At 40.0% G+C, this 576,716-nt stretch overlaps 1 protein-coding gene and 2 pseudogenes across 6 annotated transcripts; 1 reads left to right on the top strand and 2 right to left on the bottom strand.

The window, feature by feature from the left end:
* Positions 1-215,014: 215,014 nt before the first annotated feature.
* LOC102136649 (arrestin domain-containing protein 3-like) lies at positions 215,015-216,820 on the bottom strand (annotated as a pseudogene).
* A 72,182-nt stretch (positions 216,821-289,002) lies between these two features.
* Positions 289,003-524,755, bottom strand: LOC102147301 (contactin-associated protein-like 3). Of its 6 annotated transcripts, none has more exons than XM_065530846.2 (24): positions 524,221-524,755; positions 497,686-497,796; positions 464,367-464,560; positions 403,703-403,850; positions 388,160-388,363; positions 387,297-387,481; positions 385,970-386,113; positions 381,673-381,934; positions 376,166-376,309; positions 360,135-360,306; positions 354,797-354,903; positions 351,053-351,172; positions 343,543-343,746; positions 330,323-330,479; positions 321,396-321,523; positions 315,522-315,692; positions 314,255-314,473; positions 311,563-311,802; positions 299,717-299,941; positions 298,022-298,155; positions 297,026-297,113; positions 294,092-294,322; positions 293,789-293,860; positions 289,003-290,062 (listed from the first exon to the last, which is right to left on the bottom strand). In XM_065530846.2, the coding sequence occupies exons 1-24, from the start codon at positions 524,303-524,305 to the stop codon at positions 289,941-289,943; spliced, it is 3,867 nt and encodes a 1,288-aa protein (XP_065386918.1). In that variant the 5' UTR covers positions 524,306-524,755; the 3' UTR covers positions 289,003-289,940. The 6 variants fall into 6 exon arrangements, with proteins under 6 accessions (XP_065386918.1, XP_045228840.2, XP_073871887.1 ...); XM_045372905.3 differs by having other exon boundaries at positions 343,543-343,743; XM_074015786.1 differs by having other exon boundaries at positions 385,970-386,108.
* Positions 364,042-365,675, top strand: LOC102146924 (splicing factor 45-like; annotated as a pseudogene).
* Positions 524,756-576,716: the final 51,961 nt, after the last annotated feature.

The following is a 576,716-nucleotide window of genomic DNA, read 5'->3' as shown; positions in this document are numbered from 1 at the left end:
CTCATGCCTGTAATCCCAGCACTTTGGGAGGCCAAGGGGAGGCGGATCACTTGAGGTGAGGAGTTCAAGACCAGCCTGGTCAATATGGTGAAACCCTGACTCTACTAAAAATACAAAAATTAGCCGGGCGTGGTGGCCAGTACCTGTAATCCAAGCCTGTAATCTCCTGCCTCGGGAGGCTGAGGCAGGAGAATCGCTTAAACTCAGGAGGAAGAAGTTGCAGCGAGCCGATACCATGCCACTGTGCTCCAGCCTGGGTGACAGAGTGAGACTGTCTCAAAAATAACTAACTAAATAAATAATATTTATTTTTAGAGACAGAGTCTCACTCTGTTGCCCAGACTGGTGTGCAGTGGCACAATCAGAGCTCACTGCAGCCTCAACCTACTTGGCTCAAATGATTCTTTCACCTCAGCCTCCCAAGTAGCTAGGACTACAGGGGCATACCACCACGGCAGGCTAATTTTTTTAAACTAGTTTTTTTTGTAGAGATGAGGTCTTGATACATTGCCCAGCCTGGTCTCTGACTCCTAGCCTCAAGCAATCCTCCCCGCTCAGCCTCCCAAAGTGCTGGAATTACAGGTGTGAGCCACCACACCCCACCTGGCTGACACCATGTTCTTGTTTGTTTAGTAACTAGCTTGGGCTAATCTCTGGCGTCTTTCTTTTTTATGGTGTGTGACTGCTAATGCCTAGGCTCAGTTTTTAATTTTCATTCTTGCTTTTATTTTTAAGCCTGGCTTTCTAGGGGTTGCCCTTCTGTCTGCTTAGCTTAGTGGGCAACCAACGATAGGTCACGGTTTGTGCTCAAACATCTTGAGCCAGTAAGTCTTCCGCTGTTTGTTGATGGAACGTTGTGTGGTTGAAGAATGCATTCAAAATTTAAGCAGTCCACAAATGTTATCTGGATTTTGATTTTTGCCACATTCCTCACGTCTCTTTTGGGTATCCACATGGCCTCAGCGTGAGCCATGGATAAGTGCACAGCTAGTATTCTTTCTGGTTTCCTGCTCAGGGAGCCAGCTATGTACATGCCTCCAGACCGTCATAGACTGTCTGAGCTCGCCAAAGTCCCCTGTGGCTGGCGCGTTCCTGGATCTCACTGTTAATTTCTTCCTAGTCTGCCATTCTTCTGTTTTGAATTTTCTGAGCTCCACTTGAAATCAAAGGAGTGCCCTCTGGCAGCAAAGTTGCCAGTTTCCACCAAACGCTCTGCCCGGGTAGAGCTGAAGATCACAGACTCCCACTGTTCTCTCCTTCAATTTAGTGGTTTTTCTTGAATAAATGCTTCTCAATTTGATCGATGTTGTTGGCTGATTTTCAGGCTCCTCAAATGATACTTTTTTGACAATTTTGTCAAATTTCATTATTGTTTTTTGGGGAGAGGATTTGATGAGCTCCTGACTCCACTGTTTGGGCAGTCCCCACTTTACTATTTTTTTTTAAAGACACCCAAGGTGATTCCAGTGTGTAGCCTTGACAGAGAACAACCATATTTTAAAGAGAGAGCAACTGCAATCACTTGGCCATCCACGGTGGGCAGCTCTGAGAAAGAACAGTTCACATTCAGGACCCGTCTGCCCCTGGGAAGGTCAAATAACCTTACCTTAAGTTAGTCCTGATAATATTTCTATGAATAGAAATATCCTTATTAAACTTATCCCTGAAGAAATGACTCATGTTCCTAAGTAGAAATTGTAATTATTTGTCAAGCCTTTACTGAACACTTCCTATAAGATGGGTACTGAGCTCAGCAATGCACAGGCATTATTTAATGTCACCCTCACAATGACCCTAGGATCTGCGTGCCACCATTTCCATTTCTTTCCTCTTCATAGTTGAGAATATTGATGCTTACCTCACAGAGCCTCATTCCTTAGATCTGACCCCAATGCCGTTAACACAGCTGCTTGACTGTAGATGAAACAAGGACTCAGTCCTGGCTACACAGAATACTTGGGGAGCTTTTAAAATTCACATTCCTGTTTCCCATCCCCAGACAAATTGAATGATCATCTCTAGGAGAAAGGGGTCCAGGAAAAGAAAGATTTTAAAAGCTTCCCTGATGTTTCTAAAGGGCATCCCCTGATGAGACCCACTGCCCAGTAACAATTTGGGCTAAACTAAGCAATGCAAAAAAGTCATAATTTCAATTAACTAAACCTCTACACACAAGGTCCTGAGTGAGAAGGAAGCTAGTGGCTGGGTGTATGTAAGTCATGACTCATGGTAAGAACTGGGGAAGGATGGTCACCACACACTCAGAAACACACTCCACCATCCTCACCATCCCTTCAGTGGGGTCATTGGGCTGACGGGCACAGAAGCAAGATGGCCCTTTAAAAAAAATTATGGAATACTATGCAGCCATAAAAAACGATGAGTTCATGTCCTTTGCAGGAACATGGATGAAGCTGGAAACCGTCATTCTCAGCAAACTATCACAAGAATAGAAAACCAAACACCTCATGTTCTCACTCATAAGTGGGAGTTGAATAATGAGAACACATGGACACAGGGAGGGGAACATCACACAGTGGGGGCTGTCACGGGGTGGGGACTAGGGGAGGGATAGCATTAGGAGAAATACCTAATGTAGATGACGGGTTGATGGGTGCAGCAAACCACCATGGCATGTGTATACCTATGTAACAAACCTGCATGTTCTGTACATGTATCCCAGAACTTAAAGTATAATAAAAAAGAATTAAAAAAAATTTTTGACTGGGTGTGGTGGCTCACGCCTGTAATCCCAGCACTTTGGGAGGCCAAGGCAGGAGGATCACAAGGTCAGGAGATGAAGACCATCCTGGCTAACAGGATGAAACCCTGTCTCTACTAAAAATACAAAAAAATTATCCAGGCGTGGTGGCAGGCGCCTGTAGTCCCAGCTACTCAGGAGGCTGAGGCAGGAGGATGACACGAACCGGGGAAACGGAGTTTGCAGTGAGCCGAGATCGTGGGGCTGCACTCCAGCTTGGGCGATAGAGTGAGACTCCATCTCAAAAAAAAAAATTAAAGTATTATTATTTTTAAATTTTTCCATAAGTTATTAGGATACTGGTGGTATCTGGTCACATGAGTAAGTTATTTAGTGATGATTTGTGAGATTTTGCTGCACATATCACCTGAGCAGTATACACTGCACCCTATTTGTAGTCTTTTATCCCTCGACCCCCTCCTACTCTTCCCCTGGAGTCCCCAGAGTCCATTGTATCATTCTTATGCCTTTGAGAAGCGCGATAGCGCTTGATAGGCACTTGAAACTGCTTGTGAAAGATTGTGCTGATTTATACCCTCTGCACCCAGCCAGCGAAGCAGAGGCAGATTGCTTTGAGACGGGGCCTGACGCCCTGGGGTCTGGAGCAGCTGTTAGCAGGGTTGCTGACTTCAGGTCTTTTGGGGCCCATCGATCCCAGCCCTGGATCTTGCTGAGGGGTGGAAGCCTTGGGGTTTGTTCACACATTTCTTAGTGCAAAACCTTGATCTCTGCTATGCCGGAACTCTGACTGCTTCTTGCTGTGGGGGAAAAACGGGCTACAGAGAATGCCTTCTCCGCTGTGCGGAGCTTTGTTGTGCTCCGACTTTACTGTATTTGAGGGCAATACAGCTTCAGGAGCTAGGGAATCAGAGGTTCAGCCGGCTGCAACCCCATGGACCATCCCAGTAGGAGAAGCTTTGGGTAATGTCTGGAAGAGCAGGGGAGGGAGTGTTTTCCAACATGCTCTATTTAAAGATCCCGCCTTCTCTCCCCAGGGCCAGCACTACTGGTCCTACCCAGGACGAAAGGGCGGTGGGCAGGAACGCTCCTGCTGACCAGCCGCCTGGTGGAAAGGCCTCATCCCAGCCAGGGAGCTGCCTGGCAGTTCTCAGCTCTTACCGAAGCCGGCATGGGGAAGTCCCAACCTTGCTTCTCATGCTGTGCATCTGGTGCTCCTCTCTGGCTGGCTTACTCAGCACTGTGAGGGGTCTGGCTTCTCCAGCGCTGCCTCACAGAGGGAAGGAATTAATGAACGTCTATCACGGGTGCATTGGCCAAGGCTGATCCTCGTGTTTTGAATCCTCATGAATTCTACGCTGGCTCTTCACATTTGGGGTTTGTGCCTGACGTGTGACTCCTTTCCCCTAGCTTCACGAAAGACGGTACCAAATGATCCTCTGCGGTCACCCTGGCCTGAAGTGTCCAAGATACCCTGCACTGGACCATAGAAGCTGAATGTGTAGCCCGAGCTTCTCTCTAACCACAGCCCTGCGGGAGGACTCTATCCACGAAACCAGAGGGAAACCTGTGGGCTTCCCTGAGCAGCACCTTCTCTCTGGTTTACAGACAGGAAATGGAGGTAACGTGGGTGTGGAGGAAACAGCCGCTGTCTGTGGAGGCTTGGCCCTGCCTAGGAGGGGAGCGTGAGCTCCTGGTCCTTTTGACTTAACAGTGACTGACACACAAGCGCCTCCTCAGGTGTAGAATTTACACCAGAGGCCCGGCGCGGTGGCTCAGGCCTGTAATCCCAGCACTTTCGGAGGCCAAGGTGGGCGGATCACCAGGTCAGGAGATCGAGACCATCCTGGCTAACACGGTGAAACCCCATCTCTACTAAAAAATACAAAAAACTAGCCGGGCGAGGTGGCGGGCGCCTGTAGTCCCAGCTACTCGGGAGGCTGAGGCAGGAGAATGGCGTAAACCCGGGAGGCGGAGCTTGCAGTGAGCTGAGATCCGGCCACTGCACTCCAGCCTGGGCGACAGAGCGAGACTCCGTCTCAAAAAAAAAAAAAAAAAAAAAAAGAGAAAGAATTTACACCAGCATTCTCAGGTTAGGGAGTGTCAGTAATAATCATGATGGTAATAACTTCAAAACTAAAACGAATGCATTCAGTAGTGAAGGCTCCACGTGGGCAAGGACTTTATTAACTACTTAGCAGGTGCTCTGTAAATGTGTGTTAAATGGGCAAATAATAAAATAATGGCCATGGCATGAGTTTGTCAGATAATGATAGACAATCCCAGGGAGGTCCTTGGAGCACAGGTGCTATGCAGCCAGCCTGGAAATGGTGCAGAGACCTACACACACCTCCAGAGTTGCCATCCCTGTGGCTTCAGGCTCCATGCACACAGACCCCACAGCTCCTGAGGACACTGGCATTAGTTCTGGGACCAACACATCTCCATGTCGTACTCCAGAAAGGCCCACGACCTCCCTCTCTCATCTCCCCGACATACGGTGCTCATGGTCCTGGCTGGTGATGTGGGCTGGGCAGACTACAAACTGCCCAAGGACACAGGGCCCGCTCCTGCTGGCACCTTCGAGGACCCAGTCAGTGATGCTGTGACCAAGAATAGCCATGCCCATCCCCTTGCTGCCTCCTGTCCATCAGCTCTAAATTGCCATGAGATCTTAGAGGCTACAATCTTATGGTCTTGGAGCCTGATAGTGTTAATAGTATTGCTCAGTTAAATCTCATTTGTTTATTTAGAGATTAAAAGATAAACTACCAGGGAAACCAGCTGGTCACAATGTGAGCCTTAATAAACCCTGTAGGAAGAATTTTAAAGCTTACAGTCAGAGACCTCCCTTCCTCCCTCCCTCCCTTCCTTCCTTCCTCCCTTCCTTCCTTACTTCCTTACTTCCTTCTTTCTTCCCATCCTCCCTCCCTTCCTTCTTTACTTCCTTCTGTGTGATTTCAACTCCAAAAATTGTGGTTTAACAAAATGTTTAATGCAAGTGTTTTTTTTCGTTTTGTTTTATTTTTTTGAGATGGAGTCTCGCTCTGTCACCCAGGCTGGAGTGCAGTGGCCGGATCTCAGCTCACTGCAAGCTCCGCCTCCCGGGTTCACGCCATTCTCCTGCCTCAGCCTCCCGAGTAGCTGGGACTACAGGCGCCCGCCACCTTGCCCGGCTAAGTTTTTGTATTTTTAGTAGAGACAGGGTTTCACTGTGTTACCCAGGATGGTCTCGATCTCCTGACCTCGTGATCCGCCCGTCTCGGCCTCCCAAAGTGCTGGGATTACAGGCTTGAGCCACCGCGCCCGGTCCTTACTTCCTTCTTTCTTCCCATCCTCCCTCCCTTCCTTCTTTACTTCCTTCTGTGTGATTTCAACTCCAAAAATTGTGGTTTAACAAAATGTTTAATGCAAGTGTTTTTTTTCGTTTTGTTTTATTTTTTTGAGACGGAGTCTCGCTCTGTCGCCCAGGCTGGAGTGCAGTGGCACGATCTCGGCTCACTGCAAGCTCCGCCTCCCGGGTTCATGCCATTCTCCTGCCTCAGCCTCCTGAGTAGCTGGGACTACAGGCGCCCACCACCACGCCCGGATAACTTTTTGTATTTTTAGTAGAGATGGGGTTTCACCATGTTGGCCAGGATGGTCTTGATCTCTTGACATTGTGATCTGCCCGCCTCGGCCTCCCAAAGTGCTGAGATTACAGGCATGAACCACTGAGCCCGGCCTAATGCAAATGTTTTAAAGGGGTAGTTTCATCAGGAAAAAGAGCATTGCTGGGGACTGTGATGTGTAACAGATGCCAAGAAAGTATCTCTCATTTGAAAGTGTGTTACAACCAAACAGGAATCTGCTATTATGATTGTTTTGCCGGGTTTTTTTGGTTTTGTTTTGTTTTGTTTTGTTTGTTTTGTTTTGGTTTGGTTTTTTTGAGAGAGTCTCGCTCTGTCACCCAGGCTGGAGTGCAGTGGCACGATCTTGGCTCACTGCAAGCTCTACCTCCCGGGTTCACACCATTCTCCTGCCTCAACCTCTCGAGTAACTGGGACTACAGGCACCTGCCACCACGCCCGGCTAATTTTTGTATTTTTAGTAGAGACGGGGTTTCACTGTGTTAGGATGGTCTCGATCTCCTGACCTTGTGATCCGCCCGCCTCGGCCTTCCAAAGTACTGGGATTACAGGCGTGAGCCACTGCGCTCGGCCGTTTTGCGTGTTTTTTAAAAAAATTACAATTTAATCACAATATTAGCCTGACCCACAGGAAAAAAACCCATTTGGGAACAAATAAAATGTTTCTCCCATGAAATAAAAACTCCTCTTTTTCCCCTAAATGCTTTTAGGCAATATTCTCTTCTTTATAGTTTATATCCATTTGAAAATAATGACAAAATATTGTCTATTCATTTTCTCATTTTTTTTTTTAAAACCCATAAACCTTTCAGTTCCTGAGCTTGGACGAGACTGACTGTCTTTCATGGGACAACTTCCCCAGGCTGCACTGGGACCCTCTGCACACAAGGGACAGTGTCCAGCCCCCAGGTCTCGGAAGAGGGCGACTTTCTAGCCCCAGCTCCCATTCATATCAGTGACCCAGATAGGGGGTTTCTGCTGGAGCTTTTGGGCCATAGTATTGCTGATTTTTCCTTCATCATCTTTGCCTTTCTTTTCTTGTTGGCTTTAAAAAAATTATTGAGCCTGAAAATGATTGAGGACCACAATATTTTAAGAATATGTAATACCACCACAAAAATCTAAATAAAATATCTCTTACAGTTTCCCAGTGGGTCTTCTATAATGGTAAATTCATCATAAACAGAAGCCTGGAAAATAAAAATTTTTATTATTTTTTTATGACTGAAGTTCACAACCTAAAATAAATATATTAGCAGCAGTTCACATAGACATAAAACTTATCTTCAAAAAATGTTAAAACTAATGGATGAGCATACTCCACTCATCACTTGTCAGTTCTATTTAACATTGAAAGTGTTAGAAATATTTATCAATGAGATAGAAAAAAATTACACATTTTCTTTAGTTCAGAGGAACACTGATGAGTGTGTTGCAATCCAGTCTTACAATTGCACGTGGCCCCCACTAGCTGCATGATCTCTGTTCTTCAGCTGACATGGCGGCTCCAGGACATGTTACCACAGCCACTGCAGTATGAGATATATTTTTTTCCTTTCATCAGTGCATTTGAGGAAAGATTTCCAAGACAGTTGCATCCAAACATTTCTTGTATCTGAAGGTCTCTTTGCCCTACACTCTGGGGTCAAGGCATCAAGACCCAGACACAAGCTGCTGTCTGCCTGTACTGTGGGATGCAGCTGAGCACCACCATCCACAGACCTGGGCCCAGGCCTGCTCTGCACCCAAACACCTCGTTTGTAATTTGTAATAGGATTATAGGATGTCAACATAATAAGGAAGGATTTTGTGAAGGTCATGATTTATTTCCTTTAATCTTTCTATTCCTAAAATAGAAGAAATTTAATAAAAGCCACCCAATAGTTTTTCCTCTCCAGGCAACCACTTTCTCCCCACACAAACACAGCCTTTGCTTGGCTTGCAATCTGTAGCTCAGGTTATTCCTAGTCACTGGATACTGGATGTCATCAGTTAGCTGGAGTTAACTGGAAGTAAGTGAGTGTCGGGAGCGAGGCAGGGACAGATGACACAGGAGCCCTGAGCTGTGTCAGCAGTCACAGGAGCTATGACTGCTCAGCTGTGTCTGAAAGCTTCTGGGCACTGCCGTCCCCACTGCTTACATCACCTTAGGCTCCTCTGGAGCTGAGGTTGTCTTGGTTTCAGAAATACAGATTCCTTAAAGAACAGTTCTGGTAGAAGATGTGAGGGAGCCAGAGGAAAAGGTGGAACCCACAGTTATTGGGGTGTATGCAGGAAGCTGGAATATGAGGAAGGGTGGAGCAATCTGAAGGGAGTCATGGGAAGACAGGAACCTTTTGAAGTCTTTTTCATCTAAAATGCAGTCTTTGGCAATCAGGTGTTTCTCTTGTCTTGAAATCTGCAACTGAAGTGGATGTGCATTGGCTCTTACCTGCCTTGGTGGAAATCAGCAGTTTAAAAATAATACTTTGACCCATGTTCATAGCGGCACTATTCACCATAGCTGAAAGGTGGAAGCCAATCCAGTCTCCAACTCCATATGGGTGAATGGATAAACAAAATGTGGTGTCTACATACAGTGTATCCCTCGAGAGCTCACAGCTCTTAGTCATGTAGTGGGGGAAAAACCCATTAGAATGAATTTATAAGAATTAAACATTGGCGTTAAAAACCAAAGGAAAGTAAATTGCATTGTATGAAAGGAAAATGGAAATCTAATACAGAACATATCAAATTAGATATGTTATTTTTTCAGAAATTTTCACCAGAAGGTAGGAAACAGGGAACACATTGCAGAGAACCTGCCATTCAGATGACTGGGACTGCAGTTGATCTGCTGTGTTCCTAATTCGTGGTATGACCTTGTAAGTTTCTGCAGTGTTTTGGGGGCATTCTGGTTCCTCTCATCTAAAACCAGAGGTTTGAAGAGGAAGCAATCCAAGGTGCACAGTCTGCAGGAGCTTGGTGGCCCCATGTGATCCTCAAGCATCAAAGAGTTGGGAGTGAAACCAAAGGCGTGGAAATTCCAGATTGAATCTCCTCAGTCATACTGTCCAGGGGTCTGAAATACATGGAGGGATAATGAAAAAGACTTAGAATTTATTGTGATGCCTGTTAACACCTGCAACACTGACCAGCCAAAGCCTCGTGACGTTAATCAATAATCAAAAGATCAGAATTTTTGGTGTCTAAAAATATTCTATCAAATTTGTGAATCAAGATTAGAGGAGAGGTAGAAAGTAGGCTCTTAGGAATCCTTAGGCATGATTTGAAGCTTTTAATGCGTTTTTTATTTAATTGCCAGATTTTTCTTCTTGAAATATTTCTTGGCTGGGTGCCATGGCTCACGCCTGTAATCCCAGCACTTTGGGAGGTTGAGGTGGGTGGGTCTGTTGGGCCCAGGAGTTCGAGACCAGCCTGAGCAACATGGTGAGACTCCAGCTCTACCAAAAAAAAAAAAAAAAAGTATACAAAAATTAGTGAGGTACAATGGCATGCACCTGTAGTCCCAGCCGCTTGAGAAGCTGAAGTGGGAGGATCACCTGAGAAACTGGGAGGTTGAGGCTGCAGTGAGCTGTGGTCACACCACTGCACTCCAGCTTCCGCAACAGAGTGAGATCCTATCTCAAAAAAAGAGGAAATATTTATTCTATCCTATTTTTTAAAAAAAGGGATGTGGAACATCAGTACTGAGCTCTTGGGATACTATGTTGAGCTAAAAGATGGGATCTTTGCCCTCATGGAGTTTATGTTTTAGTGGGAAAGACAGACAGACAGATACACAAATTGAAGTAACATTTAGTGTGTCAAGTGATACGATGAGACCTTTTTGCAAGAGGGGGACTAGCATGTGGGTATGTGGGAGAGTGATGCTTAATCGTGGGAGGCCTTCTGGAGGAGTTGAAGTCTAAAACTAAGACATGAAAGTGAAGGACTAGGGCAGGAAGGAGGGTCCCTGCCTGGCAGTTTTCACTCTCCAAGGAGAGATGAGAACATGCAGCCCTGGAAGCTCTGAGGGAAGATGGGTGTGGTGAGCAGCTGAAATTGAGTCCAGTAGAGAAGCTGTCAAGGGAGCTGGCCCTCCCTAAAGGGTCCAGTTGGTCAGGTTAGAGCTGTGGGTCTTGCATCCTAGGCATGGAAAGGAGTGACTGACAGGTTGTCAGGCAACTGGCAGGGGCGCAGGTCTCCTGGAAAGGACAGTCAACTCTGTACTTGCCACAGGTCTGTTGTTACAAAGAATGGATTCATACACTCAAGATCTTTACAATGCAAAAGGGAAGCTATGCACAAACAGGTAATTTCAGGGCTGAGTTAGAAACAAAGTCATCTGGGATTGTGAAAGAGACAGATAAGGCTTCCCCTTGTGTGTGTGCATGAGCCACAGCTAGTATGCACAAGCCTTCTCCCTGCACCTGCTCTGTAGTGATGGTGGTGATGGCAGTGATGATGATGATGATGATGAATGTGATAATAAGGAGGAAGAAGAGGGAGTGAGAGAGGAGGAAGGCTTTATGAGCCTATTCTGGGGAAGTAACACCCAGTAGGAATTTCTCTAACTCGGTGGTTCTCAAAATGTGCTCCCTGGAACCACAGCATCTGTATCAGCCGGGTACTTATTGGAAATTTAAATTTCTGGGTCCCATCCTAAATGTACTGAATAAGACATTCTAGGGATGGGGCCCAGCAATCCATGTTTTCACAAGCGCTCTGGGTGATTTGATGCATGCTACACTTGAGGGACATTGCTCTGCTTGGTATTTATGTGTACCCTCCTAGTTGCCATTCTTTTAACCGACTACTTAATATTTCATTCAACAGATACATCATATTTATTCTACTAGGTCCATATTAGCCAACATCTGAGTTATGTGCACCTATTGAAGTATACTTTTTTTTTTTGAGACACAGTCTCGCTCTGTCACCAGGCTGGAGTGTAGTGGCGTGATATCGGCTCACTGCGACCTCCACTTCCCGGGTTCAAGCCATTCTCCTGCCTCAGCCTTCCGAGTAGCTGGGACTGTGGGTGTGTGCCACCATGCCCAGCTAATTTTTCTATTTTTAGTAGGGACGGAGTTTCACCATGTTGGCCAGGATGGTCTCAATCCCCTGACCTTGTGGTCTGCCCACCTTGGCCTCCCAAAGTGCTGGGATTACAGGCGTGAGTCACTGTGCCCCGCCTGAAGTTTACTTTATAAGCAGTGAAATGCACACATCTTATGTATACAGTTTGACGAGTCTGACAAACACATATACCCATGTAACCCACACTCTTGTTAATCCATTACCACAGAAAGACAACGAATGCCAGAAACACAAAATTACCATATGATTCTTGACAACAGTTTGCCTAATGTATACCCTGACTGCCAGTGTATAGGAGGGTTCATTTCTCATATCCATGCGAACTCTGGTTATCACTAAAGACTTTCATTTTTGTTAATATCATATTTGAAATAAATATTATCTTGTTGATACTTTGATTGACATTTGTCAGTATAATTAGTTGTTTTCCCCATATGTTTATTCTTTCTTTGAATTTCTCTTTTAATGACTTGGCCAGATGATCTGGTGAACTTCAATATAGAATTAACTTTCACTCTGCCCAGATGCCATTTCCTTGAGGAATCCCCTTCCTGATACTTCTTTCACTCTCCTCTCTCCCATGGACTAAGAGAGCTTATCTGCACTTCTTTTTGCCCCTTTTCACTGTACTTTTCAACTAGATTACAAAGCATTTCCTCGTGCTCATTGCTTTTCTCCTCCTCTGTCCCCTGGAAAACTCCAGCCTTCTAAATCTCCAGCAGTTTGTGGCACTTTTTGGCTTCCTTTTGCCTAAGTATAAATTCACCTGTAGTATTTGGGAGAAATTGAAAAAAAAATAATGTATCAGAACTAATAATAATATACCAATGTATCAATGCTTTCAGTACTACATAGTCAATGAGAAGAGTATGGGATCTGAAAAAACCTCCGAGAGCCAAAAGAACCAACAAAATCCCTTTGCCCTTCCTCTCTGCTGAGCTCAGCCCACTCACCGAGGAAATAAAGGCAAAGTCCCACCAAAATATTCAAAGCTACTGTTGATATTTTGGAAGTTGATTGATTTTTTTAAGCAGCTATCATATACAAGTGATGTGCATTGACACATTTTCTAATCATCATTCCTGCTGCTGATCCTAGTCTCTGGCTGGGCTCTTTGGCCTGTTTGAAGAAGCAGAGCCCTGTCAGTTGGGGAAAGTCTGATTTTTTACTTATAGGCGTGGTGACAATTTAGAACTCTTTCTCATCCAGATACATTCTTTCCTTTTAAATTCAACAAATATTTGCTAATTAGTTACTAGATGCTAAACACAGAGGAGACCATAAAGATCTCTAAGGCTGTCCTGTCCTCTGTGATAGGTCAAAAACAAAATAGCTCATGGTAAAGCGAGCAGGTAAAATTGGCGATTCAGTTCAGCTTTTAACAGGACCTGTGGAATATTATTGGTGGGGAGGCAGGAGAGCTTCCTGGTTAAATGCATGGGCCCAAGAGCCATATTACTTGGGTTGGAATCTTAAATTATGTTCTTAGGCAAATTAATTGATCTCTCCATCCCTCAGTTTCCTCACCTGTGAAATGAGAATAATAGTTTGTACAGCATGTTGTGAGGGGTTAGTAAGATAATATTTATAAAGTGTTCGAAACACTGCCTGATATATAGCAGCTGTATAATAGAGGTTTTTTTTTGTTGTTGTTTTTGTTTTTTTTTAATTGTCATCACTTTTGGCAGAGGAGTAGCAGCTCTGAAGTTGAGTCCACCCTGGTCTCAGGTGGGCACTGGCCAGTGAATTATGTGGCCTGAATGTCTGTCCTCAGCATTCCCACTGCAATCATAAAGCAAATCACTTGTAACGGTGGTCCTTAGCCTTGGCTGCAGACTAGATTCATCCGAGAGTTTTAAAAAATTCTAACGTCCAGACTGCTTCCCAGGCCAACTAAACTGGAATCTGAGGAGGCAGAACTCAGACATCAGTGGTGTTTTTAAAAGCTTCCTTGTAATTCCAACACATGGCCAAGATGGTGAATCATTGCCTGAATTTCTTTGTTCCTTCGGGAAAATGGGGAATTGAGCTTAACGCATGGTTGTATATAACTGCACTCTCATCAACAGCATTGACACTAACGATGAAGCTGTAGCTTCGCAGGCCCGGTCCCAGATCTACTGCAGATTCCGCAGTTTAACAAATGCCCAGGTGATTTGTATGCATATTAAAGTTTGGGAATTCTAGGAAGTTCTTTGGTATTCATGGGTTCTCTCAGGTTAAACAGAAAAAATGCAGGTCCTTTCCTTCTACTGCAGAAGTAGTAGTTATTAACATCCTGTGCAATGGAAATGTTTTAGTGGTGTGTTACGTTTTTGAAGTTAATAAGATATGTAAGCTGCAGGAGGTAAAAAGGCCACTGAATGTAGAGTTAGGACACTCAACCTGAGGTCTCAAAACCGTCTGAAGCAGCTCAGTGATACTGGGCAAGCCACTTAACCTTTCTGAGCCTCTGCTTCTCCAAACATCTGTTAATACCTGCTAGAGACTAGAACCTGCGCTAGGCGCTGTGTACAAAACAAACAAAAACTACACACACACCCAAGCCACAGCAAATAAGGCTGTTAAGGATGTTACAACAGTTATAAATGATTGTTATACGTGATAGAAAGACAAAGTAAAAGGACTTTAGAAGCCAAAAGGAGAGAGATGACTTCTGCCTGGGCTTCACAAAGGATGTGAACTTGGATTCTATATTAATGAGGAGATGGTTTTTGGAAACAGTGAAAATTACATGAGCAAGGGCCGGGCACAGTGGCTCACGCCTATAATCCCAGCACTTTGGGAGGCCAAGGCGGGCAGATCATAAGGTCAGGAGATCGAGACCATCCTGGTGATCATGCTGAAACCCCATCTCTACTAAAAAATACAAAAGTTAGCCAGGTGTGGTGGCGGGCACCTGTAGACCCAGCTACTTGGGAGACTGAGGCAGGAGAATGGCTTGAACCTGGGAGGCAGAGGTTGCAGTGAGCTGAGATCGCGCCACTGCACTCCAGCTGACAGAGTGAGACTCCCACTCAAAAAAAAAAAAAAAAAAAATGACATGAGCAGAGGCAAGAGTGTAAACAGGTTGAGGGCATGTTTGAGGCAGTGGAGTAATAGATTTTAACTGGAAATTAGGATGTTGGGAATAAAAAGGGTGACAAAGTCATTCACTCCATATTCTTATTATTGAATATCAGCTCTGTATCAGATCTTTTTCCAGGTGCTCTCCTGTAGCTGTGAAAACACAAACCAACATTCTAGTCAGGAAAGGCAGATTGTAAACAGCATAAATAAGTAAATATTATAGTATAAGAGAAGCAGAATCGAATTGAAGAGCATCTCTGGCAGAAAGAACAGCAAAATGCAGACCCTTGGGGCAGGAGCAGGCTGTTCTGTTCACAGAAAGAAGGTGGTCAACGGCTAGAATGAAGTTCAAGCACCGGAGAACTTCCACTGAGCTCATCAGAGAGGCTCAGTTGTGTTGAGCCTTAAAGACCATTATGGGTTTTGGCTTTTATTCTGAATGAGAAGAGGAGCTGTTGGAGGGTTGTTGAGCAGAAGAGTGGCGTGATCTGACTTAAGTATAAATGGATCATTCTGGCTGCTGTGTTAAGAAAAGATTTTAAGGAGGCCACCTGGACATAGAGAAACTGCTCAGGAGGCTGGTGGAATAATCCAGGTAATGAATACTGGTGAATTGGAAGGGGTCAAATTTTGTGTATATTCTGAAGGACTGATCAGGATTTGTTCCATGTAAGAAAAGGAGTAATCTAAAGTTGAATCGAAGAGTTTTAGTGTGGGCCTTGGGAAGAAGGGAGCTATCATCTGCAGAGGTGGGAAACACGACACGTGGGCTGGAAGACTGGTTCAGTTTTGGAAATGTTATGTTCAAGTATCTATTGGGGATCCAAGTGGATGTCGAGTGGGAATCATGTCTGAAGATATAAATTCTGGGAGTCTTCAGTGTTTAGAATGTATTTAAAGACTTAAAGGTAGATGTATAGGTAGAGAAAAGAAGACTGAGGACTGAGCCCTGGGGGTTCCAATGCTAAGAGGTCAGGAGGATGAGCAACCGACAAAAAAGACTGAAGACGTGTCCAGTGAGGACGCCAGCAAACCAGGAGCTCTGGTGTCCAGGAAGCCAAATGAACAAAATGCTTTGGGAAGAATCATCTAAGTCACATGCTGCTGACTGGCCAGCTAAGATGAGGCCCGAGATTGGACCACTGGATTCAGCAACATGGCGGCCGTTGTTACCTCAATATGAACCATTTCATTGGGACCTGAGCGGGAAAGCCTGGTTGCTGTGGGTTTAAGAGAGGGTGGGAAGACAGGAATTGTAGGCACCAACAACAGACCATACTTTTGAGGAATTTTGTTGTAAAGGAGAGAGGGAAATTGGAACTGTATGTGGAGAGGGAACTGGGATTCTATCCCTGTCTGGGCTCATTTGGGATGTTCAGGGCACATGGGCAGGGGAGTGGGAAGTTGGAGTAGGGAAGCAGCATTCTTTATAAGGAGGATTTACCACACCAGCTCTCATTTTCGGTGATGGTGCTCAATCCTACAGGGAAGCTTTGGGAATAGAACACCCCCAACGCCTGCCATGTTGTCCCAGCAGAGGGAAATTGGAGATGTGGTGTTTGTCTACCAACGCCTGTCAGCTGTTGGTTGGCGGGTGTTCCAGGGAATGTGAATTGACTGGCACTTTTGGCCTGCTGTGGGTGGGTTGGGGCAAAATTGAGGCAAAGAAAGAAAGCCTTTGGCTGAAGAATAGTTGCTGACAGGTGGAAGTGGGGTCCATGTGTGCTGAAGAGGTAAGGGCAGAGGGCAAACATCATCTGTTCCAATCCCAGTGAAACTTTTCAAAAAATAATCGGAAAAACGAAAGGCATCTTTGTTGATGGCAATGATTGTGTGTGTGTGTGTGTCTGTGTATGTGTATGTGTGTGTCTGTGTTTGTGGTTAGGGGATAAGGAGGAGAGAGAGGCAGAAATTTCTAGAATAATATATAGTCATGCATCACTTAACAACAGAGACATATTCTGAGAAATGCATTGTTAGGCGATTTCTTCATTGTGGGAACATCACAGAGTAGACTTACACAAACCTGGATGACATTGCCTACTACACTTCTAGGCTGTATGGTACAGCCTATTGCTCCTAGGTTATAAATCTGTCTAGCATATTGAATATTATAGGCAATTATAACACAGTAGTAAGTACTTGTGCATCTAAACATAGAAAAGATACAATAAATATAAAGGATAATGATCTTATGGGACCATTGTCATATATGAAGTCCATTTTTGACTGAAATGTTGTTATGCAGTGGATGACTATACTGGAGTAGGCAAGAAAAAAATGGGAACTAGGGCACAGGGGCAGGGCTGGCTTTAGACTGCAGCAGGGGGACTCCACCTGCAGTGACTAGCAGGAAGGCAGCACATGTGGGTGCAGATGGGAAGTGGGGAATGTGTGCACATCCTCTTCTGATTACTTCAGTGTGCTGAGTGATTAGGACGTAAGGCCCTGAGCTGAATGTGAGAATGGGTAGGAGGAGTTGGAGGATTGCAGAGAGAGGAGAGATGATAAAATGCCCGTCTAGCAGAGGGGCCAGTGAGTGCACTCGGGTCAGGTAGTGTGATTCCTGGGCAGTTGGAAGAGACCACCTTCTAGGAATATCACCTGTGACCAGGTTGCAGAGGCCCCTGGGTAGCTAATGACAAGGTAACGTGCTGTTTTCTGTGCTAGGAGCCACCAAATGCTGTAGTGGAACAGGGAAGTGAGTGATCGGAGTCAGGGACCTGAGTCTGGTGTTAGGGATAGTGGGAACTAGCCGGATGTGAAGGTAGAAATCAAAGCTGCTTTCCTGTTAGCCTGACAAGAGATGATGAACTTTTGGACTGGAAATTAGTAAAGAGCAGATGGATGGGAAATTGGGCTTGGCACAGTCTCAGGGCTGCAAGGGCAGGGAAACATTACTGCTTCGTCTTCTCGTTAGTTGCTTGTGCTTGCCTTACGAGAGTTATCTTCAATCCTCAGTTTCTTTTCAACCATCTCTTTAAGCTTACTTGTTCACGTTCATATTTAGTTAAACTAAATAATAAGATGCATTAATCCACTTAATTGGGCACAGGCCAACTATGTTAAAATGCTGAGTGAACAACTGGTGGAATTCCATTCTTCAGAAAACCAGAGTCCTTCCAACATATAGAGCCAGTGTCAATCCTAATATATTAAATATTAGTAAAGTAAAATTAACATCTCATTTTTTGATAAAAACAAATTCAACTAGAAGTTCTAATATGTTGTTCCTAGAATGCATTGGATTGAAAACCTCGTGCTGCTGGAGGGTCCCTGGTTTAGATCAGTTGTCCTCAAACTGGGATGTGCCTCCCCTGGGGATATGCAGAGGCTTTTCATGGGAGACACAGGAACAGATCATTTGCAGGAAATTAACTTCCTTGTCCTCAATTTCTGCAGGTGGTAAAATTGGTACCTTTTAATAGTCACCTGCAAAAGAAGGTACTTCTGGTTGAAGGTTCTCCTTTCCTACTCCACTTTCCTAATCCCCGTGAGCTCATCCAGAGTCTTCCTGTGTAACATTGCCCCAGCCTACAAAATCTTCCTGGCAACCAAAGGAAATTTAGTGCAGTCACCATGCACTTCATTGAGATGTGTTCCCAATAAATACTTACTTTTTATGTTTAAAGATTGCTAATTGCAATGTAGATTGTGTTTATGTTGTTCAGACCAGTTGATTATGGTCTAATCATACATGTAATATTAATGTAATCCAGAAGGAAAGTTCTTAACACTTAGAGCCCGTGGTCATAGAAAATAAAATCAATACACTTCAACTTGTGTCTACTTTATATATTTGTTGCAGAAGAGTATGATAGGGCTATAAATAAAAGACTTTCAAGCATAAAAGTAAATTACATTAATGTTAAATGCCATGTAGGAAATGGAACAAAAACACAATTTCAGATCAATAGGGTGACTAGAGTTAATATTAACCAATCGTACATTTCAAAATAGCTACAATAGAATAATCTAAATGTCCCTATCATAAAGAAAAGACAAATATTTAATGATGGATATCCAAATTACTTTGATTTGATTAGAGGAATGTATTAAATTATCACAGAAAATTCATAGAGCTATTATGTATCAGTAAAAAAGAACTGGTATTTTAATTGTTGGAGGGCTTGTTCATACCTTTTTTAAAAATAGATGAAGGTAAACGTGAACTCCATATGGTATTTATGTTTAATTGGATACATTTAAAAGAGTGATATATAGTTTATTTATTAACGTCAATATGACCAGGAGAAATTATATTCCTCGTAACTATTTTAATTTGTAATGGAACTTTTCAGACATTAACTTAAAACCATGTGAAAGAGATTATAGCTGTTGGAAATTCTCTCAGAGAATACCCAAACCTCTGAACTAGACTACGCTTCCAGAAAGTTTCTAGGTAGGTGACAGAAGATAAACCCAAAAGGAATTCCAGGGTGCAGAGAGACTTTTTATTTTTGGCCTAGGTTTAGATATGTATAAATACGTCTATATATGTATAGGCTTGAGAATGCTTCCATACTCAGGGAAGAGAACAGATGTCCTCGTATTTATACTTGACTTTTTCAGATCACAAGTCCCAAATTTAGGCCGAGAAAAATCTTACTTCATCTCATTCCACAGATCTGAAGCCACCTCCATGAATAATGGAATTCACTCTGTCCACCAAGCATCAGTGCCATCCAACAAGATACCTTTATTTTAGTTTGGAAAATGCTGAACACAGTTGGCTGTCGTGGGAACTTTAAAACTCTATTAATTACTGTGTTTCACCTGAATTCAGAGGATTCCTCACCCATCTGCTCCTTCCCATTTCACAGTTAAAGCTTTCTTCATGTTGTGTCAGCTAGATGGAGGGGAGAGGGTGGGAGGAGAACGGAGAAATCTCTGCTCTCTTGTCTTGAAGAACATTATTGTGCAGACGTGTTACCAAAGAAAGTTACACAATTAGGCTTCTCCAGACTTAAATCTGCAAGGAGACTGCAAGTGCACATTTAGAAGTAGTTTCAACTAGGATTAAAAAAGTGAGTTTTTGGCTGGGCTTGGTGGCTCACACCTGTAATCCCAGCACTTTGGGAGGCCGAGGTGGGCGGATCACTAGGTCAGGAGATCGAGACCATCCTGGCTAACAGGGTAAAACCCCGTCTCTACTAAAAATACAAAAAAAATTAGCCGGGCGTGGTGGCGGCGCCTGTAGTCCCAGCTCCTCAGGAGGCTGAGGCAGGAGAAAGGCGGGAACCCGGAAGGCGGAGCTTGCAGTGAGCCGAGATCGCGCCACTGCACTCCAGCCTGGAAGACAGCACGACTCCGTCTCCAAAAAAAAAAAAAAAAAAAAAAAGAAAAGTGAGTTTTCTGGCGCTATCTCAGGTCCGAAGAAATCATAATACCCACTTATATGAGCTTCTGGCTTGTTGAGTTTTCAGCTCTGTTGTAAGAGGTTGCTCTTATTAACGAGACTCTATTCTTTTTTTTTTTTTTGAGACGGAGTCTCCCTCTGCCGCCCAGGCTGGAGTGCGGTGGCGCGAACTCGGCTCACTGCAAGCTCCACCTCCGGGTTCCCGCCATTCTCCTGCCTCAGCCTCCCGAGTAGCTGGGACTACAGGCGCCGCCATTGCGCCCGGCTAATTTTTTGTATTTTTAGTAGAGACGGGGTTTCACCGTGTTAGCCAGGATGGTCTCGATCTCCTGACCTCGTGATCCGCCCACCTCGGCCTCCCAAAGTGCTGGGATTACAGGGGTGAGCCACCGCTCCCGGCCAACGAGACTCTATTCTATTCAAGGATTAGTTTTTGGTTAAAATTTAGATCACTTCAGCAAATGCTACGGGAGACGGCCACATAGCCTTGAGGAATTTACAATTTGAGGAAAAAATAGGTGCATAGACAAATCATTTCCTAAGTCATAAATATTTTATTTTTGTGATATATCTGTACTTATTGAGGATCTGATCTGTTTCAGACACTTCGGCATAGCACAGAAGATCTAAGATAAATAAAATGCCATCCTGATTTAACACATGAGATTCCCACCTGGCCTCCACTTCCATGGCTCACCAGGTAATTTGAGGTTCTCCTTCCCTCCATTAGGGAGCCCGCGTGTAATATGGACACCCTGGCATGCAGAATGTTAGGATCATGCGTATCATCTCCCACCAGATAATTCCTGAATAAAAGTCATAATTATTACAATGAGAACATTAGTTTCTGTGGGTTTGTTTCCTATGTTAATGTATTGGAAACTGATGGACACCTGGACAATGGGTTGAAAGGGGTTTGTTGAAATAAATCAAAACCTTAAGCTTGCTCTGATCCTCCTTTCATTTTGAAATAATTTTATGTTCCTTCAGTTGTGTATAGTCTTAACTTGTTCTGCTCAGAATTGATCTGTGAAATAGATATCAACGTTAAAAATTATAATTGGTGATAAGGAATGTAAATTCAACTGAATTAAATAAGATTATTTAAGAGGGAGAAATTAGAGAAGTGACTGAACATTGACTAAAAATGAGGGTCTCCCATCAAATGGAAAGTCTGGTCTAGTTATCACCAGGGCACTATGACTGCACATTTGTTCCCTAAGGCGAGGCATTTTATTTGTACCAGGAGTGATTTAATCAACACAACTCTAACGGCACTATTTCACATGTTGCGTTTCCTAATGCAATTTTATTAAATTGGATACAAGGGAAAATTTCATATTTAGTTATTATGATGATGAACTATAAAGAGAAGAAAATATATCTGTTTTAATGAATTCCCATGAATAAAAACAAACAAATCAATCTATATTCTTTCTTAACTTTTAAAATTTGAGATTTCAGTGTTAATAAAGGAAAGACATAATTTGTATCTCCCTGGGATATTTGTTAATAGGAGAGGGTGGGTGGAGGGAAGTGTGACCCAAAACAGTATAAATCTATCTTAGTTACTCTTTGTAAAATTGCCATTTTTCTCCATATGATTCCCGCTGTTGGAAATGACTCATGGCTTCACAGTGTTTACATGATACCGCATGGACTTCTCGGTCTGGCATCTGAGACTCATCTTCCCGTCTTGTCTCCAGGACTTGGAGACAGGCTCCGGCTCACTGACGTCTTTCATTTTCTGATGTTCCTACCCCGTGTTTCCTACCCTGGATGCACAGTCTGGTCATGCCATGCGCCTGAGATGCTGTGGTGGAAGTGCTGATTGCGTGGGCGGGGGCTGAGTCAGATCACACTTGGAGGAACATCATGCAGGTGCTGCCCGCTAGATGGAGCAGGGGGCCCTGGCTGGTGGGAACGGAGGTTGCCAGCGCCAGGAAAGAACTTCCCTGAATCTGAGGAATGAGGAAACACCCATGTAATAATAAACAGCTGCTTAGCATGTGACTTGCAGGAAATAGTGTCCAGAGAAACTCTTATTTTTTGTTTGGCTTTCAAGCCCAAGCCTGAGATGTCCTATAAGCAGCATTCCCAGCCTCAGTGTCATTGATATTTTAGGTTGGATAATTGTGCTGGGAGGTCCTGTGCGTTGTAGGATGTTTGTCCTATAAGCAGCATCCCCCAGCCTCAGTGTCATCAATATTTTAGGTTGGATAATTATGCTGGGGGTTCCTGTGTGTTGTAGGATGTTTTGCAGCACCCCTCACCTCTGCTCATATGCTAGGAGCGACACTCCTTCCTTTGACATGTGACAACCCAAACATTGCTCCATGTTCCCAAGGAGGCAACATCACCCCTGCTCGGGAACCTCTGCTCTACACTAATTTTCTTCAAGTCACATAAGCATAGGTAATTCGAGAATTATGTTTTCTTTCTTTGATGTTTTCTAACAAACAATTGCATCTTGTTCTTCATCACACCGAGCCATAACTGGACCTTGACGTGTCCAGACCTTCCCTACTCCTTGGAACTGACAACCTCATGGAACTCACTAGACTTAGAGGCCCAATGCCGTTGGCCTGGGGAAGAGTGTCCAGCTCTTCCCCTTCCTCCTGTAGGAAAGGGAAGAAGATAAATGAGCTGGGTGTGGAAGCCAACAGATTTACACTATTTCTGGGAGAGGGACTCTGTATTAATTCATTGGAAAAATGAGTTAGTGCCTTTTGTGCAAGGAGCGATGGCAAGGCCCATGCTTAGAACACATCACAGCCTTACTGTGACACAATGGGTAAGACACAATACATTTTGCCCCCATATCAATGACTTTGTCATCCTTATGAAATATGCCTGTCAATGGTACTTAACTGGATGGCCATGAGATGTTGTTTCCCAAGATATCTGTAGAATGTACTGACTTACGTGGGCATTAAATTGCTCTGCCAGGATTCTCATATGACTACATGACACGCTTTTACGAAGTTTGTCATCAAAGCACTGGGCCATTCTGTTGTTATTCATCCAACTTCGGTTTCCTTCTCATTATTCTTTTATGAGATTTCACAATTGATTGATGCTTATTGGAATACATTTTGGCTGAATTTCTCTTCCATATGTTTCACTTACTCATTGAGGGGAAACATCATATATTGTTTTTATAGCCTATAATGCACCATTTATATTTAATATTTTTGTAATTAAAATATTCATTGAAACATTTAAAATTCTGACTTAGTCATCATGTTTTTAAATAGTGTAAATGTAGTAATATCTGTAGTTCAGTATAGACACCATATATTTCTCATTGGTCTGTTGGATCCACGCTGATTTATCAAAGGGAGGGTTTCTTTTTCTTTTCAAAAGAAATATGGTTTGGTGCTAAATTGTTGTAAATGTCTTTCTTTTGTGAAGCTCAAATCTGCCTTCTGGAATTATTCTCTGGTCCATTCTGTTATTCTCTTTTAATGCAGTGACACACAGATATGCCTTCTTCCTCCATTTGAACATCTCACAATTACTCAAAGCCAGCTCTTAAGTCGCCGCTCAATTTGAGGTCTTCACTCGTATCTAATCCCTCTAGTTTCTTTGACTATTCTTTAGGTTAAATGATATTCAGATGCCCAACTCTGCCTGCTGAAATCACACCAATTCTCCCAGATGCAGTGAAAATGCTGTTTATCTCCCTCCATGGGCTCCTCCTTGGTCCCCACAGCAGAAATTCCTCTCTTTTTCTTTGTGTTCCCACAGGGACTTGTACTTGGTTATAATCTTGTCTGCGTTCTCCCTGTGTGCTCTGTGTACCTGTCCGCTCTCCCCTCCCAGTCATGCCCTGTGGCTCCATCGTGCAAGGGGACCTTTGTTTCCAGAGTGACATCAATACAGTTGACTTATTCTCTGGAAATAGCAAATTCATGAGTCAATGAGAGGACAGAAGTAGAGCAGGATAAGCATGTACTATGTGCTGAATAGATTTTTCTAAATAAGCTTTTAGCTTGTAGAATAGTTTTAGGTTTACAGAAAAGTTGTAAAGATAGTACAGAGAGTATGCATCTACCTTGTACCCATTTTCCTCTTTTATTATCTGGTGTTGACATGGTACATTTGCCATAATTAATGATCCAACATTGAAACGTCATTGAAGTCTATACTTTATTCAGATTTCCTTAGTTTTTACCTAATGTCCTTTTTCTGCTCCAAGATCTTTTCCAGGATACTTCTTCACATTTAAGACTCTTCTTGGCTGTGTTTCTCAGACATTCCTTGGTTTTGATGACTGTCATGGTTTTGCGGAGTACTGGTCAGGAATTTTGTAGGGCGTACCTCTATTGGAATTTGTCTGAGGTTTTTCTTATTATTAAATGAGGGTTATGGATTTTGGGGAGGAAGACCTCAGAGTAAAGCACCATTCTCATCCCATCCTGTTTACACCCTGTCAACAGGACTTCAGCACTATGGATGGTAACCTTAGTGACGTTAACCTGGCTGACGTGGCATTGGCAGATTTCTCCCCTATAACGTTACTATTTTTTCCCCTCTCCTTACTGTGCTTTCAGAAGGATGCTATTTTGAAGAACTCACCCTTAAGGAATGGGAATTATGCTTGTCCTTTTTGAGGGTACACATCTATACAAACCATTTGGAATTCTTCTGAATGGAACACTTGCCTGTTCTTCCCCATTTATTTATTTACTCAATCATTTATGGGTATGGACTTACAGCTATTTATCTTATACTTTGTCTTATCAAATAGATTTTTGTTAAGTTGAATTGTTGAGTTGGTTTTCCTATTCAACATCCTCTCTAGGTTTGTGAGGAGTTTACCCAAATCTCCACAACTGCTTCAAACTCATAGGAAAAAAAATTATGCTGATGTTTCATCAGTTCAAAAGAGGGAGATATATAGATATACACACACACACACATACACACACATATATGTATATATGTCTTTATGAAGACACACATGTCTGTGTGTGTGGTGTATGTGTCTTCATAAAGTTTGTAAGGTATGCCAGGCATTACAGAATTATTGATAGTCCCTGACACTCCCTCTGTTCTCCCCTGCTCCTCCCCTTCTCAGTGAGTCAGAACTCCCAAATTTAGCTCCCCTGGGCAAAGATTCTGGATTTCTTATTCCTAAATATTGACATTAAATTGTGTCCTAGATGGCCGGGCGTGGTGGCTCACGCCTGTAATCCCAGCACTTTGAGAAGTCGAGGCGGGTGGATCACGAGGTCAGGAGATCAAGACCATCCTGGCTAACATGGTGAAACCCCGTATTTACTAAAAATACAAAAAAAAAAAATTAGCAGGGCGTGGTGGCAGGTGCCTGTAGTCCCAGCTACTTGGGAGGCTGAGGCAGAAGAATAGCTGGGAGGTGGAGGTTGCAGTGAGCCAGATCACGCTACTGCACTCCAGCCTGGGTGACAGAGTGAGACTCCATCTCAAAAAAAATAAAATAAATAAAAAATAATTGTGTCCTAGATGTGTTGTTAAGTATATAAACCAACAAACTTTTGATTCAGTGAAAAATTCAGACTACAAAGCATTTTACTAGGATTTTTTTTTAAACTTGCATTACAGCTCTAAATCCTTAGATATCTTCAGGTGCTGTTTGGTAAAACGTTGAGAAAAAACAGTCGTTGAGCTCCAGGTCTTCTGCAGTGCTTCTGGGCAGCTTAATCCCTCTACTCTCTGCTCTTGCTCTCTCTCCTTGATTGCAGTGACTCTCCTATTTGGCTGCTTGTTGTAGGGTTTGCAGATAAAATGCTGTAATCCTATGTAAATTAAATTTCAGATAAACAATAAATAATATTTTTAGTATAAATATGTCCCAAATAGTGCAAGGGATATACTTCTGTGGTCTTCCTTCCCAAAGCATATAACCATAGTGTAATCATGAGAAAAACATCTAAATCCAGGAAAAACTGACATAGTGCACAGGATATACTTGTACAAAAAATTACTTGTTTTGTTCATCTGAAATTCAAATCTAGCTTGGCATTCTGTTTTCTTCTTTACTAAATATGGCAATCCTACATGTATTATTTGGGAAGATGAAAAAAATGTACTGGTGTCTGGATCCCTCCACCAGAGATTCTGATTTAATTGGTGCAGTCTGGGATCAGAATGTTTAAAGAGCTCCCCAGGTGTTTCCAATGTGCAGCCAAGGTTGAGAATCATTGCTGGACCAGCAGTATCTAATTAGACAGGCATTTGTGATTAATGTAAGCCAAGAACTAGGGCTGAAAGCCCAGCAGGTGAAAAAGATATGCAGGCTTGGAAGCCAATAAAACTATGACCAGGTGAGCATTAATGGCCAGATGAACGTGGCCCGCTGAGTCCTGAGCACCAACAACGCCAGAATGGATGCTGAGGCAAAGGACTGCGCCGCCGTTCTCCCCTGGATGTGCCATCGCTGAACTTCTGAAACAGGTGAATGCTCTCTGCGGACCTCATGTCGGGTGCCTGGGGCTTCCTGCACTGTGCTCCTACTGCCTGGATTCTCAAAAATAGGCCTGGCATGGTGGCTCACGCCTGTAATCCCAGCACTTTGGGAGGCCGAGGTGGGCGGATCACCAGGTCAGGAGATCCAGACCATCCTGGCTAACACAGTGAAACCCGGTCTCTGCTAAAAATACAAAAAATTAGCCGGGCGTGATGGCGGGTGCCTGTAGTTCCAGCTACTCAGGAGGCTGAGGCAGGAGAATGGTGTGAACCTGGGAGGTGAAGGTTGCAGTGAGCCGAGATCACGCCACTGCACTCCAGCCTGGGCAACAGAGTGAGACTCCGTCTCAAAAAATAAACAAACAAACAAAATAAATAAATAAATAAAAAAGGCCAGTCACCATGACCAGCTCCCAGATTCCCACTGCACAGGTTCCTGTCACGTCACTCCAGACTCCTTAGACTCCTCCCAGAATCCCTGAGCATTGGTGTGTAACCTGAGTACCTGCCCAGGTTGTTTCAGTCAATGGCTGGAACTTCCACGCTCAGTCTGACCCTACCGTGGTTTCTCTAGCGTTTTGTACTGCCCTGGTTCCTGCAGGGACCCCGTTTGTCACCTGTGCGGGTTGGTTTTATATTGCCTCCTGGTTGGCTGCAGGTACATAGTTCTGGAGTTGGGATTATGTGGGTCTGGAAGGGCTGCATCAGCTCTGTGGGGGATAACTACCTTTTGTCCCAATATGCAGATTGAGTACCTGGGAGCCTAGACAAGGACTGCTAGGAATTTTGTTTTTGCACCACACATAACATGGACGGACTAAAGGCTTCAAGAATAAATTAATCAGTAAGTGAATAGACAGGTGCACTAGAGGCGGGGCACTGTCCTGACAGCTGCGGGGGCCTTGCAGTGAAGCTGTGGTCCATTGCCTTCAAGTGCTCATGAGCTAGATGAGCAGCTGAGCCCTAAATGGGAAAAGCTAAATAACAACATGTCAGATAAACAGTGATAAGATTCTAAAGAGTGATGCTGTAGTGAGGAGCAATCAGCCCTCTACCAGCTGAATTTAACTTCGGATTTATGAATAACTGGCTTATTTGTAGGAGTGAACGTTCACAATGTGTGGCTGATGAATGACAGGGCGGGTTGGTGTGTTTATAGTGCCAGTTTTCTCAGTGTGGAAGTCCCTGATTTATTAGCATTTTGTATAAAATCTGGAACACATTTCCCCAGTGAAAGGATGTAATAAATAGTTGTTAAGCATCAGAAACCTGCTTAATCCAAAATATATCTGAAATATAGTAAATTTTCTACTTTATTGCCAGGAATTGAGGATGGTGAATCACAAATCACTTAGCGGCAGTCTTAGTTCCTGGAACAGAATACTTCCTCTGTCATATTCCCTGTCTTCGAGCCACCTTCTCTCTTTCCCACCGAAAGAGAGATGTTCTTTTCTCTTGTCTCCTATATGTAGGCAGAGACAAGGTGTCTTTCTTCTTGATTTTTCCCCACTAGCGAATGTTTAAGCAGGAGTTTCTGCTCTTCTCCCCTGCCTGATGTGCCAAAGGGTCCATTGGACAGGTGGGGGAAAGGCCAGCACTTGGAATGGGGATTTTTTTTTCTTTTTTTTTTTGAGACGGAGTCTCGCTCTGTCGCCCAGGCTGGAGTGCGGTGGCGGCATCTCAGCTCACTGCAAGCTCTGCCTCCTGGGTTCATGCCATTCTCCTGCCTCAGCCTCCCGAGTAGCTGGGACTACAGGCGCCCACCACCTTGCCCGGCTAGTTTTTGTATTTTTTAGTAGAGATGGGGTTTCACCAGGTTAGCCAGGATGGTCTCGATCTCCTGACCTCGTGATCCGCCCGTCTCAGCCTCCCAAAGTGCTGGGATTACAGGCTTGAGCCACCGCGCCTGGCCGGAATGGGGATTTTTGAGGGAGCTCGTGGGAAGGTTGGGAGTGGAGGAATGGGGCTCACTTCAACATGGTAGGGTCAAAAAGATTGAAGGTGAAGAAGAAGAAAACGGGTGTATGATGATGAGGAGGCAGCCTCACAGGGCCCAAATTGAGATGAAAATAACCCAAAGAGATGTGAACTGGAGTGATCTACATCCATTCAGCTACATTTCTGCAGGGATCCGCACAAGCACAGACACTGCACTACTGCAAGAGGGCTAACGCCAGGGCGGCAACTCCAAGTCATTCTCATTTGCATCAGAAATGACGTCATGGGACAGTAGAATCCAAGCTCAGTTTTCTCTCTGTTTCTTTGGATTTACAGCCACAATTTTCCCTGGGGTCAAATAGTCTTCTGAACGCCTCTCTGGAATCTGACTGTCCAGCAGTGTCCATCCTTGTGTGTAGCTTGGAGCTCCCAAACACACACAAAACCATAAATGTAGCCGACAGAGGGAGTTATCCTGCTCCCCACCCACCCCTGCCCCCACGTGTATCTTAGCTTTTGGTGGTAGTGTTTAAAAGTTAGCTATTTTCTCTGACTTGATATAAACCATATTTTATATCAAACTGGACAAACTTATTTGCCAGGGTGTGTATCACCTTCTCCCTCCCACCCCCAGTTTTCATCTGGGTTGCTTTGTACTTCACTACCTTTAGAAATGTTCACTTTTCTTACAACCCGGCTCCTTTCCTAACATTTATTAACCACCTCAATGTATTTTTTCCTGTGTCAGTGAGTCTGATAGGATCTAGGGCAAGGACACTCAATTTTGTCAATGATCTCTCCTGATCTCCAGGGAAATGTGAGCTGAGATGTTATCCTCAGGGAGAGCTTAGCTCAAGCTGGTGCTGTGCATGTGGTGAAAGATGACCCTGCTCCCAAGAGGTGCAGACTAAGAGGGTGTGAGGCAGAGGCCAGCAGAAACAGTGGTTCTCTTGTACCAGGGGGACTTTCCACTTAGCCTAACAGCTACCTCCTTCCAAAGCATCAAGCAATCCAGATTTTGCCTGCCCTTCTTCCCTCCCTCCATTCAAACAAACATGTATTGAGTAACAGAAGCAAAACAGAATTGAAAAAATACGTACAGCATTTTATTGGAAAATAAAACACCAATTTTCTCCTTGAAGTGTCAGGTAATCAAGAACTGTCTATAGATTAAACATTAATATAGCCAGTTCTTAAGAAAGGAAAAACCTGGGAATATGTTGAAAGTATTTTTCATGGAGGAGTTTGTCAATTTCCCAAGCAGATTGGCCAAAGATTACAGAAAATACAGAGAGATGGCAGTGAAAGTAATATGTGGGGAAAATCTCCACTGGTAAACTGTCATTAGACATGGAATCATGAACGACTTTATATTTCTGAGGCATAGATGGGACACTTCATCTTGGCAAAAGTCGTCCTGCCCCTCAGTATTTCTAATAACAGTAGATAAAATGAAGTCTTTCCAGGGCACATTGACACTTCTGCACGGCTGGCGTGATTGAACTGCAGAATCCATTTGTCACCTACGTGCTAACCATTTAGCTTCTCTTTTTATGGGAACTCAACTCAGTATCTGCCCATGTTCCCAGCCCTTATTGATCGCTCTGGTTCAAAGAACGGGTTTTAAATGGAAGATTCTATAGGAAAAAAATAGATAGTGAAACTCCACCTGACAGACCATCAATAAATCTTCCTTTAGATTAAGCTGGAAGCCAGCTGAAATAAGCCCTTTTCAAAATCTTGCATTTTAAAAATAAGACCTTGGATTTTATATTTGATGATCATAGTAATGGTAAGAGAAATGAAAAGTGAATGAATAAAAGAAGGAAAAGGAAGCAAGTTAAAGAGCAATTTTGAACAGTGAAGATTTTTTTCCGCAATTATTTTGTATAGGAAACTGTGAAGCACATATCAAAATCCACAGGAAGTTGGAAAGATTTTTTATTACTAGCCTTGAGGCAATTCACATGCTTTTTTGCAAAGCTGTTATAAACTGACAAATATACAAGATGGATGATATTGTAACACACACCTAGAGTGAAAATGGAGTACAGAACAAAATGATCTGCATCAGAAGGGAAAGAAGTTAGTCAGAGAGGCTGAACATCTGCAAGACTTTTGAACAGCATCAGCTCTGATAAGAAATCAAGCCCTGACTTTTACATTAATTTTCCTGAGGGTGATAGAATCTTTTCCCTATTACCTATCTGTTATGATTCTATCCTTCATGTCAGCACTGCTGAGTGATATTTAAGGCGAGCAGTATATATCCTATGGCTTCAGTGATGAACATTTAAATGAATCTTCCTTAAATTTAACAAAATGCTAAATTATATTATTTGTTCTTTCATTTAACATGAGATAAATGATCAAGAAATAGAAACAAACTTAAATGTCCATCTACAGATTAATGGACAAAGAAAATGTAGTATATATATACATTACATTTAATGATATTAAACTGACAGATTCATATTTCCTTAGAATTCAAAAGAGTTTCCAGGAATTCCTTCTGACCAGTACAGTTCCATTTTGTTCATGTCAGAACTCAAATTGTTATTATGATTATTACTATTATTTATGCATCCAGAATTCACACTAGAAACACCCAAATTATTGTAAGGCAACATTTTTTTCTAAAAGCCTCCCTGCACCTTTTCAGTTTAGCATACATGGTGGGAGTGAGCTTTGGGCCTGTCCTTGGGAGTATCCTCCCTCAATCCCCTCTGCCGGTGAATTCCTACCCACTGATCCCATGGATTTGTCGAGGGTCTTGAAGGCAGAGTGCATGTCATAAGCTGGGCAGAGGCCATAGAGAGAGCAGTGAGCCACAGAGGTGGACGGAGCCAGCTCTGCTCCATGCTGGATGAGGGGCTTTGGCAAGTTACATCACTTGTTTGAGTTTAGTTCCTTCATGTTTAAAATGGCAATAATGAAACTAAGTTTGCATAGTAGTTGTAAGAGAGAAATTACGTATTAGCATCTCATTACGTTATAGCTCCAATAAGGGCGGTTTAGTTATGAGGGTAAGAGTCAGCTGTGCTCAAGGTGAATGCTTCATCCAATTGAAGTGGGAACTTCATCAAGCTCCCGAGGGGGCTGAGTCACATCTGGGATAACCTCTGTCTGCAGAGGGAAGGGGTTAGCAGTGGCCACAGCTGGATCTTAAGTTTCAGACCTCACTTTAGCCAGTAATTGTAAAATCATGCCATGTATTTAACTGTCTTAAGTCTCAGTTTCTGCCTGTTTCAAATGGTGCTGATCATGGCTGCCTTCTCTATTTTAAGGCACTGTTATGAGGGAACAATGATCAGAAGTAGGTACTTTAATAAGTTGAAAACCTTACTATGCGTACAATGTTATTACTATCAGTGCTCATAAATCATTTTGCAAATACTCAGTGTTAGAGAAATGGATTGCTCTGTGTATCCTTTCCCTTACATTCCATCTAGTTGGAATGAACTCTTCTGTGCTCCTAGCCTACCGGCTGTTTCCATTCATCATGTCTGGTCTTGTGTTTTCATTACTTGAGGATGATATGCCCAATAGAGTGTAAGCTCTGTGAGGGCAGGCAGCATACCTTGTTTGTTCAACATCATTCCATTCCTTCAGTGCTCAGAACAATAACTCATTCACAGTGAGTCTGGATTGAATGAGTGAGAGTAATTTTTCTAATAATAGTTATTATTTCTGAACAACTCATATACATGTCAATTACATTTATCAAAATGATGTGGGCTGGGCACAGTGGCTCAAGCCTGTAATCCCAGCACTTCGGGAGGCCGAGACGGGCGGATCACGAGGTCAGGAGATCGAGACCATCCTGGCTAACCCGGTGAAACCCGATCTCTACTAAAAAAATACAAAAAACTAGCTGGGCGAGGTGGCGGGCACCTGTAGTCCCTGCTACTCTGGAGGCTGAAGCAGGAGAATGGCATGAACCCAGGAGGCGGAGCTTGCAGTGAGCCGAGATTGTGCCACTGCACTCCAGCCTGGGTGACAGAGCAAGACTCCTTCTCAAAAAAAAAAAAAAAAAAAAAAAAATAGGGTGTTTGGGATAGTGGAGACCTTGCATATCATCGCATTTTTCACCACCATTGCATAGGTGAAGTGCAAAGAGCCAGTGAGAAGAAATGGATCTCTGAGTGTCACATGGCTGGGAGATGATAAAGTAGGAGTTGAATTCAGATTACCTCACTATATTTCCAGTGTCATTTTCTCACCAAGAGCTCACAAAAATGCTTATGATTTTGCTGAGATAATGTTAGATATTAATCAAGTACTTCTAAAAGTGAGAGCAAAATGTGAAAACTGTAGCAAAAATTCTTACATCTAACAAGGGAAAGGCTGTAATTTTAAAAAGTATGTCATCGATATAATAAAACGACTATCATGGCCATGGGTATTTACGAATTGTCTGGATTGACTCAAGTTTAGTGATATCATGAATCTCTGAAATGTTTAAAGATTGAGCTAATCATTTTGAAACTGATGGCGGCTGCAGATCTGTGGCTTCTTTATTAACTGTTGGCTGGGCGCCGTGGCTCACATATGTAATCCCAGCACTTTGGGAGGCCGAGGCTGGCAGATCGCCTGAGGTCAGGAGTTCAAGACCAGCCTGGCCAACATGGTGAAATCCCATCTCTACTAAACATACAAAAAATAGCCGGGCGTGGTGGTGGGCGCCTGTGGTCCCAAGTACTCTGGAAGCTGAGGCAGGAGAATCGCTTGAACCCAGAAAGCAGCACCACTGTACTCTAGCCTGAGTGACAGAGCGAGACTCTGTCTTAAAAGCAAAAAACAGTGTCTTTCACAGAGCAGAAATTTTTAATTTTAAGTAAGTCCAACTTACCCATTTTTAAATTCATGGACTATGCTTTTGGTATTGTTTCTAAGAACTCATAGTTAACCCCAAGGGCACTCAGATATTCTCCAATTTTTTTTCTAGTTTCATAGTTTTGTGTTTTACTTTAAGGTACATAATCCATTTTGAGTTAATTTTTGTGAAATTTTCCTTCCTGTTTATTTATTTGATTTTGATAAAATATCAAAATCAGCAGGGTAATGCTGACCTCATAGAATGAGTTAGAAAGTATTCCCTCTGCTTCTATTTTCTGGAAGAGATTGTAGAGAATTGGTATACATTCTTCCTTAAATGTTTTGTAGAATTCACCAGTGGCAAAATCTAGTCCTAGTTCTTTCTCTTTTAGGAAGCCATTGTTAGTTATTAATTCAATTTCTTAACATATATAGACCTATTCAGAGTATCTATTTCTAGTGTGTGAGTCTTGGTAGTTTGTATTTTTAAGGAATTCAGCCATTTTACCTAAGTTAACACATTTGTGGGTATTGAGTTTTTGATAATATATATATTTAATATTTGATCAGAAGTGATAAGTCTTTTGTTTCTGATGTTAGTAATTCATATCTTCTTTTTTCTTTGCTATCTTAGTGAGAGGTTTATCAATTTTCTTTTTCTTTTCAAAGAACTAACATTTGGTTTCACTGATCTTTATTATTATTATTGTTTTTATTACTATTTTTGAGACAGAGTCTCACTCTGTTGCCCAAGCTGGAGTGCAGTGGCACAATCTAGGCTCACTGAAACCTCCACCTCCTGGGTTCAAGTGATTCTCCTGCCTCAGCCTCCCGAGTAGCTGGGATTACAGGCACACACCACCATGCCAGGCTAATTTTTGTATTTTTAGTAGAGACAGGATTTCACTATGTTGGCCAGGCTGGTCTTGAACTCCTGACCTCGTGATCCGCCCGCCTTGGCCTCCCAAAGTGCTGGGATTACAGGTGTAAGCCACCACACCCAGCCTGATCTTTATTTTTCTGTTTTTAATTTTATTGATTTCTGCTCTAATTTTTATAATTTTCAATTTCCTGGTTGCTTCAGGCTTAAATCACTCTTCTTTCTCTAGTCCCTATAGTAGATGCTTCGATTAAAAAAATTTTTTTGGATCTTTCTTCTTTTCTGAACTACGCATTCAATGTATAATTTTTTTCTGTAAAAACTGCTTTTACTGGCTCTCACAAATTGGGACAAGTAGTATATTTTCATTTATTCAAAATATTTTTTTTATTTCTCTTGAGATTTCTTCTTTGACCTTTGTGTTATTTAGAAGTGTGCTGTTTAATCTCTAAATATTTGAGGATTCCAGCTCTTTTTCTGTTATTGATTTCTAGTTTAATTTCATCATGGCCTGAGAAAATACTTTGATTTCTATCCTCTTAAATTTGTTGAGGTCTGTTTTATAGACAATGGTCTTGGTGAATGTTCATGTAAACTTGAAAAGATTGTGTATTTTGCTGTTATTGAAGAGATTATTTTATAAATGTAAATTAGGTCAAATTTATTGATAATACTATGCATGTCAACTATATTCTTATTGATTTTCTGTCTGCTGAATCTATCAATTCCTGAATGGGGGTGTTGAAGCCTCTAACTCTAATAGTGGACTTGTCTGTTTCTTCTTGCAGTTCTATCATGTTTTGACTCATGTATTTTGTACTTTGTTGTGAAGTGCATACATATTAAGCATTGTTATGCCTTCTTAGAGAATTTAATCATTTATCATTTTTTAATGTTCATCTTAAAACCTGGTAATTTTCCTTTCTCTAAAGACTGCTTTGTCTGAAATTAATATAGCTACTCCAGTTGTCTTTTGATTAGTGTTATCATGATACATCTTTCTCCATCTCTTTATTTTTACTTTATCTGGGTCTTTATATTTAACGTGAGTTTCTTGTAGACAACATATGACCAGGTCTTTTTTTTAATGCACTCTGACAATCTGTATCTTTTAATTGGTATATTTTTTACCATTCACATTTAAAGTGATTATGTTTGTAACTGTTTTCTATTCATCAAAGTTGTTCCCCATTTTTTCCCTCTTTTTCTACTTCCTTTGGTTTTAATTAAGCATTTGTATTTTTCCATTTTCTGTCCTCTCTTAACGTATCAGTGTTACTTCTTATCAGTTTTTTTTAGTGATTGTTCTAGAATTTGCAATATATATTTACAAGACAAACTCTACTTTCAAGTAACACTTTACTATTTCATAGGCAGTACCTTATAATCTACCTTATGTATAGTATACCTTATGACAGAGTATTCCTAATTACTCTCTCCCTGACTTTATTTTATTCAGATGCTATAGTTACTTAATAACACTGTTAGTATTACTACTTTGAATAAATAGTTATCTATTATATAAAGAATAAGGAAAAAAGGTTTTATTTTATCTTCATTTATACATTCTAACACTCTTTCTTTCTCTATGCTAACTCAAGTTTCTGACTTATATTATTTTCCTATTCTCTGAAGATTTTTAAAAAACATTTCTTGTGGGCCAAGTCTACTGGCAACAAATATTCTGTTTGAAGAAATGTTTTATTTCTCCTTCACTAATAAAAGATAATTTTACTGGATACACAATTATAGGTGGGTAGTTTTTTCTTTCCTTTCAACATTTAAATATTTCACTCCTGCTCTTCTCTTACTCCCACGTTTCCCATCAGAAGTTCACTGTAATTGTTATCCTTGTACTTCTATTAGTCAGATGTTTTTCCTCTGGCATCTTTCAATATTTTCTCTTTGTTTTGCTTTTCTGTAGTTTGAACATGATATACCTAAGCATAAGTTTTTGTTTTCTTAAAAAAATCCTGCTTGCTGTTCTCTGAGTTTCCCAGATCTGTGATTTGGTGTCTGTCATTAATTTTGGAAAATGTTCCCTCTTTTTTCTCTATTATTTTAATTATGCTAGGTTATACCATTTGGAATCTTCCCATGGTTTGTGTTTTTTCATTCTTTTTTTCTCTTCATTTTAGTTTGGGAAGTTTTTATTGACATGTCTTCAAGATTTCTGATTCTATCCTTGGTCACATCCAGTCTATTGATGGACCCATCAAAGGCAGTTTCACTTCTATTAGTGGTTATTTTATTTCTATAATTTCCTTTTGATTGTTTCTTAGATTTTCCATCTCTATGATTACATTACCCACCTTTTCTTGCACGTTGTCTACTTTTATCATCAGAGCCTGTTATTTTAAATTCCCTGACTAATAATTCCAAAACCTGTGTCATATCTGAGTCTGCTTCTGATGCTTGCTTTGTCTCTTCAGACTGCACTTTTTCTTAACTTCTAGTAGCCCTATAATTTTTGGTTGAAAGCCACATTTGATGTATTGGACAAAAGGAACCAAAGGAAAGAGGGCTGTAGTGTGAGGTATTCTGTTAATCTGGCTGATAGCTGGCTGAGTTTAGCACTTGCTGTAGCTGTAGCTGAGACTTCAGATTTCTCTGGTGTCCTTCTTTGTCTAAATAGTCTTTAGTTTTTCCTAAGAATTGAGCTTTGTGGTCTTTTCAGCTGTTATCCACTATTATTGTAATGGAGCCCTGTTGATGAATGATAAGGTATGGGGGAGGGAAAGTGACGGAAAGTGCTACGTAATCTGAGGATAAAATTTTAATTTTATGAAAGCTCCTGACCCTGAATGTGACCTTCACAAGTGTTTTGTGTCCCCCCGTCCAACCCCTCACCCTGGATGAGACAGGAAAGCTAAAGGGGGCTCAAGTGGGGGAAACGCCCTTCCCCCTAGGTGAGATAAGGCTCTGGTGACATCTTTTCTCCTGGAGACTAGGCCTTTGTTATGGAAAATGCTCTGGGCATATTTCAAAACCACTACTTTTTCCCTCCCACTGACAGAGGCAGGAAGTGATATTTCTTTGCTTTTTACTGTGAGAACCTGGTGGGGTTTCTGGAGGTAACGCCCACAGAAGCAGTGAGGTCCTCTCAATGTTGTAACCTTCAGGGTTTTCTTCCCCACACTCTGATCCACAATCAGCCAACAGCAATTCATCACAATTACCATTTTAGTATTCCTGCTAGTTTATGGCTCCAGTAGCCTCTGCTCCTGGGAAGCTGATCTCAGCTGTGATTTTGTCTGTTTCTCCAGATTCCGGGGTTATGGTCACTCTCTGTGACCTCAATTCTCTGATGAGTCCAAGAAAAGTAATTAATTTCTATTTTTTCAGCTTTTTTTCTGATTGTAAGGGCAGTAGTGACATCTTTTAAATTCCTTACATGTTGCAACTAAAACCAGAAGTCTCACTTTAAAAAAGGCTATATTGCTGGCAATTAATTGTGATACTTTCCAAAAAAACAAATGTGCCATTTTATTTGGCCATGGACCCACTGCCACTAAAAACCAACATATTAGGTAAGTAACTGGTTCTGACTGACATAATTTAATCCCCTTTTAGGAGGGTGCAGATTCTTTGCAGACACAGACCCATCTGAGAGATTCAATTCAATTTGCACATCTATTAGGCTGTTTCAAGCAACGAGAATTCTGAAGCTGCCAAAACCCCAATTTCAATCTCCCCACTGGACCTGCTTGGCATCTTTTCGTGGTGAGCCGCACACTGATGTGCTGTTTGGCAGACAATGTGCAAACAGCTGCCCTGCTGTCTCCAGAGAGGGGCTGGGCAGGGCTGGGGCCTTCATTCCAACATGCTTCAGCCACAGAGCTGTTGGCCGTCTTGCCTAACGAAATAGTAACTAGCCCTTGCCCTGTCTCGGAATCTAACATTATCTGCTTCTAATATAGAAAGATGTGATCTTTTAAAATTGTTGTTGCTGTTTTTGGTCTATTTTATTTTTGAAAATACTGTTTCCATATACGAAGCCCTTGTCAAGTTCACTTCAACTAATCGTCATTTTGACATACGAAATTTGAAGACTTTCTGTCATTGTGAGACAGAGCAGGGATCCCTCTTAGGGGTCTGCTGGGCCCCCCAAGCATGGAAATGAAGGCAAATCTTGAGTTCCTTCAAGGGAAAGTTGAGGCACCCAGCTAGTCCTAAGGAGGAGAAGAGCAACTTGGTAAGCAAGAAAGTAATGGTAGCTTCAAATAATACCCGAGGAAGTTACAGCCACAAAATGCTCGGTCCCTGATAGAAACTAAAGACAGCATCTTAATCTGTGTCCCTGAGTTGTTTTTCAGAAACCTGGACCCCTATCAAATGAAAAATGCCATCCATGGCCTTCAACCTCAGATAGGAGGGAACTGGGGACTGAATTCTGACTCATCTTTATAAAAATTTTTTCCTAAGGGGCCTGGTGGAAGTCATGCCCACAGGCCAGAGCTAACATTCTTTTCTATTGACCCCAGCGTTTTAGACAAAGCCTCACCTATTAACCATCCACCGATCAGAACATCTTTGGATCCACTTATGACCTGTGGCCCTCCCACTCCCTGCTTGAAGATGTCTTGGCTTTTGGGGTCCAAACCAATGTAGAGACTCCATGTATTGATTTACGACTTCATCTGTAACTTCTGCCTCCCCATCTTTAAAAGCCCTTATTTTAGGCTATTGGGCAGTTGAGGTCTTAAACATGACCTGCCCAATTGTCCTTGCTTGGCACCCTGCAATAAATGCCTCATTTTCAATTGATTTTTTTTTTTGAGATGGAGTCTCGCTCTGTCACCAGGCTGCAGTGGTGTGATCTCGGCTCACTGCAACCTCTGCCTCCCAGGTTCAAGTGATTCTCCTGCCTCAGCCTCCCGAGGATTATAGGCACCTGGCTAATTTTTGTATTTTTTGTGGAGATGGGGTTTCGCCATGTTGGCCAGGCTGGTCTCAAACTCCTGACCTTGTGATCTGCCCGCCTCAGCTTCCCAAAGTGCTGGGATTATAGGTGTGAGCCACTGTGCCCAGCCTAGCATACTTTATACACTAGTCCCCAGACATTTCTAAATTACTTGTAGTTACTTGAACAACAGGTCCAGATTCTGCACATACAGATCTTGTCTGAATCTGAGGTTCCTCATTTGTAAAAGGAAGACCCAGAGTAGGTGATTTTTCAGACATTTGCCAAAATGAAAATTTTCTAGTTAAAGTTTTGTTTCATCACCATGTGTGTGGAGAGGTAGGAGGTGTACCGAGAGGGGACAAAAACCAGTCAGCTAAGAGTCGTTGAAAACCATACTGGGTTCCCAGTGAAATATGGTTTGTTTCTGTGTCCCACCCAAATCTCATGCCAAATTGCAATCCCCATGTGTCAGAGGAGGGGCCTGGTGGGAGGTGATTGGATCATGGGGGCAGATTTCCCCCTTGCTGTTCTTGTGACAGTGAGTTAGTTCTCATGAGATCTGATGGTTTAAAAGTGAGGCACTTCCCTGCCCTTGCTCTCTCTCCCTCTCCTGCCACCATGTGATGAAGGTCCTTGTTTCCCGTTCACCTTCCACCATGATTGTAAGTTTCCTGAGGCCTCCCTGCCACTCTTCCTGTTAAGCCCATGGAACTGTGTGAGTCAATTCAACCTCTTTTCTTCAATTATCCAGTCTCAGGTAGTTCTTTATAGCAGTGTGGAAATGGACTAATACACAGTGGGTTGGAGGCCTTGTATGCTGCCAGACCCCTGTTGGTGTCCACCTGGGAGTAATCTAGGAGTGAGTGCAGGGGAGGCCATGCCCCCTGGGGGAAGCTTTAGCCTTCGAGGGACAAACTGCTGGATGTGTTCTCTTTCTTTCCATCTCCTCACTCACTTCCAAGACTGGGCTTTTTGGCATCTCAGGAAAAGGCCCCACACTGTCAAGCAATCGTTGGTTGCACTTTGGTATGGGCAGCTCAGTATCGCCTCCTCCTTATGTGAATCTCCCTTCCTTCCACCTCGTTGCCCTTGTCCCTGGGTTTTGCAGCCTGGGATTGCACATGGTTATAAAAGAGTAGCAATAAGCCTTTTCTTTAAGCTCTGCTTTCTGAGAAACCCTGATTAAGACACTCCTTGAAACATTTTTTCTTATTGGATTCATAGTATATAAACAGAGAAATGTTCTTAGAATCGTTTTTGGAAATGCTGCTTCCTATAATGCTTTGAGCAGTTGATCTTCAGCACTCCTTGGGCACCATTGGAGTTATTAGCTTAGAATGTTTGGAATATATCTTCATCCTTTCCTAATACAAAATTCCTATGGGCAGCTAGAATGAATAGTTCCAAATGCATTCTAATCTGTTTCTCCCCCTCTCATTTCACACTACGTTAATTCAGGTCAGGACCCTCTCCTGGAGGAGAAGATATAAACTTTGACAGACTCTAAATAAAAGGGGGAGGAAGCTTAGCTACGGAGGCTATCTGCTAGTAGGGCAAGAATGATAAACACAGGAGTAGCCGGAGGGTTTTAGCTATTTTTGGTTTCACAGCTAAATTTTCACAAAGTGGTTCAGGTTATATTTTTTCAACTTTGCCTCGCAGCTGTAAAACAGTCAAAGTGCAGAGTGGAGGAGTGGTGATGAAAATTATAGAAATTGACAGCCAGCCAGCCAGGTGCAGTGGCTCATGCCTGTAATCCCAGCACTTTGGGAGGCCGAGGCGGGAGGATCACGAGGTCAGGAGATGGAGACCATCCTGGCTAACACGGTGAAACCCCGTCTCTACTAAAAATACAAAAAATTATCCGGGCAAGGTGGCGGTGCCTGTAGTCCCAGCTACTTGGGAGACTGAGGCAGGAGAATGGCGTGAACCCGGGAGGCAGAGCTTGCAGTGGGCCGAGATTGCGCCACTGCACTCTAGCCTCGGTGACAGAGTGAGACTCCATCTCAAAAAAAAAAAAAAAAAAAAAGAAAAAAAAAAAAGAAAAAGAAATTGACAGACAGCCTGCCCTTTTTCTCATTGTGAGGAAAATGAGATAAGATTTTGTATTATGCAGAATAGAAAAGCGGTGGTGAGTACCTCTACTTCCTTTGGTCAGTCATTACTATTTTCATGCCATTCACATAAAACAGAGTATTACTAAAAGATTTAAAAATAAAAATTAAGCCGGGTGCAGTGGCTCATGCCTGTAATCCCAGCACTTTGGGAGGCCGAGGCGGGCGGATCACGAGGTCAGGAGATCGAGACCATCCTGGCTAACACGGTGAAACCCCGTCTCTACTAAAAATACAAAAAATTAGTGGGGTGTGGTGGTGGGCACCTGTAGTCCCAGCTACTCGGGAGGCTGAGGCAGGAGAATGGCGTGAACCCAGGAGGCGGAGCTTGCAGTGAGCCAAGATTGTGCTGCTGCACTCCAGCCCAGGCGACAGAGCAAGACTTTGTCTCCAAAAAATAAATAAATAATAAAATAAAAATTAATCCTGCATTTTTAAAGCACAATTAATCCTTGAGCTGTCCCTATGCCTGTGGAAATAAAAAGCCAGTGGACGATTGGTCGGGCATGATCGGAGTGCACCTAATCCACTGGGAATTAGTTTGCAGACCCTGGAGGAGGAAGTAATAAGATGGTAGTTTTTGTTTGAGTTGGAAAAGATCTTGGTGCATTCAAAGAAGGAATACACTTGTTACTGAAACATATGTAAGATGAAATCATGAGACCTAATAGATATTGTTTTAGTTTCTCTCATATTTCCGATGAAACATGCAGTTTTATAACTCAGGTGTCACATACTGCAAAACTCTGTCTAAAACCTCAGACTCATGAGCCTTGAAGAAATTGCTGCTTATTTAGAAAGATGAAAGGGAAATTGTCATGTTAAAGATATTAGAGTTTATTATTCAATGAACAGGTATTTAGGCATTCACATTATGTCTGATGTTGGTGTAGAGGGAGGGTTTCTCTGCCACAGGAATATTCACACTTTGGGCTGCATGGTACTGTGTTGTGGGGGCTGTCCTGCTCCTAGGAGTTCTGCAGCATCGTTGGCCTCAACTAACTAGGGGCCAGTAGCAACCTCCACCTCCAGGTGGGCAACAAAAAAAGTCTCCAGACATTGCCAAATGCTCCCTGGGGGAAAATGTCCCTGGTTGAAAACCACTGGGCTAGGTGCAGTGCAGGATGCAGGATAATAATAACACTTGGAGGCCGGGTGCGGTGGCTCACACCTGTAATCCCAGCACTTTGGGAGGCCGAAGCTGGCGGATCACGAGGTCAGGAGATCGAGACCATCCTGGCTACACAATGAAACTCCATCTCTACTAAAAATATAGAAAATTAGCCTGGTGTGGTGGCAGGCGCCTGTAGTCCCAGCTACTCGGGAGGCCGAGGCAGGAGAATGGTATGAAGCCGGGAGGCAGAGCTTGCAGTGAACCGAGATCGCGCCGCTGCACTCCAGCCTGGGTGATAGAGCAAGACTCTGTCTCAAAACACAAAGCAACAGTAACAAAAAACACTTTTGGAGGCTGCCCTCCAGGCCAGTCTCATTGAGCAGAGACGATTAAGGGAAAGAAACACAAAGACAAAGGCAAATCATCTAGCATAGTATATAAACTGCAAAACGTGCACAGGTCAACTTGTCAACATCTTGTGGGTATGATGCTGTGACTTAGAGTTCCTTTTCTGCTCTTATTCACTCAGCAAACATTTATCCAGTGCCTCCCATGTGACAGGTGCTGTTTTAGGTTTTGGTGATACCTCAGAGAACCAGACAAAGTCCCTGTCCTCATGGAGCTCATATTCTCTTTGGGGAGCTAAACAATTAAGACAAGTTAGGACAATCAGTAGATGTAGATACATAGTATAATGCCAGACCGTGGTAGGTGCTGTGAGGGAAGCTGAAGCTGGTAGTGAGATGGAGAGTATCTGTTGAGGATGGATGTCAGAGAAGATCTCTCAGAAGGACTGGTATTTTTTGGTGAAGAATAGTTATCCTCCTCTTCTCTCTGAGAGAAACCCATGCACTCCCATGTGAACCTCTTCAAATGGGCTCTCGTGTTGCTCTGGCACAGCCCTCTTGCGCTTTCAGTGCTCCCTTGATTCCTGATATAACAAAGTAACTATTCACCGACTGCTTCTATTGCCCAGACCTGGAATTAACCATTTCCTCAAGGATTGGCATTATTATTATTAGTGCGGTATAACTTACACAGAGTATAAGAAAGTACACTAATCTTATGTGTACAATTCAACGAACTTTTACATACTTGTACAGCATGCAACCACATCTCAGATAAAGATGTAGAACATTTCCAGCACCTAGAAAGTTTCCCAGGAGTCCATTGCATGTATTACCTCCTCCCCCATGCTGTATACAGTGGTATTTACAATACTCTCCAGATCTGTGTTATTTTTTCTCAACGTTATGCCTGTGAGAGTCATTCACATTGTTGTGAATGGCAGTGATCCATTATTTTTCATTGCTATATAGTATTCCATTCAAGTTTTGATTTGGGTTGTTTGCAGTTTGGGGCTCTTGTGAATAAAACTACTCTAACAATTTTTAAACTGAGTATACCGTCATAATGATGACATTAAGCTAATTGGGGTTTCCCTACTGGAATTAACTAATAACTCATAATTATTTCCTTAATTTTGTAGCTAAATATTTCCTTAGCTTTGTAGCTAAATGTCTGATTTTCTCCATGTTTCTCACTTTCTCCTAGGCTGGACAAACTGCATACATTTTGCCTACATAGAAAAAGATTACTTCTCTTCCAGATAACCTTGCTCAACCTACAAGAGCTTGCTGTTTTATTCATCAGTGAGAGGCAGTTAGTCAAGATTCTAACTGCCATGTGTAACTCATCCACACCTGTGAAGGGAGTAGGTAAGTGACAGTACAATATAAATAAATTCAGACATCAAGGAAGGCAAATGGTGATTATTCCTCTAATAGAAAGTGACTCAAGGGTGCGTAGGAACATCTGGGACATTGATGTTCATTTCATGTGACTGTTAGAAAAGTGCTTCTATTCTAAGAATGTGACCCTGGTGTGGTGAAGTTTTCTGTGGAGTCTTTTGAAATTTACAGTCAGTGACATGGAAGGTCCATCCAGGAGGATTCTGACAAATGCTGTGCCAGTCGAGGTTCAGCACCGTGGGCGTAGCCCAGGCGGAATATGGTGCTGGAGCTTTGAGCACAAGCTGAAATATTGTACACCACCTCCTCTTCCTGCCATTCAGAACACTCTTCACAAAACTAAAAACCTGTCAGAAAACAAAGAAAAATATAAATGCAAACATAAGAAAATAAAAGGAATATTTCCCAGCTTCTGGAAAGAAAGCCAATGATCTCTCTTATAGGTGACATGGGATAGAGGATTCCCCCAGCTGCTCCATGAGCACAGTCTCCGGTTTCCCATCATCTCAGAGCTCTGGGGCCTTAAGGCCTCCCCCTTGCCTCTCCTCTGAGTTCCTGTGGAGTCCACACTCCAGAGGTGGCCACCCCACAGCCTGGGGCCTCCCCAGGGAGCTCTCATTTGGGACTGCCCCTGCTCTGATGTGTCAGGAGAGGCATTCGCCTTTAACCACCTGTTCATTTGGGGGCCTTTTCCTCTAGGCTCCCTGTGTTCTCAGTTCTGCATTCAAATCATTCTGGGTAGTTTGGTCCTTGTGATAAAACATGAAACAGCAGAAATAAATGTTTAACTATTAAAACAAAGAGACCAATTCATTATTGTTGTGGAAGTACATGATGCTATAACATAATAAAAACTGTTTTGGAAATATAACTTATTTTACCTTCATTCCTACACTTACCTGTTCACTGGTCCACTGTCTTCCACAGGCCTCCACAAATGTCCCCTCCAGGAATATTCCATGGACCAGAGGCCCGTTTGGGGTGAACCGTGGCCAAACTCCTCCAACACTCCAAGGGCCTTTTTTTTTTTTTTTTTTTTGAGATGGATTCTGGCTGTCACCCAAGATGGAGTGCAGTGGCACGATCTCTGCTCACTGCAAGCTCCACCTCCCGGGTTCACACCATTCTCCTGCCTCAGCCTCCCGAGTAGCTGGGACTACAGGCACCTGCCGCCACGCCTGGTTAATTTTTTGTATTTTTAGTAGAGATGGGGTTTCACCGTGTTAGCCAGGATGGTCTTGATCTCCTGACCTCATGATCCGCCTGCCTCGGCCTCCCAAAGTGCTGGGATTACAGGCGTGAGCCACCGCGCCTGGCCCCCAGGGCCCTTTTATTCTGGAGGGCAGAGGCAGGCCTGGCAGGACAAAGCAGGATGGTGAAGATTCCAGGATTTTTGTGTAGGTAATTTAAGTTTTTTCGAATAATATAACTTTAAAGGTCAGAAATCCAAGAGAATTAGCTAATGAAAAGCTCTATCGAGCAATAAGTTTGGTAAAGTGACTAGAAACAAGTTTTCACAAAAAACAAGAATTTGGGGGGCCAGGTGCAGTGGCTCACGCCTGTAATCCCAGCAATTTGGGAGGCCAAGGCAGGTGGATCACGAGGTCGGGAGATCAAGGCCATCCTGGCTAACACGGTGAAACCTAGTCTCTACTAAAAATACAAAAAACTAGCCGGGTGTGGTGGTGGGCGCCTGTAGTCCCAGCTGCTTGGGAGGCTGAGGCAGGAGAATAGTGTGAACCCAGGAGGCGGAGCTTGCAGTGAGCAGAGATCGCGCCACTGTACTCCAGCCTGGGTGACAGAGCAAGACTCCATCTCAAAACAAATAAAAATAAAGAAAAAATAATAATAAAAAAGAACTTGCATATCTGTGTCAATAAAATCTTTTTTTTTTTTTTTTTTCTTTTTTTGAGACAGAGTTTCACTCTGTTCCCCAGGCTGGAGTGCAGTGGCCCGATCTCAGCTCACTGCACCCTCCACCTCCCAGGTTCAAGCTATTCTCCCTGCCTCAGCCTCCTGAGTAGCTGGGATTACAGGCGTGCGCCACCACACCCAGCTAATTTTTGTATTTTTAGCAGAGACAGGGTTTCGCCATGTTGGCCAGGCTGGTCTCAAACTACTGACCTCAGGTGATTCGCCTGCCTTGGCCTCCCAAAGTGCTGGGATTACAGGTGTAAGCCACCATGCCCAGGCAATAAAATCTTAATTATAAGATATAATAGAAACATAGATAACATAAATAATATTGCCAAAAAATATAAACGTAGGATTGGTAATCATGAAGACTATCTTAGACTAACATCAGAGAATGAAAAATAAATGAAGCTTTGAATAATACAGTAGTCATTGTGTATCTTTGATGGAAAAACTAAACATGGCAAAGATTGATTTTTTTTTTTTTTCTTTTGAGACCGGAGTCTTGCTCTGTTACCCAGGCTGGATTGCAGTGGCATGATCTCTGCTCACTGCAACCTCTGCCTACTGGGCTCACACAATTTTCCTACCTCAAACTCCCAAGTAGCTGGGATTAAAGGCATGTGCCACCATGCCTGGCTAATTTTTGTATTTTTAGTAGAGCTGTGGTTTCACCATGTTGGGCAGGCTGGTCTTGAACTTCTGACCTCAAGTGATCTGCCTGCTTCAGCCTCCCAAAGTGCTAGTATTGCAGGCATGAGCCACCATGCCCGGCCATATTGAATTTCTTTAAAAAATAATGTGTAATTTAATTCTGATTCCAATAATAATTTCAACTGGACTTTGTTTTTTTTTTTACTACTTGAAAAAATTGACTTGAAAATATAACACCAGGTAAACAGCAAGCATAAATTGCACAGATAAATTTGGAGGAAAAGATTCCTGTGATTAAAATATTATTGTTTAAATAGTATGATAAGGAACAAGGATAGATAGATAATTTATTAAAACATGATGGAGAGTTTTAAAACAGACTAGGATATTTGATAAAGGAAGCTTCATGTATCAATGAGGGGAGAAATGTATTATTCAGAGCAGCATTTCAGATATTGGCCTTTGAAAAAAAAATCAATAAAATTTCTCACTGAGTCAGGCATGTCAATAATATTCAATATTCTCATCTTCAAAATGAAAAGGTTAAGTTAAGAGATCTTCAAGGATTTCTTATTCTGTTAGTGTCTGAACTAAAAATTGTAAGAAGTAAAAGTTATGAATAGAGTAGGAAGAGAAAAATCAGTCAAAAGAGAGAAAAAAGCCGAAGTTCCAGCACATGTACACATACGTGCACACACACACAGAAACCCTGCAGGTGGAAGTGGACTTATCCATGCACCAAGGGAAGGAAAAAGCCAAATGAAATGGGCTTTCGATGTGCTTTTGCCAAATACCAAATTAGGGTAACATGTGGTTTATAAACAGTAAACTCGAGCATTCAGCTTCCTTTTCTTTTCTTCTTGGTCCAATCTCTTTTTGTTCTTTAAAGTCTCACTTTATGTTGCTACCTTGGTATAGAAAATAAGGGGTGGAGGAGAAAGATTGGATATAATTCAGATACTTTCAGTATGTTTTTGGTGGGTATAAATTTCAAATTCTTATTTTGTAGCATATCAAGCTGCTATTTAAGACTTAAGGACAAAAAAAGTCAAAATACTGAAACGAAGAAATGGCATTAAATTTCCTTGGAGTCGGGGGCTCAGGCATTTCAACTTTGAGAATCTAGTGATTCACTCTGAATGAAAAAATGTTGATGCAGTTGAAATCACTTTATGCAGTGAAATGCAAATTATGAGTGAACAAATTATAGCCTGCTGCTTTTGTCTGGTTTTGGACTATACCTAGCATCATGCATAATTTGTAGAAAAGTGTCTGTATAGAGAAACCAGTGAAAACCATTTAGTCACGTGCAAATCGGTTTACCCAGAGGAAAGCAATGAAAAGAACACTGTTATCTCCTCACTAGCTTAATGCTGTTCCTGATGAAAATCGCCTGAGGTCACATAAGAAACGTGGTGTAGTAATTATGGGCACTCAAATAGCTTCCCATTGGAAAGAAATAATCCACATTGGTAACTGAATCAAGCAAAACAGGCATAAAAATAAGCAGATTCACTTTATTTCAACTGTAAATTTCAGCAATGGGGGAAGAAAGTGGATACTAGAATAAGTCAGATGCAGCAGTTGGTGGTTCTGAAGCATCAGGTAATTGGACTCAAGGTGACTATTCTCTCCATTTTTTAATTTTTAATTTTTATGGGTAAATAGTAAGTCCATATATTTATGTGGTACATGTGATATTTTGATATAGGCCTACAATTTGTAATAATCATATTGAGGTAATTGGGGTAATTGTCTCAAACATTAATCATTTTTTTTTTTGTGGTAGGAATATTCCATTTTGACACTTTCAGTTATTTAAAAATACACAGTAGCAGCGGGGCGCGGTGGCTCAGGCCTGTAATCCCAGCACTTTGGGAGGCTGAGGTGGGCAGATCACGAGGTAAGGAGATCCAGACCATCCTGTCTAACACAGTGAAACCTTGTCTTTACTAAAAATACAAAAAATTAGCCGAGCGTGGTGGGGGCACCTGTAGTCCCAGCTACTGGGGAGGCTGAGGCAGGAGAATGGCGTGAACCTGGGAGGCGGAGCTTGCAGTGAGCCGAGATCGCGCCACCGCACTCCAGCCTGGGAGACAGAGCCAGACTCTGTCTCAAAAAAAAAAAAAAAAAAAGAAAAAGAAAACACTAAATTATTGTTAACTATAGTCACCCTATTGTGCTATCACATACTAGATATTTTTTATTCTATCTAATTATGTTTTCCTATCCATTAACCAGCCCTACTTTTCCCTCTACTCCCTGTTACCCTTCTCAGCCTCTGGTAACCATCATTCTACTGTATGTGTCCATGAGTTCAATTGCTTTAATTTTTAGCACCCACATATGGGTGAGACATTGCAAAATTTGTCTTTCTGTGCCTAGCTTATTTCACTTAACATAGTGTCCTCCAGTTCCATCCATACTGTTGCAAATGACAGGATTTCATGATTTTATGGATGAATAATATTCCCTTCTGTATATACACCACATCTTAAAAAATTCATTTATCTGTAGTTAGACACATAGGTTGATTCCCAATCTCAGCTATTGTGAATAGTGCTGCAATAAACGTGGGAGTGCAGATATCTCTCCAATATACTGATCCTTTTCTTTGGGGTATATATCTAACAGTGGGATCATATAGTAGTTCTATTTGTAGTTTTTCGAGGAAATTCCATACTTTTCTCCATAGTGGCTGTAGGAATTTACATTCCCACCAACAGTATATGAGGTGTCCTCTTTCTCCACATCCTCACGAGCACTTTTTATTGTCTATCTGTTGGCTAAGAGCCATTTTAACTGGGGTTAGATGATATCTCACAGTTTTTATTTGCATTTTTCTGATGATTTATAATGTTGAGGCCAGGCGCAGTGGCTCACACCTGTAATCCCAGCACTTTGGGAGGCCAAGGTGGGTGGATCACAAGGTCAGGAGATCGAGACCATCCTGGCTAACACGGTAAAACCCCATCTCTACTAAAAAATACAAAAAAATTAGCCGGATATGGTGGTGGGTGCCTGTAGTCCCAGCTACTAGCGAGGCTGAGGCAGGAGAATGGTGTGAACCCAGGAGTCTGTAAAATAATAATAATAATAATAATAATAATAATAATGTTGAACATTTTTTATATACCTGTTGGCCATTCGTATGTTGTATTTTGAGAAATGTCTCTTCAGATCTTTGGCCTATTTTAAAATTGGATTATTAGGGCCAGGCGCGGTGGCTCACACCTGTAATCCCAGCACTTTGGCAGGCCGAGGCAGGTGGATCCCTTGAGGTCAGGAGATCGAGACTATCCCGGTTAACACGGTGAAACCCCATCTTTACTAAAAATACAAAAAATTAGCCAAGTGTGGTGGTGGGTGCCTGTAGTCCCAGCTACTCAGGAGGCTGAGGCAGGAGAATGGCGTGAACCCGGGAGGCGGAGTTCGCAGTGAGCCGAGATCGTGCCACTGCACTCCAGCCTGGGTGACAGAGCGAGACTCCGTCTCAAAAACAAAAACAAACCAAAAAAAGGATTCTTAGATTTTTTTTCTTATTGACTTATTTGAGCTCCTTATATATTCTGGTTATTAAGCTCTTGTCAGATGGATAGTTTGCAAATATCTTTTCCCACTCTGTGGATTGTCTCTTCACTTTGCTATTTCCTTTGCTGTGCAGAACCCTTTTAACTTGATATAATCCAATTTGTTCATTTTTGCATTGGTTGCCTGTGCTTTTGAGATATTATCAAGAATTCTTTGCCCAGACCAATGTTCTGGAGAGTTTCCCCAATTTTCTTAGTAGTTTCATAGTTTCAGGTCTCACATGGAAGTTTTTAATTCATTTTGATTTGATTTTTCTATATGGTGAGAGATAGGGGTCTAGTTCCATTCTTCTGCATACGGATATCCAGTTTTCCAAGCACCATTTATTAAAGGAACTATTTTTCCAATGTATGTTCTTGGCAACATTGTAAAAAATGAGTTCATTGTAGAAGTATGGATTAATTTCTGCTTCTCTATTCTGTTCCATTGGTCTATATGTCTTTCTTTTAGGCCAGTATTATGCTGTTTTGGTTACTATAGCTCTGTAGTGTAATCTGAAGTCAGGTAATTTGATTCCTCCAGTTTTCTTCTTTTTGGTCAGGATGGCTTTGGCTATTCTGGGTCTTTTGTGGTTCCATGCAAATATTATGATCATTTTTTTCTATGTCTGTGAAGAATGTCATTGGTATTTTGATAGGAATTACATTGAATCTGTAGATTGCTTTGGGTAGTATGGATGTAACTATATTGATTCTTCCAATCCATAAACATGAAATATCTTTCCATTTCTTTGTGTACTCCTCAATTTCCTTCATTAGTATTTTACAGTTTTATTATAGATATCTTTTAGTTCTTTGGTTAAGTTTATTTCTATGTATTTTATTTTATTTGTAGCAGTTATAAATGGGATTACATTCTTGATTTCTTTTTCAGATTGTTTGCTTTTGGCATGTAGAAATGCTACTGATTTTTGTATGCTGATTTTGGATCCTGCAGCTTTACTGAATTTGTTAATCAGCTCTAATAATTTTTTGGTGGAGTCTTTAGGTTTTTCTAAATTATAAGATTAGATCATCTGCGAACAAGAATAATTTGACTTTTTCTGTCCCAATCTCGCTGCCGTTTATTTCTTTCTCTTGTCTAATTGTTCCATCTAGGACTTCCAGTACTATGTTGAATAATAGTAGTGAAAGTGGACATCCTTGTCTTCTTCCAGATCTTAGAGGAAAGGCTTTCAGTTTTTTCCCATTCAGTATGTTACTAGCTATAAGACTGTTGTATATAGCTTTATTGTGTTTACATATATTCCTTTACCCATCTTTTTGAGAGGTTTTTTTTTTATCATGAAGGGATGTAGATTTTGATTGAATTTTTTTAGAAGTATTTGAAATTATGTGTTTTTTGTTGATATGATGTATCATTCTGTTGATATGTTGTATCACACTGATTGATTTGCATATGGTGAACCATCCTTACATTCCTAGAATAAATTTCACTTGGTCATACATAATAAATGACTTTTTAAAATTTGTTGTTGAATTTGATTTGCTGGTATTTTGTTGAGGATTTTTTCATCAATGTTAATCAGAGATATTGGCCTGTGGTTTTCTTTTTCTGTTATGTGTATGTCTGGCTTTGGCGTAAATGTAACACTGGCCTTGTAGAATGAGTTTGGAAGTATTCCCTCTTCAATTTTTTGGAATAGTTTGAGTAGGATTGGTATTAGTTCTTCTTTAAATGTTTGGTAAAATTCAGCAGTAAAACTATCATCAGGTTCCAGGCTTTTCTTTTTTCATTTTAATCCATTTGCTGCTGCCAGAGAATTTAATTTCATTTTTAGTTAGTAGGCCACTGACTAGTTTAGTGCATAGACTTTGTTTCCATGGTTCTTTAGTTTGTTTAATTGACTCAAAACGGTAACCAATACAAGTTTCCACATTTAAAACCTTTCATTTGTAAATGGATTTCTATGAAACTTGTAAGAACAAAATCTCAGAAAGATACAATTAAATTATTCTACATGATATCTACATGTCACAGAATCATGATCAGAAGTTTTCATTCCCACTCCCAAATAAAATGTTGGCCTGATAGATATTTTCAAGTAAAATACTTGGCTGTTCTTGAATCTGTAAGAGTATGAGTGTTTTAAATTACAACTTCTGCACAAAAAATTGAGAGAAAAAGAAATAAATGGGCCCTTGACTATGTCCTGTCAGAATCCACTTCGGAGATAAAAGGGACTTAATGTGGAGTCACAGATAACATTGTACTATTAATTTCCTAGGCTACTTGCCTAACTGATTTGTCTCATCCAAGAAATGACTGAGAAGGGCAAGTGTATAGTATTATCTAGTCTTTTGTTTAACTTTTACCTGTTTCTTCACAGTATTAAATGATAAAGGAGAAACAAAAATAGGTTCTTAAATTAAGCATCAAGACTAAAGACAGATATTTAAGAGACATTTTAATGATTAATTGTGAAATCACCCTTCAAAAGATGGAAAAGAAATTTTGAAACAATTTTTGGCTTGGTCAGGAGGACAATAGTGTCTTTAGTTAAAACTATGATAATAGTGTTGTCACCAAAATGGTGGAATAGGAAGCCCTAGACCTTGTTCCTCCGTAGAGACACTGATTTAACAACAATATATGGACCAAATTACCTTTTTGAGAACTCCAGAAACAACTTATGTCGCAGCACCCCAGGTAAATACAAAGCCAAGAAGAGCTATATTGAAGTGGATAAGAAAGTGTATTATATTTAATTGTGATAGTCCCTTCACCTAGTGTGCACAGCATAGCATGCTCAAGAGAGAATTTGGAATATCAGAAACATAAAGTGGAGAGGCAAGACATAAAGAAGTAGAGTTTTTGTATGTCATTGAAGTTGTTACCAATTTAAAATGTATTGTTAAATCTTTAAGATGTTTTATGTGATCCCCATGTTAACCACAAAGAAAATAACTTATTAATGTACATAAAAGAAAATGTGATCCTTATGGCAACCACAAAGAAAGTAGCTAATGAAAATACACAAAAGTAAAGGAGAAAGAAATCAAGGCACATACTATGAAAAAGAAAATCAATGAAACAGAAAGGAAGGATGCCAGAGAGAAAGAGGTACAAAATAGCTACAAGGCATACAAAAACACAATGAATAAAATGTCAATAGCAGTTCTTCCATATTAGTAATACCTTTCATGTAAATAGACTAGATTCCCCAATAAAAAGACAGGTTGGCTGAATGGATTAAAAAATTCAAAAAAAAAAATTTAAAAAAAAATTCAAAAAATAAAATAAATAAATAAATAAATAAATAAATAAAATAAAAAATTCAACTATATGCTGTCTACAAGAAACTCAGTTAACTCTAAGGACACATATAAGGCGAAAGTAAAAAAATGGAAAAGATACTCCCTGCAAATTGTAACAAAAAGAGAGTACAGGTAGCTATATTTATACCAGAAAAAAATAAACATTAAGTAAAAAATATCACAAGGTACAAAGAACAATATAAAATAACCTGGTCCATTTACCAGGAAAATATAGTAATTATAAATATATATGCACCTAACATCAGTGTTCTCAAATATGTGAAGCAGACATTGACAGGATTCAAGGGAGAAATAAACAGCATACAATAATAGTAGGATTCAATGCTCCACTTTCAATAATGGTTAGAACAACCAGCAGAAGATCAATAATGAGAGGACATGAATAACATCATAGACCAAATGGACCAAACACACATCCATACAACATTTCACCCAACATTGGCAGAATACGCATTCCTCTCAAGCACAGTTGGAACATTCTGCAAGAAAGACCACATATTAGACCATAAAACAAGTCTTAACAGCTTTAAGCAGATTGAAATAATACCAAGTGTTTTTCCCAGTACAATAGAATGAAACTAGAAATAAATGCCAGAAGAAAAACTGGAAAATTCATGAATATGCAGAATTTAATCAACACACTATCTTAAACAACGAATGAATCAAAGAAGAAATCACAAGGAAAATTACAAAATAATTTGAAAAAAAGAAACAAAAATACAACACACTAAAACTTACAGATGCAGCAAAAGCAATAGAGAGAATTTTATAGTGGAATATGCCATTAAAAAAAGAAGAAAGGTCTCAAATCAATAAGATAATTTTATACACAAAGGAACTAGAAAAAGAAGAACAAACTAAATCCAAAGTTAGCAGAAGGAAGAACATAAAGGTTAGAGCAGCAATAAATGGAATGAAGAATAGAAAAACAGTAGAAAAATTTTACGAAACTAAAAGTTAGATTTTAAAAATATCAACAAAATTGAAAATCCTTTAGTGATATTAATTAAGAAAAAGAATACTCAAATAACTAAAATCAGAAATGAATGAGGAGATATTATAACTGATACTACAAAAACAAGGATTATAAGACACTACTAAGAACAATTATAAGCCAACAAATGAGGCAAACTAGAAGAAATGGGTGAATTCCTGGAAAGATACAACCTACCAAGATGGAATCTTGAGGAAATAAAAAAACTGAACAGACATATAACCAGTAAGGAGAATAAATCAGTATTCAAAAACCTCGCAACAAAAAATGGACCAGACCCAAATGACTTCACTGGAAAATCTACCAAACATTTAAAGAAAAATTGACAATAATTATCCTTAACCCCTTCTAAAAAAATTGCAGAGAGAAAACACTTCCAAACTTATTTTATAAGGGCAACATTACCCTGATACCAAACCTAGACAAAGGTACAAGACAACTATAGATTATTATACCTGATGAATATTAATGCAAAATCCTCAACAAAGTATTTGCAAACTGAATTTAACAGTACATTGAAATATATATATATATATATATATTTTTTTTTTTTTTTTTTTTTTTTTTGAGACGGAGTCTTGCTTGCTCTGTCACCCAGGCTGGAGTGCAGTGGCACGATCTCGGCCCACTGTAAACTCTGCCTCCCCGGTTCACGACATTCTCCTTCCTCAGCCTCCTGAGTAGCTGGGACTACAGACGCCCGCCACCATGCCCAGCTAATTTTTTTTGTATTTTTTAGTACAGATGGGGTTTCACTGTGTTAGCCAGGATGGTCTCGATCTCCTGACCTTGTGATCCTCCCACCTCAGCCTCCCAAAGTGCTGGGATTACAGGTGTGAGCCACCGCACCTGGCCTGAGCAATGATTTGACTACATTCATAATTTGGGTATATCATGTGTTTATTTTCATTTGGCTCAAAGTATTTTCTAATATCCCTTGTAATTTTTTATTTGACCTATAGGTTGCTTAAGGTTGTGTTAATTTCTACATATTTGTAAATTTTCCAGCTTTTCTTCTGTTTTTGATTTTTAGTTTCTTTCTGTATTTGTCAGAGAAGATAGTTTACATAACTATCTTTTTACATTTATTGAAATTGTTTTATGACCTACCCTGACACAATTCACATGGTTTGTGTATTTTGCAATTGTTGGGTGGAGTACTCTCTATATGTCTGTTAGGTCTTATTGATTTACAGTGTTTTTCAAGTCCTCTGTTTCTTTATTGATCTTCTGTCTAGATGTTCTATCTGTTATTGAAAGTGGGTGTTTAAGTCCACTTAGCGTTGCTGTAACAGACTGCCTGTGACTGGGTAATTTATAAAGACAGGAGGTTTACTTGGGTCATGATTCTGGTGACTTGAAGGTTCAAGATTGAGCAGCTGAATCTAGTGAGGGCCTCCCTCATGCTGCTTCCACTCATGGCAGAAAGTGGATGGGGTGTGGGCATGTGCAAAGAGATCACGCGGTGAGAAAGAAAGCAAGAGAGAGAGATCCACCTGCTGACCGAAACACCTCCCAGTGGGCTCCTCCTCTAGCACTGCTACATGGAGGGTCAAGTTTCAACATGAGCTTTGGCAAGGCCAAACCACATTCAAGTGATATGGATCATATAATTTGCCAAATGCAGTGGGGTGTTGAAGTCTCCAACAATTATCATAGTACTATCTACTTCTTTCTTCAATTCTATCAAATGTTTGTTTCATGTATTTTGGAGTTCTGATTTTTGGTGTCTATATGGTTGTAAGTATTTTATATTCTTGATAAATTTATAAGTTATCAATATATAATGACCTTAATTCATTTCTTGTAACAATTTTTGACTTTGTTTATTTTTGCTTTGTGTATCTACTATAAGTTTTTGTTTTGTAGTTACCATTAGGCTTACGTAAAACATCTTATACCAGACTATTTGTATTTGGTAACAACTTAACTTTTATCACATAGAAAAAAGTATCCACTTTTACTCCATCCCCTTGCCCCCATTTTATGTTTTGATGTCATAATTTATATTTTTAATTGTATATTCCTTAGCAAATTATTATAGTTATTATTTTTAATACTTAATCTTCATACTAAAGACACAGATGATTTACATACCATCACTGCAGTATTAAAATATTCTGAATTTGACTGTGTACTTACTTTTAGCAGTGAGTTTTATACTTTCTCATGTTTCCATGATACCAGTGAGCATTCTTTTGTTTCTTTCAGCCTGAAGAGCTTCCTTTAGGATTTCTTATGAGACAAGTCAGCTTGTATTTGTCTGGAAAAGTCTTTATCTCACTTTTATTTGTGAAGAACAGCTTTGGCAGGTACAGTATTCTTAGTTGGTAGATTTTTTTTCTTTGATTTGAATATATCATCTTGCTCTCTCCTACCATGTAAGGTTTTTGCTAAGAAATATGCTGCTAGCCTTATTGGAACTCTTATATATGTGCTTTCTTTCTATTCTCTTGCTGCTTTTAGGATTCTCTCTTTGTCTTTGATTTTTGATGGTTTGATTATAATACGTTTTGTTATAGTCTTGTTTGGATAGAATCTGATTAGAGACATTTGATCCTTATACCTTGATATCATTTCCCAGGTTTAATAATTTTTTTGTGATTATTTCTTTAAACAATGTTGTCCTAGGGGCTGGGTGTGTGGGTGTTGGCCTGGAGGCTAGGACCATTAGGGTTGACCTTTGTCTGGGGGCTCCAGGTGCTGGCCTAAAAGCAGAGTCTACAGGGATCATCTTGGAGCCTAGGTCCATGGGGGCTAATCCAGTGCTGGCATCTACCAGGAAGGGACTGGGCCATGGGTCTGCTGTAATGTTTGGCTGCAGGGGACAATCTGAAGAGTGGGTTTGTGGGTGCCTGTTTGAAGATGAGAGCTGTAGGGTTTGGCCTGGTTCTTGGGTAGGTCTGAATCCTGGGGCCAGGGGGACCAACCTGGTACTGCAAGCAGTCCAGAGCCTTTGGCTGCCTGGCCCTGGGGTGGGTATGTGGAGCCTGAGTCTGTGGGGGATAGCCTGGAGTTGGGGTTTGTCCAAAGCCTGGGGCTACTGATCAGCTACAGTCAGGCTACTACCCCAACTGTCCTTCCTATCTCTTTAGTGCATCCTTTCTGTAATCTCCTACCTGGTTTCCTTAGTTCTCGTGAAGGTGGTTTTATGCATGGATAGTTGTTCCAATTGATGTTTCTGCAGGGGAGCAAGAGCTAGAAAGTCCTATTCACCATCTTGCTTACAGCCTTCTGTCCCAAGGCTGCAGTACTCTTTAATCACATGTTTTATGTTACCTCTTTCTTTTCTCCAGGCATTTGGAAATAATTTCCAAGAGCTACCTTTTTTGGCCAGGTATGCACTTTTTGTGAACCAACGCTGTTCTGATTCTAACTCAAGAGGCCAGAAAAGCCCAGATGCCCCTAAGTGGATCCATGGTTGTACTGTGCTTTATTTCCAGGACTTGTGCAAATTTTAATACTATTACTCATCAGTTTTATTTTTATTTTACCTCTTATTTTTCTCATTCTTTGCATGAATTTATGAAGGCACTTTCCTGACTTTTTCGTTGTGGGCTGTGTTGTAGTCGTCTTGGGTCGATCTCTGGCCCTTTGGTCATTGTGTGCTTTGAGTCTACATGGTGAGTCCCAGTTTTATTTCATGTATAAGCTTCACTGACAGAAAATCATTATACTTTATTTCCTTGCTTCATGCTTGGAAGACATGGATTTGGCCTTCATATCTCTGACTGGATGCTTTAAATGAGTCAGATGCATCTGCTTTAAATAGGTATTGACTAAGGAAAAGTAAGGGAATAATCTGTAAAACTCAACCCAAATTGAAGTCTTTCTTCTTGCTAGAGGCATGTTATTTATTTGGATAGATTGAGATTTTCCTGTACATGTTTATGTTTAAGAAGTTAATCTCAATTTGGATGTTATTAGTAATAAGAATTTCAAATCTATATTTCACTTGAATTCCTGGCAGTGTAATTATGTTTGTTGTTTGTTTGGGACTACTAAAATAATCATTTTATTGTAGTGTATTTAATACTTTTACCATATTTCTTCTTACTTAAACCAATACATATAAATAACAGCCATGAGAATCTCAAGCATATTTGAAATATTTTTAATATCATTATGAATGTAGAAAGATAAAATTAGAGTGCTCAAGAAATATTTAAAAATTCTAGTCCAATATCCTCATTTAGAGAAAGAAACTCAGGCCCAGAAATGTAAAAGCAAGCAAATAAAATTAGTGGTATGGCCAGAGTTAGGTACTTTGTTCATGAAAATATTTAGTCATTTTGAGGTGAGTTAGGACTGGCGGGGCATGGAGGGACACTTGTCATAAAATTATGACAGATCTACCATGGAAAAAATACTTCTGGGGGTCTCTGCTTATTGAGTTCTAAAAAAATGCCCATGCTATATTTGGTTGGCTAATAACATATAAATGGATTGTAATTGGTAAGTGTTTTGGGCATTTCTTTTTCTCTGTTCTTTCTTGTCCTTCTCTACACATCTATCCCAAGGCACAGGCATTTTATTTTGCATTTTGGACCTGCTGTCTGACAGTGTCCTCTTTTGGTTTATTTATTATTGTTGTTTGTAAAGAAGAGGGAAATTTTGAAGCATGAACTTGCTGTGTTATCTTGATTTGGAGGTCTCTTGGCCCAGTGTGGAAGAAGTTAAAATCATCTGGCATATGTTTATATATATTTAAGTGTCTCAGTTGGCTTCATTTGTGCAATGAGGTCCCAAGATCCACTCAAACTCCTACATACATACAGGAAAGAAAAACATCTGCTGCTGTGACTAAAAGTTCCTCCTGGCCTTCCCTGTGAAACTCAGGTGAAACCTCCAGCCAGCAGAATTGTAACAGAGTCATTCTGTTACACCGAGAAGCCCGTGAGATCACAGGGGGAGGAAATACTGTAGCAGGATATGCATTTGGGAGGATCTTCCTGTCCACGAGAAAATTAAAAAAAAAAAAAGTGGAATTAATCATCTTCATCTTTTCACAGAATTTGCTAAGAAATTAAATTCAAATTAACACACTCATAGTTTTTGCCTACCATTTTCAAAACACAATACTGGTGCTTATGAGAGACGTGGTCTTTTAGAGGGCACAGTTACCATAAGGCAGCCACACCAGCAGACTGAGTACTTACATTAATGATAAACCTATTATGCTCCTTCCCCATGAAAACAGATCTGGACCCTCACCTCCTCACCTACTGCTGTCATAGTCTCCTGGAATTTCCGTCTCTCACCCCCACCCTTCACCACTTTTGTGAATGTTCCTCAATCTGACTCCATCTTCCATCAGTCTTCTCCTCTTCAAACCCTTTCTCTGTGCTCTCTGGAATTCCTGATCAGTGTAGTTTCCATATAGACATCCTTTACTTAAACCTTGTCTCCCATTTCTTGCCTTAATTGAAAATTGGCCTCTCTCTAGTCATCATCCCCCTTCCAATTCCATAGGTCTCATTACGACTTCCACATCATTTCTTCTTTTTCTACCTTTGAAAAGCCTAGGGCCTCTGATGTTTGTACCACTTACCAGTGGCACAATATTACCATATTACCCTCATTGTGTTAGAACTTCCCAGAGAAACAGAGCCAGTAGGACACATGCATGCGCATACACACACACACACACACACACACAAATGTATTTATAATTAAATAAGAAAGATATAGATATGACAAAGTCCTCATTTCTGTAATTTGTCTTGCGGTTGTAGTTAGTGCTTATAATTTGCTTCTTCCTTTACCAGTTTGGTATTTCCGTTTCCTCCAGTAAGCCCTCCAGCACTACATGGCTCTTTGCTTCATGTGGTGGCCCCAACCTTCATTCCTGAAGGGTTCAGGCCATGAGTGTTCCTGCCTGGATTGGTTTGTTGTAGTTTTCCATTAACCTTAACCACCAGGCATGATAATATTGAAAGGTGCCTCGAGGGACCTCATGTGTTCCAGAGATACTCTTCTTTATCTCCATTGTGGAATAGTAGTCCAGTCTTCTCTTGGTAGTCAGGATTAATCACCCCAACCAGCACAATAACTCCCTTCTTTGCCTGTTGATTCAGAGGCAAAGTGGCCAGGTGACATTCTTAACGTTCAGTTCAGGAGAGTCATTGTGCGTCTCCTGGTGGGAGCATTTATCCTTCTGTTACTATAACCTCTAGGTAATTACTATACCCTCTATCATAGAGCATAAGATTGTGAAAACAGGAAGTCAACATTTACTACTGAGTTGCTAGGGGTAATGGTGAGTGGCTTTCCAACACAATGAAGTCTCAGGCAGTATACCATTCCGAAATCACTTGATCAGAGATTTCCAGCACTCACTGGGGGAAGTTCTGAAATTATGGAGGCTGAGAATCTTCTGTCTTGTGTCTGTAAGACAGAGACCCAGGAAAGCTGGTGGTATAGTTCCAGTCTGAGTCCGAAAGCCTGAGAATCAGGAGCACTGAATGTGTAACTCCTAGCTCAAGGACAGAAGCCAAGACTGTCTCCAAAAAAGAAAATTACATAGGGGCTCACCTCTGCAGATAGGGCTCAATACTGCTCGAACTGTTTGAGGAACTACATGAAATGCATCCTCTTGATGGCTACTATCCTCCAACAGAAGCAGTTTGTTTCTTTGGAGTTAATGCCTGTCTACTCCCTGAAGGCTGTGTCCTGAGAAATTTCAGTAAAGCTCATTGCAGAAAGCATTCAGGGCAGTGAGGCCATGGCTGAAGTCAAAGGGGATTGAGAGGACCTGAGATGGGACACACGTTGGGGGAAAGGCAGTTATCTAGAGCTGGGAAGGGGACTTGGTAATGTGACTCCTGGCAATGTCCTTTACACAGTCCTTTCTCTCAGGTGTACCTAATGTCATCAATTCCTGAACTTTGGGAGTGGGACCATTTTGGTATAATTTGAACTTCTTCTACACGTGATATAAACTGCTAAGTCAACGGCACATATCCATCTATTTTTCCAGATCCCTTCATCCTTATGGGTTTATTATGTTTTTTGCAAAGACAACCCCTTATTGTTTTTGTCAAGCTAATAATTGAATTTTAACCAAACAAAACCAGCCAGCTTGCTATAGAATTATTTTAATATGGCATACACTGTATGCTTTTTGTTTCTGCACAGTTTTACACTTGCAGATATTATACATGGAATTTTATATTCTTCCTGTTCAGTTAACATTCTGTGTTGTATCTTCTCTTTTCTGCATGATTAAAAAAATGTTATTCAGCTGGGCGCGGTAGTTTAGGCCTGGAATCCTAGCACTTTGGGAGGCCGAGGCAGGCGAATCACGAGGTCAGGAGATGGAGACTATCCTGGCTAACCCCCGTCTCCACTAAAAATGCAAAAAATTAGCCGGGCGTGGTGACCAGTGCCTGTAGTCCCAGCTACTCGGGAGGCTGAGGCAGGAGAATGGTGTGAACCCGGGAGGCGGAGCTTGCAGTGAGCTGAGATGGCACCACTGTACTTCAGCCTGGGGACAGAATGAGACTCTGTCTCAAAAAACAAACAAACAAACAAAAATTATACACCCCTCTTCTATTCTATTTCCTGTTTTTACATCAGCTCTCCCCTCCCACTTCTGAGTCTCCAGTGTCTTTTATACCACGCTATGCCTTTGCCTACCCATATTAGCTTATAAGTGATAATACATGGTTTTGGTTTTCTATTCTGAGTTACTTCACATTTCAAATGGAATTGTTTTCTTTATTTCATTCACCTAATGCTCACTGAGAGTGTACAGAATACAATTAATTGTTTAATATTGATTTTTATCCCTCAAACTTGCTGAACTTATTTATTAGGTCTAATCGTTTTCTGGGGTATTCTTTTGGATTATACATATACAAAGCTTGGGTATCTGTAAGTAACTGATGTTACAATCTGTTGTGCTCATTCAATACCTTTCCCTAAGCCCAATCACACATTAAACAAACACAGAGTTTCTTTTAGTTCCTCCCTAAGCACTGAGTTTTTATAATGAAAGGTTGGAAGATGCGTTCTATAAGAAAAGGTTTTTTTAAAAAACAGTTTTATTGAGATATAATTTTACATTCGATAATATTCACCCAATTAAAGTATGTAATTTAATATTTTTTTACTATATTCACAGTTTTGTAAAAACATCATTATTCAACTTTAGAATATGTTTATCTCCCTTATAAGAAACCCCATGCTCATTAGCAGTCACTTGCTATTCTCCTCTCTTTCACCAACCCCTCACCTCTCAGCCCGAAGTAACCACTAATCTACCTGCTTATTCTGGGCCTTTAATATAATTGGAACCATGCAATATATGGTCTTTTGTGACTGGCTTCTTTTACTTAGTATAATGCTTTCAAGATTCATCTATGTTGTAGCCTATATCAATACTTCATTTCTTTTTAAGACAGAATAATCTTTCATTGTATTTATGTACCACATTGTATTTATCCATTCATCAGGATAAATGGACATTTTGGACATTTGGGTTGTTTCCACTTCCGGCTATTAGGAATAATGCTGCTGTGAACTTTCATGTGCACTTTTTTTTTTTTTTTTTTGAGACTCTGTCACCCAGACTGGAGTGCAGTGGCGTGATCTTATTCACTGCAACCTTGGCCTCCTGGGTTCAAGTGATTCTTCTGCCTCAGCCTCCCGAACAGCTGGGACTACAGGCACGTGCCACCATGCCTGGCTAATTTTTGTATTTTTAGTAGAGATGGGGTTTCACCATATTGGCCAGGCTGGTCTCAAACTCCTGACCTCGTGATCCACCCACCTCGGCCTCCCAAAATGCTGGGATTACAGGTGTGAGCCACCGTGCCCAGCCCATGTACACTTTGTGTGTGTGTGTGTGTGAATGTTTCAGTTCTCTTGAGTATACCCCTACTGGCGGAATTATTGGATCATATTGTAATTCTATGTTTAAATTTTTGAGGAATTGTCAGTTTTCCACAATGGCTGCATCATTTCGCATATTTATCAACAGTGTATGAGAGTTTAAATGTCTTCAAATCCTTGCCAAAAGTTTTTACTGTCTGCCTTTTTTATTATAGCTGTCTTTGTAGATGTGATTTTGTATGCATTTCCATAATGAATAATGAATTTGAGCCAATTTTCAAATGTTTGTGGATATTTGTACATCATCTTTGGAGAAATGCCTATTTAAATCCTTTGCCTATATTCTATTTGGATTATTTGCCTTGCTACTATTGAATGGTATGATTCCTTTATATTCTGGATATAAGACCCTTATCAGATATATGGCATGCAAATATTTTATTCATTTCTGCAAGTTTTGTCTTTTTTTGATGGTATCGTTTGTAGCACAAAAGTTTTAAATTTTGGTGAAGTCGAATGTATTTGTTCTTTCATTGCTCATGCTTTTGTTGTTGTACCTTAAAAATCTTTGCCTAAACCCAAGGTCAGAAAATTTCACTTCTCCATTTTCTTCTAAAAGTTTTATAGATTTTTATGCTTAAACTTAGGTATTTAATCGTTTTGAATACACTTTTTGTGTATGGTGTGAGGTAGGGCATTCAGTTATCTAGCAACATTTGTTGAAAAGGCTCTTCTTTCTCCAATCACTTTTATTAGAACCCTTCTCAAAAATTCATTGGCTATAAATATAATAATTTATTTTTAGATTCTCAATTCTGTTCTATTGATCTCTGTGTCTATTCTTATGGCCATACTACACTGTTTTTATTATTATAGCTTGTGTTATGTTTTAAAGTCATTAAACATGAATCCTTTAAATTTATTATTTTTCAAAATTGTTTTGGGGATTCTTGGTCCCTGAATTTTCAGAACTTTTAAGATCAGTTTGTCAGTTTCTGCAAAAGAGATAGCTAAGATTTTGATAGCGATTGTGTTGAATCTGTAGATCAGCTTACACAAAGTATGGTTATTTAACAATTAAGTCTTTGGGAGGCTAAGGCAGGAGAATCTCTTGAACCTGGGAAGCAGCAGAGGTTTCAGTGAGCTGAGATTGTGTCATTGCGCTCCAGCATGGACCACAAGAGCGAAACTCTGCCTCAAAAACAAAACAAACAAACAAACAACAACAACAAAACAGTATTAAGTCTAGGTAACATCTTTCTGTTTATTTAGATCTTTATTTTAAAACTGGTTTGTAGTTTTTAATATACAAATCTTGCAATTCTTTTGTTAAATTATAGCTTAGTATTTTATTCTTTTTGATGTCATTTCAAATGGAATTGTATGTATATATATTTTTTTACTTCTGTAGCTTTAGGGATAGAAATGGTTTTTGGTTACATGGATGAATTCTGCAGTGGTAAAGTCTGAGATTTAAGTGCATCCACCACCTGAGGAGTGTACATTGTACTCAATAAGTAGTTTTTTTGTTTCTTTGTTTGTTTGTTTTTGAGACATGGTCTCGCTCTGTTGCCCAGGCTGTAGTGCACCAATAAGTAGGTTTTTATCCCTTCCCCTTCTGAGTCTCCAATGTTCATTATACCATTCTGTGTGCTTTTGCGTACCCATAGCTTAGCTTATAAGTGAGAACATATGGTATTTGGTTTTCCATTCCTGAATTATTTCACATGTCAAATGAAATTGTTTGCCACCCCGAAACTGGGTAATTTATGAAGAAAAGAGGTTTAATTGACTCATAGTTCTGCATGCTTAACAGGAAGCATGACTGGGAGGCCTCAGGAAACTTACAATCATGGTGGAAGGTGAAGGGGAAGCAGGGACTTTCTTCACATGGTGGTAGGAGAGAAAGAGAGAGTGAAGGGAGAAGTGCCACATGTTTTCAAACAACTAGATCTTGTGAGAACTCACTCATTAGCATGAGAATAGCAAGAGGGAAGTCCACCCCCATGATTCAATCACCTCCCACCAGGCTGCTCCCCTGACATGTGAAGATTACAATTCAACATGAGATTTGGGTGGTGACACAGAACCAAACCATATCAACTATTAAGAGTTCTTCATATTGTCTGGATATTAATACTTTATGAGAAGGTCTGAGACATTCTGATCTGAGAGTTCTTCATATAGTCTGGATATTAATCCTTTATCAGAATGTCTGAGATCAGAAGCAAAAATTAGCAATCAGAGAATAGATCTCTGATATTTGGAGGACAGGGTGCTATTTGGCCACCCTGGCTTCTGCAAGCTGAATGGAAACTGCTATTGGAATGTATGCACAGCTACCTGCCATGTGAGTGGAGGTGGGGGATGGATAGTTGCTACTGTGCTAAGAGCTGAAATTGACAAAATTAATGCAATTTACCATCCAACATTTCCCTGGAAGTTGCAAACCTTTAATAGACTCTAGAGTTCCAAAAGAGTTACATTAGACATATTCTATCAATGCAATTGTGTCTATTTGGGGGTCACGGTTTCCTGGTGCTTCCTAATTTGCCATTCCAGAATTCTCTCTTTGTTATATCTGTTAAAATTTTTATTTGTTAATCACTTTTGATTTCTTCTTTCTAGTCAGTTTAGATAACTTGTGTGTTTTAAGAAATTTGTGCGTTTATTTTAGGTTATCTAATTTGTTGGCACACAATTGCTCACATTACCCTCTTAATTCTTTATTTCTATAACATCACTAGTACTGTCCCCATTCTCATGTCTGATATTTGTCATTTTGCATGTTTTCCCTTTTCTTCTTAGTCTGTCTAGGTAAGTTTGTCAATTTTGTTGATCTTTACAAAAAAACAACTTTTGGTTTTATTGATTTTCTCCATTGTTTTTCTGTTCTCCATTTTGTTTTTCTCTGCTCTAATCTTTATTATTTATTTCCTTCTAGATTTGAGTTTAATTTGCTCTTTATTTCCTCATTCTTTAAGGTGGAAAGTTAAGTTACTGATTTGGAATGTCCTTTTCAATATAGTTATTTATAGCTATACATTTCCCTATGAGTACAGCTTTCACTGCATCCCACAAGTTTTGGTATGTTGTGTTTTCATTTTCATTAATCTCTAAGTGTTTTCTAATTTCAGTTGCAATTTCTTTTTAGATCCATTGGTTGTTTAAGAATGTGTTGCTTAATTTCCACAAATTTTTGAATTTTCTAGTTTTCCTTGTTTAAAAATATTTTTAATAGTATACTCTATTTAGCCTAATATATTTGCCATATTATCATATCATTCCAATACATCATCAATGAAAGAAATTAGTATTGAGATATCTTAGATTCTTTCTTTTGTACTAATGACATAGGAGGTGGGCAGGGCAGTGCTGGGTAGAGAAGGGGAGGGTCCCTGGCCAGGGCTCCACCCTCGGGCCTGTGCCCATGGACCTACGTGAGGATAGACATTTCTGCCTTCGTGCCCATATGTTGCATTTTCCAAGACCACCCTGGCCTGCCACGCCCCCATCCTGTGCCTATAAAACCCTGAGACCTTAGCGGGCAGAGACATAGAAGCTGGAACCAAGAGGAACATACACGGGTGGAAGAACCCTCAAGTGGCTGGACCTTGAGAGGAACACACAGGCAGAAGAACACTTTGGCAGACACCAGCGGAATGACAAAACACTGAGGGGAATTCGGTCAGAGAGTCCGGCTGCTGAGCGGCTCCACTCCAGGGGAAAACCACCTTCCCACTCCACCCCCCTTCTGGCTCCCCTCCATCTACTGAGAGCTGCTTCCACTCAATAAAACCTTGCACTTATTCTGCAAACCCATGTGTCATCTAATTTTTTTGGTACACCAAGGCAAGAACCCAGGATACAGAAAGCCCTCTGTCCTTGCGATAAGGCACAGCGTCTAATTGAGCTAATTGACACAAGCCACCTGCAGATGGCAAAACTGAAAGAGTTAACTGTAATATATGCCCACTGGGGCTTCAAGAGTTGTAAACACTCAACCCTAGAGGCTGCCATGGTGCCAGGGCTCCCCACGACCTGCCTGTCTGCATGGTTCCCCTATGGGTATGAGTACCTGGGGAGAAGTGAGCCACACCCCCATCACACGCCCTGCTGGGACATAAGGAAACCTTTCCCATTACACTAGGTTTTTGAAATGCAGTGTCCATTTCATGAAATAGCACATCTCCATTTTTTGTTGTTGTTGTTGTTTGCTTTCTGTTATTGAAATCTAACTTCATCCTGCTGTGGTCTGAGAAGATACCATTTGTATGGCAACTATCTTTTAAAATCTATTGAGACTTAATTTGTGATGTAACATATGCTCTGTCTTGGAGAATGTCTCATGTGCCTTTAAGAATTTGTTTGCAGCCGAGCGCGGTGGCTCACGCCTGTAATCCCAGCACTTCGGGAGGCCGAGGTGGGTGGATCAGGAGGTCAGGAGATGGAGACCATCCTGGCTAACACGGTGAAACCCCGTCTCTACTAAAAATACGAAAAATTAGCAGGGCGTGGTGCTGGGCGCCTGTAGTCCCAGCTACTTGGGAGGCTGAGGCAGGAGAATGGCATGAACCCGGGAGGCAGAGGTTGCAGTGAGCCCAGATCGCGCCACTGCACTCCAGCCTGAGTGACAGAGCCAGACTCCATCTCAAAAAAAAAAAAAATTTGTTTGCCGCTGTTGTTGGGTAGAGTATTCTGTGTATGCCTCTTAGATTCACTTGGTTTATAGTATTGTTCAAGTCCTCCCTTTTCTTACATATCTTCTGTTAGTTATGTATTTCTTATTGAATGTGGGGTGTTGAAGGCTCCAATTATTATTGTAGAATTGCATATTTATCTTTTCAGTTCTGTTAACTTTTCTTTCATCTATTTTGAGGATCTGTTACTAGGTGTGTAAAATGCTATTGCTTTTCAATTGCCAACGTTTGATTAGATTAACTCCTGTATTTATCAGTCTCAGTGCTTTAATTATTCTTGCATTATCAGTCTCAGTGCATTAATTATTCTTGCATTCTGGAACATCCATCTGTTGTCACTTCCCTTCTTTTTATAAGAAATTTCTTTAGTGATGTAGAATAATAAGATCATGGCAAAATTTTCCTCGTTTTCTTTATCTGAGAATATATTTGCCATTCTTGTATTGAATCATTGATATTTTTATCTCTGTTTCTTTGTAACAGTCTTTTAAACTTTTACTTGGAAATAATTATAGGTTTGTGGAAAGTTTCACAGATAATACAGTTTCTTCATACCCGTCACTCAATTGCCCTAATAGATGTATCTTACATCATTGTTGCACGATGTCAAAGTTTGGATTTTGACAATGGCATAGTATGAGTTGTATAGTTTTGTCATTTTATCATGTGTAGATTTGTGTAACCACCACAGCAATTAAAATACAAAAATACTCCATCATCACAGAGATGTCCCACACCACAGAGATCTCCCTCACCACAGAAATCTCCCTAATGCAACTCCTTATTGTCACCTTCCTACCCTCATGATTCCTATCCCTGGAAAGCCCAAATTTCTTCTCCAGTCGTATACTCTTTGTGTGTGTGTGTGTGTGTGTGTGTGTGTGTGTTTTGAGAATCTTCTAAATTAAACTATTTACACTTAATGTAATTATTGATATTTTAGAGTTTGTCTTTTTTTCTTTTGTGTCTATTCTTTGTTTCTTACGTCTATGTTTTTCTTTATCCTACTTCATATTTTTTTTGAATTCCATTTTTTTGTTTTCTCTAGTGTTATTGGGTATACCTCTCTGTATAGCTTTTTGGGAGTCCTTTAGGTATTAAATTGTACATACATAACAGCATATTCTGCTGGTATCAATATTTTACCAGTTCGATTAAAGTATAGAAATTATATCCCCTTTTGTGTCTCTTTCCCTCCTCCATTTATAATATAATAGTCTTGGCTGGGTGCGTTGGCTCACGCCTGTAATCCCAACGCTTTGGGAGGCTGAGACAGGTGGATCACCAGGTCAGCAGATCAAGACTATCCTGGCTAACATGGTGAAACCCCGTCTCTACTAAAAAATACAAAAAATTAGCCGAGCATGGTGGCAGGCACCTGTAGTCCCAGCTACTCGGGAGGCTGAGGCAGGAGAATGGCGTGAACCCGGGTGGCAGAGCTTGCAGTGAGCCAAGATCCCACCACTGCACTCCAGCCTGGGTGACAGAGGGGGACTCTGTTTTAAAATAAAATAATAATAATAATAATATAATGGTCTTAAATTTTTTTTCTATATGCTTCGATAATCACATCAGACATTCTTATAATTTTTACTTCAATTGTCAAACATAATTTGAAAATTCAAGAGTAGAAGGAAAACCTGTATTTACCCAAAGCTTTGCTCTTTTTATTTTTTCTTTCTTCCTGATGTTCCACTTTATTCCTGAAGAATATTTTTGCTGGATATAGAATTCTAGACTGATAGTTATTTTCTTTCAGCACTCCAGAAATGAGATGAACCCTTACACTGGCTATGTAGCCATTTTGGGTTTTTAGCCTGTGGAAGGAAGTTTCTTTCTTGGAACTTTTCACCTTGGGCAGGTCTAGTACTACTACATTTTCCTCATAATAGCATCCCTAATTTCACAAAATAACTTATTTCTTAGTTTGTTTTCCATTTTTTGGTTAATCAAAGGAGCATTGAAGGATAGAGATTTTTATCTGTGCCAACTTTAGTTGTTTCTCATTTTGTATTACATAGTGTGAATCAGTTCAAGATGAATTTAAAGAAACTTATGAAAAATATATTCTTAATAGTTTTTAAAAAGTTAGGTTATATACAAATTTATGCAGAATAAACTTATAGTAAATAATCTTATAAAAGGTACTTTGCAACTACTTTCAAAGCATATTTTAGTGGACTGATTAGTAGAAAGCTCTCTTTTAAGTTTATAATGCCCTGGAAATTCTTCTGCATGAGAAATAAAAACTCAACTAAGTTTTACAGATCTTCATTGATACTTGACATCTCTCAAAAAGGAAATGGTATAATAAAATGGAATGGGTTTATTTTGTACCAGCCATCTTAAAATGAGAAAGTAGTTAATTGTGAAACTGAAAAATTGGCAAAACAGAAGAGTTTCCATATTTGATGATTTGCTCTGTTGGCACATACTATCTAAGAGCGGCTACATCCCAACAGTGGGAAATGCTAAGTAAAAACAATCGTAAGAATGATCTAGTGATCTCACTTGAAAAAAAGTGTAGTGGTCTCATCCTAAAAAGTTGTGGGTTTTTTTTGTTTTTTGTTTTTAGATGGAGCCTCGCTCTGTCACTCAGGCTGGAGTGCGGTGGCGCGATCTTGGCTCACTGCAAGCTCCGCCTCCCGGGTTCACGCCATTCTCCTGCCTCAGCCTCCCAAGTAGCTGGGACTACAGGCGCCGCCCCCACGCCCGGCTAATTTTTTGTATTTTTAGTAGAGACGGGGTTTCACCGTGTTAGCCAGGATGGTCTCGATCTCCTGACCTCGTGATCTGCCCGCCTCGGCCTCCCAAAGTGCTGGGATTACAGGCGCAAGCCACCACGCCTGACCCTAAAAAGTGTTTTTAAAACATCCTACTTTTCATTTCTGGGGGGGGGGAAAAAAGCAGTTGACTTTAAACTCTAAAAAACCGAAGAATCTGGGTATTTGTTTCTATTATTTGATATAAGGCAGAATATTTTAGAAAGATTTAAATACTTTATTAAAGTCAGGAACAAACAGGTAGGGAAAAACACAACAGTATTTTTGGAGGATTAGATTTTATTTCATCCACAAAATGAAGATACTGCTGTGGAAAACTGGCTGATCAATATGATCTCCACTGAACTTTTGTTTTTGTTAACAATGTACCTCAGTAAGCATTTATTTAATATCCAACACATGCCTTTGAATCTATTTATCCGAATGTCCAGTAACAGAGAACTCAGAAGACGGCTATATGACACAGAAGAGAATAACCAAATTTAGCTGTGATGAGTATATCTGAAGAATGTTAAATTCTGTGTTATAATTTTAAATGTTATCAGTGAGAATAGCGTAAATAAACTTCATAGGAAAGTGAATAAATACATGAAAAACATTTGTATCTTATATAACAATAAATTGCCATTTACAACTCCTACAAGTCAGTACTAAAATCACAAATATTCATGTAGAAAAATGTTCAAATGACACGAACATGAAAAAAATCAGAAAATGTCAGATAAAAGTTTTTCTTTTTTATTTTATAAACTTGTTTTTATTTTCTTTCCTTTATTTCTTTTGTATTTTCATCCAACTTCTTGGGTTGAATGCTCAGTTTATTTTTGATTTCTCTAGTTACATAATAAATGCACTTAAGACTATGTATGAATAATTATCATAACACAAAGTTGACTAGCAGCATTTATCTTAATTGCAAAGGTTAGAATAATCTAAGTGCAGGACAGTTCTCTGCGTGGCCTTGGACCAACCCGGTTCTCTCCCCTTTGTCTTTTGTAGTTCTCAAGAATCACCGTAGAATGTACTGGGAATGCAACATCCTGAGAGAGGGAAGGACTGGCTAGAACAGCCCAGGCCCGGTTCCAGTTTCCTTGGAAATAGAAGGTATTTGAATGCTTTGTCCAGGGGGTAGCTTCACCTTGGAGTATAAAACCCGGGGGAGGCTGCTTTTGCGAGTCCCTAGCTGAGGTACAAGGGTGGCATACACAGACAGGACTACACCTTCCTCGAGCAGCTTTCCCTAGCCTTGGAGGACTAGCTTGCCATGAATCCCAGGTGCTGTTCGCCCTTGCTGCCTATCTGTAAGTAATAAATCCATGTATGTGACTTGTGTGTGTGTGTGTTCCGCCTCAGCAGACTCAGCCAAGTTGGTAACCAGTGTCATACTAAGTATGTAACTGTATATATAAATGCACAGATATTTTGATGTTTAACATTGCAGGATCTTTCTTTTAAATGAGCTCTTAATTGTGTATCCCAGATCCAAGCTCTTTTCCTGGGAAGCCTCTGGCATAGCAGTGAGGTTCACTCTGTAAGAGGTGGAAGCCTCAGCTGGACACTTGGGTAACAGCTGTACCCAAGCTTGTTAGGTATCCACTGTTCCAGCAGTGTTGAGAAAGAAAAGACCCCAAGCCCTCAAGGAGGTCTTTTCATAACATAGCACAGTCTACTTTTCGCGTACTCAAACCATTTCTTAACTTACCAATTGACAGAAAATCACTACCAATACCATTCTATTCAACTTACATATTCCACCAAACCAGACATGGTTGAACATCAACAGGGAGCCACCCAGAGTGCTTTGAGAAAAAAACCAAAACCAAATCCGAAAGATCTTTACGCTATTTAATTGTAACTGTGCTGAGTTAAATTATTAGAATAAGAAATGTTATAAGCTTATTTTAAAATTTTTATTTATTTATTTTTTGAGATGGAGTTTCGCTCTTGTTGCCCAGGCTAGAGTGCAATGGTGCGATCTTGACTCACTGCAACCTCTGCCTCCTGGGTTCAAGCGATTCTCCTGCCTCAGCTTCCCAAGTAGCTTGGATTACAGGCATGTGCCACCATGCCCGGCTAATTTTTGCATTTTTAGTAGAGACGGGGTTTCGCCATGTTGACCAGGTTGGTCTTGAACTCCTGACCTTAGGTGATCCATCCAAATCGGCTTTCTGAAGTGCTGGGATTACAGGTGTAAGCCATCGTGCCCGGCCAACAGTTTATTTGAATCATGAGAATCTGTATTGGTTTTTATAAACTAGTTTCTTTCATCTCAGATTCCCTGAAGTATAATGGGGTGTATAAATAACACCTAAAAATAATAGTAATAACAGTTACTTCGCTAGGCTGCCAGCAGCAAGACACCTGAAATAAGCTCCTTTTTTTAAATATATATCATTTTTGAAAACGTCACAGGAAGAAAAGTTAAAATGATCCTATCATTAAAAAGTAGTTTAATTTTTCTTTGTAAATCTAGTGTGAGGAGAGTCCACTCAGGTATTAAGGTGTTGACATCCTGATTGTCCTTAACCTCCGCTTCCCTCTCCCCATTCTTAAGTGGGACAAAGGATTTAAAGAAAAAATTAGGCCACTGAGAAGAAATAAGCTTGGCACCCCAGAGGGGCCAGTGTCTATGTAACATTTGTCTATGAACCCCAGGGGATTCAGGTCTATGTAACATTTCTCCAGGTTTCTTCAGATGACAAGGAGAAAGGGCTTTGCAGAGAGAGGTGGCCCCAGGATCTGTGCTCCGTGCAGTATTAGACAGGCTTTGCCAGGGGCAGCCCGGAGAGGCTGGACGCTATGCTGGGAACAGAGTTGGGAGTGTGTGGTCACTGAGGTGGTTCTGGCCCATCTCCTCGCAGAGTGCTCAGCTGCCCGGAGTGGAGCACCGGAGGGAGACCAGTCAGCAATAGTGACCGTCCCCCCAGTGGTTGGCGCACCTGCCTCCTCTTGTCAGGCTGGGGAATGAGTGCTCAGGATGCCCCGTCACGCTTGGAAGTCTGCGGTGCTCGGCAGGGCACGGTGGCTCACACCTGTAATCCCAGCACTGTGGGAGACCGAGGCGGGGAGATCACGAGGTCAGGAGATCGAGACCATCCTGGCTAACATGGTGAAACCCCGTCTCTACTAAAAATACAAAAAACTAGCCGGGCGTGGTGGCAGCGCCTGTAGTCCCAGCTACTCGGGAGGCTGAGGCAGGAGAATGGCGTGAACCCGGGAGGCGGAGCTTGTAGTGAGGAGATCGTGCCACTCACTCCAGCCTGGGTGACAGAGCGAGACTGTCAAAAAAAAAAAAAAAGTCTGTAGTTCAAAGTGGGTTTATTCTCATTTAGAAAATAAAGAAACATGGGGCTTGTTACCCCTGGCAGCTGCTGAATTGGAATGGAGGCAGCAGGCACTGAGCATCTACCCTGTTTCATCTTGGAGTAGATAGAAATGGCCTCTTACTCTGATGCTTTTCCTATAAATTCGTGGTAACACAAGACTTTTGTTAAAAACGAAACAACTGACTTAGTTCCTCCAACCCTGAATCATGGCAGTTGATTTCATTTTTCTATACTTAGAAAATGTTTTCTGGCCAGGTGCAGTGTTCCACACCTGTAATCCCAGCACTTTGAGAGGCCGAGGCCAGCGGATCATCTGAGGTCAGGCGTTCCTCAGACCAGCCTGGCCAACGTGGTGAAACCCTGTCTCTACGAAAAAAAAAAAATACATATATAAAAATTAGCCAGGCATGGTGGCAGGTGCCTGGAATCCCAGCTACTGGGGAGGCTGAGGGAGGAGAATTGCTTGACCCCAGGAGGCGGAGGTTGCATTGATCCAAGATTACACCTCTGCACTCCAGCCTGAGCGACAGGACAAGACTCCATCTCAAAAAAAAAAAAAAAATTTCTTTAAAACATGAATGTAAATGAGTCAGACTCCAGTAAGAACCACAAAGTGGCTTCCAAGATAGAATAAGAGAAACAAACAACTGCAAGTCATTTCTCAGTGACGGGGACTGGTAGCTGCTGCCTGAGGAACTGTGAATGACTGTGGCATTTGGGGTCCTGCCCTGGTGTCTCCCTGCTGCTTCCTCCAGGCTGAAGTGGCGCTTCTTACTAGAAAGGTGGCTGCAGCTTTGATAAAGCATTGCACCTTGGCCCAGATCGGTGTGAGGACCAAACAACCTAGCGTTGACAGTTTAAGCCAAAGCAAGCCCCATTCTTTGCTGAGTTTGTCTAGCAATTGCCTAAGTGATGGTTGGAAAGAACTTATTGGGAATGTAGCTACAGACACTCTCCCTTCTGGCCTCCCTTGATCTCCTTTCATCCTTTTATGGTAACTCCTAAGGAAAAAATACAACTTCCATCTAATACAAGATGGAAAAAAAATAGACATGCATAGATTCTTTTTAACTGAAGGAAATCATTCAGTGAATTATATATATTTTTCTCTATATATATTCATACACACACATATATAACCTATTATCTATCATTAATCTTTCTATCATTTATCCTATATATGCAAATTTCAGTTTAAAAATTGAGTTAAGTGATACAATCAACTGTATGCAAGACATATAAAATCTTAAGATTATATACATAGGTATAGTGTTTATTTCTTCTTTTTTTTTTTCTGAGACGGAATCTTGCTCTGTTGCCCAGGCTGGAGTGCAGTGGCGCGATCTCAGCTCACTGCAAGCTCCGCCTCCCGGGTTCACACCATTCTCCTGCCTCAGCCTGCCGAGTAACTGGGACTACAGGCACCTGCCACCAAGCCAGGCTAAATTTTTTGTATTTTTTAGTAGAGACGGGATTTCACGGTGTTAGCCAGGATGGTCTCGATCTCCTGACCTCGTGATCCACCCGCCTCAGCCTCCCAAGGTGCTGGGATTATAGGCATGAGCCACTGTGCCCAGCCCATGTGTGACTATTAGTCAGAAGACGCCACAGGCAGGGAAGAGGGGCACCCTTCACCAGGCAGTGTGGCCCAAAGACAGAAATATTTTGCAAATGGAACTGAAGCTGTACAATGTCATATTTGGCCTCTAATTTGTTGGCTGAGGCTTCACAGTATAATAAGCCTCCTTTGGATGAGAGTGGGCTAAGCCTGGAAGACTCCGATCCTAGTTTCTACAAATGTGTGCAGAAAATACCTTCATTTGCTCTCAGCACAGAGCTGGTGTTGTGAGGGTGGAGGATGTGCTGTGGGGAAATGCAAGGAAAGCCCACTCCTTTGTGGTCCTGGGGTGAGGAGGGTGGCCCTTGCCCATTCATGTTTCAGCATCAGGGAAAGGCTGGCCTCCTGAGCAGCCCCCACACCAACCGAGGCTCAGCCAAGGCCCTTAGGTGGTGTAGCATGGCCAACAAGTGAGAGGCCCTGAGGTGCAGGTCCTGAGCTTCTCTTGGTTCCTGGACACATAGGGGATCAAGAGGGATCACCTCGCAGAGATGAGGAGGCTGAAGAGTAGCCCACCTGGGCCGGATCCAAACTGGAGGTGCAGCCAGGTATCAGATGTAGGGCCAGGGTGTACCTGGGTAGGGCTGCACCAGCCAGGAAGGCTGCTGAGTTTTTGGGCGAGAGTGAAATAAATCATGAGCAACACCCAGTCTTGACCTAGCTAAGAACATCAGCAAGGCAAGAAGCAATGAGATGGGGAGGTCCTTTGTCCCAGACGTGGCAACCCAGGATCCTGACTCTCCCCCTTGGCTTGAAGGTCCCATGAGCCCCACTGCTTTCCATGAAGACTGTCTGTGGAAAACCCAGGGTGGGGGGACGCCCTCACACCTCAGGGCCTTTGCACCTATCATGTCTTCTGCCCTGTAGGAATGTATTCCCCACATAGCCCAGACAGCCAGCTGGCTGAGTCCCTTACTGCATTCACACCTCTGCTCCCAGTCACCACCACCTCAGTGTGGCTTCCCTGACCCCCTCTTCTAAAATGATTCTCCCTGCACTACTTTCACTATAGCCCCTTATCCTATGTTCCTTTTTAACACCTGCCTATCACCATATAACACATGCATTTATTTATTTCTTCAAGTCCCTACTAAAATATGAGCTGCCTGAGAACAAAGAATTTGGCATTTTGCTCCCCATAGTGTCCCTAGTGCCTAGGAACACAGTGGATACACCCACCCCTACCCCCACCCACACACACCCACACCCCCACACCCACCCACCCACACCCACCCAGACACACCCACACCCACACACTCACACCCACACAACCACACCCACACCCACACCCACCCACACCCACACCCACACACCCACCCACACACCCACACCCACACACATACCCACACACACCCACACACACACAACCACACCCATACCCACCCACACCCACACACACCTACCCACACCCACACACCCACACCCACACACACCTACCCAGACACACCCACACACCTACACCCACACCCACACCCACCCATATCCACCCATATCCACACGCACACCCCACACACACTTGCTATTGGTGAGCTCTGGTACCTTTCTGATGCCCTCTTGACTGAAGCACAGGGAGGCGGGGTAACCTAGAACATTGGCAGACTGGATTTTTTCCTACAGCATAGTGAGCATTTACTGAGAAATCTGTTTAAATTATGAGTTTAATGTTTTAAATCTTAATAGATACTGTTCCCTTATAATCGGCAGAGGGCAGCTCTGCAAAAAAATAAAAATAAAAACAAAAAGTCAGTGTAGTTAATAGACAGTGGCGCTCTGTTATCTGCACACCAGAGCTGCTGTGTGCAAGATTCTGCCTCAGGTGACCGCTGAGTTCCTTCTCCTTTGGAGAGACCCTCCCGGCCCGCAGTAAGTGCCAGCGCACTCTCACATCTTTGAGTTTCATGATTTGTGCTGGGGCTCGCTGGCCACATCATTGGTCTAAAGTTCTCCAAGAACCCAGGGCGAGCATGCCACAGGGAGAAAACATTATGCTCGCTGGAAGAATGTATTTAAAATGATTGCTAATGATTCAATATTTGCAATATATGTGTGGGCAGTTATGAAACTTTCTTTAACACCTAGGCAGATCTAAATGCCTTATCAATTTGGAGGCGCTGTTTCCTTGGTGGTTAACAGTTTAAGGTGTTTTACTGTGGTTTCTGACTTGAATGTTCCTTTATTGTAGGACATCGTTCCACTAACGTACAACTCCTTTGGAGGCTAGGCTAATCAGTCTTCAGTCTACGAGCTTTTCTTGACTACTGCTAATTAAGGATTTTTGCTTGATGAATAAATAATTCTAAACAAATATGATTTCCTGATAAAAACTACATATGCCTGAAATAAAACTCCAAAGTCCAGTTACACAGGCTTATCAAACAACTCTCTGAGCACAGAAATACAGAGTAAAAGTTACAACACGTCTCTATAAAATGATAGACACTGCATATCAACAAATCAAACTTGGCTTATTGAACTTGCTTTTCAAAAATTCAGATAAAATGCATTTATACGAATCAAATTCCAATTTCTGCACTCCATAGGTTACTTCTGTAATAATTCTGTAAGAACCCTTACAATATAGATCTTTTTTCTTTAATAAAAAATCAGCTTTGGGATTATTCTATAAAAGCAGAAGGAGAATTTGGAAAAATTAAGCCTCCTAAGACCTCCCAGATGAACTCTAGCCAGATCCCCAGGAGGACTTAGTGATGCCTTCTCACGCTTGGGGGCTGGAGGAAGAGTGGGACTCAGTTCCCCTTGAGCTCCTATGGAATCTTCAGTCTGTTCTGCTAGACTAATAGATCAAGCTTCTCAGACCCAGATTGAAGAGGATAATGATCTAGGACCTCGGAGTATAGACACACGGCCCTTCTCTCCAGGTTTACTGACAGCAGTTCCAGGGCCTCAAGTTCAGGCTCTCCTGCTTTTCTGCCCCTAAATATGAACTCAAAGAGACTGAAAAAGCGGAAGACCATGAGAAATTCCGCAAGGTTTCTGGTACCTTAGCGACTCACGAAGGAAGCCATTGGGCCTTTCCGAAACTGTCATTTTTTGAGAAGACAAGTATGAGACGTCCTCTACGACAGGGGAGGAAACTGGGCAGGGACAGACACGGGTAACTGGGAAAGTTTGATAAATTTGTAATTTTCTGTCTTGTAGGCATAAGATCCTTTTGGGGGTTTACTCACCATATGATACCTGTCACTAGGAAGTTTGTAGATTGCACCTCTGTTGAAAATGTGTGTGTGTGTGTGTGTGTGTGTGTGTGTGTGTGTGTGTAGCTGTATATGCAGAGAGCCATACATCTTAGAATCTGGCCCTCCAGCCTCCTCTTCCCACCACAGAGCAACGTCTGTGGTGCCAATGAGCCCATCAGGCCATGTCTCTGCTTGGCACGACTGCCCTCCATGGGAGTCTGCCTCTTCCTTTAGGTATTTTTTTTTTCTTATAGATACATGTTCTTTTCAGTATTCGAGATGAAATTGTGTAAACAGATTAGCATTATGCATGTTTTTCAGATGACATTTATATAGTGAAAATATTCCCCATGACATAAAGATTACTTGAAATAGCATTTGCACAGCTCTAATATTTCATAACATGGATTCACCATTATTTATTTCATCCCTTACCTGTGCTTGAAGCCTTAATTGGTCTTTAACATTGCTCCATTTTCTTTGGATTTTTAAACAATGCCTTTTCCTGGGTGGTGATAGCCATTGCAAAAGCTGGTTTCATAATTGTCGGATGTTTTTCATTCTTGGATCCTGGATATCAAATAAAATATTTAGAGATAATATCTGAGCCTGCTATGGTTTACTGTCTTTTAAAACTTTACCCTCATTTGGTGATTAAATAATGCGTGTGTTCTATCACAGACACCGATTCTGAAATCGTCTATCAGTAAGATGGATTGCATTGCCATTTCCTTCTCCATAGAGTATTGAATTTAATTGGGTTATAATTCCTGCTATCTAGTAGCTCACCAACAGTGGAGCTGCCAGCGCTTACTCATATACTCCATGGGAAGTTTATGTGTCTGAGGCAAATGCTGGCAGGTGAAACAGGCACCCCATGAAACCAGGCCTGGGTGGAAACAGGCAATCCTGTGTGCAGTCTGGTGCCGCTGGGCCCACACACCTGGGAGCACCCCCCGGCTGCCCACACCCTGTTCCTTTCAGGAATTTGGGTTGTGTTTTCTTCTTTCTTGACAATTAGTATGAGGGTGGTAGCTAAGAGTTTGGATTTTTTTTTTTTTTTTTTTTTTTTTTTTTTTTTTTGACGGAGTTTTGCTCTTGTTGCCCAGGCTGGATAGAGCATGATCTTGGCTCACTGCAAGCTCCACCTCCTGGGTTCAAGCGATCCTCCTGCCTCAGCCTCCCGAGTAGCTGGGATAACAGACATGTGCCACCACACCTGGCTAATTTTGTATTTTTAGTGGAGATGAGGTTTCACCATGTTGGCCAGGCTGGTCTTGAACTCCTGACCTCAGGTGATCTGCCCACTTCAGCCTCCCAAAGTGCTGGAATTACAGGCGTGAGTCGCCACACCCAGCCAAAATTTTAAATTTTGATGTAGTCATGACTTTGCCACTTAATTTGAGTCTCCAGGTAGGTCACGTCCCACAATTTCTCATCTGCAGGCTGGGAATAATGACAGGCTATATTCCAATAAGTTTTCATTGGAAGTTTAAATAATATGACAGAGATCTGGAACATGTAAATGCTCAGTAAGTGGCGGCCATTTTTGTTTTTATTGCTTTAGTTATTCATTGAGTTTCAGATACTGAAGTTAACAATGCGTATTATCCACCTGCTCCTCTGCTGCTTGGATTCCAGACCAAATTTGCCTCTTGGTAACTTCTAAGATTCACTTTGTACTCTTCTGTTTTGTTTTTATTTATTCAATAAGTATTGATTGTGAATCTACTATGTGCTAGTCACCACTTTAATAATACTCTGCTCCCATCTCTTTGTCTAGTGTGCATCTATAAGGAATTCTATGAAACTATAACCATACTGACAGATTTCTTGTGTAGCCGCAGATAATGATCACACCATTTTAAAAGTATACTTCAAAATGCTCAGAGTAAGCTTCAGATGTCTCAATGCAGAAAGTAATAAGTGACATTATGAGTATGTAACTTAGCTTGATGTAACATTCCACATCATGTACATGTATCAAAACTTCACATTCTACCCCAATAAATGTGTACAATGATGATTTTTCAATTAAAAATAGTATTAATTAAAAAGTGGCATGATAGTGGAAAAATGTTTTGAAGGATAGAGGTTTGCTTATGATCACGTGATTCTGAGCAAAGTAATCTGAAGCTGTTTTTTTTTCACAATAAAACTTTATTATGTAGAGTTGTTATAGAAATTAAACAACCTGGCCGGGCACGGTGGCTCAAGCCTGTAATCCCAGCACTTTGGGAGGCCGAGACAGGCGGATCACGAGGTCAGGAGATCGAGACTATCCTGGCTAATACAGTGAAACCCCGTCTCTACTAAAAAAAATACGAAAAACTAGCTGGGCGTGGTGGCAGGCGCCGGTAGTCCCAGCTACTCGGGAGGCTGAGGCAGGAGAATGGCGTGAACCTGGGAGGCGGAGCTTGCAGTGAGCTGAGATCCAGCCACTGCACTACAGCCTTGGTGACAGAGCAAGACTCCGTCTCAAAAAAAAAAAAAAAAAAAAAAAGAAATTAAACAACCTAGAAGTCAAAAAAATTTTGTTAGTTCTCTTCTTGTACTCCTCAGATCAGTATGGTTAGGGTGTTCGCAAACTCTGTGTACACTGTGCTATGAGTTAGCCACTTTAGAAACAGAGGGAGACAGTGAGGCCGGTGGAGCTTGGGAGAGCTAAATATAGTCTCTGAGATAGAGAGATTGCATACACCGGTGTGTATTTGAAATAAAATATAGTGAAAATTAACACGCTTGAAATTAGCTAGCATAGGCTGTTAAACAAAACATTTTAATAAATAAAACTAAGTCATTTAGGTTCCCAGAGAATAGTAACTGTCACTAATAAAATTAATGTTTATTTAGGAAAAACTTGTATCAGTTTCTGCAATTGAGTCAATCAACATCCAATGAGGAAACAGAAACCACATAGTAATTTGGAAAGGAAAATCAATATAAATAATAGGAAATGTTATATGGGGTTAACAATAAAGGGATATTGAAGAAGATATTTGGGCTCTGGGAGAGTCTGCAAGGAAGAAACAAACTTGAAAAGGGGCCCCACTCCCCAAGCCTGGGCCTCTGACCTCATTGGAGGTGTGGCTGCAGCTCACCAGCTTGAGAGGAGGTTCTCTGGGTTGCCCCGGGCAGAAGCTGGCAGGAGGTGACACGGGCTGGAACAGGCCAGCTGGGAGCTCTGGCTGGGGTGCAGGTGGGCACGCAAGCACCACGTGAGGAGGGCACGCAGGAGCACCCTCCAGGGGACAGGCAGGCTAAGGATGAGGAGGGATGAATGTCAAAGCGAGGCAGCTTTGGGGTCTAACTCTGAGCTTAGAACTGTGGCCAAGGTTTGTTTTCTGGGTCAGTTCTGGATGAATAGCTTCACGGGATCCTGCCACATATCAAATTTAGCTACCCAATCATCTGAAATGAAACAGTAGAGGAAAAACAGGATAATGAAAATTCTTATTTAGCAATGTGTAAAGAACATGCAACTTAGCTCAGTGTGTGTATCATGCTTTATTTGGGCCAGGGATCGCTAAGAATATTCATTTCTAAGCTTATTTTTTTTGGCAGAGAAATGTTTCTGGCTCAGCAAATATAATTACAGTAAGGTTTGAATTCCTGTTTGCCAGGATTGGAAAACAATACAATTTCTAATGCTCTAATCAGTTGTCTATCCATTTTATCTGGGGAACAGAGCTCTATTAGCTATTCTATTAGTTAGCTATTCTCACAAATATGCTGCATAACAAACCACCCCCAAACTCAATGGCTTATGGCAACAACCATTGATTTCTTGTTCACACATCAGCAGGTTGCCCGGAGTTCAGCTGATTAAGTCAGGGCTGGGCTTGGCTCCAGGCTGCAGGGTTTCAAGTCAGCTCCATGTAGCTGTTCCTGTGCTGTGCTGCTTAGCATCTGCTCTCCTTGGGGCAATGGGAGAAGTACAAGGGACACGCATTTCATGAACATTCCAAGCCCCTGCTCGGGTGAGGTCTGCTAATAATGCTCATTGGCCAAAGCAAGTCATATGGCCATATCCCCAACATCAATGCAGAGAGAAGTATGCTCCTGTCATGGAGGTTAAAGAGAATGGAGTGAATCCTTGATAGACCATAATCCAATCTCCCACAGCAAGGACAATATATAAACCACATCTTGAGTCTGGACCAGCCTAGGGTTTTCTGCCCCTTGACAGCAGCAGCTGCCTCGCCCTTTGCCTAGGGGAGTCCACTCTGCTGCTTCCTGAGTGTCCTCATTCCTGGTCACTGCACGATTGTCCTTAAATGGTGTTGGCTATTTGGACATAGGCTAAATGCTACTCCGCCATGCATGTTTGCTCACCTGTTCCATTTCTGTGTCTGGGCAGGTTGGCTGAGCCTGAGGCATTTCTGTGTCTGGGCAGGTTGGCTGAGCCTGAGGCTTCTCTCTAGAGCTTTCATTACATCTTACTGAATTTCTTAGAAAGTAATCGACACCATTGATTACACTGATTTTTCCGCAAGGTCTCCTAAATCATTTCAGAACGCATGGGGATCAACTCCCAAGAGACAAAAGGGAAGAACTTAATGCACAGTGCACTGAGCAGCAAAGTAGTTTTGCCTCCCTGAGCCTATTCAAGGTTCTCTGTCACACCCTGAATCAGTCAAGATCAAATTTTAGTGTTTGTCACTTGTAACATGTAGTAGACACAAAACCTGGAATTGTGTCTTTATTTGGAAATACGGTCTTTGTAGATGTGATGAAGTTAAGATGAAGTCATACCGGATTAGGGTGGCCCCAAATGAAATGATTGGTGTCCTTATAAGGGGAGGGAGATTTGGAGACACAGATAGACAGAGAGACACATGGTGGAAGGCCATGCAATGATGGAGACAGAGATTGGAGTGATGCAGACTTGAGCTGAGAATTGCTGGCAACCACCTGAAACCAGGGAGAGGCAGGAAGGATTCCCCGCTACAGGCTGCAGGGGGAGCATGGCCCTGCTGTCACCGCACTTCAGGCTTTGATCCTCTGGAATTGTGAGCCAATAAATTTCTGTTTATGTGCTACCTAGTTTATGATAATATGCTGTGGCAACTCTCGGAAAACACAACACAACACCTCCGATGTCTATTTTAGTCAGAATTCTTTGGTTGCAATTAACAAATACTAAGAAAAAAAGTGGATTGATCTTCGGTCATTTGAAACTGGCTTTAACGTCTGAAGTTCAGAACATGGGTGCTGTTGGGACTCTCTTATCTTTCATGTATGATTCTCTCTTGTGCTGGCTTTATTCTCCCAGGTCAGCTTCTTCATAAGGCTGATGCCATAGCCGCTGAAGTGTGAGGCTTTGTGATGAAGGAAAAAAGGCTTTTCTGTCTAATTCTAAGATTATGTCCCAGGTAAGGGTTCTGGTTGGCCCCTCCTCATCTGGACGGACCACTGAGGTTTGGTGGACAGGCTCTACTGGTGGTCCACCCAGCATCAGTCCTCCGACTGTTGGACAATGACAAAGGCCATGAAAGAGAAAGGGACAGGGAGTGTAACAGGAACAAGGGCTAACAGGATCATGGAAGCTGTTCGGCCACTGCTGTTCATCCACTGCCACACTGATGGACTGAATCAAGAAACCAGAAATCAATGGAGAATATAATAAGAAAGGTTATTTAGAAATTGGTTTCAGAAGAGGGAGGTCATGTGGGTTGAATAGTGTCCCTCCAAAGCTCCTGTTCAGCCGGAAGCTCAGCACGGGACGTTATTGAGAAAGAGGTTTTTGCCAGAAAAATCAAGATGAGCTCATCCTGGATCAGTGTGGGCCCTCCTCCGATCATTCCTGTCCTCATAGGAAGAGACAGAGATACGAAGGGAAAAGCATGATGGACCACGGCCCAGAGACTGCACTAGTGCGGCTGTAGGCCAAGGATTGCTGAGAAGCACCAGAAGCTGGGAGAGAGGCAGGGAACAGAGCCACCCTCCCAACCCCCAGGAAGAAGCCAGCACTGCCAAAGCCTTGATTTGGGACTTCTGGTCTCTAGAACTTGTGAGTTAACACATTTTTGTTGTCTGGAGCCCCCCGTTTGTGGTACTTTGGCGGCACCAGCATGCTAAAACAGTTGTGGGACTCCATCCTATCTTAAGTACTATTGAACTGCAAAATGAAAGCTTTAGAAAACACGAGAGAGCTGAAATTATTTAATAAGAAGTGTAGTTATCTGTATCACTAGGGGAAAACATCCTTTGTTTTCTAAAAGAAAAATTAGATTTCTTATTGAAGCAGGGAGAAGATTTGCCTACAATTCTCATTATGATTAAAGATACCAATTTATCATTGATAATACTGATTATAAAACAGAATTACATTAGGGGATGAGAGTGTGAATACCACCAGGACATAAAATAAAATATTTGAGGAATGAGGTAATTGTCCCAGACTTGTTGGATTCAATCAAAGGTTTTAAGGCTGCTCTATTCCATTTCCTTTCATCATAATATCATATATGTACACTACCATAGGGAGAGACGCAGCATAGCTTATATAATGAAATGACTTTACAGCTAATTTGATTCTGCATTTGAAAACCAAACAATTCTCAACATTTATGCTGGTTCATCTTCAGCACAGTTGTTGCGTGACTAAGTTACTTATGAAGAGATCTGGAGTTCACATTTAGGACGAGTTCTACTAATTCTGGTTCACAGAAAACTTCCCAGCCTCCGAGCTTTGTTTGTTTATTGTTTACTTTGTGTTTGTTTTATCTTAAAAAATTGTAACTTTTATGCTATCATGAAACAAGCAGAGCCTTGATTTACATTTTGTATTATGCATGATTAATTCAATCTACTTTTCATAGTCCCCACTTTGGGAAGGTGAGGGATGTCCCCACCCGCTCTTTCCCCTTGTCATGGTGACTTTTATCTGTTAACCTGACTGGGCTAAGGAATGCCCACATAGCTGGTCAAACACTCTTTCTGGGTGTGTCTGTGTGATTTGGAAGAGACAAGCATTTGAACTGGTGGACTCGGTAAAGAAGATCACCCTCATGAATGTGGGCAGATGTCATCCGAACCACTGAGGGCCCAAGTAGAACAAAAAGGCAGAGAAAGGGGAATCCCTTGTTGATATTTGGCCTGGGACATCCCTCTTCTCCTGCCCTCTGACAGCAGTGCTCTAATTCTCAGGGCTTTGGACTCACATTGAATTGCACTGTGGGCTTTCCTGATTTTTCAGCTTTCAGATGGCAGGTCGTGGGACTTCACAGCCTCCAGAATCCCGTGGACTGATTTCTATATATACATATGTACACATACAAATATGTGTGTGTTTATCTCTGGGACCAGATATACATCTATATCTCCCCTATTGGGTTCCTTTCCTTGGAGAACCTTAATACACTCCTATATTGATGGTCTGACATCTGTCACACATAAGAGGAAATGCTCTTTTGGGATAATTATTCATAATATACAAGTTAGAGAATTGTTTATGTTTCTTAGATATTTTGATATGTGTAGAACTGCTTTATCAATTTGTAGCCCTGGTCAGGAGCCCAGAGCAGAGTCCCAGGCTGGCAGAGCTGGGATCAGGGGTACAGATGGGCTTGCAGGAGCCTGGCCACTGGCACCACTCTAGGGCTGTGCTGGGGCTCAGCTGCACCGTGCCCTGTTCCCTCAAAGCCACATTGTCTTTTGCAGAGGTTGCCTCCACAGAAGGTATTTTCTTACGAAGTTTTATGCCTTTATAAGAATTGTTGTAAAATATGCATGATAGAATTTACCATTATTATTTATTTATTTTGAGACAGAGTCTCACTCTGTCGCCCAGGCTGGAGTGCAGTGGTGCAATCTCAGCTCACTGCAACCTCCACCCCCCGGGTTCAAGCAATTCTCCTGCCTCAGCCTCCCGAGTAACTGGGACTACAGGCGCCCGCCACCGCACCCAGCTAATTTTTGTATTTTTAGTAGAGAGGGAGTTTCACCATTATGGCCAGGATGGTCTCCATCTCTTGACCTCGTGATCCACCTGCCTCAGCCTCCCAAAGTGCTGAGATTACAGGCGTGAGCCGCTGCGCCTGGCCAAAAATCATTTGTTTCTTTTTTTTTTTCTTTTTTGAGATGGAGTCTCACTTTGTCACCCAGGCTGGAGTGCAGTGGCGGGCACGGTCTCAGCTCACTGCAAACTCCACCTCGCGGGTTCACGCCATTCTCCTGCCTCAGCCTCCTGAGTAGCTGGGACTACAGGCGCCCGCCACCACACCCAGCTAATTTTTTTGTATTTTTAGTAGAGACCGGGTTTCGCCATGTTAGCCAGGATGGTCTTGATCTCCTGACCTTGTCATCACCCGCCTCGGCCTCCCAAAGTGCTGGGATTACAGGTGTGAGCCACCACACCTGGCCAATCATTTGTTTATCTTTGAGGATCATCACAAGTGACAGGGCTCCAAGCTTTTGCTCATGTTCTGCTGCCTTGGAATCCAAGGGCAACTGCGGCCATGGTAGCCTTTTTTCATCAAAGTCAAATGGCGTCTAGTCGACAGAGGCGAGGGCCTGCAAAATCCTACAACACTCAGGACAGTCAGTCCCTTACTACAAACAAATTATCAGGTACAAAATGTCAATAATACTGAGGTAGAGAAACTGAGTTCTAAGTGAAATGGACAAACCTTTAATAATAGTGACCTGGCCTGAAACTTTAATGTTTCTTTATTGTTTTAAACTTTCATTTGGTTGACTGTAGGAGCAGCAAAGCTGTTTTGCCATTTATTTCTGATGCTTTAATTGTACGTGTTCCCTGAAATTTTTACACTTTAATTCTTGCCAAATTTGTTGCAGCCAGCTTTAACCATGGAATGACCTATTTAGTCCCTCAGCACTGTGGCTTGAATGACACATGGCAACAGGTCAGCCACATCTGGGAGCAGCACCTGGAGACCAGGGCATTTCCTGTTGCAAACAGTTTCCTACTGACCTTTGTGGGAAAGAAGAAAGAACACCCAGACTTGGATTTTTAAATATTCAATTATGAGTGACATTTGCATCATCACTCTGTTACAGTTCCACTTACGATTTTTAGAATAAATAAAAACAAAATAAAGTATTTTGAGAAACATAAAAAAATTACATATACACAAATGCAGTGATGCAAATGTAAAGATGATAAAGTATTTTTAATTGTCAGAAAAGTCGTAAGTGGAATTAAGGCAGGACACAAGCAAGATTCACTGGTCCCTGAACAGCAGGGAGTGGTAGAGGTGTCCGAATACCTTTGGGTGCCTACATCCCTGCGGTGTGGGTGACAGGCAGGCCCTTCATCCTCAGGCAGAGCTGAGCTTGTTCTTCTCATATTTGACCTCAGCCCTCTGATAAAGCCAGAACATACAATGTTTTTATCTGCCCATTCAGAATCACGTAAGTGCAGTTTTTTTTTTTAGTAATTATGAGGGTGAGTGAGACTTTCACTGTAATGTTTGGTAAGTAATGAGGTGATTCGGTTTTATGTCCATCTTGATTTGAGGAAGAGAGAACGGTGAGGGAAGCATTGGGACAAGTTCATCTGGAACCACAGGCACTTAAATATAGACAAGCCTTTAATGATATCTGGTCCTCACTTCCTCCCAAATGCAGGTATGTATTACATCTCTGTTGGCTGTTCCCCTAGAGTTGGTTGTAGCTTTTCCAGTGGCCAGGAGCCCTTGTCCCAGTCACTGTTGCGAGGCTGTCTTCCATTATTGGGCACTTTGAATGCTTAAAACTGGGCTTCTGGAAAAAAAGTTAGATTCACCTGGATCTGGCAGGGAAACGTCACAGTCTCTAACGACCTCCTAATTCCTGTCTTCTCTCTTTCCTTCCTTTAGTCTTTCCACACATGAAAAGGCATCAGTAGCCCCCACCATTCTGTAGGTCACCTTGGACACCCTCAGTTTGCCTTTGTTAATGTCAGAGCCAGGACCTCAGGAAAAAAAAATATTTTCTGAGATATGTTTTTGTTCAGAGAGAACAGACTTTCCATGTATATTGCCTTTCCTGTAATATTGTCCCTTCAGAGAGTTGTGTGCCCTCTTGAGGTAGCTGCATGCCCTCTTCCCTGTTTTAGCACTGGTTGATACTGAGTTTACGGTTAATTAGTAAATGTGTTAATTGAATTTGTTTTTCAAAAATCAGCAAGCACAAATATGTACCTAGCATTTTGCAAGGATATGGGTACGGAAAGATAAAATGCCAGAACTTACAATTTAATTAGATATTAGTGCATACAATTGATACTGCAATATGGTAATTGTGTAACAGATATTAACCGCACCATCCAAAATTCAGTGTGTTAAAAATGGAACTCTTCAGGTTATCATAGCAATGCTGCTTGACTCTTATGCCCAGGGCAGACTGTGAAACATCCATTCCCCTAAATCCAGGGCAGTCAGGTAAGGGGCCTTCGTATCGCTGCCACTTCTCCACTTTCAGCCCAGACTCTTGCTGTGTTAACCTCTGTTTCTCCAACACAGCAGACCCGGAGACTTTTTACCTCCTGTTTTTGTGACTCCTCCCCATTCTACCACAAGTAGGGTTGCAAGATTTAGAAAGTGAAAATTTAAGACACTCAGTTAAAGTTGGATTTTAGATAAACAACAAATACTGTTCATTAATATAAGTATGTCCCAAATATGACATTGCATTTTATTGTATTTTTTTTTTCTAGCTGCTGTACCCTCAAGAACTGCACCTTCTGACCACCCTTATAGAAGCCTGCTCCAAAACCTTGCCAGCCAGCACCTCCAGGTTACAACTACTGACCTCCAGCTCCCAGTTTCAGGCGAGAGGTGAGACCCAGTCCCACCCTAGCATGTCATCTTCGTAGAATTCCAAGAGAGACAATATACAGAGGACAGGAATACCAAAGATGATGCAGGGGGTATAAGGTATTGCCTTTTTAAAGCCCCTCCCCTGCTTCACACCCAGCAATGTGCTTGCTTTAAGGGTGTCCTTGTTTTTGACAAACTCACAATCTCCGCCTCCACAGGTTTTGGGCGCCCCTGGTGGTTGCACTGTGCCAGTAGCCTATGGCAACCCACCAGGTTTGCTGATGCTGGACTGGCATTTACCTGTCAAAGTAATTTAAACCCTAAGATTTGCTCCCAAATGGGGGGAGGGGGAACAGATAAAACGGAAGGGCATAGTTGTGCGTTGGGACTAATCAGAACAAGATTCTAAATTTTTATAGAGAGGAGATGGTACTGCAGGAAAGCTCTATGGGTCTCCCCTGCAAAATACCCACCTAGACCTGCTTTGGTTGGTGGTTGCGTGCATGCCCTCTGAAACAGTGTGTCTCCACAGCCAAACATGTGCTGGGATGCAGGAGATGCCTAGGCCACCTTGATCAGTGATGTCTGAGGCTTCCCCAGGCTGGTGAATTCACAGCCTCCCTCCTTTACGCTCCCCCAGATTCTCTTTCATTTAGATTATGTTGACTCAGCTCAGGGGATGAATATATGTATTTGCCAACATTATTGAGTTTGCTAATTAAAAAGCACTGAAAAAAAAATCTTGCTTTCCGTCTGCATTTGGTGACTTTTACCTCTAGCACTCTTCTTAGGAAGCCCATGACAATGAAGATATTACAAAAATAAGGGTCTTTCCAATTCCCTTCTGCTGTGTTGTGGAGTGAACACTCAACCTGGAGTCTAATGTTCTTGATTTCTGTCCCAGATCTTTACTGGCTGCGTCTCTGCACGCTTCTCAGTCTCCTAGAGTCTTCAGGTTACTCAATCAAAAAATGTTTTAAACTAGTTGCCTGTGAGAGTGCTGAACACATTGGTTAGTTGAATCACACAATTGATTTGCCTGACAACTGTTCACTAAACTGTATATCTTAACGTAGTATGTGGATTTAACTGGTGGTGTTGCTGATATGTCAAAATTGTGAGCGTGTTCCAGCTTTTCGTTGTTGTTATTTTCCATCTTCTATTACTTTGAAGGAAACATGTTACAGGATGCAAAGAAATATTAAATTTGCAAAACATGAATAATGGCAAATAAATAATATTTATATATTAATAAATTTATAAATATTATTTATTAATAAAAATATAATAAACAGCATAGAGTACTTCATGTTCTGCTTAAAGCTACTTTTTGCATTTGGACCATTTTGAGTAGCCCATATTCTGCCAAAAATTATAATTATAAAATTTGTGAATCACGCAGAAAACATTGGAACTAAAGTATTGACATTGGTTTGGAAAGGTGATTTCCAATTTTATATGCAAATTCCAGTTGTTTTCCATTACTCTTGGGATCTTTCAGCAGATTTTTGTCATCTGTGTAGAAGCTGTTACTGAATTTTCTTGCTTAGATTATATAATTTCAATTCAGAGAATTAAATCCCCCATTACACCGTGTTTTGTTTCTCTACAATATAAATGGAAAATTATGTAACAGGGAATTTAAACATTTGTTTTGCACCTGTGGTATTTAAAATGTGGCAGGCATTTAGGGCTGTCATAAAGACCCAGGCCGAAAATGCTTTACTGCATATGATTATCCTTCTCTTACTACTTTTGAAAAGGAATGAAATAGAGCCATTTTAATATTCATGTGTTCCATCCAAATAGAGGACTGAATAATAAAATTGAATAACTTATATTTGCTTCCATTACAAATAGTTTTATGTTGCCATCTTCAGTCATTGTTTTGGTCTTGCATTATGATGCTATGAAGTGGATCATAAAATATACTTCCTGAGTGCTACGTGTTAAACAAGTGTATGACTGTGCTTGACCCTGCTCTGTGCAGTAGAGCATTTCAGACTAATCACAAACTACTGAGTGGAGTCAAAGCAGCAGCTCAGACTGCTTTCTCTGCAACAACTGGAGATAAAGTGTTGGTTAGAATACAATGTTTAGCTTCTCATGTTGTAACTAATGGTAGGTGTGGTAGAGTGGTTAAAATGTAATGAATCCAGTAGCAATTGATTCCAGAAATATTTGATACCCATCTAATATAACACTGCTCAAAACATTTTGATGGGTCTCTAGGGTCTAATGAAAAAACTTCCAACCTTAGTCTGGTCCTTATTATCCGATTTATGCTGTTTTTTTTTTTTTTTTCCAGAGAGGTCCCCCAGTCTCCCGGATCACACTGGTCTGAAGGTTGTTTGGTAGACAAGTTTCACGTCTTTCTGCTTCATACCGTGGGTATACTGTTCTCCCACTTGAAAACTGTTTATTTTCTTGTCTGTCTACTCAAAGCCTAACCAACACCCAATGGCCTAGAAATGCCACCTACCCACCAGTTGCCTCCTTCCTCCTCCAGCCCTTGTGAATTCACATCTCTGGTCTCTGCGTTCCTTGGCCACTTAGTACCATTCACAGTATCTCTCATAGCTAGCTCTCTGCCTTAGCGCTGGCCCATGGGACTAAAATTCCTTGTGGGAGGTATTATTTTTTTCGTATTTCTATTCTTATCGCACCTAGCATAGAACAAACAGCCTAGTACCTAGTGGGTATCCAATAACAACTTACGCAGGTGATTAGGCCAGAAAAAGAAATAAAGGGTATTCAAATTGGAAAGGTAGAAGTCAAATTGTCCCTGTTTGCTGGCAATATAATCTTATATATAGAAGAGCTTAAACACTGCCAAAAAATCATTTAGAGCTGATAAACAATTATAATAAACATTGTACGTACCAAAACATCACTATGTAACCCATAGAGATGTACAATTATTATATGCTGATCAAAAATAAAATACTAAAAGCTCTTAATAAAACAGTCATCTCTTTCAGAATTCATGGTTACCATTGCCTCTAGTATTATTTGACAATTAAAAAATAAAATTTAAAAATAATTTAAACAGGTGAATGCAGTTTAAAAATGCATGCAGGCCAGGTGCGGTGGCTCACACCTATAATCCCAGCACTTTGGGAGGCCGAGGCAGGTGAATCACGAGGTCAGGAGATCAAGACCATCCTGGTGAACACGGTGAAACCCCGTCTCTACTAAAAATACAAAAAATTAGCCAGGCATGGTGGTGGGCGCCTGTAGTCCCAGCTACTCAGGAGGCTGACGCAGGAGAATGGCGGGAACCTGGGAGGCGGAGCTTGCAGTGAGAGGAGATCGCGCCACTGTACTCCAGCCTGGGCAACAGAGCAACACGCCATCTCAAAAAAAAAAAAAAAAAAAAAAAAAAAAAAAAACACACAAAAATGTAAATGGGAAAGGGTGGTGTGAGGGGAAGGCTGCAAGTGCAGCTTTAAGGATATCAGTAAGAGAAAAGAGGGTGTACAGTGCATGCTGTGACATGGGATGACAGCTTGCACTGGGAGAGGAGGGATCTAACATTTTTACTATATACTCTGTAACTGAACATTTCAGCTTATTTGGATTGTATTAAGCCACTTTGTTATTTCCTTCTAATTTCAAACTTGTTTGAAATTGCTCACAATTTTCTTCTAATTTCAAACTTGTTTGTGGACCTGTAAAAAAATTCGTTATTTAAATGCATTAGTTTAATGACACAGGATACTTTTCATTCATGCATGGTACACTACAAGCTCAATCTGAAAGTACTGTTTTCTACACTAAACTAGGTTTTTTTGAGATAAAGTCTTACTCTGTCGCCAAGCTGGAGTGCAGTGGCACAATCTCAGCTCACTGCAACCTCTGCCTCCTGGGTTCAAGAGATTCTCCTGCCACAGCCTCCTGAGTAGCTGGGACTACAGGCACGCACCACTACACCCAGCTAATTTTTTGTATTTTTAGTAGAGGCGGGGTTTCACCATGTTGGCCAGGCTGGTCTCAATCTCTTGACCTTGTGACCCACCCGCCTCAGCTTCCCAAAGTGCTAGGATTACAGGCGTGAGCCACTGCGCCTGGCCTAAACTATTTTTAAAAAGAAGTAACAGCATTCCTCTATTTATATAAAAATATATGTTTTGACGGTGGTGAAGTTGGCTCCTGTTAACCCAACTTCTAAAGAACTAAACTGGCCAAAAGAGGAAAAAAAATAAAAATGCTTATTTTATTAAATTTAAATTTAGTAAATGCTTATTTACTACATTGACTTGAAGATTTCAGACAAATAACTAGTCAGTGGTTAGATCAAGAGGTTTTATAGCAGAAAGATTAATGGTGCTTATTTATAAAATGAAAAAATTAGTAGTTCTCGGCCCTGCCTCATCTGTTTCTCAAACTTGTTGGTTATGAAAGATCTGACTGAAATCGACACCATCTAGCTTCTAGTGCTGGGATCCCAGCACAGGCCAGTTTAGCCATCTGCTTCTTTCTCTGACACTGAATACAACAGAGCATTTCTTTTTGTTTTAGTTTTTCTTTTTTTTGAGACGGAGTCGCTCTGTCACCCAGGCTGAAGTGCAGTAGCACGATCTCGGCTCACTGCAAGCTCTGCCTCCCGGGTTCCCGCCATTCTCCTGCCTCAGCCTCCCAAGTAGCTGGGACTACAGGTGCCCACCACCGCACCTGGCTAATTTTTTGTATTTTTAGTAGAGACGGGGTTTCACTGTGTTAGCCAGGATGGTCTTGATCTCCTGACCTCGTGATCTGCCCTCCTCGGCCTCTCAAACTGTTGGCATTACAGGCGTGAGCCACCGCGCCTGGCCAGTCCTTTGCTCCTATTTCTTAATTGGGTTATTTGTTTTCTGGCTATTAAATTGTGTGTTTTTTGTATACTTTGTTTATTACCCTCTTATCTTCATGGTTTACAAATATTTTCTCCCATTCTATAGGGTGCCTCCTCACTCTCTGATTGTTTCTTTCGCTGTGCAGAAGCATTTTATTGTGATGTTATCCCATTTTTTTACAGTTAAACAGGAGATATATTGTACAACATGGTGAGTATAGTTAATAACAATGTATGTATACTTGAAAATTGCTAAGAAAGTAAATTTTAACTGTTCTCATCACCAAAAATAAGTTTTTGAGGTAAAATACATGTTAATTAGTTTGATTTAGCCATTCCACAATCTGTACATATTTCTATACATTATGTTGTACACCATGAATATATATAATTTTTGTCAATTGAAAAATAATCTTTTTAAAAAAAAAAAATCAATGAAATTTTTTAAAGGGTGGGCATTCTTGCCTGGCTTCTGATCTTAGAAGGGAAAGAATTCAGTTTTTCACCACTGAATATAATATTAGCTATAGTTCACGCCATTCTTCTGCCTCAGCCTCCCAAGTAGCTGGGTAAACAGGCACCTGCCACCACTCCCGGCTAACTTTTTGTATTTTTAGTAGAGATGGGGTTTCATCATTTTAACCAGGATGGTCTTGATCTTCCGAACTCGTGATCTGCCTGTCTCGGCTTCCCAAAGTGCTGGGATTACAGGTGTGAGCCACCACGCCCGGCCAAGTGTTCATAGTAATTTCTTATGATTCTTTTTATTTCTGTAGTATCATTTGTAATGTTTTCCCTTTCATTTCTGATCTTTGTTATTTGTGTCTTCTCTCTTTTTTCTTAGTCTAGCTAAGGGTTTGTCAATTTTATGGATTTAAAAAAAAAACTCATTTAAATTTTTTTTTATTTTTCCTGTTCTCTATTTTATATTTTATTTAGTTCTGCCCTAATTTTTATTACGTTAATTCTTCTGGTAGCTTTAGATTTAATTTTTTCTTTTTTTTTTTTAGATGGAGTCTGGCTCTGTTGCCCAGGCTGGAGTGCAGTGACAAGATCTTGGCTCACTTTAAGCTCCACCTCCCAGGTTCACGCCATTCTCTTGCCTCAGCCTCCAGACTACCTGGGACTGCAGGTGCCCGCCACCACATCCAGCTAATGTTTTGTATTTTTTAGTAGAGACAGGGTTTCACCATGTTAGTCTGACCTCATGATCCGCCCACCTCGGCCTCCCAAAGTGCTGGGATTATAGGCGTGAGCCATTGTGCCTGACCTTTTTTTTTTTTAGATGGAGTTTTGCTCTTGTTGCCTAAGCTGGGATGCAGTGGCATGATCTCGGCTCACTGCAACCTCCACCTCCTCGGTTCAAGCTATTTCTCTGCTTCAGCCTCCTGAGTAGCTGGGACTACAGGCACCTGCCACTAAGCCCAGCTAATTTTTGTAGTTTTAGTAGAGATGGGGTTTCATCATGTTGGTCAGGCTGATCTCGAACTCCTGACCTCAGGTGATCCACCCGCTTCAGCCTTCCAAAGTGCTGGGATTACAGGTGTGAGCCATCATGCCCAGCCTTCCTTTTTGTTTAGTTGTATTTCTGTGTTCTCTTGTAATGCATTTAGCTTCTTTAAGATGATTATTTTGAATTCTTTGTCAAGTAATTCACAGATATCCATTTTTAGGATTATTTTTTCTGGAGATTTATTTTATTCCTTTGATTGAGTCATGTTTCTATGTTTTTCCATGTGTCTTATTTTTTACTGTGATGTGTGCATTTAAATATACAGCCACCTCTTCCAATCTTCGTAAACTGGCTTCATGCAGGGGAAGAGCTTCACCGATCAGCCTGGTTAGAGATTCTGGGGTCCTCTAAAATCTTCCCTGGGGATACCTCTTTTCTGAGCTTATGTATGTGATTTCCCAGTTAGAGAGATTTGCAGTTTCTTTTTAGGAGCTTCTAATCTCTTGCTGACACTGATGTCTGTCTGCAATACTAGAAATTCTCTGATGTAATAAGCAAGCTGCTGAATACCCTTTTGTTTTCTGTGACCATAGGCATCCAAAGTATGCAGTTTCTGTCAATGCTCCAAGTCAGGTAAGACAGAAGTCTGTTTGTAGGGAAGCCCCCTGACAAAAACAACAACAACAACAACAACAACACTGAATTGCTGGATACATGTTCCATTCTTCTCTTTTTCTTCCAAACGAGTAGCCTTGAGCTGGGCATTTTCTCCCAGTCACTCTAAGCTGTACCAGCTCTTCCATGGTGATAAGGTTCTCTGGTGCTGCATCAAACTGCTGAGCAATCTTTCCTTCTCAGCAGTCCCTAGACATCCATACTATGCTGGTTCCTCATCACTGCTTCAAGCCAGGTGAGAGGGAAACCGGTCCCTGAGAGCCCCCTGAAAAGCTAGAACATTAAACATGTATTCTACTCTTTTCTTTCCCTCTCAGAGGAAAAGGCATGAGTTGGACTTTTTCTCCTAATTTTCCTGTGTTGTGCCAGCTTGGAGGTGCTACTAAGGTTGAAATAAAATGACCTTTCTTACTCATTATAATGTGGCTGTTCTTGGCTTTGAGCTTGCCTGAGGTGCAGTGATTTCTTAACTAGTTTCTGGAGTTCTCATAAAGGCTTATTGTTGTCAAGTCAGTTTATCTGTGAGTGAATGAAGCCTGGGGCTTCCTAGTCTATCACTTTACTGACATCACTCTCTACTTTTTATTTCTTAACAAATTCCCAGATACTTCCTCTGGGCCCAAAAGTACCGAATGCATTTAATCCCATCACTTACACATTATAAGGAAGAAAGCAAGGAGACCATGTTCTACAAGTCATTTCTGGCACTTTATTTTGCATCCACTCCAATATAATAAGTTCATAGTGAGCAGTGGTGGAGTAAAAATTTTAAAAGATGAAGAGAAAAATCTCTGTGTTAATGAGAGGTGTTCCAATTGACTGTGTTAAAAAGAACACTGACTTTAGAATCAGACAAATAGCAGACTAGCTATCCCAGCTTGACTACTCAGTATGGAATATGGAGAAACTGAAATTCCCTGAGCCTTAATTTCTTCAGTAAATAATGCTACCTTCACATAAAGTTGATGTGAGTGTTCAATAATGAATGCAAAGTTTCTAGCCTAGAACACAGAACACAGTAGGCATTCACAGTAGGCACTCTCCTCCTCCTCCAATTAGCCAAATTAGATGAAAACTATTATAGCAAGGAATAAATCATGTGAATAAGTTCAGTATATACCATATACCTATGGAAAAAATACCGTGTAATCCAAAGACAAAATTTATATGCGCCTAAACTTTCAAAGGATGTCTGGTACCTACTTTACATTTTTATAAGCCAGCTCCCCCATGCCAAGTAATTTGGTTGTTTGTTCCATGCCAACTAAATATCACAGTGAATTAGTGAGGATTTTTGTTCTTTTTTTTTTTGCTTCTCACTAGAAAACTATTTTAGAACATAAAGCCTGAAAAGAAAGGCCAGATATTTGTAACTGACTAAGCAATACCTGGAAGGTTAAATAGGTACATTGAAGGATGTTGGCCAGAAAGCCTTCAAATGTATATCAAGAGAAAAAAAAAAAAAACATAGGTGACATTTTGATATCAACCATCAGCTTTACTTTAATAAGTAATAATAAAAGACATGAAGACATTGACATGTCTCTCTAAATGTACACAATGCCAAAAGAATTGGACATTATTTATTAGACGTGAACCTTAAAAATATGTAAATTTGCATATTGATTCAATCTACCACTGACTTCCAGTATTTCAATATGATTTTTAAAATCTCAAAGAAGTGTTTCCAGTTCGATTAATAAAATTAAATATAGTTGTATTAAAGTACCATTAGCAGTACCTGTCTACTCATTCCTACCAATTAAGTGGCAAAAGCAAGCCAGAGTCTAAATACCCAGGATTTTTAAAAACTCACTTCAAAACAAATCATCTCGTTAAGGCTTTGCACTGCCTATTAAAGGCAGTAATGTAGGTATTCAGCAGAAAATGTAACCTGGAGAAAGGGCTGAGTCTGACTATACAGTAATAACCCCTGTTATTAGAAAGCTCTGCGATCAGTTCTCTTCGTTAAGATTTGCTGGCTGATGGACCAAACACACAAAAGCAAACAGGTTTTACAGGACTTAGTGCCAAATTAATGACAGTTTATATTGCAATTTATTTTGCCCTAGATAACTTCCTTTGCAAAGATGTCAAAGAAAAGGGAGAAGGCAGTATTAACAAATTACAAAATGTGTTACAAATAACATACAAATATGTGCAAAAGTTCTTTCATTTATTTGTTTATTTGCCTTTATGCAACAATTATTGAGCACTTACTACGTGCCAGGAAAGACTTCACAGGACAAGATCTCATGGACAATATATCCTAGTGGGCAAGACAGAAAATAACAGATAAGTAAATATATAAAATAATTTTAAATAGTGATATAGGCTATGAAGAAGATAACCTTATGTCACTGTCCTATCGTGGTAATTTAGCAGGCTCAAACTTTATGAAGCAGGTATAAGGAAAGGCTAACTTACGTGCTTTCATCGTATCATTACATTAAATGATTGAACCAAGAAAAAGCCTTCCTCAGTTGGCTTCTTTGCAAAAGTGACCACATCCTCCTTTCATGGCAACTGCTGGACTGACTCACTGACAGGATTTGATTTATCCCTCATGAATGTTGAAAATAAAACTACAATTTTTTTGAAGTTTAAGAAACAAAAAAGTTATTCAAGAAATAATGCCTGTGATAAAAAGAGCTCATTTGCACCATTTCTACCTGATTCTGAGTAGGCTAGTTAATGTTTTAGAAATTGCATTTGGGACTCAAGCGAAGTCTTTTGAAATTTAATGTTCTATATATTCATAAACACATAATCAGATGTGTATTTCTATTAATAGTTCCTCTCGTGGTTTTTATTTATGGTAAACAGCAATATGAAAGGACATAAAGAATACACATTGATAAAAATCCTCCCTCAAAAAACAAAAAAAAAAAGATTTTAGGATCCCTTTCCTCCTGCAAGACAAGTAGTTTCTGATGAGATTTGATTGACACTATGAGGTCTATGCACCTGGGCTGATATTCGTGTCTGTTTTTGCAATTAGAATATGTATTAGTGCTGACAAGCCTGGAAATTCTTCAGCACTTTAAATGGAGCGAAATTTTAGTCTTGCAAATAACCTAATTATAATAAACAAAAAAATTATAGCTCTGATCATAGTAACCAGGTTGCAAACTCCTACCCAATAGTAGGAGTTTCAAACAGCCTTCATTTAAATTATTGTATTCACTTCACAGAGGGAAGAAATAGGGCAATTGAGGATTAAAGTGTTGCAAATATGAATGGAAAACTTCCACCTGATTCAAGGGAAGTGTCTGTCCTCCATGGAACGGGAAGATTGGTCAGGGGCCTATGCCCCCTCTTGGAGGTAAATGAGGCCAAGTATTAATATTATTCTAAGCAGGTGAAGGTCTTACTATATTAGTCAGAGAAATTCTAAAAATTAGGTTGATGCTTTAGTGAGCTGCAGAAGGTTTGATTTTTTTAATGCTTCAACTGATCTGAATTCCTAACTCACAATATAGAATGGTCTTATGAAATGTCCCTATTCATCAAAGGTGCATATTTCAATCTCTAGATAATTCATTAGACAGTCTTCCCCATTTAATCCATAAAAATAAAGTCTATTTCATCACGATTTGAAGAATTTTGCAAAGGACGATGAGGCATCCCAGAGCTGGTTGTTTGCATAAAATGTTGTCATTTTTATGAATTTGTAAATAAATTACTGCCTGAACAACCAGACTTTTATAAGTCTTCAGGGTAGCTGTATTCAAAAAATTATACAGAGTACTCTGACAGTATATTTCTCTAAAGGAAGTCAGAGAATTGTTCAAAAAGTATTTGGATTCAGCTTCGAGGATGTATTTAAGGTAGCAAACCTGCCCACCACCAGAGTACGAAGTAAAACAAGGCTAAGAGTGATAGAAGCTTTTTTTTTTTTTTTGAGATGGAGTTTTGCTCTTGTTGCTCAGGCTGGAGTGCAATGGCGCAAACTCGGCTCACTGCAACCTCCAACTACTGGGTTCAAGAGATTCTCTCGCCTCAGCCTCCCAAATAGCTGGGATTACAGGTGTGAGCCACCATGCCCAGCTAATTTTTATATTTTTAGTAGAGACAGGGTTTCACCATGTTGGCCAGGCTGGTCTAGAACTCCTGACCTCAGGTGATCCACCCACCTCAGCCTCCCAAAGTGCTGGGATTACAGGTGTGAGCCACCATACCCTGCCGATAGAAGCATTTCTTTAACATGAGAGTCATTTAAAATTGTGTGAGATCCTACCACGTGACAAACATTGCATGCGTGCACTTTATGGGTACATTCACATATGGCACCTCTTCCAAAGGCCATATGATTTGGAATCCATGAAACTGATGTTGTAAACTCATCAAAATGCAATCTTTAAAACTAGTTTTCCGAATGAAGAAACATCATAATACAATTTTAGAGGCCGATGTGCAAAGGCTGTGTTAAAGACTGAATGCCTGCTCTCTGACACGTTCATCTTGTCAAGGCTTTCCGAAGGCACTGCAGACTTTGCAGCTTTATTAGCAGTGATTCCTTCCTTTGGAGTGCCTGTTCCCATGTGCACACACTCTCGCTGCAGCCACATCATATTTAAAATCTGCCCTGATCCTCCTGGTTGACATCAATGTTGTCACTCCTCTTCATTTTCATAGCATTAAGCCCTATTTTGTACTTAATAGAAAGTAAGCTCGGGACAGAGGGAAGAGAATTGGGCCTATTTTGTGCATATCCCATCCCTGGAGCTGAGCATAGTGACAGGTACCTAGAAAGCTCTCATCTGGTATTTTGAATACATTATAACATTTTTCCCAGTCTTTTCAACGTATTGTCTTAGCATTGGTGGGGGAAAAATGCTGCAAAGGCCATGCTTTTCCAACCTAAATCTTCCCTAGGACGGGCACAGTGAGTGGCACATCGTAAGGGTATTAGCCCCTGTGGCTGCTTAACAAAGCATCACAGCTGGGCTGCTCAAAATAATAGTAATTTATACTTTCATAGTTCTAGAGGCCAGAATTCCAAAATCAGTGTGTTGGCAAGACCACGCTTTTCCTGGAGTCTATGGTGGAGGACTGGTTCTTTGCCTCCTCCATCTTCTGTTGGCGTCCCTAACTTGTGACTGCATCACTGCAGTCTCTTCCTCCATGGTCACTTAAGTTCTTCCTCTCCTTTCTGTGCTTTCTCCTTTTGCCTCTCTTTTATAAGGACACTTGTGATGGTAATTCAGGGCCACCTGAATAAAGCAGGTTCATCCCCTCATGTCAAGATCCCTAACTTAATCACATCTGCAAAGACTCTTTTGCCACACAAGGGAACACTTCCCAGTCCCAGGGATTAGAATCTGAGCTCTTTGGATGACCATCTCCCAATCTACTATGGTAGGCATGGAGTAAGTACACTGAGTTTTACCAGCACAAGTGCAGTGATACATGATCTGTTGGTTGATTCCATATATCTTGTTTTTAATGCTGCTTGCCAAAAAATATCAAAAGATCACAACTCTTCTGCAAGGCAGTCATTTAAGTAGAGAAATAAATCCACTGTATGACCGGTGTTATTTCTCACTGTTGTTTTCTTAGCTGAGTGGCTGGTTTCTTAAGCATATCTACAGCATCCAGCGAACCCCAGAATTTCTGTTGCATCTGCAATCATCTCTCCAGTCACTTGGGTCCTTCTGCACTCGCTTCCTGCTCTGACTTACGTGGCACTGTTCCGCCATGTGGCAGGACTCCTCATCTTTTTGTGGCACTGACACGGTAAGACACTATATATTTCTGACCTTTATTTTCAACAGATTGTTCCCTCAACTCAGCATAAAATTTCATCCAGCATTCTCATCACATGGTGAGGATTCACTGATTTCAACGGTGTATGAAAACGCAGCTTTGAGCCGGGCGCGGTGGCTCATGCCTGTAATCCCAGCACTTTGGGAGACCGAGGCGGGCAGTTCACAAGGTCAGGAGATCGAGACCATCCTGGCTAACAAGGTGAAACCCCGTCTCTACTAAAAATACAAAAGATTAGCCAGGCGTGGTGGCGGGCACCTGTAGTCCCAGCTACTTGGGAGGCTAAGGCAGAGTGAGACTCCGTCTCCCAAAAAATTAAATAAATAAATAAATAGGAGCAAAGGACCTAAATAGACATTTCTCAAAAAAAAAAAAAAAGACATATAAATGGCCTACAGGTATTTGAAAAAATGCTCAACATCACACCAAACATTAATGAAACGCAAATTAAAACTACACTGAGCTACCACCTCACATCAGTTAGAATGGCTGTTATCAAAAAGATAAAAGATAAGTGTTGAAGAGGATGCAGAAAAAAGGAATCCTGTTACGTCAGTAAGAATTTTAGTACAGAAAGTGTGGAGACCAGTATGAAGAATTCTCAAAAAATTAAAAATAGAAATACCATATAATTCCGCGATCCCACTTTTTGGTATATATCCAAAGGAACTGAAATCAGGATCTCAAAAAGGTACGTGCACACCCATGTTCAGTGCAGCATATTATTCACAATAGCCAAGGTCTGGAATCAACCTAAGTGTCCATCATCAAATGAGAGAATAAAGCAAATGTAGCATATATACACAATGGGAGTAGTAATTTAGTCTCGAAAAAAGAAGGAAATTCTGTCCAGTCAGGAAATCCTGTCATTTGCGATAATTGGGAGTACATTATACAAAGTGAAATAAGTCAGACACAGAAAGACAAATGCCACACAATCTCACTTATATGTGGAACTTAAAAAAGTCAAACTCATAGAGATAGAGATTAGAATGGCGGTTACCAGGAGTGGGGGCTGCAGGGATTGGGCAGATATTTGTCATATGATGCTCATTCTTGCCACTTCTATTTAATGTAGTGTGGGAAGTCCTGTAAAGACCTAAACGTAAGACCTGAAAATACAAACCTTCTAAGAGAAAACACTGGGGAAAACTTTATGGCATCAATCTGGATGAGATTTTATGGTAATTACACCAAAAGCACAGGCAACAAAAGCAAAAATAGACAAATTGGACCATATCAAACTTAAAAAATCTTCTGCATGTCAAAGGAAACAATCAACATAGTGAAAAGGTAACCTATGGAATGAGAGAAAATGTTTGCAAACCATCCATCTGATAGCCAGTATAAAAAACTGCCACAACTCAACAACAAACAAACAAACAGCCCAATTCAACAATGGGCAAAGAACTTGAATAAACATTTCTCAAAAAAGACATACGAAGAGCCAACCACCATATGAAAAGATGTTCAGCATTACTAACCATTCTGGAAGTGCAAGTGAATACTGCAATGAGATATCATCTCACACCTGTTAGGATGACTACCATTAAGAAGATAGAAAATACCCCGTCTCTACTAAAAAATACAAAAAAATAGCCGGGCGAGGTGGCGGGCGCCTGTAGTCCCAGCTACTCGGGAGGCTGAGGCAGGAGAATGGCGTAAACCCGGGAGGCGGAGCTTGCAGTGAGCTGAGATCCGGCCACTGCACTCCAGCCTGGGTGACAGAGCAAGACTCCGTCTCAAAAAAAAAAAAAAGAACATAGAAAATAACAACTATTGACAAGGTTGTGAAGAAACTGGAACTCTTTGCACTGTTAATGGGAATGTAACATGGTGTGGTCACTATGGAAAACAGTATGATGGAGAATTTTCATACCTTTCAGCAGTTCACTTCTGAGTATACATTTTAAAGAACTGAAATTATCTGAAAGTGATATTTACTCACCCATATTCATTGCAGCATTATTCCCAGTAGCCAAGAGGTGGAAGCAACCTAAATGCCCGTTGATTAAGAAAATGTGGTGTAAACACACAATGGAATATTATTTAATCTTTAAAAAGAAAGAAATTCTTAAACATGTGACAACATGAATGAATGAACCTTGAGGACATTATACTAAGTGAAATAAGCCAGTCACAACAAAAGGCAAATACTACGTGATTCCACCTCTATGAGGTATCTAAATCAGTCAAACTTTTAGAAACAAAAAGTGGAGCAGCGATTGCTGGGTGGAAAGGGAAAAGGGGAGTTGTTTAGTAGCTACAGAGTTTGTTTTACAAGAGATGAAAAAGTTCTGGAGAGTAACTGCACAACAATATACATGTAGTTAACACTACTGTACTATACATTTAAAAATCGTTAAGATGATAAATTTTGTTATGTGTTTTTCAATAAAAAATAGACAGAAGGTTACAGCATCATCTGTAAACTACAAGATCATCAGCATATGTTATGTGTTGAGTTTTGCCCCCCAAAGATGTTGAAGACCTAACCCTCATGATTTGTCAATATGACTTTCTTTGGAAATAGGATCTGTGCAGATGATCAAGTTGAGATGAGGTCATTTGAGTGATCTCTAATCCAACGTGACTATGTCCTTATAAGAAGGGGAAATTTGGGCCCAGAGACACACACGTATAGAGCAAATACAATGTGAAGAGACAGAGGAAAACCATCTACAAGCCAATGAATGCCCAAGGCTGGGGGTGAGGCATGGAGCAGATTCTCCCTCAAAGCCTTCAGAAGGAACCAACCCTCCGACACTTTGAACTTCCGGTATCCAGCATTGTGAGAAAATACAGTTTTGTTATTTAAGCCACCCATTTTGTGGTACTTTGTTAGTGAAGCCCCAGGAAACCATACATCATAGGTTGGGGCTACTGGGCTTTAGTAAATTACAGCCTCTTTTTTTCAGTGCTTGAGTTTGCAACCAACCAGCATAAGCCCAAACATGCTACAAACCACATCTTAGCTAGAGGGTTAAACAACTACACATTTTCCCCTTTAACTCCATTGTTGAGCATTCCTCACTGGGTCTCTTCACAATACTTTTCTTATAGAGTGTATCTATATGACTTTTTACCAGTTTTTAAACAGGTATGAAACAAAGTTAAGCTTTCGCCTCAGGAGCCAGGCTAATCTTACCCAAAGCTTTTAGAGCATTTTTAGAAGTGAGACTGGTTAGGGTGGATTGAATTACCATTTCTTTTGGTGGGGTAGAAGCTTGCCGTTTAATTGGGGAACTATATCTTAAATCACAAGTAAAGAAATTTGTGGCTTCCACTCTAGAGAAAAACTCCAGAGAAAAGCATGAATTATGAGCTAAAAGCTGGTATCATTTAGAGAAGACTCCAGAGATGTATTATGGCAACACCAATCTGAGGAAGGAGGCTCGACTCTTGCTGTGATAATTTACTTTTGCCTGATTTCATGAATCATCTCTTATGGAATGTGATTGGAAGATATATTTACATTACTGTATTTGAAAAATGTCAGTCTACAAACTTAGTTCTCTCTAACTAGGTTCCCCATTGTTGCCAAAGACCCGGTGCAGAGCAATCGCACTGGAAAAGGCTGTTTGGATTCACCAGTGCAGCCGCGGTGGAGGGCACTTTCACTGGTACTGAAAATGCTTGTTTGGTGATGAATAACCTTTGTTATTTTTATAGTGCATGTTATTAAAATTTTTAACATAATTCCCTCTAATACTAATAGTAATTCAGACAATGCAGCCGCTGGCAGACAGCTTCATTAGTCAATCTTCTTTCTTATAAATGTGAGAATTAAGAACTGCTGTTACTGTCATTGTCTGCTGCTCGTTGTTGTAGACTCATGCACGAGACTAATGATATTCTCATTTAATGCATCATGCTTAGCTCCTGAACGTGTGTGACAGTGTCAAGAGCCCACTGAGAGACAGCGCAGCGTTGGTGGAATTCTCTGTCTCCATATGCACATGCGTGTGCGTTCCTTCTTACACTCAGGCACACATAGGCTATTTTCCAGGGTTTTATTTTATTAATTCCTTAGGAATCTTAGAAAGTGAACTTGAGAGGCCGGGCACAGTGGCTCATGCCTGTAATCCCAGTACTTGGGAGGCCGAAGCGGGCGGATTGCCTGAAGTCAGGCGTTTGAGAACAGTCTGGCCAACTAGTGAAACCCTGTCTCTGCTAAAAATACAAAAAAAAAATTAGGCAGGTGTGGTGGCACGCGCCTGTAATCCCAGCTACTCAGGAGGTTGAGGCAGGGAAACTGCTTGAACCAGCGAGGTGGAGGTTACAGTGAGCCGAGATCGCGCCCCTGCACTAAAAAAAAAAAAAAAAAAAAAGAACTTGAGAAAGCAAGATGGTACCTCTGAGGCTTTTCCTGTACAGTGTACATGTGTCCTCTCTAAGGAAAAATACTCCAAGGACAAAAACAATACAATAGGATTGTTTTTTGCGAGTATAAAATATCTGATTTCTCTGTAGAGAGAAAAAAACATTTAGAAATCATCAAAATGTTTTGAGGCCTCTAAGGTACTTTCTGTGACTCCACAAAGACTATTATTAAATTCACTTTAAATGAAGCATTAAAAAAATAATAATAATGTTTGCTCTTTCTCCAAAGGGAGATAAAGATTATTTTTATGGAGGAACCCTTTTACCCATTGGATTGTTAGACTATATCCTCAGTAAAAAAATGAAAAGTGTCCATACCTGGTTGATGGTTAAACAAATGAAGACTGGAGAACTGAAATGTCTAGAAGCATTTAACACTGTGAAGTTCCATGATGGATGCTTGGACATTGGGAGAATGGAAACATTATATAAAATGTGTGTATAGGCCGGGCGTGGTGGCTCACACCTGGAATCCCAGCCCTTTGAGAGGCTGAGGCGGGAGGATCACTTGAGCCCAGGCGTTTGTGACTAGCCTGGGCAGTGTAGCAAGACCCCCATATCCACAAAAAATAAAAAACAAAAATAAATTACTGATGTGGTGGTGCAGGCCTGTAGTTCCAGCTATGCAGGAGGCTCAGGCGGGAGGAAGCCTGGAAGGTTGAGGCTGCTGTGAGCAGTGATCACAATAATGTACTTCAGCCTGGGTGACAGTGTGAGACCCTGTCTCAAACAAACAAACAAACAAACAATGTTTGCTCAAAAAATATTCAGCAATCCTCTGTTTCCCAAAGGAAAGAAACCCCTCAGAGCTGTGTTTACTGCGTGTGGTACATGGTACACTTCTCTTATGATATAGATTTCTGGCTTGTCCCGGACAACTGGAGTGTGGTGACTGTGGGAGGGCCCCAGGTCATTCTTATGTACCAATATCTGAAAGCCACCATCTCAGAGACCAAGTCCTCCACTATGTGGCCCCAAGTCATCTTTCCAATTTATCTGAAAGTCTTGCCACAGGGGTCCCTCAACTTTGGTGCATATCACAATTACATGGCCTCCACCTCCAGAGATTTGAACTCTGTAATTCTTGGGTAAACCATGAAATGCGGGGTTTGATTAAATTAAAGGATGGGTCTGTAGATAATTCTGTTGTGCACAGAGTTTGAGAATCACCCTGCTTGCCTAACAGTCAGCAGATGTGAGTTCTGCACTCCAGCCTTGGCTCTGCCCCTTCCCTGCCTGGTCCTGGACACCAGTGAACTGCTCAGAGTGTTCATTCGTTCCTGTATAAAAGCAACATGTGTGGGCCTGCGCTGGCTACCTCACGAGTTAGATGATGTATGGGAAACCACTGAAATGCAGGATGTGATGTATTTTAGGGTATTCAAGCCACTGAGTCTTATCTAGAAGTTAGGCACTGTCTTTGGTACCAGAAATACAATAAGAAGGCTGCACTCGGGAAGTTCATTATGGCTCCAAAGGCAGTCAGAAGGTTGCTGTTCCCTGGTAATGTTAATCTGTTCTTGGTCTTGTAGGTTACACATGCTGTTGCTGACTGCTGACACATCTCATTGGCTAAGAGCAGTGGCTGGCTTTGCAATAGCTCCACATTCCCTGGATACTCCTTCAGCGTCTCTGACTTCTAGGCCAGGTTTGTGTACTTAGCTCCATGACAGCATCAAGATACAAACCACAAGAACTGATGGATTTCAGTCCATCCTCTGGGGCTCATGCCTGTGGGATACAGCTTGTCCTCGCCGTCTTCCCCTCTACATCCATGTCTCCTTCCCAACTGTCAGTGCTGTGGACTTCAAACTCCAGCATCAGACATGAAGACAACATCCTGCACAGATTGCTTTAAGCAGCTCCCACAGTTATAACATCATGGCCCTATAGCAAATATCAAAATTTGTCCACACCCATATTCACAAACATAAAATCTTTTATTGGTTCTGTTTCTCAATTGAATCATGACTGATACAATATAAGAAGCAGTATATTATTATTTATAGGTAAGATGTCATTAATTAAAGATGCATGGGTCAGGCATGGTGGCTCATGCCTTAATCTGAGCACTTTCAGATACCAAAGAAGAGGATCTTTTGAGGCCAGGAATTTGAGACCAGCCTGGGCAACATAGTGAGACTCTGTCTCTACAAAAAACAAAATTTTTTTTAAGGTGCATGTTATAAACCTAGGGAACCATTAAAATATTTTTAAAAGAAGCATAAATGATAAAAAATAACAAACCAAAATGGAGATTAAATGGAATCATTAAAAATATTCTAAATCAGTTAGAAAAAGAACAAAGAACAAATAGAAAAAGGAAGTGAGATAGTAAATTAAAATCCAACTGTATCAGTAGCTGTATTTAATTGAAATGGCCTAAACATACCAACTAAAACAGAGATTATCAAATTAGATAAAAAAGCAAGAATCAATTATAATCTATCTGTAATAAATTTACCTTAAATATAAAAGTATACAGATTAAAAGTAAAAGGATGAAAAATATACAGTATATGCCATGCTAACAGTTGCTCTATTAGCATTAGATAAAAGGAAATTCCAGAACAAAGAAGATCTTCAGAAATAAAAAGCCACCACATATAGCGTAAAAGGACCAATTCATCAAGAAGAAATAAAAAGACTCAATGTATATGCACCTAAGAACAGAGCTTTAAAATGCATAAAGCAATACTGATAGAACAGAAAGAAAAAATAGGCAACCCTACACTTAGAGACTGCAACATTCCTCTCTCAGTAATAGAACAGATGCACAGAAAATCAGTAAAATATGTAGACTAGAACTACATCGTAAAGCAACTTGACAGACTTGGCATTTATTGAATGCTCTATTCAACAATAGCAGAATACACATTCTTTTCAAGTGCTCATGGGACACGTACCAAGATACTGGGAAATAAAACAAACCTCAACAAATTTAAAAGGGTTGAAATCATATGAAGAATGTTCTGTTACTATAGTGGAATCAAACTGGAAATCAATAGCAGAAAGATGTCTGAAAAATCCCCCAAATATTTGGAAATGAAATGACTCACTTCTGTACAACCTACAGGCAAAAAGGAAAGTTACAAGGGAAATTAAAATGTATTTTGAATGAAAATGAAACATCAAATATAAGAATTTGGGAGATGCAGGTAAAGCAGTGCATGGGGGAGATTTATAGCATTAAATGTTTATACTTGACAAGTAGAAAGGCTTCAAGTTAATGGTTTCACAGTAAGGACCTGGGTGGGGGCAGGGAACAAATAAAATACCACAGCAAAGAAAAAGGAATGCAATAATTAAGATCAGAAATTAATGAATTTGAAAAGAGCAACACAATGGAGAAAAATAATTAAAAACAAGTTGATTCAGTGTGCCCCTATTACTTTCTAGTTGAACAAAAATAAAACTTTTGTTTCAATAATTGTATTTAAATGTTTTATTGGATTGTTGGGGGGCGATTTTTTATGTACTTTAGGATGACAAATAAAAACACAAGCAGTGCCTAAGTAGGTTCATAATTTTAATCTCACTTACCTGTAATTTTACCAGTGCTTACTTATCAATGTCTTTAAAGGTACAATTTTATGGAAAATTTTTCTGACAGTCTGAACGTATTTTCTGGTCTTTAAAATGAAGTTAGTATTCTGTATACCATCACTATATAAACTTGAAACACCTATAGAACAAACATATCAGAGATCAATACATCCTTTTGGGTCACTACAAACTACACCGTTGGCAGTATATATTTGTTGAGTAACAAACAGCTAAGTTTTAGAGTTAACAAAAGATTAATAATACAAAACAGAGCCGTCTAGTAATAATCTTCAGAGCTAGAACACCCACATGTATTTATAAAGTCACATTTTTGGGGGATAACCAGAGGTAACCGCAGTGAAAAAAAGTTAAATCTGTTGTAAATTCAGTACTGATAGTCCCACTTGATGATCTTTTGTTTTAAACAATTTCTAAGTTGGCTCATATCATAACTATGCTAACCCTCTTGAAAGGGATTTTTAAGGATCTCTAACAGCATATTGTTAACTGACAAGTCTTCCAGAAGGTAGACCACCTAAGCTTAACATTAACTCTAGTCCAGTGTTTTTGGTTGCCTGCATATATTTTCTTTGGCATTTAAAAAAAAAAAAGTTGGCCAGGCACAGTGGCTCACACCTGTAATCTCAGCACTTTGGGAGGCTGAGGGGGGCGGATCACTTAAGGTCAGGAATTCCAGATCAGCCTGGTCAATATGGCAAAACCCCGTCTCTATTAAAAATACAAAAATTAGTGGGGCGTGGCGACGCGTGCCTATAATCCCAGCTACTCGGGAGGCTGAGGTGGAAGAATGGCTTGAACCCGGGTGGCAGAGGTTGCAGTGAGCTGAGATCACACCACTGCACTCCAGCCTGGCGACAGAGCGAGACTCCGTTAAAAAAACAAAAAGTGTTTTCATTCGATACTCTTCTAGAGCTGGCAATACATTGGTTCAGTTGCAAACATGCTCATTATTCCCTTCATCTTAGCCTTATGAGAGAGCAGCTAGTGATGTGCCAAAAAACTGTAGACGTGATAGGTAGGAGGGGATGTCACTTAGTCCAAGTCCTCTGGTCTCCAGGTAGGCAAGGTCCTTTGCAGATGCGCTGGTGTTAGCGGTGGTTCCCAGCCTTGGCGATGCATTAGTAACACCTGGGTGCCTTTACAAAGGCCAACCTATTATCCCCAGTAATTGATTTAATTGTTCTTGGGTTAAAATCATCCCTACATTTTTTTTTTTTTTTTTTGGATGGAGACTTCTCTGTTGCCCAGGCTGGAGTGCAGTGGCGTGATCTCAGCTCACTGCAACCCCGACCTCCGGGATTCAAGCAATTCTCCTGTGTCAGCCTCCCGATAGCTGGGATTACAGGTGCCCGCCACCATGCCCGGCTAATTTTTGTATTTTTAGTAGAGACGAGGTTTCACCAAGTTGGCCAGACTGATCTCAAACTCCTGACTTCAGGCAATCCGCTCCCCTCGGCCTCCCAAAGCACTGGGATTACAGGTGTGAGCCACCGTGCCCAGCTGGACATCCCTACATAGGAAAGCAGCCAAGGGAAATATTATATACCAAAGCTAAGGACCACCGAGCTGAAGTACTGAGTTTTCAGATGCGGAAACCCCAATCTCCTTTCTCACTCATGTGGGTTTACAGTATTAACTACATTTTAAATGTCAGAAGTTTAAAACGCACAAAATAAATGTTATAAATAGAGTTAAAATAGGGCAGCAGTGATTCTAATTTGTGTTATATATATTGCAAGGTTTCACATCTTAAAAATGTGAACTTTTGTGGATTTTCAAAGCACATGTATTGTTCTTTCTGTGTAAAGAACACTGTATGTGTATGAACTCATCTTCAGTGGGTATTAACTTTGTGCTTATTTTAAATTGAGGATTTTTTAAAAAACAAAACATTAATATTCTCTTGCTCATTTTCTGAGTCATGGGAGTAGACAGTATATCATATGTTAGCCAGGTTTGCTCAGAAAATAGAAAACATTCTAAATATTTCAGGCAATATTCGTGGGTATGTGTTTATTGATAGGGCTGGGATGGGAAAGCGAGGGAAGGCAGGCATCAGCTCTCTAGACTGCATGACAGGCGCAAGCACACGCTTGAGAATGAGAATGAATCCTCATTGTCAAGCAGAATTAAACCAAACTAAAACACATTATAAAGCAAAAAGACGATGAAGAGATGGGCCATGGAACATTTTGTGTGAAGTTATCTGGATCCTGTGAAAACGAAACCAATGTTTTCCCATCCACTGAGCTACCTTGGTTAACAGAGATATTCATAAACATTTATGTTTTCTTACATTCAAATATGTTTTTGTAAATGTCTTTATTATCCTGAGTCTGTAAAGGAAGATGTTGTCGTGATACTGGTGTGGCATGTGCAAGACTATTTTTGTGAGTTTCAGTTTGGTGACTGCTTTTGGTGGGAAGAGGTCTTTCAGCAAACAAAATTCATCAGTCCGAAGAGCGCCTTGAATGCTGGAGATAAAAATATTCCTTTGACCATAATAACTCTACTGTGGTATTTGCTTCAGATTTGTGGCCAACCGTCTGAGATTAGGTCCGAGCGTTAATACTGATTGGCTCTTTCCCCCCCAACCCTGTGGGTTTATTTATCATCATTTTCCACCCATGTGTCAGCTGAAAAAACAAAAAATTAAGCAATTAGCAATCCCAATCATCTGTCACTTAAACGGGATAATTTATTACCTAAGTCAAAAAGATACGTATTAGTAGAGATGAGTTACAGCGATTATTAGCTTCATACTGTCCTACCTTGCCTGCATGTCTGCACTTGTGACCTGCTGCTCTGTTTCTTTTGAATGGAGACAAGAAAGGGACCATCAGATGCTGGGGTTCTGCTGGTAGACAGTGAGCAGAGCTATAGTCCCTGACTATGATGGTTCCTTCAGTGTTTTAGCTTGTCTCCTTTTACTCTTGCTGCAGCATGGAAGGCTGCAATAACACTATTAGTTTCTAAATGCTTGCCAGTGAAGATGGAGTGCTCATATCATCTAATAGTTGGATTTAAGACAGCGAGGAGGAGAAGGCTTGTTGCCATTTCCAATTTTGTCTGGTTCTTTAAGATGGCATGAGAGGCAAATAATTAATCTTGGATAGATTTTAGCAAAATGAAATGCCCATGTTCCTTATCTTTGGTAAAATACTTTACCAATTTAGGGCCGGGTGCAGTGGCTCACGACTGTAATCCCAGCATTTTGGGAGGCCGAGGCGGGGGGATCATGAGGTCAGGAGATCGAGACCATCCTGGTTAACACATGAAACCCCATCTCTACTAAAAATACAAAAAATTAGCCAGGCTTGGTGGTGGGCGCCTGTGGTCCCAGCTACTTGGGAGGCTGAGGCAGGAGAATGGTGTGAACCCAGGAGGCAGAGCTTGCAGTGAGCCGAGATCAGGCCACTGCACTCCAGCCTGGGCAACAGAGCGAGACTCCATCTTAAAAACAAACAAACAAACAAAAACCAATTTACCAATTTAGTTTTTCCTTGAGGACTAGGGTTATTTTCCTAGTTAGAAAGACAGGACCAAGGTGCCAGCCTGGGAATTTTGGATGACTCATGCAAAGCTGTGTTACAGGTAGAAAGATGTCAGTGCCGAGTGTTTGAAATAGGCATTTTGGACCATTAGGATATCATGGTTTGCTTATCATGGCTTTTTCTACATCTGAATACGTTCTCATCAGCTATGCTTCATTCGTTATAAAAGGAACTCTAGAATCAAGTGTTGCCATTCTTCTTGGTTTCAGAAGGAAGATAATCTCTTGAGCTCACAGGCTCACAAACACATCTCACTGAAAGTAATTGCCTTCACATCAGTCAAGAGGCACATGCTGAGTTTGCCTCCCCAATGCCTTTCAAGATTTATGAGTGCCTTATCAATGGATATCATGGGCAACAGATGCACCTTATAATGATGACTTTAAAAAATAAACTATAATTGTTATGCCTTGGCTCCTGGCCAAAGAAACAGGATCTAAGTCTGATTGATGGTACAAGCTAGTTTTCTATCATTTAACAGTAAATGGTTTTGCTCTTTTATTATGTTTTGCTTGAGTTAAAAAAAAAAGATAAATAGAATTATGAACTTGATGAAAGACTAAATCCTGCAGTGATACACATTGAAAGATGCAAAACTAAGAGTCACTGATGAACTGGTGAACCTGCTGGTGTGGATCATTGAGTGACTCTTGTAAGCATCATCTCATGAACCCATCTTGAAGCTGACTTCACAGAGGCAGTGGCACTGCAGGAGACCCCCAACAAAGCAGAAATGACGAAAGAGTTCCCAGAGAAATAACGCCTGCCAGGGTCCCAAGATAGGAACTAGAAAGAAGTCAGAGCTGTGCATCTGTGAAATACAAGTGCTTAATAAACCCCATCCTTACTCATATCTGCATACGCACAGCAATGTATGAAAAGTAGATGTGGCCAATTGCTTGTTATGGACCAGTGTTCACTATCTTCTGTTTCCTTTGGTCATGGAACCTCCAAGTTTGAACTAGGCATAGAGCCACCCAGTTAAAGATTGCATTTCCCACATTCCTTATCATTAGGTGCAGCCATGTGACTAGACTCTGGCAATGGGATATGAACAGAACTGGTGAATGCAGAGCTGCTCCAAGATGGCTGACTAGACGCAGCCAGGAGGAACATCTCCCACTGAGGGTCTGGGACATTGGGAAGACTGGCACGCTTCTAGCAGATCTTCAGAGGGAAGGTATTGAGAGTGGATAGAGGGAAGACACAGGTGCTGGGCTGAAGGGGGAGGAAGCTGGGAACCCTGAATGGGGCTGCTGCACACCAAGATTCCTTCCTGGCTTCCAGTGACTCTTGTGAGAGGGGTGAGTTTAATAGGCAAGGAGCAACCTGCTGTCACCATGGGCCTCTGGAATTGCGGCAGCAGGAGACCCCTTGAGCACTGTGGACACTTGAGTTGGCAGGAAGAGCGGTTTGGAGACGTGTTAGTGGCAGAACCCCTGACCGTTCAGAGCCCAGAGGGTTTGGTGTGGGAAATTCTGTAGTGGAGCATGGCCAGGGATACCCATCCCCCTAGGCTCTGCTTGCTCCCATAGGAGACTTCAACCTTGTGGGATATGTGGGACTTGAACTCTGCAGGACAGTCTTGCCCATCAGACTAGGCTGGTCCTGAGCTGAGAACCCCATGGTTCTGCTGGCCTTCTCTGGGGCCTCATCCTAGCCATGCCTGCTTGCAGTGCAGGCCCCAGGTACCTCCTGTAGCTCCTGTGCTGGTGAACCACAATTGACTGGCAGAGTGCTCCAGCACAGTGACACTGTGAATACACACCATCTGCAAACTCCCTCAACTGCAGCCTCTCCTGTGCTGATTTGCCTGCAGGCACTAGCCCATGGCCAACCCAAACATTGCTTTGCTTGTTTGTGTGTATGTGGGCAGACCTTGCCTTCCCTTCCCCACCACTGCACCTGTGCACATACATCTGGCCATGCCACTGCTGTTGGCATTAATGCACTCTGCCCACTCCTACCTCCCCACTGCAACATTGCTATTGTCACTGGAGCATTGGTGGGCATGGAGCCTATGAGCTTTCCCTCCACCAGCACCCTGTCCCAACACTGCTGCCAGTGCAAAATTGGGCATGGAAAACAGCAAACTCACCACTGCCCTGAGTGGCACTGCCACTGTGTGTGAATGCGCACAGAGGGCAATACAGTCCTGTGCCTACCAGTGCCCTACTGCCATGCCAGCACCACCACGAGTGTAGATACACACATAATTATTGGCGGGGGCCTTCTATCCCCAAGCCATTGTGCCACCGCTGCTCCACATGGATGCCAACACCCCAGCAACTGCTAGCACTCTGCCACAGCTGATCAACATAAATTCCACCACATTGCCATTGCCACTGCCACTGCCACTGCTGCTGGCACATGCAAATGAAGATGGATCCCACTGTCACCACCCTATGAAGTGCTTTGGCTGGTATCACTTATTGGAGTGTTGTGACCTGTGGTCTGGGAGCACCTCAGACCCTCAAAACAGCAGTTTCCCCTTGAGGAGCCAAAGAGCAAAGCCAGGCCTGATCCCAGCCCCCAGAGTTAGAGTACGCAGTCCAGGAGTCCTGAGCTGAGCCCTGACCCTCTAAAATATTCCAGAAATGAAACCAGTTGACTGAACTCACCTTAAACCACAATCAAACCCCAAGGTCATCAAATAGGATACAAGAAAGAAAACCCATCCAAGGTCAGCAACCTCAAAGACGGAAAGACCATCAACCCACAAAGATGAGAAAGAACGAGTGCAAAAACTCTGGCAACTCAAAAAGTCAGGGTGTCTTCTTTCCACCAAACAACCATACTGGTTTTCCAGTAAAAGTTTTTAACCAGGTTGAGATAGCTGAAATGACAGAAATAAGATTCAGGATATGGGTATGAATGAAGATCATCAAGATATAGGAGAATGATGAAACCCAATCTAAGAAAGAATAGAATCACACACAAAACAGCTGATACAGGAGTTGACAGACAAAATAGCCAGTATACAGAAGAAGATAACCAACTTGATAAGGATGAAAAGCACACTACAAGAATTTCATAATGCAATCACAAATGTTAATGGCAGAATAGACCAAGCTTAGAAAATAATTTCAGAGACTGAAGACTGGCTTTCTGAAATAAGACAGTCAGATAAGAATGAAGAAAAAAGAATAAAAAAAGAGTAAACAAAACCTCTGGAGAAATATGGGATGATGTAAATAGACCAAATCTACTACTCATTGGCATCCTTGAAAGAGATGGGAGAATGGAAGCGACTTGGAAAACATATTCTGGGATATTATCCATGAGAATTTCCTAAACCTAACTAGAGGCCAACATTAAAATTCAGAAAATGCAGAGAACCACTGCAAGATACTCCAAAAGAAGATCATCTCCAAGACATATAATCATCAGATTCTCCAAGGTTGAAATGAAAGAAAAAATGTTAAAGGCAGCTAGAGAGAAAGGACAAGTCACCTACAAAGGAAAGTCCATGAGATAACAGGGGATCTCTCAACAGAAACTCAAGAAGCCAGAAGAGACTGGGTGGCTATATTCAGCATTCTTAAAGAAAACAAATTCCAACCAAGAATTTCATATTTGGCCAAACTAAGCTTCATAAACAAAGGAGAACCAAGATCCTTTTCAGACAAGCAAACGCTGAGGGAATTTGTCACTACCAGATCTGCCTTACAGAAACTCCTGAAAAAAAGCAATAAATACAAAAAGGAAATATCATTACCAGCCACTACAAAAACACACATAAGTACACAGACCAGTGACACTATAAAGCAACCAGACAAAGAAGTCTGTATAAGAACCAGCTAATGACATGACAGAATCAAATTCACACATATCAATGTTAAACTTGAATGTAAATGGGGTAAATGCCCCATTAAAAGATGCAATGTGGCAAGCTTGATAAAGAAGCACGACTCAATGGTATGCTGTCTTCAAGAGACCCATCTCACATGCAATGACACTTATAGACTTAAAATAGAGGAATGGAGGAAAATCTACCAGGCAAAAACAAAAACAAAAAACAAACAAACAAACAAAAAACAGAAAAAGCAGGAGTAAAAATCTTACTTTCAGGCAAAACAGACTTTAAACCAACGAAGATCAAAAAAGACAAAAAAGGGCATTATATAATGGTAAGTGGTTCAATTCAATAAGAAGACCTAGCTATCCTAAACATATATGCACCCAACTGAGGAGCATCCAGATTCATAAAGCATGCTCTCAGAGATGTTCAAAGAGACTGAGAATACCACACAGTAATAATGGGAGAAGGAAACACTCCACTGACAGTATTAGACAGATCATTGAGGCAGAAAATTAACAAAAATATTCACGACCTGAACTAACACTGGACCAAATGGACTTGATAGATATACACAAAACTCTCCACTCAAGAACAATAGAATATACATTCTTATCACCACATGGCACGTATTCTAAAATTGACCACACAATTGAAAACAAAACACTCCTCAGCAAATGCAAAAGAATTGGAATCATATTAACCAGTTTCTCAGACCACAGTGCATTAAAAATAGAATTCACAACTAAGAAAATTACTCAAAACCATACAATTATATGGCAATTAAGCAATCTGTCCCTGAATGAATTTTGGGTATATAATAAAATTAAGGAAGAAATCAAGAAGTTCTTTGAAACTAATGAGAACCAAGATACAACATACCCGAATCTCTGGGACACAGCTAAGGCAGTGTTAACAGGGAAATTTATAGTACTAAACACTTACGTCAAAAAGTTAGAAAGATCTCAAATTAACAACCTAACATCACAACTAAAATAACTAGAGAAGCAAGAGCAAGCCAACCCCAAAACTAGCAGAAGACAAGAAATAACCAACATCAGAGCTGAACTGAAGAATGAGACACAAAAAACCATTCAAAAGATCAATGAAGCCAAGAGCTGGTTTTTTGAAAAAAGTAAATAAAATAGACAGAGTGCTGGCCAGACTAATAAAGAAGAAAAGAGAGAGACCAAATAAACACATTTAGAAACAACAAAGGGGATGTTACCACCGACCCCACAGAAATACAAATTACCATCAGAGACTACTATGACCACCTCTATGCACACAAACTAGAAAATCCAAAAGAAATTAGTAAATTACTTGACACATACATCCTCCCCAAGACTGAACCAGGAAGAAATTGAATCCCTGAGCAGATTAATAATGAACTTTGAAATTGAGTCAGTAATAAATAACTTACCAACCAAAAACAGCCTGGGATCAGACAGATTCACAGCTGAATTCTACCAGATATACAAAGAAGAACTGGTACCCTTTCTACTGAAACTATTCCAAAAAATTGAGGAGGAGGGACTCCTTCCCAGTTCATTCTATGAGGCCAGCATCATGCTGATACCAAAACCTGGCAAAGCCACAAGAAAAAAGAAAACATCAGGCCAGTATTCTTGATGAACTTTGATACGAAAACCCACACAGACAACATCATACTGAATGGGCAAAAGTTGGAAGCATTCCCCTTGAAAACTGGTACAAGACAAGCATGCCCTATCTCACCATTCCTATTCAACATAGTATTGCAAGTCCTGGCCAGGGCATTTAGGCAAGATAAAGTAATAAAGGGTATCCAAATAGGAAGAGAGGAGGTCAAGCTATCCCTGTTTGCAGATGACATGATTCTGTATCTAGAAAACCCTGTAGTCTTTGCCACAAAGCTCCTTAATCTGATAAACAACTTCAGCAATGTTTCAGGATACAAAATCAATGTACAAAAATCACTAGCATTCTTATAAACCAGCAACAGCCACGCTGAGAGCCAAATCAGGAAAGCAATCCCATTCACAATTGCCACACACACCCAAAATAAAATACCTAGGGATATAGCTAACCAAATGAAAGACCTCTACAATACAAATTACAAAACACTGATCAAAGAACTCAGAGATGACACAAATAGATGGAAAAACATTCCATGCTCATGGATTTGAAGAATCAATATTGTTAACCTGGCCATACTGCTAAAAGCTATTTACAGATTAAATGCTATTACTATCAAACTACCAATGATATTCTTCATAAAATTAGAAAAAATTGTTTTATAATTCACATGGAATCAAAAAGGAGCCCAAATAACCAAGATAATCCTAAGCAAAAGGAACAATGCTGTAGGGATCATGCTACCCAATTTCAACAATACTACAGGACTACAGTAACCAAAACAGCATGATACTGATACAAAAACAGAAACATAGACCAATCGAATAGAATGGAGGGCCCAGAAATAATGCCACACATGTAAAACCATCTGATCTTCAACAAAGCTGACCACAACAAGCAATGGAAAAAGGACTCCCTATTCAGTAAATGGTGCTGGAATAATTGACTAGCCATATGCAGAAGATTGAAACTGGACCCTTTCCTTCCACATATAAAAATCAACTTGGCCGGGCACGGTGGCTCAAGCCTGTAATCCCAGCACTTTGGGAGGCCGAGGCAGGCAGACCACGAGGTCAGGAGATCGAGACCATCCTGGCTAACATGGTGAAACCCCGTCTCTACTAAAAATACAAAAAACTAGCTGGGCGTGGTGGCGGGCGCCTGTAGTCCCAGCTACTTGGGAGGCTGAGGCAGGAGAATGGCGTGAACCCAGGAGGCGGAGTTTGCAGTGAGCCGAGATCGCGCCACTGCACTCCAGCCTGGGTGACACAGCAGGACTCTGTCTCAAAAAAAAAAAAAAAAAAAAAAAAAAAAAAAAAAAAAAAAAAAATCAACTCAAGAAGGATTAAAGACAGAAATGTAGAACCCAAAACTACAAAAACCCTGGAAGACAACCTAGGCAATACCATTATGGACATAGGAACTGGCAAATATTTCATGACGAAGATGCCAAAAGAAGTTGCAATGAAAGCAAAAATTGACAAATGGTAACTAAATTAAACTAAAGCACTTCTGCACAGCAAAAGAAACTATCAACAGAGTAAACAGATAATCTACAGAATGGGAAAAATGTTTGCAAACTATACATCTGACAAAGGTAAAATGTCCAGTATCTAAAAGGAGCTTAAACAAATTTACCAAAAATCCCAAACAACCCCATTAAAAAGTGGGCAAAGGACATGAACAGTCTTTTCTAAAGAAGACATACATACACCCAAGGAGCATATGAAGAAAAGCTCAATATCACTGATCATTAGAAAAACGCAAATTAAAACCACGATGAGATGCCATCGTATACCAGTCAGAATGGCTACTATCAAAAAGTAAGAAAATAACAGATGCTGGTGAGGTTGCGGAGAAAAGGGAACACTACACACTGTTGGTGGCAGTGTAAGTTCTTTTAACCAGTGTGGAAAGCAGTGTGGTGATACCTCAAGGAGCTAAAAACAGATCGGCCATCTAACCCAGCAATCCTCTTCCTGGGTATATACCAAAATGAATATAATTCATTATGTCATAAAGACATATGCACACATATGTTCTCTGCTGCACTATTCACAATAGCAAAGACATGGAATCAACCTAAATACCCGTCAATGATAGTCTGGATAAAGAAAATATGATACATATGCATCATGGAATACTATGCAGCCATAAAAAAGAATGTGATCACATTCTTTGCAGGTATGTGGATGGGGCTGTAGGCCATTATCCTTAGCAAACTAACACAGGAACAGAACACTTAAAAGTGGGAGCTAAATGATGAGAATACATGGACAAAAAGTGGGGAACAGACACTGAGTCCTACTTCAGGGTGGAGGGTGGGAGGAGGGAGAGAATCAGGAAAAATAACTATTGGGTACTAGGCTCAGTACCTGAGTGAGGAAATAATCTGTACACCAATACACCATGACATGCCAAACCCTATATACCAAACCTACACACGTACCCCTGAACCTAAAATAAAAGTAAAATATGAATAAATAAAAAAATAAAAGAAATGGTGAATGTAACTTTTTGGTCTTAGCTTCAAATAAAAGAGATAAAGTCTTCACTTCTCCTTTCCCTTTCCCACTGCCTGGAATGCAGACCCAGCAGACATGGCAATGAGTCAGCTTAGACCATGTAGATGGGAGAAGTGGACTGTGGGCACAGCAAGGTAGAAGCAGCCTGCATTCCCAGTGCTGTGGAGCTGCCAGGTCAGCACAGAATTTCGTAGCTCTAACAAATATGTGGGAGACAAATCGATTTCTATCTTATATTTAATCTATTTTTCATTGTAGTTTTACATGTCTTAGCTAATATAGTAGACATTATTACTTATTTTATAAAAGGAGATGCTGAGGCTTAATGATTTCCTTGGGGCCACATGAATAAAAATTGTCAGAGTTGGGCTTCCACATCAAGCATCTAATTTCACTTACCTCGTGTGGCATCTCAAGTCAGTCAATACACATTTGCATCTAGTTGGTGATTCTCACAGGAGTGCATGGCTGCTCCTGACTAGACTGGTCCTTCTGCCAGTGGAAAGATTTTCCCCATTTGGAGAGAGTGGCATCTGGAACAAGGGAGGGAGAGCTCACTATCTAAGGCTGACTTAGTGCTGTGCTAGGTGTTGTGCGTTTACAAAAGTACAGAGATAAGAAAAATCAACTAAATTTCAATAGTTGATTTCCCACATATGTGTTGGTTCCTTTTCCATTTGTATATTTTAATTCCACTGTGCTGCTTATTAAATCCACAATTCTGTATGTATCTTGAGTTTAGAGGGAATGTTTTATTCATTGCCCAATGTCTGAAACATAGTACAAGCACAGTAACTTCATCAAATTTTTAAGAGTTATAATCCATATCTATATTAACCACAACAATCCCATTGATATTTTGACAAATTACATAATTAGAATTCCTTGTTGGGATAGCCATTTCTTCTTCCAGTGCAAATAATACTAAAAAGAAAACTCATGTGCATATTATTAATTACGACTTCATGTAAATTAAGAATTCTTCTTTATTATGTAGCCATTTTTTTTTTTTTTTACCTTACAGGAATGACAATCTTTCCCATTACTGATAACATAATTATAATAAGTGTTATGCTTATTTTTTCTATTTTTCCTCTAGACTCAGTCATCCTATTAACTCAAATCATTTGATCTCATGGAGTAGGTTAGTTCATATTTTAACTGTGAGTTTCCACTCACAAAGGGCAAAATTCTTCGAAGTCTCTTAAGAAGTCCATTTATTTGTTAAAAAGCAGTAATGTAGTTTGTTCACTGCTGTGTGGAGGTGAGACTGTGAGATATTCTAAAGATACAGAAGTCTAGGAAGTGCAGCTTTCTCTTCTGCTTTTTAAAATTACCATTTCCGGATGCTTCATCTCACTACCTTTTGTTTTTGACAGTATTCGATGTATGACTAATCAGAAGATTTAAAGGTATTTTGCCTAAATGAATTTTTCTAGAAAACAGGGCAAGAATTGGAAAAGACTGCAGTAGTGTTAAGTAGGCTGACAGAGATGAAGGCTTTCTTAAATTAAAAAATTTGATAAAACTGCTAGTGCTGGGTTATTTATATATTGAGATTGCAAATATGTAAATTGGTTGAGCGAGAAGATAAATTAAGGGGAAAAACAAGCTAATGGGAAGGACCGAGCACGGCAAACAGCATTAGCAGTGCCAGTGTTCCAAAGGCGAGCTCTCAGGAAACTTTCCACCTAGACAAAATATCAATTATGCTCCTACCATTCTGATTATAGTGGTTATTATTTTATATATTTCTGCTGGATAATACATCTAAAAGCTATGAATTTGAATATAATTTTACTTGTATGAAGATATGAAAAATTATCTTTTGTGGAATGCATCAAATCCAAGGAAGAAGATCATGTGGCATCTTCAGAAGTCTTTTCATGACATTTCCCAGAAATCTGAGACTTAAAGTCACTATGAAGACTCTTCTGTAGAAGAGACCACTACAGACATCAGTTTCTACTCAACAGCGGAAAGTGAGAAGCATTATATATTAAGTGGAATGGGAATTAAACGGCCGTGTTCACATTCATAATGCATTCGAAAAGCGAGACTAGACTACAATGCTTTGTAGTAATAATAGGTTCAGTGATTTCACTCGAGACATAGCGAATTAAATCTTGGAATTGTTGCTGCATTGATTGCAGGGTTCCAACCTCTGCTGTGAAAAGAGGAAGCCCCGCAGCTCTACTACAATTTTCCTGACAAGGCTGAGGCTCCCAGCTTGAGCGATGAAAACAAGAGAGCAAGTCATTCTTGCTGTAATAAGCATAGCTGCTATCAACCACAGGAGGAGTTTTAAAGTCCCTCATAGGAAGAGCCCAGTTGTCCAAGCTATAGTTTTGAGAGAGGCCAAACGCTCATCAGTTCATCTTGTGTGTGTGAGTATCAGTTGCAAAGGTTGAAACAGAATTCTGCCATATATTCTAAAACAGGTGTCAAATCATATCCTGTGTACTCCTTTATCCTAGGAATTTTGGGGAATATTGATATGCCCAGGATAAAGGCATTTTGGAGGGCATCAAAAAAGCACTGATTTATCAAAAACTGGAGGAGACAGTGTTACAAGAAGCACGTGAGACAGTAAGTGTAAATCGTGTGGTCCTGACCATAAATAGAATGGGAGCTGCAGCATGGACTGGCATGGTCAGAGGTTTGGAGCTGGAACCATGAAAAGCCCCTCTTAGGTCCTGCCTTCCACCCACCACACCATCCAGACCAACAGGTGCTCACTCTCCACAGGCTTAACTGATGATTCCTGTTACCTGATTTTCCAGGGTGAGCAGGGTCGCTGAAGTATCTCAGGTGAATATCCTCTAGAAGAGGGTGACTTTGGAGAAGTGTGTGTGGGACAAGAGGAATAAGTGGTGAAATCTGTGGGGACATCAGTGGGAGTCTTTGGTCTGTGGTCTAACAAACAAGTAAACCTGAGATCGAGGTCAGGATCTGAAATACCTGGGTCTACCTCATGGATTTGTATATTGCACCCGCATCATGTCCAGCATTGGATATGATCCGATTTCCTGTAGGTTACATTTCACAAAGGTTTGTTAGTTTTGTGCAGGCAAATACAAAGGGGTGTGTGTGTATACATAAGCATTTAAAACTCTGCGAGGTGTCCTTTGCAGCAACTGGAATGAAACTGGAGTTCATTATCTTAAGTGAAACAAGCCAGTTGAAGAAAGTCAAATATCACATGTTCCCACCCATACATGGGAGATAAATAACCTGTATACATGGATGTAGAGAGTGGGATGATAGACAATGGAGGCTTGGAAGGCTGAGGGTGTGGGAGAGGAGTGGGTGATGAGAAATTAGTTGATGGGTACAATGTACATTGTTTTGGTGATGGATACCCTAGAAGCCCTGACTTGACCACTACACAATCTATACAGGTAACAAAATTGCAGATGTGCCACATAAATTTGTACAACAAATAAATTAAAAATCTGTGAGAATTTGAAAAGAGCCTATGACCATTTCCAGGGAGCAGAAACAACTACACGATGCTGTGAAAGGACTAATACATTTGTTCAAAAACAAAAGCATCTAGTCAGTCATTAATTCTAGGTGGCCCATGAATGCATACCTTGTGCAAAGATCTACATAAACAATCAAGGCAACCAGATTCTACACAAGGTGAAAAGGTTCTGAAGGACAAGAAGCCTTCTAGGCCACCAGTTGGTCACCTTGCCACCACCATAACGGCCCATTTGATAGGAGACAATGCAGCAGAGGGGAGAAAACAGCAGAAGATTGAGAGGAGAAAGGACACAGGTTTTGTTGCTGTTGTTAATGTTTCCTCCTGCTTCCATGTACCGCTTGTCTTTTACAATCAGTTTATAACTTCGGGGCCCTGGGACTGTTTTTATTGAAACAGGACTTAGAAACTGTAAAGCTGTTTTAGGCATTGCTGGGAACCACTGAAACAGATAAGAAATTGTTATACTCGGCAAAGTTGAAAACAAATAACTATCAGCAAGTGCCCAACTCTACCAAACTCAAAGTGATACTAAATCAATAGAAAGACGCTGATTTATGAGTAGTGAAGTCATTCTCCTCAGAGACCCTGAAGTATATGGACATCGCAGTCTTCAAGCCTAACCCCCTTCCAAATTCTATGCTATTTAAAAAACCTTTTAAGAGACTACCATGCTACAGTTCAAATCTGAGCAATTAAATCAAATTGTGCATTTTTACCTTAGAATCAACGGAATCTGTTGTGTATACTGAAAATAAAAAAGGAAACAGCTATACAGATTATATTCAGACCTTGTGGGGAAAAATATAGCACCTCTCTAGTCACTGCAGTCCATCAAAATATCTCTGTTTAATTAGGGCATGACCACAAGCAAAATTTAATTGAATAAATTTGAATAAAATCACTGTGGTAGACAAAATAATGACCCCCAAAATATGCCCACGCCCTTAAGCCCTGGAATCTATGCATGTCACCTGACATGGCCAAGGGGAAGTAAGGTTGCAGGTGGAGTAAAGGTAGCAAATCACTAATATTAAAATAGGTCAATGAGCTTGGTTACCCAGGTGCATCCAAGGCAATCACTAGGGTCCTGAAAAGTGGAAGAGTCAGCGTGAGTTGACGTTAGAAATACTCAGTTGACCATTGCTGGCTTTGAAGATGACAGAGGGCCATGAGCCATGGAAATATGAGTAGCTTCTAGAATCTGGAAAAGTCAGGAAGACAGATTCTCCCCTGAAGACTCCAGAAAGAAACGCGGCTCCTCCAACACTTTGCCTGCAGCCCAGTGATACCTACTTTGGTCTCATAACTTGCAGAATGTAAGATAATACATTTTTGTTTAAGGCAGTAAGTTTGTGGTCATTTATCAGCAGGAGTAGGAAGCTAATACAACCACTAAGAGAAAATTTGTCTTAGTGTAGGAAAATTAGAAGAGAGGTTATTCTCAGGAATTGCAACCTGAGCTCTTAATCTTTCTGACATTTTATACGTATGAATAGAACTTTAAACCTAGCTAATGTGTATTTTAAGAATGAATAATTGATGCACCATTATTAGCACATATCTGTATTTTCTCCTATTTGAGAACAGATTTTCAAAAAGCAATATGATGATTCACATGGCATACTGTGTGGGGATTTATTGACTATCCCTGTAGAACAGCACTCTAATATATCCTCAAAACACAGAAAACTTGTAATACCAAACAAACATTATAGCAGTATGAGAGAAATGGCTTGTCACACTTAGCCTAGTCTCAGATAAAAGAGGAAAACAATAATTATTCCAAATTCAAATAGTGCCAGGATGTATCTGTAGCATATGTCCTTGAAAACAGCAAAGGGTATATAATTTGATATTAGGAAACAGGACAAGCTCTGGTATTCTCACGCATGAAATGGAAATTATAATTCCTACGGCATTTAATGGCCGCAAGGACCTAGTTGTAATTACATATACAATTGTATATGTAAATAGCCTCACACTGTGGTACACAGTAGGTGCTTACGAATCAATAGATACCCGTATTAAAAGTCAATTTCTTCTCGCCTCTTAACGGTTGTGGAGAATGGTAAATTGTAGCTGGACAGCCTTGGGTTTGGCTAGAGTAGAAAAATACCTTCATGGTGTCTAATATTTTCTGTTCCATTCCAAATTATTGTGATGTGTGTGTGTGTGTGTGTGTGTGAGAGAGAGAGAGAGAGAATGAGATTTTGTTTTTGTTTTTTCTTGTTTTACCAAGGTAGCAAAACAGTAGACATGCCACTCTTGCCTGCACCTCAGGGCCTTTGCGCTTGGTTTTTCTTCAGCTGGGAATACTTTTCCTCCAGATTTCACATGATGACCTGTCTGTCACTTTATTTGGATTTCTGTCCCCACTTAATACTATCTGATGTTGTATTTTTTTATTTAGGTTCTCCAGAGAAAATGAACCAATAAGGATGTGTGTGTGTGCATGTGTGTGTAAAGTGAGATTTATTACAAGGCATTGGCTCGTGAACTCATGAAGGCTAAATCCCATAACCTGCTGTCTACAAGCTGGAGACCAAGGAAAGCCAGTGGTTTAGTTTAGTCCTAGTCCAAAGGCCTGAGAACCAGGGTGTGGGAGGGTAAGTCCCAGTCTGAGGGCAGCAGCAGGACAATGTCTGAGCTTAAGCATCAGGCAGCGAGAGAATTCAGGCTTCCTCCACCTTTTTGTTCTCTTTCGGCCCTGAATGGGTTTGAAGATGTCCACTCACTATTGCGGAGGCCATCTGCTTTACTCCCTCACCAATTTAAATACAAATCTCTTCCGGAAACACCCTCATAGACACACCGAGAAATAATGTTTAACCAGATATCTGAGCATCCTGTGGCCCAGTCAGGTTAATACATAAAATTGTCACAATTTTGTACATATTTATTTCTCGCCTGACTCCTTCACTTGAATGTAAACATTATGGATGCAGGGACTTTTGCTTGTTCACTGTTCAATGTCAGCAACTAAGACAGGGCCTGAGACTTCATGCATGCTCAGCAAATGTGATGAAATAATAAATGTCGGAGCTAAAGCCTCATTTTCTCTTATTTTATTTATTTTTTTGAGACGGAGTCTCGCTCTGTTGCCTAGGCTGGAGTGCAGTGGCGAGATCTCCACCTCCCGGGTTCACGCCATTCTCCTGCCTCAGCCTCCCAAGTAGCTGGGACTACAGGCGCCTGCCACGTTGCCTGGCCAATTTTTTGTATTTTTAGTAGAGATGGGGTTTCACCATGTTAACCAGGATGGTCTTGATCTTCTGATCTCGTGATCTGCCCACCTTGGCCTCCCAAAGGAAGTGCTCTTACAATCTATGTTAATTCATCTTGCTTTATCCTGTGTTCAGAACTGAACTTTGAGTTGAGGTATACTTCAAATGACTTGATCTGGTTATAGCACAGATTGGCACCAAAGGACACAGCCCAGTAAGCCACAGGCTGTTGCCTTCTAACTCAGTATCATAGTTGTGGAGACTTCTGTTGGAGTTTTGGGGTTAATGGAATTAAACAGATGTAGGCGCATCTATTACCTTTGATAGTATTGCTGGATGAAAGAATAAGGTTGGAATGCTAGGTTGTGATGGTTAATTTTATGTATCAACTTGACTGGGCCAAGGATGACCAGATAACTAGTAGGACATTATTCTTGGGTGCATCTATGAGGGTGTTTCTGGAAGAGATTAGCATTTAGGAGACTGAGTCAAGATCACCCTCAGCAATAAGGGTGGGCACCATCCAATCTGTTGAGATCCTGAAGAGAACAAAAAGATGGAGGAAGGATAAACCTGCTCTCTCCCTGGGCCAAGACACCAGCTCCTGCCCTCACCTGCACCTTCTGCTGCCCTCAGACATTGGTGCTACTGGTTCTCCAGCCTCTGACTCAGATGGAGACTTACATCATTGACTCTCCGGGTTATGAGACTTTTGAGTCTGGACTACAACCAGACCATCAACTTTCGCCTCCAGCCTACAGACAGCAGATGGTGAGACTTCTCAAACTCCATAAGCACATGACCAATTTGTCATAAATATCTTACTATACTTCTCTGTTGTCAATCTAAAAAAAGACACTAGAGAAAATTATCTCTATGGTATATTGAGTTTACTCACAGGTAAGAATCAATGATTATAACTGGAATGCACGGCATGGCAAACCACGAGTGTATCTGTGAGGGAAGGGCAAAGGGAAGCTTTCATTAGCAAAAACAGAGAGTTTTATAGAAGCAGCTTAGAAATAGAATTCATTGGTTCCAGAGAGCTGTTGTCAGTTCACTGGTGGAGATGTCATTACTGAGCGATCTTACCAGTTCTGAGAGCGTCTTATCTGAATTACTGCAGTCCTAAAGAATATCTGGTGATAAACCTTGTCAAAGCAGGAGATGCATGAAGGATGCAAAAATGTTTCTTGTAGCGTTTTTAGAACGTCCCTCAAAGCAGTTTTTTTCTCAGATATGTGACCATGAGCCATCTCTCCTTCATGCTATCCTGACCCTATTTTATCCAGGTCGACAAAAGCGATTTTATCCTGGTAGCTGCAACCTCCGACTAAAACATAAGCCAAATACTTCTTTCTACTTATTCAGTATGTCCTAGTTTTGGTATAGTTGGTCCAAGAAAGAGCCTTGGTTTACAGAACAGACCCTCTGAAGGCAGCCAGCTTCAAGAGTGGATGCTGCCCTGCTTGCTAACAGGGAGGGTGACCAAACACGTATGAGGTATTTCATTTATAAATCCTTAACTGCACGGAGTCAAGGTATGTCAACAGATGGATGCCAGATCCTTGCTATTGATTAATCAGAGAATTCACTCCTATCGGAGGGAAAGGGATGGCCAGCATTACACTAGGGAAGCGTCCACGTGGAAAACAGGAGGACAGGGAAAGAAAGTTTGCTCTGACATCTTCTGAGTCCTTCAAAGTGCTTTCCATCTGTGATTTTGTCCTCTTACTAAGAGGAGTACATATTTAAACTGAGCAGGAAGTCTGAGACCCAGGGCTAGGAGGATTATTTAGTGTCACAGACAGAATAGGGCTCAATAGATCCGTGTGTGTGTAAGAACAACAATGGTGTATCTCATGGGGAACCAATGGAAAAGTTAAAGTAACTTGCACCTATTTCTGGAAAGCTCACATTAACATTCAAATGCTAATTAGAGAAAAACGTGACCAAAATGTTAACCCAAATCTGTTGAAAAATAATGTGTTACCACCTTTCATTCCACGTTATTTAGTAAATCCATGTGATTTATTTTTGGTAGGAAAGTATTTTAAACGTCATTTTATATATAAGATCATTTCCAGACTCCAAATACTTACTAAATTCCATGCTCATTAATACATTTTCTAATAAGCATTCTTAACTCATTAGGATGGAGTAACAGCTTTTTCTTAGATTTTAACTGGCATAGAGGACAGAAACCACTGGAACAAAACTAATGGAATTTTTTTTCTCCAGATCCAGGTTACCACATCTGTACCTCTGTCTTGGATTTTGAGAAATAATCAGAACAGGCTGTTTTCCTATCTCATGGAAACTCTTTTAAGCTGCAGGCTTGGCTGTGGGTAGACAAAGGCATGAAGTGTTCTGATGGACACTGGAGACTCAGAAGCAGGAAGGGCAGGAGAGGGATGTGAGATCAAAAAAACTACATGTTGGGTACAATTAACACTACTCAGGTGACCTGTGCACTAAAATCTTAGACTTCACCACTATTCATCCATGTAGCCAAAACTGACTTGTACTCGTAAAGCTACTGAAATAATAATAATTTTGAAAAGATGCAAGCTTGGGAACAGGATAATGATGGCATTCCCCCTGCCTCCCTATAACACCATGATATACATTTTGATAACTTTTTTAGAAAGCCTTTTAAACAATGATTAGGTCCTGCTGGGTTCTACTAGATACCAGTAACAAAAAAATCCACATATAGCTGGAAAGTTTGCTGTGAACCCCATCACTCCAAATTCACAAAATGTTGAATTTTTGCAGCAAAGCATTGGAGAAGTGTGAAGGCATTTATTTAGGCAATAATTTTGTGGATCTTTATCAGGCAATTAGCCTGTATGGGCCTAACTGGGTTCTTAATGGGTTCTTATTTCCAAAAAAAAGTTTAACTTCCAGGTGCATTTCTTGACCTATGATTACCTTTTTATAAATAAAATTATCTCACTATTATGGGATGAATTGTGTCCTACCCCAAAATTCATTTGTCGAAACCCTTACTTGCAGTACCTTAGACTATGACTGTATTTGGTGATAAGGTCTTTGAAGTGGTAATTAAGTTAAAATGAGGTCATGTGGTGAGCCTTAATCCAATCGGACTGGTGTCCTACTAAGAAAAGATTAGGAAACAGACATGCCGAGAGGGAAGCCCGTGTGAAGACACAGGGAGAAGACAGCACCTGCCACCAAGGAGAGAGGCCTCAGGAGAAACCATCCTTGCTGACATCATGGTCTCAGACTTCTGGCCTCCAGAATCATGTGAGAATAAATTCCTGATGTTTAAGTCACTCAGTCTCCGGTACTTAGTTAAGGTGGCCCAACAGACGAACACAGCTACTTTAATAAAGAAGATTTTCCACTGCGCCTTTGTCACTGGAGTGTGAACAAACAAGAGGACCCACACATCACTTTTGAACAACTTCTCCAGCCTAGTGCCCTGAGCCTGTGCATGAAGCAGCACCTAAGCAGCCTTAGAAAGTGTGTTTCTTAGCCGGGCACAGTGGCTGTAATCCCAGTACTTTGGGAGGCTGAGGTGGGGCAATCATGAGGTTAGCAGATCGAGACCATCCTGGCCAACGTGGTGAAACCCCATCTCTACTAAAATACAAAAAAATTGGCCGGGCGCAATGGCTTATGCCTGTAATCCCAACACTTTGGGAGGCCGAGGTGGGTGGATCAGGTGGTCAGGAGATTGAGACCACAGTGAAACTCTGTCTCTACTAAAATTACAAAAAATTAGCTGGGCATGGTGGCAGGCACCTCTAGTCCCAGCTACTCCGGAGGCTGAGGCAGGAGAATGGCGTGAACCCGGGAGGTGGAGCTTGCAGTGAACTGAGATTGTGCCACTGCACTCCAGCCTGGGCAACAGAGCGAGACTCCATCTCAACAAAAAAAAACAAAACAAACAAAAAAACATTAGCCAGGCATGATGGTGTGTGCCTGTAATCCCAGCTACTCAGGAGGCTGAGGCAGGGAAATCGCCTGAACCCAGGAAGCAGAGGTTGCAGTGAGTCATGATCTCACCACTGCACTTCAGCCTGGATGACAGAGTGAGACTCCATCTGGAAGGGAGGGACGGAGGGACGGAGGGACGGAGGGACGGAGGGACGGAGGGACGGAGGGACGGAGGGACGGAGGGACGGAGGGACGGAGGGACGGAGGGACGGAGGGACGGAGGGACGGAGGGACGGAAAAAAGGAGTTTCTCCTTGAGGTGTATCACACATGGATTCAGTTCCCCAACTCTTGTTAAGCTGCCACAGGGCTTTGCCTGGGTATGTCCCCTGCCTGCTCCTGTCTACTGCCCTTGTGGGCCCTCCTGCTCTCCTTTGGTTATTGAATATTGAAATTACTCCAAATATTTACATAGTTTGTTACCTGATACATGTGTGAAGATTGATCATACAAATTGGGTTATTCTTTTTTTGTCTGTTTCTAGATGCCCTGAGATCAGTTTCTAGCTTTTTCTTTTTTTAATTTTACTTTAACTTCTGGGATACATGCGCAGACCATGCAGGTTTTTGTTACATGTGCCATGGTGGTTTGCTGTGCCTATCAACCCGTCATCTAGGTTTTAAGCCCCGCATGCATTAGGTGTTTGTCCTAATGCTCTCCCTCCCCTTGCCTCCCACCCCCTGACAGGCCCTGGTGTGTGATGGTCCCCTCCCTGTGTCCATGTGTTCTTATTGTTCAACTCCCACTTATGAGTGAGAGCATGGTTTTCTGTTCCTCTTAATTAGTTTGCTGAGAATGATGGCTTCCAAGTTCATCCATGTCCCTGCAAAGGACATGAACCCATTCTTTTTTATGGCTGCATAGTATTCCGTAGCGTATATGTGCCACATTTTCTTTATAAGTCTATCATTGGTGGGCATTTGGGTTGGTTCCAAGTCTTTGCTGCTGCGAATAGTGCTGCAATAAATATACATGTGCATGTGATGCTTATTACATCCAACTAAAACAGAGTTGAGAAGCCAGGGGATAAAGCACTCATATTACAAAACATTGCTCCAAGAATGTAATCTCTGCAAGCCTGACTGCTGGAACTGCTTTTGAGACCAGTTTTATCCATAGCTTCTGAGATAACTTGCTACAACTCCGTGACTAATTTTTCCCACCACCTTTGCTCATCATTCGGAGCCTGCCAGCTCCCCAAACCCTTCCTAGTGCCAATGAACTTACTCAAAGTGGACTACGTAACATTTCACCTTTTATAAAACCTCTAGCCTTCTCTTTGTTCTTCAGAGTGAGTGTGTCCAGAGTTGGCTCTTTCCAGTGGGTTTGTGGACTTGCTGACTTCAAGAATGAAGCCATGGACCTTCGTGGTGAGTGTCACAGCTCTTAAAAGTGGCACAGACCCAAAGAGTGAGCAGCAGCAAGATTTATGGTGAAGAGGGAAAGCCCTGCCCAGGAACCGGCAACGGTCCCCGGACCCTGATCAGAATAGTTGCGCTCACCGAAACAGCAGCAGAAACACTAGTTTTCCTCCTAGACCACAAAGAGGACCGAGGAAGGTCAGATTTAGCGGCCCTTACGGACACATTCTCGAGAACCTGTTAGAGTCCTAAGAGTTTTCTCCTGTTAGTATTGGGACCTTACCCCCGTCCTATAAACATGATACGCCCCAGAAACGCAGTGGAGGACTACACCCTGAAGGAGGGACGCAATCTCCCAGGTGGTGAGAGTGATGCCTTCTGTCCTCACTTATCGTATGAATAGGGAGGATATAATTTCCGAGGCTCCCCTCTTTGGGAATCGCCTTTGTTAGGCCTGCTAGTCTGAGGAGGGATCCTAAAATTTCAGATAGTCCCCCAGCCCCCAATGGGGCTTTGGACAAAAATCATGTCTTTCTGATTGGTGAGCCTGGGTGCCTAAAGGAAGAGAGTCCCAAAATTTATACTAGAAATCATTCTTACCGGAGAAATTAGAAAAGCGCCAGACACAGGGAGTGGTTTTCAGAAGCAGAACTAGCCTCAAAGAAGAGATGCAGGAGGAAGTTTGTCTGACAGGTGTTACGACCCAGGAGGCAAGGGCCAGGCTAGATAGGATAAGACGGGTGAGTCTCGCTTGGGGGACGTGATTTTGAGAGTTCCGCTCATGGCTGCAGGATCAGCCAACTTTTTGTCAGGACCCTGGAGCTGAATGGCTTTCCTCTCTGTCAACCCTCGGCTCAGCTCAGAAGTACAGGAAAAGTGGAAGCTGGTTCCAGGCAATGCTCCCAACTCTGAAGAGTCAGGGGTTGCTAGAGAGCCCTTTCCCAGAAAGCCTGACAGCTGTGTCTTTAGTCTGGTGGCCACACTATTTGCTTTTAAGTGGCCAACAGGTGCCCCGTGTTTAGCTCCCCCACTTGTAAGGAAAAGTAGGACAGAATAGCAAGCAAAAGGGGTCCAATGCTACTCACCACTTGGCAATAGTCCCTTCACGGTCGCCAAGATGTGTCCAGAGTTGGTTCCTTCCATTAGGGTTCGTGGTCTCGCTGACTTCAAGAATGAAAGTACAGACCTACGTGGTGATTGTTACAGCTTTTTTTTCCTTTTTTTTTTTTTTAAGATGGAGTCTCGCTCTGTTGCCCAGGCTGGAGTGCAGTGGCATGATCTCGGCCCACTGCAAACTCCACCTCCCAGGTTCACGCCATTCTCCTGCCTCAGCCTCTTGAGTAGCTGGGACTACAGGCACCTGCCACCACACCTGGCTAAGTTTTTGTATTTTTAGTGGAGACGGGGTTTCACCGTGTTAGCCAGGATGGTCTCAATCTCCTGACCTTGTGATCCACCTGCCTCAGCCTCCGAAAGTACTGGGATTACAGGCTTGAGCCACTGCACCCAGCCTAGCATTACAGCTCTTAAAAGTGGCATGGATGCAGAGTCAGCAGCAGCAAGATTTATTTAGAAAAGCAAAAGACCAAAGCTTCCCGGGGCCCAGGCAGGTTGCCACTACTGGCTGGGAGGGGTTGGGGGGGGGGGGGTGACCAGCTTTTATTTCCTTATTTGTCCCCACCCACATCCTGACGATTGGTCCATTTTACAGAGTGCTAATTGGTCCATTTTACAGAGCACTGATTGGTCCATTTCACAGTGTGCTGATTGGTCCATTTTACAGAGCACTGATTGGTCCATTTTGCTGTGTGCTGATTGGTCCATTTTACAAACCTCTAGCTAGCCACAGAGAGCTGATTGGTGCATTTTACAATCCTAGCTACAGAGCACTGATTGGTGCCTGTTACAATCCTCTTGTAAGACAGAAAGGTTCTCCAACTGGACCCAGGAAGTCCAGCTGGCTTCACCTCTCAAGAGCTCTTTAGGTTCTCACCAGAGATGATCTCTCCCTGGTTTGCAAACTGATATTGCTGATAAGACTCTTTTTTTCTACTCTCTAGCCATTCAGGTGGTCTTTTGGACAACATATGCCTTGCTATAGTAAGGAGTGGGACTGTATTTCCCTCTGCCATGGAGAACAAGATGTCTTATCAGACCCCATACATGAGAACTTGGAGCTACTCCTCCCATCGGGAATGTGACATCACTGCTTATCAGACCCCGTATGAGTTACTGAGCTTGACTACTGGACTTCCAAGTCCAATAAACCTAAGAGTTTGATGGACACTTTAAGAGCTTAGGTCCTGGCAGAGTTTGATCTGTCAGCCACTTCTCCGATGACCAGGAGCTTGTGCTGTGACAGGGCTGCACTGTCCATACTTCTCCCTGACTTCCCTCTAGTATCCAGGGACCACTCCGGCCTTCTCCAGTCTCCACTGTGATGGCCAAGCCAGTTTCCCTCAAGAACTGCTAGTATAAAGAAACGCCTCAAGCTTTAACTAGAAGTTACTTCCCACAGAGACTTTCATCCTAATGGAGCAACTAGACTTTAATAATTGAGGACTTCACTCATCTGTGGTCAGTGTGTGTCATCCCTCAAGTGGATTCCCTGGGAGAGTTGTTCACAATGTTATCCTCTCCTTTAAGCGTTCTGAACCTAAGAAAAAATTCACTTTGTGGGGATAAACCACAGATCTATGAAATCATACTTTGACCATCTCTTTGTTTTAACCATGAAAAAACATCTTTGCGGTTCCTTCCTCTACTGGCTTGACCCTTGGCTTTTTTCTGTTTTTCAACAAGTGGAGGCTCAGAGCCCCTGAGCAGGTTTACCGAGGTGCCCATGGGCCACCGCATGCCCAGTCTCACTGTGCCCTGCCCCAGGGCTGCGTCTCCTCTGCTTTGCCCAGCGCCTGGAATGTCTCTCCTTCTGAACAGCGCCAAGTCTGCGTCTGTGTGGCTGCCCCTCCCGCTGCCCTTAAGGGCTCCTGTAAGGCACATGCATCCCTCTGCCCTGGCGCTGGGGCACTGCCTTGCATCAAACCCCGTATTGTCTTCTCTCTAGAGAGTTAGCTTTCGGGGAGGACAGAAGGATGGAAAGGTAAAACATCTTGCTGTTTGCTGTAAATAGTACATTGTGAAGGAACAAAAACACGCCTTACAAAAAACACAATTGTACCAAAGCAGAGACAAAAGGTGGGCTGGATTGTTTTCCAAGGATCCTTTCATTTTTAATGTTCATTGTTTCACTCTTAGATGCGCTGCTAGTTTTACCACAGTTCAACATACACTTTATAAAACTGCTTTTATGTCCTTGAACATTTTTTGAAAAATGGGCCGGGCGCAGTGGCTCACGCCTATAATCCCAGCACTTTGGGAGGCCAAGACGGGTGGATCATGAGGTCAGGAGATTGAGACCATCCTGGCTAACACAGTGAAACCCCGTCTCTACTAAAAATACAAAAAATTAGCCGGGTGCTGTGGCGGCGCCTGTAGTCCCAGCTACTCGGGAGGCTGAGGCAGGAGAATGGCGTGAACCCAGGAGGCGGAGCTTGCAGTGAGCCGAGATTGCACCACTGCACTTCAGCCTGGGCAACAGAGCATGACTCCGTCTCAAAAAAAAAAAAAAAAAAAATATATATATATATATATATACACACACACACACACACACACACATATATATGTCTGTGTGTGTATTTATATATAAAATGACCACAGACATCCTTTTGCTGGAGGCTCCCTCTAGGGTGTTACTCCATGTTTCTTTGTAGATAATGATAGTATGTTTATTTCTCATGGGTTGTGAGAAGACTAAATGATTAAAATATATGTAAAATGCCTGGGACAAAATTTGGCACCTTCATGCCCTAAATAAAAGATTATTAAATAAATACATAGATTTGGAATTATTGGCTCCATTCTATCTAATTATTCCTGACCCAGAATGTCTTAAGAAACATAGTCTCTGGACCTATCTTTGACAACCACTGCTGCTCACCACTCGTCCCCTTTGCCCGTCTCATTTTAGTTACTAATGGGTGCAGCTGGGTTTGGGGATCAGGAAAGACAGTGGACATGGACTCATACCAATACCTGGACTCTTCAAACACCAAATCCTGGGGACCAGGCACTGTTCTAGGCACCAGATATTTAATTCACATCACAGATGTGCCATGTAAGTACAACTGTTGTCCCTATTTTACAACAAGGAAATTTAGACCCAGGCAGGTTACATAACTTTCCCGTTATTCCCCTACCACCGCCACCCACCCCCAACCAACCAACCCCAGCTCAAGCCTAGGCTGTCAGGGTTTGTGTTATTAACTGTGTGCTTGAATCCAAGAAGACCAGGGGTCCTGCCTGTGTCAACAGCCTGGGAGCACAGTGACATGAGCTCAGAACCAGGAATCATCACCGAGTCTGCGTTCCCTTTTCCCAGGCAGACGACACACGGTCAGTTGGGCCAGAGACGGGAGAGGAATTTGTAGAGTCACTGAGCAGAATGGAGGCTGCAGACAGGTTGGCCCTGACATCACAGGGGCTGTTCTCTCGTACTCGTGTCTCCCTCCTGGGAAAACTGTGGGTGACAGTCATGGTGACAGTACCTGGAACCCGAGTCCAGCATCCTATGTGGAGGTCTGAGTTTCCTTTGACAGACTGTCCTGGCATCCTTCATCTGTGGTCACGGGGACACAGTCCCACTCTTTTGTCGCATGAATACTGCTGCTGTGCAAACTCCACGTACAGGGTGTCACAAAGCTCACTCTGTTGTAAATACAGCTGGGTGATAGAGAATTTTGTTAGTTTGTTTCTAAAGAAATACTAGAAAAAAGATTGAATTAGAAAAAATTGGAAGTGGAAAGAGGATTTTTCTAGAGTTGACATTTTTACAAGAATCTGAGCATTGGTATTTAGGGGGAAAAGGCCCAGAGTAATAATTTATTTAAGTGTTGCAAATTGGAATGATACTAATTAGATTTCATGTGTTGCTCGTGATGTTTATTGCTGAAACGTCCATTACCCTGCTGATTCTGGCAGTGAAATAAACATTGGAAGTTTTCAAGGGCTGTAGTGTAAAATTTTAGAAATTGGACTACGAATAGCAAAATTGGGGTTTACTGTTTTGGGTTATCAAAGTGTTTAGCCTTTGCCATTCAGGGTGAGTGTGTGGAAGCGGACACTGTGTGGGTGGAAGTCACGCAGACGCTTCCCTGTGGCGCTGGAACCTGGAGGCCGCTCTGCAGGGGGCTGTGAGCATCTCTCCTCATGAAGCCATGGGTGGCCATTAGGTAATACAGCAGCTGTTGCAAATAAGAGCCAGGTGTCCTGTGACTGCTGCACCTTGCCCCTAGCAGGAAATGCTGCTGCCTCTGAGCAGGGCTCAGGGGCTGTGAGCAGTGATTGGCAGCAGGGGGCTGTGCAGTTGAGCTCCTGATTCCTCCGACCCACGTGCACACCTGGAGAATGGCGTGCGCTCACCTCCTGAGCACCAAGGCCCCTCCTTCGTAAGGACTTACCCCATTCATGTGAGCCCCGGGAAGAATGAGGCATTTTCCAATGTTTTTGGATAGAGGGCTAGTGGAGCACTAATCAGAGCCATCTATGTTTGAGGATGTTGTTATGGATACACGCATTTTTCAGGATGAAAGTCCACACGTTCCTCACACAGCAGTCCCTGATGGTTCTCCCTCTGCTCAGGGCCTTCATTACCATGTCTGGCACGACCTTGATGCAAATGAAACATTTCCAAGAACAAGGAGCTATAACAGGAACTCAAATGTTGCATTTATAATGATTCCCACTTCAGTTTTTTGACTTTAGAGTGCAAAGAAAAATGTGCAATTTCTTATTGAGGTAAAAGGAAAACAAAATAAACAACGAATGCAAATCCAGACTGTAGTCTGCTACTGTGAGGCAGAGGGCTCTTAAAGGAAACAATCTAACTCTACAAATGGAACAAACCAGAGCAGCTGCCCTGAAGAATCAAGGTGGTTTCCACCCGAGCTCCACCTGATGCTTGTGAATGGAGAAGCCAGCGACCCCCGTGAGCACAGACCTGCTCTCAGGGAGGGATTTGACCTTCATCTGCACAAAGCACCCTGTGTAGATCCACGGGGGCTCATTGGCACTAAATAGAAGAATAGATCCCTTCTGCCTCATTCCAGTTCACACCCATGTAGCCACAGAGCTGGCAAGAATAAAAGAAAGTTTTAATCTTTCCCATTCTCAGTCTCACTGCATTTACATTTATTAACCAACGCCATTACTAAGTATATACTCCAACATCTGCAAAATGCTGACTACATTATGTACTCTACAATGTCCAAAAGTTAGTTCATTAAAATCTGAATTTAAATTCTATGTCCATTTAGAAACTATTTGTATTATATTCTTCTGTAATTGGTTAAGCCTCATGAGTATAAATGCAGGAATATGGATTTTTCAATGAACTTTAAATAATCTTGTTGATTAATTTAAAGTCAAAGTAATGTTTGCTTAGAAATTACAGGATTATATTTCATTATTATTTAATTTACTTATTTTTAATTCCTGGCTTGTCATGAAGATGGCAAAAGCTGATGTGTTCCCTTGTTTCCTATACTATACTATGGAACATGGAATATGTGTGTGTGGATGGGTGTTTGTGTGTGTGTGCACACATAAACACAGGATACATACACACATTTATGTTTAAAAACAATTCCCTTGGATAAATACTAGGTATTCAAAGAAAACTCATTTAAAGGTTAGGCAAATCTAAGTTTACTAGATTTTTATTGCACTTTACTGAGTATAGTCTAGCTGTTGACTGTATACTGTTTTGTTGTGTCTGCAACAGTTTCATTTGTATGCACTTCAGGAGTTAGTTTCCTAGACGAGTAATCTCCAGATAAGTGCACCACGACCCTTCTCTCTAAAAACATCTGAAAATGCCTCATTCTACACAAAGCCTACTGATTGTCACTTTAAATTGGGGAAGGGGGCTGAAAATCGGTTACACTGTGATGAGAAGGGTCAGGTTCCCCAAATGTGGGTCTCAAGGAAGTAACCTGCATATTTTCAAAAACGGCCTTCGGGAATGGCATGCTTCGCCTGCTGGTGCACACAGTACACGGCTGGGTCCCTAAGCTGAAGGTGCCGGGGCTGCCTGGGTGGAACGCTCAGCTCTGCCACTTCTGAGTTCAGAAAATTAGGCAAATTATTTCATCTCACTCAGCTTCAGTTTTGTCATTTTAAAATTCTGAATAATGATAGCAGAACCCAATTTCTAGGTTTAAAAGGCATAATTTATATAAGGTGCTATGAAATGAGTCAGCCCATAATCAGAGTTGGCTAGTTCAAACACTTACTACAATTTTACATCAACTCTCTTGCTGTGTGGTCCTGAGAGGTCACTTGTCCTGGGAGTGTGAGTATCTTCACCTGTAGAACAGGGAGGTTGATTAGCCAATCTTAGGATTTTATGATCCTCTTGCTCTTAGACAATTGCCTGGAGATAGGGTCCTGTCCCTCCTCCTCCACACTCTCCCATGCTGTGTGCAGGCGGATGTGACCCCTAGCTGCATGAGGGCAGGCCTGGCCTCATGGCAGCATTACCACTTTGCCAGGGAAAGGAGGGCATCACAGATGATCCCAAGCTGCGTCTTGAAGAAACACAAAACTAAAGATTTTGCATGTACATCTAGGAGCAAGTTTCACACTGGAATCGCTTCCTTGTTCCTGAGATTCCTTTCCTCATGCACCTTTTTCTGTGGAAGTAGATGATATGGTTTGGCTGTGTCCCACCCAAATCTTATTTTGAATTCCCATGTGTTGTGGGAGGGACACGGTGGGAGGTAATTGAATCATGGGATCAGGTCTTTCCCATGCTGTTGTTGTGATTGTGAATAAGTTTCATGAGATCTGATGGCTTTATAAGGAGGATTTTCCCTCCATAAACTCTCTCTCTTTCTGCCTGCTGCCATCCATGTAAAACATGACTTGCTCCTCCTTGCCTTCCACCGTGATTGTGAGGTCTCCTCAGCCACTTGGAACTGTAAGTCCATTAAACCTCTTTCTTTTGTAAATTGCCCAGTCTTGGGTATGTCTTTATTAGCAGTGTGAAAATGGACTAGTACAGTAGAGAATTAGTGAGAAACTTAACTGAGAAAAAAAAACTACAGAGAAGAAGAATCCAGAGTTATCACTCAAGGCCCAGGATGTGGGGCATGTGTGGCATTCTCCTGGCTACTCTTGCTCCTAGATAGAGGTGGATGGAAACTCCAGGAACATCACCCATCCCCACCTCCTGCCACATGTCCCTGAAGCCTCCCTTGCCCTCTCCCTCTCCACCCTTCCCCATAGGCAGTGTTTTCCCAGGCTCTCAGGGAGCCCTGCTCACTCCCTCAGTGGCTGGTCTACCAGTCATCAGCTGAGAGCAGACCCTCCATTCACCCAGTTTCCTGTACTATGCTGTACCATGGAACATGCAATATATACGTGTGTGTGTGTGTAAGTATGCACAAATATCAGATACCCCACACAGTTCAATTTAAAGAAGACTATTTCCTTTGATAAATACTAGATATTAAAAGAAAACTCATATAAAGGGTATTCAAATTTAGGTTTACTAGATTAATTATTATTTACCAGGTTAATTAGCTGTTATGGCCTGGAACCACACAAAGGGGCCAGCCTCCCGCTCCCCCCACCTTCTAAGCCGATGTGAAGGGATCCGTGGGGAGATTCCTGCCAGGTTTCCTACGGGATGAGGTGGGGGTGGGGTGAGGGGCAGAGAACAGCTTCCCAACAGACAGCCAGGCACCTGGGGGACCGGCAGGTGGGAGTCTGTGCTCACAAACATTCCAGGTTGGCCTGAGCAACACTCACAGCAACACTCACAGCAACACTCACAGCTCCCTACCCTCAGCCTGCACACCCTCGCTCAGGACACCCGGATGTTGTAGGATTTTCTCATGGGCCACCAGCCAGGGCCTTTGTAGCTGCTTCAAGTGGTGTCCGGAACCACACTCCCACCCTGCTACAGATGCCTGCAGTTAGAGAGCCCTGGGCATCACTTCAGCAGAGGGTCCTGCCAGGCTCCCCTCATTCAGAGGAGACAGACTTCCCCTCTCCGACTTTTTTTTTTTTTTGAGAAGGAGCCTAGCTCTGTCGCCCAGGCTGGAGTGAGTGGCGCAATCTTGGCTCACTGCAAGCTCCGCCTCCCAGGTTCACGCCATTCTCCTGCCTCAGCCTCTCCAGCAGCTGGGACTATAGGCGCCCACCACCACACCCGGCTAATTTTTTGTATTTTTAGTAGAGACAGGGTTTACTGTGTTAGCCAGGATGGTCTCGATCTCTTGACCTCATGATCCGCCCGCCTCAGCCTCCCAAAGTGCTGGGATTACAGACGTGAGCCACCGCGCCTGGCGGAACAGACTTTATTTTTATCATCATGTGGGGAGTGAACATGGTTCTCTTCCTGCCTGAAGGGGGCACGAGGATATTGACTCTCTGTGGGATTCCAGGCCTTTCTGCGACTTCTGGACCCAGGTGAAGGAAGCCAAGGAAAGGAATGCTATGGGGAGAGGGTGGAGGAAGCAGAGAGCAAAGGAAGGCTGTAGGGACACGTGGTCAGGTGGAAGCCCAAACCACGCAGCGGTGAGTGGATGTCAGGGGCTAGAAATCGTGGTCTCAGGGTTCACTGTGCCATGGGGAGGTGTGTATTTCACCACACCCTGTGCCAGAAAGGCTACAGAGCGGGTCCTGTTCAGCTGTCCTTGTACCCACATGAGACCCCCACCACTGCAACACCAGAGGCCCGGGGCCTGCCCTCCTTGTTTGGAGATTCTGATTTCCCCAGGATCCTGGTGAATTTTCTTGGGCCACAGTAAATACCCTCAGAACTTTGTCCTCACCTTCTGTCCAGCAGTTTTGCCCAGCTGACAGCCGTGAGTGCATTAGGATGCAGCTCAGAACCCCTTCCCCGCAAGAGAAACTGAGCGCCTCCAGCCCTCGCTCACTGCCTTGGTAGCTGGGAACTCCACTTTCATCTCCCCAGACCTAGGAAACTGTCAAAGTTTCTAAGCATTCTGCTGGGTCTCTCTGACCTTCAATACTGAAAAAGCAGCAAATACCCGCAGGGAGAACACTGACCCAATTCAACGCATTTCCCTTCTTCCTGGGTACTTGGCCCTTCCATTCCTGGCCTTTGTGATCACTCTCTGACACCGGCCAGTAGCTGCTTTTTGTATTTTATGTGGCATTTACATTTATTTTTCGTGGTGATGGTGGTGAGGGGGCTTCTTGGTGCAATAAAGATGTTTCTGATGTCTGAAAACTCCACAAGAACGTGAAGACCTGCGGGTCTAACTTCTCACCAAGCAGCCGCAGAACTCGTGTTATCTCTAATAGGGGATGTTTGACACTCACAGGAAGCATTACTCATTCTTACAGACCGAGCTTGATTTTTAAAACATCAGTTTTTAGGCCAGGTGCAGTGGCTCACGCCTGTAATCCCAGCACTTTGGGAGGCCAAGGTGGGCAGATCACGAGGTCAGGAGATAGAGACCATCCTGGCTAACATGGTGAAACCCCATTTCTACTAAAAATAAAAAAAAAATTAGCCTGGCGAGGTGGCAGGCACCTGTAGTCCCAGCTACTAGGGAGGCTGAGGCAGGAGAATGGCCTGAACCCAGGAGGCGGAGCTTGCAGTGAGCCGAGATCACACCACTGCACTCCAGCCTGGGTGACAGAGCGAGACTCCATCTCCATAATAATAATAATAATTATTATTATAATTATATATAATAAATATTATTAAATATTATTATTATTTAAAAATCAGTTTTTTAAAAAATCAAGGTAAAATTTACCCAACATAAAATTAACCATTTTAACATGTACAGTTCAGTGGCATTGACTGCATTCATGGTGCTGGGCAACCATTACTTCTATCTAGTTAGTTCCAAAACATGGTCGTCAGCTTACAAGGAAACTCCACACACATAAAGCCATCCCTCCTTTTCCCCTCCCTCAGCCTTGGGAAACCACTAGCTGCCCTTGTCTCTATGCATTTACCTATTCTGCATATTTCATGTAAAGGGGCCATACAGTATCTGCTTTTTCACAAAGCATCATGTTTCTGAGGTTCATCCACGTTGTATTTATGTTTTTATTTATTTATTAGCATTATTATTATTTTGGAGACAGAGTCTTACTCTGTTGCCCAGACTGGAGTACAGTAGTGTGATCTCAGCTCACTGCAACCTCCACCTCCTGGGTTCAAGCGATCCTCCTGCCTCAGCCTCGTGAGTAGCTGGGAATACAGGTACACACCACTGTGCCTGGCTAATTTTTTTTTGTATTTTTGGTAGAGATGAGGTATCGCCACATTGGCCTGGCTGGTCTCGAACTCCTGACCTTAGGTGGTCTAGCCACCTCAGCTTCCCAAAGTGCTGGGATTACAGGCATGAGCCACTGCACCTGACCCAACACTTCATTCTTTTTAAATGACTGAAGAATATTTCATTTTGCCAATATACCACGTTTTGTTCACTTATCCATCAGTGGATAGATAAGTTTGGGTTGTTTCCACATTTTGGCTATTGTGAATAGTGTAATCAGTATAACTTTTACAGCCACATGTGTAATGATTATATGTTAGGTGAATGTCAGTCTCTGATACAAACAACTGGAGCTTATTTTCATACCCAACCCATTCTCATTACAAAAGTTCTTGAGAGGGCTGGGTGTGGTGGCTCACGCCTATAATCCCAGCACTTTGGGAAGCTGAGGCAGGCAGATCACTTGAGGTCAGGAGTTTGAGACCAGCCTGGCCAACATGGTAAAACCGCATCTGTAGTAAAAACACAAAAAATTAGCTAGGCATGGTGACAGGTGCCTGTAATCCCAATTACTCTGGGAGACCGAGGCAGGAGAATTGCTTGAACCTGGGAAACAGAGGTTGCAGTGAGCCAAGATCGTGCCACTGCTCTCCAGCCTGGGTGACAGAGCGAGACCCTGTCTCAAACAAACAAACAAAAACAACAAAACCCCACAAAGTTCTTGATGGTGTGTCCCCATTGCTCCGGGAGGGACAGGCCTTTGTTTTCTCTCTGATGTACTCTGGGCCCCAAAAGCAGCATGCAGGGTGACCCTGGGTCTGAGGCCCAGTTCCAGATCCCACCCTCCCTGCAGCTCATGAAAATGGGGAGTCAGTCGTCACACCCTCCAGCCCTGTGTGTGCCTCGTTCCTATGGACATCCTAGAAGCTCAGACCTGTGACACTGAAGAAAGCCCTCAGGCTGCACAGTGGGTTGGTGCTCAGCACCCTTTATGTGTCCCTGGAGATATGCAATTCATTTCTGCTTGTGGGAAAAATGAATAGCAGCAGGACTAGGGGGGCTACAAATGCATGAGGAAGTAAAGCCCCTTTGTCAGCCAAGGCTTCTCTGCACTTCTCTAGCCGTTCGACTTAATTCTTCACCTTAGGAATTTGAAAATTTAATAGTCTATTTCATGGTAATTTCTGAAACAGTTGTCTTCATTTTTTAGATGCAGGATCATGATCAAAACATGTCCTGAGGCCTCCTTGGTGCCATGCATTATACTGATGACATAGAATCATCCATTTAATCCTCACCACAGCCCTGTGTGGGAGGTCCTGTTTTGATTCTGATTTACAGGTGAGAACACTGAGGCACTGAAAGACAGACACAGAGGGAGCCCGGGTAGTACACAGCGGAGCTGGACTTAAACTCAGACCTCCTGGCTCCTGGTTCCCAGCTTACAACTATTAGCAGCCATCTGCATGTGTGGCTATCAAAAATGAGCTCTCAAACAACATTTGGCATCCAATTTCCACTCCCCATTTTATAATTTTGCATGAAAAAAATTTATGTTACTATGATGAATTACTGAGATGAAGTTCTGATGCACTTTGTTCATGTTTAATTGCTTTGGAACCTGACTGTTTAAGCACCTGGAAGGAATCAGTGTCAAGTTAGTTTTGAAATGATCAGATACTGCCTCTTTTGATGAATCAGGAATAATCATCAGGTAGGAGTATAATCTCACTGCAACTTGTTTGAGTGGTTTACGGACTTTGCATCCTAATTTGGATCCTAATTTACATCTAACCTTTAAAGTTCTGGAATGTCAATGGACAGCTGCTTGAATAATTTTGTTAACAAATCAAGATGCAAATATTGGAAGAGAGAATAAAGCTACTCTGGAGTATATGTCAGGAGTGGACACTATTTTCTCACCTGTAAATTTTCACCACTTTCTTTTTAATTTGCTGCCTCTCGATTTGTTTTAAAGTTTTCTTGTCTTTCTTCATAGACTTGATGGGTTAAAATAATAAAATAATTATTAAAAAACATTCGCATCTGAGAAACTAGAATTTTAATCGTGTGATTCTTTAAGATGGTGTCTCAAACAGCTTTTCTTATATTTTTAAGTGTGGTCTGCATAATGGAAGCATTTTAAAACATCAAGCAAGACATAATTGCTTCGGTTTACTGCTTATTCAATTAAAAAGAAATAGAAAGACTAAGGACAGTGCTTATTGGATTCCAAGCCACCAACCCACATTAAAAAAAATATCAATCTTCATATTTCCCTGAGTCAATTTTTTCTTTTAACCATTAGTATGAGCTAATCCTTATTCAGCATAAAGCTAGGCATTACATTAAGAACTTGCATTTCATACTCACCACAAAATGGCCTAAAGTTAGTATTTATTCCATTTTGTAAATGAACAATCTGAGATATAAAAAGATGCAATAACCTGCCCAAGGTCCTTCAGCTAGTGCATTTTAGAGCTGGGATTTTACAGCAGGTTGCCAAAACTAGAGGCCTAGCGACCTTCCAAACCTATCTCCTTACCGCCCGGGTCTCAGTTCAGCTATTCCCTATCTTTAGAACAAATAACAGCATTCGATAATTAAATAATTAGCAAAACAAGTCTTTTTCTTGGAAAATGCCTTTTAACATACTATTAATCCACTTGTTAAGTTTTTACTACATCCAAGGCAAAGAAATGTAAAATATAATCCACGCCCTCAAGGAGCTTACAGGGATTGCAGTGGGAATTTGTAACATAATGAGAAAATTACGTCAAACGGTAATTCAAACACTGCAACACAGTCCTGATGCTTACCACCTGGAGCCAGTGTCAGATGCCACAGATTTAAGGGACTGCCTTTCCTTCAGACACCAGCCACAGTTCCGGTGTCCCCAGTCCACTTGCACTGCTGAACAACTGGCTAGAAATGTGGGCACCACATTTCGGGTTTGATAATTTTCTAGAACAACTCAAAGGAATCAGGAAATACTTATGCACAGTCTTATTATAAGTAATAAAAATTGGAACCTGCCAAGGAAGAAACACACTTGGCAAAGTCTGGGAGGGTCCCAAACACAGAGCCTCCATGCCCCTGCCTGCGGAATCTGAACGTGTCATCGTCTCAGGACATACACGTGTTTGCCAGCCAGGAAGCGTCCCTGTGCTTCAGTGGCCCCCAGTTGTTACTGAGACTGTATCACAAAGGCAGGATTGACTTAATCATTGGCCACATTTTAACTCAATCTCTAGCCCCACCCCTCAGAGACTGGGAGGTCAGACTTAACATCTTGTGTCCCAACTCTCCAATCACTTGGCTGCTCTTTTTGGCACAGTCTACCTTTTGCTTAAGCACAGATTCAGGTGTGATCCAAGGAGCTCATGAATAACAATGACACTCCTACTACTCAGGAATTTCCAAGAGTTTTAGAGTCGTCCAGGAACCAGGGACAAAGGCCAGTTTAGTTCTTCATTACACAACAGGTGACCCTGTGGCTTTTCACTATGGTTCTTCTGTATGTCTAAAATTTGGAGGAGGTACTGTAGGGTACGAATAAAAAGCTTTTAACTCAATTTCCCAGTATATTTGACTGTCATTACCAGTATTATAATTTTACTGACTATGCCAGTGTTTGACCATATTGCAATATGGTAAAATAATCTGAAAATTAAGAGTAAAAAATGTTGACATATTACTAGAATCTCATTCAGTCATTAATAATTAGTCCAGCCCATCATCATATTTTGTAACCAAAATGTCTCCCAGGGACATCACTCATGTTTGCAGCTTCTGTTCAAATTCTGTCACGTTCCACAAGCAGGAGTGCTTTCATCAATACATGGGTTCACTCTTTCCAGCATCTGGAATCACTGAGCTAAGAGACAGTATCATCTCTTGCCCTCAGCCCCTCTTAAAGTGTTAATATAATATTGGATTTTCCTCATTGTGTAACCCAAACATTCATTGTTATAATCAAGTAGTGTTTCTTCTTCTCACCAGTTATGAGAGTTTCTAATCTTTTCCACATTTAGAAAGCACATTAGGTTCAGCCACTGTGCTGGTCTAGATTCCTGGCAGCAATACAAGCTTAGCAAGTGCCTTCCACCCAGTGGACTCCCATTCACACAGGATGAGACACAGAACTAGGGGGCGTGTCAACCACTAGGCGATACATCTGCATTTCCTGCCAACCTCAGTTTTGCCAGATGGGGTAAAGACACAATCTACCCCACCTGGTCCTTAGGAATTTTAACATGAAGGTTTAAAGGCAGTTACAGCTTTTACTTAGGAATTATCCCTCCTTCTGGTATTTTGCAGTCCTGGGCCCGAGACCACCATAGCAGGTAGGTGAAAGAAATTTGAGGTGACGTGGGGAAGAAAGAAAGCTGTAGTCATGACTCCCCTGTAAGAACTGCATACTCATCACAACATTTGCCCTACCTCTTCCTTAGGACCCTCAGAAAAGTGGGGGAATCCATCTAGTGGGACCACCCCCTTGGCTCTCTCATTTTTTTTTTTTTTTTTGAGATGGAGTTTTGTTCTTGTTGCCCAGGCTGGCATGCAATGGCATGATCTGGGCTCACTGCAACATCTGCCTCCCAGGTTCAAGCGACTCTTCTGCCTCAGCCTCTGAAGTAGCTGGGATTACAGGCATGCGCCACCACGCCTGGCTAATTTTGTACTTTTAGTAGAGATGGGGGTTTCTCCATGTTGGTCAGGCTGGTCTCAAACTCCCGACCTTATGTGATCCACCTGCTTTGGTCTACCAAAGTGCCGGGATTACAAGCATAAGCCACCGCACCCGGCCGATGACCAGTGTTTTAGTTGTCCATTTCAATTCTCTGTCAAACCATTACTGTTAGGACAAAAGTGTTTCCTGAACTAACAAAACATGCAGAATAATCTGTTCTGTTGTCTCTGAGCGTTTGCATCTATTTCTGGGTAAGCAAAGTCAAGTCTCCAACAAGTGTCTGGTCCTGTCTATGCCCCTTCGTCCACCCCCAGGACCAATGCCATCCACACAGGGCCTTCCTCCCAGCTTCTCTGCTCCATAACCATCTGTAGTCTGTGTCTCTCTTGTTGGCAAAAAGAAGAATCTTTATGAGCATTTTGTGCCTCGGAAGGTACAAAGCAATAAATGTAATTCAGCCCATCTCTGGGCTGCTGCAGCCTCACAGTATCCACTCATTGCATGAACTTAATAGCCATCTAAAGTTTTCCACCCTGTTAAAATGAATCTCTTGACTCTTTTCTCTTTCTCCATTTTTCTTGTTAATTATTTGTTGTTGTTGTTGTTGTTGTTGTGTGTATCTGTAAGACACATAAGGGGAAGCAGAAGTAGCAAATCCATAGGGCTCTTTGGACTGTTGCTTGATTTTGCAGCAATAAAGCTACATTTAGTGATTATGCAAAGGGAGCCCCTTAATCATAGCATTACCCACGCCCTGCATAAGGGAAATAAACAATGGATGAATATCCTGAGCATCATTAAGCCAATCCAGCATGGCTTGCACACAAAACATACCAACCCCTTCACCTGGGATGTTCCAATGGGCATCTATAGGGGAAATAGGATAGTCCTCCTCAGGGTAAACAACTTTATAGTGTCTTTTATTTAGCCAAGTAGGCTAACTGTTCCCTAGGGAGCAACCTGCTATGTGTCTGGATCGTGTGTGGTGATCTGTGATTGTTCCATAATGAGCCGTGGATCTTGTATCAACCCAGACATGCTTTTCTATTCTGTAGTATTCAAAAACTAAAGAGGCCAGGTGCGGTGGCTCACATCTGCAATCCCAGAACTTTGGGAGGCCAAGGTGGGTGAATCATGAGGTCAGGAGTTCAAGACCAGCCTGGCCAACATAGTGAAACCCCGTATACTAAAAATACAAAAAATTAGCTAGGCGTGGTGACTCGGGAGGCTGAGGCAGGAGAATGGCACAAACCCCAGAGGCAGAGCTTGCAGTGAGCCGAGATTGTGCCACTGCACTCCAGCCTGGGCGACAGAGCTCAACTCCGTCTCAAAACATACACACACACACACACACACACACACACACACACACAACCAAATAAACTGCCTCTGAATTAATTACTCCTACATTTATTTTAGTAAAGGTTCTTCCATAAACTGTTGATATAACTTCTTCATGCTGTATCCCCTGGTTTCAGTAGTTTCTTGATTTTCCCTGTCTTACCTGAACTCTCTTTTTGATGATCAGACATTTCAGAGGCAATCTCTCTTATCCCAGCATATTTCTTCCCTTCGAGGATGGCTTTGAGATTAGTGGCCATATCTCAGACTGACCAAAATCTGAACCTGGTGTCAATACTCTTTTTTTTTCTCTCATTTTAGCTATTATAGATAATAAGAACCAAGAGATTGTATATTTCACATTTTGCTTATTATTTTTGCACTTCCCTGTACATCCAATGGATCAACTCTTTAGAAGCTGGTCTATCACTGTTTCTGAGTTCCACTGGTAGCTTTTACCTTCAGAAACTGATCACAACACAGCTGCAATTTCATATCAGGGGTGACCCTGTGGCCCCCCAGAAATCAAAGTTTCCTCATCGTTCGCCTTTTAATTCTTCCTCTTTCCAAACACCATGTTTCAGGGTTGTTCTAGTGAGTGTCACATTTTCTGGCACAAATGGTGAGAAGTAAATATTTCTCTATGGAGAAATCACTCTGGGGACATTAAAACCAGCTTCCTGGAGAAGTAGCATTTAACCTGGGATTTGAAGTATTCCATCCACATAAATGTGAGGAACAGTCCCTTCAGGCATGAGCTAAAGGGTCAGGACTAGCAGATAAGCAGCATACGTGCAGGCCCATGCAGAGCGCTATTTGGCTGTGGGTAGCAGCAGGCAGTAGGCCTGACTGGGAGGATGCCGGGGGAGGGGAAGCATATGGAAGATGACTTTGGATGACATTGAAAAGAAACACATTTTAAAATTTACTCAAGGGAACATGGTATTAAATCAAGTTTTACCTGCAGCTGCCTCCTTTCAGATTTAGGTTTGGCCGAAAGGTTTTTCCGTACATGGTGAACTGTAACAAGTGGAGGTGCAGACCGTAGCCTACACTCGTGCCAATCACCGAGTTTTGACTAATCAAATGTAGCCAACTGTTTGAACCATGTTCAAATAAGCCAAATGCCAAGCTGTAACCAATCCGGCTGTTTCTCTGCCTCACTGCCATTTTCTGTATGTCACTTTCCTTTTTCAGTCCATAAATGTTCTTCCACCATGTGGCTGAGCTGGAGTCTGGAAGCCTACTCTGGCTGGGAAGGCTGCCTGATTCACGAATCATTCATGGCTCAACTAAACTCCTTTATTATTTATTTATTTATTTATTTATTTATTTTGAGATGGAGTCTCGATCTATCGCGAGGCTGGAGTGCAGTGGCGTGATCTCGGCTCACTGCAACCTGTGCCTCCCGGGTTCAAGCAATTCTCCTGCCTCAGCCTCCTGAGTAGCTGGGACTACAGGCGCCCGCCGCCACACTCGGCTAATTTTTTGTATTTTTTTAGTAAAGATGGGATTTCACCGTGTTAGCCAGGATGGTCTCGATCTCCTGACCTCGTGATCTGCCCTCCTCGGCCTCCCAGAGTGCTGGGATTACAGGCGTGAGCCACCGCACCCAGTCAATTAAACTCCTTTAAGTTTAATTTGGCTGAAGTTTTTCTTTTATCAGTGGGGAGCCATTGAATGATTTTATCTGGGGAAAGGCATGATAGGAAAATCTCTTTCAAAATAAAATGAGTGCTAGCTCACTGCTAACCACCCGGTTATTGAGGTTCATCACTCTGCACACCTGCCCCTCTCAGTTTCCTCACTACTCTCAGCATTCCAGCCCTTACCAGACGTGCTGGGGCCACCAACTTACTCGTTTGCCTATTTTCTTCAACACTGAGGTCATCAAATACTATGTAAGATTCAAGCTTTGTAACCTCAATGCTTTTATCTATTTTGATACTAGCTACAAATTTATCACATGACTACATTAAATATAGACCAAGACCCTAAAATGTTCCTAGCCCTGAGGTATTCCATGTTTGGGTAAATAGCGTCCAAAAATACCACTAGCTGTCCTAAGGTATAGCAGGAAAAAAGTACAACACATCAGAGGGAAAAGCTGTACTGAAGGAGAGAAATAGAAAATAGGGAAACCAGAAAAATAAAAGACGAAGACAGACTTCTGCTTAGTGTGGATGGGTCAGGTCATTGCGGGGGCTGAGGGGTAACAGATGTATGGTGGTCTACATGCCACAGGTTGTGCACCCATGACTACCCATCATATTTAGACATAGCATCCCCTGGGGAGTCTCACCATACGAAGGCTCAGAGTCTGATCCATATTGCAGGAGAGTTGGAACAGCACGCAGCAAGACATAGGGAGGCAAACCCATGACCATTTAGTCACCCATCATTCTTCAAATGGATACAGTACTTCTAAAACACTAATACTCTTTTTATGGTATATCCATGATTGTAAATTAAATACTGAGGCCAATAATTCTTAGCTTATCCCAGATAAATCCTGATTTAACTTAACTATATGTTTCATGAAATTCTATTAGACATTCAATGATCTATTAAGTGATAATAACAGTTGACATTTATAAGGTGTCAACCACAAACATTTATTCATTTATACACAAAATTATTATTGAGGACCTAAAGTCACTGGGCTGTGTCCTGAGTAAATAAGAATGAGATGGTCCTGCCTCATGTTCTAGTCTTTCCTCTGCCAGTTATATACTCCTTTGTTCTAATGTGCACAGGTAACCTGAAAGTCAGCTAATTCTACAAAAATTTAAAAGAAACAAACTAACTTGAGGTTCTCAATAACTTATTCAAGTCCTGGCAGTTGGGATTTGACCATATAACTCTTGTCTCTATTTATCAGACTGCAAAAACTAATAGGTTTTGGCAAATAATATATATAAGCCTTGTTAATGAATGGAAAACATTAGGAAGTTAAATACCTGGATACATATATTTTCTAGGCCAATGTTTCTCCTGCTAAATAACCCTACCTTCAGTCGCAGTTGATTTGAAACTACAGCCAAAAGAACCAAGGGTGATTGTGGCTGTCATTACAGAGCAAATGGCCTGGAGGTAGTGGACAGAGAGACAGAGAGAGAGAGAGAGAGAGAGAGAGATTACAGAATGGGGCACTAACAGTTTGTAACAGTTTTTAAACAATCCTGTTGCAGATTAATGATAGGGTATCAGACAGTAGAGGCAAACTTTATAGCATATTGCATTTCTGATCAATGCCTATGCATTGATATTTTACAAAACTCCTCTGTCACACATGTAAGCATCAGAAGGAGCCTGAGTTTCTTTTGTCACAGATTTAAACAATATTCTAGCATAACCCTGAGAAAGTAAATAACATTTGTGATAATGAATGGATTTTCTAGAAAACTAAATGGTGGTGGTGAACTGCCAAGATCCCAAGGAAAAGGAATAGCTCTAGCGAAAAGGACCTGTAGAAAAGAAGAAAGCCTGGTGAGCTTCTGGCCCCATCTCATCCATAGGCTGACCAGGATAACACCTCGAATGTCACACTTACAAGCAAGTATTTTCTGGCCCAATAGCATCGAGCATAAAGTCAATCCATCATTTGTCCTAAAGGAACAGCAACATTTGTTATTTTTTACATTGGAGGAGTCACAAGTCTGAGGAGATTTTTCGATCAGAAATAACCTGTCCTTGGACTGAGGTTGGTGAAGGAAGCCAGAAGTCTATACTGTGTTTTTCTGATTGACCGTGGCACACACAAGAGTCTTCTGAAATAAGCACTTCTGTGTCAAGAGCAGTTAATTCAGCAGGCACACACTGTGGATTAGGGAGAACTAAGATAGGTGATTCTAACTGCTGCAACAGATGTTCTGGGAATCTCAGAACCATTGGACTTCCGTGTCAAAGTGAAGCCAGGGACTATGGGGGAAATCCTGGAGCCCCCAGAATCACAGAAAGTCTTTTCAAGTATTTTGATTCACTTCACTCTGGTCTTTCAGGGTGTTTCCTTACCCTGTCATGCCTTGGTTAAGCCACATACTGGCTGAGTCACCTTCCTCCACTCCCCAAATGTAGCTGCCCAAATCAGATGCCATCACAGGTCATGGATGATAAGTGTTTTAATGCATGCATCAGTGTGTGTCCTGTATCTGTTACACTGAAGTACTTAAATGATAGTCATTGTGTTCTCTGCTGATGTGGATAGACTCTTACCTCGCCACAAATGTGTCTTTTATAATTGCTGCTACCTGAGGGCTTTCCATGAAGGCGACTTCAGCAATTAAAGTTACTTAGGTATCACTCTCGGTTAAAGTGTGATGAGCATTTAATTTAGAACAGTGTAGGTTCTTGGTGAGTTTGTGTTGATCTCCAACCTGGTATGTCAACTTCTTTCTCAGCGGGATGGAGAGGCTGAGAGTGCTGCCAAGAGGATGTTAACTATTTTATATGGCATCGTTCTACAGGTTTGCAGCTACGTACTGAGGTACTTCAGCCTGAACACAGACAATTAAATACAAACATAAGAAAATGAAAATGTATTTCCAAGATAGGGGGACAAATTGAGTGGGAACAATATTTAGCCACTGCCTGCAGGCGTTTGAAGAACGGGAATAGCGAGTCCTGGAAGATTTCCTGGGCCAACAACCTGAAGATTGCACCGCTGTGCACAGCGCTCACGACCTCTGAAGCCGATGTTCTGGAGGCTGCTCTAGTAGTGGACGGACAGGTAAGGATGGTCTAAGCCAGCTTCCTGGAAAGTTCCAGGTCCGGCTTCAAAACGCCCTTCCCAAATTGATAATTGAAAGAGAGTCTGTAGAAACATTTGAGATTTAGGGAAACTACTATCTACGTTTATTTTTCTTCCCACAAACTTTTTTTTTTTTTTTTTTTTTGAGACGAAGTCTGGCTCTGTCGCCCAGGCTGGAGTGCAGTGGCCGAATCTCAGCTCACTGCAAGCTCCGCCTCCCAGGTTTACGCCATTCTCCTGCCTCAGCCTCCCCAGTAGCTGGGACTACAGGTGCCCACCGCCACCTCGCCCGGCTAGTTTTTTGTATTTTTTTAGTAGAGACGGGGTTTCACCATGTTAGCCAGGATGGTCTCGATCTCCTGACCTCGGGATCCACCTGTCTCGGCCTCCCAAAGTGCTGGGATTACAGGCTTGAGCCACCGCGCCCGGCCCCCACAAACTTTTAATAAGCAGCAACTATATTGGCCTGTGTCTGGTGTGGAAATAGGAAGGAAGGGGGAAAATCATGTCATAAGACGCTGGCTGTGTGTCTCAGTTCCCTTGTGATTGTTTTTGAGATGGAAACGACTGACTGAAGGGCAGAGGACAGGAGGCCCTCAAGCACTACAGTTTGCTGAAGTGAAGATTCCTGATTGGAAGTGATGAGCATTGAAAGCCCGGTGCAAGAGCAACAGTGGGTCAGAGGAGGTGGGCTGAAGAGTCCTGGAAACAGAGTTCCCGGGCAGGGAAATCTGATGTGGGCTTTGAGTAACCTCATGGGCATCTATGAAGGGACAGACAAAAATCAGTCTGTCCAGAGGAAGCAATGACTGATGGCGTTTCCACCTGCACACAATCTGGAGAGGAGTCAGCCCCACCCTGGGTCTTCCCACTCATCTCCTCTCACACGTCACCTGTGTCCTAACCATGACAGCTGCTAAATCTTTAACTCAAGGGGGGAAAGATTTGTTTTTAACTGAAGGAAGGAAAGTATTGTTTAAAATCTGAGATGAAAGGAGGAATGACTGTTCACTCTTCCTCTTCTAAAGACTTAGCCATTTTACTATTTGGTTGCTGCCAATCCTGATTATAATCAATGGCAAGTAAAAAGTGAGGTTGGAAATTAACCATAGGTGGGTATTGTATTTTTCAGAGGTGCCAAAAAAAGCAGAATGGATTTAGGCACACACATTGATTTTACTTCCATTTTGATTATGAAATTTTGGTGATTATTTTAGCTGTGGGTAAAAGAAAGAGAAAAGAAAATATTCTCTGTAAAGAAAGAGAAAGAAAAAGAAAACATTTTGGTAAATGATCTAGTGCTTTATACAGAACATCTGTTTATTTGTTTAATTCGTTAAATTCAATTTCTTTTTTTCCTTCAAAATGAGAAGACATTCTTTCATATCTACTCAGGGATTTTATTTATTTATTTATTTATTTATTTATTTATTTATTTTGAGATGGAGTCTCACTCTGTCACCAGGCTGGAGTGCAGTGGCGCAATCTTGGCTCACTGCAACCTCTGCCTCTCGAGTTCAAGCGATTCTCCTGCCTCAGCCTCCCTAGTAGCTGAGAGTACAGGCATGTGCCACCACGCCCAGCTATTTTTTGTATTTTTAGTGGAGATGGGGTTTCACCATGTTGGCCAGGATGGTCTCGATCTCTTGACCTCGTGATCCGCCGCCTTGGCCTCCCAAAGTGCTGGCATTACAGGCGCGAAGGGAGATATTGTAGAATAAGGTTACAGTTATATCACTTTATAAAAAGGGAAAGTGATGGACATGAGATTGTTACAGATGTAAAGGAAGTGGACAAACTTCTGTACTGTATAGCTACGTCTTCCTTCTGGTTTAGAGTTTCTAAACTTCATTTTACTAAACAAGATACAACAGTTTAACTCATAAGATTTGAGCTCCTGCTCTAATTAACATGAGGCAACAGCTAGTGGGCTGATAAGGGTGGAGAGATGGATCGAGGCTGAGTAGTGCAAAGACTCTCTTTTCTAGCAGTCAGTGAAGTGTGGGGAAGCAGGGAGAGGAGGGAGGCCTGTGGTCAGTGTTAGGAACCCTGCTGGCTTAGGCCACGCTGAACTACAACCCAAGAGGGGGACCCCTACCACCACTCTGTCACCAGCCACACGCAACCCCAGGAGGCACCACAGACTGTGAGGGAGGAACAGCAATGTGGGAAGGAGGGTGGCCCAGCTTCTTCCTTCTCTGTCTGCTGAACTCCTAATACGAGCTTGTGTTAAGAGATGGCATCATCAGTGTTTAATGGGAATGCTTCTGAAATAAGCTGCTTCAATCCTATATGAAGTTACGTCTTTTGGGAAATCAGCACCTTCTCCGAAATTATGCTGAGACAAACATTCCCAGGAGATCAAGGCCAGTGTTCTCATTTTGAGGTCAAATCGGTGAGCTCTGGAAACTTGTGACTGCTGGGATACTGCTTAATGAACAAATATAATACATCAATTGCAATGAAAATTTAGAATAACAGGCAAGAAAAAATATTATTGAGCATTTCATGTGATCTGGCAGTATATTCCCCCTCACGGTCTAGGAAGGTGCCATGCAGAAATCGGTTCCAAATGTCTAAGATATTGACACGGTTCAAATGTGAAAACTGTGGAAAAGGGAAACTTGGATAAATCCATTCCTCGTCCTTCCTTCCTGTTTCCCCCCAACCATTGTTCCGTATGTCTGCGGCTGTGTCTTCGGGACAGGCTGCCAGCCGTAACATACTAAACGAGTATGCAGTCTTGTTAGATAATGCTGAGTTCCCTTCCGTGGGGGTTGTGCTAGCGCAGATCCCCACCACAAAAATAGGAAACTGCCTGTTTCCCTCAGCCTTTTCAATACAATGTGTTATCCATCTTTCAAAGAAAATATTGTGAATGTCTTCCAGTCTTAAAAACATAAATAAATATTGCTGTCATTTGAACCCTGAAACCACAGCTTATCGTCACATCCTACCATGTTTTAAATAACCTACTATCAAGTCATTTTTAATTAAATGATGATTTATAAGAAGAAAAAAACACCATTATTGAGATTTCCCCCAGCCGTCTCACCTTTCATATTAGAGCAATATTTGGAGATCTCTTCCCATAAAATTTAGAGGGTGATGTGAAGGTGAAGTCATGTTGCGTGACAAAGGACATGCTTTCGGTATGTATGTTCCTACGAACTGTAGGAATCCAGTGGAGACTCAACAGCAAGACAGTGAGAAAAGCAAAAGAAGTTAAAGAACAATCTTCTGTCAGGTATTTTGTTTTGTTTTGTTTTGTTTTGTTTTGTTTTTTGAGGTGGAGCCTTGCTCTGTCGCCCAGGCTGGAGTGCAGTGGCGTGATCTCAGCTCACTGCAACCTCCACCTCCCAGGTTCAAAGGATTCTCCTGCCTCGGGCTCCCTGGTAGCTGGAATTACAGGTGCCCACCACCATGTCCAGCTAATTTTTTTGTTTGTTTGTTTGTTTTTTTCAGTAGAGACAGGGTTTTACCATGTTGGCCGGCCTGGTCTCAAACTCCTGGCCTCAAATGATCCACCCGCCTCAGCCTCCCAAAGTGCTGGGATTACCAGTGTGAGCAACCGGGCCTTTATATTTATATCTGTCGGTTTTATGTAGAAAAAGTTAATCTACAAACCGGCCAGGTAAACTCCCTAAACATTATTTATGCAAGGCTACACTAGTGCTTGCTTTCTCTCTCTCTCTCTTTCTTTTCTTCCTTCTTGCCCATCCACACACACTTAGCCATATGTATATCCATGTGTAGACATGCACAGATATGCCCATGTGTAGACTTTTATGTCAATTAATCTACATTTAATAATTTTTAATGTTCTACTTGCAAGTAATCCTGTAATCCCAGCACTTTGCGAGGCCGAGCGGGGGCTGATCACGAGGTCAGGAGATCGAGACCATCCTGGCCAACACGGTGAAACCCCGTCTCTACTAAAAATACAAAACAAAAATTAGCCAGGCATTGTGGTGGGTGCTTGTAGTCCCAGCTACTTGGGAGGCTGAGGCAGGGGAATGGCCTGAACCCGGGAGACGGAGCTTGTAGTGAGCCAAGATCGCACCACTGCACTCCAACCTGGGTGACAGAGCGAGACTCTGCAAAAAAAAAAAAAAAAGAAAGATACACAATTTAGGTTAGAGAGAAAGAACAAGTTCAAGAGATCTCTTGTACAACATGGTGACTATACTATAGTTAATATAAAAATTATACTAATGAAAATTGCTAAGACAGTAGATTTTAAGTCTCCTCACCACAAAAAAGTATGTGATGTAATGCATATGTCAATTAGCTCAATTTTGCCATTTCAAAATGTATACACATTCCAATATTACATGTCTTACATGATAAATATATGCAATTTTTATTTGTCAATAAATAAATAAATAAAAATATTCAAAAGTTAATGAACTACTTTGTATTACAGAAGGTCTATATCCACTAATTATATTGTCCAAACAATCTATAGTTGGTCATTTGAAAAAACAAACAAAACTCCCCTAAAACATCAGAATTTCATTGCTTTTAAGATAGAGGTTGGATATTTTATCAAATATTTTATGATTATATTTTACTCACTTATGACCTAATTCCTCAGAACATACAGTCAGCTAAATTGCCAATGATTTAAACATTTGAAGTTAGGTTTTTGCTGTTGTCATGCTGCAGGGCATAACTACCTGTGTAATGTGTGCTCACGTGTTCGGCTTTGCTTTCAGATTAAATGGAGCACTTCTTAATGGGCCTGTGAATCCACTGCCTGTGACAGGTATCACACTGTAGCTCCGTGTGAGGGCAGCCAAGTGTAAAACTAAGATTCTCCATTAATACCTGCCTGAGGGGAGATGTAAGACAATGGCTTTTTCTTTTTTTTCTTTGAGATGGAGTTTCCATCAGGCTGGAGTGTAGTGGCACGATCCTGGCTCACTGCAAGCTCCGCTCCCCAGGTTCCCGCCATTTTCCTGCCTCAGCCTCCCGAGTAGCTGGGATTACAGGCACCCGCCACCAGGCCCAACTAATTTTGTTTTTGTATTTTTAGTAGAGACGGGGTTTCACCGTGTTAGCCAGGATGGTCTCGATCTCCTGACCTCATGATCCGCCTACCGTGGCCTCCCAAGGTGCTGGGATTATAGGCTGAGCAACCGCGCCCAGCCCAGAAAGATATTTTCTAAAGTTTCTTCTAGGATTTTTATAGCTTGAGGTCTTACATTTAAATCTTTGATCCATCTTGAGTTAATTTTTGTAGGCGGTAAAAGGTAGGAGTTCAGTTTCATTCTTCTGCATATGGCTAACCAGTTATCCCAGCACCATTTATTGAATAGGGAGTCTTTTCCTCATTGCTTATTTTCATCAACTTTGTCAAAGATCAGATGGTGGTAGGTATGTGGATTTATTTCTAGGTTCTCGCTTCTGTTCCATTGGTCTATGTATCTGTTTTTGTACCAGTACCATGCTGTTTTGGTTTAAACTAGGTGCCCATAAACAGTGGATTGAATAAAAAAAAAAGTGGTACATATATACCATGGAATATTATGCAACCATAAAAAAGAACAAAATCATGTCCTTTGCAGCTACATGGATGCAGCTGGAGACCATTACCCTAAGTGAATTAACATAGCAACAGAAAACTAAATACCGCATGTTCTCACACATAAGTGGGAGCAAGCCATCGGGTGCACATGGACATAAAGATGGGAACGAAAAACACCGGGACTCCTAGAAGTGGGAGAGAAGGAGGGAGGGTAACGGTAGAAAAGCTACTTATTGGGTACTATGCTCACTACCTGGGTAATAAGATCATTTGTACCCAAACCTCCAAGTCACACAACATACCCACGTAACAAATCTGCACATGTATCCCTGAACCTAAAAGTTGAAATTTTTTTCTTACAGTAAGCTTGTATTCATTTATGTTGCATAACCAGCAATATTGGTAAACATTCTATTTTTTTTTATTAAGGTGCTAGGCTGTGCCTTAAAGGATTCAAATATTTTAATAAAATGTAGTTTCAAAGTATTTTAAATCAAAATACTCTGTTATTTCTTATACGAATGTCATTTTTTTCTGAGTGTGAAAAATTCCAGAAACATTTATTTTAATACAAAGCCAGTACAAAATAAATAAAGTTTAAGTGAAATTAATTGGAGAAAAAGCCAACTTAACTAAGAATAAACTCTATACTTTGCCTCTCTTTATAGAAACAAAATCATGTTGCCTTCAAGAGCGTAAGATAGCAGGAACTAATTTCCAAAGGACCGACACTTGGAAAAGCAGTGACGGCATACGGAGGAGTAACTGTTGAGAGCTGCACTCTTGGGACAGCTGGAGTGTGTTGCTGGGCAGAGTTCAGGCAGAGCAGGGCCGCTCGCTCTCCTCTCTGGAGAGTGCTCTGAGTGCAACCCTAGGCCTGCACCCGGCAAGTTCACGGTTCAGGCGAACTCTGGCCTTCCCAGCACAGAAAGGAGGCATGGTTCTTCTCACAGTCCAGGGAAATGCTCCTGGACACATCTCAAAAATGAAAGATGTTCTCATCTTGTCCCCCAGTGGTTCAAACTTCTGCTGAGTATGGGCTATCTTCATAATAAATTTATCAACAAATAAATACTTCCTAACATTCTACGTTGCAACTGTTTCATCTCTCTTCTTCAAAATAAAGTGAATAAAATATCTATTTCATGGAATTTAGTGAGAAAAATAAATTAGATTATTCATACAAAATATTTATTACAGGGCTTCTTGGTACACTGTCCACTGTCTTGGCACACGAGCAATAAATTATAGCTGCTATTTTAAAATATATTATTTGAGTATTGTCAGGCATAGATGAGTATTCAAAACCTCTCCTATAATATCTGTAAGATATTAAACGCCTAATAGGAAATCTTAATTATTTTTCTATATATGATGTACCAGGAATTTCCAACATGGTTCCCATTCAAATTGGATTGAGGACATTTTCCCACATTTACCAGTAGAGACTATCTCCAGTGTTGAACATGAGTGCTAGCTTTGCCCCATCCTGTGAGTGCATCACCACACTGACACTCTAAGTCCTCTAAGTTGATAGTTTCCACTTGAAATCTTAATCCAATTTCACGAGCAGGGTTGGTTCTACTGAAAATTAATGAAGAAGCAGATGAAACTTATTTTTACTTCCCACCCTAATCCCCAAAGCTTATTAATCTCCTTACATCCTGACCCCTTTCTCTACCATTTGTTCTGAGCTCTGGAGGTCTGTTTCTCTAATCTATGCGTTTTATCCTATCCATTCAATAACTGTTGTTAGAGTGTCTCCTCTGTATTACCCAGGGACATCCCGTTAAGCACTGCTATTACAAAGTAGATAAGATGCTGTGCATTCCCCCAGTCAATGCTTCTCTTAAATAATTTTCATAAACATCCTGGGCAATGGCATAAGCTGATTTTTCTGGTCTACTCCACAGCAGCAGTAACAGAAAACTATCTCAGTGTGTTCAGTGTTGTTAACAATATCCTCTTTTGTATCTTACTATGAGTTTTTCTTCGGATAAACTTGTTTTGTGAAATATGTTCAAAATGTATTAAGAGCCTGCCTTTTAAGCAAATTATCTGAAAATCTCCTACTCATGTGCTAAATAAATACATTTTCTACTATGATGCATTCTGCCATTTGGTACATTTTAAGAACTCTTTTCTATTTATTTAAGATAGTTAAGGTCAACCTTATTGTACTTTCTTTCTACATGTTGTGCATAAATATATGTACAATGAGTCCATTATATACATTGACTACAATTTTCTGTCTTGTTTTGTTTTTCTTTTCTCAGAGCTAAGCTCCTGGAATGGGGGTTGGGAGACTGGATGTCTGGCGGTGGCTCTACTGAGTTGACTGACCTGCAGTGAGCATGTGCCAGCACTTTGGTCTCCATGTATACAACGCAAGAGTTCAAATAAAATAACGCACACACTTTCCTCCAGCTCTAACATTTAGGACTTGATCATATTTCAAATTCAAAACTCTTCTTAATTTTAATAAGAATCCCTCTCTAAGACAGCTTTTAAAAGGCAGTAAGCCGAATGTGAGACTGAATTATCAGTTGTATGTGTGCTGTGGGTTAATTAGGTGAAATATGGCTGTGCTCTGTGGAAATACATGTTTAGCAGATGAAAAGAGTCTATACCTTAAAGGAGAATGCTTTTAAAAATTGATCATTAAAATGTTATTCTGTGTTAGTGTGGGTAATAATATTAAAGAACGCAGAGTAGTTATCGACTTAAATCAATGGGCAGAAGAGTAAATAATGAAGGGAGCAAGACAAGAAGGCAGAATACAGTGGAGGTGAACGTAACTGATCTCATTCAAAACTCAAGGGATGTGTCGGCCAGGCGTGGTGGATCACACCTGTAATCCCAGCACTTTGGGAGGCCAAGGCAGGCAGATCATGAGGCCAGGAGATCGAGGCCATCCTGGCTAACATGGTGAAACCTCGTCTCTACTAAAAATACAAAAAATTAGCCGGGCGTGGTGGCGGCGGCTGTAGTCCCAGGTACTTGGGAGGCTGAGGCAGGAGAATGGTGTGAACCTGGGAGGCAGAGCTTGCAGTGAGCCGAGATCGCACCACTGCACTCCAGCCTGGGAGACAGAGCGAGACTTGTCTCACAAAAAACCAAAAACAACCAAAAACAAACAAAAAGCAAACAAACCAAAAAAACCTCAAGGGATGTGTCAACAGTGAGCAGTGTGAGCCTAGGGGGTTTTAATCAACCATCTGGAACTGTGGGTCACTCGTGAATGGCACATCATGAAATTCAAAACAAATTAAAAAAAAATGGCCAGGAGCAGAAGGATCATCACACACGACCACTGAATAAAGATGAAAAACATAAAGGAAGAAAGACACCCTAATGTCTCTAATGACTTCTTTGATAGGATTTTATCAAACATGTCTACTGACTTCGAAAAACCGCAACTGAGGAACAGGAATGGGAAAGACACCCACTAACTTTCTTCAGCTTGAAACTCACAACAAAGGCCACGCAAGGTCACAGCGTCAGAGTCTATTGATGGTGGATGATGACAACAGAGAAAAACATGACTTTAATCAGGTTCGACCTTCTCATCTTCAGTGTTTTCAAGGCATAAGAAGGGGACTAAAATGGGATGAATTCAAAGGTTAAAAAAGTGAAATTGCAGAGTGTTTCTGGCTAGCAAGAGTTAGGACAAGCAAGCAAAAGCCTCTGAACCCCGTCTCCACTATCTCTTCTGAGCTCGGGTTTCCCAACCTGGATGCAGAGAAAACCCCAATCCCCATCCGGAGGAAGTCTTGTTGTTACCTCAAATGCTGTGTGTTCTTACCACACTTCTTTTCAACACAGTTGTTCTTTTTCTTGGCTTTCTCATTTCTGCTATTTATACGACTGACTTCGGTTATCTCTTGCTGAAAAGTTAGATGTGTTTTGGGACTGGGGTAAGACAAGACACATAGGGTACAAGATTTAAGGAAACGCTGCACTTGCACAACCGTGACAGTGAGTGTCTCCCTAAGGTCTGTGCCCTCGGTACTTCGTTACATCACCTACCCCCGGCCCTGAGTGAGACCACTTCTGACTTGAACACACCACTTGTGTCTGCCTGGCTTCTGTGCTCCAACATCCCTGTTTGACTGAGAAAGTGATGCCCAGGAACACGTTTTTTCGGCATGACAGGTTAACTGCGATGGAGAGGCCCATCTCTTCCGTCTCTTCTTCCGAGGGGCCTGCTGCAGAGTGCTCATCTCCTCCATATGGCCGTGTTGCATCGCTAGTAAACAACATGCAGAAACATAAAGGCCACTTCTTTAAGCTGGATTTCCATGTCCCATACAGATTCCTTGGGCGTGGGTGTGGCTGGAGCATTCGTGGGGTAAAACTAGTAGCAGAACCACGCTCAGGCCTGGTCTGGATCACCCTGTAAACATTCCCATTCTCACCCCAGCTGTGTTCCCAATGGAGGCAGAGCGTAAATGAGAATAAAATTGCAACTGGGGAGAAAACAATTCCAGACATAGTACGGTGGTTGAACCAACTGTATATAACATTCTAAATGACTTGAATCAAGATTGAGTATGCTAGAAATACACAGTTGTTCTGTTGGTCTTAAATCCTACTGAATTATAGGAAAATAAAGAGGAAGTATTTGGAAAATGGATATACTTCTAGGAGAGCAATTGCACATTTTCGGGAAAAACTATAGAGTTATTACTTTATTCCATGTCTTTATCATCTCATTTCTAGATATTCTAATGGTTGGCCTCCTGCACCAATATTTTAAACTTTTTCTATTCATTCTGCATGTGGGATTCCAAAGTGCCACTGGTTCGTTTATATTACACGCACAAGGGTAAACAGATAACTGTTTTTTTAACCTTATGAAATACAAATACTGGCTGGGCACGGTGGCTCACACCTGTAATCCCAGCACTTTGGGAGGCTGCAGCAGGCAGATTACCTGAGGCTGGGAGTCCGAGATCAGCCTGACCAACATGGAGAAACTCTGTCTCTACTAAAAATATAAAATTAGCTGGGAGTGTTGGCGCATGCCTGTAATCTCAGCTACTCGGGAGGCTGAGGCTGGAGAATCGCTTGAACTCAGGAGGTGGAAGCTGCAGTGAGCTGAGATCACGCCATTGCACTCCAGCCTGGGTGACAGAGCGAGACTCTATCTCAAAGAAAAAAACAAAAGGAAAGGAAAAAAAATGCTTTTCAATATATTTATATTCCATATCATTTTGAATATTAGACAATTTATGTCACTCTGGATGCACTCTAAGTTTAAACAAAGGAAATTAGGACAAAGATAAAATGAGGATTGATTAGTAAGAAAAAGCTAGAGCAAGTTGGTACCCACAATGACAGTCTATAAAAACTTTTACAGCTGTTGATTTTAGTAGAGCAATTTAGTACTGCATTCTTGGTAGGCAGAGTGAATAAGGAACAAGAGTCAGGTATAAGATCCCAACTGGCTACAATTTAAAAACATACCTGTTAATCAAGGAGAGAATGGCAATTTTTGGAGATAAGTTCTAGGAGAAATTCTAATCCACAGCATAGTGGAAGATGATGCCTTAGCAGTATCTCCATGAGGAACTCACCTGTGAGTCTCACTGGTTGTCTGTAACACTGACTCTCACTTCAAGCCAGTGACATGACTGAGTTCTCTGCGTGGCTTTGAAGACCCTTCAAGATCAGGCCATCCTCAGCTCCAGAAGAGCCCATCTCCTCAGTGAACACTGGGGATCCCACTCTCCTTTCTCCTTTCCAGATGACTTGTTCATAGCATATGGAATCTCTGCATTAGAAGCCACTAAGACAGCCACATTTTATGTTTCTACTTTGGTTCTTTGTGAGAAACAATCCCATGTGAGACAAAAAATGAGCCGCTGGTGATGAAGAAAATCCAAGACTGCAGAGAGAAAAGTCAATATTTAGGCACAATCAGATTCTAATTGGTTACTAGTGTCAATATCTCTAATGTATTGATGATATTCTTTCTACATTTTGCGTAGCGAAGAAAATGGAAAGATGCAAACTCGGGCTTCTAGTTACTTTTATCAAAATATTTGAGCAGATTTTCAGGCACCTGATTTGCATAAGTTATAAACATATTCACTTGGTGGCTAAAGCTTTGACAGACCTGAGCATGAGTGGGCAGCCTTTACTGCCATGGAAAATCTAGCATAAATATTTTGTTTCTGTTTTGCTACTTTTTAAAAGTCGTACATGTTTAATGTGTATGTTTGATGAGTTTAGAATAAGAATATGCCTATGAAACCAACCAACATCACCATCATGGCCATAAATATATCTATCACCTCCCAAAGTTTCCCATTGACTCTTTATTATTATTACTGTTTCAGTTTGTTTGGTAAGAACACTTAACCTAAGATCTACCTCCTTAGCAATTTTAGTTACACAGTAAAGTGTTGTTAGCCATAGGCACTATGCTGTATGGCAGATCTCCAGAACTTATTTACCTTGTATAACTGAAACTTCATACCCTTAATCATCACCTTCCCATTTACCCCAACCCCCAGCCCCCGATCACCATTATTCTATTCTCTATTTCTACCAGTGTGATTATTTTAGCTTCTACATATAAGTGAGATCACGCAGTATTTTCTTTCTGTGTCTGGCTTATTTCACCCAGCGTTATGCCCTGCAGGTCCACTCATTTTGTTGCAACTGGAAGAATTTCCTTCTTTTTTTTCAGGCTGAATAATATTCCATGGTATGTACTATGAACCCAAAATAACTCAGAAAGTTGGTTTCACCAAGGTTAAGGATGCACCAGTGACACAGCCTCAGGAGGTCCTGATGACATACTCCCAAGGTGGTCTGGGCACAGCTTGGTTTTATACATTTTAGGGAGACATAAAACATCAATCAACATATGTAAGATGTACACTGATTTGGTCCAGTAAGGTGGGACAACTCCACCTTACTTGGACCCTCCCCCCCACCCCCGACCAGGTTCCAGGTTTAGAAGAGGCTTCCAGGTTAGAAGAGATAAGGGACTAAAAGGTTGCATTATTTTGAGTCCTTGATCTGCTTTGTACTAACTACACAATTTAGTCTGGCTCAGTGAATCTGCATTTTTACATAAACAATAGGGCAGAGGAAGCAATCAGATATGCATTTGTCTCAGGTGAGCCTCAGAGGAATGATTTTGAATTCTGTCTGTCCTTTGTCCACAAGGAATTTCCTTGTGGGCAAAATGTGAGGGAGGTATGTAGCTTTTTATCTTTGTGGCTATCTTATTTAGGAATCAAATGGAAGGTAAGTTTGTTTGACATAGTTCTCAGATTGACTTTTCCCTTGGCTTACTAATTTTGGGGTCTCGAGATTAGTTTTTCTTTCACAGTACAAACTGTGATTTCTTTCTCCATCTATTGATGGACATTTAGGCTGTTTATATATCTTGACTATTGTGGATAATGCTGCGATGAACATGGCAGTATGGATATCTCCTTGAGATCCTAATTGAAGTGGCATTGCTGGATGATATGGTAGTTCTAATTTTTTTTTTTTTTTTTACAGAATCTCGCTCTGTCGCCCAGGCTGGAGTGCAGTTGCGCGATCTCGGTTCACTGCAAGCTCCCCCTCCCGGGTTCACACCATTCTCCTGCCTCAGCCTCCCGAGTAGCTGGGACTACAGGCACCTGCCACCACACCTGGCTGCTTGTTGGCCATTTGTATGTCTCTTTGAGAAACATCTGTTCATGTTCTTTACAAACCATTTTTAAAAATTGGCTGTTTTCTTGTGCTTTAGTTGCATGAGTCTCTCATATATTTTGGATATTACATGGTTTGTAAAAGAACAACATTGGACCCTTATAATACACACAAATTAACTCAAAATGGATTAACGAATTAAATGTAAGACCTGAAACCATAAAATGCCTAGAAAACGGAAGGAGAAACCTCCTTGACATTGGCCTTGACAATGATTTTTTTGGACATGACATCAAAATCACAGACAAGAAAATAAAAAATGAACAAGTGAAATTATATGAAACTAAAAAGCTTGTGCACAACAAAGGAAACAAAAAATCAAGAGACAACCTGTGGAATGGGAGATTAACATAAGTACTTTATATGGAAAAAGTCTGTTCAAGAAAATCAAAGTGAGTGCTTTGACTATAACAAATTTAGTACTTTAAGTGCCCATGGAAGAAGTTCATTGCATTCTTTTATTATTTTTTAGTAGAGTTTTCTTTTTTTGGCCTGGCACAGTGGCTCAAGCCTGTAATCCCAGCACTTTGGGAGGCAGAGGTGAGTGGATCACAAGGTCAAGAGATGGAGACCATCCTGGCTGACACGGTGAAACCCCATCTCTACTAAAAATACAAAAATTAGCTGGGCGTAGTGGCGCATGCCTGTAGTCCCAGCTACTCGGGAGTCTGAGGCAGGAGAGTCACTTGAACCCGGGAGGCGGAGCTTGCAGTGAGCCAAGATCGTGCCACTGCCCTCCAGCCCCAGCGACAGAGCACGACTCTGTCTCAAGAAAAAAAAAAAGAGAAAGAATTTTCTTTTTTTTGTGGCTGGGCGCTGTGGCTCACGCCTGTAATCCCAGCGTTTTGGGAGGCCAAGGCGAGTAGATCACTAGGTCAAGAGATTGAGACCATCCTAGCCAACATAGTGAAAACTCGTCTCTACTAACAATACAAAAATTAGCCAGGCGTGGTGGCATGTGCCCGTAATCCCAGCTACTCGGGAGGCTGAGGCAGGAAAATCGCTTGAACCCGGGAGGCAAAGGTTGCAGTGAGTGAAGATCACGCCACTACACTCCAGCCTGGAGACAAAGCAAGACTCTGTCTCAAAAAAAAAAAAAAATTATTATTAACTTTAAAAAATTTTTTTTTATTTTTAAAATTAAGTTCTGGGATACCTATGCAGAATGTTCAGGTTTGTTACATAGGTATACATGTACCATGGTGGTTTGTTGCACCCATCAATCTGTCATTTAGGTTTTCAGCCTCACATGCATTAGGTATTTGTCCTAATGCTCTCCCTGCCTTTCTCCCTCACCCCGCAACAGGTGCCAGTGTGTGATGTTCCCCTCCCTGTGTCCATGTGTTCTCATTGTCCAACTCCCACTTATGAGTGAGAACATGCAGTGTTTGGTTTTCTGTTCCTGTGATAGTTTGCTGAGAAAGATGGTTTCCAGCTTCATCTATTTCCCTTCAAAGGACATGAACTCATTCTTTTTATGGAATATGTTATTCCATGGTATATATGTGCCACATTTTCTTTATCCAGTCTATCATTGATGAACATTTGGGTTGGTTCCATGTCTTTGCTATTGTAAATAGTGCTGCAATAAACATACGTGGACATGTGTCTTTACAGCAGAATGATTTATAATCCTTTGGGTGTATACCCAGTAATGGCATTGCTGGGTCACATGGTATTTCTGGATCTCGATCCTCGAGGAATCGCCACACTGTCTTCCACAATGGTTGCACTAATTTACACTCCCACCAACAGTGTAAAAGTGTTCCTATTTCTCCACAGCCTCACCAGCATCTGTTGTTTCCTGACTTTTTTTTAATAATCGCCATTCTTTCAAAACTTTAACCTAACAGCATTTAAATGCAATTCAAAAGAAAATCAATTGGTCAGGCACAGTGGCTCATACCTCTAATCCCAGCACTTTGGGAGGCCGAGGCAAGCAAATCATTTAAGGTCAGTAGTTCAAGGCCAGCCTGGCCAACACGGTGAAGCCCCGCCTCTACTAAAAATACAAAAATTAGCCGGGCGTGGAGGTGTGTGCCTGTAATCCCAGCTACTTGGGAGGCTGAGGCAGGGGAATCACTTGAACCTGGGAGGCGGAGGTTGCAGTGAGCCAAGATGGTGCCACTGTACTCCAGCCTAGGAGACAGACCAAGACTCCATCCCCAAAAAAAGAAAAAAAGAAAATCAATTGACTGGACAGGTGTGAAACAAGAACAAAAATATATATCTATTCAATAGATTTATTTTCTGAACATAATGAGAAAGGTTATAATACTTATAAAAATTCTTGCACTCATTAATTACACTTCGCATTGTCTACTTTTAGAAAAGTAAAAGCTGTAAAACACCTAAACGAGGTTATCGCTATGTGATTATATTACCTTCTCTATCCTTCCGCCCTTCGCCCAAGCACATACATTTTAGAATGGAAAAGCAGCATGACAGGAAGCTTCATGCATCAGGCATCAGACACCTAACAAAGAGGTTCATTAAGCTCAACGGTTGTCTTGTACCTCATGTGGCCAACTGGAACTGCTGGAGGTTGTGAGCGAGATGATGGAGGTTCTGGTCCCTCTCATGTTGGACAGATTGCTGACAGCCATGGCTGAAGGCAGGGAGACAGGAGTGGAAAGCCTTTGTTCTAAGAGTGCTAGGTTTTGCATATGAATACATAGCTGAATTGAAGTGAAAGGTAGAGAAGGAATATGTAAATCTTTGGAAGTTTTTGGAAAACAATGTTTTCTTCAATGAGCGCTTTTGTGAATAACAGGAGGCATTAGGTGTCAGGAGAGACTTTTAAAAAAGTTGTGCCAATTTGTGGGTAAGGCTCAGAGCTAAGAACAAGGCATTCCAGTTACTGCCACCTCTCAGGACACCTTGGTTCCCACAGGCTTGGTGGGAGTCCTGAATTCAGGAGAACAAACCCTCCCCCAGAATCTTGTCCCACAGTGGACATCAGAGCAGGACCTAGGGTGGAGGAATGGTCACCTAGTTGGGGAGTTCCTGAAAAGATCCTAGTCTTGTTCATCTCCCTAAAGCCAAAGGATATAGCCCTAGGAGAAAGGATTACTCCTGGAGATTGGGAACCTAAACCCTAAAGTTCGGAATGGGTGAGTGAGTACCTCACTGGGAAGTTGCTAAGCTACACACCTGGCAGAGAAGATGAGCTGCTGAGGCTGGAGAAAAGGGAAGAAGAGAACATGGAGAGCTGAGAAAGCAGTCTTCAAAGAGCAGCCATTTCTAGCATGGGTCATGGCAAAGGTCCACGCAATGGCTATGGAGTTAACAGCGCCACAGCAGGAGGCTGAGGTTAAGCCATCTTGCTGGCTCCACCATCTTCACACAAATGCCTACTGAGTAAGGAATCTCTGCAGAAGGAAGTTTGGTCAGAAGCTGGGGAGAGATGTGACGTCAGTTTGGAAAGGATCTTCCACACCAATGAACTTTGCAGAAACGAGGCCCTGGGCTCGGAAGATCTTGCAAAGATCCCAAAAATTCACTCCTTGAAGGAATCATCATTTGTGCACCTGCCACACGAAGGGAACCCATGGCCAGTCGAGAAAGGGGACTGCACCCACACCACAGGTAGCCGAGGCAAGGGATAGGTCTGTCCTGCTCCTGCTAGAGAAGGGAGGGATGTGTGAATAGAAGGCCTCTCCTTATTTTCAGGGTGCATGCGCATGTGTGGGGAGACACGCGTGGACACACACACACGAGGAGAAAGAGGTCTTTCATTTAAAAGTGAGTGAACATAAGAGTGCAATTTAAACTGTAACTTCTCCCACCCAAGTCATGACAATCAAAAATGTCTCCAGACATTGCTAAATGTCCCCTGAGGGGAAAATCCCTCCAGATTGAGAACCCCTGGTCTAGAGAAAGACCTTATCACGGAGTGGCAGCAACTGTTTTTTTTCTTTCATCTGTTACTTACACATTCTATGCCACAAAGTGAAAATTAAAGGGAATAAACCTACTGACAAGTCATGAATGAACAGATGCTTTCTGGCAGAATCGGGAAAAAAGCCAGTGGTGCATTGGAAATTACTAGAATTTCTCCTCTGTGGGAGAATCTTGGCAGGCAACCTCAGGAGGCATGGGACTAGATGTGCTTGATTTTTATGCCAAATATTGATTGATTTTATTAGGTGTTTTTTCAACTAATGTCCAGACTGAGCAGAAAGGCAGCCTGTCTTTGCATGTCATAAGATGAACCGTAGACAAATTTGCAGGTGACATAGAAATAGTGTTAAAATGCATAGACATTAAGTTTTCAGCCTGGGGTCATGTTTATATGTTCTAAATGCTCTTTTCTCCACTTTTTGACACGTAAATAACCATTTTTCAGGCCTAGGTCACACGAAGCCCCTCTGTGGCATGATCCTGTTCCCACAGGAACGTGCTGTCTGTCACTTTTCTGGGCCTACCCAGAGCTCTGCCCTGGCACTCTGTACTTACCTGAACGTATATGCATGTCTTCCTCTAGATCTATGATCTATAAATTTACAATCTTTGTGTCCAGCAGTTAGCACATTTCCAGGCACAGTGAGGTGCCTGATTAGTACTTATTGAATGAATGAATGAATCATCAGCTGAAATGTATGCACATCCATGTTTCAGTTATGCCCCACATGGTGGGGCTCCCTTTTCTCACACTTACATAACAGAGAAACAATATTCAGTGACACTCATTAAAGCCCCGTACAAGAGACTTTGCTGAAGGAGGGATCTATGGAGTCCCATGGGTGTAGGGCCCATGGCAATGGGATTTCTTAGTGGAGGAGAGAAACTGGGCTGCAAATACAGCATGGGCAAGTGGGAATTTATAACCAAGGGCATGGTGGGGGCCAGTGGATGGAAAATTACTAAGAGGAAACAGCAGGACTGGGGGATTCTGGCTACACCTATTCCCTAATAGGATTCTTGCTGAAGACAGGCCAGGCTGATGAGGCATCACCTGGGGGATGGTGGAGGGTGACAAACCTGATTGGGTATTGCGGGTGATCAGATATTGAGGGCGGGGAGTTCTTACTAAACTGACTTAGCAGGGTTCTTGCTAAACTGCACTTTATGAGGAAGTGCACAGATGGGCCGTGGGGAAGGTTCAGGGGCATGAAAAAATGTTGGTCAAGCCAAGAATCTGTCACCTAAAAGGAGTCTCTTTTTCAGTTGGGATCGGGGGCATGCAGGGGTCTCAGCCTCCTGTCTCCCCAGCTTGGTAGCTGTGGGCTGGTCCACCTTCCTCGTTGCTTTGTGTTCCACGGGGTGCATGGATTTGGTCCCCACACTTCCTGCCCCACAATGACCTCATGTTCCTTTCCCCGGAAGGAACGCTCATTGGCTGGGCCCACCTGGAAACTGAAGCCATCCGCAGCCCACACTGCTGTTTCTTCCACAGCAGCTGTGCCCCTGCCTCCACCCTTACTTACTTGCCATTGGAGCCTTGCTTTGGCCCATGTCTGCTAAGAGACGGTGACCCAATTTCCAGCCTAGGAGCAAAGTCACCATGAAGTCACGCTGACCTTATCACGTTTGGTTTAGGGGGAGCCTCTGACCGAATTCCGGCAATGGAGCCATGAGGAATCTGGGAGCCCCTGAGAAAGAGTTCCGCACCCACATAAAAAAGTGAGAGAAGAGGTTCACAGCTCTCCTTCCACTGGTGCTGTCCTGACTGACGTGAGGTCACCTTAGGACCAGCGAGGAGCGAGCCCAAGGGCAGGACGTGTACTGGGGATGGCAGTGCCAACAGATGGAGGTAGGCGGTTCCGGTAGCACCACAGACCCTGGAGCGGACTGACCCTAATCTGCTCTCTCTTCCAGATCCTTGCCTGTGAGATTTAACTGTTTAAACCAGGTGAACAGGGTTTTCTGTTAACTTACAGGTGACTGTACCTTGCACAAAAAGATTGTTTACTGAAACGTTCTTGGAACCATACAAACCCCTCAGTATCAGTAGGTGGGGGTCCAGGAAAGGGCCATGAAGCTGGTATCATGCCCAGATTTAGCTTAACCAAGGAGCAAAACATTCCTGCTTCTGCCTTTGAAAGGAGGGGTCCCTTGTTTCTTTGCTGTTTTTACACTTGAAAAAAATCTGATCAGCAGTTCTTCCTATTGCTCAGTATATACACATGAGGGCAGGTGGTTGGGGGCTGAGGCAGGGCGAATGGAACTATAGGCAAAAAGGAGACCAATACTGAAAATCTGTTGCTGAAGTCACAACTTCCTTTCGAGGTTGGAGACCTCAGGGCTCAGCTCTTGGCTGCTTCGCTGTCCTCTCTCACAGCCTTAAATCCCAGCCAGAGTCTGATGTCTCTGCAGGATTTCCCTCCCACTGCATCTCCTGTGAGCTCCTGGTGACACAGTCCTCAGCCCTCTCCACACATCCACTCGGATGTCTCAATGTCGTGTCCAAGTTAATGTGTTCAAACATGAACTCCTGGTTTTTACTTCCCAAATCTCCTTCCCTTTAAGCATTTCCAGTCTAAGAGGCCGCAAGTCATCCACCCACCCATTCAGGCCAAAATGTCACAGTTGTCCTAGGTTCTTCCTGTTCTTTCAAATTTACATGAAGTTGATCATAAAATCTATAGACTCTGACTTCACTCTCCTTCTGAAATCTTACCCCATTTCACCTCTACCCCCACCTTGGATCAAGTCACCATCTCCTTTTGCCTGGGCTGCCAACACGGCCCCCACCTGGTATCCTTGCCTTGGCCTCTGTCCACCTTCAGCTTATTCTCTTGCAGCTGCCCAGTTTATCTTCCTAACTCATAATTCACATTAAAGTCCTCCAGCATATTTGTATCACACTTGGAACAAAATATAAGAGCCTCTCCTCACTGTGCCACTCTGTGATGTATTCTAAATGTTACATTGCATTGACCTAATGAGCCTGAAAAAAGTGTCATGAGCAGATACATAAGCATTCCTGGATTGGCCGTGGGTACATCAATTCATATGGATACATGGTGCAAATCCTTAGACTAATTGATGTGTCTAGAGAAATAATAATGTAATGATGCACATTCTGGTCGCTGATATTTGAACCCTCCAAACCTCATGTTGAAGTTTGATCCCAGTGTTGGAAGTGGGACCTAATGGGAGGTGTTAGGGTCATGGAGTCAGATCCCTCGTGAATGTCTTGGTGCTGGGGAGTGGGGGTCATGAGTGAGTTCTTGCTCTGTTAGCTCCTGCAAGAGCTGGTTGTTTTGTTTTTTTGTTTTTGTTTTTTTTTTTTTTTTTTTTTTTTTTTTGAGACGGAGTCTTGCTCTGTCTCCCGGGCTGGAGTGCAGTGGCCGGATCTCAGCTCACTGCAAGCTCCGCCTCCCGGGTTTACGCCATTCTCCTGCCTCAGCCTCCTGAGTAGCGGGGACTACAGGCGCCCGCCACCTCACCGGGCTAGTTTTTTATATTTTTTTTTAGTAGGGACGGGGTTTCACCGTGTTAGCCAGGATGGTCTCGATCTCCTGACCTCGTGATCTGCCTGTCTGGGCCTCCCAAGAAAGCTGGTTGTTAAGAGGAACCTGGCACCTCCCCTCTCTCCTGCCTCCTCTCTCAACATGTGATCTGTGCACGTTCCACCCCACCTTCCTGCATGAGTGGAAGGAGCTTGAGGCCCTCCCAGATGCACACGTCAGTGCCATGCTTCTGGTACAGCCTGCAGAACCATGAGTCAAATACACTTCTTTTCTTTACAAATTACCTAGCTTCAGGTATTCCTTTATAGCAATGCAAAAATGGACTGAGGCACTGAGTGACTCAGCGCACCCTTTTATCAGCTACTCTGCTGATTCCATCAGGAACTAAGACCTGTTTTGGTCTTATATCACTGCAGTGAGCCTTGCCCCGTCACTTGTGTGTATTACCTAAACACTAAAAACTAAGTGACTACTTTGTGGGCAAACGTAATATCAATTCCATCAGAGTTACTGGAAATACATTTTGTATTCAAGCTTTTCCAATCACTAAACATTTTCTGTGATATCAGTCCCTGTGGTAATAAACTGTTGCTCATCCAATCTGGGAATGTGATGCATCACTAAAGTCTAATAAAGTTTTGGAAAAGATTCACACATTTCTGAATTTCATAAAGGTCTAATTATTTTGCCATTTCTCTCATCCTAAATATAATTGAAATGCAACGAGTGAGAGCCCACAGGGATTCTCTTAGTGTCCAGACAGGCATTTCTGCTTTTCCTTATGACGGGCTGGACTGTTGAAAATTAATTGGTATTTTCAGCTGTGCCAGGTTGTCAGCCAGCTCACATATATAACTGATGACTTAGTACTCACAAACCATTTATCCTTAAACAGTAATTCCACATTAATAATTTGTTCTAACTCATTTAGATATCAATTCTTAAGCTAGAAAAAATCTCACATAAAATGTAAAAAGTTGACTGACTAGTAACTTCTTAGTCATCTTTGAATAAACAAATCAGGAATGTTGCTGGCCTATATGAAGTACTGCCTGTATTCAGAAAAGTTTCTGGAGTGGCCAGGCATGGTGGCTCATGCCTGTAATCCCAGCAATTTGGGAGGCCGAGGTGGGCGGATCACGAGGTCAAGAGATCAAGACCATCCTGGACAACACAGTGAAACGTCGTCTCTACTTAAAAAAATACAAAAGTTAGCTGGGTGTGGTGGCACACACCTGTAGTTCCAGCTACTTGGGAGGCTGAGGCAGGAGAATCGCTTGAACCTGGGAGGTGGAGGTTGCAGTGAGCCAAGATTGTGTCACTGCACTCCAGCCTGGGTGACAGAGCAAGACTCCATCTCAAAAAAATAAAAATAAAAATAAAAAATAAATGTTTCTGGAGCATGGGAAATGGCATTTACATACTAAGATGTAATTCCTACAGATCCAAAATATTTTAAGTTGTATTCTTATTTGTTTACACAGCTTTGGAGGGTTAATAGAGAAAAAATATAAACCTAGACATTTATGAGTAATAAAATTTTACTGTTGAGTATAATTTTTGTTTGAACTAAATGCTTTGAAATACTCAAAAGCTTTTGTGTGTTATGGTGGTTATGGTGTGTGTGTATGTGTATGTCTAAATTGTATAAAGGAGTGTGAGGAGTGTGAGTCAGTCAACTAACACAAAGTATTTTCTTCTTGTTTTTGATATCAGAGCTATAATAATTCAGTAATAAATATCACGACTGTATGTCAATCTTCTAAAATTTGTTTTATTTGGGAAACGGTGAAAATGTGCAGGAAATACGATTTTCATATCATATGTTCTCACTCATGTGGATGATAAAGAGGTTGACCTCACTGAAGTAGAGAGTAGAATGATAGATTTGAGAGGTTGGGAAGGGCGTGTAGGTCAGGGGGATGGGATAATGAGGAGAGGCTAGTCAATGGGTATAAACATACAGTTAGAAGGAATAAATTCTAGGGTTCAATCACAGAAATATTAGTAGGGTGACTATAGTTAACAATGAAGTATTGTATATTTCCAAACAGCTAGAAGAAAGGACTTGAAATATTTCCAACACATGGAAATGATAAAAGGTGGTGGACACCCCAAACACCCTGACTTTATTATGAAATATCACACGTACCCCATAAATATGTAGAAATATTATGCCTCAATTAAGAATAAAATACAGTTTTGGGTAATTGAGTAAAACAATTGTTTTCAAACTTTGTTTTGGCTCAGGGAGAATTGATTAGAAGCATTCAGCAAGATTTAGTGCTTAGCTATTTTAATGTAACCACACATCTACTATTATTTGGATAATTAGGCTTGTGACAGTTTAAATGGTCGTATCAGAACAGTCGAGAAGTAGAGAGATCTTAAACCTAGTTCAATGATTTGTTTAGTTTTTTGCTTCAGAACATGTCTTTCAAATGAGATGTCACCTGCAAGTTGGATGAATAAAGCAGCTTGAAGCAAACATTCTTGGGGCAGGAAGGGTGCTGGGACCCGGACCGTTCCTCCATCCCCTCCTCTCCCTGTGGCAGGGTCTAGGGAGCAGCTTCCTGTGGTGAGAACCTTGGTGCACACTGTCACAGAGACAATCTCTCCCGCTCAGTGATGTGGCCGCTGCAGGGCCCAGCTGCCAGGACTCAGCCCATGGCTTGTTAAGTTTTCTTATTTAAAACATGCTTTTTAAAATCGAGTTTAAATCTAGGCTCCTTGTAATTACCTAGTTAAATAACCTGACATTAGTAATCTTGTATCCACCAAGATACCTGACATGTTAACATGACTTATGTGTAAAGTGCAGTGGTGAAAAATGTAGTTTGTTCTGCTCTTGCTCTAACATATGTAACACTCCTTGAATACAGATATGAATTGGGAAATGGAACATTATTCATGTAATAGATATTACATTCAAGTTAAAACCGCATGCACATAAGTAGAGTATGCACAGGCTCTAAAGGCCAGAAGCAAACAAAGAAACATAATTTGTCAAAGAGATCTTCAATCTGAAAAAACAAGAAAATGATGTGGACCCACCAATGAGTAAAAATACGAAACAAAATAAAATAGAGGATGGAGTTTCTTCTTACTTGGAGGAAAGGGGTGAGATCAAGAAGGAGCTCACAGAAGACTACAGAAAGTGAGAATGTTTATTTTTATTTTGTTTTTTTAATATTGTTTTATTTTATTTTTGAGGAGTCTTGCTCTGTTGCCCAGGCTAGAGTGCAATGGTGCAATCTTGGCCCACTGCAACCTCCGCCTCCCGGGTTCAAGCAATTCTCCTGCCTCAGCCTCCCAAGTAGCTGGGATTACAGGCACCCACCATAACACCCAGCTAATTTTATATTTTTAGTAGTGATGGGGTTTCACCATCTTGGCCAGGCCTGCTCTCAAACTCCTGACCTTGTGATCCACCCACCTCGGCCTCCCAAAGTACTGGCATAACAGGCATGAATTGTTGTGCCCGGCTGAGAATGTTTATTTTTAAAACTGAATCGGTACATTCATGCTGATTATGTTGTCATTGTATGTAAGTTGTACAGATTTTATGAATATTATTTTGTATCTGTGCCTACTTGATTCCCTTCCAGAGTTACATATGCTATGTAAACTAATGAAAATACTGCTTAAAATATTTTGGATTTGTAGAATACATCTTATGATGTAAATGCAATTTCCCATGCTCCAGAAATGTTTCTAAATTGGTTCTGTTTGCGTCTTTTTGCGTATTATATAAATGGAAGAATATTGCATGTATTGTCATGCAACATTACTTTTTTTTTTTTTTCTGAGATGGAGTCTGGCTCTGTCGCCCAGGCTGGAGTGCAGTGGCGTGATCTCGGCTCACTGCAAGCTCCGCCTCCCGGGTTCACGCCATTCTCCTGCCTCAGCCTCCTGAGTAGCTGGGACTACAAGCGCCCACCACAATGCCCGGCTAATTTTTTGTATTTTTAGAAGAGACGGGGCTTCACCATGGTCTTGATCTCCTGACTTCGTGATCCGCCCGCCTCGGCCTCACAAAGTGCTGGGATTACAGGAGTGAGCCACCACGTCAGCCAACATTACTTCTTTCATGCAATGTTATGTTTCTGATTTTCATGTACATTGTTTCTCACAGCTGCAATGCATTCTTTTTCTCTACTGTATGGTATTCCACTGGGTGCGTATCTATGATTTATTGATCCGTTCTGTGGATAATGTACACCGAATTGTTTTCATTCATTTGAGTAAAACAAGCAATGTTTCAGTAAATATCTATGTACGGTGCCTTCTGATTCTGCAAGTCCTCTCCAAGATACAAAACTAAGAGAGGCAGATTTGAGTGGTAGGGTATGTATATCTTCTACTATTTGAATGAATATAATATTGTATTCAAAAGTGTTTGTAGCAATCAATACTCCCTCAACAATGTGTGTCTAGGTTGCTCCACATCCTTGTTAAGTCTTAATGCCATCCAACTTTTCAACTTTTGCCAATTGGGTGGGTTCCTGATCAGAAAAGAAGTTAATTGTGAAAGTTTATTATCAATATAATAAACCAGTGGTCACAAACCAAATCTCATAATTGAGGAGGGACATGGTTCTAATTTCACTCAGATACAATTCATTTCAACATTCTAAAAAAAAAAACACAGTTTATGAATGCGAGACATTGGTAGGTTTATTGTCAGATATCTCATAAGGGAGGACAAGCGCTGTTTTGGTGCTTGAAAGAGTCTCAGACTGTACATGCTTCATCTGTGGTTTTCTTCAATTAAGAGCATTTTGCCTGGTCGCATTTTGACTCAAAAACCTCTGTGGTACCCATCAAATGAGTAACACACACACACACACACACACACACACACAGGCACACACACTTTTATCCTATAAGAATGGTACTCTAGGCCGGGTATGGTGGCTCACGCCTGTAATCCCAGCACTTTGGGAGGCCGAGGCAGGTGGATCATGAGGTCAGGAGATCGAGACCATCCTGGCTAACATGGTGAAACCTTGTCTCTATTAAAAATATAAAAAATTAGCCAGGCGTGGTGGCGAGCACCTGTAGTCCCAGCTACTTGGGAGGCTGAGGCAGGAGAATGGTGTGAACCTGGGAGGTGGAGGTTGCAGTGAGCTGAGATTGTACCACTGAGCTCCAGTCTGGGTGACAGAGCAAGACTCAGTCTCAAAAAAAAAAAAAAAAAAAGAATGCTACTCTATTCTCATTTGGGTTTGCAGAAGGTTGTTTTGCTAGACTGGAGAATCTAACAAATGCTCTTGAGAGGGGCTTTGGTCTAAGGACCTGGAGCCTGAATTCAAAGAAAACAGCTCTGGTTCTGTCACATGCTAGCTTTGCGGCTTTGCAATTATTTTCTCTATATATCTCAGGTTCTATCTCGTTAAAATAGAGATATCTTTGCTTACCATGAAGGGTTCCTGGGACAACTGCCGGGGATACAAATGTGAATGGTTAACATAGTGACAGACTTAATAAATCATGTTATTGTTATTATGTGAGGGCTTAAAATGAAAGTTGAAGTCACAAGAAAACATCCCCAAAGCACTGAATCATGAATGTGAAAATAGGAAACCAGTCCAGAGATTACTAGAGATGACTCTGATTTCAGGCCAGTGACTTTCTACCATATGAGGCCTAATGATCTTTGGTTATTCAGGTTTGCAGGCTTCCATTTGACCTTGTAAGTTTCCAAAAGCGGAAGTAGTCTTGGCTTCTCTTTCTGACGTAACTTTGCCAAGAGACAATTTTATTTGAGAAAAGAAAAGAACTTTTATCTGAGACATGCAAGTCCTTTTAATTATCAGGCCCAAAGAGACATTAAAATGAGGCAGCAGTCACGTCCTCTTTCCCGCTTTGAGCTCTGTATTCCTCTCGTGGAACGGCTTGCTTTTACCACAGCAGCTATAAATTAACTTAATAACGCCACACCCTACAGCTTGAGGCTGAATAGCAATCATTAACCAATGTTATTTCTCTAAAGCAGTAAGGATTCCTGACAAACCACTTTGTATCAGCCCACTCCCTGTCCCCCATTTTTCGCCTTTATAAACCCACTTGTAACTGCTGCTAATTTTAGTGTATATGGTGGCAACTTCAATCTATGCTCCCGTGTTGCAGTCTCAAGCTTGGCCCAAATAAACTCGACTGATACTAATTTTGCCTCAGCTTCTTCCTTTTAGGTCAACACATTTCTTGCTCTAAGTCACTCTCAAGGTGTTTTATGTTTTATTTCATTTTACTTTTTTTTTTTTTTTTGGAGACAGAGTCTCGCTGTATCTCCCAGGCTGGAGTGCAGTGGCATGATCTTGGCTCACTGCAACCTCCACCTCCTGGGTTCAAGCAATTCTCCTGCCTCAGCCTCCTGAGAAGCTGGGTTTACAGGCTCCTGCCAACATGTCCGGCTAACTTTTGTATTTTTAATAGAGGCAGGGTTTTGCCATGTTGGCCAGGCTGGTCTCCAACTCCTGACCGCAAGTGATCCACCCACCTCAGCCTCCCAAAGTGCTGGGATTACAGGTGTGAGCCACCGCACCTGACCATATCAAGGTGTTTTAAAACATAGGTTTCATTGCTATGCAGGTATAGCAAAGTCAAAAAATCAGGAGATGACGGCACTTGAAAAGGCAGCTTGTTACTCACAGTTGGGTGGGGGGGGTTACACACAGTTAGGGTGGGGGGAGTGGGGGTAGTGGTACTCCATGCCACACAGGGCCACCTGGGGAAGCACCAGGTTGGTCGGGAGGCAGAGGGAGCAGGAGGAAAATGTGAGCCCTAGCCTGTATTGTGATTTCTGTGGGAAAGAATGAGTGAGGCAAGGTAAGCAGATTTAGGATTGGCTATTTGAATAATTTTGGTGGGCTCTGGGGTGTAGAGGCTGTCCAGAGTTGTTTGGTTCCCGTGTCTCAGATGACTTGGTGCAGAGGAATATTGGTTGGATGTCTGAGCCTGATGAAAGAGTGGAGGGCTCTGGGCTGTGGGTTGTCCGGTTTGCATATGAAAGGCGTGCTTCTGGGTGGTGTTTGCTCTCTCTAGGAGTGAGCTTTACCCTTGAGGGGCAGTCCTTCCACAGTCAGTGAGGTCCAAACGCCAGAGCACCAAGAATATAGAAAATAAGAAACTACAATTAATACACAAGGTATCAATGTAATATTGGGTTTCTTTCATTGCATAACCCATTTATTCATTTATTTACTTTACTCTCACCAATTATTCTTTTTTTTTTAAATTTATTTATTATTATTATACTTTAAGTTGTAGGGTACATGTGCATAACGTGCAGGTTTGTTACATATGTATACTTGTGCCATGTTGCTGTGCTGCACCCATCAACTCGTCATTTACATCAGGTATAACTCCCAATGCAATCCTTCCCCCCTCCCCCCTCCCCATGATAGGCCCCCGTGTGTGATGTTCCCCTTCCTGAGTCCAAGTGATCTCATTGTTCAGTTCCCACCTATGAGTGAGAACATGCGGTGTTTGGTTTTCTGTTCTTGTGATAGTTTGCTAAGAATGATGGTTTCCAGCTGCATCCATGTCCCTACAAAGGACACAAACTCATCCTTTTTGATGGCTGCATAGTATTCCATGGTGTATATGTGCCACATTTTCTTAATCCAATCTGTCACTGATGGACATTTGGGTTGATTCCAAGTCTTTGCTATTGTGAATAGTGCTGCAATAAACATACGTGTGCATGTGTCTTTATAGCAGCATAATTTATAATCCTTTGGGTATATACCCAGTAATGGGATGGCTGGGTCGTATGGTACATCTAGTTCTAGATCCTTGAGGAATCGCCATACTGTTTTCCATAATGGTTGAACTAGTTTACAATCCCACCAACAGTGTAAAAGTGTTCCTATTTCTCCACATCCTCTCCAGCACCTGTTGTTTCCTGACTTTTTAATGATCGCCATTCTAACTGGTGCTCTCACCAATTATTCTTTCTTTTCTCCATTTATCAGTTAGTTTCAATTTTTTTTTTTTTTTTTGAGACGGAATCTGCTCTGTTGCCCAGGCTGGAGTGCAGTGGAGCGATCTCGGCTCACTGCAAGCTCCGCCTCCTGGATTTACACCATTCTCCTGCCGCAGCCTCCCAAGTAGCTGGGACTAAAAGCACCTGCCTATTTTTTTTGTATTTTTAGTAGAGATGGGGTTTCACCGTGTCAGCCAGGATGGTCTCGATCTCCTGACCTCGTGATCCGCCTGCTTCAACCTCCCAAAGTGCTGGGATTACAGGCGTGAGCCACTGCACCCGGCCTTTTCTTTCTTTCTTTCTTTTTTTTTTTTTTTTGAGATGGAGTCTTGCTCTGTCACTCAGGCTGCAGTGCGGTGGCTCGATCTGGGCTCACTGCAACCTCTGCCTCCCGGGTTCAGGCCATTCTCCTGCCTCAGCCTCCCGAGTAGCTGGGACTACATGCGCCCGCCACCACGCCCGGCTAATTTTTGTATTTTTAGTAGAGATGGGATTTCACAGTGTTAGCCAGGATGGTCTTGATCTCCTGACCTCGTGATCTGCCTGCCTTGGCCTCCCAAAGTGCTGGGATTACAGGCGTGCGCCATTGTACCCGGCCAGTTAGTTTTAACTTTCTTCCTTCAGAAGGGATGTTAGGTGAGGCCCCTGTGCTGGTTTGGATTGCCAGAAGCAACACTAGTGTAGCAAGTGCCTCTGCGTCCATTCCCATGCCCATGCCCATGGGGCAGGGTTACATAGGTACAGAACCAGCGGACTATCTTGACCACTAGGCAGTACAGTGGCATTCCTTGTCAACTCCAGCCTTGTCAGAGCGGGTGAAGGTACAATCTCCTCTACCAGTTTCTTAGGAATTGTGACATCAAAGTTTAAAAGTATAGTGACAGATTCTTGTTTTAGGGGCATTCCTATTTCTGGCACCTGCAGTTGCAGCCATTGTCCCAGAACACGGCATCAGGTAGGAAAAAAGAAAGGTGAAGTGATGTGGGGAGCGATTTGCAAAGTGTTGCACTGGTATCTTCTCACTGTGAGAAACACTGTATAGCCACACCAGCGACCTCCCCTACCTCGTCTTCTCCAGGTCCCCCGGAACGGAGAGGAATCGCGCCAGGGGAGACGTGCCGTTGGTGCCCCTCATGTTCGGTGTGGCCACATACTCAGAGGCATACAAGTTAGCGCTTCATGCTTTTCTCTCTCATGGTGTTAAGTAACACATGTTTCAGCTGCCCATCCCAGTTCTCTACGAACTTACTACTCTGAGAATAATAGCTCTATAAAATGTATTCCGTAGGCTGAAGAAATGTGACTCAGTGGCTCAAATTGGTGAATTTATTATGTTATAATAAATAAAAGTATACAGCTAACATGTTGAAAGAAATATTAATCACTTTTTAGTGAAAAAGACCCACATAAATGATGGCAACAGACTCAGATATTACCACATATTTTATTTAATGCTTTATCGGCCAGCATGCACAGCTACAGATAAAACTTGGATGTAGTGAGATATAACGTCATGAAATCGTATGAAAAGGAAGACAGAAATTCGTCACATAAATGATATTCAACTCGACATGGGTTGTATGATTCACTAGTGTAGAGTGGGTCTTGTGACTTTCAAAAAGAGTTGAAAAATAGGTAGACAACTGAAAGAAAAAATATATTTTGTGGGCAAAGCTATCAAGGTCGTAGGATTAAAGAAGGTTGGGCTGAACTGCCAAATACAATTATGTTGTGTTCCTTTTTCTAGAAAGTCTGTGGACAGTGATTTTTACATTAAACCAACATGTGGTTAATAATAATTGTCAGCAAGATCATTTCTGCAGCATCATTGTATCTGATCTGTTCTCAATTTAAAAAAAAAATCATTTTTTCTACATCAGTTTCTCCTTACTTTTCCCTATCCTTCAGAGTGAAACTTTCTTCCTCTCTTTCCAAGAGAAGTCCTGCCACCAGAGCAATGTCACACTTTCTCCTCTCAGAAAAATTTGTAATTTTTCAAGTATTGATGGACTACCTACTATAGAGGTCTGTCACGTGCTGGGCACTGTGATAGGCACCTATGGACGGGATCCTGTGCTGGAAAGTAAGGTACAAGATGTAGAGGGGAGAAAATCATGTATGCGAATAGCTGTAACACAGAACAGAATGGGATAGCTGACATAAAGACACACAGAATGTGGGGGCTGTAAGTGCCTGTTTATGGGGGCAGTTGCAGGAGCTGAGGTTTGATTATGGGCAGGATAAGGACGCAGGCATGTTCTATGGCCCTGCCAAGAGAACAAACGGGCAGAGGCGTGCATACAAATCTAGAGGCAGCTGCTCCAACTCCTAAGTAGTGTAACCAAACAGCCCAGCCTGAAAAGGCTCTTCAAAACTTATTTCTCCTTTTTCCTTTCTTCCCAGTCTCAAGCTGAAACCTTGAAACAATCTCTAGAAACCTTTTTCCTTAGTCTTAAAATATAGCCTTGAAAGATACTTTGAAACCCCACTTCCTTCCCTTTCTCACCATATTTTCCTTTACCCCAGGCGCGTTTATCTAGCTGTATGGTTGTATAGCCCACACACGTTTATCTAATTCATCTAAGCACATTATGTATCTAATTATGTGCTGATTTAGAAGTTCCAGGGCCTAACCTTAAGACAGACCAAGCACGGAGCCCCAGCTGCAAAATCCCAGAGACGACCTCAAGGTGGTTAGTCAACAACTCGTCAGTCGTGGAGCCTGCGCTCCAAGTGGACCACAGCTTGAAAGAGGCACCAGAACAAGACAGCAGACCTTGTGCAAAGCCCTCTACCACGGGCCTCCCGGTCCACTCCCCCCCCTCTTTTTTTTTTTCCCGAGACGGAGTCTCGTTCTGTCGCCCAGGCTGGAGTGCAGTGGCATGATCTCAGCTCACTGCAAGCTCTGCCTCCGGGGTTCACGCCATTCTCCTGCCTCAGCCTCCCGAGTAGCTGCGACTACAGGCACCTGCCACCACGCCTGGCTATTTTGTTTGTGTTTTTAGTAGAGACTGTGTTTCACTGTGTTAGCCAGGATGGTCTGGATCTCCTGATCTTGTGATCCGCCCGCCACGGCCTCCCAAAGTGCTGGGATTACAGGTGTGAGCCACCGTGCCCGGCCCCATTTTTCTTTTAACACAATACTTTCTGCTTTTACATAGGATTCTATACATGTTTAATGAACAAAAAAAAAAGTTTCAATAAAAACTTTATTTGAAACGATGAATTAAACGTGTTACCAGCCTCCCAAGTAAGATGCCAGAGACTTCCAACACTGCTGTTTTCTCAAGGATAAGATCCAGTTAACATGGAATCATTCTGTCTTCTTCAACAGCTGCTTACGGTAATTAAAATCTCTTCCTCCTTTTAATATTTTACATAAGAGAACATTTTAAAGTTTTATTCTAAAAAAACAAATGCATGAGAAAGAATGATAGGCTTAAGTGAGTTTTCTCACTGTGCTTGTAGCCCTTCCCAATTTTGTGTTCTGTTTATTTAGGGTGGCTGATGGGTGGGAAGACCAAGGAGCCAGAGCTGCAGCACAGCTGCTGTGCCTGCCAAAGGAGAAGCAGGTGTTCCGGTTTTTTGTTCGTATTCTTTAAGGTCAGTGAACTGGCTGGTTTCCATTTCTCATCTTAGCCTACATCGCTCTTAAAGGTTCTGTCTCACAAGGAAATTGTTCAAGAGCTTAATCAGTGAGTGTGACTATCCCAAGTGAAATGGAGAAATAGACCAGCATCCCTCATGAGCCAGGCACAGTCCTCACTTTTACCATAAAATACTGACATTGTGAATGTAATTGTTTCTCTATAAAGCATCTGCACAAATTCCGTGTCTTAATGTATTAGTTCGGTGTTTCTCGTTATTTGGAAATCAAGCCTGTTTTGATAAGCATGTAAGAAAATAGCATCGTCAGAAACAATGTCAGATATGTCAAGAGCAGGAGAGCGACAATGGGCAGAGCTTTCTTCCAGGCTTTGGGGGTCGTTGACAATAGGCTAGCTGAAAGATTAAAAAGGAAAGGTTATGATGGGTCACCCTAAGGGAGCTGGTAAACTAGTTGTGAGGTAAAATAAGAGGTCTGGGACCAGAGAAACAGAAAGAATGGGACTGATCTAGGCTAGAAGTAAGATCTCAATTAAAAGAACAAAACAAATTAAGGCTCTGATTCCTTCTCTGGAGAGACCTCAATGTGTGCTTGTCAAAGTGCGTTGTTTTTTGTTTGTTTGTTTGTTTGTTTTCTGTTATGAATAGTTAAAAGTGCAGGGGAAAAGAGATGTCCTTTCCTCAGCCATTGCTACGTTCGTGACTGAGGCCCCTATCACAAAAGACAAATAGACAGGAGAAAAGCATAAAACTTTCTAATAAGTTTTACATGACAAGGGAGACTTCATGAAAAATAAAGAACCAAAGAAGTAGAAAACCAGGGTATTGGTCAGGTGTGGTGGCTCACGCCTGTAATCCCAGCACTTTGGGAGGCCGAGGCGGGTGGATCACGAGGTCAGGAGATCAAGACCATCCTGGCTAACACCGTGAAACCCTGTTTCTACTGAAAATACAAAAAACTTAGCCGGGCATGGTGGCGGCACCTGTAGTCCCAGCTACTGGGGAGGCTGAGGCAGGAGAATGGCGTGAACCTGGGAGGCGGAGCTTGCAGTGAGCTGAGATGTGCCACTGCACTCCAGCCTGGGCAACAGAGCGAGACTCCATCTAAAAAAAAAAAAAAGAAAGAAAGAAAAAAGAAAACCCATGTATTTCTTATGCTACATTTGATGTACAGTCATGAAGAAAATATAACTGGACAAGGTGCATAGACCTCATGGTAACACACTGAAGGAAACTTAGCAAGGCTTTTGTGCAGGTTATTCTCTGTGTCCCTGTGTCTTCGGAGATAAGGATACTCCTTTCCTCTGGGTATAGGGAGAACCTCTCAAATAAGAGTCCTGTGACCTACTTCAGAGAACATCAGAAAATCCATCCTAGGTTTTAGGACATGCTTTTAGGAAGGAGGATCAGGGAGAGTCATAGAGTGATCTTCCAGTTTCCTCAAATGCCAAGGTACCATATTTTATGGTAACATACCCCGGACCCAATTAAAAGAAATTAGCATGTTACTTTTTGAGGGGCAAGGCTTCGCCTGAGCTACAATGTTATGGGTTTTGTAGGGGTGAAAAAGCAATACCTTTTCCTCACCCATCACAAGGGTCATGACTGACACCTTATAACAAAAGACAGATTAATAAGAGAAAAACATAAAAAATTTATTTAACTAAAGTTTTGCATGGCACAGGAGGTTTCAGAAATGAAGATCTAGAGAAAAGTGTGTATTTGTACGCTTAGGTTTGATATAGAATAAACAGTCATGTAGAACTGTGATTGAATGAAAGGGTGTGATGTAATGGTAATAAACTGGGGGGAACTTAGAAAGGTTTGTTTTTCAGATTCTCTTTGACCTTTCTTTCTTTTTTTTTCTTTTTTATCTTTCTTTTTTTTTTTTTTTTTTTAAGACAGAGTCTTGCTCTGTCGCTCAGGCTGGAGTGCAGTGGCGCGATCTCGGTTCACTGCAAGCTCCACCTCCCGGGTTCACGCCATTCTCCTGCCTCAGCCTCCCGAGTAGCTGGGACTACAGGCGCCGCCACCTCGCCCGGCTAGTTTTTTTGTATTTTGGTAGAGACGGGGTTTCACCGTGTTAGCCAGGATGGTCTCGATCTCCTGACCTTGTGATCCGCCCGCCTCGGGCTCCCACAGTGCTGGGATTACAGGTGTGAGCCACCGTGCCCGGCCTCTCCTCGGCCTTTCTGAGTAGCATTCCTTCCCCCGGGAATGGGGCGGACTCCTCTGGAGTGAGGGTCTCACAACCTAGTTTCAGGTGAGGAGGGTCAGAGAAATGGTTTATGTTTTACACGGAAAGGTGGGACGAGGTCGGAGTGACTTTCTTGTTCTGCAGTTTCCTCAATTGCCAAGTCACCATATTTGGGGGTATCATGTTCTGGTCCCCAACAAGTTATATGGGGTACTGTGCATTTGTTGCCCCTACATAGTTTTCAATATATCCTAATTCATGGGTGCCGCAGAGCACAGACTGTAAGCGCCTGTTTCTGGGGACCTGTTGCTCAATCTCTAAACTTGGCTCATTCATCTTGCATGTAAAATGAGAATATAAATCTCATTAAGAAAAAAATAGTCTTGAGTTAAGAGATGATTCACGCGTAAGATTCAGCACACTGTCTGGCACAGAGTAAGTGCTTTCCAAAATGAACATTATGTTCGATATAATTTCCAAAACACACACTCTTGTGTATTAAAGTCATTGGCAAACATACCCTAGCTTCTTGGCTCACTGATGCGATGAACTCTGCGATTCACATCCTGAGAAGGGTGTGGGCATCACAGGCACAATGCGGCTCATCACAGAGGATTTTTCCAGAACGTAAATGCTACACATCCCTCCCTATGAGAAGATTTACTTTTCTTTCCTTTGAATGAGAGGAGAAATTCTACACAATAGAAATAGTAATTTGAATGAGACAATATACCTTTGAATTCACAATTCAGGCAGACCGTATTCTTTGTCTTCTTGAAGATAAGAATAGTTCTTAATTTATTTTTATTTTTATTTTTGAAGAGCATGAAGTTTAGGAAAAAATATGTGTAAGTGGTAGTTGACAAGTGTTCTAACCCTCTTAAGATATCATTCATTGCCCAAATAGAAAGCGTTTAAGTGAATATCCTTCTCAAGGATTCTGAAGTGCCCTGAGAAGAGGGCAACAATTGTTTTGGGGCGCTTTCTGTAACAGGGAGTATGTGACAGCAAGGAGGGTGATACTGTGTGCTTCCTATGATGGCATGAGCATATGCATTCTCTAAAATATAATCGTAGGTGTATATATATGTATATATGCATGTGTGTATTGTGTAGGTGTATATTTCTCTAAATATTATCTTAGTGTTCTCAACTGTATATAATATTCCATAATCCATTGTTGGGCTCTACAGATAATCAGTTAAAGTGTTGCTTAGTAGCTACATGATCACAAAGGTCAGAAACCCAGTCAGGACCAAATCATGTAGAGTCTTAGAGGCCACCACTAGGAATTTGTATGTCATTCGAAGCGGCCGGGGGAGCATTCCAAGAGCTTGAAGCATGGGAGTGATATGATCTGATTTACATTTTCAAACGATCACTCTTAATGCTTGTAGGTGGAGTTGGGGGATATAAACTCCTTAGGGGGCCACTACATCCCACTACAGGTGATGCTGGCTCAGAGCCCAGAATCTGGTTTAGAGCTGCTGAGACATGGATTGTATTCAGGAGGTAGAGCGCTGTGAGAACTCAGGAGAGAGGAAGGAGAAACAATGACAGGTTTCTGGCTTGAGGATTTGAGTAGATGGCCATTTCATTAACTGAGATAGAAAAGACAGGAGGATGAGCAGTCGGGGTTGGATCTGACTGATGTTGCATTTCTGTGGGGCTGTTGGGGAGGGAACGACAGTGTCACCAGTGCTCTCTACTCACCTGTCACTCAAGGGGGGGAGGTGTCTTCTTGAACTTAATTTAGGGGCTCCTGCCTTTGTGCTTCTTGAGGTTAAATGTGTAGAAGCCCTTCGAACGTATTAAAATGACAGTGCAAATATTAGACATTCTTTGGAGGCCCTGCCTGACTTCCATTAACTTTGATTAGGCTGTGTTCATTGCCAAAGCTTGCAGCCACGTGCTTATTATTCTGCATTTACTGAGGAAATAAGAACGTGACAAGACATTCTGAAGTATCCAGTGACTCCAGTTAAGTTTCTTTGAAATGCACGTGCTCTCCTTTCTCTCCGGCTAGGATGCCTATTTTCACAGTAGGCTGGAGAATACATTGGAAGAAGTCTTTGTCCCCTTGGCTTGGTGTGATCACGGTAAGCAGCAACTCAGATTGTTTGATGCTGCACTGTGAAGAGCAGAACCTGAATTTTCAAAATGGAAAAGTTGCAGCAATTAAAAATTGTGCTGACAAGTTTTGTTTTTGTAACAGTTGGCAGGGCTGGTGCTGATAAGGAAAACAATGACAGGCTGAGTCGTGAATCTGTGCACATGCTTTACTAGTGTTCAGGTGAGAGAGCTCGGTGGTCAAGGGAACTTATAAGTTACAGTATTTTCTTTATGGTTTCTAGCTTTCAGTATTATATCTAGAAAGTCCACATGTAAGCCACAAGGATTTTTCTTTTTGACTTTTTCCTAGCTGTTTTATGTTTTAATTTTCACATTCATGCTTATATGCTTCCAAGATTGGTTTTGAGGTGAGTTGTGACACAGGAGTCCAAACATGACATATTTTCTAAGTGGCCAGCAAATTGTTTCAACAGACAGTGTCTCTCTACATTGTAAGTAGGTCCTGTGGGGCAGGAGCAATCTGTCATGTTCTTAGGGCCTAGCACAGCATGAGGTCCCAGGTATTTGTTCAGTGAATGCCTGAATGAATCCGTGGAAGAGCTTCCTCTTTGCATCTCATGGCTGTGTATGAACACTTATGACTTACAAATGCGAAGGTACACAGTAGCCTGGCAGTTGACTCCGTTTAAAAGATAAGGCCAGAGGCAGTGGCTCATGCCTGTAATCCTAGCACTTTTTGAGGCCAAGGCAGGTGGATTGCCTGAGCTCAGGAGTTCGAGACCAGCCTAGGCAACATGGTGAAACCCCGTCTGTACTAAAAATACAAAATAAAAAAAATTAGCTGGGCATAGTGGTGGGGGCTTGTAATCTCAGCTTCTCGGTTTCACTCGCGTCCATGTGAAGAGACCACCAAACAGGCTTTGTGTGAGCAACAAGGCTGTTTATTTCACCTGGGTGCTGGCGGGCTGACTCTGAAAAGAGAGTCAGCAAAGGGAGACAGGAGTGGGGCCGTTTTGTAGGATTTGGGAAGGTAAAGGAAAATTACAGTCAAAGGGGGGGTTGTTCTCTGGCGGGCAGGAGTGGGGGTCACAAGGTGCTCAGTGGGGGAGATTTTTGAGCCAGGATGAGCCAGGAAAAGGAATTTCCCATCCATCTGGATGTATACGTGCAAGTCACAGGGGATGCGATGGCTTGGCTTGGGCTCAGAGGCCTGACAGTTTTACCATAGTCTCTCGGGCTCCTAGGATTTTTAAAGTGTAAAATATAATCTAGAGTGACACAAAATTATTCTAAACTAAATGAGAGACAGCGTGGTGTTGTGAAAATATTTAGAATCATCAAACTGCATGTCTGTCATTTACTTGCTGTGTGATCTTGATTTATTCATTATAATCAGTTTTCTTGTCTCTACAGTGAGAATAACAGCACCCACTTTTCAGAGTAGCTCTGAGTTTCAATGAGTTAATATCTGTAATTTACCTAAATGGTGCCTAGCAGGGAACAGACATTAATTAATGTTTGTTCTTCTTCAACTCCTCCCTAAAGCCACATTCTAAAAATATATCCTTTCTTTCACAACTTGACAGCTTGAAACTCAAAAAAAAAAAATTGTATATTTTGTGTAAGTACTGATATGTGGGCAATTTTCCATTATCAGAGTGTGGAGTACTTTCTAAGACTGTCTTCTAATGAATCAAATACACTGATCACGAAAGGACTGGTTCATTGCAATTCAGTTATTTTCCATGAGTAACTTCAATAATACAACAAACACACTATTAATGAGCTAATGATGAGCTCTGCATCAGGGCCAGGACTGAGGTGAGCAACTGTCTCATTTGCTTGGTGTGCAAAACTGAGAAGTCACCAAAAAATTCAGTCATTAAGATAAATAGTTAACATAATATTAAAATATCAAAATGAATGCAAAAAGTTCATTATGAGCAATATACCAACATTTCAAATGAAGACAAGCTCTAACAAGGCCAGGCTAGTGAGGAACTGATGCTTTCAGGTACTGTGCTAAGAGTTTTAATTTAATTTAATGTAACTTAATTTAGGAGAGCTAAGTAATTAAACATGAGGCCAAAGTACTTAAGAAAGTGGCAGTCTTTTATTGCAAATGTGCACACACTCTCAGGCGAGGTTCTCTGGTCCTCAGGTGTAGGGGGCCAGGGAAGTCGCGCCGGCGCCCTCGGGTGATGTTCTCCAGTCCACAAATGCGGAGCCGAAGAAGTCACGCCAGCTCCTGCCGGCGGCGGACTTTTATGCATTGGTACTGGAAGGGGGAGGGCAGTGGGCGGGATAAGGGTGTGATAGGGGCGTCTCCGTAGGCGTGGCCGGGTAAGTTTCTATCTCTTCGGATTGACATCACCTGGCGCATGCTCAGTTGATCTGCATCTTCCCGGGGCGGGCTGCATTTACCTGCACGCGGGAATGTTGGTGAGGAAGAACCCGGAAGCAACATGGATTGTGCCTTCTTGTTCACCTTCCTCCATCTTGCCCCTTCTCCCTCACCCAAACACTAAGCACTGCAATATATACTAGATTAAAGCACATGACATTGCTTATTTTATTTAAATATTTTAATTAAAAAATAGTCACATATCTGCAATTTTATATTGTTCAATCTAAATATTTCCTTATTTAAACATATTTAGTCTGCAGAAACCTTTCGTCTCAGGGATCATTTCATCATAAGACAGTAACTCCTTTAAACTAACTTCTAGTAAAAAATGAAGTGAACTTACAAAAATATAGGAGACAGCTGACTATCAGCCTCTTAAGTGTTTGGAACAGAAGACTGAGGCCCAGGAGCTGAGGTTTCTTTTCTCAGCATCTCTCCAAGTGGCCACCCCTTTCTCTTAGTGTCTCTGCAAAGAGGCTTTTCTGATTACTCCTTTCGGTGAGTCTCCATCATGATGGCTCCTAAAGGGCAGCCTTGGTTCCAGGAGTCTTTTTTCAGGGCCTACTTCAGCATCTCCCATTGAATAATCCATTTGTGGTGTCTCAGGTCACTTCCTGGAAAGGCATTGTGAGGAGCCGAGGCTACACGGTGTCTCAATTCCCCCTGGTCAGGGTCCAATTTGGTTCAGCCCTCTCTGTCTCAGGTACAGGAATGGAAGTTTCATATTAAAAAAAGAAAACCAAGGCACAGGCCTGAATTGTCTAACGTCAGTCAATAGAAAATCGGGAAGAAGTGAGCTTGGTCAGACAGCCAGGTAGGGACTGGAACTCATTCTCATCTTATATTTAAGGAAACAGAAAAGCAGAGTTCAGTAGCTTGCTGAAGTCACAGAGAAGAGAGAGATTTGGGATCCGATGGAAGTCTAGTTTCTGTGTGAACTTCGGTGAGTTAATTAATAGTCTTATGCCTTTGTAAACCAAAAATAAAATTCTAAGCCTTCAACTGACTAAAATGGACCCGTCTGTCAGCCAAGGGGGCCCAAAGAAACCTGAAAAACGAGGTCTGGCCAGGACAGGGAGAGTTCAGGTACAACCCACCAACAGTAACACTAAAACAGAGATTATGACACTGACAAAACACAATCTTTGTAACAATAAGATACCACATTTCAACCCAACTCTAGTATAATACTACATGACAGATAAAGAAGGAAATCAAAATATTTAATCCCAAAAGATGTGTCTTTGCCATATTTCGAAATGGCCCTGCAGAGTCATCTTTCGTGGGGCAAGATTAGCACCTATAAACAATCTCCAGCCAGGCACAGTGGCTCACGCCTGTAATCCCAACACTTTGGGAGGCTGAGGTGGGTGGATCACTTGCAGCCGGGAGTTCGAGGCCAGCCTGGCCAACATGGTGAAACCCTGTCTCTACTAAAAAATACAAAAATTAGCCGGGCGTGGTGGTGCCCCAGCTACTTGGGAGGTTGAGGTGGGAGAATCTCTTGAACTCAGGAGGTAGAGGTTGCAGTGAGTCGAGATCATACCACCGCACTCCAGCCTGGGCAATAGAGTGAGACCCCGTCTCAGGAAAAACAAAAAAAGAACCTCTGTTAGCATAACTAGATCTTTCCCCTCCCAGGCCTTCCCAATCCTGAAGACATTAACTGAGGGTCTAGCACCTTTTAAAGATCTGAATAGGAAACATTTACCATCTATTTTTCTCTAAGGGTGGCCACCTATGAGACCTCATCTAGATAAGAAGAACCTTGGTCTCCGTTATGTTAACCCAGACACTCCTTTCTGTTGATTCTAAACCTTTGGATGGTAACTTAACCCTTTCAACCAATTGCCAATCAGAAAATCTTCGAATCCCCCTATGACCTGTAACCCCAACCACCTTCCATCCCCCACCATCACTTTGAGTTGTCCCGCCTTTCTGGACTGAACCAATGTATAACTCACATATATTTATTGATGTCTTATGTCTTCCTAAATATATAAGACCAAGCTGTAGCCTGACTACCTTGGGCACATGTTCTCAGGAGCTCTTGAGACTGTGCCTTGGCCATGGTCATTCATATTTGGCTTAAAATAAATTTATTTAAATATTCTACAGAGTTTGGCTTTTTTCACCAACACCTCCATTTTCCTATAAAATGTGATAAACGTACTTCTGGAACCCCATATACATAGATAATAGATTTTTGAACAAAAGCACCAAGTCAGTACAGTGGAGAAAGGACAGCCTTGTGACAAATGGTACTGGAACTTTTAGATATACAAAAAAAAATGAACTTTGGTCCATACCTTGCATTATATATAAACATGAACTCAGAATGGTTCATAGACCTAAATGTAAAAGTTAAAACTATAAAATTTCTCGAATGAAACAGAAGCGTCTCTGTGACCTTGGGTTAGTCAAATATTTCTTGGCTAAGGCAACGAAAGCACAATCTGTAAAATAACAAATTAATAAATTGGATTTCAAAAGACACTGGAACAAAAATGAAAAGCCTTGCTACTGACTTGGATAAAACATTTGCAGATTCCATACTCAGGCATATTTTCTATGCCCAGTTAGTGATTTTATAAAGTGATACTGAGGCAGCAAGGCCCAGTGGCTGAGACAATTTTGAAGCCAGACGCCTGGGATTTGATCCCTGCCCTGCCACTTACCACTTATTAAGCATGTGACTTGAAGAAAGTCTGCTAATTTCTATGGCTTTCCTCTTCCCATCTAAAAATGGATAAAATAATAATATCTAAACCTCCTCATTGGTTGCTATAAAGGTGAATTAATATTCTAAAGTGCATAGATCAATGTCTGGCACATAGTAGCCAGGACAGGTTTGTTAAATACATAAAACGAAGCAGGAGGAAGCCTATCTCCACCATCCTCCTAGTGGTGGTACCTTTTTCTCACCTTTCTTAATCTCAGGGGAGAACTGATTTTCTCATTCTGTCTTATTTAACATTTGAGCTCGATGTCTAACCTATAATTTTACATATGATTTATTGCCGTATACTTCTCATTTTATTTTTAAAAACCCCTATGATTTGATTTCAAAAGAAGTAAAAACAAATTAAAGCCTGTTGACCTAAAACTTGCTTCCATGACATCCCCGCTGGGAATGATAATAGGAAATGCTCGTGCCTTGAGATGAGAATGCCGTTGTTTGTTCTATATTGTTTTTTCCTTACTGTTATATAGCCTGAAGACTAAATAAGTAAAATGAAAGTGGAATTAAGAAATATATCTTGTTTACTAGTCAAAGCAGTTCAGAAACTGTATTTCACTGTTAAATCTAGATAGTTGAATTATGTGCCTTTAAGCTATGAAATTTGGTTAAATTAACTTTAATGAAAAAAATCGGAATGCAATTCCATTTTTATCTTCTTCTTTAAATATGGTAAAACAAACCTAACTATTAATACAGCATTGAGATAACTTTGACTTATTAGAATGTAAATGACTCTAGACTGATCTAATGCCTCACATTTAGGGCTAGTTTTAAATGTCTTCTCTATGATTCCCATTTACAAATGAAACTTATTAATATGAGTTATAGATTATTTTCCATTGTGTGCCAAGCAAGGAGAGAATCAAGCTTATTTGAATCATACAGGCACATAGACTTTGGAATGATTAGGAGACCATGGCTAAAATTGTGAGTAATACATGTAGAGAAGTTTAAACTTTTCCTCTGGAGGTGTGAAAACTGAGTCATCCTGCCAAAACATACTGACAATAAACAGGAGAAAGGCCAGGTGCGGTGGCTCATGCCTGTAATCCCAGCACTTGGGGAAGCCGAGGCGGGCAGATCATGAGGTCAGGAGATGGAGACCATTCTGGCTAACACGGTGAAACCCTGTCTCTATTAAAAATACAAAAAATTAGCCCATTGTGGTGGTGGGCACCTGTAGTCCCAGCTATTCAGGAGGCTGAGGCAGGAGAATGGCATGAACCCGGGAGGCGGAGCTTGCAGTGAGCCGAGATCGAGCCACTGCACCCCAGCCTGGGCTACAGAGTGAGACTCCATCTCAAGAAAAAAAAAAAAAAAAGACTAACAGGAGAAAAACATATAGATTTGCAAATATGTACATCAACATGAGAACCTTATAAATATGAGACTCAAAGAAGGGCCAGACAGCTGAGGCTTAAATAGCATTCTAGGCGAGAGGGGAGATTAGTGTGCAGGTAATTTTGAGGAATAGTAAAATGGTTTTCAGGAGAATTGAATGGACCTGGGAGACAGAAATTGGTTTGTAAATTATTCTCTTTGGAATCTGAATAGGACAAGTTATGGGAAGGTGAGGGGTGGAACTGCACTGAACAAAGGCTGTCACTATGCAGATAAAGTCTATTAGGCAATCTCTTGCAGCTGCCCTCAGAAGAACAGATGAAAAACCTGTCTGGGCATGTTGATGACTTTTAGTCTCCTCTAGAAAGTATCAAAATCCTCCTATTTTGCCCCTTGCCAAGTACTTGTGAAGGGCACTGGTTATAGCATGTGGCATGTTACGGTGTGGCGAGGAGCTGGATAGCAAGGGGGCTGAACATGCACTGATATGATTAGCTTCATCTCTAAAGAGTCAAGTCTCAGATGGAGCAGCTTGCACTCAAGGCACTTTGAAAATGAAGAGGTGATAAAATTATTCTAAGGGTCTCTAAGCCTTGTCAGTCTCTATTTTCTTTATGACAACCAATGGGTCGTTAAGTAGTTGGGATGGGGTCAGTATATGGGCAGAGGGAGGCGCCCTGGTGGAAGTACTAGAGGAATTGGTATTGCATCTAGGATGCCAGAATTCTTAAAGGTTAAAGGATTTTAATTTACCTAATAAAAACTCAAAATTTAATTTACTCAACGTTTAACCAAGAGGCATCTTCTGTGCTGAACTAAGAAGCCTAAGCTTTTCCCTGAAAGCAGTAAGAAGCCTTGTAGGGATTTTTAAGTAAAGGTGACAGGGTTAGATTTAAATTTTAAAAGACTGCTATGAAGGAAACGTTAAAGGGAAGCAAAAAAATAGAAGCAGGGAGCATCATTAAATTTTGTTACAACAGCAAAGGTTGTAGCAGGACGAGCCGCAGACAAAACTCCTCAGACACTGAATTAAAGAAGGAGGAGTTTATTCGGCTGGGGGCATCGGCAAGACTCCTCTCTCAAGAGCCAAGCTCCCTGAGTGAGCAATTCCTGTCCCTTTTAAGGGCTCACAACTCTAAGGGTGTGTGTGTGAGACGGTCGTGATCGATTGAGCAAGCAGGGGGTATGTGACTGGGGGCTGCATGCACCGGTAATTAGATCAGAACAAAACAGGATAGGGATTTTCACAGTGCGTTTGTATACAGTGTCTGTGATCTATAGATAACAGAACCAGTTAGGTCAGGGTTGATCTTTAACTACCAGGCCCAGGGTGTGGCACTGGGCAGTCTGCTTGTGGATTTCATTTCTGCCTTTTAGTTTCTTCTCAGAATTGGAAAAAACTACTTTAAAGTTCATATGGAACCCAAAAAGAGCCCACATTGCCAAGACAATCCTAAGCCAAAAGAACAAACCTGGAGGCATAATGCTACGTGACTTCAAACTATACTACAAGGCCACAGTAACCAAAACAGCATGGTACTGGTACCAAAACAGAGATATAGACCAATGGAACAGAACAGAGCCCTCAGAAATAATACCACACATCTACAACCAACTGATCTTTGACAAACCTGACAAAAACAAGAAATGGGGAAAGGATTCCCTATTAAATAAATAGTGCTGGGAAAACTGGCTAGCCATACGTAGAAAACTGAAACTGGATCTTTTCCTTACACCTTATACAAAAATTAATTCAAGATGGATTCAAGACTTAAATGTTAGACCTAAAACCATAAAAACCCTAGGAGAAAACCTAGGCAATACCGTTCAGGACATAGGCATGGGCAAGGACTTCATGTCTAAAACACCAAAAGCAATGGCAACAGAAGCCAAAATTGAGAAATGGGATCTAATTAAACTAAAGAGCTTCTGCACATCATGAGAAACTACCATCAGAGTGAACAGGCATCCTACAGAATGGGAGAAAATTTTTGCAATCTACACATCTGACAAAGGGCTAATATCCAGAATCTACAAAGAACTTAAACAAATTTACAAGAAAAAATCAAACAACCCCATCAAAAAGTGGGCAAAGGATATGAACAGACACTTCTCAAAAGAAGACATTTATGCAGCCAACAGACACATGAAAAAATGCTCATCATCACTGGCCGTCAGAGAAATGCAAATCAAAACCACAATGAGATACCATCTCACACCAGTTAGAATGGCAGTCATTCCAACCATTGTGGAAGACAGTGTGGCGATTCCTCAAGGATCTACAACTAGAAATACCATTTGACCCAGCCATCCCATTACTGGGTATATACCCAAAGGATTATAAATCATGCTGCTATAAAAACACATGCACACATATGTTTACTGTGGCACTTTTCACAATAGCAAAGACTTGCAACCAACCCAAATGCCCATCAATGATAGACTGGATTAAGAAAATGGGGCACATATATACCATAGAATACTATGCAGCCATAAAAAATGTTGAGTTCATGTCCTTTGTAGGGACTTGGATAAAGCTGGAAAGCATCATTCTGAGCAAACTATCACAAGGACAGAAAACCAAAAGCATGTTCTCACTCATGGGTGGGAATTGAACAATGAGAACATTGTTCAGAGGTTTATTCTGAACCAATAGGAGTGGCCGAGGCCTGGAGAAAACATGCACCTGAGAAGGCTTGAGTAAGTGGTCCCAAGGTGGCTGGGTTGGTTTGGTTTTATACATTTCAGGGAGGCAGGAGTTACAGGCAAAGACATCAACACATGAAGGTATACATTGGTTCGGCTCAAAAAGGGGGATTATCTTCAGGATAGGTCTTAAAGGTTGTAGGTGGATTTGGGGGTTCTATAATTTGTGATTGGTTAAAGGAGTAAAGGCTAACAGGGTGAAACCCCGTCTCTACTAAAAATACAAAAAATTAGCCGGGCGTGGTAGCGGGCACCTGTAGTCCCAGCTACTCGGAAGGCTGAGGCAGGAGAATGGCGTGAACTTGGGAGGCGGAGCTTGCAGTGAGCCGAGATCACACCACTGCACTCCAGCCTGGGCGACAGAGTGAGACTCCGTCTCAAAAAAAAAAAAAGAATTTTATATTTAGTTTACAACCTAGCGTTGGTCTGTATTATATACTCAGGAAAGTTTCTGAAATAGTCTTGGACTGGTTTGGTGAACTGGGATATGGAAAATGGGCCTGTGTCCTGAACGATGCACTTGAAAGTGGAATATAAGACTCTGTAAAACTCAAAGCATCTGTGAACACAAAATTCAATTGACTTGATTTGCGGCAGGCTCTCTCCACTGCTAGCAATTACAATTCAACCTCAGTTACGCATGATGTCCACAAGAACATTGTGGTGACCAGCAGAAACCAAGCTTCACTTGAAGAATAAAGGTTGCAATTTTGCAAAGGTCATGTGTTACAGAAATTTTCCGTGAGATGAGATAGTTTTAAATATTTACGGCATGGACCTAAAATACACTTGAGCTCTTTAGGATGAAGGAATCTATTATTTTGTTGATAAGTGAGGAATTTAAATGGCCACTAATTTCTTGCACGAATAGCTCTGCACATTTTTCTCCATGTGTTTGTAGCACGTACCCTTATTGTTCAAACAACACTAAGGGATGTTTTGTGGGCACATCTTTAGAATTGTACATTAAAATTCTAGTAAATCTTAAGGCCTAGATGATATAAAATCTGAAGTAATCTTGCTCAGCAGAAATTATCGATAAACCTTTTTATATTCCACTAAAAATAAAGAACAGAGTTAATAATCTTGACGTTTTTATTCATGCAAGTTGAAAAATTTCCTGTGTTTTTTTCTCAATCTACTAAAGATCTAAATATTTTGATATAGTTTCAGACTTACTTTGTACTGAAAGTGGTTTTTCTCATTTTTGTTGATAGAAATAAAAACATCAGTAGGAGGGGAAGGAGGAAGGAGGGAGAAGAAAGAGGGAGAATAGGAGGAGAAGAGGAAGAGAGGAAGAAGTCATGAACTGCCCTCCTGCATTTTGCATCAGGTAGAAAAGTCGGTTGAATGTTGGGAAGAACACAGACAGTAAGTACATAGATTTTCATTTAATAAAAACACCCATTTTTATCAATGCAGGAATGTGCATTTTTTAGTCACCATAAGAAGACAGAGAGCCCCTGGGGCCACCCTTTGGTGTCTCCCAGCTTCCAATGGCAGTCAAGCTTGTAGCAGAGGGACCTGCGTCCCACCTGGCGCTCATCTCCACACTGCCCTAGGCTTGGTTAAAGGAACTGTTGTTCTTTAAGTTCCCAACAGCAACTGTGCAAATGTTCCGCGTGCCCTTCAGCATGGGGTAGTTCTCCTATGCACAGCAGCAAACACAATGGTTTAAAACAGGGATAACTCAGTAGATTACCCCTGATCCATCCAACGCTGCTTTATCATCTTGTTATAGTTTCTGGGTGGAGCCTATTTTTCCAGTTTTGGCTGCTCTGAGCCAGAAGGATGATAGTAGGGCAGGAGAAGGGGAATCAGATTGATATTTATCGAGGGCCTGACATGAGCCCGGCACTGTGAAGACACTCTCTACATCTGTTATCTTACTAAATCCTCAAGTCAATCCTTTGGGACAAGTGTCACACTATTTGTAAATGAGGAAACTAAAACTCATTAAAAATAAGTGACATGTGCAGATCATATAGATAATATACAGTAAGGATTTAAACTCTGGTCTCTTTGGGACCAATACCCATCCTCTTAACTGTTTCACACTTTCTTCCATGTAATGTAGAAATATTTGACTTATTAATCATGTGTTCCTTTACAACTTCTGAATGGGATCTGAGAGAAATATATTCATATGCCTCATATATGATAGTTAACTAGAAGGCGAAAATAGAACCATTTAGACAAAAGAGAAGATGATTACATATGAGGCTAACATAGTAAGATCATGAAAATTAAGTTTAGTTTCTCATCTCCGGTTAGACAAGAGGAAGGGAGGTGTGGCAGATCCATGGCTCTTCCGTTTTCTCAGGGCAGACCTTAGGTTATGATCTGATCTCATGTGGTTCTCCAAGACCTTCAGGGAAGCCTTTCTTCTGTTTTGTTAAGTTTGAGGTTATTTCTTAATTTGTTTGTCATTTTACTGATAAAGAAGCATAACAGAAATTTATTCTACAGAAAAGGACACTGATTAAGAAAACGCAGTGCTTTTATCAGGGATTTTCCAGGATAGATGAATAGATACTCTATAGTTGTTACTTCAGCTCGTGAAAAAAATTCAAGGACCTGTTATTAAATCGTAGTTTATTTACTTTTAAAAGTAAATAAATCTAATGCAGACCAAGTACTTTGCTATTCAGTGGTCTAACAATGAAGAGACAACCTAAAGAATATCCAGCTTGTATGTTCCTTAGGTCAACATGTGTAAAGAACTAGCAGGTTGGAGGCATTATGTTTTACCTCCACGCAACCTCTTGCATTTTGCAGGGATCAATGATTTAGGTACCAATGCCCCTTTGTTTTTTTAAAGGGACAAAATACAACCACAATTTTCCTGAACTATGGATTTTAGACTGTAGTTATATATAGGCTAATTTAAATATTCCAAGTAAAGCATATAAGAAAATATAGTTAAAATAGCATGATAATAATTTGACAAGTAAACATCACTGCACTTTCTAGAGCATCCATCTGTATGATAAATTATATGGTCCACCCTATTTACCAGGTCCACCCTAATAACAACCCCCTCTTAGAAGACTGTATTATCCTGGTCTTTCAAATGAGGAAATTAACATAGCGTTGAGATCCCAACCAAAAGGTCTGGCCTCAGAGCTGGCGTGCTTAGTCACATACTGTGTGGCCGCTCTGCATTTTAGTTTTATTATTATGATCTGGTTATAAGTGAGTTTACAAGAGACAAAGGGAGAAGAGTGGGCATAAAAATAGAAGCCACGATCTAGAATCACTCATTCAAAATATATGGTTACTATTGCACTCTTTCCACAGTCACTTAGAAGGCACTCCCGATACATTTTAGACTTAAGTCTTAGAATAGTATTAGATTTCTGAGAAAATGACAGTGTTTCCTCTTTGATAAAAAGAATCTTGTATTAATTATGTGTCTCCTTTGTTTTTACTGTTACAATAAAGTCTTATGTCTTAAAGACGTCCACAACGCCAACCCCTCCACAAGTCCCACCTTCAGTATCTTCTTACCATTCTGGTTGACATTATTTCCTGCTCCTAATTTTTAAACTTAAATTACTGAACCGTTTTTAGGTGCTTATCTATCTGGTCAAGTGACTTGGAAATGGGGCAACAAAATAGAATGATAGATTGGTTTGCATAGGAAAACAGACAGAAAAGGAACGACAGCAATACAGGACCAGATGGATGCTTCCCGGAAGCAAAGAACAGGGGCCGGCGCTTACAGGAGTACGTGGGGACTGATGGATGAAGTTCATTATGGCTTCCAGAAGAGGAGCCAAGACACTGATGAGTGAAGTAACTAAGAGCTCTGATGCTCTTAGTGAGCTAAGGTCCACCTGCTGCTAAGATTACCTCAAAATATTGAGCTTAAGGTAAAACTCCAGTTTTAGAATAATATTAAACATAATTTGGCCGGGTGTGGTGGTGGGCACCTGTAGACCCAGCTATTTGGGAGGCTGAGGCAGGAGAATGGTGTGAACTCGGGAGGTAGAGCTTGCAGTGAGTTGAGATTGTGCCACTGCACTCCAGCCTGGGCGACAGAGCAAGACTCTGTCTCAAAAATAATAGTAATAATAATTTGATTAAGGATGAGCTGTGAAATAATGAATTCAAATGCTGCTAACTGAGCACTTCAGTTAGTGCTCCTTAAGGCTGTGAGAACTAGGCTCATGCTCAGTTCCTCCTGGGTGCTGTAAAAGGAACATAAAATCTCTGGACCCCATGCTCGCTAAGCCACAGGGAACAGTCAAGCTGAGAACTGGGTCATGCAAACCAGCCTCCCATTTAGTTCCTAAATAAGACAGCTACAGATCTAAAAGGATACCTACCTCCCTCACAATTTGCTCTAAACCAAATTCTTTGTGGGTCCCAAGATCTTTACCCTGAAACAGTTCTGTCGAATTTCGCTCAGATAATGCAAGTGAAAAGCTTATCTTCACATATCCTGGAACAAAGGACAAAGGACAGAACTAAAATTTCCCCCCACCCGCCACCCCCCACCAAAGGAAGCATATCTCATTGCCTCCTTTGGAAAGGCTCATCCGAAACGGAAAAGATTGTAACTGTTTGTGTCTCAACTATCTGTGACCTGGAAGCCCCCTCCCAGCTTTGAGTATTCCTGCCTTTGTATCCAGTTGTTCTGCCTTTCCAGACCCAACCAATGTACTTCTTATATATATTGATTGATGTCTCCTGTCTCCCTAAATGTAAAAATCAAGCTGTGTCCCAACCACCTTGGGCACATGCTCTCAGGCCCTCCTGAGGCTGTGTCACGGGTGTGTCCTCAACCTTAGCAAAATAAACTTTCTAAATTAACTGAGACCCGTCTCAGATTTTCTGGGTTCGCAAGTGCATATCTGACTACTTCCTCTACTTTATGTTTATTTTATCTTATGTAAAAATGCAGATTCACTGAGTGTGAGATGAATGCATAATTGACTATTTCTCTACCTCTTTGACGTGTGAAATGTGGATTCAGTGGACACTGATCAAAGACTCCACAGAATGCAACTGCTTGCTGCTTTTCTCTACCCTCCCCCTTTTTTCTTTTCTTCCTCTTTCTCCCACTGCCTGCTGTTCCCCTTAAATACTAAAATTCCCAGGCTCTCTTCGGAAAAAGTGTGGATCACAGATTGTTCTTGTGGTTTTGTGTTCCTTTTTTCCCAGGTGCATTCTTAAGCTTGTCAAACCTCTAACATTATTGAGACTCTCCTCAGTCCTTTTCTTTGACTGGTCAGTGGTGAAGGTTCGTTGCATGGGTCAACTTCTGTCTCACTCCGAGTCTTCCTCTGGCTGCTTTCAGTGCCAACACAAACTGCTCCCTCTCACCTGTTTGCAAACACATTTCTTCTGTCATCACTATCTCTAGGATTTCTGTTTATTGCTTTTGTTATGGCCACTGTCTGCTTTCAGGCATACAAAACCCCAGTTTCTTCTCTGTGTGGTTTATATATAAGGTGAACAAGGGAGTCTGATGGGTTGGAAAGTCACTGTCTGATGTGAATGATCCAAACCTTTGGCTAATGAGCAACCTGGTGAGAAATAGTGGCAATGAGAGTGCCATATGAGCTTAATAAAAAGTCTGGGGTGACACGCCCAAGGATTTGCTTCTAATTGCATTTATCAGACAGGGCAGTGTTGAGTGCGGATAACTTTAAAAGGGGCAATTACCCAGCCTGCTAAACCTGCTATAGGTAAAGGAGTGTGCTGGGCAAGGTGCCAGCACATCATATAAAATGATCGTTGTAGATTAAAGAAACACAGGCATACCTGATACCTGATGTATCAGGGCCATGGGCATTTGATACATCAGACCTAAAAGAATAATACATATGCTTCAGACCAGTTGTAAGAAAATTTACTTTTCTATATAGCAGGCTCTAAAGTGCTTTTCTAGGAGGCACAGATGCCTCACTAGAAAACTAAAGAAGTTCTGAAAAAAAGCTAATATGATACTTGAGGGCATGTCTGTTTCTATGTCATCTAAGTTATAGGAAGAGGAAACAGCCTCATTTACTTTACGAAAGTGTGAATTGGAAGCCACTGAAAAATGTGACTGGATAGGATGAAACACTTGTGTGACACTTTAATAATGGGTATTGGAGAGCTCCTCATTATTTTCCACTGCAGTAAAGTACGACATGTGGCAAGATGTCAGTGTAGCATTTACGTATGCTGTGCCACTCTGCTGCAGAATTTTAAATAAGGAAGTGCTACCTGAAAGCTGGCAAATTGAAAGATAAAGAAAGTTGACTTTTGTGGAGTACCTGCTTTGTGCTAGGCACTGGTTTCCAAATTTTGCTGCTCAATGGAATCATCTTGGATCTTTAAAAAATGTTGATGCCTGATTCCCATGCCTAATATTTTGACTTCATGGATGTTGCGTGGAATCTGGAAGCTGGGTTTCTAAAAGCTTCCCACATCATTGTAATGTGCAGCAGTTTGGGAATCACCCTACCACGCTATTCCATTTCTTTCTTTCTTTTTTTTTTGATAGAGTTTCACTCCTGTTGCCCAGGCTGGGGTCGAATGGCATGATCTCAGCTCACCGCAGCCTCCACCTACCAGGTTCAAGCAATTCTCCTGCCTCAGCCTCCCAGGTAGCTGGGATTACAGACAAGCACCACCACGCCCGGCTAATTTTCTATTTTTAGTATAGATGGGGTTTCTCCATGTTGGTCAGGCTGGTCTCAAACTCCCGACCTCAGGCGATCTGCCCACCTTGGCGTCCCAAAGTGCTGGGATTATAGGCATGAGCCACTACGCCTGACCCAGACCGTTCCATTTCTACCCATTATCTCACTTAACCCACAGTGAAGCCTCTTGTTACAGATGAGGTCATAGAGGCTAGATGACCCCAGAAAACTTGCCTAATTTTGGGTAGTGAAACAGGCTATAGTTTCTGATCCTGCAGCTGTAAAACTCCAAAGCTTGGGTTCTTCTCACTCTTCCACACTGGTAGAATTCAGGGACTATAAGGGAAGAAAGGTTTTCTGTTTAATTTTCCTTGTGCTGGTAGCTAGCAGAGAATTGTAATTCATTTAATAGAGGAAAAAAACCATATACATTTACTGGGCTATGTTATTAAGGATTGGGGTTTGGTTAAGATCAGACAATGAAACCCTTTATAAATTTCCAAAGATTTGCAGGTCAGACCACACTACACCATGTTTCTGGGAGCCCAGAATGCAGAAACAAACATCAAAGTTCTCTTGTAATTTCATGGAAATATTCCATGTTAAAATTGTATTAAATTCAAAAGGTTAGAGTAGAAAATGAGAAGTATACACTTCATTAATTCTCAAGTTCTATATTTGCCAGAAACTTATCTCACCTTCATTAAAAAAAAGTACCTTATTACTTGATTTCAGAACAATTATAAAACATACTATGGGACAGGAGAAGTGGCTCACGCCTATAATCCCAGCACTTTGGGAGGCTGAGGCAGGCAGATCATGAGGTCAGGAGATCCAGACCATCCTGGGCTAACACGATGAAACCCCATCTCTACTACAAATACAAATAATTAGCCGGGTGTGGTGGTGGGTGCCTGTAGTCCCAGCTACTTGGGAGGCTGAGGCAGGAGAATGGCGTCAACCCAGAAGGCAGAGCTTGCAGTGAGCCAAGATCACGCCACTACATTCCAGCCTGGGCGACAGAGTGAGATTCTGGTCTCAAAAACAAACAAACAAACAAACAAAAAACATGCTATTACTATGACATCCTCAGTAGTGATTCAAAATCAGTGTTACAAAAAACAAGTAAAATGAATTTAAAAAAACAAACAAAACATGTTGAGCTGGGAAAACAAGAAACTGAGATTGAAAATACATCCTAAAATAAAATCCTGTGTAAAATTCAACAGAAATAAGAAGATACTTTTGGTACTATACAGAGGAAAAATAAAATAGGTAGGAAAAGAGCTTTTCAGACCAAAATAAAGAAGAGAAGAAAATGGAGCGACGGTCCTGGTAGAATGCCAGAGTAATCTCTTCAGACGCCGTGATCCTCTGGGGGCGTTCTCTCCTCAGGCATCTGAAATTGAGAAAGGAAGGTTGCATTCCCCATCCATATTGTAGTACTTGGTTCTCTATCTATGTTTAGATGTATGCTACCCATGTCCAATATTATTGAACATATAGATTTATATCTTGCTTTTTCTATATATATGTCACGTCCATGTTTGACAAATGCTCATATTTATTACATTTGATAACAACAGAAGCTTATCACTTCATGTTGGGTGTTAAAATTTTCTTACTCTTGGATATTTAGGCTATTTTCACTTTTTTGATGTAACATTGAACATCTTGTAAACATAATTAAAAAAAAAAAACAAAACAGCCGGCGGGCGCGGTATTCACCCACCGAGTGAGGTTGGTGCTCATGATTTACAGCCACTTCTAAGAGCAGTTTTGCAGACCTGTCAGCATCCTCTTCCATTTCTCCCAGGGCTCTACCATATCTTCACCACCCCGCAGAAGATCTTGCCTTTCATTCACAAAGAAAATCCAGAAAGTCTCTCCATTGTCATGCTCTAAAACAACCAACTAACCACATCAAGACATTACCCATATTTGCATGCGATCGCGCTCATGTTCTTGTCCAAGGGAAGGACCCTTCTGCTCAATGTCAGTCCATCCTCACATTGTTTTCTCAGTCATAGTCAAGATGCTGTCCAATTATTAACATCAGTCTTCCCTTTCATGTATTTTTAATCTTTTCAATTTATAAACATGATCACAATTTTTTTCCTATGAAGAGAAAAAACAATTCTACATTTCAGACCTTGCTTTCTACCCACCCACTCTCTCCCTCAGCCATGGCCATTACCTCTTCAAGGCCAAACTTCTCCAAAAAAGTTTTCCATCACTTCCTTGTCAGGCCTCCACCCACTTCCTTGGGTCTATGCACTATTATAAACATTGAAGCCATCAATTCCTCAGTAGTCAGATCTGAGCTCATCTGACTGGAATTTTCAGGGGTTAACATCTTGTTTACACCTTTCATCTTGTAACCCTGTCTTTCTCTGGCTTCCGTGATACCGTTTTTCCACACCCTCTTCTAAGGTCTCTAAATGTGCCTCCTTAGTCTCCATTGCTAACCATTCTTCCTGCCTGCTTCTTGAATGCTGGTGTCTCTCATGTTCCATCCTTGAGCTTATTTTTCCCAATGCATTCCTCTGAGTAATGTAAACAAGTGCTTTCCAATTTTAATGTACATATAAATTACCTGGAAATCTTAAAATGCAGATTCTTATTCAATAGGTCTGGGATGAAGGATGAAATTATGCATTTCAAACAAACTTTCAAATGATGTCCATGCTGCTGGGCCATACACTACACTTTGAATAGTGAGGATCTAAACTACTCATTGGTCTCAGTTGGCGATAACCCCAAATCTCTGACCAGCTCTATCTCCTAAGCAAATGCTATACAAATAGTTAAGCACCAGAGACAAACATCTCAAAAACATATATGCAAAATTAAACTCATTTTCTCTGTTTCCTCAATCAAATAATTTGCAGACACCCTTGTTTTAATAAATGGCGTTATGTCCCTTCAGTTACGTAAGTCAGACCTGGAATTACCCTGGGCTTTTTTTCACTATCTCTCATGCCACTCATCCTCTACCTCAATATTCAGTTAATAAGAAAGTACTGGCCGGGCGCGGTGGCTCACGCCTGTAATCCCAGCACTTTGGGAGGCCGAGGTGGGTGGATCACGAGGTCAGGAGTTCGAGACCAGCATGGCTAAGATGGTGAAACCCTGTCTCTACTAAAAATGCAAAAATTAGCTGGACGTGGTGTCAGGCACCTGTAATCTCAGCTGCTCGGGAGGCTGAGGCAGGAGAATTGCTTGAAGAGGTTGCAGTGAGCCAAGATCGTGCCACTGCACTCCAGCCTGGGCAATAGACTAAGACTTGGTCTCGAAAAAAAAAAAAAAAAAGAAAAAGAAAAAAGAAAGAAAGTACTGCTTACTCTACCTTCTTAACATCTCTTAAACCCATGGGCTCCTCTTTATCCCAGGCTACTGCCTTAATTAACAACATCAATATCTATTTTATGAATCATTTACAACAATTTGCAAACTCGTTTTGCTCCTCTCCAGACTCTCTACATTAGGAATATGCTTTTTAAAAATGAAAGAATGACAAAGTCACTGTTTCAGGAGAGTGTATCCAGCAAGTGACCAAGGAAGGCATCAGGCAAGAGACAATGGAGCTTGAGTTGGTCATTTTTGGACACATGAACCGGGAGAGGCAGAGGGAGAGGCAGAGGGAGTGTAATGATTTCCATTTTATCCCTGTGCCTTAACACAGACCACAAAGTCCTTGAAATCTTCCCTTTGCTAAACCTTCCTTCTTACAACCTAAACTTCCGCCATGTTTAGAGCTCCCAAGGTCCTTGTGCTCATCAGTCACCTCCTCTGTAAAGCGTCTTCTTATTGGCTCTTTCCATTGGAATTCACTCTATCTGCCATACTTCTCCAGCCAGTTAGCCTTTTTAACATTGTTGTTATAAAAACTGTAGAAGAGGAAATTAGTACAGAGAAAAGCAACAGACTAGCAAAAATCAGGGGACTAGGGAGGAAGTAAAGAGCTCATCTTTCTATCCCCAATTAGAATCAGCACATTTAAGAACAGTTGTGAATAGAAACTCTAGATTGCAGCCATTCATGAAAAACCCTTCATTTTACATATGGTAATCTGAGATTCATAAATGACTCACAACTTACAGGATTCCAAATCTAATCAGTCCCACATAGGACTTTTTACCTCCAGTCCGGTGCTCAGGTGTTTCCGTTCTCCTGCCCATCACCCATTACAGAGGAAGTAGGTTCATCTGGGGATGCTCTTCTCCAGGAGATACCTGCCTAAGCATTTGTGCTATGCGGATGCTTTCATGCATCTAGAAATAGTTTACCGCCAGTGTAATGCGCATTTTATTTCAGTGTAGAAAATAGTTTCTAGACTCTCATGTCACATTACTTTTGGCAGGGGCTATCGTTGGAGAGTTCATCATTCTCTGAAAGCCATTGGTTCTTGGTTCTGTTTCTTTTAAAAGAAGAGAGCTCATTTAATTTAAACATGTAATAATATCCAGAACAGGTTGCTTTTCCGGAAACTGTTAATAGAGTCTGCAGAGCTAGACAATGATTAACATGGGATTATGATTATGCAAATTTTTTTTTTTTTTTTTTTTTTTTGACGGAGTCTTGCTCTGTTGCCCAGGCTGGAGCACAGTGGCGTGATCTTGGCCAACTGCAAGCTCTGCCTTCCGGGTTCACGCCATTCTCCTGCCTCAGCCTCCTGAGTAACTGGGACTACAGGCCCCTGCCACCACACCCAGCTAATTGTTTTGTTTTTGTATTTTTAGTAGAGGTGGGGGCTTCACCCTGTTAGCCAGGATGGTCTCGATCTCCTGACCTCGTTGGCCTCCCAAAGTGCTGGGATTACAGGCGTGAGCCACCGTGCCCGGCCGATTATGCAAATCTTAAGCATTATTTCGAAGGTCTTTATCTTGTCTTCTCTTGGATAGACATTAAGAGGTAAACAGGGTTCAAAAAACCTAGTTTACAAAAAGGGAAGACATCAGAATTCCATGAAGAGATTTTGGGAATGTGCATCTTGAAGCACTATTCTTGTATTCATATGATCTTGGAATCTGTTTTCAGAAATTGTTCCCATGTGATGAGCATCATTAGTTAAGAATCACTCCCAGAGAATTTAAAGCTATATTGATCAAAGTGGAGGATCTATGACATGATGTAACCATTGGTTTTTGATTCTGTATCAGATCCTTCAGTGTCACACTCTATTGGCCAATAGAGTTAGGGGCCAAGGGAAAACTTAACTCTTTGCCTTCAGTAGATTCACTGAAAAATCAACTAGCAAAAGGCAGATTAGTGAGATAAATGGCATATACATTTACTAGGGTATATGAGAGAATCACAGAATGATTACTCCACCACAAATTGGGATACAGGTGATTATTTACTCTTATTAAGGGAAAGAGAAGTAGGGAAGTATGAATGATTTTAGAGGTGTAGTAAATAATTTTGGGGGAGACTCAATGGGTTTGAAGAACATACAGTGACCTCAGAGCAAGTTTTTTTGGCCCACAGAGAAGACAATGGTTTGTGACAAAAGTCTGTCCAGATGGGTTGGCAGACTTCAATTTTTCTTCCTTCAATATGATTTCAGTTAAGGAAAACTCAGGGAGAAGACCAGAGATAATTGTTTTCTTCTATGTTAGTTCCATACTTTAGGCTTACAAAGAAACTTCAGAGAACAACTTTATCTTGTGCTTGGGGAGAGAAAGGAGAGGAGGGAAGGTCAGAGACCTTGAAACTTCTTCTGGAGTTCATCATGTCAAAGCCCTGTATTTTGGTGTATGGGTTTCTGAGCCCCAGCAGAGAGAAAGGCAGATGTTAGGGACAGAATCACTCAATCCTGATGATACTATTTAATTCCTGAATCCAGAAATACTCTGGATTAGAAAATATATCTTTTTACTTTTCATTTATATGAGCTGGTCAATTTATCTTCATGTTTAAGTTAGGTCTTTGTTTAAGTTTTGTCCTTTGCAAAAGAAAGTAATGGCTTTTATGGTTTCTTCAGAAGGCCTTTCCTTTAATTCCTTGAAAAAGTATAGAAATCTGGAAAAGAAGCCTTTTGTTTTTAATAGCTTGACAATTATATACCCAAGTTGTTTTGTTTTATTTTCGTTGTTTGATGTTCTCCAATTTTCTTGCATTTGTGGTTTGTAGTCTATTGCTAACTTCTGGAATATTCTTGCCCATTACTTCTTCACATATGTCTTTCAGATTCCAATTTTATCTGTACTAGATTGTTTAATAATATAGAATAGATATCCTTGGTTCTTGAATGCTCTGTTCTATTTTTCCCCATTCTTATATTTCAGTTTGGGCAATTTCTATTGATTCCCTTCTTAAGTGCAAGATTCTTTCCTTGGATATATGAAGTCTATTGATGAGTCTATCAAAGGAATTCTTTATTTCTGTTACTAAAGTTTTTATTTCTAGCATTTCCATTTTATTCATATTATAGTTTCCATATCTCTGCTGAAATTACTCATCTGATTTTGCATGGTGCCAGTTTCTTCATTAGCGCTTTTACCATATTAATTACAGTTGTTTTTAAATTTTCTATCAGAAAATTCTAACAAACACTTGTGTCAGAGCTGAGTGGTGGAGTGTGGTTTTGATGATTGCTTGGCCACTTGGGAATGAGTTGTTTCTTGCCTTTTTGTGTGGCTTGTGTGGATTTTAAATCTAGACGGCTTGTATTGAATACTAAAGACTGGGGTAGGGAGGCATTGAGCAATGTAAGCATTGAGCATGTACAAGGCACCGCATTGTAATGAGGCATGATTTTCTTCTTTTGATTTTAAAATTTGTACATGCTCAATGCTTACATTGTGCAGTTCAATGTTACTGCAGCTTTTTTTTTTTTTTTTTTTTTTTTTTTTTCATTTTAAAAGGAGAAAAGCTCAGCTCTTCAAGCACATTGGGGCAACCCCAGAATGTTGGCTGCAGGCTTCTAAAGGATGATCACTGGTTGTTTCACATATTTGCCATTTTTCTGGGCAAAAGCAATTCCAATTCCTCTGAAAACTTGTCTCCAGGATAATTCTCTGTCCTCAGCCAGAAGAGATACAGATTGGAACCCACATGGACCTGATTCAACCAAGTGCTCCTTCAACGAGAGGGGCACGATGGTCTATCATCTGCTGACTGCTCAGGATTTGGATCCATCTCCGAATAAAGAAGTGAAGGTAAGAACTGAAACTCCTGGATATATGCAAACAGTGGTCCTTGGAGCACTCTCCCGAAGTCATCACAGGCATTCACGGTGCGAGATTGTTCTGCCTTTGTTCCTCTGTTACCACTTCTGCATAGCTGGGTGGTGCTTCAGGTCTTTCAGGAGTGGATAAACTGAGCCAGTTTATATGCATGCTACGCTGCCTGCTTACATTTGAGGCTCTGGTACCCAATAGATGGAGAGGAATGGTGCTGATGGCCAGTGGCAAATTAATAAATAAGTCCATAGCTCCAGGAATATCCACATATTCCATTAGCGAATATTCCACACAGATCATACCACAGTGGAGAAGAGAGGGAGAAACTGGGGGAATTTTCAACAACTTGCCATTCCGCATCTCTCTTTCCAGATGACAAGGATTCCTCATGCAAGTTAGCCACGCACTGTTTTAATTCCTTCATGGAAGGTCTGTGTTTGGTAATGGCTGACTTTGGCACCAGCATTTGGGATGAGCAGTTCTCAGTCTCAGCAAATATTTGAGTTGATTCACCCGTGGTATAGCCCTTCCTTTCAATTTTGGCACTTATGGATATTGAGCCTCAGGTAGAAAACCAGCAACCTAGCGTCTTTTCTTCTGTGCCTGCTTGAGGTGACAGTGATGAAGGAGTGTTCATATTTATATACTCAGAGACTGTAAATTCCTTCTTTGAGGTGACTGTTAGTAGCCAAGGCCTGTGAGATTCAGCTTTCACACAAGAGTGCACACACCACGACTGCCTTTGAATGAGGTAGCAAGTGGTGTCTGTGGAAGCTCAAAGCTGAATGCATATTCATGCCTTCCTGAATGAATAGTGTTGAAACCTTCTTTGGAATTATTGTCCTCTCTTTTGTGTCCAACTAAGATATCTTTATGGTTGAAATATTCTACTTCTTCCATGTAATTCCGTGTACAGGCAATATTGGTGCCAGTGTTTCTAGATTCAGCCAAGTGTATTTCCAAGTGTCCTCTTGCATGAATTTTTAAGAGATTTTACTCTGATTTTGCCAATTTCTTCTCCTCCTCCTCCTCCTCCTCCTCCTCCTCTTCTTCTTCCTTCTTCCTTCTTCCTTCTTCTTTTAATGGAGTCTTTCTTGGTCGCCAGGCTGTAATGCAGTGGCACTATCTGGGCTCACTGCGAGTGATTCTCCTGCCTCAGCCTTTCAAGCAGCTGGGACTACAGGCATGCACCACTATGCCCAGTTAATTTTTATTTTTTAATAGAGATGGGATTTCACCATGTTGACCAGGATGGTCTCGATCTCTTGACCTCATGATCCACCTGCCTTGGCCTCCCAAAGTGCTGGGATTACAGGCATGATCTACTGTGCCCAGCTAGTAACTTCTAATTTCACCCTTCTTGAGATAATATCTCCACTAGAATACACAGGGATATTGCTGTCATTAAGATAGTCAAAGCTCATTGTCAAACTTTTCTCCTTTCCCAACACCATGTTTCTAACAAAGTCTACAAAAATATAATGTAAGACAGAAAAGATGATGGCATATAAAATGTGATTTTCACTTAACACTAGTATCTTTGTCATGCAAAATTCTTGTAGGTTGAATCGGTGATTCTTTATAAATAGTTCATTGGTCTCAGTCTGTCATCCAGGCTGGAGTGCAGTGGTACCATCATAGCTCACTGTAACCTTGAACTCCTGGGCTCAAGGGATCTTCCTGGCCTCAACCTCTTCAGTAGCTGAGACTACGGCTGTAAACCACTATGCCTGGCTAATTTTTAATTTTTTTATAGAGATGGGGGTCTCATCATGCTGCCCAGGTTGGTCTCGAACTCCTAGGCTCAAGTAATCCTCCCACTTCAGCTTCCCAGAGTGATGTGATTACAGACAGGAGCCACCATACCTGGCTGAGATTTCTTAAAAAGTCAGAGCAGCAGAGCTGTTGCTCTGTGCTCCTGCTCATCTCAGTGGTTTCCTTACAAACACCCATTAATTCTTTCTCTTTCCTACTTTGCCAATGGATGCATTTGAAAAAATAGGGGAAAGAGTTTTAGAAGGAAAAAAAAAAAGCAAAGCACATTAATTTATTTCCACATTTAACCCTCTTTACACAAGCAGTTTATGGGGCTTAATCCTCTGCTCCAAAGCCTTCCTGACTGGAAATCCTTTTCCTTCTGACTCGGGCTGCCTTTCTGAGACATTGTATTCCTTTTTTTTTTTTTTTTTTTTTTTTGAGACGGAGTCTCACTCAGTCGCCCAGGCTGGAGTGCAGTGGCTCGATCTCGGCTCACTGCAAGCTCCGCCCCTGGGTTCACACCATTCTCCTGCCTCAGCCTCCCGAGTAGCTGGGACTACAGGCGCCCGCCACCACGTCTGGCTAATTTTTTGTATTTTTAGTAGAGACGGGGTTTCACCATGTTAGCCAGGATGGTCTCGATCTCCTGACCTCGTGATCCGCCCGTCTCGGCCTCCCAAATGAATAAGCTAAACTTTCTAAGCTTCAGTCCTACCATATGTACATTGGAAATTATAATAGTGCCTTCTATGGCGTTTAGTTGTAATGTCTGGTGTAGAATAGATGCTCTAAAAAACATTATTATTATTATATGCTGAAGGCCTGACATCTCATCTCATTTTTTTTTTTCATTTAAAAGAATATATATTTTCAGAGACAAGATCTCACTATGTTGCTCAGGCAGGTCTCAAACTCCTGAGCTCAAGTGATTCTCCCGTCTTGCCCACCCGAAGTGCTGGGATTACAGGCATGAGCTACCATGCTTGGCTCACATCTTATTTTCATTGTGTTCAGAATACAATACAGGGTTGCATATAAGAGTATCAAATGAACTATTCTCATGCTCCCCTTGCTGATGTGTGTGCATATCTGTAATCTACTTTATAGGGGGGATAAAGTCTTGTCTGGGCTCACATCGGAACTGACAGAGTTGTCTCTTCATTAGAACTGGATGGTCTAGTTTAAAACTACACTGTAGAGATGTGATGTGGCCTTTAGTTATGGCACTTAAATAGTGGGTTTAACTCATCAAATTTCTCTAATAACACTAATATATTTAGCTAGTCCACAGAAATACATATTTTTGTAGATTTTTTTTTTTTTTCGGAGATGAGATCTTACTCTGTTGCCCGGTCTGTAATCTGTAGTGCAGTGGTGCAATCATACCCACTGCAGCCTCAACCTCCCAGGCCCCAGTGATTCTCCCACCTCAGACTCCTGAGTAGATGGGACCACAGGCGCATGCCACCATGCCTGGCGAGTGTTTTTTGTTTTTTGTTTTTTTTAAATAGAGGTGGAGTCTCACTATGTTGCCCAGGCTGGTTTTGAACTCTTGGGCTCAAGTGATCCTCCCACCTTGACCTCTCAAACTGCTGGGGTTACAGGTGTGAGCCACCACACCTGGACATGTAGATGTTCAATAACAAGAAATGTAAAAAGTAAAGGTATAGTATTAGAGAAAATTATCTATTTTTTAATACCTCCAGACTGCGATTATTCCTTCAGCTGCGAGAAAACGTAAATGCACAATACTTGCAAAATGCGATGACTTCCTGTAATGTGGCATCACAAGCAAGCTGTGGCTTTTCAGAAGATACATTTACCCTGTGACCTTACAGCTCTACCAGGTGGGACACCCCAGAGATCCTCATATTTTATGTCTTTTTAATAGTTATTCCCAGACATCGTTTCTCTGCATTTATTTTCAAAAGTATTAATCAAATTTAACACTCATCTTCCTGGCAAGAACAGTCAAGGGTCTGAAATTTCATACTACTTACAATCGAACAAGTTGGGCTGCCACTGTCATGGATGCTGCCAAAAGAAATAAGACTCCCCGGTCAGAGACAAAGAAACGTTATTATTATTATTATTATTTTATTTTATTTTATTTTTTGATATAGAGTCTCACTGTGTCATCCAGGTTGGAGTGCAGTGGCACAATCTCGGCTCTCTGCAAGCTCCGCCTCCTGGGTTCACGCCATTCTCCTGCCTCAGCCTCCCCAGTAGCTGGGACTACAGGCGCCCGCCACCATGCCCGGCCAATTTTTTTGTACTTTTTAGTAGACACAGGGTTTCACCATGTTAATCAGGATGGTCTCGATCTCCTGATCTCGTGATCTGCCTGCCTCGGCCTCCCAAAGTGTTGGGATTATAGGCGTGAGCCACTGCGCCTGGCCAAAAACGTTATTATTTGTGCACCAACAAACAGCGTCAGCAACAAGGTATCAGTTGTCCTTGCCCTCGAGTCCCACGGGAAGGACATGGATGGATTTAGATGGATCCATGCACATGCATTATGGGATAGGAGCTCTGAGCTCAGGGAATGCAAATGCCTTGTAAAGATCCCTAAATATGCCTAGTCTTTGTTCCAGGAGACACCAACATCCTTGAAAAGATGGTCAAAACAAAGGGCAGTCTGTGTCTGCTCCTAACGTGTGCGGAAATGTGAGGGGCCCATGAAAACACATCACACAGTACTTTCCTCTTATAGTAGACAAGTGAGTCTGTGTGCACATGGATGAAACACTTTATCAAAACTAGTCAGAAATTCAGACAAAATTTAATTCAATCAAACAACTGCATGTAATAAATACTATTTTTGTGTGGCTACCAATGACTCACAAGTCCAGCTGCTTCAAAAACATCCTAATTCTCTAGCCCCATCACAGTCCAATTCAACATAACCTGTGGGGAGGGGCCTGGCCTCAGTATTGTTAAAGCTTTCCAGGTGACTTTCATGAGTAATCAAGTCAGGCTGACAATCACTAAGCCAAAATAAGCCCAGTACTATGAAAGGTCTTTTCAGAGACACAGAAGAAAAACAAAACAAAACAACCTAAAGTAAACTTCATGACACAGTGTCTATAAATGAGGGAACCTACAATCTTTGGCAGGAAAAACTTCAATGAAACTCATTTTCTTGCTACGCTGACCAATTATTTTACCAAAATAAGTCATAACATAAGATCTATTCCTCAGTTCCTGTGTAGATAGAACCTAAAATCTGGGGAGAGGCAACTAATTTGTTTTTTTTACTCACTTGACAACTATTTTGACTAAAGCATTTAAGGCTTGTGGTGTTGATTTTTGTTTAAAAATGTTTACCAATTTTTCAGGAGATTGAGACCATCCTGGCTAACACGGTGAAAACCTGTCTCTACTAAAAGTACAAAAAATTAGCTGGGCGTGGTGGCGGGCGCCTCTAGTCCCAGCTACTCGGGAGGCTGAGGCAGGAGAATGGCGTGAACCCAGAAGGCGGAGCTTGCAGTTAGCCAAGATCGCGCCACTGCACTCCAGCCTGGGCCACAGAGCGAAACTCCACCTCAAAAAACAAAACAAAACAAAAAATGTTTACCAATTTTATAAAAGACATTGTTTTTTTGCAGTTTTCCAGCAAAATCTTACAAGCAAAGCATGTTTTCTTTCCCCTTATCTCAACCCAAATGGTATGCTATTTGTCATATTTTCTTTTTTTAAAAAGTTTTGTTTTAGATTAAGGGGTACATGTGAAGGTTTGTTATGTAGGAAAATAGATTGTTTCATCACCCAGATACTGAGCCTAGTACCCAATAGTTACTTTTTCTGATCCTCTCTCTCCTCCCACCCTTCACTCTCAAGTAGGTCCCAGTGTGTGTTGTTCCCCTCTTTGTGTCCATGTGTTCTCATCATTTAGCTCCCAATTATAAATGAGAACATGTGGTATTTAGTTTTCTGTTCTTGCATTAGTTTGTTAAGCATCATGGCCTCCAGTTCCATCCATGTTCCTGCAAAAGACATGATCTCATTCTTTTTTGTGACTACATAGTATTCCATGGTGTATATGTACCAAATTTTCTTTATCCAGTCTAACATTGATGGGCGTTTAGGTTGACTCCATAACTTGGTTACTGTGAATTGAGCTGCTGTGAACATATGCATTCATGTGTCTTTATGACAGAATGACATATATTCCTTTGGGTATATACCCGATAATAAGATTATTGGGTGAAATGGTAGTTCTATTTTTTAGCTCTTTGGAGAATCATCACACTGCTTTCCACAATGGTTGAACTAATTTAACTCCCACCAACAGTGCATAAGCTGTTTGTGTTTGTTTGTTTTTTGCCCCACAACCTCACCAGCATCTGTAATTTTTTGACATTTTAATAACAGCCATTCTGATTGGTGTGACATGGTATCTCATTGTGGTTTTGATTTGCATTTCTCTAATGAACAGTGATAATGGGATCTTTTTCATATGTTTGTTGACCACATGTATGTCTTCTTTAGAAAAGCATCTGCTTATGTCCTTTGTCCACTTTTTAATGGGATTGTTTGTTTTTTCCTTATAAATTTGTTTAAGTTTCTTATTGATGGTGGATATTTGACCTTCGTCAAATACATAATTTGCAAATATTTTCTCCCATTCTGTGGGTTGTCTGTTTACCCTGTTGATAGTGTCTTTTGTTCTGCAGAAGCTGTTTAGTTTAGATACTATTTGTCAAATTTGCTTTCATTGCAACTGCTTTTGGCATCTTTGTCATGAAATCTTTGCCCATTCCTATGTCCAGGATGGTATTCCCTAGGTTGTCTCCCAGGGATTTTATAGTTTTAGGTTTTACATTTAAGTCTTTAATCTATCTTGAGTTGATTTTTGTATATAGCGTAAGGAAGGGGTCCAGTTTAAATCTTGTGCATGTGGCTAGTTATTTACCCCTGCACCATTTATTGAATAGGGAGTCCTTTCCTCATTGCTTGTTTTTGTCAGCTTTGTTGAAGATCTCATGGTTGTAGCCATGCAGCCTTATATCTGCACCCTCTATTCCTCTATTTTGTTCCATTGGTCTATGTGTCTGTTTTTGTACCAGTACCATGATGTTTTGGTTCCTGTAGTTCTGTAGTATAGTTTGAAGTTTGGTAACATGATGTCTCCAGCTTTGTTCATTTTGCTTAGAATTGCCTTGGCTATCCAGACTCTTTGGTTCCATATGAATTTTAAAATAGTTTTTCCTTGTTCTGTGAAGAGTATCATTGGTAGTTTAATAGAGTAGCATTGAATCTGTAAATTGCTTTGGATAATACGGCCATCTTAAAAATATTGATTTTTCCTACCCATGAATGTGGAATGTTTTTCCATCTGTTTGTGTCATCTCTGATTTCTTTGAGCAGTGTTTGTAATTCTCATTGTAGAGATCTTTCACCTCCCTTGTTAGCTGTATTCCTAGGTATTTTGTTCATTTTATGGCAATTGTGAATGGGATTGTGTTCCTGATTTGGTTCTCGGCTTGGCTGTCATTGGTATATAGGAATGCTAGTGATTTTTGCACACTGATTTTGTATCCTGAAACATTGCTGAAGTTGTTTATTATTTTAAGGAGTTTTGGGCTGAGACTATGGGGTTTTCTAGACATAGAATTATGTCATCTGCAGACAGGGATAATTTGACTTCTTCTCTTCCTATTTGGATCCCCTTTATTTCTTTGTCTTGCCTGATTGCTCTAGCCCGGACTTCGAATATTGTGTTGAATAAGATTGGTGGAAGAAGGCATCCTTGTCTTGTGCCAGTTTTCACGGGGAATGCTTCCAGCTTTTGCCCATTCAGTATGATGCTGGTTGTGGGTTTGTCATAGATAGCTCTTATTATTTTGAGGTATGTTTCTTCAATCCCTAGTTCACTGAGAGTTTTTAAAACAAAGGGATATTACATTTTATTAGAAGTCTTTCTTCATCTATTGAGATAATCGTGGTTTTTGTCTTTAGTTTTGTCTGTGCGACGAATCATATTTATTGATTTGCAAATGTTGAACCAACCTTGCTTCCCAGGAATAAAGCCTATTTGATGGTGGTGGATTAGATTTTTGATGTGCTGCTGGATTCAGTTTGCCAGGATTTTGTTGAGAATTTTTGCTTCCATGTTCATCAAGGATATTGGCCTGAAGTTTTCTTTTATTTTTGTGTCTCTGCCAGGTTTTGATATCAGGATGCTGATGGCCTCATAGAATGAGTTGGGGAGGAGTCCCTCCTCTTCCCCATTTGTTGAAATAGTTTCACTAGGAATGGTACCAGCTCTTCTTTGTACAGCTGGCAGAATTCAGTTGTGAACCCATCTGGTCCTGGGCTTTTTTTTTTTTTCTTTTGGTTGGTAGGCTATTTATTACCTATTCAAGTTTGGAGTTCATTATTGGTTTGTTTAGGGATTCAATGACTTCCTGACTCAGTCCTGGGAGGGTATATGTATCCAGGAATTTATCCATTTCTTCTAGGTTTTCTAGTTTGTGTGTGTAGAGGTGTTCATAATATTCTCTGATCGTTATTTTTATTTCTGTAGGGTAAGTGGTAATATCCTCTTTGTCTTTTCTGATTGTGTTAACTGGATCTTCTCTCTTTTGTTCTTTATTATTCTAGCTAGTGGTCTATCTATCTTACTAATTTTTTCAAACAGTTAGCTCCTGGCTTTGTTGATCTTTTGAATAGTTTTTCATGTCTCAATTCCTTCAGTTCGGCTCTGATTTTGGTTATTTCTTGTCTTCTCCTAGCTTTGGGGTTAGTTTGCTTTTGCTTCTCTAGTTCTTTTAGTCATGATGTTAGGTTGTTAATTTGAGATCTTTCTAACTTTTTGATGTGGATTTTTAGTGCTGTAAATTTCCCTCTTAACACTGCCTTAGCTGTGTCCTAGAGATTCTGGTATGTTGTATCTTTGTTTTCAGTAGTTTCAAAAAACTTCTAGATTTCTGCCTTAACTTCATTATTTACCTGAAACTCATTCAGGAGCAGGTTGTTTAATTTCCACCTAATTGTATGGTGTTGAGCAATTTTCTTAGACTTGAATTCTGTTTTTACTGTACTGTAGTATGAGAGTGTGGTTGGTATAATTTCAGTTCTTTTTGCATTTGCTGGGGATTGTTTTATGTCCACGTGTGTGGCTGATTTCAGAGTATGTGCCATGTGGCAATGAGAAGAATGCATATTCTGTTGTTTTCGGGTGGAGTATTCTGTAGATGTCTATCAGGTCCATTTGGTCCAGTGTTGAGTTCAGGTCCTGAATACGTTTGTTAATTTTCTGCCTCAGTGATCTAACACAGTCAGTGGGTGTTGAAGTCTCCCACTAATATCGTGTGACAGTCTAATTCTCTTTGAAGGTCTCCAAGAACTTGCTTTATGGATCTGAGTGCTCCTGTGTTGGGAGCATATATATTTAGGACAGTAATGTCTGTTGAATTGAGCCCTTTACCATTATGTAATGCCCTTCTTTGTCTTTCTGAGTCTTTGTAGGTTGAAAGTTGCTTTTTTTCTGTTTTCCATTTGCTTGGTAGATTTTCCTCCATCTCTTTGTTTTGAATCTACGGATGTCATTGCATGTGAGGTAAGTTTTTTAAAGACAGCGTACCATGGGGTCTTGCTTTTTCAGTCAGCTTGCCGCTCTGTGCCTTTAAATAAGGGCATTTAGTCCATTTCCATTCAAGATTAACACTGATATGCGTGGATGTAATCCTGTCATCATAATGTTAGCTGGTTATTTTGCAGACTTACTTATGTGGTTGCCTTATGGTGTCACTAGGCTGTGTATTTCAGTGTATTTTTTTTTAGTGGCTGGTAACAGGCTTTCCTTTCCATATTTAGTGCTTCCTTCAGGAGGCTTATAAGGCATGTCTGGTGGTAAAAAAAAAAAAAAAAAAAAAAAAATCCCCTCAGCACTTCTTTGTCTGAAAAGAATCTTATTTCTCCTTCACTTATGAAGCTTAGGTTGGCTAGATTTGAAATCTTGGTGGGAATTCCATTTATTTAAGAATGTTGAATATTGACCCCCAACCTCTTCTGGCTTGTAAGGTTTCTGCTAATAGGTCTACTGTTAGTCTAATGGATTTCCCTTTGTACCTTTGTAGGTTATCTCTCCTTTCTCTTTCTCTGCCTTTAAGATTGTTTTGCTTCATTTCAAGCTTGGAGAATCTGATAATCATGTCTCTTGGGGATGATTTTCTTGTGAAGGATTTTGCAGGGTTCTCTGCATTTTCAGAATTTGAGTGTTGGTCACTCTAGCTAGGTTGGGAAAGGTCTCATGGATGAAATCCTAAAATATGTTTTCAAGTAGTTTCCATTCTCCCGATCTCTTTCAGAGACACCAGTGAGTCATAGATTTGGTCTCTTTACATAATTCCATGTTTTTCAGAGGAGAAGTTTTTTATTCCTTTTTACCCTTTCTTTTTTTTTTTTTTAATTTTATTTATTTATTTATTTTTTGAGACAGAGTCTCACTCTGTTGCCCAGGCCAGAGTTCAGTGGCTTGATCTCGGCTCACTGCAAGCTCCACCTCCTGGGTTCACGCCATTTTCCTGCCTCAGCCTCCCGAGTAGCTGGGACTACAGGCGCCCACCACCACACCGGGCTAAGTTTTTGTATTTTTAGTAGAGACGGGGTTTCACCGTGTCAGCCAGGATGGTCTCGATCTCCTGACCTCGTGATCTGCCCACCTCGGCCTCCCAAAGTGCTGGGATTACAGGCGTGAGCCGCCATACCTGGTCCACTCTTTCTTCTTTATTCTTGTCTGGCTGTCTTATTTCAGAAAGCCAGTCTTTGAGCTCCGAGATTCTTTCCTTGGCTTGGTCTACCCTGCTGTTAATACTTGCCATTGCATTGTGAAATTTTTGTAGCATGTTTTTCAGTTCTATTGGGTGGGTTACATTCTTTTCCCTACAGCTATTTTATCTGTCAGCTCCTGTATCATTTTATTGTGCCTCTTAGCTTCCTTAGATTGGGTTTCAACATTCTCCTGAATCTTAATGATCTTCATTCATATCCATAGTCTGAATTACATTTCTGTCACTTCAACCATCTGATCTTTGCTGGGGAGGTGATGTGGTCATTTGGAGGGAAGGAGGCCGTCTGACTTTTGAGTTGTCAGGATTCTTGTGCTGATTCTTTCTCATCTTTGTGGACTGATATTTCTTTAATCTTTGAAGTGGTGTCCTCTGTGGCTAAACTTTATTTTACTTTATTCTATTCAATGACCTTGAGGGTTTGGTTTTGGTACAAGGTGGGTTCAACTGATTGGTTTCATTTCTGGAATATTTTAGGAGACTAAGGCTCAGCTCAGATCTCCCAAACTCCATGCTCTAACTCTGGGGGACTGGTTTCTGGCCCAGGCTTTGTCTCTGGCCCCTAAAGGTTAGGAACCTGATGTGCTGGAAGGACCAAGATGCTCCCCGACCGCTGGTCACAACACTCTGATGGGTGGTGCCAGTCAAAGTGCTTCAGAGGGCAGTGGCAGTGAGATCCATCCTGGTTCACACCTTCAGCAGCAGCAGCAGTGGCAGCGAGGTGTGGTGCACACTCACTGGCTGCAGCAGGGAACTAGTGGCTGCCAGCATGCTGGCCTCCTTGTGGGCATTCATAGCAGCAACTGTGGCATCACGGTGCAGGGGTTGAGGGATGTGTGCTCCCCTCCCCCACTCCCGTGTCTTTGTGCGCATTTGTGCCGGTGGCGGTGTTAGAATGGGAGTGAAGCACTGGTGAGCACAGGACTGTGTGCGTCCTCCTTGCACATTCACGTGGGTAGTTGTGGCCGCTAAGAACAGGGGTGAGTCCTCTGTTCTCTGTGCCTATTTTCACACTGGTGGTAGTGTTGGTGCAGGGGCAGGGCGCTGGCAGGGGCGGGGCTGGCAGGCTTCATGCCCACCCATCAATGCTCCATCAATGCTCGGGAGGGTGAAGTGCACTCAGGATGGCAGCAGTAGCGTGGCACACACGCTGTGGTGGGAAAGGGGAGGCAAGGTCCACCCGCACACACATGCACTGGCAAAACGATGTGGGGGATGGCCATGGGCTAGTGCATGCAGGCAAAGTGGCATGGAAGAGGCTGCAGTGGGGACAGGGCACGGTTAGGCTGATGCGTGTACATAGTGGCCACTCTACAGCAGTTCTCTGCTGGTCAGGCACAGTCAGCCAGCACAGGAACTATGATGTGGGTCCTCAGGAGGTAGCCCCCACGGCACCCCGCTGTGAAGCTGCACTGCAAGCAGGTGTGGCCAGGCTGGGGCCCCAGGAGGGGCGAGCAGACTGAAGGATGCTCAGGTCGGGCTGGCCCTGTCTCATAGACAAGACTGCCCTGCAGAGTTCAGGTCTGACAGTTCCCCTAGGGCTGAAGTCTCCTATGAGAGTAAGTGTAGCCTAGATCAGTGGGTGTCCCTGACCATACTCCACTACAGATGCTCCCACACCAAACCTTCTGGGCTTTGCACAGTCTGGAGTTCTACCACAACACTTTTATAAGCAGGTCTCCCTGACAACTCAAGTGTCCCTGGTCATTGTAGGGTCTCTTCCTGTCAGGAATTCAGGGGCCTGTGACAAGAGGAGGTTGCACCTTGCCTGTTCAACTCACCTCTCCTCCAGGAGTTTTTGGGGACCAGGAATGAGTCCTGGTGCACGGTTGCCCCTTGCAGGGTTCCCAGCTTCCTCCCCCTTCAGCCCAACATCTCTTTCTTCCCTGTGTCTGCCTCTGTCTGCTCTCAAAGTGTCTTCCCTCTGTCTGCTCTCAAAGCCTTCCTTCTGAAGATCTGCCGGGAGCACACCAGTCTTCCCAATTTCCTGGTCCCTTGGTGGGAGCTGTTCCTCTTGGCTGTGTCTAGTCAGCCATCTTCCCTCATATTTTCTTCACACAAGTTAACAAGGGTTATTTTCACATTGTAATTTCATCCATTAATTGACATTTAAGAGAAAACACATCAGAGTATGTGATAATCTGCTAATATTGCTCCCAACGATCACATACGTTTTGTTGTTTCCTTCAATAAAGACAGTGATAGCTCCACATCATTGTTCTGATTTTATCAGATCTATAGGAGGAAAACTGTCAAACTGTGATGAAGGAATTCAGTGAAGATCTAAATAAATGGAGAGTTATTCTAAGTATATGAATAGAAAGACTCAATATTGTGAAGATGTCAGTTCTTTCAAACTTTGTCTATAGATTAAAAGCAATCCCAATAGAAATCCCACCAAGTTATCTAGTGGGTATTGACAAACTGATTCCAAAGTTTATATAAAAAGGCAAAAGACCCAAATTAACCAACAAATGTTAAAGAAGAACAAGTTTGAAGGACTTACACTGCATAGCTTCAAAATCTATGATAAAGCTATAGTGATCAAGACAGTGTGGTATTGGTGAAAGAATAAAAAAATAGATCAATGGAACATACCAGTGGGCCAAAAAATAGACCCGCATGTGCATAGTGAACTGATCTCTGACACAGAAGCAAGGGCGATTCAAAAGAAAAGATAGTCTAATCAACAAATGGTGCTAGAATAACTGGTCATCCAACATGCAAAAATATAAATCTATACACAGACCTTACACCTGTCACAAAATAAGATCAAAATGGATCACAGACATATTTATTTATATTTATATTATAAATAAATTTATATTAAATATATTTATATTTATATTAAATATATTTATATTTATATTTATATTAAATATAAAGTGCAAAACTATAAAACTTCTAGAAGACAACATAGGAAAATATTTAGTTGACCTTGGTTTTGGTTATGACCTTAGGTACAACATCAAAATGCATGATTTATCAAGAAAAATTGATAAGCAGGACTTCATTAAAATTAAAACTTCTGTGTAAGACACTGTTAAGACAGTAAAAAGACAAACCAAAGATTGGGAGAAAATCTTTGTATAACACATATCTAATAGAAGACTAGTATCCACAATACATACAGAATCCTTAAAATTCAACAAGAAGAAAACAAAAAACACATTTAAAAATCAGTAAAAATCTGAACAAACATCTCACCAGAGAAGATATGCAGAATGACAAGCATATGAGAAGATGCTCCACATCATATGTCATTGGAGAAATGCAAATTAAGATAACAATGAGATAGTACTACACACCAATTAGAATGGCTACACTCAAAATACTGACAACAAATGCTGGGGAGGATATGGGTCAACAGGAACTCCCATCCATTATCGACAGGAATGCAATATAGTATAGCCACTTTAGATGACAGTTTGGCAGTATTTTTCCTTTTAGTGTTTTTTTTTGGAGACAGAGTCTTGCTCTGTTGGCAGGCTGGAGTGCAGTGGCAAGATCTTGGCTCACTGCAACTTCCACCTCCCGGATTCAAGCAATTCTCCTGCTTCAACCTCTCGAGTAGCTGGGAGTTCAGGTGCCCACCACCACGCCGAGCTAATTTTTGTATTTTTAGTAGAGACGGGGTTTCACCATGTTGGCCAGGATGGTCTCGATCTCTTGACCTCGTGATCCACCTGCCTGGGCCTCCCAGAGTGGTGGGATTACAAGCGTGAGCCACCATGCCCGGCCGATAGTATCTTACAAAACTAAACATACTCTTACCACATGTTTCAGCAATTGCAGTTCTTTGTACTTACCCAAAGATATTGAAAACAAAGATATGTTTAAGCAAAAAATTGCACACAGATGGTTATAGCAGCTTTGTCCATAATTGCCAAAACTTGGAAGATGACTTTTAATAACTAAATGGATAAATAATCTGTGGTACATCCAGACAATCAAATATTATGCAGTGATAAATAGAAATAAACTAGCAGAGACATGTAAAGACATTGAGGAAACTTTGATGCACATTGTTAAGTGAAAGAAGTCAATCCGAACAGGCTACATACTTTAGGACCTCTGGGGGAAGGGAGAGTTGAATAGGTGAGGCAGAGAGGATTTTTTGGGCAGTGAAAAGTATTCTGTATGATACTGTAATGATGGATATGTGTCATTGTGTGTTTTTCATAACCTATAGACTGAAACAAAAAGAGTGATCCCTAATGTAAACTACAGACTTAATAATAGTGTATTAGTATTGGCTTATCAATTGTAACAAATGTACCAGGAGATGTTAATAGTAGGGGAAATTCCTACAAGAATCACCCACTCCCACCCTCTCATTTCACAGATGAAGTCCCGTGACCCAGAAATGCAAAACCCTCTGTTGCTGTTTGATCCTACTGGAGACAGCCCTGACTCTTCCTCTGACCCCTCTTCCTTGGGGTCCAGGGCTCTTTCTGCTCCTCTAAACAGTCACCTCAGCAGAGCCTCCTGGCAAGCAGGATTTAGTCTACACCAGGCTTCCTGCATGCCACTGTTTATTTTCCTAATGAAGACAGAAAATGTGGTGTGAGAGCAGCAGCGTGTTAGGTTTTTCAATTCTAATGGGAAGAATAAAAAACTCACTATGATGCACTAAAGAGCCATTAGTGAAAACAGTTTAAAGTCCCTACCTCAATTCCCAAGAAGGCTGACGGAGAGAAACGGCAGCTTCAACATTTGCACTTTGACTTGCCTCTCTCCATGGGAACTTCAGATTTCCTTCCGACAGCTAACACAATCCTAAATTCCTACTGTGACTTTCAGGGATTACCAAAGACAGAATGTTGAATGCATTGTATGGTTTCTATCTTCAATTATAGGAGCCATTCTGCGCTCTAGGAGTAGCAATGAGATCCAAACCCAGGAAATAGGGCAATATCTTCGATTAACATCATTAGCCCTCAGGAATTTTTTTTTTTTTTTTTTTTTGAGACTAGAAGCAGAAGCCTGCTTCATGCCTGGCTGCCTATCAAAAGAAGCAATTTTCATAAATCTATAGCTCTGCACAATGAAAACGGTTCCTTTCACCTCTGCTGAATCAGCGTCTGGAGCATCAAGGACAGGGGAAAAGTTCTAACATTAACTTTATTCTTCTACCTGCTGCTAATCAGAGTGCAAGCGAGAAGTCGCTTCTCAGGGCCAGTAAAGCAGGGAAAGAAATCACTGGCGCTTCTCCCCAATCTGAGGATCAAATAAACAGCCTATTTTACCTCCAGCTGCTAAGGGTACGGCTTGAGCTACAGAGAGCTCATTAGAAAGAACAAGAAAGTTAGAAATTTGAGCTTTGGGGGGAAAATGTCATTCTTCAAATTCCCTACCTTTTTTTTTTTTTTTTTTTTTTGAGACGGAGTCTCGCTCTGTTGCCCAGGCTGGAGTGCGGTGGCGCAATCCCGGCTCACTGCAAGCTCCGCCTCCCGGGTTCACACCATTCTCCTGCCTCAGCCTCCTGAGTAGCTGGGACTACAGGCACCCGCAGCCATGCTGGGCTAATTTTTAGCGTTTTTAGTAGAGACGGGGTTTCACTGTGTTAGCCAGGATGGTCTCGATCTCCTGACCTCGTGATCCACCCGTCTCGGCCTCCCAAAGTGCTGGGATTACAGGCGTGAGCCACCCCGCCCGGCCCAAATTCCCCTTTACTCTTTAACTAAATGCATATCCTTTTTAGGGGCCAGATGGGATGGGGAGACCTGTTTTGAACCTTAGGACAATAATAAGAGCTTAGATATTTACTAACGGAATGAAATGGTTTGTCTGAAAGTTGCCCAGTTTCACGACTGTTGTCCCATAAAACCAAAGAGAACGATGCTTGCCACGTGGTAAAAGCTGACTTCAGCTGACATCTCTTCCTTCATTCTTTTTCAGCTCACACATCCTCCCCATCCTCTGAATTCCCACAAAGACTGTTATCGCTGGTCTCATAAAATGATACCCCAAAGTATGATGCTTTGGCATCCAGAGTGCTTTAAACTAAAGGAGATTGAAGGCCCCAGAAGCCAAGTTTCCCCCTGACCTTCTCCTGCCCTCCTGTCTCCCACCCTCTACTTCTCCCCTGAAGTGAGTCCTGGAAACAGAATTCTTCTTTCCCAAAGCAAGCCATGACACCCTGGAAATATCACTCTAACCTTCCCTGCCTTTCCGTGTGGCAGCTGGCCATGAAGAAATTCTCTGACCCACCTTGTTTGATAGCGGATCACAAGACCCTGGTTCTAGAGGGGTCCTGCCTTACACCGAGGGGAAGGAATGGCATACAGAGAGGCCAAGAAGAATCTGAAGAGATGTCCAATCACCTTTGCACATGGCTGCCCATTCTTCATTGAGCCTAAGCATTAAAATAGACAGTTTCCCCTGGGTCTTTGGGTCTTCATTTCTGAAGACTCCATGTCATGTAAAACTTTGATTAAATAAATGTATCCTGCATTGCTTTTGCTAACCTGTCTTTTGTTGTAGGAGTGTCACCCATGACCCTTATGATGGGTAAGGAAAGATATCACATCTTTTCTACTCCTACATTATCATACTGTGAAATTTTATTATATGCTGTCTTGCCCTCACAGAAAGAGAATGTTGGAGTTTGAAAGAATCCTGCTAATCATGAAATCTGGTTCTTTATTTAACAGAAAGATTCCCAGAGACATGAAGTGATTAGTATTGTTTCACAGAGAAGCAGAGTGAGAGTCAGACCCTGGGGCAGTCCAGGCTCTGCTGTCTTTGGAGGTGGGGATTCAGGTCTCTCCAGTGGGGTCGTGAGGTCCCTAAGAACAGGAGCCAGGCCTTGGGCCATAGTCTCCTGCATCCCTCCAGAGCCTGCAGCAGGAGCTGGGTTCAAGGATGCCACTGAGGGAGTCCACGTGACTGATGTACACTGCTCTGGAAGCACCATTCTGGCAGACTAGCCCTCTTCTTCCCATACAATCCAGGCAGGTTATTTTAGATCGTCCAGATTTTTCTAGATAATCTTGTAACATATTCACATTCAACATACATATATAAATTTACACTTGGTATGGGTAGGAGAACTGTGCAGACTTCAGTAGAATTTATTTCTTAAACCTTTCTGTAGATGGTCATTTAAGGCCAGTAAAATGTTTTCGATCTCAGGGGTTAAATGGATTCAAAACAGAAATCAGTAAAGCTGTCATTGCGGATTTCTGTAATAGAGAGGCAAGTACAACAGTTGATTAATAACTCTATCCCTTTATATCTATAGAACATATAAGGCCACTAGCTACCCCTGGACCTCAACACTCTACATTCCCCATTTCAGAAATCCAGGAGGACACGTGGCACTGTGAGGGGACCACAGAGACCCTGTGTCTCCTGTCTAGTCGATGCCTCTTCACTCGCCCAGCCCCTGCTTCACAGAACAGGCATTCTTGCTCTAAAATCTCTTGCTCATTAGCTGCCCCTATCCTGCTGCTTACACAGGTTTTAACCTGTGAGTCACCCCACACCCTCCTGACATCTGCTTTTCTCAGGACATGCAAAATACAGGCTTGGGATTTGAGCATTTTCTATGCACAGGAAAACTGAAATTGAGATTCAGGAAAGCGACTTATTGAATTTGATAATTTAGATATGGATTAAGATTGTAGGTGTTATTTTGAGAGGGCCCCAAGCAAGTTTCAGATATACCTTTTTTTGAGAAAATGTGTGAGAGTCTATTTTGCTCTCAGTTCTCTGCTATTGTTAGGACCCCAGTATTCACCTGCCCGCTTGCACTGCAACTCCAAAGGAAGCTTTCATCTAAAGCTTGGGAGAAATGATTTGCTAATAATCCATCACTGTGGTTTTTATTATGTTTCCAACCATTTTCTATTTTATGAGCGGTTATTTTAATATTAAAATTTTGTTCTTCAAGTATCACTAGCATAACAATATTATCAGACACTTTGGGAACATTTGTGATGTGTGTTTTGTTGTTTTCGTTTTCTTTTTTTTGAGACGGAGTCTCCCGTCTCGCTCTGTCGCCCAGGCTGGAGTGCAGTGGCTCGATCTCGGCTCACTGCAAGCTCCGCCTCCCGGGTTTACGCCATTCTCCTGCCTCAGCCTCCCGAGTGGCTGGGACTACAGGCGCCGCCACCAAGCCCCGCTAATTGTTTGTATTTTTAGTAGAGACGGGGTTTCACCGTGTTAGCCAGGATGGTCTCGATCTCCTGACCTCATGACCCGCCCGCCTCGGCCTCCCAAAGTGCTGGGATTACAGGCTTGAGCCACCGCGCCCGGCCTAGAAGTTTAAGAAAACAGAACGTTTTTTAAAGTCACTATACTATGACATGTCCACAAAAATGTTCAATAGATAGTTCCTCCGAAGTAATTTTCATAGATGAACAAAATGATGACTGTGTATAATCTTTTCCGTGTTCTTTGCAGATGTGTTAATTCACAGGCGGTAAAAGGGAAAAGTTAACAAATGCAAAGCATGAGAATCCCACATTTCAGTTTACATAGATTCTCACTAATCTATCCAGTGGGAATTCATTCTTCTTTCCTCCCCACTTTTTTTTGGGGGGCCGGGGGGGACAGTCTCACTCTGTCGCCCAGGCTGGAGTGCAGTGGTGCCATCTCAGCTCACTGCAAGCTCCGCCTCCCTGTTTCACGCCATTCTCCTGCCTCAGCCTCCCGAGTAGCTGGGACTACAGGCACGACCACCATGCCTGGCTAATTTTTTGTGTTTTTAGTAGAGATGGGGTTTCGCTGCAGTCTCCACCTCCTGACCTTGTGATCCGCCTGCCTTGGCCTCCCAAAGTGCTGGGATTACAGGCGTGACCGACCGCACCCGGCCTTTTTTGTATTTTGTGTTTTTTTGGTAGAGATGGTGTTTCACCGTGTTAGCCAGGATGGTCTGGACTCCTGACCTCGTGATCCACCCACCTCCACCTCCCAAAGTGCAGGGATTACAGGCCTGAGCCACTGGTGCCCAGCCTGATAATTTTCTTTAACTTTTAACTTCAGTGCTACATGTACAGATTTATTACATAGGGAAACTTGTGTCATGGGCGTTTGTTGTACAGACTATTTCATCACCCAGTTATTAAGCCTAGTACCCATTAATTATTTTTCCTGATCCTCTCCCTCCTCCCACCCTCCACCCTCTGAGAGGCCCCAGTGTTGTTGCTCCTTTCTGTGTGTCCATGTGTTGTCATCCTTTATCTCCCACTTATAAGTGACAACATGTGGTATTTGGTTTTCTGTTTCTGGATTAGTTTGCTAAGGATAATGGCCTCCAGCTTCATCCATGTTGCTGAAGAGGACATGATCCCACTCGTTTTTCTGGCTGCATAGTATTCCATGATGCATATGTACCACATTTTCTTTATTCAGTCTATATGATAAATATTTTTTTTTTTTTTTTAATCTTGAGTTCTAAATTCTCTCACTCAGTCTTAAAGACAAGTATGAATAAATTACTATTTGGTAATATAACGAAGGTTATAAGGAACATTTTAAGGTAATTTTTCAGAACTATTTTAGAGTATGCTATTAGGAAAGTATAGTCTCTCTCAAATTTAACAGGCATTTTACCAAGCACATTTTTATAATTTGGAGATCAAGATTTTTCCCAGGAGCAGTAACATAGACTCTAGTAACATGACAGCAAGCATGAGAACAGTGTGTAAAGCCAAAGTCACCATCTCTCCTCCCACCCCCTCTTGGTATTAGTCTGTTCTCACACTGCTATAAAGAGCTACCTGAAACGGGGTAATTTATGAAGAAAAGAGGTTGAATTGACTCACAGTTCCACAGGCTGTACAGAAAGCATAGTTGGAGAGGTCTCAGAAAACTTACAATCATGGCTGAAGGCCAAGGGGAAGCAAGCACATCTTCACATGGCTGGCAGGAGGGAGAGAGAGAGCCAAGGGGAAGGTGCTGCCACTTTCACACAACCAGATCTCATGAGAACTCACTCACTATCCTGAAAACAGCAAGGGGAGATCTGCTTCCATAGTTCAATCACCTCCCACCAGGTTCCTCCTCCAACACTGGGGACTACAATTCAACATGAGATTTGAGAGAGAACACAGAGCCAAACCATATCAGACCCCTTCTTGTCTATTATCCCCAGTGTATCCACAGTTATCTTTGAGATGGAAGCCTAATCATGTCATCCACAGGTCAAAATGGTGTTAATGGGGTACCATTATCTCAGTGGTGTCAAGGACTTCTGGTTATTCCAATGCCCAGGAGATAAAGTCCAAAGACTTAGCTAGGCCTCTAAAGTCCTGTATGGTTTTTATGTGTCCCCCCAAGTCACCACGCACAGGGGCTTCCCACTGTCTGCTCACTGCACTACACCAGTCTTCACTCAGGCCCCCAACACTCCTTGCTCTCCTCCCACAGTGATTTCACATAAGCCAGTTCTACTTTCTGAATTGCTCTTCTCATTACAAAAACTCTCACGTTAATTTTTTTCATCCTGCAGATCTCAGCTCAAATGTCATTCCTCATAGAAGCAATCCTGACTCCCTAGAGTAAGTCAGGTTCTGCTATTTTGTGCTTTCAATGAATCATATGTCTTTTTAAAATCACTAATCACAGCTTTAATTTTGCCAATATTTGTGTATTTGATTAAAGTAGTTCTCTCTGAATAGATTATATGTTCCTTGAGGTCAAATCTATGCCTAATTTGCTCACCTCCTTACCCCCAGCACCACATCCTGTCCAAAACATTTGTTGGGAGAATAAATAAATAATTGTTGAACACTTTTGTGAGTTGAGGCCTTCTTGGTAAAGGGAACATGGTTGTGACCTGAAGTCAGTGCTCCCAAGGGGCTCTATTCCAATGTAGGGAGACTATTTCAAACAAAAACATAAACATGTTATAGGTCAATTGAGAAAAAAAGGCAGGTCCACAGGTAAGAGAGTAACCCATGGGTAGAGGAAATTCAGCTTTACTTTGACTGGTCATAGAAGGTGTTCCCGAGAAGCTATCTGAGTGGGAACTGTAAAACCATGAAGCAGCAAGCCATGGAGCCCTCAGACCAGATCACAAAGGATCCTCAAAGCATGAAAATAACTTTAACTCTTATCCTGAGTCAAATAAGTACTTTTTAAAAGGACATTATTGACTTTTTAAAAAGACCACTCAGGTTGGTCTTTGGGGGAATCTCTAACAAAAGTTAAAGCAGTAAGATTATTTGGGAGGCTCTTTTTAACAGTCCAGGTGGGGGAACTTGGATTCTGGATGTGTTTTTAAGATAGATCCTACAAGATATGCTGATGGAGTGGATGCAAAGTGTGAGAGAAATAGGAGTTAATGGCTGTAACATTTTTTAGTCTGGGCAAATGCAAAAGTGGAATTCACAGTCGTTGATATTGGGAAGTTTGGGAGAGGTGCAAGTGTGAGAAGAGGGAGGTAGTGGTTAAGAAAAACTCTGTTTAAATGAATGAGTGAACTATGTAAGTAAAAAAAAGTCTGGAATTTCTCCATATATGAGGATACCAAACCTCATAAATAACCTATGGCATTTTGGCTCAGTTCAGTGGTTTGAGGGCAGGTCTGGTGGGAGGAGGTTCTGCACTGAAATCTTGACACTGTACAATGAAGGCACTGGACATTCAGTGCGAATGTCTTTGAGCCAAATGTTAAAATTTTAAGAATTTTACCAGCTGAGTATTAGACATATCCTTTGCAATAAAAGCCATGGTGAGGGAATTTATGCCATAGAAATCAGCAAATGCTACAAATCAGGGGTTTCATTCCTTTTGTTTGAGAGAGCCCATTTAGCTTCACACTACCAGCCTCGTTATTTAAAAATCAGTCCTTTATTTTCAGTTAAGATTTACACATGTGGAGAGTAACATGCTAGTATATACCCAAATAGATATAGCCACTATAACTATTTTAGTAATGGTGACAACAAGAAAATGTATCTTGGTCAACCATGGTTACAGGTAGAAAATTTTCTCCCCTTAATATTTATCTTAAAAAACCTTTTATTAACAGGTTTCATGAGATCAAAATTTATGTAAAATTAACTGCACATATATAGAGTATACAATTTAACAAGCATAGGCACATACATACATCCATGAAACCAACACCACCCTCAAAGAGAGGAACACATCCACCACACTCTCAAGGTTCCTTTATCCTTTGGCAATGCTTGCTCTTGTAATCACTTTGTACCCACTCATTATTAGGCAACTATTTACTTCTTTTCTGTCACTGTAGATTGGTTCAAATTTTCTAGAATTTTATATAAATACAATTTTTACAATATGTACTTTTTTGTCTGCCTTTTTTCACTCACAAGATTTATTTTGAAATTAACTCATGTTGCATTAGTAGTTCATTCCTTTTAAATATTAGATTACTATCCCATTGGATGGTTACACTACAATCATTTATCTATTCAACAGTTGATGAACCTCTGCACTCATTTCTTACTATTAAAAATAAAGCTGCCATGAACATTTGTGTACAAATAGTTGCATGGACATTTGTATTTATTAAGCTTTTTTATTCTGTAGTATTAATGCTTTGATATCTTGGTGCCTTACTGACTCCCTGATACACTTTTTCTTCAATAGGAATGTAACCAAGTGAGTAATCAAGACAAAATGTGAAAGCAGTTTAATATTTTCCTAGGCTTACACAAGAATTTTTCTGTCTTATTTTTAAACTATAAGAAAAAGTACTAAAGATTAATTTATTCAAAAGTTGGAACTTTCTCCTTTATTTTTGCCAAAATATCACACCTGAAGGATTTTGTTATTATAAATGTTGAAAGGTGCATTTTTATATTCCTATGAAATGTCATAGATATGAAATACTACATTCTAGGGAATATTTTAAAACAAAATATGACAGCTTTTCTAGCATTAACTATTCATGGCTATAAAAAAATTAGCATTATCTTTGTGCTTGGCTGCTAAGCTTTGTGTTGAGATAAACTAGATGTTAGGCATGACAGCCAATTTACAATTAACATTTTAACTATCATATATTTGCTCAAGGGTATATTTTACCAAAAATTATAATGTTTTTAATGTAGGTTTCAATTTTCTTCCAAAATGAGCTAAAAGGATATTTTTTTCTTGTAATCAGAAAAAGAGAATGTGATAGGTTTAATTTATATTGAGTAATAAATTATAGTAGGCAGGTTTTTGCTTGCTATCTGTCCTTCATTGATACATTAGTCAATTGATTCATGCATATTAAATTATCAGTTAATGTATTCTGGCCCACAACATATTCAAAATGCTTTAGACTGTGAAGGTTCTTTCTATATAACCCTAAAAAAGCCCTAGTCTAGGAGAAAAGGTGCATGCCTTGGGCATGACATTATATTCGTAAAGAGATGTGACTTTTTAAAAACTCCCTTTTTATGAAATTACTTTCTCTACTAAACTGTTATGAAAATACTACCAATTTTAACTAGAGAAAGAAAATCCAGATTTGAGAGAATGGACAATATTTTTTATTCAGTTTACTTAAAATCTACATAAGATTTCTGAAACTGACTCAGTCAGCTCAAATGACAAATTAAACCAAATGCAGAAAAGACAGATTCAAGGGCATGAAGGATGAAATACATGGGCCTTGAAGTCAGGAAAACCAAGAGTCTAACAGACTTTTTCCAACAAATTGGGTAACATTAGAATGAGACATGTAGTGTAGTGGTGTAACCATGGTTCACTGCAGCCTTGACCACCTGGACTCAAGCAATCCTTCTGCCTCAGCCTCTCGAGTAGTTGGAACTATAGGCATGTACCACCATGCCTGGCTAACTTTCTAAAAATTTTTTGGTGGAGACAGGGTCTTGCTTTATTGCCCAAGCTGGTCTTGAACTCCTGGGCTCACACAATCCTTCCACTTCGTCCTCCCAAAGCTTTAGGATTACAGACGTCAGCCACTGCACCTAGCCTGAGGTATTTTTTTTTTTTTAATTTTTCTTTTTTTTTGAGATGGAGTCTCACTCTGTTGCCCAGGCTGGAGTGCAGTGGCGCAATCTCTGCTCACTGCAAGCTCTGCACCCAGGTTCACACCATTCTCCTACCTCAGCGCCCGCCACCATGCCCAGATAATTTATTTATATTTTTAGTAGGGACGGGGCTTCACCGTGTTAGCCAGGATGGTCTCGATTTCTTGACCTCGTGATCTGCCTGCCTCGGCCTCGGCCTCGGCCTCCCAAAGTGCTGGGATTACAGGTGTGAGCCACCGCGCCCGGCCCTGGTCTGAGGTAGTACTTTTTAAAATAATTGGTCACCATAATGTAGAGCATAATTAATGTGCTATCTGCTAATCCATATGGATTGCAGGCATTATCTGTGCTAAAATATACTAAGGTGAGCCAGAGCAAGCAGTGGCTCCTGGCCTGCTGGAGGATAGTCCCTGCCCTCTGTCCCTATGCCAGGCCTGAGCTAGCTCCTGTTGCTCTCACAGCCAGGTGACAACTGCATTTGCTGGAACCAACATGCCAATAAGTTGTTTTATTCAATCTACCAACTCTGCCCCAGAAAATAAAAAGTTTATACTGTGTTCTTTCACAGTATGATTTTCTAAATTAATTCAACAGGAAATAAACAACAGAAATAGTTTACCACAACAAGTAATACCTTATAGTAACATTTGTTGTTGTACAGTCACTATTAGCTCTTAGAACCAAAAAATACCCAGATATTGTGACCTAAAATCTAATCTTTCAAGATGCTTCAATAAAAGAATTAGCAATGCCTCGGTAAATGTGGTATCTGCTGCATTTCTACATTATTTTTGGAGATTTTAAATGTTTACCAGGTTAAGGGTTCAAAGAAGACTTTTGTTTCAAATTAGCATTTACCGGATGTAATTGACTCTAGACACCTTTTTACATAAAATTTATTAGCACACACATGGTGGAATTAGTTCAGAAGAAAAGCACATCTGTAAGTAAATGTTCAGCACAAGCAGGCCAAATATGAAATATCTCAATTTATATCCAACCAAACCTCTAGAAATTAGTTACAATCTGGAACTTGCTCATTTAGTCACTTTAATAACCTCTTTAAAGATCTACATTTTTTCAGAATTGCATCTATCACCTGGTAACTTTTGAAATCATTTTATACATTTTTTTTTTTTTTTTGAGACGGAGTCTCGCTCTGTCACCCAGGCTGGAGTGCGGTGGCCGGATCTCAGCTCACTGCAAGCTCCGCCTCCCGGGTTCACGCCATTCTCCTGCCTCAGCCTCCCGAGTAGCTGGGACTACAGGCGCCCGCCACCTTGCCCGGCTAGTTTTTTGTATTTTTTAGTAGAGACGGGGTTTCACCATGTTAGCCAGGATGGTCTCGATCTCCTGACCTCGTGATCCGCCCGTCTCGGCCTCCCAAAGTGCTGGGATTACAGGCGTGAGCCACCGCGCCCGGCCATTTTATACATTTTATATTTAAAAAGTATGAGACCATTTATTTGTTTTTACCTACAGATCATGACGTTCAGGTTGCCTGTGGCTGATCACCCACCCACTCCATCCCCACCATTATCTGTCCCAGCCTCTTTGTCACTCTGTATTCTCTATACATTGGAGATCTATATCCATTATTTCAGTTTCCTGAACACACTGAGTTCTTCCACCAATTGCCATCTCCTCTGCTTGGAATGGGTTCATTCCCTTTCTCTTTACAGGACTGGCTTCTATAAAGCTGTCCATAAACCAGCATCATAAGACAGAATGTGAATTTTCGGTGTGACATCAGCAAGATGGTGAAATAGGCGTTCGCAGAAAAATCAATTTGAACAACGATCCGTTGTTCCTTTGCACCTCTGCAAGAGCTAAGGAATCCAGGTCAGAGATTATAGCACCTGGATAGAGTACAGACATAAGAAAAGGCATATTGAACGAGGTAAGAAGGTCAGTATCGCATGACCCACGTGATGTCTACCCCAAGCTTGCACAGCACAGTACAGAGAGAGAAATACCTTCTGCATGGGGAAAGGAAAGTGAAGTGAGTGCCTGCCTTTGACATGGATTTTGGCAACAGATTCCTACCAGTGAATCTTGGCACAAAGCAGGCCCCACTGTTCCAGGCTACAGACCCGCCTTCATGGTCTCAGGCACCAGACCTGTTCCCATGGAATCAGGTACCAGTGTGCCCTAATATCAGTGTGCCTAATGCCAGACTGATCCCTGTGGTCTCAATATGTGGCTCATTTTCATAGACTTAGCTTCCAGGCTCACCCCAGCACCAGGTCAGCTTCCAGGTTCGCCCCAGCACCAGGTCAGCCTTTGCATCCCCAGGCTGCAGGCCAATACCTGCACTGGGTTAGCCCCTGTGGCCCCAAGATCTAGACCAACCCCTGTGGCCTCCAGGCCCCAGAGCAGCTCACATGACTTCAGGCTACAGGCCCATTCAGAGCCATGCTGGCACCCACATCTTCAAGCTCCAGGATGGCCCCTGCAGCTCCAGGCTCCAGCATAAGGCCAACCCCTATGGACCCAATTCCAGGCCTGTTTTCATGATCTTAGGTACTAGGCTTTTCTCAATGGAATCAGGTATGAGGCCTGTCTCAGTTCACCCTAGGATCAGGCTGCCGTAGATTCTATATTGAACCCAGCCTCATAAACTCAGGTTCTGGGCCCACCCAGTACCAGAATAGCCCCTATGAACTCAGGCTCAAGGTCCACGCCAGTGCCAAATTGGCCTTATGGACTCAGGCTCCAGGCATATCCCTGAAGACCAAGTCTATTCCAGTGGGCTCTGGTACCAGGCCAGTACCCTCAGACCCAGGAGCCAGTCCACTCCCACAGACCCAGGATCCAGACCCACCCATGTAGACCCACACTCATAGTCCACTGAGTGGACCTGGACTGTAGGCCTGCCCCTATAGGCCAAGGCATCAGGCCAACCCTTGTGGACTCAAGAGCCAGGCCCACATGCCCACTGATCCAGGCACCAGGCCAGACCACTAAAATAATTCCACCCATGTACCTTGCCAGTTGGCCTTCCCAGAATCTCTGGACAAGCTGACTGGTAAAGGGATTTCCCACTGAAGTGTCTGTAAAGACTGTAAGAGGTGCCTACTTCTTCAAATATGAATACACCAATGCAAGGCCACAAGGCACATAAATAATCAGGGAAACATAACATCACAAAAAGAATGTAATACCCATAACCAATCCAAAGAAATGGAGATTTATGAACTTTCTGAAGAAGAATTCAAACTAATTGGCTTGAAGAAGCTCAATGAACTATACAAGAAGACACAGCCAACTAAACCAAATCAGGAAAACAATGTGTGAATAAAATGAAAAGTTCAACAAAGAGAAAACATAAAAAATAACCAAACAGAAATTCTGAAGCTGAAGAACATAATGACTGAACTGAAAAATTTCAGAGATCTTCAACAGCAAACTCGATGAAGCAGCAGAAAGAGTCAGTGACCTCAAACGCTGCTTATTTGAAAGTAACCAGTCAGAGGAACAAAATAATGAAAAGAGTGAAGAAACCCTACAGGATTTATGGGCCACCATCAAGCAAACCCATATATGCATTAAGAAAGTCACAGAAGGGGCAGAGAAAGAGAAAGAGGAAAAAGGTTTCTTTAAGAAAACAACAGAAAATTTCCCAAATCTAGAGAAGTAGATGAAAATCCAGACCAATGAGTTCAAATAATCTCAAATAGATTAAACATAAAGAGATCATCATCAAGACATTGTATAATCAAGTTGAAAACTTTTCCTCTAACATCAGGAATAAGACAAGGATGCCCACTATTACCACTTTTATTCAACATACAAATGGGTGTCCTAGTCAACAAGAAAAAGAAATAAAAGGTATCCAGTTTGGAAAGAAAGAGGTTAAATTATCTCTCTTTGCAGATGACATGATCTAATATATAAAAGCCCCTAAAGACTTCACCAAAAATTATTAGAACTAGTACAAAAACTCAGTGAAGCTGTAGAATTCACAATTGATATAAACAAATCAATTGTGTTGTATGTTAATAACAAATGACCTGAATAAGAAATTTTAAAAAACAATCACATTTACAATGCATCATAAACACATAATTAGAAATAAATTTAATCAATAAGAGATTTGTACACTGAAAACTATAAAATATTGATGAATTAAGACACAAATAAATGAAACAATATCCTGTGATAATAGATTGAAAGAATTAATATAGTCAGAATGTTCATACTACTCACCATGATGAAATCTTTATCTAATTTCCAATGGCATTTTCCACAGAAATACAAATAACAATGTTAAAACTTATATGGAACCACAAAAGATCCTAAATAGCCAAAGTAATTTAAGCAAGAAGAACAAAACTGAATACATCATATTACCTGATTTTATAATACAAAGTTATAGCAATCAAACACCATGGTATTGACATGTGTCAGAGGTATATACCATTGAACAGAACAGGGAGCTCAGAAATGAATCCATATAATTACAGTAAACTGATCTTTAACAAAGGTGCTAACAACCCAGAATGGAAAAGAGTCTCTTCAGCAAAAGGTATAGGAGAAACTGGATATCCACATGCAGAAGAATGAAATTGGACCCATGTCTCACACCACATGCGACAATCAAGTCAAAATGGATTAAATAACCATAACACCTAACAATGTAAAAATACTAGGGGAAAACCTTCTTAACATCATTCTGTGGAATAAATTTTTGGATATGACTCCAAAAGCACAGTCAACAAAAGCAAAAATAGACAAATGGGATTACATCAAACCAAAAAACTTCTTCATGGCAAAGGAAATAATCAACAAAGTGAAGAAATAACTTATAGAATGGGAGAAAATATTTGCGAGCCATACATCTGGTAAGGGGTCAGTATCCAACATATATACTAAAATCAAGCAACTCAATTTCAAGAAAACAAATAACCCAGTTTTTAAAATGGGCAAGGGACTTAAGTAGGAATTTCTCCAAATAGTATATCTATTTGGCTAACAAGTGTATGAAAAAATGATCAAAATCACTAGTCATCAGAAAAAAGGCAAATCAAACCACAGTGAGATGTAGTTTCATATATCTAGAATGGCTATTATAAAGAAGATTAAAGATAAGTGTTGATGAAGATGTGGAGAAACGGGAACTCTAGTACACCGTTGGTGAGAATGTAATTTAGTATCCCTATCATGGAAAACAGTGTAGGTTTCTGTGATGACTGATGCTTCCAAAACAGCTTTCTCAAATTAAAAATAAACTACCATATCACTCAGCAATACCACTACTGGTTACATATCCAATGGAAATGAAATCACTATCTCAAAGGGATATCTGCACTCCCATATTCATTACAACATTATTCATAATAGTTAAACTATGGAAACAACCTGAGTGTCTGTCAACAAGTCACTGGATAAAATGTAGTATATGGGTACCACAGAATATGACTCAGTCCTGAAAAAGAAGGAAATTCTCTCATTTGTGACAATGGATGAATCTGGAGGACATTATAGTGAGTGAATTAAACCAGGCACAGAAAGACAAATACTGAACGATCTTACTTATAGATGCAATCTAAAAAGGAAAAAAAAAGTGAAACCACAGAGGCAGACAGTAGGATGATAGTTGCCAGGGGCTAGAAGATGAGAAAAATGGGGAGATGTTGGCTAAAGGGTACAAAGTTTCAGTTATACAGGATAAATAATTTCTGGAGATTTTACTTACAGTATGGTGAGTATAGTTAATACTGTATTATATACTTGGAACCTGCTGAAAGCTGATCTCAAATGTTCTCACCCCCCCACACACAAAAATGGCGACTATTTGAGGCGATGCATATGTTAATTAGCTTGGTAGTGGTATCATTTCACAATGTATATGTATATCAAAATATCAGATTGTATACCTTTTTTGTTTTATTTTGTTTTGTTTTGAGACAGAGTCTCATTCTTGTCACCCAGGTTGGAGTGCAGTGCCGAGATCTCAGCTCACTGCAACCTCCCTCTCCTGGGTTCAAGCAATTCTCCTGCCTCAGCCTCCTGAGTAGCAGGGATTACAAATGCCTGCCACCACGCCCGGCTAATTTTTGTATTTTTAATAGACACATGGTTTCACCGTGTTGGCCAGGATGTTCTCGATCTCTTGACTTCATGGTCTGCCCACCTTGGCCTCCGAAAGTCCTGGCATTACAGGCATGAGTCATTGTGCCCGGTCACACATGAGAGTTTATGTGCATGCCTGTGTATGCATGTTAGGAATCAAATTTTATTTTTGGGTTTCAATATACTGTCATCTATACTCCAGTAATTTCTACTTTTCTATGCATGTTTCGAGAACTAAAATGAAAAGTTTGTCTTTAAATAGAAATCTTTTACTGGCTAGAGTTTGTGTCGTTTCTTTTAGGTTTAGGTTACTGTCATGTCCTATGGCCTATGAACATTTGCCACTATCTTGACGATCCATTCCATGGGTAAACATTTCTTACCTTAACTATTGTTAATCCAGAAACAGGGAATAATTTATTCTTCTTTGTTCAATAATACTACAAACGTGCATACTTTCCTGTCATAATGTTCAACAGCTTTTGAGCCAAACATACTGTGTCCAGAATTGGTTGGTTCTTGGTCTCACCGATTTTAAGGATTAAGCCACGTACCCTCGCAGTAAGTGTCACAGTTCCTAAAGATGGTATGTCCGAACTCTGTTCCTTCAGATGTGTTCAGAGTTTCTTCCTTCTGCTGGGTTCGTGGTCTCCCTGGCTTCAAGAGTGAAGTTGCAGACATTCGTGGGGAGTGTTATAAGTCATAAGGGAGTGTTATAAGTCATAAAAGCGCCATGAACCCACAGACTTAACAGCAGCAAGATTTATTGTAAAGAGCAAAAGAACAAAGCTTCCACATCATGGAAACAAAACTTACCATGTTACCACTGGTGAGCTCAGGCAGCCTGCTTTTATTCCCTTATCTGACCCCACCCACATCCTGCTGATTGGTCCATTTTACAGAGAGCTGATTGGATCATTTTGACAAGGTGCTGACTGGTGCGTTTACAAACCCTGAGCTAGACACAGAGTGCTGATTGGTGCGTTTACAATCCTGTAGCTAGACACAGAGATTCTACTAGATGTCCACTAGAGAGCAAATTCTCCAAGTCTCCACTAGGTTAGCTAGATGCAGAGTACTGATTGGTGTATTTATAAACCTTGAGCTAGACACAGGGTGCTGATTGGTGTATTTACAATCCCTTAGCTAGACATAAAAGTTCTCCAAGTCCCCAACAAACTCAGGAGCCCGGCTGGCTTCACCTAGTAGACCCTGCTCCGGGGTTGCAGGGGAGCTGCTTGCCAGTCCCGAGCCCTGCCTGCACTCTTCAGCCCTTGGGCAGTGCATGGGACCAGGCGCAACGGAAGAGGGGGCGGCGCTCGTCGGGGAGTGCTCGGACCGCGCGGGAGCCCACCGCGGAGGCGGGGCTCTGACACGGCAGGCTGCAGGTCCGGACCCCTGCCCGTTGGGGGTAGGGGAGAGGCGGCTGAGGCTCGGCCAGCGTGGTGCATGCAGGCCAGCAGTGCTGGGGTACCCGGTGCTAAGCCCCTCACTGCCCTGGGCGGCGCCCGCCGGCAGCTCTGAGTGTGGGGCCCTCTGAGCCCGCCCAGGCGCCCGCCCGAACTCGCGTTGGCCTGTGAGGGTCGCGCCCACAGCCCCTGTTCGCGCCTGCGCCTCTCCCTCCACATCTTCCCTCCAGCAGAGGGAGCGGCCTGGGCCAGCCCAGAGAGGAGCCCCCACAGTGCAGTGGCGGGCTGAAGGGCTCCTCAAGCGCCGCCACAGTGGACGCCGAGGCCCAGGACGCGCGGAGAGTGAGGGCTGCTAGCACATTGCTAGCCCATTGTCACCTCTCAATACTCTTCCCTGTCTGTGCTAAACAGTATTGAGATTAAGCACACTTTCCTATTTTTGATGAATACTGAGAACAAGTCAAAAAAACAACTTTGTTGTAGGGAATAACTGCTCCTGGAAAAAAAAAAAAAGGCTGAACCAATTCAACAACTTACGGAGAGCTGATTTATTAGGGTTTGCTTTAAGACTTAGCTAGCGCCTGCAGTCCGCAGCTGTTACATCATAAACTCTGATTAGTCCCAACTTGTTCTGCTCCTTGTAAGACCCTGCGTGATTTCTTTTTCTTTCTTTTTTTTTTTTTTGAGGTGGAGTCTCGCTCTGTCAGGCTGGCGTGCATTGGTGCAATCTGGGCTCACTGCAAGCTCCGCCTCCTGGGTTCAGGCCATTCTCCTGCCTCAGCCTCCTGAGCAGCTGGGACTACAGGCGCCCACCACCACACGGGGCTAATTTTTTGTATTTTTGGTAGAGAAGGGGTTTCACCTGTTAGCCAGGATGGTCTTGATCTCCTTACCTCGTGATCTGCCCCTCTCGGCCTCCAATAGTGCTGGGATTACAGGCGTGCCACCGCGCCAGGCATAGACCCTGCGTGATTTTAACATCCAGCTGAGTCTCTGAAACACTATGAACGCGCTGCCCAATTTTGTATTTTGAGATACGCTATTACACTAAGACTTTGAGAGGACCATATTCTTTCTTATTCTCATTGAGAGTAAGAGAGCCGGGAATGGAATGAGCCAGGCGCCCTGGTGCACACCTGTAATTCCAGCTACTCAGGAGGCTGAGGCAGGAGAATCAATTGAACCTGGGTGGCGGAGGTTGCAGTGAGCCGAGATCCCGCCACTGCACTCCAGCCTGGGCGACAGAGCGAGGCTCTGTCTCAAATAAATAAATAAATAATAAATTACCCAGATTCAGGTATGTCTTGACAGCAATGTGAGAATGGACTAATACACTCACCATTTCTTCAGTGAGAGTACTGGTAAGTCTAGTAAATGTAGTTTGCCTAACAAGCTCTACTGTTTTTTTTTAAGGGAGTTAAATGTCATTTCTAAGGAGGTCAAAGGATATATAAGAAATAAGTTTTGAAGTCAGAACTCCATTTAAATTTGGGCTTAGAATTTATCTTGCATTTATCCTTTTTCAGGAAATATTACCATATATGAAGTGTGGATATTTATGTGTACTTAGCAGTGGGCTTAAGAATATCACACACAATATTATACATAGGCTACCCTAGAATCTGCAATTTTTATAATACCCAAATCCCTTCTACAGCCCTTCTACCTCTTGAAGACATTTAAGAATTTGCTTTTTCCACTGAAAATTAGAAATAGCAACATAGCTGAAGGCAGTCATTGTTCTATTGGCTCATTTGTTGAAATTGTGCTTATCCTGCAACTTTGGGGAAGGGAGGCTTTTCACCATGAAATGAGGCTGCCTGTAAGTCAGAAAAAGAGTGAAGAAAAATTGAATTTAACTCTTGTCAGCATTGCTTGAGGTATTTGGATGATATAATTTTTTTTAAAGGCCACAATGCTTTTAGAATTTTCTTTGCTTTTGATTAGTCATTGTCGGCCTCTTTATGCTTCTCCCAGAATTATTACAATGCCATGCTTCCCCCACCCTTTCCTCAGGGCTCTAAAGTCTGGATTTATTTTTTCTGAACCAAGAGGCACAACCAAATGATGTTTAAGCATCTCCAACCCAGCCAATGTGTGAGGCCATTTCCTCCAAAATACATTCTCCTTTCTTACCTGCCCTGTCTGATTCCTTGTCCAGCCTGGCCTCTTATATGGACCCTGACCTTTTATCCTCAATATCCTTTCTTATCCCATGCCCACTGTCTACTTCAGTTTCTATTTCAGCCACTCGTTAGTTTCTTGGTAAACAAAGTGAATAAACGCCCTTGAAGTTCTGCCACTTGATGGCTCCTTTGGAAACCCAACTCACCATTAATTTGCAGCGTCTTAAATTGCACTTTCTCTGCATACTGATTTATCCTCTGGTATCAGCTAATTCAGGGCTCTCTGAGTCTTGTGTACCTCATTTTCACATGCTCAGGTCAGGGTAGAGATGGCTTTTGTGAGGCCTTGAGTGGGAGGTGTGAGAGTTTGTCCTCTAAATATGCATTTTGACGCTTTTGGTGTTTGTTTTTGCCATCAAGGAGATCAACGGGGGCCCGCTGCTCTTACTCGACATGTCTTTGGGGTATCGCATCTACAATGCCTACCACCTTGATCAGGGGACTTTGGAGGGCCCTCTGTTTTGGCTGTCAGGAGGAGCCAAGAACCTTCCCAATTATACTTATGAGAGGCAGAGCAAATCCATGGCAGTGATTGAAGGAACTATATCAGCGTTTGCTTTTCAGCTGGAGACGTTGAAGGAACTCTACAAACACCCACAGGTGAGACAGGATGGAGTGGGTCAAAGATAACATTGAATGTCCTTTGCTGTTATTAAAAGGCATGTCAACAAAAGGTGGCTCAGAACAGTCTTTGATGTCCCCAAAGGTGACAGAAAGTCCTTGCACTGCCAGTGTTTATTTAGGGTAAGGAGGAGGCAGAATGAGATGGGCATCAGTGAGGCATCCCTGGCTGGCACAGCCAGGCCAGCTCTGGGAACTCTATATCTGAACACTTACTTTCCAGATTAATTTTTCCCACAGGGAAGATGATACATTAAAAAAAGAAAAATCAACAAGTAAATCTTCCCCTTTCCTAAAGAGAATGTATTATCTTCAACTTCAAAACGGTGAAACAATTGCTTTATTCTTTACTATCATGCTGTTATTATCTAACTACTATATCTCCGAAGAATTCTTTTTTTTTTTTTAAAGACAGAGTTTTGCTCTTGTTGCCCAGGCTGGAGTGCAATGGTGTGATCTCAGCTCACAGCAACCTCCGCCTCCCAGGTTCAAGTGATTCTCCTGTCTCAGCCTCCGGAGTATCTGGGATTACAGGCGCCCACCACACTGGGCTAGTTTTTGTGTTTTTAGTAGAGACGGGGTTTCTCCATGTTTGTCAGGATGGTCTCGAACTCCCGACCTCTGGTGGTCCGCCCATCTTAGCCTCCCCAAGTGCTGGGATAACAGGTGTGAGCCACTGCACCTGGCTTTGCGAAGAATTCTTCTTTTCTTCTTTTTTTTTTTTTGAGACGGAGTCTCGTGTCTCGCTCTGTGGCCTAGGCTGTAGTGCAGTGGCCGTAATCTCCGCTGACTGCAAGCTCTGCCTCCCTGGTTCATGCCGTTCACCTGCCTCAGCCTCCTGAGTAGCTGGGACTACATGCACCCGCCACCACGCCCGGCTAATTTTTTGTATTTTTAGTAGAGACGGGGTTTCACCGTGTTAGCCAGGATGGTCTCGATCTCCTGACCTCGTGATCTGCCCGCCTTGGCCTCCCAAAGTGCTGGGATTACAGGCGTGAGCCACGGCGCCTGGCCGCGAAGAATTCTTGACCATCCTCTGACTTTCTCCAGAATCACATCCTTGACTAATAGTCAAACTTGGGCTTTTTACAGCCCTGTAAACCTGGAGATTAGCTTATAGGGAGGTTTGGTAAACTGAGATTTTCGGGAGGGGAAAGGAGGCTGGCAGAGAAGAAATCTTGTTTACAATTACGCTAGATAATATTAACCAGTTTTGTATCTTTCTTAGAAATTTTATTTTAGCTTACCTTTTCGCCAATGGCTATATGAAACCTTGCTCTTCAAATGTTCTACAAATCAGCACTTGTGTCTTCCAGATGGTTTTCTCGTGAATGAGTCGAGTACAATTTTAACTCTTGTTAAGAAAAACTCTGAGCATTTAGCCTTTACACACATTTATCAATTTCTCTAGCATTTTACTTGCTGGCTTTGAATTTCTTCTAGGAGTAGAAAGTGAAGTGCCTGATGTGTTGTGTTTGATTGTGCCCTTCTCTTTCAAATCACTTCTGAATACAAATGGATGGTGTTTTTCCTTTTCCTCTAAGATTAGTTATGTCCATTTGATCCTTTGCCCAGTGATGAAGGACAGTTTCCATCTCTGTATCAGGTGGTCCCAAGGAATCATCTTTGCCCCTTGGCATAGTGAAGCTGTTGCAGCATTTTAGCTGGACCTGGTAGGGCTGCTTTTCTCAGATGACATAAAAGGTGGGCATTTTTGGCCGGGTGCAGTGGCTTATGCCTGTAATCCCAGCACTTTGGAGGCCCGAGGCGGGCAGATCACCTGAAGTCAGGAGTTCGAGACCAGCCTGGCCAACATGGAGAAACCCCGTCTCTACTAAAAATAGAAAAATTCGCCAGGTGTGGTGGCGCACGCCTGTAATCACAGCTACTCAGGAGGCTGAGGCAGGAGAATCGCTTGAACCTGGGAGGTGGAGGTTGCTGTGAGACGAGATTGCGTCATTGCCTTCAAGCCTGGGTCACAAAGCTAGACTCCGTCTCAGAAAAAGAGGTGGGCATTTTCTCTGGAAACTGAGAGAAGTGGCCAGGGAAGACACCTGTTCAGACTTTACCGAGAAACTATCTTGGAGGGTGTTCTACCATCAGCAGGCAGGATAACATTGGCCAAGACTGAAGATCCATCAACAAATGTGACTGCTGTCTGTGGTGACACAGACTCCCTAATCCTCCTGACATTCTGGGATGGAATACTTTGAAAACGTGGAAAGCGTGTGTTACTACCTTCCGGTGGGACTTTTATCACAAATGGAGGAAGCTTCTTAATCCATTCCATGGGACTCTCACTTTTTCAAAGCAGAACAGTGAGATGCCTGGTTTCAAGCACTTTGTTCAGACAGCCCTTCCATACACCCAGAAGACATTTTCCATAATAAACCGCGGCTTTTTTCCTTGGATAGCTTCCTTTCTGATTCTGACTGTGAAACCCTAGGAGGATGCCCATGAAAGGCTTTCTTGGGTTCTGTGCCTTTGCATTGATTTGGCTGGATTGTGTCTGATTTCATCGAGACCACCTATGATGCTGCGTGTGCAGCCCACGCCCTATGGTAAGTGCTGCTTTTAGAAATACAGTTGGATATGAGGAAAATGTAGATGCACTGGTGTTTCATCCCTGGCAGGTTATGATTTCCGCTAGGGCATTGTCGGCCTTGGAGCCCATCGATTCTTGAACCATACAGTCATAAATGAGATTTTCTCAAAACCTGCATAATAACTCAGGCAAAACACATTGAAATTTTATATTCTGAATATAAATTCTGAAAATGAATACGTCTACTTGCTTTAACAATGAGAAACCATATATAGTCCAGAGAGTTTTCAGTTTGTGCGTGTGTGTGTGTGTGTGTATAAATGATTGTCACATAGGTATCTCTGGCTAGAAGAAACTTTTTCATCAAGGGAAGCTAGTAAAATGTGTTTTCCATGTGGTCAAGATTTTACCATACACGAGGAAAGGATTAAATGGGACATTGTAGTTTCCATCGATTAGTCACAATTTCAAAGATAGCTTTTTACTGAATATGGATACCAGAATAGAGTTGATTCATGCAAGTAATTTCACCTGATTTGAACCCTCTACATAGTTGATATGTATATCCCACATATACACACTTCTACCTTTTAATATTTCTTAATTGCTTATCAAAGAACAAATATTAAATTGCATAATAAAAATGACAACGATGGTAATAATGGTGGTGAATATTATTAACTATGTGCCAAGCATTGTTTTAGTGGTTTTATGTATGTCATTTATATTACTCAGAATGCCGCTATGAGTCAGATCCCATTCGTATTTGTTTTAGACAAGAAAACGGGTGCACAGAAATGTTAAGTAACTTATTCATCATTATACCCTTAGTGATGAGTCACAATTTTAACCAAAGGAGTTCCTGTCAAAATCCATGGTTTTAACCACAATACTGTATTGATTCTCAGATTTTTATATCTTATTAAATAATCTATTTCTTTCTAAATTTATTTTATTATTTTATTACTACACATGTAACAAAAATGCATTAAGATAGATAGATAGATAGATTTTTTTTTTTTTTTTTTTAGAGACAGAGTCTGGCTTTGTCACCCAGGCTGGAGTGCAGTGGTGCCATCTCGGCTCACTGCAAGCTCTGCCTCCTGGGTTCATGCCATTCTCCTGCTCAGCCTCCTGAGTAGCTGGGACTACAGGTGCCCACCACCATGCCCGGCTAATTTTTGTATTTTTAGTAGAGACGGGGTTTCACCGTGTTAGCCAGGATGGTCTCGATCTCCTGACCTCATGATCCGCCCGCCTAAGCCTCCCAAAGAGCTGAGATTACAGGCGTGAGCCACCGTGCCCAGATTAAATAATATATTTCTAAAATTAAATGTTTTGCTTTTATTTCTACATAAAAATATTTTTGATATTCTGAATTTCTGTTATCTTCCTAATTCTTATAATTAAGATTGTCTTGGTTTTTATAGTCAATGATACTAATTCTAAATAGGAAGTTTTGTGTCTTTATTTAAAATCCTTATGTTATTTTGTAGGAGCTCAATTTTCATCTTTATGCATATCATACTTCATACCCCTTTTAAATGGAATAATTCTTATATTTTACCTTGATGCCTTCTGTATAGTTCTGGTAATTACTTGTACTCTTAGGTTCTTTTTTTTTTTTTTTGAGACGGAGTCTGGCTCTGTCGCCCAGGCTGGAGTGCAGTGGTGCAATCTTGGCTCACTGCAAGCTCCGCCTCCTGGCTTCACGCCATTCACCTACCTCAGCCTTCCGAGTAGCTGGGACTACAGGTGCCCGCCACCACGCCTGGCTAATTTTTTGTATTTTTAGTAGAGACGGGGTTTCACCGTGTTAGCCAGGATGGTCTCGATCTCCTGACCTCGTGATCTGCCCACCTAGGCCTCCCAAAGTGTTGGGATTACAGGTATGAGCCACCGCACCCAGCAACTTTATCTTTATCAGAAACATCGCTTTTGTTTCTACTTAATTTTTATTTTCTCGTATGCATGTTTCAGATAGTTCTAAAAGGTATTACACATCATTATAATTAAATTAACACATTATTATTTTCAGAATTTTATAATTCATCTATTCTAAATAGATTAGGAACACCTACTCCCAATTTCTTTTCTTCAGGCTCTCCATTCTGTGTGCAGCCAGTGCTATGGGTCAGAATTTAGAAAATCTCCACAGGAAGGAAAGCTGTATGTTGTTTGAACTGCACTCAGTGCCCAGAGGATGAGATTTCCAATAAGACAGGTCAACAAACAATTTGTTTCTAGCTGTTCTTCAGGGTCTCCGTTAATACAAAAATTGATTAGGATTTGGGTTAGACCTACCAAGTGCCATTCTTTCCCTCTTTTATCACTCATTTGATCATTCATGTGATACATTTTAATGTTCTAATAAGTAGAACATTGCCAGCTTTTCATGAACTAATGGAGCAAGAACTCACTCATTACTGCAGCAAAGGCCCCAAGCCATCCACGAGGGACCCACCTTTATGACCCAGACACCTCCCATTAGGCCCTGCCTTAAACATTGGGGATCACATTTCAACATGAGATTTGAAGGGGACAAATATCAAAAGTATTAGTAGGCCAATGAGTCTTCTTACATTCTGAGGAAAGAACATTCAAGACAGAAAAACCAGAGGCCTTGGGGCAGGAGTTTGTAAAGTTGAAAGTAAATCAAGGCAGCTAATGTGGATGGTTGGAAAATACAGTTAAAAGAAATCGTGGTAGGAGGTGAGGTCTGAGATTTAGAAACATGATACAGATTTTGATTTAAAGTGTAATTAAGAGCCATTGGAAAGCTTTGAGCATGGCAGTTAAATGATTTGATTGTTAAGGAGTAACTGCCTGCTTTGTACATAATAGACTGAAGTTGACTCAGGGAATTGGAAGCAGGAAGGCCACTTGGGTGCATTACAATAATCTAGGGAGAGATTACATTGTCTTAGATCAGAATGGCCAAGTGGAAGTGACAAGAAGTGATTAGAATTAGGAAATATTTTGATGGGAGAGTCAAGAGGATTCACTGATGTATTAGTTGTGTTTTTTTGTGAAGTAAAAAGTCCTGGGTCATGCCCAGATTCTGGACCCGTGCAACTTAATGTCTCATGGTCAATCTAATGGGAGTTTAAGTGTTTTTGTTTGTTTGTTTTTGTTTTTAAATTTAAAAGAAAAGCAGTATGCCTTGGTCATTGCAATATTTCTAGAATTCAACTAAGGGTCCTGCTCACCAGTTAAAGCTTTCTTGTATAAATTAATACATTTCTTGTATACATGAATAAATTTAAGGCTTAGCCTGGAAAATAGATATTTGGAATGCCTTAAAGATTGTAATGGTCTCATCATCAGAGAAAAAATAGGAGTAGCATGCACATCTATGTAGAAGATGAGAAAAAATCATCTTTCTTCATACAAATGACAAGAGGGATAAATACTGCTAAAATGGAATTAATTTGTAGCATCTTATAATTTTGTTAAGTATGGAGAATAGGTGGACATTAAGTGGTTTAAGATGACTAATGTTATCATTGTTTAGTCCTGTGAAAAAAGGAAGCATTTCAGAACTTGAGATAAGCTTTTGACTTTTTAAAATCAGATTCCAATGAATGTACAAAATGCCCAGACAACCAGTATTCAGTGAGAGAGATCACTGCCTCACAGAGTTGTGACCTTCCTGGATTTTGAAGATGCACTGGGGACAGCACTGGCCAGCACAGCTCTCTGTTTCTCTGTCCTCACAGCCATTGATAGGGTTTGGCTGTGTCCCCACCCTAATCTCATCTTGAATTATAGCTCCCATAATTCCCACGTGTTGTGAGAGGCACCTGGTGGGAGATAATTGAATCATGGGCACAGTTTCTCCCATACTGTTCTCCTGGTAGTAAGTCTCATAAGATCTGATAATTTTATTAAAAGGTATCCCTTTTTGCTTGGCTCTCATTCTGTCTTGTCTGCCGCCATGTGAGATGTGCCTTTCACCTTCGGCCGTGATTGTGAAGCCTCCCCAGCCACGTGGAACTGTGTGTCCATTAAGCCTCTTTTCCTTTATAAATTACCCAGTCTCTGGTATATCTTTATCAGCAGTGTGAAAACGGACTAATACAGCATGGTTCTTGTGGTCTTTGTGAAGCACATACGCACACCCATAGTCAAGACTCTCAGCTACATCTCTCTTTTTGTTTTCCTCTGCTCCTTGCTCTTCATTGGCTGTACAAACACAGTCACTTGTATCCTCTGACAGAGAACATTTGGAATCATTTTTACTGTGGTTGTTTCAACTGCATTAGCTAAAACTATCACTGTCTTACAACCTGTAAGGCTACAGCATCAGAGAGAAAGCCAAGGTGGTTTTGGAGACCAGGAGTATTTAGCACAGTTATTTTCATCTATTTCCTTATCCAAGTAACTTTCTGGAATTTGGCATGGGACCAAAGAGTGCCATCCGGGCTCTCAATGATGAGGTATTCTTTGCCTTCCACTCTGTTCTGGGATTCTTGGTCTTTTCAGCACGGGGGAGCTTCGTCTTGGCTTTCCTTGCCAGGAGCCTGCCTGACACCTTCAATGAAGCCAAGTTCTTGATGTTCAGCATGCTAATGTTGTGTAGTGATGGATTACCTTCCTACCTGTGTAACATAGCACCAAAGGGAAGGTAATGGTTGCCTTGGAGATATTCTCCATCTTGACTTCCAGTGCTGGGTGCTAGGCAGTATCTTTGCTCCCAGAGGCCATATTATTCTAATAAAACCAGATAAGAATACTCTTGGAGAGTTAAGGGAAAAAGGCAAGTTCTTACATGTATAAATATTTAATTTCTGGCCTTAGAAAAATAAAAAAGAGGAATGTAAAAAATAATTGCTATTTGCATGCAGATGACACACAGTCATATTTAAGTAATATTTCAGTCTGGTTTATAATCTCAACTCTGCCATTATATTCAAGTAGTGTGAAATTCACAATGCCTTCAATCATCAAGTTTGTGAATATAAATACTAACTTTGATGTGTTTTCTGCAGATTAAATCTATTATTAAATGCTGTAAGTTGTCCATTATATGCACAGTAACCCTTTTTATCGCTATCTTTAGCTACCACTTTGTCTTAGACACACATCTTAAGCAGAAAGTATTGAGGCAGTCCTCCACTCAACATTCCATTTAATTTTATGACTTTTTTCTAATTGGTGGGACAGGTGGCATAAAGATTTATTATTTGTATTTTAACTTTATATTTTTGTTTTCTTCTGACAAATATATGTAAAATTATAGAAATTTGCCTGCAATTTATATATCTAAGGTAGGAGCCTAATACTACTTTTTTAGGTAGGAGCCTAATACTACTTTTTTTTAAAAAAACAGACATTTGTCACTAATTAGACTACACTTGTCTTATTGATTGTAAATGCAACTGTATTGTGCAGTACATTTTTACATTGTCAAAAATAACTCCATGTCAATTTAATGACCAACAAGCAATTTTAATATATGTGGGAGAACAATCAATAGATTGTGATCATCAAACACAGGTAAAAATTGGATTTATAAAACAAAACGGCAGAGGCATTTTAAAAAACTAGTGTGAAAAGTGAGTTTAGTTTTCTTTCTCCTGATTATACTGACTGACAAGAAGGACACTAAGGGATCAGTCTCTGCGATAGTCAAGAGAGAAAACTTAGTTATTTCTAGATTATCTGAAAAGACTTGACAGTTCCACTGGGACAAGCTGTGTCCAGGCATTACATACCACTCTCCTTCTATTGCCACTCTGCACACAATTAAATCAGATTGCATCATATGCCTTCAAAATGTATCTTATATCCCTGGTCTCTTTGGTTAAAATCCAGCTCCTAGATGAACAGATTTTTCCTATAGAGGTTTTATTTTTTCTTCAACACCGTATTATGACTTGAATGTCAGGTCAGGGTTATGGCTGCAAAGCAAGATGTAAGAATCAAGATAGGCCGGGCACGGTGGCTCACGCCTATAGGCTGAGGCAGGCAGATCACTAGGTCATGATATCGAGAGCATCCTGGCTAACATGGTGAAACCCTGTCTGTACTAAAAATGCAAAAAATTAGCCAGGCATGGTAGCCGGGGCCTGTAGTCCCAGCTACGTGGGAGGCTGAGGCAGGAGAATGCTGTGAACCCAGGAGGTGGAGTTTGCAATGATCCAAGATTGCGCCACTGCACTCCAGCCTGGGCGACAGAGGAAGACTCAGTCTAAAAAAAAAAAAAAAAAAAAAAAAAAAAAAAAAAAAAAATCAAGATAATGGGAAGATTAAAAAAGATAAAAAGTTTGAGAATAATTCCAAGTATTTTAATAAATATTTCAAGCTCACTTAGTAGCTAAGTTTTTCTTGGGTTTAGCTTAACGAGAGAAATAACTCCCAAGATTGATTAAATCAGTTTTACTTAATGTTTATTTGGGTTCAAGATATTTGTTATGGTGAAGATTTTCTCTTGGAAGGACATTAAACTGCCAATTATTATTTAGGACTATTCTAGTCAACACGTTGCCGCTATTCTGTTTTCTAAAACCTGAGGTGCTTTGTTTACTGTGTAGTCCATAGTCAAGGATAAATCATGGATCATGTACATTAGCTAGGAAACAACTTGGATAAGGTAGAAACACCTACACACACACACAAAATGAAGCATACATGTATACATGTACATATATATAAATTGTCGAGTCCCTCTTTATAAATTACATTGATCCAACAAAATATGAGCAACCAAAAGGTTTTTTTCAGTAAACAGAAAGGCCAGAACACGGTGTCTCACACAATGGTTATGTTTGAATATGATTATAGAAAATCGTAACTTCTTAAGAATAATTTCAAGACCATATCTTGCGGAGACACAAGTGGGTTTTTCATAGTCACCATTATTTACCAAATGTCACCTGAATTTATTTCTATATTCAGAGTAAACTCCCAGAGTTTAGAAAAAGCATGCAATGATTTCTATGTAGCTCTATGAGAAAATAATTGGTCAGTTCGTGTTCAGAATTAGTGTGTTCTTGGTCTCGCTGACTTCAAAAATGAAGCCGCAGACCCTCGCAGTGAGTGTTACAGTTCTTAAAGATGGTGTGTCCAGAGTTTTTTCCTTCCGACATGTTCGGAGTTTCTCCCTTCTGGTGGGTTCGTGGTCTCTCTGGCTTCAGGAGTGAAGCCACAGACCTTCCTGGTGAGTGTTGCGGCTCTTAAGGCAGCAAGTCTGGAGTTATTCGTTCCTCCTGTTCGGAGTTGTTCATGGTTCCCTCCCAGGTTCATGGTCTCGCTGGCTTCAAGAGTAAAGCTGCGGACTTCCGCTGTGAGTGTTAGACCTCTTAAGGCAGGGGGTCTGGAGTTGTTCATCCCTCCTGGTGTGTTTGTGGCCTCGCTGGCCTCAAGAGTGAAGCTGCAGACCTTCCCCGTGACCGTTGCAGCTCATAAACGTGGCAGGAACCCAAAGAGTCAGCAGCAATAAAATTTATTTCAAAAAGCAAAAGAACACAGCTTCAACAAGGTGGAAACCAACCACGGTGGGTTGCCACTGCTAGCTCAGCTATTATTCCCTCATCTGGCCCAACCCACATCCTGCTGACTGTCCAATTTACAGAGAGCTGATTGGTCCATTTTACAGAGAGCTGATTGGTCTGTTCTACAGAGAGCTGATTGGTTCGTTTTGACAGGGTGCTGACTGGTGTGTTTACTCCCTGAGCTAGACACAGAGTGCTGATTGGTGTATTTACAATCCTCTAGCTAGACGTAGACGTTCTCCAAGTCCTCACCAGATCAGCTAGATACAGAGTGCTGATTGGTGTGTTTACTCCGTGAGCTAGACAGAGTGCTGATTTGTGTATTTACAATCCTCTAGCTGGACATAGAAGTTCTCCAACTCCCCACTAGATGAGCTGGATACAGAGTGCTGATTGATGCATTTACAATCCTCTAGCTAGACATGAAAGTTCTCCAAGTCCCCACCAGATTAGCTAGATAGAGAGTGCTGATTGGTGCTTCCATAAACCAGGAGCTAGACACAGAGTGCTGATTGGTGCACATACAATCCTGCAGCCAGACACAAAACTTCTCCAAGTCCCCACCCGACTCAGGAGGCCAGCTGGCTTCTCCTAGTGGATCCCGCTGCCAGGGCGGTGGGTGGAGCTGCCTGCCAGTCGCGTGCAGGCCCTGCACTCCTCAGACCTTGGGTGGCTGATGGGACCAGGCCAGTGAAGTAGGGGGTGGCACCCGTCAGGGAGACTTGGGCTGCACGGGAGCCCACTGCGGGAGGCTCAAGCATGGCTGGCCGCAGGTCCCGAGCCCTGCCGCTTCGGGAGGCGACTGAGGCCCTTTGAGAATTCGAGCGCTGCCCGGGCAGGCCAGTACTGCTGGGGGACCTGGCGCACTCTCTGTAGCTGCTGGCTTGGGTGCTAAGCCCCTCTCTGCCGGGGGCAGTGGTGCCAGCTAGCCGCTCGGGGTGCAGGGCCTGCCAAGCCCGCGCCCACCGCCCACCCGGAACTCACGCTGGCTCCGTCGGTGCCTCTCCCTCCACACTTCCCCACAAGCAGAGGGAGCTCCTGCCTCTGCCAGCCCAGAGAGGGGGCTCCACAGCGCAGCTGTGGGCTGTAGGACTCCTCAAGCGTGGCCAGAGTGGGCGGGTGAGGTCGAGGAGGCCCCGAACGTGAGCAAGGGCTGCCAGCATGCTGTCACCTCTCAATAATTTATCATTAATTCCATATTCCATTATCTTTCTCATGAGACTCTAAAAAATATCAGCAACGGCAGCTAATTTTGAGGACCTGCATTTTAGCCATATTATCTAGATGTTTTAACGTTAGTAATATTCTGGAAAGTTGCAATGAGTTCACAGGGTTTATCAGAAGGAAATTAGTCAAGAAAATGAGAAAAATGACTAGGATTTCAATTTTTGTAGCCTAATACCTTGAAGTAAGACAAAATGAAAAAAGTGAGAAAAGGAACTGAAATATACTTTTAATGTCATCTTCCTGATCTGTAGAATCTTGAAGGAATATGTCTACTGGAAGTTGTCTGCTGGAGGTTTTTATTTTATTTTTTGTTTTTGAGACAGTCTTGCTCTGTAGCCCAGGTTGGAGTGCAGTGGCGCAATCTCTGCTCACTGCAAGCTCTGCCTCCCAGGTTCACGCCATTCTCCTGCCTCAGCCTCTGAAGTAGCTGGGACTATAGGCGCCTGCCACCATGCCCGGCTAATTTTTTGTGTTTTTAGTAGAGACGGGGTTTCATCATGTTAGCGAGGATGGTCTCTATCTCCTGACCTGGTGATCCGCCCACTTGGCCTCCCAAAGTGCTAGGATTACAGGCATAAGCCACCATGCCAGGCCCCTTCTGGAGGCTTTTTAATAGGCCTCTGGGTCAGATTTAACATGGGTCTGGATGTCCAGATTGTAGTACCCTAAACACTTTTATCCTTAGAACTATGTCTTCTCTAGTGTTTTTCATAGAGCTTAAACAGATTTCTTTGTGATTAAAATAATCAAAATGGCTTTTTATAGCATAGTTCTAATGCTGAGTGGTGTTTCTTCCAATAAAGTCATTCTCTTGGAGGGATACATCCAATCATATCCCTCTTGGAAATGCATTTTGTATTAATTGTGCACATGACTCTGCACATATATTAATTTTGTAAATACTTGACAGGATACAAATTCAATGATACGGAATTTGTCAGAGGAGGATTCAAGCCAAGAGTCATGTACCTTCTTGTAACATTTACAAAATGAGAGTTTATGAGAAATTTGGGACAAGGTCATAGTAACATTTTATCTAGGAGTAGAACTTTAGCTCAAATGAAAGCTTTAATTAAAATGAAAAGTTTCTTCTTTGGTAAATGACTTTTAAAACTTTACACTTTGGTAACTGATCTTTGGTTATGCTAAGTACAAATAAGTTATTTCCAGGGAATTTTCTTTGCGATTTTCTTGAAATTTGAATAAGTATTTTGGATTAATAAAATCAGTTTGAGCAATTGGTTTTACCAGTTGGTGGAAAAACCAATAAGGGCTTCTACTTTTATACAGTAGTCATCTAGAAAGTTCTCTGTGGTTTTTAATATATCAACTAAATTATAGTCTATAATTTTAATAACCAAGATTCATTTTGAATATTGCATTGCCATCAAAGTCATTAATCACTTTCAGTTTTTGATTGAGGTACCCAATGAAATTAGAAAACTCCTTTGTTATCATAGCATGTTAGACTCATAAAAAGTCTTAGAGGAATATCTACTCTATTTGTGGTAGCTAAGCCTTAAAGCTATAGCAAGGTTGTATGCTTACACTAGACCTATCAGTGTAATCATTTGAGAAGAATTAAGCATTGGTAAAAAGGCAGATTCTATAACAGATATCCAAAAATTATAGCCTATACTGTAAAATATATACCTGGATCACTTTAATATTACATCAAGGTTCTGTAGAGATACATTAGTCACAAAAGTGCATGATTAAAGTTTCAATAGTTGGTAGACACAAATAACAGTCACATATATTAACAAGGAAATGTAGTGTCTGAGATTTTACCCCCTTTGTAAGCTAATAAGTTAGTCTGTTACTGTTTCATGAGTAGGTGGAAGACACAATAGTTCTGGGTCAGAGACAAACATTTTATTACTCATGGCATTGCTAGCATGAGTGTCATGTTGTATCAGTCAACTTTGTCCCCCAAATCTCACAAGGATAAAGCAGAGGAATCCAAGTCAATGGTGAAGATGCTGTAATAAATTTGTATTGCAGCAAAGAAACACTGAGCTTGGGGAATGTACTGCTTTTATATTAAGCAGGAGACAAGTCTGCTTAATGTTCCAAAGGGAAACATTTTTTTACCTCTCAAGGTTGCTGCTAGAAATACAACCTAGAGAAATGGTATGGAAAAAGAGCATTCACAGCCTAGCATTTACATTTTTTTTTTTTGACACAGGTATTTATTCTTATTTGTCTACATCTACATGCCTCAAATTTTCTACTGTGATAAATAACCATAACATAAAATGTGACCATTTTAATTATTTTAAGTGCACAATTCAGTGGCAAGCACACTCACATTGTTGTGCCACCATCACCACTATCCATCTCCAGAATTTTTTTCATCTTGCAAAACTGAAACTCTGTACCCATTAACACTAATTATCAATTCCCTACTCCCCCCAGCCCCAGGCAACAACCATTTTACTTTCTGTTTCTATGAATTTGATTACTCTGAGTACCTCATATAAGTGGAATCATATAATATATCTCCATTTGTGTCTACCTTATTCTACTTAGCGTAAGGTCTTTCAAATTTATCTATATTGTAGCACGTGGCAGAATTTCCTTTCTTTTTAAGGGTGAATTATATTTTATTCTATGTCTATGCCACATTTTATCTCTTTATCTGCCAGTGGATATTTGAGTTGTTTCTACTTTTGGCTACTGTGAATAATGCTAATATGGATGTTGATGTATAAATATCTGTTTGAGTCCTTGCTTGCAATTAATTTTGGAGGAATTGCTGGGTCATATGGTAATGCTATGTTTAATTCCTTGGGGAACCACCATATTCTGTGGTCCACAGCAACTCTATCATTTTGCATTCCCACCAGTAATCACAAAGGCTCTAATTTCTCTACATCTTCATTAGCATTTGTTATTTTCTGTTCATTTGATATTAATTATATGAATGGGTGTGAAGTAAGGAGACTTGCATTCTTGACATACCCAGCAAGAACCTTCAGAACTACACAAGACTCATGGGAGATAGTTTCCCTCAATCGGTAGCTAGATTTAGTTAACAGCAGAGTTTAAAGGTTTTCGGGGAAGTAGCCAACAAAAGATTTTATAAGCAATGATGTTGTTTTCCTAGAAATGCCATGTGTTGTTCTATACTAACGACACTCTTGTCAGTGACCCCATACAGTGTGAGCTAAGGGAAGTCTGCTAAAACTTTATCACCTGGGCTACTGCTATACCTAAACAAAGTGAATAAACCTTAGTCAAAAGGTCAAGAGAAATGTCAGTGTAGGCAGTGAGTTGTGATAAATTTTTAAACTATAAAGCAAAATGTTATCTCTATGCACAAATAATGGAAAAGGTTTATTTTCATTAGAAATGCCAGCCAATGTGGACCCTACTGTCACTACCCTGGTTAAGTGCTTTGACTGACACTCCCCATTGGAGTCTTGTTGCCAGTGGACTGGGAACACCTTGGCTCCTCCAGTGCAACAGGTGCTTAACCTCGAGGGGACAGAGAACAAAGCTGGAGGCCTAGTATCACCTTCCAGGGTAAGAGTACACAGCCCAGGAGTTCTGGGCTGAGCTTTGGCCTCCTGAAATTTTCCAGAGGTGAAACTAGCTCACTTAACTCACTTTATACCATAGTCAACCCTCAAGGGAATCAAAGAATATAAAAGTAAAAATCCCCATCCAAAGGACAGCAACTTCAAACATTAAAGGAACATCAGCCCACACAGAAGAGAAAGAGCGAGTACAGGAACTCTGACAACTCAAAAAACCAGAGTGTCTTCTTACCTCCAAATGACCCAGCAGTGGTTCTTAATCAGGCTGAAATGACAGTCATGGAATTCAGCATTGGGATAGGAATAAAGATTACCAAGTTTCAGGAGTAAGTTGAAACCCAATCAAAGGAATATAAGGAAATTATTTAAATGATGCAAGAAGTGAAAGACAAAATCACCATTCTGAGAATGAAACTCATCTGATAGAGCTGAAAAACTCACTACAAGAATTTCATAATACAATCAGAAGTGTTAACAGCAGAATAGACCAAGCTGAGGAAAGAATCTCAGAACTTGAAGATTCTTCTCAGAATCTTTGCGTCAACTCAATCAGACTAAAACAAATAAAAAAGCATAAACCCAACCTCAGAGACAAAAATGAATAAAAAAGCATAAACACAACCTCACAGAAATATGGAATTATGTAAACAGACCAATTCTATGGCTCATTGGCATCCCTGAAAGAGGGGAAGAGAGTAAGCAAGTTGGAAAACATAATTTGATGATACTGTCCATGAAAATTTCCCCAACTTTGCTAAAGAGCTCAACATTCAAATTTGGGAAATGCAAAGAACCTCTTGAGGTACTACATAAGATGCCCATCCCCAAGACACATATTTCTTAGATTCTCCAAGGTCAACCTGAAAGAAAAAATAATAAAGACAACTAGAGAGAAAGGGTAGGTCACTTAAAAAGGAACCCCATCAGGCTAACAGCAGACCTTTCAGCAGTAACTATACAAGCCAGAAGAGATGGGGGGCTATATTCAGCATTCTTAAAGAAAAGAAATTCTAATCAAGAATTTCATATCCAGCCAAAGAAAGCTTTATAATGGAAGGAGGAATAAGATCCTTTTCAGACAAGCAAATGCTAAGGGAATTCACTACCATCAGATCTACCTTACAAGAGATCCTTAAGGGTGTGCTAAACACGGGAGCAAAAGACTATTACCAGCAACCACAAAAACACACTTAAATACATAGACCACTGACATAAAGCAACTATATAATCCAGTCTGCGTAACAACCAGCTACCAGCATGATGACAGGATCAAATCTGCACATATCAATATTAACCTTAAATGTAAAAGGGCTAAAGGCCACACTTAAAAGGCACAGAGTGGCAACTGAATAAAGCAAGACCCAATGACATGCAGTTTTCAAGAGACCCATCTCACATGCAATGACACACAAAGTAAAAGAATAAAGAAAAATCTATCAAGCAAATATAAAACAAAAACAAGCAAGGGTTGCTATTCTTATTTCAGATAAAACAGACTTTATACCAATAACAACCGAAAAGAAGACAAAGAAAGGCATTACATAATGATAAAGGGTTCAATTCAACAAGAAGACTTAACAGTCCTAAATATAAATGCACCCAACACTGAGCACTCAGATTCATAAAACAAATTCTTAGAGACCTATAAAGAAACTTAGATAACCACACAATAATAGTGGGGGGCTTCAACACCCCATTTACAGTATTAAACAGATCATCAAGGCAGAAAACAAAGATATTCATGACCTGAACTCAACACTTTACCAAACGGACCTACCAGACATTTCCAGAATGCTCCACTCAACAACAGGATATATATATTTTTTCGTCTGCACGTGGTCCGTACTAAAAAACTGCCTACATGATTAACCATAAAACAATTCTCAACAAATTTAAAAAAAAACAAAATCATACCAACCACACTTTTGAACCACAGTGCAATAAAAGTAAAAATCAATATGAAGATGATCTCTTAAAACCATAAAATTACATGAAAAATAAACAATCTGCTCCTGAATGACTTTTGGGTAAACAATGAAACTAAGTCAGAAGTCAGGAAATTCCTTGAAACTAATGAAAACAAAGATACAATATTCCAGAATCTCTGTGAGTCAGCTAAAGTAACGTTAAGAGGAAAGTTTATATTGCTAAATGCCCACATTAAAAAGTTAATAAGAGCTCAAATTAAAACCTAATATCACACCTAGTGGAACTAGAAAAATAAGAGCAAACCAATACCAAACCTAGTAGAAGAAAAGAAACGAGCAAAATCAGGTCTGAAATGAATGAAATTGAAATGTGAGTAAAACCATACAAAGATCAATGCAACCAACAGTTGGTTACTTGAAATAATAAATAAGATTGATAGTCCCATAGCTAGACTAATAAAGACAAAAGGGAAAAGATTCAAATAAACACAGTCAGAAATGACAAAGAAGGCATTACCACTGACTCCACAGAAATACAAACAACTCTCAGAGACTATTGCAAACACCTGTATACACAGAAACTAGAAAACCTAAAAGAAATGGATAAATTCCTTAAATCATGCAGCCTCCTAAGATTGAACCAGGATAAAATTGAACCCTACAGGACCAATAACAAGGTCTAAAATTGAATCAGTAATAAAAAGTCTGCCAACCAGAAAAACCCTGGACCAGATAAATTCACAGCCAAATTCAGAAAGATGTACAAAGAAGATCTGGTACCATTTCTGCTGAAATTATTCCCAAAAATTGAGAAGGAAGAACTTATCTCTAACTCATTTATTAGGCCAGCATCATTCTGACACTGAAACCTGGCAGAGACACAACAAAAAAAGAAAACTTCAGGCCAATATCCATGATGAACTACAGATGCAAAAATCCTCAACAAATTCTAGCAAATCAAGTCCAGCAGCACATCAAAAAGCTAATCTACCACAATCAAGCAGGCTTTATTCCTTGGATACAAGGTTGGTTCAACATATGCAAATCAATAAATGTGACTCATCACATAAACAGAACTAAAAACAGAAACCACACGATCATCTCAACAGACACAGAAAAGGCTTTTGATAAAATTCAACATTCCTTCATGTTAAAAACCCTCAACAAACTAGATATTGAAGGAACATACCTCAAAATTTAAGAGCTATCTATGACAAACCTATAGCCAACATCATACTGAACAAGCAAAAGGTGGAGGCATTTCCCTTGAGAACTGAAAGAAGACAAGGTGGCCCACTCTCATCACACCTATTCTGCACAGTCCTGGAAGTCTTAGCCGAAGCAATTAGGCAACAGAAAAAATAAAAGGCATTCGAATAGAAAGACAGGAAGTCAAACTATCTCTCTTTGCAGATGATAGGATTTTACACCTAGAAAACCCCATGGTCCCTACCCCATAGCTCATTGATCTGATATACAACTTCAGCAAAATTTCAGGATACAAAATCATTCCACAAAAATCAGTAGCATTTCTACATACCAACAACGTCCAAGGTGAGAGACAAATCAAGAAAGCAATCACATTTACAATATTCACACAAAAAATTACCTAGGAATACAGCTAACCCAGGAGGTGAAAGATCTCTACAACAAGAATTACAAAACGCTGCTGAAAAAAATCAGAGAGGACACATGCTAATGGATAGGAAGAATCAACATTGTTAAAATGGCCATACTGCCCAAGGCAATTTACGGATTAAATACTATTTCTATCAAGCTTCCAATGGCATTCTTCAGGGAACTAGAAAAAACTATTCTAAAATTCATATGGAACCAAAAAAGAGCCCAAGGCAGTCCTAAGCAAAAAGAAAAAAGCGGGGGCATCACATTGCCCAACTTCAAACGATACTATGAGGCTAAAGTAACCAAAACAACTTGATACTGGTATAGAAACAGACACATAGACCAATGTAGCAGAACAGAAAACCTAGAAATAAAGCCACACATGTGAAACTATCTGATCTTCAACAAAGTTGACGAAAGCAAGCAATGTGGAAAAGACTCCCTATTCCATAAATTGTGCTGGGACAATTGGCTAGCCGTGTGCAGAAGACTGAAACTGGACTCCCTCCTTACACTATATAAAAAAGCAACTCAAGATGAATTAAAGACTTATATGTAAAACCTAAAACTATAAAAAACCCAGAAGAAAACCTAGGAACTACCATTCTGGACATAGGCCTGACAAAGATTTCATGATTAAGATGCCAAAAACCATTGTAACAAAAACAAAAACTGACAAATGGTACCTAATTAAACAAAAGAGTTTCTGAACAGCAAAAGAAAATAACAACAGAATAAAAAGGCAACCTGCAGAATGAGAGAAAATATTTGCAAACTATAAACCTAACAAAGGCCTAATATCCAGAATCTATAAGGATCTTAAACAAATGTACAAGCCGAAACCAAAAAACTCCATTAAATAGTGGGCAGAAGACATGAACAGACACTTTTCTAAAGAAGACATACACATGGCCAACAAGCATATGAGGAAAACGCTCTACATCAGTAATCATTAGAGAAATGCAAATCAAAACCACGATAAGATGCCATCTGACATCAGTCAGAATGGTTATTACTAAAACGTCAAAAAATAACAAATACTGGTAAGGTCGTGCAGGAAAGGAACACTTACATACTGCTTGTGGGAATGTAAATTAGTTCAGCCACTGTAGAAAACAGTTGGGCAATTTATCGAAGAGCTTAAAACAGAGCTACCATTCTACCCAGCAATCCCATTACTGGGTGTGTACCCCCAAGAACTGTAAGTCATTCTATCATAAAGATACATGCTCACCTATGTTCACTGCAGCACTATGCATAATAGCAAAGACATGGTATCAACCTAAATGACCATCAGCAGTTGAAAACACGGTACATATACACCATGGAATACTATGCAGCCATAAAAAAGAATGAAATCATGTCTTGCAGCAACATGAATGCAGCTAGAGGCCATTATCCTAAGTGAATTAACACAGGGACAGAAAACCAAATACCAAATATTATCACTTATAAATGGAAGCTAAGCATTGAATATTCATGGACACACAGCAGGGGACAAGACATAGCAAGACTTATTTGAGGGTGGAAGGTGAAAGTAGGGTGAGGATCGAGAAACTACTTATGGGGACTTTATTGCTGGAGTGATGAAATAATATGCACATCAAACCCCCATGACACACAATTTCCCCATGTATCAAACCTGCATATATAACCCCTGAACCTAAAATAAAAGTTGGAAGAATTAAAAAAAAAGGAGTACCTAACTTGGTGGGTGTTGTAATGTTTACTGAACAAGCACACAGCCTTTTGGGCATCTAAATCACAGCACAGAGGCTCTGGGGCATGGGATCTAGTGACCTCATACAGTGGTTGAGATAATCAGAATATAGAGAGTATTGAACATATCTAATTACTTTACAAATTTCTTCTTTAATAATGTGAGTAGAGCACTATCCAGTGGCTATCTGAGAAATCCCAAAGACCTTTAGATAGGAATGACATTTAACAGCTTTATTCCCATAAATTTATAACTTAAATTTATTAAAAAAACAGAAGAATGGGAGAAAGGAAGAAAAAGAAGAGAAGAGAAAAGAAAAGAAAAAAGGAAGACCCAGAATTTTAGAGAAAACTGGAAATTACAGCAAAAGTTAGACATTAGTTTTGGATACCTATTATAGGCGATAATACTTTAAACAAACAAAACAAGAGGAAGTCTTAGAAGTGAGAAACCTTTGCCATAAATGATTCAAGATCATGACCAAAACACACAACTTATATTTGAAGACCAAAATTTTAAAATGATTTTTATAAGTTGTTAATCTTTATATAATTATATATATACATATATATGTGTGTATGTTAAACATAAAGACTGAAATAGGTGATAAATTTAAACTTTTTAACCCTAATTTTAAAATAATTACCTTTACTAACATATGAAATAATGGGTTAATTAAATAATAACATTAATTAATTTATATATTTATTTTATATTTATATATAATATATATTATATAATATAATTAATATATATGATATATAAATCTATAATATAATTTATATATAATATAAATATATAATATTTAGATATTAATTTATATTATATTAATAAAAATAAATAATTTAATAAATATTAAATAATATTATCTTTAATTTACCAACTTAATAACCTGCACAATCTTTAAATCAGACAGCACATACTCATTATCAAGTGTACATACTCACTTTTCCCTTTACATATTCCTCTTGAGGGATGATATATCAGAAATAGTGCCTCACTGTGGAAATAGTTTCTGCCTTCTGAAACACAACTTGAGGATACATCAGAATTCCCAGCAGGGATGTATACTTTGAAAAGGTTCCAGAAATGATTCTGATACCACACTCACTGTTGCGAATCAATGACAATATGGCACTTCCATTTGGGAAATCAAATAATGAGTGATGTTTATTACTCCTTAGATTTTAATGTAAAGTTTAATAGTCCCGTTTAGCTTTATACATATTTTGTCCTAAGCAGTTTACAGATCAATATTTTTTAAAGTTTCTACTTTTTATTAATTTCATTGAAATCCTTTTGATAAAGTTAGACTTCCTGGAACCCTTATGTTTAGTAATGAATTTTCAGATTGCTTCAGGTTTATAAGGAGAAATACATATGACGCTACAAAAGTGTGAGGGACTAGGACTGACATGCTTTTTCTAGGGCCTCAGTTGGCTAGAAGTGGACAGCAGCTGTTCTATCAAAAACTCAAACAGGGGTTTTGGGGATTTGCAACCTCAACCTCTTTCCCAGAGCATATTAGGAGGACACAAATATAAGGATTCAATAAATGCACTGGCAGATCACAATATGAAAAGTCACTGCTATGGGGTATTATTTGCTAAGTAGCTAATCCCTCTGGGGACTCTCTGAGACAGCCCATGGAACATCTCATAATCTTCCTGTTCACTGACTGGTATCCCATATTTGCTGGATGTCACCACCAGGGGCATTGTCCCCTCTTCCTGCCACACACATGTAATTCTGGGTTTTTTTCTATGTGTCCAATCTTCTATGCAAAACCCTTCCCTGGGAAGAGTGACAATGCAGACTCTTGAGATGGAAATCTGTGAACCTTACTAGAACTTTCTGTTGAACTCAGGAACACTGGGGAACACTGAGGCATCAATACCATATGCTTTGACATGGTTTTTAGTACTCTTTCCATTTTAGGCTTTTTTTTTTTTTTTTGTCTTAAATTTGAATACAGTCATGTTCTTCAAGTTTTACCGTATAGAAAGAACTGCCCTCCTATGAAACCACAGGGATTAAAGACATAAAGCTGCAGCTTTCACTGCGGTAGAAAACCCTATTTTCCTGCCTGTTGGCAGAACACTTACTAGGAGTATGCAGAAGCAAAGTGCAATTATTCTCCATGATGCAACGACCTACATTATTCATCAACGTAGAACAAAACCCAGATATATTATTAATTATCCCAGATTATTCATTTGTGAGCAGACTACCAATTGTCGTTCCAAATGAATTTTCTTTGTTCTCAGTACTTTTGATCATATTCAAAATCTCAAAGCTTTTAAAATTTTCAAAATGGGCTCTCAAAATAGGAAATGTGATCTCGTGAAGCTTACTGTGCTTACAGTTTGTTATGAGCCAAATGCTGTGTCCCTCTAAAACTCCTAAGTTGAAACCCTAGACACTAATATGATGGTATTTGGCAGTGGGGTCTCTGGCAGGTCGTGAGGTTTAGGTTAGATACTGGAAGGAGGCCCTCATGAGGAGATTAGTGTCCTCATAGGATGAGGACCCAGAGCTCTTCTTCTCGCTCCCCATCCCCCACACACTCAGGGAAGGCCACGTGTTGCCCAATGAGAAGGAGGCTGACCACAAGCGAGGGGCCAGGCCTGACCATGAACTAGCACCTTGATTGTAGGCTTCTCTGCCTCCAGAACTGTGAGAAATAAATGGCTGTGGTTTAAGTCATCCAATCTATGCTTTTTTTTTTTTTTTTTTTTTAAACGGAGTCTTGCTCTGTCGCCCAGGCTGGAGTGCCATGGCACGATCTCAGCTCACTACAAGCTCCACCTCCCGGGTTCATGCCATTCTCCTGCCTCAGCCTCCTGAGTAGCTGGGACTACAGGCGCCCACCACCACATCCGGCTAATTGTTTTTGTATTTTTTTTCAGTAGAGACGGGGTTTCACCGTGTTAGCCAGGATGGTCTCGATCTCCTGACCTCGTGATCTGCCCGCCTGGGCCTCCCAAAGTGCTGGGATTACAGGTGTGAGCCACTGCGCCGGCCCAATCTATGCTATTTTATTATAGCAGCCTGAGCTGACTGGCTGTTATTTTTGGTAGTTACTGATAGTTATCTACTTGCATGTCCAAAGGAAATAACACAGCTACCAATTTTTTAGTGATATTCTTCAAATGTCAGCAGGAAACTTGATTGATTCTGGAATGTGTAAAGAGCTTGACAGAGGTACCACTAAGAATCCTTTTATCTGTTTACAATTCACAATCCTGAGAGGCCACTTGCAGAGAAAAATGCTGATCAAGGTTTCCTGGATGAGGTATTCCTTCTCAGGGTAGCCATATTATCACACTATTAGAGACTACAGACCCCTAGAACTTGACCTTTTGATGGACAGGACTAGAAGAAGGGGTTGAAGTAGATGAAGATTTCCTAAGAACATGGTATCAACTGGTCAATTTTCATTTGAAAAGGACTGAGAGGTCAGCTTGTAGAAAACGAAGACCAAGAGGGAGAAGCAGCAAAGAGCTACATATTAGCAGAAGGTCAGCTTAAGAGTTGAGAGGGAGCAACCTCACAGCCTTACGGCAATTAAAGATATTGAGTATCAAGGAATTAGAAGGATTTAAAAATTATGACTGAGTCTTCAACTGTATTCACTTTGACAAAGTTCATAAGTCTTATGGATTTTTTACTTGCCTTTGTTGGCTGGGTTTCATTTTTTAAAAATGCAGTTCCACAGAGATACTTAGCCATGAGGCAAGACAATTATATTTGTGCTTCTCATTAAATTGTGTTACATCGTAATGTCAGATTCTAGTCTCTCTAAAATCTAAATACCAGTAATTTCAGATTTCATGGTCTGCTTCCTAGCATTAGGATGAACCCCTATGGCAACCCTATTCCTATCCATTGGAGCAAAATGATAACTTAATTATATAATATATCAAAAAAGTGTTTTGTAGTATTTCACTAGTTCTTTGCCTTTGTCTCATACTTGGATACTTAAAATTGAGATTAAATAACTTTAATTTTCACAGGGCTACAGTTGTAAACTGAGTTATTTTTTTCCCATAATACATCAACCTTTGGCAAATAATTCCATCTCCTGGGTCTTATGCCAGAATTTTCAGAACATCCTTAAAAACTGTGAATGAAATGACTTGGCAATTGAATGCTGAAAGAAAAATAAATACTTAAAACAATTTAGTCTAGTTTTAGTCATTTTCATTCAAAAAAACTTTGTTAATCATAAAGTAAGTTTCCCAACTTATGCTTTTAATTCTCCATTGTTTTCAGATAAAGCACTTGCAAACCGTTGAACATTTTTTTGAAGTGTTATATCACAAATTGGGGCTATTGCATAAATGTTATGTTATTTTAGACCACCTAAAATATAACTTCTTTCTGCACTCTACTCTTCTTCAAGTTGTCTTATAATATCCAAAATTTGCACCATAATTTTTTCACTCAAGAAAATACTTTTGGACAATTAAATTATATGTTTTTAACAGAGAGCTAAATGATTTATGGTATTTCTTAATATCTTAATATCTTTGCTTAACCACTGAGCTTATTTGGCATAAATTATGTCAAGCATTAAGAAAATAAGAAGAAGTTATCCTATAGAGAAATTTTATGTATTTAGAATTATTATTATTATTATTATTTTTTGAGACAGAGTCTCGCTCTGTCACCCAGGCTGGAGTGCAGTGGCTCAAGCTTCTCTCATTGCAAGCTCCTTCTCCTGGGTTCAGCCATTCTCCTGCCTCAGCCTCCTGAGTAGCTGGGACTACAGGCGCCTGCCACCACGCCCGGCTAATTTTTTGTATTTTTAGTAGAGACAGGGTTTCTCTGTGTTAGCCAGGAAGGTCTTGATATCTTGATATCCTGCATCTGCCAGATAAAAATATTAGGACAAAGAAGTTCAATAGTCTCAAGAGCTAATTCAGGATATTTATTATATATTCTGCAGACTATGGACCTATTTATTAATGTATTTTTATAATATAACATAAAGTGTCCTACATAAAGTGCTCATTTTGACAAAGATATTTCTTTTCTCCATGTGTTCAATTTGCCAGACAAGCAATATAGCATGTAAGATGTAAGAAAAAGTTCCACATTTTCAAAATTATGGTAATTTAAAAAGTTATTGGGTGAAAGAGTCTATCCTTTTCCAAATAAACGCAAAGACATGAAGTGGTTCTGTTAGTTTTCCCATTGTCTAAATTTATAGTCTTTAATTCCTCATTTTAATATTATTATTTTATTTCTAAGTCATTTTGATTGAATAATATTCAAGTTTTAATGATTTCAATTATTTTAGAACTGACTACTGAAATATTTAAAATTAATTATGATAAATGATTAATACTAAGACTTTCAATAATCTGAATAATCACACATAGAGAGTCATTAGTTATAACACAAAGAAATGTACTTCTGAGCAATATCTAAAATATTGCCTAAGACTTTAAGTTTATTTTTATTATCTTATATAATTGATGACAAGTAGAATGATTTTTGTTTTTGGATTACTGGCAGGACATAGCTCTGTAGTGATCTCAGTAATGATTTTATATAATAACCCTTAAAATTACCAAGCACATATGTAGAATTTCTTACATATTTTAAATTACACCTACTCACTGGGAATGACATACTTTCACCAAATCTCATAATCATAGGCTAAACAAATCTCAAAGGAACCTTGGAGGACTTCTGATTCAGTTATCTCTTTCTGGGTTGGACTCCTCCTCAATCACGTTACTTCCTTTATTCCCTTAAAATGAGTTAATGTAACAGTAAATAACAACTTCCTGGCCAGGTAATTCTTCCTTAGGTTTAGTCCAAATTCCTCCCCATAAAACATATATACGTCTAATTTTTCCTCTGTCTGTGAAAACTGAGAACAGTTGCCTAGAATAGACGTGACTCTCACAAATAAGACACATTTTACTGCATGTTATAAGACATTTTTGAAAGTTTGAAATTATGAAGTCCCTACTTAGGACTTAAGTCATTAAGGGGCCACAAACACTGATAAAATTATTTTCCTTAAACTCTTCTCATTTTCTATTATATGTTATTTAAAATGTTATCAAAAAAAAAAAAAAAAAAAAAAAACGAGAGAGAGAGAAGAAGCCTAACAAATGCGCCAAAGTGAAATCAGTATCTTTGCCAATTTTCTAACTGTAGAAGTTTGGAGCCCTACGCCAGTGCTGAACCTGGCCGCTGGGTCATCCACAGGCACCTGGAAGGGAACGGGAAAACACCCTCCAGTGAACACAAGCTCTGCTTTTCAGCGGTTCACTGCAGAAACACACTGGTCACATCGTCACATCGGTCATCAAATTGAAACAACCATGCTGATGAAAAAGAACAATGATCTGTAGGATGGTTTTACCAAAGAGCCAGATTTGGAAGGCTAAGGAAAGGTGCCTCAAGACAGTGTCTCCTAAGCTGAGATCAGAAGGAAGAAGAGACTTTAATTAGCATAAAAGAGGTGAATGGAGCAGGGTAGGATAGAGAGTTTTAAAGAGAAAAGTCAGCAGAGCAACCTCCTTATGGTGAGAGGGAAAGGGGAACAAGGAAGACTTAAAACAAGGTACATAAAAGAACTAGAACAGGGGCACAGTCTTCTGTGTTCTTTGGCTTCATTGGCTAGCTAGCGTGGTTACTCTGAGTTGGGGGATGTATAGATGCTACTAATAGCCAAGAGTTTAATTGTACATTGGAAAGCAGAAACTATTAAAGAAGATGTTGGCCGGGCGTGGTGGCTTACACCTGTGGTCCCAGCACTTTGGGAAGCCAAGGTGGGTGGATCACTAGGTCAGGAGTTTGAGACCAGCTTGGCCAATATGGAGACACCCCGTCTCTACTAAGAATAAAAAAAAAAAGGTTAGCCGGATGTAGTGGCGCATGCCTGTAATCCCAGCTACTTGGGAGGCTGAGGTAGGAGAGTTGCTTGAACCTGGGAAACAGAGGTTGCAGTGAGCTGAGATCATGCCACTGCACTCCAGCCTGGGTGACAGAGCGAGACTCTGTCTCAGAAAAAAAAAAAAAACAAGATGTTTATCTTCCTTACTCAGATACCATGTAGAAAAGCTGGGATTTTGCTAAATGCAAAAAGAAATTACATACACCCTATATTACAAATGCTAAAAACTAGTCATCAACCATCTATTGTTGTAACATGTCTTTGAATAACATATGTGTTTTCATTATATTTCTAAATTAGGCAATTTGTTTTGTTATTTCAAATCACTGGGTTTGGTGTTTCAATTGCTTAATTAATCAACCCAGAAAATCCGCTGTGGAGTCCAGTTTTCACAGTAAATCTAAATTCTTTTTCCACACAACCATTCTTGTCCATCCTGATGCAATTCCTCTAGACATAACCACAGAGAAGTGCAGAGCACACCCTGCCAAGGGGCATCTACTGAAGAGATACTGATAATGGCAATTATCAGTTATTTAATTGTTATTTACAAAGTTGAGAGAAAGAGCCTTGTAAAAATGTGTATCTATTGGCTGTAAGGATGCTTATCTAGAATTAAATACAGCAGTTGTCTATTTATCCAGCATGTTGATTTCAAAGCCCAGGTCTTTTTACTGAACTACTTTGGAATTAAAAATTTTTATAGTATTTACATATAGGATTAGGTTTCTAAACCAACTCCATCTAACTGCCAGTAAATTTATTTTGTATATAGCACAAGGAATTGAATTCAATCCCAAATTCTCTCCAGAGTACTAACCAAATTTAAATAAACATATGTGATGAGCTAGCATTGCTATTTGTGAATTTTCATATTTTTATTTTCCTTGGCTTACATTTTCCATATATCAAAGTCTCTTTTGAAAATTAAACTATATAATATAACCTCAATTTTCAAACATCAATGATAAGCTGGATTTAATCAACTCAGAACCCAGTGGGGAAAAACATGTTTTACTTGCTTTTCTTTTTTTAATCAAACAAAAGTTATATTTTGTTGTCATTGCAACATATCAGCGAATAAGCAATCCTAGAGAGCTGGGAGCAAGTTTAAATGTGTACATCTATGGGCGAAAGGAACAGCTTAAACTATTATGAGGCGGTCATTTTTCCTCCAGTGTTTCTTACGCCAGTGTGGAGGCAGCTGGAGACCTGGAAAAGATAGCAAAGACATTCTTCTTTTTCTTTTTCTTTTTCTTTTTTTTTTTTTGAGATGGCATCTCCATCTGTCGCCCAGGCTGGAGTGCAGTGGCGCGATCTCTGCTCACTGCAAGCTCCGCCTCCTGGGTTCACACCATTCTTCTGCCTCAGCCTCTTGGGTAGCTGGGACTACAGGCGCCGCCACCGCGCCCAGCTAATATTTTGTATTTTTAGTGGAGACATGGTTTCACCGTATTAGCCAGGATGGTCTCGATCTCCTGACCTTGTGATCCGCCCACCTCGGCCTCCCAAAGTGCTGGGGTTACAGGCGTGAGCCACCGTGCCTGGCCGCAAAGACACTTTTCTTGTGACAATTTTAAACTTGGTATATTTGAAAATAGCACAAATGTTTTTGAAATACTTGCAGTAGAAATAGTGATATTGTAGCAGTTAAAGAAAAAGGCCTATTTTATTGTCTTAGATTTACACCAAGAGGTTGATATAAATATCTTTAGGGTTTGCATTTTTTGAGTTAAAAATGTATTTTAGATTCACAAGGTACATGTGCAGGTTTGTTACAGGGTATATTGTGTAATGGTCAGGTTTGGGCTTCTAGTGTACCCATCACCCAAATAGTGAACGTTGTACCCGATAGGTAATTTTTTTTTTTTTTTTTTTGGAGACAAAGTCTGGCTCTGTCACCCAGGCTGGAGTGCAGTGGTGCGATCTTGCCTCACTGCAACCTCTGCCTCCCGGGTTCACACCATTCTCCTGCCTCAGACTCCCGAGTAGCTGGGACTACAGGCGCCCACCACCATGCCCGGCTAATTTTTTTGGATTTTTAGTAGAGACGGGGTTTCACCATGTTAGCCAGGATGGTCTCTATCTCCTGACCTTGTGATCCACCTGCCTTGGCCTCCCAAAGTGCTGGGATTACAGGCATGAGCCACTGTGCCTGGCCCCCAGTAGGTAATTTTTTAACCTTTCCCTCCCGTGAGCCTCCCCACCTTTGGAGTGTCCATTGTCTATCATTCCCATCTTTATGTCCATGTGTATTCTTTGTGCAGTATTTAATTTTCTGAGTTACTTCACTTAAAATAATGGCCTTCAGCTCCATCCATGTTGCTGAAAAGGACATGATTTTGTTCTTTTTCTGGCTGCATAGTATTCCATAGTGTATATTTACCACACGTTTTCTTTATCCAAACAACACTTAGATTGGTTCTATGACTTTGCTATTGTGAATAGTGCCACAATAAACATCCAAGCGTGGGCATCTTTTTAATATAATGGTTTCTTTTCCTTTGGGAAGATGCCCAGTAGTGGGACTGCTGGGTTGGATGGTAGTTGTATTTTTAGTTCTTAGAGAAATCTCCATACTGTTTTCCATAGAGTTTATACTAATTTACATTTCCACCAACAGTGCATAAGAGTTCCCTTGTCTCTGCATCCTTGCCAACATCTGTTGTTTATGACTTTTTAGTAATAGCCATCTTGACTGGTGTAATATGATATCTCATTTTGGTTTTGATTTCCATTTCTCTGATGATTCATGATACTGAGCATTTATATATATATATATAAAGAACTCAATAAGAAAAAACAATCCCATTAAAAACTGGGCAAAGGACATGAACAGATGTTTCTCTAAAGAAGACATATAAGCAGCCAACAAACATACGAATAAAATGCTTAACATCACTAATCAGTTTGGGTTTTGGATAATTGGATTTAGTGAGGGTCTGAAGGTACAGGTAGACGTGGAGAAATGTTGAATAATATGATTTAGTGCAAAAACTATTTTGAAAGAACATAATAATTGATGAATTTTTTTATTACATCTATATAAATTCCTTGGGAAATTACAAGTGATGAAGGTTAATAGGTGTGCTATTATTGTTGTTTTTCATTAACTGCTTGCTGTGGAATCATTGAATGAATGTAGATAGGTGATAGACAGACATGTTAGAAAGATTTCTTTAGAAAGGTATATTCTCATACTTCTTTAGGGTGGGCAAATTAAAATCACTCATCTGATTGCGGCATATATAACTAAGGTCTTTCATCCTTTTGGCCTGAAATATTCTCCTTCTAACTGAGCAGTATGTGAAGAGAGGAAGCATTCATCGCTTAACCATCAGAGCCGCTTTCTAGAACTGATCCAGTCAGAGTGAAAATATTCTACCAAGCTCAAAAATCATCACACAAAAAAAGCAACCACTTAAGAGTCTCTGGAAACTATCCTAACAGAAAATGTCTTTGAAACGACCTTATATTCTGTTGGACCTAATTAAATCCTTTTTTCTCTTCGCATAGTAAGGACCCATAGTCCCTCGCTGTTGACACTTCCCACTTCAGCTTTCCCTCGTTCTCAGTTTTAGGTGCACCCTACCTCAAGTTCTTACTGCTTCTGATCATGGAACTGTAACAGGCACTTTTGCCTCAATATGACATCACAGCTGCTGCTTCCATGCATCCCAGGAGCTGGGAGAGACTTGGGCCTCTTCTGTCTGCTATTTTTTTTTTTTTTTTTTTTTTTTTAGTATTCCTAATCTCAGGCTATGGTCTGAGAATCAAGCAGCAAACATTTTTGCACTTCTATTTTCTAATAAACTATCTGGATTCCTCCTAAAAGTTGGAAGTGAGGTAGAGTTGATATCTAATTTCACATAGCCATGTTGATAAAAATGAAGCATATCTTTACAATATTTCAATATGTGTAATTCCAAGGCACAATGAGCAAGGTATAGGAATATGTCCCCTGTGTCTAGCTGTTTCTCCAGGCTTCTCCAGAATGATGGATGAAAATGTAATTGGCAAGTCAGATGTCTACTGGGGAAGACTACAGGAAAAAGGATGTGAAATGCTTGACATGATGAGGGATGCAGAGTGTTCAGCAGTTACTTACTGAGCAGCTCATCACTTGATTGTATAGTATATAATATGTGAGAATTTATAGAACAGTGAACATATAAACACACAGAACAAATAAACGTATACAACATAGTAACAGTTTTTAACATGTATTACATACATAGAACATATAAGAATTTACGGAGCAGTGAAAATACCACATTTTGACATTTGTATTGTACTGTGAAAGATTTATACATATTTGTATAAAAAATAAAGGTGATAATCTCTTGTGATCTCCCCAAAATACAGCATCCTTTTCATCTTTTTCCATTATGTAAATATAATATGGTGTGATAGAAATGTAATATGCTGTAAAGTGATAGACATCACGACATATCAAAATGTATTTTATATACACATATATACATACACATATTTATAGAAGTATAATTTATGTACATATATACAAATTCCAAATATGAAATTCAAAGAGTTTTGTCAGATGTCCACACCAATGTAACCATAGTCAGTCAAGACAAAGAACATTCACTGCAGAAACTTCCCTTGTGTTCCTGCACAGTCAACTCCCGTCCTACCTCATCCCGGGTAACCACTGATACGATTTCTACTGCTATATCTTAGTTTTGCTTGTTCTGGGATTTCAGAGTGTACTCTCTAGTGTCTAGATTTATTCATTGAACACAAGGTTTCTTAGCTTCAGCCATGTTTGTTGCAGTTACCAGTAGTTTTGTCCATTTTATAGCTGAAGAGTATTTCATTATGAATATAACACAAATTGTCCATTTTCTTGTTGAAGGTCTTTTAGGCAGTTTACAGTTTGGGGATATTATAAGTAAAGATGCTGTAAACACTCTTGTGTAAGTCTTATGATGAACATAAGTTTTCATTTCTTTTCAACCTAGGATTGGAATTATTGGGTCATAGGTTTCATGTATGCTTAATTATATAAAACAATGTTAAACTGTTTTTCCTAAGTGGTTGTAGCATTTTACATTCCAACAATAATGTATGAGAGTTATAATTGCTCCATATTCTCAACAACACGTGGTACTGATAATATTTTTAATCATAACCATTTTTGTGGGCAGAATAACTCACTGTGGTTTTAATTTGCATTTTCTCAATGACAAAACGATATTGAGCATTTTTGTGTGCTTTTTGTCCATTGGCATAGCTCTGTCATTTTTTCTTTTCTTTATTTTTTATTTTTGATTTTTGAGACAGAGTCTCGCTCTGTCGCCCAGGCTGGAGTGCAGTGGCGCGATCTCGGGCCACTGCAAGCTCTGCCTCCCGGGTTCCTGCCATTCTCCTGCCTCAGCCTCCCGAGTAGCTGGGACTACAGGGGCCCGCCACCTCGCCCGGCTAGTTTTTTGTATTTTTAGTAGAGACGGGTTTTCACCGTGTTAGCCAGGATAGTCTTGATCTCCTGACATCATGATCCGCCTGCGTTGGCCTCCCAAAGTGCTGGGATTAAGGCATGAGCCACTGCGCCCAGCCGTCATTTTTTCTTACATTATTTTCCTTTTTTATTTTTGCTTTTTAATTATTAAGAGTTCTTTGTGAACTGTATTCTGAAAAAAACTTACAGTGTTCAAATAAAGTGTTGCAAATATCTTCTCCCAGTCTGTAGCTTGACTCTTATTCTCTTAACAATGTATTTTAAGAGTTCTTAATTTTAAGGTTAAATTTATCAAATTTTTATATTATATCTTGCTATTTGTTTTCTATTTGCTCCACTTGTTCTTTGTCCTCTTTCTCATCTTTTTTGTCTACTTTCAAGCATTTAAAAATTATTCTATTTCATCGAATACTTTTTATTGATGTAATATTAGTTATCACTGTTTTTGTTACTCTAGCATTTGCTTTAGGGATTATAGTATACAGATGTTTTAACTTAAAGATAACTTGTAATAGCCAACTTTTAATAGACATTATATGACTGTATGCACAGTCTAAGAATCTTACAAACTATATTTCCATTTAGTCTCTCTAGGCTATCGTTATATATTTTACTTTTTTACTCATGCTGCAGAACTCACATGACACTGATATTATTTCTAAACAGCCCATTGTCTTTTAAAGATATTTAGGTAATAAGGGCAGGTATTGTGTATTTACTGATGGTGTTACTATTGCCAGTGCTCTTCATTTCTTTGTGTGGATCCATGTTTCTATCTGCGCGAAGATATTCTTTATTTTCCTTCTTCCTGAAAGGCTTTTACACTGTTCTCATAGTCCAGGTTTGCTGGTAATAAATTACTTTTAACTTTTGTATGTCTGAAGAATATCTTTATTTCATCCTTTCTTGAAAGACGGTTTTGCTGGGTATAGAAACCTAGGAGAGACAGTTTTCTGCTTTTGGTTGGAAGGTGTTTCACTGGAAGCATGAAAGACGTTGCTCCACTGCCCTTTCCCTTGCATTGCTTCCAAAAAGAAATCTGGTATCATCCTTGTTTCTGTTCTCTATGGAAGACTTGTCTTTTTCTCTTTACCACTCTGAGTTTTCATCCATTTGCTTATGATGTGTTGTGATGTGGTTTTCTTAATAGTACCCCCACTTGGGGTTGTTGAGCTTCCTGGGTCTGTGGGTTTATAGTTTGCATCAAATATGGAAAATGCTCACCTATTAATTTTTAAAAATATTTTTTCTATCCATCCACTCTCTTTTCTCCTTTGAGAACTCCAATTACACACAGATTAGTCAACTGAAGTTGTCCCACAGATCACCAATACTCTATTGTGTGAAGAGGCAGAAAAATAGGACCTATAATAAGGATAAACATCAATTAATCTAAAATGACCCAGCAATAGAAAAACCTAGACCAGTGAGCCGAGATCGCACCACTGCACTCCAGCCTGGGTGACAGAGCAAGACTCCACCTCAAAAAAAAAAAAAAAAAAAATAATAATAATAATAGAGCGGTGACTAGAAAAGAAGATGTTTAAAAAGATTCCTTAAGGAGGTCAATAATAATTTTTTAAAGGTTGATAAATGCTGCTGTAATTCTTTTGAGCATTTCTTTCCCTTGCTTCAGGTGGTTTCATGCACTTTGTTACACACTGAAGGGTGACCCCCTCCAGCTTTGCAAAATTTTCTCCAAGTGCAGCTCCTTCCTCGCTGGTACTTTCTCCTGCAATCTCTAGCCACCTTCGTGTACCTGAACTCTCAGCAACAGCTACTCCACTCAGACACCTGCTAGGCTTCCTTAAGCTATCTCCATTGTCGCACTGCTGTCTCAAATTCTCTCAGGTTGTAAGCTGGGATACTCACAGCACACATCTTATTTGTTTCCCATCCTTCAGGGATTACATTCCGTGCCTGATGTCCAGTGTACTGAAAACCATTGTTTCATATATTTTGTCTGGTTTGAGGTTGTTACATGCAGGAGGGTTAGAGGGTAAATATGCTCCCTATTACTCCATCTTATCCAGAAGTAAAATAAGAAAAAAAAAATATATGTAAGTATAAACACACATACACATACATATGTATGTAAATAATGTATATAAATCATATCCTAAAGATTTGGAACAAGAAGAAAATTCAGCTATCAATTTTGTTTACTCACTGCAGACTAAGATGAACATTGTAGACTGGAGCATATTATGGGAGCAGGGCAACCTGTAGAATTGGTCAGGAACTAGAAATGTCAGGACCTGCATTCTAACCCATTTTTGTCAGTAATTATCTGTGTAACATTTTATCAAAGCAGTGAAGGCCTTTGTGAAATCTGCAAGAATAGGGATAATGATATGATTTACCTCACTGGCTTGCTTAAGGAGTTAAAATGTGGTATGAGTCATACAAAGTGCTTGTGCAGCCACAGAGCTTCTATTTTAAGGGCTTTCTTAAATGTTTAGGTACCATCACAAACTAGCTAAGTTAGAAATTTTCATATCGCAAAATCTAAAAGTTCATCTTATGAGTTTAGACATTTTTATTCGCAGAGCAAACGCAACAATGTGAACCTCACATTTTAAAGTATATAATGGCACAATAAAATGCATAGATATAATTTTAGTTCATAATCCTCAACCTATAGGCAATAAACTATGTTATCAGTTTGTTAAAAAAAATACCACAGGAAGTAGTTCTTCAGTACATTTTCCCAACGATAGGATTAATCCATAATAAATTCTGCTACTACTCCTAGTAATGGCAACTTTATGTAACCTTCTTAAACATTATTCACATTTGCACTCAAGTATACCAACTGAAACCCTAAGTGGCTGTTCTGACAACGCATCAGCAATGCGCTTAGCCTGAGCTACATCCATTAGGAGTGATGTGAAGGAGAAGGAAAGCGTTGGACTCTATGATATTTAATGTCTTTACCAATAGAAAAGCTCTATAATTCGTGGAATTCGATTTTTTAATTAAAAATTGGTTCTCTCTTTACACTTAATTGCCAAAACAGTGTTTACAAATACTTTCATCTTGCCCCAGATTGGCCAATGAGGTAGAAGGTTAAACAACCAATTCATCACGTTTTGATTTAAAATGTGTCCATATCATTCTTCCCCAACCTCAAGTATATTTTAATAATCCATTTATTATAACCTCACGTATGGATTCAAGAATAAATAGAGCATTTATTTGCCTTCCAGTTGCATATGAATAAATTAATGTTTTATTAAAGAAAAAAAGCCATGAAAATCAGTTTTCCATCTGCACTCTTTTATTTGTTGCAATACTTTTTATAACAGCTAAGATTTGGATGCACCCTAAGTGTTCATCAACAGATGAATGGATAAAGAAAATGTGGTTCACATACAAAATGGAGTACTATTCAGCCATAAAAGAGAATGAGATCCTGTCACTTGCAACATGGATGGAACTGGAAATCATTATTTAAGTGAATTAGGCCAGGCATAGAAAGACCAACATTGCATGTTCTCATTTATTTATGGGATCTAAAAATCAAAACAATGGAACTCATGGATACACAGAGTAGAAGGATGGTTAGTAGAGGCTGAAAAAAGTGGTAGACAGCTGGGATAATGGTGGGGCAGAGGTGGGGATAGGTTAATGGGTTTAAAAAAAAACAGAAATAGAAAGAATGAGTAAGACTTACTATATGATAGCACAATAGGGTGACTATAGTCAATACAAACTTAATTGCATATTTTAAAATAACTTAAAGAGTGTAATTAGAGTGTTTGTATCACAAAGGATAAATGTTGAGGGGATGGATATTCCCCATTCTCCATGATGTGTTTATTTCACAGTGCATGCCTGTATCAAAACATTTCATGTACTCCATAAATATATACACCTAGTATGTACAAAAAAATTCAAAAAAAAATAGATTTCCCATCAAATATTCTTTCAGAGACGATGTGTACAAAGATCCAGAATTATTGGTCAGTCTAGGCAAACAGAATATCAAATAGCCTAGTATGATTTTCTCCTCTGCTAAATAATACTGGGAAGGCAGGAAGGTGGGCTTCTCTATGGATTGAAGTTAAGAGAAGTGTCAGGAGTTTAGTCCAAGCATGACAACTTACTAGTACTGTCTACTTGAAGAAATTAACTCTTACAACCTTATCTTTGTCTCATCTATAAAACTGAGGGAGCAGGTTAAAAAAAATCTTGTATGTAGGCCAGGCGCGGTGGCTCAAGCCTGTAATCCCAGCACTTTGGGAGGCCGAGATGGGCGGATCACGAGTTCAGGAGATTGAGACCACCCTGGCTAACATGGTGAAACCCCGTCTCTACTAAAAAAAAAAAAAAAAAAAACTAGCTGGGCGAGGTGGCGGGCGCCTGTAGTCCCAGCTACTCGGGAGGCTGGGGCAGGAGAATGGCCTAAACCCAGGAGGCGGAGCTTGCAGTGAGCTGAGATCTGGCCACTGCACTCCAGCCTGGGCAACAGAGCGAGACTCTGTCTCAAAAAAAAATAAATAAATAAAAAATAAATAAATAAAAAATCGTATATGTTAATACATGACTTATTCCACTCCATGTCTCTATTACAATGAAAGATCATACACAGTCTGGATGAAAATATGTTAAATTTACTATGATCTTTCACAGTAATAGAGACACGGGGTAGAATATATCATGTACCAGTACTAACTACTATCAAAGTATGTTAAGTTTATGCCGTAATAATTACTCTTAGGAAACAATCAAGATTTACAGTGATTTCCTAAGGTGAATTTGGACAAAAATATTGAGATAATACCACTCACCAGTGTCACTCTTTTATAGAGATAAGCCTTCAATGTCACATTAACTACTCTATTTTTAATATTAGAATTTTGAAGTTTTTAAGCATCAGAATCTTCAGCTTTCTCAAATGAAGAATGGCAATTATATGTTATTTTCTTTTTTAATTTGAAGACAAAATTTGGGAAATTATTACGCTTTTACTTTTATATTACAAAAAGGTGTTACTTGCAACTAGCATCTACATATCTAAATAACATTTAAAGACTAAGTTCTCTGCAACAATAAAAAGTACTTTAGATTTTAGTAAGTTGACTGTTAGATGGTTGCTCTCTGGCAGAAGTTTAAATATATACATTTAGAGATATTTTTACATCTAGCAATCAGTAAATATCTCTTTTTCTTGCACTTTGCGTTTAATAATTTAAAATAAAAAGTTTAACAGATGATAAATATCAAATCAAAAAAGGTCAACAAATCTTAATAATCTCAAAATATACAAGAAGGGTAAAGTAATGCATAAACCAATACAGAATACATTTGTCTGCACATTTTTGCATAAATTTAAAAAGCATATAATTTTGTAATTTTAATTTTATAGAGCATTCCCTAAAATATTTTTTATTTTATTTAAAAATGAGTTTACTTTGAAATAAGATTAAGTCTGAAAATCAGTACAAAAGATTGATGGTGATGATGTATCAATATAATTTGATGCATCCGTTTTGCTGTCTTGCAAAAAGTGCAGTGAGCAATGGGCTGTCTGTACTTTCAATACAGATGTAGTATTCTGAGAAGAGATGATTTGTTAAGAGCGGATTTAAGACAGAGAGTGTATTCATTCTTTCAAAAACAACAAAAATGAGAAGATGGAAATTCATTTATGTTATAGTAATGCTGAATCAGTATATTTTCAACTTGCCCTGATGTGGAAGAAATATACCATCTCATTAGTCCCTGGTAGGCAGGTGGTATGTGGAATATGAAGACCATAGCATCATTGCTTTTATATAATTGGTTTATTGAATCCAAATGGTGGTTCCATGCATTATCAAATAACCACTGCTTCAATATTAGTCCTTGGAACTGTCTCCATAACGTTAATTCCAATCCTTTGCTGTCTTAGTGTGTATGTAAACCTTAATGAGACATGTTCCAGTTAATAGCATATATTCAACTTTGGGTAATCTATGGAAATTTGGCCCCATGGTCATAAACCTGTGATCAGAATGGCAGATTTAATAAGCATCATATAAATGCTAACTTTTCTTGGAGTGAACAGCTTTCAGTTTACGTTCCAAAAGCGATTAGATGAGATGATAATACACAATGATATTTATACCTAGAGCAGTTCAAAATTTAGAAAAGGAATTAGTGATCTTCAGTTATTTTTTTTTTAATAAATTGAAAAGATGTTCTGTAAAACATAATAGAGTCACAGGAAATTAAAGGCGTATCAGTAAAAACTTTTAGAAAAAGAGGAATGATAGAGAAAAACAGCTATGACTTCTCAATATTTTGGGGAAATAAGTTTAGGATGATGTTTCATTCAGGTATTAATGACACAAATAAAGGATAACTCTGTGTAAGAAGTAGTGTTTATATCTGGTTGTAAATTTAGTTAAAAACATAATCACAATTTACAAAAACTGTAATTACAAATTACAAAGAAAAATAGGCAGACAATCTTGTATTGACATCCTCTTGCATCTTGTTACCTACCAATTTTCTGTTCCATTACAAAATTCAATACTAAAATTTCATAGCTAACATTCAATATTAATTTCAACATTAAAATTTATCAAAATGATTAAAAACAGTCAATTAGAAAAAGCAATACACCAAAAATAATGGTAGTATTTCCAGGCTTCTACTGTGTTGTATTAACCATCATATGGGGGAAGAAAAAGGCTGTAAATTTTGGGTAGGCCACTTGGCTCTGGATTCCAGGACTATGGAAAAGCCAGTGAAGGTAAACTAAGAAGCATTTCCTGTTTTATAAACATCAGCAGAGGACCAAAAAAAGGGATCCCAGATATGTTTTCAAGTAACAAAAAGCATTTTACAAATGCATTTTACATTAACAAAGTGCAATTTTGTCTTTTACATCTGAACAAAAGTTCTGTCATTTTTAAAAAATAAAGTAGGGTCACAGCTTTATAATCATTTTCTCACCTAAAACCCCACGATTATTAACACAGATCAAACTGCAGTTTTGGAAGAGAGTCTTTGACTGGGGAAGCTACTGAACAGTGATGAATGGCCACGGCTAATTCACCGTCCGGAAATTGACGGAGGACTGTGTTTCACGGAGGGAGAAAGGGGCCTCCCAGAGGCTCTGAGGCTGCAGGTCTTCAGCCAGGTGATAGCACTGCACCCACTGTGTGCACCCTGATGGCAACAGCAGGCAAGTCCACAGTCGCCGTGACAGAGACAGCCACAGCTGCCAATCAGAAGACTCACTCTTTCTGGCTTCCATGGACTGTGTTTTGCACATAGAGCTCACTGTTTAGAGCTGTCTTAGCACTCTTCTTTTTTTGAGACTTTTGACTCATTTTCTTTGCGTAACTTTCTCTGTTGATAGATGCGTATGGCTATGGCAGTGACGCAAAGCAAAATAAATATCACAACTGCTATCACGCCTAGGGAGGGAAAAGAAAAAACATCACAATTTTTTTCTTTTTCTTTTTTCTTTTTAGAGAGAGGGTCTCACTGTGTCACCCACACTGGAGTGCAGCGGCATAGCTAACTGTAGCCTCGACCCTCCCAAGTAGCTGAGACTATAGGCCGCTTCACCACGTTCAGCTACTTTTTTTTTTTTTTAAACAATTATTCTTTGTAGAGATGGGGTGTTGTAGAGATGCTATGTTGCCCGGGCTGGTCTCAAACTCCTGGGCTAAAGTGATCCTCTCACCTTGGCCTCCCAAATTGTTGGGATTACAAGTGTGAGTTACCGTGCCTGGCCTCAATGTCAGAATATAAATGGTGATTTTTGCTCCAATCAGAGGCTTTGAAGACATCATTGCTTTTTAAGTTTGGTTAAAATAAACCAACCATCTATTATATTATAAACTGAAAACATCAAAACTCAGAAATGCTAACGCCAAGTAATTTTATGACATTTAGCATACTTCTGCGCTACTGTGACTTTTGGATGTGGCTGTGTTAGGCTTTTCCCCTATAGGTATATGATGATTGGGTTTCAGATAATGCTTTCAGATTTAAAAGAAGACATACATGTCTCTAAGATCACGTGCATCCTTCAGTTAACAAGTGGGAAATTTTAAATCATTTAAAAAGTATAGTGTGTTTAGCATCATCATAGATCATTAAATGTTATTGTTAGTACAGTGAAATGGGTACATTTTAATAAAATTGTTTTCAAATACTTTTATGATGCTATACTTTTGAAACGCAGTAGTGTAGCATATAGGTAATCAATCCCTATTACCAAAAATAATGGAGGCAGATTTATTATTATTTTTTTACCTGGAATGTGGATTATTTGAAACAGGTGGGTGAAATGTTTTAAAATATTGAATCCATTAGCAGTGCCCATGATTCTCGACTCTAGCTGCACACTAAGTCAGTAAATCAGAATAAATGAATGGAAGGCCTGGATATCAGTATCTTTACAAATTGTTTCAGGCTTTAATTCAGAGCCAGAGTGCTAAAGCGTGAAGCCATGCCACAGAATGCTGTTTACTGAAGCAATCATATTAGTGACAAATGAAAGTAAAATCTATGCTAAAAGAAATAAATACATATAAAGACAAGCTTCTGAAGGTAATCAGAATATGTCACCCCCAAATATGCCTTTTTGACAAATATTTTGAGGTAAAGGCAATTAAGAAGCAGCCAATGGAGGAAGAGCTCTCTAGATCCGCCCCTCCTTTCACCTAAAGACAGGATGTAAATTCTCTTTTACCGGAGACCATTCTTACCAGCTCAGGGATGTCAGCAGAAGCATGTACAAACACACTTACTCCATTAGTTTCTTCCCATATATTTATCTTCCCATGGTTTCTTGCCTTTGGAAGCCTAAAATTGCTTTCCATTGTCCTGTCATTTCTCCACGAATGTATTGTTGAAGATGAGCCAGAGTTCTAAGCCACCGCGCTTTGATTTTCACTGAGATTTCTCCCACATGCTGTGGGCTGCATGCCTTAGTAAACTTGCTTGTTTTTCTCTTGTTAATCAGAGGTCTGTCCCAACTACAAACTTACGAGTGATGAGGAGAAATTATATTTCCTCCCCCATGCTTTTACTGCCTACATAGTACATTTAAAGTACTTCACAAAAATATTAGTTTATACCTTCAGCCAGTCCATATTAGAAAATGCAAACTGCCTTTGGGAAAGCCCAGGGGAAGCCTTCCAGACTCCTTTTCATCCCCTCCTTCAGAAACCAAGTAAGAATTTATCAGGGGAAGGGAACACTGCTAAGATGTTTCTCTACATTTACTCAGTCAATCTTGCCAGTGATACTTGACCACAAGCAATATAATACAATTCCAAAGATAAGAGCTGGTTCTATTATCAACTTGCCCATTTCCTTATCACCAAAAGCTGGGCACTATCCCTGACATTGTGTAAATGTCTGTAGGCCTTGGAAACCTAGTCTGAAAATGTTCGGCATGTTGAAATTGCATTTGCATTGCAATGAAAAAAATCTCCTAAAAAAGGCAGGATTGATTTAGGATTGGATTGTATTTAAAATTGAACACGCAAGTATACCTTTTAGATATGCATTATTGACCACATTCCCACTGGAAACTTTAAAAACAGTTTTTGTTCACCAGGTCATGTATTTTTAATTTACACCTCACTGATTTCTAAGAGAAAAAGAATTGAGATAGTGATGGAAATGTAAATATCCCCAACTCAAATTTAGTCAGAACTTTATTGTGTCGAAACTGTTTTCTGTCATTTTGGAGGAAACAAACACACCTAGCTTACTTTTGTATGTGTTATAGAGATTCTGCAGAATAAGAATACAATCAACATTGCAATAATTCGGCCGGGCGTGGTGGCTCACACCTGTAATCCCAGCACTTTAGGAGGCTGAGGCAGGCAGATCACGAGGTCAGGAGATAGAGACCATCCTGGCTAACACGGTGAAACCCCGTCTCTACTAAAAATACAAAAAATTAGCCGGACGTGGTGGCGGGCACCTGTAGTCCTAGCTACTCGGGAGGCTGAGTCAGGAGAATGGCGTGAACCCGGGAGGTGGAGCTTACAGTGAGCCAAGATCACGCCACTGCACTCCAGCCTGGGTAACAAAGCAAGACTCCATCTCAAAAAAAAAAAAAAACTTTCAATAATTCACAAGGAAAGGTGAATGCTTATTTTTTGCACCAGTTCTAAATAAATTATATTTTAGAAAAAAAGTTTTCATTGCCTAAACATACTTTTAAACTGTGCTTAATTTTACTTTTCTTCAGTTAAAAATAACCACAAAACATTCTTAGCCTATTAGATTAGTTCTTTCCAAAGTATGATTAAAAGTGAAACATACAATGGCTACTGCTGTAAATGTCCTTAATGACAGGGAATTGTACACTTTAAAATAATAATGCATTTTAAATAATGTGTGCATTTAAAACTTCTTAAATAAGTGAAACATTGTTATGGGAGTATCTAAATCATGCCATTTGTCATTAAAGGAAAGTACCATGAAGTGTGTGCTCTGATAATTAGCTGAGGTTTCCATTGCTTTGAACACAATTACTTCAGGTCCGTCCAGCAGTTGCCATTACCTTGACAAATATCCCATATGTCCTAGGGAATACAGCTATTTTCAAATTCATTATTAGTTTTGTAACTGTTCTTCAAAAAAAATTGTTTCAGCAGAATTCTTACACACTGAGCATCCCCAGGGAAGCTGAAATCAGCAGATACTGCCTCAGAAAATCAACGAAGGCGGGGCACGGTGGCCATGGTTTTGCTCTCAGCACTTTGGGATGCTGAGATGGGCAGATCACTTGAGGCCAGGAGTTCGAGACCAGCACGGCCAATATGGAGAAACCCTGTCTCTACCAAAAACACAACAAATTCGCCAGGCACAGTGGCGCACACCTGTCATCCTAACTACTCGGGAGACTGAGGCAGGAGAATCGCTTGAACCCGGGAGGCGGAGGTTGCAGGGAATGGCGATCTCAGGCCACTGCACTCCAGCCTGGGTGACAGCGGGAGACTCCTGTCTCAAATAGAAAAAAACAAAAAACAGAAAAGCACAAAGCAATACATAGCACCCCTGTGACCTCACCATTGAGCGTTGATTCTTACATATATTTCCCATTGTGCTAAGTAATGCATCAGTATCTAAAGCGATAATGACAAACAACAGGTCATTCAGGGCCTTGTTACCTCCGATGACCGCAGAGTCTGTTCTGTCTGCATTCACCAAGGGCTCTCCCTCATCCGCTGGTCCAGAACGACCTACAACGGGGAAAGGGAGAAAGATGATTAGCTTGATTTAATCACGCCACAATTCACACATATCAACTTTTGTCAATTAAAAGTGAATTAAAATAAGAACATCACAAAAATATATTTTAGAAAAGGAAAAAAGGGAGGATGACAGAGACAGAGAAAAGAAGGCTTTTGAGAAATTCACAAACATTTGAGAGAAGCGCAGTTTCGGGTGCGCTGGGGTGGAAGGCCACACACCTGCGCCCCCCGCGAGTCGGGGAGCCAGTTCCCGAGCCGGGGAGCCGGACGCCGCCCCCGCCGCGCAGCGGGTCACTGGGGCCACGTGGCCGCGCACAGTGACCCGGGAGGGGCCGCCGGGGCGCAGCGCCGCCTTCAGGGGAGCAGCGCGGCCAAAGCGCACCGCTGAGAGGCAGCCAGTGAAGCCGCTCGCCGCTGCCCGCCGTGTGTCCGGGTCCGCGCCGGCGGCCTCTGAGGACAGAAGGGGGACACACAGTTAGGGCGCAGCGGCGGAGATGGGGCGCAGAGGCACCCCGCATTTGCAAGACAGCGACCCTCGAAAGTCCCTCCAAACCCCTTGTTCCTTCACTCCAGGAGAGGTCACCCTGAATCTTTACTTTTGGCAACTATTTCCATTGTCAGGGTTATGATAACAGATGTGTTCAAGTCCAGATGGCTGGCTCTCTGCAAGTGCCAGAACTTCATAGGAAAGCAGTTACATGGCATACATTTAAGAAATCCTCTGCCATTTAATTTTTAAAATATAGCACTAAAATAAAATTTTAATGGGACTCAGCCAATAATCCCGAGATTACAGAAAAACGACTCTTGGAGGGCAGAGCTCTGCAAATCCTTTCTGGTTTTGCTTATTATATCATATTATAGTTGCTATTTTGTATGATGACTTTCATATTATCTAAATAAACTATCTTTTGTCATCAGATAATATCCCTCTTTATCTCATTTAAGATTCGATTATATTCCAATCTTAAATTCAATCTTATCTGAAAGTAGTGCTGCATTTCTTAAATTTATCAGCTGTTGCCTGCTGGTTTCTGGCAGGCCCCTTCATGTTCAATATTGTAAGAGCATTTAACTGTTATTTTTAAACCTCGTTTGACAGAATTTAGTCCATTCGTCTTTAGAGTAATAACCACTATATCTGATTTTATTCTTTTTTATCTTACACTATTTACTTCGCATGATTTGTTTCATCTTTTTTCCTTTTATTTTGCTGGTTTAATCAGTTTCCTTCTTATTTCCTGCTTTCCCTTTTGTGAGTTTCAGAGCTCAACTTCCCTAGCCCTCACAATCAGAATTATTCCTTTACACGGTTACATGAAAACAAGTTCCTCTTTTTCCAACTTTCCCCCACTCCCAATAGTGAGATGATCGATTGCACGGGTTCTTTCTCCCAACCCTCCCACCCCACCGCGGGGTCCCCACAACAGATCTTCCCTGAATGGGAGGCTTGGGAAATTCTTCTTTCTTTCTTCTCTCACTTTTACCTTTTTACCTTTCTTTCTTTGGTTTTACTCTAGTACAGTTAGATCCTGACCAGAATGACAATTTCTCTTACACTTGTATTTTTCTGTTTCCAGTTCAAGGATCTTTACATAATTTATTTTTTTCCAAGAAAGAACTTTGACAGGATTGACGAAGACCCTCCCCATGACCAGATGTTGGTCAGGCTACTCTAAGCTCTCGGCTCAACCAGCCTGACCTTTGGTCTTTCATCGGCCAGCTTACCTAGAATCCTGCCAATCTGATTTTAACCCAAATCTCCCACCGTCAATATCGGATCACCCTCAATGTCTAATCACCACCTTTCTCATCCCTCTCCTCACCCGACAGGTGATATCTGACTACCCTGGCCTGGCTTCACCAAGAATCCTGGTAAGTCAGTTTGGCAAGAATTACTCTCTCTTATTTTGTAATTTTTCACTCAGACGCCCCACCCCAGCCACTCTGTTCAAGTATCAATATATTGATAACTTAGAACAGAGTGTTTTGAGTAACTTTCTTTGTAAAATTAGTGGCTTCTCTATTAGCCAACTTGTTGGTCTATTTTACTATGTTAAAGAAAGCACTTCCTATATAATTCCAAATTTAAATATAAAAGTGTAGTTTTGGTATAATTACTAAGTGATGTGAGAGTGGCAAAAAATTTATAGCAGAACCAATCCTAAAATATAGTTGTTCAAAGTATAAAGTGTTTTATTAATCTTTGATGATTATCTCTACCTCCAAGGACAGGCAAAATGAATATTTATAATTTTCTGAGATCAGTTGCTTCTTACTATATACTTCATTGCTGAATTTGAATGTAGATTTTTATACCATAAGTTACATGCCTTTGAATATACCATCCTTGAATGAAAACATTAACACCTTCAATTTCATGTTCTCCTTTTTTTGGAAGGAAACAAAGATGTATATAATAAATATTATTCTACTTTTTGATCCTCTTAATATTAAAGTGTTCATTTTCTTAATTGATTTACATAAGATGGGTATTTTTCTTTAAAAAAAGATTATTTTCCTCAGTTCCTTTATTAAATGTAAAGCTAACTGTGCTTTTACAACAGGTTATAAAAGACAGTATGATAGACAATTACTGTAACTTTCTACCTTGCGTAATAGATATTTATGAATATGCCTCCCCATTCCTGTCAGATACTAGAGTCATAAAGGATGGAAACAACAGGTAAAGCAGGGCTTGAGACAGAATTAAAACTGTATTCATCTGCTGTAATAAGATAAACAGTTTTTTTCTCTTTTTTTCAACTCAAATGTAGTTTTAGCATTGAATGACGGTCTCTGGAGTTGATGTTGATTAATACATACATAATCTGTGAACTTAGTGTCAGCTTTGATAATATTTCACTTTTCAAGAAGGGTTAGAAAAATACCGTGATTCATTATGCATGATTGCCAAGTGAGAGGTTAAGTGTGGAGGTATTTTTCCAGGAACGCCCTTGCACATCTCACAGGCAGCACTTACTCATGATTATATGTACACTCAGGCAAGAGTACAGTTTGCACCTTGATTGTCACTCACTGTGAAATTATTATTCAAGTAAGACAAGGAGCTTCCTTCAGCATGATGAATGCTGCCAGGGTTTGTGACATGACACTTGCGTTTTTTGGAAAAAAGCCCTTTCTTCTACTTACCTAAAACCTTTCCCAATATGAGAGATTTGACGGCGTTGAATTCTGTCCCTGAGGACAAGATGACTTGTTTCTTTGCACTCTGGTTAACCTATTAGATGTCCCATGAGAAGCAAACATCAACAGAAAGTACAATTTTAATGATAAGGAAGCAAAGGAAGATGAGGAAAGGAAAGATGAAAATAAATCACTTTTAAGTATCACTACAAAAGTTCAAGGAGCCACCTTCAAATAATTAATCATTTAGAAGGGGAAGCTATTTTATAGCAATTCCTATGATGCCATCAGCTACCACTGTATCTATGATCTACCCACTTGCTGGCTTTACTCTTCTTCATAATGGAAGGATCTATAATGGGCAGAGTCCATGAAAAAGATGGAAGCAGCTGTTTTAAACTTAAATACGTACTCATTCTGTGGAGAAAATTTCAAACATAAAAGCAAGCATTGTTGTCCTCTGTGCAGATTAAAAGTATATTTTCCTTCCAATGCCGATGACAATGTGTAATTTACTTCGTCTGTTGTGACTCAGGTCTATTTTCTTACTTATTCCCATTTTAATGACTATGTTGTGTGCTTTTAAACCGTGTTTTTAAGTTGCTAAAGTATTTGTTCTTTTATAATCAGAATAAGGCAAGTTCCCACTGCAGTATCAATGAATAGATTCCACCAGTAGTCACTATAATAAACTAGAAAACATTCCCCTACTGAGTAAAGTAAAACAAATAAAGATATTTTGATATTTTAAATAGTAAAATATTAGTAATACCTTTGACAGAATTATATTGCTAAACAAACAAAACAAAGCAATACAGAATAAACCACCACCTCCTCTCCCCCAGATCCTGGCCGTATTTGGCTTCTTTTTCTTGACTCACGGAAGAGCAGCACTGAATGGGTTGCTCTTTTATTAATATCTATTATCAAATTTTTGCATTAGATTACTTGTTCTCAAAATAATAATATTAGTCAGTCTGACTTTTGAATTTTTGGGATTACCTCTACCACGACCACTGCGTCTTCTCTGTTAATTTTCACTTGGTGAAGTTGCCCATCAGCCATGTTTTTAAAATCAAAGGCAAATGCATCAGGATTTTGATGTCTATCTAGCTTGTACCTAATCTGCAAACTTCCTAAAAAGAAAAATAAATGGCATTTAAAATTAAAGTGGTATTTTATAAAACTCTTGATACAGATTCTAGAGCACTTTTATTATTATTTACTTACAGCACTTTTGAATCTATTTAGCATCAATTTAGATGCACCCAATAGTCATCTTTCCTGGAACAGTAATTACTTAAGTGCTATTCCAGTGCCAGACTCTGGGTCCAATGATGCTATTTTAAAAGTCAAGACTAAATGTGTTGTTAACAAGCAGTCTCTCTTCATTTTTAAATGAAAAGGTTTAAATTATGCATATGAGCTCAGAACTCAGATCTAAATTCATTATGACTTTGATATTTATTTTATGAAATGATGAAACTCCATGCAACATTGTATCAACATTCAGTTCCTGTAATTATAACTTCTAATAAGACTCATTTTAATGTATTACTGATATGTGGATAAAGATTTTTTATAGCCAGAATTATTTTAAGTCACCTGCCATAATCCAAAAATGAGGAAGAGAAAAGGTTTTGTCAGGAGACAAGGTTTCCAAAATATCTACATCATCTAATACACATACCCCTCTCCTACACAGATGTACCCTCATTATCTATAATTCTCTTGCAGCTTATACTAAGATCCTGTCAATCAGATATATATATACATACACACACTTGAGGTGGAGTCTCTCTCTGTCGCCCAGGCTGGAGTGCAGTGGTGCGATCTCAGCTCACTGCAAGCTTCACCTCCCTGGTTCACGCCATTCTCCTGCCTCAGCGTCCCAAGTAGCTGGGACTACAGGCGCTCGTCACCACGCCTGGCTAATTTTTTGTATTTTTAGTAGAGACAGGGTTTCACAGTGTTAGCCAGGATGGTCTCGATCTCCTGACCTCGTGATCCGCCCGCCTTGGCCTCCCAAAGTGCTGGGATTACAGGCGTGAGCCACCGCGTCCGGCCTAATCAGAGATTTTGTAGATTTTTTTCTAGACATTAAATTTTTGTGCTGTGTATCTAACAAACTTAAAGCTTGGTCTTCTTGTTCAACTGTGAAAGCCTTGGAATGCCTCAATTACCACTGTTTGAGAGGCTGCCACTATACTTTTCTTCTATAAAAGTGATATAACTAGTTTTTCAGTCACTGATGAGATAGAGAACAGCTGTACTTATCTGTTGCTTAAAGGAATTGGCTTTTATATAGCTGTACTATAACATCCACATAAATGCTCCTCTATTATGCTTAGAATGAGGAGGGAATGTATGTCATGTATCTAGATAGCTTATTTCAAAATGAACTGCAAAACCAATTTGAGTCATCATGTACTATTAAAGGCATCCTATCAATAATAAGAATATAATGGCATATCAACTCCATAAAATTATCAAACATGTGAGAAAAGCATCTTAATTTAATCTTGAAATGCTAGCTTTCATAATAACCATTAAGGAAGGCACTGAAAAACCAAAGACATTGGAAGGCATGCAGTTTTCTTTCATCATTTGTAGTTTGAATGCTGAAAAGACCCATGCCATTACAGTCCTATTTTTCTAATTCAGGGTTCTCTTTTTCTTTACACAAAAGATATTCACCATTGTTGGCGAGGATAACTGAAAGGTATTCCTCATAGAAAGAGCTCACATACAGCAATAAGCTCGGAGTTTGTGTGGTTCGGAAGCTCAGCGTGATCATTTCTCTGGTCAATGTTACATCTCTGTGTAACGAAGAAGCGAGGGAGCTGGAGTTTTCACTTAAAGTGTAATGTTCTTGAAAATGATATGTCATTGAGGAGCCAGTTTGAAAATATGCGGAAATCTCTGAAATGATAAATACATTTTTGTTATGTTAACAAAATGTAAGTCCAACAGTCTTGTGTTAAGTACGTTTAGAGAATGAGACCAAACCTTAAATATCCTGGGAGATGAAATAATAGTGAAATGCTTTCCTGTTTTATTTTTTATTTTTCACTTTAAAAATTTTTTTAAAAACTGCAGTTTGAAGAAAAAGTAGCAAACTCCAATATACTCATAACCCAGAATTGACTAATATTTAATAGAGATTTTATTTAATTCTCCAAATCATCCTCATCTCATATTTACATATGATTTATTCTCCAGAATAAATATATAATTTAAAGGTAACTTATCTCATCTTTGGGTTCCAATATTTTCCCAAATCATTCATTTTTAAACATCTTTATTCAGATATAATCCATATGCCATGTAATACACCCAATTACAGTGTAAAATTCTATGTCTTTTAGTATATTCGCAGGCATGTGCAAACATTGCCACGATCAATTTCAGAGTATTTTCACTCCTCCCGACCTTCTTATTCCCTCATACAAAACCCTCCATATCCACTAGCAGTCATTCTCTGTTTCTCTCCAACATCCCAGCCTATGCAACTACTAATTTACTTTCTGTCTCTGCAGAGGTTCCTATTCGGGAGGTTTCATATCAGTGGAATCATATAATGTGTGGTCTTTTTAATCTGGCCTCTCACTTAGCATGATATTTTCAAGGTTCGTCCATCTTGTAGCATATATCAGAATTTTATTCCTTTTTATTGGTGAATAATATTTCATTGGATGTAAATAATAATGGATGTGCCACATTTTGTGGATCTATTTAACAGTTGATAGACATTTGGGTTGTTTCTACTTTTTGACTATTATAAATAATGCTTCCGTGAAAATTCACATGTAAGTTTTTCTATGGACACGTTTTTATTTTTCTTAGGTATATATACCTAGGAGTAAAATTGTGTAATCTTATGATAACAACAACTTTAAGATTTTGAGGGAAAAAAAAAAAAAGATTTTGAGGAACTGCCATATTTTTTCCAAACTAGCTATACCATTTTACATTCCAAACAGCAATTAGGAGGGTTTTAATATCTCCACATCCTCACCAACATTTGTTATTATCTTTCTTTCAAATTACAGCTACACTTGTCTGTGTGAAGAGGTATTTCATTGTGACTTTGATTGTGTTTCTCTACTGGCTAATGTTGCCAACTATTTTTTCATGATTTTATTGGCCATTCACACATATTTGCTGAAGAAATACCTCTTTATAAGCTTTACCTACTATTTAATTGGGTTAAATTTCTTTTTATTCAGTTTTTTTTTTTTTTTTTTGAGGCGGAGTCTCGCTCTGTCACCCAGGTGGGAGTGCAGTGGTGCAATCAGCTCACTGCAAGCTCTGCCTCCCGGGTTCACGCCATTCTCCTGCCTCAGCCTCCTGACTAGCTGGGACTACAGGAGCCTGCTACCACGCCCGGCTAATTTGTTTTTTTAGTAGAGATGGCATTTTCACTGTGTTAGCCAGGATGGTCTCGATCTCTGTCCTCATGATCTGCCCGCCTCGGCCTCCCAAAGTGCTGGGATTACAGGCGTGAGCCACCGCGCCCAGCTTCTTATTCAGTTGTAAAAGCTGTTTAAATAATTTGAATACTAGACTCTTTTAAGATACATGATTTGCAATAATTTCTTCCATTCTATGGGTTATCTACTCTTTCATTCTCCCATGTTTTAAGAGTTTTATAGTTTTAGTTCTTACATCGAGGTCTACTTGGCACATTTTTATGTATGTGTGAGATAGAAGTCTAATTTCATTCATTTGCATGTGCATGTATATTCAGTTGTCTCAGAGACTATTTCTTCCCATTGGGTTGTCCTGGCACTCTTGTAAAATCCATTGACCATAAACGGTGAGGTATCTATCTGGAATTTCAGTTTTATCCCACTGAGCTATCTGTTTAGTCTTAGGCCAGTTATATACTGCTTTGCAGTAAGTTTGGTAATTGGGAAGTGTGAATCTATCAAATTTCTTCTTTTTCAAGATTGTTTTGGCTATTCTGCATCACTTAAATTTTCATATGAAATCAACTTGTCAATTTCAGGAAAGAAGCCAGCTGGGATATTGACTCAAACTGTACTGAATCTGTATATTAATGTAGAGAACACTGGTATTTTATTTATATTAATTATTCAATCCATGACATGAAATATCTCTCCATTTATTTATCCTTAATTTCTTTCCATGCTTTATAGTTTTCAGTGTGTTTTCCATTTCTTTTGTTAAATGTATTGCTATGTATGTTATTATTTTTGATGCTACTGTAAATAAAATTCTTATTGATTTTATTTTCAGATGATTCATAGCTAATGTATAGAAATACAATTCATTTTGTATATTGTTCCTGTATTCTGCAATTTTGCTGAACTTGGTTTTAGTTTTAATAGTTTTAAGTAGATTCTTTGGGATTTTTTTATATAAAAAAATCGCACCATCTCAAATAGAGATAGTTTTATTTCCTTTCTAATTTGGATCTTTTTTTCTTTCTTTTTTCTTTTTTCATTTTCTTGCCTAATCAGCCTGGCCTGAACCTCTAGTACAATGCTGAATAGAAGTAGTGAGACATACATTCTTCTCTTGTTCTTGATCTTAGGAAAAAAACATTCAGTCTTTATAATCAAATATAATAATTTTAGCTATGAGTTTTTCAAAAATGCCATTTGTTAGATTGAGGAAGTTATCTTCTATAATTACTTTCTTGAATTTAAACAAAAATTCATGAAAGGATGTTGGATTTTATCAAATGACTTTTCTGTATCAGTAGAGATTATCATGTGTTTCTGTCCTTTATTCTTAGATATAGTGTATTATATTAATTGATTTTCAGCTATTAAAACAACTTTCCATTTCTGGGATAATTTCCACTTTGTCTTGATGTATAGTCATTTTTATATGTGACTGGATTTGCTTTGGTAATATTCTGTTTAGGGTCTTCACATCTATCTGCTTAAATGATATTGGTCTATAGATTTAAAATATATATACTGATATATCTATGTCTGGCTTTGGTATTAGGGAAATACTGACCTTACAGAATAAGTTGAAAAATGCTCCTTTCTCTTTTATGTTTTGGAAGAGTTTTGAAGAATTAATACTTTTTATTTAAATACTTGATAGATTTTTAAATAGTCGATATATTCTGATAGTTGATAGCATCAATTGTTTGAAACCATCTGGACCTGGGCTTTACTTTGTGTGGTATTTTAATATTATTAAGACATTCCTTTTATTGTTACAGGCCTATTTATATTTTCTCCTCCTTCTTGAAAGAGAAGTAGTAGTTTGCATTAATTTTGTAGTTAGTGTCATCCTAGAAATTTGTCCATTTTATCTAAGTTATGTAATTTCTTTTCAACATAGTTGTTTATATTCCCTTGCAATCCATGTTATTTCTGTAAGGTTGGTAGTAATATCACTCTTTCATATGGCTTTCTAGTAATCTGAATCATCTCTTCTATTCTTGGTCAGTTGTACTAAAGGTTTGCCAATTTTGTTAACAATTTTAAAGGACTGACTTTTGGTTTGGTTAATTTTTTCTGTCACTTTTATATTATCCATTTGAGAAATTTCTCTTATTTTACTTATTATTTCCTGCTTCCTCCTTACATTAGATTTAGTTTGCTCTTCTTTTTTCAGTGTCTTACAGTGGCAGGTCAGGTTTTTTTTTGGGAACCATTTTTCTTTTTAAATATTGATGTTTACAGCTTTAAAATTCCCTCTAAACCCTGCTTTAGCTGTGTTACTATATGTTTTAGAAATGTTGTATTTTTGCTTTCATTTATCTCAAAGCCTTTTCTAATTTCCCTTTTGATTTTGGAGTGTATAATTTCCACATATTGTGATATTCTACAATTTCCTTCTATTATTAATTTCATCCCATTGTGTTTATAAAAGACCCTTCATATGATTTCAATCCTTTTAAATGTGTTGAGGTTTGATTTACAGGTAGCATGTTGTCTAACCTAGAATATGTTCCATGAACACTTGAGAAGAATATACATTCTGCTATTGTTAAGTGGCGTGTTCTACAGATGTGTGCTAGAATGACTGCGTTAGCTTTTTCAACTCTATTTTCTTGGTAATCTTCTGAGTAATTATTCTATCATTTATTGAAAGTGAAGTATTGAATCCTCCAGCTTATTCCTGGTTTGTCTGTTTCTCTTTTCAGTTCTGTCAGGTATTCTTTATGTAATTTGGGGTTATATTATTAACTACTTATAAATTTGTAGTCATTATATCTTTTTGAGGGAATTAACTTTTTATCATTATAAAAGTTTCTCTATTTCTAGTAGCACCTTTTGTTTTAGAGTTTATTTTTTGTGATATTAACTATAGTCCCTTTAGCTCTCTAGGGTTACTCTTTGCATTGTACATGTTTTCCCTTCTTTTACTTTCAACTAAATTACCCTTTTCAATCTAAACTGTATCTCCTCAAACAGCCTTAGTTAGATTTCTTTTGTTATCCATTCTGACAGTATCTGTCTTTTGATTGGATTACTCAGGCGATGACGTTTAATATTATTACTGATACAGTTGGATTTACATCTGCCACTTTCTTTTTCTTTTTCTATATGTTTCATTGTTTTCTTTTCACTTTCATTCTTGATTTATTATTTTGTATTGGTGCATAGTGTGGAATGTAACATTTTAATTTCTTTCTTGATTTCACTATACTTTGGGGTAAAATGTATGTAATATATAATTTGCCACTTAACCATTTAAAATGTGAAATCTAGTAGCATTAAGTAAATTCACAATGTTGTGCAATTATCACCTCTTTTGATTTCCAAAATTTTTCATCACCCCAAAGATAAACTCTGTATTCATTAAGCAATAACTCTCCATTGCTCCCTCATCTCAGCTGCTGGTATCCTTGAATCTACTTTGTTTCTACAAATTTGTCTACTGATATCTAGTAAACACGGAGTCATATAATATCTGCCCTCTTGTGTCTGGCTTATTTCACTTAGCATAATATCTTCTAGGTTCATCAATGCTGTATCATGTATAGGAATCTCATTCCTTTTAATGGCTGAACATATACCAGTATATGCATACACTACATTTTTTTTAAATCAATTCATGTGTTGTACCAGTATATGCATACACTACATTTTTAAAAATCAATTCATGTGTTGATGGACACTTGTATTATTTCCACTACTGTGATTAGTGCTACTATGAACATTTGTATAAAAGTATCTGCTTGAGTTGTTTTCAATTGTTTTGGTTATATATGTACAAGTGGAAATGCTGGGTTCGAAGGTAGTTCTGTTTAACTATTTTGAGTTAACTCTAAATCAATTTCGACAGTGGCTGTGGCATTTACATTCCCATCAGTAACAAAAGGGATTTCCAATTTCTCTATGTTCTTGCCCAAACTTGTTATTTTCTGTTGTTGTTGTTTTTTTATAGTCAATCTAGTAGGTCTGAAGAGGCAGCTCATTATACTTTTGGTTTGCATTTCCTTAATAACTAAAGACGTTGAGTATCATCCTTCCATGTGATTATTGACTCTCTGTATATCTTTTTGGAGAAATGTCTCATCAAATCCTTTGTCCAATTAGACTGTTTTTCTCTTTGTTGTTAAGTTGTGGAAGTTATTAACATATTCTAGATCAGATATAATTTGCAAATATTTTATCACATTCTGTGGGTTGTCTTTTTACTCTCTTGATAGTGCTCTTTGATACACAGAAGTTGTTAATTTTGATAAAGTCCAAATAATCTATTTTTGTTGTTGTTGTTGCCTGTGCTTTTGGTGTGATCTTTAAAAAACCACTACCAAATCCAAGATCATGAAGATCTGCCTATATATCTTCTCCTAAAAATTGTTTTAGTTTTAGCTTTTAGATTTAAAACTTTGATTCATTTTGAGTTAATTTTGGTAAGGGTCTAACTTCAATCTTTGCATGTGAATACCCACTTTTCCTATGTTTATGTTGAATAGACTGTTATTTTCCAATTGAGTGATCTTGACAAAGACTATGTTAAACATCAATTGACTGTATGTATGAAGGTTTATTTCTGGCCTCTCGGTTCCATTCCATTGATTTACAGGTTTATCCTCATTCAGTGCCACACTGTTTTGAATAATGCAGTTTATAGTGAGTTTTGAAGTCAAGAAGGGTGAATTCTCCAACTTTGTTCTTTTGTAAAATTGTTTTGCCTATTCTGGGCTTTTTCAAATTTTATATAAATATTGGGATGGGCTTTTCCATTTGTACAAAAAGTGCTCTGGGGATTTTGATAAGAATTAGATTAAATCTGCATATTGCTTTGGGTTGTATTGTCATTTTAATAATATTAAGTCTTCCAATTCATGAATATGGAATGTCTTTCTATCTATTTATGTCTTTCTTTCATCTCTTTCAACAACGTTTTACAGTTTTCAGTGTCCAAGTCTTTCACTTTCTTGGTTAAGTTTATTTCTAAGTTTTTTACTCTTTTTGATGATATTGCAAATGAATTGTTTCCTTAATCTCATTTTCAGATTTTTCATTGCTAGTGTAGAGAAATACAACCAAATTTTTGGTGTTAATTTTGTATTCTGCAACTTTGCTGAACTTATTTATTTTTTCTTAACAGTTTTTATTTTCTGAAGAGTTTTCTACATATAAGATAATGTAATCTGAGAGAGAGAGAGATAGCCCTTCTATTCAAATTTGGATGCCTTTTATTTCTTCTTCTTGCTTAATGACTTTAGCTGAAACTTCCAGTACTATAACAAATAGAGGTGGTAAAACTGGGCATACTTGTCGTGTTTCTTATTTTAGGGACGAGGCTTTCACCACTGAGTATGATGTTAGTTGTAGGTTTTTGATATATGGCCTTTATCATATTGAGAAAGTTCCCTTCTATTCCTAGTTTATTGATTTTTTTTTTCAATCATGAAAGGTTACTGGAGTTTGTTAAATTTTTTTTCAGCAACAATTAAGATAAATCATGTTTTTTTTCCCCTCGTTCTATTAATCTTGTGTAATACATTGACTGATTTTCATTTGTTGAACCACTCCTGAAATTGTGGGATAAATCCTACTAGGTTTTGGTATATAAGCCTTTTAATATACTTCACGACAATGTTTTATTTTCTTTAGTGATTGCTCTAAGCTTGCATTATACATATCTTATCAATAATCTGCTTCGGGTTTACACTAACTTAATACAAGTGAGATTTAGAAAAGTTATTTCTACATAGCTCTATTTATTCTCTTTTGGAACTATTTTTATGCATACCAAACCCATTATTATTTTACATAATTTATTCTCTTTTAAAAAAATCTGAGAAAGGAAAAAAAGAGCAAGTAAGTATTTATAGACTGTCTATAAACGCTCTTATTTACCATTTCTGGTTCTCTTTCTTTGTTCCTCTGACTCATGTTACCATTTGGTGTCATTCCTTATTTCAGTACAGTCTTGCTCCCATCTGTCTCCTCTGTGCTGTTTTTTGTAATATATTTCTATAGGCCCGACAATGAAAATATATACATTATATATTTGTATATTCTCTATTATAGTTTTATACATTGCTTTTTAAAAGTTAAGCACTGAAAATGATAAGAAATATGACATTATACTTTATCTTATAATTACCTGTACACTTACCTTTATTAGTGCTATTTGTTTTTTGTGTGTAGATTCATATTATTATCTGGTTCCTTCAGCCTGAAGGAATGTTCTTTGTTATTTCCTCTAATGCAGGCTGATAGCAGTGAACTCTCTACTTGTTGTAAGTAGGAATATATTTTACTATCTTTTTAAATTTTTAGTTTTTATGAATACCTAATAGTTGTACGTATTTATGGGGTAGAGGTAATATTTTGATACAAGCAAACAATGTGTAATGATCAAATCAGGGTAACTGAGATATCCATCACCTTAAACATTTATTTCTTTTTGTTAGGAACATTCCAGTTCCACTCCTCTAGTTATTTTGAAATATACAATATATTATTGTTAACTATAGTCATCCTGTGCTACTGAACATGAAAAATGGTTTTGCTGGGTATAAGTTTCTTGATGACAATGGTTTTATCTCTTTGAATATGTTATCTCACTGTCCTGTGGCCTACATTCTTTCAGATTAGAAGTTAGCTGTTGATCCTGGCATTTCCTTGTATATATGATTTTTCTCCTACTGCTTTTAAAATTTCCTTCTTGACTTTGGCTTTCAAAGTTTTTAATAAGATGTGTCTGGATATAAACTTCTTTGTGTCATCTGTATTTCACTGAGCTTCTGTATCTTAGATTCATGATTTGTATTAATTTGGGGATGTTTTCAACCATTATTTTTCAAATAATTTTTCTTTTTTTTTGAGACGGAGTCTCGCGCTGTGTCACCCAGGCTGGAGTGCAGTGGCGCGATCTCGGCTCACTGCAAGCTCCGCCTCCCAGGTTCACGCCATTCTCCTGCCTCAGCCTCCGAGTAGCTGGGACTACAGGCGCCCGCCACCACGCCCGGCTAGTTTTTTGTATTTTTAGTAGAGACGGGGTTTCACCATGTTAGCCAGGATGGTCTCGATCTCCTGACCTCGTGATCCACCCGCCTCGGCCTCCCAAAGTGCTGGGATTACAGGCGTGAGCCACCGCGCCCGGCCTATTTTTCAAATACTTTTTCTGTTCCTTTGTCTCTCTCCTGGTATTTTCAGTTACGTATATGTTGGTGTGCTTAGTTATGTGTGATATTTCTATGATGCTCTGTTTTTTTTTTCATTATTATTTCTCTGTATTCTTCAGGATACATAATCTCTATTGATCTTGCTTCAAGTTTGCTGATTCTTTTTTTCTTTTCTCTGTTAAACTTCCCTGGTTTAACTCATTACTCTCTTCGAGTTATCAACATTCTCTTAATTGCTTACTACCAATATCTTCATACGACTATGCTTAAACTTATCCATGGTCTGTTCCAAATAGAAATCAGTTCACTTGGGGAGGGCTACCAAGCTGTGTATTTTCATGGCCTCCCTCTACCTCTTGGTTAAATCTGCCTCACTGCTCTGAAGCTGTAGGGAGTGAGAGTGGCCTGCTCCTTTGTAGTAAAACCGTTGCTTACAAGTAGGGCGCAGGGTGGGAAAGCTAACTTCTTGCCTTGCCTCTCCTGGTGTAGAAACAGTTCCTTACAAGCAAGCTGGAGTGAGGGCAATTGGGACACAGTGTTTTCCAGCTGCCACACCTGAAGACCGTATGTCCTGGAAGGAGGAGTTGGCTTAGGAAGGAAGCCTCAGACTCCTCAGCTGTTTCTGCGTGGACAGAGCTGCTGTCCCACAAAACTGGGGATGATAAGAAATGGTGGCGCCCAATCTTGGGAAGTGCAGTGTCTCTGGAGTAGGGCCTGGGTGGAGAGGAAACCTTTGGCTTCTTGGCTACATCCATACAGAGTGGAGCTTCCGTCACACTGAGCTAGGGATGGGGAGGTGCAGGGAGAGGGGCTTGGCTTAAATGCCTCAAACTCTCACTGTTATTACTGATTGATAAATGTTTCTTCATTTGATGTATTTCCTTAGGACATTTTCTAGAGACTTTCAATAGTTGTTTTTTAAAATAATAATTTTTACCAGTTATGCCTGTTTCGTATGAGAGAGGGTTTACAGAGCTCCTTACGTGGCCAGCCTGGAAATGCCAGAGTACCATGTTTTTTATTTGAATTTTACCTCGTCTTTAAAAATCGATTTGCTGTGTAGGAAGCATGAAACAGAGCTCCTGCAGTAGCTGGAGAAAAGGTGATTTGAAGATCAACCCTCCGTCAAGGTGAGAATTTAGAAATGTTCTTTTATGCCAAAGATGTTTCTCAAATTTACTGTTTGGATATAAAGGCTAATCCAAAGTGGTGTCTACAGTATTCTGAGAGAGAAAAGTTGAAGGGCTTTCAGCTGCTCTTAAAACACTTTATGAAAGGTTGACATTTTAATTTTATATCAAGTTAATTCCAAAAATGTTTGTAGTATACACATACATACACACATACACACACACCCCAAATATACCTGTAAATAAAAAGAAGATGTTGGGAGATGATCATTGTCTTGGAATACTACTCCACTCTTTCCATTTCCATAAAATATAAAGAATTTACTGAAAATCCAGATCATTCTTATTAGATCAAGTAATCTAACTATAACAAATGCCCCAGCCACTGGAGGACCATTTTCCATTTACTTACAATACAATGTCTATGCTTAAGATAATTTTGGGTTATAAAATAACATTCAAATTTCACTTAGCAAACGTGGATTGGGAATGCTTTAGAAATCAGCACTTGTGCTCGTGAAGGAGTGGTTACTCCTGATGTTGGCTTTCAGATATAAAAAGGGCTCTGTATTTGTACCAGAGCTATGCGATTTGTTAGCACAGAGATCTTCAGGACTAACAAAAGACATATGCAAGACCTTTTGAAAATTTAAATGACTTCTAGATAATGAATTCTCAAAATTCTTTTGAAAGTCACACAATTTTTATAGTGATTAAAGCCTGTTTTGCTGCCAAAAATAATATGTGTAACAGGCCAGAGACACTTAAAAACACAATTATATTTTACCTCTTATAACTGAATATTCTAATAGGTTTCATAAAAGTATTATAAATATATTAAATAAGTCAGTGCAGGGTACTTAATACTAAAATCAGTCCCTTTTTTCTTTTCTTTTCTTTTTCCAACATGGAGTCTCACTCTGTCGCCCAGGATGGAGTGCAGTGGTGCAATCTCGGCTCACTGCAACCTCTGCCTCCTGGGTTCAAGCAATTCTCCTGCCTCAGCTTCCCGAGTAGCTGGGATGCCCGGCTAATATTTGTATTTTTAGTAGGGACGGGGCTTTACCATGTTGGCCAGGCTGGTCTTGAATTCCTGACCTCGTGATCTGCCTGCCTCGGCCTCCCGAAGTGCTGGGATTCCAGGCGTGAGCCACCACGCCCAGCCCTGTTCTTCTTCTCAAAACATGACTGTACCTGAGCAGCAGCTGTGTGATGCCCACTGCACTCCTCTAAGAAGAGTCAGACAGCACAGAGCAAGGTGTCTGAGTGATCCTGTCAATGGCATGTCAATATTTAGTTAAATACGATTTCCCCCTCCTAGTTAATACGCTTGTTTTATTAAAAAGGACATTTCTATAAAGGCCTTTTGAATCACTTCAAGTCATTCTCAGAAGGAACAATGGCTAAGAGGATTGCTCAAGCCTAGGAGTTCAAGTCCAGCCGGGGCAACAGACAGGCTTGAATAGCAAGAAGTTGTCTCTAAAAATTAAAAACAAAAATAACAATGATGCTTTACTGATGTCAAAATTAGAACAGTACAAGGACAGAGTTGTGAAAACCAAATTATTTTGAGAGGATTAGCATTGAACAGATGCTAGGGGTCATCCAGAGATCTTCTAAGAAAGAAATCCAGAGAGGACTGATAGCCTTAAGTTTTCAAAAACAGTCATACCCCTTCTAAATTCCATAGAGGAATTTGGTACAGAAATTATTCCATTTCAAATAATTCAATCTTATCCTTTCTGTATAGTATCAAATGCCATAAGCGTTCTTCATATTATGTAAGTTTCATGTACTTGCCCTATAACCTGCTCCTTGGTCACACTTACCATTGGAGCAGAATGGCCCATCATATGCTGAGAAGGCACAGTCACAGGCGACCCCTCTGCGTTTCTCTCTGCATCTCCCTCCATTGCGACACAAGTGTCCATAGGTGCTGCAGTGTCCTGCACACCCAGGCTCCACTCCTGGCGTCACTGTGGCTCTTTCTTCCAGGTCCAGGGCCACCCCGTTCAACTGCAGAGACCGGATGCATCCTAGAAAGCCTCTCTGTCTGGAGGCCGTTCCACCTACAATGGAAACACTGCAAATAGAAACGTGTTCCTTGGTATTTTATTCAGGATTTTATGTCCATGTCAAACTCAGGCCTTATGGAGAGTGGCAATAATCACAATGTGTCCACAAATTTTGTGAACATGCACGATTTTGAAAATAAAACTGTTATGAGATATCACGAAGCTTTAAATGACATTGAATAAAACATTTATTCACATAACTTTCAAATATGGTGAGTCTGGCAAATAGTCCATCTAAAAACATTTCTTTTACTTCAGGTAAGAAAGAATTTCACTTTAGTTCCTTTACAAAGAACAAAATACATAATATAAACCACATCAAACATTATTTTACTTTCTTTATCAATAAGAATGTGCATTATAATGGTTAGGTATGAACTTTCAAGTTTTTCACAATAATAAAAATATATATGGATACATTTCTTACTTGGATGGACTCTAAAAATAAAGTGTGAAGGGAAATGGAGAAGCAAAGGAGGGGAAGTTGGAAGGGGTGACACCATGCCTCAGGATCTCCTCCTCTCAGGAGGATATAGTGCTAAACAGTAATTGAATACTGCATGCATGCATATTTTGTCATGTCAAACTGGAATGCTGAATAAACCATTTAGAGAGGTTTACAACACTTGTGTAGTGACACACACCATTATGAAGGCAACAATTCTCAATGTTAGGAGCATGGAAATTACCTAGAGTTTCTGGAAAATGCAAATTGAATACTGCATGCATGCATATTTTGTCATGTCAAACTTGAATGCTGAAGAAACCATTTAGAGAGGTTTATAACACTTGTGTAGTGACAAACACCATTATGAAGGCTACAATTCTCAATGTTAGGAGTACAGAAATTAGAGTTTCTGGAAAATGCAGAGTTTTGAGCCTCCTCTCAGAGATTTCAATTCAGTAGGCCTAAGGTGGGGGCCCCAAATCACCCAGCTTTGTGGGTGATTCTGAAGCCAGTGATTCAATCACCGCAGTGAATGCTGATTCTAGGTGAATTGTATGCTAATTGTGTTTCTAGGCTTTCCTTTAATTAATCTCCAAGATTACAAGTGAGAAAATCAAGTTCTTGGTTCGACCCCTCCGGGTATTCCTCCTAGTTTGACTGGTTTCATGTCCTTTGAAAAAGCCTCATTGCACCTTAATGGAAGAGCTAACCATGCTTGAAGCTAGGTTTTAGGAAGTCATGGTATAACACCCCCATCCACATCCACATCCATACATGGGTTCATTGTGTAGCATTTAGTACCTGGAAGTTGTATCTACCCTCCCCTGTAAATTAGGTTGTATGATAATTTGTGATTTAGTCCAGTTTTAATTAGATTGCATCCTTATTTGCTTTAAAATGCATAAGAAATGAACAAGTGAGAGCTTTAATCTGTGTTAGAATAGTTTCAAAAGCAATATAGCAAAATATATTTTTCCCAAGGGGAACAATAAACAACAGTGATAAAACAGTAATTAGGCAAACTAAAGGAAAGCCTTCCAGAGCTATCACCTTTAAATAAATGGAGTGCGAGAACAGACGAGCACGACCGGGTTATAAACAAGGAGCCTGTGATGAGAGAGCCCCAGAGGTTAGGACAGCTGTGAGGAAAACCAGGAGTGGGCTCCTGGAAGCCTGGCCCCAGGGAGCTGCGTGGTGCTGCTTCCGCTCAGCGGGTATCCTGCGATCTGGTTTTGAGTGGACCCTGGAGGACTTCTGTCCCAATTACAAGCTCTGTAACTACACCGAGAAGTGAAACTGAAGAAATAGATAAAAATGTCTAATGATCACACTAATAGTGTTGATAAAACATAGCTGTCACATATACCAATCCTCTATAATATGAATGGTTCAAGTTTGGGGGTCGGCTATCCTGGGATCCCTCTCATCAGCTGGTTACTCCACCTCTTTGAGGCTTGGCTATCTCATCTGTAAACAGATGACAATACCTAAACACTGATACCTAAACATTGAGACACTGCAGGGCCTGGTGGCTCACACCTGTAATCCCAGCACTTTGGGAGGCGGAGCGGGTGGATCACGAGGTCAAGAGATCGTGACCAGCTGGGCCAACATGGTGAAACTGTGTCTCTACTAAAAATACAAAAATTAGCCAGGCGTGGTGGCATCTGAGCCTGTAGTCCCAACTACTCAGGAGGCTGAGGCAGGAGAATCGCTTGCACCCGGGAGGCGGAGGTTTCAGTGAGCTGAGATCGCGTCACTGCACTCCAGCCTGGGCGACACAGCGAGACTCTGTCTGAAAACAAAAACAAAAACAAGAAATGTCAAATCAGAAGCACACAGCAAGCTCCTGGAACCTACCAGGTTATCAGCAAATAGTACCAACAGCAGTAGTAGTTGCTGTCGGCAATTGTTGCTCTCAGTACGTTATAGTTCTTATTTTCTTTTGGACCTTCTCTGGACTCACACTAAATTCAGTTATAAACCACCAGCACTCACCAATGAAGAGCTGGCTGTTGAGCTGTAAACGAACGTGCCCATCAGCAGGGGCAGGCTGCATCTTCTGAGGAAGCTGATCGACTTGAAGAGACGCTCCTTTAACATTTCTCTCTGCCCTCACGTGGTGCCACCGATTGTCATTAAAGGGAGTGGGTGACTGCACCGTGACCTCACAAGGTCCATTCCCCACATCAAAGGAAAAGGTCACTTCTGTGGGAGCTAGAAATATTAGATATGAATATTGCTCAAGCAAATTCACAGGGAAGAAAACTGAGTCTTGTGCAGACACAGGAAAACATGAAGACGTGCTCAGGATGGAAGGAGACAATGACAGCGATGCAGAAAAACGTGACTGTGAGTTGGGGAAGGGGCTGGGGGCAGAATAAATCTGTATCCTGGAGGAAAAAATAAAACAGAGCGGATTTTAACATATTTATCCTCAGAGTTCACAATTCACCTTGGTAAGTCCTAAATAGTAGAGCTATGTACCCATAGCTGGAATACCCACAGCTATGCACCCATAGCTAGAATACCAAATAGTATTTGTTTTTGAGGTTTCAGTAATTTTATGTACAAACGGCTCAAAGTCTCATCTAATTCTATAACCACTGAATGTGAATTCTGACAGTCATAAATTCAGCTTTGGGTACACGAAAAACAGTATGTCTGGTCAAATATTTCTGGAATTCAGTGAACAACGTGATGAGTTTGGTTTAAAGCTCTGGCTCTGCTGTCCTGTACTCTAGGGAAGGCATGACATTTTAATGGATTATTACGTGCTTCATGCTTCATTGTTTTATTTTCTCTTAAAAATGATTACTGGCTGGGTGTGGCAATTCACGCCCAGCACTTTGGGAACCTGAGGCAGGCAGATCACTTGAGACCAGGAGTTGAAGACCAGCCTGGTCGATGTGGCAAAACCACATCTCTACCAAAAATACAAAAATTAGCTGGGCATGGTGGTGCACGCCTATAGTCCCAGCTACTCAGGAGACTGAGGCAGGAGAACTGCTTGAACCTAGGAGGCTGAGGTTGCAGTGAGCCAAGATAGTACCACTGCGCTCCAGCCTGGGCGACACAGCAAAACCCTCTCTCTCCCCCTCTCTTTCAAAAAAAAAAAAAAAAAAAAAAACACCTAAAATCATAGAAGTTTAGTGTTTTATAAGGAAATACAAAGTAAGAATGAAATAACTAACATTTTGTTGAGTTGAAGCTTTTATTGCTAAATAATGGGTACCCTGTGACTTGTCCAGAGCAGGCAGCTTACCCCGCAGCTCAATCCTGATGAAGTCTGTGATTCCCAGGTTCTCCATAAACACCCCGGAGGAAACTGTGGTCTTAAAAAAGAAACACACGTCAGCAGTGAGTTCTCCGTGGAAAGCAGGGAAATGAAGGTATGAAGTCTCAGTGTTGAAGGAAGCTGAATTCCAAAATGACTCTGTTTACAATAGAGAAAACGACAAAAGGAAAAAAAGTCATGAAACAAAAATAACAGTTACATTTGATACTTACAGGATTATGATTGCTAAATACATTAATAATCTATATGAGCCTTCACTGGGCGTTCTGAGCATCCATGTCATACACTGATGACATCAAGAGCTAAATGGTGATTATGTTGAGGATTAGAATTCTGTGTCCAGAGAAGGCCAAGCAAAAGACAGGCAAAAGCAGTGAGGCCAGTTAAGAGATCGTGCAGCAACACAATGGGGACAGGGTCAAGCTCAGAACCACCTCAAAGGTATGGCCAACAGAACTTACTGAAGAACTGGAGAAGATGTGAGAGGAAGGGTGGAGTCTGAGGTGACTTCGGGGTTTTCGGTCTAACTGGGAGGGGAAAGAATTCTGAAGCAGCAGGTTGGAGCAGCAGCTCAGTTTGGGACATGTTAAATTGAGATCTCTATCAGGCATCCAAGTGGAGATTTGAAGGAGGTAGTTGGATAAATGACTCTAGAAACCAGAACACAGACTCTTGCTTTCTGTCTGTCTTGCGCACACACACAGACACACACAGACACAGAGACACACACACACACACACACACAGACACACACAGAGACACACACACAGACACACACAGACACACAGACACACACACACACACAGAGACACACACACACACAGAGACACACACACACACAGACACACACGCACAGACACACACACAGACACACACACACACAGACACACACACACACACACAGACACACACACAGACACACACAGACACACAGACACACACACACAGACACACACACACACAGACACACACACAGACACACACACACACACAGACACACACGCACAGACACACACAGACACACAGACACACACACAGACACACACACACAACTGTCTTAATTCCTTTCATAGAAAGAACAACCAAGAACACGAAGCAGCTGATTTGTTCCTTTCTGTCCAAAACCCAACCCAGGATTGCACATCACACGGATTCCTCAGGCCTCTTTAGTGTCCTTCATTCTGGAACAGTGTGTCAGTCTTTTCTTATCTTTTGTGTTCTTTTGACTTTTTGGTATTTTTCAGTTGATTTGCAGAATGTTCCTCAACTTGGATTTGTCTGACATACTCATGAGCGGATTCATGTTGTACATTTTTGCCAAAATACTGCAGAAGGGCCGCTGTGTTCTCCTCCGTGTGTCGCGGCAGCAGCCAGCAATGCTCACCAGCCCCATCACCTGTCCTATTAGTTTCAACTGCCTTGTAAAGTGGCATTTGTCGAGTTTCTCCAACATGAAGTTATTATTTTTCTCTTTGTAATTCATGTATTTTTGACACTTTAAGGTTACAGAAACACAACTTTACCCAGTTTAGAATTTTTTCACCCAATGGTTTTATAATATATTGATGGTTCCTGACTGAATTTTTATTCTGATGGCTGCCAGTGGTGATTTTCTAAGCTCTGTCATTCCTTCCACATTAATTGGTTGACATGCCTCTGTTAGAAATAGCTTTTCTTGGCCAGGTACGGTGGCTCACACCTGTAATCCCAGCACCTTGGGAGGCCGAGGCGGGTGGATCACGAGGTCAGGAGATCGAGACCATCCTGGCTAACACAGTGAAATCCCATCTCTACTAAAAATACAAGAAATTAGCTGGGCGTGGTGGCGGGCACCTGTAGTCCCAGCTACTCGGGAGGCTGAGACAGGAGAATGGCATGAACCCGGGAGGCAGAGCTTGCAGTGAGCCCAGATCGTATCACTGCACTCCAGCCTGAGTAACAGAGCGAGACTCCATCTCAAAACAAAAACAAAACAAAAACAAAAACAAAACAAACAAGAAATAGCTTTTCTCTTGATCTTTCACTAATTTATTTGTGTATTTACCCATTTGTTTATTCACATCACTCTTGGATTCCTATTCTATTCAATGGCTTATAATCTATAACTTATTTTGATGCTTAAGTTGTCTGAAATGTGGCAGCTCCTTTAGGCTGACATCCATGTCTTTTTGAGCTTTTTTTTTCCCTTTTGTCATAACAAAATGATCCGGACTCATCTTAAATTTTCTCTGCCACATTTCTGGAATCAGCCATTTCTTCAAGGAGTTGTAGTTTCTTTTTTAGCAGAGAATGATAGAAAATGGTGTTTAGAAGCCCAGATCTGCACGCTAGATATTTACTAGGGTGTCATTGCTTCTAGCCCTCTCAATAGTTAGCTAGGAAATATGTGTACTTGTATCACACACATACACACACGCACACACTCTCTTCTATGTGTATTCTATAGCAGTCAACTAGGAAATATGTGTGTTTGTATATCTCTCACACACACACACTCTCTCTTCTATGTGTATTCTATAGTTATCTATTATGTATATTAAAATCCATGAGTTCATGTGGATACCTCCGTTTTTAACCCAGCACTACAGGTTCATTACAGTCTTCCTCCTTCCCACATGTATAACTCTTTCCTCAGTGAGAAGGTCAGCTCCTACTCTCCTCACTGTATTTACATCTTTGCTCATTCCCCAGTGTGGAACCAAGCTTCTAACCCAGTGGTAATTTCCTTGACCCCATCCCTGCAGATCCCCTAGTCCCAGCTGCCCCAAAAGAAGAGAAAAGAATCAATAAATGTTACATTAAAGAATAACAGAGATGAAGATAAGGAAAGGAAAAGAGAAAGGAAGAGGAAGCTACAAGTTTTACAGAAGGGAATATTTTCTTTTTCTTTCTTCATTAATTAATTAGTTTATTTATTTTAGAGATGAGGTCTCGCTTTGTCACCCAGGCTGGAGTGCAGTGGCATGATCACAGCTCACTGCCACCTCACATTCCTGAGCTCAAGAGATCATCTCACCTAAGCCTTCCTAGTTGCTGGGACTACAGGCCACCATGCCCAGCTAATTTTTAGGGTTTTTTTGTAAGAGAGGGGGTCTCACCATCTTGTCCAGGCTTGTCTTGAACTCCTAGGCTCAAGCAATCCTCCCACCTCAGCCTCCCAAAGTGAGAAGGGAATATTTCAAATATCACACTTGCTCTTCTCCATACTTTCAGAAGTCTTGTTGAAAGGAGGATATATACTGAGGGTGAATGACATATCCTGAAGAGTCTCACAAATACAGCCACAGTTGGAGAGAAATGAAGGGCTGAGGTAAATTTCCAGAGAGAAAATAATCTAGAAAATGTTTTTTAGAAGTACAGAGTACCAACAAGCCAGTGTTTGATGTCAGAGTATCAATACACAGGGGAAAAAGCTACAAATTTCCAGGGGTTATTACTGAACTGTGGGAGGCATCTGAAGCCTATGGATATGCCCTCCATGCTGCAGTGTGATGCCTGGCACAGGACATTTAATAATTCTTGAAGATAAAACAGCACAAACAATGGCCAGTAAATCAGATACAACTCAACAGATCCCTCCCTCACCAACTTGAGCTCTTACATTATGGGAAAAAATATTGATAGGATGACCAACTCTAGTCCTGCTATTACAGTTCAGAAAGGACAAGAAGTATGTGTCTGATTGTGAAGAGATGAATATCGAGAAGAATTCAACTCTATTACATATAAATGAATTAAATGTCTGGACAGACCTGCTAGACGGACCTGTAGTGTAGACTTACACTACAAGTATAAACAATGTTTAAAAAAGCACAGAAACAGTGTAAACATACTAAGAAAGAAAGAAAGGAAGAGAAAGAAAGAAAGAAAGAAGAAAGGAAAGGAAGAAAGAAAAGAAAGAAAAAGAAAGAAAGAGAAAAGAGAGGGAGGGAGTGGGGAAGGAAGGAAGGAAGGGAGGGAAGGAGGGAGGGAGGGAGGGAGGGAGGGAGGGAAGGAGGGAAAAAGCCGGACTGAATGGGAGGGAGGAAGGGATGGAAACAGGGAGGGAGGGAGGGAAAGAAGGAGGGAGGGAGGGAGGAAGGAAGGAGCCATCTGAATGGGAGGGAAGAAGGAAATTAAGAGAGAACACAAGGAAAGAAAAATTTCATACAAGTTTCACAGTATGGGAATAATGTAAAAACCAATTCAGTAAAATAAGAGCTAAAATATGAGATAATTTAAAAATAAAAGATGATTTTTAAGGAAAAAAATCAAAGACCCAAACAAAATCACAGAGGTAACAGATAAATTGGAAATATCTAGAAATAGAGAACACAGCTGATAACAAATTACTGACATTGGGAAAAAGCTTAGGATAATCACATTGAATGCATAGGAGAAGGACAAAGAGATAAAAGCCATTGGAAGAAACAGAAAAAATGTATGGGGACAGGGGGGCAGGCAAAGGAAACAAGTCAACAGTCCCAGATGCAGAGAATCCAAGAAATGAAACAAAGTATTCAAAGCATAATAAAAACCTTTTTTTCTTAAAAGATAACAGAATGTTTTGGTCAAAATAAGCATATTTCATTTTGGAAAAAATTAACAGAATAATTAACACTAAGGCATATTTCAGATAAGTTTTTGACATGAAGGATAACATATCTGTCAAGAGCTGTGAAGAGTCTGAAATTTCACCCTACTAGCTTGCCACAGATTAATGGATGCTGATAGAAAACACAAAATTTCTGGGTCAGAGTTAAAGAATTTTATTGCTCACAGCACAGTATGCAGCATGAGCATCAGAATATTTGCACTGGTTCCCCTCATCTCCAAATTTCACAGGACGACATGATCCATTGGCCCAGGTGGATGCCACACACACAGTGGGTAGGTCTGCATCTCAGACGAGGAACCCCCGGATAAGGGTCCGGGACTCCCTGATCAAGCAGCAGACAAGCCAGTGCCCCACCTCTCTGGGGAGTGAGTACACATTGATAGTGATGCTGTGTTCTCTATGAACTACTTAGCTGCCTACAAGACTGGCTACAGAAACTGCTTGGTATTAGGGGATGGAGATGCCACATCGTCTGGCACACTTGGCAGGAACGTACAGAGATGCTCAGGCTCCTTGTTGAACTACCTCTCTCAGCAGTAGCCTCCACACATTGAGGTAGAGCAGGAAATAAAAATACATTCAGTCTCAGACTTCTCCATGGCAATGTATGATGCTAGTAGATAGGAAACACTATTACGATTTTTCTCAAGGAAAGAAGATTTTTCCTAGCTTAGTTGTGGTTCATGTGCTAGGCAGTAGGTAGATCCTACAGGTGTGAAAGAACCCTGAGCTCATAGCGCCACTGAGGTGGGGGAGGGAGGACGTGGCCATCCATGGAAGCCACCCATGAATGAAAATGCTGCAGTTAATACACACTCAGTGCCATGTGATGTAAAACAGTATGTACAGAGGTCAGAAAACAGAGCATGTGATCCAATAATTTCCTACCACTACAGTTGGTCTGCAGAGTATAAGGGCAATGAATAAATATCCCTTAGCATTCAGAAAATACTTCATCTCATGATTGTTCTAGAAGAAATACAATAAATTGATAATAAATCCAGCCAACCAAGTAGTAAGTTAAAACAAAGATGATTGAGTCTCTATAAACTAATGCTTCAGTAAGGAAACACAGATCTTCAGCACTGACTGTGCCTTTATGGTATGTGTGCTTTCCTGATATTCACCCCGGTCCTGCTACTGCCACTATTTTCTCTCTGGTCAGAATAAGGGCATCTGTCTACCCCTTTATAACCAAAAAAAATGTTATCATGAAAAGAAAGCTTTTTCTTGCCGCTACTTACTATCTCCGTGGCAGAGCAGCGGCCCCAGTGTATAAGTTGCTTCGGAATGCGGATGGCCTGCGTCCATCATCACAATCTGAGTGACTGGCAGGTGCTCCTTTTGGGAAAGGACTATTGTGTCACTGGCCCTAAAAAACAATCACCGAAACTCTTAAAATTATTCTCATTAACATACAGGCAAAATTAACTCTGACCTCTTATCACAATTTGAAACCAACATCATAGAGCTTAACAGAATACTTAATATTTTCAATATTTTGAGAGCACAGAGACTACCATGAGTCTAAATCAGGGACGGGCAAACATTTTGTATAAAGGAACATACAGTAAGCTATCTTAGCTCAGCAGGCCATGCAGCTTCTCACAGCAACTACCCAACTCTGCCACCAAAGTGTGAAAGCAGCCACAGACAGAGATAGGCATGGCTGGGCTGCAGTAAAAATTTATGGACATGAAATTTGAATTTCATACAAGTTTTATATGCCATAAAATATTCTTCTTTTTATTTTTCAACCTTTTAAAAATGTAAAGAAAATATTCTTAGCTCACTGCCATGCAAAAATAGACTAGTGGTCTGGCTTTCACCCAAAGCAAGAGGTTATCACTTCCTGACCCGTTTGCCAATTCCTGATCTAAATGATTACAGAGAAGAAAGGGGACAAATCAAGAAGGGTGGTCATTTTCTAAGCATGGGATAATATTATATTAATATTTGCAAGATCATTAAGCATATAACTTCCCTTCTAAAATTGTCTTAGAATAATATCTAAATGATTATTCATTACAAATAAAAATAGTAACACTGGATTTAGATATTCATTTTGCAGAATATTAATTTATCACTTTTTTAAAGTCCTTTTATGATTGCTGGGTATTTCTTCCCTTGTTAACTTTGTAAATGGAAAATGAATCCCACAGATTCAAAACCAAATACATACAATACCCTTATAAGTAATACATGGACTAATGAGTGTGAAAGTGGTCTGTGAAACGCTGCTCCCAGTAGTTCAGGCAACAAACACAGGCTGGGCGCAGTGGCTCACGCTTGTAATCCCAATACTTTGGGAGACTGAGGTGGGCAGACTGCTTGAGCTCTGGAGTTCGAAACCAGCCTGGGCAACATAGTGAGCCCCATCTCTACAAAAAAATACAAAAATTAGCTGGGTATGATGGTGCACACCTGTAGTCCCAGGTACATGGGAGGCTGAGGTGGGAGGATCTCTTGAGCCTGGGAGGTAGAGGCTGTAGTCAGCCATGTTTGCACCACTGCATTCCAGCCTGGGTGACAAAGTGAGACCCTGTCTCAAAAAATACAAAAAAACAAATAACAAAAAACCCCAAACACTTAGTGCTTTTACTTTTTGTTGAACAGGCATCTTCCTGGGAATTGAGGACACAGAGTAAAAGATATAGTCTCTGCCTTCTGAAAGCACACAGCCTACTGAATACCATGAGTATTAATTATGTGACTGGGAAAATAAATGCCCATGTCTGGGTCCAATACAAAGAGACCTGCAGGATCCCCCAGGAGAACCTGGGGTCCTGGTCTTAGCTATGCCACTAAATTTGTCTCTGGCCAAAATAAAGACATTGGTCTACTCTTTTGCAAAAGTATTTTATTATATGTATGTATATAAATATATATGTAATAAATACTTGGCCAATAATAAATATTGCATATATGCATATATAATAAAATGCTTATATTTATATACTTTTGGTTATATTTTACTACATATATGTCTCAACTGCATGTATATTCTGATTTACAGACAAAACACTCTTAGTCCAGTTACTCATTACGATATAGAAACTACAGAATCTAGTAAATACTGTATTTTTTAAATTGCCTAGTTCCCAAACCTTCTTTTCTATGCATTTGTGGCAAAAGATCACAATAACTAGTATTTCATCATTGCAACACTTTTGTATTTTCAAAATAAGGCTTTCTGAATTAAAAAAATTAAATTGGCATGCCAGAGTTGTACATATATTGGGGGCACATGCGCTATTTCGATACCAGAATACAATGCATAATGATCAAATCAGGGTCACTGGGATGCCCATCACTTTGAGCATTTATCCTTTGTGGTGGGAACATTACAATCCTCCTCTAGCTATTTTGAAATATCCAATAAATTACGGTTAACTATAATTTCCCTAGTTCTATCGAATACTAGAACTTCTTTTATTTAACTGGACTTTTGTGCCCATTAATCAACTTCTTTTATAAAATACTTTAGGTATCCAAGTTTCAAATTGGAAAAGATAAAACTAAAATAAAATGGCTATATTATTTAAGATTATTCCCTGAAAAAATCCACTTAATGGTAAAGAAAGCTTATTTCTAAAATTTGGACTAAAACCCCATTGCCTTACCTAGTTAAGATTCTGTTATTCCTTTTTATGCAAAGCACAGAATATGGATTCTCTAAAGGCATCATCATTCAGCTTTAGAGTGGACTGATTGATGGTAGACGAGCTAGAAATATGTCTCCTGCTGAATGAGGTAGGTCTAGGAAATTTTTTATTAATGTGGTAGCCATTAAAAATTACCATTTCAACTTCTGTGATCATTTTAGCAAGATAGTCTAGTAGAGAAAATGCGATTTTATTAGTTATTTATGGAGGATGCTTGAATTTTAAAAGATCTACTTTACATGAGCTGCAACTTTCATTCCATTTTTAATACTGACTGTGCAAAATACTGAGAATGTGTAAGTGAAATTCACAGTGCACTTCAGTTTAATTAGGGCAGATACTATAATAAAGTCTTGTTTTTTCAGTTGTTTTGGAAAGTTTGGTGTTTTCAGTCTGAGCATAAAGATGGCCAGTGTTTTTCACCAGTTTCTTATTGTTACAGGCAGATTCCCAACCTTTGGAGATCAAAATAGAATACTCAGGATTTGTCATAGTGATCAGACTTCCTCACAACTTCCTAATTAATAGGGATATCTCATTTTTCTTCTTTTCTCCCTATTATTTTCTAAAGCTTATACTATAGTCTACACTTGGGAATACTGCATCATAGTACCATCATCTCTTGCAGCAGTATTAAAAATTCAGTAAGAGAACTTTCAAAGACTTTTTGCTTTTATTTTATATTTTATTAAAAATTTTATTTATTAAAAATTCCTATGGTTCTAGAAATTGTACTTTCCTAGGAAATGTGGAAACTTCTAAAAGCTACTACTTATTATTTGCCAGGGAACTTTATTTAAGGTAAAGTAGAGCCATAAATTTAGGAGGTTGCAAAGAAAGCTAAAAGGGAGAAATGTTGAGTCAACTTTTAACTTTTTTTTTTGTTTTTTGAGACAGAGTCTCACTCTGTTGCCCAGGCTGGAGTGCAGTGGTGTGATCTCGGCTCACTGCAACCTCCACCCCCCCAGGTTCAAGTGATTCTCCTGCCTCAGCCTCCTGAGTAGCTGGGATTACAGGCATACGCCACTACGCTCAGCTAATTTTTGTATTTTTAGTAGAGACAGGGTTTCACCATGTTGGTCAGGCTGGTCTCGAACTCCTGACCTCGTGATCCACCTGCCTTGGTCTCCCAAAGTGCTGGGATTACAGGTGTGAGCCACCGTGCCCAACTGTTAATGATTATTTTGGGGGAGTAGGTCAACAATAATAAAATCATCATGATCCACACCTAACCCACTGAAAAAATTTCCAGATTCTCAATTTCTGTTTAATTGCCTATCTTCTGGCCAATTCAACCTGCATTAATTACTATAGCAATACAGTATGTCTTGACAGATAACATAACTAGTTTCTTCACCTTATATTTCATCTTAAAAATTATCTTGCTTACCCTTTCATCCTTAATTTCCACATGAATTTTAAAACCAGGTTGTTGCAATCCACACAAGTAAAACACTTGGCATTTTTTTGGAATTTTGTTAAAATTACAGACTAATCTGAGAAGAATGTCAACTTTAAAAGAGGGTATCTCAACAGCAGCATTACTGATATTTTGGGCTAATTATTTTTTGTTATGGCGGGCTGTCCTGTGCACTGTAGGATGTTTAGCAGCACCCTGACTTCTAATTAATAGATACCAATATAAACAACCTTCCTCTCTGTGTGATGACAAAAAATGTCTTCAGACAATGCCAAATGTCCCCTGAGGGTCAAAATCACCCCTGATTGAGAACTACTGCTTTAAGATACTGAGTCATACTATTCACGACAGTAGTGAGTCAATCCATTCATTTGGCTGTCCTTAATTCTCTTGAATAAGTTTTGTAATTTTTTCCATAAAAGTACTGCAGTTATTCCACAGAACTTTACATTTTTGTTAATACTGCAAATAAAATTTTTCTAGGTGTGTAATGGTAATTATTTTATGATTTTATAGAAATTCAACTAATTCCTCAATACTGACTGACCATAAATGCAGCAAACTTACTGAACTCTTATTTTTCCTGATATTTCTTTCTATTATTTTGGATTTTCTATGTAGGCAATCATGTTATCTACAATATCTGCCAGCTTTGTTTCTTTTCCAAACTTTTGATCACTTACATGTATTTTATTTCCTCTTGTGTCTTTAACTGACACATGAATGAAGTTTAAAAAAGTATATATTTGTTATTGATTACAATTAAGAATATAGTTTGCATCACGACAATTCTATAAAATTTGTTGATTCCATACATTTGCAAAATTTTTTATACCTACTCAACAATAATGTATAATATTCTATAAAAATAATTTTTCTTTACTAAACGATATATGGCTGCTACATCAAGTTTGTTAATTATAATATTAAAATATTCTTACCTGCTTCACTTACTCATTCCCAAAAATGTTATGTTAAATTATTCCACTGTTTTGGGTGTCACTTTGCCTTTGCATATTTGTTACTTCTTTATTTATATATATATATACGTATATATACATGTGTATACACACACATATATAAAGAATATATGTTAGTATATATATAAAGTGTGTGTATATATATATAAAGAAGTACATGTATATATACACATACACACTTTCTTTTTTTTTTTGAGATGGAGTCTCGCTCTGTTACCCAGGCTGGAGTGCAGTGGTGTGATCTCGGCTTACAGGCGCCTGCCACCATGCCTGGCTAATTTTTTTTTGTATTTTTAGTAGAGATGAGATTTCACCTGTGTTAGCCAGGATGGTCTCCATCTTCTGACCTCGTGATCTGCCCGCCTCAGCCTCCCAAAGTGCTGGGATTACAGGCATGAGCCACCGCACCCTGCCACTTCTTTATATATTTTAAACAATCTGATGATGCACACAAGTGTAGTGAGTTCTTTCTAGTGTGTTTATCTCAGCATTAGAGTTCAAGTTTACCCTTAACAACGCTTTTCGTCTTTTTCTGATATAACACAGCTATATCTGCTTTCTTTTCATTTGTATTTACTTGGTAAACATTTTCCATTCTTTTAGTTTCAACTTCACTGAGTGCTTATATTTTATCTTTTGTAATCAAACTATAGCTTCTTTAAAAATCCAATATGATAAAATCTAATGTCTGGTTTTTAAATGAACAGAGTTTACTCATATTTATTATGATTATTTGTACACTTGTATGCATTTAAACCATCTTCTTTTATGCTTTTTGTTTGTGGTTATTTTTAAAGACTCTAAGATAATCACAGAAAAGTCCTATTTAAATTCTTAAGTAAAATAATATTACAATTACATGTGTCATTATATTAGCCAAACAACTTGTGGATTTTTGCAGACAGTTGAATTATATGTTATATGTATATTTCAGAAAATATATTGGTCTATTTGAACATAGTCCACTATACATTTATACACATATACTGACTTGCAGCATAGTTCAATATTTTAAATCATTATAATGCCTTTTAAATATATTTGTTTTTATAATAAATCATTGGCATGTTATAGTTATTTGATAGACTATTCTTACTGTGCCTGAGGAACTGTCTGATCATAAACTTTTTTTAAGTAATATGCTTTAGATGAGTTGCTGATTACAGGGACAACTTATGGAAAAATCGTGTTTATATTAACAATACTACTGGCTCCATTGGCAGACATACGCCTGAAGAGACTTAAAATAGCTTTCACTTTACTTTCATTCCCGAATACTATTTTTATCATAAACTTTCCACCAGGAAAACCTTACTAGGCACTTCAGTAACAGAAAAGAAGTAATAAAGACTAAGATTTAGGTTCTTATGTCTACACCTTAATCTAAATTATTACAATTATAAATCTTTTTATTTTATGAGACTGGTAAATTCCATTTTTATAAACTGAAAAATCAATTTTATTTGAAAAATTAAAATAGAAATTGTAATTTCCCACCCCCACCCCCACACACACCCCCACATTTACAAAACATAGTCGGCAAGAGTTGGGATAGGATTTGAGAATGCTTATGGTCTTACTGTTGGATAGACCTGTCTACTGGAAGCTGCAAAGTAAATAAAATAAGGTCAAAAAGCAAATAACTCCACAATGCTCCCTTCTGAATGTAGGAGGGGAGTTAATTTTTAAAACCTGCTTCTCTCCTAAATTTTTTTCCAAATGAAAGCCCAGGTCTTCAGTCACACCAGTGCAGCCGTTTACAGCGCTGAAGTGACATGGCTAAGGGTATCAGAGGACCTGCACCCAACTCAGTTTCTCCCACCCCTCTCCTCAAACTCAGTTCATGGGAGGGTCACTCAACACAGGTGGCTCCAAGTGATACGTTCCTCTGGTTACTGCCCTAAGCATATGTGAAGTCTACAATAAAGTGTGCACTTAATACTAACAGAAGGTTCTGTAACAAAAAAACGGTTGACCAGTCTGGCCAATAGTGAAACCCTGTCTCTACTAAAAATACAAAAATTAGCCGGGCGTGGCGCGCGGGTGTAATCCCAGCTACTCCGGAAGCTGAGGCACGAGAATCGCTTGAATTCGGGAGGCGCAGGTTGCAGTGAGTCGAGATTGCGCCACTGCACTCCTGCCTGGGTGACAGAGCGAGACTCCATCTCAAAACAAAAACAAAACAAAACGGTTAACATTATTCTAACTAAGTTATAAAGCCACTAGCATATTTGCCATTCTGTCTTTCTTGCAATAACCTGCCAATGCTCTCCTCTCTGACCTGTAGAGAATGGGGGTGGGAACAGACCAATGAGCTGGAGGTCTTCTGAACAGCCAGGAGCTGGAGGGCTGGAGCCCTCACAGGCAGGAGCCCCTTGTGGAATGGAGAAAATGAAAATTTCTAGGATTGTTAAAGATGTCTGTTAAAAGATTTGAAGGTGGCTGTTTGTCTCATTACAGAGCCCAAAGCTAACACACATCATCACATTATCATACCAGACACTTTAAAATGTACATCATACAAAATATTGTACAAAACCATTTTAACTGATGGGAAATTATTTCACACCTGAAACTTACCGGTGGCTAGATTTGAAACTATGGATCAGATCTGTTACTGTTACTCACTGCACTAAAACTGCATTCATTTTTAAGTAACAGAAAGTTATATTAGGATTGTACATCAAAATATTGAAAAAGAGTGTCTCATAAATCTATTATCATTTTGTAATTCTGAACTTGAGGAAGATTAAAAATAATATCCATGTAAATGTATAGTATGTATTCTATAGAAAGCTCCAGTAGATTAAAGTGAGTTTTCCCAATTTCACAATATTTTTTAAAGTGATGCAAAGTAGACTTTTTATGCCAAATAAAAAAGTGGATTACCATGTAGGCCAAACAATCAACTCAATTTTCAGGAATCAAATTACTGCTTAGATGAGCTATTTTACGTCCAAATCAATTATACTGACACCTGGATTGACACTTGGATTTTTTTTGAGGTGGAGTCTTGCTCTGTCACCCAGGCTGGAGTGCAGTGGCGTGATATCGGCTCACTGCAACCTCCACCTCCCCGGTTAAGCAATTCTCCTGTCTCAGCCTGAGTAGCTGGGACTACAGGCACACACCGCCACACCCAGCTAATTTTTGTATTTTCAGTGGAGACGGGGTTTTGCCGCAGTGGCCAGACTGTTCTCAACCTCCTGACCTCAGGTGATCCACCCGCCTTGGCCTCCCCAAAGTGCTGTGATTACAGGTGTGAGCCACAGTGCCTGGCTTAAGTTTTTTTCTAAAGCATGTACTCTACATGATCTAGTTGTTTTATGACAATGCTTTTTAAGTTGCTGACATAAACCCAAAGATTGAAAACGTTTACATATTACAAATTAAAAGAAAACCAAAATGCATTTCAAGAATAACCTCAAAAAGAACTTCTGAAAAAGAGGCACTGCAATCTACATGAGAAATGTTTTTCTGCTCAAAAGAAAGCATACAATGTAACTTTCAAACTCCTGAAATTCTATGTTAGTTGTTTCAAAGTGTGGTCTACAGAACACTTGGTGCTTGAAGCTTTGCTATTGCACTAAAGAAGATGTCAATGAGTGTGGGAAATTGTTGCTTCTACAAAATAAACAGTCCTTTTACGCAGGACCTCTCAGAGTTTATGGTGTTAATATTAACGCTAATTTCTAAAAGAATGATAGAATATGCAGCATTATATCCCAAATCAATTTAAGACAAAGATTTGGAGGAATTTGCTTTTTGAATTGCCACATGAATACTAGGTTAATTAATTAACTAAACTAAACTTCCCAGAGAATGATACTTGATTTCCAGTGAGTGGAAAACTTACCAGCTGTTTCTATTTTAGGAAAAATAAAAAACACATTATATAGTATTCACAATGAACTAGTAAATCTTCTGTCATAAAATTTAGTCCTTAGATTAACTGATCATATTTCATCAAAACTTGTATTTCAGCTTGCTTGAACATACTTTAATCTAGTTACCTTATTGTATCAGTTTGTCTGACATTTAATTAACTATGCATAATTAAAGAATAAAAACCACATTTTTGTACAGGGAAATCATATGGAAATCACCATTCATTCCGGCCAGCATCACAGTTGCAGTAATACTGAGAATCAATGCAGTTCCCCTCTAATCCACAAGTACACTTTTGAGCATCAGGCAGAGAACCTCCCCAGTAAGTGTGTGTTTCATTGGTTCTTCCAACCCACCAGCTCAGTGGGGTTCCATCTGAAAGACAAGCATGAGAAAGATGACATCTACTTTGTCCCTCACTACCACCCTCCCCATGTAACTCCCTTTACTCCCAGGTGTAAAGTATGTGTGCGTGAGAGACAGAGAGAAGATGAGACTACACTTAAAAACTTATATTTTACCTCTGAAACAAAGATGTTTCTTTAAGCATGCTAACCAATGTTTCCCCCCCAATATTTCAATATCCAGGCTTAAATGATTCCCATCTATTTTTCTTCTATTAGAAATCAGTCAGTTGCATGTGATGTATACTTTCTATAGAAATAACATTCAAAAAACATTCACCATTAAAATAAATATCAGAGTAATTTGCACACTAAAGATAAGATGTATTTGAAATTATGAAATGTTCATTGAGAAAGTTTAATATTATACAAAGACACTGATTTATCTCATCCCATCTTTTTTGCTACCTGTATATTACACATTTGGAAAGATGTGGTACTCTCTTTCAGGACTTATGAATTTTTGGAGGTATTTGTTTTTTTTTGCATTGGATGTCCTGACTCTATTTGGAAGTTAAGGAATGACATTGATAGGCTTTTCTCATCTCTGAGGTTAGAGGTTTCTTATGCAAAGAAACAAAGTGCCCTGGGTCAACTACAGCTCTGACGAGTGCACCTCCTCCTCAGCACTGACAAGGATTAAATGATAGAGCCAGACACTAACTTAGATCTACAGAACTGCATGTTAGGACAAGGGATGCTGCCAGGGGTTGCGCAGGGTTGGGGGAAGATTGGGGTGATGGACTGCTTATCACAGTAAAGTTAGGATAATTTAAAAAGCAGGTGTCAGGCCACCTATCTTAAAAAAGGAAGGGGGTCAGGAGCCACATGTTGCAGTCGTCACAAATTAGGGCATGAGGAAAATGAAACTGGATAAACTCAACCAGTTTTTTAAACATGCTTGGTCATTTGGTGCTGTTTTTCAAATTTCAATAGGTTGTTACCATTGGAATATGAATTGAGATCTGGAACTTAGCTTCCACCTTACTGTTTATTACAACTCAATTATAACTCATTCATAGATAAGATCTCTGCATTCATGACCACCACCGCTATCCACCACCTGCCCCTCTGCCAAAAAAAAAAAAAAAAAAAAGCAATCTGGGAAAATTTAAAGGGGAATTAGTATTCAGGAATCTTTTTAAAATATGCTAACAGCTTATCACTACAAAGTAACAGATATTTCAAAAATTAATATACTCTTCTTAGAATGCCACTTTAAAAATTATCAACTTCACCATTAAACTCTCGCAGATTAAAGAGCAAAACACTCATTCTATCCTAATGTACAAATGTAAATTTACATCTAAATCTCCCATATTTCCCATAAAGTAGTAAAAATATATTTTTTAGAAACAGTAACAAAAAGATGTAAGGGGGGAACTTCTAGACTGATAAAAGATCTTGTAGACTTGTCTATCCCTGCTATTTCCACCAAGGATAATGATACATTCTGGAAATAATACAGAAGACAACCGAAGAGGATTCTGAAAGGTAGAAAGAGGAAGGTTAGGACCCCGGGACTGGAAAATACAGTAACATAACTTTTAAAAAAATGCTGAATCAGCTCAAGAATAGAGTGAAAATACAGAGGACAGAATCACTGAACTTTAGGACCCATCAATAGGCTTTATCTAACCTGACCAAAAAAGAGAAAACAGACTGAATATAAAAAGAACTGAGCCATAGGGTCCTATCAGACAATATCAGAATCTCAAAAAGAGAGAAGAAAGTGTGCTGAAAGAGTACCAAAAAAATACTGGCTATAAACTTCCCACATAAGGTAAAACATATTAACCCACAGATTTAAGAAGCTATGTAAGTCCAAAAAAGGTTAAACCCAAAAATATCCACACCAAGATCTATCATAATTGAACTTACTGGAAACAAAACAAAAAAATCTTGAAAGCAGCCTGAGAGAAGAACACATTACCTGTAAAAGAACCCTAATTTGAATGATAGTAGATTACTCATCTGAAATTATAGAACCAGAAGGAATGGCATAATTTTTTCAGGGCTGATAGAAAAGAATTGTCAACTATAAATTCTATATCCAGAGAAACTATCCTTCAAGAATAAAATGGAAATAAAACCTTTTTAACACAAAAGAAAACTAAAATAATTTGTCGCTAGCAGACATTCCCTAAAGAATGGCTAAAGGAGGTTTTTCAAAAGGGAAAGAAATTATAACGAAGGATTCTTGGAACATCAGGAAAAAAATGAAAAGAGAAGAAATATGGGTAAATGTAATAGACTATCCTTATCATTAATTTTTGAAATGACATATGATAATTGACACAAAAATTGTAATACCATATGATACTCAAGACAATGATATATAGAAGTGGGGAAGATAAAGGACCCAAATAGAAATAAGGATTCCATATTTCATTATACGAGTGAAAATATTTAAGTTGACTGTGATAAGTCACATATGTACACTATAATATCAAGCAATCAGTAAGAAGATTATAAAAATTAAATGTAAATGGTTAAAATATAACAAAAGTTAGACATTGGCAAAGTGAACTGAAAAAAAATAACACAACTAGAAATTTATAAGAAACTCACTTCGAAATAAACATAGGTAGGTTAAAAGCAAAAGGATGGAAAAAATACTCTCCAAAATTAACTTTGAGAGAAAGCAGAATGGTTATCTCATAAAACAAACTTCAGATCAAAAATACTAGAAGCAAACAGGGACATTACATAATGATTTGTTTTAAAAAAAAACAGTCACCAGGAAGACATAAATGCATATGTAAGAAACAATCGACCCTTAAAAAATGAAGCAAAAATTGAGACTTCCGGGTTTCCAATCTGACATGACTCTAAGTGTCTGGAAGTCATCACTCCCATTCTCACAACAAGAGAAAAGCTGAACTAACTAAAAATAAACAATTCTTCTTAGATCCATTAGAGAGTTAAAGTCATAGGGCAAACATTACTCCTAAAGCTGCAGAGACAAGTGAAAACAGGATCACAGCTAATGGAGCCAAAGCAGATGGTGGAGTCTGGAAAAAGCACTTACAATGTAATTGAGCAATTGGTGGATACCAAGCAAGGACAAGCTACAGAGATTAAAAACTCCTAGAGTGGGGGATAAGCCTCAGAGGGTCAACACACCTTCATGAGTTTTATCTCCAGGAAGAGCCCCAGCAAGTTCTCAGAATAAAGATAGGAAAAGAATGCTCCTATGTCTCCAGCAGGGGGAGGGAAGGAGTAAACATTTTTGAAATAAGGGCAGAACATTATGTTCTCCTTAACAACATTCTAATCCCCCCAAAAACTAGCTTACTAGAGCCTAAACCACCTAGGGGAGTGGAAATACCCCGCACCAGCCCCCTCTACCCTTCTTTTCCCACCCAAGGGAAGGGGAAGGAAGCTGAGAAGCACTCGGAAGCTCACAGTCCAGGAAGACAGGTTCTCTACAAGACTGACATAATCATAAGAGTATAGGATGCTTTGGCCGGGCACGGTGGCTCAGGCCTGTAATCCCAGCACTCTAGGAGGCCGAGGTGGGGGGATCATGAGGTCAGGAGATGGAGACCATCCTGGTTAACACGGTGAAACCCCATCTCTACTAAAAATAACAAAAAATTAGCCGGGTGTGGTGGCGGGCACCTGTAGTCCCAGCTATTCGGGAGGCTGAGGCAGGAGAATGGTATGAACCCGGGAGGCAGAGCTTGCAGTGAGACGAGATCGCGCCACTGCACTCCAGCCTGGGCGACAGAGCGAGATTCCGTCTCAAAAAAAAAAAAAAAAAAAGAATATAGGATGCTTCTCCCCTCCTCACACCTTACCATCACATCAGTAAGTTACCTGTATAGTAACAGGAGACTAAAAATGAAAAAGCTGTCAATTTTAGACCCTATTTAAGACAGAGTCTCTAGGGAAACTCAAATAAAACGGAAGAAAGAAAAATAAAAGAATCTTAGTGGAAAATTTAGCCTGTGACACCACAGTTATACATAGAGCAAACACAGCCTACCTACTAACCAGATAAACATAAAACCTTACTTTAAAGGCCTCCTTACCTCAGTTCCTTTGCCAATACAACATGTCTGGCTTTCAACAGAAAATTGCAAGGTATGCTAAAGCCAAACAATACAATCTTATGACACAAATCAAGCAAACATGCAGATATAACAGATTTTGAAATATCGGGTAAGGAATTTGAAATAATAATCAATATGCTAAGGGCTCTATGTTGAAAAAGTGAGGGCAACATGCAAGAACAGATAGGTATTATAAACAAAGATATGAAATCTCTCAGAAAGACTGGGAAGTGGTGAGGAAAGAATCAGTGAGTTTGAAGAGATGTCAATAAAAATTTTCCATTAAACACAAAGATAAAAAGAATGAAAAATGAAACTTAATATCCAAAACCCACTGGACAATTTTTTTCTTTTTTGAGACAGAGTCTCACTCTGTCGCCCAGACTAGAGTGCAGTGGGACGATCTCGGCTCACTGCAAGTGCCACCTCCCGGGTTCACATCATTCTCCTGCCTTGGCCTCCCGAGTAGCTGGGACTACAGGCGCCCGCCACCACGCCCAGCTAATTTTTTGTATTTTTACAAAAAATACAGAGACGGGTTTTCACCATGTTAGCTAGGATGGTATCGATCTCCTGACCTCATGATCCGCCCGCCTCGGCCTCCCAAAGTGCTGAGATTACAGGCATGATCCACTGCGCCCAGCCCTGTTGGACAATTTCAAACGGTGTAACCTATGTAACCCATAATGGAAATACCAAAAATAGAAGGGAGTGAGAACCAGAATATTTAAAATAATGACAGTTGAGAATGTTTCAAAATTAATGACAGACATGAAACCATAGGTTCAGGAATTTCAGCAAACACCAAGCAGGTTACCTAGGAATCTCATATTCAAAATGCAAAAAATCAAAGACTTTCTTAAAATTAAAATATTTTAAAAATAAAATATTGAAATAAACCAGAGTAAAATAAAATACCTATATAGGAGCAAGAATGAGAATTATGTCAGATTTCTCTTAAGAAACCATGCAAGCAAGAAGAAAGTGAAGTAAAATATTTAAACTGTTGAGAGAAAACACACACTAATATAGAATTCTATATCCAGTAAAATTATCCTAAATAGTAAAGTAGAAGTAAAGACTGTCTTAGACAAATAGAAATTGAGGAAATCTTTCTCCAGTAGACCTACCTGGTAAGTCGTGTTAATAGAAGTTCCTCAGAGAAGAGATAAACAATAAAGGTCAAAAACTCAGAAATACATAAAAAGGTAGGAGCATTAGAGAAGAAATAAATAAATTTAAAATAAAATCTAGTGTCTTCTTCTTAATTGATGTAATAGGTAACAGTTAGTTCTAAATAATACTAACTGTATTAGGTGATTATGGCTTATGAATAAGTAAAATGAATGATAGCAATGTAATACAAAATAAGACAGAAGGATTGGAAATACTGTGTTATAAAGTACCAGCACCATTAATGAAGTGGAATATTGTAATTTGAAAGTAGATTGTTATAATTTATATTTCATACTCAAAGGCTACCACTAAAACAATTACAAAGAAATGTAATTAATATTCTCAGAGAAGTGAGGATACAGAATCATATAAAATGCTCAATTAAAACAAAAAAATATGAGAGAGGAATTCAGGAAAAAAAGAAGAAACAAGGGCAACAAATAAAAAAGAGTTACAGTATGTCAAATATTAATCCAAGTACCAATAATCACTTTAAATGTAAACAGTCTGAATATGCCAATTAAGACAGAGGCTGTCAGAGTGAACAGCAACAACAACAACAAAAACCTTGATCCACCTATATGTTGTCTACTGAAATCCTCCTTAAATATAAAATAGCAAGTAGATTTAAAGAGCTAGAGAAAGATATACCATACTAACACTAACCAAAAGAAAGCCAGAGTATCTAAATTAATTTTAGACAAAGCCAACTGCAGAGCAAGGAAAATTATCAGAGATGAAAAAGGGCATTACACGATAATAAAGGGGTTAATATAACAAGAAGATATAATAATACTGTGTATATATCTAGCAACAGAAGAGTCAAAATATATTAGGGGAAAACTATAGAACTGCAAGGACAGAGAGACACATCCATTACTACCACTGGAGACTTCAACACCCCTCTATGAGTAAGTGACAGACTTAGCAGGAAGAAAATCATTAAGGATAGATTTGAACTGACCAGCACCATCAGTCAACTGGATCTAACTGAATACTTTAGAATTCAATTAGTGTTACAGAATACTTTATTCAGACACCGCAGAATACACACTGCTCTCAAAGACAAATGCACAATTCATTAAGTTAAATCACATTCTAGGCCACAGAACACTTTACCAAATTTAAAAGAATAGAAATCATAAAAGGTATGTTCCTGAATCACAATGAAATTAAACTAATAATAGCAGAAAGAGAACTGAAATATCCTCAAATACCAAAAAATTTAAAAACACATTTCTAAATAACAAAACATGGTGAAAGAGAAAGTTTCAAGAGAAAAAAAAAATTTTAACTAAGCCAGTAATTAATAACCTTCTCAAACAGAAGGTACCAAGCCTAGATGATTCACTGGTGAATTCTATCAACACTGGAGAAATAAATGATACCAATTTTCCACAATCTGTTGCAGAAAAAAGAAGCAGAGTGACTATTTCTTAACTCATTCCATGGGCCAGCATTACCCTAATACCCAAACCAGCAAAACCTTACAAAAAAGTAAACTGCAAACAAATTTCTCTCCTGAACATGGATGAAGAAATCCTTAAAAAATATTAGCAAATTGAACCCAACAATGTCTAAAAATAAATACCACAACCAAGTGGGATTTACTCTATATATGCCTTTAACATTTAAAAATTAACTAATATAGTCCATCAGATCAACAAGCTAAAGAATAAAAATCATATGCTTTTAGTACTTTCTGCTCAATTTTTATGTAAACTTAAAATTGCTCAAAAATATAAAGCCTATTAATATAAGAAAACTGATGGAGCGGAATGGAAAAATAAACAGATCCACAATTATAGTACAGATTTCAAAATGTCTCTCTTAGCAACTGATAGAACTACTGGACAAAAAGTCAGGAAGGACATAGAAGATCTGAACAACATAATCAACCAACAGGATCTCATTGAAATACATACAGAATACTCAACTTAAGAATAGCAGAATATACCTTTTTTTCAAATGTCCATGAGACATTTAGAAGACAGACCATATCCCGGGGAACAAAACAAACCTCGACATATTTAAAAGAACTAAAATCACACAAAGTATATTCTCTAAGCATAATGGAATCAAACTGGAAATCAATACCAGAAAGACAAAACGGAAATCTCCAAACACTTAGAAATTTTTAAAAATACACTTCTAAATAAGCTATAGGTCAAAGAATATGCTTCAGAGAAATTTATTAAAATACCTAAATGAAAATGAAACTACATGAAAAACTAAATGAAAATGAGAATACAACTTATCAAAATATGTGAAATGTAGGTAAAACTGTGTTGATAGGGAAAATTTAGCAGTAAATGCTTACATTAGGAAAGAAGAAAGCCCTAAAGCCAATAATGTAAGTTCTTACCTCTAGAAACTAGAAAATAAAATAAAATTAACTCATACAAGCTGAAGGAAGGAGATAACAAAGAGCAGATGTCAATAAAATTTGAAACAGAAAAATAAGAGAAAATCATGAAATGAAAATCTAGTTCTAAAAAACAGTAAGACTGAAAAACTATCAAGACTGACAGATTAAAAAAGATGAGACAAACTACGAATATGAGAAATTTAAGTGGCTATCACTACAGATGCTGCAGACATCAAACGAATAATAAGAAAATACTATAAATAATTCCACACAAATCAACTTGACAATTTAGATTAATGGACAAATTTCTGAAAAAGTACAAACTACCACAATTCACCTAACATGAAATAGGTAATTTAAGTAATTATAACTCTTAAGAAAATTGAATTCATAATTTAAAATGACTGAAAAAAAAAATCTCTTGGCCCAGATGGTTTTACTGGAGAATTTTTTTTTTTTTTTGAGATGAAGTCTCGTTCTGTTGCCCAGGCTGGAGTGCAGTGGTGTGATTACAACCTCTGCCTCCCAAGTTTAAGCGATTCTCCTGCCTCAGCTTCCTGAGTAGTTGGGATTATAGGCATGCGCCGCCCCACCCAGCTGATTTTTGTATTTTTAGTGGAGACGCGGTTTCACCATGTTGGCCAGGTGGGTCTCGAACTCCTGCCCTCAAGTGATCCATCTGCCTTAGCCTCCCAAAGTGCTGGGATCACAGGTGTGAGCCACCCTGCCGGGCCTTACTGCAGAATTCTACCAAATGTTTAAAGAAAAATTAAAGTTGATTTTACATAATCTCTTCCAGAAAACAGGAGACTAGAGAATGCTACCAAATTTACTTTATGTAGGCAGTATTGTCCTGATACTGAAACCAGATAAAGACAATATGAGAAAAGAAAACTGCATATCAATATCTCTTATGAATGTGAATGCAAAAATATTCAATAAAATATTAACAAACCAAACATATTTGAAATGTATTTTTTGAATTATAAATTATGGCCAATAGGAGTTGCTCTAGTTATGCAAAGCTGATTCAGTATGTCAACAGACAAAAGAAGAAATACAATATTTTAATACCAACTGACACAGAAAAGACATTTGACAAAAATCCAATGTCCTTTCAAAATAAAACCTGTCAGCCAACCAGGAATAAAAGGGAACTACCTCAACATAACGTGGGAAAAAAGAATGAATGCTTTTCCCCTAAGACAGGAAGCAAGGCAAGGATGTCTGCCCTCATCACTCTAGTTCAACCTAGTACTGAAAATGTAGGTATTACAGTAAAGCAAGAAAAATAAATTAACTCCATACAGATTGACAAGGAAGAAATAAAGCTGACTCTACTTGCAGATGACATAATTTCCCATATAGAAAATCTCAAGGAATCTAAAAAAAATTAAGTTCAAAAAAGTAAGAGGATATAAGATTAGTATGGAACAGTTAATTACATTTCTATATTCTAACAACAAACATATGTAAACAGAAATTTAAAGCACAACAGCACTTACAATCAATCAAGAAACTAAATAAATGCCTAAGCATACTTATAAAACATATAATCTCTGGATGCTAAAAATTACAAAATGCTGAGGCAAGAAATCAAAGATCCAAATAAAGGGAAAGATATCTCATGTTCATGGATTGGAAGACTCAAAATAGTAAAACACCAATTTTCCCTACATTGAGCTATTATGTTTAATGTCACGCCCATAAAAATTCTAGCAAGACATTTGTAGACATTTGTAGACATAAACAAATTTATTATAAAATTTATACAGAATGAGGAAAGTTGCAGACTTACTTAAAAGAATCTTGAAAAAGAAGAATAAAGCAGGAGGAATAAGTCAACCCTGCTATACAGGTACTATGTTCAAGTCAGGGTGATATTGGTGGAGGGATACAAATTAATGAAACAGATAAAGAATGCAGAAACAGACCCACCACACAAGTAAGTTCAACCAATTTTTTTTTTTTTTTTTTTTTTTTTTTGAGACGGAGTCTTGCTCTGTCACCCAGGCTGGAGTGCAGTGGCCGGATCTCAGCTCACTGCAAGCTCCGCCTCCCGGGTTTACGCCATTCTCCTGCCTCAGCCTCCCGAGTAACACGGTGAAACCCCGTCTCTACTAAAAATACAAAGTTCAACCAATTTTTAACACTATTTAAAATGTAATCAATGCAGGAAGGAAAGCCTTTTCAACAAATGGTTCCGGAGCAACTGAACATTCATAGTCAGAGAGAGTGAGAGAGAATCAACTCTCACAGCTTATATAAAGTGTGTCCCAAAATAGGGCATGGAATTAAAAGTAAAAGGTAAAACTATAAAACTTTTAGGAAAAAATTTCAAAAATCTTTGGAATTGGAATTTAGGGTTAGGTAAAGAATTTTTAGAATTGACATGATGTGTACAATCCGTAAAAGGAAAACATGATAAACTGAACCTCATCAAAATTAAAACTTTTGAAAAAATATTTGCAAATCACATATCCAACACAGGGCTAGTATCTAGAATATATAAAGAACTGAAAATTCAACAGTAACAAAACAAACAAATCCAAATGATTCAATTAGAAAATGGAACAACAAAAACACATTCACAGACATCTATCTCACTGAAAAGGATATACATATGGCAAATAAGCATATAAAACATGCTCAATATTATTAGACATCAGGGAGACACAAATTAAAACCACAATAAAGATATTACTACACACTTATCAGAATAGCTAAAATAAAAAATGGTCGTAACACCAAATGCTGATGAGGATGTGGAGGAAATGAAATCCTCATACACTGTTGGTGGGAATGGTACAAGCATTCTAGAAGACAATTTGGTAGCTTTTTATAAAGCTAAGTATGCAATTACCATATGACCCACCAATTGCACTTTGGGGCATTAATTCCAGAGAAATGAAAACTTATGTTCATACAAACCTGTATACAATGTTCATAGAAACTTTATTCATAATAGCCCCAAACTGTAAACAAACAACCCAGATGCCCTTCAATGAGTGAATAAACTCTGGTATATCCATGCCACCAATTACTAATCAGCAATGAAAAGGAACAAATTACTGACATACACAATTATGCAAATGAATCTACAAGAGATTACATAGAATGAAAAAACTCAATCACAAAGAGTACATACTATATAATTTCGTTTACATAACATTCTTGAAATTTAAAAAAATCCATAGAAATGAAGAACACATTAGTGGTTATTAACAAGCAATAGGAGGAATTCTTTTTTTTTGAGACATATTCTCGCTCTGTCACCCAGGCTGGAGTGCAGTGGTGGGATCTCGGCTCACTGCAAGCTCCACCTCCCGGGTTCACAACATTCTCCTGCCTCAGCCTCCCAAGTAGCTTGCACTACAGGCGCCACCACCACGCCTGGCTAATTTTTTGTATTTTTAGTAGAGACAGGGTTTCCACCGTGTTAGCCAGGATGATCTCGATCTCCTGACCTCGTGATCCACCTGCCTCAGTCTCCCAAAGTGCTAGGATTACAGGCTTGAGCCACCGCGCCTGGCCAGTAGGAGGAATTCTTGTGCTGATGGAAATACTGTGTATCTTGACTGTATGGATGTCAAGATTCTGGCTCTGATATTGCACTACACTATACTTCTACAAGATGTCACCTTGGGGTGGGGGAACTGCTTAACGGTTACTTGGGTTCTCTCTTTTACTTCTCACAAGTGTATGTAAATCTACAATTATCTCAAAAAAAATTTTTTTTGAAATATATTATCTTTTCAAAAGAGGAGAAATAGGGAAATTACCACTGACGGGAGTAGAATATTCCATTTCTTGTGTTATTTTAGCCCCTAGCCCAGTAGTTTCCAAAAGATTACCTGGTGATTTTTTTAAAACAATGCCAAATCCAAGGCTACACTTCATTCAATAACAACGAACTAACAAACAATTAAGTTTTGGAATGCCAACTTTAAAAAACTGGAGAACTGGGAAGGAGAGTTTCTTACTTACTGAACTTATGTAAGCTATCTCATTTATAAAAGAAACCCCATGAGATCAGTACTACAGGATCCATTTCATCAAAGAGGAAACAGAGTCTGAGAAAGATTAAGGAATGGCCAAAATTTCCATAGCTGCTAAGTGACAGACTTAGCATTTGAACTTCAAACTTGGAATGCAACGAGACCTTTGCTCTTTCTACTAAACCAAATTGGCTGGCAGGCATCCAAAAGAGAGAGGGATCACCCCGGGAAGGGAGGTCTAGCACAGTGGGTAAGATTTAAGAGTGTGAGGGCCGGGCGTGGTGGCTCACGCCTGTAATCCCAGCACTTTTGGAGGCTGAGGCAGGCGGATCACCTGAGGTCAGGAGTTCAAGAACATCCTGACCAACACGGTGAAACCTCGTCTCTACTAAAAATACAAACATTAGCCGGGCGTGGCGGCACACGCCTGTATTCCCAGCTATTACGGAGGCTGAGGTAGGAGAATGGCTTGAATCCAGGATGGGGGCGGGGGGCGTTGCAGTGAGCAAAGATCGTGACACTGCACTTCAGCCTGGGCGACAGAGAGGCGAATCCAGGCAGAGGAAATGGTCTGGCATATTCCAGGGGCTGACTGGCCAGGACGGATTAGGGAAGGCAATGCAGGTATGGGTTAGTGGATCAGCGCAAACCACCTTCATATGACACTCATACACCACTTTCAACTTAACAAAAGATTTTGTATTGAAAATTTAAGAGTGAAATTAAAGTGGCTTTATTATGCTACCGACATACACTGTTTTTGTTTGTTTTTTTAAGACAAGGTGTTGCTTTGCTGCCCAAGCTGGAGGGCAGTGAAGCAATCACAGCTCACTGCAGAGTTTCCAAAACATTACTTCCATTTATGAAGATTAAGGTATACATTTCTCAAGACATAATTTCAAAAAAATGAGACACCCACTGAAAAAAGTTTTTAATAACACTAGTAATTATTTCACCCTAGACCACAGTGAGAGTAGCGGGGCTCAGGAAAGGCATACTCAGATAATCTAAAGGAAGGAAACAAACGTTCCAGGTAGATTCAGAGGAAGACTTTTGAGAAGAGTAAGGAGGTTACTGGTTCCCACTGGTCTTCATGAAGAACTCTGCTATACCCAACCTGCCCTACAGCCATTATCCCCTCAGTGTGAATGGAAAGCTAAGTCATAAGTTATTAGCAAAATTTCCCTGAATTACAAAAGGACAAGTCACTCACTAATCCTGCATATGAACGCTCAACGTCTCTCAGCGGTCAAGAAGGCGCTCAATTGCTCTTTTGCCCAATCAAGAGCGGGAAGAGAAGGAGCGAGCGGTCAGGCCTTTGAACTACGCGCCACGGGAGTGACCCTGGCCTTTTCTCCCTGGAAAGGCATCTCGCAGCCCGAGCGCCGCGCCCCGGCCCCACGCGCCCCCGTAGCCTCCAGCCGGGGCGCTTACCTCGTGAGTCCGGGCGCCGCGCGGTCCCGCAGCGCAGAGCCAGCCGCTGCTCGCAGCGCTCCGCCAGGCTCACCGCGGCCCGCAGCTGCCCCGCGCCCGCCGCGTACGCGAAGGACACAGCCGAGCGCGGGTGGCCGCTGGGGGCACCTCGGACGGTCACCGCGTCGGGGCCGCCGTGCCGCACCACGGTCCACGCGGCGTCTGCTGAGCAGAAACAGGCAAATGAGAGGCATCACTGGGCGGCAGAGGCCAGCAGCAAGGGGCAAAGCAGACGCGTCTTTTATGTGCATACACTTTTAACTGAAATTTGCATTACTGCATGTTTGCTCCGATTTGAGGAGTTGGACCTGTGTAACAATGTACTGAGCCAGAACTCAGACTCTAAGAGAAAGCATATGGGGAGAACTGCTGGCCAAACTTTTGTGACGTCATGCCTAAAAGTGTACATGTAAGCAATGACTCTTTAGTTGTTAAAACCATTTTTTACATCAACACAAGCATGGGGCCAAACTGTCTGGATCTTTATCTTTCTAAACTCATCTGCATTTTCCTCATCTGTATGTGCCTCTATTTCTTTCATTATCAAATAAATTTATAAAAGATACATATTGGGACGATGTGACGCACATACTCACGGGTATAATAGGAAGCAGCTCTATTAAAATAAAGTGGTTTAATTGTGTCAGCTTCTCCATCAGTGACCAAGCCCAGAGGAATCAGAGGCCTTGAGCTTCTAACAGCACTTTCCAGGCGGTGACTCTGGGCATCTGACTGCCTGCTGACATCATTTCTGATGTATCTCTGTCACTTGATTACTTATATTGTTTTGATGAAATAAAAACAGAACGACTCCATATCTCATAAGGGAAGAAGTGCATCTTGAGTTCTTCAGTGTTCCCAACAATGGACCTCCCACCACACTCGAAGTCACTTTAATCCTATGCTGGTGCTGTCTGGTCCTTTAACCTCTAGTAAGATGTATTTAGAATAATGGACATTTTACATAAAAATTTTCCAAACTGGAGAGACTAAGAAAGAGTCATATGAGGATTTTTTTAAGAACTACGAAACGAAACAATGTAATATATTTTACCTTGATAAATCACCCTTCCAGCCCTTCACATCTCAGGATGTTTAATGGCTTGGCTGCTAACTATGCATAAGACAAATTTCACAGCCCTACTGTTACTTTACACACGCCTAACAATAACAACAACAGAGATCAGAGGAACGGACAAGAAAACCAGCCATGCTACTGAAATATCTCTTTCGTCACAAAACCCATGGAGAGCAAAGGTGTGGTATGTACAAATGAGCCACAAGTTCAGAAAAAATCTGCAAATTTAAATAATGAATGCAATTTTCAATTAAATTATCACTCCGCTCACTGTACTCACCAAAGGAGGCTCTATGGTAATTTCAGTTCCATGGGTTCTTCCTTTAATATTGCTCTATTTTTTTATTTTAAAATTTTTATTTTTTTTATTTATTTTTGAGACAGAGTCTCGCTCTATCGCCCAGGCTGGAGTGCAGTAGTGCTGTCTCGGCTCACTGCAACCTCCACCTCCTGGGTTCAAGCAGTTTTCCTGTCTCAGCCTCTCATGTAGCTGGGACTACAGGCACACACCACCACACTGGGCTAATTTTTATATTTTTTTAGTAGAGATGGAGTTTCACCATGTTGAAACTGTTGGCCAAGCTGGTCTTGAAATCCCTACCTCAGGTGATCCACCTGCCTCAGCCTCCCAAAGTGCTGGGATTACAGGTGTGAGCCACTGCGCCCGGCCTCATTTTAGAATTTTTATAATCTAGTGTTACTCTGTGCACATCACCTACTCTCACCTTCAGAGTTTTCCTATCAACTGAATCAAATATAGAAAAACCTATGGAACACTAAGTTGAGCATTGAAGATGATCAATCACATGCCATTTTTGGCCATGTGTTCATGATTTGTTGTACGGTGGGAGAGAAATGATGGTCCGGAGTAGTTCACATAGGCTGGTGGGCAGTATGATAGATTTGCAGTCACAAATGGTTAAGATGTAGTCATAGAAATGTCCTCAGTACTGAGAAGGGAACTGTTGAGAATACATCTATAAAACTGTTTTTCTGAAGAGCAGAATAGTAACCAGGGACATTATAGAATATGCATTTGTGTTTATAAAATTCCACTTGACTCACTTCTTATAATATCAATAGTAAAAGACCCAAAGAAGGACACAGACCATTGCCGTTCCCCTAATTGCTCACAATTTATTTCAACAGATTATAAGCACATTGGAACTGGAAAGATTTCAAAGAGCATCTAACATAACCCCCATATTTTTCTTTTTCTTTTTTATTAGAGATAGGGTCTCCCTCTGTTGCCCAGCCTGGAGTACAGTGGCACCTTCACAGTTTACTGCAGCCTCGACCTCCAGGGCTCAAGTGAATTGGACCTGAGTAGATTAATTATAACAGTGGCTAAATGTGGAAAGGGGTTCAGAGGTGTGGCTGAGTCAGAACACACTGGAGGCTGTCTCATTGGCCCAGGAGGAGGGTAACTGCAATAAGTTGATCCCTGTTCCACTCCTGTTGCTCAAATAAATATCTGACTTTGAAAATTAAGCTAATTTAACTTCATGATTTTGATTGGAATTAGCAGTACAGATGTTTCTCAACTTATGATGAAGTTGCATCTGGATAAACATTATAAATTAAAAATGCATTTGAATACATGTGACCTACTGAACCTAGCTCAACCTGGCCTAACTTAAATGTGCTCAGAACACTTAAATTGGCCTACAGTTGGGCAAAATCATTTAACACAATGCCTATTTTATAATAAAGTGTTGAATATCTCATTTATTAACTACTGTACTGAGAGTAAAAAATATATATAATAATAATGGTTGCGGCCAGGCGTGGTGGCTCACGCCTGTAATCCCAGCACTTTGGGAGGCCGAGGCAGGTGGATTATGAGGTCAGGAGATTGAGACCATCCTGGCTAACATGGTGAAACCCCATCTCTACTAAAAAGACTAAAAATTAGCCGGGCATGGTGACAAGTGCCTGTAGTCCCAGCTACCGGGGAGGCCGAGGCAGGAGAATCGCTTGAACCCAGGAGGTGGAGGTTGCAGTGAGCCGAGATCGTGCCACTGTACTCCAGCCAGGGCGACAGAGCGAGACTGTCTCAGAATAATAATAATAATACTTGTATGGGTACTTGAAATCGGGATGCATATGTTTTCACATAGTAAAGTCACAATATTTTAAGTAGAACCATTGTAAATGGGGATTGTCTGCACTTAAATAATAAAATTTACTCAATATATCATATGAAATCCCCAGCATCTGGTATACCCATTCCAAATGCCCCAGAAGAAAAAAGAAAATAAGATCCACTGTGTTCTGTTGTCAGGATCATACATATTAAGATCTCTTTTTGGAGAACTGACCTCTTCATTTGTCTGAGAAAGTTTATTTCTTTACTCTTCAAGGAGAAGGTTTTGTTTTGTTTTTTCTCTCTTTCACACTTTAAGTATCTCACTCCATTATTCTTGCTGGCATGATTTCTGAAGAGAAGTTGCTATAATACTTATCTCCTCTGTAGGTAAGGTGCTTTCTTCCTCTATTTTTAAGTTTACGTTTACCTGGGCCAGGTGTGGTGGCTCACGCCTGTAATCTCAGTACTTTTGGGAGGCTGAGGTGGGTGGATCACCTGAGGTCGGGAGTTCGAGACCAGCCTGACCAACACGGAGAAACCCTGTCTCTTAATAAAAATACAAAATTAGCCTGGCGTGGTGGCACATGCCTGTAATCCCAGCTACTCTGGAGGCTGAGGCAGAAGAATCACTTGAACCCAGGAGGTGGAGGTTGTGGTGAGCCAAGTTCGTGCCATTGCACTCCAGCCTGGGCAACAAGAGTGAAACTCCATCTCAAAATAAACAAATAAATAAATAAACAAATAACTAACTAACTAACTAAATAAATTAATTAATTAATTTTACTTTTACCTTTGAATTCTATAGTTTGAAAATATATGCCTGGTATAGTTTTGGGGGCCTTTCTCCTTCTTTAGTGTTCTCTGAACTTCCTGGATTTGTGGTTTGGTGTCTGATATTAATTTGTGGGAATTCTCAGTCATTATTGCTTCAAATATACTTCTGTTCCTTTCTTTCTTTTCCTAGAATTCTCTTCACATGTATGTTACACCTTTTGTAGTTGTGCCACTGTACTCAGATATTATGTTCTGGGTTTTTTTTTTTTTTGAGGGGGGGTTCAGTCTTTTTTCTCTTTGCTTTTCAGTTTTGGAAGTTTCTATTGAGGTATCTCCAAGCTTAGGGGATTCTTTCCACAGCTGTGCCTGGTCTACTAATAAACCCATCAAAGGCATTTTTCATTTCTGTTATGCTGTTTTTGATCTCTAGCACTCCTTTTTGCTTGTTAGAATTTCCATCTCGCTGCTTACATCGTTCATCTGGTCTTGCATGCTATCTACTTTATCCATTATGGTTTTTTCCATATTAATTATAGTTGTTTAAAGTCCTGGTCTAATAATTAATAATTCCAACATCCTTGCCATATCTAAGTCAGTTTTTTTGTTTTTTTGAGATGGAACCTTGCTCTGTCGCCCAGGCTGGAGTGCAGTGGCGCGATCTCTGCTCACTGCAAGCTCCACCTCCTGGGTTCACGACATTCTCCAGTCTCAGCCTCCCGAGTAGCTGGGACTACAGGCACCTGCCACCACACGTGGCTAATTTTTTTGTATTCTTACTAGAGACGGGGTTTCGCCGTGTTAGCCAAGATAGTCTGGATCTCCTGACCTCATGATCCACCCGTCTCGGCCTCCCACAGGCGTGAGCCACTGGGACCAGCCCTGAGTCTGTTTTTAATGTTTGCTTTGTCTCTTCAAAGTATGTTTTCTGCCTTGAAATTTTTTCTTTTTTTTTTTTTTAGAGACAAGGTCTTTGTTGCCCAGGCTAGAGTGCAGTTGTGTGACCATGGCTCACTGTAGTCTCCAACTCCCAGGCTCAAGCGATACTCCCACCTCAGCCTCCCAAGTAGCTGGCACTACAGATACATGCCACCATGCCTGTTTTGTTTTTTTGTAGAGGTGAGGGTCTCACTGTGTTGCCCAGGCTGGTCTCAAACTAGTCTCAGGCTGTCTTCCCTCCTCAGCTTCTCAAAGTGATGGGATTACAGGTCCAGCTGAAATTTTTTCTTGATAGCCAGATGTGATATACCAGGGAAAAGTAACTGCTGTAAAGAGGTCTGCAGTACTACAAGTAACATGTGTTGGAAGGCGAAAGGCTCTGTAGTCCTGTGATTAGGTCTGAGTCCTTTAGGGAGCCTGTGCCTCTGGGCTGTGACCTTCGCAAGAGCTTCTCAGCCCTCCCTCCCATCACCACCCTTACATGGGACAGGATGGCCAGAGGTGGGTAATTTCCTTCCTCCAGGCATGTTAGGCTCTGAAAACAAAACAAAACACCAGTAGCTTAGGTGAAATATTTGCCCTTGAGGAAAGACGTTGTTCAGAAGAACAGAAAGCTCTGGTGTACTTCAGGACGGTTCCTTTTCACCTCCCCCTTCTGGAAGCATGAGGAGATTTTTCTCCAGCATTCACTGTGAGAACCTGGTCAAGCTTCTAGGTGTACAACTCACAGAAGTGTGGGGACCCTTCCCTGACTGGGTCTTCCTGGAGTTTTTAACTCTCAGACATGCCCACATTGAGCATCCAGCAATTCGTCAATTAAGTTTAGGTTTTCCTACCTTGACGACGGTTTCTCCGAAGGTTTCCGCTTGTGGAAGAAAGTTGTCATTCTATATATAAGCCTGCCTGTCTCTCCGATTTTGCAGGGCAGCGGTTTGTTCTGTGACCTCACTTCTCTGCTGCATCTAAAAAATTTTGTTGATTTTTCAATTTGCTTGGCTTTTTACTTGTTCTTAAGACAGAGTGCCTACTTCCAAGCTCTGAAGCAACTGCTTTTTGAAGGCTATTACCATACATACATTTCAAGCTAGTAGAGTAGTAGTTTGACATTGTGCATTTTATAATCATTATTGCTTCATTTGAACAACTAGAGAATATATTACTGGCTACAGAGCAATGCAGTATCTAAAGGTAACCTTTTCTAGGGGAGAAAAGAGACTAGAGTTTAGTGATTCCTCTATTGTTAGCTAGATTTTGTCAGGAGATACATCCCTAACCAACTTTTCTGAGCCTTGGTTTCCTCATCTTAAAATGATGACAACCAAGGTCCTTCCTGGTTGTGACTTTGGTTGAGTCTTTTGATATCCACCAAGACCATTTTTATGGGATTTCTCACTTTGGTTTGATTGTCTGAGTCGGGGGATTTTGGAGGTAATTGATGTCTCCTGGCAGAACATCTGTGTTTCTTTATCTTCAGCACATTGCTGCGCAGGTGGCTCTGAAACTTCTGAACGTCCCCTGTAAAGTTTTAATATTTTTTGGCAGTCTTTGCTAAGACACTTTAAATGACCATGTAATTTCAGTTATCTGTTCCTTTTTCCTTGGTGCTTGCTGATCCACTTGGTTATTGTCCAAATTTATGAAACTTTTGAAATTGTTGTGCTTTGGTCAGCACAACAAATGAGAACAGTTCCACTTTCCAGAGAGTTGGAAGAGCTAGGTGACAACACATTTCTGTGAAAATGTAACTATTTAAAAGGCATTCTAGTGCAATCTTCTATAATCAAGCTGTGTTCATTTCTTTCTTTCTTTCTTTCTTTTTTTTTTTTTTTTTGAGATGGAGTCTCACTCTGTCACCAGGCTGGTGTGCAATGGCACGATCTCGGCTCACTGCAACCTCTGCCTCTTGGGTTCAAGGGATTCTCTTTCCTCAGCCTCCCAAGTAGCTGGGACTACAGGTGCGGGCGCCACCACACCCAGCTAATTTTTGTATTTTTAGTAGAGATGGGGTTTCACCATTTTGGCCAGGATGGTCTCGATCTCTTGACCTCGTGATCCGCCCGCCTAGGCCTCCCAAAGTGCTGGAATTACAGGCGTGAGCCACCACGCCCAGCCCAAGCTGTGTTCATTTCTAATAATATCTAAAGCACAAGAAATAACCAACTTTCCTTGGTTATGAAAAAATTATATGCCATAAAAATCATTAAATTATTTAAGATGCACATAAAACACTGACATATCTATATACGTTATTTCTTAGCACTTTTAAAGACCTCTGTTTTTTCCAAATATAGAAAGCATGTAAATCACCGAATCAGAGGTTTATATTTTATCATGATGCACATGAACAGATGTATTATGAGGAGTGCAGGAGCTAGAGAGATGCCCTGGCAAAGCATTAAATCTTGCCTATAATCCAACCCAGGCAAACAAGAAATACAAGAAAATTTTGTTGACAACAAAATTAACAAATACATATTTAATGCTTCTACTTAGCAAGTACACACTATCAAACTGCATGTTTTCATAATGCTGCCAACTAGGTAAATTTCTCCTTGGTCTGTTCTGATATATGCATCTAATGATGATCAACATACCTGTCATATTGCAGTACACAAGAAATGGTCCCAGGGGGCCACTTCCATCTGCATCAATATAGTAAAGCCCGGACGGGTTCCCTCGGTGCTTGTGGGCCTCACAAGACTGCTCGTAGAGAGCTGTAGGAGAACACCAGCCATAAGAACCAGAAAAAATATCTCCAGATGTTGAGTCAGTGTCCAAAGGTTTGCATTTCTGAATTACAGACATGTGATACATATGACCCAACATCATTTTATAGTGTATGACAGTATATTCGATGAGATGGAAGAAAATGACATTCTAAAAATTAAATCTATTTCTATTAACAAAGGAGAAGAAAATTACCTAGTCAAAATACACTTAAATGTTGGATGTTGTTAGATGCTGAATAAATATTCGGTCACAGTATATTTCTATTTTGAGGAAGAAGGAAAGATTGTGTTGGTGTTCAAAAACGAAGATGTGCTTACAGTGGGACTATGATACCATCTTCAATAGACAATCTTTTGGCGATGTCTAGAGGCTGTACTTTCTCTACATCAATGTTTTCTTTTGCTTTTAGGCAGGAAACCCTGCAAACTCTGAAGCACAGTGTAAAAGACTTGAAGAGATATGAGAGGAAAACTTTGTGAATCTGAATCTGAATTCTGTGTGCTATTCAAGCATGGTTCTTTTCAAAGTCGTGGCAACTATACCTCAGAAGTAAACTGTAATTAAGGAAGAAACCCTCATTCTACCTGTAATAACTGAATACCTGAGCATATTAGTTTTAAACTGCCTAAATAATCTGGTATTTTCCAATAAACATTCTGTACAGTTTTTCTTAAGCTATGCAGCAGTTATAACCTTTGCTTCCTTTAAAACAACCTATGTATAAGCATTTTAAAGAGATAAATAGAATTTATAAGCCATCAACTTCTCTTCATTAAAAAATAATTAAAGTTGATTTAAAAAGAAACTTCCCTATTTTGCAAGTGACAATTCAAGATAACTGAAATTCAAAACAGGAGAGAAACTGTTTTGAAAGATATCCCTATGTAATGTAAATTTACTCGTGACACAATTGAATATTTTCATTCGTGCAAGTAAATGTTTTACCAAGAACAAGGTATAGAATTAATATCTGCAGGAGATGGGAATTGTTAATCTTTATTTTTTTCCACTTATGGCATATTGATTTAAATACATATATCTGTAAATGGTAGGATTCACTCAAATTAATAACAATGGTTAGATATAGGGTACAGGCTAGGTTTGGAATGGGGACAAATATTGAGGAGAGTGACTAGAACTTGTGCTTCATGTGAACTGTTTGGCTTTTTAAATGATAATGTATACATGTGTTAACATATAGTATATATTAATTGTATATAATAGATTTTAATTGTATGATTAATTATATATAATTATAGACAATTATATATAATTAATTAGTTGTATATAATTGATACATGTTATACAATTAGAAATACAAAATAACCTATTCGGCTAGGTGTGGCAGTCTAGTCTCACAGTCAATGACTGTAGGCTTGGCAAAGTTCTACCTTTAGCTGGGACAACAGTCAACTCAATTATTAGATTAGACTGATACCTGAAATACTTTTTCAATCTCCTGATACTTTTCCCTCAGAAGTTTTTGAAGTTATATTTTCATTGCAGTGAATAAACACGTACTAACGTAACTCATTCATTAATTGCAACATTAAATGCAATCAGATGATGTTGAGTGTGGTGGTGGATATGAAGTTGTTAGGTAACACACAGGATTATGCTTCTGCTTTTAGGTAAGATACTATGCCTGGAGGATGAAAGATACACAGAAGTACAAGATGTGGTCCCTGCACCAACTCTATGACCTTATCAAGACATGCAGCCTCTGGTGTGAGAGGCCACTCAACTCCTAAAAATGTGTCATGGTGGTCGGGCCCGGTGGCTCACGCCTGTAATCCCAGCACTTTGGGAGGCCAAGGCAGGTGGATCATGAGGTCAGGAGATCGAGACCATCCTGGCTAACACAGTGAAACCCCGTCTCTACTAAAAATACAAAAAATTAGCCGGGCGTGGTGGCGGGCACCTGTAGTCCCAACTACTTGGTAGGCTGAGGCAGGAGAATGGCGTGAACCCCGGAGGCAGAGCTTGCAGTGAGCCGAGATCACACCACTGCGCTCCAGCCTGGGCGACAGAGCAATACTCCATCTCAAAAAAAAAGAAAAGAAAATGTGTCACAGCTTTATAAACAGGGACCCTTCTAGTACAAAAGTCATACTTCATGCTTCAATCTGTGAGAGTCACTCCTGGACTGTCTCCTCTTTTGCCCAGATCCTTTGCAGAACCTCAGGGCTGGGAGCGCAGAATTCTCATTGCGTGTGTGAAGTGAGGTTTCAAGGCTCCATGCCCTGCCTTTCTCCTATGGTTTTTGTGAAAATCAGATGTCTCATGGAAGAGTTCTTAAAAGTTTCAAGTAGGACCTCAGGATGAGAAAGTGGAACTGAGGGCTTTGCATCTTGCTCTGTCTCCTTGAAGACCCAGGGATGGGCGAAATATTCCTCAGAAGTTGCTCAGAGATATCAGTAGAGATAAACAGAAAGAAAACTTTAAAAGTTAAAAACAAATAGAAAAAAATAGGCTTTTGAGGATTCTGTGATGTTCTAATTGTAACAAATTAGAGGTCAATACAATGGCATGGCCTTTGAAATTTATAAAGGGTGATTCTTCAGTCAAGACAGATGATTTTTAATACGGCAGAGGCAGTTGACAGGTGTTAGAATATGTCATCCCTTAGACATTGTTCTTACACTTAAATGTCTACCAGAAGCATGTGGAAGGTTGGTTACAACAGACTCGGGCCACCATCTCCAGCGATTCTGATTTAGTAGGTTTGGGTGAGGCCTGAGAGTCTTTACTTGTAACAGGTTCCCAGGGACTATGGGTGCTGCTGGTGCATGGACCACCAATCAGGCATCCTGGAGCCAAGGCTGTGGAGCCAACCTCCTTAGCTCAACTCCTCATCCGGCCACAAACTAGCTGGGGGCCAAGTTACTTAACCTCTTTCTGTCCTCAACTCTGCAATGAAGATAATGAGTACTTTCTTCCCGGAGCTGCTTTAGGGTTAAATGAGTTAATATATGCAAAGCAATATCAAAGGGCCAGCATAAGTACTCAATACATTAATACTTTTACAATTATTCATTTTACAATCACCACCACCAAAGAAAATCACAGTCATTGGAAGAGACCTTAAAGGTCCTCTAGTTTCTAGCTGATACCCAATTACCTCTTCAGAAATTTTACCATGTTGCAATCCCATGATGGTATCATCCCAGTGATTGTTAACAAATCTTTAAATACCTTAAATGTAACATTGACAGCGGGCAAGGGGTTGTTTTCCCCCCTTTCTTTGACTGAAAAGATTCTCAGAATTAAAAGTATGGCCCAACTCAAGTAATGGAACAAGCTGTTACATCATGCATTTTGAATTTAATTTAGTTTCTACCTTTTACTATATCTGATTCTCCTAGACGTACTTCCCCATTGCTTGCCAGCTTCTTTTTTCAATCCTATTCGTACCATGTATTTCTGTGCACTGTCTCAGCACCCTTGTATTAAATAAGGTGGATTAAAAATAAACTAGAAATGGAGTGCTGAAATATCTTTTCTGATATATTTCCATGATTGCAAATATGCAGCTACATATAAACAACTAATCAAGATGAAAGGACAAAGACATGCTGACAGAAACGCGAGGGAGGCATGAGGCTTACAGGAATGACAGGTCTCGCCCGTGTAGCCTGTGCCCAGACAGTCACAGGAGAAGGTGTCCCACGACTGGGAACACGCGCCCCCATGCTCACAGTAGCTGGGCAAGCACCTAAAAGAAAACAGATACAACTGCTGTTTCCCTTTTCTGATCATCAGAAAATAAATGTCTTACCAAAACCAGGTTAATGTGAAAGAACAGCATACGCAAGATAACCCCACATGACGTGATTACTGGGTCTACCATCAAGGTTCTCTAAATATAGTGACAAACTTTGGATGAATATATCCATTAGCATGCAGCTGATTATTAGGTATCTGTGACAACTGAATTGTCAACACATTTCTTTTTTTGTCCCAAGTGACACAATAACTTGACATGTGGCTAGCAAAACCAATTACATACATAAAACTATGAAATACGGCATGCTGCATTACTACATTGTGGTCATTGTTAAAAGAAAGAGGGGGAAACAGGGAGGAAGATATGGAGGGGAGGAGAAAGAAACAGGAACAGCTTCAGTCACATAGTGACAGAGGTCCAGAAATTTTGAAGAACATTTAATTTAGGTCATCTTGTTGCCTTTTAGATTTGGAATAAGCAGTCGGCTGTTGCTTTTTAAGCAACCTTAACACTGGTAATATGTCAAATGACCCAAAGCAATCTACAAATTCAATACAATTCTTATTAAAATCCCAAAGCCTTTTTTTGCAGAAAACAAAAATCCATCCTAAAATTCACAGGGAATCTCAAGGGACCCTGAACTAGCCAAAACAATCTTGAAAAAGAACAGTTGGAGGTCTCGCACTTTCAGAATTCTCAGGAATCTGCTGCCACCCACTATCATATTGGGGGCCTAGTCTGCCTGCCTCTCAGGATTGTTAGGGGAACAGGGAGCAGGGGACACTATGGCAACTGACCAGCAGCTGACACAGAGTGGAGGCTTCACCAAGAGGAAGCGTGACCTTCTGGAAGCCTGGCCTGAATACCAAGACCCACCTCCGCCTCGAGCAGGGTTGGATCTCAGCCTCCGCCCGCTGTCTCCCACTGCTGAGCACATAGCTAAGGACCTGGTAAAGAGTGAAGATTCTAAAGGACACTGACCTTCCGGGCTGTGAGGGACACCCTCGTCCATGCTGGAGCAGCACAGGGGGTGAGTGCCCGCCCAAGTGCCCCTCCCCATGGGACCGAGAGAAGTAGCAGAAGAGGGGCTGGGAGGTTGTGACAGGCCTCCTGGCTGTGATGGGAGGATGACCAGCAGAGAACTGGGGTATGAAGTTGACAGAAAGCCCCAGGGGCCTGTATTTGGCCTCCCGAGAGATCCTTTGAGGGGAACCTGAGGGGCTGGGAAGAAGAATCCGCAGCATTCCCTACCCTCTCCATGCCCCCAGCCCCCGATCCTGGCTCTCTGGCAGTGCACCACCAGCTCAGGGCCAAGACTTCCACTGATTACATGGTGTTAATGAGCATTTAGTCTGCATTCAGAGAAGAGTTAGGGGCCATCAGAATCACAACTTTTCAAGTATTTCAAAGGCCAAGGCATGGAAAAGCCTGTGTGAACTGATCAGAAGTGGGGGAGTTGGAGTGACAGGCGAGGATGGCTGGGTTGGGAGCCCACCCCCATACATTTTTTAAAAAGCAGCTGTTCCTCTTCCCCCACATCCTTCTCCCCCTCCTCCCCTTCTTTCTTAATGGAGCATCTTAAGATCATACGTGACTTGAAGATTCCACAAATTTTAAAAAACATTAAAAACCACTGCTGTTTGGTATCAACAGGGAGAGAATTTTAGTTCAAAATATTTTGAAATAAAAACTATTTAAGTGATCTAGAGACTATCAACAAGCATACACTGTTTTTCTTCAACTAAACACAACATCAATTATGAAAAATTTACATGTAGTACAAATAATAGAGGAAGTAGCTAGCATGCAGAAGGCCAACACAGGGGAAGATGGCAGAGGGAGGGCAGGACTAGGGTGAGCGGCCTGGTCAGCACAGCCAGGTAAGGAGGTGATGGAGGCCTCCCTGCTCAGGGAGCCCCAGCTGGAATGCAGTAGGACCCAATTGGAAGCTCTGCCATGTGGTATACAGAGCAAATCTTAAGAGTACAGGAGTGTGATGTAAGAGGTGATGTAAGAAGTTAAAACCTATCCTGGCCGGGCGCGGTGGCTCACGCCTGTAATCCCAGCACTTTGGGAGGCAGAGGCAGGCAGATCACGAGGTCAGGAGATCGAGACCATCCTGGCTAACAGGGTGAAACCCCATCTCTACTAAAAATACAAAAAATTAGCTGGATATGGTGGCAGGCACCTGTAGTCCCAGCTACTCAGGAGGCCAAGGCAGGATAATGGCGTGTACCCGGGAGGCAGAGCTTGTAGTGAGCTGAGATGGCGCCACTGCACTCCAGCCTGGACGACAGAATGAGACTCCGTCTCAAACAAACAAACAAAAAAACCTATCCAAACATAAACATCCGTTATTTGTGATTCTGTCAATCCAAAGTGCCCATTGCTATTTTTTGCATAGCTTACAATTTTGACTAAAAAAGATAACTTCATACCCTATATCTGTCTCTAAGTAGGATTTTTAGGTCTGGTATTTGAATAACATGTTTCTACTTTGCAAATTAGTGATATGGTTTGGCTGTGTCCCCACCCAAATCTCATCTTGAATTGTAGTTCTCATAATTCCCACATGTCATGGGAGGGAACCTGTGGGAGGTAACTGAATCATGCCGGCAGGTCTTTCTCACACTGTTCTTGTGATAATGAATAAGTCTCACGAGATCTGATAGTTTTATAAAGGGGAGTTTCCCTGCACAGGTTCTCTTGCCTGCCACCATGTAAGATGTGTCTTGCTTCCCCTTCACCTTCTGCTATCATTGTGAGGCCTCCCTAGCCATGTGGAACTGTGAATCCACGAAGCCTTTTTCCTTTATAAATTACCCAGTCTTGGGTATGTCTTTATTAACAGCATGAGAACAGACTAATACAATTAGAGCTTTTTTTTTTTTTTTTTTTTTTTTTTTGTTAACAACAAAGAAAGGCTAATAGATGCTTACAGGCCTGTTTTTAGGATACTTAAAAGTGAATTTTCAGGATTTCAAAACTGAACATAAAGGGAACAGCAAAGGTCTTTAATTTTAACTCTGTAGAATATCATTTTGTGTCCCCAAAGTTTTCTAATTTTATTGCTTTATAAAATTCAGGTTTTCAAAATAATCTCAGAGGAGCTAGTCTTCTATGTTACTGACTTTGGGAATGAAATAGTGAATAGCCTTCATTTGTAGCCCTATTTGAAAATAATTTAAAAGTGCTTTCTTAAAACCCTTATCTGCAGTGATTATTGTACACATCATGGCTGAAGTTTAAGTGTGGCTCACACATACATGCTCACTTGAGCATGTTTACAATAACTTTGGGGTACAATTTGGAGATCTTTTTAAAATGTGGGATCTTAGAGACCAAGTTAGGCACCAATGTAACTCTTGGGACTTTAAGGTTAAAACGAAACAGCCTATAACAGTAAAAACAATAGTTTTGTACTTTGGGAGCTACATGCACAAAGCAGGCAACGTGGATCATCTCTGAGAAAAGGCAGCCTTACGATACATATCTCATAACAGATATACTGCAAATGGATCATATTTTGTGAGTAATTAATAAGATATCAAAATAATGTCATGCAAGTGGAGAAAATCACACTTGCGTCACAGCTGAGCTGACAGCTCTTGTCACTCACAGTGTGGGCACATGGGACATTTCCCCTTAACCCAGACAGAACTGAGCTCCCTGGCTAGTTAGCTGAGCAACGTGGGATTATATTAAGTGAGCAAATGGCCAGAAACCTTCCCAACTACCCTCCCCACTACAGAGTGGGGTTCTGGAGCTGGTGTTGAGATGTAAATGCAGTCCCAGCTGTGTGTCAAGAATTTGAATCTCAAGAGTGAGAGGTACTTGACAAATTCTTACACTTCATACATATACTCCTCATCTTTTAATTAATCCATTTTTCCTACAAATCAGCAGAATGTTCACAGGGGGAAATTATTTCGTGCTGAATAAAGTTCATATGAATGAACTTTTCATTTACTAGAAATTATGTTTTTTTAGTATGTCACTATGAGTTATAAATTAAAACCTGTTTAGCCAGAGATGATGATTTTGCAGTTAATGTTTAAAACAGAATTGACTAACAGAATTGACTCCATGAAGAAGGCAGGTTTTGAAAGTTCTACCAGGTGTAGATATAACTTTAAATTTTTAAATATGTAGCACTTATTTATTCACTGAAAGTAAATACCAAATGTACTACGGCAAATTGTATGTAGAAATACTGTTTTTCCAGGTGTGACCCGGGGATTCTTCTCAGCCAAAATCATTGTAAAATTATGGCGCAACTAGTGTAACTGTGGTTGTAATACTTATTTTAATTAAATGTTTTTCTTGTTTAACCTTCTCCATATTTCACTGAGTATGTCCTTTGGCACATATCTTCATCCATCTTTATGATTCAAACTTTTCTAGGAGAAATTACTTTTTATTTTCTCTGTTGGAAAAATGTCATCCAACTGACGGGTGTGTGGTTGTGAAAGCGAGCTTGATAACTATTAGCTGAGCAACTTGGGATCATATTAAGATAAAATCCATAAGGTGTATGTCTTCTAATACAATACTATCATTTGAAAAATTTATTCCATTAGCGATGCAGTTTTCTTTCTTTTTTTTTTTTTTTTTGAGATGGAGTCTCGCTTTGTCCCCCAGGCTGGAGGGCAGTGGTGCAATCTCGGCTCACAGCAAGCTCCGCCTCCCGGGTTCACGCCATTCTCCTGCCTCAGCCTCCTGAGTAGCTGGGAATACAGGCGCCACCACCACGTCCGGCTAATTTTTTGTATTTTTTTTAGTAGAGACGGGGTTTCACCATGTTTGCCAGGATGGTCTCGATCTCCTGACCTCGTGATCCGCCCGCCTGGGCCTCCCAAAGTGCTGGGATTACAGGCCACCCGCCACCATATCCTGCTATTTTTTTTTTTTTTTTTTTTTGTATTTTTAGTACAGACGGGGTTTCACCACGTTAACCAGGATGAAGCTGATCTCCTGATCTCGTGATCCACCCGCCTCCGCCTCCCAGAGTGCTGGGATTACAGGCGTGAGCCACTGTGCCCAGCCAAGATGCAGTTTTCTAATCCTCATAGTAATTATGACTATTTCATTCCCTCTGGAAAGAAAGATAACAACAACAACAACAACAAAGAGAACAGAATGCCTTTTTCCAGCTGTCTACATTTGCTTTCTTCAACTTTGAAAACAGGTAAGCTAAAGTGACCTAGGATGGCCCTTACCTGTCTGTGATGCCGCAGGAGTCTATCTGGAGGTCCCTGAACCTCCCCAGCGCCCCCTGCTGTACTGAGATGGGATCCACCGCTTTGTCACCAATGGTGATGAGCCTCAGGCAGCCCTGAAACCCTCCCACGGGGCTTTTACATCCAGAGCCAGAGCTGTTCTCCAGGCAGCCTGAATATGGAGACAAAAATAGGACAAAAGCAATAACTATGACAAAACTATTCCACAGTATTTACTATATGAAGACTGCTGCTACCCCTTGTTTATGGATATCGGTATGATGTGATGAGCTTCACCATTCATTAGAGAGGTGAAAAGGGGCAAGGTTAGAACTGATCAAATTTAAGATAATACCTGGAATTCAGAATAAGAAATTATGGGGGAAAATTCAGATTTAAAATTCCTATAACAGGAATTATTGCCCAACCAACTGAAAAGAGGTTTGGCTTCTTTTGTGAAATCTCATCTAAGAAATAATCATGCATTTTAGCATCACGTAGTGTAAGTAAAAAAAATGAAAGTGGAGTTTAAATTAAAATAAATGAACTCACAGCCCACATTTTATTTAGGATATACTGGATTTATGAAGTGTGAAAAATGCTACATAAAAATATAATTGTGTACTACCATTTATCTAAAACATGTTAAATATCTACCCTATAGGTGTTTTTGTGTGTTATGATGTATGTGCCTTTGGGAGTATGTAAAAACAATTTTTTTTTTTATACTGACTGGGTGGAAACACCTGGATTTGCTTTTCTAGTAACACTTTCTTTGGTATTAGGTGCTTTAGTCAAATATATAACCAAAGATTAAATTCTAATGGTAACAACAACACGAAAAGTAACAGGACCTAACACATTGTTAGGGTACATAAGGATAAAAATTTGCAGTCCGGAATGTTCCATGAATAGAAAGAAATAAAATAGACATTTGATTTTTCCAATATTAGAAGTTAAATATGAGAAGTTTCACCATAACCATCAGTTAATATCACCTAAATTACAAATGGCAATGCTTATGACATCATTTCCTTTTACTATCTGGGCTTGTTTTGTGAAACAAGAACAATACTTATAAGAAGTAGTGGTTAGTGCCTGACTTTGACTTAAGCAGTATTACTCCACACCAGTCCAAGCATATAGGAAAGCAGTGTCTTGAACTTACTGCCAACCTCTGAGTTACAATATATAACCTAATAATGGAACTCTAATTCAAAGTTTGAAAAATAAGGAAAAGGATGAAAGTACACACTCTAGTTAAAGAAAGAGAACATAATAATTGTAAAATGTCTTTTTATTTAAAGACAACTGTTTGTAGAGTCATATTAATTCAGAATAAAATTATAAGGCATTTGTCTAAGTCAGGAGTCTGCAAAGGTTTTCTGTAAAATGCCAGAGAGTAAACATTTTCGGTTTTGTGGGTCACACCTGGTCTGTGTTGCATATCCTTCTTGTTATAACCCTTTAAAAATACAAAGCAATTATTCATTTGGACTAATATAATATGCCATGGACCATGATTTGTCTACCTCTGATCTAAATGAATACTTAATTTTAACATACAAATATGAGAGAGGCACCTCATTTCATAATGGTGTAATGCCAATGACAACAAAAATTTAATAATTAATTTAATTGCACATTATGAAATTATAGCTTTTGAAAAATTTTATCCTTTGCCTTATTTTAAAAAATAAGCTGGCTTATATTGATTCTGTAAGCATTGTTTCTTTCAAACTTGTGAGATATAATTTCTTATTTTCTTTCCCAATCATTCAAATATTAGGTATTAAACCTAATATTTAGGTTTAATAAATATTAGGCATGACACTTTGAGTCCATGCAAATATCCTTTTCTCCAAAGATTATAGTAAATGTAGAGCAATATTTATCACCAGAGGATTGTGTTTTCTTTGGTGTTCTTCCTTTATTAAAATGAAAAAAAAAATGAAGTACAGAATTAGTACTTGTGTTTTTCACTGACTGATCTCTCTTTGACCTTATATTGTTAATGACTAGTACAATTTCAAAAAATAGTCAATGAAGATTCCTCTTACTGGAATCAATGAAGTACCTCTCAATGCCTGTACTCTTATTTCCTCTCTAAAAGTCTCCAAAAAAAAGAAATGTTGTGTTTAGATTTCTATTTTAATAACTGAAGCTTTATCTCTTTAACAGTTTAATATTTTTTGCTTTCGATTCCTAAAGTAAAAGTCTCCCTCATATTTAAGACTTCTTTTTAGATTATCTAAACTTTATATATAACCTCACAGAGACTTGGAAGTTTAACATTTAACATCATATTTTTTAAAAGCTTGAAGACTAAAATCTTTTATATTTTTAAAAAAGAAATATAAGTTTAAATGGTAGAGCAGAACCTTCTGAAGAATGGGAACTCTGAAGAGAGTGAACTTTGTATAATTCTACTGCATTTCACTAATCATTAAGAAATAAACACTTTAGGTTAAGTATTAGGAGGATTATTAATTCAATAAATATTTTCAAGTAATGAATTATAGGAATATCAACAGTTCTGCTAATCTTTCTTTCACCAAGTAGTATTTCCTGACACATAAATATATTTATTTATTTTTTTGAGACGGAGTCTCGCACTGTCGCCCAGGCTGGAGTGCAGTGGTGTGATCTCAGCTCACTGCAAGCTCCACCTCCCAGCTTCACGCCATTCTCCTTCCTCGGCCTCCCGAGTAGCTGGAACTACAGGTGTCCGCCACCAGGCCTGGCTATTTTTTTTTTTTTTAGCAGAGACGGGGTTTCACCGTGTTAGCCAGGGTGGTCTTGATCTCCTGACCTCGTGATCCGCCTGCCACAGCCTCCCAAAGTGCTGGGATTACAGGCGTGAGCCACTGCGCACTACCAAGTTATTCTTAAATAAAATAAATTCGATAACTCTATTAGAAAAAAAAAAAACTAAAATAAATCCAGGTGACCCCCAAAAAAGTTAAGAAACTTTCAGGACAAATTCTCATCATAAAGTATTGCATATTTTTAGATACGAAATCGAACAAATAAAGATATTAAGACCCATGAAAATTTTAGCCCGGTTATTTTCATTTGTGTAAGCATATGAGGTTGGCAAGAAAATTGTCCCTGTGTGTTACTGCAGTGACAAACTTCAATGCCACAAGTTGCCACAAGTTCTCGGTCTAACAACTTCCTATAAGAAGGATGTGAGGACTGGTGACACAACAGTCAATTTTGTATTCTCAATATGGAAGGAAGTATGGCATTGAATAGCAGAAAGATTCCATAAAGGTGAGTTTAAAATAATTTGACCTTCAGCCAATCTCTGTTTCAGGTATGAATGCAAAAAATGCAGGCTATATGCACAACATGCAACCGTACAGAGTGGTGCCTGAAAAACACTTCAAAAAGATGAAATCTCAGACTAGAAAAAAAAAAAACGGACAAATGACAGTACAGAAGATAAGTCTTCATCTCCGAATTAAACTTTCTCTTTCTTTTGAGACGGAGTATAGATCTGTTGCCAGGTTGGAGTGCAGTGGCGCCATCTTGGCTCACTGCAACCTCCACCTCCCGGGTTCCAGCGATTCTCCTGCCTCAGCTTCCCTAGTAGCTAGGACTAAATGCGCCCGCCACCATGCCCAGCTTATCTTTGTATTTTTAGTAGAGACAGGGTTTCACCATGTTGGCCAGGCTGGTCTTGAACTACTAACCTCAGATGATCCACCTGCCTTGGCCTCCCAAAGTGCTGGGATTACAGGCGTGAGCCACCGTGCCTGGCCTAAACTTTCTATTAAAATAAATCTAGTGAGATCCAGAAATCCGCCCATGATTTGTTCCAAGTCTCTCTCAAGGTTTCTTTGGTACAAATAACATTTTCCATTTATTTGGCATCAGGAAATTGGTGGGTTTTCTTCTTCTTCCTTCTTCCTTCTCATTTTTCTTCTCCTTCTTCCTTTGTTCATATTAACCTGGTTACCCATGGGTAGAGTCAGCAGAGCAACATTAAATTGAAAAAAAAAAAAAAAAGATGTCCCCATACGATGGCCTGGGAATGGAGACAAGTGACTCAAAAGCAGAAAGCCGGTCCCAAAACGTCAAACTTCTGCAGTCTCAGCTTCGGGTGAGGAAGGCAGCGCTCACTCAGGGAAAGAGCCAAAGGAAGAAACAGTGCAGCTCTTGCCCCAGTCATTGTCCTAAGGCCAGGTCATTGTCCTAAGGCCAGATGACCTGCAAATTGGGGACACACCACGGCATGCAGCAGCTGGGCTGAAGGATGCTGTTCCCAGTGGGTTTCTGCAGGGGACGTTCTGATTCCCTTAGCTGACGAATATGATCCTAGGTTTCCTTATGATTATGAGAAAGTAATGAAGCGCCAAAGAGAGGAATGACAGACACAGCAGGAGCTAGAAATACGAAAGGAAATAGAAGAAAGGGAAAAGAGACCTAAAAACAGGCAGAAAGCTAGGGGGGTTCTGATCAAGGTGACCAGATCCAGATTCTGATGAAGATGAAGATTAGGAAAGAGAGGAGGAAAAGAAGTAGGGCGGAGCTGCCATTGCCCCACCCACTTTTCTGGTAGAGAGTCACCCCGAGATTTTCCTTATGAAGAGGATTCAAGACCTCAATCACGGGCTTCCAAAGCTGCCATTCCTCCCCTAGTGAAGGAGGAACAGGACAGACCGAGATCTCCAAACCGGCCTAGTAGCTCCTTCCTCTCTAACGTGGTGGGAACGGTGGCGCACAACCTCATGCAGAAGCGCGGCTTCCGGGAAGGCCAGGGCCTCAGGGAGCACCAGCAGGGGCTGCGCGCCGCCTTTCCGGTGGGGAAGACCAGCAAACCTGGCGGTAAGATCATCATGGGCGACGCCGCGGAGAAAGATGCATTGAAGAATCAGGTACAAATCCACTGACTGAAATAATTGAGTCCTACCAACGGGGTCCTACTAAGGGGCATAGTTGGTGCAGGGAAGGTGGATGAAGACTTGGAAGTTGAAACCAGGGAAGAATGTGTGATGACATATTTTTCAGTTCATACGGTTTCCTATGAGACATAGCATCATTAAGGATAAAATAAGTAAAACTGAAAAGAGTATAGTTAATCTAGTTTTAATAATGAGTTCGTTTTGTTATGTTTCTTTTTCTTTTCCATTGTCAATTTATATTGGCTCAGAGAAAACAGGCTTGATGGATGAAGTCCACGGTATTTTCCAATTTTGTCATGAAAAATATGGCAAAGTTGGGAATTGTGTGATATGTGAACTTCTTGGTGCCCCTGATGATGAAGCAGTACAGACATTTTTAGAATTTGAGAGCTGAGTCAGCAATTAAAGCTGTTGTTCGCTTGAATAGAAGGTATTTTGGTGGACAGGTGGCAAGAGGATGTTTTTACAATTTGGACAAATTCAGGGTCTTTGACTTGGTGGAACAAGTTTGATTTTAAGAACTAGAGCATGAGTCATCTCCGGTGACCCTTAAATGACCAGCAGGCTAAGAAAAGAAGGAAAAAGGTCACAGCCTTCACGGCTGTTGGATACTGAGACTGTTGGAAAGACTTCCAAGGTATACAGTGACTGATCCCTTTTCATTTTGTGGTTTTTAAATATTGTATAAAAATCCAAATCCTTTTAAATAAATAAATAACATGTGGCCGGGCGCGGTGGCTCAAGCCTGTAACCCCAGCACTTTGGGAGGCCCAGGCGGGCGGATCACGAGGTCAGGAGATCGAGACCATCTTGGCTAACCAGGTGAAACCCCGTCTCTACTAAAAAATACAAAAAAATTAGCCGGGCGTGGTGGCGGCGCCTGTAGTCCCAGCTGCTCGGGAGGCTGAGGCAGGAGAATGGCGTAAACCCGGGAGGCGGAGCTTGCAGTGAGCTGAGATCCGGCCACTGCACTCCAGCCTGGGCGACAGAGCGAGACTTCGTCTCAAAAAAAAAATAAAATAAATAAATAAATAAATAAATAAATAACATGCACAGCTGACTAGTTTCAATCATTGGCGGATATTATACTGTAGGAATGAAGTTAGTGTCTGCAGCTGTACATATTCAGGCCATTCTAACTATATAAGCTAGTTAGGAAGAAAATACTGTGGATTTTATCCATCAAGCCTGTTTTCTCCAGGCCAATATAAAACAAATGGAAAGGAAAAAGAAACATAATAAAACGAACTCCTTATTAAAACTGGATTAAGGGATTAGTTTTAATCTTTTCAGTTTCACTTATTTGATTCTTAGTGATGCTATGTGTCATAGGAAACCATATGAACAGAAATGTCCCAAGAATTAAATTTGCTAAGAAAACAGAAAAGGGCTTATTAGTCTCTTTCAATGCACTGCACAGCATTCAAGAATAATTTGGGTCTTTAAATAACTAAAATCAGTAATGAATACTAGCTGAACCAAAGGCTGTTTCTATGTGAAGAAATGATCTATTTTGGGTTTATATGCATCAGTAAAATTTTTTTTTTTTTTTTTTTTTTTTTTGAGACGGAGTCTCGCTCTGTCGCCCAGGCTGGAGTGCAGTGGCGCAATCTCGGCTCACTGCAAGCTCCGCCTCCCGGGTTCACGCCATTCTCCGGCCTCAGCCTCCCGAGTAGCTGGGACTACAGGCGCCCGCCACTGCGCCCGGCTAATTTTTTCTATTTTTAGTAGAGACGGGGTTTCACCATGGTCTCGATCTCCTGACCTTGTGATCCGCCCGCCTCGGCCTTCCAAAGTGCTGGGATTACAGGCGTGAGCCACCGCGCCCAGCCTGCATCAGTAAAATTTAACCACCAGCTTATGCTATTAAATATAGTGGTTAGAGCTGGTGTTTCCCAAAGTTTACTATACAGATGGGTAAATAAAGTTTCAAAAGCACACAAAAGGAATGCAAAATTCACTGGAAAAACTAGGTATGTAAGAATATTTTAAAAACTAAATTTTAGGCTGTGCATGGTGACTCATGCCTGTAATCCCAGCAATTTGGGAGGCTGAGGTGGGTGGATCACCTCAGACCAGCCTGAACAACATGGCAAAACTCTGTCTCTACAAAATCTGAAGAAAAACAACAACAACAAAAATTAGCTGGGTGTGGTGGTGCAGGCCTGTAGTCCCAGCTACTCTGGAGGCTGAGGTGGAAGAAGTGCTTGAGCCTGGAGAGGCAGAGGCTGCAGTGAGCTGTGATTGCTCCACTGCACTCCAGCCTGGGCAACAGAGTGACTCCCTGTCTAAAAAAAACAAAACAAACACCACCCTCCTAAATTTTATAAAGCAAATCTAAAAGCCCAAATGAAAATTGCCTAACAATAGCAAAATGGGGCAGTAGAACTGATAAAATGTGGTATATTCATGTAACAATATATACATTCTTTTGGAAAAATTATTAGTAATATTTTTCTAACTGTACATATATTATCTATTTCACATTAAAAATGAACAAAATTATGATATGAGTAAAAACTCAAAAGCATTTCTAACATTAGCATGTATATATTTATGGAAATGTATTCTTGGATAATGGGACGTTATAAAATCTCACCTGGAGAATTTCAACCATAAAGGTGATACTATATTTATACTTCGATAAATCATTTTCTGTAATCAACTTTATTTAGTATCACTTAAAAAATGAATGGTACTTTCATTCTTATCCCTTTTAGTGCTTCCTAAATATTTTACTTTTGAAATGACAGGTCTTAGATATACTGGCTTGTTTTTTGTTATAAAATCTGTCATCTATAGCAAATGTTTTAATACAATTTTGGGCACATATGCACACCTCGGAATATGAGGAAAGAAAACAATCAGAAACTTTGCAGATTGACATTGTCTGTTTTCACAGTTGCTCTGTGGAAAGTTTGCTGTGAAGGACTGCCAGAGTTTAGAAAATAAGATTTATAATTTCCATGCTGACAGCCAATTTTAGGGATGAATTTTACTTTCATATTGTGCTGTCTCCAACATAATTTTAAAAGGATTCTGGAAAAAAAAATAGTAAAATGCAAAACTATACTAATACTCTCAGGAAGCACCTCAAGCATTGATTAGCAAATGTATCTTATTATTTACAGTTAAATGACATTTCTAATGACCAAGGACTTTCTGCGTAAACATCCCTGGGGAGAAGATTTATTGCACCCTTCTGTGACCTCCCCACTCTGACTGCCTTCTCTTAGGCTGCAGTGTCTCTTGGTTGTACTCAGTCATTGACTGAGCTGGCAAATATTCTGTTTATCATTGTCTAGGAAAGGCTGATGTGCTCCCCGACTTAGTAAAATGTTTCATCGCATCATTACTGGGCAATAAAAATAAGCTGAAATAACCGACTGAGTTAAACTATTAGTCACTTTGGGCAAAACATGGCCTTTCTTCGTGAGGCACATCAGTGAGATGCTCCAGAGGAGCCAAGGCTCCGGGGACACCTGTGTGGTGCCGTAAAACCAGCACATAAAGCAGTGAAAAAGGTAACGGCACTCATTTAGCATTGTTACAATTCCACTGGGCACGGTGATGAAGGGAAGCTCCATAAAGGCCGGTCTATTTAAAACTGGTTCCCGAGTGTGATCCTGTGGCCTATCTGGAAGACATGCATTTCAGTCCTTAATTCGCAGTCTTTTTTCAACAACCCTATGAAACAAAAGGTATCCAGCATGGTGACTATAGGGAATGATACTGTTTTATTTACCCGAAATTTGGAAAGACAGTAGATTTTAAATATCTTCACTCCCCTCTGCCACCAACATGGTAACTATTTGAGGTGTGCCGGATGTGTTAATTAACTTGACTGTGGTAATCAGAACACAGTGTATACCTATATCAAATCATAATGTAGTATACCTTGAATATATAGAATTTTTATTTGTCAAATAAGTATTTAAAATTTTTTTAAAAAGGGATTTATGGCAGAGTAGCAGCAGTGGGTGGTAAGGCCTGGGTCAAGCTCAGCCCCAGGTGGGAGGTGGGGTCAGGGAGGAACCCAGTAAGCAGCTCTGGCCTTGCAGGTGTAACACTCTAGGCCTCTGTCTTCCCAAGGCATATTCCCCGTGTGTTGTCCCAGTGTCTTCCCTCTGTGTGTGTCTCTGCACCTACATTTCCCTTTTTTATAAGGACACTGGTCATACTGGATTGGGGCTCACCTTAATGACCTCATTTTAACTTGATTACCTCTGCAAAGATCCTATCTCCAAACAAGGTCACATTCTGGGGTTCATATGAATTTGAGGGAAAACAATTCAATTCATAATATCATCTCTGAAATAAGGACAACTTTACTTAGGCATATACAGTTTGGGTTGTGGTTGCAGGGTATCTATTTCAAATGGGTTGTGGGCTCTTCTCATACTTTCAGGTCAAAGGGGACTCTGGAATCCATAGTGTATGTATGTATGTATGCATGTACGCATGTATGATTATGGATCAGCTTTCCCATTTCTGTCACTGTGTCCCTATATGGTTCATGATCATGTAGTTATTTTAGCTCCAAGGCCACACACAATCCAAACAAAACAAAACACAGAAACTGTGTTGGCTATTTTGACTTTCTGTTGAAACTATTCTCTTTGTGTGTGTGTATATATATACACACACACACATATATATATATAAGTTTAGTTTTTCAAGTGATTCTCCTGCCTCAGCCTACCAAGTAGCTGGGATTACAAGCACCTGCCATCATGCCCGGCTAATTTTTTTTGTTTTTTTGTATTTTTGTAGAGACAGGGTTTCACTATGTTGGCCAGGCTTGTCTTCAACTCCTAACCTCAGGTGATCCGTCTGCCTCAGCCTCCCAAAGTGCTGGGATTACAGGTGTGAGCCACCGCGCCTGGCCATATATATATATATATATATATCTTTTTCAGGGCCATATATATTCTCAGGGTGTGTTTGAGAAAACCTTTTTTTTTTTTTTTTTGGCCATTGTCCAAGGGTTCAGAACTGAATGGGAACATGTGTAAATGGATGTGATGGAGGCTGGAATGTGTATCAGCTTTTCATCATCACTGTAACAAATCACTAAAACATTCTCTTACTATCTCTCACTTTAGAAGTGTGGGAGGGCTGGACTGATGACCTTGCTTATAGTCTTACAAGGAGAAAATCCAGGTGCTCTTGGGCTCTTTATGAAGGCTCTAGGGGAGAATGTGTGTCCAAGCAAATGCAGGTTAGAGCAGAATTCACCTTCTTGTAGTTGTAGGAGTGAGGTCCCAGTTCATCACCGGCTGGTAGTTGGGGCCTCTCAGCAGCGTCAGGCTGCCTGCCTCGCTCTTCATGGTGCCCAGTTCATTTTCTAAACCAGCAACGCTGCAGAGAGACATTCTCCTGCTTCCAGTTTCTCTGGCTTCCCCTCACCCACACCTCTCTTCTGTGTCTCTTCTGCCTCCAACCAGAGTCAAAATCTCTTAGGTGCTCATGTGATTACACTGAGCCCACTGCATGAATCATGATCATCTCCTGTCTTAAAGTCTGCAACCTTAATTACCTCTGCAAAATCCCTTATGTGATGTAACATATTCACAGTTTTCAGGGATTAGGGCATCTTGGAGAGTCATTCTTGCTGCCACAAAATATTCCTCATTCCTTCATGAAATGTTGTTTGCTTTCATATATTTGTCTCTAGAGAAGCATCAGGTATTTTCTCAACATCCCTTCATGTTAAAAACCCTCAACAAATGAGGCATTGGAGGAACATACTTCAACATAATAAGAGCCACCTATGACAAACCCACAGCCAGCATCATACTGAATGGGCAAAAGATGTGAAGCATTCCCCTTGAAAACTGGGACAAGACAGGGATACCCTCTCTCATTATTCCTACCCAACATAGTACTGATGTCCTAGCCAGAGCAATCAGGCAAGAGAAAGAAATAAGAGGCATCTAAATGGGAGGAGAGGAGGTCAAACTGTCGCTGTTTGCAGATTATATGATTCTATACCTACAAAACCCCAACATCTCTGCCCAAAAGCTTCTTGATCTGATAATCTCAGTAAAGTTTCAGGATACAAAATTAATGTACAAATATTAGTAGCATTCCTATATGCCAACAACATGCAAGCTGAGAGCCAAATCAAGAATGTAATCCTATTCGCAATTACCACAAAAAGAATAAAATACCTAGGAATACAGCTAACCAGGGAAGTGAATGATCTCTACAACAAGAATTACAAAACACTGCTCAAAGAAATCATAGATGACATACAAATGGAAAAACATTCCATAATCATGGATAGGAATAATAAATGTGGTTTTTAACCATATTGGGCCACACTGCCCAAAGCAATTTATAGTTTCAATGCTATTCCTATCCAATTACCAATGGCATTCTTCACAGAACCAGTAAAAACTATTTTAAAATTAATATAGAACCAAAAAAGAGCCTGAATAGCCAAGGGAATCCAAGGCAAAAAGAACAAATCTGGAGGCATTACGTAACCCAACTTCAACCTCTACTACAAGGTTATAGTAACCAAAATAGCATAGTACTGGTACAAAAACAGACACACAGACCAATGGAACGAAATAGAGAGCCCAGAAATAGTGCCACAAACTTACAACCATTTGATCTTTGACAAAGTCGACAAAAACATGCAATAGGGAAAGGACTCCCTATTCAATAAACGGTGCTGGGATAACTGGCTAACCATAAGCAGTTCCTGGATCTCTTCCTTACACCATATACAAAAATCAACTCAAGATGGATTAAAGAGTAAAATGTAAAACCTGTCAGGTGCAGTGGCTCATGCCTATAATCCCAACACTTTGGGAGGGTGAGGTGGGAGGACAGCTTGAGTCTCAGAGTTTGAGACAAGCCTGGCAACATAGCAAGACCTCATCTCTACAAATAATAATAATTATTATTATTAGTTGAGTCTGGTGGCACGCGCTGGTAGTCCTGGCTAATCAGGAGGCTGAGGCAGGGGAATCTCTTAAGCCTGGGAGGTTGAGGCTGCGTCGTGCCATTGCACTCCAGCCTGAGCAACAGGTGAGACCCTGTCTCAAAAAAAAAAGTAAAGCCTATAACTATAAAAACTCTGGAAGATAACCTAGCAAATACAGGAAATAGCATTTTGGACACAGGCCAAAGCAAAGATTTCATGACAAAGACACCGAAAGCAATTGCAACAAAAACAAAAGTTGACAAATGGGACCTAATTAAACTAAAGGGCTTCTGCACAGCAAAAGAAACTATCAACAGAGTAAACAGACAACCTACTGGAAGAAAATATCCACAGATTATACATCTGACAAAGGTCCAATATCTGGAATCTATAAGGAACTTAAATTAACAAGTAAGAAAAAAAACTACCCCATTAAAAAACGGGCAAAGGATGTGAACACTTTTCGAAAGACATACATGTGGCCAACAAGCATATGAAAAACTCCTCAGCATCACTAGTTATGAGATAAATGCAGATCAAAACCACAATGAGATGCCATCTCACACCAGTCAGAATGGCTATTATTTAAAAGGCAAAAAATAACAGGTGCCGGTAAAGCTGTGGAGAAAAGGGAGTGCTTATACACTGCTGGAGGGTTATACATTAGCTCAGCCATTGCAGCAAGCAGTTTGGTGATTTCTCAAAGAACTTAAAGCAGAGCTACCACTCAAACCAGCAACCCCATTGAGTACACACCCAAAGGAATAATAATCCTTCTACCTTAAAGACACATAGATGTGTATGTTCATTCACAATAGCAATGACATAGAATCAACCTAAATACCCATCAACGGTAGCATAAAGAAAATGTAGTACATATATACCATGGAATACTATGTAGCCATAAAATAGGATGAGATAATGTCCTTTGTAGCAACATGGATGGAGTTGGAGGCCATTATCCAAAGTGAACTAACACAGGAACAGAAAACCAAATACCATGTATTCTGACTTATGAGTGGGAGCTTAATATTGAGTACATATGGACACAAAGAAGGAAAGAAAAGACACCACAACCTACTTGAGGGTGGAGGGTGGGAGGAGGGTGAAGATCGAAAAACTACCTACTGGGTACTATGCTCATTACCTGGGTGATGAAATAATCTGTGCACCAAGCCCCCATTACATGCAATTTACCTGTGTAACACACCTGCACATGTATACCTCTGAACCTAAAATAAGTTTAAAAAAAAGAGAAGCATCACGTATTTTCTGAAGGAAATGGGAATATATATGAATATACATTGTCAAAGACTATAATGTTTGAGATTTTCTATTGCTTATTTCAGTAGTTTCTGGACCTATTTCATCTGGGCTAGCAGTTGTGAAAACAAAGTAGTGTGGATCAAACTCTTGTCATCTGTTTCTGTCATGCAGATTTTAGCCCTCATCCTAAAGGAGGGACAGATTTTAGTCCCATCCTAATAAAAAAAAAACCTCTGTTCTGTTTACTGTTTTACTCTACTTGGTTTGGAAAAATTTTGTTGAGATAATTGTCTATACCACATATGGCTGAGAGCAGGTATAGGAGGTATCTTGGTACTCATACTTGGAAACCCTGAATTTGGCATCATCCTCAGCACATGAAATTTCTCAGATCACTAACGACCTTGGACAAGTGATTATTCCTTAAGCTAACTTCGCTCTTCTGAAAAGGTTGGCAGGCATGGCTACATTTTTCTGAGGACTCCTTATGTTATCATCCACTCAAGATAAATCAAGGCATTAACTAATTCTAAAAATCTTGACCTGGTGCAGTGGCTTATGCCTGTAATCCCAGAACTTTGGGAGGCCGACGTGGGCGGATCACAAAGTCAGGGGATTGAGACCATCCTGGCTAACATGGTGAAAACCCCGTCTCTACTAAAAATACAAAAAATTAGCCAGGTGTGGTGGCGGCGCCTGTAGTCCCAGCTACTCGGGAGGCTGAGGCAGGAGAATGGCATGAACCCACGAGGCAGAGCTCGCAGTGAGCCGAGATTGCGCCACTGCACTCCAGCCTGGGCGACAGAGCGAGACTCTATCTCAAAAAAATAAATTAATAAATTTAAAAAAAATAAAAATCTTAAGCTCTTCAGGTTTACTTTGTGTCTGCTTAGAGGAAAAAGCATCCAACTAGAGATATAAATGTATCCATTAATAAAAGGTAATGGAGGCACAAAAGTTGATTTGAGCTAACAGTGATTCATCAATCACTGCTGAAGCAGCTTCAAATGGGAACTGGTTCAGGGACCCTTTCAAGGGAACGAAAAGGGCCAGCTTCTGTTAGGTAAATATAGGAGTTGTAGTTATACAATTGCCTTACTTGGTTGATCCTGCTGGAAAGTCTCTAGTTATATAAGTTAATTGGTGGCTTCTGATTGGTTAGCCTTAAGTTTGACCTTTTTTTTTTTTTTAAGCCATTTACAAGAAATAGCTCAAGTTAAAAGTTTTGCTTATATTGGTAAATCAAGCAAAGTTAAGACCACTTACAAGGCTTTGTCTGGTCAGAGATTCCTCAGGCCATTTTAATTTTCTTAAATAATTTAAATACACACTGTGTGCCAGAGGCAGCTCAGTGAAGTCTTTGAATGTCTGTGACTGTATATTTGGAAAAGTACATATTCTTTGTGAAACACCACAAATACTGATGAGGTAAAATGCAGTGTATAGGACTGTATGTATATAGCAAGTCTTCTATTACTAGATCTATATTTCTGTTTACATACAATTTTTATTACTAAGAAAGGTTGAATATATTTACCTTTCCAGTAAGAATTACAAGTAATTAAGCTACCTCCGTAACACCTCAGTGTTTAGGTACAGTGCAAAGTGGCTCTCTATATCTGTGTCCAGCATGGAATTTCTTACCTAGTTGAAAACTCTCTTACTTGAGAATAAGTTTTCTTATCATATATGTGGTGATATGGGATGATAACAGAATGCTTTAAAGTACAGGCATCCATGCCCCCATGTGACAAGTTTTCTCACATGATTATTTCTCTTAACTGTGATTTCCAGATATATAAGCCTCATCTTTGGGCTCACAGGAGCATTCTAGAATACAGAGCAGGGTTTTGCTGTTATTCCTAGTGGTTCTTTTAATTTAAAAAAAATCCAAACTTCCTTTATAATCAAAAGATCCACTTGTTTCCATTTCTTTAGCTTATGAGTTCTCATAGTCAGTTTGGGCTGCTATTAACAGAATCCCATGAACTGAGTGGCCTACACAACAAACAGTTATTTCTGTCAGTTCTGGATGCTGGAAAGTCTAAGTCTGAGACAAAGCAGATGCAGTGTCTGCTTCACAGACCACAGTCTTCTCCTTATAACTTTCCATGGCAGGAGAGGCACGGGAGTTCTCGTGGGCCTCTCTTATAAGGGCACTAATTCCATTCATGAGGGCTCCACCCTCCTGACTTAATTACCCTCCAAAGCCTCCTGACACCATGACTTTGGGGCTCAGGATTTCAACATATGAATCTGGGTGGGAGGAAGCAAACATTCAGTACTTTGTACCGGTGTAACACCAATTATACTGGATTCATTTAATATGCTTGTCTCCTATTAATTAATATTTATTATTGTCAATGTTTTGAAAGTACTTCATAATCAGTATATTTCCCATTACTCCTCCATATAAAAAATATTTATCCATCTATCTATAAACTGAGCTGTCTACTAATGATTCAGTAGTATATATTTAGATATAGACTTAAATATATAAGTAATATTTTATGTAAGCCAATGACTTTAGACAATATCATTTGTTTTGTTTTTACAAGTTAGCTGTTAGAAGTATAAATGGATTTATCTGTTGTAGAGATATGATTATGATATTGACATTTGAAAGTTTCCACTTATTTACTATGTATAGCTCAAATATATTTTCTTTTAATGTTAGATGAAAATATCAAGTTATTTAAACAGGAAGTAAACTTTCTGCAGATACTTATTTTTGTATTGGGAAGAAAAATTGATTAAATGTTTCCTTTTTACAAACTCAAAAAGTATTAATTTCATGGCTAGAGATAAATTATTTCTCAGTATTAACTTGGTTTAAATTTGACTAGAGACTCAAAATGCAAAGCAATAAAGATAAAAAGTGGTTCCACTGCCAATGTCATTCAATTGCGTTCTCTTACCTCCAAAATAATAGGTGTCACCTGAATCAATGAGCACAGCCACCAGGGGCTGAACAGCGGTGTCATCGTCCACCACCACATTCATATGGCTCCACTTAGCAGATAAGGACACAGAGTGCCAATGCCCATCGTTTAATCCAGCACCTGGAGGAAATAAAATCAGTTAGAGACAACTCTAAATTATGATCTCTGTAAACACTTGAAAACAATTTGATTCAGATCACTGAATAAGTCAGAGAAGAGTGGTATTTACATGTTGATGTATCACCAAAAAAAAAATTAACCACCTATCTTTAAAAATTTCATTTATTATGAAAATAATACATGAATAAAAATATTACTCTTTCTGAAGAATCACTATAATAAATTCTGATAATCTGCTTAAAGTACCTAGAATTTAATTATCAAATATATACATTAGAAGCCTTTACAATGGGATAAAAACAACACAGTTTGGTTCAATCTTTAAATGCAAAACTTACTTGCTTCACTGAATCTAACAAAAATATTTTACAAGAATGAAGAAAGTGAGTTGATAAAAAATGTCAAGAATGATTGTGAAAAGCTTTTCTTAGAAAAAGTTGACACATAATAATTGTACATACTTATGGGATGCAACAGGATTTGAAATGGGGGGAAAGATCACTGGATGTCTGGCTTACTGCACCCATTAATTAAGGTAAACCCTGCTTTCACTGTCTGAGCTATTTTACAGCCCTGTAAATTGTAGAAAACTGATAGTAATGCAAAATGACTTGTACCCATAGAAATGCAAATGACTTGTGCCTGGGGGGGTGCAGTTGGTTACTGGACCATTTCATTTCTGTCTGTAATTCATTTTGGCATTTCTTACCTGCCTGTATGTGTAGTACTTTGAATTCTCCTCTGAACTGACTATAACATCTTACTGGTTTCTTCATTGATTAATTAAAATCTTTAACATATATTCGTGTTTCTGAATTAACACATTATGATTATAGACATAATCATACTGTCTTTTAAAAGTTATTATTTGCTGGGCATGGTGGCTCACGCCTGTAATCCCAGCAATTGGCGAGGCTGAGGGGGGCGGATCACCTGAGGTCGGGAGTTTGAGACCAGCCTGGCTAACATGGTGAAATCCCATCTCTACTAAAAAACAAAAAATTAGCTTGGTGTGGTGGCATGTGCCTATAGTCCCAGTCACTTCAGAGGCTGAGGCACAAGAATCACTTGAACCCGGGAGGCAGAGGTTGCAGTGAGCTGAGATCACACCATTGTACTCCAGCCTGGGTGACAGAGTGAGATGCTGTCTCAAAAAAATAAAATAAAATAATAAAATAAAATAAAATAAAACATATTTAATATTTGATAAAAAATGCTTAGGAAAGAACTGGAGGTGTACTTTATATATGTACAGTATTTTTATATATTTACATTCACATCCACATTATTTTATGATTCTTAGTAGTAATTATGAAATTAATCTTGTGAAATAATTTGGTAACATAATGAATTGTCTTTGATGGCAAATTTAAATGTTAAGGTATTTAAAATCACTAGAGGTATTCTGTGTTTTCTTTTACTTGGTAATATGTCAAAGATACATGCCAATAAATGGTCTAAAAATAAGATTAGCTTCAAGAGGCCTATTAAATTAACATTGCACTGAAGTTTAAAATTACACAAAGATCAAAACTATTTCAGAAGTTACATATATCATAATAAACTTTAGACTAATAGAAATTTTCCTATAAAGTTAACATTTTACTTGATAGTCTTAGGAAACCTGTAAATTATTAAAATGACTGTGCTTGATTTATTTTTCTTCCTAACATGCATTTATGTGAAGTTAGTATATTATTAGCATTTCAAATGTAGTACTTCTTAAAAATTAAAAATTAACATTAAACTTTTAGCTTTCCATTTTAATCTTCAATGATGTATGAAACAAGCAGAAGTAATAATAAAGTGTAAGGAAATAAATTATTCTTTAAAATCAACCAAGAATCCGGATATCTTCAATGTAAAACTAGGCACTGTCTAAACACAGTCTCGAGGATTATATGATTCGGCAGGTCTCTGTGCCTTTTACTTTCTTTGAATTCTTTTTTTTTTTTTTTTTTTTTTTTTTTTTGTGAGATGGAGTCTCGCTGTGTCGCCCAGGCTGGAGTGCGGTCTCAGCTCACTGCAAGCTCCGCCTCCCGGGTTCCCACCATTCTCCTGCCTCAGCCTCCTGAGTAGCTGGGACTACAGGTGCCCGCCACCAAGCCTGGCTAAGTTTTTGTGTTTTTAGTAGAGACGGGTTTCACCATGTTAGCCAGGATGGTCTCGATCTCCTGACCTTGTGATCTGCTCGCCTCGGCCTCCCAAAGTTCTGGGATTACAGGCGTGAGCCACCACGCTTGGCCCCTTCTTTGAATACTTTTATCATCCTGTGAATTGTAGAATATTGAAAGCAGGCAAATGATTATTGTCCACAGACATGCAAATGAATTTCGTCTGGTAGAAACACAATTGATCTTCCTGGTTCCTCTACCCCATCCCATGGAATAAGCCAGTTTTACATGATGCACAAAATCATTGCAGCTTACTGCTTATATATCTTTGATTCTTTGAACCTGTTGTAACATCTTACTGATTCCCTCATAAACTAATGAGTTAAACAAAATCTTTGACATGTTCTTTTTATAACTGCAAAAAGTGCCCTCTTTAAGAATATCTTTTGACAAATAAAAGCAGATCTTTGTGTAATTGTTTTCATGTCTATCATCCACATTTGTTTCCTTTTTGTTTTCTATTAGGTTGTATTTGGCCTTTGGCCATAGTTTATGCACAAGAAAATCAGATACAGTGGAATCTATATTTTAATGAGAAGTTATTAAATTAATTGCCCACAACATAGATATTATTTTAAACACATTTGAGTATGAAGATGATCTCTGCGTTAACAACTACAACATTTTAACTGCAGAGGCAAAATATCACACTCACAAAGCCATGAGCTAAAGCAAAATCCTGATGAGATTTAAGAACTTTAATTATATTTAATTCTAGTTATTGTGCAACCCAGAACTGGACGAAGTGCTTGCTCAGCACCTCATTGAATCCAGAATATATGCAACTCATCAGCAGTAAAGCTGAACCAACTACTGTAGGAAAAAAATTGAGGGCGGTCTTTGAAATGGGGAAAAGAGATTACTGGTTGTGGAAAGATTAGCTGACATTACAGGATTGTAAACCATCATCTTGGACTGGGTTACTTTACAGCTGTGTAGTGACAGAAGTTAACTTGCAGAACATTGATAATAATGCAAATAATGCTTGTCCACAGAGATGCAAAGTGTGTACAGGGAAGGGATTTGCCTTTCCCTGTGGATATTGACAAATTCTGCTAGGTTTGCATCTCAGCATCTCCTTTCTGGCTATAAATGTGTGGTACTTCTTTAAACTGGCCTTACTGGTGTAAGGGTAAACACAAACTAAACCAAACAAACAAAAACTTTGTTAGTGCTAAAAGGGATACACACTTTCACTCACTTTTTTTCCTTACAGCATTTCTTTCAGAAAACTTGTAATTGTACATCTTTAAAATCTTAAAACAAACAAACAAAAACAACAACAACAAAAAACCTTATTTAGCCTCTTTCTTGTTTCCAGAAGTGTTTTTCTTCAGGACCTTGGAGACATTTCTTTGAAATGTAAACATCAAGAAAGGTAGTGCTCCTAACTCCTTATCTCCCTGGGATTTTAACATAGGTGCCTGGCTCCACTTGTCAAAGAGACATGAAGGAGTTTAGTTTTCCTGTGTATAAAGGAGTGTGCCTCCCCAGTTACCAGGTGAATATAAGATGGGCTGTGTAGCAAAATGGTGCTGTCAAGTCCTCTTACTTGAGGACAAGTTGTCCTTTATCTTTAGAACATGTATGTAATGGGTTGTATCTGTCTGGCTATATAAATGGATGAAATTTGTCTTTGCAATCACATTAGCGATTGCCTGAAATGTGCATCATAGTCTGGCTTAATGCTTATTCTGTAATAAGACTATTTACTTTCTACCTTGGGAAACTGATTCACTATGTTGGTAGGCGATTTTATCTTATTTCCCTAACACTGGTTCTCTCATTAATTAATGAGTTAAAGAAAATCTCTGACATATGTTCATTCTGTATCTGTGTGTGGGTTATAATTTTAACCTTTCTTGGAAAAAAATCTTATTCGTGAAGAAACGGAAAATAGGTTTGCATTTGTAAACGATAAAAAAATATACATTCCCTCTGAATATCTGTTTTATCTCCCCTAAAACACCTGTGTGAGGTGGCCACAGATTCTAATACCCAGGGCTTGCCTGATTGTTCCAGAAGTACTGAGATAAGGTCCCGCCCTCTGAATTTCTTCACAGGTCTTGCTTTCATACCACAACATTTAACAGCAGTGTAGTCACACGTGCCTCTTACAGTCAAAAGGAATCTTTTTTTGAGCATGATAATCCCCTGGTCTCAAGCGGAAGTCAGCCTCTTCATCTATGCCTTCTTCTTTTTCAGATCACGCTATCTTTTTTTTTTTTATTTTTAAAGCCCCCATTTGGTTCTGATGCCAGTTTAGGCACAATGTCAATTTAGGACCCAGCGCTCCTCCCGTGTGCAAATCCAGTCATCACAATCCAGCAGCTCTGTAGTTAACAAACGTGCCCACATCGGACTGCACGTGAGATTAGTTCCCATCTACTGTTACTCAGTCCGGCCTCGTGGGATTTGAGCCCCTAACCTAGCAGGGATGGCAAAGCATTTGCCCAACAAAAACAAGCCGTGATGGAGAGTGGGGATGAGAGGCCTGTGTGTGGGGTGGGCATTGTGCTAATAAAATCAGACTTCCTTCCTATTGTTCTCCCTGCAAAGGAGGTCTGAGGTTTACCATTTCACAAGTGAAAACAGCTGAGGCTCAGGAGGCTTGCTGATTTGCATTTCAGAAGGGCAGTAAGTGGAGGAGCTGAGATTCTTCCAGGGTGCTAGGCTATCCCAGAAAACTAATCGGCCATCAAAAAAGAGTAAGAACTCTTGGTATTTGCCAGCATCTTTCACTATAAGGTGATAGTTATCAATTGCCTACTGTGTGTAGAATATTTGTGCACAGACCCTAAGAGGAGAGGCGGGGTGGAGAAGGGAAAGAAGTGAGGACAGGAGAGGAACATGCCCCGGGTGTTGTCTGTTCCATGAGGTCCTGACCCTAGTTCTTTGGGATGGAGGCTGGTATATGTTTGTCAGGAAATGGAGCTTAAGGGTATTACATATTTTCCTTGTACATGGGAAGGTACATTTGCAGAAATATGCATTTCATATTTCTCATATATAGTCATTTTGGTCAAAAGAACACTTTAGTGACGGCTGTGTGTGCCACACAGGAACAGTCTAAAAGGAAACAGCAATCTCTTCCTCTAGTGGGGGCATCGAGCATCTCACTGCCTCATTCACTCATTACCAAATGATTTCCATGTGGATATGTCAGGTTTATGGGAATACAACTGTTACCTGCTGTGACATTCTTTGGTGACTGTCCCGGCTGGAAGAGACTCAGTTTGAGCTTGCCATCCTTAAGAAAGAGGACGAAACTCCCTGAACCACGTTGAAGTTCGCCGAAAAGCAAATGTCCTGCTCTGTTCCACGTTCGAAATTGGAAAGTGACAGACACTTTGTCCTCCCCAGAGTTGGCCGGCAGAGCCAGGTAACTCCTGGAGCTCAGAAAAGTCACAGGGACAGTCTGTGGCTGTGGACATGAGAATGACACATTTCCCTACAAATAAAACAAAAGAGCACATTGAACAGCCTTACAGGTGGTGCTTCTATCTAATTAAAGTCAGATTTTACAAAGACGTACAAGGCTTTTTATCAATCCAGGATTTTATAAATTAGTCTGCCTGCTAAAGCCGAAATCTATGAATGACATTTATCTTCTCTTTCAGCATAAGTATTATTATAATTGGGCAGACGTCCATGTGGCTTTCTGTGTGTATGTGAGAAATTCTCCACTTCTCTACTTCTTCAGCATTAGTAAAGGAGTCTCAATATAATTTTAGTTCAATAGGAGTTTAATCTGTGCGAACTATTTTCCAGGCCCTGTGCTAGCCCTGAGGATACAGCAAATAACAGGACATTTTCATACTCTGTCTTTCTCCTGAGCAACATTTGGTCTTCCCTACACAATCCTCAAAATCTCCTTTGAACCAGCTATTTTACTAGTCCCCTCATTAGTTAATGAATTGACTAAATCTTTGACACATGCTTATTTGATATTTGCATGGGTCATATTTTTAGCTGTTGGAAAATTATATTTGACAGTCTTTCAAATGGTTTTCAGATCTAATAGTTACATACAATGTTTGCGTGTAGTATTTTTAGCATGAAAACATTGATTTTTATATAGTCAATTATGTCTCTATTGTATTTTACAGCTTCTGAGTTTCCAATCTTTGTTAAGAAAGTTTCATACTACCCTAGGTCCTACAATCTCATAGATTTTCTTTAAGATTGTTGTGGTTTGTTTCTCCTCCTCCTTAATTTACATATTCTTAGTGTGCATAAGATACTGATCATGCTTATTTTCTGCCTTATGGACACTTGTTTGTTCCGGCAGAATTTCTGAAATAATCCCTGTTCCACCGAATTGAGCCACATTCCTTATTACTAATAACTTTGCACATAAACTGGGATCTTTCTGAGATCTCAACTTTGTTTTTACTTCTCTATTCCTATCCACTACCATACTGATTCTAGCATAGCAGCTTTTAGTATGTTTTAATATCTGGTAAGTCAACATCTTACCGGGCTTTTTAATGTTTTTGTTTTGCTTTGTTTGGCTGGTGAAAGGAATAAGCAATTCTTGGGCATTATTCACACATAGGAATTTCAGTTCCAGAGAAAAACCCCAGCAATTCTGATTTTACTTGGAATTTCCATGGATTTATTTATATTAACATACTATAGATGATTTTAGAAAAAGAATGTTACTGGAGCAAGACATAATATAGGGTAGTGGCTCTCAAACCTAGCTAAACAGTTGAATCGCCAGATGCAGATGCAGACCAATTAAAATCCCAATATCTGGGGGTGGATCCAGGTAACTGTATCTTTTGAATCTCCTCTGGTGACTCCAAGATAAAGCCAAGTTTAAGAACCACACTGATCCAGCAGTAAAACAATTTTCAAAACGGAATCATGTTTAAAAAAAACTCTGCCACAACGTACTTTAGAAATGGATATAATTCAGTTATCATTTTATTATAATCTTTAATACACATTATAACTGCATACATCAATCAGAACATTTCTTTCTGACTATTTTTGTAATTCTGCTGAATGGGAAATAGTTTTCATTACAAGAAAACGTTTGCAGAAGAAAATTTAAAAAGAAAACATTTGCTGTAACGAATTGAATACCAAAAGCTTACGAGTAATTGGCGCTGATCCGTAGTACACATTTACTCACTGGACTATTACATGTTATCTTTTTATCAGCTGCATATTTCTTGCCCTCATCATTTACGCGGGTAGCTGCCTGCTACATACAACAGAGGCAGGGCTTCTTGCCACAGAGGCGTGCTTGGTAGTCGACGGAATGAATTCTGGCAATTGATTTTGCCAATAAAATATAGTTTTAAACGTTTTCCTTTTATGTATTGGAACAACTATTTTCCTGTTTTCATACAGAACACATAAAATTGTAGTAATTCTGAAAATGGAATTCCCATAAATAACATTATATATCCATACGCACAATTTGGAATGAAATGTCTTTTTGTTTTTGTGTGAACCTTACACATTTAAATAACCTCATTCAATGTAATTAGTAAATAGTTTTCTTGAGGATGATATCCAGAACCCAGAAATACCAGTGTAACTGTGGTTCTCCTTATTGGCTACACTCAATTAATAATTCCATCAGTGAACCCATCAGTAATTCAGAATAACATGAAATGTGTATGAAAACCTGTGTCTGTTTTCCTCAAATAGTCTTGTCTCCTTGTGTCATAAGGCCCAACTCACTCGTATTCACCTCAATGACAGTATATTTGGAAATAGCCTCATAGAAGTTAGGGTGAGGAGGAGGGATTCTTCTGAACACCAAGGACTGGCAGATAACAGGTAGCTTAATGTTCAGAATGTGTTAGGTTAGGCTTCTTGACACGGATGCCCATTGGCCAAACCCATCTTTGCATCTGTATCTGAGTAATGCATCTCCAATAAAGCCAACTTCAATAACCGGGTCTTTTTTCTTTTTCCAGCTGAGCAGCACTTAAATGTCAGTTTCTCCACGGACAGAAACTTTAGGTAGGGGGCTGTTCCACTGATCTCCTTCCTCTTTTCATTTCTTTTTCATCTTGTCAGAGGAAGCTGTGCTCTGTGGAGTCTTGTTATCACTGTTCCCTCTGGTGTTTCCTTTTTCATGTATCTTGATGGTATTTTTCATTTTTATGATCTCAGCATGGTGCTGTTCATAGTAGAACTTAAGACTTCAAACCCATCTTTGCTTTTTTTTTTCTCCTTTACCTTCTTGGAAAGTCCATGGGCTTCACAGCCGTTTTTCCCTTTTTCTCACGCTAACCTAAGTGATGTATTCATCGTGTGGCCTGGTGACAGAGTCAGAGATGTTTTTCAGGTGTTGGTCCTGCAACCCATGAGCCAACTCCTCCAGCACAAAACAGGAAAGAAAACATTTTTACAACAATACGAATGAATATTCTCATGGTGTGCTTCTGAGAGACACTGACAACTAAACAGGAGCTTTCCCTTTAACCCCAGCTTAGATATTTCAAACTTTAAACATTGAAAGAAGTTTATTAACTGATTTGGAAGTATTTCCAGTTGACTAGGGAATAGATCATTAGGGATTGCCATTGCAAAATAATTGGTCTCCTGTGAATAATAACACCAAAAATACGTGAGACGTATGCATTCTGATTTCCATGTAAAAATAGAAAGTTATTTTATTTCATATAAAAATGAAACAACTATGTCCCAAGAGGCATATTTACTTTATAACTTTTTATGCATAATAAAAAATTACAGTATTAGGCTGGGTATGGTGGCTTATGCCTGTAATCCCAGCATTTTGGGAGGCCGAAGCGAGTGTATTGTCTGAGCCCAGGAGTTCGAGACCAGCCTGGCCAATGTGGCGAAACCTCGTCTCTACTAAAAGAAATTAGCCAGGCATGGTGGCACACACCTGTAGTCCCAGCTACTCGGAAGGCTGAGGCAGAAGAATGGCTTGAACCCAGGAGGCAGAGGTTGCAATGAGCCAATATTGTACCACTGCACTCTAGCCTGGGCAACAGAGCAAGACTGCATCTCGAAGAAAAAAAAAAAAAAAAAAAAAAAGATGGCCGGGCACAGTGGCTCACGCCTGTAATTCCAGCATTTTGGGAGGCCGAGGTGGACAGATCACCTAAGATCAGGAGTTCGTTACCAGCCTGGCCAACATGGCGAAACCCCATCTCTACTAAAAGTACAAAAATTAGCTGGGCATGGTGGCGGGCACCTGTAATCCCAGCTACTCAGGAGGCTGAGGCAGGAGAATTGCTTGAACCCGGGAGGCAGAGGTTGCAGTGAGCTGAGATTGTGCCACTGCACTCCAGCCTGGGAGACAAGAGGGAGACTCTGTCTCAAAAAATAAAAATAAAAAATAAAAATAAATTACTATATTAAATGGGCAGCTGTTAAAGTAAGAGTTGATTCTTAAAATATTATATGAAATGGAGACTTCACATGAATAATTTTTAAATGCAAATGATAAAATGTCCTTTTTTCTTTCCTTCCCATTAGGCTTCCTTACCATCATGAGGATCTGTGGTTTGTGTTTCTTGGCTAATTCGGCAACATCCACTCCATTATAATACAGATTTTCTAAACAGCCATGAAAGCTTTTACGTGTGAATGCCCGTGCTCTTCCAGGTGTCGGAACTCCCCCAAAGCTGATCTTAGAAAGAAAAATGACATAAATAACATTGTTTAGTGATTTTCAGATTACGTGTTTAAAGCATCTATAATAGCTCTAGTACTGTCACAGATCCATTCCCATTATCTTATATTTCCATGCTTGCTAATTCCAAATGAAGTGTTCTGTCATAGTGGCAGCTGTTAATACCTTCATTTCTGGCACCAGACAGTTCTGAACAAACTTAAAGGAAGAAGTCAACACACATTTTCTACCACATCGAACATTTTTCAGCCATGTAGTAAATGTTGTTTTGTGGGTCAGAGGATCTCTTTTGCAATACTCAGCTCTGACACTGGAGTACCAATGTGGCCATAGACAATACATAAAGAAAGAGAATATGTTCCAATAAAACTTTCTCTTTTGAACAAAAACAGGCTTTTAATTTTTTTATTAAAAAATGGCCAAACTTGGCCTGATGCCAACCTGTGCATTAGATATTATCTTCTGCTATTACATGGTTAAAGTAATAAAACTGAATAATCTGATATAGGACTAGTATCTTCAGTTTAATATTATATGCCAAAGTCACTTAAACATCATAGTTTTTCTGGTTTGTTCTGATCCTTCATACACTTTAAGGTGTCCTGTGAAGGACGGGAAGAACAGATGCTATTTAACAGTGTAGCTTAGATACATATGGGCAATGGGTTGCAAAAAGAATGACTGCCTTAAAAAAATCAGGAAATTGTTTATATGTGAGCTTCTGACTTTCTTGTTATTTAATATATCTATTGGTATATATCTTGTTAACTTCTCAAAGTGATCCTAGATAACGCTATGTTGGTTAGGATTGCACCAAGACAAGAAAAAAATCCCCCAGGAATCTGCATAGTCAAACAACAAGTGTAATATACCAGATGAAATTTCAAATGAAATGTATTCAAATGAATACATTTAATAACATTGCTTGCTGCTTTGTTATTTCTTCATTTGTAGATTTCCTAAACCTAACACTGACTGTTTACTTCCTTTCAAGGTGGAAAAGATGATCTATAATAATAAATTGACCTATTAGAAGGCATAAACAGTTTCATAGCACCAGGACAGACATACCTATTACTATTAGTCAACTTAGTTATGAATAACTATAAAATGGCATTTCTCTATGCAGTTAGCTTATTTTTCAGGTTATATTTAATTTAAACTATATATCTATAAGAACCTCAAAATTAAGATCCAAGTAACTGGATTCTCCCTTTGCTTGGAAATGATGAGTGTGTTTGTCCACAGTGAAGTTGACCTGTGTGTCGAGTAGCTCAATGAGGACAGAATGCCAGTGCTGGTCGTCCAGCAGGCTGCCCAGGGTGAGGGTCACAGGAGCAATAGTGGTAGGCAGCTTAGCATTGCCTTAAAGGAGAGGGAAAAAAACACTCAGTTATTTCTGTTCAAAATCATGGCTTCCCTTTTTTAGTTGAGCATCACAGTTTGCATCCAACTTTCCATCTTACAGAGTTGTTTTCTCACTTTCTCCTTATCTTGAACACAACATCCTTACACTGTTTTTATTTCTTTAAGTTCAATTCTACACTTCGTTGAAATTTTTCTTAGTAATTTATTTTTTCTATTATTCATGACATTTATATTTACACTGCAAATATTTTCTTTCTTAGAACCTCATTATCAGCATTATCTCATAATTTTATAATGATCCATTCTTGTTTTTATGATATGTGTAATCGTATATTACATATATATTATACACATATATGGTGATCTTCTTGCATAGTCTGTCACAATATAGGCTGTTTACAGAAATCATACTTAGGATATGTACATATTACATGCATCTGTTAGTAATGCTCTTAAACTTTCATTTACATTTGTTCATTGCAGTTCTACTTTGTGCTTACTGTCCCAGAGTAACTATCACTTGTGTATTTTTTTTTTCTTAAAAGTGTTCTGGTTTAGATGATGAATTATACGGTCATTTTATCTAACTATGAAAAGACTGAGTACCAACAAATGTACTTTCATGTAAACAGATTTTTTTAAACTACCGGTATAAAAGTTCAAGTATTTTTTTACCTGAATTAAGAAAAAAGACAAGTTTTCCTTTAATTAATTCCAGAGTAATGTGATTTCCATGTTGTCCTTCTCTGTGAAGTAGAATTCCATTGCTCTGTATGGCTTTAAATTTCAAAGAAATAACGTCCCTTACTGGTTTTAAAGGTTTTTTATCAAGTTTGTACAGCAGAGCACTTTGTCCATCAAAATAAACCACCTCAGATTCTAGGAAAGAGGATATTAAAAAGAAATTCTAAATATAAATATGCCATACAGTAGCACACTGAAAATGTGTGCATCAATATGCCACACCACACACACATAGACACACATTGCATTTCTAATCCATTCATTGAAGGAAACAACTGACAATAATATATTTTCTGTTGGCATCATGAGTTGATATACGTAATACCCACTGTTAGATTTTTCTAACATTTTCTCAAACTTCATCAGTGAGAAATGCTTTTATTAATCTACTCCCAATGGCTCTTATCTTTAAGATAAAAGCAGCCCATTTCTTCGCATTCTATTTGATTAAAAACAATCAGGAAAGAAGTTGTATTTTACTACATAAAGTCTTTATTTTAAGGTCATTATTTTATTTTTTTTATTACACTTTAAGTTCTAGGGTACATGTGCACAACGTGCTGGTTTGTTACATATGTATACATGCGCCATGTTGGTGGGCTGTACCTATTGACTCGTCTTTTACATTAGGTGTATCTCCTAATGCTATCCCTCTCCCCACCCCACAACAGGCCCCAGTGTGTGATGTCCCCCTTCCTGTGTCCAAGTGTTCTCATTGTTCAGTTCCCACCTATGAGTGAGAACATGCAGCGTTTGATTTTTTGTTCTTGCGATAGTTTGCTGAGAATGATGGTTTCCAGCTTCATCCATGTCCCTACAAAGGACATAAACTCAATCCTTTTTTATGGTTGCATAGTATTCCATGATGTATATGTGCCACATTTTCTTAATCCAGTCTATCATATATTAAATATCAGTGTCACTCAATTTAAATACCTTTATTCATTCCCAGTAGCTTTGGCTTCTCTTGATTCTTACACATGTACCTACTTTACTAAAGATTTTGTCTGTTTGTAAAGATACAGAAACACACACATATCATACTTATTAAATACTGCTTTAGACATGTAGTAAATGAATTTTAAATGAGATGACATGTAATATTTTTCTCAACCCTCGGCTAACAGTACTGCTAATGAGAACTGCAATGCGTCAACTTGGCTAGGCCATGGTAAACAGTTTTTGGTTAAATACTAGATGTTGCTGTGCAGGTATTTTTTAGAGGTAATCAATAATAAATCAGTAGACATTGAGTAAAGCAGGTTAAACTCCATAATGTGGGTGGGCCTCATCCAATCAGTTGAAGGCTGTAAAAGAAAGAAACATGAAGTTCTCTAGGGAGGAAGGAATTTTGCCTCCAGACTACCTTTGGACTCCAGCTGCAATATCAACTCTTACTTAGGACTTGCCAGTCCCTACAATCAAGTAAGCCAATTCCTTAAATAACTCTCTCTCTCTCTCTCTACACACACACACACACACACACACACACACACACCCACACCCACCCCACACACATCCTGTTGGTTCTGTTTCTCTGGAGAGCCCTGACGGATAAAGGCACAGAGGTTTTGTTTTCCTGGATGCTTTGTTGAGAGAGCATGGCCTTAACACCTCTGGTTTGCTTCTTCCTGCTGTAGCTTGTCAGAACTCCAATGCTGCCACACTCTCTCAGCACTCTGTCAGGTCTTATAATTCACTATAAATGTCACATATGTTCAGCTCATCAAAAAACAAGTTGTTTTATTTTATCAGTAATAAAAAATAATATTTGATATTTGTCAAAATTACCCAGAAAATCTTTTTCAAAAGTAAAAAGAAAAATAAGCAATTGTCCTTTGAAACATATATTTATTTAATAAATGATGCATGAAAATCCAGTGAGATATGAAACTATTTGAAGCTGACTAGCTGATGTCATTCAAGTCAATAAGATGGCATTATTTGTTTAATTATATTTAATTTCAAAAAAATATTACTAGTATTTTTTGCATGGCTATCCATTTCATTCACATTATCTGAACTATATATAATAAACTGCACTTCAAGAATTGTCCATTTTATGTATCATTTAAAAATTTAGAAGTTTGATTTGCTCACATTGGGCTAATGTACTCATATGGAATTAATGTATCAAGTGCATGATGAATAAACACATTCTGAGTAAATTGTGTGTAAACTAAACAATTATTCCTTGTTATATAACTTATTATACATTCATGAAAAAAACAAAACTCTGTCAAATGTAAATGAAGATATCTAAGATTATTATTCCATGGCCATAAACTAAGGGAAACTTGAAAAAGATTGACTACAGACTTCCACATTTTTAGCAATGCCCTAATACTTCAGTTTTTATCATGTCTTTATTTGTTGCTTAAAGAAAATGCTAATATTTGAGCTATTTTTTTCAGTTGACTACAAAAAAAGTTTTCTTCCCAAAAAGGTTTTTTCTGGATTACTGCAACCTATACGTTTCTTTTTTCATTCTATGTTTACTATTACTCTCCAACAGCGGTATTGATCTTCTAAGGCATGTGAAGTGTATTTCCTGGAATGTTTCCCTCAGGCAAATAGAATAGTAAAAAAATATCAACTAAAAGAGACATAAAGCAATGACCTTGAAATTCTTTTGTCCTTTAGCTGATACCTTGATTTTCTCTTCATTGTAACTGCTAGTGCTTGTATCTAGAAATAATATAGCTCATTATGCATATTTCAAAATAAAAACAGAAGAATGAATTGCAAATTCAAACTTCCTAAAAAGTATAAAACACTCAACTATGATTTATGAAGTCAATACATAAAAATATGAAACAAAAAACGATGTTTGGGATGGAAAGCATTGAGTTCAGTAAGTCAACACTAATGAGCTCGCCAAGATCAGCACTGGAGAGGGACAACTCCCACATAGTCCCTCTTGAATAAGATCCTCCCACTGGAGAAGCAAAATTTCAAGTCTTGGTGCTTAGAAGTAATGCCAAAAGGTAAACTCTTTTCCCACTTTCCACAAAAGTCATACTTTTAGCATTTTAAAACACTTGCAAGAGCAAAGAAAAGTTCTCCCAACTGGTCAGGTGCAGTGGCTCATGCCTGTAATGCCAACGCTTTGGGAGGCTGACGCGGGCAGATCACTTGAGCCCAAGAGTTGGAGACCAGCCTGGGCAGCATGGCAAGATTGGTTACACTTGCCTATGGTCCCAGCTACTTGGAAGGGTGAGGTCAGAGGATTGCTTGAGCCCGGGAGGTTGAGGCTGCTGCAAGCAGTGATTGTGCCACGCACTCCAACCTGGGCAACAAAGCAAGACTCCGTCTCAAGAAAAAAACAGTTCTCCTACCTAGCCACAATCAATACAAATATTCCCCTACAATATATATTTGAATAAAACACTAAAATAAAATAATTCCAGTAACACATTTAATATAATCTTTTATCAGAAACCTGTTGGAAAAAATCCTTTGTATGAAATTCAATTGTATAAATAGGAAATGTAGTGGGATAATGGAAAAATGTCACTTATTTTGTTTACAGTAAAATCCAACGTTCCTCAAAGTTTTCAGAATAAAAGACTTGCCATTCAAAATGAATCAAGAAAACTTAGCTTGTGGTTCAAAGTAGGAAGTGCTTTTCTAATTTTATATGAATTTAGTTTAAAATTATTAGCTTTATTAATTAAGATTATAGTTGTGACTGCTGAATCTCTATCAGTATTAGCAATGTGAACCCAACACGTTAGTTTGTCACCATTAGATCAGGAGCTACATTTCCTGTTCCATCCTGGGTAAGTTACATAGCCTCTCTGTGCCTCAGTTTCCTCATATGTGAAGTGAGAACACATACACTCCTCTCTCACAAGGTTGTTGTGAGGGTTAAATGAGTTAATATTTGTACTTTACAACAGTGCTGGGCATATGGGGTGCCCTCAGTGGACATCTGCCTCATTATTATTGTCAGGGCACTGGGCAGAGAAAAGAGGTAGAAATTAGTTTAAAATAGCACATAAGCGATTTATAGGAAAGTAGACACCTTAAAATGATAGCAGATTTAAGTTCTGAAGGACCTAGGAAATCTTCAGTTTCCATTAGGAAGAAGAGATTTGCAACCATTCATCCACAGTTACACAGCTCCTTCTCTGCCAGCCAGCTTGTTCCTGGGCTGACTCACTTCAATCAATCTTACTCAGAAGTATTAATATGTCTGTCTCATTTTCTTGTGTTAGAGGACCATGAGGGTTTTAAAATGATACTTGAAGATTATTGGTGCAATTATAATGTCTTCGCCACGCTTCCTCAAAGAATACTGGAACTGCTAAGGACAGATATATTCACAAAGTTCCCAAATGCTAATTCTTGTAAGATAAAGAACTTTGTCATACAAAATATTCACATGTCTAGGAAGAACTGTGTCAGAAGTAATTTTGCTAAAATGTGTTATGTCCTAATTCATACAGCTAATATTCACTGAGGGCCTTCCATATGCTTGGTGAAAGATAAAAATGCAAAAGGCAATGAATTACTTTCAAGGAGCCCACAGTATAGAAAAGAGGACATATAATCCTGAAATATGATTGTTTCTGCCACATTCACTGTAATGCTTCTGTAAACAGGCATCTGGTCCAGAATGATTTCTAAGAAACGATAAGGAAGGAGTCTACCTGCTTTAGACTCCTGCAAAGTATGAAGTCTCTGAAAAGCTAACATGAGTAATTTTGAGTTGCCATTTCCTTTATTTCCTTACACTATGTTTTAGATTCACATTTTACTTTTGTTAGAAACGCACTCTGTTGCCCATGCTGTAGTGCAGTGGTCCCTTCATAGCTCACTGCAGCCTTGACCTCCTGGGATCGAGTGATCCTCCAGCCTCAGCCTCCCAAGTAGCTGGGACTACAGGCATGCACTACAATGCCTGGCTAATTTTTTAATTTTTTTCTAGAGATGGGGTCTCACTATGATGCCAAGGCTGGTCTGGAATTCCTGGGCTTAAGCAATCTGCCTGCCTCAGCTTCGCAAAGCGTGGGATTACAGGCATGAGCCACCCCGCCTGGCCTACTTTCACATTTTCCACACACAGAATGTACTCTTAACTCTGGCTTCTCATTACTACTTTTCTGCTTCTCACTGTCATTCGAAGCACAGGCATGCCATCCCCATCCTACCTTGTACCGCCTTTTCAGGAGAAACACATCAACATTGAGAGGAAAATATTGTTTGAAAACAGCAAGATTCTATAGGGTGCAAACACTGATGTCTTACAAAACAACAACACTATTCCACAGAAATTTTCTTAAAGTGTTCTATCAGCCACCCTCATTCAGATCGACTAGGAGTGATCGCTCGGAGACTTTAGAACGTGAGCCTCAACCAGACCAGGAATCAGGATTTCTGTGGGTGAGACCCAGGGGTTTGCATATTTAATAAGTGAACTAGGTAGCTGTGAGGCACGAAGGCTTCAGGATGATTTATCAGGGATAATGGGCAAATTACAGTTTACTCTCTAAATAAATTGAATATTAATTCCAACATGGGGCCAGGCGCAGTGGCTCACACTATAATCCCAGCACTTTGGGAGGCAAAGGTGGGTGCATCATTTGAGGTTAGGAGTTCAAGAACAGCCTGGCCAACATGGTAAAACCCCATCTACTAAAAATACAAAAAAAATCAGCTGGGTGTGGTGGTGCATGCCTGTAATCTCAGCTACTCAGGAGGCTGAGGTGGGGGAACAGCTTGAACCCAGGAGGCAGAGGTTGCAGTGAGCCAAGATCACACCACTGCACTCCAGCCTGGGCGACAGAGAGAGACTCCCTCTCAAAAACAAAACAAAGAACTCCACAATTCCAATATGGAAACATAAATATCATTTTCACAGTTATAATTTATATTCAATAAATTTAAGGTTACAGTTCAATGAGTTTTAACAAATATATATACCTAAGTTATTGCCAAAAAATCAAGGTATAGGCAATTTCATATCAACTCACTAATTGCCATTTGTATCAAACCCCCAACACTGTCACCCAGACCCAGACCCAGGAAACCAGTGATCTGCATTCTGCAACTACAGGTTAGTTCTGTCAGTTCCAAAATTTCATAGAATTGTATAATGTGTACGTATTCTTTTGTGTCTGGGTTCCTTTGCTAACTGTAATGTTTCTGAGATACATGCACGCTGTTGCATATATCAACAGTCTGTTATTTCTTATAGCTTGGGGTATTCAACTGCTTGACAACTTGTTTATCCATTTACCTGCTGATAGACATTTGGACTGTTTCCAGGTTTAAACTTTATAAATAAGCTGCTAGGAATATTCACACATACATCTTTGTGTTGACATATGCATTCATTTCTCGCAGGTAAATACATGGGAGTGGAATTGCTGAGTTATATGTTAAGTGTATATTTAGCTTAGAAGAATGCCAAATTGTCTTCCAAAGTGATAGCATCATTTTCACATTTCCCACCAGCAATGTATGAGAATTCCATAGCTTTGCCAAACACTTGGTGTTTTCACTCTTTGTAATTCTAGCCATTCTGCTAGGTGTATAGTGGTTTCTCATTGTGATTTTTTTTTTTTTCTCTAAAGACTAGTGATGATTCTTTTTAATATAATAATAAGTTAGAATAGGTGTATTGGGATTCTGTAGATCAATTTGGGGAGGATAAGAATACTGAATCCTGCAATCGGTGAATACACAAAGCTTTCCTAGGAAATACTTGCCTTTATTCACTCACATACATTCTTTCCTTCTGGGCATAGTAAGAGGAACTCAGGGAAAACGTGCCTTGGTTCTACATTCTCAGTAAAGGCCTTGATCTCTCTCTTTAATTTTCATGCATGATCTCTCCTCTCTTTCTTTTCTTTCCTCTCTCTTTTCTCCTTCTCCCATTTCCTGGTAAAGATAAACAGTCGACTACACAGAGTCTGGAATCCTCTGTGAGTAGGTTCACATTCCAGTTCTTCAACTTACTTATTTCTGATGGACATGGATTTACTTTTTCATCTTATTTTGGGTTTCTATTTATTTTACTTTTTTATTAAAACATTTTCTCTTTTTTTTTTTTTGAGACAGGGTCTCACTCTGTCGCCCAGGCTGGAGTGCAGTGGCATGATCTTGGCTCACTGCAGCCTTGACCTCCCTGGGACCAAGCGATCCTCACACCTCAGCCTACTGAGTAGCTGGGACTACAGGCACACACCACCATGTCCAGATAATTTTTGTATTTTTTGTAGAGATGGAGTTTTTGCTATGTTGCCCCCAGGCTAGGCAATCAAGCAATCTGCCTGCCTTGGCCTCCTAAAGTGCTGGGATTACAGGCATGAGCCACTGTGACCAGCTTTATTTACTTTTTAAAAATATTTGTTGAAATTTAATTAGCACTTTAGTATTTTACAGAAAAATTTTCCAAAATATTAAGTACATTGTATTATAAACACATTATTATATGAAAAAATCACATATACTTTGTTTTCTTCAATACATTTCCCATGGCATTAAAAGAAATGCAGTTATATTTTCAGTTAGGACAAGCAAACATTCAGAAGACCACACTTCCTACCAAGGACAAGTAGAAAATGTGTATCAAATAAAGTTTAAATAATCTTCTTGAAAGTTTTAAAGATCTTCTAGGACGGCCAGGACTCGAGAATGTAAAGACCTTAGAAGAAAAGCTCAGAATACTCTTTCTGCTTTTACTTTTGAAGCACCGGTCAACTCCCAAGGAGCAATGGACAAGAGACAAGGTGGCCAAGCAGAAAGTGAACAGGACAGCTATGAGGCTGGGTCACGAAGTAGGGTTGCTGTAGACTCATCATAATTAGGAGTCAGATGGCAGAATTCAGAGATTTTCAAAGAAACATTTTGGTAAAAGCCCTCAAATCCCAGTTGGGACAACTGAAGCACTGGACTCCAGATGTAAGATATCAACTAGGCCTCATGGGGACTGAGGCGCTGCACTGAGTCAGCTAAATGCTTATTTGAATTAAGATCTGTGCCTCATCTAGAAGCCTATCGGAGGCTGCAGTGGGGATTCTCTGGGGGATCATTTTGTCTTCTCTAGCCTCTACAGATTTTCATCCAAAATGTCTAGAATTCAGCCAAAATTATCAAGACATGAAAACAGAAACAAGACAAAAACGAGACAATGGAAAAGATCAAGAGATAATCCAGATATTGAAGTTAACTAAAACTCTTTAAAATAACTGTGATTAATATTTCCAAGAAAATAGACAGCAAGATAAGGAATTTCACTAGAATAGATCAATAGAAATTGCAAAACTGAAAATTGCAGTAACTAAAATTAATAACTCATTGGTATATTTAACCATAGACTGGCCATAGCAGAAGATCTGATTAGTAGTATAGAAGATAAAGCAGTATGCAATGTCTAGACTGCAGCGTAAATAGAAAGGATGAAAGAGGAGAGGGAGAGAGAGAGGAAGGGGGAGGGGGTAGAGAGAGAGAAAGAAAGAAAATAAGTTACAAACATCTCAGACAGATGTAATTGGAGTCTCAGAAAGGAGGAAAGGAAATGCGAGACAGAGGCAATGTTTTGAAGAAATAACAGTGAAGAATTACCCAATCTAATAATCAATTCATAGAAAAAGGAAATTTAGTGAAATCCAAAGAGGACAAATTCAATGAAAACTAAAATAGCCACATAAAGGTAAAACTGCTGAAAATCAAAGACAAAGAATAAATTCTCAAAGGTAACCAGAAGAAAAATACACATTTCCCTTATAGGACAAAAATCAATTGCCTATTGACTTCTTAATAAACATCATGAAAACAATAGAAATTTGTGGCCGGGCGCGGTGGCTCAAGCCTGTAATCCCAGCACTTTGGGAGGCCGAGGCGGGCGGATCACAAGGTCAGGAGATCGAGACCACAGTGAAACCCCGTCTCTACTAAAAATACAAAAAATTAGCCGGGCGCGGTGGCGGGCGCCTGTATTCCCAGCTACTCAGGAGGCTGAGGCAGGAGAATGGTGGGAACCCGGGAGGCGGAGCTTGCAGTGAGCCGAGATCGCGCCACTGCACTCCAGCCTGGGCAATAGCGTGAGACTCCGTCTCAAAAAAAAAAAAAAGAAAAAAGAAAGAAAACAATAGAAATTTGTAAAAGGCCAAAAGAAAATAACTATAGACCATATTCTCCAGCAAGCTGAAATAGCCTTCAAAAATTCATATAAAATAAAGACAATTTTCAAGCAAACAAAAGCTATATGACAATTTATTACCAGTAGAACTGGGCTAAGACAAATATTAAAAGGAGTCTTTGTAGCTGAAAGAATTTGATTCAGAAAGAGCATGAAAATGCAGAGAAGGTAAATATGTGAGTAAATTCAAGTGAATACTGATTGCAAAAAAATTATAATATTAAATTTTGTGATTTAAAAATAAAAAATACATACACGTATGTATGAAACTAAAATGTGTCAAGATAGCACAAGGTCGGAGGGGTTTAACTAACATAAGTTGTACTTAAATCCTAGTATTGTTTGGAAAGTGATAAAAGTAGTAGTTCAAGTACCTAGGGGAACAAAATTAAAACAGGAAGCAATAGCGGAAAAACTGGAAAAATTAAACTTGATTAACTCAAAAGAAGAGGAGAGAAAGAGGAGTATAAAACAAGTGAACCAAATATAAAACAGAGAGTAACATGTCATCTACAATTTCACATATGTCAGTAATTACACCTAATATAAGTGGACTAAATATACCAACTAAAACTCAATGATTTCCAGACTGGGTTTAAATAATTAAGAAAGAGTCCTTATATATGAAGACAAAAAGTTTGAAAGGAAAGAATGGAAAAGATATTCCATGAAAACACTAATCAAAAGAAATCTGGTATAGCTATACAGTACTATCATCAGAGAATGCAGACTTACAGGCAGGAGGCATTATTAGAAATAAATAAGGATATTTCATAATTACAAAAAATCAATTTTAAGGAAGATAAAACAATTTCCAATCTATATGCATTTAATGAAACAGCTTCAAAATATGTAAAGTATGTATCTCTCTTCATTTATACTGGAATTCATAGTTAAGGCATGCTTATATCAGGGTAATGGTAGACACAGAGGAGGACAGTGGATACACCGTAAACTCAACTCTGCCTACCATTAGCCAAAGCAAGTCACGTGGCCGGCTCAAAAATCAGGGGGCAGGGAAGCATACGCCACTCACAGGCGCTGGCAAGGGACAGGTGCAGAATTGGTGCCAGTGATGCAAACTAGCACAGCATGTATATGTAAAAAGTGATAGAACAATTAAAGGAACTTCAGAGAGGTAGGTAGCTCTAACTTCATTATCACACCAATGAAGCAATACAAACTTGGACCATCTCAGGAGTTATGAAAATTTCCCATGTCTCAAATTCTAACCAATGACAGGTAAAATTTTCAAAGGGAGAAAATAAAATTTGCTCCTTTTGTCCAGTCACTATTAATTTTGTTTTATTGGAAACCTCCACTTGCCATCTGTTGTTCCTACAGAAAACAGTACAGCACTCAGTTAATCCATATGAAACTGCTAATATTCAACTGTATTTGATCTACAAAATTGGCAAATATATGGTTCAACCTAATTAGTGAAGCTAGAATGATGAATAAGAAGAGGACTGATTGGTAATACATAAGACAGAGTCTGAATGACATATAAAACTATTTGAAGACTAAGTGATAAGAAAATGTAACAGAAAATGCATGAATAAAGAATTACCTATGAGTAATAAAAAATTATTTTCACTTGGGACATTATAAAAGAAATCTTCAAGAAAAGAACAGTTTAGAATTCTGTTAATTATCTGGGCTGTACTCCAAGTATTAACATTTTAGAAAAGAATCCACCACTCCCAGACGCCCTCCCCCACCAAATTTTCCACCATTAAGGGACAAAAAAAGTGGCAAACCAAGCTCTTCTTGGTTATTTATACAGTCAACCTTCAATACTTTTTACTTCATGAGTTATTGCCATGACTTACAAAGGAATAGAAGCCCAATCTCAACGTAACAGAAACGTGAATCAGACAAAAGCCATGTTTGAGTATTACCCAGTGAAAATACTAAAACAGTAGCATGGAGTGGGATGTGAGCCCTTAAAATCTGCGCTAGTGGACTGGGAATTAAAGAGATGGAAAGGACACTAACCACTTGAGAAAACAACAGGAAGAGGACTGTTCTAGTTTTTCATTAATATCAAAGAAAGTGGAGTGATTTAAAGAACTCTGAAGTTGAGGATAATTAAAGGTGGCACGATAAAAAGGAGGAAGGCACAGAATCAAAAACTAAATGTTTACATACAATACAATGAGGCTTGATGCCGTCTCTCTGAAAGGAGAAAAGAAGCTGCTGCCATCAATCAATATAGCAATATAGCAAAACAAGTATCAATATAATCATCCTTTATAAAACCTGAGCAGTTATTACCCATCAAGAACATGGAATTGATAGTCAGAGGACTGGAGTCCTCTCCCTGTCTCTGGTATTATTTGTAGCTCCTGCACTGCCGGACCTTGGTGTCTTCTCAGATTGCTCACTTGGAATATCTGGGTGTTAATAACTGCCTTTCTACTACATAAAGATGCATCGAATATCAGATGGAAGAATGGAAACATAACTGTAAAATCTTATATTTGCTATTTTTACTAGAGTTATGACAATTTTTAATACTACAATTTATAACAATATAATCTCCAAGATACCTGCCTTGCCTGGATGGCTAGTATAAGAGAGAAATAAATATCTGAAATTTGGATTCATTATTTGGATTTTGTAATCATCTATCAGACTTTTTTCTGAATTGCTTCATTCATTCATTCACTCAATGCAAAGCTATGGGGCACTTAGTATGTTCCTGGCTCTGTATTAGTTGCTGATGTTACAGCAATGAATGTGCCTTACCTTGGTGTAGCCTGAAGTCTAATGAGGAAAAAGGAAATCAGGCCTCTAATAAGACAGATACGGATACATTATAAAAAGTGACTATAGCACATGAAGGCATACTATAGGCTTCCTGGGAAGTTATAATGAGGAACCAAATTTAGAGTGACGGCCTAGGAACCGTCATTTAAACTAAGATCCAAAGGAGGAGGAGTAAACAGTCAGTTGAGAACACGGGGAAGGAGCATTTCAAGCAGGGGAGACCACAGGCATAAAGGCTTTGAGTCAGTAAGAAGCTTGATACAATTGACAGTGGACAGGTAGCAGGTGATGGCAGCAAGAGGTGCCACTGGAGAGTTATCCAGGGACAAGCTCCTCCAGGCCTTGCTGGGAGTCTGGATGTTATTTTAGGAACAATGGAAAGCCACTGATGGTATTAAACAGGGACATAATTGTATTAGTTCAGCATTTTTAAAAGGTAACTTGAGTTGCAGTGTGGAGAATATAATGTAGTATGTCAGCTATGAGCAGATACAGAATGACCTAAACTTGGAAGGCAATTTCCATATTCCATGGGACACCAAGTTTAGATTAAGTCGGTAGTAGAGCTGGAGAGAGCTGAAATCAGGCAAGGTGTAATGTGGAGGGAAGAATACAGAATTTCGTGATTCACTGGACATGGAGGGCAAGGGAGATAGATGCGTCAAGGACTCATAGGGTTCTGGCAAAAGAATCTGGGAGTTCCCTTTTGTTCTTGAGAGATGCCCTCAAAGGCCTGGGCAGGCAGTAGAGCATAGGGAATTTATTTTTCTAAGGGCTCTGGGAACCAATCCTAGTGTCTTGGGTGTGGCTTTAAGCATGTTTGAACAATCGGATGTGCATGTTTTTCCTAGGAATCATCCTGATTATTGTGTGGACTAAAAACTGGAAAGGTCAAGACCAGAGATGAACAGCTGATTTAGGAGGCTGGTGCTCATTTAGGCTAAGCTGGAGGGAAAGACAGAAATTCAAAACATTTAGGAGACAGAATCGGGTTTCAGTCAATAGGTGGCTGTTGGTATCGTTTTATAAGATGGAAGACAATGGAAAATGAGAAGATAGACAACTGAGTTTTAAGTGTTCACAGAGCCAGTGAAGAGAGGTTGGTACCAGAGGTTGGAGCTGGGCTGCAGATACATATTTGAAAGTTATCAGCCAGCGTGTAAATGCTACTGAAAACTCATGGAAGTGGATAAAAGGCTCAGAGAGAGCTTGGGAGCAGGATAGAAGACCTAGAACCAATCTGTGGATAATGTTAGCCTTTAAGGAGTGGCAAGAAGAGTAGCATGCAAAGGTGCATGGAAAAACAGGTGTCAAGAAGGGCCCAAGGCCATCTGTGCTCATGGCTTTATTCTGCACTTGAGCAGCAACTCTGGGAGAACCTACAACCGATCCCCAGGCTATAAGTGGAAATAGAGGTACATTCATAGACTAAGCCAGGAGTCTGTGACAACACATACAGTTTAAAGGAATAATGAATCTATCATTGCAAATGAAGTGTAGAAAAGCTAATAAAACTACGGCTGGGCAGTCCCAGCTATTCAGGAGGCTGAGGTGGGAGGATCCATGGGGCCCAGGGGTGCGCTATGATGATCAGGTGTCTGAACAAATTTTAGCATCAAATGGTGATCTCTCCAAGCGGAGGACCACCAGGTTGCTTAAGGAGGCGTGAACTAGCCCAGCTCCCAAATGAAGCAGGTGAAGGCTCCCGAGCTGATCAGCAGCGGGACTGTGCCTGTAGCCACTGCACTCCAGCCTGGGCAGCACAGTGAGAACTTGCCTCTCAAAATACAAAGAAATAAACTGATAAATACATAACTAGATAAATGGGAAGAGATGCTGCATGGCAGGGATATTATAAGTCATTATAAGCAATGTTCTAGAAAACAAACAGGGCAGTGGAAATGCAAATGAAAATACTGAAACTACCATTATTAACATAAGTCCTAAAGGATTGTATTACTGTCAACAATAAAAATAAAATGACCATACTTGAACAATTATTCTTCTAAGGCACAAAAGACAATGTAGATGTCCACTTGTTCTAAATAATTACTTTTAGTTAGTTAGCAATGGTCATATATTATCTGTCTGCATGTTTGGGTTTTTTTTACTAGTAATCCCTTATGGCCAACAGCATGTTTACAGAAGTTAATGGTGCCAGCAGATTGCATGGCAGCTGCATCGCCCACTGGCCCTTCCTGGAATCAGGCATGGCGCTTTGATCTTCCTGGTACCAACCTCCAGCCCAAGGAACTGCAGTAATATCTCTTCATGAAGGAACATCAAGTTAATGGCAAATCCCATCAAAGAGCATGTTCTACTCTGAAGTCAGTAAACCTGAAGTTGTTTCAGAGTAATGAGAGGAGAAGGTAATTTCATAGCATCAAAGAGAAATTCTAAATATCAGACATCTTAGCCATTGAAACAGACAGCACAGTTATAGGCCCCAGAAAAAAAACAGGGATGGAAGGAAATGAACAATAAGTGGAAGAAAAAAGACTGTTGGTAAAGCAACACCATTATATTTAGCCCTGTAGAAGTGTAAACACTAAAAAACAGAGGCAGACTTAGGAAATGAACTGGGTTGTACACGGGTTAAGTAATAAAATGGAAAAATAGTATCCGAGACATTAAATGCTGCATGAATGACAGATGTTGTTATCATGCTTTAGAAAATTAATACTCTGCAGGGCTAAAGCTGTGACTAGGCAGAGAACGGGAGTGACTGTGTGTAAATGGTGTGATATGAACGTCCGGCCTGACCCAAGTTGAAGCCACTTAAGACATTTCCATCCAGGCTACTCTTTGACTTGTTCTCCAGTTTTATACAAGGGTATTTTTAAATTTTATTCCATTTTGACAATAATTTTGAAGCATTTTTATGATAATGTAAAGAAAGAATACAAGTATGCTCTAGAACATCAAGTGGCAACTGTGTCACTGAGTACCACCAAATAATTTCACTGCCTGCTTTTTGTTTGCATTATATTCATGTCAGCTCCATCCTTTCCACTTTTATAACAAGGAATAGATGAGAAAAGAGGCTGACTAAACACAGGCTCCCACCAACTGAAGATCAAGTGAAGCGACAGCATGCTGTGCAAAAGAGGACGTTAGTAGAGAAAAACACAGAGAACTAAGAGATTGCGAGAAATCACCCCACTGCCCCCAGTACCACTCCTGTTTTCCCAGACAGGGTGTCATCTCAGCTTCAGAAAAATAGCATCATCTGTTGTTAGTTTGAATTGTATTAGTTTGATTAGATGTCTACCACATTGCAAGCACTTTGCTAAACTCTGGGAATCTAAAGACAAATAAGTTTCAGTTCAGGTCCACCTCTAAATTCGACTATAAAAGACAGTAACTGAAGTCCATATTGTCATGGGAAGACACTAGAAGCTTTCCATAAAAACCAGTTCCACTTGCCCAGCTATTTAAAAAGACAGAAAAAGTCAAGTTCAACATTTCATGCTGACATTGGCTTTCACAGTTTGGCTTTGACAGAATCTCATGCTGACCTTGATTTCACACAGGGAATAAAGGCCACTTACTATATGCACATCCGTACACTTCGATCCGCATCCCAATCCTACCCCTGGGGTTCCAGGCTAAAGGGAGAAAGCGCAGGAACCTGGCTTCAAAGGGAGGCTGGAGTCTGTAGTGCACCACACTGTCTGCATTTGTGTTTCCTGGAAAACCCTAGGAGAAAACAGAGAAAGGGATCAATGTATCTGCAGGATGTACCATCTTCATGTTGTCACCTCTCATGGCAATGAGCAATGTACGCTCGCTTTGCTAATATGCAAAAAGCTGCTGTTTTAAAGGAAACACTGCTAATGGTTAACAAGGATGTGACAACCTCTCCAGTCCCTGGATTAGTCACCACTGTCTAAGTTTTCTTTATTTACAAGGTAGTTTAAATTTCATCCACACCATTACAATGACTATAAACATGGCGACCTCCATGAAGTTCACTTTTCAAAAATGCTATCCCACAAATTCCTCCCTAATCAAGTGGTAAAGATGCTCACAAAAAGCCACATGACATGGCAGGGCAATCAAGCACCATGGTCACACGCAAAGGAGCAGCAGTGAGAATCCTGGAATCTGCAGTGAGATAGTTGGAAGGGACCTAGACGTGATTCCAGCCCCACACTCTTAATTTATAAATGAGAAACTACAGTCTAGGAAGAAGAAAGGACTCTCTGGAGGTAGGACAGCTATCACAGAGTGTGACAGGATTACATCTGGCTTTTATTTCAACGGCAGCATTCATTCCATGTTATCAGGCTGAATCCACTTCACAGCGAACTCAGCTGCACGCACCTGTGGCCTGCTTCCCGGGAGCGTCAAGAGGAGCACACTGCCACTATCTGCTCCAGGGCAAAGGGGCGTGCTTTCACTCTTCACTCCATCTTGCTATCTGAACATAGGGAAGGATCAGAGTGCAAGCAAACAAAGTTGTTTTAGATATTTTTTTCATTGTTTTCAGATTTTTAAGAATATGGCATGTGTGAGAACAAGGAAAGGGTTAATGCTCTTGTGCTATCACCTAACATGACTGGGGCACATAGTTAATATCTATGTATGGCACAGGCCAGCAGTTAGTTCAACCAAGAATCAAGAATGTTTCCTACCTAATTATTTTACTTTACTAAAGAATGTACCAGGCTTAGGGCCGGGCACATTGCCTCATGCCTGTAATCCCTGCACTTTGGGGGCTGAGTCGGGCGGATCATGAGGTCAGGAGATCTAGACCATCCTGGCTGACACAGTGAAACCCTGTCTCTACTAAAAATACAAAAAAAGTCAGCCGGGTGTGGTGGCGGGCGTCTGTAGTCCCAGCTACTCACGAGGCTGAGGCAGGAGAATGGTGTGAACCTGGGAGGTGGAGCTTGCAGTGAGCCGAGATTGCACCACTGCACTCCAGCCTGGGCGACAGTGTGAGACTCCATCAGAAAAGGAAAGGAAAGGAGAGGGGAGGGGAGAGGAGGGGAAGGGAGGGCAGAGGAGGGGAGGGGAGGGCAGGGCAGGGGAGGGGAGGGCAGGGGAGGGGAGGGGAGAGGAGAGGGAAAGAAAAAGAAAAGGAAAGGAAAGAAAAGAACAAAAACAAAAACAAAAAACAATGTACCAGGTTTAACAACAAAACAAAGAGAATGAAGATCAGCCTGCCTAGTATCAGACCACCAATGGGTCTCCCTGTGTAAAAACACACGGAAATAAAAATATAGAAAATGCCTTAGTGAATGTGATCAATTTCAAATGCTAGTGTAGATGTCAGAGTTGGTAATAGTTCATCTATTACTAATTCATGCCAATTCCGAGACAATCATTTCCCTTTTTTTTTTTTTTTGAGACAGGGTCTCACTTTGTCTTCCAGGCTGGAATGCAGTGGCACGGTCTTGGCTCACTGCAACCTCTGCCTCCCAGATTCAAGCAATTCTCATGCCTCAGCCTCCCCAGTAGCTGGCATTACAGGAGCACGCCATGACACCTGGCTAATTTTTGTATTTTTAGTAGAGACGGGGTTTCACCATGTTGGCCAGGCTGGTTTCAAACTCCCAGCCTCAAGTAACTTGCCCACCTGGGCCTCCCAAAATGCTGGGATTACAGTCATTGAGCCACCATGCCCAGCCAGAGATAATCATTTCACTTTTGTTCCAACTAAAGGGTCATGTACATCAACATTTTTTGAGTTAACAATCGCTATACCAACTTCAGGTAAAATATTTGCATACCCTCTGCACTCACAACCTTCTGTCTGGACAGCCCAGGCTGACCTATATAAAAGAAGCCATATCCCAGCTCCACCACCTCCACCACCTCAAGCCCTGTTACTCTCTGCTGCAAGCTGCAGTTTCTTCATCAGTAACATTGATCTTGAAGGATTGGAGCACTGATTGAGATAACACCTGGAAATCAATCAGCCTACCACCTGTGTGGAGGTGGCTGCTGCGACTGTGACCCAGGCTGGCCATTGTTGGCATGGTTGGTAGAGATGGTTGATCCATCAGACTCTGAATCCTTTTATTTGGGTTCTAATTTGAGTTTAACATCTAAGACATACAGCCAAGCTAATACAGGAACATCAGATCCTATGAGCATTTTGACTCCAATGTTAAAATTCAGTTGCAGAATTAAAATCACATTTTTTCATAGCTGAATAAACTTTGTAAACTTCAGTAAAAACAATACAATAAAAACCTTTCAAAGGAACCCTACCAAAACAGAATTTTTTTCACCTTTATATGCCAAATGTTATTTCTTTCTCAATTTGTTTCAAAGTATAAACTCTGGAAAATATACTTCTGAGTGATGTGATAATAGCATCAAGTAGCAAAATAAAATTTAATGTCAATTTTTGCTTAATTAAAATAGATTAACATTTAAGCAACTCTAAATAGACATTATCTAATCGTTTATGAATAAGGCAGATGAGAAACATACTCTTTGCAACTTCAGAGATATCAATAAAAAATCAAACATTTATTACATATGACTAAAATATATATATATATATATATTTTTTTTTTTTTTTTGAGACGGAGTCTCGCTCTGTCGCCCAGGCTGGAGTGCACTGGCCGGATCTCAGCTCACTGCAAGCTCCGCCTCCCGGGTTTACGCCATTCTCCTGCCTCAGCCTCCCGAGTAGCTGGGACTACAGGCGCCCGCCACCTCGCCCGGCTAAGTTTTTGTATTTTTTTTAGTAGAGACGGGGTTTCACCGTGTCAGCCAGGATGGTCTCGATCTCCTGACCTCGTGATCCGCCCGTCTCGGCCTCCCAAAGTGCTGGGATTACAGGCTTGAGCCACCGCGCCCAGCCTAAAATATATTTAAAAGTATATATAATCACATTAATGCATTTGAAATTTGAGAAATCACATTATTAATGTCTTATATAGAATTATAACCAGCTTTATGAGATACCAACCAAATGAACCATTGTTCTTTAAAGATAGAGGAATTAAAGAGAATACATTTTGGGCAGGAAAGAGTTATACTAGCATTTCACTGTCATAACATTCAGGGCTTATTATTGAAATAACCTTATCTGTAACAATAAAATAATGTGTGTCTTAAAAATATGCAGTGAAGTCTCTTATTCATTATATTCAAAGTTTGCTTTGAGAGTTTCCAGAGCAGACATGAATTCACGGGTGAGCACATGACCACTACGGATAGAAAGAATGGCGAACACAAAGACCTATTCCTGCTTTGTTTTATTAAGGTGGAAAAACGAAGCTTCCAGAAGGATAAGCCAGCTCTTACAGAAATATGCAACCTTGAACAATTCTGCAGAGGCTTACATCTTCATTTCAGACTAAATAACAAAAGTTACAGCTCTGTGGAGAGGGTACAGAGAATGGTTTTTGGAAGCCATAGTCCTTCAAATTCTTTTCTGTCTTAGCAGGCATGTGACCTTGGGAGAAATGATCATCTTTCTTTGTAAAGTAGAAAAATTACATCTATCTGGCAATCTTGGTAAGAATTAAACTAGTTAATGTATATAATGTATTTGTAAAATTATAAATCATTTATTTTTTTACAGCATTCCTCTGAAAGTTGTGTGTGTGTGTGTGGTGTGTTCATGTATGAAAGCTCCATCTTACTGAAAGTCACTTAAGTTTGATGTGGATTCTCTGTCTTTGACGGCATTCTAGCTAAGGATTATATTAAGTAATCAAAAATGAATATTTTCAGATAAAATGATCAGTTTCCCTAGGTATACATGAAAGTGACTGAAACCTGTGGCTTGGAGTCCACTCACATGCTGGAAATAGGTTTCATAAATAATTTAGGAATTAATGACATCACTGAAAAATTTTCAACACTCTACTTTGATTTTTAGCGGTCACATGAGCTAAATCTAACAGTCACGGTCAGTGATGCTGCTCATGTGATATCCTGGTCTGCAAAATGTTAAGCACATGGATACTTGTGGTTGAGTATGAAATACCCAGATTGACAGCCATCAGCAGAAAAAAATCTGTCAATGTTTAAGACTCATCAACAATTATTTTTAAGAAGACTGTTAGAAATTTATTTTTCCAAATTTGTCATTTTGCAGTTTCTGTTTTAGTGGATTTTTATCAAATCTTTATTTTAAATTACAAGATACTGAATTTTAAGATAAGCATTAAATCTCTACTATGCATAGGGCCACCACTGTCCTGTGCAATTTCACGCCTCAATTCAGTTAGTGCTCACAAAGATGTTAGAAAAGCTTGTCTAAAAGAAATAGATTCTTCAGCAGCTTCAGTTTATTATTAGTTTCCCAAACACTCAAATGTACTACAAGAGATTCTTATTTTAATATGCTGTTATTATTTTAAGCTGTCTGTGTGTGGGGTAAGAAAGTGCCCGTGAGTCCTTGAGTTCTAATTTTGTTTCCTTAATGGCCAGACTGTGCTGATACTGGACACAAATTTTAGTGTTTGTAATCTCAGCTTCTTTATAAGTAACATGGGAATAATACTAACTGCTTTGCCCAATCATAGCTTGTTGGAAGATGTTTCTGTAGGTGAGTTGAAAATTCTAAGGAACTATACAAATGAAAGATATTAAGCTGCTCCCTGTAATGCCTGTTAACAAGATTATTTGATTAAGACACTTTGTTAATTATAAGTGTTGTATGAAGAAATTGTATTAACTCTAAGTATAGAGCATTAATAATATAATTACCATGACATATGCCCTAATATTTTATGAAGCAATTAAAATGTTTCTATAGATTATTAAAAATTAGCATATTATCTTTATCACCTTAGTATGACTAGTACAATTCTATTTATGCAAAGAGTTAATCAGTAAAAAGCAAAATGAAAGATATAAAACAATATGATATGTAAGTGTAAATATGTGTGAACAAAAGAATTATAATTTTTAAAAGAATATGTACAAATAAAACATATTGGACTGGGGAAATGTGAATCATGTATAAAAAATATAATTAATGAATGAATGAACACCAAGGCAAGAGCAGGGCCTTATGCAGACCAGACTGATCGTTCCTTAATGATTTCCCACCGAGGAAGGTGACTCATGGAAACCTTGGCATCTGATGTCTAAATACAATAAATAAACAAAAAAGTGGCTCCAGCACGTGGACCCAGTGCCTGCTGAAGAGCTGTTAACTTCCGCTGCTGCCCCCTCAACCTCCTCTGTTCTCAGGATGCCCCTGGGTGAAGAAAGGACTCGCGGCAAGTGGGACCTGGGGCTGCCACAGAGCCCTCCCATGGACACACACAGGACTGTGAGGCCATGGCTCCAGCAGGATGCTGGCTCCTGCGATTGTCAAAGACTTCAGCTCAGTTGTGGAGTTTCCCGTAAGTCATCAAAGATACATCATATGATGAACACAGGCTGCAAGGCTAGAGAGACCTGGGTCTGAGACCAAGTCCCAGCATGTACTGGTTCTGTGACTGCGGGTAAGATACTCAAACACGCAGAGCCTTCTCCTCTGAACACTGGGGAGAATGATGATCGGGACTCACAAGAGTGTCACGTATCTCTTTTTTTTTTTTTTTTTTTTTGAGACGGAGTCTGGCTCTGTCACCCAGGCTGGAGTGCAGTGGCGCGATCTCGGCTCACTGCAAGCTCCGCCTCCCGGGTTTACGCCATTCTCCTGCCTCAGCCTCCCGAGTAGCTGGGACTACAGGCGCCCGCCACCTCGCCCAGCTAGTTTTTTTGTATTTTTTAGTAGAGACGGGGTTTCACCGTGTTAGCCAGGATGGTCTCGATCTCCTGACCTCGTGATCCGCCCGTCTCGGCCTCCCAAAGTGCTGGGATTACAGGGAGTCTCACGTATCTCTAAAGCTCTTAGCATAGGACTAGCATGTGGTAAATAATCAATTAGTAGGAAACATTGCTTATTGCTATCTGTTAATACTAAGTGATATTTCCCCTTACTCATTCTCACAATGCTACTCTTTGAAAGCCAGGATGAATCTATGGACCTTCTCCTGTGATTCTCAGCCGGACTCAACTTAATCCCTTAAGTCTACATCCCCTCACTAGCAGATGACATTAGGCAAGGATGATACTGCTTTTGTCCCTGCTATTTTCAGAAGATGACAGATAATGGTGTAACATTCATAACTGCTTCTTATCTAAATTAGGATCGATAAGTGCCTATGTGAACAGTTGCACTTAATTATTTTAAAGTGCTCATGAATGCATTATTAGTATTTTACTAACCATTAGAATACAATGTTTGTTAACACAAATAAGTGTGACTCTGCCTTTTTCTAGCATTATTAAATGAACTGAAGTAGGAATTAAGAAATGTGGGTGATGGCTCCAGCTTTTTCATTAATTAGCTGTGAGAGCAATGGTATGTCACCTGAGGCTTCACGTTAGCTGGAAAGCACGCTACAAAGGACTATGGTGCCGGGCGCAGTGGCTCACGCCTGTAATCCCAGCACTTTGGGAGGCTGAGGCCGGTGGATCACCTGAGGGCAGGAGTTCGAGACCAGCCTGACCAATATGGTGACACCCCATCTCTACTAAAAAAACAAAAATACAAAATTTAGCCGAGCATGGTGGCGTGCCGCTGTAGTCCCAGCTACTCAGGAGGCTGAGGCAGGAGAATCACTTGAACCGGGGAGGTGGAGGTTGCAGTGAGCTGAGATTGCGCCATTGCACTCCAGCCTGGGTGACAGAGTGAGACTCCATCTCAAAAAAAAAAAAAAAAGAATACTGTGGAATGTAAAGTTTTCTCTAGCACTAAAAAAGCATGGCCTGAAATAGTGAGTTTAGACAAAAATAATTGTTAGAGGGAAAATCAATGAATAATTAATGACAGCAAGAGTACTTTTCTGAAAAAAATGTATGTGCATATACACTTATGCATATCTTTAATTAAATATATATAATCATTGAAAAATGAAACACTGCAAATATATTTGTACATTGATACTTGAGCATCCTATCATTTTTTAAATAAAAATGAATTAATTTACCATGTTTGAATCATAAGTCAAAAAGAGAAAAACAAAGTGTAGTGCATGTTTAAGAAAGACAAATAAATGTTTCCTTGTGTTTGCTCACTACTGGTAACTGTGAGGAAATGATCATTCAGAAACATAAAGCAATCCAAAATATGAATCAAGATTAACTTAAATGAAAATTTTAAAATAATCCAGATAATGAGGAGAGCAGAACTGGCCACTTAGCTCTCTGTATATAGTGCATATAACTAAACATATCGCAGCTTAACAGGGCTTCTTACTGAGATATTGCTATTGACTTTAAATGATCACATTAAATGTTACAATACCTTTTTTAAAAGCAGGTAATTCATCTAACTTGTCATTTGACTTGGATCTGGGACAAATTTCCTGTGTGAGATCGATCAGCATGTCTTCTTGCTCTCAGGATTCCTTATTATAATTATAAACCTTTGTGCTTTATAAAAGTTCAGGGTATTATGCTGGTGCCATCTCTGGTTTCTCAGAGACTTTCAACAACCAGCCTAGTTCTGGGACATGGTAGGCACCGTTGTAAAACCAGGAATTCTTCAAGGAGAATAAATGTCTGCTGTGTTGAATTTTATGTTAGGTTCCCCAAGATCTGCACCTTTTTCTCAACCCTCCCAGTATTTACCAGTGTTTAATGCATAGTTGGTTCCAGGCAAATACTGGTGCATTGACTTGATTGTTAGAGTTAGTCTTCCTAATGCTATATTCTATCCAGTCTCTCTAAACCCAGCTCCTCGTTTCGCCATGAGGAGCCGCACCTGTCTTCCTTTGCCTGGGTGACTCAGAGATGCCCACTCCATCTTCATCTCTGGACTCACCACAAGTAATTACTTAGTACTTCCCACCAACTGCAGAGCAATTTACTTAATTGGAATGTTTTCACACTTTTTCATCCCTCAGAATCAACCTGCACAGATGAAAAAATTAGCTAGGGAATCACTATTATTAAATCAACGATCTAATCAGCTTTTGTTATTCTAACTGAAAACTGTAATCATTTGTTTGTTTGACATATTTACTCTCTGACCATCAGATAAATTCACTTATTTTGTCCATTTTAACTATGATCAAATATATATTTTTTCACATAAGAATCTGTGAGCATTAAACTGGATGTTCCATATGACCTTATCCCTGAATATTAGATGTTGGATATGCACATACAAATGGTTATGATTGTTATGATCAGTGTGGCATTATGGAAAATAGTTCATAGTCTTGATAGTCTGAGAATCGCTATGATGATAGTTTCAAAAACATTTAGGATACTTGTTCGCTATTTTTAATTTTAGTTTTTAGCAACAAAAATCATTTAAAAGCAAACAAAATTATTTCACCATAGTTTTACATTTGTAATCATTTATAATATGTTCTAAGAGAAAGCCATCTCTACCTACAAAATATCTACTGCATAAGATGCAATTTTATATCTCTGTGTCTCTCTCACACAAGATCCATCAATGAACAATACTGCCAGCATTGAGAATAAGAATACTGAATGAGTCAGGCCCAGGTTGAGTATTTTCTGTCACTATGAGGCAGTCACATCCTCCTATTTGGTTAGGATCTGCAAACAGAGTAACTAGACTCAAAAGGTGCCACCTGCCTAGAATAACATTAGTATTAGATAATAGGACTTGCTCGTAGCTTATCTGGCAGTGCACTAAAAATTCTGTGTCTATGAATCTGTAAAACAGCAGCAACAACATGAGGTACATGGAAGTTCAATGTCCTAGGGTCAAAGTTGCGCTTTGAAACTGCCTTTGCACAAATTCTAACAGTGACATTGAAACTGCCTTTGCACAAATTCTAACAGTGACAAAATTCTGGCAGTGGGGAGACCTGATCTAGTTAACTCCCCTCTTGCCCTTGACCTTCAAGCTGCCTTTAATCATTCCTGGCCTTAGGCAAGCCAACTGTGGGAGACCTTTAGTCTATAGTTTAAATGATAATAGCCCTTCCCCAAAACTAAAGCTAATGACAGACCACCAGGCTAGGAGAATAGAGGAGCCTAAATTCTGCTAAAATGTAGACATAAATGATTGCTAGCCATTTGTCCAGAGGTCACGAGATATGCAACTTCCTCATTAATTCCAGCAGATAACATCAGTATCGTAGAATCTAAGATTAGCCTTTTGAGGTATCTTTTCAGGTTTTTTGCATGTCTGACTACCGATGGCTCCACCTGGACCCGCCAACCGCTCCTGTGGCCCCACCCAGAAGTAACTCGGTATGCAGGAGAATCATTTCCCACACCCTATGATTATACCCCCAACCAATCAGCAGCAAGCATGCATTGCCTAGCCACCCCCAGCCCTTCACCCAAACTACCTTTGAAAAACGCCTAACCTATGAGCCTTCGATGAGACTGACTTGACTAATAACTTCATCTCTAAAGTGGTGTGGCCAACCTTGAGTTAATTTAAACTCTTTCTTTACTGCAAATACGCAAATACCATGGTTTTTTGTTTTGTTTTTTTTTTTTTTTTTTCAGCCAGCAAGAAGAACCCATTGGGCAGTTACACAATCAGAAGAGCTACTGTGGCTTGTAGAAAGCCTGGCATACACAGAACAACAGAATCCAACAAGACAACAGGAGAATAACCAGTAGGTCTACAGTCAGGGCCTAGGTTCTGAGTAAGCACACCACTAGCAATTCCTTTATTCTCCAGATGGAAAGAGTAGAATAGTTTACCACAGTTATGAATACATGTGGGGAGACAATAGGTCCTTAAAGGGTTTGAAAGGCTTTTCAGCTTCTTCTGTTACAGTAGTTAGACATGAGCAGAGAAGAAGAGGACCCCTCAACCCCAGGAATTTCAGGCAAACATCAGGTGATGGTCAGGCAGTTGTTACACTGTCTCTCTAAAATAGTAATTTTATTTTATTTCCCACAATGCCAGGGAAAGGCAGTCTCGCAGTAGATACAAACACCTGAAACTGGTGATCAGAAGCTTCCCGATATGATCTCAGGAGCTGGGTGAGTGGCTCAAGCATGCACACTAAGAGGCAAAACGGCAGAGTTTAACTGGTATATGACCTCCTTCTAGGAACATGCATACAATTCCAGTGAACACACTATGCCTATGTCCCCTCCCAAGTGCTGACAGGCCACTGTGCATGTGGAATGCCAATGTATAAAACCCCAAGTCGGGAGGCTGAGGCAGGAGAATGGCGGGAACCCGGGAGGCGGGGCTTGCAGTGAGCTGAGATCTGGCAACTGCACTCCAGCCTGGGCGACAGAGCGAGACTCCGTCTCAAAAAAAAAAAAACCCAGTCAAAGGGCAAACTGTGCACTTGAATCTCTCAGGTCGCCAGCTTGGCCCTCTTCCAAATGTACTTGACTTCCTTTGGTTCCTGCTCTGAACCTTTTTAATAAACATTCACTCCTTCTCTGAGTCTCTGCCTCAGTCTCTCCCTCTGCCTTAAGCTCCTCGGTTGAATTCCTTCTTCTGACGTAGCAAGAACTGAGGTTGTTGCAGACCTGTACAGATCTGCCACTGCTAACATGACCCCAGTAAAGGTGCCAGTGATGTTTGATGTAACATCTCAGTGAGAGGCTTCACCTTTTCAGAACAGGCAGGGATCCCCTGACTGCAATTCCCAACCAACCCCCAAAACTGGCAAACTTGATTTTTAATGATGGGTGGCTTAATTTGTAAAACAGGCTGACTCTAGGATGGGACTGTTTTTTACTGGCCAGTCATAAATGTCCCAAATACTTGAGTTCAGTTTGACACTATTGCTATTTACCTAGGGATATTTTATATGCTTAGGAAGCTTAAAATTTGTAGCAAAGTTACATTTTCTTCTTATCACATGCAAGGTGTCAGCAGCTATCAATGATTCATCTGCATATTGAATCAGCATGAAACTCTAAGGTGAGGAAAATTACTTTAAGTTCTCCTGAACAGTAAATATCCAGAGAATACAGTAGGTGAATCTCTGAATCTTGAGGAATCCATTGCCACAAATACTGAAAGCTGCCATAGGTAAATGTAAAGACGAACCCTGATTTCTCATTTAAAGGTACAGAAAAAAGCCTGGACAAAAGTCTAATGCAGAAAAATATGTAGTTAACATAGGTATTGTAATTAAAATAGTAGCAAGGTCAGGTAGCACAAGCACAGGTACCAGAAGAATCACAAACATATTTATTTCTATAAGATCCTGTACAAATCCATGTACAGGTCCACCTTCCCTGTCAAATTTTCCTTCCTTTTTCACAGGTAACACAGAAGTATTACAAAGTGAATGCCCCTTATTACAGCTCATTTTCCTAATTAAAAAATGTATAGATTCTATTTCTTATAATTGAGCTATTCCCTGTTGTAAGCTATTTAATTATAGGACTGATATATTTTACTAAAATATTTGTTACTGGGATTCAGAAAAATGGATCTACTTCTTGTGAATTTCTTGATCTATTCCAGTGTAAGGTGAGATTGCCACTCCCAACTGTCCCTATTGGTTTCAGAAGGCACATCTTTACCATATCAGGTGCCTTGTCTCCCAGGGCTCCAAAATAATTTCACCTAGAATACAGAATGGGTGGCGGGCATTAGTTTACACAGTGAGTCCCTTTCCAACAAATATAGCTAGATGCATCAGGAGACTAGATAAAAGCATGCTTCTTTTACAAAGGATCTATTTGCAGAGTAATTTCAGAGCAGCAAGAACAGACACAAGGTTGTCCAGAGATACCCAAAACATTAAAACAAAAAAAAAAGGTCAGAAGAAATTACAGAATACATGGCTCCAGGGTTCTCTCTCTCTCTCTCTCTCTCTCTCTCACACACACACACACACACACACACACACACACACACAAAAGGAACACGAAAAGATTAAGATGGGGAAAAGAAACAGACACATAAAAGTCTCTGCTTCCCAACTCAAAGGTTTCCTCATTATGTCAGTTTTGCCCACTAGTTTGCACCGTTTGCCAATTATTTCTCATCTAGTTTCTCAGGAGAAAAATCTCCTAGAGAAGATAATAAAGCTTCAGACTCAGGTTGAATCCTTTGCATCTTCCTTAATTTCTTCAGCATCCCCTTTTTGAATATCCTGGTTTCTTACAACAGTGATACATCAACTTTCCATTAGGGCATTCCTTTTTATTTGTTGTTGGCTCCCAATAAAGTCTGTCTCCTCTGTGAACTGGGCAGCTAACACTGCAGCCTTAAGTTCTTCCCCACATTTTCCCAAAATGGATTGCTGGCACCAACTGCCCGCCCTTGCCATCTAACTATTTTTTCTCCTGACAATTGCTGGCAGGGAAATTCCTGGCAACAAGGCCGCTATAAAAGGTAGAGGACCAAGGATATATTCTGATCTTCCCTTGGATTGAGCCCCCCAAATTTAGAAACTGCTTCAGTGCACTGCTGATGAAAAGCAACAGGGACACACCTGCCTCTTGAGTGCGTTATTGTAGCACTGCTAGAGGTCACCATACGCAGAGAGGCTCCAAGGACTGCCACCAGCAGTCCCTCACACTGAGTTATGGAAAGAGGTGGATGGCTGGTTTCCTGAGGCCCCCTGATGAGGGGCTTACAATTTGGCCTCTATCACACCTGTTCCACTAGTTGAGCGAGTCAGCCAGAGGCAACACATCACACAGCAGCCAGTTTCTATCCTCATGTGTGTAGCTATATGTTGACAAAATGCTGCAGAGCACTTCTGCAAATTTGTGTGAATCTTCCCAGAGCAATAGAAAAAAAATCTCTTAAGTATATCAATGTGGGGGAAGGCAATATGGATTCTGGCGTTTGTGTCACTGCAGTTGCAAAGGAATAGGGCTGATTTTCAGCATGAAATGAAAAATAAGTTGGTTTGTACGGCACTGTAGTTTCAGTCCCTGTTATGCCATAGTAGTCTGACTCCCTCCATTTTTTCTAAGTTTTTAAGGCAACTAACCATTCAGCAACCCAAAACCTTTATTCTAGGATACAATCTCTTACCAAATTCTCACTGACTCTTTGATCTTTCTTCTGAATAATTTATAGATCCTTAGTTATGTTTTGCATATTCAGTTTAGAGGGAATCACAGAGATGGGATCAGAACTAAGACATCCAATATCAGGATATTCTAATAAAGCTAACAATTTGCTCCTTCTAAAAGGAATTCATCCCAGGTTTCCAATTCATCCAAGAGACCATTACCTCCCTCCTCTGAGATCCCAGATTGAGCAAAGAAGGGTGAAGAGAAGCAGAGGAAACAAAAGGAATGACAGCAGAGAAGGAATCAGAAGCCGGAGGAAGAAAAAGAGCTTTCAGTTTCTTATTCTATTCTTTCAGTTTCTAAATTCATTCTTTTTGGTTGTTCTTTTGTTTATTCCTGAATACTTCATCTCAGGAATATAAATTATCCATTTATTTGGGATTTTTTTTTCCTTCAAATCTCCGTGCATACACTAATTTGTCGGCTGGGCATGGTGGCTCATGCCTGTAATCCCAGCACTTTGGGAGGCCGAGGTGGGCAGATCACGAGGTCAGGAGATCGAGACCATCCTGGCTAACACGGTGAAACCCCGTCTCCACTAAAAACACACAAAAAAATTAGCCGGGCATGGTGGCAGGCACCTGTAGTTCCAGCTACTCGGGAGGCTGAGGCAGGAGAATGGCGTGAACCCGGGAGGCAGAACTTGTAGTGAGCCGAGATCACGCCACTGCACTCCAGCCTGGGCTACAGAGCGAGACTCCATCTCAAAAAAAAAAAAGAGCCTTTCTCTGGCCATTGCAAAGCAGAATTTTCACAAGTTTACCCATTCTAAACATAACAGAGTGAAATAACCCTTCTTTTTTTTTTTTTTTTTGAGACACCGCGCCCGGCCGAAATAACCCTTCTAAGAGAGAGACCTGCCAGTAACATTCTGGACTTCCTTTATTTTTCTGCCATTAAAACCTATGCTGAATCATAGGGGACCTGTGAGCCCATATTACACATTTTGCTCAACAATAACTCCAAATTTGTAGTAAGGGTTTGAAATTTTCCCTAGGAACCCAATCCTGCTGAGCCAAAGTAGATAATGGGAGAGTTTTAAGCAAATAGTCGGGGTCTCTTACCTAATCCAAGAGGCCACATTTTATGTTAAAGTGTGTTTTATCACAATAAAATGACTTTTTAAGAAGGTGGCCACAAATCTTCCCACAAATTGACCCAATAGAAGCACCCACTCAAGAAGTCCCATCCTCATCACCAAATCGTAGGGGGGGGAAATCAATACTCAAAGAAACATGCCAATTCATAAACACAGAATCAGTTGATTTTATTATTGGGCAAAACAAATACCCTGAATGTATGCAGATAGGCAGCAAGTGGCTACAAAGCTGTCATGAATATTCAGCTCCATTTATATGGAATTAATGTTGCAGTTACACATCATCCTACCTTCAGAAAATAGTCAGCAGATGTTCAGTTTGCACCAGTAATTACAGTGAGCTTACTCTGATGTTCTGTTTTACATATTTCTGTATCAGGCTTGCTCTGGTGTTAAGTTCCTCAGAATTCTCTATCAGGATCTATGGTTGTCCCAATAGGGCATTAGTACCTATGATTAGTCACATCTTTCAATATTCCTCAGGAAGGCTACATTGAACGGAGGTTCAGTTTCCCCACTGCATGAATCCTCCGGGTTCAGCTGGGTGAGCTTTTCATGTGAGCACTCACCCTCCCACAGCGATTATGCAAAAACCAAACCTCTTAACATCATACCTCTGTAAGTGACATGATTATTTAAAATGAAGTGACTGTTAATTAAAATCATATTCATACAGAGTTTCTATTTGCTGAAAATTTAAAGTTTGGTGGGGGTTTATAACTTTAAATGTCTCTCATTTGTTCTGAATGTAATAATTTGCTTAATTTTATGTATTTCTTGGAACTTATTTAATCAATTAGTACCGTGTCTGAGTATGTAAAGAGTATGCTAATGACATTTTAGAGGAAATCAAATAGACTAAGAAATGAAAGAGATGCTTCAATACTGTGAATATTGATGACAAAGAAGAAAGATAAGTAATCAGAGAGAAAAAAAGGGAAAATGCCTTGGACTAAAAAACACAAATACCAGAGGCATATAAGCCATATTTAACTAGGTTAGGTAATATGTGAGTTTACAGAACTTATTTTAAATATTGTTCCTATATTCAGTCATTTCACCTGGCACAAACATGCCTTTTGTACTAAAGCAAGATGGTTTCCTTCACATCTCCACTTCTGGGTTATAATCAATGTGTCACCTTTTTTTCAATAAATACGGTTGGCCCTCTGTATCGAAAGTCTCTACAAGGCTGACTGTGGGACTTAAATATGAGCAGATTCTGGTATCCGAGGGTGTCCTGGAACCAATCCCTTGCAGGGAGATGACTGTAAATGTTTTTGAGATTGAGAATATTAATTGTGTTTGCAATATGTGCTTAAAATGTGAACAAGGAAATGTATTAACATCTTCATTGACCATTAAATTTTGCTCGATTAGCATATGCCATGTCTCATCTAACTAATTTGAAATAAGTTCAGATCACAAGAAAAAAGGAAAATTGGTTAAAAGAACAAGACCTGTCTTGAACAAATACTCCATTTCCCCAGTAATAATACTGCAGTTACAATCTATCTCAAATCACTTTAAATTGGCCCAAGTGCCAATTGCTAAAAATTTAATCATTTCCCAATCAGGAATGATGCATTATCAACTAAATCTCAAACCAGCTATAATTCTCCCCAAACCCAGTTTTGAGAACTTCAGTTTGGGTTTTTCCTAACAGGATGACTGTTCATTTCAATGGTGAGAAACAATCCAGAAACAGTGAATGATAATTCTCCCCATTCAAAATTTTCTTATCAAATTAGAATTTTTAAATATATCTTAGACTATGTTAATAAGGGAAATACGTTTATTATCACAGAAGTTTGATATTTTTATATAAAATAATGAGCATTTATAAGAAGTATCAATTTTGCATTTAGAAAAAAAATACTAATTTAAATAGAATCCAGCCATATATATCTGAAATTTGTTGAAATCAAATGGCTAACCTCCACCGAGCTATGTTTTCAAGCTGTTTTAGAAGTTTCAGTAAATAAATTAAAATGCTTTTCTTGGCATTTAAATGAGTCGGCAATATTGCTAAACCAAAATGACGATAGCTGTGTAATTAACAATAAATTCAAGATGAACGCTCACTATGCATGCAAAGTTCAATGTTGAGCTGGAGAGAAAAGAAAAATAAATACAGATCTGAAAAGCAAACTGAAGTAAGCACGAGGCATTCTGTCCTTGTTTCTGCCCTGTCAGGTGTAGGGCACATCCTCAGGAATCCAGAAAGCTGAGACCCCAGGGTGCCTGATTTTCCCCAGGAGATCAATTCCCGGAAAGATGTTCAGCTGACTCCCAAAGGAATAGAAATAAAATGTACCCAACTAAGTAATTAAACAAAAAAGCTCCCATTTTTAATATGTCAGTTTGTGTTTTATTATATGGAAATAAATGTGTTGCTTTTTCATTTGTTTCCATCAGTGCACAATTGTAAGTCTACATTTTGAGGACTTTCTGTTTGTTTCCTTTTATTGTTTGTCTCTTTTTAAGCTGAGAATAACAAAGAAAAAACAAAACATGGTTCTTAGGCTTACAAGTCAGATAATTCTTGTTGACATACAAAATAAATGTATTACTCAACCAACAAAGTATGATCACATATACATTCTTTTTTTTTTCTTTTTTTTGAGATGGAGTCTTGCTCTGTTGCCCAAGCTGGAGTGCAGTGGTGCAATCTCAGCTCACCACAACCTCTGCCTCCTGGGTTCAAGAGATTCTCCTGCCTCAGCCTCCCATGGAGCTAGGATTACAGGCACGCGCCACTATGCCCAGCTAATTATTGTATTTTTAGTGGAGACAGGGTTTCACCATGTTGGCCAGGCTGGTCTTGAACTCCTGACCTCATGATCCGCCCACCTTGGCCTCCCAAAGTGCTGGGATTACAGGTGTGAGCCACCGTGCTAAGCACATAAACATTCTTGGTTAGAAAACTGAAATAAGGCCAGGCGCGGTGGCTCACACCTGTAATCTCAGCACTCTGGGAGGCTGAGGCAGGTGGATCACGAGGTCAGGAGACTGAGACCAGTCTGGCTAACACAGTGAAACCCCATCTCTACGAAAAAAGTACAAAAAATCAGCTGGGTGTGACTGCAGGTGCCTGTAGTCCCAGCTACTCAGGAGGCTGAGGCAGGAGAATGGCCTGAACCCAGGAGGTGGAACTTGGAGTGAGTGGACATCGTGCCACTGCACTCCAGCATGGGCGACAGAGCGAGACTCCGTCTCAAAAAAAAAAAAAAAGAAAACTGAAATAAAAGTTAAGCTAAAAAATGATAGCCACTCTTTCACTGGACCCCAAAAGTAACCACTCTTGAAGGTTTATTGTGATCATCTTTTCTTAGTCTGTATTTTCTTTTAGAACAGCCTGTTCATCTTTAGCCACACTGTGTTGCTCTCTCACCCATTTCCCCAAGCGTGTTATGTGGTCGCTGTCCCCCATGACACTCAGGCATGCCAGCGAAGCCTAGGACGGGGGCAGCTTTGTACAGACCTTCCCCCTTGGCTCTGGGTCTGTGTGTGCTCCTGGCACTTCCTCCCTCCTTAACCTGGGATCCTACTCCGGAATTTGAAGCTTGGAGACTGGTTCTCTCCAACTTACGGGTGAGGGGGCAGGGGTGTTTAATTAAATGGCTTGTGCCAGGTTCCTTCCATCTGGTCTGCCCTTATCTCAACCAGTGTTGGTGCCTTCAGGCTGCGAAGATCCTCGCCAGCCCAGTGCGACCCCTGAGAAAGCTGGCCTGGGCCCTTAACTGCACACCACCCTTCCCTCACCTACAGCTGTTTTCTCCTGCCCAGAGAAGGGAGTGGGAGACACAGACAGAGACAGAAAGAGATAGAGAGAGAGCGAGAACAAGAGGGAAAGACAGAAAGAGAGATGTGCTATGATTTAGATTCTGAATTAGGATTGACCAAGGGGACCACACAGGGTTCTCAGCCTCTTTCAAGGCCCACGTGTCCCTCAGAAGACACTTCGTCACCCTAACTTCAATCTTTCGTTTGCTAAATTACTTCGTTTTGCTAGACATCTCTAGCAAAACGATGTCATTCTCTCTGGGTGTGAGTCTCTTTATCTCTAGGTTTGAATCTTCTGATTGATTTTTCTCTCACCTTCTCCTTCAAAACAGAATCACCAAAATATCCATTTCATGATTTTTTTTTAAAACCAACTCTTCCTGATTGGTTCAGGATGTGCTTCTACTATACGAAAACTTTTAAATCACCTCTATACACTGCCTCTCCCTTCTTTCCTTGTGCTCACCTACATTGGGAGACTTGGTTTAATATCATCTCCTACACCCCGTATTTTGCATTCTTTTCTCTAAGAGAGTGTCCATGGACACTGGATTAGCAGCCGTTCTGAATTAAAGCCACCGCGCCTCGACTCAGCTTCAAGCCACACTAATTCTGGATCTCCCACTGATGGTGATATTCACTATATAACTGCAGTTTCATTCACAGATGCCAAAAGAAGGTTTGGCCTGGAGCTGTGTACAAATTTACTGTTCTAAATTTGAGACAGAGGGTTTGATGATAAGATGAAAGTATGGAAGAAGACAGTGCTGAATTTTTGAAATTGTGACTTCCACAGAGTCCAAAATGTGTGGCTGCTCTATGTTTGGGATAAAATACGTAATTAGCTCTTATACATAAATAACTCTCAGAGGCATTCATTCTATCTTTATTTAGCCCATGTCAGTATGAGTAAACAGTGATGTTTACACACGTTGCCTGCTACGCCTCCATTTTCCCATATGTCTTCATGAAAATTAAATGTGATAAATGTAAAACATTTCAGAGAGTGCTTCACACGTAAGCATTCACTCAATACGTTTCCTCTCTTTTTTCTCCTTTTCTGTGTGAATTCTCTTTCCATTCCAAGTCTGGCTGGATGAAGATTATCTTCAGAAAATGGGACTTGGAGCTATAATGTCACTGAACTCAAATACAATTTGAAGAAAAAAAAATTTCCTTTGCTATTTTAGGTAAAGCAATAGAATCATGTCTTGAAGCTGCAGGTGGATCTGAAGCTTGTCTGAGAGCAGGTGGGGGCAACCATGTCAGATGGATGGTCAGTTTGTGTGAACGGGACCTGTCCAAACACTCCACTGTTATTAGTATCTCCCAGGAGCCCCGCCTGCATGACGCCTTTTTTCTGGTTACAAATCTCTTAGTAGATTTATTCTCCCTTACATATCTTTCCAAAGGGATTTTATGGCCTTCACAGTTACCTTTCTGCCATTTAACACTATAGCTTTAAAATAATTATTTGTATCACTTATCCAAAATATATGTTGTTACTTCAATATCTTAAGCTTTGAACTCGCAGGTCTAAGACTGAAACCCACGGCCTACACTGGCTCCTTCTAAAAGTGAATGATTGCATTCTGTTCCATCTTCACGTACAATTCACAGAGACAATGTAGCTCCCCATGACAATGGCCGAAGTACATGAAATATTACTGTTTACAAACAAATGGCCTCGCATGGAGGGGATAATGGTAGACAAAGAGAAGCATTTGGGTGAATGGTTTATATAGATAACATAGCAAATTTTGTTCAGAGAATAATTTACTGGTGGATTAATTTCAAAAGGAATCTATTTTCTGCAAATATTTATTCTGAAGTTATGTGTTGAGGTTTATTAATCATTAATATGGCACAAAAGAACGTTGAAAACAGTAGACGTGTCTGGCTAGGTGTCAGGCACTCTGCCTTAGTCTGCTGAGGCTGCCGTAACAAAATGCTGCAGACTAGGAGGTTTAAATAACAGGTACTTATTCTCACACCGCTCTGGAGGCTGGGAAGGCCAAGACCAGGGTGCCGGATGAGGGCTTTCTTCCTGGCTTGCAGACGACCACTTTCCTACTGTGTCCTCACATAGCAGTGCTCTCTCTCTCTTCCTCTCCCTCTCTTCCTATAGACCACCATCCTACAGGATTCGGGTCCCGCTCTTATGACCTTATTTAACCTTAATTACCTCCTGAAAGGCCCTGTCTTCAGACACACTCACATTCAGGGTTAAGGTTTCAACATATAAATTCTGGAGGAACAGAATTCTGTCCATACAGCACCGCATGTGAATGATTTTTCTGAGAAAAATATCAGAACAGACAAAAACTAAATACTGTGTCTATAAAAATAAATATCAAAATCTGTTTCTCAGTGCAAACTTTCTAAAGTTAGGCTTCAGAAAAGAATCACTTTCCCATTAAAAATGGTCATTAATGTTGGTTAATACTCTTGAAAACCAATTTTACCCAATTTGATTTACTGAAGGCAATTTTGAGATAAAATCTCATCCATCTGAGTAATAAACTAGAAGCAAATAAATGTAAGTGAAAAGCTAATTCAGCTTTTACAAATTGAAAGGTAATATAAACTGTCTCTTACTGATCAAAGTGGTACCTATGTATTTTACTGGTACATATGTGCCAGAACAATACATATATGTATTACATGTCTATCACAACTCTATTTTCACTCCAGCCATGACTTTCACAGGGGCTAATTGCATTTTACATTTTTATACACTACGATGTACTTCTCATCAAAATTAGGAAACAATCTACTAAATCCTCAAGTCTATACCAAGAATTCCAAATTGTTCTGAGAAATCTTTTAGTTGATATTATTTTCAAATATCAGAATCTTCAGCAGCCATTTAACAATGATCCTCATAAGTTGTGAGTAATTTTAGTCTGAATCACCATCAAATGAAGGATGAGAGCGCTGCCTGTTTCAGCCGCACTGCAAATGCGATCAGGCTGCCTGAATCACAGCCACAGCACGGCTGACTAACCTGCCATGTTCGATATTCCAAGCAGCACGCCCAGCAAAGAGGTTTTAAATTTACTTCTAAAATAATGCTGGCTCTACCTTGGGGTAGTTTAAAAAATTACAGATACATGGAAAAATGCCAATATACGACGACACCTGGTAGAGATAATGTTTTTAATGAAATGCAGAGGAACGGGCTACAGTGCCAGTCTCAGTTATGTGACACTACATGTCGACTTTCTAACACATCAGAAAATGGTGCATGTTGATTATTTCTATTGATCTTATTATTTCTGTTAGGAACGTAACCATAAACAGCTGGCATGCATTTTTTCTTCTATTTCTATAGATCGTCTATCTTTCTATCTATATATAATCTACCTATTTATCTATACGTATCTATCTATCTATCAATCAATCATCTATACATAGTAACTTTCCTTCTTAGAGTGAACCACGTGGAATTTCCAAGTCTTCTTTCCCCTACTCCTGGATGCCTTCGGCACCTCCCTCCAGGAAAGAGAAATATAAAGCTACTGCTTCTGCTTTTCCCACACTCACTAATTTTAAACCTTTTACAATTTGACTTTCTTCCTCATACTTCTGATGCTGATGTTACACTGATCACCAAGATCACTCCAAAAAGTCTGACCCTTTTCTTCAGTTCTCAGCCTCCACTGCCCTTGGTTTACAAGACCCCCAAAGCTCTGAGCACTCCCTCTCGGGTTCCATCTCCCACACCCTTCCTATGTGTTTGCTGATTTCAGTCACAATGAACCTTTTTATTCCCCCAAATCCCTCAAGCTTGTCCCTGTTTCCAAGGCTTTGTTCTTCCTGTCCCTTATGACATAATCTTCCTCCCCCAGATCTTCTCTGTCTGGCTCCTTCTACCACTCAATTTTCAGACTGAGTATTGCTTCTTCAGTGTGACTTTCTCTGTTCCCTCCCCCTAAGATTACTGTCCCTTCAAGCCCCCATCCATTCACTCTACATGATGACTCCTTTTATAATTGCTGTTGTTAATAGTACTTCTCATGTTCAAGTATTATGTTATTTGAATGGTTGTTTATGGACCATCTCTCACCACCATCTTCTCCCACGGTATGCTCTGAACCCCCAATGCCTAGCACAATGCCTGGTACCTTGTGGGTTATAAGAAAATACATGATTAAACTAAGGTTCAAAAAATTGTAGCTGATAATCTTCCATCTTTGTCTCCCAGATGTGGTTACTTATTAAACCAAATGAATATCTAACTGGAATTCTAGATGGTGTGTGGATGATTCAGAACTGACTCTTCTAAATATTTCTCCCCTATACCTCAGAATGCTTAGACGGTCATATTTATAACTCTGGAGTACATTTTTGAGTTTCTAAATAGATGTAAAAATTGGAATTCTGAGATTCTGGAATCAAAGGGTACTTGGGACCTCTTTACCAAAGCCGGCTCCTCGCTAGCACCTCCCACCACAATAATCCCATAAGGCAGTTATTCTTCACCATTTTACAGATTAGCAAGTGAGCTCACAAAGGTTCCTCCAGGCTGACTTCTCCTATGATTCAATTTTCAGATCAGATGCCACCTTTCAGTATGACCGGCTCAAGAGTTCAGCAGCCCGTCAAGGACAGAGCTGGATTCTCACCCACATCTGCCTAACCTCCTGTTTTAAGATAAAATCACTCAGAAGATCTTGGGGGTTAATAATAAAGACTCTGGAACCACTTACTAAAGGTGGGACTTTGGACAAAAATCCTTCAGTGCCTCAGTTTCCTCATCCATAAAATTATGATAATAGTATATATTTCAGAGTGACATTGTGAGGAACAGTGCCTGACACATAGTAAACACAAAGTGTTTATTATCATTATTTTTAATTACTTACATATTTTTTATTGTTTTAGACACAGGGTCTCATTCTGTAACCCAGGCTGGAGTGCAGCAGCACAATCATAGCTCGGCACAGCCTTGGGCTCCGGGGCTCAAGTTATCCTCCCACATTAGCCTCCTGAGTAGCTGGGACTACAGGCGCATGCCACTATGCCCAGCTAATTTTAATTTTTTGTTGTTGATGTTGAGATGAGGTCTTGCTATGTTGCCCTGGTTGGTCTGAAACTCCTGACCTCGGAGTTTGAGACCAGCCTGGCCAATATGGTGAAACCACATCTCTACTAAATATACAAAAATTAGCCGGGCGTGATGGTGGGCACCTGTAGTCCCAGTTACTCGGGAGGCTGAGGCAGGAGAATCGCTTGAACCTGGGAGGTGGAGGTTGCAGTGAGCCGAGATCACTCCACTGCACTCCAGTCTGGGTGTCACAGGGAGACTCCGTCTCACAAAACAAAACAAATGAAACTCCTGATCTCAAGCACTCCTCCCATTCTGGTTTCTGAAAGCACTGGGACTACCGGTATGAGCCACTGCACCAGCCTATATGTTTATGTACACGAATGTGTCCTTGTAAAAATTCAAGTATCTAAATATATGGAGTAAAATGAGTAAGCCATCTTTTGCCAATCTGTCCCCTCTCCTCCCTAGAATAACCAGATCAGTGAATGCACTTTGAGTTAACATTATATTCACACATATTTTATTTCTGTACAGTGTACATGTTTTCTCCATTTTTTTTTCACTTAAATGATATATGTCGTGGACATCTCTCTATGCATTTGGGTCTCACTAATTCTTTTTAGGATCTGCATAGTTTTGGATGGTATATATTTAACATGATCTTCCTGTTCTAGATTGATAAACCTGTAGATATTAGAGAGTTGTCAATTTTCACTCTTATAAACAATGCTGCAACCCAGTAAATATGAGTAAGATTTACTCTTATTTATCTCTATTTCAGAAAAAGTTTCTAGGGATATAGTACACTCAGCAGCCCTCCATAGCCATGGGTTCCACATTCACGAATCCAACCGTGATTAAAAATAGTGGGGAAAAATGGATGGCTGTGCCTTTGTTGAATATGCACAAACATTTTTTTCTTGTCATAATTCTTTAAACAATATAGTATAACAACTATTTACACAGCATTTGCATCATATTGGGTATTACTAGTAATCTGGAGATGATTTAAGTATACAGGAGGCTGTACATAGGTCACATACAAAACTACACCATCTTATATAAGGGACTTGAGCATCCAAGAATGTTGGTATCTTTGGGGGTGGGGGACTCCTGGAATGAATCTCCCATAGATATCCAGGGATGACTGTATTTCTAGTCCACACGTTTACTCACCACTGAGTAACTTCTTTTTACCTGCACATGGAGGTGTATTTTAAGTAACCATTCAAATCAGTGATTGATGAGAATACACAGCGTATTTTTCCTTTAGGCCACAGAATCTAATTTCTGAAATGAAATTTTTTTAACTAATTGACTTTTTGCTAGCTTTAGAACAGCCCAGAGGAAATGGGATTATATTCCCAAATTCAAATCATCATCATCATCGTTTATGTTTTTGAGCACTTCCCACATACTTCATTAAGCCCTTTGTTCAGAGATGGTCACTATTTTATTGTCATGACAACCATAATCACCTTCACCCAAATTTGTCTGAAATGCAAGACTGATTCCCAAGCTTACATACAAATATTGATTTTCTTTTTCTTTTTCTTTTTCTTTTTCAGACAGAGTCTCGCTCTTTGCCCAGGCTGGAGTGCAGTCGTGGGATCTCAGCTCACTGTAACCTCTGCCTCCTGGGTTTAAGAGACTCTCCTGCCTTAGCCTCCTGAGTAGCTAGGATTACAGATGCCCGCCACCATGCCCGGCTAACTTTTCTATTTTTAGTAGAGACGGGGTTTCACCATGTTGGCCAGGCTGGTCTGGAAATACTAACCTCACATGATCTACCCGCCTCGGCCTCCCAAAATGCTGCGATTACAGGCATGAGCCACCACACCTGGCCCTGATTTTCATTACTTTTCTTTTAGATTATTTTATAGATTTTAGGTTTGAGGCTTTAGAAGGAAATTTCTTACTTTAGTATAGTAGAGCTATTTTCCTGTATTTTATTTAAAGCTTAATAATACAAATTTTAGAAGTGCAAATGTATTTTATTGTATTCTTTATCTTTTTTATTTGTAAGATAAAAGTAAAGATTTATCTCACAAATAAAAATGTTTTAAAAAAATGAGATAGCAGAAGCAATTATTTTAGCCTGCCTAGGATAATTTAAAATTGGTTCCACAGGTCTGTAAGAATAAACACAAACAATTTTCTATAGACAAATTTTAAAGTATAATTTGAAGTACATCAGAAACACAGTCATCCCCCCTTATCTGCAGTTTCGCCTTCCCTAGTTTCAGTTACCCGTGGTTCATCACAGCCTGAAAATATTAAGTGGAAGATTTCAGAAATAAACAATTCCTAAGTTTTCAATTGCTCACTATCCTGAGTAATGGGATGAAAACGCAAGTCAGCCTGCTCTGTCCCACATGGGATGTGAAGCATCCCTTTGTCCAGCACATCCATGCCCTATAAGCTCCCCACCTATTAGTCACTTAAGGAGCCATCTAGGTTATCAGGTGGGCTGCTGTGGTATCACAGTGCTTGTGTTCAAATCACTCTTATTTCCATTAATAATGGCTCCAAAGTGCACAAGTAGTGATGCTGGTGTATTGCTACAATTTTCTATTTTATTACTGGTTCTTGTTGTTCATCTCTGACTGTGCCTCATTTATAAAAACAACTTCATCACAGGTGTGTATGTATAAGAAAAAACATAGTACACATAGGATTCAGTACCGACTGCAGTTTCTGGCATCCACCAGGAATTTGGGGACTACTGCAGTCACTTTCTCTCAAAGTATCACCTCCATTTCTCACATCTGAGGTGTGTCACCATCAAAGTACTCATTGTTTTGGGCCTACAAGCCTTTTAAAGTTCATTATTAAAGTTTAAATAACCTTTGTGGCGATTCTTATCAGTTAGTGCCTTTTTCATTCATTTGTCCAAGATGTTTATTAAACGAGAACACCAGCACACCCTGGACTAGGAAGAAAGAGCGCACAGGCTGGCGCCCGGAGAGTTTACAGGACTCCTGAGCACAACCGACTCAGACGGGGTCCACAAAAGTTCAGGTCGGCGAACACGTGAACCACACAGGGAACTAGAAGAGACTACGTTGGCCCACTTCCCCATTTGCCCTGAGATGGTTCTGTGGACTTAAAGGATAACGCCTGTGCCAGAGGCAGCGGTTCAGGAGGTAAGGGTTTGTAAGATAGTGGATGGCTTTACAATGTATAGCTCTCTCCTCCAAGTACATTTCAGAGAAAAATCCTGAGCAATAAAAAATCTTGAGCAAGCTGAAAGCAATAAAAATGTACTGGAGTGTGATGAAAAGGACATTTTGTCAATTTATAATTACATTCCTAACATATAAGCTGTTTCACACTTTACAAGTTGTGCTTGCTAGGAGTCAGGTCTGTGGGTGTAGGTAATCTTTTTCTCTATACTTCTGCATAAGCCTATTTTTCTTGAAAATTTTATAGCTGTTTGTGTAGTGACTCCAAATAAAAACAGTGAAAATACACTGATCATTTTTCAACTCTAAATACTCACTTTAAATATAGCTGAAGAATGAAAGGATATAATCCTCCTATTGGTCCCTTGTTGCTAAGAAGCATTTCCGTTGCAGATTTTGAGTATTATATTCATTGAAAAAGTCTTATGCATATTTTATGGCATAATTATTTTTATTGTGGTAAGAAACTTAACATGAAATCTATCACCTGAAACAATACAGTACCATTAACTATAGGCACAGTTTTGTACAGCAGATCTCTAGAACTTGTTTAACTGAAATTTACGCCCAAAGAGATAGCAAGTGTTGGCAAGGATGTGGAAAAAAGGAAACCCTTTTGCCCCATTGGTGGGAATGTAAATGGTGCCGCTGCAATGGAAAACATTATGGCAGATCCTTGAAAGATTAAAAATAGAACTATCATACGACCCAGCAATCTTACTTTTGGGTATATACACCCCGCACCCCGCAATATGAAATGAAGATGTTGAAGAAATATTGGCTTTCCCATGTTTACTGCAGCATTATCCACAAGAGTCAAGATGTGGAAATAACCTGAATGTCCATTGATGGGTGGAATGGATAAAGAAAATACGGTAGAATTTTTAAAATCACAAGCTGAGTTGGTCTAACATCTTAATATTGGCATGTCATTTTCAGCTTGACATTCACACCTTGAAGATTCAATTAAATACAGAATAGCAATCTGCATCTTTAATATCACCTCGGTGGGGCTCAGACTTTCCTGTCACTGAACTTTTCTGTATGTCCTCAGTGCTATGAGGAGCTTAGAGGCCCAATAGTAACCTGTCCTCTGGGATTCCCTCTTCCAAGTCGGAGCAATTGGGAGAACAACAGGGGCCACTGGAACTGCTGTCAGAGTCCCGCAGCTGCAGGACAGCCATGGGGTAGATGGAGGATAGTCAGAATTCTCTGCTGCTTCCATTTCCCACAGAGCTGCTGTCCCTGTCTTCCTCCCTACAGTCAGTGCTGTGGGCTCACTTTGCAAACCACACAAGCACCAGCCTGTGAGAAACTTCCAGTAGAAAACGCTGCCACCCTGAGAAACCAGGACTTCCCAGAATCTTTCTGTCCACATGTCACCTACTTAGAAACTGAGGGAGGCAGTGCTAGATTTTGTGGTGATGGCAGGGTTGGGGGGAATGGTTTTTAAGGTGGAAGATCTAAATAAATCAGAGTTCAAGACCTGTCACAATTCCAAGTACGATGTAAATCACTCATCCCCCTTGAATTTCCCGTCTTCCTTTGCAAAATGGAGGTAATGGTGATTACTCCTAGGATCTTTTCTGAGGGAAGATGTATAGGTATCAGTAAACATAACGCACTGTGGAAAATTCAAATGATTTCCACTTCAAATACACTTTGGGATGAAGCAAGGTTGAAAGAAATTAAGGAAGACAAGGTTTTTTGTTTCTTGGTTCTTCCTCTAATAAATTCACTAAGGAGTTTGAAAGGTGATAGCAGCTGGGTGTTTCACAGCCAATAGGCCTACACATACCATAGAAACCACACAGCAAAATGTAAATTTTAAAATACGTTCCATTCTTTTTAACTTTCAGCAAGCTTAACAGAGTTCAAAATTACACTAAAACTCTCCCAGAGTTAAATGTTGTTTTTCCACTCTGGAAAAGGAAAATTAGATTGAAAAATAGAATATAAAAAAAATAGGTAATACTGGAAGAAAATGCATTGGGTTGGGGGCTCTAACTATCACACTTTGAAAAAGGAAGATGTTTTCCTACTCTGCCTTTCTAGAAGAGTTGTGTCTGGTCCTACTCAAGTCTGCAGAGGGTCAGTTTCCTGTTCACTTGCTCACAGCAGCTCGAAGTCCTTCTCAGTCCCTACTGCTAATTTCATTCATTTTCACCCCAATGTAGCATTTGTTTCTCACAGTGCTCATCAATATAAGCCACGGTTTGGCAACGGTTCAGTCTTCCTGATAGTTTATTGTGCAATATATATTTGGATGTAGGATTTAAGCCATAGATGGTATAGGAAAACAAAAACACAAACTTCAGCAGTATTTGTCTTAAATACTGTATTACATTTTAAAATACGAGTTATGAGCTGTTGGCCACATTCATTAACGTCCATGTGAAAGTACAACTAAGATGTGTGCACGGTGACTCCCTGGGGCTGCGGTTCTCAGGGTTTATTGAGCACATAATTTCTTTCAAGGTGAATATGATTTAACTTATAAAATGTTACTGTTTTTATAAAGGACAATCAGACTTCTCCGTATTATTTGGCATCACTGCAGGGTTCAGACTTTGAATGAAGGTAGAAAATTAGCCTTCAGCACACAAAGTAAAATGTCAATAATAAGAGGAAAGTGGTTACTAAAGCTAAAATCAGGAGGAAAAAAGCAGAAAGCAAAACCAAAGCAAATTCAATCCCAAAACAAGATTAAATGGGAAAATAAATTTAAAATGAAATGTTAAAATGACAAAGCAAATTATAAACAGAAAGAAATGAGTCTAGTTGAGTTCTCCAACCTCCAGCCTGGAGAAGGGCGAGGTGAGATGAAAACATTCAGCCTCCCTGCCTTCCTTCCTTCCCTCCTTCCTTCCTTCCTTCCCTCCCTCCCTCCCTCCTTCCTTCCTTCCCTCCTTCCTTCCTTCCTTCCTTCCCTCCCTCCCTCCCTCCCTCCTTCCTTCCTTCCCTCCTTCCTTCCCTCCTTCCCTGCTTCCCCTCTCCCCCTTCCTCCCCACCTCCCTGCTTCTGCCCCTTCCTCCCTTCCTCCCTTTCTTCTGGTGTGAACTGCACCAGCACCCTGCCCCTCGCCCCTCTCACCTGCATCCCTTTTTCATCCTTTCTCCCTCTCTCCTTTGGTTCTCTGTGATAGTGCTTTAGGACCAGCCACTTGGGTTCAGATTTCTTTAGACAACAGATGCCTGAGGGACTAGAAAGGAGGGACTAGAAAGGAGACTTTCACTCTGAGTCTGCTTCCTACGACTCAGAGTGAAAAGAACTTGGACCTGGAACTAAGTCTTCCGCCCCTTCTGCAAGAAAGTGCCCTGTGGTCCTTCTTAGCTGAGCAAATTCATATTCCTTTAAAAGGCAGGAAACGCATTTTGCCCAACACTAAACTTGTCCTCACTGATAAATTCCGAACCCGAGGGGAACAGCTGCGCCTGATCTTCGCTCCCACTCCCACCAAGGAGACCGAATCCACAGCGCGCCAAACATTTGGGATTAACGTTTCTGTGTGGAACCCTGAAGAGGGACACGTTCTGGGCTGGGACGGCAGCAAACCTCAGAATTCCATTCAGAGACCCACTAGCAGCCATTCCCCCAGGCCTCTCATCCCTGTCATCCCTGGACATGTCCTCAAATCCTATGCCATTGATCCTCAGGTCAATCTGTCCTTATCCGGGCTCTCCGCACTCCCATCCGCCTATGCACTCCCCACTGCTCTTCTTCCTTCCCCACAGTTTTTTTTTCTGTGCACTCTTTGACCCTCATAAGGAAGGGAAGGGAAAAGGAGGGGAGGGGAAGGGAGCGGAGGGAAGGGAGAAAGAAAGAAGAGAAGGAAGGGGGACGAGGTTGAGGGGAGGAAAGAAGTAATAAAAAAGACTAATCTTATCTCAGAATATTCTGGTGTAGCACAGAAATTGAGACTGGTTCCCCAGGTGGGCATCCCAAGGATTCTGATACAGGCCCTGCTTGTGTGACGTAAGCACATTACTGAGCCTCTCTGAAGTTGTATTTCTTCATCCCAAGTTAATTATGAAAAAGTAAACAATAGAATGAACCTAAAATTCTAAAAATCTCACCTGGTACACAATAAATGCTCGGTAATATTGGATGTCGGACACTGATCTACACCTTGATTAAAACTTAGATCTTTCTTTTGGACACCCCTGCCCTTGTAACATTCAGGAATGCAGTTTCCTCATTTCCCCTCATCTTATTTGTGGTGGGGTCTAGACACATTTTCACCAATCTCCTTTCATTTCACAACATTGCACTTCCTCACAAAAGTAACTGAACTAACACAATGAGAAAGTTCTCTCTTCTCTTAAATATAATTTGACTATAGCTACCTCTACCCTTCCTGGCCATTGTCATTTTCTAAACTCCAAGTCATTCCCTTACACTTATCACCATCTCCTCTATCCCAAAAGCCACAATATGAACGTCCTTGAGGAACATCAATAAGATCCTTTGACTTCAAGTTCCCTGATGCAAATGAGTTACAGCTGCTCCATTTCAGCCTCATTCCCACCGCCATCCTCATCACCACCTGGGATAGGGGGCATCATCTTTGAAATATTATTTAAACTCAGTGTTGACTGTACACCTCTAGATATTCCCAGATTTCTCACTCCCACACTATAGCTCATTTGACATGCTGACTCTTTCTGATTTTCTTTATCAGCCTCTCTTGATCTCACTGTCCTCTCCACATTGCCTAAACAGCACGGTACCTTTTTTTCTGCTTACTCTTTTGCCAATTTGTTAGCATTTATGTCGCCAAATCCTCAATGTCAGCATACCTACAGATACTAACTCTAGGTCAGTCTTCTCAGTTGCCTTCTCAGGTACTGCAAACAGCTGACTATTGCTGGAGAAAATCCGCCAGCTGTGCAGGTGGGGTCCCTATTCATGGTCTCCATCCTGGGGTCTGTATGCTACGAGGACAATGGTCCTCAATCTTGAATGAATGTTGGAATCATCAGGTGGATTCTTTAACATACTGCTTAGTTCCTACTCTCTTGAGGTTCGGATTTAAGTGGTCTGGACAGCGGTCCGGGCAGGTGTTTCCAGCGTAGAAATGTACTAGTACTAGTGACTCTTGTTCCCTGTCAAAATCTTTTTCCATTCCACATCCTCTATTACACACACATAAAAATTTCCTACCTTAATTCCACTTTACTCTTATCACTTTTTTGTTTGCTTATTTGTTTTTGAGACTGGCTCTTGCTTTGTCACCCAGGCTGGAGTGCACTGGCTCGATCACAGCTCACTGCAGCCTCGATCTCCCAGGCTTAAACAATCCTCTTTAATTTTCCGAGTAGTTGGGACTACAGGCACACACCACTACAACTAGGTAATTTTTGTACTTTTTGTAGAGACGGGGGTCTCACTGTGTTGCCCAGGCTGGTCTCGAACTCCTGGACTCAGGGGATCTGCTTGCCTCAGCCTACTAAAGTGTTCGGATTACCGGTATGAGCCACTGCACCAGATCCTTCATCACTCATATCACAGAGCTTGAATCTTCTGAACATCAAGTAGGTAAGAAACAACCATAAACTCCCTTTCAGAAATTTAAAATAAAGCATATGTAATTAGCTATTTTCCTCCTGTTTCAGAAAACATTATTGTTTTTCAGTGCCTTCTGTGTTCTGGATCCTTTCCCTGCTATCCCTCTGGGACCCTGCCCCTCAGCTACTCTGTGAGTTTCTGCTGTCTCCAAGCTCTCGATGGGCATGGGAGTTCTACCAGCATCCCTGGCAGTGACCATGCTCTAGTCGTTCTAGCTTCCACTTCACACCATCTTCTGCCAGTGTTATGTCCCTCTTGCTACTGCTTTCGCACTCTCTTTCTCTAAGCATCCCAACTTCTAGAGAAAGTATTCACCATTTGCTCTCTCCTTTTCATTAACTCATTTCCTCTCCTAAGTCCTCTGCAATCGGGCATCTACTCTTGCCATTGATCAATTTACTGATGACCTCAGATCTATCACTAATTTATACAGATTATTTTGGTTTCGTTTTCACAATAATCCTATAAGTATGTTCTATAGTAATACCTACTACATAGATGAAGAAACAAGGTACAAAGTGGTTAATCAGCTAGCCCAAGTTCATACAGCTAGCAAATGGTGAAGCCAGTATTTGAACCCAACCGATCTGACTCAGAATCTGCATTCTTACCTGTGTCCTGCTTTGTCTTCCAGTTCACCTGACATTTGCTTGCTCTGATGACAAAACTCTGTCCTACCTGATTTGACATTCCTAGCATTCCAGTCAGTGTTGGGTTAAATAGCTGAAGTGGGACTATTATTTCCAGAATCCATTGCTAAATGCACACAGAAGCCAGAACAGAGGGAGTGTGCTGGTGGTTTCCACTAACCATTTTCCTCTAACATATTAGCTTGGGTACCAGATCCAGCCACATTTTTGGTGCCACCACACAAGGAACTGGAGAGTAAGGATCCACAGAGGGGAAGGGATGGAGGAGATGAGAGGAAAGGAGAGAAGAAGAGAGAGAGGGCGAGGATGACCAGCCCAGTAGCCAGTGTTCTGCAGCTCTGGCAGGTAGGCCTGCCTTGATCTAAGATGTGATCCTATAGGACCTCTGGCAACCAGAAGCTCCAAACAATGCCCAAAGCAGGTATCATGAAAAAAGATTTGGGAAGGATAAGAAATGCATATTCCTGAACCTGAACTCAGAGGTAGCTACAGCTTGCTCTGCCCGGTCACAGCACACAAATGCAGTTTCCTTTCAGAAATAGTTTTCGTAAAAAATTTTGTGTCACAGCTTAAGGAATTTAGCTCAGATGAAGAAAAAAAAATCTTAGTATTAAGACTCTAAATAGAACCATAAAAGAAACCCATAGTACTTGTACATATGGAAGCTCAATGTGTGTGTTCAAAAGTCTATCGACAGCAAATTAATGAGATGTGATAGGGCTAATTTCTCTGTTTAGAGGTGTTTTAACTGTGACTTGGCAATACTGATGTGTGAGCTCTTTAGGAGAACCTAGTTTTCATTTGAGCTTGCTTAACTAATTACTGAAGTAATGAATTCATTCTGATTCAAGGGTAAACAATTCGCTGTTAATGTAAATTTATTGGCCGTTTAACTTTTTTATTATTTGGAGCAGTAAAGATGCAAAAAATATCACCAGAGTAAATCTACATTGTGTTCTTGGGATATTTTTCAGTAATTTTTGTAAACTTCCTTACAATAAATAGAAGCCGTTCCTAAATCTGAATTTATTTTTCCTTTCAGTCAGAAGTTTAGCTAATAAAACTCTTGCCAGAGTGCAGCACAATAGCTCCCTGGGGAACTCTTTCTACTGCATGAGTAATTCTTCTCTCTTGTAAAAAGAATGACATGGTGGCTTTAAAATGTACAAGGCTCTGAAAGAAAGACAAGCCATTTGATTTGAATGATTAATAAGGACATTAAGGAATACAAAATAAGAGATAGGAGTTTAAATGTAAAAAAAAATTTCTCATTTTCAGAATGCAGATCAAATCTGATTTCTCCTGGATTTTTTTCAGTTTCACAGACAAAATCCTGACTGAGGTTAAGTGCTAATGTTTTTAATGCCCATCTTTTATTATCATGCGTGACACCAAACGGCTGCTTCAGAACTAATGTCTTGACACTTGAATCTTTTCCACAGCCCCAAAGGTTATTCCACAAGGACAGCTGTGAAAGGAAGAATATGTTTCTAACGCAATAAACAAAGGATTTTATGCAAAGCCTATTTAGACAGGAATTGGAAACGTGGATGGGAGAGAAGCCACGTTGTTCAGGTCCCGCTATTTATGGGGGAGAGTTTTCCTTGAGAAATGCATGTCTCTTTATAAGCAGAAACCTCTGTAAGGTAATCCAGCCGTGACGGAACTAGATATAATATTACGCTTTAATCAAAAGGAGAGTCATTAAAGAATACAGCACTATTAATATTCTTATCCATTTTATTTTTAAAAGTATTAGGAAAATAGTCATTGTGGAGACGATTTAAGAATTCATCCATATGAAGAAATAAGACAGTGTTACCTGAGCGTCCCGATCCAGACCCCAAAAAAGGGTTCTTCGACCTTGTGCGAGAAACACATTGGGGCAAGTCCAGAAAGTGAAAGCAAGTGTATTAAGAAAGTAAAGGGATGAAAGAATGCCTCTACTCCAGAGGCAGAGCAGCAGCATGGGCTGCTCAAATAAATGTAGTTATTTCTTTATTATATGCCAAACAAGGGGTGGATTATTCATGAGTGTTGCAAGAAACGGGCAAACAATTCCCAGAACTGAGGGTTCCTCCCCACTTTAGACCACATAGCATAACTTCTGGACGTTGCCATGGCATTTGTAAACTGTCATGGCGCTGGTGGAAGTGTCTTTTGGCATGCTAATAAATTATAATTAACTTATGTTGAGCAATAAGGATGACCAGAGGTCACTCTCATCGCCATCTTGGTTTTGGTGGGATTTGGCCAGCTTCTTTACCGTATCCTGTTTTATCAGCAAGGTATTTGTGATTGTATCTTGTGCCGACCTCCTGTCTCATCCTGTGACTAAGAATACCTTAACCTCCTAGGAATGGAGCCCAGTAGGTCTCAGCCTCATTGTTCCCAGCCCCTAGGCAAGATGGTTCAAATGCTTCTGATAAAGGGACTCATATATTAGGAATTCACAATCTGAAATAAGCAATAATATTCTGAATATAAAGATAGCCTAAATGACACATGTTTTAGGCAGTGGCATATAAATATTAGATTTGTCATGAATTTATGTCATATGTATAATTTGGGGAAAATGCCTGCATAGAATCATTGTAAGACAGAATGGAAAATAATTGAGTTTCAAATACTGGCAGGGAAAAGAGTAGGCAAGCCATTGTAGCTCATGGTAATTCAGAAAGGCATCTGGAAATGGAGCCATCTCAGAAGTCATTTCCATGACAGGAGAGAAATTAGTAAATATTTCTGAGGTGGAGACCAACTGGCAAACACAGGGCTTTACTGTTGGTGAAAGGACCTAATTCAGAGGTGATGAGTGACAAATGTTTGGGGGTGATACCTGACACCAAAGGAGAGCAAGAACTGGAGAAATGGTCACGAGAGTAAAGATGCAAAACTCTAGTGACTGACTAGTAGCAGCAACTTAGAAACCGAGTCAGCAGTTGAAATGCAAAAGGAAACCATCCTAGAAGAAAGCTGGGTTCACGTTGTGGACAGAGTTGGCTGCTGCAACAGCAAAGCCATTTATTTTTATTGAGACAGCAATGAGCCGCCTTTCTTCACAAGGTTTACCCAGCACACCCACCCAAACCATGGCAGACTTGTACTGATGCATTTTCCCCTTCCAAACGCATCCTCTGGGAGAACTCTGGGAGTCCATCAATACAAAGGTTGATGAGAAAGTGGAGGACTGAGCAAAGCTAACTTACTTTGAACTTCAATAATACTTTAGAGCACAATAAAATATAAAGCTTCACATCATTGTGCTTCCTTATTGTAGATTACTTAGTAAGGAGGCCTCAACCCATTGTTCAGTCTACTTTGGACATTGTAGCTCATTGCAGCACTTTTGTGCGTGTCTGTGTTTGCACACACTCATGAAATCTTAGCATGAGAAATAGTTACACCATACGAATCTAAAAATGAAAAGAGCTTAGATAGGAACTTAATAGTCTGAACTGCAGCTGCCCCTATGGAAAACTGGTACTGCCCTCCCTTTACAGTTTTGCTGCAGAAATGGGTGATTTTAAACCTGAAAGTCAAAGTATATCTATTAGCTTGATCATATGAAATTGCTGTTTTTGTAGGTCAAGATACTTAGATATCAGCACATTCACAAAGTTCAGCCTTATAGTGCACGACTAGATTCCACCTCCACCCTGCATTTTGTAATCAAAGGGGAGGAAGCTCACAGGTATTGAGTACCTTGTATTCGGCCAGGAGTTTGTTAGGGGCTATTTTAGGAACAGCACTCAGTTACCCTTAGCCAGGTGCTGGCTGCACCACGTCACGTGATGGTCAAGGACTGATGACCCAGGACGTGAATAAGTATCATTCGTTCAACACTAAAAACGTGAAAAAAGACTCTTTAATTTACAAAACACCACCAAAATAAATATTAAAACTAGAATTTGAAGGCTCCTATTTATTTCCATTGCATTTATATCCACTAATAAATGTTACGAAGTTAGGATGACACTTAACTTGAGTGAGATACAGTTTTGTAGCCGTTGTTGTGGCTTTTTAATCTAATAAGCTCCTTCTGTGCTAAACCAAATGACCTCCCTAGCTGGGACTCCTCCTGACATCCAGGCTGTTCCTTCGCATTTGAAAGCCCATGAAAGTCTTTACCAGTACACTGATGCCCACACGTCCTGGCCACTGCCCTTCACTCTCACCTCAAGGTAAGGTCTTGAGATTCACTTTCAGGTTTTATATCAGTATACTGAGCTTTATCAATTGGCCTTCATCCTGGAGAAATTCCAATGGGAAAAAGAACTGCATTAAAATCTCTACTTATTATTTTGTTAGGTTTATTTCAATTTCTTTGTTTTTAATTGAAAAGCCATATGATTCACAAAGTTTAAACCATATCTGCTCCGTTTTGTATTTTTACCCCATTCCCGTTACCCAGAGGGGAAAAAATGCTATGATTTTTCTTACGTGTCCTTCCAGAAATATTTCATATTTACATGAGTATGAATGTATATATATTCATCGTGGGAATTTCAAATGGGAGAATATCTTATCTTATTCCTTGATTTTAGAAAAATATCTTGAAGTGCATTTACAGTAAGTACGTTTACGTCATTATTTCTCAAGGCTGCATGTTATTCCAGAGTATAAATGTACCATGACCACTGAAAGAGAACTGTACTAACATATTTACCATTCTGTTCATAAAATGTTACAGTTAATCTCTTCATGCGCATATGCATATGTTACAGTATGATTGTGGGATAAATTCCTAGAAGTGGCACTGCTGCTTAACGCAGACTATACATTGAGAGAAACTGAAAGCATCACTCTTTTTGCATTACCTCCATTCAGTACACTGCAAGTTGATCATTTTTTGGAACTTTAATTTTATAGGTAGTGCCAAATGGTTCTTCAAGAAATCATATTCATAAAAAGGCCCCAGTTCCTGATATTGAATCATTTGAGTTTTCCCTTTTCACGGGCACACATGGAACAGACCTAAAACATTCCCAGATGTGGTGAGGGATTGTGAGTAAAGATTCTGCAGCCAGACTGCTTGGGTTCAAATCCTTGTGCTACCACTAACTAGCTCTATGACTGGGGCAAATAAATAAAGCCTGTCTTTTTGCTTTCCTTGTTTTTATCTGGGAAGAATATTAGTATCTACCTCATAGAGTTGTGTGAAGATTTTAATATGTACAAAGCACAAAGAATCATGTTTAGTGCACAGTAAGCACTCAAGATACATAACGTCTTCATACTTAAATTTGTTCTTAAAACTGATTGTTTTTAACCTGAGCCTTATCTGAGCAATAACATCCACAATATTGCATGTTTGTGTACTATTTAGATTTTAAGATACTTTAAATTTAATGCATTAACTACGAAAGCATAGTTGAAAATAATGTGCGAAGCAACACAGTCTCAGTAAATGTTTTAGTTGTTCCAGTCAATTGAGTAGTACCTCACTGCTGTTTTAATTTGCATTTCTTTAACTTACAAACAAGGTTGAATATTATCTCATGAATGTTTAATTTTTTTTTTTTGAGACAGAGTCTGGCTCTGTTGCCCAGGCTGGAGTGCAGTGGCACAATCTAGGCTCACTGCAAGCTCCACCTCCCAATTCACGCTATTCTCCTGCCTCAGCCTCCTGAGTAGCTGGGACTAAAGGTGCCCACCACCACGCCCAGCTAACTTTTTGTATTTTTTAGTAGAGACGGGGTTTCACCGTGTTGGCCAGAATGGTCTCGATCTCCTGACCTTGTGATCTGCCCACCTCAGCCTCCCGAAGTTCTGGGATTACAGGCGTGAGCCACCGTGCCTGGCATTATCTCATAAATTTATAAACTATTTTTTCTTCATGTGGAATGCCTATTAATCCTTCTCAATTTTACATTGCTTTTTTTTATCTTTATCCATTGATGTGTAAGAGCACTTTATAAAAAAAATTGTGTCACATATATTAAAATATTATTTCCCATTCATAAACTGATATCTTCTGGTAAGTTTCTTTTTTTTTTTTTTTTTTTTTTGAGACGGAGTCTCGCTCTGTCGCCCAGGCTGGAGTGCAGTGGCGCGATCTCGGCTCACTGCAAGCTCCGCCTCCCGGGTTCACGCCATTCTCCTGCCTCAGCCTCCCGAGTAGCTGGGACTACAGGCGCCCACAACCGCGCCCGGCTAATTTTTTGTATTTTTAGTAGAGACGGGGTTTCACCGTGGTCTCGATCTCCTGACCTTGTGATCCGCCCGCCTCGGCCTCCCAAAGTGCTGGGATTACAGGCGTGAGCCACCGCGCCCGGCCAGGTAAGTTTCAAATAATCTAATTTATTAGTCTCTTTACTGTGGTCTTGGTTTTACATCTTGCATAGAAATACATGCCCACTCCCATATTATATATGCAAATGTCTCCCAGAATCTTCTAGAACTGTTTCTGGGGATACTTTAAAATCTTTAATTCATCTACAATCTACTTTGATGCAAGGAGTAGGGTAATGATCAGTTTTATTTATTTTTTCCTGAGGATACCTAGTTTCCCCAATACCATTTATTAATTTTTTCTTACTAATTTAAAATGCCACATCTTATATTAGCATATATATTTGAATTTGTTAACGGATACTATTTTTTCCACTGCTATTAATATCAAGCATACTAAAATCCAGAATCAACCTCTATTATATATGTTTCTTTTTTTTTTTTCGAGACACGGACTCACTCTGTCACCCAGGCTAGAGTGCAGTGGCGCAATCTCGGCTCACGGCAACCTCCACCTCCAGGGTTCAAGAGATTCTCCTGCCTCAGCATCCCAAGTAGCTGGAATTACAGGTGCCCACCACACCTGTCTAATTTCTGTATTTTCAGTAGAGACAGGGTTTCACCAACCCTGTGTCTTGAACTCCTGACCTCAGGTGATCTGCCCACCTCAGCCTCTCAAAGTGCTGGAATTACAGGTGTGAGCCACTGCACCCAGCCTCTATGTATTTTTCTAATTGGTAAGACTAACTCCTTTTACAATTTCTTTTTACCAATCGTACTACTTATCCTTTTATGAAAATTAATTTATTTTTTAAATTTGACAAATAAAATATGTATGCACTTATTGTGTACAACTTGAAGTTTTGAAACATGCATACATAATTGAATGAGTAAATCAAGCTAATTAAATATGTATTGTCTCACATACTTATTTTTGTGGTGAGAAACTAAAACTCTATTCTCAGCAATTTTCAAGGACACAATACTTTGTTATTAACTATAGTCACCATTTTGTGCAATAGATTTCTTGAACTTACTCCTCCTATATAACTGAAATTTTATATCCTTTGACCAACAGCTCCCCAACTCCCAAACTCACTAGTCCCTGGTAATAACTATTCCACCTTCTGCTTCTATGGGCTCAACATTTTTAGATTCCATATATAAGCTGGATCCTGTAGTATTGGTCTTTCTGTGCCTCGCTTATTACAGTGAACATAATGTCCTCCAGGTTCATCTATGCTTTCACAAATAAACAGGATTTTTTTTTTTTTTTGAGACAGAGTCTCGTTCTGTCACCCAGGCTGGAGTGCAGTGGCGAGATCTCGGCTCACTGCAAGCTCCGCCTTCCGGGTTCATGCCATTCTCCTGCGTCAGCCTCCCGAGTAGCTGGGACTACAGGTGCCCGCCACCACGCCCAGCTAAGTTTTTTTTTGTATTTTTAGTAGAGATGGAGTTTTACTGTGTGAGCCAGGATGGTCTCCATCTCCTGACCTCGTGATCTGCCTGCCCTGGCCTCCCAAAGTGCTGGGATTACAGGCATGAGCCACTGCGCCTGGCCAGGATTTCTTTTATTTTATGACCAAATCGCAATATATTGCATTGTGTATGTACATCACATTTTCTTTATATCCATTCATCCACAGATGGACACTTCAGTTGATTCCAAATCTTGGCTATTATGAATAATACTGCAATGAACATGCTTGTACAGATATCTAATAGACATACTGATTTAATTTCCTTTGGATACATACCCAATAGTGAGATTGCTGAATCATTTGGTAATTCTATTTTTAATTTTTTGAGGAACCTCCACACTGCTTTCCATAATGGCTATACTAATTTACATTGCCACCAACAGTATACAGGGATCCTCTTTTCTCACATCTTCATCAACACTTGTTATCTTTTGTCTCTTTGATAATAACCATTCTAACAAGTACGAGGTGATATCTCATTGTGGTTCTAACTTGCATTTCCCTGATGATTTGTGATATTGAGCATTTTTTCATATACCTGTTGGCCACACATATATCTTTCTTGAGAAACGTCTATTCAGGTCTTTTGCCCATTTTTAAAAAGCACAGTTACTTGTTTTCTTGCTATTGAGATGTCTGAGTTGCCTATGTATTTTGAATATTAACCCCTTATCAGATGTATTCTTTGAAAATATTTCCTCCCATCCCATAGGTTGTCTTTTTACTCTGCTGATTGTTTCCTACATTGTGCAGAAAATGACTTTGAAATAGACTTTGAAAAAGTCTTTAATCCATTTTGTGTTGATTTTTGCATATAGTGTGAGATAAGGGTCTAATTTCATTCTCTTGTGCATACATATCCTCATTTACCCAATACCACTTACTGAAGAGACTAAACTTTCTTCATTGTGTATTCTTGGCACCTCTGTCAAAAATCAATGGACAGTAAATGCCTGGATTTATTTCTGGGCTCTCTATTGTGTTCCATTGGTCTAAGTATGTGTCTGTTTTTATGTCAGTACCATGCCATTTTGATTGTTACAGTTCTGTAGTACATTTTGATATCAGATAGTGTGATGCCTCCAGCTTTGTTCTTTATGCTCAAGATTGCTTTGGTTATTGGAGGTATTTTGTGGTTACACACAAATTTTAGGATCGTTTTCTCTATTTATGTGGAAACTGTCATTAGAATTTTCATAGGTAATGCACTGAATCTGTAGATCACCTTGGGTATTACGAATACTTTAATAATATTAATTCTTCCAATCCATGAACATGGGATATCTTTCCATTCATTTGTGTTATCTTCAGGTTCTTGCATCAATATTTTATAGTCTACTATAAAATACTGTAAACTTCAGTGAACAAGTCTTTCACCACCTTGATTAAATTTATTCATAGGAATTTTATTTTTGATGCTATTATAAATGGGATTGTTTTCTTGATTTCAGATACTTCATTATTAGTATATTGAAACACAATTGATTTTTCTGTTGATGTGCTGCAACTTTATTGAATATATTTATTAGTTTTTTTGGGTTATTTTCTTTTGAGACAGAGTTTTGTTCTGTTACCCAGGCTGGAGTGCAGTGGCACTATCACAGCTCGCTGCAGCCTGAACCTCCTGGGCTCAGGTGATCCTCCCACCTCAGCCTCCTGGGTATCTGGGACTACAGGCACATGCCACCATGCCCAGCTAATTTTGTATTTTTTGTAGAAATGGGAGTCTTGCCATGTTGTCCAGGTCTCGAACCACTGGAGTCAAGTGATCGTCTTACCTTGGCCTCCTAAAGTGCTGAGATTACAGGCATGAGCCACCACGCCCAGCCTGAAATTTATTCATTAGTTCTAATAATGTTTTGTTGAAGTGTTTAGAGTTTTCTATATATAAGATCATGTCATCTGCAAACAGGGACAATTTAACTTCTGTTTTCTTCCAATTTGGATATTTTCTCTTTCTTTTTCTTGTCTCATTGCTCTGGATAGAACTTTCAGTACTATGTTGAAAGAAGTGGTGAGAGGGTCATCCTTGTCTTGTTTGGATCTCAGAGGAAGAGTTTTCAACTTTTCACCATTGAGTAAGATGTTAGCTGAGGGTTTGTCAAATGTGGCCTCTATTGTATTGAGGTATATTGTCCTTTTTATACCCAATATGTTGAGAGATTTTAGAGATTTTGTCAAATGCTTGTGCTGCGTCTATTGAGATAATCATGTTTTTTTGTCCTTTGTTCTATTAACATGATATGTTACATTTATAGATTTGCCTATATTGGACCATCAATTCATCCCACAGATAAATCTCACTTGACAATTGTGAATAATCTTTCTAATATGCTGTTGAATTTGGTTTGCTAAAATTTCATAGAGCTTTTTTTTGCATTTATGTTCATGAGGATATTGGCCTATAATTTTCTTTTTTTGTAGTGTACTTTCTGAGTTTGGTATCAGGGAAATGCTGGTCTTACAAAATGAATTTGAAAGTATTCCCTTCTCTTCCATTTTGTGGAAATGTTTGAGAATAATTAGTATTAGTTCTTTAAATGTCTGGTAAAATTCAGCAGTGAAGCCATCAGGGCCTAGGTCTTTATTTAATTAGAGCTTTTTACTACTGATTCAATTGTATTGCTCATTACTGGTTTGCTCAGATTTTCTTTTTTTATGGTTCAGTTTTGGCAGGTTGTATGCATCGGGAAATTTATGTACTTCTAAGTTGTCCAATTTGTTGATGTATACTTATTCAGAGTAGTCTGTTAAGATCCTTTGTATTTCTGTAATATTGATTGTAATGCTTCCTCTTTCATTTCTCATTTTGAGACTTCTTTTTTTCTTAGTCTAGCTAAAGATTTGTCTATTTTGTTTATATTTTTAAAAACCTGACTTTTAGTTTTATGGATCATTTTTATTGTTTTTCTAGTCTATATTTTATTTGTTTCTGCTCTGATCTTTATTATTTCTTTCCTTCTTTAACTTTGAGCTTAGTTTGTTCTTGTTATTCTAGTTCCTTGGGGTGTAATGTTTGGTTGTTTATTTGAGATCATTCTTCCTGGCTGAGGTAGGCCATTATTGCTATAAACTTAGAATTGCTTAGAACACTTATCCCATGTGTCTTGATATGGCATGGGTCAATTTTTGTTTGTCTAAAGACATTTTAAAATTTCCCTTAAAATTTCATCTTTGACCCACTGGTTGTTCAGGAGCATGTTGTTTAATTTCCAAGTATTTCTGAATTTTCTTTTTCTTTGAGATGGAGTCTCGCTCTGTCACCAGGCTGGAGTGCAGTGGCACGAGTTTGGCTCACTGCAATCTCCACCTCATGGGTTCAAGCGATTCCCCTGCCTCAGCCTCCAAAGTAGCTGGGACTGCAGGTGTGTACCACACCCAGCTAACTTTTGTATTTTAGAAGAGATGGGGATTCTTCATGTTGTCCAGGATGGTCTCAATCTCCTGACCTCGTGATCTGCCCACCTCGGCCTCCCAAAGTGCTGAGATTACAGGCATGAGCCACTGTGCCCGGCCAAATTCCTTGAGTAACTGATTTCTAGAATCATACCACTGTGGTCAGAAAGTATAACTGGTATGATTTCAATCTCCTTAAATTTATTAAGACTTGTTTTGTGGCCTAACATATGATCTATCCTGGAGAAAATTCTCTGTGTGCTTTTGAAAAAGGTGTCTTCTGCTGCTGTTGGATACAATGTTCAGTTCATGTCTGGTAGGTCCATTTGGTCTAACATACAGTTTAAGTCTAATTTTTCCTTACTGATTTTCTGTCTGGATGACCTGTCTATTGCTGAAAATAGGATATAAAAGTTCCCTCCTATTAAGTCCCCCGTCCCTTCAGATCTGTTAGTATTTGCCTTATATATTCAGATATTCCAACATTTGGTGCACATATATTTACAACTGTTACATTCTCTTGGTTAATTGGCCGCTTTATTTATTTATTTTTTCCTGAGATGGAGTCTTGCTCTGTTGCCCAGGCTGGAGTGCAGTGGCGCAATCTCAGCTCACTGCAACCTCTGCCTCCTGGGTTCAAGTAATTCTCTTGCCTCAGCCTCCTGAGTAGCTAGATTACAGGCCCACACCACCATGCCCGACTACTTGTTTTATATTTTTTTAGTAGAGACGGGGTTTCACCATGTTGGTAGGGCTGGTCTCGAACTCCTGACCTCATGATCCACCTGCCTTGGCCTCCCAAAGTGCTGGGATTATAGGCGTGAGCCACTGCACCCGGCCCCCTTTAGCATTATATACTGACTTTGTCTCTTGTGGCAGTTTTGGACTTAAAATCTATTTTATCTGGTATAAGTACGGCTACTTCTGTTCTTTATTGGTTTCCTTTGCATGGAATATCTTTCTTCCAACTCTTTGCTTTCAGTCGGTGTGTGTCCTTATATGTGAAGTGAGTTCCCTGTGTGTAGCATAGAGTTGGGTCTGGTTTTTATAATCCATTAAGTCACACTATATCTTTTGATTGAATAGTTAAATTTATTTACATTTAAGGTAATTGTTGCCAGGTAAGAACTGACTACAGTCATTTAGTTCATTCTTTTCTGGCTTTGTTTCCTGACTACAGCTGTTTAGTTCATTCTTTCTGGCTTTGTTTTCCTTTGCTCCTTCCTTCTCCTTCCATCTTCCTTTGTGATTAGGCAATTTTTTACAGTGGCATGCTTTGATTCGTTACTTTGCATCTTCTGTATATCTAGCAGAGGTTTTTGCTTTGTGGTTACCAGGAGGCTGACATAAAATATCTCATAGTTATAGCAAGTTTTCTTAAGTTGAAAATAACTTAACCATGATCACACATAAAAATTCAACATTTTTACCACCCAGATACACTTTAGGTATCTGATGCTTTTTATTTTGTGTAACCCTTAATGAATTATTGCAGCTTTAACTATTTTTAGTTTGTTTTAACCACTGTAATAAATATGTTACTTAAACACTACCACCACAGTTTTAAAATTTGACTTACTTTTGTACTTACTTTTACTAGTGAGTTTCAAACTTTCTTATGTTTTTGTGTCACTAATTAACATCCTTTTCTTTCAGCCCAAAGAACTTCCTTTAGCATTTCTTGTAAGACACTTCTGAGTGTAATGAACTCTCTTTTTTTTTTTTTTTTTTTTTTGAGATGGAGTGTCACTCTGTTGCTCAGGCTAGAGTGCAGCTGCGCAATCTCGGCTCACTGCAAGCTCTGCCTCCCAGGTTCACGCCATTCTCCTACCTCAGCCTCCCGAGTAGTTGGGACTACAGGTGCACACCACCACGCCTGGCTAATTTTTTGTATTTTTAGTAGAGACGGTTTCACCATGTTAGCCAGGATGGTCTCCATCTCCTGACCTCGTGATCCGCCTGCCTTGGCCTCCCAAAGTGCTGGGATTACAGGCGTGAGCCACTGTGCCCTACCAAGTAATGAACTCTTGACTTTGTGTGTGTGTCTGCAAAAGTCCTTTTCTCTTTTCTTTCTGTAGAAGAGCTTTGCTGTGTATTCTTGGTTGACAGTTTTTGTTATGTTTTGTTTTTTCCTTTCAGCACCTGAATATATCATCCCACTCTCCCCTGGCCTGTAAGGTTTCTGCTGTGAATGTCTGATTCTAGTATTAACGGAACTCCCTTACATGTGACATGCTTTGTCTTTGATGCTCTTTTGCTGCAGAATACTCTTTTTGTCCTTGAATTTTGAAAGTTTGATAATAATATGTCTTGGTGTAGTCTTGCTTGTACTGAATCTGATTAGAGACCTTCCTATGTATGAAAATGTGTATTTTTCCCCAGATTGATAAACTTTTTCTGCCTGCCTTCCTCCTGCTTTTTTCCTTCCTTCCTGTCTTCCTTTCTTCTTTGCTCTCCCCCTCCTTCCTTCTTTCTTTCGGCTACTGTTTCTCTCTCTCTCTCTCTCTCTCTCTCTCTCTCTGCAACAGAAACTTGCTCTATTAGCCAGGCTGGAGTGCAATAGCATGATTATAGTTCACTGCAACCTCAAACTCCTGGGTTCAAGCGACCCTCCCACCTCGGCCTCCCAAAGTGCTGAGATTATAGGTGTGAGCCACCACATCCAAACTATTGTTTCTTTAACTAAACTTTCTAATCCTTTGTCTCTCTATTCTCCTTTTTCAGTGTCCATACTTTTACGTTTTGTTATTTTGATAATTTCCTATAAGTTTCATAAGCGTTCATTACTTTATATTGTTTTTTCTCCTATAACTGTATAATTTCACTAAACTGTCTTTGAGTTCAGAGCCTTTCTTCTGCTTCATTGATCCTGCTGTTGACATTCTCTATTGCAATTTTCATTTCATTCATGCATTTCTCAGGTCTAGAATTTGTTAGTTTTTTGCATAATTTCAATCTTTAATTTTCTCATTTTATTCATTTAATGATTTGCTAAGTTTTGATTTATTTTTCCTTTTTTAGATAATGAACAGAAATGTATTTGTAACAGTTCTGGAGATTGGAATGCTCAAGATCAAGGTGGTGGCATCTGTGAAGGCCTTCTTGCTGTGTCATAATAAGGCAGAAGGCAACACATGGGTGAGAGAGAAACAAAAGTGGGGTCCTTTTATAAGAAACCCACTCCCTCATGATATCATAAATTTCGAGGGACACATTCAAATCACAGCAGTCCCAGTTTCAGATCTCTAGTTTTTTCCAACATTTATTTTAGATTCAGGAGGTATATATGCAGGTTTGTTACCTGGGTATACTGTGTAATGCCGAGGTTTGGGGTATGAATGATCCCTTCACCCAGGTACTAACTAAACAGTTTTTCAACCACTGTGCTACTCCCTCCCTTTCCCCGCTAGTAGTCTCTAGTGTCTATTGCTGCCATCCTTATATCCATGAGTTATCAATGTTTGGCTTCTACTTACAAGTGCAAACACGCAGTATTTGATTTTCTGTTCCTGTGTTAATTCACTTGGGATAATGGCCTCCAACTGCATCCATGGTGCTGAAAGGACATGATTTCATTATTTTTAAGGCTGCATAGTATTCCACATTTTCTTTACTCAATCCACTACCAAGAAGCACCAAGGTTGATTCCATGTCTTTGCTACTGTGAATACTGCCACGATGAACACACAAGTGCATGTGTCTTTTTGGTAGAATGAGTAGATTTCTTTTGGATATCTACCCAGCAATGGGATTCTTAGGTTGAATAGTAGTTCTCTTTTAAGTTCTTTGAGACATCTCCAAATTTTTTGCCACAGTTGCTGAACTAATTTACATTCCCATCAACAGTATATAAGTGTTCTCTTTCTCCACAGCCTCACCAGCATTTGTTGTTTTTTGACTTTTTAGTAATAGTCATTCTGACTGGTGTGAGATGGCATTTTATTGTGGTTTTCATTTGCATTTCTCTGATGATGAGTGATGTGGAATGCTTTTTTGTATGTTTATTGGCCATGTGTATGTCTTCTTTTGAGAAGTGTTTGCTCATGTCTTTTGCACATTTTTAAGTGGGGTTGTTTGCTTTTTGCTTGCCTAATTGCTTAAGTTCCTCATATATTTTGAATATTAGACTTTTGTTGGATGCATAGTTTGCAAATATTTTCTCCCTTTCTGTGGGTTGTCTGTTTACTTTGCTGATAGTTTCCTTTGCTATGCAGAAGCTCTTTATCCTAACTGGATCCCACTTGTCAATTTTTGTTTCTATTGCAATTGCTTTTAGGACTTACAAATCCTTTCCCAAGGCCAATGTCCAGAATGGTGTTCCATAGATTTTCTTCTAGGATTCTTATAGTTTGAGGTCTTACATTTAAATATTTGATCCATCTTGAGCTCAGTTTCATATATGGTAAAATGTAGGGTTCTAGCTTCATTCTTCTGCATATGGCTCACCAGTGATCTTAACACCATTTACTGAATAGTCCTTTCCATATTGCTTATGTTTGTTGACTTTGTCAAAGATTAGATGGCTGAAGGTATGCAGCTTTATTTCTGGGTTCTCTACGTTGTTCCATTGTTCTATGTGTCTGTTTTAATACCAGTACCAGACTGTTTTGGTTACTGTAACCTTACAGTTTGAAGTTGGGTAACGTGATACCTCTAGCTTTGTTCTTTTTGCTGTGGATTGCTTTGGCTATTCTGAATTATTTTTATATTTTCTTTAAGTTCACTTAGCTCTGGGGTGGTACTTTCAGATGTCAACAGTGGTTCAAATTGATGATTCTGCAGAAGAATGTCCTATTTCATCATCTTGCTGGCATCTGTACACTTGCCTTGCTTATTCTTGAATGAACATTCTTCAAAATAAAATTTTGAATTACATCATTTTATTATGGGTTAGAGAGGATTAACATCTTTACATTATTGAGTCTTCATGTCCATAAATGAGAATGTATACAGATCTCCTTATATATACCTTATAGTAATGTTTTAACCTTTTCTTTTCACGGGTAGCCTGTACATTTCTCACCCCCTCCTGCCTACCAGTGGTATTTTATGCCTTCCAAATCTATTATAAACAGTCTCTGCTTCTTTTAATTTTAACTGATAACTTACACAAACGGAGATATTTCTGATTATTAAATTAATTTCCAAAAGAAGTATTTTAAAATGTGAAATTTTTTTTTTTTTTTTTTTTTTTTGGAGATGGAGTTTCACTCTTGTTGCCGAGGCTGGAGTGCAGTAGCATGATCTCAGCTCACCGCAACCTCCGCCTCCCGGGTTCAAGTGATTCTCCTGACTCAGCCTCCCGAGTAGCTGGGATTACAGGCACCCGCTACCACACCTGGATAGTATTTTGTATTTTTAAAAGAGATGGGGTTTCAGCATGTTGGCCAGGCTGGTCTCGAACTCCTGACCTCAGGTGATTGACTTCCCAAAGTGCTGGGATTACAGGCGTGAGCCACTGCGCCGGTCCAGGTGATTTTCTTATGTGTGTTTTCAAGGATCAAATAATAATAATTTTTACTTGGTTCCTATTTTTTATGCCTCGTTTAGTCTCTTCTCTAATTGAAATACTCTTTGTATCATAGGAAAATAAGGATAGACACTAGTGAGAAGGGCCCAAAATTCTTTTTCAGGGTTACAGGAATGAAGGAATAAATAAAACTTTATTGCCACAAAATAAAGGAAACTCCAAACTCAGCCTCTCTGAGACCAAATTATAAAAAAAAGTCATACACAGAATTTGAGAATATCATAGCACCATTAAGAGGGAAGGAGGAAAAGAGATTATGAGGTATTGCATTGATAATATATTGTGACATATAAGTATTAAAACATTTTTGCATCTCTGAATAGAAACTTTAGTCAGGCCTCTCTCCTTGAACTCCTAAGAGGGAGCCAAACAAAATTTTCTTTTGCTTTTCCTACTAGATATTTTTATTTTGCCTTCTAGAAACTCATCAATTTGAAGAAACATAGTCAATATGAGTCATTTTATAAGCATCCTTGTATATGTATAAATTTAAATTTTATAGTGTTTGATACACATATTCATGTTATATTACATGTATCTATATAGATACAATCTTGTTTATGAAAACTGACATAGTATGCTATAAGTGAACAAAACTATATGAAAAAATAACAGACCATACTGCTTGACAGAAAAAGTTTTCAATAATAGAACAGTGCTGCAACAGAGATAAGAAGAAAAAATATAACCACAAAGGTCTTATGAGAGCTTATTATCTGCCAAGCACAGTTAAGCTCATTAGGTGGATAATCTTATTTTTCCTCACACAATTATGCTCATTTTATAAATGAGAAAGCTAGAACTTTGAGAAGTTAAATTACCCAACTTTACATAGTTTATAGCTGATTCTTGTTCTCAAAGGTAACTCCGTGTGACTGTGAAGCCCCAGCACAAGCTCCCATAAAAAGGGCATTTCCATTTACTATAATATTTAAGAATCCAAAAAAATTGATGTTTCAAAAGCCTACAGTTAAAAGAAAGTTGCTCAAATATTACCTAAAATAGAACAATCAGTAAAGATGAAAGAGAAAAACAAACAAACAAACATGATCACAATGAAAGGAAAAAAAAGCAGCTCACAGGAATTTTCTACAGAGATATACTCTCCAAACAAGAAAACCATTATCTAATGAATGTTCATCAGAAACTAGAATATTCACTTCTGTTCAAGCAAAACTTTCACTAATTATATAGAAGGTTATGCTTCCTATTGAGATAATTTATCACTACAGCCACAGTTTCAGTGTAGAAAAACACCCTTAGCTATCAGTATCTGGGACAGAAGTAAAACAGAGGATACTGCTTGAAAAAAAACTGCTTAGACCAGCACACTTCTCGGATTTGTCAATGTCACTGATTTAAAAATGAAAGCTAAATACCTTTTAAGACATCTGTACAATTCTAGGGTAGCTGTTTCAGAAGGTCAAATGACTCACAGCCAATGGGGAACTAGAGAGATGAGATATCTGAGGATTTGGCGGGTAAACCAGACTTTCACTGATAGGGTCCCTTTCGGTAGAGGTTCTCTTAAAAGACAGCAGCTTAAAGAAATCGCTGAGGATTTTCACTATTACAACAACAAAATGATACGGAACTGCTATACTGATTTTAAGTTTGACAAAACGACAGAACCCCTGACAAAACAGAACCACTACCGTGGAATAAATCAATTAGATTCTGGATCAGGCCCGTTATTCTTCATATCATCACAAGTGCTTTCAAAGATGTTGTCACCAGATTAAGGGCACAAACTGGGATACAGAGCTGGAAGGGCTTCTATTTAAAGAGTATGGTTATTGTACTTCACTTCCACATTTAATCATTTGATAACACCCACAGTTGCTATTTTGGATACTCTATAAAATTCCCAGGCAGTTATCCATGTAATCTAACATGAATACATGTTAAAGTCTTTTCTGCTGTTTTTCAACGCCATGTGTTTGCCCGTGGAGCTTAGAGTACTGGCACCTCGCTCAGTCACTGCAACCATGGCTTCAATCCTTCCTGACAGGTGGTACCTCTGTGTTCCTAGTTGGCATCATACCACAGAAGGCTCCTTCCACACACTAACGGGACTGGATCAGTAACATCAGACTAAAAACATTAACCTTAGGAGTCTTATTATTCTGAAAAATACAATAAAACCTTCAGAATACAGGTTTTATTATTAAAACTCGGACCCAATTAAAATTCTATAAATGAGAAAGCTAGAACTTTGAGAAGTTAGATTACCCAGCTTTACATAGTTTATAACTGATTCTTGTTCTCAAAGGTAACTCTGTGACTGTGAAGCCCCAGCACAGGCTCCCATAAAAAGGACATTTCCACTTACTAAAATATTTAAGAATCCAAAAAAATTGATTTTTCAAAAGCCTACAGTTAAAAGCAAGTTGCTCAAATATTACCAATATTACCAATAATCAGACCCAATTAAAATCAGAGAGAAGAAGTAACACAAGGCTGTGTAGATTATGCACTACTAATATAGCCCACTGACTATTTAAATAACTCATAGGATACCTTTTAAAATATATTTTCATTGTAGTAAAATATATATCCCATAAAATCTACCAGTTTAACCACTTTAAGTGTACAGTTCAGTGGCATTAAATATATTCACATTGTTGTTCAACCATCACCCACATCCAGTCCCTGAACTCTTTTCATCCTACAGCTGAAACTCAAATCTTCTGAGTAATTTGTGAAGCTGGCAATATACCATGCTGACCCTTAGTTTATGAAGAAGAAGGCCTGCGAGTATGAGAAAGATCCGTTTGCAGAGGTGTCACTTAATGTGACATTCCTGGCTAGTACAGATCCATCTCAAACAAACTTCTAAAGCTTGGGCTACTCCTCTGCTCAACTCTAAATCCACATGAAGAAATGTTTCCTATTCAACTGACACCACATCCTAGCAGGATTTTTTGTTCTTCTTTTTTCCCTACACTTTGCTTTTCAGATGGATTTTATATCTATATATCTTTATCTATATTATGTGTATACATATATATATATTACATTTTGCTTTGCAGGAGGATCATTTATGTGTGTGTATGCGTGTATATATATGCATATATATATATTTATATATTATTTAATATATATTAGATATATAGATATATATATATATTAGACTTAACTGAGAATGTTTCATAAGGACAAATGCATCACTAAGTCTCTTATTCCTTTGCTACTGTAGAAATGGAGTTAGGAAACAAGGTGAAAAAGAGCCCTTTCACCGCCAGAGACTGTTTCCTTACCTTCTTGGAAACCGTAACCCTTACAGGAATTGTGAAATAATTCAATGTGGGAGTGCTGGAAACCCAGAGCATGCAGCCTGATGCACACAGAGCTCTTCAGAAATGGTAGATGGCATTAGCTTCAAGTTTAGAAACAATGTTTCCTTTTTGCTTCCTAGTCAGGAAAAGCCCTTTTGCTTCAAGGAACTAAAGAATCTTCTCTAACTTCCTGAGTGTTCTGTGTGTGCACTTGCCTCTGCTAATGTGTAGTCTGCCTTACAAAGACAATTTGCCTGACTTCATGTTGGATGAAGGGAAGCTGTACATGAAGATGGAGAGATACAGAAGGAAACAAGCCATGATTTCAGTAACCCAGGGGCCATGACAGCCAGAGGCAGAATGAAGGCCGACTGAGACTAGATATCCGCTGACCACCTGTGGACTCAGAGGGGCAGCTGTTTGGGCTGACACCACACCTGGCAGCAGGGCTGACGTGTCCTCCAGACCTGCTCTTCCTCTGACTCACTGTGCCGATGCCCATCGCTGGCTCATGGCTTGGTAGCTACCCAGCCATGCCCTCAGCCTCCCTTTCCCCACAGTTGACAACTGTGTGTCTGGCATGCAACACACACACTCAGACTGAGAATGTTTCTGTCTCTGTGTTAACTGCAGTGTCTGCCATCCTTTCCTGCTCTCTCATAGCAGGTACCGAACCAGTCCAGACAGCTGCCGCCTCTGGGCTCAGTGGGGATCGGCAGATCTCCAACCTCTGATCTTCCTTCTGCCTCCTTCATTAATTCCATTCACATTTGCTCCAGTCAGGCCCGGAAAATAAAACAATTCGGGACAAATATACACAGGCCATGGGAGATCTACTAATGCACTTTGTCCACTGCCCCAAAACGACCCATGACAGCTGGTAGACATTTTTTAGATTTCCCAGTTAGACTGGTTCTACATTTTGGATCTCAAATTCTCAACACTGATAAAGACCAGTGAAACAAGAATTCAATTATAGCAAAATGTATGCTCTTTGTCAGAAAATTTTAAAAAACGAAGTCCAATAATATTATTCAGAGAACATTTTCTTTCTTTGCGTAAAACCTTCCTGGTGAGAAGAGACAGAAAAAAAAACCAAAATTCCATACATGGGAACAGGACATAATGACTTCCATAAGGAAACACAAAACCAGGAAGACACAGGCTGGAGGAGGGTAGGGTGGGAGGGCAGTGGGAGCTGGGTGCATGCGTGTCTGTGTGTGTGTGTTCTACGCACATTAGGGGTTAGGTTATCTAGAAGAATTCTATCAGGAAGAGATAATTTACTCAAGAAACGAATTGAGGAAGCTATCTATGCTATCTAAGTTATCTAGGAGAAAATTTCAGAGATACTGAATAGCTAGTACAAAGGATGGATTTTGCCTGACATTTTTAAAGAGCAACTAGGACAACATAGCACAAAATATTTGAAGCCACAGACAGAGAATGTGGTCGAAGTTGCTTCTTTCTTTTTATCTAAATAAGGTCAGTTCTTTATTGAAAACGACTACACTTCATATGGTGCATAAACTACGTGGCAATTTACAGCAAAAATTAAAGAAAATAAAATTATATAGATTTAAATTGGAAGCTAGTTGCAAAGGCAGAAGTGAGATGGGATGTGAAGCTGTGGCAATGGTCCAGGTGAGAGACAGTGGGCAATGGGCTGTCATGGTAATAACAGAGGTGAGGAAAAGTCATCAGACTCCACATATACTCTGAAGTTGTGACTGACACGATCTGTTGAAAGACTGAGTCGACAGGATATGCCTATGGACTGACTGTGGAGTGTGAAGGAATGGAAGTCATTGGTAACTCCAGGCATATTGGCTCAAGCCAACAGCTGGTAAATGCTGTGATATTTACTGAGAGGTGGAAGCCCAGGGGCGATAGGTTTGGTGATGGGAAGGATGTGGAGATAATAAATTTGGTTTTGGACATGTCTATTTGACATCCAAAAGAAATGAAGTCTGGTGCTCAGAGGGGAACTTGAAACCTGTGTCAGGGATGGATAATAACCTGAATACATCTAATCCCAACCAGAAGAAAATTTCACAATGAATTAAAAAGTTCTATATTTCCTTGCAGATTTAATTCTTTATTCTTTCAGAAATAACTGAAAAATCGACATGAGGGAAAGTGGCTAGTCAGTGATTGCTAATCTGGGACTATGATTAGCAGAATATTATGGTATAATCTCTCAGCATGATTCCGGGACATTTTTCTAGCATGGTTAGGCTGGATTTCCAAATATCTTTTCTCTCCGTTTTGATTCAGAATATTTGTTTTTTTTTTTTTTTTTTAATGAGCCAAATAGTTTATAAGAAAATGCAGGAAAAGGATAAAGAATGAGCTCCTTGATAGATTGTATATTCTGGTTCAAACATAATACACGCACAGATACATACAGCACAGAACACACTAACTTTAATATCCTGCGAAGAAGGTAATTTGCTGGGTTACGTACATGCATGTTAAATGGGAGCATTTATTAGAATAAGTCAGACCAAAAGAACACTTTCGCACAGAATATCTGTATAATGGAAACAGGGATTTCTGAAAAATAGCTGCAGTTTTCCAGGTGACTTTACAAGGGCAGGATGGGTGTAGATAACTGGGAGAGACTCTCCTTTTAGAAACATTCTAGGCATGAAAGGCAGTTGTGGAGACAGCCAAATAAGCTGCAAACTTCCCGATGATTTATTCACTGCTTTTCTACATTTTGTGATAGTAATAAGGAAGGTGTTAACTCTAGCCTGCTAAATATTTGAACCTGATGCATTTTGTAATCAGCAGAATAATGGTCCCCAAAGATGCCTATGTCTAACTCCTGGAAGCTGTGAATATGTTGTGTTACATGGCAAGGATAACTAACGTTGCAGATGGGAATTAAAGATGCCAATCAGTTGAGCTGGAAATAATGAGAGTGCCCTGGATTCTCCAGGTGAGCCCAATGTAATCACAGGTTTCCTTAAAAGTGGAAGAGGGAGGAAGGTGTGTTGGGTCAAAGTGATTCAATAAGAACAGGATTTAGTTTGTACTGGCTGCCTTTGAAGATACAGGAAAAGGCTCATGGACCAAGGAGTGTAGGTGCCTTCTAGAAGCTGGAGGGGCCAGTGACATTTTATTCCCCTAGTGCCTCCAGAAAGAACACAGCCCTACTGACACCTTGATTTTGGCCTGGTGAGACCAACTTTGGACTCTTCACTTCCAAAACTGTAAGTAATACATTTGTGTTGTTTTAAGCCAACAGCAGAGGTGTCGTTTCAGCTTGTAGTCATTGCTACAGCAGGACTAGGAGCTGGTACGCACTGCCGGGACTCACTCCTGCTCTGGCACTTGGGTGGCACTGTAGGCGCCCATGTTCGTGGAGGAAGTCAGCAAAGGGGGGCTCTCTCGGCTGGGCTGGCCATGTCTGCTTACAGAATGCTCCCCTCTTCCACTGCGGTAAGAACATTTGTTCTTATTAGGTCAGGTGGTTTTTTAAGGCAATTCATATTACTGCTACTACAAAAAAAAATAGTGTATGGTTCTCCCAGAAAATTATCTTTTATCTTCCCTCTTTTCTTCTGTTGTTTATTCTTTTGACCTTGTTTGAGTAATGGCATCTTTTAAAATGATGTAGCAGATGAGATTATTCACTTCAAGTGAGTCTGTGTCCTGAAATACATTTTGTTAACTGAAAGTATAATACATAATGAAGCTTGTTCTGCTACTCAGAAAAGATTCATGTAGTCCTGTTTTAAGTAACAGGGATTCTCTCTTTTGAACGGGGCTTTTACTACTCTGAAGATTCCATAAATCTGGCAGTTATTTCTAGTTTTCTTGGGTATTTCTCAACACAAACTCAGTCCAGCCCTTGAAGCAGTCAATGTGAAGCATGTAATTAGTACGAATGTGGACTAATATATTAATCTATTCAGATAATCAAATGTCAGTGATTGATACGACAGCTGCACAATCTCTTATCGAAAGCCGTGGTATCAGATTTGCTTTAGATTCAGATTCATTTCATATACTAGAAAGGTCATACTGTGTATACACCAGATATTAGTGACTAGTAATCACGTTACTATTTTTGCAATAAAACATATGAATATTCACATTAAGCAGAGTAACTAAAAAATTCAAATAGCCCCAAAGTCAGTACATTCAGGTTTTGCTGCTAAATAAATTTGTGTCTGCTTGGGGTTCGCCATTTTAATAACTTTGCTTTTAGAATTAAAAATTGCAGATAAGCAACTGTGGATCTTTAATAATAGAAAACATTAGCATAGACAATGGTAAACCCAGACCAAAAAAAAAAAAAGCCATAAAAAGATAGAAGAAGAGCATCCAAGAAATACATAAGGCTGCAGAATGAATTTTTAATGTGTCCTTAACATAAAAGCAGAAGCAACACTATCCCTAGGAGAGAGCTGGAAATGCATTCTGTTCTCCTGGTACAGGAAGGTTAATACAATGACCCTGAGGGCAGGGGAGGTAGCTGTGGTCAGGAAAAGATAATAATAATAAAGATACTAATGTGCTAGGAAAGATAATAACCTTATAAAAACATAATTTTCATTAATCAAGGGTATTAATATTTTAGGTATCAAAAATAAATCTTAAGTTATTTTAATATCATCCATTCATATCTAAAATTAATGCCTTGGTAAAGGGCAGAAACTCTAATAAGAGATGTAATTTATTGTTAAGGCAGCAATGATAAGACTGGAGGACAGCCAATATCAGCCCATCTTTTTAAGAGACAATCAATTAGTGAACTTTATTTCTAGAAAAGTAGCTTTGATAGGAAAAATACTAGACAGAAGGGACATGCCTAGTGAAGAATATGATAATTATGACTCAACTCACATTTCCCAAGAGTGTATTACTAACCTCTACCATAATTATTTGCTTATTTACTAAAAGAATGAATGAATGAATGAATGAATGAATGAACGAATGGAGAATATGTCCCTGAGGTGCTGATGTAGCAGTTCAAGAAACGCAAATCAAGATGGTTACCAGTGGCAGGGAAGGGGCGTGGGGGCTGGGGAGGAGGTGGAGATAGTTATTGGGTACAAAAAAATAGTAAGAATGAATAAGACCTAGTATTTGATAGCACAAGGTGACTATAGTCAATAATAATTTAACTGTACATTTAAAAATAACTAAAAGTGTATAATTGGATTATCTGTAACACAAAGGATAAATACTTGAGGGGATGGATCTCCCATTTTATATGATGTGATTATTACGCACTACATGCTTGTATCAAAGTACCTCTTGAATCCCATAAACGTATACACCTACTATGTACCCACAAAAAGTAAAAGTTTTTTTTAAAAAAGAAACTCAAATATCTACATTTTTATAATCCAAACTTGACAGCCTCTCTCTTTGCAATTTTAAAACTTTCAGCAAATTCCCCATATTCTCTCTCTCTCAGTCTGAACAGCCATTTCACATCTTACACCTCACTGTTTTTTGTGTATCCCATCCATTATCCATGCTTTTGTTTGTATTATTTCTGCTTTCTGAAAAATCTCCTGAATTATTTTCCAGCAACCCACATGGTAATGCTTTCTCCAAGGCCTGTCATTCTCAAGTCTCTTCGGGTCTGTGTCTCATAACTAAACACTCACGAGAACCATCTCTGGTTTGTTTTGTGGGTTCTCTTGTCAGTAGCGTTAACATTTTTTTCACCATGCAAATTCTGTATAGTTAGTCATAGAGTAGGAAATGAAGCTGTTAAATGGTTACAATTTGCCAGTCACAGTGATGCAGGATGAAGGAGATGCAAAGATAAAGCCCTATCCCCAAAAACCTTTTAGCTCAAAACAGTAGAAGGCTGAGTCCTGAACCCTCATAGCACTGCATATCATTGCTTTAGTCCAAAACAAGTCCTAGAGATGTGCAGAGCCAGGAAGGACCATTTTCGGTGTGGTTGTTCAAAAAGGGCATCCTGGGAGAGGATGAATTTCACTCATTCATTCAGGAAACATTTCCTGATGTCCTACTCCTGTTAGGCACGGTTAGGCTTTAGAGGCTGAGCTAGTTTTCCAGAACTGCTGTAACCAAGTGTCACAAACTAGGTAGCTAAAGTGATGGATGCCACACGTCCAAGAGCAAGGTGTCTGCAGGCCATGCTGCCTCTGGAGGCTCTAGGGAGGGATCTGTTCCACGCCCATCTCCTAGCTGCTGGTGCCTCCGGTGTTCTGTGGCTTGTCCATGCATTATTCCAATCCTCCCTCCTCACAGGGCTGCTTCCCTATGTGCCCTTGCACTGTGTTCCCTGTGTGTACGTCTGTCTCTGCGTCCAAAGGTCCTTCCTGATGAGGACACCAGTCATATTAGATTAGGGTCAACCCTCCTGACTACATTTTAACTTGATTACCTTTTTAAAAACCTTATATCCAATTAAGGTCACATTCTGAGGTATTGGGAGTTATGATTCCAACATACGTTTTTGGAAACCACAAGTCAACCCAGAATAGAGATGCAGGGATGAAAGGCTGAAAGCACAGCGACCGTGAAAGGAAGCTCACACTGTGAGGGGGCACCAGGAAAGTAAATCACTTGTTCCTGTGAAGCTCAACACGTTCCTACACGTGGTAAGATCATGAGAGTTGACATCTGTTATTTTAAGTGTTCTGGATTAGTAAGAACCTTAACCTTTACGCTCTTTCCCTGCAGGCTAGTAACCTTTCAGAGTAAGCGAAATTGGCAGATGGCGTTGCCTTGGCTATGGCTTCCCTCTGAGCTGTTTAACTGGATAACAAAAATGCTGACGGTACCTCCATCATTGATGTATTTTTTTTTAGGAGGAAGAAAGAGCCAAATTACAAATACGACACAGACTCTATATTAGAGTTTTCTCTTACAGCATCTCTTTTACAGGGAAACTGTCCACAACATTTTAAACATTATTAATCAATGCAGAGCAAGATTTTAAACAGATACAGGTTACTTCCAAACACTATATAATAAATAATAATAATAACTATTATTATTATTGAGACGGAGTTTCTCTCTTTTTTGCCCAGGCTGGAGTGCAATGGCGCGATCTCGGCTCACTACAACCTCTGCCTCCCGGGTTCAAGTGATTCTCCTACCTCAGCCTCCCAAGTAGCTACAAAAGTTAAACAAAAAGTGACTAACCCCGTCCAAAGAGGCACTGACATATAATCAGAAACAGAAATAATGTCACTGTTATGAGGATATTTACAGAATCCAGAGAATCTCACAGAGATCTGTAGTCTATTTACTCACTCCTGTAATCCCAGCACTTTGGGAGGCCAAGATAGGTGGATGACCTGAGCTCAGGAGTTCGAGACCAGCCTGGCCAACATGGCAAAACCCCGTCTCTACTCAAAATACAAAAAAAAAAAATTAGCCAAGTGTGGTGGTGCACGTCTGTAGTCCCAGCTATTCAGGAGGCTGAGGCCGGAGAAGTGCTTGAACCTAGGAGGCGGAGGTTGCAGTAAGCCAAGATCGTGCCACTGCACTCTAGCCTGGGCAATAAGAGTGAAACTCCATCTCAAAAACGAAACAAAACAAAACAAGAAAAACTAAATCTGGCCACTTCATAAAGGACACACGATTATTCAAGTTCAAAGTCTGTGTTCCTGTACTTGTCATACATACAGAAACTGCTCATTGATTACATTTTGAAATTTCAGTGTCTTTCAAAAATATCAGATCAAATCAGAGAAGATAAATGAATTCAACCTACCACTTTAAAATAATGCAGAGGCAATGTTAAATTACTTCATTAAGCAAACCAAGAAAAAATAAATTATGTATGATTTGTATTATTTTTTAACTTCCACACTAATGGTATTAAATACAAGATTGTCTTTCAATGCTTTCAATGAAATAGGTATCTTACTTTCACTTAGAACATTTTTTTTCAAAGTAACTCTTAAAATTCTGTTTTTCTAATAGGTTTGCAGCAATAGGTGGCAATCATTATTATTAGAAAACATACCCAGATGCTTTCTTCTCGGCGATACTGCTTCCAGTTTCTCCCACCATCACTGAACATCAGGAGGTAGCTGGTCACCCAGTCAGAGCTCCCATATCCTCCTTGGGTGGCCACAGCAGTGACCTCCATTCTCTCTCCAAGGTCAATTTGCAGCCACTGGTATTTATTTGACACAAGTGGGGTCCAGCCACCAGCTCCTTTTTTGAAACAGAAAAAGTGGGAAAATGGTAGAGGAAGAAGTTATTTAACACAGCTGTTACTAGATTAGAAAATGATACAATTATGAATATATATTAAGAAAATAATCGATTTACAGTAGAAAAAATAGAAGAATTACAGGTGGCTGGATGAACCCTAGACTGTGTTCAAATTTAGCTAGATGACCCTGACATTCCAGAATGCAGGTGTCCTACTGAGCGGAGAAAATGTTTGTTTAATGCAGGTGGCTAATACAGCATTCCTGTCCATTTTTGGAACTAGTGTATTTCATAGCCCTTGTGCAAGATTTGCCTTTTCCCAACACAAGAGACTCAATTCCAGTAGTAGGAAGTACAGTATTAAGCATTAATAAAACAAAGACGGTTAATATATTGACCTTGCACTCAAAGTGCTTACAGTCTCATAGGAGAAATGGATGTGTTAAAGAACAATTCAAATATAGAGTGCTTTGTGAGGCAATCCCACTTACATGTGGAATTTTAAAAAGTTAATTCACAGAGGTACAGAGGAGAGTGATGGTTACGAGGAACTGGGGTGTGGAGGAGACACTGGTTAAAAAACGTACAAAAAGGTACGGAGTGGCAAATGGTCAAGGGGAGTCATAAGCAGGTTCTGGTACACTCGGCTCTCTCTGGCAGTACTGCCGGGAAACCGGGGCAAGCCTCACACAGTGCTCGTCCATCTTGGACAAGGAGAAGGAGACTGTCAGGTATTGAAGAAGATGCGCGCACAGCAGAAAATCTGCTCTTTTTGTGCTGACCAATGCTACGTCTGAAACAAAAACATAGGAATGCCCACTGATGTTTTATTGATGTTTGTTATTTTTCTAGTTTAATAGAATTAGGGGACACTCCAGAACCACAGCTTCTTTAATAACCAATGTCTAGAAAAAGAGAGTACTCTCTATAAACAATTCCCAAGTCGAGGAGTCAGCACACTTTTAACTCCCTGCTGCTGCCACTTACCTGAAGGCTCTGATAGAAAGTCTGAAGTTCTAGACGGTTCAATATTATTCATTGACTTATACTGTGTATTTTATTATTGGGGGGTTTTATCATTATGTCCTCATTTGTAAAGTCTTTAGTACTTTAGTACATGTCCAAAAATGTTTGATATTACTAGAATACAGCTAGGAGTAAAAACAAATAAGTGAGGACATTATACTTTAACATAAGTTATTATGGGGAAGTGTTGAGAAATACAAATATTTGTATTTAAATAACATTCATATTTAAATAATAAATATAAATATTAGGCATCTATTTGAATGGAGGACCACACTTAACTACTGTTTCCTTATGATTCCCAAGTTTATAGATTGTTAGAAGTCAGATTCTAAGATATTTTTGTAGTGAATCTTTGTTCAAAAATATTTTTTCCTCTGAATGTACGATAAGCACCTCTTAAGTCTGTATTTTTTATATATATATATATGTATGTACACACACACACACATATATATATATTATTTTTGTTTTGCTTCTTATTGTTCCATGTTTTGACCTGAAGAGTCAAGAATCTGATCTAGTAGACAGGATGGAAGATTACTGGTAACCAACATTGTGCATCTGATTGACACTAAAACATTCCGTTATCTTTCTTAAGCCAGAGAGCTAGGAGGTGGACACAGCTCTTGTTCAAAGTTGAATGTTCTGCTATAGACCAGGGGCATCCTCCACTCATGCAACATGGTTTCCTGGATCGGGCAAGATTTACTCTTGGATGATCTATGGTAATATTTATGTGAGCCCCTGCCAGAGACAGTGCACGGACTTCTTCAGTCCTCAGTGGAAACTGCTTCCACAGTTTCTCCTCTCTGCTCATTCCTTCCAACTTAACTTTTCAGAATGTGACAGAATTCCACCTACCCACTTCTATAATCACTCAATTTAACAATGAATATTTATTGAGCATTTGAGAACTCTGGGTCAGGCAAAGAGTTCCCTTTAAATAAATTTTGCATTTAATTCCTAATGTACCTTTAAAAGACAAGGCCTCATTACTACCCTCTGTATGGATGGTGGGCCGCTGACCTATGTTTATGCATCTAGCAAGTGGCCCACAAGCTTTGGATCCAGAACCTGTGCGATTAAATATTTTTATCATATTATTTTGATGATAATCATGGGATGTGGTGGTTCTCAAATAAATGTAAAACAGATGTAAAGAAGTTTGGGAGTGAGCAGGTCTGGCTGCCTAAGGAAGCAGCCCCTGTGCAGCAGGGCAACCTCTCCTACTCCTGGTCAGGCAAGGCCGGGGTTTCAGAGGGTTGACGGTGCAGTGCCAGTGGGGTTTTCTCTACTGGTCCTTCCTGTTGACTCTACCAGATCTATTGTTCTCTCCTAAGACTATGTAAAATTTAATTGGTGGGAGATCCTTTCGGGGTTGGTCTAACTAGCAGGCAATAGTCCTAGGTACAACACTACTGAAACTGTGCATCCTTTTCTGTTTTTCTTATTATCCTTTTATGGGGTTGTTTTTTGAGACAAGAGTCTCACTCTGTCACCAGCCTGGAGTGCAGTGGCAAGATCTCTGCTCACTGCAACCTCCGACTCCCTGGTTCAAGCAATTCTCCTGCCTCGGCCACCCGAGTAGCTGGGATTACAGGTACGTGCCACCACACCCGGCTAATTTTTGTATTTTTAGTAAAGACGGAGTTTCACCATGTTGGCCAGGATGGACTTGGTCTCCTGCCCAGCTCGGCCTCCCAAAGGGCTGGGAACAGGCATGAGTCACTGGGCCCAGCCTATTTTATGGTTGCTCTAAAAGACCTGGGAGAAGGTGAAGGAGATGCTAATAGCCAACCCATCATCTTAGGCTGGATGTGGTACATTGGGAATTTTATACACAGAGCTGAAACTTTTGAGGAACTATTCAATATTTTTGGTTCTTCCCCTCCTCTTGGTTAGTCAGCATGAAGGGCATCTTCTTCAGCTTGTATTTCATAACCTTTCTTTGGTATTTTCACTCCCTCTCATTCCAGGTTTAGAAAAGTAATTACTATGAGAACACATGTGGAGAAGCCCAAGGAGGAAAATGAGTCAACACGGTTCTGGTGTGCTACCCTGGGATGGTGCGTTCCCAATAGAGGAGGCGGGAGCCGCTGGCCATCCCTCTTCTCTGCATCCCTCACTGTTTGTTAGTTGTTGGTGTTCACAGTTGCACTTCTGCTAACAGATGACTCATTTCAGTAACTTGATTTTACCTTTGATGAAGTAATATTCAAATGCAAATAAACTATATCTTCAGCCATTACTGATAAAGTAATGAAATTTTGGCATTAGCAAAGAATTTCATCAGGATGTTGTAGCCTCAGGAAATCTGCAATCCCAGCTGGGTTTTAAGGGTAAGCTGATGTGCACACAATTTAATTAAATGCTGAGTGGAAACGGTGGGAACAACGTAACTGACCTGTACACTTCTGGATAGCACTGGACTGTGTGCCTTTGTTCAAGGCATCTTTGAAGGTTGGTATAGAAGGCCACTATGGGTAATAGAGAAAGGAGGTTGCCTGACTCCACCCTCAACTAGCGTGTGGTAATTGTCCAGTCACTCAACCTTTCTGAGACAAAAATGTCGTCCTTTGTTTAAAAAAGAAAAGCATAAAGTGGGGAGGGGAGCACTAAGTCATATAAATCACCTCACAAGACTGTAACAAAGGCAATGGGATAACTGACACTAAAGCACTTTGTAACTAAATTATTATTCAAATGTGATGCCACAGTCAATTTTTGTTTTCTTTAAAACAAATGAAAGTCTTCTATTCGTTAAGATTATATATATACTGACTCCTTTTCAACCTGGAAGTGTCTTTTCATAGTCCCTTCTGGTCTATGGTCACCAAAACTTTGTACACAAAACAGGGGAAGCAGTTATGTTCTCTAAGCTCAGCCTCTCCCCCATCACAAACGTTTCTTCTCCACTTCACCCTCCTCCTTTCCCTGCCTCTGACAAGACACTGCACCTGAGTTAAAGTGTCACAATTCTACCCCACAGATCCTGTGAATTACGAAAACCTCAACCCCTCCATTCGTAATATATGTTCTGACACACACGTTTCATTACTGGAGATTAAAATATGCTGAGCAACGGAAACTTTCTCTTACACTTTATATGGCTTGAGGCAGTGGATGTTATTTTTTAAAGGGTAATTGGTTTTCATAAAGGCTGTGAAGGCAGTGAAGATGCTGAGCTGTGCAAACTGCTTTGTCCCTGAATGTTCACACAACATAGAATTTACCTTACATACCATTTTATCCATTTTTAAGTTTTCAAGTTCTGAGGAAATTATTAGTTTTGCCACTTATTTCGTAATGGAAAACAAGGGAAAAGGGGGAAGTGAGAAACTGAAGCATATACTGTATGCTCAGAATTCTACCAGATATTTTCACGTATATTATCATTTTTTATTTCTAAAAGCATTCAGTGGGTTGTCTTTATCGTATCCACCTTACAGATGAGAAAATAAAATCACTAATTAAAACACAAGGAAAGATATTTTTAAAATCAGCTTATGTTTCATTGTTATCCCTGTCCATGAATATATTCACATGATTTGTCAATCACTTAGTACTTTTTGGTTACAAATAATTTGGCATGATTATGTGTCTATTTTATACAGTTATATCTGTTATAATTCTACATTTACCTCAGGTCAAAGTTACATTTCGCTGTCTGGGTCTGGGGCTCTGAAAGAAAAGTAGAAACCCCACAGCTGGAGGCTTGTTTCTGACTAACAACAATAAAAATTCCCATGACTATAGTATCTAGTCATAAGTGGCAGCACTGTCACAGAGAATGTATTGACTTTGTTCACAGGGGAAATCATGCACAGGTAAATCATCATCATCATCATCATCACTATGATTATCATCATATCACCATAATCTTATTCCTTCCTCAACATTTGATGAGTACCAAGGCACAAAATATAAGTAAACAAAGTAAATGTTCCAAGCCAGCCACTATTAGAGGCTTCTATATATCAAGCAAACACATAGTTAAATCAACCTTGTCCCCACGAGACACTTCCCACTAAGATAACAAATTGTTTCAAATGTCATTTTATCTGGATATGTTTGTTTTTTTTCCTTATCGAATTGCATTTTAATTCACATTAAAAATTTCAGGTATTACCAGGGGTGAGACGTGAGGTAGGGACTGTCACAGCTCCTACACTCCAGTGAGATTATGTGTATTTATAGGGAAGAGAAGTGAAGCTGGCTTTAAATAAACTCCGTCATTCTACTTCTAAGATTTATAGGCTTTAAACAGCTATGCTTTTTGTCAGTAGGTCTGCCTTTTTGCAGAGGGGAATTCAGACATTTAACTGAGGTCTAATTTCATTTAGAAAAAAAAGGTCTAACTACACAGATATAGAATCAGGTACTACAGTCTTTTTCCAACTATGTTGTTTTAAAGTAAAAAATACAGAACCCCTCCCTCACAATCTGTCTTTGTGTACGTGTTCTATTTCAGCAGTATTTCCCTCAACCTTAGCAGGTCGATGCAGAAAGAACATTCAGCCTACCAAAAATGTGTTCATAAAAAAAGAATTGCAATTATGGTTAAAATCTCAGAGTGTACATAACAATTTATAAAATGTATTATCTTACAAAATGCATCTACACTCCCTAGTACCTTTGAAAATGGACGTAGAATAAACAAAAAACAAATAGTAGGTGTTAGACTTAAAATTAATCGTATAAACAATCATATTAAAGGTAAGTAGTACAAACACTCCTATTAAATGGCAATGATGGTCAGATTAGATGAGAAAGCAAGGTCCACCTATATGTTGCCTACAGGAAACATACTTTAAATAAAAAGGGCTCCAATAGCCTAAGTGTAAACACATGGAAAAACATATGTTATACTAACACTAGTCAAAAAAAAGCTGGAATGACTCCATTAAACAAAGTAGATTTCAGTGCAAAAATTGTAAAAGGCAAAGAAAATTATTTCCCAATGATTAAGATGTACTTTCATCTGAGGACATAATCCTGAACGTGCAAACACTTAATAACAGGGTTTCAAAATACATGAAATGAAACCTAGTAAAACTGAATGAAATAAATAAATCTACAATTACAGGAGATTCTAGTACCCCGTCTTGGTAACTGATTGCACAAGAAGACAGAAAATAGGGATTCAGAAGTATTAATTATCACTATCAACCTATATGATTCATTGATATTTGTGGAATGCTCCACCTAACAGAAGAACATGTTCATTTGGAACTTTTACCAAAATAGACCATTAAACAAGTCATTAAACAAGTTTCAACAAAGTTAAAATCATTTAAATCATGTAAAGTATATCTCTGTGATATACAATAGATTAAAATAAGAAAACAATAGTGACTTCTCTGAAAAATCCAGGAATATTAGGAAACTAATAACACATACTTCATAACCAATGAATCAAAGAAGAAACTAAAAGAGAAATTAGCAAGTATTTCAAGCTCAATGAAAACAAAAGTACAACTTATCAAAATCTATGGGATGGAGCTTCTGGCTTCTGCCCCAGGAAGTAGAAAGCTATAAGGAGCCTCATTTCTTCCCTTATTAACAAACTCCAGCCCAGGCTGGAGATCAGCGGTGCAATCTCAGCTCACTGCAACCTCCGCCTTCCAGGTTCATGATCTTTTACAAATGCATTGGAAAGTCCAGCTTGCAGAACAATCACCTGGCCTAAAATCTAAAGAGATACGAACCTTGCAGGGAGAGGTGTGAGCAGGAGCTCACCTTAGATGAAATCGGAGGTCAGTAAGAAATGTTCAGCTGGAACAGTTAACAAAATGGTGAAACCTACTCTGCAGGCTGGTGGGACAGTGAGAAATCCTTTATCACCCCAGAAGTTGGGGGAGTGTTCCCTCTTGCAGGCTCTTGCTCCACTGGCCATTGGTGGAAACTCACATGCACTCCACTGACAACTCCACTTGGCCCTCACAGAAAATATCAGAAACGGCCCTAATGGTTAAATGACTCAGCCCATAACCTTCTCCCTTATCTCCACTACATCTTGAATTTTGGGTAGGTGTAGTTCCATTCATCTCGGAAACTAACTGCATAATTTAATAAAACCATCACTGTGCATTTTTCATACATCCAATAAATTATTTGATAAGACATATCACCTCAAAATATCACTTGAGCAGGCAAAGAAGCCATTATCTTCACCTGGTGAGCAGACACAACGAGGCAAAAGTGATGGGTGATGGGCAAACGGGGCACATGAGGAGAGGGTTGGAATGGAGTCAGAGCACCCTGAGGCTGATTACGCTCCTCTCACTGTATTCCATTTCCCACGGGTAGTGTGTTTACTTTCTTCAGGGAGTGATTAAACGCGTGTATTTTCCTTTCTTATTAAATGTCAGTTGATATGCAAGGAAACACAAGAGTGAAATGCTGAGAAGTGATTATTTTAGTGAATACCAAATTACCCATCTGTATGTGACTGACCGCTCAGTCAACCAAAATCCCCTAACCCACCTCCTACTAAAAAAAAAAAAAGAGATGGTAATATTTACATTTTTCCTAAGGATATTATGTAGTTAAACTAATTATAGTTTATGAAATTGCTGTGAAAGCCTTGTATGAAAAGAGACATGCATTTATCAATTATTACATGTAATATGATAGTATCAAAATATGATGTAAAAGGAATGTCCTCTAAACATTACAATAATGTTTAAGTTGCTATTAACAAACAAATATTTTTTAGAGGCAAGTGCACATCAGGGAAAATGTGTGGCATTAGAATTCTGCTAAAGTTTGTCCCACTGAATTCTTTGGAAAAAACATGACAACCTAAAAAAATCCAGTTGGCAAAAATTAATGTGAAAGAAAATAGGTAAATCTCCACCATGTCCTACAGAAGTTCTGGAATGCCTCCCTTAACACTGACTTTAAGGTCAGAGAGCTGGTTATAGGACCAACTGTTGTATTTTACCATTTTCATCACTGGTCACAGTCCTTTTGAATCCATTTTGAAGCACAAATTAAACTGCCAGTCAGAAATTAAATGTCATTTAAGAAAAAAATTATTCTGAAATATAGCTTCACATGAATAGGCAAAGACAGTACCGAGAAGTGATGTGTACTCTTCACCTACTTTCTACCAATGGTTACATCTTATAAAATTACAGTCCAACATCAAAACCAGGAAATGACATGTCTGTCTAGTTGTATGACATGTTTAGGCTCCGTAACCCCCACCACAATCAAGAAAGGGAACCACTTCACTACCACAACAATCCTCCTCATCGCTACCCTCTATAGTTAGACATAGCTACCACTAATTTGCTTTCTATCTCTACAATTTCCTCAAGTCTTCAGGTTCCTAGATGCTCTGTCTTCCCTACATTTTTTCACTCTCATGTTTGCTTTATATAGAAAGTGCCTTTTAAAATATACTTATCAGGAAGAATATGTTAAAGACATGTACTTCATCTTGCCAGAGCAGAGGTTGGCAATATGATGGTGAATACAGTGTCCCTTTATTCTTGAGTGATTCCTGTTTGCCTCTGGTAAACAGGAATTTTCCTATTCAACTTCACCTTCTTGCCAAAAATTACAGACAGCTGAGCTGTCACATATAGCACGGGATTTATCTGAACAGGAAAAGAGTGAAACGACAACATTTTTAGAAGGAAGAATGCAATTGTAAGAGAGTGACACGAAAATCCTAGAAAGGAGTGGGATGGCATTCCTCAAGAATAATATGTAACATTAAGTAACAATTAACTACATAAATAAATCATGGCCTATCAGTAGTTTCTTCAATTTTATTACTAAATGGCAACCAGTTCAATGAATATGCCACATTGTGGTTATCCATTCAGTAGTTGATGGACATTTGAGTTGCTTCTAGTTTTTGTCTACTGTATTAGTCCATTTTCACACTGCTGATAAAGACATACCTGAGACTGGGTGATTCATAAAGAAAAAAAGGTTTAATGGATTCACAGTTGCACGTGGCTGAGGAGGCCTCACAACCATGGCACAAGGCGAAAAGCATATCTTACATGGCAGCAAACAAAAGAGAATGACAAGCAAAAGGGGTTTCCTCTTACAAAACTATCAGACCTTGTGAGATTGATTCTCAACCACAAGAACAGTATGGGGGAAACCGCCCCCATGATTCAATTATCCCCCACCAGGTCCCTTCCACAACACGTGGGAATTATGAGAGCTACAATTCAAGAGATTTGAGTGGGGACACAGCCAAACCATATCATCTACCACGAATAATGTTGCTATGAATATATATATTCATATATACATATATTTAAGACGGAGTCTTGCTCTGTTTGCCCAGGCTGGAGTTCAGTGGTGCAATCTCAACTCACTGCAACCTCCACCTCCCAGGTTCAAGCAATTCTCCTGCCTCAGCTTCCCAAGTAGCTGGGATTCCTGGCGTGCACCACCACGCCCGGCTACTTTTTGTATTTTTAGTGGACACAGAGTTTCACCATGTTGGCCAGGCTGGTCTTGAACTCCTGACCTCAGGTGATCCGCCCGCCTCGCCCTCCCAAAGTGCTGGCATTACAGGCGTGAGCCACCGCGCCCTGCGGCTATGAACATTTAAGTCTCAGAGTGGACATATATTTTTTGGAGTGGAATTGCTGGGTTATATGGTAAGTACATGCTTTTACTTTTTAAGAAACTGCCAAACTATTCTCCAAGGTGGTGGCACCATTTACATTCCCACCGACAAAGTATGACAATTAGGATGACTACAATTAAGACAATTCCAGTTTCTTCCAATCTATAAACAGAGTGTGTCTAAATTTATTTGAGTCTTCTTTATTTTCTAATAGCTATGTTTTCTAGTGTTCCATGAACAGGACCTGTACACCTTTTGTAAGATCTACATATAAGTATTTTATTTTTTAATGCTATTGTGAATGAAATTGTTTTCTTAATTTGATAATCAGATTGTTACTAGTATATAAAAATAGAATTGATTTTTGTATATTAACCTTGTATCCTGTTAACTTGCTAAAATTCACTTATTAGTTGGTGTTTTTTAGATTTCTAGGTTTCTTAAAAGATCTCCATATAGGATCATGTTATCCATACACAATAATGTATGGAGAGACAGTCCACTTTAAGCGGCTTGCACTCCTACATGTTTTGTTGGGTGTGCTAAGACTACAAAGGCCTAAAAGCTCTTTTACGGACTATTTTTTTCATGACTGTTTATGCAGCTGGTAACCTTGAGAGCTGAGGTTACATTTTCTTTCACACAAAGAGCTTTCTCACTTACTACTTGCTATAACTGTAGATTCCTCAAGCTCATTATTTCTCAGCTGCAATACAAGTCTGCTATGAGTGTAATATTCATATGTGCCCCATTGCATTGCCCCTGTGGGCCTCAGGGGCAAAGGAAACTGATACAAATATGCTGAAACACATGTTGTTTGTGGTGCCATGAGTAATATAGTGCACAGGTGTTGTCAATCTTTAGTTTTAGCCATCCTAGAGAATATATTATCTCTCTAAGATATTAACTTCTATTTCCCCAATGGTTAATGATTTTTAACATCAAATGTTGACCAGGATAAGAAGCAACTGGAATTGATATGCATTGCCAATGGGAGTGTTCAAGGGCTTTTGAAAATAGTTTGACAGTTTCTTAAGAGTTTCACATACTGAAATTCCACTCCCAAAAGAGATGTAAAAGAATGTTTGTAGAAATTTATTCCTAATAGATCCATACTGGAAACAAGCCATAAGTGTCCATTTTAAAAAGAATGGATAAACAAACAGTACAACTGAAATCTACTCAGCAACAGAAAGGAATGTGCCACAAATCCATGCAACAACACAGATGGATCTCAGAAACCTTATGCTCACTAAACGGAGCTGAATACAAAAGCTTCTGTATGATTCTGGTACTGTATGACTCTTCTTGAAGTTCAAAAGCACAAGCCAACCTAAATAATATGATAGAAAGTAGAACAGTGATAGGTGGGAGGTGCCTAGATAATGAGTAAAAAGTATTAACAAATGGTAAGGGGGTGATGAAATGATCTGTAACTTGATCTGGGCTCTGGTAATACAGGTGTATACATCTGTAAATATTAACCAAACAGCACACTTTATGCATTTAAATGTACTTTAAGTTATGCCTCAATTTCAAAAATTTAAAAAGTAATTTTTAAAGTGACCCGAGAGAGTCAGACCAGCCAAATATTTCTTGTTCTCATGTCTAATCTATATTAACATCCTTATGAATATCTTGTTTGTTTGAATGCCACTTCCTGTCATAGTACTAACAACCTATTTTAGATGAACTTTAATTAAACAAAGTTACATGTGCTGCTGAAGCATACTCTTTGCATAAGTAAACAAGATTAATTTCTTTTCTTTCTTTTTTCTTTTTGAGATGGAGTCTCGCTCTGTCGCCCAGGCTGGGGTGCAGTGGCTGGATCTCAGCTCACTGCAAGCTCTGCCTCCCGGGTTTATGCCATTCTCCTGCCTCAGCCTCCCAAGTAGCTGGGACTACAGGCGCCCGCCACCTCGCCCGGCTAGTTTTCTGTATTTTTTAGTAGAGACAACAAGATTAACTTCTTTAAAATCTACATATTTCTTCAACCAAAACGCATTTTGCTATAGATAACTTGATGCTATTTTCTTTGGCCTGTAGTCAGTTGAATCATTCAACATTTGTAACATATTCACATTGTCATATGCTACAAATCTGAGGGAAAAAAAAGCATAAAAATAGAATGCCATTGGACTTATTAGTTCTAAGAACTAGTAAGATGCACAGATAAAAATTTTAGTAAACAATATCCTCAGGCAAAATATTTTCTGTCATATTAATGTTCTACTTTTCAGGTCATTTGTTGTACATGTAAATTGGCACATCTAACATCTAGGCACATTGGGAAACTCAGTGTAGCTTCTGACCTATAAACTAAGGAGGGGAATATGTAAGAATTTTGATTTTATGAAAAATGGGGACCAGGCATGGTGACTCATACCTGTAATCCCAGCACTTTGGGAGGCCAAGGTGGGCGAATCGCCTGAGGCCAGGAGTTGGAGACCAGCCTGGTAAACATGGTGAAACCCCATTTCTACTAGAAGATACAAAAATCAGCCCGGCCTGGTGGTGGATGCTTGTAATCCTAGCTACTTGGGATAAGGGTAATCCCAGGTACTCGGGAAAAGGGAAAAAGGAGGAAAGGGGGACAGGGGAAAGAAGGTGGAAAGGAAGGGGAGGGGAGGGGAGAACAAAAATGTAGGGGAATTTAATTCTTATTAGATTAGTTATTTTAAATATTTGCTACATTTACATTATTCTATCAGAGATTGATACTCTTCATATTTTTTAATTATTGCATACACTTTTATCAATTTCTTTCCTCTAGATTCCTCATACAAAACAATGACATCGCACATCCTATTCTGTTTTGGAATATTGCACTATGCAGAGTAGTGGAAATTTCCAGTAGTTAAGGATCGCATGCTCTAACAAACCATTTACGGGGCATTTCCCCAATGTAAGAATTTTGCTTTTATTTATTAATATGATTTTAAACTATGGTGCTAAGTTTTCACTAGCAGTTATACTTTCTAACGTGGGAAATAAATATCTTGATATTGAAAGGCCCTTACAAATATCCTGAGCTATTCATTTTTCATTAAAAATATTCAGTAATTATTTTCTCTTTCTCTTCATCACTGGACATAGTCAGTGTGCCAAGAAAGCATGATCACTTGGAAGGGCATTTGAATAGTGGAGAAATACGAGGAGTGGAAGGAAAAGATCCAGTATATTTCCATTTGCTCTGTGTTTGCAGTTTATCACATAGGTTTCTAAATTATCCTTTTCTGTGAAATTCATTTCCATACACCAACGCTAATTTCCATTCAAACCCATGGGCTTGCTCCCTGGTTGTACTCTGCACATCACAGTTCACGGTTTTCCATATATAAAGAAAGCCCTTCTGAATCATTAATAAACTGACGCTTCTGGCTGAGAATGAGAGTTAATGCAAGCACATTCTAAAAACAGAAAAAGAGGACAAAATACATATATGCTTTTGCCTAGCCAGTTTCAATTTTCTTCTAGCAAAATTATCCATTTCATCTCTACCCCTCCACTTCTATTTCACATTAACAAAGGAGAATATGTACTTATTAAAATGGAAAGTTGTCTCACATAAAATGCTACTGAGCCAATCCAATGAATGTTTGCAATTAAAGGTATAATAATCATAAAAAGAAGACAACTTGATAAGCAAAAGAATAATCAAGTACTAGCATGAGTTACTAAGTGTTTTATTTCTTAAGCTTTTGTCTAAATAACTTCGGATCACATAGTTTTCTTAAGGAAACACTTAAGAAGAATGACAAATGGCTTCTACTTTTTCTTTATTTGCCTTTTCTTGTATCAAATGTCCCATCATGTTTTAGAAATCTTGGTTTTGCAGAAAAATTTAGCAATGTGCAATTCCAGGAAGTATCGATGTAAACTTAATGACAACAAAGTCAGGTTTAATAGTCAAATTCAAAGTTCAAGAATTTCATATTTTATATAATGGCACAATATATATTTATATATACTGACTATATATATATGTATGTATACTGACTATATAGTCAGTATACAGTTATATATAGTCAGTATATACTGAGATACATATATATGTGTATATGTACTGATATATGTTTATATACATACACACAGACCATGTATGTACTGACATATGTGTGTGTGTGTATATATACACATACACACTCACACACACTGACCATATACTTAATACACACACACACACACACACAAACACACATATATTCGAGCTTCAGGAAAATTGGTGCCATTATACAACCCAAATGTCCATCAGTGACAGATTGGATTAAGAAAATGTGGCACATATACACCATGGAATACTATGCAGCCATAAAAAAGGATGAGTTTGAGTCCTTTGTAGGGACTTGGATGCAGCTGGAATCCATCATTCTTAGCAAACTATCACAAGAACAGAAAACCAAACACCGCATGTTCTCACTCATAGGTGGGAACTGAACAATGAGATCACTCGGACTCAGGAAGGGGAACATCACACACCGGGGCCTATCATGGGGAGGGGGGAGGGGGGAGGGATTGCATTGGGAGTTATACCTGATGTAAATGACGAGTTGATGGGTGCAGCACAGCAACATGGCACAAGTATACATATGTAACAAACCTGCACGTTATGCACATGTACCCTACAACTTAAAGTATAATAATAATAAATAAATTAAAAAAATATATATATATATATAAAATTCTAGAAATTTGGATTTGACTATTAAGTATATACCAACTCTCTAAATATATATATATACACACACATACACACATATAGTACATACTTAGTACACAGTACATACACACACACATATACACATATGTGTGTGTATTTACGTACATTTATTGAACACATAAAAATCTATTAATTTGCAAAATTATACACACAAAATCAATCATACACTTATGATTAACATTTTCCTTCTTTCATGTTTCTTTACACAAAGAAGTAAGAGAGTTATTTGGATATTAGTGTGGAAGAGGATACATATATAATCAGAAATTTCTAGAGGAAAGATGAAAAGATTTCAACTATTTCTCCATTTTTTACTGATAATGCTTTCCAGAATCATGACTTTTGATTTTTGTTGTGCTACAATTACTCGCTCTTTACAATATCCACTTACTTCCTTGAGGGATATGACAGGAAGATTGAGAAAAACTGTGGCTGGAAGGCCGGCAGTGCTGTGGGGACCCTGGGACCTGGGCCCTTCTTCTTTGGCTCCAGGTCATCCTGTGATCTCCCCACCTTCCTCCTGCTTCCCTGGGCCTTCCTCACAACACTTCACAGACTTCTGTCCTCATCTTGTTGCAACATCTTTTCTAAAATGTATTTTACAATAATTTCTCTACATTTCCTAAGTGTCTGAAACATAATGTGACAATTTCATATATGTTAATACTTTAAACCATAAAATTCCTCATTCTGGTTCAGGAAAAATTACAAATCAGTTTAAAACTATTTTGGCAAGCAATCTAAATTAACTACAGACTATCTTCTTATTGCTTTCCTGCAATAGGAAAGAGGTGGCGACGAGATGGTACACAGGCAATTCTTTATGAAAGCTATGGAATTCAGGGCATTGCTAATTCTTACTAAAATATGTGGAAACTTAGCAACTTTGAGCACCATAGAAATAAATAGGAAGGTACATGGAAGAAAAACCATGTTCTCTAAAACCCCATAAAGCTAAATTTTCTAAATATAATGAAACGTAAAATTTTCGAAAAAAAATTTTAACTCTATGATATAAAAAATCTGACTTTTTTCTGGTTTATTTTCCTTTTCAATTTTTGTGGGTATATACTAGGTATATATATTTATGGAGTACATGAGATATTTTGATACAGGCATGCAATACATAATAATCACATCATGGAGACTGGGGTATCAGACTTAAGCAGCTTTTGCATTGGACCACACTTAAAAAATAGTTTAAAGCTAAAATAATGGTATGCAAAGAATATCAGCACAGTCAACAATCATCATCATCATTTTACATTTTTTCAATCTGAACCAAAGGGAGATTGTTATATCTACTGACAAATACAAAAATCAAATGGGATTATTAGAATGGTCCTGTGTCAGCTACTTATAAATAGAAAACATACATACATATCCTATTGGAAGTTATAATCCCAAATGGTGATGTTTTACAACACATTATGTATAAAATTAGGCATGAAATTGAACTTTAATTTTCAGTGAAGTATGAGTAAAATAGTGAAGGGCTCTCCAAGTTGACAATTATAGGAACAATTCTAAAACTACTCATCAGCTGACTGGGACTCTTATAAAATTAATTTAAATGCACCAAAAGCCATATTGCATTTATAATATAGAAGGTAAAACTGGTACAGCCATTTTATAATAAGATTTTTTATATTTTCCTGTTTTTTAAAATCGAATAATTGTGACACAGAGAATTAGAAATGCATTAATCTTATTCTTAGAGGTTTCTCTGTCGAGTTTAAGTTGCCAATGTCATATGCCTGGCAGTGTGGTGGCCAATTTAAATGGAACGACAGGGATGCAGCCTATGTAAACTACTTAAACATCACCTGACGGCCCCCTACCCCACACCGTGGGCTGCCATAACCTAATTCAACAAGTTCTTTCAGAGTTTGGACATTTATTTGGTAACAACTGACATTACCTGGCATTATTTCCTGTTTTATTCTGAATTATTCTACTACAGAAGCTTAAGTTTAATTCCATCTATACATATTATTTAATGTTTGCTTTTTGATGGCTCTGAGCTAGATGTTGTGAAACAATGTGCTTAACTGCCACTTTTACTCCCACTGTTGATACTACTAATTGCTGGTGCAGGGGCCACGCCTGTAATCCCAGCACTGTGGGAGGCCAAGGCAGGCAGACCACGAGGTCAGGAGTTGACAGCACCCTGGCCAACATGGTGAAACCTGTCTGTACTAAAAATACAAAAACTTAGACAGGCGTGGTGGCGTGCACCTGTAATTCCAGCTACTCAGAAGGCTGAGGCAGGAGAATCGCTTGAACCCGGGAGGCGGAGCTTGCAGTGAGCTGAGATCACGCCACTGCACTCCAGCCTGGGCAACAGGACGAGACTCTGTCTCAAAACAAAACAAAACAAAACAAAAAACAACTAATTATAATATTTGCTTCAGCAGCACTCAGTAGATTTTAGTTACTTTGGATCAGATCATAATACTAATTTTTTAATTACGGTAAAACACATCATACGAAATTTACTATTTGAATTGTTTTTTATGTAAAGTTCAGTAGCATTAAGTACATTCACGCTGTGCAACCACCACTATCATCCATCTCTAGAGCTTTTTCATTTTCCCAAATGAAAACTCCCGAACCCACTGAACAATAACCCCCATCACCAGCCCCTGGCAACCACTATTCTATTTCTTGTCTCTATGAATTTGACTACTCTAGGTACCTCATATAAATGGAATAATGTAATGTTTGTCCTTTTGTGTCTGGCTTATTTCCCTTAGCATAATGTCTTGAAAGCTCATCTGTGTTATAGTACGGGCCAGAATTTTCCCCCTACACTGCACTAGGCTTCTCCATTTACCCATCAACGGACATTTGGTTTGTTTCTCTTTTGGCTCTTGTGGATACACCTGCTCTGAACATTGGTGTAACATAACCTAACTATTGTATGTGTATTAATTCATTTAATCTTCACAACCTATTTTACTCAAGTTAACTATTTCATGATAGGTACTTTACTAATACCATTTTATAACCGAGGAAACAAAAACTCAGGGAGATAAAGGAATTTGTCCAAAGTCACACAGCTAGTAACGGGTAGAGCCTGGATGATTCCAAACTTATTCCTAATCAGTAAGGATAAGATAGCATACTTCCTTCAAGGAAGTTAGAATTGCACAAAGCGTAAGAAAAGTATACAACACCTAGTAAGCACATTGGCATGTGATAAATGCTATGAGAGCTTTTGAAGGCAAAGTGCTAGACATATTTAGTGTGCAGGCTTAGTAAAAATCTAGATTAAATCTCGCAGCCAAAATCTAGATTATGACCTGCTTTATACAGCCAGAGAACTAAGAATGGTTTTACATTTGTCAAGTGTTGTGTTTAAAAAAAAAGGGGGGGGTGGGCTGGGTATGGTGGCTCAGGCCTGTAATTCCAACATTTTGGGACACTGAGGTAGGTGGATTGCTTGAGCCCAGGAATTCAAGACCAGCTTGAGCAATATGAGACCTCATCTTTACTAAAAACACAGAAGTTCTCTGGGTGTTATGACATGTGACTGTGGTCCCAGCTACTCGGGAGGCTGAGGTGGCAGGATTACCTGAGCCCAGGGAGGCTGAGGCTACACTGAGCTGTGATCTTGCCACTGCACTCCAAACCTGGGCAAGAGAGCAAAAGAAAAGAGAAAGAGAGAAGAGGGGAAAAGAAAAAAAGAGGGAAGGAAGGAAGTAAGGAGAAGGAGGAAGGGAGGGAGGGAGGGAGGGAAGACAGAGAAAGAAAGAAGAAAAAGAAGAAATGTAACAGAGACCTTACATAGTCCACAATACCAAAATCATTTTCCATCTGTCTCTTTATAGAAAAAGTTTGCTAACTCCCATGTTTAAATTTTATTTTTAATTGATGAATAATAATTGTACATTTTTATGAGGTGCAATGTGATGTCCGGATACAGCATACACTGTAAAATGATCAAATCAGGCTAATTAGCGTATCGTCACCTCAAATATATAACTTTTTTTTAGTGGTGAGAACAGTTAAAATCCTCTCATATATTTCAAAACAGACAACACTTATCATTAACTATATTCACTATGCTGTGCAAAAGAACACCAGAAATTATTATTCCTATCTACCCAAAATTGTGTACCTATTTACCAACATCTCCCCTTTCCCTAACCACCCTCTCCTCTAGCCTCTGGTAACCACCGTTCTACTCTCTATTCTGTGAGCACTTTCTTTAGATTCCATGTGTAAATGAGACTATACAGTATTCATCTCTCTCTGCCTGGCTTATTTCACTTAACATAATGTCCTCCAGGTTCATCCATGTTATCACAACTGTCAGAGTTTCCCGTATCATGAGTTTTAACCCACACCTTTGATGTACTTGGCTCTAGTAAGTACAAGTGTGGGGAAAATGTAACACTCTTTTGATGCAAGCATTCTGCATCACGTTTCAGACTTTTTAAGAAAACTTTAAGTCATCCTCAACATCACATTACTTTGAGGCTACAGGAGATACTGACTGTAACCCTGACGAAAGCCGCTTGAGCAAATTCGTCAGAATCATTCAGCAGGTATAAATTTTTAAATCACAAACTCATGAGGGAAAATGTAACTTCATGTTTCCATAACCCAGAAAGCTTTCTGCTAGGAGCTGGAATTCTGTCCAATATAGAAACTGAAAGTAGTCACAGCAGGTGTCTCTGTCCAGTTAAGGGATAAGCCTGTCAGTTCGTGTCTGTATTGATCACAGTCCCTTGAAGATTCCTTCAGGGGAATTTTACTTCCCCTTTATCCCCGGAGTTAACTCTGCTCTCTTCTGGCTTTGCTGGCTGCCTTGGTAAAGCAGGGAGGGGAGTGTGTTCAAGCCCCAAGAAGAGGTCAGCACTGCACCATCCTCGGGAATGGTGACCGGCTGCTGATGGAGCCAAGTCCTCCCATCCCAGGCTGGAACAGTGCTCTCCACAACGTTTTGGTGCTCCTTTCTCCTCCCTGTGCTAGACCTCAGGCAGGAACATGGCCTTGCTCACCTGCCTTTGGTACCTCAAGGTGTCCTTGGATAACTGGGGCTGTCCTCACGGGCCACCAAAGCTGCCGCAGGGTGTCCAGTCCTGTCACTGAATGTGCCGCACCGCAATCAGGATGCCGTGCAGGCTGCTCTTGGAGACTGGCGGTCTCCTTTCCACTACACACTTAGATCCCTGAGCGTCAGTGAAGACTTCCATTAAGCCACCACCGGCAGGGCTCTGCTTGAGAGCAGAGCTTCAGGGCAGTTCCTACCTCCCTACGCATCCCATCGTACAGTCTTGCTGAGGGTTCCTAGTCTGTGGGATAGCAGAAAAACTGAAACACCTTTAGCCTGCTCAATTCCCTTTCAAACTTTTCTGCCTCAGACCCAAGAGATACTTTTGGACTTCAGAAGTGACGATTAATGCCTCGGTTCATAGTCTCTGCAATGATCCCCTTTTCTCTACACGTAAGACTCAAGACAATCTGAGTTATGAGCCAAGACTGAGGTCTGACGGCACTGGCTAAAAATTTCAGTGAGCTTTGAATCCAGGATCATTTATGTTAATTGTAAGGGTCATCCCACACAGAAACTGCCTTTAAAGGAATTATTAGTGTCGTGAAGAAAGTTTTTATTTCCATTTTAAACTTCATATCCTTCCATTCCTTAGTCCAAAAGTTCCCATCATGAGTTTCTGGCTGACTTGCACCAGGACTCACAGAATGATTCATCCTTACATGAAAAAGTATTTTCACCAGCCTCAAAGGTTTTCAGGAATTACTAGATCAAAGAATTGTTACAGAAACTTTCCAAAAGCTCATTCTACTTGCCCCTCCAAGCAAAATACTGACTTTGTGATGGATTTTAGACATTCCTAGGCCATAACAGTGGCATGAAGCTTTTTTTCTTTCTTGTTTTAATAGAGACAGGGTTTTGACGTTGCCCAGGCTGGTCTCCAATTCCTGGGCTCAAAGTGATCCAACCGCCTCAGCCTCCCAAAGTGCTGGGATTATAGGTGTGAGCCACCGTGCCCAGTCCTGCACGTTAGTTTTTGCTGTTAGGTGTGCTACCTTCAATGATGGCTGTGTGGATCCAATATCTGCTTCTCTTTCATTCATAAAATTCACCAAGTTCACACTGGAAAACATTATTCTATGGTTATTCCAGAAAATATTAGATTATCCCAGTTTTGTTTGAAAACTGAAAATACTGACGACATCATGTCCCTGTCTGGCGCCAAGTGCACAGCAGGCATGGAAAACGGGGATGAGCGGGTCCAAGTAAGTTCCAATTTTCAAACATTCATCCCACACCGCCTGTTTGGTTGCCTGGGTAAAACTGTCCCACGCAGAGAGGCTTTTACCTCAGGTTAATAAAGATGTTTTTTAGATTTGTATTTGAGTTGTGGTCACTAGCAATGTTTTCTAGTCCAGACTGTGAAATTTGTATTTCTGTTACTACCTTTGTTTTTATACCTCAAAGAACAATTTAGAGTCACTGATTCATTTCCATACAGCAGGAACTTTCTGAAATTTAGTAACAATGGCTAAGTACAAATCTAAAAATTATATACTTCAAAAACATAAAAATTGCATTCACTGAGATGCCTCATATCCTCTTAATTAAATATTAGCTGAATTGTAATTGATCTTACATTTCGACTTCATGAAATATATATTTCCTTTACTCCAAAATTTACACCTTCTTATGTATGGTGGGGGGCATTAGGTGGCTTGTGAATTTGAGAACTGCTTTATGCAGGGAGTTAGTGTCTGAGACTCGTCAACTGAGCATGGGACAAGAACAGAATAGCACTTCAAAGAACATTAACTGAGGACTTTGCTAAGCAGTTATTTAATTAAGGAAAGCTTCAAAAGTTGAAGTTCAATCATGGGGCTTTCAAAATAATCCAAGTGAGACATGAAGAGACTGAGCTGAGGGTGAGATCCATGGAAATGATGTAGAAGAATCACAAGCATGAACTGTTTCAGAGACAATACACAGAATTTGGAAAAAGGATGGAGTGATGACTATAAGATTTTTTTCCCACAAATCATCCAACATTCATACATATTATTTTGTATTCATATACTGTGATCTTCATGGAGTAAGGTGTTAATGTAACAAGTTGATTATTGGATTTTATAAAGCAACTTTTGACCATTTTTTCTATGTGTGTGTGCACAGAGCAAACTTACTTCCTCAGAAAAGCAGAAACTCTTCGTCTTACTGACACTGGAATCTATCCTCTGTAGGTTTATTCCATCAAAAAGATAATTAAGTCTTTGGCCCTACAATATTTACACTCTTAGGATGGAAAACAACCCACCAAATACGTTTTCTGTACTCACTGAAAAACCACTAACTATGGTTTGATATTCACTGAATACAAGTAAATTAATGAAACATTTTCAGGACAATCAGGCACAGATTGCTATTTTTTCTGTTGAGTTGAGGTAATTATTTGTGCTAAGAATAGAAAGAGAGTGTGTATCCACTCCTGGAAGGCTGTGTGCTGTGCTATAAGGCAAGCTTATGCCTCTGCTTCCCCATCTTTGTTCTGTGGAGCCACACAGGCAGCCCAATACCTGGGCAAATGCTAACCTGCCCAGATCTGAAGGGCTGGTGCACCCAGAGTCGTGGCTAGGTTGTGTGCAGCACAAATTCCTGCCTCTAGTTTCCCTGCATTCCTCTTTTCCTAAGAAATCAGTACCTGAGCTTTTTCAAAATAGCTGGAGAAGAAATGAGGTAGAAAGTATTTTTTAAACACAATTCTCATTCACTCAGAAAACTGAGAGAAGAGTTCTAAGTGATAACTGATGTCAACCTGTAAAATTTTTCAACAGCTTGAGTGTCTATTTTCTATACAATATTGTCATCAACTCACAACCAAATCTCACAAGTAGGCAGCATAATGGCCTCATTAGGGCAGTTTCCACAGTGACCCACACCAGTGACAATGGCACGCATCTGTCATGCATCTTCCCAGAAGGTCCTAAAATTCTATGGAAATAAAGTTTCGAATGTTGATGAAGTCCACCCATATAGTTAAATCTCTTCAGGTGAGAAGCAATAAACATGAGACACTTCTTTGGTTTCATCCATTTTGTAATCTCATTTGCTGAAATGTTCTTCACAGTAATATCTGTGTTCACTGCATTGTTTCCAAGTATTTAAAACCCCTGAAGCACTAAGTAATCCATGTGTTTTATGCCATTTCAACAGAAATGTCTAAGGCAATGTTTATCTTTGCTGCTTATAGATCCCCAAATAAGACAGCTAGCTTATTAGTGAAGGCCCCTTGAAAAAATTCTCAAACTCTCCTTGGGTCTAACGCATGGTTAGTTATTGTACATTCACTTGGTGACTTTAACAAGGAGCAACTGTAGAGGCGTCAAGCCACGAATAACAATACTGTCTAACTTCGTTAGACCATGAAAACACCTGGGTTATCTTTGCAAAAAAGCATATATATATTTTAATTGATTGCAGCAGCATCTTGAATTACATGTATCATGAGAGAATATAAAATCTTTTTCATGTTTTTCACACACTGTCATAACTTATTATTGTTTTTCATTATCTTAATATTCTGCTAAGAGATGTAGCTCCTGGGTGACCTGAAAGTCTGGTGAAGCTAGTGTGATCAGGGATATAATAAGACAGTGACCATCTAAGGACCTTGGACACAATACTAGAGAGCATGATAGATGGGTGTAGGCCATAATGATGTTGATATTAATATGCTATTAATTCCTCCCCGACTCCAGTTAATCATCTCTACCTTGTCTAGGTTTTGCATTTCCAAATTCTTGCCCTTTCTCTCTTACCAATTCTCCTTAATATCCCGTATTTCTTTAGCCTGAGGAGGCAAACTTATAAGTGGGGAGGGAAATCCTAAAACTTAACTAGGTGACACAATACACTAAAGCATTCCAGCTTGGGTCAGTAGACATGGTTACAGCTGCAGAGTCTTATGTTTTTTCTCTTTAGTCCAAAGAGTTTATCTTACACTCATCATGTGCTGGTCTGTGAGTGGCCAAGACAATATTCAATGAGCAACCAGTCTCCCTTATGCTAGAATGCTTACTTATGGGATACTAAAAACACCAGGTCTTCATAGTTCTACTTGGAAACTTCAGACGCCTTTTCTTCTAAGTTTGAAATTTTAATAAGATGGAAGAAGCACTTTCTGCATAATTGTTTCTTTAAAACTAAATGCAATTCCAACCCACAGGGGGCCTCTTTTGGACAAGACTAGCCAAGTTACAGATGAAGAAACAGGGTCTCAGGGGTCAGTGAGATAGCCCTCTTTGATCTTGGGAAATTCTGAAGGAATTTCTCATTTCAAAATAAGAATAAATACTTTTTGCTAAAGGGAGGGGGAGAAAATTCTTCAGGTCACCTTCCATTTTTTTCCTTATAAACAAATTACAATCAGTTGACCTCAGCCTGGCATTTTGATTAAAAATAACCCAAGATAGGACTGAAAGAAAACACCAAGAAGAGCGTTTTATCCTAATCTTAGAAAGGCATATTCATATGACAACCAGCGTAAGAAGCAAGCAATCGGAATTACAAAAAAATAAACTTTAAACTGAAACTGCTAATATAATATATGCAGAGGAGACACAGAGCAGCAAACGCACAAATAAATGTGTATCTTTAGCCAGCATGTGAATGATACCCCAAAACGGCTGAGTTTTCATCTCAGTCATGGAATAATAACTTTACAGTGTTTATTAATTGTTGGAATTGTCTAAAATAAAAGATTATATTTTCACAAATTCATTTGACACAGACACAGCTATAAGCACATGAGCAGAGGCCTAAGGAAAAAGGTAAAACTAATTCACCTATGTCTATATTTGTCAACTAAACAAAGCATCGATCCATTTATTGTAAAGTATAATAAAACTAATGACAATCATTGCATAATTAAGTTGCCTCTGAAAGCCAATTATTGATCATGGAGAATACCAAGTTCTACAATTGTATGTATACATCATATAAAGATTTCATTTCCTAATATAGATCATTCATTATTTATTTCAAAATGTTAAGAATTTACTATGTGCTAGTGTACCATTTGAATTCTCATAGTTTAAACATTTATATTAATTTAAAATAATTTAAAATTAACTGTCAGTTTTTCAAAATTTTCTTTTTTTTTAATTATACTTTAAGTTCTAGGGTACATGTGCACAACGTGCAGGTTTGTTACATATACATACTTGTGCCATGTTGGTGTGCTGCACCCATCAACTCGTCAGCACCCATCAACTCGTCATTTACATCAGGTATAACTCCCAATGCCATCCCTCCCCCCTCCCCCGTCCCCATAATAGGCCCCTGGTATGTGATGTTCCCCTTTCAGAGTCCAAGTGATCTCATTGATCAATTCCCACCTATGAGTGAGAACATGTGGTGTTTGGTTTTCTGTTCTTGCAATAGTTTGCTGAGAATGATGGTTTCCAGCTGCATGCATATCCCTACAAAGGACACAAACTCATCCTTTTTTATGGCTGCATAGTATTCCATGGTGTATATGTGCCCCATTTTCTTAATCCAGTCTGTCACTGATGGACTTTTGGGTTGATTCCAAGTCTTTGCTATTGTGAATAGTGCCGCAATAAACATACGTGTACATGTGTCTTTATAGCAGCATGATTTATAATCCTTTGGGTATATACCCAGTAATAGGATGGCTGGGTCATATGGTATTTCTAGTTCTAGATCCTTGAGGAATCTCCATACTGTTTTCCACAATGGTTGAACCAGTTTACAATCCCACCAACAGTATAAAAGTGTTCCTATTTCTCCACATCCTCTCCAGCACCTGTTGTTTCCTGACTTTTTAATGATCGCCATTCTAACTGGTGTGAGATGGTATCTCATTGTGGTTTTGATTTGCATTTCTCTGATGGCCAGTAATGATGAGCATTTTTTCATGTGTCTGTTGGCTATATGCATGTCTTCTTTTGAGAAATGTCTGTTCATATCCTTTGCCCACTTTTTGATGGGGTTGTTTTTTTCTTGTAAATTTGTTTGAGTTCTTTGTAGGTTCTGGATATTAGCCCTTTGTCAGATAAGTAGACTGCAAAAATTTTCTCCCATTCTGTAGGTTGCCTGTTCACTCTGATGGTAGTTCCTCTTGCTGTGCAGAAGCTCTTTAGTTTAATTAGATACCATTTGTCAATTTTGGCTTTTGTTGCTGTTGCTTTTGGTGTTTTAGACATGAAGTCCTTGCCCATGTCTATGTCCTGAATGGTATTATCTAGGTTTTCTTCTAGGGTTTTTATGGTTTTAGGTCTAACATTTAAATCTCTAATCCATCTTGAATTAATTTTCGTATAAGGAGTAAGGAAAGGATCCAGTTTCAGCTTTCTACTCATGGCTAGCCAATTTTCCCAGCACCATTTATTAAATAGGGAATCCTTTCCCCATTTCTTATTTTTCTCAGGTTTGTGAAAGATCAGATGGCTGTTGATGTGTGGTATTATTTCTGAGGGCTCTGTTCTGTTCCATTGGTCTATCTCTCTGTTTTGGTACCAGTACCATGCTCTTTCAGTTACTGTAGCCTTGTAGTTTAGTTTGAAGTCAGGTAGCATGATGCCTCCAGCTTTGTTCTTTTGGCTTACGATTGTCTTGGCAAAGCGGGCTCTTTTTTGGTTCCATATGAACTTTAAAGCAGTTTTTTCCAATTCTGTGAAGAAAGTCATTAGTAGCTTGATGGGAATGGCATTGAATCTATAAATTACCTTGGGCAGTATGGCCATTTTCACAATATTGATTCTTCTTATCCATGAGCATGGTATGTTCTTCCATTTGTTTGTGTCCTCTTTTATTTCACTGAGCAGTGGTTTGTAGTTCTCCTTGAAGAGGTCCTTCACATCCCTTGTAAGTTAGATTCTGAGGTATTTTATTCTCTTTGAAGCTATTGTGAATGGAAGTTCATTCATGGTTTGGCTCTCTTTTTGTCTGTTACTGGTGTATAAGAATACTTGTGATTTTTGCACATTAATTTTGTATCCTGAGACTTTGCTGAAGTTGCTTATCAGCTTAAGGAGATTTGGGGCTGAGATGATGGGGTTTTCTAAATATACAATCATGTCATCTGCAAACAGAGACAATTTGACTTCTTCTTTTCCTAAATGAATACCCTTTATTTCTTTCTCTTGCCTGATTGCCCTAGCCAGAACTTTCAACACTATGTTGAATAGGAGTGGTGAGAGAGGGCATCCCTGTCTTGTGCCAGTTTTCAAAGGGAATTTTTCCAGTTTTTGCCCATTCAGTATGATATTGGCTGTGAGTTTGTCATAAATAGCTCTTATTATTTTGAGATATGTTCCATCAATACCGAATTTATTGAGAGTTTTTAGCATGAAGGGCTGTTGAATTTTGTCAAAGTACTTTTCTGCATCTATTGAGATAATCATGTGGTTTTTGTCTTTGGTTCTGTTTATATGTTGGATTACGTTTATTGATTTGCGTATGTTGAACCAGCCTTGCATCCCAGGGATGAAGCCCACTTAATCATGGTGGATAAGCTTTTTGATGTGCTGCTGGATTTGGTTTGCCAGTATTTTATTGAGGATTTTTGCATCGATGTTCATCAGGGATATTGGTCTAAAATTCTCTTTTTTTGTTGTGTCTCTGCCAGGCTTTGGTATCAGGATGATGCTGGCCTCATAAAATGAGTTAGGAGGATTCTCTCTTTTTCCATTGATTGGAATAGTTTCAGAAGGAATAGGTACCAGCTCCTCCTTGTACCTCCAGTAGAATTCGGCTGTGAAGCCATCTGGTCCTGGACTTTTTTTGGTTGGTAGGCTATTAATTATTGCCTCAATTTCAAAGGCTGCTATTGGTCTATTCAGGGATTCAACTTCTTCCCGGTTTAGTCTTGGAAGAGTGTAAGTGTCCAGGAAATTATCCATTTCTTCTAGGTTTTCTAGTTTATTTGCGTAGAGGTGTTTATAGTATTCTCTGATGGTAGTTTGTATTTCTGTGGGGTCGGTGGTGATATCCCCTTTATCATTTTTTATTGCGTCTATTTGATTCTTCTCTCTTTTCTTGCTTATTAGTCTTGCTAGCGATCTATCAATTTTGTTGATCTTTTCAAAAAACCAGCTCCTGGATTCACTGATTTTTTGGAGGTTTTTTTGTGTCTCTATCTCCTTCAGTTCTGCTCTGATCTTAGTTATTTCTTGCATTCTGCTCGCTCTTGAATGTGTTTGCTCTTGCTTCTCTAGTTCTTTTAACTGTGATGTTAGGTGTTAATTTTAGATCTTTCCAGCTTTCTCTTATGGGCATTTAGTGCTATAAATTTCCCTCTACACACTGCTTTAAATGTGTCCCAGAGATTCTGGTATGTTGTATCTTTGTTCTCATTGGTTTCAAAGAACATCTTTATTTCTGCCTTCATTTCGTTATGTACCCAGTAGTCATTCAGGAGCAGGTTGTTCAGTTTCCATGTAGTTGAGTGGTTTTGATTGATTTTCTTAGTCCTGAGTTCTAGTTTGATTGCACTGTGGTCTGAGAGACAGTTTGTTATAATTTCTGTTCTTGTACATTTGCTGAGGAGTGCTTTACTTCCAACTATGTGGTCAATTTTGGAATAAGTGCGATGTGGTGCTGAGAAGAATGTATATTCTGTTGATTTGGGGTGGACAGTTCTGTAGAACACTATTAGGTCCGCTTGGTGCAGAGCTGAGTTCAATTCCTGGATATCCTTGTTAACTTTATGTCTCGTTGATCTGTCTAATGTTGACAGTGGGGTGTTGAAGTCTCCCATTATAATTGTATGGGAGTCTAAGTCTCTTTGTAAGTCTCTAAGGACTTGCTTTACGAATCTGGGTGCTCCTGTATTGGGCGCATATATATTTAGGATAGTCAGCTCTTCCTGTTGAATTGATCCCTTTACCATTATGTAATGGCCTTATTTGTCTCTTTTGATCTTTGTTGGTTTAAAGTCTGTTTTATCAGAGACTAGGATTGCAACCCCTGCTTTTTTTTGTTCTCCATTCACTTGGTAGATCTTCCTCCATCCCTTTATTTTGAGCCTATGTGTGTCTCTGCATGTGTGATGGGTCTCCTGAATACAGCAGACTGATGGGTCTTGACTCTTTATCCAATTTGCCAGTCTGTGTCTTTTAATTGGACCATTTAGTCCATTTACATTTAAGGTTAATATTGTTATGTGTGAACTTGATCCTGTCATTGTGATATTAGCTGGTTATTTTGCTTGTTAGTTGACGCAGTTTCTTCCTAGCATCAATGGTCTTTAAACTTTGGCATGTTTTTGCAGTGGCTGGTACCAGTTGTTCCTTTCCATGTTTAGTGCTTCCTTCAGGATCTCTTGTAGGGCAGGCCTGGTGGTGACAAAATCTCTAAGCATTTGATATCTGTAAAGGATTTTATTTCTCCTTCACTCATGAAACTTAGTTTGGCTGGATGTGAAATTCTGGGTTGAAAATTCTTTTCTTCAAGAATGTTGAATATTGGCCCCTACTCTCTTCTGGCTTGTAGAGTTTCTGCTGAGAGATCTGCTGTTAGTCTGATGGGCTTCCCTTTGTGGGTAACCCGACCTTTCTCTCTGGCTGCCCTTAACATTTTTTCCTTCATTTCAACTTTGGTGAATCTGACAATTATGTGTCTTGAGGTTGCTCTTCTCGAGCAGTATCTTTGTGGCCTTCTTTGTATTTCCTGAATTTGAATGTTGGCCTGCCTTACTAGGTTGGGGAAGTTCTCCTGGATGATATCCTGAAGAGTGTTTTCCAACCTGGTTCCATTTTCCCCCTCACTTTCAGGCACCCCAATCAGACGTAGATTTGATCTTTTCACATAATCCCATATTTCTTGGAGGCTTTGTTCATTTCTTTTTCCTTTTTTTTCTCTAGACTTCTATTCCCGCTTCATTTCATTCATTTGATCTTCAATCATTGATACTCTTTCTTCCAGTTGATTGAGTTGGTTACTGAAGCTTGTGCATTTGTCACGTATTTCTCGTGTCATGGTTTTTATCTCTGTCAGTTCGTTTATGGCCTTCTCTGCATTGATTATTCTAGTTATCCATTCTTCCATTCTTTTTTCAAGATTTTTAGTTTCTTTGCACTGGGTACGTAGTTCCTCCTTTAGCTCTGAGAAGTTTGATTGACTGAAGCCTTCTCCTCTCAACTCGTCAAAGTCATTCTCTGTCTACCTTTGATCCGTTGCTGGCGATGAGCTGCGTTTCTTTGGAGCGGGAGATGCACTCATATTTTTTGAATTTCCAGCTTTTCTGCCCTGCTTTTTCCCCATCTTTGTGGTTTTATCTGCCTTTGGTCTTTGATGCTGGTGACATACTGATGGGGTTTTGGTGTGGGTTTCCTTTCTGCTTGTTAGTTTTCCTTCTAACAGTCAGGACCCTCAGCTGTAGGTCTGCTGGAGATTGCCTGAGGTCCACTCCAGACCCTGTTTGCCTGAGTATCAGCAGCAGAGGCTGCAGCAGATAGAGCATTGCTGAACAGAGTGCTGCTGTCTGATTCTTGCTCTGGAAGCTTCGTCTCAGGGGTGTACCCGCTGTGTGAAGTGTGAAGTGTGAAGTGTTGGTCTGCCCCTAGTGGGGGATGTCTCCCAGTTAGGCTACTCAGGGGTCAGGGACCCACTTGAGCAGGCAGTCTGTCCCTTCTCAGATCTCAACCTCCATGCTGGGGGATCCACTGCTCTCTTCAAAGCTGTCAGACAGCTGTCAGACTCCACTCAGAGGTGGAGTCTACAGAGACAGGCAGGCAAAATTTTCAATTAGTGTCAGAAGAAGTTACAGAAAAAGGAATAACAAACATATGTTAAAATAATTAAATGGTTTCAATGGCACATCTTGTTTTTACATGTAATATACCACAGATTTCTTCTTAGCTTCAAGTGATGCAATGTGAAAGGTGCAGAAATGCACACTGACCCTTAGTCTCTTAAATTTACAACAGGTTGGCCAGGCGTGGTGGTTCACGCCTATAATCCCAGCACTTTGGGAGGCCAAGGCGGGTGGGTCACGAGGTCAGGAGATTGAGATGATCCTGGCCAGCATGGTGAAACCCCGTCTCTACTAAAAATACAAAAATTAGCTGGGCGTGGTGGCGGGCACCTGTAGTCCCAGCTACTTGGGAGGCTGAGGCAGGAGAATCACTTGAGCCCGGGAGGCAGAGGTTGCAGTGAGCCAAGATTGCGCCACTGCACTCCAGCCTGGCAACAGGGCAAGACTCCATCTCAAAAAAAAAAAAAAAAAAAAAAAAAAAAAAAGAATTACAGCAGGTCACTTTACCCTCAAACTAACCAATACCATGTTAGAAGCTGTACTGAAATTATAACTATGAAGATGTGGAAAGCAAAAACATATTCAATTAGTTACAATCCCATCTGTGCAATATTCATGATAGTGCATTTTTGCAAGTTGAAAGTAATTCTGGATTATACTTCATAACTTATGAAATCTTTGGTGGAAAAATTGAGTCTTCCCCATTAAAGGGAATTAAATAAGTTCCTTATAAAAGTGCATTAACTTGTTTGGCCTATGGGTTCCTCATTTAGTGGCATGGAAGAACTAGTGTACGTGTGGCATCCAAGAGGCGTGAAGAAAGACACCTCCAAAAAGTCCATTTTGATCCCTTACACTGGGCCAGACGGGATGCATAGCTACCTTCTTCCCCTCTCACCCCTCAGGCTAAGGCTTGAGCTGTTTCCATGGCATCTTCCCATCACATTGGTACAAGGCACCGGGCTGCACAACTGGGAAACTACTTGTTTTCTGCCTACTAATTTTCAGTTCTGAGATCTTGACACTCCACTGGAGAAAGGCTTTAACGTCTGAGACGGGGGTCATTATTTGTTAGTTTAATTATTTATGATCAGAACATTTGTTCAGTCACTCTTCCATAGACCATTCTGAAACTAATAAAGGATATTAAAACACTAGAGATAATCTATAGCCTTCAATAAATCACTCCCAATTTGGAACTCCGTTGATGAATACTGCAGGCTACCATGAGGGAGAAGAAAAAAGTCAAAACCAATTAAAAAAAGCAACAGCAATGAATTTGTAACAAACTCAGTTGGTAGCTAGCTAAAGTAATAAAATAGACCTGTTTTCCTAACTTTATTAACATGAAAATAAATTTTATTAAGATTGATATCATGCTTTTTTGCATGATGAATTACAGGAACATGAACTAAGAATAAAAATGATCCCTATGATAAAGAATGCCATAGTCATGTACTTTAGGACAAAATATGATTTGACATCAAGAAGAGCTATGGCTTGAGACTACCCTTGTTTTCCTTTATCCCCTGTGCCCAGGCTTAGTCACTGTTTCAATGATAAAGACCATCCACTGAGTCTCTGCAGGAATAAAATCTAAAGTAACAAAACAGAGCCCAAATCTCTGCAACAAATGAAATCACAGACTTAAGAAAAATAAAAAGAAAAATGAAAACTTAAGTTGCTCATGCTTCATAACCATACTGCCTATAACAAATGCCAGAACATATTTATTTGGTCCAATGTATAATGCACTAAATGTGCTTAAATACAGAAAACACCAAGAAATGCAACAGGGAGTTAAATAAAAAAAAAAAGAGGCTGGGCACGGTGGCTCACGCCTGTAATCCCAGCACTTTGGGAGGCTGAAGAGGGTGGATCACGAGGTCAGGAGATCGAGACCATCTTGGCTAACACGGTGAAATCCCATCTCTACTAAAAAAAAAAAAAATACGAAAAATTAGCCGGGCGTGGTGGCGGCGCCTGTAGTCCCAGCTACTCGGGAGGCTGAGGCAGGAGAATGGCGGGAACCCGGGAGGCGGAGCTTGCAGTGAGCTGAGATCGCGCCACCGCACTCCAGCCTGGGTGACAGAGCGAGACTCCATCTCAAAAAGAACAAGGGCAATAAGAAAACAAGAAAGCATAATTTCATAAAATACAGTGCACACTTTTGAATCTTTTTAATATACGCCTACAAATACATTTTATTAATAGTGTAAATTTAATTTCCTCTGAGAATTTATTCAAAGACATTCCACCTGAGTTTGTGCTCAGAAAATGCCAGGATGATTCCCTGTCACGATGTATTTGGTGTTTAAAGTTCCCTCTAATTTACACAGCAAGACCACATTCAATTTTCTGCACTTCTGCTAAAGCATATGTAAAAGAAACACAGTCCTCATGAGATATGTTTACAACTATGAATGGAATCGTCACAGTGGAGCATGAATAAACCATCACATGCTTACTTCTCTACAGTAGATGCTAAAGAGAGAATCAAGTCCACCATAATAAGAAATAAACTAAGAATTGTAGTTAAGACATAATAAAAATCTTTTTAAACGCTTCTTTACTTTGCCTATTTTCTCATCCAAATAGGAATAATTAAATAATCTGGGACAACAAAATGTATACTGTGGCAGAAAAAAAGAATCCAAGGTAAAAAAAAAAAAAGGACATGGCAGAATCTAAGGCCTTTCACAAATAATACTCAGATATTGCAAGGGGTATACAAAGAGTTCAAATACTGACAAAGTCAGGTGTGACTCATTCAAGGCACACAAAGATTGTATCAAGGGAGACCCGGCAGGACCAGGAAGCCGAAGCGATCAATTTATTCCTGTCAAATACATTCTTGGAGTTTCAAACGTGAACAAATATGCTTATTCGGAATTTTACTTCCTTCTGCGAAGTATTAATCAATTATAATTATTTTGTTAAATGAAAATCCAATGAGAGTCACCAAGGAGCAATACAGGGAAAAAGGCAGACTCACCATCTCTTCGATTGAGCCTTGAAAACCCAGGGCCGTGGCTGCTGGACAGCTCTGAGGAGCTGCTGAAGGATGACCTAGGCAAGGCAGACGCCAGTGGGGCATCACAGTCAGCTGCCGGGAAAAATACCGTGATATGGTTAACACGCAGATTGCAGCCTGGGAGAAATAATAGTCCAAAAATATATATGAATATATTCTAGGATGTATGGCAATCATCACTCCATTTTTAATTCTTTTAAATTTTTAAAATTTACATTGCACTATAATTTACACAGAGTAAAATTCCAGAGAATGTATTTAATTTTTTAAAAGCGTACAACTCTATTTGTTTTGACAAATGCATTCAGCCATGTAACCTCCACCATAATGAAAGCACAAAACAGGTCCATTAGCCTTCAAAGTTCCCTAATGTCCCACATTTTCTCAATTCTGGAGGATGTCTGGGTGCACCACCCATCCAACACGACTTTAAACTCAATTTGATGCTTAGGTTCTTTAGGTACACACACACAGAGGTAGTGTGAATTCTGTGCCCAAACCTCAAGAGCGGCTAGAAATTCTCACAGTGCCCCTGCACAGAACCTGTGGGGGATGAGACAGGTGAGGTGCACCAGGTATTCAGGTCAGAGTTTTCAGTGCGTGAAGCCAGGACCCAGGAAAGGCAACACCTGCAGTGATGAACTAAATAAAGCCCACCCTGCAGACCTCTTCAGAGGGAATCACTGGGGGACATTTGCCTACAGGAGATGGAGGCTCCTCCTTTTTGCCTGATAACTTGAGCACTGCAGGAACATGCCCTGCCCTTTCCAACCCAAGGACCCCTGCATGTCACCCTCACCTCAGGGTGACTATTGCTTCAGCTCTGTTCTAAAAGAATTGCTGGGGGTTAAGTAGTGTTTGACCCATATCACCTTATTTGTCATAAGACCATAAGGACCCTCAGAGCCCTCCTGCTCCTGGTGTTCCCCACCGTCAAACTTGAGGAGCCCCTGGGACCATTCCCACCTTGGGTAGCTCTGTTCCCATGTGTAACCATGGGTAACAGAAGCACCCCAAAGGTTACCTCTCAGTCCCACAGTCCAATCCTGTAATCATTGTACTTTCAGGCATGTCATATATTTTCTCATAAAAAGGGTACCTCTTCTAGCATGGTTATTGATCTAATAATGTTAGACTTAAGTTTTCTGTCACACATTAGGATATTTCTGTGAAAGAGGAACGTTACACCTTGAATATATCATTAGATGATTCTGAACTGCATATTTTGTATACACTTTTTTTCTTTATGAGCAACTTGTTAAGTCACAGAAAGAAAGAAACCAGAATTAACTAGATTCCTATGACTCAGCAAAATGTCAACTATGTTCAGTGAGATAGATAAGAGGTAATTCAGGGTCTCTCCTGATTTGTTTGGTTGAGTACATGATACTGCAACAACAGAAAGAAAATTAAGTGCACATAATTTGCCTAGTGAATATCATTTCATAAAGAAATACTGGAATTATAACTGCTTTTCTAAAAGCATGCATTGCCATGAAGACAGTGACATGTCTTTAAGACATGACAAAAGAAAAACTCAGTAATTCATTGTGAAGCGCCTATTCTACAATAGGGAAAACAGTATTTCATTGCTTGGTAAAACATTCAGAGTATCTGACATAGAAACATTTTTCTATATATTCCCTATAAGTGACAACGTTACGTTTATATAGATGAGTCAGACACTGGGATTTTTTCCACATAAAGAGCAGTATAATCTAGCTAAGAAATCGCATTTAACATCATTAGCATGAAGAGCACCCCATATTTTCACACAGCAAGAAGCCAATGAAATGTGCAGAGCTGTTAAGAAAGGTTTGCTTTCTCTATGGTTTCCTTAAAGTGTCCCCCTCAATGTTTATGCCACAAGAGAGGCTTTCTCAATTTCCCCAGCACACACGCTCTCTGGATAACACTGTGTAGTCAGGATTCTCAGATGGCAGCAAATATGCTTCATAGTGGACTAAGAAAAATAGATAAATATGAATCCAACTGGCTAAGAACTTTACTTACATTTTCTAAAAAGGCATTTTAAAACTGTGAAGAAGCTAAAGTACAAGAAGGCAACTAAGGCTCTGCTCCATCTATAGACAAGTCCCACACGGCCCCGAGTGGGCACAGCAGGATCCAAGAAGGAAGGACATCATTCAGGAAAGAGTGGCTCCTAAGCCTGTCTGCCTGATGTTTTTTTCTCTTGGTTCTTCTGGGAAAGAATAAAACAAATCCAAGGACATCTAAAGCAATACTGACATGCTTTGGATAAAATCTGTTCTTACATTAGAAAAGCAAGATAGCTGTTCTCATGATACCTCTGTCCTGCAGTATCATGCAATGCATAAAACAGCACTGGGCGTTCCACCTGTCCCTGGGATTCCTGGCTGACATGTCTAACTCTCTCTGTGGAATCATGAGCTCTTGAAGGCACAATAAAGTCTTTCCCAACTTTGTGGGCGCTATACCTAGCACAGAATCTGAAAGATAGCACATGCTCAATAAACTTCACCTGAATATTTACTATGTAAAAGAGAATTATTAACCAATAAATTTAATTAAACTTAATCTTCCTAAGCTAGCAGAGTACAATTTATTAAAGTCCAAACACAAGAGGCCTAGAGCTGTTATCACAGATTCACATCTCTAATAAAAATAATAATCAGATCTCAAGAGAATGTTCTAAATAGGTGTAATAGATAATATTGCTATTCTTTCCCTTGGTTTCTCCCTAATTAATTTTCCAATTGTGTGTTTCATGAGTTTCAGATGATTTCCAATAGGATTAAGGTTCAAATATAAATCTGTAAAGACAGCTGGAAACAAAATTACTGAAATTTTCCATTTCGCCTTTGGAAAATTCAAGAGTCAATAGCATGTGTTTGCCAAAGAGTCACCTTGTAATGAAGAAAATATCTGGCACAGGCTTGAATAAATCTTGCCCTTTAGAAAGGCAATAAATTCGGACATGGTGGCTCATACCTGTAATCTCAGTACTTTGGGAGGCTGAAGCAGGTGGATCACAAGGTCAAGAGATTGAGACCATCCTGGCTAATACGGTAAAAACCCCGTCTCTACTAAAAATACAAAAAATTAGCTGGGTGTGGTGGCATGTGCCTGTAGTCACAGCTACCCAGGAGGCTGAAGCAGGAGAATCGCTTGAACCCGGAGGGCAGAGGTTGCAGTGAGCCGAGATGGTGCCACTACACTCCAGCCTGGGCAACAGAACGAGACTCCGTCTTAAAAAAAAAAAAAAAGGCAATAAATTTTATAAAATAAAAGAACATATCCAGTACCTAAGTTTATTGTTTTTTCCCTATCATTTTGAATTCTGTGAACACTTTCTTCCTAGAAAGAATTGTACACTACTGAGATGTAGAGGCGAAAATACGGTGGGCACCCCACAAGTGTTACAGGGGATGGATCTCCCTCTTCCTCAGCTTATTTGGAAATCTGGTTAAGATTCACTATATTTCCATGTGCTTGGCTCAATATAGATGGTTCCAGCGTCTTAATGTGCTGTTACACGTATTGATTATTTCATATTTATTCTCACCATCTAAAGGCAGAGATTCACTGCTACACAGGTGAATTTTACATTATTGTTCTCCTAGAAGATCATGGTTGAAAATGATATAAAATGTTTTATTCAGGGTTATTTTATATCTGTTCAAAAATGGTGGACTTCCTTAAAAATCACATGTGCTGAACTGGGTAGCAGCTGGACTCATACTAAAACTTGCAGGTTTGAAGAAGAAAAGCATTTGGAAAATGCAGAGAATAAACACAGTATGAGGTGGTGACTCAGGTGAAGGCTCAACAATGGCTGAGAGAGAGGTAGAGATAAACCCATAGGGGAATCCACCTGCTACCTTTCATGCAGCCACCTCAAGTAACAACCTTGAAGATGCATGGCAGACCAGAGAGTTTTAGGCTCATTGCACTTTCCTAGGCTTGTTGATTTAGTCTCGGTGATTAGCTCTGCCTAGGTTCCTCCCTCCCCACTCTATGGTCTTGATTTGTCCCCTGACCCCTGCCTGGCATCACTCTTAGCTTCCCACCTCTCCTTGACAAGTATTCCCAGCATGCTTTGTGATTCCCAGCATGCTACCTATGAAGGATTTGGGACAGAAACCATTTCTTAGTATTATATTCATGAAAGACAGCAGAAGATTAAAATTAGCCTATGGGCTTCCTGTATACAAATCAACATTGCATTCACAGATCTGCTCATATAAGACAATTTTTACGACATGAATATGAAATGATTAAAAAATAAATTTGAGGAATTGCCCTTACCTAAGACAGAGATGATACACTTTTCAAAACAGCATTTCATTTGAGTATATTAATTCTTGCACTTATTTAATAAAAGTGTATTGAGCACCTACCATGTGGAAAGCATCATGGGGCATAAAGAGAGACATGGTTCTAGGTTCAAGAAGTCCAGAATCTAACATGGGAGGGAGATGTGTAAATATCTGTTATAGGAAATAAACAGAAGAGCAAAACACTTAGATACTAGGGAAGCATCTTAATTGCTTAGGAACAAAACCAGCCTCTGAAAGAGCAAACACTACTAGGGTAGAGATGTGTATAAAAGTGCTTCTGGAAAAGATAAACATAAACCATGCATTTTCAAATAGCAATTTGTTGCTTTGGGATCTGATGATAAGAATGAAGAAAAAAAAAAAAGAACACATGGATGATACACGTACAGGTTTTGTCCGTATCTGCAGAGGAAACAGGAAAAGCTGAAAGGCGGGGAGACAACTGACCCCATGGGGAGGAGCTTTACGTTCAAATAACGACATCTTCTGGCATCTCCAGATGGAGCTCTGAATTCATTATAGTATTACTTAAAGGACTTTATTAAAAGATCAAACCACACTGCACTTGTGGTTGAATGCCTTTATCAGAAATGAATCTTACCGTGTGTTAGGACAGGCTGACAGTGGCTCCCAAAGATGTGTCTATGCCCCAATCCTGGGACCCTGTGAAGGTTACTTTAGAAGGTAAGGTTCTCCAGATGTGATCACAGACCCTAAGTTGAGGAAATTATCTTGAATTATCTGGCTGAGTCTTAAATACCATCAGAACTGTCCTTGTAAGAGAGATAAAGGTGAGGATGAACAGAGCCCCACACAAAAGAGAAGAGGGTGTGGAGATGGAGGCAGAGGCCAGAATGAGGGACCCACAAGGCAAGGCATGCGGGCAACCACAGGAAGCCGGAAGAAACAAAGAATGGAATTCCCCCTAGATCCTCCTTAGGGAGTGCGGCCCATCTTGATTTTGGACTACAGATACTGATGCGGAACTTCTGGTCTCCAGACTATGACAGAATAAATCCTGTTGTTTTAATCTGCCAGTTAGTGGTCATTTTTCACAAGGGCCATAGGAAATGAATACACCGTTTATATGGAATTGCATATTTGATATTTTAGGGGAAATGCAGGAGAGTTCCATTGAAAATAGGATTAACATCCACTTTGAACCGCACAGATACATAATTCGTTCGGAGAAGGGCTTCGAGACGCTAAACCACTCTGCCAGGCTGTGGCTCTGCCCGTGCTCGGCGGCTGCACTTGCTCCTTACTGTGAAAGGAGCTAATCACTGTGTCGGTGGAACCTAAGGATGGAAGGAGAGGGGAAGGGGCCGCAGAACTGCTAATATGAGAGGACAGCACCTTAACCAGCTTCAAATTATCAGAAAAACACAAAGCCTACTAGTAAAGAGTTCAACAGTTGGTTACTGTGTTATCACAGAGATATAGAAAACTTATATATTCTAAAAAAAAAAAAAAAAAGATTCCTGTCCTTCCTCAGACTGTCTCGATTAGGTCAAATTCACTAACTCCACAGCAGGCTTCTCTCTGGTTCCACACATTGAGTCAGTACGGAGGACGGCCTCGGGAATCGAATCACAAACAGGGAAGGCGGTGCCCATACCTTCTGCGGGCCCCGTCTGGATGTTCATCTGGATACAGCGCTATTCCATTCTTCCCATTTTACCACCTGTCATTTGAGTTCTTAATGTACCTTAACATTGTCTTAATGAGTTCCATAAAGCCTTTATTTAGCAGGTACTGGAAGTCCATCTTGTTATGGATCTGAATTGATCCATGCATTGCTATCTAAAGGGAATGCTTCAGAAAAGCACACTTTACACACAGTGAACATAAGCAGCGATGGTCAGTGTAAAAATCTACTTTCTTCCACATAAAAACTTCTGTTTTACATGGTCTTAATCTCCATTCGATTATCTTCAGTCACTGCCTTCCCTACATCTCACTCCATAGGGTATGAAGGGGGCTCACTCTACCACCTGGGGCCAGCACAGGGACACGACTCAGGCCTGGCAACTGAACGCCATGCCTGTCCCACTGGAAACGACTGGTTCTGGGATGGTCAGGAAGCCCACGCTGAAGGAATGACAGCAGAACCTGGGACTTTCGGCTTGAATTCCTGGGAGAAATACCCATTCATTCATTCAACAAATAGTTGTTGAAAATCTGTACTGTGCCAGGTGTTCCCCTATGTTCTGGGGATATAACCATAAACAACAGAAAAAGTCTTTGCTCCTGTAAAGCTTATCCTACTGAGTAGAATAAACAAATAAAGGTATAATATCTGCAGAACTGAACACTGCTAAGAACAGAAATAAAGGAAAACAGTCACGCTTCTAAGATGCTAAACGGTGTGCCTGAAGGCACGGCATAGACAGAGCTGCCCATGGGCAAGAAGGAAAGAGGCAGACTGCTGATGAAAGAATCTGATTACCTAAATGCAGCCTGGCTTGAATCAAGACACTCTGATTCCCCTTATTGTTCAGGCCTATTTGATTTGAGATTTTGGTCACCTGCAACTGAAAAATGCTCAATAAGTACACTGTCCTGAGCCCCCACCCTTATCTTCCCTCTACAGCCAACATATTGCCAAGGATTATGTGCTTTTTGTGTGTATATGGCAGCTTTTCCATTATCATTATCATCATCTCACTCTAGGTCCTCATGTTAACAACCTAACTAATCCTTAGAGCCAATGTTTACTTATTGACTCTCCCCAGCCGCAGACACACACACCTTACATATCACCATAGCAGAAACGGTTTTAAACTATTGCTGAGTGCAAGTCACACAAACAGCCATATCAACCAGCTCCAATGGATCCCCACTGCACCCGTCCTGAAATTCAAATTTCAGGTCCTGGCATTCAATTCCCTCCACCATCTGTTTCCTTCCTTTCTGCACTACAGCAGAATCCCCTACACATTTCTCAGATGCGCTTCCTCCTTTAATCGGAGTGGTCTTCTCACTGTTTCCTGAATGTAGGATGCAGGCACCAACGCTCCTTGACCGCTCACCCGATGACACTGCAGCCCCTCCTGTCTGCGAGTTCTCATCATTTATTATCTTCGGGGTTCAACTCACATTTTGTCTCTGCTCTGAAGTCTTCTCACATGTGTGAAGGCCACAGTAAGGTTTACTCTTCTGAAATACTGAGGTCTGTCTCATGGAAAATGAATTACACCTCTGGAGAAGGAGCAGCACCTCACTCACGGGGAGCCACACAGCAGCCACGTGCAGCGGCAGATGGGGTGAGAGGGTACAGGAGAACCTCACTCCCCAGCGAGGAGCCTTGCTTGCTGACTGATGATTCTGGGGTGAGGAAGAGACACTGGCATGACCAGCTGATGAGTGTCTGGTTCCTGGGACATGACAGACAATTCCTATAGTCTACCTGTGGGAACAGATGAGGCTTGGACGAAGACACAGGGGAACAGGTTTAAATTCTATAAATTACTGGGTAGGAACAGAAGAGGGTAGGAGATAGGGGTTACATTTTGTCTCTCTTTCCAGATACCATTTTGACTTGTTAAAGAAAACCTAGTATAGGAACACTGAATACCGCCTGACACTGGTGTTTTCAAATGACTTACGGCACTACAAATATCAAGTTATAACAACAGCGTACCAATTTTAACATAGCAGGATCGAGGACTTTATTCTATGAGAACTACAAAAGACACAACACAAATGAAGAGCAAGAGGTAACTTTACATATTTTTTTTTTTTTTGGACAGAGTCTCGCTCTGTCGCCCAGGCTGGAGTGCAGTGGTGCGACCTTGGCTTACTGCAAGCTCCACCTCCCAGGTTCACGCCATTCCCCCGCCTCAGCCTCCCGAGTAGCTGGGACTACAGGTGTCTGCCACCATGCCCAGCTAATTATTTTTTGTATTTTTAGTAGACACGGGGTTTCACCATGTTAGCCAAGAAGGTCTCAATCTCCTGACCTCGTGATCCGCCTGCCTCAGCCTCTCAAAATGCTGGGATTACAGGTGTAAGCCACCATGCCCGGCCAAGATTACATAAATGTAAGCATCTTAATTTGATGATCTACTTTACAATAAACACAAGGACTATTTAGACATGTGGAGAGATGTAGGAGATGGGATGGAAAATCTACATATGAGAAGATAATGGACAAAAAGACCTGCTGGGTTAAGATGAGACAATGGGTGTTAAATCCAACAAACACAGCTCCAGAAACACAGAAGGGATTCAACGTCGATCAGCTCCTTGTCCCTGAGGAAGTTGGATAGATGGTCTTGTTCTCTTTCTTTTTGTTTATTTCTAAATTTCTTGCTATGTAGTTAAATTATACTTCTGTGATAAACTGAATACCTATTTTTAAACTACAGATTTTTGGCTAAAGATAAAAGTACATAATATGAGAATAAGATGAACCTATTTTTTCTGAGACTTACTGCTAAGCAGAAAGAGAGGAAACCAAGTAACAAAATTAAGTCCTGCAGAAAGACATCAGACACGACAGAGAAAACATACAACAACACAGGTGCATACAATTTAAAAAGAAAATCATGTAGAGATGTTATAACTAACAATTGTTATTATGAACGTATCCACAGCTATGGGAATGTAAGTGACAAAGATGGGCTGTTAATAAAGAGCAGTAAATGATTTTTCCATGGGTACAAAAAATAGAAAAAAATGAAGAAGACCCAGTATTTGATAGCACAACAAGGTGACTATAGTCAATAATGACTTAATTGTACATTTTTAAATAACTTAAAGAGTGTAATTAGATAGTGTGCAACTCAAAGGATAAATACTTGAGGGGACGACACTCCATTCTCCATGATGTGCTTATTTCACATTACAAGCCTGTATCAAAGCATCTCATGTACCCTGTCAATATCTACACCTACTATGTAACCACAGAAATTAAAAATAATAATAATAATTCTTTCTATGCATCTCTGAGAGTTGACAGAATTGGGGTCTGAATGAGAATATAAGGTATGACAAGGATACGGCTTCTTCCCAAGACATGTTACAGAGGGATGGAAAGAAGACTGTGTTAAACTAATAACATCTTAAAGGGACCTCATGACCTCACAGGCCAGAGCAGGCTATAGAGCATCTGGGTGCTGAAGAAAGAGAACTTCAGTGATACTGAAGTAAGAGTTAAGAGATGCACTCCCATTGCATTCTGAAGAGAGATCCCAGCAAGACCACTGACATCAGCTAGATTTTTTTCAGCCCAAAGTAATAAACCTGCAAATTATCAGATCTTGTTCACTACTCTGTACTTGGCTCTAATACGGTTAGTAAGGGGGCAGTGTCAGAATCCTTGAGAAAATAACCAGAACATCTTAGAATTTATTGTGCCCAAGACAATAGATAAATGTTCACTTGAGACCTCAAACAGATAATTTCAAAACTTTAGGAAAACAGCAGGCATTATCCCACGGCAATATGTTTTATGTCTGAATTTTAACTCTATTATTTCAAGCTATGTGTGTCACTGTAGAGGCAGCTTCAACTTCAATTTTGTAACTTAAAAAGATACGCGTATTTAGAACACAATGGGAAATGTTACCTAATACTACCTTGTAGACCTCCGAGCAACCACTATACAAAGAGACACTGTTGTTATGAATAAAGACAACATCGGTCATCAAATGTGAAAAGCTATCCAAATGAAATCCAGAAGAAAAAATTCCACTGAAGAAGAGAGAAATGGGCAAAGTAACCAAAGAAAGAATATTTACAATGAGGCCGGGCACAGAGGCTCACGCCTGTAATCTCAGCACTTTGGGAGGACGAGGTGGGCAGATCACAAGGTCAGGAGTTTGAGACCAGGCAGGCCAACATGGTAAAACACCATCTCTAGTAAAAATACAAAAATTAGCTGGGCATGGTAGCCGGCGAATGCAATCCCAGCTACTTGGGAGGCTGAGGCAGGAGAATTGCTTGAACCCGAGAGGCAGAGGTTGCAGTGAGCCGAGATCACACTACTGCACTCCAGCCTGGGTGACAGAGCAAGACTCCATATCAGAAAAAAAAAAAAAAATACTTATAATGAAAAGGAACATTAAAAGGAGGCAATACAAAGCAAAGTGAATTAAACCCCGGAACAAATTAAGACTTGCAAAAATTGCTAAATGCAATCAGAGATTTTTTTTACACTCGTAAGAGAAACCAGAAGAAGCTGCATTCTTTTGACAAAGCTCATAAGGATAAGAAAATAGAAAGACAGGTCCAGTTCCAAGATGGCCAAACACGAACAGCTCCAGTCTACAGCTCCCAAGGTGAGTGACACAGAAGAAGACAGGTGATTTCTGCATTTCCAACTGAGCTTTGAAGACAGTAGTGGTTCTCCCAGCACGGAGTTTGAGATCTGAGAACAGAAAGACTGCCTCCTCAAGTGGGTCCCTGACCCCCGAGTAGCCTAACTGGGAGACACCGCCCAGTAGGGGCCAACTGACAACTCATACAGCCAGGTGCCCCTCTGAGACGAAGCTTCCAGAGGAAGGATCAGGCAGCAACATTTGCCATTCTGCAATATTTGCTGTTCTGCAGCCTCTGCTGGTGATACCCAGGCAAACAGGGTCCTCCAGCAAACTCCAACAGATCTGCAGCTGAGGGTCCTGACCGTCAGAAGGAAAACTAACAAACAGAAAGGACATCCACACCAAAACCCCATCTGGACATCACCATCATCAAAGACCAAAGGTAGATAAAACCACAAAGATGGAGAGAAACCAGAGCAGAAAAGCTGAAAATTCTAAAAATCAGAGCACCTCTTCTCCTCCAAAGGAACACAGCTCCTCACCAGCAATGGAACAAAGCTGGACTAATAATGACTTTGACGAGTTGAGAGAAGGTGGCGTCAGACAATCGGTAATAACAAACTTCTCCGAGCTAAAGGAGGATGTTTGAACCCATCGCAAAGAAGCTAAAAACCTTGAAAAAAGATAAGATGAATGGCTAACTAGAATAAACAGTGTAGAGAAGACCTTAAATGGCCTGATGGAGCTGAAAACCATGGCACAAGAACTACATGACGCATGCACAAGCTTCAGTAGCCGATTCGATCAAGGGGAAGAAAGGATATCAGTGACTGAAGATCAAATGAATAAAATGAAGTGAGAAGAGAAGTTTAGAGAAAAAAGAGTGAAAAGAAACGAACAAAGTCTCCAACAAATATGGGACTATATGAAAAGACCAAATCTACATCTGATTGTGGTACCCGAAAGTGACGGGGAGAACAGAACCAACTTGGAAAACGCTCTTCAGGATATCATCCAGGAGAACTTCCCCAACCTAACAAGGCAGGCCAACTTTCAAATTCAGGAAATACAGAGAATGCCACAAAGATACTGCTCAAGAAGAGCAACTCCAAGACACATAATTGTCAGATTCACCAAAGTTGAAATGAAGGAAAAAATATTAAGGGCAGCCAGAGAGAAAGGATGGGTTACCCACAAAGGGAAGCCAATCAGACTAACAGCGGATCTCTCGGCAGAAACTGTACAAGCCAGAAGAGAGTGGGGGCCAACATTCAACATTCTTAAAGAAAAGAATTTTCAAACCAGAATTTCACATCCAGCCAAACTAAGCTTCATAAGTGAAGGAGAAATAAAATCCTTTACAGACAAGCAAATGCTTAGAGATTTTGTCACCACCAGGCCTGCCTTACAAGAGATCCTGAAGGAAGCACAAAACATGGAAAGGAACAACCAGTACCAGCCACTGCAAAAACATGCCAAATTGTAAAGACCAGTGATACTAGGAAGAAACTGCATCAACTAATGAGCAAAATAACCAGCTAACATCATAATGACAGGATCGAAGTTCACACATAACAATATTAACCGTAAATGTAAATGGGCTAAATGCTCCAATTAAAGACACAGACTGGCAAACTGGAGAGAGAGTCATGACCTGTCAGTGTGCTGCATTCAGGAGATCCATCTCACGTGCAGAGACACACATAGGCTTAAAATAAAGGGATGGAGGAAGGTCTACCAAGCAAATGGAAATTAAAAAAAAAGCAGGGGTTGCAATCTTAAGTCTCTGATAAAACAGACTTTAAACCAACCAAGATCAAAAGAGACAAAGAAGGCCATTACATAATGGTAAAGGGATCAATTCAACAAGAAGAGCTAACTATCTTAAATATATACGCACCCAATACAGGAGCACTCAAATTCATAAAGCAAGTCCGTAGAAACCTACAAAGAGACTTAGACTCCCACACAATAATAATGGGAGACTTTAACACACCACTGTCAACATCAGACAGATCAATGAGACAGAAAGTTAACAAGGATATCCAGGAATTGAACTCAGCTCTGCACCAAGCGGACCTAATAGACATCTACAGAACTCTCAGCCACAAATTAACAGCATATACATTCTTCTCAGCACCACATCACACTTATTCCAAAATTGACCACATAGTTGGAAGTAAAGTACTCCTCGGCAAATGTAAAAGAACAGAAATTATAACAAACTCTCTCTCAAGACCACAGTGCAATCAAACTAGAACTCAGGATTAAGAAACTCACTCAAAACCGCTCAACTACATGGAAAATGAACACCTGCTTTTGAATGACTACTGGGTACATAACAAAATAAAGGCAGAAATAAAGATGTTCTTTGAAACCAATGAGAACAAAGACACAACATACCAGAATCTCTGGGACACATTTAAAGCAGTGTGTACAGGGAAATTTATAACACTAAATGCCCACAAGAAAAAGTAGGAAAGATCTAAAATTGACACTCTAACATCACAATTAAAAGTACTAGAGAAGCAAGAGCAAACACATTCAAAGCTAGCAGAAGGCAAGAAATAACTAAGATCAGAGCAGAACTGAAGGAGATAGAGACACAAAAAACCCTTCAAAAAATCAATAAATCCAGGAGCTGTTTTTTTGAAAAGATCAACAAAATTCATAGACCGCTAGCAAGACTAATAAGCAAGAGAGAAGAATCAAATAGACACAATACAAAATGATAAAGGGGATATTACCACTGATCCCACAGAAACACAAACTACCATCAGAGAGTACTATAAACACCTCTATGCAAATAAACTAGAAAACCTAGAAGAAATGGATAATTTCCTGGACACTTACACTCTCCCAAGACTAAACGAGGAAGAAGCTGGATCCCCGAATAGACCAATAATTGGCTCTGCAATTGAGGCAATAATTAAGAGCCTACCAACCAAAAAAAGTCCAGGACCAGATGGACTCACAGGCAAATTCTACCAGAGGTACAAAGAGGAGTTGATACCATTCCTTCTGAAACTATTCCAATCAACAGAAAAAAGGGAATCCTCCCTTACTCATTTTATGAGGCCAACATCATGCTGATACCAAAGCCCGGCAGAGACACAACAAAAAAACAGAATTTTAGACCAATATCCCTGATGAACACTGATGCAAAAATCCTCAATAAAATACTGGCAAACCGAATCTAGCAGCACATCAAAAAGCTTATCCACCATGATCAAGTTGGCTTCATCCCTGGGATGCAAGGCTGGTTCAACGTACACGAATCAATAAATGTAATCCATCATACAAACAGAACCAAAGACAAAAACCACATGATTATCTCAATACATGCAGAAAAGGCCTGCAACAAAATTCAACAGCCCTTCATGCTAAAAACTCTCAATAAACTAGGTATTGATGGGACGTATGGCAAAATAATGAGTTATTTATGACAAACACATAGCCAATATCATACTGAATGGACGAAAACTGGAAGCATTCCCTTTGAAAACTGGCACAAGACAGGGATGCCCTCTCTCACCACTCCCATTCAACACAGTGTTGGAGTTCTGGCCAGGACATTCAGGCAGGACAAAGAAATAAAGGGTATTCAATTAGAAAAAGAAGTAGTCAAATTGTCCCTGTTTGCAGATGACACAATTGTATATTTAGAAAACCCCACTGTCTCAGCCCAAAATCTCCTTAAGCTGATAAGCAACTTCCGCAAAGTCTCAGGATACAAAATTAATGTGCAAAAATCACAGGCATTCCTATACATCAATAACAGACAGAGAGCCAAATCATAAGTGAACACCCTTTCACAATTGCTTCAAAGAGAATAAAATACCTAGGAATCCAACTTACAAGGGATGTGAAGGACCTCTTCAAGGAGAACTACAAACCACTGCTCAGTGAAATAAAAGAGGACACAAACAAATGGAAGAACATTCCATGCTCACGGATAGGAAGAATCAATATCGTGATATTGCTCTTATGATATCATGATATCATACTGCTCAAGGTAATTTATAGATTCAATGCCATCCCCATCAAGCTACTAATGACTTTCTCCACAGAACTGGAAAAAACTACTTTAAAGTTCATATGGAACCAAAAAAGACCCCACACTGCCAAGACAATCCTAAGCCAAAAGAACAAAGCTGGAGGCATCATGCCACCTGACTTCAACCTATACTACAAGGCTACAGTAACCAAACAGCATGGTACTGGTACCAAAACAGAGATATAAACCAATGGAACAGAACAGAGGCCTCAGAAATAACACCACACATTTACAACCATCTGATCTTGGACAAACCTGACAAAAACAAGATATGGGGAAAGGATTCCCTATTTAATAAATGGTGCTGGGAAAACTGGCTAGCCATATGTAGAAAGCTGAAACTAGATCCCTTCCTTACACCTTATACAAAAATTAATTCAAGATGGATGAAAGACTTAAATGTCAGACCTAAAACCATAAAAACCCTAGAAAAAAACCTAGGCAATACCATTCAGGACATAGACATGGGCAAGGACTTCATGACTAAAACACCAAAAGCAATGGCAACAAAAGTCAAAATTGACAAATGGGAGCTAATTAAAGAGCTTCTGCACAGCAAAAGAAACTACCATCAGAGTGAACAGGCAACCTACAGAATGGGAGAAAATTTTTACAATTTACCCATCTGACAAAGGACTAATATCCCGAATATACAAAGAACTCAAACAAATTTAGAAAAATCAAACGACCCCATCAAAAACTGGGCAAAGGATATGAACAGACACTTCTCAAAAGAAGACATTTATGCAGCCAACAGACACATGAAAAAATGCTCATTACTGACCATCAGAGAAATGCAAATCAAAACCACAATGAGATACCATCTCACACCAGTTAGAATGGCAATCATTAAAAAGTCAGGAAACAACAGGTGCTGGAGAGGATGTGGAGAAATAGGAACACTTTTACACTGTTGGTGGGACTGCAAACTAGTTCAACCATTGTGGAAGACAGTGTGGCGATTCCTCAAGGATCTAGAACTAGAAATACCATTTGACCTAGCCATCCCATTACTGGGTATATAACCAAAGGATTATAAATCATGCTGTTATAAAGACACATGCACATGTATGTTTATCGTGGCACTATTCACAATAGCAAAGACTTGGAACCAACCCAAGTGTCCATCAATGATAGAATGGATTAAGAAAATGGGGCACATATATACCATAGAATACTATGCAGCCATAAAAAAGGTTGAGTTCATGTCCTTTGTAGGGACTTGGATAAAGCTGAAAGAATCATTCTGAGCAAACTATCACAAGGACAGAAAACCAAAAACCGCATGTTCTCACTCATAGGTGGGAACTGAACAATGAGAACACTTGGACACAGGAAGGGGATCATCACACACTGGGGCCTGTCATGGGGTCGGGGGAGTGGGGAGGGATAGCATTAGGAGATATACCTAATGTAAATGACGAGTTAATGGGTGCAGCATACCAACACAGCACATGTATACGTATGTGACAAACCTGCACATTGTGCACATGTACCCTAGAACTTAAGGTATTAAAAAAAATTTTTTTTTTAAAGAAAATAGACAATTTTTCTCAGGTTCCCACCACCTGAAAAGGGAACTCTTTAGATGGTAAAATACAAAACAAATGCTGACAAGAAGGGATTGCAGCCCACGATGAGTGACGCAGATATAAGAAAATGTTACTTTTTCTTTACAAATTCAAAAGGAGTTTGTCTTCTAGTCTCAACACCTATTTCACAGAAAAATGAGAGAAGTTCTGGGTGGAAGCACTAAAAGGAAGGAGGTGGCCTCTGAGGTGCCGCGGAGGTCTGAGACATGAGGCGATCCCGGGAGAGGAAATGCCTGAGCAACGGGCCGAAAAGCGCAGCTGCAGCACCGGCGTTAGGTTTGTTTGCTGACTTATTAGCTGTCTCCTTGTAAAGGCAATTTGATTAATCAAAAGTACGGATGATGTGATGGGTAATTTCATGCGTCAATTTGACTAGGCCAGGGGTCCCAGATATTTGGTCAAACATTATTCTGGATGCTTCTACGAGGGTGTTTTGGGAGGAGATTAACCATTTAATTGGTCGAGTAAAACACACTGCCCTCCATACGTGGGTGCGCCTCAACCAATCAGCTGAAGGCCTGGATGGAACAAAAATACTGACCCCCTACCACCACCAGAAAAGAGAGAATTCTCTAGAATTCATCTGCTGCAGCAGCTCTTCTGGCCTGTCGGCCTTCAAACAGAACGTCAACTCTCCTTCAATCTCCAGCCTGCCAGCTCACCCCACAGATGAGATTTCCCAGGCTCCATAACCACACGAGCCAGTTCTTTACAGTAAATCTCCTATGTGTATCCTATTCATTCTATTTCTCTCACACAGAGCCTATAAAGGAAATTTGGGGAGTGGTGGTTAAAAAAGAGAATCTGGGTCCACATTACTCTGACAGGTTGGAATGCAGTTTGAGTTTAATTAAATGGTAAACGATAGTTGTAGGTGATAAATACCTACATTTGAATTCAAAATGCCAACTGTAAAAGTAAAGGGGATTTTAGGTCAAAGTTGGCTTCTCAGTTTTATTTTTATAATACTACCCTGAATGCTATAACTCTGCTGACTCATTACTTCAGTCTCATCATTCCCTGTGTTTCCATGAATCTGAGCTAGCCACCCATTTATTCACATTCTATAGATATTGACTACTGATCATATTCTGGGCATGGTGCTAGGTGCTGGTGATACAAAATACCTCTCAATTATATCACAGTCATGTGACAGTGATATATGCAAAAGCTACTGCTATATAATAAGCCCAGTGTAATAAGAGAGGCACATAAAGGTACCTATTGTGGATTTTCCATGAAAAGAGTAATGAAAGTGAGGAAGTGTGGTCAGGAAAGGCATCATACAGTTTGGTTTGTAATATTCCAAGAGAAATTAGGGAAAAGGTATTGTGGATTTTTCAGGAAAAAAAATATGCAAAGACACGGTGATAGGAAAAATGTTACATACCTGGCTGAGGGAAGACAGTACCATGGGGGCAGGACAAATGCGGAAGGGAATTAGTCACTCAGAAAAGCCGAGGAGAAAAACTGAAGATGCTGGTGTGCTTTTCTTAGGAGTTTGAATCTAATATTGAAAAATGTAACCATGAAATCAGCATGAAGGCAAAACTTGCTTCCTTAACGTAAATGTGTTAAAACTGAATAAATACATGGACTCATTCTGTAGACAGGTGCCCTGTGGTTATCAACTACACTGTGGCAGGTCACCTCCTCTGCCCTGCCTCATACTTCTTGGCTCTCCTTTTACTCTGGCTAGTGCTGGGCTAACGGGCTCCACACAGTGTAATGTGGCAGCGCCTTCCTAAGCGTTCTTAGGAAGTTACTCCTAAGAAGTTAAGTGTTCGAGTTCTCTTTTTGTCTCTTGGCCTCTGCGATGCCTGCAGACACCCAGTCGCAACCCATTCATTCATATTCCTCTCCTGAGAGCCAGGAATCAGTGCCCCAAGGGCAGTGCTGAATCCCTGGACAGGACTCGGGATAAATGCAATCCCCCCCGACCACTGTCTCTCAGAGGCACAGCTGTGAAACACATTCTACCAGCTTCCTGAGAGCTTCCCAGGGAGTTCATGCCCCAGTTGCTCACAGAAGTGACCAGCTCAGTGATGTCCCCTGTTGTTGGAATTTTCTTCTCTATTCCATTCTTCCCTCTTTTATGAGCTCACTTTCCAGAAGAGGCTACCTGCACCAATGCCCATCACAGGCTCAGCTTTCTAAGAAAACTCTGGCTGGGACAGCGGACTTTCCAGAATGGAATGTGGGCAGTATTCTAAAATACTAAATAAAACACAATAGGAAAATCAAAGGGATGAATGTCACACGGCATGAAGAAGGAGGTAGAGGATATCTGCCTAGCCTGCCAAAAACAAAACAAATTGACAATCAACCCTGGCCACCCAGGAGAAGAGCTTTGTCACAGCAATTCTTCCACATATCCCAGAAAAGAGAGGAAGAAATGAGGACAGTAGAATCAACTGTGCCATCCAAAAAGGGAAGGCTGCCCAATCTCTTCTCTAGAATGTGTCAACTGTGATTTATGAAATGACATATGCTATTTTTATATTGCAGTGTTTGCTTATCTATAGGTAAGATCTTCTCACTACTTATGTCATGTTATCATTATATTCATGAAGACGACGACCATTGCACAGACAAGTACATGTGAAGAACCATGAAGAGAGATTTTACCCTACTTGCGAGCTAACAAATGAGCCTGACGGTTTGTTTCATGGTTGCGGCAGAAGATTCCTGGGTCAAAGCAAAGGAGTGTATTACTTACAGCATAGCAAACAATATGAGCACCAGCATGTCTGCATCAATTTCCTTGCCTCCAAGTCCTCTGGGGAAACATGGATGGGCACAGTTGGATGTGTGCACAGGCAGTGGGTTACATGACAAGTGAGGAGCCCTGAGCTTAGGGAATTCAGAGTTTTCTATGGGCAGCAGGCATTGCTTGCCCTTTGGCAACATTGCTGAAATAAATCTCTTATAGTTCAAGATGTATTGATAAGCGTGTTAAGCTTATTTTTATACATGAAAAATAGCAAATTATTATTTTATAGGGTTATTCACAGTATCTCAAAATCTATGTGATATTAGCTTAGTTTTATTATAATTTTTAAAAACCATTTGGGTTCCTTTAATTGTTAATGGATGAGAATAAAAAGAGATAAATTAGTTGATTTCTTAAAGCTAAGCAAAATCATTTTTTATTGAGGAACCCAAAACTTTTCCTAACTTTTACAAATGTTTGTAAATTGTAGGTTCTGTGACAGCCTGTGCTATAAAATTTCATAGGCTTATAAGAGCTTTCTTAACACAACTGTGGACTTTTCTCCTGATGTTGTACAGCAGTTCAAATTAGCACAAGAATCATAAACCCTATATTTGAACAGCTATATATTATTATATAGATATTTATTTTCCCATTTGATGTTGCATTACTTTTTCTATCAATCTTCTAACAATAAATTCATAAATATCTTAATTATAGCAAACGTGAAGTTCTTAAAGTTGAGAATCATCAAATATATTTCTATTACACAGATATATTCTTCAAAAAGTCATTTAAAATAGGAAACCTAATTGGGAGACACCTTAAAAGGTAATCTCCCACAACAGAGGCTTTGCTTAAAATACTGTTCTCTTTGTATTTGTGTTAATAATTGATTTGTCTTCGAAATTAAATTAGGAATCTATTGTATCTAGTGGACTTGAAATCAAAGCCCTTTCCCCATCTTTATCTTCACTGCTGTGTTCAAAAAGACTAGACTCCAGGGACCTGTTAGAAGCTGGGTTAGAGATAGGATGTCTGAGAGACACCCTTCTTTCATAGTCTGAGGATATGCATGTGTGTATATGTGTGTGGGGAGCAGGTGGAGGAGGTTAACTGTATCAGGGCAGGCATAATACTGTATTTTAAATCCCTCCTTCTGTTATACATGTAAGCTGTAAATAGTCTCTGCTCCCAGTGGCAGCAATCATAAACTCACGTAGTTCTGCCCGTAATTTTATTTAATTTAACATGTGACATTGAGACAGAGTTTTTTTTAATTCACTTATAACTTCTTCCTCCCCCACATTCCAGCCAAATAAATACATACTTATAGAAAAATGTGACTGTTTTCCTGGGCACCCAACAATTCAACTGTCCCTAAAACACCAGGTTCAACTTAAATTCTATTAGCTTGTCTGAGGGCTAAGATATCTCAAAATCCAAGACAAAGTATCATTTGCGCATATGGAGGCAGCTCTGATTGAATAGATATCTAAAACTGACAGGTAATATTTTAGATCAAATCACTCCATTAAGACAAAGACTAATTCAATTGCTTGCTCAGTTTCCAAAGAAACCCTTCCATTTCGGTCTAGTGTTCCATAAACATTGACTTTACATTAAAAGGACAGTGAAGAATCTGAGCTGGCCAGAAAGTTGAAGCTCAAGGTTGTAGAAGATTTGAGCTACCACGTCCAAGCCTTTTAAAAGATTCCCAATATGTATGTATATCATTTCCCTAGCTCTACACTTGCCTGAGAAACCATGACATTCGATAACTTTTTTCCATTGGATTTGGTTACAAAGTAAGTCAAGGAACTACAAGAAATATATTTCCTGGAAAAACATAATATTATATATATTATATATTCAAAACTCCGTAAAGCATATAAAGTATAAGCATATACTGAATTATAAGGCATAACTCAATATATTGATTTTAACCTAAAATTTTCTTAAGGCCTCAATTGCAAATGCTTTAATTGCCAGTGGTTCATAAACACATCTGTGAATTAGAAGCAAGTAATATCCTCTGTTTTTAAACTCTCAAAAAATGTGATTATACTTAATCAAAAGTAATTCAAACCACAGCCCAGGCAATACATATTAGACCATGTCCTCTTGGTAATTTAATTCTTAGCAATAATTTTAACTGCTGCCTTATTAAGTAGGTATGCTACTTAAATTATAATCCTGTAGTTATAAGGTTAAAACTGTTTTAAAATCTCAAATGTTTTTAGGTTTCAATCACTCTTCTTATTATGACAAAAATGTTCATTAACTGGAACACATGCAGTATCATTTTTAGCCACCACTTTATGGTATTTTTAAATTTTTATTACCAGAGTAGTCATTTCATTATAAAATTTTAACAAAGCTAAGCATATACTCCAATTTTTTTTTCAAAAAATAGATTTACTGTAGGCCTGTTAAGGCTCTCATAAGTAATGAATTTCACACTTTCCTTTTATACCGTATCACAACACATCAAGCAGATATATGAAATCCTTGACAAATGACATTTAAAACAATTCTATGCTTTATATGTCAAGTGGAAAAGGACATGTGCACAATCATGTACAACCAAGCGTTCGCACATGCTCTTACAACGTGGAGCAACCCGGCCTGGGGCAAGCAACCTTCCAGTGAAGAGTCTCATCAAAGGTGCGGAAGCCCATTCCAGACCAGGCGACGGTCAGTCTGAGGGTTCGTTCCGACATCCAAGCTTTATAAAGTACTTTGAAGACTGATACAGATGTCCTAGGCAATAAACTTCCCAAAAAGAATGGAGAACGATCCCAAGGCCAATTACACCTTTTTCATTCAGAAATCCAGGCTAGTTTGATTTAGAGTCATACATAAATGAACGGCTATTTCTCAACAATTGTTTGATTTTTTTCAGCCTCTTTATTTTTAATCTACATCTCTGAGATAAAATGCATCAATTTAACTACATTTACTTATTTTGAGTTTTTCTATTGGTCCATGTTTCCTTTAAGCACAATTTTGAATGTTTTTTAAAGTAACCATTTGACTTTGAAACAAATTTACAGAAAACATGGAAGAACTATGCTAACATGCTGTATCACCCCTGAATACTTCAATGTGCATTTCCTACAACAAAGATGATCTCCTATATAACCATAATATGATCATCACAGTCATCATGGATAAAGCTCCAATATTTAATTCTCAATCTTGTTCAAGTTTCACCAATTCCCAATCATGTCTTTTATAACACAAGCATTTAATGCAGAATAGTATTTAGTTGCCTTGTTTTTCAGTCTCTGTCAATCTGGAATGCCGCTTTCCTCACCCCACTCAACCTCTGACAACTTGCTATAGGTCACCACCAGTGCTGTCTCCTGTCTCTCCAGGTCCCCATCCTTGCTATGCTGTGGATGCTTATCTTACCCTGCTGGTTTCTGAATGCTCCGCCATGGCCCTGGGCCTCCCCACTACCCAGCATGGATGCCTAAGCTGAACTGAAAGACTTTGGACTCAACTGTTCAAAAAGAGGAGAGAAGAGGAAGAGGAAGAAGAATACCAAGTAATTGGATTTTTCTTTTTTCATGATTGAACCAATGTCTTGGAATTGATTATCATTTCCACGGGCTACTTATGCTCTGTACTATTTGTATAGAGTTTGGTGAAAATGAATAAAGGCATCTGAACTCCTTTTTTTTTTTTTTTTTTTTTTTTTGAGACAGAGTCTCACTCTGCCACCCAGGCTGCAGTGCAGTGGCGCAATCTCAGCTCACTGCCTCCTCACAGGCACCTGCCACCATGCCTGGCTAATTTTTTTGTATTTTTAGTAGAGATGGGGTTTCACCATGTTGGCCAGGATGGTTTCAAACTCCTGACCTCAAGTGATCCACCTGCCTCGGCCTCCCAAAGTGTTGGGATTACAGACTTGAGCCACTGCACCAAGCCTGAACTCCATTTTTTATAGAGTACCATTTGACACTAAAATTAAGAGTCTGTTACTCATCTGCAGAATCTCTCTTTAAATGGTATTACTAAAAGGTCCAAAATGAAACATCTGCAAAAATAATTACTCCTATACTCTGTGAGATATCTTTCCTGACACATTTTATATCATAAGTGAGTTTCCTAACTAACCCACACACACTCTATAGTAGGCTTACCCTTCTTTCCCCAGGCTGGCTGGCAAACTTGAAAAACCTAACCATTTAGGGGAAAAATTGAGGCAATTAAAATTAAAAGTGTTTTAGGCTAAGTAATGAATAAATTAACCCACTGAAAAGTTACATCAAAGGCTATTACTCAGCATTTTACCAATTACAGGAATTTCTGCAACATCTGCCCAGCCATTTGTTTGTGTATCCCTGGGATCAGTGCCCAGAGTTCAATCATTCTCTTGATTCTTCCTGTTATTTTCAGGGACTCGATGAGAGCAATACGTGACCTTTCACTCACTCTCAGGCAAGGAAACAAATTGAGAGTCAGAAAATAACTCTTAGATAAATTGTGACTAATCCAACTCTTATTACGAGACACAAATATTGATTAATCTAAGCTACAATGGAAGTCAGATTTGCCCACACCCCTTCTCCCACATCACAATGTCTTCATGTTCAGAAAGAAACAGCAGAGTCACAAGGATGATTTTAACATGAAGAGATGTGTTCAAGTCTTTGTTCCCGTCCTTTGGTGAAGGATAAACAGATAAAACAACATAAGGAAAATGCAAGAATCTATGGTCTGTCCTCAGAATTTTATACCCACTTCCACTGAAAAGTTCAGAAGAAAAAACAGGTGAAACATTTATTGCTTTTATATTAACAGTAACTATCGTGAAATGCAAAGAATGCAGTCCTTTCTGGATACTGTATCCTCAAAAAGATGAAGCGTATGCAGGATGATTCAAAATAGTCTAAACAAACAAACAATAAGTCTATGGGCACTGAAGTTAGGAAAACATTTCCCCTCATGTAGAATCCTCCTAACAAAGTTTTCCCATGTATTTGTCGGGTCAAATAACATTCAGATAAACTGCACATAATCCCTAAAATGCCAAATATTTAGAGAGCTTTTTTTTTTTTTTTTTTTCCTGAGTCGGAGTTTTGCGTTTTGCTCTTGTTGCCCAGGCTGGAGTGCTATGGCGCCATCTCGGCTCACTGCAACCTCCATCTCCCGGGTTCAAGCGATTCTCCTGCCTCAGCCTACTGAGTAGCTGTGATTACAGGGGCCTGCCACCATGCCCGGCTAATTTTTTGTATTTTTAGTAGAGACAGGGTTTCACCATGTTGGCCAAGCTGGTCTTGAACTCCTGACCTCAGGTGATCCACCCACCTCGGCCTCCCAAAGTGCTGGGATTACAGACATGAGCCACCGTGCCCGGCCTAGAGAGCTCTTCTCATGAAGGGCCATTTCATGCCATCATCAACAGGCTGCCTTGGTGGGTGGCCAATGTGCTTCTGGAAAACCAGCTGCGAATAACGTGAGCAACTCATGGTGTCTATGTGAGAAGGAAACTTTTCAATGTCCTTATTGACTTTCTTCTTGGTATTCAAGGTGGTCTCATTATTATAGTTACATAGTTTTATCTGGAAGAATTACTTGATCTAAAAGGTAATTTAAAATTAGTAAAATTTATTAGATATGAGGATAGTAAGTTTCATCAACGAAAGAAGACTGAAAACACCCACAATAGTAGTACTGAAATTCTAAGTGTCACTCAGCGACTGGCGAGAGCCCCGTCTGGTGCTAAGTCCATTTGGAACATCTGTCCCTGCCCTCCCCTCCTCCAAGAAGAATGTTCACTGTAAACGAGAAGAGCTTAATTTCTATGGGCTTTGTAATCCTTCCACTGGATTCCAAGCAAAATGACTATTAATACAACTAATCCTGAGAATAAAAAATAATCACAACTATGTAATAAAAACAGGAAAGGTGGTGCCAGGGTCTCACTCAGATTTCATTGCTTTGCTTTTCTCCAGGAAGGTCTTTTTGAAGCCCTGTTTATTCAATAGTAAGAGTGACCTCTAGTGACTTATCTTGTTGTTGTATTTTGCCAGTTGGTTGGTGAATTACTCTAGCATGCGTTTCTATAAGTAACTCATTTATGTGTTTATATTTAAGCCAAACAGCAGTTTCCGTTACAAGACCTAAGGATTTTGATTTGATGTAAGTAACCACGTTTTATTAACAAAGCCTTCTCACAAAAGCAGATTAAAGTTGAATCTGAAACACGGTACAGCATCTGACCAAAGGAGTCCAGTGCGTTTTTGGGAGGGGCACACCAAGTGTAGGATTTAACTAAGGCGTAGCTGAATCATGATGCACAGTGAGTGCATGAACCCATGTGCGTGCCTTGTGTGTGAAGAACCCAGGCTTGAGCCCACGGGTAGAACAGCACTGAGCTACGGCAAACTTTTCATGACAGCTTAGGAGAACTGCTGGAAGCTACCCTTGGTTATTCTGGAGTAATCTAAATTTACAAACATGGCCACTAGCACTTATTGGAACTTATTTCAAAGGAGATTTTCGTAGGAGGGGGCTGAAGTTGAGAGTGGGGATATGCCACTGAAAGACAAAAGTGATTTCAGAAGAAGGAGGAAGACATTTTAAAAATTCTAGTCTCATGGTTTGATTAATCAAGAAAGAAAGACAACTCCCTGATAGAGATTTACTCCAAGCCAAAAAAAAAAAAAAATGTAATATTATGTAAACATTTTTATGTGTGATAAAATATGGATACATTACAATTTGCTCAACTGTCTGGAATATCATCATTATATCAGAATCATAGCCCACTCTAGAAATAAAGGCTTCCTAGGTGTTTACCAAATTAAGGAAAATAAAAAACAGGGAACCCAATGGTAAATTAAATAATGTAAAATATTAGCATCCAGAGATGAATAATTTTCAAGATCACCTAAATGACTGGCTGAGTTTTGTCTTTAAGCAAGAACTTTCTACTATGAGAAACCAAGCCTCCAGGCAGGGGTGTTCAAGTGCTATTCCCTTAGTAGTTAGGGCAGGTTATTAATTTGGGGTTCTTAAATTTAGTTTCGCCTACAGGCGCTCTGTCCCTATAGTGCATGGAAGTTAATTAGCATCTTAACTCTGAAGCTGCCAAGGTCGGCAAAACTGTAAGCTGCTAACATCTAAGTTGATGCAGTATGATGTAATGTCTGCCAGTTTTTTCCCTGTTAGACTTAATTCCTATAAAATGTTTCAATCCTAAAAAGGAATAAATGACAGCATTTGCAGGCTAATCTCTTATTTAGATGTTCTTTTCAGGTTTTACGAAAACGTCCACTTTCTCAATGAATATTCAAATACATAGATTAAAAAGTCAAAACATGCATGGTATATCTTAGACTACCCCACAAGAGGAAAGTCTATTGTAAACAAAATCGTCTTTTTCGGGTTGCAATTCCATAGAATTTTTTTAAGGTTCCTTGTGTTCAGGAACATGTTCTGCAAATCCACTTCCAAATATTACCCATAATAAAAAATACAAAGTTTTCCTGATAGCCTAGGGCAAGTTTTTTAAACCATTTGCGGTACTTACGTGGATTTCCTGCTCCTACAGGGCTCCAAGAGCGAGTGGGGAGAAGGAGCAGCACCTGGAGGACGGCCCAGGCTGCCGAAGCCATGCTCACTCGGGCCAGGCGCCCTGCGACCCGGGCACGGCGATGGCCGCTCTGCGTCGCTCCTGCTCTCACTCCCGTCCGCTGCGCGGCTCCGACGCTGCTCCCTCCACTCTCCAGTCCCCGGCTCTCTTCTTCACGCACTGGCAGCCCCGCCCGTCGGGGAGAAGCCCCAGCCTCGCCTCCCCGCTGCAGACGCTCCCGCCTAGCAGCGCCCGGCCCCAGGCGTCTCCGAGGTTGGCCCCGCGGACTCGCACCGCAGCTTTCGGGAGCGCTCGGGGCCGCGCGGCGCCGCCCCAGGCTCGGAGGCGGCAGGTTCGGGCGCGTCCCGGACACTAGGCGCGGGAGGCGGTCGGCGGCCACGCGAGTCAAGAGGCGAGGGAGCGGGACGGACGCCCCAGCTCCCCCGGCGCTCTCCTCCCGTTACACCGGCAGCTCCCTCCGTCCCTCCCTCCCACCGGGGCGGGGCGGCCGCGGTGCACGGGCTCGCACCAAAGACCGCGCCGTCAGCCTCCGCCTGCAGGTGGAGAACGCCGGGCTTTATCACTCCGCTAGTCACCGAACCCAGGAAAATCCTGTCCTGCTTGAGTTCAAACAGGGAAGGTGAAGCAGAAATAACTCTGCGGCGTGTACTCGGGCGGGCGCGCGCACACTTTGATTTTGCTAGGAATTCTGACTTGTAGAGAACCAAGCTGGGAAACCGAGCCAGGAGCAGGGCGAAGCCACTGAGCCCGGGTTGTGCTAGTGCAAGCGTTTGTTTAAAGTTTTGATATTTTGTCTATCACGGATTTTTTTTTTTTTTTTTTTTTTTTGCTATTACATTCAATTTTAAAACTATTTCATTCATTCAAGATTAGCGTTACTTAACAGTTGCGCCTGAGACTAGTGCGTTAGTCCCTTCACCCTAGTCCTGGCCTTGGTGGAAGTCTAAAATTTACATTTTATTCCAGTTTTCTGTCCAAAGAAGCGCCCCCTGAAAGTGTAGGATGAGGAGCTCAATTCAGCAGCGGCTAACACTGCACTCCTCGTGCGCCTGCTGTGTGCTGGGCGGCGGGTTGTGTGGGGCGCGGGGGGCGTGGGGGGAGCCTTTCTCTTTCTGTCTTCCTCTGCTTCTCAAATTCACAGGACGGGCAAAGATTGACAAACTCACATTACCACCACCAGAAGATTCCAAAAAAAAAAAAAAAAAGATATTAACTTTTTTAGGTGGTGTCTCGAAGACACAGCTTTTAATCTTCCCTTTGGAAAGAGAACTTTGAAAGGCTTTTTCTTCATTAAAATGAATTCAAATGTAATACTGATAGAAGAACCACCTTACAAAGTCATTCTTGAATTATTAATTGGGTTCACTTAAACTACTTTTGCACAAGAACTCTGTAAATAGCACCTCTTTTATTACAGAAAAAAATTATAAATCTAAAGTTTTGATTGACAGATCAGTTGCCTTCAGTGAGATAGAAAGGGAGAAAATGGAAATCATTTTCTAAATTGGACCTATAGTAAAACAACAAATGTCAATCTATTATTGTACCAATTTGTCAGACGTCAGAAGGAGTCTTGAAAAATGTGAACTTGGTCAGGTGCGGTGGCTCACACCTGTAATCCCAGCACTTTGGGAGGCTGAGGGGGGCGGATCACGAGGTCAGGCGCTCCAGACCATCCTGGCCAACATGGTGAAACCTCGTCTCTACTAAAATATAAAAAATTAGCCGGGCATGGTGGCGCGCGCCTGTAGTCCCAGCTACTCGGGAGGCTGAGGCAGGAGAATCGCTTGAACCTGGGAGGCAGAAGTTGCAGTGAGCAGACATCGTGCCACTGCACTCCAGCCTGGTGACAGAGCAAGACTCTGTCTCAAGGAAAAAAAAAAAAAAAAAAAAAAAAAAAAAACTTGGGTGTTCAAAGTGTTAGGCTTAGTGGAGAAAGGCCAAGAAACTTCTACGGTGGTAGACATTTGCAATTAAAAAAAAATGGCTTCATTAAGCTGTAAAATCACTAATGTAGTAAGGGTGAATGCATTTTTTACAACATTGGAGGAATAGATTTATGAATATTATTCCCAATACATAAAATATACATTTTACACACTTATAGGTACACTCAAAATTTGTCCCAAATTGTTCATGTCTACTAAAGGTATACACTATTTTGTATGGTTAAAGCAATAAGCGTCAGCATTTTCTTCTAAGACAGGAAGCTTGTAATTGTTGTTTTGATTCTCCTGCTTTTGACTTAAAACTTATTTAGGTTTATTCTACTTAAGTTTTCTGGTTAGGGGACTTGAAGTCCTTAGAATGCATTTTATGAAATGCATTTTATGTGGCTATAATTGCTGCTACGTGGTTAAGTTATTATTTAAATCAGCATAGACACTTGCTGTGATGATAATGCTGGCAATGAACTTTGCAGACTAAGAGTAGTGAGGCTCTAGAAATTACTTTGCTTAGTAGAGAAGCATCCGTCACAATCATCACACACTACACACTTCCTGGACAAATGAAGGCATAAATTCGAGGTGGCTGATGTAACTAGAACACTGGATATCCCAGAAAAAATATTAAATATCACAGATATAAATGTTTTATACGTTGCCACTTTATTTCCTTTCTTCCCTACTTTCCGTGGTAATGCAATTTAAACTTTGAAACTTCTCACTTACCTTCTATTTAACCTTAACATAGATAATAAAGACATTTTTTATTTCAATCTGGATAATGGTTGCATGATTCAACCAGAATAAGAAGGGAATAAGATCTACTTTGTAATAGCACATATTTAGGAAGTGAGTATATTTATATTGGAACAAATGATGATACTGAGGTGGGTTTGATGACTAGCTTCTGGATTATAAGAATGCAAGTGTTTGTTAAGACAGAGTCTTTTGAAATTTGTTCTTAATATTTTGAATTAGAAAAGGAACATTTAAAAAAGAATTGTATAAAGATAGTGTTAATAATTGCCACTACCATCACCCCAACCCCACTGAGGTAACCAATGATACATAACAGGCTGACGGGCTGGTATGTGTCCTTGTGTATCCTTGTTTTGGCTCTTCTTCCTCTTTTTTTTTTTTTTTTGAGACAGAGTCTCGCTCTGTCACCTAGACTGGAGTGCAGTGGTGTGATCTTCGCTCACTGCGACCTCTGCCTCCCAGGTTCAAGCAATTCTTGTGCCTCAGCCTCCTGAGTCGCTGGGACAACAGGTGAGCGCCACAACACTCGGCTAAGTTTTTGTATTTTTGGTAGGGACAGGGTTTTTCCATGCTGCCCAGGCTGGTCTCCAAGTTCCTGAGCTCAAGTGATCCACCCGCCTTGGCCTCCCAAAGTGTTGAGATTACAGGCGTGAGCCATCACACTCAGCCTTGGCTCTTCTTATATGTAAACACATACAGCATATAGAGTTGTGCTTACTTTGTTTCAATAAGGTTTTACCTTGTACTTTATACTCTCATCCTGCAATTTTATCTTCTCTCTTTGTAGTATACCATGCGCATTCCAGTCTAAGCTAGAACTTAGTTTTCAGTTCTATAAAATAGAGAATACAAAAATATAACCACATTTGCCTGCCAATCTAATAGCACTTTAATTCCTAAATAGATCTACTTTCACAAATATGCTACTTCTCAAAGAATTATTTTTCTTATGATATTTTTCTAAGCAATGCAATGTGATATTAATCAGATTTTTGAAAACACTACTGCATTAGTCAAGGCCCAGAAAGAAAGCATGATTCGCTCAGATAGTTTAAAGGAACAGGCTGTAAAGAAAAGTGAAGAGATCCCCTAGTGACGTTGTGGCACCCAAAGACAAGCAATAGCAGAAAGCCTTTGCCACCGGCAGCAGAGGGGCAGGGGGAGGAAAGGTTGTTGCCAGATCCCCAGAAAGCAGCAGCCGAGGAACAGAAAGGTCTGCAGGAGCTGTAGTCATAGAAGTAAAACAAGTTGTCCGAGTGTGGAAACAGGAGTGAGTAGGGAAGAAACTTTTTGAGCTCTGGTTTCTGAAACCTTCCTTTGTCTGTGGGTGTGTCTCATTAGCCAAAACCAACTGGAAGTCAGCTGGGAGGGGAGCAGGGTGACACTCGGGCAGGAAGGGTGACACTGGGGCTGGAAGGGTAGAGGGTGGTTCTGAGGACCTCCACAAAGAATGGCCGGCACATCCTAGAACATTAACACTTACCAAATAAAAAAAAAAAGTTTATTTTTGTTTTGTGCATTCATGTTCTTTAACGAACGATTTATAAAGTAATGGCTTAGAATAGAAATCTAAAACTTTTATTTTTTAAATTATGAACTGAAGTAATCATACTTGCTAGAAATTAAACCAGAACTTTGAGGTCAAATAGGTTACTCTTTCTTCTATTTATACTAACAGGAAAGATTAATAGTGCTGAATATCGTAGTTTTGAATGGAGCTTTGTATTAACTTCAACATCAGGAAATCACCAGAGTCCACTTACCTTTCCTTATTTTTCACAAAAATAGAAAGATTGATGTTCTCATAGAGCAAAAAAGATGAGGTCTCACTTCTTGTGGCCTTCTGACATCCATCAATATTTTAGGAAAACAATTCTCACATTTCAGAGCCAATTGGGAATTAAGTTGAGCTGAAATACAAAGGGAAATATTCTTTATTAAAGCATTGTAAATTATTTTTGTGAAATGAATAAGCTAGCCTAAAATCTAATCCTTCCAAACTACAGTAGATTAAAACAACAACAACAACAAGTGAATAAATGGTAAGTAAGCTGACATTTTCTTTCCAGTTTCTTATCACTGGCTAATTGGGAAGAATTGAAAAGTTAAAAGAGGAGAAAATTATAATCAATGGCTATTCCATTAAAAAATTGCTTATCTGTTTTATTGAAATTGATTCTATAGAGAGCCCCTGATTGCATATTTGATAAGGAACATTAACGCTGATACATAAAATACCATATGTACTCATGTATGAAAGAAAGCATTCTTGGCCAGGCACAGTGGCTGTAATCTCAGCACTTTGGGAGGCCGAGGTGGGCGGATCACGATGTCATGAGATCGAGACCATCCTGGCTAACACGGTGAAACCCCGTCTCCACTAAAAATACAAAAAAAACAGCCAGGCATAGTAGCGGGTGCCTGTAGTCCCAGCTACTCGGGACCCTGAGGCAGGAGAATCGCTTGAACCCCGGAGGCAGAGCTTGCAGTGAGCCAAAATCGCACCACTGCACTCCAGCCTGGGCGATGGAGCCAGACTCCGTCTCAAAAAAAAAAAAAAGGAAGAAAGAAAGATTCTCCCAAATGTTTTCATTTATAGAAAAATGTAAGTCTCACCCTAAATCTATGTTAAACTTAAAGAAACAACAGGTAGTCACAGTTAGAATGTGATTTTAGGGACTAGGAAATCAACCCCAGACTTCAGCAAATCAATGTTCTACCACTGAAGTGTGCCAATATTTAGTATGAAACCCCTTACGAATTTCAGATCTTTTCCTGAAAGCAAACTTTAATATAGCAGAAGTCATCTGGATTTGGGCTGGAGATGGGGAGAATGAGAGGAGGCAAATACTGTAAGGGGTGGAGTGTAGGGGTAGGCGAGAGTAAAGAAAGGCATTAGTTAAATGTCAGAAGTGAATTTATTCACTTTGTAGTTTTATCTAAACTGAAAACCGATCCTTGCTTGAATGGATTGCTAGAGAATGCCTTTCTCACAGGGCAAGGATAAAGCTATAGTTTTAAAATTTCAAGCTTCAAATAATGAGACTCTATGTTGGGGCATCTTTTTAACTCAGCTAATCTAAGGATATGAGAAAATACTGTTCCTATTTAAGGAGCAAAAATTGGTAGATACGTGTTTGGGAGAATTTTTAGATTTACCAGCATTTGTGTTTCAGAACACTAAACAGCCTCATGGCAAGCCTGAATTTCTGAATATAATGAAGCGGAGACTGTTTTGCCTTGAGTAGATCCAGTTCCTGAAGTCTCGGGGAACAGCGTGCTTCATGCCTGCCAGCAGATGAGCTTCAAAGTGCCTTAAGGAAGCACTTTGACCAGAAGGTAGATAACTCTTATTATAGAAGGAGAAGGAGTGTGTAATTCATCTCCTACTGGTAAGAATAGTTACTGCTTTTGCAAACACCATAAATGTGCAATCTGGAAGCTAGAAACAAGTACGCAGTCTTTTTTACATATGTAGTGAAACTACTACACTTTCTGCAGTGGCAAATCTAAGCAGAGATTGTAAATCTAAGCAGAGCGGTATCCGGGTTGTGGTAGTCTACACTGAGTATGCCTACATGATGGTAGAGAAAAAAAAAATGAAGATTACATGCAGAATAGCTCCCTAAGAATATCAGATAAGAACTTCTGCAGAACAACTTGTTATGTATCTTCTGGTCCAAATTTTCAAAGAAACTGCTGCCGGGTATAAGGATACAAAACACGAGAGAGAGAAAGGGAGAAAACAAGCAAACAAAAATGACCCTGAAGTGATAACACACTTGGTTGCACTTGATATTTCAGAAAGTCTGTGACTCAGGGAAATGAGATGGTCTGGAAGGAGACTTTACAGACAATAGCAAGACACTAAAGTTCTCTCAAAACCTTGGATCCCATTTTTTATAATAAACAGAATTATATCTTTTTTGATTAGCTTGTGAAAATTATTTGAGAATAATTTATGAAAAGTTCCCACTGCTATAATATACTGAGTTCAATACATTATTCATATTTTATTTTCATTAATTAAAATAAACCCAAATCCTATTAAGAACTTTTTCAAAGACTGATAACCATGACTACAAAATGCTTTGTTGTCACATTTCTTTTCATTCCATAAATTAAATAGACTCTTCTTTGTCTCTAAAGGCTATTTAAACATATTATGTTTCCCAGGAAAGGCTGTGGTTAAACATTGGCATTTTGTCCTTATGTTCCTATAGTTTCCTGTTGTAGCAGTGTAGAATGAAATTATGCCAGAACAATTTCCACATAAATATTGAATAAAGTAGTTCAAACAGTTTTGTGCCAATATGTTTATTTTCTTAAGCGTTCATTGTAAATTTGTGAAATTTTAGTATTCTCTCATAAACACCTAAGTGTAGTTGCCGTTAAATACAGATTCACGTTCAAGTTAGGACTGCTTTTTTTTGTTTCATATGATTTGTTCTTTTTTTTTTTTTTTTGAGAAGTAGTCTTGCTTTGTCGCCCAGGCTGGAGGGCAGTGGCGCCATCTTGGCTCATTGCAAGCTCCGCCTCCTGGGTTTAGGCCATTCTCCTGCCTCAGCCTCCCGAGTAGCTGGGACTACAGGTGCCCACCACCACACCTGCCTAATTTATTTTGTATTCTTAGTAGAGATGGCATTTCACTGTGTTAGCCAGGATGGTCTCGATCTCCTGACGTTGTGATCCGCCCACCTTGGCCTACCAAAGTGCTGGGATTACAGGCGTGAGCCACCGCGCCCGGCCAGCAAATAAATTTTAAAGCTCTACATTCTTGGGTAAATTTTACCCTTAAACAAAAACACAGCCAATTGTACTAATCCTACAAAGAGCCATTTTAGGGAGCCCTAAAGTTTTCTTATGAAAGCTCTAGTTGAATCAAATATCAAAGTACTGGTCTATTAAGTTTCTTTTTTCAGATATAAGTTAATTTTGATGTATTTGATTTCCTCTTTAAAAAATCACACTTTTGAGGCTGGGTGCGGTGGCTCATGCCTGTAATGCCAGCATTTTGGGAGGCCAAGGCACGCGGATCACTTGAGGTTAGGAGTTCAAGACCAGACTGGCCAACATGCTGAAACCCCATCTCCAAAAAAATACAAAAATTAGCCAGCCGTGGTGGTACATGCCTGTAATCCCAGCTCCTTAGGAGGCTGAGGCATGAGAATCACTTGAATCCAGGAGGCAGGGGTTGCAGTGAGCTGAGATCGCATCACTGCCCTCCAGCCTGGGTGACAGAGTGAGACTCTGTCTCAAAAACAAAAACAGTCACCTTTTTGAATGCTTAGACACTACTGGTGGACATGTAAATTAGTTCAGCCACTGTCTAAAGCAGTTTGGTGATTTCTCAAATAACTCAAAACGGAATTACTATTCTACCCAGCAATCTCTTTACTGCATATATACCCAAAGGAATGTAAAACATTCTACCATAAACACCTAGGCATGTGTATGTTCATTGCAGCACTATTCACAATAGCAAAGACATGGAATCAACCTAAATGCCCATCAATGGTAGACTGGATAAAGAAAATGTGATGCATAGGCCGGGCACGGTGGCTCACACCTATGATCCCAGCACTCTGGGAGGCGGAGGCGGGTGGATCATGAGGTCAGGAGATCGGGACCATCCTGGCTAACATGGTGAAACCCTGTCTCTATTTAAAATACAAAAAGTTAGCTGGGCATGGTGGCAGGTGCCTGTAATCCCAGCTACTTGGGAGGCTGAGGCAGGAGAATGGCTTGAACTCGGGAGGCGAGGCTTGCAGTGAGCCGAGATCGCGCCACTGCACTCCAGCCTGGATGACAGAGCGAGACTCCATCTCAAAAAAACCAAAAGAAAAAGAAAATGTGGTGCATATACACCACGGAATACTACACAACCATAAAAAAGAACGGGATCATGTCCTTTGCAGCAACATGGATGGAACTGGAGGCCATTATACAAAGCAAACAAACACAGGAACAGGAAACCAAATGTCACATGTTCTCACTTATGAGTGGGAGCAAAACATTGAGTACATATGGGCACAAAGAAGGGAACAACAGGCACTGGGGCCTGCTTGAGGGTAAAGGGAGGGAAGACGGTAACAACTGAGAAACTACCTATCTAGTGTTGTGCTTATTACCTGGGTGGCCAAATAATCTGTACACCAAACCCCCATGACATGCAATTTACCTAACAAATCTGCAGATGTACCCCTGAACCTAAAAGTTAAAAAATAATAGCAATAATCACCCTTTAAACCTATCTTTCAACATTTAAAGTCTCACCAAAAGACTGAGCCCTAATCATAGGACTATAGAATGTTCCCCTTCCCCTTACACCCTATCACTACATTACTAAAGGCCTATTTCCTATAGTTCCTTTTACTTAGTACATTGTGTTCACTTTTCAACAAAAAAAATTCCAAGATACACTGAAATGCAAAAAAATAAATAAGCAGTTTGAAAAGTATGAACAAGCATCATAATCAGAGTCAAGTATGGCAGGAATGTTGGAATTATCAAAACAGGTATTTTAAATAATTGTGATTATTGTGTTAAGGACTCTAGTAAATAGACAACATGCAAGAACAGATGAATTATGTAAGCAGAGAGATGGGGATACAAAGAAAAAGTCAAAAGGGAAGTGCTAGAGATCAAAGACATTGTGATAGACATAAAGAAGGGCTTTGATGGGCTCATTAATAGACTGGACATAGCCAAAAAAGAATCTTTGAGCTTGATGATATCACAATAGAAATTTCCAAAGCGTAAGAGCAAAGAGAAAAAGATACTCAGTAAAAACAGAATAGAATATCAAAGAACTGTAACAAAACTACAAAAGGATATATATATAGGGAATTTTAAAAGGAGAGGAAAGAGAGGAAAAAAATAGAAGCAATATTTGAAACAACAATGACTGAAAATTTCTTCCAAATTAGCATCAGACACCAAAACAGCGATCAAGAAAGCTCAGAGCACACCAAACAGGATACATGAAAAGAAAAATTATATCTAGGCATTTCATATTCAACTTCAGAAAAATCAAAAATAAGAAAAAACAAGTCTTGAAAGAAGCCAGAGAGGAAAAATAGCCTACATTAAAGGAGCAAAATTAAGAATTACTTCTGACATTTTCTTAGAAACCACGCAAGCAAGAAGAGTGAGGCTGAGAGAAAAACCACCAACCTAGACTTCTGCACCCTGTAAAATTATCCTTCAAGAGTAATAAAAACTAAAGTTCTTCTCAGAAAAACAAAACTTGAAGGAATTGTTACTGGTAGACCTGCCTTGCAAGAAATGTTAACAGAAGTTCAGAAAGAAAATGATATAGGTCAGACACTCCAATCTGCATAAAGAAAAGAAGAGAGTCAATGAATTAATAAGTAAAAGTAAAGTAAAACATTCTTTTTTTGTTATTAATTGATCGAAGAGATGATAGTTCAAAATAATAATAGCAACAATATATGGTTATGTATGCATATATATGCTTTTGTATACTTTTGTGTACATGAAGTGAGTGATAGCAATGATAAAAGGGAAAGGAAGGAAGAATTAGGAATATTGTGTATTAATATATCTTCTACCTGTGAAGTGGTATAGTATCATTTGAAAGTGTACTTGGATTAGTTGTAAAAATATATTGCGAACTCTAGGACTAATGTTTTAAAACTTTAAAAAAGTATAACTGATATGCTAAGGAAGGAGAGAAAATGAAATTATATAAAGTGCTCAATTAAAACACAAAAAATAGAAAAACTATGTGCGACAAAAATAAGAACTAAGAGCAAGGACAGCAAAGAAAAATCATTAACAAATATGGTACATATTAATTCAGCTGTATCAATAATCATCTTAACTGTCAATTATCTAAAACACACCAATTAAAATACAGAGACTGTCATAGTAAATCAAAAAACAAGACCCAGCTGTATACAAGAAACCTACTTTAAATTTGAAGACTCTTAGAGATAAAAATTAAGGGAATGGAGAAGATACTGAGGTAAATTATAAAGGGTGGTCATAGTCTCCCTTAAAGGAGAAAAAACTTGCTAAATAGATGGAGAGAACAAACTACCCGAGCACAAACCACATCATAGGCTCAGGGTTAGAACATCCTGCAGCAAAGAGGTAGAGAAATAGAAGGGAGAATTCCCAAATTCACACAAGCACAGAAACCCACGATTAGTGTCCTTGGGCTGACCTGTATTTACTCTAATAGTAAAAGAAAAACACCCCTGGGTGGAGATTTAAGGTGCTAATGAGACATGAAATGTAAGTACTAGGATGTACAACCACAGCACATGTGCAGGGACCACCTATAACATACTCATCAGAACACCCCTTCCCACCCCTCCATGAATAATCACGTAAATCTCCCATAAAGGGCGATCCCCCAGCATCAGACAGGGCTGTCTCACCTTTGAGCAGCCCATGCTGATCAGCTGTCAGAGTGTACTTTTGCTTTGCAATAAACTCTTTTGTTTACTGTTACTTTGGATTCATTCTCAAATTCTTTTGTGCAGCAAAGTCAAGAACCTGAAACAGCCCACTGGCAACAATAGCATGCTAACAGTAATCCAAAGAAAGCAGGAGTAGCTTTATTAATGACACATCCCACTTCAAAACAAGAAGAATTATCAGAAATAAAGAGAATCATTACATAATAAAAATGTGGTCAGTTCTCCGAAAAGACATAACAGTTCTCAGTGTTTATGCACCTAAAAACAGAGCACCACTATATATTAGCAAAAACTAATAGAACTTCAAGGAAAAATAGATGAATTTACTAATGTACTTTGAGACTTTAACATCTCCCTACTAGTAATTAGCAGATTAAGCAGGCAAAAAATTAGGAAAGACATGTTATAATTCAAGTCAACAGTGACATTAATCAACTGCATCCAATGGACATGTATAGAATAATTCACCCAACAACAGCAGAGTACACATGCTTCTGAAGCTCCCATGGAATGTTCACAAAGACACATCATTATCTAGGCAATTAAAAAGCAACTAATTTAAAAGCATATAAGTCATACAAATTATGCTCTATGACCACAGTGAAATTAAGCTAGAAATCAACTTCAGAAAGATAACCGGAAAATGTTAAAATACATGAAGGCTTAACATCACACTTCTAAATAAAAAATGGATCAAATAAGTCTCAAGAGGAGTTGTAAAATATTTTGAACTAAATGAAAATGAAATACAACTTTAAATTTGATGACCCATTGAGATAAAAATTAAGGGGATGGAAAAGATACTGTGATAAGTTATAGAGGGTGGTCATAGTTTTTCATTCTCACGTCTCACAAAAGTGTGTGAAATGCAGTAAAACAATGCTTAGACCAAAATTATAGCATTGAATGCACGTGTTGCACCCCAAGGAGGGTGTGAAATTAATAATCTAACTTTTCACCTTAGGAAACTAGTAAAGGAAGAACAAATTAGACTCAAAATAAGGAGAAGAAAAATATAAAAATCAATAAAATTGAAGACAGAAAATCAATAGAAAAAAATTGACAAAATAAAAATCTGATTCTTTGAAAAGATAAATAAAATTGATAAATCTCTATCCAGAGTAAGAGAGAAAAAGAATACAATTATTAATATCAACATTTGAAGAAGAGCCACCTCTATAGATTCCATGGACATTAAAACATTTAAAAAAATAAAGAAGTATTATTAACAACTTCATAACTTTGATAACCAACATAAAATGCAGCACTTCTTTGAAATATATAATCTACTAAAATTCACGACAGAAGAAAAAGACAATCTGATTTGTCCTGTATCTATTAAAGGAATTGACTCAATAATTAATAAGCTGATAAAATAGAAAGTACCAGGCCCCAAAGAGTTCTCTGGTAAATTCTAACACTTATAAAGATGCAGAAAAAAACATTTGACAAAATCCAACATCCATTAATGATAACTCTTAGCAAATTAGGAATAGAGGGAAACTTCCTCAAAGTGCCAATGTCTATAGGAAACCTAGAGCTAACATCATATTCCCTGGGGAGAAGTTAGATGCTTTCCTGGTAAGATGAAAAACACGGCAAGAATGCCTGCTCCCACCTCTCCTACTCAACATCATACTGAGGGTCCTAGCTAATGCAACAAAACATGAAACAAACATAAAGGTTATACAGATTTGGAAGAAAGAAATAAGACTCTGCTCGCAGATGGCATGATGGTATATGTAAAAAATCCCCCTAAAATCAACCAAAACATTTGTGGAACTAACATGTGGTTATAGTAAGGTTGTAGAATATAATGTTACTATACAAAAGTCAGTTGATTTCTGATATACCAGCAATGAGCAATTGGAATTTGAAATTAAAAGCATAATACCATTTACTTTAGCACTGGAAAGAGAAATGTTTAGGCATAAATTGAATAAAATATGTGCCAGGTTTATATGAGAAAAACCACAAACTCTGATTAAAGAAATCAAAGAAGATCTAAATAAATAGAGTATACATTGAATAAAATATGTACAAGGTTTAGATGAGGAAAAACTACAAACTGATAAAAGAAATCAAAGAAGATCTAAATTAATGGAGAGATATTCCACGTACATGGATAAGAAGACTCAATGTTGTCATACTGTCATTTCTTCAAAACTTGATCTGTAGATTTAATGGAACCCCACTCAAAATTCCAGCAAATTATTATATGGATATCCACAAACTGGTTCAAAAGTTTATGTGAAATGGCAAAAGATCCAGAATAGCCAACATAATATTGAAGGAGAAGAATGAAGTTTGAGGTCTAACAAACTAATTTCTGTATGATTCCAACTATATGACATTCTGGAAAATGAAAAATTATAGACACAGTAAATAGCTCAGTGATTGCCAGGAGTTTGAGGGAAAAGGGACTGGGGTAAATGGAACACAAGAGATTTTCTGAATAGTAACACTGTTATGTATGACACTGTAATTTTGGATACATGCCATTATATATTTGTCAAAACCCATGGAATGTCAAACACAAAGAGTGAAGCCTAATATAAACTATGGGCTTTAGTAATTAATGGTGCATCAATACTGGGTCATGGATTGTAACAAATGTGTCATCCTAATGTAAGATGGTAAAAATAGGAGAAACTGCAGGGAGGTATGAGGGAACTCTGTGTTTTTCTTTCATCTTTTTTTCTGTAAACCTAAAAATTTTTAAAAAATGAAGTATCTTATTTTTTAATTATCTAAATACATTAATAAAAAGTGAGAGATTAGCAAAGTAGATTTTAAAATATCCTAATCATAAGCTGTTTATAAGAGACCTACTTTACATTTAATAAAATAGGTAAATTGAAATTAAATGCATGAAAAATACATAATATGCAAATATTAACAAAATAATGCAGGAATGGCTATATTAATATCTGATGGAGAGACTCGAGAGTAAGGAAAATTACTAAAGACAAAGAAAGATATTACATATTTTTAAAAACCAAGTTACTATGAAGACACAATGATCCTAAATGTATATAAACCAACAGAATTTTAAAATACATGGAGCAAAAGCAGGTAATACTGAAAGAAGAAATAGACAAATCTACAATTATAGTTGGGGATTCCAACCTTCTCACTAGCTGACAGAATTACTAGTCAGACAATTAGCATAGATACAGAAAAATATGAACAACACAATTCAACAACAGGATCTAATTGATATTCATACATATGTTTATCACATAAAGGAAACTCCAATAAGATTAAAAACTAATTGCACATCATAAGTAACAGAAGGCAGAAGAAAGTGGAATGACACATTAAAAGAGATTAAAGAAAATACGAGACCAAGAATCTTATATCTAGCAAAACTATATGCTAAAATTAAGATAAAATAGACATTTTCATATAAACAAAAATTGAGAAAATTTGTTGCTGGAAGATTTATCTTAGTATTTATTAACATTAACAAAAGATTTCCAGGCTGATTCCTGGTATGTGTTAAACCCCATATGAGAAAACAAACAGGCCAGTAAATTGAATTATGTAGATAATTGTTAAAGAGAATATTTTGTCTTCTTTCCTTTCTTAAATGATTTAAAATGCAATTGCATAAAATGATATGTACATACACAGATTGTTGGGTTCGTAACCTACAGAAATGTAATGTATTTGACAATAATGGCACAAAGGATATGAGCAGAAGCAAATCTATATTGGATCAACCAACAGAATGACACCAGATGGTTTTCCAGATGTACAAAAATAAAGAGAACAAGAAATGGCAGATAAGAAGATTAATATCACAAACTTTACAAATGTATACTTGTTCCCCTTTCTTCCTCAGCTTCTTTAAAAGATGCAAAAGTAAAAAGAACAAAGCTGGAGGCATCATGCTACCTGACTTCAAAGTACACTGTAAGACTACAGTAACTGAAACAGCATGGTACTGGTACCAAAACAGATATATAGACCAATGGAACAGAACAGAGGCCTCAGAAATAACACCACACGTTTACAACCATCTGATCTTTGACAAACCTGACCAAAACAAGCAATGGGGAGAGAATTCCCTATTTAATAAATGGTATTGGGAAAACTGGCTAGCCATATGCAGAAAACTGAAACTGGACCCCTTCCTTACACCTTATACAAAAATTAATTCAAGATGGATTAAAGACTTAAACATAAGACCTAAAACCATAAAAAGCCTAGAAGAAAATCTAGGCAGTACCATTCAGGACATAGGCATGGGCAAAGACTTTATGACTAAAACACCAAAAGCAATGGCAACAAAAGCCAAAATAGACAAATGGGATCTAATTAAACTAAAGAGCTTCTGCACAGCCAAATAAACTATTATCAGAGTGAACAGGCAACCCACAGAATGGGAGAAAATTTTTGCCCCCTACCCATCTGACAAAAGGCTAATATCCAGAATCAACACAAAGAACTTAAACAAATGTACAAGAAACAAACAACCTCATCAAAAAGTGGGTGAAGGATATGAACAGACACTTCTCAAAAGAAGACATTTATGCAGCCAACAAACATATGAAGAAAAGCTCATCATCACTGGTCATTAGAGAAATGCAAATCAAAACCACAATGAGATACCATCTCATACCAGTTATGTGATGCTTTTATAAAGCATGCTCTCTTGCCTGCCACCATGATTGTAAGATGTGACTTTGCTCCTCCTTGCCTTGCACTGTGATTGTGAGGCCTCCCTAGCCATGTTGAACCTCTTTCCTTTATAAATTACCCAGTCGCAGGTATGTCTTTGTTAGCAGCATGAGAACAGACTAATACATCAGAGATAAAGAGGACATGCTGTAATGTTAAAGAGACAATACATTAAGAAGGTATAAAAATTATAAACCTATGTGCTCTGAGCGAAATATTTCCAAAATCTACAAAACAAAAACAGACTGAATTAAAGGTAGAATTCAACAAGAATAGTTGGAGATGGTAATTGTTGCAGACATCAATATCTCACTTTCAATAACTAGAAAAACTAAATAGATGCTAGCAAGAATATGGAGGACTTGAGTAACAGTATAAACTAGCTAGATCTAACAGACACTGACAGTACAGTACACCCAAAAGCAGAACATTACTCTCAAGTGCACATGGAACATTTCCTAAAATAGATCACATGCTAGGCCAAAAACCAAACCTCAAAAAGTAGAAAATGATTGTCCTTTGATCAAAATGGAATTAAATTAGAAATTAAAAACAGAAAGAAATTTGGGAACAGTGTAAATATATAAAAATTAGCTACATACTTCTAAATAACCAATGAGTCAGAGAAGAGATCACGAGAAAAATAAGCAGAAGAAAGGATATAATAAACATTGAAATAGAAAGTAAAGAAATAGAAACAATGGTAGAGCAAATCAACAAAACCAAGAGTTGGGTCTTTGAAAAGATTAACAACATTAACGAACTTTAGCTACACTTACAGGGAGAAAGAAAGATTCAACTTACTAAAATTAAGGATGAAAGAGGGGACATTACTATTGACCTTATAGAAATAAAAAGAACTATAAAAGATGCCATAAAAAAAAGTATGTCAACATATTAGATAACTTTGACAAAACGGTATCAAATTCTAGAATAATACTTATAAATCATTTAAAGAATAATTAGTGCCATTCTTCACAAGCTCTTCAAAAAAATTGAATATCGATTACAGCTTTACTTATAATAGCCAAAAAGTAAAAACAACCCCAATGTTAATTAACTGGTGAACGGACAAATACAATACGGTGTATCATATATCATATCATATCACATCTACAATATCATGTTATTGACCAACAAAAGGAATGAAGTACTGACATATGCTGCAACCTGGTGAAAATATTATATTCTTGTAAATATCATGCTGTGTAAAAGATACCAGAACCAAAGAATACATTTTGTATTATTCCATTTATATAAAATCTCCCAAACAGGCAAGTTTAGACAGTGGTTGCCTAATGATGTAAGGTGGAGGAGGAATGGAAAGTGACTGCTAATGGGTACCGGGACTCTTTTGAGGGTACCGAAAATGTTATAAAATTAAACTTTGGGATGATTGAGCAACTGAATGAATATATTAATATGTATGAAACATTTTAAGTAAGTAAATTACACAAAATTTAAATTATGGCTAAACAAAGCTGTTTTTAAAAAGTGTACCAGCAGCATAAAATTAGTTATAAATTAATCAGGATTAAACAGTGCTCATCTTGATTAAGCTTATAATGGATGATGATTATTTTACTTGTTTTATTCTATAGCAAACAGTTTTAGATTCGGTGATTAAACAAAGGGCTACCTTTACACTCTACTTGTTTTTTAAGTAAAAGTAAAACATTATTAAAAAGTGTATAAACTGGTTCATGTTTACGTTAACTATCTCACCCTTCCTTCTCTTTTACTTCCAATTTACTGTAGTTATATTTGGGGTTTTATTCAATATGTCTATGGAATCTGTTAATCATTCTTTAAAGAAAAGAGGAAATGGGTAGGGAATAAAGTATGGAGCCATCCAAAAAGGAAAAGATCTGGGAAGATGCCGTGCTGACTTCATGTTAAGAAATGTTAAGAAAGTAAAGCCTTGATGTCTTGGTTTTTATTTTAGAAATATTATTTTGTTGACAGTATACTAAAGTGCATACAACTAATTTAAAATAAAAATAAGGTATATGAAAATATGTAAGATGCAGCTATAGCAGAGGTGAGAGGAAAATTTTATTACTAAATGTTTATATTAGAAGCGATAAAGGCCTCAACCAACTAAGTTCCTACCTCAAAAAACAAAGAAAAGGAAGAAATAAAAAGAGCAAAATTAGACCAAATCAAGAAGCAGCATATTCTGGTATACCTTTCAAATTATCCTTCAAAAATAGTCAAAAGGTCAAAATTTGGTGTACAAATTCTATATTATGTCTCATTACCTTTAGAATACTTTTTTTTTTTTTTTTTGAGGCACAGTCTCACTCTGTTACCCAGGCTGAAGTGCAGTGGCATGATCTCAGCTCACTGTAACCTCCGCCTCCTGGGTTCAAGCAATTCTCCTGCCTGAGCCTCCCCAGTAGCTGGGACTACAGGCGCCGGACACCACCATGTCCACCTAATTTTTGTATTTTTAGTAGAGACGGGGTTTCACCATGTTGGACAGGATTGTCTCGATCTCCTGACCTCATGATCCACTCGCCTCGGCCTCCCAAAGTGCTGGGATTAAAGGCATGAGCCACCACGCCTGGCCTAAAATGAGTTTCTTTTCCTTGACATAAATGCATTATCTGTACTACTATGAATACTGAAATGCCATAATTGAGGCTTTTTTTTTTTTTAACTTTGCAAATGGAATAAAGGAGAGAAGGAAGGATGGGATTCTCCTGAGATATTTAGATAAATGTTAGAGAAAAGAAAAGATTCAAGTTGATATTCTGATAAACTTGATAAATCACATGGACAAATCTGACATTTATGAGAGTAAAAGAAATGGAAAACAATGTAAGTGGGTGTAAAGCAAGAAGGAGATCAAAAAAGAATACAAAGTTAAATAGTCCCTCATATTGGTCACAAGGCCAAATCAGCTGGCTCAGAATATCATTTGCTGCGGTGAGAAAGCCTCACTAAATTTCCTCCTTTAAGGAATGACTTTGTTCTTAGGAAATCTACACTAGTATATAGAAATAAAGGCGCATACTATCTGCAACTTGCTCTTAGATAATTCAAAAAAAGTGTCTGTATATCTATATCAATACCTATCTAGAATAAACAAGTGTGACAAAATGTTAACAACAGATAAACCTGGGTAAAGGGTAGGTATATGGGAGTACTTGGCATATTTTTTCAACTTTTATGCACACGTGAAATTATCTGAAAGTGAAAATGTTTGTAAAAATTAAAAAGCATACCATTTCAAAACAGGCTGTATTTATATAAGAAGCGCCCAATGTTTTTGCTTAATTTTTTTGTGGTAAGATTTTAGTCTTCCAGGAAAAGTTTCGTATTGGTTATTATTGTGAAAAATAATGAAGTGGGCCACTTCTAATTTTTCTAAGTTCCCTTTTGAATAACTGAGCATCTACACCAAATTAAAGATTCTCTATCGTTTTTAAAAATTCAGAAAAGATGTCTCATAAAGTAAGAAACTGTGGTTTGTTCCTCCATTGTTGTTAATTTGCAATGTCCCACTTACCTCTAATGGGACATTAGTAAATTTACTTGCCTTACTGTACTTATTCCTTGATGTATTTCTAATGATTATATCATTCTTTCAATTGTGAGATAAAGTGTTGTATTTGAATACACTAAATGAATAAGAACTATCAAGAGCTCTTTGGAAAATAATGAGCCTGGAAGTCACCAAAATTCCCACTATAGTACTTTTTAAGATAAGATAAATCCTTTCCAAATAAACAACAAAGTAGAATTTGATTTACTTTTTTATTTCTTTCTTTACACTGACAGAACAAACCCATGCTAAAACCCTGTTTTTCCTTTTGTTTACAACCTCATCTATATCAGCTGTATCTATTTAATTTATTTTCCCCATAATGGCATTTTATTGTAACTTTGTGTTTTATACTTTTCTGGTGAAACGTGACTGAAAACTTTTAAAGAGGCAACTTGCTTTATGAGAATTTCTTCTTAATTCTCTTATATCAGACAGCACAAGATATAGAGAATTATGGATGTAAAGACCATATAAACATAGTTTACAGATGAATAATGCCCATTATTTTCAGCTGTAGGGTTTAGACAATGTGGAAGCGTTGACCACCAGACTTCATTTCCATTGTTGATGAACATTACCTACAACTCTCATTAACAACACCAAAAACATGCACCAAAAAAAACCATTAAAAAGTCATTTTTTAAAAATCCTGAGCTGATGTAGTCTGCCAGCGAGCTCTTCTTTTCTCAAGTGACCACTGATAATTCTTCAAGGAAATATTAGAATTAGATTAGATATTTGGAGCCTAAGTCAAAATAATTACACATTTGTCCACTTTGGAAAGTAATGGAGGTGAAGGGTATGTGTGTGCACTTGTGTGGACGCACACATGCATAGGCACACACCACACATATTGTGTTTTCTTGTTTTGTTTTGTTTTCAATTTGTATTTTTAAATTGTAAATTGACAAATCATAGTTGTGTATATTTATGGAGTACAAAGTGATGGTATAATTTATGAATATAATTTGGAAAAATTATATCAAGCTAATTAACATCCACCACCTCAAATACTTGTCATTTTTAACGGGGAATGCATTTGAAATTTACTCTCTTAGTGATTTTAAAATGTAGAATACTTTACTATGTACTATTTTCACCAAGTTTTGCCATATATCTCAAAGGAAAAAAAAAACCTTATTATTCCTCTTGCATAAACGAGGCTTTGTACCCTTTGACCATCATCTATCCATTCCACCCTACACCTCCAACCTCTGCTGATGACCATTCTACTCTTTGCTTCTTTCAGTTTGATTCTTTTAGATTCCATATAGAAGTGAGAACCTGCAGTATTTGTCTTTTTTGGCCTGACATTTCTTTTAGCATAACATTTTCCAATGTTGTTGCCAATTTAAAAATTTTTATAAAGGCATATAATTGTAATAGTCTCTTATGATCCTTTGTATTTTGTGGTATCAGTTATAATGTGTCCTTTCTCATTTCTAATTTTATTTATTTGAGTCTTCTCTCCTTTTTTCTTAGTCTAGCTGAAAGTTTATTGGTTTTATATTTTAAGAAACTTAGTTTTGTTCATCTTTTGTGTCATTTTCTAGTTTTCATTTCACTTATTTTTGCTCGATCTTTATTATTTTATTCCCTTCTGCTAACATTGGAAGAATTTGTTCTCCTTTTTCTATATCCTTGAGATATAATACTAAGTTGTTTATTTGAGATCTTTCTTCTTTTTGCTGTTGATGTTTACTGCTATAAACTTTCCTTCTAGAAATGCTTTTGCTGCATCTCATAAGTTTCAGTATGTTGTGTTTCCATTTTTTTCTCAAGATATTTTTACATTTCTAGTTTAATTTCTTCATTGACTTAAACATGTTGCTTAATTCTTTTAATTTTAATTTCTTCATTGACCTATTCGTTGTTCAGCGCCATGTTGCTTAGTTTCCACATATCTGTACATTTTCCAGAATTCCTTCTGTTGTTGGTTTCTAGTGTCATATCATTGTTGTCTGAAAAGGTACTTGATATGATTCTAATATTAAATTTGCAAAGACTTGTCTTGTGGTCTAACCTGTTGTCTATCCTGCAGAATGTTCTATGTGTCCCTGAGAATAATGTGTATTCTGCTGCTGTTGGGTGAAGTTTCTGTATGTGTCTGTTAGGTTCTTTTGGCATAAAGCGTCCTTCATGCTCAATGTTATTTTCTATCTTTTTATTTCATTAAAATAACTACCTAATTTATGACAGTAGGAAGGTAGGATCTGTTGTTCTCTGAGCTTCTTTGATTTGTGGGCAGGTGTCTGTTGCTGAATTTTAAAAGTTCTCAGCCATCCCTTTTATCTTTTCACATTCTGGGTGAATGCAGTTTTCATAAAAAGTGCTAGATTTGTGCAACCCTAGAGGTAGGTGACTTCTCTGACTCACAGATCCTTGGGAGCTTCTCCCGAACAGAGTTTCTTTATCCACACACCCCACTTCCCATACCCACTCTCCCACATAGGTGTTCTGGCCACCAATAATCTCTGAAGGATGGAAGATGAAGGGACATAACATGACCTTTACATGAGTCTTTACTCCTCCCCAAAGAGTGAATGTTCCTGGAAACTCGACCAACAGAAAAACAGGGGATATCAATATATGTAAGCACTCATTACCCACGTAATGGAGGCCTTGGCAAAATGTGACACTTAAATTTCTGCTCAGGGAGAGTAGAAAATAGGCACAGAGAATAGAGAGACTGGTAAAGAATAAAGGCTCAAAGGTGATTGAGTTGTGTTAAAGGAACGTCTTGATCAGGCTTTGCTTTAGTTTTCTCTTGTGGAGTATGAAACTGGGTGCTACAATTAAATACATTTCTTGATTTCCTAAAATGTCATAGGCTGTTTCCAATTTTTATTCTTTTTGGAGTTTCTTAAATCGAAATTTGATTCAGGGTAATTTAAAAATATAATGTTAAAGTTAAGATGGAAAGTAGGTCAAAAGGCAATCATGTCAAACAAGAGGATAATTGGAGATAGGACCTTGAACACAAAAGTAATCTTAAATTCTTGACTATTATGATACAATTTACATAAAGAATTGAGATTTCTTCAGAAAGCTATAGTTAAATGGAACACCACAAATCAAATATAAATTTAAAAAGGAACACATTTATTCAATATATATTCATAGAGTATTCTGGATTAACTGTATACATTTTAAGAATAACATTTTAAATTTGAAAATGAAAGACTATTTCCTGGGCTGTGCGAAGTGGCTCACACCTGTAATCCTGGCACTTTGGGAGGCCGAGGAGGATGGATCAGGAGGTCAGGAGATCGAGACCATCTTGGCTAACACGGTGAAACCCCATCTCTACTAAAAATACAAAAAACTAGCCGGGTGTGGTGGCGGCGCCTGTAGTCCCAGCTACGCAGGAGGCTGAGGCAGGAGAATGAGAATGGCGTGAACCTGGGAGGCGGAGCTTGCAGTGAGCCGAGATCGCACCACTGCACTCCAGCCTGGGCGACAAAGCGAGACTCTGTCTCAGAAAAAAAAAAGTGAATAAATAAAAGAAAGACTGTTTCCCATCTAAACAGACCATTGGCTTCAAGATACTTACAACTGTGTTAAATCATCTTCCATCGGTTATAGTTGGTTGTGGCATTGGCATCCCCAAATCTGGCTGACCAATACTACATTTTTCCTAAATCTCTTTTTTCTCCTGTATCTTGCTAAGGCCGCTGGTTCATCCTCCCAATTTCCTGTATTTAAAACCCCAGTGCCACCTTTGACCTTGTCCTTTCTCTTCTGCTGTTCATGTCTTCTGTCTCTCACATTCATTCCAACCTACACATCCCAGTGGCCTATTGCTATTTAAGCACCCAACCCCCTCTCTCCTGAATGACTGCAGAAAGCTTTCTCATCTGTGGACTCATGACACAACAGCTGTTATTACACATGACTGTCAGATGTGTGGAGTTCTTCAACCATAGTTCTGCGGTGTCATCATTCATTTAAAAAATTTTGATTGGCTCCCTATTACCTAGAAAATAAACTTTAGTGTCCTTTGCTCAACATGTGAGGCCCTCCACAATCTAATTTCACACATTCCAAAACCTTTATTTCTTACTACTCTCCTCCAAGGACCCTGAACCCCACATTCCAGGCAAATCCAGTCATTGAACACTTGCAAAGGCCATCAGAAGTCACTGCAAAACCAATCCAGTCTGATTCCTATGGTTTTTAGTGCTCTGTGCCCTTTGTCTGAAATGGCTTTCCCTCCACCTCTATTTTTACTTACTGGCACCTTCCACAGCTTTCAACATTCAGTTTGTCATGAAGGCAGCTGTTATAGATTGGATTAGAAGACTGTGAACTGAATCGGTAGTTTCCAAATCAGTGTCACACTTGATTCCCGCATCCAGAAATTTTGATAGAGGGGCCCTGGAGTAGAGCCAATGAGTCTTACACACACATACTACACACACCCCAAAACAAACACACACTTCCCCTAATGACTATCTAGGTGCCAGCCCTGGCCTAGGCCAGGCTGGGGGAACACACTGGATTAAAAACAACAGGACACGGAGAAAGTATTTGCTACACATACATACGGGATTTGACCATGTGTTATTTACAGATAACCTAACTCATTGGAGTAAAACCTATTTTAAATTGGCATATGGTATAGGATATGTTGCAGCATTTTATTAGTGAAAATTTGTAAGGTTTTATTTCTGGAAACTGATAAGACTGTGTTTGTGATCATCACAAGGAAAACTGATAAAAATGTATTTGTGACCACCTCAAGGAAAGCCTGTCCTGTGCCATTGTCACCTGCCAAGCTGGCTGCAGTCCCTTCCTCTCCTGACCTCACTTTGCCCCTGAGGGCACCTCTGTTATTATACTCATGGCTTTCCATTTTCTAATACTGTGTGCTGATCATTTAGGCACATGCCTTATTCTCTAAATAGACTGAAAGGTTCATTAAGTATCTGAAAAGCAAATGCTAATGAACTTGCCTAAAATAAAAAGCATGAACCATGCAAGTTTCTAAGATAGATTGCAGCAGCCACCCCAGATGATTGCAATCACCTCCCCATTGATCTCCCAGCTGACACATTCTATGTATTTGTAACTCAGCAACCAGAGTGATCCTTTAAAAATTGTCATAGAGCATCGCTCCTCTTAGTAAAGCACTACCTCACCCCAGTCATGTAGCTTTCTGATTCACAGGAGTAAAAGCCAAAGTCCTTATAACGACCTAAAAATCGTGCATAATCTCTTCCTTTTCAGATTTCATTCACTACCATCTTCCCCCTTCTCTCTCTGTTCCAGTTATGACAGCTTGCTGTCCCCCTCAAACACAACTGGCATGTTCCTGCCCCAGGGCCTTTGCACCTGCTCTTTCCTCTTCCTGCAACAAGCTTGCTCCAGATAGCTGAAAGGCTGACTGTCTCGCCACCTTCAGATGTGTGCTCTAATGTCTCTTTATCAGTGAGAGCTTCTTTGTCCACCCTGGGCATCTTCTTGCCCTTCCCTGCTTTATTCTTCCCCATGGCACTTACTCACATTGGACACTATGTATTTATTTCCTTAACTAGTCATTCTTCTCCTACTCCCACAACAGTAGGAGTGTCCTAAGGTTCTGAGAAGACTCCTGTGCTGGGTTTCCAGACTCCTGTCCTCTCACATTTGGTGCTCATGCACCTGTTGGTCGTTAGTGCACCCCAGAGATTAGGACGTAGAGTATGTGGCTGTGCTTCAGAGGAGAGAAAGAGATTGCTCGGGAGCAGAGAAGGGAGCTTCGGCCTGGCAGTGCAGGATCCCTGTGCCCACACGCCTCTGTGTGTTGACAGCGATGCTCTTAGTGTCCACCTGCACTGCCCTCTGGTGTTCAGTCAAAATCAAGCAAATAGCTCTGAACTGCTATAGGGGATTGTTACCAGGTCCTGAGTCTGAGTGTTGGAAACATAAACCCAGAAGCAAACAAATCTGCCTTACACCCCTGACCTGTGGGTTTCACAGAAAATACTGGGGTCAGAGTGACGTGTTAAATGACACCAGAGTGATGACACAATCATAAAAATCTACACTGTGGATTCTGTCCTGGTTTCTTTAACAAATTGCATGGAATAAAAGACGGAAGGGGAAGAATAAGAATGAAGAATGCTTTAGAGACTCTGTAATCCATTGTAATATCCATACAAGAATTCTGCTTTTTTAAAAAAAAGAAAAATGGTGTGAAAAAATATGTAAGACTGGCCAGGCACCGTGGCTCACACCTGTAATCCTAACACTTTGGGACGCCGAGGTGGGTGCATCACTTGAGATCAGGAGATCAAGCCTGGCCGACAAGCCTGGCCAACATGCCAATATGGTGAAAACCCGTCTCTACTAAAAATACAAAAAATTAACCAGGTGTGGTGGTGGGTGCCTGTAATCCCAGCTACTTGGGAGGCTGAGGCAGGAGAATCGCTTGAACCCAGGAGGCGGAGGTTGCAGTGAACAGAGATCGTGCCACTGCACTCCGGCCTGGGTGACAGGGTGAGACTCTATCTCAAAAAAAACAAAATAAGACAATCAGGGAAATTTGAACAGTGACTGGATTTTGGTTAAAAGTAAGTAATTCTGGCTAACTTTTTAGATGTATTATTTTAAAAAGGGGATCCTTACCCTTTGGAGATGGATACTAAAATATTTGTGGATGAAACGATAGGATGCCAGAAATGCTCTTCAATTAATCTGTGTCAGGGAAGTGGGATCAGAGGAATCAAGACTGTCCAAAACTGAAGCAGGGTATTAGGTCAATGAGTTAATTATACTATTCATTCATTATGCTATTTATTTCCTTTTGTATATGCTTTAAATTTTTCATAATAGTAGTAATAAAGATATGTTGAACATGGTAAAGATGGAAAATGTATAGAGACAGAGAAGAAGAAATATTCTTTTTTTATTTCACACAATTTTGTAGTTTCACATTTTGTTTTGTTTTACTGTATTTATGCATTAATTCTATAATTATAAAACGTGTAATTAATAATTCAACTGACCTTATGAAAATTCCTGGAGAGTGAAAACTTTGAAACTCATGTGCTAGGTACATAATTAAAATATATCATTTAGGCCACACGTGATGACTCACACCTATAATCCCAGTACTTTGGGAGACGAAGACAGGAGGCTCCCTTAAGCCCAGGAGTTTGAGACCAGCCCTGGCAACATAGTGAAAGTCTGTTTCTACCAAAAAAAAAAAAAAATTTTTTTTTAATTAGCCAGGCATGGTGGTACACACCTGTAGTTCCAGCTACTCAGGAGGCTAAGGTCAGAGGCTAGCCTAAGCTTGAAATTTCAAGGCTACAGTGAGCCATGGTCTTGCCACTGCACTCCAGCCTGGGCAACAGGGTAAAACCATGTCTCAATAAATAAATAAATAAATACATCCATACATCCATACATGCATACATACATACATACGTAACAAAGCATTCCATTCAACATTTTTACTTTAGTAATGCTCAACGTTTGGTTTTTACTTATATCCTTTTATGTTGTATTTTCTAGACCAAATTCACATATAGTATAAAGTAGAAGAAACTAATGATTAAATTCATTGTTTGCAATTGTATTCAGTTTCTTATTTTCATCATCATTTGTTTAGAATTTTTTTTCTTTCTTTCTTTTTTGAGACAGAGTCTCTCTCTGTCACCCAGGCTGCAGTGCAGTGGTGGGATCTCGGCTCACTAAAAGCTCCGCCTCCCAGGTTCATGCCATTCTCCTACCTCAGCCTCCCGAGTAACTGGGACTACAGGTGCCTGCCACCACGCCCGGCTAATTTTGGTTTTGTATTTTCAGTAGAGATGGGGTTTCACTGTGTTAGACAGGATGGTCTAGATCTCCTGACCTCGTGATCCGCCTGCCTCGGCCTCCCAAAGTTGCTGGGATTACAGGTGTGAGCCACGGCGCCAAGCTTTTTAGAAATATTTTTAAAGAATTATTGCACTTCTGTTCAGATAGAAAAACAAAAATACGTTCTAAGAATACATATTTATATGCATAAAAATATAAATTTTTGAAAAGTTGAGTATTTCAAGCCAATTTTGCAGATGTCCTTGTCCTTCTCTGAGCTACTGACTCACATTCCATGAAGCGGGATGGGTCTCACAGGGCCTGTCAGGGTGCAGGCTGCGACGTGAAGGCCACGCGACACTCACAGGATTGGCCAGGTTTTTGAAGGACCTTGGAGCTCCTTAACATTTCCTTTGAGTAACATTAGTGCTTTTGACATTTTGCATGACTGTATAAAACTGTAAGTGTATGCAGAGATGTATATTTCTGAATAAATTACAAAATTGACAAGCAACTGTCATGCATTGTTTTTTGTATCATAGCTAACTTATAAAGTATAGACGACTGCAACATTTACTTATTCAAATACCTTTAAAAATCTGGGTTTTTTTGCTTGTACTTCCCAGGAATTTGACATCAGGGGTATCTTCTATTATTTCCATATCTATTGAAATGAACTCAAATCAAAAATGAGGATGTTTCATTGTATATTTAAAATGTGAGTTTTCCCATTTAAAGTCAGGCAAACTGAAGTTACTATGAAAAAGATTTAAAATTGTGCAGAATGAATCACTGAAAAATTAGTATATTCCAAAGATCATATTTTCAGAGTATATCTAAATTTTATTCAATTTCCTCTTTGTCAGCAAATTAGTTAATAGCATTACTGGTATCTTAGATGTTTGTGGACACAAAGAGAATAAAGGTAAAAATCATGACCCTCAAAGAGCTCAAAATCCTAAGATTTTTATGGGCAGCACCAGAGGTATAAAATTCAAAAGGACATTACTTCTCCATTCCTGATTAGGTACGTGATGTTCTGGGATTATGCATGACTCTTGGATACTTGAGAGTAATGATGATAGTGATCTCTGAATTAATAGAGGTCAACTTTTATAATAATTATGGCCTTCGACCATGTGAAGTTTGTGGAGCACTGAGATTTCTCGGGGCGATTTTGTAATAGCTAATTCTTAACAGCAATGTTATTTCAGGCTTTTTGGCTGTTCTCTGTTACAACTGATGATCTTTTATTCCAATAATGGTTCAGAATTCTTTGAGAAAAATAAATTCATCTTTTCATTTATTTAAGGGAAAAATTGTCACCACAAGCCGATGGCTATAATGTTCTCTATCGTTTACAGAATAAAAGGAATAATCTGATTGAAATTGAATTATCTAAGCTTCTACATGGTTTTGATTCAATGGTTAACATGTGCATTTTTAACAAGTGATATGGTTTGGCCGCAACATTTACTTATTCAAATACCTTTAAAGATCTGGTATTTTTTTGCCTATACTTCCCAGGAATTTGACATCAGAGGCATTTTCTATTATTTCCATATCTATTGAAATGAACTCAAATTTAAAAAATGGGGATGTTTCATTACACATTTATTAATGTGTAACTTAAGATTAATGTGTAATCTTGTAATTCCCATAATCCTCATGTGTTAAGGGTGGGACCAGGTGGACATAATTGAATCATAGGGGTGGTTTTCCCCATGCTGTTCTCATGATAGTGAGTTCTCACAAGATCTGATGGTTTTATGGTTTTATAAGGGGCTTCTTCCTTCACTCAAAACTCATTGTTTCTGCTGCCACACTGTGAAGAGGTGCCTTCAGGCATGATTGTAAGTTTCCTGAGGCATCCCCAGCCATGTGAAACTATGAGTCAATTAAACTTCTTTTCTTTATAAATTGCCCAGTCTTGAGTAGTTCTTCATAACAGCATGAAAACAGACTAATACAGTAAATTGGTACCACAAACGTAGGGTGCTGTTATAAGGATACCCTAAGATGTGGAAGTGACTTTGGAACTGGGCAACAGGCAGAGGTTGGAATAGTTTGGAGGGTTCAGAAGAAGACAATAAAGGCTGGGTGTGGTGGCTTATCCCTGTAATCCCAGCACTTTGGGAGACTGAGGCAGGTGGGTGACCTGAGGTCAGGAGTTTGAGACCAGCCTGGCCAACATGTTGAAACCCCGTCTCTACTAAAAATACAAAATTAGCTGGGCATCATGGTGCCTCATGGATTACAGGCAGGATTACATGCCTGTAGTCCCAGCTACTTGGGAGGCTGAGGCAGGAGAATGGCTTGAACACTTGAACACCGAGATTGCACCACTGCCTTCCAGCCTGGGCAACAAGAGCGAAATTCTGTCTCAAAAAAATAAAAGAAGACAGAAGAATGTGGGAAAGTGTGGAACTTCCTAGAGACTTGGAGGGTTTGGAAGACAAGAAGATGTGGGAAAGTTTGGGACTTTCTAGGGACTTCGAGGGCTTCTACCAAAATGCTGATAGTGACATGGAAAATGAAGTCCAGGCTGAGATGGTCTTGGATAGAGATGAGGAACTTGTTGGGAACTGGGATAAAGGTGATTCTTGCCATGATTTAGCAAAGAGACTGGCAGCACTTTGCCCCTGCCCTGGAGAGCTGTGGAACTTTGAACTTGAGAGAGATAATTTAGGGTATCTCATGGAAGAAATTTCTAAGTAGCAAAATGTTCAAGAGGAAGCAGTGCATAAAAGTTTGGAAAATTTGTAGCCTGACAAGGCGATAGAAAAGAAAAACTCAATTTCTTGGAAGAAATTCAAGCCAGCTGCAGAAATTTGTGTAACAAGGAGTAGAATATTAATTACCAAGACAATGAGGGAAATGTCTCCAGGGCATGTCAGAGACCTTCTTGGCAGCCCCTCCCATCACAGGCCTGGAAACCTAGGAAGGAAAAATGGTTTAATGAGCTGGGCCCAGGATCCCCCTGTTCTGTGCAGCCTCGAGACATGGTGCCCTGCCTCCCAGCTGCTTCAGCTCCAGCAATGGCTAAAAGGGGCCAAGGTACAGCTCAGGCCATTGCTTCAGAGGGTCCAAGCTCCAAGCCTTGGAGGGTTCCATGTGGTGTTGAGCCCGTGGGTTCACAGAAGTCAAGAACTGAGGTTTGGGAACCTTCACCTGGATTTCAGAGGATGTATGGAAATGCCTGGATACCCAGGCGGAAGTTTGCTGCAGGGGCAAAGCCTTCATGGAGAACCTCTGCTAGGACAGTGAAGAAGGGAAATGTGGGGTTAGAGTCCCCACAAAGAGTCCTCAGTGGGGTACTACCTAGTGGAGCTGTGAGAAGAGGGCCACTGTCCTCCAGACCAGAATGGTAGATCCACTGACGACTTTCATTGTGCCTCTGGAAAAGCCACAGACACTCAATGCCAGCCCATGAAAGCAGCCAGGAGGGGGGCTGTACCCTGCAAAGCCACAGGGGTGGAGCTGCCTATGGCCCTGGGAGCCTACTTCTTGCATCGGTGTGACCCGGATGTGAGACCTGGAATCAAAGGAGATAATTTTGGAACTTTAAGGTTTAATGACTGCCCCATTGGATTTCGGACTTGCATAGGGCCTGTAACCCCTTTGTTTTGGCCAATTTCTCCCATTTGGAATGGGTGTATTTACCCAATGCCTGTGCCTCCATTGTATCTAGGAAGTAACTAACATGCTTTTGATTTTACAGGCTCGTAGGTGGAAGGGACTTGTCTTGTCTCAGATGAAACTTTGGACTTGGACATTTGGGTTAATGCTGTAATGAGCTAAGACTTTGGGGGACTGTTGGAAAAGTATGATTGTGCTTTGAAATGTGAGGACATGAGACTTGGGGCGGGGGGCGGGGCAGAATGATATGATTTGGCTCTGTGTTCCCACCCAAATGTCGTCTTGAATTGCAGTTCCCATAATCCCCATGTGTAAAGGGCAGGATTGGGTGGACATAATTGATTCATGGGGTAGTTGTCCCCATGCTGTTCTCATTGATGGTGAGTGAGTTCTCATGAGATCTGATTGTTTTATAAGGGGCTTCCCCTTTGCTTAAAACTCATTCTTTCTGCTGCCCCCCTGTGAAGAGGTGCCTTCTGCCATGATTGTAAGTTTCCTGAGGCTTCCCTAGCCATGCAGAACTGTGAATCAATTAAACCTCTTTCCTTTATAAATTACCCAGTCTTGGATATTTCTTCATAGCAGCATGAGAATGGACTAATACAACATGTAAGTGCATTTCTGGTTAATAAACAGGTAATATTTTCTGTGTTTTCTGCTATGTTATTGAATTGCATTACAACTTCACTAAAGAGAGAAATCACTCACAATTTGAGACCTAAACCAAGAGCTGAAGAAAGTGCAGAGACCTACAATTATTCCTATAAGTTATTTCCAATGGAAGGCCTCTGTGTATGTAGTACTGTAATACAAAAAAATCTATGTAATAAAAAGAATGCATTCTCTGAGTAATGTTATGCAGTTTAATTAATCCCTGTCTGCATATTTTTGTCACCTGTCAAATGTCATGTAGGGATAATACAATTAATGTTATTGTCATGATTACATGAGTGAGATAAGTGAGGCATTTTGTTTGTTTGTTTGTTTGTTTGTTTTGAAATGGAATCTTGCTCTGTCACCAGGCTGGAGGGCTGTGGCGTGATCTCAGCTCACTGCAACCTTCGACTCCCTGGTTCTAGCGATTCTCCTGCCTCAGCCTCCTGAGTAGCTGGGATTACAGGCACACACCACCACACCTGGATAATTTTGTATTTTTAGTAGAGACGGAGTTTCACCTTGATCTCTTGACCTCATTATCTGCCCGCCTCGGCCTACCAAAGTGCTGGGATTACAGGCATGAGCCACCGCCCCCGGTCAAGTGAGGCGTTTTAAACAGTGCATGGTGCCAAGTAATGGCTCAGAACAGTGAACTATTAGAATTGTAATGATTGTTAGAGATGTTTGCTATTTTCTTTAAGAATTTCACACTCATATCAAAAGAGTATTAAAAAACTATACAATCATTTAATATATAAAAAGGATAATTCTTTGTAGTTTAAGCCATAAAAGTTGCCTCCAAACGTAGGTTTAAATAACCTCTTGTCCCCACCTTTAAGTCTTTCAAAATATCACATGTGCTTTTAATATTGTGAAAAGAAATAAATTTAATACTCATGCTTACAAGATTAAAAGTTATTTTCATGTACTTCGGAATTTGTTCATATTAGTTACACTTCAAGTTAATAGTACATGTAATATTAAATGTACTTAATATTAAAAGTGCCTTTAAAATACTTGAATACAAATAAATTTTTATAATCAAATAAATCCCAGCACTGATTCAAGAGAATTATACCACTATGCTCACACTAAGAAGATGCTGAATCAAAGCAGGAACACATGCTTTAATCATTGATAAGTTAAGCCTTCAGTGAGTAACAAAACTAAAAGATAGCAAAAACAGAATAATTACTACACTAATTATAGATGATTGGCAAAGACAAACATAACAAATTTCTAGGAAGGAACTGCTTTGAAGAGTGATCTTTATGCAAGAGAACTCCAGCCTGGTGCCTTTCAGACCACTGACTTCCCTTGCTGGGAGTACTTGGGGTGAAACTAATACAATCACTGAGGTGCCAGAAGAAAAATAACTTGGGAAGAAGCTGACCACCAAGTTATAGATTCATGGGAAAGACATTAGGAGGTCATTTCACTCATTTCCTTGCCTTGAGGTTAATATTCAAGTCATCAACTCTAAACAAATACTTCCTGAAAATAAAGTATTTCTAGAAAAAAAGTCATAACTTTGAGAATCCTCATGTTTGTATAATTGAGTCAAGGACAGATGTGACTAATTTCAGAAGTCTGTTGTTTTTCCTGTATTCAGCCCAACAAACTCTCAGCAAAGCCCCCAGTCTACGAAGAATATGAAAAAGGAGCTCTACTAATAGAATTTGGGACTGAGAGTCCAGAGTTCTGATCTTTTGGCCTGTGCCTTCTAATGCCCTTTCATCCCACTTCATGTAAGGCAACCCTAGAAACTGTCAAAGAAAAACAGCAGTGCTGGGTACTTGCTAAAGGCAATGAGATCATTTTATTCAGACTATTTCAGTAGGAGGGAGAGACTTCATCGTTTTTAGTAATTCTCTACTTATCCCCTTTTATAATTTCCATTTTCACATAGTCCTCAGTCACTTTTTAAATTCTCCTCTTTTTACTTTTCCATAGTTTCTTTTTATTTCCTATTTGTTCTCTTTTCAAAAACCTCAGACTCCTTTGTCTTACTTGGAGTTGAACTTAGTTGTATTTTCCTGAGCAAAGACTCAGCACAGGGCCTGGGGTTAACTACTCCAAGTGGAAGCCAGGCTAATGTTTGGTCAAGTCTCTGAGCACAGTGTTTATAGGCAAATCCTTTTTGCTTCAGGGAAGTTCACAGTCCCTCCTCTTGTTCAAGAGAAAGAATGAATTTCTTTCTCACAGAATAAATGTAGTTGTTGCACTCCAAAGTCCTCAAAAGAAAAAAGTTCAGCCATTGTTTATCACCACTGTGCAATTCAGGAGGAGTCAAGGTGATAAATGCAGCAATCAAGGAGGTTTGGCATATTATCAATGGTGGCATGATTGTCTCATAAGAATAGAGATGCACGTGGTGGGTCACACCTGTAATCCCAACACTTTGAGAGGCTGAGGCAGGAGGATCACGAGGTCAAGGGCTCGAGACCATCTTGGCCAACACAGTGAAACCTTGTCTCTACTAAAATACAAAAATTAGCTGGGCATGGTGGCACACACTTGTAGTCCCAGCTACTCAGGAGGCTGAGGCAAGAGAATCTCTTGAACTGGGAGGGGGTGGTTGCATTGAGCAGAGATAGTGCCACTGCACTCCAGCCCGGCTACAAAGTGAGACTCTATCTAAACAAAAACAACAACAAAACAAAACAAAAAAAAGAATAGGAGTGCACTTAAGAACTTAAAAGACAAAGAATATTGCCATTAAGGTTGTTTTTAAGAAGCCAAGTCCAAGATCAAAAAGACAAAGGAGAGCATTACATAATGGTAAAGGGTTCAATTCGGCAAGAAGATCTAACTATCCTAAATATATATGCACCCAACACGGGAGCACCCAGATTCATAAAGCAAGTTCTTAGAGACCTACAAAGAGACACAGAATCCCACACAATAACAGTGGGAGATTTCAACACTCCACTAACAGTTATCAGGCAGATCATCGAGGAAGAAAATTAAAAATTAAAAATTAAAAACAAAATTCAGAACCTGAGCTCAACATTAGACCAAATGTATCTGATTGATATCTACAGAACTCTCCACCCAAAAACAACAGAATATACATTCTTCTCATCACCACAAGGCACATACTCTAAAATCAACCACATAATTGGACATAAAACAATACTTAGCAAATGTGAAAGAACCGAATTCTTTTTTTACTTTCTTTTTTTTTTTTTTTTTTTGAGACAGAGTCTTGCTCTGTCGCCCAGGCTGGGGTGCAGTGGCCGGATCTCAGCTCACTGCAAGCTCCGCCTCCCGGGTTTAGACCATTCTCCTGCCTCAGCCTCCCGAGTAGCTGGGACTACAGGCGCCCACCACCTCGCCCGGCTAGTTTTTTGTATTTTTAGTAGAGACGGGGTTTCACCGTGTCAGCCAGGATGGTCTCGATCTCCTGACCTCGTGATCCACCCGTCTCGGCCTCCCAAAGTGCTGGGATTACAGGCTTGAGCCACCGCGCCCGGCCGAAAGAACCGAATTCTTACCAAACACACTCTTGGACGACAGGGCAGTAAAAATAGAAGTTGAGACTAAGAAAATCACTCAAAACCATACAATTGCATGGAAATTAAACAACATGCTTCTGAATGACTTTTGGGTAAATAATGAAATTAAGGCAGAGATCAAGAAGTTATTTGAAAATAATGTGAACAAAGACAACACCAGAATCTCTGGGACCCAGGTAAGGCAATGATAAGAGGGAAATTTATAGCACTACCTGCCCACATCAAAAAGTTAGAAAGATCTCAAATTAACAACCTAATATCACCCTAAAACAATTAGAGAAGCAATAACAAATCAACCCCAAAGCTAGCAAAAGACAAGTCATAACCAAAATCGGAGCTGACCAGAAGAAAATCAAGACACAAAAGTAATTCAAAAGATTGAGGAATCCAGGAATTGGTTTTTTGAAAAAATTAATAAGATAGGCCACCATCTAGACTAGTAAAGAAAAAAGAGAGAAGGTCCAAATAAACGCAACTAAAAATTTTGAGGCCTGGTGTGGTGGCTCATCACTGTAATCCCAGCACTTTGGGAGACTGAAGCCGGTAGATCACTTGAGGCCAGGAGTTTGAGAGCAGCCTGACAAACATGGTGAAACCCTCTCTACTAAAAATACAAAAATTGGCTGGACATGGTGGCACACACCTGTAGTTCCAACTACTCAGGAGGCTGAGGCACAAGAATTGCTTGAACCCAGGAGGCAGAGGTTACAGTGAGCCAAGATGGTGCCACTGTACTCCAGCCTGGGTGACAAAGCAAGACTCTGTCTCAAAAAAGAAAAGAAAAGAAAGAAAAGAATGAAGGGAATGTTAACACTGACTGCACAGAAATAAAAATAACCAAATAACCACTAAAAACTACTATGAACACCTCTATGCATGCAAACTAGAAAACCTTGAAAAGATGAATAAATTCCTGGACACATACACCCACCCGAGACTAAGCCAGGAAGAAACTGACTTCCTGAACAGACTAGCAACAAGCTCCCAAGTTGAATCAGTAACAAATAGCCTGCCAACCAAAAAAAGCCCAGGACCTGATGGATTCATAGCTGAATTCTACCAGATGTACAAAGAACTGGTGCCATTCCTAGAGAAAGTACACAAAAAAAGTTGAGGAGGAGTGACTCCTCTTCAGCACATTCTATGAGGCCACCATCACCCTGATACTAAAACCTGGCAGAACCACAAGAAGAAAAAAGAAAACTTCAGGCCAATATCCTTGATGAACATCAATGCAAAAATCCTCAGCAAAATACTTGCAAACCAAATCCAGTAGCACATCAAAAAGCTAATCCACCATGATCAAATAGGCTTCATTCCTGGGATGCAAGGTTGGTTCCACACATGCAAATGAATAAAAGTAATTCATCACATAAATAGAACTAAAGACAAAAAACACATGATTATCTCAATCAATGCAAAAAAGATGCTTTTGATAAAAATTTAACACCCTTTCATGTTAAAAACTCTCAATAAAGTAGGTTTTGAAGGAACATACCTCAAAATAATAAGAGACATCTATGACACATCCACAGCAAATATCACATTGAATGGGCAAAAGCTGGAAGCTTTTTGCCCTTGAAAACTGGCACAAGACAAGGCTGCCCTCTCTCACCACTCCTATTCAAAATAGTAGTGAAAGTCCTAGACAGAGCAATCATGAAAGAGAAAAAAATAAAGAGCATCCAAATAGGAAGAGAAGAAGTCAAACTATCTCTGCAGATGACATGATGTTATATCCAGAAACCTCATACTTTCAGCCCAAAAGCTCCTTTAGCTGATAAACAACTTTAGCAAAGTCTCAGGATACAAAATCAATGTACAAAAATCAATAGCATTTCTATACACCAACAGCAGCCAAACCAAGAGCCAAATCAGAAAAGCAATCCCACTCACAATAGCCACAAAAAGGATAAAATACCTAGGAATACAGTTAACCAGGGAGGTGTAGAATTCTCTGCAATGAGAATTACAAAACGCTGCTCAAAGACATCAGAGATGACACAAACAAATGGAAAAAAAAAAAAAAAAAATCCCAGGCTCATGGATAGGAAAAATCAACATCATTAAAATGGTCAGAATCCCCAAAGCAATTTACAGATTCCATGCTATTCATATCAAACTACCAACAACATTCTTCACAAAACTAGAAAAACTATCTTAAAATTAATGTAGAACCAAAAAAAAGGCCTGAATAGCCAAGGAAATCCTAAGTAAAGAGAACAAAGCTGGAGGCATTATGTTACCCAACTTTAAACTATATTACAGGGCTACAGTAACAAAAACAACATGGTACTGGTACAAAAACAGGCACACAAACCAGCAGAACAGAATCAAGAGCCCAGAAATAAAGCTGCACACCTAGCACCACTTGATCTTCAACAAAGCTGACAAAAACAAGCAATGGGGAAACAATTCCCTGTTTGATAAATGATGCTGGGATAACTGGTTAGCCATATGCAGAAAACTGAAGCCTCCACCCTTCCTTACACCACCCTCACTTACACCAAATACAAAAATCAACTCAAGATGGATTAAAGACATAGCATAAAACCCAAAACTATGAAAAGCCATGAAGACAAACTAGGCAATACCATCCTGGACGTAGGAATAGGCAAAGATTTCATGACAAAGACACCAAAAGTAATTGCACTGAAAGCAAACAATGACAAGGGGGATCTAATTTACTTAAGAGCTTTTGTACAACAAAAGAAACTGCGGACAGAGTAAACAGACAACCTACAGAATGGGAGAAAATATTTGCAAACTGCATCTGACAAAGGTGTAATATCCAGCATTTATAAGGAACTTAAACAAATTTACAAGAGAAAAACAATTCCATTAACAAGTGAGCAAAGAACATCAACAGATACTTTTCAAAGGAAGACATACATGCATCCAACAAGCATATGAGAAAAAGCTCAATATCTATCACTGATCATTTGAGAAATGCGCATTAAAACCATAGTGACATACCGTCTCATACCAGTCAGAAAGGCTATTGTTAAAAAGTCAAAAAATAACAGATGCTATTGAGAATGCAGAAAAAAAGGAACACTTAGACATATTGGTGGGATGTAAATTAGTTTAACCATTGTGGAAAGCAGTATGGTAATTCCTCAAAGAGCTAAAAGCAGAACTACTATTTAACCCAGCAATCCCAGTACTGGGTATATACCCAGAGGAATATAAATCAGTCTACCATAAAGACACACGCACATGTAAATGTTCATCGCAGCACTATTCACAACAGCAAAGACATGGAATCAGCCTAAATGCCCACAGTAACAGATTGGATAAAGAAAATGTGGTACATATACACCATGAAGCACCATGCAGCCATAAAAAAGAATGAGATCATGTCTTTTGCAGGAACAAGGCTAGAGCTGGAGGCTATTATCCTCAGCAAACTAACGCAGGAACAGAGAACCAAATACTGTATGTTCTTACTTACAAGTGGAGGCTAAATGATGGGAACTTATTAATACAGAGAGGGAAACAGCAAACACTGGGGTCTACTTGAACACGCAGTGTCGGGGGAGGGAGAGGAGTGGAAACAGTAAGTTTTGGGTACTGGGCTTAATTCCTGGGTGATTAAATAACTTGTACAACAAGACCCCAGTTAACCTTTGTAACAAACCTTCACACATACCACTGACCTTAAAATAAAAGTTAAAAGAAAAAAGCCAAGCCCCTAAAGAGTCTCCTAAGCCATTTGGCTGGGAAACCATTTTCTCTTTAGAGACTAAGCCTCTCTGGAGGGGTGTGAGCTATGTTGGCTGCTTCTCAGGCACGAGCTGCCACTACTTCTTGATTCGTTTCTCTTTATCATTTATGAATGAACAGCATTGGGAACTCACCAGCACACAAGTACCTTCTTGAAAACCCAGTACATAGTCTAAGGCTAGCTAGTTTTATAAAGTCATTTTGTGAAGCTCTAATACCTCATGGGTTTATGAAACAAAAGCTTATTTTAAGTTTGAGATAAACTCTACTAATTATTTTTTAAATCATTATTTCAATAGCTTTAGGGGTACAAATAGTTTTTGGTTATATGAAGAAATTATATAGTGGGGGAAGTCTGGGCTTTTAGTGTATCTGTCACCAAATAATTTACAGTGTACCCAAGAGGTGATTTTTTGTATCTCTCTCCCCTCCTCTCTGAGCCTCCAATGTCCATTATGCCCCTCTGTATACCTTTGTGTACCCATAGCTTGGCTCCCACTTAAATGTAAGAACATGCAGTATTTGGTTTCTCCATTCCTGAGTTACCTCACTTATGGTAATGGCCTCCAGTTCCAAGTTGCTGCAAAAGACATTTGTGTGCGTGTGTGGCTAAGTAGTACTCCTTTTTCTTTTTTTGTTTTTTTTTTTTAGATGGTGTCTTGCTCTGTTGCCCAGGCTGGAGTGCAGTGCAGTGGAACGATCTCAGTTCACTGCGACCTCTGCCTTGTGGGTTCAATAATTCTCTGCCTCAGCCTCCCAAGTGGCTGGAATTACAGGCGCCCACCACCACGCCCAGCTAATTTTTGTATTTTTAGTGGAGACAGGGTTTCACCATCTTGGCCAGGCTGGTATTGAACATCTGACCTCATGATTCACCCGCCTCAGCCTCCCCAAGTGCTGGGATTACAGGTGTGAGCCACCTGGCTCGCCCGGCCTGTAGTATTCCATTTTTTAATATATACCACATTTTCCTTATCCACTCCTCCGTTGATAGGCACTCAGCTTGATTCCGTATCTCTGCAATTGTGAATTGTGCTGTGATAAACATCCATGTGTAAGTGTTTTTTATATATAATGACTTCTTTTCCTTGGGTAGATACCAGTAGTGGGATTGCTGATTGAATAGTAGATCTACATTTAGTTCCTTGAGAAATCTCCAGTGTTTTTCATAGAGATTGTACTAATTTACATTCCCACCAACGGTGTATGAGTATTCTCTTTCACCACATCTGTGCCAACATCTGTTTTTGTTTGTTTGTTCGTTTGTTTTTTAACCTTTTGGCTAGGGTAAAACAATTCTGACTAGGTGGTATCTCATTGTGATTTTAATTTGAATGTCCATGATGATTAGTGATGTTGAGCATTTGTTCGTACATTTGTTGGCCATTTCTATATCTTCTTTAGCGAAATATCCATTCATGTCATTTGTCTACTTTTTAGTAGGATTATGTGGGGTTTTTTTCTTGCTAATTTGTTGGAGTTTCTTTTAGATTCTGGGTACTAGTCCTTTTTCGGATGTATCTTACAGCATAGGAGTTGGCTGACCTGGTGATAAAGGGTAGAATATCAAGAAGAGAGCACCCTATAAGTTTGGCCTGAGCAAGCGGCTCCCCCAGGACCTGTTTAAGGCTGCTTGTCATCCAGCCATGATCCATTCACAAGTTTCAGGCTCAGCAGTTGTGAGAGCTCTCATGTTTCTAATTTTTCCATTGGGAAATTTGTCATGCATTTCCGTTTGAGGGACAGCATAAGCCACATTGCAGCAGCCAGCCCAATGGGCTGGAAGTACTTTGTATGGTTTTATGACCACATACTAAATAATGTCCCTTGAGGGCATACTGGTGTTGGTTATTGCCTCTAGTGGTTGTGACAGAGGTTAGAGGAGCTAACCTAGAGTAGACTCCAAAGAGAGAGTTATAAACATCATCTTTTAAGCGACTGGGTACTTTGGTACCATTTAGCCAGCAATTTTTTTGCCCACTCTTTCAGTTCACCAAAATATTGATCCTGGGTAAAATAATTCCTATGATACTGGTATTGCATGGGTGTTGCAGACAATGCTGTCTTTAATGGTAGTTTGGCCCTTACAAAGAATGTCTGTTTCTTGAAAATAGATTTCATCTTGTCACAAGGACACGGAGCATTTACTGTGTTCCACGGGGTGACTGTATTTATTAGACTGATTTCTAGTAAAACACCACGTTTCGTAGGTTAAAGAGGCCACATCATACTCCCAGTCATAAGGGCTTTTAAGAACTAGCCCAATATCTTTCTAAAAGGGAGACCTAAATGGCTGTATATTTGTAATGTTTTCTGCCAAGGCCATATCTAAAGCATAAGGGAGACAATTATTAAGGGAATACCAGTTTTAGGATTGAGTGGGGAACGGCCATAGATCCAGCAATTACTTTCATTAATTTCATGGGTACTTTGTCAGCTAAGAGAACGAGGGAATTATGGTCATGAGAGGAAAGCACGGGATAGGGTAAGATAAGGAGGAAACAGGAGAATCGTGACAGGGCTATTGAGGCTGGAGATGGAGTATATGTGTTGCAAGTAAGACATGTCACTAGGATGAAGATGGGACGTTGTGGAGGCCACAGGAGTAGTAGGAGAATGCATAGACCCGAAAATCAAGTCAGAGACAAAGAAGGCGAATCTGAGTGAATCTTGTTCCATGATCTTTGTCAGAAGCTGACTTCTTCATCTTCTCATTTTCTTGCTCTGTACTTCTTGGAATGGATGTCTATCTGCAGCTGTTGGCTACTTTTTAGAGATTCTTTTCTTTTCTTTCTTTCTTTTTTTTTTTTCTTTTTTTGAGAACAAGTCTTGCTCTGTCACCCAGGCTGAAGTGCAGTGGTGAAATCTGCTCGCTGCAAAGTTTGGAGGTTCTCTTTTCTTTTCTTTCTTTTTTTTTTTTTTTTTGGTTTTTGTTTGTTTGTTTGTTTGTTTTTTGAGACTGAGTCTCACTCTGTTGCCAAGGCTGGAGTGCAGTGGCGCAATCTCAGCTCACTGCAAGCTCCACTTCCCGGGTTCATGCCATTCTTCTACCTCAGCCTCCCGAGTAGCTGGGATTACAGGCGCCTGTCAATTAGCGCTCGGCTAATTTTTTTTGTATTTTTAGTAGAGACGGAGTTTCACCATGTTAGCCAGGATGGTCTCAATCTGCTGACCTCGTGATCCGCCCGCCTCGGCCTCCCAAAGTTCTGGGATTCTGTAATCCCAGGCGTGAGCCACCGCGCCTGGCCTGGAGGTTCTTCATAGAGTCTCAGTGTGAGTCTCTGGTTAGAGTGCCTTCTAATCTAAATAGATTTTTTATTTTTTCAACTAAAAGACACGCACCCAAGTTCAAACGCTCCGTAATTTGTTAGCAGCGTTAGCAATGAGCGAAACAATAAAAGGTCCCCTCCCTCTGGGTTCAAGGTTGGTTTTCTGATGTTGGTGTTTTTTCAAAATGCCAGATCAGTCACTTATGAATCAAGTCAGGACTGATGAGGGAGTTTAAAGATACAGGAAGCCTCAATTGTGGAGTATAGTGGGTCTGTGGGGACTTAATTAATCCTTGACAATCTCTGAGGATGTTGAACTTAGTTTGGAATCTTCTGCTACTTTGCATTAGTAGGATATTCTCATGAGTATTCCCGTAATGATTCAAAGAGGATCATTTGTGTGGAGGTAGGGGCAAGGATCTGAAAGTCACTGTGATGGGTAATATCTGTGGCCATGGCAAGTTCTTTTTTCAGACCGTTTAGCCAGTTTAGCTTGAGGATGCTGTTGACTCTTTGTATAGAACTTTATCACTGAGGATGGTAAGGACAGTGGAATCTTTGGCTGGTGTGTGTGACCTTTCTTATTTCCTGGATAATTTTGCCTATGAAATGTGATCAGTGATGGCATATCCAGGCTGGAAGGTCCCAACCTCCTTCCAGAGGTAGGAGCCATTGACATAGAGCATAAGATCAACTTAGGGGATAAAGGATTCTGGCACACCTAACCTAGCGTGAGACAATGATCTGGTTTCAGTAGCACCATTGCGTGTGTGAGTGTGTGTGTGTGTGTGTGTGTGTGTTGAGGGGGTTCCCTTATTGGACAAAATGTACATGGTAGCAGGGTAGAGGCACTAGAGGGGATAACCCATGTGGGGAAGATTCACTCTTGATAAATCTTGGCAACTGACGTCCTTGAGGAGTTTCAACAGGGGAAGCCTCTAATCATTCTGAAAACACATGGATTATAATGAGTGCATATTGGTAGTCATGTGCTACTGATGATTGAATACAGCCTATTTTCCAGTGAAGGAAGGACGTAAAGGGAACCACTTCCCTTTTTTGCTCCACCTTTATCTTTTTGGGGGATTATGTTTTTGGTAGATGCAGCAAATGGCAACAGCTTGGTCCAAATAAAATCTAAAGGGTCCAAGCCATATTGTTTTGTTTAATACATACTACATGTTGTCCTTTCTGTGGTAAATCTGGGTGAGTAAATTGTACACAATGACTTGGGAGACAGACTTAGGAGTTACCAAATGGCCATCTGGGTATTTCCGAAGTCCACTTAAGTGGATCAAGCATCCACCTTTTTCTCATCCAATTCTTTTTGACTCTGAAATTGTTATCTGAGCTGTTTGAATTTTATATTTCCTTTAGAAGCATTGTAAAGAAATTGCCTCTGTCAATTTATTTAAAGAGGGTAAATAATCCTAGCAGGACTGTGGGTATTTGAAACGAAGCCCAGGTATCTAGTCCCAAGGTTTGGAGACTTCCTGGATTCCTTAGGTGGCCAAGGAAGAGGATGTTAACTTAGCCTCTTTATCAGCCAGTTTATTTCCCTGACCCTCATCTGAGTATTTTATACTATATCCCTCAGTTTTAATTGTAACAACTAGCTGGGGCAATAGCAATGATACTAGAAGTTCTGCTATTTGGGGTTTACTTTTGACTGGGGACAAGTTGCTGTCATGAATCCTCTGTTTTCAAAACATACCAAAATCATGCACTATGCCAAAGACCCAGGGTCTGTCACTACAGATGCTAACCTGAATTCCTTCTGTCCTATGTAAGCCTGAGTGAGAACAATTAATTTAGCCACTTTGGCTGATTTAACGTGTGGCAAACTTGGTATTCAAGAGTTTTGTGTAGATCAGTGATGGCATATCCAGGCTAGAAGGTCCCAACCTCCTCCCAGAGGTAGGAGCCATTGACATAGAGCATAAGATCAACTTAGGGGAGAAGTGTTTCTGGCACATCTAACCTAGCGTGAGACAGTGATCTGGTTTCAGTAGCACCATTGTGTGCATGTGTGTGTTGAGGGGGTTCCCTTATTGGACAAAATGTACAGGGTAGCAAGGGATTTTGGCAGCAGTGGACTGTGATTGGGTGAGGAGGAGGAGTAATATTTCATGAGAAGCAAGTCGAGAAGCAAACCAGTGCCGTGTGTTTTCATGAAGCAACAGGGTTGACACAGCACAGTAACGTACACATCAAGTGGGCGGCCTAACACTAAACCAGAAGTAACCTGGACGAGTTTGGAAGTCATGGCCACGGTTTGTAGGCCAGGAGGATATGCTTTAGCACTGGCTGGTTTTGTGGGAAAACAGAGACAAAGACTTGGTTGAGTCTCAGGGTGCTCAGAGAAGACCACAGCCTTGGGGTGCCATGGTGGCTACAAACTCTTCCTCCATCCCTTACCAGTCTTTAAGAGCCTTTTCCTTCTTAAAGGCCTGTCACTTAGCAAAGAGCTTTCAATGAATCCTCCTTTCTGGGCCACTTGTTGGATTGCAGCCAATCAGTGATGGAGGGCTGGACACAACTGTGGGATGCTGTGATTTTGTTTAGCTCCTGGGTCTAGAGTGCTCTGGGGTCCACTGTACTTCTGGGATAAAACCCAAGGCCATAACTCTCTTGCTCATTTACGAACAAAAAATTGAGGGCTAGCTAAACAGGGACAGAGCAGAAGCAGCTTTCTGTAAGACACACCCACCAGTGTGCCATGTCAGTTTACCATTGCCATGGCAACACTCAGGCATTACCACCCCTTTCAGCGGCAATGACCTGATGACCCAAAGGTCACCACCCTTTTCCTAGCAATTTCTGCACAAACCACCCCTTCATCTACATGTAATTAAAAGTAGGTATACATATGACTGCAAAATGGGGCTGAGCTGCTACTTGGGCACCCTGCCTATGGGGCAACCCTGGGAGCAGTCACTGAGCGGTGACACCACAGGAGCTGTAACAGTGTTGCTTTGATAAAGGTGTTTTCTTCCACCTTACCACTGACTTGCCCTTGAGTCCTTTCCTGGGTGAAGCCAAGAACCCTTGCAGGCTAAGCCCCACTTTGGGGTTCGCCTGCCCTGCATCAGCATCAGTTTTTTTTTTAACTTATAAAATGGTTTTTGTGATTCTGTCATGTATTTTTTAGTCATGAACTAACATTTTTTTTCTCAATTGGCAGTTGCAGTTTCCTCAAAGCTCATTATAAATATTCCTTAACCTGCAAAGTTCAGCAGTCACAGCCTGCTCTTCTAGGAGCAGCCTGACTCACCACCAAGCAGCTCCCCAGGTGGTTTTACCTCCCATATTTCCCACATGAGGAACTATGCCTCAGTGATCCCTGGCAAAAGTTGTATTCTCTATTAGTATGGTGCTAACTTTGGAGTGAGTTTGTTTTGGGGAGTAATAATTTTAGTCAATGGTACTACTGATTATTTTATCTTTTTTAGGCTTATGATGAATATTTGATTTACAATTAATATGTTTTTCTACTTTTACATGTTTCAAGGAAGGAAACAAGAACATACAGAAACACAACTTACTTCATCAAGCCACATTTTAGCATCCTGGCTGAGTATTCATCACTCAGCAAGATAGAGAGACATAAACTATTTCCAGCAAGAATACTTCATAAATGATGAATAGAAGAAAAATAGAAGTCCTAAAAATCTTGTAGAACTGTCTTAATTTACTAGTATCTTTACACTGTATCCTAAGTCACTCTCTAGCTTCTTGCTCTAAGAATATGAAATGTAAGAGCTAATGGGACCACCAGTGCCTGTATATATAACAAGAACCAGCATGTCTTTATTTAGGGCAGGGAATACTCTACAAACTGGGACAAATGCCACTCTGGTTCAGTTTGGGGAAGCTCCTCACTTCACCGTCCTGACATTGAATAAATGATTCAAAGGCAACTACAGATGCAACCTGAGCCACCAGATAGGCTTTTGTAAATGAAGTCATCTCACCTGGCATTCATTACAGAGAAAACGAGAAATAATGCACTATCTGCCATAGTTGTCTAGATCTTACACATATTTAGGTTCACATTAAATTGAAGAGAAAACAACATAGGCTGAGAATCAGAAAACCTGAACTCCGTCCCAGCTCAGCCACTGACCAAAGGGAATTAACCAATCTCTTTGAATGTCAGTTTCTTCTTTAAGCATCGCAGAGAATGTCAAAACCAACTTTACAAATACTGTCATTCCAATAACCACACAATTCAGATATAAATCATCTTTACAAGGTGAAACAAAAATGTACGTAATATTTTACACAAACATTTTTAGAATAACTTTATTATAACTGCATAAGCAAAATAATCCAAACCTTTATACATTTCTACAAGGATCGTTACGTATATCAATTTTTCGGTTTTCTCTCGTGCCTATTGTGTCTCCTGAGCAGGCCCCTTTCCGGCTGACACACGTGTGCTCCGTGTTCTCCCACAATAGCTTGACCTGGCCTGAGCCCGCACCCCTGTGAGCCTCCTTTCTTTGCTTACAACAGCAGCTTGCCTGGCGTCAGTTATGGCCCATTCTTTCTCTCAGCCTCGTTTCAGGGTCCTCTGCCTCTTAAAGCTGCTGCTATAGCTTGGCTAGAGACCCGCTGCTGTTGCATCATGGAAAAGTGTCACATACGTGCATATGTGAAAGAATAAGCAGAGCTTCATGTTGTGCTTTAGTTTTTGAAAAAGTCAGAAGTACCTTCACTTGATTTAAGCTTGTAAAGACATAGGAGGGAGGCAACTGAGAATCACCGTGGCAAAAAGCAAACATCAAAAATCACGTTAACATGTTGAAGTGTTGTGGAGCACAAACCTAGCTTTATTGGATCAATTATTCGTGAGAGTTTTTCTATTTGCTTTGTTATGCTTTCTATCAGACAGGCCTCTTTCACTGTCTTTTTTTTTTTAACATATTCACTTTTTTCTTTGGTCTGTTTGGATCATTATCACATCTTATGTTTTAAAACTAGCAAAATGTTATATGTAAGTTATAAGACAGTGTAAGAAATAATAAAATGAACACTGATGTACACATTACCTGCCTAAGAATCAAAAACTACCCGTATTTTTAGAGTCCTTAACACCATCCTGTTAATTAGTCCCATTTCTTATCTTTATAATTTTACCAAAATAAATGCTTTAGTAAAGGACATTGAACATTATTGTTTTACGTATTTTTTTAGTTTCAACAAATGGAATCACACTGAATATATTTTTCTGAAATTGCTTATTGGTTCAATATTACATTTGTAAGATACATTCTTATGATATGTTCGTCTGTACTTTCTGTGCATTGATTTATAATATTCTGTCACAGGATAATACTGTAACGAGCATTCCATTTTATTAGATTGGGGTTATTATCCTTTTATTCTATTACAAAAAGTAGGCATCCTTTTCTTGTATGAGTCTCCCAGACATAAGAGTTAGATTTTCTCTAAGGTATAAACCCAACATTCAAATCATTGTGTCAAAAGATTTGTACACTGTTGGTTTTACTAAGTTAAAATGAACTGTTTTCCAATTTATGCTCCCAGGAGAAGTTAAAGGTTCTGGTAGATCTATATTCTCAACAATACTTAATAGTATCACACTTTTTAACGTTAGTCAACTTGGTTTGTCATGGAATTTTAATCTGCATTTTTTGGAAGTCCTGAATCAAGAAAAAAATCAAGTAATGAAAAACTATTATTTTACTAAATAAAAATGCTATCAACACAATAAAGCAAGTAAATGTAGTCAAAAGTGGAGACGGACTATTTCATTCTGATAGTCAAAGATGGCCTTGCTGGTCATCTGAATTGAGAGGTGGCTGGTAAGATGAGATGTTAAGTAGCTGTGGAAGGGGCCTGCTGGCACAGGGCATGCTCTAAGGCCCTGAAAACAGGCAAACATTCTTTCCCTGTAAATACCTGAACTAAGTAAAAACAGTCCTGGCTTTGCACATTTTAATATGCATAAGTTTAATTAGCATAGTGTAGTTAAATAGCACTAGTCTCTCAACAACATGGTTACAATTTCAGTTACCACAATATGCTAACTGTGAGCAACTGTACAAAATACGAACTTCGTTCCTAGCTCTTAATTCCACAGATTCCCATGTAAGTAAATAACAGACAGGCTTCATGATCAGTGACTGTATTAATCTTCTGGGGATGCTGCAACAAAGTACGAAAAACCAGGTAGCTTAAAACAACAGAAATGTATCGGCTCATAGTTCTGGAGGCTGAAAGTCAAAACTCAATGTGTTGGCAGGTTCATGCTCTCTGCTGGCTCTAGGGAAGAATCCTTCTTCCGCTCTCCTTCCTGTTTGGGTTTGCCAGTCATCCTTGGTGTTGTTCGAACTACAGATAGGTCACTCCATTTTCTCTGTGTGTCTTCACATCATCTTTTTTCTGTGTATGTTTGGAGCTGTATCCAAATTCTCCTTTACTTTAAGACACCAGTTAGTCTGTTGGATTAGGGCCCACCCTAATGACCTCATTTTAACCTGAGAACCTCTGTAAATATGCTGTTTCCAAATAAGCTCATATTATTTGGAGATACTGGGCATTAGGATATCAAACATATCTTTTTTGGGGGGACACAATTCACTTATTTCAAAACCTGTCAGTGACTGATCACTGCACATCAGCTAGTTCACACACAGCCAGCAAAGTCTGCAATGGTCTTGATTCCTTGTCTCCCAGTGAGAAACCCATGTGACATTTATAAATATGAATAATCAGAAGAAAAAAACTGGTCAACAACCATTGATGTGCAGCAAAGAAATAAAAAATGTGATAACACTGGAAGTGGAATTCAAATACAATGTAAATGGAATAATAAAATTGGCTCACCACAGGAAATACAGAAGAGGAACTTGGCACAACGCAGTGTTTTGACATAAATGAGGAACGTAATTGTGATGAAAAGGATGAAGAAGCCCCAGAGGAAGTGATGCCAGCAAAGACAGCTAGAAACTTCATATTAAAGGAAGTCTTGTAGATATTTCATGACACTGACAATGTTAGATGCCATTCCGAAAACAGCACGACAATTCACCAAGGCATAGAAACACTGCTGGCTCCTTATCATAAGCTATACGACAAGAAGGAGGCAAGCACTACTCAAACTGGGCTTGATACACTTCTATAAATAAATAGAACACTTTAATTGGCTGTTGTTTAATGTTTTAAATTACAGTGTAAAAACTAAGTACTGGCCAGGCGCAGTGGCTCACTCCTGTAATCCCAGCACTTTAGGAGGCCAAGGCGGGCGGATCATGAGGTCAGATCAAGACCATCCTGGCTAACATGGTGAAACCCTGTCTCTACTAACAATACAAAAAATCAGCTGGGCATGGTGACGGGTGCCTGTAGTCCCAGCTACTCGGCAGGCTGAGGCAGGAGAATCGCTTGAACCCAGGAGGTGGAGGTTGCAGTGAGCCAAGATTGTGCCAAGCCTGGGCGACAGAGTGAGAATCCATCTCAAAAAAAGAAAAGAAAGAAAAGTACAAATTTCACTATGCTTCATTTACTTATATATTTATAACCAACAGTAAGAGATTTTTAATGTTTTGGCCAAAATTTTTAAATGACACAGAACAGTCAATTTTTCACGTGGATTATTTAGGTCACTTTACAGAGATCTTCAGTTTACATAGTGATTTTTTTGGCCCTGCACTGCCGTGCAAAGAGAGGACTGTCTGTGTTCTTAACCAGTAAGAAGGAGGGCAAGAAAGAGGTTCTCAGCCAGATATTGCATACGTAATAAAATGATGGGAGAGGGAACAGCACTTTAGATATGAAATGTACTGTGTGGGGAAGCTATTTGAACAACAACAAAAAATAGCTTAATTTAACCCGATGAAGCACACTCAGCCACCTCTAGATGTCCCTCCTTATTCTTCAGATCTTCTCTTTTGTGGCCCCAAAGAATGATTCCCTTTCTGGAGTGAAAAATAACCATTGCTTTCTTTGCCTGGAACTTGAAACTGAGTTGTGCTGTATCATCCCAACCTGATCAGTTCTCTCTTTTCTATTAATCAGTGAGGTCCAAAGGAGCCAAAGACGAACCTCTCCTGTTTTTCTTAGAAACAGAGCGATGTTGCAGCTGTAACCACAGGCTGCTTTTAATCCTGAAAGTCAGCTTGATAATGAAATCCAGTGATTAATTTCTGTCTTCTAATCGAGTAGACATATCAATTTATAGTATGTTAGAAAGCCTCAATTCCACTGAAACAAAAAGCAAGGGGCCTTGCAAATGTTGGAGTGTGCTAAAGGACAAGCATGGACTGATGTTTGGGGAGAGGCTGGTCAATGTGATGAGGTCATCTGTGTCTGCTAATAATGCTTATCAGGCCGGGTGTGGTGGCTCACGCCTGTAATCCCAGCACTTTGGGAGGCAGAGGCAGGAGGATCATGAGATCAGGAGATTGAGACCATCCTGGCGAACACGGTGAAACCCCATCTCTACTAAAAATACAAAGAGATTAGCTGGGCGTGGTGGCGGCACCTGTAGTCCCAGTTACTCGGGAGGCTGAGGCAGGAGAATGGTGTGAACCCGGGAAGCAGAGCTTGCAGTGAGCCGAGATCGCGTCACTGCACTCCAGCCTGGGCGACAGAGCCAGACCCCGTCTCAGTAAAATAAAATAAAATAAAATAAAATAAAATATAAAATAAAATAAATAGTGCGTATCAAAGCTAGGCTCCTATGCAGAGACAGAGACAATCCTCTATACTTCTTTATTATTAGTGTTCAAAGGGATGGCTCCCAAGTCTTTGAGAAAGACATTTCCATGTTGTAGGAGATTTATACGGGCAGAGAAAAGGGTTATAACTACAGGACTTCTGATTTTTTTTCAAAAGGAATCTCACTCTGTCGCTAGGCTGGAGTGCAGTGGTGTGATCTCGGCTCACTTCAACCTCCGCCTTCCAGGTTCAAACGATTCTCCTGCCTCAGCCTCCCGAGTAGCTGGGACTACATGTGTTTACCACCACGCTCAACTAATTTTTGTGTTTTTAATAGAGACGGGGTTTCACCATGTTGGCCAGGATGTTCTCGCTCTCTTGACCTCGTGATCCGCCCTCCTCGGCCTCCCAAAGTGCTAGGATTACAGGTGTGAGCCACCATGCTCGGACATAATTGCAAATTTTCTAAAGTTAAGGCTCTTAGAAATGGGAGGTCAGGGGCCTATAGTCAGGTTTCAGGTGGGACAAACAGTAAATTCTTTGGGCAGAATTGAATGTTCCCAGGCAGGTGCTTCAGAGGGGGCTGGGGCTTCCTAGGGGCATGGCTCTGAGCTGATAGAGGCTGTGTTGGAATTTGGCCAAGTCTCTTAGTGTATGTATGAGGAGGAGGGGCGTGCAGAAGAAGCTGTTTGTGCCAAGAATTTGCGGTTTTCACAGGTTAAGACAGTGGTGCCTGGGATCATCTGCAAGGTATTAGTCAAATGTTGATACAATGATTGTTTGCAGGCTTGTCCGAGGTCTTAGGCAGATCTGGACCTGTTGATACTGAAGGATCTGAAGGTAGAAGAAGAAAACATGTCTCAATAATATTTGAAGTAGGAGTAGGAAAACAGAGATTTTAAGGAGGTGAGATCCCTTAAGGCTTCAGAAAGAAGTTCACTTCCAGTGCCTGCCTTCAGAGTATATGGGTCATTAAATTAGTTCCTTGAAACTAACCTAGGAATGATGGTGAAGAAGGGAATGAGAGGAAGAACTTTAATAAGAATGCCTGACAGATAATACTAGGTTAATGGGAGAGAAAGAAATTTCCAAGAAGTTGTCATGGGAAAGGGCTCATGAACAATAATTTAAAAATTAGTTATTAATAATATGAATAAATACATAAAAATAAATAAATAAAAAGAGATCTGCCAACAGCCATACTTACAGCACTAGATGGATTTTAACTAAATTGAAACTTGAGTTTTTAATGAATTTTCTACAATCCAAAATTTATTTCAGTTTAATTTTTGAAACAAAACACCATTTCTTTACTTTTTGCAAAAGTAAAAGTAAAATGCTACTTGTACTTTTTAAAGAAAAACTAATTTTAAAGAAAAAAATAAATAGCCAGACGTGGTGGCAGGCACCTGTAATCCCAGCTACTCGGGAGGCTGAGGTTGCTGTGAGCCTAGACAGCTGCACTGCACTCCAGCCTGGGTGACAGAGCAACACTCTCTCTCAAGCTTCTTCAGTACTCATATGTAAACTTCTACTTTCTCCTTCAGATTACAACAAGCATCATGCCAAAGCCGTACACTCTCAGGGAATCCGTGTGGATTTCACTGATGACCACTTGACCAACTATTATAAAGATCAAGGCCAGGGGTTCTCAAACTCTTAACATTTGTGTGCTCATCTCCCCTTCAACCACAGACTCCCCAGGGCTGCCGGGCCACACTTTTTTTTTGTTTGACTGGAACGTAATTCGAAAGGGA

This window comes from Macaca fascicularis, chromosome 15 (genome assembly GCF_037993035.2).
Source record: "Macaca fascicularis isolate 582-1 chromosome 15, T2T-MFA8v1.1".
NCBI lineage: Eukaryota > Metazoa > Chordata > Mammalia > Primates > Cercopithecidae > Macaca > Macaca fascicularis.
The sequence above is the reverse complement of the archived record's forward strand: the minus strand, read 5'-3'. Positions and strand labels throughout refer to the sequence as shown.

Excerpts from the sequence above, each read along its gene's own strand:
- LOC102147301 (XM_065530846.2), bottom strand. The coding sequence starts at position 524,305 with ATGGCTTCGGCAGCCTGGGCCGTCCTCCAGGTGCTGCTCCTTCTCCCC. Across the intron at positions 386,114-387,296 it reads ACTTGGATCTTAATTTTGAG|ATCAGCTTTGGGGGAGTTCC; the intron begins GTTCTTATAGAT and ends TTTCTTTCTAAG. Across the intron at positions 330,480-343,542 it reads GCGGCGCCCGGACTCACGAG|ATGGAACCCCACTGAGCTGG; the intron begins GTAAGCGCCCCG and ends CTTGTCTTTCAG.